The sequence below is a fragment of the Macrosteles quadrilineatus genome, unplaced genomic scaffold (assembly GCF_028750875.1).
Source record: "Macrosteles quadrilineatus isolate MER2022 unplaced genomic scaffold, UCM_ALF_1.0 Scaffold_9__3_contigs__length_116548681, whole genome shotgun sequence".
Taxonomy (NCBI): Eukaryota; Metazoa; Arthropoda; class Insecta; order Hemiptera; family Cicadellidae; genus Macrosteles; species Macrosteles quadrilineatus.
Window position 1 is genome coordinate 111,560,758 of NW_026542602.1, and position 576,716 is coordinate 112,137,473.

Sequence of the window (576,716 nt, forward strand, 5' to 3'; positions counted from 1 at the left end):
TTGGGCTTGACCTTTAAAGACTATCTAAAAAACATTGAATCATTACATTTCGACAGGGACACAATGCTTATTTCAACCTTGATATGGCGTTTAATTTGTGGGATGAGATGTCTTGCAGCATTATTGAGGATTGGAATAGTCGTTTCTTTAGTCAGAACAGTTTCTTCAACTCACGATTAATTGTAAATTCAAAAATTTGTTACAAAACCGTAAAGTCGAAGTCTTCAGAATTATTAGATCACAATTTCCCTTCACAATGTGTTTGACTTTATCCAAAACATTAGCCTACATTAGATTTTAGATAAGATATGTTTTACAACAGGATACATACGATATTTTTGATAATTTAGGATGAAAATGGGCAAAGGATGAGTGTAGAGTAAAATGGGATAAAGCTAACTAAAATCAGCTTAACACGTTCACTGCTAAAGGAAATTATAAAATCGAATCGTATTGCTAAAAAACTTTATTGTTGTATAACATTCCTTTTTGTGTCCTTATTGAAATACAATATTATATAATACGATCGGAAGTGAATATGACGTCAAAAAGTGACGTCATAATAATGGGTCAGTACTGACCCATCAGGAGCCAGAGTCAGAAAAGATGGAAATGTCACTGAATACATTATATATGTCACTAAAAATATATGTTCTAAAGATATATGTAGTCATTATGATAAAATAACCAACATAAAATAGTATATCAATTGATTGGAATTGATTATGACTTCATAATGTGACGTCATATACATGGGTCAGTGCTGACCCATCAAGAACCGGAGTATAAAAAAATTAAATATTAAACAAGAATGAGAGATATAAAAAATTTGAAATGTTAATATTATTGAAATAAAATAATTTAAAAGTTAATTGAAATTGAATATGACGTCATAAAGCACAAAAAAGTAGCAAAGCGAGGGGCGTTCACAGTAATGTGGGTCAGTACCGACCCAGCCGCCACGGCGGGAGCGAGACGCAGGAACCAATTCAACGGTGAACAAAGCAAGTCACACACTACACGCTAACGTGGTGTAGGTCCACCTTCGACTGACGCTAGGCTAGCACTGAGCAACATATTGATTCACTGCAGTGTGGGTTAGTACTGACCCGGCAGCATGAGCGATTTGATCGCCGTGGGTCAGTACTGACCCACCCGCAGCGAACGTGTTAAGGCCATTTGTCAATACCAAGGATAGAATATTTTTAAGGTGAAAATGAGTGGTGGATTAATGCCGAATGAATGAGATGAAAGCTATTGACTAAGATCAGCTGGTTATGACTGAAGTCTGAGTACATCTAAATTACTACGATTGCTATATAAGGCAGTGGCACTATAAACAAAGAACAAAGGGCTGGCTGAAAAATGTGCATTAAAATAAGATAGAAATATTCCGTTAACATAAGCACATTCAATGTTATTAAACCAGAAAAATCGTTATAAAACCATTCATTATTGTCTATTGTCTATACTGTATAGAGCACACACAATATGTAAACATCAGAGTTTTGAATAGGACGAAATTATTTTCCTTTCACTGAAAGTATATAAAGTTAATATTATAATCTATTTCATAATATTTTTACTATAAAAGTAGGCGAAATAATTTCTCCCCTCGCAAATCATGTAGTCTGGATAGTTCAAGGTCACCACCAACAGAGACGTGCGCTGCGTTGAGATGAGAGAATAAAACAAATCGAAGCCTGCTTGAGCTAAATTTTTGAAACAGGAAAACTTGACGCTATAAATTTTGCGTCCAGTGTAGTTCAGTTCAACTGATGCTAACTCGGCTGTGAGTTCGGAATTGTATACATTAGGTAAACTAAACTTACGAGTACATCGTTGCCTACGGTATATATCATACGTATCATACGTGAAGGAATTGAATCATAGCATACTAATAAATATATATATTAACGCAAGCATGTTTCTGTATAACCCTTTTTCTCAGCTCGAGTGCATCGCTGGGAAAATGTATGCATACTGTTAGAAATATATTTTACTCTAGATATGCAGAATCCCTTTATAAATTAAAATTATGAATTTGAGGTTTAAAGAAATTAACATGGGTATTATGGGTTGCCATGCTGGTGACAGAAAATCAAAACAAATGTAAGCGTGAGGTGAAAATAGAGAAGTCTTTACATTAAATATTTTTGGCCGAGCTTTCGACCACTGGACGAACTCTAGTTTAAATAAATCAACAATTTCACCCATCAACCACGGTCTATTTTAATTTGATATGTAGTATTCATGAAAAAAGATTGGGCATCAATCAAATCACAAAACCGTTTATAAACTCGAACTTGATATATTGTATTGGTGATAAATATTAGTCTGTTCAACCACATTCAAGTTTATATTTTTGAGCTTCATAAATGATTTGTATTGACAATAAACATTAGGATAAGGACTGCGTACTACTATCCTTGACCATTGGATTTTTGATTAAACTGTCCTGTCTTAGCCAGCAGATCTTATATTATTATTAATAGACTTAACAAAACTATAATTTAATTTTCACAAACTCAAAACTCATTTTGCAATATGTATACCTAGAATATGTCTTTTTTACGTTTGGTATTTTAATTTGTTATTTTACCAACTTTAATAGTACGGTATTAATAGTATTATTATTAAATAACAAGGTTATAATAAAATGTCTTCCTATTTCTGATTTGTAAACTGTCATTAATATCCGAGCAATAAGTTGGGTGTTGTAAAAATTACACCTAAATAACAAAGAATAATTTGATCGACATCACCCTCAATGCCAAACGAAATTTACGTTATGATGAGATGTCTACTATAGTCGCTGCATTCATAAAGTCAATGATTGTGAAGTTTCCGCTTAGCGCCCTTTTGGACTTTCTGATTGCAGTGTTTACATTTTTTACCACATTAGCCAAGATAGTTCAACTCACCAGTGAAGGATAAAGTCAAGGCCAATATCTGAACGACCCCTCTGCTGATAAGAATGTTGTCATCATTCGTCTGACGTTGGGAAGCATTCTGGATATGGACTCGTGGTTTTGATTTGAAACCACACTGTTTGAAAATTGGTTTTAGATCATTCTACTCTTTAAGGACTTCTCGTCCTATTGTAAAATATGAAGCGTGTTATTTGTGTTTGTCCGAGGCTAAGAGGGGATTGATGATTTTAGAAGTTCCCTCTTATTTTGGGAGTGGATTTGTGTACGTTTAACTAATTGATTTTAAATTGACCAGAGGACATGAATTTTTACTACTAAATAGTTTTATTAATTTCGAATACTTTTAAAATTGGAAAACAACGAGAAAAAATAGTTAACAAAATCAAAACGTGTTATCGTATAGGCCTACATAATATGGACACACACACTAAAAATTGTATATCTTTAAGTTTTTAATTTCTCCCCTTGTAAGGAGAAAGTATTGTGTTAGTCACAATTCTCTAGTTTTTAGTTTTTAGTGGATGTATCCGTTTTCGGAAAAAGGTGGTTTTCGAAGTGATGTTGTGTGAGTGTGTGCGTCTGTATGTGTGGATGTGTTCAGAGCTACAGACTACACCTGTGGTCCGATTTTGATGACATTTGGCATGTAGGTACTAATCCATAGTATCTCCAGGCTTTTTTATTGTTATTTTCCCATAAAATGCCCATAAAAACTGAAAAAATGGGTTTTTCGAAAAAACCCTACTCTGATTGAAATTTGTATGTTATGGTCCTTATAATTAATTCCAGACAAATTAGTGCAACCTGTAAAAATTACGGTTCAAGTGTTAATCCAACTTTTGTGATTTTACCTATTAGATATCATAGTTAATTACTGTTATCGCTTACTCGTGATAAAGGTTGTTGACAAGCTAATGGGAGAAAAAAAGTAGGATGTGTCAGATTAATGATACCTTTAATGTTTTTTTTTTCTTTTAATGTATCTTGTCATACTATGACAGCAAATAGTGACACATATGCCATGGTTAACACGATAATGTGCTCTTCGGTTAATCTTGGTAAAGAGTTTGTGCGTATGAAAGATCGGTATTTTAGCAGAACATCTGTCAATTTCGTGAATTAAGTTTAAACATTAACTCTTAGATATTACTAGTGGCTTGTAGGGGCACTGGCCCCTATAATATTCTAGTAATTATTTTGTACAAATTATTAGTCTCATGGGTTACCCTAACTTGAATAATTGTTTAACATTTTTATATATTATAGCCTAATATGTATGATAGTTATTACATAGCTGCATTAAGCATTTTGATGTCTGCTCTGTTTAAAATAAAAATTCCAAAGGACTGTTTATGCGGTGTGTTTATAATTTAAACTTTCTAATCGTAATACAACTAAAGAACATTTTCAATATTAATCTTTATGACTATTAATAAAATACATATAAATTTCGTTGAATATAGACAAATTCACTTCGAAAAAACACATAGAGATAATGTCATCCTCCAAATTGTAAAATGCAAAAACTCTCTGTTTTACAGTATCCATATTAAAGTAGATTCCTTGGTCTTTATTTGGTAGTATTTTAACATCATCTGGCCGCTTTACCCGGCTAAAAGCAACATAAAGCTGGCCACTGGGTAAACATTGGTTTTTTCCAAATAAATGCCAACTTTTGTGAAGGTTTGGCCTTGCGCTTTATATAGAATAGCGAGAGCTAATCACAATGGGAATTGAATCCTTGTAAACTTAAACGGCATATATTAGCATCTGTAGATATTAGTTTTATTTTGGCATCAAAAATATGTTCCCTTTGCCTACTCCAGTAATTCCTTCTAACTTTTTTCAGACATACTTAACACAACCAATCGTACTCCATTAACTAACTGATTCAGATCCTTAAAATTGTAAAAAAGTCTATTTCAGCTTTATAATACAGTAGTATACATATTACAGTACATATTACAAATTACCATATGCTTTAAATAAAGTTAAACCACATGTTTTAAAGTAAACAAAGCAGACATGACCTTGGATTCCCATGCTATTTAAATGAGAATTAATTTATTCCGTAATAACCTTTTGGTACATAATTAAGGAAAATGGCTAATTTTCCCCAAAATTTCATGCCCAGACCTTTAAAATGAGACCTCTCCCAGCTTTCTACGGCCTCCCGTTCACTCACAATTTCATTGTAAAATTTTGGGCTTACAGAATTAGATATATAGATGTTTTATATCCTAAGAATGCTTTATTTTTATTTTGAAAGTAGTTTTTCCATAGCCTAACAGAATTTGAACTGTTTATCAGCTTATCCAAAAATATTACCACATTACTGTTCCAATGTTAGTCTTGCAGAATTGCGCAAAACTTCACGAACTTGTAAGCAAAGGCAAAGCAACTTGTAGTAAATTTCATAACGTCACATAATCACGGACATATGTCAAATTATGAGAGAGGTTATAGCCTCAAAGGTTGAAAATTCAATAAATAATTATTGAATGACATGATTTAATGTATGATGGTGTATGATCCACGTCATATTGCTGCTGTAATCTGTAAGTTGGATTGGATTCATTAGACTAGATAACGTCGATATTTACAATCGGCCTACAAATATTCAAATACAGCCTACACAGATCACGATCTAATTCTGTATTAGCTTCAACAAGTGATTTAAAATCAATAATTAATTGGCTTATAGATATTTGTTAATTTTTCACCAAACAGTTTCTGCATTGAGTCGTGTTTTATCTCTATTTTTTTTTTGTTTAAGTTCTGTTTTGCGTTGTGTCACGTTTTAAACATAAACAAGTCAAACTTTAATGTTTTCACGGTCAGATTATCATGCTGTTAAATTGGTTTGTGCTAAAAGGATTATTGCTGATCAAAACACAAGATTTGTAGCGTTTCTGGGTCTGTAATCCAATGCAGCCTTCAAGAGGGAAAGAACATACAGATACAAACAATGTCGAGAAATGAAACAATTTCCTAATACCCCCGCCGCAGCAAACCTGCAGACTAAGCGAATTTCCATTTGACTGATTGGATCTATACTGAAATGTCTACTTAAAAATATAACATTTATTCCCGATTTAAATAGAATTATTTTAACAAGTACTTAGGTTTGCTGCATCAGGGAGGGTAAAACTGTTATTTTGTAAAATGTTAATAGTTAGTAAAAAATAAAAACATTTTCCAAATTTGATCAAAATATGTTCATAAACAAGCAAACTACAACAGTTTACTTATTTTCCATAATAATAACATGGGAATTTTAAATTTACAATTTTTTGGAATTTTCTCCGTAACCATTAGGCGCATAATAACGCTTCAATATACTAAATTATTTGTTTTTTTAATCTCTACAAAATGGTTTGGAAAGAAATTGCTAAATTTTATGTTTTTTGGGTCAAAAATGGGAAAAACATATTTTTACCCCATAAACCCCCCGTAAACCCCCGTTCCCATAGTCCGATCATGCTGGATCGCGAACTCGTTCGAATAAAGGTCGATTCACACACATCAGTTACGGCACGTCACAGTAAAGTCACTTCAGGCACGTCACAATTAACAAAAATATTCTTTGATGGATTTTCTATTGCGCTATCTACACTCATCCGTTGCAGTCCCGTCAGTCACTCTGCTGGCATCCGTCAGTCAATTTCAGATTTCTTTCCAACGATACTTTTTGATTGTTCGGACGCCTGACGGAACTGTTTGAGGTTAGAAAATAGTGTTATTGTTATTTTAATGGTTGCGTTTGCATTTTGAGTACTCTTTGTAACAATCATCAAGATGGACAATGATAATTTTATAGAATATAGGTTTAAAATTTAAATTTGTTGACTGTAAATTACTTTAAATATTAGAGACGGAAGACTGACTGAAACCAACTGACGGACAATTGACTGAGAAATTGCGGATGCAACTGTGACTGGACTGTAACTGGACTGCAACTGGACTGTAACGGAACTGTGACTGGACTGATGTGTGTGAATCGACCTTTTATGTAGGTTTACACATTTGTACAAAAAGCGTCAAAATCGGATCAGTTTTGCTCGAGTTATCGTGCTAACGGACACATACATATATATATATATATATATATATATATAAATGTATAAATATATAAATATATATATATATGAATTTGAACGGATGGTGTTTTTGGCCTCTAGGGACCTCAAAACGAAAAAAAAAATCGGTCCCGCGTCCAGGTCTTACCATGAGTACTACGGTAATAGCTTATTCCCTATATGGGAAATTCGCTAAAATTAAAAAAGAAACCACTCTATATATTTTTTAGTATCTTATCTTTGTCTCTTTTGAACTGGCGTAAAAAATGTTTCACATTACTTTGTTGTCTAAAAGCAATTCATATAGTTTTTGAATGAAATACTACGCAAAAAAAACACAAATTAAAAAAGAAACCAAAAAACCGCTCACAAAACCTTCCGTTCGCAAAATTTAGGTAGTTTGAGAGGAAGTTCCCCTTTTTCTTTATGTGTATGTTGTATCCGATTGTCGTTTTGACAAATCTCAACTATTGAGCTGTTTTTGTTATGATCAAGAGACGTGGAGGTGATCTTCCCCAAATCCGCCTAAATATTGTAAACGGAGTATAGGCCATGTTACTGTACTCAAAATGACACTTTTGCCCGTGTGATGAACTATTTCGTCATAGTGCATGATTATTAACAAAACAAACTAAGCTAGAAAACGAAAATAATATTAACCTTTCAAAATGACTTCCAGGCTATTTTCAATTCCGCTAATGTAAATAAATAAGCAGCTGTTTATGAATTGATTCAATAATTTTGCTTTGTGGAAAACCAGATCTAAAGGATCTTAAGGAGAGAGAAGAAACATATCGTGAGAAGTATAAATACAACTATGATAGAAGGCACAAAGTGCAAACTGAATCCTCTTCATAAAAGGAGACCCAGTTTGGATTGTGGACCTTACCATTGACTATAACCTTACATGGCAAAATTGTGAAAATCCTGGACAGCCCTCGTTCATATATTGATGAAACTGATAAGAGGAATGTGAGAAGAAATCGATTCCATCTCAAACTTGCCCCTTATTTAAGAGAGGAAAACATGAATACACATAACACAGAACCATACAACCGTCCAAAGAGAAATATACACAAACCAAGCTGGTTGAAGAACTTTCAAACTTAAAAGGGAGGATGTTGTGAGAACAGTTTATTTCATAACATCTGTTGATTTCTGTTAATAATAATCATATGTTTATTTGTTATTCTATGTTTGAAAAAATGTAAATAAAGTGAGTTGAGTTTGAGTTATGACATAAAACAGTGCATCTGCTTAATTCTTAAGTAAAATAGTACATAATATTTTTCGTCATATTGCACTATTATTAAAGCAAACTAAGATACAAAACGAAAATACTCTTTATGTAAAGATAACATCTCAAACTACTTCCAGCTTGTTTTACTTTGCTAACGCAAAACAATTAAGCAGGTCAATCTATACTTATTTAATACGCAAGCACGATTTTTGTGACAATTACTCCTCCGAAATTATTGAACCGATTGACATGTTTTTGGTGTCATTGGAAAGAGCGTGACGTGAAGTTGTGCAGGAAACCTTCTTTTTGAGGAAATAATTAGAGAGTGAGGCCCTGGGGCCCTTTAAAGTTTCGTATTCCTCCATAAGGATAACAAGGGAGATCATTTTTATTTACAGAAACATATGTTTGTTACTTGAAAATAGTCAAAGTCTACTACATAATAATTGATGTGTATTATGACTGTTAATGTATACTACATTTCAATCAAGGATTGTGTGCCTTAAACTTTACTCATAATGGATCTCACTACTTTATTTTCATGCTGGGAATAGTAAAATTTAGTTGAGAATAAGTTACCATATTTAGAAAACTTTACTATAATAATTGATGTATTTAAAATCACAAATCTTTGACATTATTAATTTATTAGAAATGAAACAGCTGATCGAGAAAACAAACTAATCACCTACTTCATGTGAATATTGTTTTTACACAAACATAGTTTTTTTTACCAATAACTTGATTCTTTTTTACTTGTGGGTGTATTTTGAGTTTGCAGTTAGTTATGAAAGCACCAAGCCAAGTACCTTTTATCTAATTTTCTTTATAAACTAACAGTATTAATGAATTACTACATGAACTTTACAAGTTAGGTAATTAATTGTCAGTATGCCAAGGGGAAGAGTGGGTCCTCGAAAACAGTCGAAGGCAGAGGCACCCATCTAGAAAATCCAACTGAGTTTTTAAATATAGAGGTCAGTGAATAACATATCAGTATATAACACGATGAATTTGTTTTCTAAATTCATATGTTTTTGCGGGGCATTGAGCCGCACAGGTTCACTAGTCCAATTATAATTTAAAACCGGCACCCTTTTTACTACTTGGCGAACATAAGCCAATCAGCATCAGCAAGCCTACAACGAGATAGATAGTGTTTTCATTTCAAGCTAGGACAAAGCAGAACATCAGGCTGGAACCCCTACGGAACTCCCACCCCATAATTGGACAAAAAACGCTTGACGTAGGGGTCGTCTACCCTCGAGTCTTGACGTACTTCCCCCTCCCTCACTTCTACCCCTGGGATTAGCTTGTAGACGTCATCGGCGTCCACTTGACTCATAGGTCAGTTGAGATTCCCGGGGAAATTGTCGTCAACTCCCGCGTGTTCTGCGGAACTGGTTTTCCCCGGCCTAGCCACTGTTACTGTAGTAGACCACCGCGTGGTAGTGGACAGTGACAGTGGTAGTGGAGTCGGTGCTCAGCTGTGCGGTAGTCTACAAGTGTTGTGGTAGCTTGGTGTTATACACATGGACCACTGAAGTTTGTTTACTATTCGAGGTTAGTTTTTACTCTACTATTTTAATACTATTGTTTTTTGTATTACTATTGTTAATATTGTTGCAAAATTTTTGTTTTGCTAATTTTGAAATTATTCCTTTTCAGTAGTTAAAAGAATGTTAAGGTTTTACAGCATAATTTTTCAAATAAGGCTTCTTCCAGATTATTTGTTCAATTTTTTTCTTGGTGTTCAGGTTAAAGTCGTAATATTTTTAAATTTTATTTAGGTACACTTTACATTTTTTTATCAGTTTATTATTATTTTCGTGCTTAGGTTTTCAAGCACTGTTTTAACACTTTTATTAATTCAACTTTTTCAACTTTTTTCTTAACAAAGTAGTTTAGTGTAGAGTTTTTTATTTGTGTTTAGGGGTGCCGGTATGTAAAATTATGTATAACTAAGTAAAATATTAATAAGTTTACCCAATCAACCTCATTGTTTTAGCTTTATTATTTTGAAGAGTAGTTTAATCATCTTTTTAGATCAATTGGATATATTATTGAATAATTACTCAGTTTTATTAGGGTTCCTTAACTCTGAACACATATACATTAACCAATAGGCTAAATAGCATCAAATTAAAGCTATTACCGTAGGCCTACTCATAGATTTTTAGATGTAACTTTTATTGGTTAACACAAAATATACCCTCACGTCTTCACCCCATTGGCTTTTAAGGTTTGTGTAAAAAAAAACTGAGTTTAAAATACTTTATTTAATATGCTGTAATGGATCTGTGTAAGTTGTGTCATCTAGGTCAAATTATATAAATGAGTAAACGAATGAGTGGAATGTTTATAGGTACCTATTCAATTTGATGTTTCCCCCACTTCAAGATTAAACTTTCCGTCTGAGCTTGGGGATATGCACGATTTTCAGGAGCACATTGTAATCGTTTCTATTATCATAAAAATATGTTGTTGTTTTTTCAAAAGCTATTAGGTTTTACAAACACTACATGACCGAATGTAATAAAAATGCGCCTTCCGAAAGTTTTCGTTATAGGTAGTTTCCGATCGAAATCGATGGCTGTTATAACTTTATTGTCCGTCTTGTAAGTAAATGTTTAAAGCGCGAGTGTAGATTAGTAGAAAAGTTAAGGAAGAAATATATGTTTTATAATCGTATACTTGTGCTAATACGTGGAACTACTAATTATTCATATTCATACTAAATACTAATATTTAGCAATGAAGATTATTTAAACGTTTTTATGAGGCTGGGCGCACACTGCTGTATGGGATCCTTTCGTCGAGCAACTGATCAAATGTTTCAAAAGCGTTGCGAGGCGCCTCGCAACACTTGCTTCAGGTGAAATGCTGCATGAGTGTGCGGCCGGCCTTAGTATTAGGCCGGACGCACACAGATCAAGCATTTCACCTGAAGCAAGTGTTGCGAGGCAAAATGTTTCGCTGGGTACGAGCACCCCATGTATTTCAATGGGACGCCGCACACTGATCAAGCAAACGTTGCGAGGCGCCTCACAACGCCTTGAAACATTTGAGCAGTTGCTCGACGAATGGATCCCATACAGCACGATGTTTGATGTTTCAAGGAGCAAAACGTTCTGCGCATGCGCCAAATCCTTTCTAGCTAGTAAATCTTAGTGGCTTTCAAAATTCAATTGACCGTTTGTTGATTAAAAAATAACTCTTTTTTGAAAAATGAATTTAGAAGTTGCGTTAAAACTTAACATATATATATTTTGAATTTATATTGAACTATACAGTACTGTGGATTAATTTTTCTTACTACCATTTTGGTAGTCATGCAAAGTAGTAAAATAATTAAGAAATTACCATGGTTATTCAGTTCATCAATCATTGCCTATTTATATAACCATCACGACACTATCTAATAATAATTTCTTACGGTATTTAAAACCCTTTCTATAAAATAGTATAGGCTAGCATTTATTCAACAATAATTTTAAAATTTCCCTGGATCTGATTTAATTTCTGAGAGGAAAGCCTTTCTGTCTATCAACAGTTTGATTGGGTGAACCCAATGTTGTCTTTCTATTTAGTCCAGCATTTTGCAAAAACTGACATACATCAATAGTCGACTTCCTCGTCACATGTTAAAACAATACTGCAGTTAAGACGAGTAGACATAATATGTAATTCTAATATTTATTTTTCTTAATTTTGCTTGAAACCAAATGCTGAATCATGCTTGAACCTCCCGCACACTGGAGAAGCAAATAAACAAAACGCTTCAAGCAAATCGTTGTGCAACATTTTGCTTCAGGTGAAATGCTGGATCAGTGTGCGCCCAGCCTTAATCTTACCTAACAGTGAAAAATTGTGCCGAATGTCTCGAGTTAATATTTTCATAAACTCCAAGTAAGCTGTTTTTATTTTAAAATCTGTATTGTAATATTATGAATATCAAACAACAACATCACTCTGAGTACTACACTGTACTACTGTACTGGCTGGTGTGCGCGAGGCTGATTAGGGTTTATAGTCAATGATACAACGATTTCTTAGTTTAGCTTTACGTGATCATTTCTATCACATGAGAATCTTAACCCCGACCCCTGATCGACTTGTTTATAGATGGATGCTTATCGGTACGTTTTAAGACAGCATTTTCCTTGTAACTTGCATTATTTACTTCAAACTACGTTTTTAACTATAAAGAGATGAATTGAAAGAACGGGGTTTAACAGTGGCCAGCCTGGGTCCGTAGGAGGGAGCTAATAAATGAATTTAATTTTTAAAAATCCTAACTTGATGGGAATATTCTGTTCTAAAGGTATTCGAGTCGAGGGTAATCTTTTGAACGACAGGTGACAATAAGCATACATGAATTAAGCAGTTTAAAACATTATATACTAGGCTATTTGATGATGAATCTCAACAATCATATACTCTGTTTTTTTCCTTTCATTTTATTAGAGCAGTATTTTATGTTTCAGCATTCATGATACTTTTTATCTCAAAGATTTATTATTTAACTGTTTACTGTAAAAGGAAATTCTTGGTTTAACTCTAAAAACTGTATGTTAGAATATATCTGTATGTTTGTATGTGTGTATGTATGTATTTACAGTATAGCCTAGTATGATGTGTAGGTATGTGTATTAGTATGTGTAGGCAATAGATTAGAATCCTTGGTGCAGTTCAAAAAATTGGAATGAATGTAAATTAGTTTAAATTTTATTTTAGCTTTTAAGTGAGTGCTTTTATGTTTATTATTTTTTATATCAGTGCAGTGTTGATTTTATTTAGATAGTGGAAGTGGACTTTGCCAACCAGACAGACGGTCAAATGACTATTGTCTTTTGTGCATAAAAATAATACAATCTGTAAATTTGTAAACGATTCAGAAAAATAAAGCACTGTTATCTATCTATCTATCTATCTATCTATCTATCAGTGGCCAGATTAAGCTGGATTAGAATTGGCCAGATAAGTATGTGGCATCTTCAGAATTACAATAAATAATGTCACTTTCAGATAGGAGCAAACCGGTTGACGCGGACGACGAAGGTAATTAGGATGATGATCCAGTTGCCGAGATAAAAATATCCAGTTCATGAAATCTCGTTTGCAAGTGATTTGCTTTCAATAATTATGGCTCGCAGAAAATCAAACAGCGGCGTTCCGGGCATCTCATTACAGTATGATGAAATTGCCAAGTCGCTGGCAGAATTTAATGAAAATCAAAACGTTATTTGACAAGCAAACCAGCCAAGGAGCCAAGCAAATGCATAGTTCTAAATCTAATTTAATTTTCATATATTGATTGATTTAAAACTTGTCATAAATCCAACAACTTTTCAGCCTCAAGATGAAATGGTTATCTTCAGTGTTCTAAGACGAGAACGATGTCAGTGATTCTTTCAATCCAAAAAATGTTTTCCTGGAAAAATGAGATTGAGGTTTTAAAATTATATTTTCAAAACAGCTTTGAACTCATACAGGACTTTTTCTTCCAGAACTTCACACCTAACAAACTAAACTTAATCGGCTGTTGCATAAAAAAATTTGATTACATTGTTCAATCTGATATTACATTGTTCGTTTGATCCTGAAGAAGGAGATTATGTGTTTATTCTTCATTGGGAATTTGGGATGTCAATTGGATTGGGTGCTGTCATTTTTTGTATTAAATCTTAAAGGACACGGCACTGTCCTGTTAAGCAAACACAATAAATACACACTGAATTTTATTTGGATAGATATGACTCGATAGGCAGTACAGTATATTTTTGGTCTAATGTAGAGCATAAACACATAAAAGAATGTACGAATGAGATAGTTTGTCACAATTACTACAACCAATTCATTCAGAACAATCGAAGTTTGTTCATTATGCGGGCCTCGAACTCTTGGCCTTGATGTGAAGTTAACCCTTAAACCAAGACTCGTAGTATTGTAATAACATGCCGAAATAAAGCTCGATTGTATAATTAGTCCGAAGCAAAGATGGAGTCAAATTTTAGACCACGTCCATCCATTGCTCGTTTGTGGACATTGCTCGAAATTATAGTTTAAACTAGAAGTAACTGTAACTGGTTCCTTTTCTTCGTATAAGCATTAAACTTAGGATACTGTGGGTAAACATTATTCTGCCGTTAGTAATGATCAGCCTGATAGTACTGTGGTTCGTTTGAATGTCAACTAGGGAATATTATTTTTCCCAACTTGGATAAATTTTTTGTTTAAATTGTATTATCATTTCTAGAATTAAAAAATGTTATCGTTTATTTTCTGGCCGTATTTATTTACGTGCTCGATAAATGAAAGACTTATGCTATATGACTGCAAGCGTGATGATTCTTCTGCAGGTAATGATTTCGCAAACCATTGCGTGCAGAAACTTTCCTGCTACAGTAACTATTTTTCAATCATTATATGACTAACTCTCAACGTATTTTCAAACACTATCGAGTTTTCTCAATCTCTATAGCGGAAATGTATTTTAAAGCCCTATTTTGAAGAGGATTTCCTCAAAACCGCTTGTTAAAACGTGATGTCTAGGTTTAAAAGTGATCCATCTTCCTTGGTTGCACAACGAAAGGCTAAGGTTTTGTTTACGTGCCATATCTCTGTCAACTTTGCAGTTCATCTCCTAATGAGTTTTACAGCTTTTGTGGTGTTTGACGTAACTGTAAAAGGTGGAAGTCGTTTGCTTAGTGTTTATTTTAGGTTAATTTCGTAATTATACCAAGTTATACCATGGTATGTTTGACAATGTTAAGCTTTGGTGTACTAAAAAAGTTAAATGCATATAACATGTTCCTAGTTTCCTTCCCCAAATATTAGAAACGTGATGTCATATTTTGGAGGGTGGATGGGATAACAACATCCGTTTTCGATCTCATAAAATGTGATTTCACATTACCCGGTCATTGGTTGGGAATAAATCCCTCGAAAGTGCGAACTAATGTTTTTTTTTTTTTTTTTTTTTTTTTATCATGGAATTTTCTTAAACAAATTAATATTCAATTATGGGTATTCAAATCAATATGATATCAATTGTAGAAAGTGTTCATCATAAATATATTTTCTAAAATATGATTCAGGCAAATAACATTAATGAATACATTTACTGTACGACATAGAGTTTAAATACTGGTACAATACTGTGTTTATGATGGAGATTAAATAAATCATAAAACATTATAGCCTATCCTTATAGTTTAAATTAAATCGGGAAAAATCTCGATGGGAAGGGAAAACGTAACCATCCTCTTGAATCCCCAAAATAATTACACGTAGACAGCCTAATATGTTTCAGATGTTATATTATTATTATGGACGACACAAGGATTTCTACGAGAATCAAACAAAAGCTTTTTTACTTTTTGGCCTTTTCAATTTTAAACCTATTTCAGGCGAAATTTCAAAGACAGCAAAAAATCTCATAGTGGTAGTTTTTCTAGTAATAAAACTACTGTAACATATAATGAACTTTCATTGCTGATTATTATGATAATGTTACAATGGTTACAATAAACTGTATAAACTGAAGACAAATAAAAATCGGAGAAGTTTTTCAACTACGTAATCATATTCTAAAAAGGAACAATATACTACTGTATAGATCGCGATCTTGTTTGACAGATTAGCAAACATGACCGATTGTTTCAAAGTCCCAGTTCAACAACTGGTTTTGTGGGGAACTTGGCAAGAATTCCAGTCCCAACTTGATGGTCTACTTTTCCTTTAGCAACTTTCACAAAAATTATATTAATTACACTCTTTATAGTATACTCTTAAATCAAACAAGGAGATAAACTAATGTATCGGGATAGAATTACGTGGTACTCTGAGGTGTAAAGGTGTCCATTGAATTGTAATTAGCACCTACGGCTGCTGCTGTTAACATTTTCTGACTTCAGGGAAACCCGAGGTCGGTCCAATGGCAGGGGAATTGCAATTATCTAAACTCACAGTAGTCTGGTACTTAAGTTGTTGTATTTGAATAATTGTTTTTCCAACCTACTTTTTATACAATTTGTGTTCGTGGTGAAATTCGCTAAATATCTTAAATTGAAGTTTTATGTACAGATGTTAATGTACGTTGTTTTTGGTTACTGCAAGTAGAATTTTAATGCTCTTGTAAAATCTAAAGTTTTGACTTAAAGAGTTTGTTTTTGTATTTATTTCATGTATGCTTACCTTTGAAAGCGCTTGTCAACCAATGTGTTTCTCCCCCAACAATTTAAGGGTACGCTGTACATTTTGCAATGTGAATGTACTTGTTGGTTACAAAACCTGAAATTGAATTAAATTAAATGCTTTATTTTCCATTAAGTATAGAATGTAATAGGCATCGAAGCAGTACTTTACAATAGACATAAGCAATACTTTAAATAAGTTCTATTTTATTTAGTCGTAACTATTCAAAAACTATTAAAATCGAAATAAATAAATAGAAAATATCAACAAACTCAAGCTACCAGACACAAGTTTAATATACCATACCGCAAAACTTTCAGGCTGATTCATAAGGATGGCAAATCTGTGATGAAGTTTATTTAATTCACGGGTTATGACAACTTCACATAGTATAGGATGTGTTAGACAAGGAAATAATACAAAAACAATATATTTAAGTACCTTTAAGAGACACATGATTCCCTTGCTGCAACTACCATTGACTTTAATGATACTACCATTGACCAAAGACAATAGGCTGCATTTCATTCGATTGCATCGAGTATATGGTATAAACAATATGTTGCAAACACACTAGGTATTTTTCTGCCTTTAGTGATTTTTTGTTTCTAGTCAACGCTTTTTCTATCCTCTGTTAGGTTTTAGATATATTTTTCCTACAGTCCCCCGACAAAGTTGGCTTCCCTGTACTGTTTATAGTACAGAAAGCTGCTAATTGCTGCATATTTATACTTTGCCGCACGGTTTATACTTTGCCGCACGGTTTATACTTTGCCGCACATCAGGATTCCAACCAAACAACACAAAACAGCGTGGTTTTATTATGCACGTAATCCGTACGCTTGGAAATAGGTTGGCAACACTTAAAGATAATAATACTATGAACAGCTGATTGACTATTATAACTACGATTTAACCTGTCATTTCGTGTTTATAGTTTTGGTATTTCTGAACTTTCTGGACTTTTCTTTTAAACGTTTTTAAAACATTCCTACGGTCTTAATAAACAAGAAAATACCTTTAAAGCATTTTTTTTAGGCGCGGAAACCACTTCAAATTACAAAAACATACGGAACTATATTCTCAAAAGACGGAGCACATTTCTTGCCGAGGAAAAATAGCGGAGTGATACGGACCACGGGTACTACTTTCTCCAGGGCACCATTTGTGTAATTGTGTTGCTAGCTGAACCTAAAAACGTGTTGTATAGTGTTTGAAAGACTAATTATTTATGTTTTATAGTGACTGTAGGAAAAATATAATGTGTAACACGAGTGAAAAAGGCCTTTGCTGCACTCGAGATCATTCCGCACTCGCCTGCGGCTCGTGCGTAAACATTGATCTCGTGTGCAGCAAAGTGCCACTTTCACCACTAGTTACACAAATAACTATTTCTGACAAAACTTGCTTTTGAACATCCTAGCTAAGGTACTATGTCACTTGCATTCTAGAAATCTGGAAACAAGCCAATTATTATGTAAAAGAACATCAACTCGATGGTTTACTTATCGTCATTAATCTTACGCAATGCATTTTTTAGGAGGTGACACATTATAAAGGATGGCAGCTGAACAGTCTATCAGTTATAGAAATCTTTACTTGAGCGCCTTAATAAGTGAGTATATACATTGAGGTGTCTTTGTTCTTTGTATAGTTTCTACATTTAAATGTTTCTAATTTCTGTTTGAATTTTATTATGGGCGTTGCGTACTGTGCACTCCGCAGCAAGAGTTATGGTTATATAGATATTCGATCACATACAAAATCGGGATTCTCCATTTACAATTTTACATTCAGCAGTATTAAAAGTGGTACTTTCTCTCATTTTCCCTATTATGGAAAAATTAAAATACACTAAAATATTTTATACAAAACAAGCTTTAGAATGTGTATCATATTTATGTTCTTAATGTATTATTATAGAAGGTCTAAAAATATATTTTTTTTATGATTTTCATTAAGTCTAATACGTGAGATTGGACTCTTTTAAAATAATTTGTTATTCATTTGGTTCCCATCTTTCCACTCGTTGAGAGCAAATTAAGTAATGACATTTAACTTGGTCTGTGATTAGATTTATAAACAACCCCAGCTGTTCCTGATCATTGGGCTAAATAAATTAAATGATCCTGACTGATGAAACAGCGAAACAACTGATCTTAGTCAATAACAAAGCAACACATATCATCTCACACCAATCTACACTCATCCTTCACTTATATTTTGGGTTTAAAGCACATAGGTGGCGTCCCTGTATAAAATAATTGATAATTGGTGCAGCTTACTCTAAGATTTTCCCACAGTATATTTTTAATTTAGTACCTGGTAATTTGAATTATAAAATTCAGAAATTATTTATAAATATCGTATTATAGGTATTTCAAATAAATAAACTCATTCATTTATACTGCACCAAGAATAAGTAATTGTGTAATTAAAAAATGAACAAACTATTGGCCTTGATTGCACAGCCAATTAACATTATATAAGCCTAGTTACAAAGTTAGGGTCAGGGATCCTCCTGTGACCTTGGTCTTGACCACAAACTGGTTGGTCAATTACGAGTCCTGCAACCAGTTTCAGGGGATCTTGGAATTCTATTGGTTTTTTCCTCACGTGTTTCCCACAATATTGTAACACTTTTTTTACACATGTTTTCGTGTCTGAATTTACCATTTGGCTTAATTTGGGCTAGATGAGTTCAAAATTAGTCAGCTCATTTTTTGCTAGAAAATTTGTGTAAGGTGTTTTACAAAAAACTATTCTATTTGAAATAGTGTCCTACTGTTTATCCTACTGTTTTCCATTGTTACTTAACATTCCTATTATATCTTGGTGCACTTTAAAAGTGGTTTACTGTTCCAAAAATGACTAAAAACTACATCTGTTTTTAGTAAAATCAGATGTGTACAGTACTTAGGATTTATAAACAAATGTTGCATAATTTTATGATCCACAAGACACTTAATTTTGCTATACATAGTTGACTGGTTGTATCTTTTATGATGTGGAATATGTTATAATGAGTGTTAGATGAAAAATCTCTGCACCAGTTATGAGTAAAACTAATGGCCGATTCAACAAACACAGGTAGAATATTGTACGCTAAAACAAAGCGATATTGTATGGCTAATGTATGAAATTCTACTATTATTTTGTGGAACACCTGGTTCTTGAGATTGGTCAAAACACTCAACCAATCTTACATCTGTCCTCAGTCAACATCGTGTACTTCGGTGTGGGCGAGAGCAATGTGTGGACTTCTCCCGCTATTCCCCGCCTGCGAGAAGCAGGGAGTCGCCTCTCGGGAGCCGCTGCGGGGCTTGACGAGGCTTGGCTCGTGTCATGCTTTGCCATTGGTCAAGTCCTCGGACCTCTCATCAGCGGATGTCTTCTGGACTCCCTGGGTCGCAAGCCTACCACCTTCCTCATCATACTGTTCCTACTCATCAGCTGTGCTCTGCTGGCCGTAGCCTCTAGCGCTCAGGTAAGAGCAGAGACATCAACAGATTAAGTGAATGGTTATATATGATTCTTATAGATAAAGTTGGTCTTGAACAATCTATTTATTGAATATAGGTGTATAGAAATTTGGTTTCTAAAAATGAAGTTGATGGGTAACCTTTCAACAGAAGGACTTTGTATTGTATTGTATCATATCTTAAAGCCAGCCATCATCACACACGTGCTAAGAATATAAGTTCAATTTGTTTCTTACACCTTTAATATTACTTTATGTGTGAGTAAACTTGTAAGTTAACATTATGCCGTTAAACTTAAAATTAAACCTTTAAAATTATGCCGTTAACATGTAAGTTAAAAACTATCAAAAATCAAGCTGTTTATACCTTTACTATCACTTCAAGTCAGAAAAAATATGACACATAACATTGGAAGATTGCTTTGGAAGATTATAAAGAAATTCTCTTTCAACATTTCAGGTTCTCTACTGTGCCAGGGTGATTGGAGGCTTCTCCTTTGGCATGAGTGTGTCTGCTTTGCCAGTGTATATTGCTGAACTATCAGATGTGAGTATAAACACTATTGCAAGGTTGAAAATGAATCATTAATTTAAGAAACTGGTTATTTTACTCTTTGAAGTGGCTTGAGGATGCATGAGGGGAAAAAGGAATAAATAACACATCGTATGTAGAGTAGAAAATAAGTACGTGACAACCATAATTGATTTAACCAAACTTAAGTGTAGAATTTTATTATTTTTATAAAATTCTCTATTCCCAGTTGATTTGTGTGGCAAAACAAAATGAATAAGTATTGTGGGTTTTCTTTATGTTGCTATTAACCAACTAGTATTAAAATTCCAAAAGCAGCTCCTTGAAAACTTGAAAATCCTCAGGGTGACATTCAAGGAGATTCAAAGGACCTAAAGATCTATATTTTGCCAAGGTTTGTAATATAATTTGTTTAGATTTTCAGACTAATCAGTTTTAAGTTGTTTTTGCTTCAGAGGAGCAAGACATTCACACTCCACAGGTACACAGATAATAAATAAACAGACGACTCTATTTCATAAAGAGAGTTCAAAGATGATACTGTCCAATACAATTTTGTTTAGAAAAGAATATGTTTGGGTAAATAGTGTTTTACACATGTCATTTATGAAAATGGATCAATCATTTTTAAAGACATTAATTTCTGTATAACGATAATGCAAAAAATTGTTTGATAGCTTGAAATGGTGAGTTTAATTATAACAACTAAAACTTGTTTTTCATCCCATTACAAAAGTCTCACACTGTTCTCTTATCTAACTACTTTATAATTAACAAATGGGCCGTCTGCATGGTTTAATTGTTGTAACTACAGCAATTAGTTTCCTTGTTCTAACTGTGTAAGACTAGACATACCACTAGACTAAGGTACATTGTTAGGTACATTTTTTAAACACAAGATTTGTATTTCTAGGCAAAACAGAAGTTTAAACTTTGAATAGTTTTAAATGCCTAGCATTATCTTTGGAAAGTTAAATGTGATTAAAGTGAATGACGTTAAACAGCAAATTTAACAAGATAAATTATTATGAGACTTTATTAGTGCAGGTCTATAAAAACATCAAAAGACAGGTCTCTCAGATCAGAAAAACTTTATAATATGAAATTAAAGAGTATTTCCTTCACTGTTAGTTTTGTAACACAACTATTTAATTTAATGCCTTTATTTCACAAAATACAAATTACAGCATTACGAAATATTACCAATTAAGATGGGGACCCCACCTAGGTGCATATTTCAACCAAATATGAGTGAAGGATGAATGTAGAACGAAGTGTGATGGTTGTTACTGTCTAGGATCAGCTGTTTCATTAGCCAGGATCATTCTATTTTAAGCCCAATGATGAGGAACATTTGAATAGGTATAAGATGATTGGAATTGTCATAATAGATTTTCAGTAAGTCAATATTAAGCCTGTAATATTAAGTTGCAAAACCCAATACACCCAACTGTCAATGATCATTGGGCTTTCAATAAACGATCCTGACTAAAAAAATTTCTAGTATTAGTCGGTAACAAAGCTTCCCAACACATCTTGTCCCTTTACCCATCTATAATCGACTTACAGAACACATTACTTTGCCACTGTCTTAGTGAAATGATAAATGATAAACACAGATGAACTGCATGGATGGACTGAGCTTTAGAAAATAAATACAAAGAATAAACCTCTTTGTGGTACCGTACTATCTGTATGTTTATTTTCTAAGCCTCTCATCTTCTTTGTTTTCTGTATGACCTTCAAGTCATCTTTTATAGCAGCATAATAATTTCAAGTACAAACAAGGCAATAGATAGATAAGTAGCCGCTAATGCACATTTACTATAATCATGTTGTTAGAGATCAGCATTGACCTCCAGTCATGAACTTGAACTTTATTCTTACAGTCATGATATAATATCAGCATTGGTAATATTTGCGTAAAAGATTCCTTGTTCTTGACTAAACAAATGTTATAATTATAAAAGGTCTGTATGAAATAAAATTAGAATAGTCCTATGCTTTGCAAAAAAGGATTAAGTTCAGGTATGGCAGCAACACAATTCCATTAAAATAGAGGCAACTAAAGAAGTCATAAATACAAATTTAATTATCACTTCCGTGTGATCTCACATACAGCCTTAGTACAGCAGACTGGACTATGGTAAAACGTCTGACATTCAAGTTTTGACTTCAAGTCACTAACGTACTGACGGTATTTTTTTTAAGATCACGTATTTAATAATTCATCTTTCAAGTGAACTTTGAGGATAGCCAAAGTAATATATATACTTTATATGTAAAATGATTTTGTGGTTTTTCTAACCCACGTGTTTTGCTCCTTTTGATAATCGTCTTTTAATATCATAGCGCGATGATGAATGGCACCTGAGATCTGAATAAACCCACTTGGAGTCGAACCAGCAGCCTTTAGATTTGACAATCCATACAATGCCATAATCTGTTTGAATCCCATTCCCACACATGTTATTCCACATCACATTTGCATGCACATTTTTTAGAACATTTTAAAATTAATTAATTACTTTATTTTATGAGCTGTAACAATTTTTTATGTTTTCAGCCCCACATACGAGGGACCCTAGCCTCTCTACCGTTGGCATCTCGGTCCCTAGGCTACTTCACCATGTATGCAGTAGGGCCGCAAGTAAGCTACGTGGGGCTGGCCATAGTCAGTGTTGCTGCTCCGCTCGTTGCACTCTTAATATTCTTCCTCTTACCAGAGTCGCCATACCTGCTGCTGGCCAGAGGAAAGGTAGACAGAGCCACTCAGACCATCCAGTGGCTCAGACGAGGGGCGTCTAAGGAGACGGTTCAAGCAGAAGTTAATTTGATACAGGTTAGTGTTGAGTTGATGTCGACCGTGTAAAGGAAATGCGTGATTTCAACAAGTTTTAGCATTTAATTCCTTTTTTATCATGATTTCATCACACTTTAGAAAATGGTTAGGGAACCACAACTACTGGGAGGTATGAAATCCATTGGCGTATCCATGGGGGTTTTAGGGGTTTAAACCCCCCCCCCCTTAAACTCCCCTTGACCTTAAAATGTGATTTTACCGATTAACATTTTTTTACAGTTAAAAAATCACTTTTATGTCTCTAAATAGCTAAAAAAACACGAGTTTGCAGGTCTAATTTTCAATAATTTTCTGAGGGATACCACCCAGACGCCCGGTTTAACCCCCCCTTAGGGCCATCCTAGTTACTCCTATGATGAGACCTTATCTCTTTTTTCCTATATTTTTCTCTTTAATGTTTTATTGACTTTTTTAGAGAAGGAATTCTGTTTGCTGATTAACAGAAATATTTTTCTATAGAAAAAGACATCCCAAAACTCTGTATCAATATGTTCAGCATCCAATCAAACCCTGAATATAAAAGTATAACTAAACTTCCTCAAAAAAACATGAACAGCTTAGTACAAGAACTCGTGGATGGATAAAATTATTAGAGGAATGTTTTCACTACGTAACCAATACCAATCTAAGTTAATACAGTTGTAAATCCTAAGAAACAGAATATAAAATATTTTGTACAGGCCTGTTATTATGTTACTATTAAGCTTGAACTATAATTTTAATTTTAAAAAAAAGTTATTTTAGTGTCCAAATTATTTTGTTTTTTTAATAAAAGTTTTTTTGTTACTTGCATTGTATGAGTGCAAGTAAGCCCGGTAAGTTAATGTATATGATTTTTGGACCAAGTTAGTACCTCAAAAAAACAAGACACATCTACTTTCTAGTGAGATAACAATAACTTTGTATGTTTTGTGAAGCACACACGACAGTGAATACAGTAAAACATACAAAACCTTTAAGTTACTTCTTAAAAAAACATTATAAAATGTCTGCCTAAGTTCAAAAAGACAAAAATAACAAAATAAGTAAGGTGAGGAACAAAATGTACATTACAAAGTTTATGATGAAAAGGAGAATTAAAAGCTTTAATAACCCTTCTAAAAACACCCATAAACATTAAAATAGGTATTTTTTGTTTGAATCTATTGAGAATACATGATTACAGAAAGCTGTAGAAGAGATGAAGATGAGCAAGAGAGGTTTTCGAGACCTGTTCTCAAACAGAGCGAGTATCCGAGCCTTGTATATCAGCTGCGGACTGTTGTTTTTCCTTCAGATGTCTGGCGTCCCTGTGATCATGTCAATCACTGAATCATTATTTGATCTAGCTGAGGTAAGCCATTTGATAATAAACAAATAAACTAATTTACTGTTGTAGTTTTATTTTTATGATTGGGAAATCAATAGGTCGTTTAGAAGTACCTCTAAATAACTTCTAAAGACTCAAAGTCATCAAACATCAAAGTAGGCAGAAATAGGTGGCTCAGTGGTTATAGAGAGCCTGAATAATTGGATAGTAATTGGAAGTTGACAGGTTTTTGTTGATAGTTTGAAAACTGATGGTAAAGAAACAGCTGGTCTTACCCAGTAACAAAGCTAAACAAGGCCTCTCACTCTGTTGTATTTTCATCCTTTATTCATATTTTGGTAATAAAATACATACTTAGTCGCGTTTCTACATAACTAGCAGCCGGCATCACTTTATGACTTCAAAATCTGAGTTATATTTTATATTTTATATTATTTACGATTTTCTATTGCTCTGAGTTAAAGTTGAAAATTATCTGTTGTTTACGTAATAACTTAATCATTAACTTCACACATCATTAATTTGTTTTTTTTTTCAAGCAAACCCTGAACATAACTTTTGTAATTAGCTTTTCCAACTATTAATGAAACGTGTACTATGAAAACAAAAAACCTTATAAAAAAACGAAATCCAACTTAAATAATTGTCTTCTTTACTTTTTATACAAATAGTAACATTATGAATTCACTAAAACATCACCAACTGTAATGATATAACCTGCGGTAATGATTTACAACAGAATTCAGCACAAACACTGAAATTTTAAAAGCCTATAGGACAAAGGGCTTTCACGGGATATCATCCAAACCTGGAAAAGGCATATCTATAGAGTATAAGAGCTTTAAATTGATACGCAATATGCCCATAAACATAAATATTTTGCAGTCGATTTGCTGCTCACAAAATTCTAACAAATTCTTTTAATAATATAGATTAAAAAAAGTTGTTTGTTTTGATATCAATTATATCACTCAAAATGTAGTACCGGATACCTATAGCACATTTATTTTGTTGACCGTATTTAAATAATCAATGTTTAACAGGTGGATATCCCAACAAAGTTGTGCACACTAGTGTTCGGAGGATTGATGTTGATTGTAGGACTAATGGGTCCAACAGTCACTCGCCATTTTGGTTACAAGAAACCTCTTCTCATATCTGCCCTTGGCAGCTGTCTATCCCTGGTAAGTAAATTAATATACTTTACGCCACACTACACTATTTTGACGAACTTCCCACGCAAGGATTTAGTCCAGAAAACAGATGTTTGCTGCCAGCTTAATCAAATGGGGCATTTATTGCTAACTACAGGAATTGTAATGAGTTTTACCGACATCAATCAGCTGATTATACTGTATTTGGGTGGCAATGAGTAGTTATAAACAAAAACATAACCTCTCTTAGAGGTTATGACTACTGATTTTTACTCCTTTGGTTGGTGGTAATATGTAAGGATTTGTACAGATTTAGTTTAGTAGGCCTATGGCGTAAACTATCGTACGTCTCGTCCAAAATGTGTTTAGCGGACCACACTCGTCTGGCAAACACTTATTTTCAGGACTAGTAACGCAATAGTATTTCAAGTTAATAGGTCCCAAGGGCCTGATTTAGAGGATTATTGTTTGAAAAGGCAAGCACAGTTGAATGGAAATGTGTTCCTTGACTTTGTCTCATTGGAACAAAAAACTCAAAAAATTACACTATACATCATCAGGTCATATCCCTTTCAATGACAGTGGCTGCCTTTATAACAAAAAAGGTTTTGAGTTAGAATGAAGGAAAGTAATGTGACAATGAAATGTCACAATTATTGTGTTAAGTGTTTGTATTTTTGGTGGCAGGGTGGACTCTTATTCCTATTGAGGGAAGACTGATATCCCAACTGGTTTTGACGTTCCAATGTTTGGTTGCAGGTAGTGTTTGGTACTCACTTTTACCTCATCAGTCTCGGACACGACATGAAAAACTTCAGTTTAGTCCCTCTGGTGAGCTTGGTGGCTTACATCAGCTTCTATTCTCTAGGTAATTATTGTGCCCTAAAATAATGCAGCATTTTAATAAGAAGCATATGGCTTGTTTAATCGTTAAGAAAAACTGAAAATTAAAAAAGTGTAGAATAGTTTACTAAAAAATTGCCGCAAAAATGTATAAGTACCACCTAAATTTATTGTTTTTTTTTCTGTTATTAACATGTCAATAGATAATTATCTCCTGATCACATATCTAATTGCAAACATCACACATTGAATTGGTATTCCTTTACTATAGGTAAAAAGAACATTTTTGTTCTCTAAATTGTCAGACATTTAGTAAAAGAGAGATACATATAAATGGTCTGTATAATATGAATAAATAATTTTAACATATTGAAACAAATCTTTCCAGGTTTCTCCAACAGTGCGTTTGCTGTAGTAGGAGAGTTATTTGCGCCCAATGTGAAAGCTCTTGGGACATCTCTCACCAACAGCATAGGCTTTGCTTGTGCCTTGCTCTCCATCCAGATATACTACGCAGTCAAGTCCACCTTCGGTATCCACTTTGGCATCTGGAGTTTCGCCTTGACAAACGCCTTTGCTGTGCCTTTCACATACTTCTTTGTTCCCAACACAAGTGACAAAAGTCTTGTAGAGATTCAAGAAATGCTCAGTAGACCGTGGTTTGACAAAAAGAACAAGATTGCTCCAGTGGAGAAGTACACGATGAAAGAAGTGTATTGACTTTACCAAACGTAGGGTAACAATGACAGAGTTTGAGTTAGTGACTTGAAGTGCTTTGCTGTGATCAACTTTGAACTGTAAATATGTTGTACATACTGATTTAGATGTAGTTATTGTAACAGTAATTTGAATGTACCAGTGAGAAATGAAGTATTCCTTAGTTGTAGGACATTTGTACAGTTTTTCATAAAAAAACATGATATTTAAAATGTATATTGAATAATGATTACCACTCCCAAGTGTTACTTGGCTTGTTTTCATGGAGTTCTTAAATGAAAAATTAGAGATTCAAAAAAGATTATTTGTATATTACATAGGAGTTCTGTGACTATGGTATTGAAAAAAAATACACAGAGTGAGAAAAAAGTCCTGGGGCAGTTAAGTTAAATTTCCAAAAAGTAATAAAGATAGAGCTATGTTACACAGCTACTGGGTATTAATAGTAGATACCAGACTTACAGCCGGTTTTTTAAGTAGCAGTTTCAGTTCAGTTCTTAGGATTTAAACTAAGGTTTCACATAACAGTATTGTTTACTTAGCATAGTGTTGTTAACAACACAGGTAAGGATCAATAAGGTTCAAGGATTGAGAGAGAAGAAGTAAAATTGTAATGCTTCGAACTTCAACTAATCAGCTGTTTACCAATTTAATTGTTAACAATTGGTGCAGTTAGTGATTGGTACAATGAGTCGTTACATCACTGTCAGTGGCAATGAGAGGTTATAAACGAAAACAACCTCTCATATAAGTTTTTTAGGTAAAGTAGTGTGTAGTACACGCAACTCAGGTAAATAGGCTCGTACCTCAAATTTTCTACTCCTCAGGGAGGCACGCTCGCTAGAAGTCGGAGAATCATAAACGTATGCATAGGTGATATGCACATCAAATTAAGGGTATTAATTAGATTCAAAACAGCAGATTCAAGATATCTTTTAACAGCTGCCATTTTTTACTCGAATGACTGTGTCAGTTCAAGTTTGTGGCGTTGTACTAGTAAAGAACTTTAAAAAATTTGTACATCAACCTAGCTTACTTTAAGGTTTTCTTTTTTTTTCTAGCGGGCCGTCACCCTGAGGAGGTAGGTTGTCACTGAATAATGTCTTAAAATAATTTTAATACCCAGCAACTGTGTACCAAGTTTTGAAGCTCTACCTTAATTAATTTTTGAAATATTTAACTGTCCCGGGACATTTTTCCACCCTGTACAATTTATTTCAATTGCCAGGGTAAAGTGACTAAGATCATTCTTCTTCTTTATTCAACTTTTTTTACATTGGTGAGACATCGGCCCTGTTTGTAGCATGATGGACAACCAATGCCAATGTATTAGGTTCACATTTTGGTCCCACCACTTTCAATAGATGGTGCAGTTCATTCATACTAGCTCACCCCTTGCTTTACTATAAAGGCACATGTTTCATGCCCATGCCCTAGACCCATTTGAACGGGGAAAATATTAAAGATAACTTATGCCACCAACCTCTTTACAAAAACTTGTCTTAAGTCAGTGGTTAGACAAAGTTGTCTAGCAAAAAAAATATCACATCTTGTAATAGTAATAGCTCAGTCGTGCATAATCTACAATAAGGAATAGAGAGAGATAGAATGTGATTGTTTCAGGTAAATAAGTAAGCATAATGTGATGAGAACTATTTATTCAAACACACTTAGTGTTCTCAACGCATTACAGCCCATATGACTAAAATAATCTGAGTATTACACACAAAAATGTTGAGATGATAAATCCTATTTATTGAATGAAAAGGAAAACTAACACGGTACATTTTAGAACTATAATATTTCATATAGTAGGCCTACAATTTTCTTAAAAATATAAACACAAACTAATTCTGTCTGGCATTAACAAAAGAAATAGCAGTTATATTGGTTTTAAATCTGAGTATAATGTTACAACTATGATAGTGTTTGATCATATTAATATAAACTAAGTTACAATTATTTTGTGTCACATTTTAAATAAATCTTCTACAACACTAAGACACCTAGATCTAAAATATTATGTTAAGATTACAACCTCTATACTTTGCATTAAAATAATGCCCATTTTCCAAATATTCGGTCCTAAAACCTATGCTCACCAGAGGAAAACTACAAAAAATATAAAAACACAAAAAAAGAAGTATGGTTAAATAAAAGTTTGCATTCTCTCCCTTTTTTGCAATTTTCTGGTAGTGTCCCTCTATTTGAGAGAAAGGGAAAATTCCACTAGTTCTATGCAAAGTATAGCTTGTAGATGAAATTCGACGGCATTGCTTGCAAACTTTGGACCATCTTGAAAAGAAAATTCAATCCTCGTTAACTCACAAAGTAGATTTCAAAATTTTAACTGAACTTAAAAATGTTCTTTTTTAAACCAAACATGTCTTTTGTAAGTGCTAATAAAGGAAATAGTATCATGTTACCAGTTTCCATGACTAAGTATAAAAACATGGTGGAAGAAAAAGGGTAAACACTTGGTATAATGACTAATGAAAATCTATTATGTTAGCATAATAAACTAGATACATATCAGTGTATTTACCAAATGAGTTTTACTACAGCTAAACAAGAAGTGTCAAAATTGAATATTAAATACAAAATGTTTGAAAAAATTAACCAAGTTAATAGACCCGCCATTAAGGAAAACAATTGCTGATAATAAACTTATTATAAATAGGGCCTCAAGGGAAATGAGGCACCATACACAAAGGGATAATACAAGTGATAGATCAGAGCCGAATCTCAAATTCATCGAATTTTGAGAGTCAAATCTCAAATCTTATTTTAAGCTTACACATCCCAAATCCTCGTTTAATTTAAACGGTAAATCAAATGGAATCTGAACAAGCCTTGAGACTAACCTACAAGCAGAATACGGACAATGAAAATTTAATTCAAAGGCAATACAGATTTTTAGTTGTTTTTTGAAATACCTTCTTAAAAATTTTGTTAATCAACCATGTGCTGAATAAGCTGATTGTGTTAACTGATATCAGTAACATCAGAGTAGGATAGGTTAAACGTAGCCAAATTGAGGATATTAAATACAAAATCCAAGTTAAGCAAAGCAGTTTATTATTTATTGTTTTATTTGCCTTGTGCTATGGGTTATATTTAAGCATGGTGATTAGGATAAAAGATAAGTACCTACTACTACACTATGAGGATTTTGGTGTGTTTCAGTAATTGGTTGAAAATAAATACAATATTTTAGGATTGATTAAAAATACAGTTACTTGCCAGTAAAATTTGTGAAGGATACTCAATTTAAAGACTCAAAATTGAATTCGAGATTCGGCACGCTTAAATTCAATCATAACCGGATAATATATCACAAAATGACTAGCTACAAAATAAAATATCCTTATTCGTAGGTATGTTCTCACAATAAGTGAATTTAACAATTTACTGCCTAAATAATAAGTAGTGAGTTAAAGGTTAAAATGACTGTCCAAGGTGGCCCTACCCTGAAAACTTATTTTTCCCCGTTACATAAAAAATCTACCAAAGTGGTAGGGATAAACACCTACAAGCAAAGCTCAGTGTGTACACTTAATAACAGCAAATGGAAAAATTATTTTCAGGGGAAAGAATTCTTAAGTCCTTTGGTAAAGGACGTGTTTAAAGCCCAAGTGACCGCTCAGACTGGTGCAAGACAAACAAATATTATTTCTGAAATCTCGAGAAATCTATGAAAGTGGGCAAAGTTTGACTTTCCGAGGTCGCAGAAACGATATTTCAGTGTCACCACCGTGTCTGCTCGTCCGTTGTCTCTTCATTTCTTGGTCATGATCTTGAGATATTCCAGAGCGTTGTGGGCGGCCGCGGTCTGTGCCTCCTTGGAAGTTGTACCTGAGCCGTGACAAACAGCCACTGGTAGAGTAGACAGCTGTACCAAGCACTGGTATTTACCTGGGCACATCATCATCATTAACTACAGCACATTGTATACAAATTATGTAATCAAAGCTAAACAAACATTGGTTGACTGATTATTTACAATTTACTTTCAACTAGTTTTAATTAAGTCAATTGAATAATATCTTAAGACAAAATACAATAATTGTGTAAGAAAACTTGGTCATTAAAACTTATGCATACTTGAGGGTTGACTATAAAGTAGGTTCATTGTAATTAAACTCACATTTTGTAACTGCACAAACAAACTTTATTAAGTTACGCCAGAGACATACATTGTTAACATTGAGACTGCCCAGAATGGAATGGCTAACTAACTGAGTTCGGCTATCGGTTACCTGGTATACCTACGATACATCAAAAACAAGATGCACAAGTCTTGGAGAGAATCAACTACTATTTTGTTGACAAGTGCTGGATGTTAGAGGCGGAACAACAGATTCATTCTAGTTTACATATTAAGATAAAGTCTTACCTAATCTACAAAATAACAATATCTTACCTGAAACAGACTTTTCCTCAATGTCGACATAAGTGACCTCAAACTGCTGTTCTGAAGCTATCTCCTGTAGAAACTGGACAAAGTTAAACCCTTGGTTCCTGAGCACTACAGTCTGTAAAAAGAGTAACAGGGCATTGTAATCAATCTTATTTGAAAGCAAAATATATTGAAAACATAAAACATTCCCAACAATGTTTGAATCTATCAATCTAACATTCAATTCTATTCAATTTTACAAACTAAATTTTAACCATCCATTCCAGTTTATTGTTCCAGTTTTTAGCAGAATCAGTATTAACTTAAATTGACTTTGGAAATAATAGATGGCCAATCAAAATAAATAATTGTTTTGAGATGTTTAGAATTATATTCATGTTATGTTAAACTGTTAAATTTGATAAAACCAACTCTTAAGGTTATAAACCTAACATGACAGCAAAATTCTAACTCTAGCATTAATTTAATGCTAAACATTGGAACTTTGAAGGTACTTGAAACAAATCTTCGAGGTTGGGTCAAATGCATGAGATAAGCAAACCTGCTTCGATTCATATTATACTGAAAAAGCGAAATAAAAAAATGTGACTATAGAGTAGTGACCAAAAAGGTGGTTGAAACTTCTCAGCAGTTGTTCAAAATGATGGAACAACTGTGGTACGAACCTGTAATTCACTCAGCTTTTCACCATAGGATGATTTGAGATTCTTGTGAAACTGGGAGACCTTGTGACTATGAGCAGTTGTCAAAGTTGAGATTTTGGCCTCTTTCAGATCAGCGTACTCAAGACCAATCTGAGATACGCGTTGTGTAAGCTGTGACAAAAATTAAAATGTTTTGACTTGATTAGAAATATTTATTGTTATTTAGATATTTTTGGAGTCAGATTTTCGTGATTGAGCTATCATAATGGGTAATTATTGCTGTCAGAAGTTTTACGAGTAATAAATTTTAATTTGTTTTTTACCATAATATACCACAAAAAATATAAGCCTACTCTTAAATAAAAAAATTAAAACCATAAACAGGGTTCTGTCCCATGGACCTTCAAACTTCCAATGTTTCCTGGGGCTTTAATGATGATAATTTTAAAATATTTTCATCCTACAGCCTATAGAAGTTTATTATGATTTTCAAACTAAAATGTAGTCAAGCCCTCTTCATCTTAAGTCATGTTTTTATTTCAGAATGCATTATCCTACTACTCTGTTTTTTTTTCAAAGCTTCTTTATTCATCACTGAAAAAATTAATCTGCACAATCAAATAAAGGTATTAGGTCAATTTCACTGATCAAGAACTGTTTTTATAGAATTCCCCAAGAAAAAAGTAGTCCTTGACATAAAAAAATTATTCGTTTAAAAGTAGTGAAACCAATGCACACATCCTATATAGGCTAATGTTAACCTTTAAAAACCCCTAAAGACAAATTAAAAAATTACAATCTGGAATGTTTTAGCTTTTCAAGTGAGATAAATGTTAACGGAAGAATACAAATCATATAGCAAATTAGGCTATATGTAGTCTACAAATCACCGTTAATAATAATTGATTAGTAGACAAGAATATTAGCAATTAATTATAATGTTATATTGACCAAAGTCAACTACGAGTTATTGAGCTTGATTGGGATTGCAATAATATCTATCTGCCTTGGTGAAATTTGTTTGTGTGAATAATAATATAGTAAAAACAAAGTCAAACTATTTTCTCTTGATTCAGAGGAATATAGGTCCAAGGGCATTTAAATCTCTGTGAATTTGTTAAGCTGTGAGATTCATGACGAGCATAATGTCTAAAGATCATTTTAGGTTACCTCCTCTTCATCTTCAAGATTGAATGAGATATTGTTGGATTCCACATTGATATCCTTCAACTTGTTCCACATTTTATTGGCTGCCTGACGTTTGGCCAACTTTTTGGATTTGCCAGTTCCTAAAAAAATTGATAGTAAATTTTAGATAAACATTTACATAATTAAAAACTAGCACAGTATAATTTAAAACTATTCTAATAAAATATATTTAGCCTGTTCGAGACTTGTAGGCACAATGTTACTGAGTTGTAAAAGGGTTTTTGATTTTTTTATCGAAGAATTGACACTTCCCAGTAAGAACCAAGACAAAATTTAAAAAACTTCAATAAATAACTTATGTTGCATACAAGTTATAAATTGGTAGTGAACTAATGGAAAAGGTCCGGGTTTTTAATTCAATATGTTTATACTGACTAACCAATCTCTTTAAACTTGAAGACGACACAAGCGATGGTGAATTGTCTCTCATGAGGCAGTCCCTCCTCATGCTCCGTCTGGTAGGTGGGAGGTGGCCAACGCCGAGACATGCACAGTTCCTGTAGCAGCCCGATGGGATTGCCGCCAATCTTGTCTTCGTATGGGGAAACCATGTTGCCAGTCCTGAAACAGACAATAAGTATCAAACATTTTTAATTGGATCATGTTTATACAAATCAAAAGTTTAAATACCTGTTACTGTCGAATACAACCTTAAGCTATTGATCAACCTTTGTCCAGTTTTTTAAAATTCATAATAATGAAGAACTTTATCATTTGTACCAAAAGAACATCGTGTAAACATACATTTATTAAATATGAGATTACTGTGCCTTCACCGCATAGGAAATTATGGTAAATCTAAAAATTTAATACCACAAGAACGATAATAATTAAATGTATCAGCAACCAAGCTCAAAAAATAATTTACAATATCCTAGACATTGCTTTTGTCTTTATTCGTATTTTACTTTCTCCCCCTCATAGTATAGGCCTATGGAGAAAGTATTGTTTTCGTCAAAATTTTCGAGTATGAGTTTTGAGTGGTGGATGTATCCGTTTTGGGTCCCCATGAACCCAAAAAAGTGGTTTTCGAAGTGATGTCTGAGTGTGTGTGGATGTGTACAGAGCTACAGTCCATACCTGTAGTCCGATTTTGATGAAATTTGGTCTGTAGGTACTAATCCATGGTATTTCCAGGCGTTTTTGTAATTTTTTCAAAATTTAGATTTTTCATAAAAACCAATAAAATAACAAAAAAAAAAGGATTTTCTCGAAAATGGCTTGAACAATTCAAAATAAGTCTTTGTTTTCGGTTTTTTAAATAGGATCCAAATCACTTTAATTCAGTGTTTTTTATTCCATGCTTATTTAGTTTTTCTAAAAGTATATCATGATCCATACAGTCAAAAGCCTTGGATAAGTCACACAGCACACCCACAGTCTTCTGCGAACCATCCAAGGCTTCCGCAATGCAGTCAATTATTTTTGTTATGTATTTTTCAGTACTAAGCTCTGGGCGGAAACCAAACTGTGACGGATTTATTAGATTATTGCTTTCCAAAAATTCTGTTAGCTGAATCTTAACAATTTTTTCAAAAATCTTTGAAAAACATGGCAAAATTGCTATAGGACGATAGTTAGAAGGATCGTTTACATCACCCTTTTTGAATAGCGGTTTAATCTCAGCAAACTTAAGCTTATCAGGAAAAACACCCTCGTCAAGGTACTGATTTACTATTTGGCATAATGGATGTTCGATAAATTTAAAGACTCTTTTAAAAATCAAAAATCATAAATTTGATTGTTTCACGGATATTATATTTATTTTAAAGCTGCAGAGCAGCATGGGTCCTCTAGTTATTATTATTTTATTTTATTTTATTTTACTGTGTGATATAAAAATGTCACCTGTTTTACTAGCTCCGCTTGAATTGTGTGATGTTAATAAAGTAGTAGGCCTATTTGATTTTAATGTACAGGCTTACCCTCAAAATATGAGTGAAAATTGAAATAAATATTAAACTATAACTATAACAATAAACTGTAAGTCAAATTGAACTATTATCATGTAAACTGTTGTAGGTGGAAAGGACTAAAGCCACTGAGTAACAAAACCAGCAAAGACAGGTCAGAAACCTGTTCTCTATCAACAAACTTTGAACCTATTTCCTGGGGTTTCCCCACACACTATCAGTATTTCAACCATTTCCAAGATACCTTTTCACTTGGTCATTTTTTCTTTTTACAATTTCCCAAATTATTTAAGAATGGCGGTTTACTTATTTATACACACATCATTTAACAAAATATCCATTAAAACTTAAACTTCTTAGTATTATAGTAATTTTAGCTAATAATAAAAAGTATTAAAAAACTGCATTCTAGTCAATTATTACATTATAAAGTTAAATTTATTTGAGCTAATCTTTACAAATAATTAATTCATATGAAGTAGGCTCTGAGTAGACTGTAAACCAATTAAAATTAATTGGAATGTCAAAAGTCCAGTTTTATATCTGCCTTGGTAAGGTCACACTTTTTCACTATTGTTGTTCAATAAAATTGCTTAGTCCTTAACTAAGCAATTTTACTAAATGAAGTTATGATTAAAATGAAACATACACTCATGTTTCTCAAGTTTGTTAATAATGGATGAAACAAAATGCATGAATTATTTTTTTTATATTGAATATTTTTTGGCAGAGCCTAAAACAATCAACTAACAAACAGGAACGTTTTAAAATGAGTCATTGCAAATGACAGAACCAAACAAAATAACGGACTTAAATCATAATTAATTAATCCAACACATCAACTTTTATTGTTTTGAGCTTTGACATGGTTCTAAATTAGCTTCCAACAAGAGCTTCAATCAGGTAAAATTGGTTTTAAAAACTTACAATAACTGGTCATTAATGGAGTTGGACATAGAATTCATCATGTTAGGGTCAGTGTTTCCAATCAACTTGTCCAAAACATTTTTTGCTGCTGCATGCTTGGCTTCCTTTTTAGACCGGCCGATACCCATTGCTGAAATTAAAGCAAAAACAATTATATTTAGAGAAAAAAACATATATATCAAACATTCTGAAAACACACTGACACGACACAATTATTCACAACAGCACTCGTCATCAAATAAAGTAAAACTGACCGATTTTATAAATTATAATCAACACCGACCATAATAGACCAGAAGCCGGCTCGGCGCTCCTACACTGCGGCCAGTCAGTCTCACAGTCACAATATAGTGTGTTTGCTCTCGACGAGCTAAGTTTCCTTTACCCTAGTTGTGTTTGGTGATTATTTATTTATTGCTTTCACTTTGGAAAATTAACGAGGAAATTTTTTTATTTCTTTTTAATGGACAACAATTTACTACTTAAGGTGGTGCAATGATTTTTGGTCATGGTGGAATTTCAAACTTTTTAATAATGTAAGTTGTCAATATAAGGTTTAGAAGCAAACAAATATTTTTTTTGGAATTTTTTTATGGCTACTTTTTTGTTAACAGGTCTTTGAAATAGGCGATTTGGCACTCACTCTTTTGACTTTATCTCAAAAACGGTTTGAGTTAAGAATGTGAAATTTGGGGTATTAATCAATGATATTGTACTACAGGGTCTAAAAGTATTTATGTGTAAAAAAAATGAAAATCAATTTTACGTGCTGCTTTATTTGTAAAATAAAAAATATAAATTATGAGCTAATTGAAAAGAAAAATATTTTAGACCAGGAAGTTAAATCTAAGGAATGTATAGGAATTTAATTTATTTTTAAATATTAATATTTGTAGGCTGTAAAGTCAAAAGATATTTCCGCTGTAACGCCCGCACTGCTCAGCCTGCAACCCAGAGCGCTCCGTGCCCCCACCACTCCTCACTTTCTCCTCCGCTGATGACTCAGCCACGGCGCCGCACCGACCGCACGCTCTCGGCTCGTTGGCGTGTACATAGCATTTCGTGAGCAAAACGTTGAGTGTTCTTGGTGATGTGTTGAGAATTTATTCAAATGTAGTGACACAGGTTATTGTTTGAAATAGTGTAGTGTTGTGTGGTGATAATGTAGCGGTGCTTAGTAGTGCGCTTATGGTAAAGTATACTCAATTCCTCGTTTACTTGTCAGTATAGAGGCATTACGGATGTTTACCCAAATCATTTCCAGTATTTAAAGCAAATTTCCAATTAATTATTAATATTTCTTTTGGAAAACATGCCTATAGAAAATTTTACACAGATTAGCCTGCAGCACTTGGTGCGAACTACAGCATAAATTGTAATATTAATTAAACTAATGGCTGACAAATTGGATTATGGTTTATAATTCCTAAGCCCAGTGACGTACTCAGGAGGGGGATGAAGGAAATATATCCCCCCCCGAAATTTTGAAAAAGAAAAAATACAAATTATAGTTCAAGCCGAGTAGTTACTCCCGCCGTTTACCCGGGGTTTGGTACGCACGATTTAGTTATGCGGCCGTTTTTTATGACGTTTATCCGATATTCGGCCGTCATCGATCGATGGTACCGATAATGTGCAACTGATATTAAAACTCTTTAAGGTAAGATCAATAAACTCCTACTTTCAGAATATGTTAACATTTTGTCCCAATTTGAGTTATTTGGAATTTTTTAACTTAAAAGAAAAGTTATAAACATAATTTTAAAATGAGTTAGCTACATAAATGTAAGTTTAATTTGTTAATAAGTGATTAGAAATAGGCCTTATAATCCCTTATAATTCCTTTCTTTCTTTAAAAACCCGACTAAAAAAAGCTTAAACTTGTGAGTTTTTTTAAAACTCAACTCGACTCAACCTCAAAAATTACTAATCTAATTAAATTACTAATTAAAGATAAATATTACCCTCTACAATTGTTTAAATTAGCAATTTTTTATACAAAATGTACAAATTCCATACCCCCCAAACCCCCCCGGTCTATCCCATCCTTCAAAACTATATCCCCCCGAAATTAAATCCTGGATACGCCACTGCCTAAGCCGTCAAATTTTTCACGGCTTAGGGAAATTCTGTACTGAAAAGTAAAAGTGGAATAGAGTATATTGTTGTGCAGTTACATAAAACAATACCTTTATAATTAATTGTTTAAAATTATTAATTAAATTTTAAAAATTGAGTGGGCTTATTTGTTTAATCCTTATAATTATAGAGAACTGATACCAGTTTCATTTAATAAAAATGCCTTACAAAGGAAGAATTTATCGAAAACGTGGCAAGCGTTCTAGATCTATGAAACTTTTCATAGCAAGACAAAGGGAAAAAACGTCAAATGCTCCTGATGAAACAAGTGAAGACATTTTTAATAGACTTCTAGAACAAACCAGGTAGGTCTGACAACTTCTGCTCTCATGCATTATAATATACTAGATAATTAACATAATTTTGACCATAGGTGTCATAACCAGTTATAAATTGTTGTTCAACATATTATAATGATAAAGAAGTACTTGTTTTCAATTGATCATTGCTGGATAACCTTTTTGCATTATGCCTATGAGCTCCAATAACTATATCCTATTTTCATAGATGGGAGTTTACTACGTTTAGAACAGGATACTAAACATTTATTGTTCTTAAAGTTTATAAATTGTTTGCAAAAACGGCCAAGCTTATATGTAACGCACGATCGCTTTTCACACTTGGCCATTTTTGCAAACAATTTAGGATATATTATGCCACGATAATTAAAAATTATTAGCCGTGTGTGTTATAAGGAGGGCCGTGTGTGTTATAAATGTGCCGTAATATAATTACAGTTAAAAATTAAGTTATCTTGAATTTTAATTACATTTTAACATATGTAATTCCCGCAAAGTTTTGCGGGGGAACAGATAGTTTCACTGATTTTTTCGCTTATTTTTGTGTTTATATATTTTTGTTGATAATATCACTGAATTATTTGTTTGTGACTTTACTCAAAACTACGGGTGGAAAAATATTTTGGGCTTATGGAAAACCCGTTTGATTTGGCCCTGCTTTAACATTTCTGTATAATAGCAATAACATCAAATATTTGGGTACAAACAAATTACTACAGAAAATATCTTCTCTTTTTTTAGGCATGAAACGCTTGCGGCTCAAGAAACAAATACACAAAGCTCAATGCTCAATGATTCAAATTCAATTTTAGAGCTTGCGGAACTTGAGACGAATGCAATCCCCAACCATAGTCGTAGTTGTCTAAAAGTCAAAAATTCAGATCCGAATTCACCTTTCAAGCTCAATGATGATCTTCAGATGACAGTTGAAGACAGCGATGAAGATGAAATGGTCGTTGACGACCCAGATTATTTCCCCCCTCTAACAGTGGAGAGATCAGTCGACACGGAAAAGGTTTTATTAAAGGGAAGAAGAATTGTGGATATTGACCATTTTTCCTCACAAATGGAAATTATTGCATCCCATCCTAATAAATGCACTATGGGGAAATACAAATTAAAGAAAGAAATCTGTAATGGTCTGTACTCAACACTGGTGTACTACTGTGATAATTGCGAAAAAGAGTTTTCCGTAACAACTTCTCCAGCAACTGATAAGGAAGACATAAACGATGCGTTGGCCTGGGCTGCAATGTCAGTTGGAATAGGATATTCTCAAGTTGAAGAACTCTTTAGTATCCTTGATTTAAAAATAATGGGACAACAAAAGTACCATAAACATGAACAAGCAGTTGGAAAAGTAAGTCTTTGTAAAATTAACACTTATCCTAAAGTTAATCCTACGGTTAATTAACTTGGTCCATTGTGTGGTTAAATTTCATGCAACTTTTTTATAACTTGGTTTGTTAAATTTCATACAAGATACGTATTTATATGAATGTGAAATGAATTGCCCTTTTACATTGTTTCAATTATCAACTTCAGACCACCCCGAACGTTTTTAGAAGTAAACTCTTCATTTTGACATGGTGTTCATTTCCGGCCGCCAAAGTAAATCTGCCATATTGGAGAGAAATTTTTTTTTCAAATAAGTACGCATAAGTATCTTTTATCGTTGGCTAATTCGTATTTTGTAATTTTTTAGGGGTGGGAAGATTGTTTATTACGAAAAATGCAAGAAAACGCAGAGGAAGAAAGGCGAATAGCTATCGAGAAAGGGAATTATCTGAACGGAATTCCCTTCATCACTGTCCAGGGCAGGTATTTAGAAAAAAAATCCTCTCACGGGAAAAAAGAAAAATTAAAAGAAAAATTTTATTTTCAGGAAAGAAAAGTATGAAGAGAAAGAGGAATGGGAAAGACGGTTCCTACGACAAAGAATACGGCCCCCTAGCAGTAAAGGCAGATATAGAGGAGGTCGAAATGGTTGCCAAATCTAAAACATTTCTGCAAAACTTGAGAAATGATATTAAAAATGGAAATGAAGAATGGGAAAGGAAAACTGTTGGGCAACGTAACAATGAGTTATGGTTCGAAAAAAGAATGAACAGACTAACTGCTTCAAAGTTCGGATTTGTGATTAAACGCCTACCGCATACACCTTGCCATAATCTTGTAAAATCCATCCTCTACTCAAGATCATTAACCTCAGAGGCCATAACTTTCGGAAGAGATCACGAAGACATAGCTATCAAACTTTATGAAAACTCAACAAACAACAGCGTAGAGCCTTGTGGATTGTTTATCGACGTGTCCAATCCTTTTCTTGGCGCCAGTCCGGATGGAATAGTTGGTGAAGAAGGCATCGTTGAAGTGAAGTGCTTAGCTTCCGTAAAGGAAGAAACTTTGTCAGAAGCGGTAAAAGCTAAGAAAAACATGTGTCTAGAGTTGTCAAAAGAAGGGGAAATCAAACTAAAGAAGAATCACAATTACTTTTACCAGATTCAAGGCCAGCTCGCAATTACAAGCCGCAACTGGTGCGACTTTATTGTCTACACAAAAAAGGGGGAGATTTTTGTGGAACGAATACAAAAGGACACAACATTTTGGACCAAAAATATGTTGCCGAAGTTGACCAGATTTTACCAGGACTGTTTGCTCCCAGAAATTGTGGATAGCAGAATTGTTAGAGAAATGAAATGTAGAGATCCAGTTTACATCCTAGAAGCACAAAAAAAACTCAAAAATGCAAAACAAGAAAAAGCTAAAAAATCATAGTTTTTAAAATCCGTGCTATCTAATTCAAAATTGGCCCATAAAATGTTCTCAAATTATTAAGAAACACATCAATAAATGCTAACCAATAAATCTTTTAATTAACTCAATGATCAACATTAAAAACTTTCAAACTTAATTAAAGTCTTGTATTTTTTATTATAATTTTTTCTGGTAATTTTTTACAAAGTTTCGCAAATTGGTCCATTTCCGCAAAGGTCGCCACTAATAAATCTTTTTATTAGCTTAGCTCAATGGAGGGTGATAATAATCTTCAGAGTTGAATAAACTCTCTTATTTATTTAGAAACATCATTGTATACAACTAAAACTAAGTCATAATGATCTATCTTCTTAATTCTGTAAGGGTTTCGCCTAACGTTCTTTTTAACGTAATATTTATTAATAACGTAATTTTTATATTTTTTGTAAGTAAATATTAAAGTGTACTGTTTGTGCACGGGCTCCATCGTAATATTGTAATTACATACACATGATCAAATGTCAATCATGCGATTGTAGGCATGCTTTAGAAAATATGTTTCAATCATAATTTGTAAATGTTGCGTGTAAATAAAATGTTACTTCCTGAAATCTTTCTTATTTCATTTTATTTATATTGACCTTACCTGTAAAGATTGCGTGCAATTATTTTTTTAAGCAGCGTTTACTCTACAAACCAGAAACAATACTTTGTCTGAATATTAATAATTAGAATCCAGATTCACATTTACAGTATCTGCGTTTTATGATAAAACGCAAAAGAATGAAGCTGCATTCCAGAAACTCACACAATTTTATCCTATTTTTATTTCAATATAAATTTGAATGTAATATCATATAATCAAATAAAGCATATTACTGGAATTTTAATTTGTTGAGTGAAATAATGCGATGTTTGACAAAAGCAAGATAAGTAGGTCAGTCCGGTAAATGACCATTGAACTATTATGGTTTGTTACAAATTTTTGGTCGTTGATAAAGTAGAGATTGCAACGAATGAATTATGTCTTAAAGCCATTTATATTACAATCACTCAGTTCTAAAATAGACCTCTTCCTTTGATTTCGATTAACCGTAGGATAGTTAACAATGTAACTTTACCAATGGTAAAAAAATATAGTTAATTATTATTAATATATGAAAAATCCAGTTGTTTCTTTACAAATTACGATCTTACTGTTCTGTACAAAGGTCACGATAAAGGTTATCTGGTAAGTGGACATGGCCAGACTCTACCGATGACCACAGCGCAGGTCAGGGGCCAGGACATTGGGATGTACGGCGAACCTAACAGCCACCAGCCGCCGAAACAGAGCAAGCTCGGAGGACAGTCGGACAGTCGAGGGTTGGGGCGGTAAGGGGGAGGCAGAGAACCGGGGGAGGGGAAGCGGCCAAATGCGCCCCTCCACTTTGCTGTCGTACGCATCGCTCCGAACGCCGACGGTGCTGCTGCCTGGGCGGATTTTGTTTACTACAGAGCTCACTGCACCACCTTAAGACACCCATGAGAAAGTGGGTTCAAGAGTTTAATGAAGACCACAGGCAAAGCAAATACTACGCAACCTGCTTACCTATTCAGACAAATTAAAAAATTATCACAGAATGACGATCAAAATGTTTACTACCATTTTGTCACACATAGGGTAAGAACAGTAGCCTACAAATGAGTCGCGGTGGAGATGTAGGTTGCGGAGGATCCCACTCGTTAAGTCGCGGTCAATGCTGACTGCACATAGCGTGAAGGTCACCGGCACTGTCTATGGAGCTCAGACTATTGGAGTTAAACAAAATAAATAATCCTATACTTGGTGCAATGTTGTTTGATTCAAGTTCGGATAGTGATGAAATCTCAGCGGCAACTAAGTGGATAATTGGAAGTCTACCTAACAGGCGGTTTTCAGTCCACCCAATAAATAGAGAAGAATCAGGTTAGGCGAATACCTCCACGTTTTCAGTGAACTCAAAAACGACCCTGATCGATTTTGTTTGTACATGAGGATGACTCCAGAAACTTTTTTATTGTATGACTGGAATTACTTACTCCTCAGTTGGACCGCTGCATTTCTCATCACACCATTTAAGAAAAAACAGATGCATAAATACATACAAGAACCAAGGAGCATTCAATTTACAACACCAACAATAGGTTGAACCTAAGATTTAATAAAACAATTGAACCAATCACAGCGAAGCAGCCAGCTAAACCGCGCGGTAAGCATCAATCTAAATCAAATGAGTTTGATTTTTAAAAGCTTCGCTGTAGACCTCCTGGATGGCAGCGCGATGCACCCCCACCGTGACTTAACTGTTTGTTACGCTAGGCCTGGTTAACAACAATGTGTTTGATTTACATGAATGTTGATTGCGACCGTGACCAACACCTTCACCGCAACCCACTTGTTCTATTCTTACCAATAGAAACATTCAGAAGTGAAGTAACTTCAGGGCCTGTGTAGAGCCATCCTAAAAATCTGTTAATTTTGTTGACCACAATTACTGTCAAGAATATCTTTATTTTAATTAATTTAAATGTAACTTGCATGTTAGTACAATTTAAATATCTACCAAAAACATTAGCAAAGTAAAAAAGTTACAGTTGTTCTTGAAAAAATAATAACAACACAATAATTATTGTTATTAAGCAACAAAACTATTTTTCTAGAAATCTCTGCATCAACCTCGGCCAAAGTTTTCAAGCGACTGGGACTGACTGGATGAAAAACAAATTAGTTTGATTTGTGTCAGACAAGCTCAGGCCCATTCCTCCTTTCCAGCACTAAAACAGGTGCCAGTGTACCCTTGCCCAGCTCACTCAGACCGCAGTGGTCAGACAGCAGAAATTCTGCTTCCAATGTAGTACCAGCCTAATACAGACCATCTCCCTACCAACCAGTTTTTTACACTTTCAGAGTTAAATTTTATTCGATGTTATATCAGTGTATCACTTTATTTTGTACTGACCTACGACATCTGCGACGGTGACCCTGTAGCGGAAAGTCGGCTCGTGAATGGCTCCCTCCACCTGAACCAACTCATACTTTGGAGTTGTTCCTCTGCGACTGAGCAGCTCCTGCAGTACAGACACTGGTGTTTTGGAGGGAAGTGCCTGCATCTCCTGTAACACCAATAACTTTGTACCCACTCATATTTTAGAGTCGTTCATTTAAGACTGAGCAGCTCCTGCAGTATGAACACTGCAGAGCAAGAAATACAACTAGAGGGTAGCACTGAATGAGAGAATTGCAAGACGTTGGCCGCCAATTTGTACAAAGAAATAAAGTACCTTATACTTAGTACATTGGAACTAGAGGAATATGGGATTGTGGGATTGCAAAAGAGCCATTCGAGCTAATGAGTCAATTAGAGGATTTAAGCCAATGGTTGATTTCCATTGTTTGTACCAACATAACAAAATTTGAGCAACTTCTGAGACTGCCTCCCAGAGTGACACTATTAACTGGAGCCCATATCAATACAGTAGCTTTTGTTAGTAGTAAAACCTTGTACCCAGCGATGCGTAAAAATAAAATATTCCAGGTTGTGTTTTCAAAATTATTTTATGTTAATACTTGACCCTACAAAGAGAAAAAAAACTTATTTATCATGAGTTTTAAATTGTGCTCTACCTTTAGTTTAGTTCTTTATGATATTACATCAACAAGTACAAAATTTCTGTGATGAATAATATTGCCGTTTACTCACTCGCAGTTCTGTTTTTTTTTTTTTTTTAGTTGACTCACAAAAATGTCGGCCATCTGAATCACAGAGCCTAATTCAGATTTGGAAATGCTCACAAACCTTTGGTTGACTTACCCGTTTTGCTGCCTCTTCCAAAGGCAGTTCTGCAGGTGTAGGGCGATGTATTGTTCTCGGTAGTCTGCCTCGTGGGCGTCCATGCATATTGTTCATACGCTGAGCAGCCAACATGCCAGGCCCCATGCTTCTTTCCTCCTGTTTAATGCACTCGGGTTTCATCACTTGCACAGGTACTTGCATCTGTAATAATCTGAGTAATTGGTACTGGTTCCATTTTTAATTTAGACAATATTTTTTTTATTTAACCCTTATGGTAGGCCTATTAATCCACTGAAAAAAAAACGATACAATATTTACTGTAACAGTGCCTTAACTTGAGTAAATTTGTGTTGAGACTAAGATTATCAATCAACTATTAAAAATCAATCCACATAACATAGGTAGTACTCAATCGGTACCTAATCTTGTATTATTGACTTGTGGTTAACGCCAAGAGTGTAATTTATGGTTAATTTGGCCATATAAATCAATTTGATTTCAATACTGATAGGCTAACCAAAATAATATTACAACACAGAAAGTTCAAAACAAAAATTAAATCTCGGGTCTGTGTGTGCAAGTACGACATACCTAATTGCCTAATTGCCTGTTGTATTTTATTTTTATTTATTTTTATCAATGCATAGGCAATGGCCTATGTAAAAAGATAGGTCTACAGAAAAGGCCTATAGATGGCTAGGCTACTTGATCATAAGCCATTAAAATGCAAGCATTTTAGAAATAATATTTTGTTGTGTTTATAGCACTATTTACAAAGTGCAAAAACAGTCTGGAGATAACGTAAATCAACAATTTTATTCATTACAAACTAAACTGTACCTTCCTAATCTACAGTCACGAATCCACATAACACCTGACCTAACTTACCTACCTCACATGTCTAAATAATAACTGATTATGCTAAGTAGTTCATAATCAACATTCAGTTGAATTTATAAACGCCTAGCTACCTCTTTGTCAAACTTAATGTTTGTCGTCTTAAAACACAGTAATGGCGACAGAGACAAGTAGATTAGAGGCATTACAATAATAATACCCCTGCCGCAGCAAACCTGCCGTCTAAGCGAATTTCCATTTGGCTGAATTGATTTTCAATTGATCTATTTAAGTAATATTAGGTTTAACAAGTACCTAGGTTTGCTGTTACAAGGAAACTAATAAAGTGTGTTTTTAAGTAAAATAATTATAGCTTAGTTTAAAATCAATATATTTGCCAAGTTTTATCAAAATATATCTATAAATAATACCCCCGATGCAGAAAACCTGCCGACTAAGCGAATTTCCATTTGTCTGAATTGATTTTCTATTAAATCTATCTTTTTATTCGTTAGTTTTTAAACTAACTAACTAAAAACTTTTAACTAGTTAGAATTTTTAAACTTTCCAATTATGCGGAAGCATCTCAAATACTGGTTATTTTTTTCACGTGATCAGTGAGGGTTGCGTGCGGCCGGGAGAGGTCAGCGCCATTGTAGACAAACAACGCGGAGGGTGGGAAAGAGAAAGTCAAAGTCCAGTTGCTTTGGAATGCAGTGGGCCTGTGGAAGGGTAGTGACGGCCATTATCACACCCCAAGCACTGAGGGGTGGGAAGGGGGAATGTTTGTTTGGTGATTGATATATCATCTCAAGTGTCAAAACATTTCTTCAGTTGATGTTCATTATTTGACAAGTTTTAAGTCATTTGTTTCTGTTGTAGTAATGTAAAATGTGACAATGTTTGATTAAAACACAAGTACCATAGGACCGAGCTTGCTCGAGGTGTTTGATTTGTTCAAGAAGAAAAAAATAGAGCTTATAAGCCTACAAATATTTTCAGTCTTACCACGATTAATTAAGTTGTAAAGTCAATTCGTTTTCGTTATACATCCACTTATCTTAGCTTAATTTAGCACTTAGCTTAATTTAGTCTACCAAACTTTTATCATGTGGATGAGCAATCTATAAAATGTCTACAATAAGCTTCAATCAATAAAACTCATGATACATAACATCTGTTATCTGTTGAACGTTATTGCAATAAGTAACTGGGATCGCGGAACGTCGCAACTATAATTACTGGATGGTGTAATAACGCATCAATTCGTGCGGTGCATCGTCGAAAACTACAAAACGTCCTTGGCCTTTCCTTTAGATCTTTAGTTCAATATCAGTGTATAATGTTTTGCGGTAAAACACTTACCCTAATGTTTTTGAACAATCGTAATTTGGTTAGTAATACATCATACAATGCAACTGTATTATATAAGCAATTCTCAATAGCATTGCAATGTGAGGAAATTGTAGGAGCCGTTTTATAATCATTGTGCGCAAAATTTACTCATATGTATAGTATAGATTAGTAACCAACATGTGTCATTACGAAATCCCTTAAAACAACTGCCCAACAAATAGCTAACTTACTTTGAAAACTATTTTTTTTCTATTAGTTAGTTTTTCAACTAATAACTTCTATCAGTTACTTTTTAAACTACCTGTAACCCACTAATAACTTCTATCAGTTACATTTACGGGACTAACTAATAACTTCTAACTAGTTAGAATTTTTGACTAACTTTCCCAATGCTTAATGAACCGACTCATTAATTTATGCTAAGTTACCTCCAGACTGTTTTTGCACAATTAAAATAGTGGATGAAACACAATATGAAGAATGCTTGCAAGCATTTTAAAATAACAATATCCAAAATACTTGCAAGCATTTTTTTGTTAACTTAATTGTTAATTTTATTGTGTCTCACCCACTATTTCAATTGTGCAAAAACAGTCTGCAGGTAGCATAAATTAATGAGTAGGTTCATTATTAACCTTCCGAACCTAACCTAGCTTTTGACCTTTTAACCTAACTTTTAACCTAGAACCGAACCTAACACTTAACCCTTTGAGTGCCAACGTCCGGGGAACCGGACGTTTTTAAAACGAGCCAAAAGTGCCGACGTCCGGCCGACCGGACGTTTTTAGAACGAGCCAAAAAAGCCAACGTCCGGCTGACCGGACGTTTCGTAATGATCGAACAGTTGTCATAACTACCGAATGGATACTCGGATTATTTTAACCCATATATTAACATTGAGTTGAAAGTTACTAGATGCAATACATCGATTTTCGTTGGTCGAAATATCGAAAATTCGATTTTTACAAAATTTTAACCTAAAAATTGCCAGATCGCGCTCGGCATTTTTAGCGCGACCTTCGGGGAAAATCATCGGCATTTTTTGAGCGTTACTTTTATTTCTCGCCTGGCACTCTAAGGGTTAAATACAGTCACGAATCCGCATAAAACCTGACCTACCTTCCCCACATGCCTAAATAAAAGCTGAATAGCTTATTTAGTTTCAGAACGAAATTGATTTCATTCTGCATTAAGTCGAGTATAAACAGCTGTTTGCTCTCCTCACTCAGTCCTCAGCCCACATACGGTAACTTAAGTTATGAATCCGTATATGGAACCCACATATGGACCACACCATATAACCATCAGTACCGCTCAATGAACCTTAGTCGTAACTTAATTTTAACCTTCGTTTTACAGCCACTTAGGAATCTCTCCGACAAAAACTGATTGCATTTTTGGATTCAGCGTGAAAAGACTGTAGGTAGAAATTATTAAAATATTGGTGTGAACCACAAATACGCTACTTACTTATTGTTGATTTTACCCCCCCTAACTTACTCCCCAGGTACATGATGTTGGTACTGTCGTGTGGCCGTTAAAATGTCCTCTATCTGTTGGCATCATCGGTAATATGGCTCGCGGACGTATTTTTCCGCAAAACAGCCAGCAATAGATTTTTAATGGCGCGCACACTACTTTAACTGAGTTTACCCCCCCTTACTTACTCCCCAGGTACATGATGTTGATAACTGTACTGTCGTGTCCGTTAAAGTGGCCTCTATCTGTTGGCATCATCGGTAATATATTTCGTGGCCATATTTTTGCGCAAAACGGCCAGCAATAGATTTTTTATGGCGTGTGCACTACTTATTGCCAGGTTCACGCAAGTTTAGTTATTAAAATCACATCTTTTCCCAATGTAACTTAGATAAGGAATAATTGCCAAACGTTTGCACCATTGTTTCCATTTGTTTTCAAAATTAGCCTATGCAACTTTTGCATAATTGTTGATGTTTAAATTTTTGGTAAAAATTTAGTTTCTAAAGTAATGATATATAAATAGGCCTAAGTTACTAAGTATGGTTCTCTTGGTCACCTTAATCGACATCATTTCCCTATGCCCACACTGAAGACATGAAAGCTTTCTCCATGCAGATTTTTAACGAACTCACAAATGAGCCGCTGTAGGCTACTCTTTTGAGTACTTCTTGAACATATAATATGCACCGCCATCACTAGTTTTCTATTTGTAAATATTGGTTGAATAAGAATGTTTTTTTTTTTATTAGCCTAGTTTTATTACTGTAAATTTTATTTGACGCAGTCTATCCAACAAGTGTTGGGCAACGACATAGGAGTTGGTAATGGTAGCCTAGCCCTATTAACGTTTTAGGCAAGATGGCAAGATGTACACCTAGGTCTAACCTACAAGTCATAGCAAAAGAATAACTTAGGCTAGACTTGTATGTTGAATTGTTGGGAAATAGTTTTAATTTTAAGTAACTTATTAACAAATAATGACAAGTAACTTAAGTTAGGCTATTCAAAATAATGACACCATTCAAAAATTGGTAATAAACAATTGCCTAGTAGATAGACCAAATAAAATATTATGGCAATTAAAGCAATCTTAATTCTATTCATTATTTTCGTACGATTTAAAATAATGGATAAATAAAAATTATGACAATATTTTGAGCATGTGATTGTGAACGTTAAAAGTATTGATTGAGCATTGCAGTTACAGAAGATTGATATTATTTTGTAATTTAATTGACAGTAAACAAAAGAAAAAGAAAAAATTCATACAACTTACCGTGTCAGCCATGCTTTGATAAGTATATAAATAATTGAATAAATAAATACTATAAGTAAATGGCCGAAAGGACAAACACAACCGCCGCAAAGATGAGTTCCCTTTCCCTTATTCTTTTTCTTTAATTAATTAATTCTGATTCTGCACCTCTGCACGTTCTCTCGTTCACTCTCACTGTTCGTTCACTTGAATGATCCAATCCACTTGATCACTTCACGGGGACAGCTCACTTACTCTACAGATCATAGACTATACGAGCTTTGTAAATAATATTGAAGGTTCACTTGCACTACAGGCTCGTATACTATACGAGCCTATCGAAAATAAAAAATAAATGAAGAGGGTTCACTTACTCTACAAATCATTGTGCCTATGAGCCTCGTGTATTATATTTAAAAATACAGTAGGAAGGTTCGCTTACTCTACAGATCATAGTGACTATGAGCCAAGCGTACGAATTATTTGATAATTCAGGAATCGGCTCGTATAGTATACGAGCCAAAATCATGAATCAATATAAATTATAGGAATGCTCGTATACTATACGAGCCTGCAGAAAAATATTAGATGGCTCACTTACACTACAGATCATTGGCACAATGAGCTGTAGAGTAAGTGAACCCTCTTCAAAATATTAGATGGTTCACTTACTCTACGGCTCATTTAGCTACTCGTTGCGCGGTTTGCGTTCGTGAAACTCTAGGCGCTATGCCCGGCTTTGACTGCTGCTACTGCCTACATAAGTGTATTGCATCACCTCAATTATTTATTAACACGAAATAAATAAGTATGCGCAAGTAAATTTATTACATTTTTGGACTGAATACTTCAAAAATGGAGGGAGCGTGACTTTAATGTTTAATTTAATTAAACGTTATAGAATAAAACATATTTTGAGTAATATCAGGTAATATAATACACACTTGTATGATCCAGATACAGATCTACAGACAAAACCTGTGGTCCGATTTAGATTAAATTTGGTATCTGGCTTTATCCACGAGTCACTAATTTTTCAAACACGGGTTGAGAAATAATGGCAAAAATTTATAAAAACAGTTCACCGGTTTAACATATTTCTCAGTTATTGTGAGTTGCAAAATAAATTGTATACAAAAGCATTTGTGTACACAGAAAATTTTGAGGACTAGATGTATACAGAAGATATATAAAAAATACAATACGCATACAACTATCAACGTTTACTTATGTAAAATTAATGAATTTGTTGTATTGAGTGTTTTTTACATTATGACGAAGCCTTAACTAAAAATATTTTTTTGATGTTACTCTAAGGAGTTCTAGGGTGTTAAACTATATTGTAATTATCTTTTGTGGAAGATTCTGTCCACGATTAATGATTGCTAACAATTTAATACAAATATTTAAGTCTCTGTACGTGAAGACTAAATACCCCCGCCGCAGCAAACCAGCAACTAAGCGAATTTCCATTTGCCTGATTAGATTTACACTAAAATGTCTACTTAAAAATATAACATTTATTTCCTATTTAAATAGAATTAGTTTAACAAGTACTTAGGATTGCTGCATCAGGGAGGGTTAAACATGGTTAAACTGTTTTTTTATGTTAATAGTTGGTAAGAAATGAAAACATATTCCAAATTTTATCAAAATACTAGCTGTTTGCCCGTTCTACGTACGGGAATCTTGTAGTAGGTTGAAACCTTATATTCAGAACAGGAGTTGGTTTGCATATTTAGTGTGCATTTTTCCAGATATGCTGGTTAAACTATTGCTGTATAGGAATACATAATAAACCTTCGCAAACACAATATCTGACAGTTTCAAAGCCAAAACGAATGCTTCGCAATTAAGTGTCAACCGATCGTGTTAGTCCATATTTTATATCTAATGATAAAAGGAACTGCTTTATAGATCTATGAGGCATAGCCCTTACGGAGGCCTGTAATTGAAAGTTACTTTTCACACTGGTTAAAAGTAGTAAAAATACTACCTCAACCTCACTACTGCACACTTTATTCGGGTTGAAATTTGCATTAACGAAGGTGCTCTTTTTCACGAAACACTGAGAAATAAGGACATTAGCGTTACCAACAGGCTTACACACACAAATACAGAAATTAATTAGGGGATTTACTACGCTTTAACCAAAGCAAAGAACCAAGAAACCAAGAAAAGAACTATAGTACTTACGATTACGACCAATTCAAACTGTCCTTCTAATCAAACTGTATTAATTCGTGGTAATTCGTTGGAAAATATATAAATAAATAAATACACAGGCCACAAAACATGTAACGTTAACAACGTAAAGCTTTAAAAACTCACTATTATATTATTATATATGGTTTGCTAAAAAAAACATTCACTTGATGTGGTGCAGTACCGAAGCTATTAATCTACCTTGGTTTTAAATTTTTTAAGTTTTCGAAAATTATAGTTATTTCCCATTTATTTGTAAGCAACTTTTAATGTTAACATATTAATGACAGTTTGAAGAAACCACCTTTTTCCAAACAAAGGTTTATTTTTTAAAAGATTACGTAATCTCTAAACTATAATCGGTACACATATCTAGCAAACATTCGGAGGAAATGTGACAAAAAAACGCACAAATCTGGGGTTTTGGACGTTTGTAGTTTTACTTCCTAACTCAGAGTAATAAAACAAAACTGAGTTCCTAAGTAGAAAAAGTACCGATGTCGTTGTCGAAATGTAAGTAAGTAGAAACCGAAAGTGACACATTGGAAAAAGCGAGTTGCGATTTTAGCTACATCTGTAAGTTAAACATATGTTACGATCACAGTGAAATTAGAAAGATCTTCCAAGATCACAGAAACATCCACGATCACCCACTGCAGTTGATTTTTTACTTTGCACTTTACACAACTGTCTTTGTTACGCCGTCATTGAATGGAAACCTTTGTTTAAACTATTGGTGACGATGATTAAAAAAATGTAAGTTTCCCAGCACTGATTCACAACACTGATTCTCAGTATTTTCCCCGGTTATAAAAACTTAAGAACAATCGTTGCACTTGCGATTAATTAAACCGGTTAAGTAAGGCACAACGGTTTTAATCTAACTTGGTTTGGATGTGCTAACAAAACTTTATCGGAAATGGTTGCGGTATTTGTAAACAGTATTTAATGTAAACATATCAGTGACAGCTAGAAATGAGAACTAATCCAAACAGCTGATAGTTATTTCATAAAATGTAATAGTAAACATTGGGGGAAAATTTGACAAAAATCGAACAAAATGGGGTTTTTGATTGTTTGTTATATTTTTTCAAAAGTAGTTAGGCCATATTTTAATAGCCAAAGACACTCTCACCAATCCAGTGAATACAGAAAAGTAATTGGAATCTTGATCTGTACTCTAGTTTTCAAGGAGTAGGCCGCGTAAAATGACATTTTGGCGTTACAGACGAAGTCACAGAATGGACAAACAGACAGATAGACAACAGACAGAAATTGAGATAAGACTCGTTTCGGCTTTCTTAGGCTATGAAACGTAAAAATGACCAAAAACTGCATGATTCTAAGCAATGTACAGACAAAACTGTAATTTTATTTATATAGATGTTCATAAACAAGCAAACTACAACAGTTTACTTGTTCTCCATAAGAATAACATGGGAATTTTAAATTTACATTTTTTTCTTTCTCCGTAACCATTTAGGCGCTTAATAACGCTTCAATATACTAAATTATTTGTTTTTTAAGCTCTACAAAATGGTTTGAAAAGAAATTGCTTAATTTTATGTTTTTTTGTCAAAAATGGGAAAACCTTATTTTTACCCCATTAAACACCCCGTAAACCCCTGTTCCCATAGTCCGATTATGCGGGTTCGCGAACTCGTTCAAGTGTATCCCGCCTTACACCTTCATACCAAATGTTATCAAAATCTGACAAAAATTACTCAAGTTATCGGATGGACACACACACACACACACACACATATATATTTTCATGGGTCTATTAGAGCAAAATTTTCTTTCAAACAATCCTTTAACTCCTCTTCTTTGGTTAAGATATATAGATGATATCTTTATTGTTTGGCAACACGGAATAAATTCACTAAAAGAATTTCTACAAGATTTAAACCAATTTTCTTGCTTGAAATTCACTTGGAATTATTCAGACAAAATTATTTCTTTCTTAGATAATTGACAATCAAAAACCTAAAACAAAAATTCATTTAAAAGAAACTAACAAAATGCAGTACTTACATTATCAAAGTTGTCACTCTATGTATATGAAAAAATCAATTCCAAAAAGCTTATCAATTCGAGCTAAAACACTCTGCTGTGAGAAATCTGATTTTGAAAAATATATCACTAAATTGAATTCTGCTTTCATTGAAAGAGGCTATCCTCAAAAACTAATATCCAATCAGATCAAAAACCCCAAAAAACTCAACCAAGATAATAGTTTTTCAAGTGATCCTAAATTTATAACTCAATACTAACTATCCTGGGCTACAAAAGATAAACAGTGTAATGAAAGTAGCATTCAATATTTTGAAATCTTCTCCCAGTACTCAAAAATTATTTTCCAGACCACCACGTGTTGTTTTTAAAAGGCCATAAAATTTAAAAAATATGTTGGTAAGAGCCAAAATTCAAAATTCTCGGCCTTCAAACAATTTTACAGTTCCGAGGATACATATAGAACTATTCCCGCTTCGATATTGTCCTAGGGCTCTGCCCAGTGGGCTTTCAAAGATTTGATGTGAGAGATTTAAAACAGTTTGTTGTTTGCCTTTGTTTGCTTTGTTGATGCTATTTTTAATAAATAATTTGAATCACTCCATAGGTATAGGGTATCTGCTAAATGTTTTCTGTGGCTAAGGGCAGCAAGCATAATTGTTTTGAATAAATACTGGTTTACTAAAGTAGCTTTGGTCTTGTGGTTAATTGTGGTGAGAAATGGCTTCCCTGATTGGAATTTTGGAAATTTCCTCCGTGAAATGTGAAAATTAAAATAAATGTGTGTTGAGGTAAGCTTAGTTCTTGGTCAAAACCGCTAAATTAGCAAACATGCCTACCCATTTATTATTTCTAAGTTTATGCTTTGTTTATATTTTGTAAAGGTTTGTCAAAATTAGTGTTAAGTATATCATTGACAGAACTTAGCATACCTACCCAAGGAATTGTTTCCAAGCTACTTTTGTAAAAGGTTGAACAAAATTTAGTGTAAAGAAAAGGTATTCCTTATGACCAAACTTAACCAACCCTAGATTTTTCTCTGATCAACATAAAAACTACAATCAATGTTAAGTTTATGTGGTCGTATTCCTCTTAAAGGCGCGATTAACATTACATATTCTATAAAAATAGGCCTAATCATCGGCTGATTCCTAACTTTGCTGACTGAACTGATTAAGGTTCCACTACCCAGTTATCGAAACTAATCACGAAATTTCTTTTCATCAGCATTGACATGCATATTTTTGGTTTGTTTAAGAAACATAAAGAAACGGAAACTACCTCTAGGATTTACTGTTATATACGGATGCTCCATTTACTATTATATACCATACATGCTAGTAACCTATTTTGCTCAAAGCGTAAGACAGCGCCTATTTAAAATCTCTTTTAAACAATATTGTTTTCCGCCCATTGGAACATTTCATAGTACAGTACTTACTTAATGAACAAATATATTTCCGTACGAATCTATTTAATCTTTATTTCCAGGTTGTTTTATATATTTAGACCTTCTCTATTGCGCATTCGTGTGGCTGGGCTCCCTACCCACCACTACCTCACCTATGCTCATACTGTACAGTGAATATCGCAGGTAACATAGCCAACCCCAGTATATATTTAGATCTTATATGTTGTGCGGTCGTGTGGCTGGGCTCCCTACCTACCACTACCTCACCTATGCTCATACTGTACAGTGAATATCGCAGGTAACATAGCCAACCCCAGTATATATTTAGATCTTATATGTTGTGCGGTCGTGTGGCTGTAAGATTCGAGGTTATTTAAACAGCTAGTGTAGGTTATTCCACTTCAAAAAAAACTATTGATTAAACACTACAATAAATCTCAAATTAAAACTGATAGTTAACTTACAAAGAAAGTATGTAGAACTAGCTGTTTGCCCGTTCTACGTACGGGAATTTTGTAGTAAGTTGAAACCAGAACAGGAGTTGGTTTGCATATTTAGTGTGCATTTTCCCAGATATTCTGGCAAAACTATAACTGTATAGGAATACATATAAACCTCCGCAAATAAAATATCTGACAGTTTCAAAGCCAAAACGAATGCTTCGCAATTAAATGTCACCCGATCGTGTTAGTCCATATGAAATGAAAATGAAATGAAATAATATTTTATTTCCCAACTGCATAATACAATTCATGGTATTTACATTAGTTATACAATCCTTAACTTAAAAAAATTACAAAAGTATATTATATATAAATGGCACAATGAGGAAAAAAGAATAACTTATTAAATTATGAAGAAAAGGTCTACATAGCCAGGGGCCTGTGCGTAGACATGTCTAAATGATAAAAGGAATTGCTTTATAGATCTATGAGGCATAGCCCTAAGGTAGGCCTGTAATAGACCTGTAATTGTTTGCGTATTACTAAATGCATAAAGGTTGACGTATAAGAGCTTCGCTCAGTAATATAAATAGTGAGTAGACACAGCAAAAAACCGCCAACCGGGCGCTCGAATGCTTGTACAATAGGAAACAATGCTATTGTTTGCGCTTCCGTTGGTAACGCAAATATTTAGAGCTCCTTATACTAGGAGCAGCACACTACTACTAGGCTAAAATATGCCCACGCTAAACTCCATATGGTTGCCTATCTCATTACATAACTTCATCTATGATTAGATTATACAGTACTATGCGAAACCCGACAAAATCGACTGTTACTTTCAAGGCTCAGGCTGAAGCTAATTCATCTAATTGCGATAAATTGAGTTAAATTAATTATACATATTTTGACCATTTAGCATTGTTTAAAGAGTGTAAAACAATAATTATATTAATTGCGTTAGTTACCAAATATGGTTGATCATTCAATCAATAAAATATTTCCCGTGCCGTACGTCATCGGAGTTATTAGACTATTAGTTTGTTAACTGGTATCTCTTTTTTTGGATGAACCTTTAAAAAGTATTGAAATCGTATTGGTGGAACTATTGTAGTTAAACACTTTACCTGCTCTTGTAAAAAAAAGTTTAAACGAGTTTGATAAAAATTTAGTATGTTATAGCATAGATAAAAGCAGTCTTTTATCTATGGTTATAGTCCTTTAAATTCTGAACAGAATTGTACAAATCGCATTTCCGTATATTTACTCTCAACACTTGCACATGATAAGCCCCGTTTATGCACCAAGAGCGGGAGCGGGGCGATGGCGGGCCCGCTCCCGCTGTGAATGGGGCTGTTTATGCACGAAGAGCGATAGCGGTAGCGGTTGGTTAAAGGAGAATGACAGGGGGACACAGTCTTGCCAACTCAAACTCTGCCAAATAATTAACACAACTATTTGTCCTAAGTGCACGTGCGCGTGGGTCAAGCTGGCAACTCTGGCTTCAGCCGCTCCCGCTCCCGCCGTGCATAAACAGTCCCATTTGACTCAATGTAGTTGAAAACCGCTCTATCCCAAGCAACCGCTGCGATTTCTAACTACACAGCGGGCGAATTAGAAATCGCAGCGGGAGGTCAACCGCTATCGCTATCGCTCTTGGTGCATAAACAGCCCCATTTAACTCAATGGTGTTAGAAATCGCTCCCGCTGTCGCTACCGCTCCCGCTCTTGGTGCTTAAACGGGGCCATAGAGGTTGTTGTCAAACTTATGGGAGAAAGTATATGTCAGAATGCTGATACCGTTTATTTTAGTAGTGATTTCTATATGTCCGATATTTTACCAATGTAAAGCAGATTAATCTATGATTTTATTTGAGAAAAAATATCTGTTTGAGAAGGCACGTTCTAACTTCAAAGGGATGTATATCCGTTACAGTGTAAGTTTGATTTTTCCTTCGTCTTGTCCCGTCAGTTCATATCGTACTTCTGTGCCAATGAATAACCCTATATCATAGTTTTGAGAAATTGGTTGTGGTGTTACTGTTAAAGCTAAAATTCATCAATAAATTGGTTTACCTTGACATGGGGGATGTAAGTTAGTTGTCTCAGGCTTATACATACATAAAGTTGTCAATTAATCTCTCCACGTAATGTTAGGGGCTTACTCGCGTTCGTTTATATGGTCACTAGCTGTACCCGCGGGCTTCGCCCCGTTTAACTTCATAAGCATTCGTATGGCTCATTCACGTCCTGGTTGAAGTTCGTTCGCTACGCTCACTCACCTTTAGGTTGGAGCTCGTTCGCTGCGCTCACTTGCCTTCAGGTTATTATTAGGCACGATAACTTCTTCACAGATGAATAATCAGTTGGAGAAATATAAGCCGAATTATATATGTCACAATGCCAGTTCGAGCATTTTATGATTTTGAGTATTTTCTTCATTCACAATCTCAGGCAAGGCGAAATTAATAGTTGAAGACGTCAGGGCAGGGTTTAACAGCTTTTCAAAATGTCTTACCCATTCATTTGTCAGTTTATCTCCTATAGTCTGCCTTTTATTACATTTAAATGGATTGATTGCTTTCCACATTGTCTTACTATCTGAGGTTTGTTCTAAGTCGTTTATTATTTTCTGGGAATACAACATTTTTTTCTTACTGCATAGCTTTTTGTAGCTCTTATTCAATTATAGATATCTATTCTTAATTTCCTTGGAACTAGTTGTCCTAAATAAATTTAATACCCTGAATAACCGTTTTCGTGACGTAAGACATTCATAATCAAACCAAGGTTGTTTTATTATTAATTTTGGTGCTACCATCGCTATTTATTATAGCCGGCTTTTGAAGTGGCCAACTTCAATAAATGATAATTAGTGAGGCAATAGAGTATATCAATTGTTACAGAATTTGTTATATAATCATGTAAGCTATCAATAAAAATTTGCAAAGACGAAGCAGGGCTGCGATATATGGCAGTTAAGTTACAATTCACGCCTGCCCACGTAAAAGTCAAGGAAAGACTCGTAGCGACACCGCCAATTAATAGCTGGTTACAGGAAGTTGATCATGAGTAATCTATGTATATTACTATTCCATATTATATACCTAAATTCGCATTAAATAATTTGTGATTCGGATTAACAATTTCTTTACAAATAACAAAGGGAGATTCGTCGTAATCTATGTTCATTATTGGACAGAACTATCGCTCTGCCAGCCAGTGGCGCAGCGTGCCGTCAACGGTATTCGTCAAGTTCAATGGGGAATGTATAGAAAATGATTACGGGATGGAAATGCAATTTGCAAATGATTGCTGTACTGCAGATTAAAAGATATCCGATTTAAATATCAAGGCAATAAGGATTGATAGTATTAATGAAGTAAAAAAAGTTAGTTTACACTAGATTGGTCGAAAACTTAGATATGTGAGACATGTCAAATACCTGAAACTTCAAAGGGAGTTTTCCTTCATCACAACGCGTCAACAAATAACCCTCCAGCATAGTTTTGAAAAATTGGTTGTGGGGTTACTGTTAAAGCTGGAATTGCGTGACATGGGGGATGGCAGTTAGATGTCTCAGCCTTATCATTTTCATAAAGTTGTCAATATAATCTCTCTACGGAATGTTAGGTGTAGTGGAATGTACTTGAAGTGGAGTTGGCTTTTATTCTTGAACTTTTAGGGGCCTCCTTGTTTAAATGGTCGCGCAGCTTCATTGGCAACAAATAATGCAAATAACATTTAACATTTCCAAAAATAAAAATAAGTACTGTAAATTGGCTGTTACGTTAATATCGACGTTTACATGCATTGTTAATCAACGTATCTTATATTAGATGATGTGATCTAAATTAAAAGGAATATGACCTTTACGTCACGACAGTAGCTGCTTAAATAGTACTTACTCTTTATGCTATTGTTTACAGCCAAAATGTCGTGTTATTTTCAATTTTGTTACCAACCCAGTGGGCCACGGTCCGTAATATAGGCCACTGCAAATAATTCAAGATAGGTATACCATTTTAGGCAAGGTTTCTGTGTTGAATGAATACATCAAAGTAACCTCTCTGAAAAGTCTGCAGTAAATTGAAGTTTTCCAGCTTAATGACTTTCTAAATCATACACATATTTCTACATAAATATTGTAAAATGTTTTATCCAGTTGCTCTAAACTATTATTCATTTAACAAAATATGGACACGGCTCATATGGGCAACGTGTCCTTTTGCACTTGTATTATTGTGTATTGTATTACACAATCGAAGATTTTTCCAACGTTTGAAAACATGTACGACAATAATTTCATGAACCTATGATGATCTGTCTAGAATAATATCATTGATAGTCAAAGATAATATGATAAAATATAGACAAAAGTGGTGAAAAAGGCAGACAGAAACCCGTACAATAGATATAAGATAGTTCAATAAGAAATAATTGAAAGAGTTACTGTGATAAAAGGATTTTTAACTGATTTCGTAATGAAACGTTATATTGAAAAACATGACATGATACAGAAGAAAATTTATTTTACCTAACCCGCCATGTTAAACTTCCCTATCCAAAGCGTGATGTATACAACTTCCTTACTTCTCGAGTGATGTAAAGTATCAAAAACTCACTCAGTGATGTAATGAAACCCATTTAAATAACATTGAGTGATTAACTTAAAAAATATACCTCTATGGAGCCAACGACGTTCAACGCTAGAAATCAGCTGTGCTCTTGAATTTTATTGTTATGTTTTGAAGAATTTTCCTAACCTAGCTTTTGTTTGTAAATGAACGTTACTGTTAGAAGATGAGTGAAATGGATAATGATTAATATTGTTCGTAACCTCCTGTATATTGTCGGGTCAGGTAAAATCTTGTACGTTAGCGTGTTTATACATCACTTAGGTAAATTATGCAACTCAATCCGCTCGTTGCACAACCTTCACCTGCGTGATGTAAAAACGCTCTTACTACACTTGTAAAGTAAATAGCTATTACAAACAGAAAATAACATTGCAAATACTTCTTTTGGACAGTTCAGTAACTCCTAATAAATGTGTGTTGTTTAAAATACAGTTTAAAAATTAACAGCTGTTTCATTAAAAAGTATTATCCACATGACCAAAATGTAAACAAATCTGTGGAGGGATCTTTAAAGGCTTCTGGGAGAGAGCCCTAAGGGAATTAACTTAGTTTTTCTTCTGATAACTCATCTACAGACCAAGACCTTTATTTGGACACCTCTACCAAGTTTCTACGCCCAGCCGTTCTCTCGAATTAGTGGACACAAAGTTTCCAATTAAATATTTAGACTAGTAGAACCCCGTCGAAATCGACGGTTAATCTTGAGGTTTTATGCAAATTCAGCTAACTGGGATAGATAGAGTGAAGTCATTAAAATCTTGGTTAAATGAAGGGAGGATAAACATAATAATAAGTATGACGATTGTGTTCCCTAAAAAACGTGATTGATGAATTCGTTTAACACAATATTTCCTACCTTTTTATCGGCTTTAGGTTGCCCAAAAGGTTTTTTAGGAGTCTTATAATTGTTTTTTCATGAGTTTGTTTCGTGTTAAAGCCACTTTCACTATATGGGAGAATGAGTTCTAATAATTAGTCTATCATGTTACGGAAAGAGTCAATATTTATTACTAACAACTAATTCAATCTGCTTTTGGAAAATCATTCAGATTGTATCCGGATTTATAATTAAATCTTCATCTTTGGTCATTAAAATACAGAATTTTATCAGCATATTAAATCAGTTTTTTTGTATTTGATAAAAATATCTGATTCTCTAGAAAGCAGTAAGATTCTTACTTCAATCCAAGCAATTTTAATTCCTTCTCTTGCCACATCGACCCATGTATTTAGTCATCCTGTTCTTACTTGATAATTCATTAACTTATGGGATAGTTTCGCCTTGGCCAGATCGATAACATAAAGCTGTGCATGTATTTCGTGGATAGAATGAACCATAGAAATTTGATCAAACCAAATCCATAACCTAGTCCAGCCTTGGTAACAAACTATGCAAATGCGATTAGATGTGATGACACTGTTGTGTTTCCGAATGCTTTGTATGTAGTGAGGTTTGTTACATGTGTACAGCAAAGTAAAAACCCTGTACACATTTTTTTTAATACCTGAAATGACATTAGTTCACCTACTTCACCAAAACCATAGATGAAACATACTCAGTAGTTAGTCTATTCCAAAACTTGAACACAGCTCTCATCCTCAACGTACTCATCTATGACACAATTTTTAACCCGATTGTCGAAAACTTTTATACTAATAAATGAATTTCTGGTGTTCTTTCTTGAATTCAAAAATAAATGGTAATTGAAAGTAGGCAAAAAAGGCAAGTGCCAACCTTACAATATATATAAGCTAACCCGATAAGGAATAATTATGTTCCTTTAAAATTGATATGTCACACGTATTTCATAATTTAAAATTTTCTAAGAGCAATAAAGCATTATATTTTTTAACACAACATTTAAAACATACGAGAGGTCGTCCAGTGGTCGAAACTCGACCAAAAATATGTAATGTACTCACTTATCTATTTTCACCCCACACTGTAAATAAAACATGTGATTGGAGTTTCCTCCATTTGTTTTGATTTTCTGTTTATATTTCGTTGTTATTTCGTAACCAGCATAGCAACGCATAAGATCCATGTTAATTTTTTCACTAATTTTTTGTGCTTATCTTTGAGCCTATTTAAATTTATAAAGGGATTCTGCACACCTACAGGAAAATAGCTTTCCAACGGTATGCGTAGATTTTCCCTACGATTCACACGAGCTGAGAAAAAAGGTTTTAAAGAAACATGCTTGCCTATTAATATATAGATAGATCATAAATTCATCCTTTTGTTGAAACTATAAAAAACTTGTCATGCAGTGAAGAATCAATTTAAAATCATAACTAATAATGTAAACATTTAATTTTGACAGTTTCAGTAGACTTTTGAATACAATTTTAATATTAACAGCTGGTTCATTAAAAGTAGTATAAAATTATCCATGTGGTCGTAATGTAAACAAAATTGCTGAGTGAACTTTAAAGGCCTCTGGGGCAGAGTCCCAAGGAAATTTACCTCGTTTCTCTTTTGAGGGCTCACCTACAGACCAATACCTTTCCTTAGACACCCCTACCAAGTTTCTACACCCAGCCTTTCTCTCAAATTAGCTGTGACAAACCCCCCGTTTTCCTCCATAAGAATAACATGGGATGGGACTTTAAAGGCCACTGGGGCAGAGCCCCTAGGGAATTTACCACGTTTCTCTTTTGATGGCTCATCTACAGACCAAGACCTTTCTTTAGACACCCCTACCGAGTTTCTACGCCCAGCCGTTCTCTCAAAATAGCTATGACAAAGAAAAACAGTTTCAAATTAATATATAGATTCCTCCATGTTAATCTTATGTTAAACTTTGATGAATAATCCTGCCCAAACTAATAAAGATTTCAAAAATTTAAAAAAAAAACTTTGCAAAACTACAGATCAGGCCAATTTTTTTACACTTTAATCATTAAAATCGAAATTCAATCTATGCCTGGCTTGTTCTCAGCCAGGTCTTTGCTCATGAGAACGTGACTTGAACTTGAGATCTTGCGATCATCTTTACTTTTCATTCCTATGAGGGGTCAGCGAGCGTTTAGTATTGTTCATGAGTTTGTAAAGAAAATGATTTAATAATTTAAATTTTTAATTTCCATATGTTTATAAGGGCATTTAACAACTGCGCAATTAATAAGTACTGTAAACCATATTACTGTAAAAGGCCGGTCTTTATAAATTATATAGTTCTAAAAGAAATTTCTATTTGACCTCTTTGTCACAAAAACATACTTCTTTGTATAGTGATTGTTATGTAAATGCAGTTGTCATCGTAATCTACAATTATTGATCTGTCTAAGTGTTATTTTTTCAATAAATGTAAATATCTTGTTTGGTAAACAAAGGATGTAATTGAATCTGTAAGTTAAGACAAGTATGCGAAAACTACAGTTTTCCATTAGCTCAAGCCTAAATTATATTGTATGTAATGTAGCTTGTTATATTTCTTTATTTTGTCACGTAAAAACATTTAAATTATGTATGATGTATAAATATAAAAAAATTTAACAACAAATCCATTTAAAAGTAAAGTTTAGACATTGTTACGGTCGACATTGGTACATTATCATTGGCGAAAATGCACATGCACATTAACATTAATGCGGCTATGTGTTTAAGTTGAGACACGTTTGTAGAAAACACTAAAAAGGCAATCTTCTAAACAATTTTAAAATATTTACAACTTTAATTATATAGAAATGTTCATAACACAGTAAGTAATTCCATTAGTTGCATAAGCTTTTACGTGAGTCTTTTTAATTAATTGAAAATTAAGTCTGTAATAACTCTTAAAATAGCTCCTGTAATACCGGTACTTGATAATTGCTTGATTTCTAGCAACGAGTACACAAGTTAAAAATTCAACAATGCATTAACATAACAAGCTCTCTTTCACGCTGCAAGACTAGTAAACGGCAAAAGTAAGGCAGAACGGCAGAACTGCGGTATTGGTTTACCATACACGCCTGCAACGATGTGCTGCAAACCGCGCGACGAGTAGCTAAATGAACCGTAGAGTAAGTGAGCCTTCTAATATTTGTAGAGGGTTCACTTACTCTACAGATCATTGTGCCAATGAACTGTAGAGTAAGTGAGCCGTCTTCTATTTGTGTAATAGTTATCATGAAATAGGCTCGTATAGTATACGAGCCTACTCCTGTAATTTATTTAAATTCAGTATTTTGGCTCGTATACTATACGAGCTTATTCCTGAATTATTCAAGAATTCATACGCTTGGCTCATAGGCACAATGATCTGTAGAGTAAGTGAACCCTCTTCATTTATTTGATATTTTTGATCGGCTCGTATAGTATACGAGCCTGTAGTGCAAGTGAACCTTCAATATTATTTACGAAGCTCGTATAGACTATGATTTGTAGAGTAAGTGAGCCATGTGTTTTAAGAATTACATATTTGGAGGCTCATTGTGTCAATGATTCGTAGAGTAAGTGAACCCTAACCCACTTCACTTCACCAACAAACTAGCACTAGCGGCACAATTTGTTTTTCAGGATTAATTTTGCCAACAGTGTCATTTAGAGGCTTCTGATTGATGTTAAGGTTTACTAATTGAAAAATTAGTTTTGTTCATAGAATAAAATTATTATAAATGCTTCAAATTCAATTTTATATTTTTTTATTATGAAATTAAATGCTCATAACCTAACCAAACCAACCAAACGTGCTGACAATGAAAAAATCTAATGAAGGTTTATAAATCGAAAAAATAGTTGTGTTCATAAAATAAAATTATAAATGCCTCAAATCCTATTTTATAATTTTTTAATTATAAAATTAAACTATCATAACCTAACCAAACTAACCAGACTTGCTGATAATGAAAAATCGAATGAAGGTTTTTTTCGGGAAAATGTTTCTGTTCATAAAATAAAACTATAAATGGGTCAAATTCGATTTTATAATGTTTTAATTATAAAATTAAACCATCATAACCTAACCAAACCAACCAAACGTGTTGATAATGAAAAAAATCAAATACAAAAAATTAAGTTCTTCGGGTGGGATTCGAACCCGGGTCCTTCAGATTATCAGTCCAGCACGCTATCCACTACATACCGAGGTCGTTGTAATCACTCCGTATCGTTGCGGTAATTATGTTCCCTCAGCCAATCAGAAGCCTAAAAATACTGTAGGCAACACTAAACCTGAAATAAAAATTCAGCGCACTAGCGTCTCATTTTCCGCTTGTTCCAGAAACTGACGGGAACCTTTTCTGCGAAAGAGTGGGGGATTGTGGGAGAGCCCCACACGTAATTTAAGAAAATCTTTAAATTTATTTTATAATATTTTAGTTAGAAAATTAACTTTTTAACTATTAAATTAATTTTAAAATTTTTAATTATAAAATTAAACTGTCATAACCTAACCTAACCAACCAAACTTGCTGATAATATAAAATACCCCCGCCGCAGCAAACCTGCAGACTAAGCGAATTTCCATTTGTCTGATTGGATTTACACTAAAATGTCTCCTTAAAAATGTCACATTAATTCCCTATTTAAATAACATTAGTTTAACGAGTACTTAGGTTTGCTGTAACAGGGAGGGTAAAAAGGTGTGTGTGTGTTTTTCTTTGTAAAATTTTAATAGTTAAGTATGAAATTAATGCATTTTCCAAATCTGATCAAAATATGTTCATAAACAAGCAAACTACAACTTAACAGTTTACTTATTCTCCATAAGAATAACATGGGAATTTTAAATTAACCGATTTTTTGGAATTTTCTCTGTAACCAGGCGCATAACAACACTTCAATATACTAAATTATTTGTTTTTTTTAAGCTCTACAAAATGTTTTGAAAAGAAATTGTTAAATTTTAAGTTTTTAGGCTCAAAAATAGGAAAAACCAATTTTTACCCCATAAACCCCTGTTCATATAGTCCGATCATGCTGGTTCGCGAACTCGTTCGAATAAACGTAGGTTTACACGTTTGTACTAAATTTCATCAAAATCGGATGATATATATATATATATGAATCTGAACGGATGGTGTTTTTGGCCTCTAGGGACCTCAAAACGAAAAATTAAATCGGCCCTGGGTCCAGGTCTTACCATGAGTACTACGGTAATAGCTTATTCCCTATATGGGAAAAACGCTAAAAGATATAAAATAGCCTAAAAACCGAATGAAGGTTTACTTATAACTAATTTTTAATTATAAAATTAATTTTAAAATTTGTTATTATAAAATTAAACTGCCATAACCTAACCGAACCAACTAAACTTGCTGATAATATAAAAAATATATAAGTTAATGAAAAATCTAATGAAGGTTTACTAATTTAAAAAAATAGTTCTGTTCATAAATAAAATTATAAATGCCTCAAATTCTAACAAAAGATTCGCAATCTAAGCAAAGCCTTGGACAATAAGTTAGTGTCTCGGGCGGGATTCAAACTCCGGGCGGAGACCTCCAGATCACGAGTCCGAGACGCTATCAACTACGTCACGAACACCGATGGAATCATATCGTCTTGTTACGGTAATGGTGTTCCATAAAGAGCAGAGTGACGTCACGCCCCCCACTCCTTCTCTAAAGAGGTTCTCATCAGTTCCTGACAGGGGAGGGGAAACCGAGACGCCTTAAACAAACGCCACCGCCGCTCGCCGCTACCGCGCCGGCGCCGTTCTTTCTTGGTTCTGTTCTAGTCTAGTCCTTCAAGTTAGTGACGTGAGGCTGGATCGCCCATTCCAGCACACTTTTTTTAAATGAATACAAAAAAGTGTGCTATTCATAACGGCTATTAAAAAAAAGGTGTGCTCTTCTAATAATTGTGATATAATTAATTAATAACTTCTTGATTAGCATCGTACGTGTTATTAAATTACCTGAAACATACAGAAAATATATACGTCTAATAACACTTGCAATAATATATTTACACTTATACTGTTGACTTATTCACGAATTCGCCTATGGGTCTGATGATGATTGGAGTGTCCAATCGAAATCGATCACCACTTACCAACTTTAACATGTATTTACCGTTTTGTAAGTCAACAGTATAAGTGTAAATATATTATTGCAAGTGTTATTAGTCGTAGGCCTATATATTTTCTGTATTTTTCAGATATAATTAATTGTATTTGGGCGGGCCAGAATCACGGCTGGCCCGCCCATTTCAGCTACAGATCTATAAACCATTCCAAAAAACTGTGCTGAAAGTGTGCTCACAGGAATCATAAATAAAAAAAAGTGTGCCGCCCCCGTTACTAAACAAATAACCCTCGAGTTGTGAGGGTAATAAGATTACCCAGCCCGCCCATTTTATCTACAGATCTATAAACCATGCCAAAAAACTGTGCTGAAAGTGTGCTCGCAGTAATCATTAATAAAAAAATTGTGCCAACCCCGTTACTAAACAAATAACCCCTAACTGGTAAGGGTAATAAAATTACCCAGCCCGCCCATTTCAGCTACAGATCTATAAACCATGCTAAAAAGCTGTGCTGAAAGTGTGCTCACAGGAATCATTAATAAAAAAAAGTGTGCCTCCCAAGTTACTAAACAAATAACCCCTAAGTGGTAAGGGTAATAAAATTACCCAGCCCGCCCATTTCAGCTACAGATCTACAAACCATGCCAAAAAAACTGTGCTGAAAGTGTGCTCACAGGAATCATTAATAAAAAAAGTGTGCTGCCTCCGTTACTAAACAAATAACCCCTTACTGGTAAGGGTAATAAAATTACCCAGCCCTAACGGGGGCGGCACACTTTTTTTTATTAATGATTCCTGTGAACACACTTTCAGCACAGTTTTTTGGTATGTTTTATAGATCTGTAGCTGAAATGAATCATGAATCAGAATCACGGCTGGCCCGCCCAAATACAATTGATTATATCACAATTATTAGAAGAACACACTTTTTTTATAGCCGTTATGAAGAGCACACTTTTTTGTATACATTTAAAAAAAAGTGTGCTGGAATGGGCGGGCCAGCTTCCCTCTCCCTCTGTACTGTCTGCGTTCGTTGTAGTGTTCAGTTCAGTCAGTCGTTCAGTTTCAGTGTTGAGTGTTGTTGGTGTTGTTGAGTGTTGAGTGTTCGTGTTCAGTTCAGTGTTAGTTAGTGTTAGTGTTGTGACTTGACTAGTGACTAGTGAGTGACAGTGACGTCAGTGTGACCTGTGTGACTGTGAGTGAGTGTTCCAGTGACACTAATGACATTATTCCATTATCGTACTGACTTATTGTGTAACAATTAGGCCTACAAAAAAAAAAATTTTGTTGTGGTAACTTAGGCCTGACAAGTGACAAGATTTTGTAGTTTAGTGCTACCTAGGCCTATTCTTGCAGGTTCAAATACATTATTAATTTAGTTAGGAGATACAAGATAATTCCAAGAATAATTTAGGTTGTCGAGATTGTTCAAGGTAGGCCTAAGCTTAGTGCTTGCTTAGTATAAGTTAATAGATAGGAATTTTGAGTATGGTTGACATAGGCTTAATAGGTAATTTAGCCTAGGCATTTAATAGAGAATTATCATGTGCACCTAATCCTGCTCTAAGAAACACACTACTACACTTAACTTAGGCCTAATTAAGTTAGCTAGAGTGAATTGCACACTAACTTAGCCTAGGCTAGCTGAAAACTTTATACAGTACCTTATACCATCCATCGCTGACCAGTAATGACTGTGGATGGCAGTAGGTCATGAGATCCATTCATCACTTTCCTCTACAAAATATTCTTTAGTGGAATAGAGAGGCCGTGCCTTTAGTAGTTCCTCTAAAAGCGGATTATTTCTCTTGACCGAATGAAGGTTTACTAGGTAATCAAATCAATAGTTTCAATCGATATTTAGGGTAGCCCAGTTAAGCCACTGTGGTTATTATTTACTTTCCTTAACTTACTTAGCCTATAAGACCTTTCATAAACTGTTCTTAGACACCAACACTAAAACTTTCTCAAATGACCTTTTAGTTGCCGAGGCTTCCTGTAGACACCATGCCTGGTACTAGATACCACACCTGGAAAACTCGGTTAAACATCATGACAGGGGGCAGTTTCCTATACTAGACACCTCACTAAGATTACTAGACACCATTAAACTTACCTAGATTACGAGACACCATGCCCACATTACGGTTACAGTAGGTTAGGCTATACGAGGTGTCTAGTAACTTAGCGAGCTTTTACCCCCACCCAAAACCCGATATTCGCACCAGTCCCCTAGATGGTAGGGGTTATTGCTGATATGTATCCGATTGTAGGGGTCAAAGGAAGCCTCAGCAACAAAATAGTCATTTAAGAAAGTTTAAGTGTTGGTGTTTAGGAACAGTTTAAACTCGTCTTATAGAATGTTTTAAATGAGTTGAGGATAGGCTAATTGTTAACTTAGTGAATGATGCTATAAAAAAGTCGCATGTGTTAGATGGTGACAAGGTCAAAGGTTTGGACCATTCTGTTTCTAAAAGTAGGCTAACAGGCTATATCCATTGGTATTGGAAAACACTCTTAAATTAAAATTAAATAGGTAGGCTAGTTTGATGACCATACTGGTAACTATTTACAAACTCAGGCCCAAATTTGTAATTATTAGGCATAGGCAAAACCATAGACTAAGCAACACAAGTAGACTCCTCATCCCATTGTAAATTTTGAAGCTAGTTTTTTGTGTCTAGTTCATGTACGTCCACACTGATCGCTAGTGTAGACAACATTTTGTTTCTATGATTTTAGGGTTATTTTCATGATTTGTGCTTTACTATTTGGTTATATAACTAGGAGACCAGTTATTGTTTATGATTATGTCCTTTTATTAGGTTAAACGAGGTTTTAAATGACTGCAATAACAAGAAACAAATTGTAAACAAAACATAACCTCTATAGTTGGACGTACAGAACTAACAATAAAATTGGCTTCAGCTGTTCCATTAGGATGACTAATCTACTAAGGGAGTATGTTTTATCTATGGCAAAACATAGCATAGGCATAGCTTATTAGAAGGCTAATACTAACTTAACTCACAAGATCGTTAATCTAATCTTATGTTCTACATACCATAATTTAAAGTTAACATTCAGTAAGTTGTTTAAGTCTTAGAATCACATGTCGAGATGAATCTCAACACAAAAAACTTGAAAACCTAATTTTTCTCATTAGCATTAAGTTAAAACTTACCCTTATCTAGATTACCCTTAATTGAAATTGATATTGCAGATGGCGTTTTCCTGGATATTAGGTGGAAAGAAGAAAGAAGAAAAACAAGCACCGGTAATAGAGGCTGTTGAAGTGGGCTCTGATGAAGGTTATACAATTATTCAAGCCAATACTCCTCAGGTAGGTGGATTGTATCCTCAGATTCCATCTTCTGCTTACTCAACCAACCCATACACACCACTACCATACTACCCAGTGTTGCCTCAACGAGGGAATCAACAAACGGCTGACACCAATGCAAGGACTCATGTACAAAACCAACTTGATGGAATACCATTTGTGTTGAACCCAGCTTTGGAACAATCATCCAAGCAAACCCATCTAGCAGGACTTGAAGAATTGCGAAGGGCCGTGTTTCAAATTGCTGCAGATATAAATGACTCAGCGTATAGCTATGACTTTAAAACAGAATATAATATAATGCGGGAAGCGTCTGCGTATCATGAAAGTTAGATGTGAAGTAAAGTATAAAACAGATCAATAAATTGTAAATGTTATCTTTAAATATGTACTATTTGATTTATGGCTGTTAACTTTTTTTTATAAGTTAATGAGAATTGTAATTACTTGTTAAATATTTGTTCTTAGTCACAACTTCTCAATTACAAAAGTTATAAATTTATTTTTCATATAGTTATTTTTCTATTAGAAGAATCAATCACATAAAGCTAAAGATTTGCACAAGACCATACTATCATCATACCATCATACTATTTTTCAAACTTAAATTCAACAAATACATAAAATACACTCATCACAGCAAACCTGCAGACTAAGCAAATTTCCATTTATCTGGCTCGATTTATAATAAAATATTCCCTTAAAGTTGTCAGATGTATTTCCTATTTAAATAATACCTATTAATTTTAGTGATTACTTAGGTTTGCTGCTAAAGGGAATGTATTGAGGTGTGTTTTTTATAGAAATTTTGATAGATTATTATGAAATAAACAAAATTGCCAAAATTGATTAAAATAAACAAGCAAACTACAACAGTTAATAAAAAAAACATAGGTATTATAAATTTACAATTTTTTTAAATATCTGTAAACGTTTGGGCATACAACAACGCTTCAAAATACGAAATTATTTTTTTTTTAAGCTCTACAAAATTGTTTGGAAAGAAATGATGAAATGTTATGTTTGTAGGGTCAAAATGGGAAAATTAATTTTCACCCCATAAAAACCCCCGTTCCCATAGTCCGATTATGCTGGTTCGCGAACTCGTTGAAATAAATGTAAAGGTTTACATAAATTGAATCAAAATCGGATCATTTTTGCTCGAGTTATCGCGCTAACAGACACACACACACACACACATATATATTGGGCTCTGGGGACCTCAAAACGAAAAAAGTAATTCGGTCCTGGGTCTAGGTCTTATCATGAGACCTACGGTAATAGCTTATTCCCTATATAGGAAATTCGCTAAAAACAAAGACTATGAGAGTCTTGGTGCCTCAATATATTTATTGAAAACAGTACCTATTAATAATAATGGACAACCACCATTTCTAGCATGATAGGCTTCAAATGTGCTCAAAGGTTTATACATACAGTATTGTACTGTGACCAATGCCTAGCAACTATCTATGTCCGTTGGTACAAATATTTCTTTTATCTTCAATTTTGAGATGTTGAATATGCATGTGTAAATATAAATGTCACCCTATATCTTGTGTATGCATTTCAAATATAAATATGTATCTGTAAGTATATTATGTAAGTAAACATGTTACATTATAATTTATATTGTTTTAATATTTCTGTAATTAATGTATGGCCATTGCTTCATAAAAACGATGGTGCAAATACAAATTAGATAGGAGTAGCCAATCGGATTTGCAATCTTGTCACATTAAATTAATTTCACTCATGATTCATAATTTTGATGAATTGATATAGGCCTACGTCAATTAGAGTTATAAAAAATTACTTTGTTTTTTTTTTAAAGTGAAAGCCACGTAAAATTCATCATCCGTACTGGCTCTCAAGAGTAAAAGACTGTGCATGAGTTTTTTATTCAGTACTATTTACTACAACCTAAAAGAAACACTTAACAACAAGAATAAGAAGCAACACTACTTAAAACAATAGCAAAATAGATTAAAAGCCAGCCTACATAGTTTTCTAGCTTGTTTAGTTCTATAAACATCTGTGATGAAGTGTTTTAGGTGTTATCGTTTGTATGAGATAAGATTAGTAATTTATGTTGAAGAGACAGGTTGTATATTTTATGTTTTTTATTAGAACAAATGTTTAATAGAATAAAGTAATTTCCAACTTCCAAGTTTATGTTGGTCATCTGAGTGGCTCCATACGTACTACATTCAAAATAGAATAACTTAATCTCAACAGATCAGAATGCACAATTTTCTCTAGATTTGATAACTACTGAAAGTGTTAGTTTAGATCTGCACGTTCTGTTTTAATTGTCAAGGAAGTTGAAGTATCATAGTAGTGATAGATTTTTTATGTTTATTATTGCTGCAAATTATCTAAATATATGAGGTCTTGTCAAAAAGTATCTTCAATAAATTGTGGAAGTTTTGGAATGACTTCTTAATGACCATTGCACTTGTGTTAAAAACCACAACTTGCGTTTAACATTTTATTTAAATCAAAAGTGCAGTGCGGCTTTATGTAAGTTGTGTTTTCATTTGAAGCTTTCAATACAACCTGAAATAAAAGACATATTTAAATTTTAACAGTAATACTATGTAAACCTTAAGTTATTAATTTAAGTGGCCAATTATTTTAATTTAGAAATCATGACTTTGATGTTTGCTGTAGCATGTAATTTTACCTGCTAATATATTTTTGTGGATGAATGGTTGTGCAATGAATACTTTATGGTGTTAACACTTAACTAAATGTCTGTTCTATTGATTTGTAATTCCTATTGATAGCCATCCCTATATTGCGTTTTAGGTTTTCTTTATCTTAAAATAACTATATTTATTATTGCGAATTTAAAGAGAACAGTACTGCTAAGGAGCTTAGTAAAAATATGATAAACAAGATGGATTACTTCTTGTATGATTGTTGGCCTTACCAAAAAACCCCATGCATTTCTTGGTTTTTAATTTTTTCACAATTATTTCAACTTAAGATTTTTGTTCTGTTGATTTAAAGAATTCTCTTTCTTAGTAAAAAACCTTTTTTCTAAGTATTACAGAGACAGTGATTTGCAGTGTTAAAAAGTGGTCCGTTAAACATGTTTTTAAGTGGTTTCTAGCGTTCTTTTTGTAAACACACCAAATTGACTAAGAGTGAGCATTAATACTTTTCCACAAACCAGTAGCCTACATTCCAATTTACAAAAGTGAAGAAAAAGAACAATTTTTTTCATTTGGTAACAACAACAAAACTTTCACCTCCAATAAGCAAGACATTAAATACATTTGAAAGTTTTTATAATGTGATTCTTTTAATACTTTGCTTTGAAATGGCGACCATAGGTCTACGAATGTAAGTATTTTAAGCCAAGTATGAATGGAGATGAGTGTAGGATGAGTGGATCTTGTTTGTAGTCTTGTTAGTGACCAAGGCTAAAATATTCCTTTTAATTAATAGCCTTCCTGGATACACTTGTGTAACTAGGTAACTATTAAGTTAGATTAACGAGGTTCTATGTGCCTAAAATAACTACTGTTATTGTGATGTAATGTGATAAATAAATGATTATGTTTAAGCATACACCTTTTGTTAATTATTTCTGTGTGACCCCCTTATCTGCTAAGAGCCATGTCACAGCCCAAAATAAACAGTTTTTAAGAAGTTAGAAAGCAGTTTTGTACAATAGATTTAAAGAACAATGATAAACACAAATAATTAATAATCTCGAGTATCCAAATAGGTTAACCCACAGTATTTTAAACCCTTTCCCTGATCTAAGAAAATATGACAGGGTTTTCAATCTAAGAATTCCCATCACCTAATTTGACTTGGGAATTCTTCTTCTACCAATGCTAATATTGCTCCGTGGTTTGCGTGTACACTTAAACAAGGCTCCTCGCCGGTTACTGGCATAATTTTAAAACAGAATGACACCATTTGCAGCTCTGTAGCTGATGGTTACTATTCGCTGTGTGTTTTTATAATTGTTAAATCTCCCGTTGTTAGCAAGATAAAGTGAGTGTTGCGTTTTTTAATCACAAGAAACATATCCGATGCCGACATTCATCGCCAGATGACTGAAGGTTATGGCCCTAATGCAATAAAAATGGAGGTTATGAACACTTTTCCCTTGTGGTCTTCTGTGAGAAATCTGGGTACCCACCAAAAACTCAATTCCTTCGGAAATGTTAATTTTCATGGTCACTTCATGAACTCCCAAGCCAATGTCTGCACTTCTCCCTGTATAGTTGCATTAGGGTCATAAACTACAGTCTTTTGGCGATGAATGTCAGAATCGGTTATGTTACTTGTGGTAAAGAACACATCGCTCACCTTATGTCTAATACAACGGGAGATTCAATAATAAAAAAAAAAAAAAACAGCACACATTGAAATGTACTCAACAGCTACAAACGCAACAACGACATAAATATAAATTTAAACGAATGGTGTTTTTGGCCTCTGGGGACATTGAAATGAAAAAGTAAATCACTCCTGAGTGTAGGTTTTTCCGTGCCAGGTATTAGCCTCTTGTCTATAGGGAAATTCACTAAAAGACATCAAACATGCAACTTGGTATCTATAATATTAAAACGAAACAGTGTTTTTTTATTTCACGATTCTGAATCAACCACTCGACGGATTTTCATGATTTTTGTGTTGAAAGAAAGATAATTTTGAGAACTAGGGAATGTCGAAGCCATAAATTTAGTTTAGGGTCCCAGTTTTTAAGAAATTAAGTTTTAATTTTTATAAAGTCTAGCAGCCGACGCTAAGATTCTAAACTAGCTTTTGGCATAAAATAATTTGCTTAACATAACAGCTGTAAACATTCAGCTTTTGTGTCACAAATTCAGCATTTGGATAAAAATGTAAAGACATACTTAGGGTTGACTTATTTATATTATGTGTAATGCTAATCATTGATACGTTCAATTCTTCTGTAAGAGGATGACAGATTAATTAAATTATACAATTAGACCACAGTTTAAAATAGTTTAGACCAAAATAAACCACAGTACAAATCGAGGCTCTGTACATGAGTCTTAATAAAAAAGGATAAATGCAAATTATTTTACTACTCCACTTTTCAAGGAAAGAATAGAAAAATAACAATGTTTACGTGTTTTAATTCTTCATGGTAGCGTTTTGTTTACAATTAATGTTTGTCTGCTTTAACTTTGTTTGGATATGGCTCGGAAATATTGATGTCATAAAAAGAAGATCAAGAATAATCAGGAATCACGATTTTAAATTACCACCACAACCTCAGCCGGGTTTTATACAAAGATAAACAGATGGATGACATAGATTGAACACAACGTCAACATTGACCTAGGATACTGCAATTAGACAAACCATCCTTTTATGAAATCGTGTTCAGTTGTGGTTACGTTTGGGGGTGCCTATATCAGCGTCCCCAAACGTGAAAATATCACTTTTATTTCAACTATGAATATATTGTAGTTTAAATTAACTAATATGGGAAATTACGATGTACATTTATTCAATGAGGGTGGGTAATCATCAAGGATAGAACTGATAACGGTATGGATAATAAACATTGACAATTACGTCATTAGCTTTACTAGCGTGTTTACTTTTTATATTCCTGCTACATGTGACCAGTTCTTTTTTTCAAATGAATGTTATTTTAACCAAACAGCTGTTTCAAAACAAACTGTTATTGTTTTTACTTTTCTTTGTTTACACTTATTTATTTAGCAATTAATGCAGTGAAATTGATTTAAAGGATAGGTGTGACGATTAGTTTTGATTTTAGGACACCAAAGTTATGTGTACTGTGAATTTTATTGGATATTATCGTTTTATTTTAGGTCGTTTCTATTCAGACCTACTGGAAATTGTGTATAGTAGTTGTATTGTGGTGATAATAATTATGGAAGAGGCAGGTATGCTATGGAAGGCGGTATCGTTGACTAGGTCTATACACTTCTCAATTGACTATTACTCTCTCTACTGTAGGCTACTTATAATCAGTGTGCGTCTGTGCGAATCGGCTGCAAATCTCACTTCAACGCTTTTCACATCGTAAAAATTGCAGAATTGCTGTTTTATTGTAAAATTATCGGATTTAAAATGCATATTGTATAGGCCTATGATGGAATAAAAACATATTTGGTCACACAACATTTGTTTACAAGATGATTTTTCACATTAAAACTGCAAGAAACTTTGTCTTTATATGTGTAAACTAGCTGATCTGAATTGTACACGGTTTTAACTGACTACTGAATTCCCGTACGTAGGACGGGCTTACACCTCGTCATTATAAAAGAGAATGTAAAAATAAGTAAAGGAAATAATAAATTCACAATAAAAATAGTAAAATTTTTAATAAACTTATAAAAATAACAAATCTTTTAACAATGCAGCTCTTTTAGACACAGCCAGAGCATAAACTAAAGCAAACAGTTAAAACTGTCTTTAAATGTTGTTTGAACAATTATTAACTCTATAACTTTCTATCACCATTGCATATGAACTAAATTCTGCCCTTAAAGTAAAAATCTGTGACATTAGGGTTCTGGGTAGGAGAGGATGATCAAAAGAAAAATAGGGATGTGTCAGAAAAGGGTAGGGTTACAAAAAGAACTATACAAATCAGTTGTCAAGAAACAAAGTTGAAACTTGAAAAGAACTTAAACCAACAATGTCATCCCTGTGATCCACCAGAAGATAATGTGCACTTTGTTTATCTTTCGAAGTCTTAAGTCTAAAAAAAATCCCATAAATAAAAAATAAATAAACCTGTGCATAAAACTGTAATGTTATATTTGGATATTGTATACATTTTTGTAAATACAACGTTGATGTCATGGATCACACAATAAAGTAATTTGTACACAACAAAATCTGATATGACAAAGAATTAGGATACAAGTTTTTGCTGTGTGGAACACAATATACAATTTATATTCCTCAAAGACCTCATAAGTTGAGCACCTAAAACACGTATTTACTTTTTAAAGTTTTGTAGTCATTAAATTGTATGAATTTCGTTAGAACATAAAATAACAACTGAAAATTCTTTTGAAGGCAAGTCACAATTATTTCAATTCAAATGATAAATACCCGTCCGTTGCATAAAACCTGTAGACTAAGCGAATTACCATTTGCCGATTTGTTTTTCACTAAATCTATTTAAATAACATCGGTTTAAAGAGTAACAAATTTTGCTGCTACAGGTTGGGCAACAAAGTGTATTTTTAAGTAAAATATTAATGGTATACAAATAAAACAAATAAATTTGCCAGGTTTTATCAAAATATATAACTTCTTGATCAGCATTGTACGTGTTATTAAATTTACAGAAAGTAAATAAAAGAAACGTCTTATAACACTTAAAACATATATTTACGCTTATACTGTTACTCACAAGACGGTAAATATACAAAAAAGATGGTAAGTGGTGATCGATTTCGATTGAACACCCCAATCATCATCAGACCCATGTCTGATCAGACCATGATTGTCTGATGATTGAGTCTGAAATTAACAATTTTTTGAATTCTTTCTGTGACTAATAACTGTACAATAACACAATACACTAATATATTTTGAGAGTCAAAAATGGGAAAAACCAATTTTTACCTCATAAAACCCCGTTCATACATGTTTGTACTAATTTCATCAAAATCAGATGATTTTTGCTCGAAATATCATTCTAATGGACAAATGATTTGAACGGATGGTGGTTTTGATTTCTGGGGACATCCAAACAAAAAGTAAATCGATCCTAGGTCCAGGTCTTCCCATGAGACCTATCGTAATAGCTTATTGTCTATATGGGAAATTCGCTACCACGGTGTACTAGAATTTTAAGTAAAAAAAGTCCTTGAGGGTATTGACAATGAGCTACAGTAAATTAATTAACATAACAATTAACCTTACTAAAAGGTAAACTAGTAATTCTGCTAAAACAAAATTATATAAAAAAAGATCAACTTTTTCAATAGAGTATGCAATACAGTTTATGCAAGTTAAAATATCACTACAGTATTACAAAAACCTGCCTGGTCCAAACACAATAAGCCCATTTTACTTTCTTAACTTCATATCTGTTTGTCCCATTTTAAATACAATAAGGAAATTTTATTTTGGCTGTCCAATTCTTACACAGGAACACTATAGAGATTTTGAATGGGTGGGATTGGCGGGCCTTGAGTAATTACTTAATAATAGATGCTTGGTCCAAAAGATGAGGGTTAATCCTAGACTTTAATCTGTGAAAATCATTTTTCCAATTTCATTACTTTTTAAATGTTTTTTCATTATTATTTATTAATTATAAGTTTCATTAAGGCAACCAAATTCAATTAATTCTAAGATGAAAATGTATTATTTATATATCAAGAATTGTTGAAATATATATATTTTTTAATTTGATCAAAAAATATTGCTAGATTATGGAGAAATGTAGGCTATTGTTCTGTTTCTAAAAAAGGAAAATTTACTTATATTTTCATTTCATTATTATTCTTTTTAATTTATGCAAATATATATATATATCCGTTTTGGAAATATGTCCATTGTAAAATAAATCCATTTTAATGGGGGGAGCGAGATGGTCTAGTGGTTAGAGCGCGAGACTCCAGTTCCTGGGGTCCCGGGTTCAAATCCCGCCAAATCACCATTGGATTTTATCCAAGTGATAATTCTGTAGCCCCTGGGTCTAGCCTGACTTAATGTGAAAAACAATTCCGGGCTCGTGCCTAGCGTCTTAGGACAAAAAAATTTTGTTAAATAAATTAATTGTTTTATTTTTTTTTTCTTAATATGAGTACAGTTTACATTAGTCAATTTAGCTACTGTTGTACAAGTGCTAACCAGGTACGCCAGCAGAAACAGACGGGCTTTATGTCCATTGTTGGATTTAGTGCTAAAAAAAAGTATTGTTGTACTTTTATTTTGTTAATTAAAACACTTGTTCATTAAGTTTAATTTTTATTTCTTGTTAAACACTTATGTTTCCTTGAAAATTAATTTTAATCACCAAACAAAATACATACGAGGACTGTTCAGAAAATACAGAAAGTTTGAACAAGAAAAGAAAATCCATTATATAAATATTAAAGAGGAACTTTAAATACTACTTTTCTACATATTCGCCAAACAATTTGAGGCACTTATCACAGTGGTTAGTGGGATTTTCAATTTGTCAGTCGTAAAATTAGGCCTATACCATCTGCGAGCCCAACCTGGACACATGCAATCGGAGCCTCTCGGCTTCATCATGATGACCAATAACCGTGATGATAACCAAGTGAAAGTTATGTGGAGCAAGGTCTGGGGCTGGATTGCCGGGTGTTTGGGGGGAAACTCCCATTTGAATGAATGAAAGAGATCTTGCAAGTGATTTTCCAAGTGAGGACAGTCATTGTCATGCAACAATTCTATTTTGGACGTGAAATTTTGTTCCGCCATTTTGAAACTGAATGCACCATTTCTGGAGGACAGAATTGTGAATTGTCAGTTTCTGTAGGCTACAATCCATTCAATTGACAATAAATCTCTCTTAGTTTCAAGTTTATGGCCAGCAAAAACCATATTGCAGACATCTAACAACTAGCAGGATTAATTGCAGCACACTAAACTGTAAAATTGTGACAATGGTCAGCACAATTATTACAACACTTCTGTTTTCTCGGCTGGACTGTCATTGAGGAGGCGAACTTGTCTGTATATATATATTGCAAGATTAGTGCTTGCCTAACAACATCAAAGAAAATGTTTCCTAATTTCTGAACAACCCTCGCATTAAGATAATTAGATGCAAGAGTCTTATGTAGCTGCATTACTAAAAACTATTTATCTCGCCAGGATCTTTGTTGTACAATGATCTAGGGGCGGCTGGCTCCAGTTTTTAACCATTAAAAAGCTATTGACTTTATAATCACACTAGCGACTTGCAGATGGTTAGTTGAGCACAATTAAAAAACTGAGCTTTTGCTTACTCGGCAATACTTATGGAAAGATAATTTATTACTATTTTAAGGTATAAAATTCTATGTTATTAATATACCGGGTGTTTCAAAATGACTCACCCGGTTTCAACGCTTTATAACTTTTATACTATTAAACTTACCGCTATAAAATACACATCAAACGAAAAAGCAACTCAAAGAGTTTATGCCTACCAAAGACACATTATTTAATAAAATCGATCCAGCAGAATTGTAGATTTAATTGTACAAAGTTAAAAAGTAATCTCCAACTTTTTTTAACACTAGAAATTTGGAGGTTACTTGACGTTTTTGCAAAAAACTTTAAAATGGTGAGGAAATCGATCAAAGTGGAAGGTAATATTCCGAAAGAGAATAAAATTTCCTACAATCTACTATTATGCATTTCTTGAAAATACTCAATAAATGTAGCCTAAATTTACCTTAAAATAAAAAAGTGTGAAATTTAATGTTTGCTATGTCTATTGTCTACATTGAAGACGGGGATTTTAAATTTTTTTCATTTTTAAGCAATCTTTGGTACCTTTCTTGAGTATTTTCAAAAAATGCATAGTAGTAGATTGTATGAAATTTTATTCTCTTTCGGAATATTACCTTCCACTTTGGTCGATTTCCTCACCATTTAAAAGTTATTTGCAAAAACGTCAAGTAACCTCCAAATTTCTAGTGCTAAAAAAAGTTGGAGATAACTTTTTAACTTTGTACAATTTACTACAACTTTTTTTTTTTGTAGATTTACTACAGTTCTGCTGGATCGATTTTATTAAATAATGTTTCTTTGGTAGGCATAAACTCTTTGAGTTGCTTTTTCGTTTGATGTGTATTTTATAGCGGTAAGTTTAATAGTATAAAAGTTATAAAGCGTTAAAACCGGGTGAGTCATTTTGAAACACCCGATACTTACCAAATAATACATTTTGTTATTTATTTTTATCTTAACAAGCTTACCAATACAGGACCTGACCAATCAGGTTGCATTAGTAGGAGATTACTGAAGTAAATTAAAACTCCTTAAATTGTATTTATCTTACTAATATTATAAATGTGAAAGTTTGTGTGTTTGTTTGTGTGTTTGAAGTTCAATCACGCATAAACCACTGGACGGAAATGCGGATAAATTTGGCATGATGATAGCTTACATTCCCGATTAACATATAGGCATATTCTTATCTCAAAAATCCTTTCGGGCTCCGCCCCAGTGGCTCTGTAATTCCCCACGTTAACCTTATGAGTATTCATATTTAAAGGGAATTAAAGAATTTAGTCAGCTGTTTCAACTAAAAAAGTTGGTTCTATGATATGGAAAAGCATTAAAAAGTTATAAGATTTACCAACAGGGTCTAATTTGAACTAAGCAGCAACAAGAAAACTGTGATTCGCAATGAGAACTGTCAAAGTAGGATTGTTTACAGTTATGTTTATGTTTTTCATTTCATGAATAATTTGTGATATTTTGCGAATTGTTGATAATTTTTCTCTATTGTTTAGGTGAAGTGGTAGAACATTATGGCTATGGTAGATGTGTAATACTATAGAATACTGTAAATTTAAAAAAGCAAATTTTATCAAACTGTGTCCTCCCTTATTGCAAACACAAAGCTTGAGTATAACTGCAATAAGCATTTTATACTTATATTCCAACCCCGTACGAAGGACGGGTACTCTGCTAGTATATATATATGAAAAACTTCTAAAACAGTCATACATGAATTTGTGATGTGTTAAATTCTACACTTTTAATGAGTATAAAAATATAAAATAGACATCTCTGAATACTGATGTAAGGAAATGTGCCTAGCCTACAATATGATTTCATTAGCAGACTTTATGATACAAGTGATGGTAAAATCTCCAAGTTTAGATTGCCAAAGACTAGAAAGTACATTTAACGATTTAATAATTTACGAAATTGTTAAAAAATACAACCTTCTTCAATCATACATAACATAAATATTGTGTGAAATAAAAATGTAATCTTACGATTTACCCAAAAACAAAGCTTTCAACTTCTCATTGAAGCTACTTGGAGAGTCGACTTTGTTGCTCCACAGTTCATAATACTGGTCTGGCGATATCGCAGAGAGATTAACATCAGGTCCGAGCTCATCCGAAACAAACCTCTGCCACACCTGATAACCAATTAAAAATTATCATTATGATGTTGAAGATATCATTAACAATTAAAAGTACATGGGAAGTAAAGGATGTTTAACAAATATTTTTAAATATTATTTAATACCTTAAATATAAGTTGGATTAGAATATTTTGCTTAAAAGTTGTAACTCTGGTCAGCATAACAGTAGCCGCCTAATAAAATAGCATGACATCATCTGGCCGCAGGGTTGTTAGTTTTGACCGAGTCATTGATGTGTTATCAGTATCACCACCCTGGGTCTGGCATACCCCCACGTTCATGCTTGTGTTACCAGTACTATGTTCATTGGGGGGTCTAGTGTACCCCCGTGCACGTAGTAGGTCTCAGTTTCATCATCATAATTAGTATTACTGTAATAACTTTATCCTACTAATAATATTATAAATGAGAAAGTTTGGATGGATGTATGGATGTATGTTTGTGACAAGTGAACGCGAAAAATACTGGTCGGATTGGGCTGAAATTTGGCATGATGATAGCTCACATTCCCGATTAACATATAGGCATATTCTTATTTCAAAAATCCTTTCGGGCTCCGCCCCAGTGGCTCTGGAGTTTCCCATGTTAACCTTATGAGAAATGGAATTATTGAATCTTAACAGCTGTTTCAATTAAACAAGTTGGTTCTGTTCTATGATGTTCAATAGCATTAAAGTTACAAGGATTACCAACAGGGTGCAGCACTATTATTTCTTTTACATTTATGACAACAGCTAATTTGCAACCAAAAGGTGAGTGAGCGTAGCGAACGAACTTCAACCTGGAGGCGAGTTAGCGTAGCGAACGAGCTAACCTGAAGGCAAGTGAGCGCAGCGAACGAGCTCCAACCTAAAGGTGAGTGAGCGTAGCGAACAAACTTCAACCAGGACGTGATTGAGCCATGCGAACGAGATAATCTTGAAAATTAAGAAGTTAAACGGGGCAAAGCCCGCGGGTTACAGCTAGTTATTTATAATTCTGATAGTTTTGCACTAAAATTTGGTATTTTTGTCCAATGCAGACAGTGCACCGCGCCTTCGCACTAGGAGGCTAGATCAGTGGACTCTATGGTTGGACATTTCCATCCAATTGGTTTACAGATACTTAGTTTTTTTTTGGCAAACTTTCAATAGGTACCATAAAAATTATAAAAAATAAAGTTATTAATATTAATTATGATAATAAAACTGAAACACTAATACACGCACAGGGGTACACTAGACCCCCAGAAGAACACTGGTAACGCGCGTGGGGGTATTCCAGGCCCAGGGTGGTGATAACATGTCAATGACTCGATCAAGACTAACAACCCTGCGGCCAGATGATACAGTATTATTAGCATATGCTATTTTAGGAAGCTGCTGTTATGCTCACCAGGGTTGCCACTATACTTGTAAAATTATGACAAAATTATCATACGTTGGAGTATGTCATTACCCTTAGCGCGCGTTTAAGGGTTAAGAAGTCATTAGATAGGTCGTAGCCATCAAGCAAAAAATCTTTGAAATCCATCAGGGCTCTGTCTCAGTTGCCTTCAAAGTCCCCATGTCATTCTTATGGAGAAAATGTTTGTTTACATTTAACCAGTTGAATACTTTGAAATTTACATTTACAAATTTGAAACAGCTGGTTATACTCAAATTGAAATAAATGGAGATTATGTGCAATGAGGATTTATTAGATTTGTTGAAAAGATAAAAACGTACTCTGTTTTTTGTGGTTTAAAAATTAGTGTTTCAGTACAAAACATGTATTTAAAAGTTCAATGAATTTAAAAGTCAACTTATAGTACAGCAGTTTGTTGTGGTTTTTAAGTGTTGTTTTACTGAAACTAAATAACAGGATATTATTTATAAGTGGACGATAATATCAATATCGAAGGAACAATATTTTTGTATCCAGTTTCTTCTACTGTAAGAGATGGCACTTGCATTCTTCTGTATGATTGTTTATCTTAGGTGCTCAAGAATAATGATCAGATATTATTGATATTAGAACAGGAAGAAGTCTTGGATAGGAAAGGTCTAGAGATGGGAAAATAAAGCTTGATGAGGGACAAGGAAACAGTTGAGATGTTTAGGACAGTAGCTAGGTAAATAGGAAGAACCAGGGATACATACAGGCTTTTGGAAAAAGAAAGAAACAAAAACCAAAGTAAATGACAACCTTCTATACATTAATGACTCTATTACTCCCCTCACAGAAAGTAAGTAAAAAAAATAGATTAAATATATTGCTCAAGTTTATTCATCATGTGTTGATATACACAAATAATGGTGTCCAATACCCTACCTGGTCAGATGGGGTGAATCTCCTAGACTTGTTGTTTCCCAGATGTCCGGGATGAAAGTGTACGTGCAAGTTGTAGAGGAGGTAGTGGTAGAAGTAGATGTGAGCAGCATCCGTGCCTTGGAATGTAACAGATTGAGAGCTGCAGCAATCTTGGCCCTGTGGAAACAAATGCTCTCTTACTTTTCCATGGTTTTGGATAAGTATATTAATCATATTTTAGCTGTAAGCGGACAATAGGCTACACATTTACAAAATAAAAGTAAGGCACAATGAGTATTCCATTGTACATTGAAACGCCGACTATCCGAATTAATTGGGACCGGGGTCAATTGGGATGATCAAAAATTTGGATAATCGAACACAGAATGGTAATAAAGAAAAACAAAGTGTTACACAACGAATGAACTTTATTGAGGATAACTAAGACAGAATAGAGCTGTTAAATTGAATTGAAGAACAGTAGAGGAACAAATACTGAGATTAATAAAAACAAAACTACAGTAAAATATAAAGTTCTTTAACAACGCTTGTACATCTCAATCAGCGTAAGTTGTCGTGACCTTGTCGCTCGTTTCCGCACATCTAGATCACGCAGGTGCCGGACGGCAAGAAGCTGTACACGATCACAGTCCGGTAGCCGCTCCATCCATTTGAGGATGTTATCTAAGCACAAACGCCTCACTATGTGATACAGTAGACTCTTGATAATTCGAAATTGGTGGGCCAAGCATATAAATTTGAATTATCCAGAGTTTTGAATTATCAAGAATTCGATTTATCGGGAGAAAAATAAACCATTCGAATTACAGAGAGTTCATTTCTTTAATACATACAAAGGTACAGCACGTTACAATAAAACATCATACATACAGTATTTTAGTACACTTTTAAACAATCAACGGCTTATTTTTCAGTTACTGTAGTTGAAAAGAAATCTGTTATTTAGCGCTATATATTTCGCCAATAGCTGAACTATCAGCTGTCGACAACTGTTTGTGCTCAAGGAGATGTCGCGCAATTTAGAGATCGGATTGCCAACTTAGAAAAACAAGTCAGCGAACTAACTCAGACTACTGCTCTAACTAAACAAACATCAAAACGTCCAACACTAGCCTACCATGGGAACAGGATGTACTGTAGCCTACTGTATAGTTTCCTGTTATGACAGGAAGAGATTACTTCGAATTATAGTGTTTTGCCGACTTAACTTCGAATTACTGTGTGACTTTGATTTATAGAGTGTTTTTTCGACAAAACTTCAAATTACAGCATGACTTCGAATTATAGAGTGTTAACCGACGAAACTTCGAATTACTGAGTTACTTCGAATTATAGAGTGTTTTTCCGACGAAACTTCGAATTACTGCGTGTTACAAATTGACCTGCCCTCTATTTGGACTTTGAAATACCAAGTGTATCAAAATGCATGGTAAAAATTTGAAATATTGAGAGATTCTCTAGGGACTGAGCCTTCATTTTGAATTATCGAAAGTTTTGAATTAGGCCTATCAAGTGTTTGAATTACCAAGAGTGGACTGTAGTACACTTTCGTCTCCTGCCTCTTTGTATCCTGCCGTCTCATTGTTTTCATTCATATTCCTGTTCATCCATGACACTCACTGCGATTTTATCATCTATCATTATCTGGTATCCTTGATCGTTCTTATCACATTCCAACCACTCTTCCATATCATCGACATCACACTCCGAACAACCCGCAATTTCCTTAGCCATGTTTACTAACTCCCCAACTAGCGGCAATTCTGGTCTGTTGATAGCTAGTCATGACTTGCTATGAACCGGTGCCGTATCACATGTTTTGTTACCGTCTGGTCTTTTAGTGTTAAATCCTTCCAGTGTTAAATGTTCAGTTTCATGTTTTTATGTTGTGTCCATGTTATTTATTTACTATAAACTTTTGACGAACTCCACCATGAGGAATATCTAATGACTACTGCTTGACATTCTCCTGACCCGAAGATGTGTTAAATGTTCAGTTTCGTGTTTTTATGTTGTGTCCATGTTATTTATTTACTATAAACTTTTGACAAACTCCACCATGAGGAATATCTAATGACTACTGCTTGACATTCTCCTGACCCGAAGATGTGCTTCTGTAGCACAAGACAGCTGTAGTCACTATGAACTACATAGGATCGTTTTGGACAGTAACAAGGTATTTTAAACCACTAAACGTTACGGGCCACACCATCATTAAACTAAAATAAGAGCAAAAAAATCCGAACCCGTGCATGTAGAAAGACCTCAATGTTACACTTGTCAGTGTACCTAACGCCTTAACCAACTGAGCTAACTTACCATGCTACAACGCTGCTAATGCCGCTTTAAGCGCATTAGCGCTCGTAGGTGAGATTCAACGAACTACCACATTAAACTACAGTCAGGCTTAGGTTTAAAAGTGTTAAACTAGATGAATACCCTACTAATAAATTTATGCATTCACCTGAACAACTGGATATAGACTGTTCTTGTGGTAGTTGTTGAGGATCTGTTCGTTCCCAGGTGCCATCAGCTGGGCTGGAGTGAACATATGGAACCTGTCTCGGCCCAGCTGATCCCTTGTGTCTATTAGAGGTGCTCCTAGCTCTAACAGGAATTTATCTGCAAGGAATTGTCGAATAAAACTTTTTAGATTTTAAGTTAAGTCTCATTATAAAATCTTATAGCCTACTTAGGCATCTATAAAGTAACCTAGATATTAAAAAAAAAAAAAAAAAAACTATTATGCCTCCACAGCCTAGAATTAGTTGATTGAAATCAATTATATTTATCGAGCATAGCTAGTAAATATTTCATGGTCCAACCTTTTTTCCTAGAGTCCCACATTGTAATTTTTAAAGGGAAGGCGAGCCAGTTATATTTCAGTGCAAAAAGTTAACCCCCCCCCCCCCCCCCACCAAGCACACAAAGGCAACTTGGCTATTAAAGAGTTTAGTGGTGTTTTTGAGATTTTCTTGCTTAGTTTTTATTTTTTAATTGTTAACTGTGATCCCAGGAAATAATCACGGTATCACTGAGACTGCCAGAGGTGTATCAATGTGATCACGAGAAAAGATCATCGAAGTGTTTGCTATCTAAAAGAGTGTTTTTCGTGGCTATCTGCAGGAAATTAATTTACCATTAAGTATAAATAAATAACCAAGGGTTAATTTAATTTATAGCTAAGTTAGGCTTTATTTGCTAACTTACCGTACCGTGACGGTTGTTTGGAGTTTGGTTGGATTAGGTTTATAGTTAGATTAGGTTTAGACATATTTGTAGGCCTACCTGTTTTTGAGTTGAGTGCATCAAAAGTTTTAGGCCTTTTACCCTAAAATAATGTCCCACATATCGCCCCCCCCCCCCTCCAATCAACCCTGATTCCCACCGGTCCCCTAGATGGTATAGGTTGAGTAGTATGAGCTTCCCCATTTAGGCTATTTTATGTGCACTAAGTTATGCATTTTAGGTTTTATATTAAGAAAGTTAGGCACTTATTTGTGTAAAAACTACTTAAGTTACCTAACTTAAAAATTCCATGTGTCCGTAATCAAGAAATTTTATTTAGCATGCCGGCTTATCAAAAAATTGGTAAGGGTAAAAATGTAAAACCCCCAACTCAATAACCTTGGTGAGTTAAAATAACTTAGGCTATGCCTATTAACTTGTTGTACTTAAGACTTATAGGCTAACTTAAACTGGGATTGCTTCCACAAAGACACAGCTAACTTATGTTACCCTACGTTTTTAGTCCTACTTACCAAGGTAATAGTCTTCGTTTTTCCAATACTTTCCACTTTTCACACATGATTCTGAAGAAGGAAAGAGTGACCTTAGAGCTTTGATACTTCCTTTACTTAAAACATAACCTGCTCCAGCAAAGTTATAGTGTACATTCCACAAAAACGCTGGACGTCCAAAATAAAATAAATCTTCGTAGTTCTTACCAAACAAATAGTATCTTAAATTTTCAGGTATTGCAAAAATATCGTCAGGTACAAATAAAACCCACTGGTAGTTGTTTCCACTTTTGTCCAAGTGATTTATTACTTCACACAAATAATGCCAGGAACTCTTTGGCCTCATCACAGTAATTTTAATATAACTTTCAGGCTTAAGGCCATAAAACATCACATGATTGCAGTGTTTCATCCATGTATTCATAGCAGCATAAGCATTGTTGACATTTTTCACAAACATTACACACATTATGTTTACTTTATGTTTTAAAAGTTGTGATTCTAAAAAGGTAGCTAATGATTGGTTTCCAGAGTAACTATAATAATCAAAGTTTACCCTGTATGTCATGTATCTCATCTTTTTCAACCATTTGTGATAAAACTCTTCATGGTTAGTTGAAGGGTTATGTAGAGCTGTGTGTGCATAATAAATACTCTTATTTGGTGTAACTCTACCAAATTTATCTTTGCTCACAGTCAAAATAAACGCAAAAATAACCCCAATGCTAAATCCCAACAAAAATACGGATGATTTGCTGGGATAAATGGCCATTTCTTGGATTTGGAAAACTAAAACATAACCTAGCCAAGTAAGTAGAAGCACTCTTATTTTCCACTAAAAAGTTTTTTATTACAACTTTTCGCATATTTGAAAATGCTACAATTCACACAATAACAACTGCAGATTTTACATCTCGCAAACTTATTTAAGACTTAATTTAGCTTACATTTGGTGCACGCAAACAACTTAGGTCAATTAATTGGTCAATTCACTTGACTTGACTCTTGAATGATGGATGACGATGACAGTCAAAGACATACAATGACAATAATAACAATGACAATAATTGACAAATGAGTAAATGAAAAAAAAAACTAATTGCCAAAGCAAAGACATGAAAGGTTTTTCCCGCTTTTTTTATTGTCACTTTTTGAAAGACTCAGTGGAATGAGGTCGGCAGTGGCTATTCGCACGTCAGACGTGCGCCGCTACCACGCACGTCTGCTCCAAATGACGTCACATTACGTTCCTAATCTAGTAACCGTTATAGCTGTTTGGGAACAGGTTGCACACAAAGATATCCTAGTATTAGGAACGTTAACGGTAGTACCTCATATTAGCCGAACCGAAATCGAAATGGATCAATGGATGGGGATGGGATCAACTTCGTAAAAAGAAAGGTAAAAGAGTTGAACAGAGCCAAAGAGGTTATAAGCAACCAAAAATATAGGTGCTGGCCAATAATAAGATGTTTATTAGAAATACAAATTAGAAGATTCAATATAGGAATCGTAAAAAACTTAAGCCTATGCCTGATGTTAGCCTACTTTACCTTTACCAATCAAAGACTACTGCCTATAAAAGGTAGTACCTAATATTGGTAGGCCTATGTTGGCCTAGATAGCCCAGAAGTAGGCTAGGCATTAGGATAAAATATTAATGAATCACCAGGGGCCCATTTCATAATAGTCTCTTCCTGATTGCCATTAACGACTTGGGGTGGCATGGAAATCTTGTGCTGTTTGCTGACGATACTACCTTGTATACCAGAGGAAAAACACCGCTCCTTGCAGAGGAACTAGCGAAAAATTATCTGAAAGATGTGGAGCTGTGGTTCAGGGCAAACAAACTGCAACTAAATGAGACCAAGACAAACTGGTTGACTTGCACTCTGTCACGCACCCCAAACAACATCGGTGGGAGTGTTAAACTATTGGGTTTCTACCTTGACTCAACACTGGACTGGAGCGATCACGTCAAACATGTATGCACTAAGCTGGCTCGTGTCATATTTCTACTGAGGAGATTGAAGAAGTGTGTTACAGATTCCTACCTGGTTATGGTGTACCATGCTATGTTTCATTGTCATATCTCTTATGGCATACATCTCTGGGGACACGCTGCTGGGGCAGCCAGAGTTTTGAAGCTCCAGAAGAAAGCTGTGCACATTATAACAAGCAGCCATCACCATGAGCATAGCAAACCCATCTTCAAAAACCTGGGCATCTTGACCATCTATAGCCACTACATATGGGCATGCATGCAGGAAATCAAGAACAATGAACTGGGCCTGGTGACCAGGGCTGACATTCACAACTACAATACAAGAGGCCGAAATCAACTCGATGTTCCTCGCACTCGCCTCAGTAGAAATAGGGACTCATTCCCTGGAAGCGCCATCCGTTTCTTCAACAAACTCCCAGCTGCCACTATAAGACCCTCGCCAGCAGAAAGTTTAGAACCACCACAGGAAATTTTTTCCGTAAAAATCCCTACTTCTCAATAAAGGAATTCCTGGAAGGTAGTTTGGATGAGCTGAAGTAGAACATAGCGACCGCCATGAGTACTAAAATTATTTTATCCATGTTTGCCTCCTGGATTGAATAATAATAATAATAATAGGTTAAATACCTTGTATACGTCCTCAATCCAAGTCGTCTTTTAAAATGACTATAGTTTCGGGGCCAACAGCCCCATTGTCAAATGTTCTGTCTTGTTAATTACTGTTTATAGCATTGGTCAAAGTTGAAGTACACATATACACATACACTGACACACGAAACATTTATATTTCCACGTAACATTGAAAAATTATACTTTTTGGCCGGCCTAAACAAAAGTGATTACTGTACATCAGTCAGTGTACCGGTCCGCACAATGATGTACAGTAATCACTTTTGTTTAGGCCGGCCAAAAAGTATAATTTTTCAATGTTACGTGTAAATATAAATGTTTCGTGTGTCAGTGTATGTGTATATGTGTACTTCAACTTTGACCAATGCTATAAACAGTAATTAACAAGACAGAAAATTTGACAATGGGGCTGTTGGCCCCGAAACTATAGTCATTTTAAAAGACGACTTGGATTGAGGACGTATACAAGGTATTTAACCTATTATTATTACTAAAATTATGTTTTTTTTACATATTTTAAACTTGTGAGTTATATACATATGTGCGGAAATAAAATAAGTAGTTTTTACGCTGACACAGCCTATTCCCATTATACGATGGGTCAACGGCCAAGAAGATGGTAATAAGGTAATAATAAACTACAAACTAATATTATTAGTAAATCAGCTGATCGCCCAATGCAAATCTAATGGAAATTACAAGTTACAAGTTGTAACTTGTAGTTTATTATGATGAAATGGGCCCCAGGCTGTCATCGGCTTAAAGCTTAACATTTTACAGTGTAAGCTTACACGTAAAATCTTAATTGGCCTACTTAAATCTTATTTTTGATTTGGCCGCTTTCCCGAGCTTGTACTTTTCCTTGTACCACTGTGTATGCATATGCATCTGTAAGTCAATTGATAATGTTTCAAATTATAATTTTTTTTACTTTTAACACCTTTCTTTCTGGCTCCATTGATTGTTCTTGAACGTTTCAAGGCTTCTTAAAAGTAACTGAAACTGAACATTCTGAAAGTTCCTGTTGCATTATTTGCAATACTGGAACTGTAACAGAAAACTGGAACGGGAACGGGCTGTGGAGCATTTTGACGTGCGAATAGTCACTTCGAATGAGGTCAAAAGTCAATTGTATTGCCTAGCCTAATCATTGGGCTTAAAATATTTTATATAGTAATCTATATTTTAGTTCTGAGATTATTTTACCGTTTATTTTTATGACACGGTGACCATTTTACATTTTAATAAATATTTTTTTAAATTTGATACCGTTTGTGTATTCAACTATTCATAAGGTATTTTAATTTTCAACCAATTGGATTTCCGAGCATCAAATCAATTGTTTGCAATTAGACCATGGTTAGACAGACTGTCTTCTCAACGTCGCTCGTTAAAAAAAAAACAGCCTTATCCATCTCTGTATTCCATTCTTGTAATTCTAGAATTTCCTGCCAACAAAACTGATAAGATAACGTGAACTAACCATTATTTGATCTAAATTTCCATTCAGGAACTGACCACTGCTGAAGTTGTAATCACTGTCGAGTTATTTTAAGTTGTAGCCTTTTGTAGGACCTTAAACTCGAGGATACAAAGTGATAATGAAAATGTAAATGTAAACTGTTAACAAGTTAGTACAAAGTCAACATCTCCAACAATGGTGAAGGCATAATCGTCATAGTCAAAAAGGAATTGGGCCACAAAAAAAAACCTAGAAAATCTAGCATTTTCAGCAGTACTGTAATGAATTTGCATCAGATGCTGCAGTACAGATCGTGACAAATAAGCTGGCACTTGGCATAATGCGAGCAGTGTTGGCGCGGGGACGTGTGTAAGTAAGGAAAAGACCGGACTGCAAACAAATTTCTGCAGACTCACGGGGTTGACTCACTGTGTTTCACGTACTGAGCGCCTTAAAGAGTCGTGAGGACAGTTGACGAAACCCTTGAAAGTTGATTTTCGCAAAAATATTTTGTGAAACTTATGACTTACCGTGCTTATTCCCTTTAATCCCGAGGGGGCATAGGCCTACTAGGGCCGCAAAAAAATCTCCCCAGTCTCCACTGAACTCGTTTGTGGGCCATTTTTTCTTCTCTCTAACTCTTTACTTCCTCCCGCAGCTCACTCACCTCCTAAAATTCGGTCCTCGGTCTGCCCCTCTTCCTGCTTCCTTTTGTGGGTTTCACACTTAAGAGCTTGGTGGTTGATGTTAATGTCTGATTTTCTTGGTCTATCGCAATGCATCGTATTTAAATATATAGAAAAAAAAAATTCCAAAATGTAATAGTGTTCACCAGTTCTTATATAGTATATTATTCAGAGACTATACTGTCACGGACAAAGGCGGCCATGCTACTGTACACTGTACTCATTATGGTCTCAGTTATAGAAACTGATGGTTTTTGTAGCAAAGCTACTATGAGGAATCTTCCCATCTTTCAGTGATACAAGGATTAAATAAACGGTATCAGCAATCTGACACATACTTTAACCAACCCATTAGCTTGTCAACAACCTTTATCGGGTAAGCGGTGGGGCTATGATATTTTATAGGGAAAATCACAAAGGTTGCAATAACTTTTGAACCGTTATTTATACAGCAATGGGGGGGTTGCACTATTTTGTTTAGAATTATAAGGACAAAGACCATAACATACTAATTCTATTAAAAATATTTTTTTTCAAAAACCAGATTTGTTAATGTATACGGGGGTTTTAATGGGATAATAACATAAATAACTTTTGAACCGTAACCGTGACAGCAATGGGATTTTGTACCATTTAGTTAAGAATTTAAAGGACTAAAGCATAATAAACTTCCTTCAAAATCGTCTAGGGCATTTTTGAGAAGATTGGATTTTCCGTTATTTTATGGGTTTTGTCACTATTATAAATAAAATAAAATCACACGCGAAACTACCATGGATTAGTACATACATACCAAATTTAATCAAAATATCGGACTACAGGTGTGGTCTGTAGCTCTGTACACATTACTTACTACCCAAGCACACATTGTTGGCCCAACGTTGGGAAATGGTTGGTGGAAATTTTAACGCTTTGCCAACGTTGACCCAATGGAAACTTGTATTCGTTGGCCCTACAAAGGAAAGAATCGTTGGGCCTTTGTTGGATTTAAGTATAAAACATTCTAAAACACATTTTAACAAATTGATTTATTTATAAGACCATAAATGCTATGGCAGCAGAATATAAGACTTTAATAAATGTAGTCAGATGATGTTGTGATAGTTGTAATACTAGATACAGTGGGGAAAACCTGTTTAACATATAATCTTACTAATATTATAAATGTGAAAGTTTAGGTGTTTGTTTGTTTTTTTATATGTTTGTTTGTTTGTTTGAAGTTCAATCACGCATATTAACTACTGAACGGATTGGGCTGCAATTTGGGATGATGATAGCTCACATTCCCCATTAACATATAGGCATATTCATATCTCAAAAATCCTTCGGGCTCTGCCCCAGTTGCTCTATAGTTCCCCATGTTAACATTATGAGTATTCATGTTTAAAGGGGATTAAAGAATTTAGTCAGCTGTTTCAACTAAAAAATATGGTTTTACTAGCTGTAACCCGCGGGGCTTTGCCCCGTTTAACTTCTTAATTTTCAAGATTATCTCGTTCGCATGGCTCAATCACGTCCTGGTTGAAGTTTGTTCGCTACGCTCACTCACCTTTAGGTTGGAGCTCGTTCGCTACGCTCACTCACCTTTAGGTTGGAGCTCGTTCGCTGCGCTCACTTGCCTTCAGGTTAGCTCGTTCGCTACGCTAACTCGCCTCCAGGTTGAAGTTCGTTCGCTACGCTCACTCACCTTTTGGTTGCAAATTAGCTGTTGTCATAAATGTAATAGAAATAATAGTGCTGCACCCTGTTGGTAATTTTTGTAACTTTAATGCTATTGAACATCACAGAACAGAACCAACTTGTTTAATTGAAACAGCTGTTAAGATTCAATAATTTCATTTCTCATAAGGTTAACATGGGAAACTCCAGAGCCACTGGGGCGGAGCCTGAAAGGATTTTTGAAATAAGAATATGCCTATATGTTAATCGGGAATGTGAGCTATCATCATGCCAAATTTCAGCCCAATCCGACCAGTATTTTTCGTGTTCACTTGTCACAAACATACATCCATACATCCAAACTTTCTCATTTATATATTAGTAGGAGTAGGATGATATGCAAAAGCATTAAAGGTATAAGATTTACCAACAGGGTGCAGCACTATTATTTTTTTTGCATTTATGAAAAGAGCTAATTTGAGCTAAGCAGCAACATACTTATAAGGTTGTGGAGGGATATTGGTGATTTGATTTCTCTGTCAATGATCTGCCTAAAACCTGTCCAGTTGGCCTTTTTGAAACTAAACCTGTGTCTTAGAGGAACATCTTGAGGTTTAACAACAGCGCTAACGGTGCATACTATCGGTTTGTGTTGAGTATGGGGAATTGGATCCCCTACAGACACTTTTCACACTGTGAGGCAATCCTGCTGCTCACAAAGATATGTTGTCAGGGTTATAACCACTCTTCCATCTACCGCTGTTAAAGGAGCATAGGATCGTGTATGAGCTGCAGGTCATTTGCCTCAGCCCAGTTTTTAAGTTTTGTCCCATTTTCACTTATCTCGTTGTATCCCTAAGCAATGCTCTGACAATTAAAATCCCCCAAGACGAAATTAATGTTATCATAGCATAGATTATAGGGCTCTGTAAATACATACTGAGATTCGGGAGGCTTATACAAAGAGGTGACACTGTACTGTGGTGTCCTGACCGTTAGTATCTCAATATTGCTCCTCTCAGTCAGCGAAGCTGAGGTGATGTCAATGACATATTGACATATTGGTCATGTCATATTGATCATGAGGTCTCTCTAGAATCTCTCTAGATTGTGATGTCCTTCTTAGCTTGTAATGGTCACTGATCACCATCTTCGGGGAGGCTCCTTTTGTACAAATACAGACACAAAAACATGCACACAAACACACAGACATCACTTTGAAAACAATTTTTTGGGGTTCAGAGGGACCCAAAACGGATATATCAACTCAAAACTCCAACTCAAAAATTTTGACGAAAACAATACTTTCTCCAACTATGTATAGGGGAAGAAATTAAAAATGCGGGTTTGGGTAATTTTTTACCCCCATAAGTTAAGAATGTTACCTAAAACAAATACTATACTCATATTTTGTAACTCAAAGCAATGTGTAGTACCTTGCTTTGTAAACCTTGTAAACCTTGCTGTAGTACCTTGTAACTTCCAAGTTACATATGAGAAGTGTAATAAAATGTCCTTATTTCAAATCTAATTGTTTGTTTTATATTTCCAGTGCTAATAGACTGTTTGTTAATATAGCGGCTGTATTGTCTTTTACAATACAGCTGCTGATTATCACAATGCTCCTTTACTAGTATTTTATCATTGGCAAAAATGTCCACAAGGAGACAAATTGACATCAATATTGAAAGAAAAGAGGATGGGTCATTGCTTCAAGTAGGCAATTCTACTATCCCAGTTTATAGAAAGCAAGCACTGGTTGTTTTATATAAAATGGTTTATTAAAAAGATCAATAGGTGAGAGGTATGACGTCTTCATCTATCCGTAAAACTCCTCCACAGAGATAGCAGCTCGTCCCACAATCTTCCACTGGTACAGAAAACATATTGTAATGGAGATAATCTAATCCATAAAAACAAATCAAACTACTTCATTATAGTGGTATTTTTGGTGTTTCATTAAACAAAATTGAGGTAAACGAGAATGGTAAAAACAAAAACCAATAAAAAAATTTATAAATGCATTTTGTGACATCGTTGACTTTTTTTATACTAAAGGATGTAGTAAAAAGATCTGATTATAATTATTAGTTATAAAATAACATAACTATTTTGTGATTTTGGGGTCTTTTCTTCGATTCAAATAAACACCTGCTTAACGGCCACAGTAAAAGCAACATAGGAACGGTAAAATTTACCTTTTTTACAAAACTTTGATATTAAACACATGATGAAAAAATGTATATCTGATGTTACTTTTAACTATTCATAAATCTGCATCCCATTTGTATGTCACAAAGCTGATGCCAGGTTTGGAATTAAAACCAACGTTGCCAAATTGAGCGACAGAGACGCAAAAGAGTACACTGACGCCAGTTACCAAATTCTATCGAATACACTTACATGTTAACCAATCCAAACTAAAAATGCAAACAACTAAAAACTATAGAAAGTTTTATATGAGACATCCAACTATCAAAGTTTCTAAAACTAATACCTAAAGACTAATACACAAAACTAAAATGTTCATATGCTGTTTGGGATGTATATAAGTACTTTAGTATAACCAAAAGTCAAAGGAGGAACTAATGAATTTTACAATACAATTTCTACAACAGGTATTGCTTATTTTTTGCAATGTTGACACACCTGCTTGAGGGTGAGCTAGAGCTCCACACTGAGCGCAAATGTAGTAAGGCAGTTGGCAACACTGCATCAAGCTGAGAGAGCATCTTGGTATCTGGTGTTCTTTCTCACACTCTGACATGAACAGTTTGGAGGAAGCTAACATTGGAACAAGTAATAACTGATAAGGAAAACAGTAGTGCCAACATAATAACATGTAACAACTGTTACCGGTAACTGTTAAGTTCAGAATTGATCTTTTTCAATGCAGCTATTTTATTTTCCAGGGTTTTAATAATATCATTAGCTCGTTAGTTTATATTTTACTTACTTTAAACCACAATTAACTATCTTATAATAACGTATTTCACTTGTAAAACAGAGCAAACTTTAGCACAACCTGAAACTTTCTACCATTATACGTCACAATTTGTTTCCTCGTAGTAGCCAATAATGATACAAGGGAAAATCAATGCTCCCACAAAGTATAAATTTATTATAGAACTGAAATCTTCATAGTTTATTATTGTTAGAATTTACAACACAATTAAATAAACAATAGACCTGCTGGCTACAATAGAAGAGGAGGAAGTAGGATGCAAGGCGGTGGTGACAGATTTAAACTAGCTCGCTTGGCCGGGAATGTAACTCGTCAGAGACCTTAATTTACAGACAATTCTAAATATAAACATTGTTTTCCTCTATATAGATAGAAAAGGATATTAGTCCCGCAGATAGCGCAGAGCTCTTCTTTAGGCAAGATTGCCTCAAGTGCCTCTAGTTGCTGCAGCAGGGTTCGTGCTGTGATAAGAGTGGTGGAGAACTCTGATGGCATTGACTGTAACCATCTCAACCACTTGGTCACCAATCCTGTACACATTTGTAGATCATAATTAATATAATCTTTACTGTTGTAGACAATTGTACATTGTTAAGTAAATGTCAAACATTCTTTATAATAAGTATAAAATACGTAATTTACAATAATAAAACAAACAAAGAATCTCTTGATTCCATTCAGAACATCCTTGGTTATGAACCAAAAACCAAATGTTCCTACTCATAATTTGATCTTGTTTGAGAAAGAACGAGTTATTCTACCAACTTTTTATTGCCTACTTGTTTTCTTGCATTGTATATTTAGCTTACCAAGACTGTTTATCTGGAAGGGGGACAATGAGTTCACAGGGCTGCTAAGAAGTGAGGCAATGCGCTTGAAGAAGTGGCAAGAAACTACAAGCAACTCCACATCACCTCGTAAACTCAACTAGAATCAAACAATCAAACTGTAAATTAAGTTTTGTATTACTACCAAACTTCCTATTAGTTAATTTTGTAGGAACATTTTCCTAGAACTGCAAAATATATTTTTTAATTGCTCCAAAATCAGGCAGTATTAACATTGACTTAAAGCCGGGTTTTCCTTTGCGCAAAACGCAAAAACTAAAGTACAGAGAAGTGATTTTCTGCTAATCCAGTGGCGGTTCGCTCCACTTCTAGGAAAACATGAAATTATCTAAGACAAGAGGCTTCCCACTCTCCGCTTCCAAGACTGGGAAAAACAGCAACTACATATTTTTTTTTTTCTTTCTACACTTGTATTTACGGTCAGCACATCACATGCTTTTATCATGGGGTTATGAAGAACCCTCAATAAATCTTGTGATACAAATTTATAATGGAATAAATAACTGTATCTTTTAGTTTTCAAAATATTCTATTTGATTTGATTCAAAACACTGTGTCACAGTGTAATAGCTATTTACATTACAAGTGTAGTGAGAGCGTTTTTACATCACACAGGTGAATGTTGTTGTGCAACAAGCAGAAGCGAGTTCCATAATTCACTTTAGTGATGTAAACACGCTCTTGCATAACGTGTAACGTACAGGATTTTACCTGACCCGACAATATACAGAGGGTTACGTACAATATATATTTTTTTTTATCCATTTCACTCATCTTCTAACAGTAACGTTCTTTTACAAACAAAAGCTAGGTTAGGAAAATACTTTAAAGAATAACAATAACATTCAAGCGCACAGCTGATTTCTAGCATTGAACCGTTGGCTCCATAGAGGTATACTTTATTAAGTTGAGCACTCAATGTTATTTAAATAGGTTTCATTACTTCACTAGTGAGTTTTTGAAACTTTACTTCACGAGTGAGGTAGAAAAGTTGTTTACATCACGCTTGATTCTTTTTTTTCTAGGGATAGAAATAATTACTTTAGCCTTGATGCAAACATATTGACAGCCTCCTTCTGCAGCAGTGTAACGAAAAACTATTCTTATTGCTGACACATACCAGAGCTTTTTGCTTGGCTTCGTCTTCCTCCACAGTTGCTGCAAAGGTTATCCTCCATAGTGCAATGGTCAGCTGATCCACACTCATGTTGTCTAAGACTTCCCGAGAGTATGTCATCTCACTCTCTAGCGTCTTCTGTAGAGTCTGTACTCTGGAAATACCCTAAAACTTGATAAACTTTTAACTTACATATTTCACTATGATAGACCCTCACTATTCCAATCTCAGAGTTTGATTTATTTTGAACTTGCAGCTTTACCACTAAACTACATCTTATAGTGTTGACACTATCGAATGCTAAATTAGTCTTATGGCCTTTTGGTTACATGTTATGAGGTTTTGTACTTAAGACTAACCATTGCTAACTATACATGTTATGGTTTTTGTATCTGATACTATTGGTTACCAACTACATCTTATGGTATTTTGTATCCAACACCATCGGTCGCTATAACTACTGTCAAGGAAAAAAATATGAGCACTATAATAGTTTGAACCTAAATATCTCTGAGATAGATCATCTGATTGTATTTAAACAACAATCAAATTGGAGCTATGATAAATACATTTAACGCGGTAAAAATAAAAATATCTACTGTTATAGAGAAAAATGTATACAAGTTAATATTCTAAATCATACAGTTTTTTGAGATGTCCTGCATAAACAAAAAAGTTTAAACTTTTACCGTGAAGTAACCACCAAACCAATCACTATGAAATTTTTAAGGCTTACTCATAGGTTTACTGTAAACAGCCAGATGGTTTCAAAATTTTGTTTCTCATAATTTCAAATGTAAGTGTTTTCTGCTACAATCATGTATCTGACCCCATCGGTTGCCGGGTACATTTTATAACATTTTGTATGTGACAACATATCAGTTATTTTTATTTAACTCATTTTATTTTATGACAGCGGACAGCCAGGGCCTGAGGGCGGGGCGACCGCCCTGGGCGCTGCGGCTATAGTTCGGCCGCTTAGAAAGCGACCTGCGTGCTAATGCTAACCGAACTATAGGGGGCCCCGCGGCTTAGGAAGGTAAAAAAATTTAACAACGTTATCGGTAAACCGCAAACAAATATTTCAAGGGAAACTCGTAAACATGTAATCAAAGACAATGACTATTCTAAAAAAAGGCAATCTATAGCTTTTGTTTTATTTGTAAAATAAATACCGTTATTTAATATACAACTCGTACTATTACTACTTTTACGTCTGGCATGTGACTTGTTGGCAATACTGCGAGTCCGAGACACACACACACTGCGTATTCCCCACATACCCCACCTACAATTGCTTGTTTCTAACCTCAAAGCTCAAACTCTTACGTCAATTCATAGTAGTTTTGTGATGTCCATTGTGAGTCGTAAATTCAATGTTTTTAGTAATTTAGTTCAGTGTAGTTGTTACGTTTATAAAAAAAAAATACTTACAAAACGTTCGATACCGATATTTTGGACGTTGGATCTATTAACGCAAACCCCCCATATACCTTTTTTGGGGAGGGGGCAACAATTTTAATCTTGCCCCAGGCGTCTATTACCCTCAAGGCGGCTCTGTGGATAACCTGGAGGCAGTAATATCACTAGTTTTAAGAGACAAAATTAATTACGAACCTGAGAAGTTCAAGGCAGTCCCACAGCTCGGAGATAGGTTTGTGGGTATCCTGTATAATTTTCAGAGGCTCCTTGAATCCTGTGACGGAGCAAATCACTACTTGTGTTGGCTCCCTCAATCTCAGGTGATCGTACGATTGGTTTACACTGGAAAAAATCTATTTATTTATTTATTTGTTAACATTATTACATTTTTTACAAAATAAGACTTTTATACCTCAGTCATTAAAGTTTTAACGAATTTCCCTATAGGGAAGTAGCTATAACTGTAGGTGGCACGGTAAGACCTAGGCCCAGGACCGATCTACTTTTTCATTTTGGTGTCCCCTAGAGGCCAAAAACACTATTCGTTCAAATTTATACATATACATATATATCCGGCAACTTGAGTAATTTTTGTCTGATTTTGATGAAATTTGGCTTGAAGGTGTAGGGCAGGATAAACTTGAATGAGTTCGCGAAACAGTATGATCGGACTATGAGAACGGGATGTTATGGGGTAAAAATTGGTTTTTCTCATTTTTGACCCTCGAAACATAAAATTTTCCAATTTCTCTTCACACCATTTCAAAGAGCTTAAAAAACAAATAATGTGGTATATTGGAGTGTTTTGTGTGGTTATTGGTTACGGAGAAAATTGAATAAATTGTAAATTTAAAATTCCTATGTTATTCTTATGGAGAATAAGTAAACTGTTGTAGTTTGCTTGTTTATTGATATACAGTGTTTTTTTTTTAAACTTGCTTCTTTATTTATATAAAAACTACTAATAGATAGAAATATGCAGTTTGCGGGAATCGTCTATTGACGTCGAGGCCACAATTATTGCATCAAAGGGGGTGAATGGGAACTTAACGTTGAAATCACAACAATTGTGGCCTCTATGTCAATAGATGATTCCCGCAAACTGCATATGTCTACCTGTTGCAGTTTTTACATAAAAAAGAAGCAAGTTAAAAAAAACACCCTGTATTTTGATCAAACTTGGCAAATTCGTTTATTTTATACTAAGCTATTAATATTTTACTAAAAAACATTTTATTGCCCTTCCTGTAGTACAAACCACTTTATTCCAAACCTTTATTTATCACTTTATTACAAAACCTAGGCACTTGTTAAACTTAATGTTATTTAAATTTAAATAGATTTAAGTGAAAATCCAATACTGGTAAATGGAAATCCGCTTAGTCTGCAGGTTTGCTGCGGCAGGGGTACTATATAAAAGTATCTGGTTACTGATTTCGTTGCAAGCCACAACATTTCCATTCAAATTCAATTCAGCCTCATCAAAGCTAACCTCAAAGATACAAGTTATGTTTACCTGAGTAGAATGAAGCAGATAACATTGTTGAGGGTCAAGTTGAGGCCGTAACATCCCATGTGAGAGACATTGATGTAACTCTCCACGGGTTCAGTCAACATGTTCAACGATCCATCGGACTTAAATGTTAAGGAGAGACGAATAATCCGAGCACTTCGAGTAACAACCAGCATCACACTGTCTGACAACTTGGTAGCACCTGAAATAAAGTGATCTCCTTATTAGATTCCTCATCTAGTACAAACATTTTTGTTAAAATAAACTTTGATTTGATTTATTATATAAATTTAACATTCCTAAAGCAACCTGAACATGTATCTTGGTTCATTTTTGCACTGATTGTTACACTCAAAATAGCTCATTCCTGTATATTTTTACTTTTGCCACTACTTTGTCTAACTTAACATTTTCAACCTCAAACATGGATGGTGAGTTTATCATCACTTCATTCACACTGTTATTTGCTTCTAACCTTCATCTAGGCTTTACCTTCATCAATCAGCTCAAAAAGTGTAAGTAACTGTGTTACACCATTGCAGTTTTACACTATTTGAGCTGAATTGACCAAAGTAAAGCCTATTAGCGAATTTCCCATATAGGGAATTAGCGAATTTCCCATATAGGGAATTAGCGAATTTCCCATATAGGGAATAAGCTATTACCGTAGGTCTCATGGTAAGACCTAGACCCGGGACCGATTTACTTTTTCATTTTGAGGTCCCCAGAGGCCAAAAACACCATCCGTTCAAATTCATATATATATTTATATATGTGACCGTTAGCGCGATAACTCGAGCAAAATTGATCCGATTTTGATGAAATTTTGTACAAACGTGTAAACCTACATTTATTCGAATGAGTTCGCGAACCAGCATAATCGGACCATGGGATCAGGGGTTTATGGGGGGTTTTATGGGGTAAAAATGGGGTTTTCTCATTTTTGACCCTAAAAATTTTAAATTTCTAAATTTCTCTCTAGACCATTTTGAAGAGCTTAAACAAACAAATAATTTAGTATATTGAAGTGTTTTTGAATGTTCATTGACTACGGAGAAAATTTAAAAAAATTGTAAATTTAAAATTCCCATGTTATTCTTATGGAGAAACTATTCTAGTTTGCTTGTTTATGGATATATTTTAATCAAATTTGGCAATTTGGTTTATTTCATACTAAGCTATCAATATTTCAATTGAAAAAACACACCTCAACATCTTCCCCGTAGCAGCAAACCTAACTACTCACTCAAATTAATGTTATAGGAAATAAATCTGAAAATTTATAGGGAATATTTTAGTAGAAATCAAGCCGGGTAGATGGAAATTCGCTTTGTATGCAGGTTTGCTGCGACGGGGGTATTTTTAGTCTTGTTACAGCTCAGGGTATAAAAACATGGAATTTAAATATTTGCTTCTAGCACAATTAAGTGAATGTTAACTGATCTCTAACAAGTTATACTGAACCCTGCCTGTAGCAGCAAACCTAAGTACTGGTTAAATCTAATGTTATTTAAATGGGGAATAAATCTGATGCATTTAGTGAATAGTTTAAGTGAAAATCTAATCAGGTAAATGGAAATACGCTTAGTCTGTAGGTTTACTGCGGCAGGGATTTTACTGTTCTGTTCTACTGTATTTAATTACTGCTTAGTTTCGTGTCATTAATTTTGTGTGACTTTTAGAGGAAGAAGTTATCTATTCAGAGAAATTGTTTGTCTTAAAGACAAACTCCTTTTGCATTTCCTAGATACGTGGTTATAAAGGTCAAGGTGGGCTCTGATCCACAGGGTCACTGCTCTATCACAAAGGTAAAATTGTTTGGTCAAACATTTAGTGAGATTTAAGCCTGAGTCTTCAGACCAGAATGCTCGTGCTCTAACCACCAGACAAGCTGTGCTCCCTATTGATCAGTGATGACTTATCCCTCAAGTACAGTTCACAGTGCCCATAACAAGTGAAACTAGTTTTAAAACAAACTATCAATCTACTTTCAACTAAAGGATAGATAATAACTATGACTATTGTTTCACTTTTAGGAATGAGAATGTTTGACAAACATACCATTAATGGAGATGTCTGAGCATCGATATGCACAGTAGGTAAGTTTGTTTCCTTGCTTATCAAGATAAAATGCCAAGAAAAACGCGCCTTTGGCAGCAACGACCAGATTCCCATCACTCCAAGACCAGCTGTCAATGTAAGTGGGGGCAATCTTATCTTGCTCTCCCCAGATATCAACTTGACTAGGAGTTATTGAGGTGATCGCTTCAGTTTCTGAGGATGGTTCAGTTAGAGGAAATATAAACCCTTGAATACGTCCGTCGTGACTTCCCACTATCAGTAAACCTGTAAAAGCAATAAGTATAAACATATTTGGCTTTATTGATTTTGATACATAGTGTCATGTTTTTGAGAAAAAAGAAAATACCAATAAGCGGTCAATCAACATATCTCTAGCATTATTGACCGAGCCACAAACTCACTACTACTAATTATTTGTATCTTACCATAGTGTTCTTTTTCCAACATAGGTATTTGGTTTGGTCAGTTTAATTTTTCTACCCATTTTATATAAACGGGGGAAATTTACTGCACAAACCTAACTTTGGTTATACATCCCAATAATTTCAACAATAATCATAAACTGTTTGACAATTGATAATCTTATTGGTTTTGAAAACCTCGGGTATAACAAGAAAATATGATTTCTGAGGTTTTTTAATCTACAATAAAATAACACTCACATGATTGTGATGACAGACGTTTCCAAAAAAGGACAGTCGCGTTTCGCAGTCCACAGTCGAACTTGGCCGTTAGAGTAACGTCTAGTTCTTGTGTAGTGACATCACTGGCTCTTACTATCCACAATGTTACCAACCCACTCTTGGAAACAGTGGCAAACCTGCCTCCCTCACCAAGCCAGCACATAGCTACAATTATTTTTAAATTACAAAAATCAATGTTGTTAATGAACATCTACCTTATAGAATTAATTATTGTAAACACTCGTTATTTTAATGGCGTAAAAATATCCATACTATATGTTAGAAAAATCCAAAATTCAATTCCACACTTATCGTCATTACTTGCTGTAGATATTGTAGAATTGTTTGTTGTAGATATAGTTTAGGATTTTTGTGTTTGATACATCTTACAAATTTTAAGGTTTTTTTAGTCAAATCAAAACTGCATTCAAACTGCCTTTTATCCTATAGTGTAATTTTTACCATTCTATAGGCAAATTTTCCTGGCTGCTGAATTTTGCAGTGATTTTTCTGAACCAACTAATGATACTAGGCAATGGTGCAGGCAATTGTGCAGTCAAATTTGGCATAGAAAACTCAGTGCCTATAATATCATAATTGGTTTTTAAAAAGTACAAAATCAAAGTTGAAAAAGTTATTGACAGATGTAAAAACTTTTACACAAAGTTTCCTACGACAAAGATTCAACCTTTATTATTGCAATTGAAGAACTTAGAGTTGTGTGTTTTTCATTCAGTCATTCAAAAACAACTTGATTGACTGGTCGAGCTAAACTGTTCTACAAAAAAGGCAAAGGACTAACCTGTGATCTTGACCATTTCTGCCCTGGTACGTAACAGCTTAAGTAACTCACTGACAGAGTTTGGGGAAATTTTGACTGGATCCCAATCCTTCTGACAGTGTTGCAGCCATAGAGAGCTGATGTCTGCTGTCTTGTTACTGACATTGTACAACTCCAAACCTCCCATGTCAGTCAATACTGACAGTAGGCACCTAAAAAATTATGTAATCTATATATTAATAGGCAAGCATGTTTCTTTAAAACCTTTTTTCTCAGCTCGTGTTCATCGTAGGGAAAATCTACGCATACTGTTAGAAATATATTTTCCTGTAGGTGTGCAGAATCCCTTTATAAATTTAAATAGGCTCAAAGATAATCACAAAAAATGAGTTTAAAAATTTGAAAATATTAACATGGATCTTATGCGTTGCCATGCTGGTAACGAAATAACAACGAAATATAAACAGAAAACCAAAACAAATGGAAGAAACTCAAATCACATGTTTTATTTACAGTGTGGGGTGAAAATAGATAAGTGAGTACATTACGTATTTTTGGTCGAGTTTCGACCACTGGACGACCTCTCGTATTTATTATACAGTGGCCAATTTAACAATTTTACCTGTCCCAGTAAAGTAGAGTGACACATTTGCATAAATAAAACAAGACACAAAGATGTCAGCTGACAAAAACATTGGTTGATTTACTCTGATATACTTTTCATTGAATTGGCCATAATACGAGGGTAGGTAGGTATTTTAAGCCAATTATGAATGGATATGAGTGTACGATGAGTGGAGCAGTCTCAAAGTCTTGTTACTGAATAAGGCTGACATGTTCCTTAGACAGGACTGTTAATAAATAGCCCATACAGCCAATGACAACTAAGGGACCTTCAGTTTAGTGGAATTTGAACCACTTTTGGCCTCGTAGCTTACGAATTGGTCAATTATCAGGAAAGTAGGCCGCTACGTATAGTCATAGTACTCACTAGTGCGGACGTTAATCCATACCAGGAAGTATCGCATCCACAGTGCATGCCTGCAAACATCCACAATTCGTGACCTCCTAGTACTGTAGCTGGATTACAGGACGACGCCACCCGTCCCAGTATTTATTTCCTTGTTTAAAAATCATACAATAAGTGATAAAGGGACGCATTATACAAATCTGTAGGTTTTCAGAGACATAGACTGCAGCTAAAATATTAAACACTTTTTCGGTAGAATGGGGATCTATTGATTGATATGTTTGCTTTCTAACTATTTCCCAATAGTTACTCATAGAAACCTTATGCACTATAATATCTAATTACAATTCAGACCACTCACCGTTGGTTAAGGAGGATGCCTCGAGGTGACCACTGGATGGCGCAAGGCGTGGGAGTGGGCGTCAAAGTTCGCACCAGTTTAGGACTCATGGTGACATCAGTGATCAGCGCGTAGGCATCGTCCTTATCCAGATGAGGCAGGAGGTCGCTGGGGTTGATGCCCAAGGCTGATGTTGGCAGACTGCTTGGAGGTTTTATGAAGTAGCGACGACAGCCAAGACTAGGGGATCCACTCCTTGGATCAGGAGCCAACTCCTTTGAATATTAAGGAATTTATGAACAAGATTTTTGTACCAATTCGTATAGGTTTAATCCCCCTAGGTAAAAACTTTGCGACAGTAAGATGATAAATCATTGGCTACCAGGTAAGACCTGGACCCGGGGCCGATTTACTTTTTCGTTTTGAGGTCCCTAGAGGCAAAAACACCATCCGTTCAAATTCATATATATATGTGTCCGTTAGCACGATAACTTGAGCAAAAATGATCCGATTTTGATTAAATTTGGTATAAACGTGTAAACCTACATTTATTCGAACCAGCATGATCGGACTATGGGAACGGGGGTTTATGGGGTAAAAATTGGTTTTTCCCATTTTTTACCCAAAAAACACAAAATTTTACCAATTTCTTTCCAAACCATTTTGTAGAGCTTTAAAAAACAAATAATTTAGTATATTGAAGCGTTATTATGTGCCTAATAGCTATGGAGAAAAATTAGAAAAAATTGTAAATTTAAAATTCTTATGTTATTCTTAACCCCCGAGGAGGCGCTTCGCCAGTAAAGCAGGAGCGGGCGCATGCAGAGTTTTAGGCTGCAACACTAAATAGCACAAATTTGACCCATTTTACTTTCAGAAACCAAATTTCTTTGTTAATAACATTTTTTTTAACTTAATATGAGTAATATTTCAATTAAACATATTGAGCAATTTTATAGTATCTCAAAAATCCTTTCGGGCTCCGCCCCAGTGGCTCTGGAGTTTCCTATGTTAACCTTATGAGTATTCATATTTAAAAGAGATTAAAGGATTTTGTCAGCTGTTTCAATTACACAATTTGCTCTACGATATTCAATATTATTAAAAGTTATAAGTTCCGCCGACAGGGTGCAGTACTATTATTTGATTTTTCGTTCATGACAACATAGCTAATTTGAACCAAGCCGCAACAAAAGGCTGTGATGCACAATGAGAACTGTTAAAGTAGGATTGTTTGCAGTTAAGTTTATCTTTTTAATTTATAAATAACTAGCTGTAACCTGCGGGCTTTGCCCCGTTTAACTTCTTAATTTTCAAGATTATCTCGTTCGCATGGCTCAATCACGTCCTGGTTGAAGTTTGATCGCTACGCTCACTCACCTTTAGGTTGGAGCTTGTTCGCTGCGCTCACTTGCCTTCAGGTTAGCTAGTTCGCTACGCTAACTCGCCTCCAGGTTGAAGTTCGTTCGCTACGCTCACTCACCTTTTGGTTGCGAATTAGCTGTTGTCATAAATGTAAAAAAAATAATAGTTGGTAATCCTTGTAACTTTAATGCTATTGAACATCATAGAACAGAACCAACTTGTTTAATTGAAACAGCTGTTAAGATTCAATAATTCCATTTCTCATAAGGTTAACATGGGAAACTCCAGAGCCACTGGGGCGGAGCCCGAAAGGATTTTTGAAATAAGAATATGCCTATATGTTAATCGGGAATGTGAGCTATCATCATGCCAAATTTCAGCCCAATCCGACCAGTATTTTTCACGTTCACTTGTCACAAACATACATCCATACATCCAAACTTTCTCATTTATAATATTAGTAGGATGTTTTGATATAGTGCGGATATTCGATAATTTACTTTTTTATTGTTTAGGTGTAGTGGTAGAACATTATTGCTATGGTATATGTGTTCAGTTATACTATAGCTTCCGTAAATTAAAAGAACCAAATTTTCTCAAACCGTGTCCTTTTCCATTGCAAACACAAAGCATGAGTATAACCGCAATAAGTATTTTATACTTATATGCAAACCCCGTACGAAGGACGGGTATTCTGCTAGTATTTTCATTTTTATAAAATATACACACAGTTTGACCAGAGCGCATGGGAAAATAAACTCTACGTTACGCGATAGAGCGCACGTGGAGAAAACCTCCGCAAACTGACACCGTGAGCTAATATTATATATATGTATAATCCTGTTATATTATCTTTGTATGTATGTCTAATATCCTTAATCCCAAGAATACTGATGATTTCATCCAAATTACCCTCTGAATTTAAGAAACTACAATTTCCTTTGTGTCTTGCTTTCGCAATCAACATTATAAGACAATCCCTGACTATCGCCGGTTTAAATTTAGAAAATGCATGCTTTTCACACGGACAGCTGCATGTTCCGTGCTCACGTGGTGGTAGCTACGCCCTAAAACTTATATATTTATACACCTAATGAAAAAAACAAAAAACATTGTTTATCCACTAGCAATTAAGTAAAATATTCTTTTCTTTAGTTTGGTATGCACTTTTATTATTCATCGTAATGAACAAATTACCATTTAAAATAATAGTTGTTAAGTGCAGCAAAGCGCGCCGGGTAACTGCTAGTAGGGAATAAATGTGATATTTTTAAGGACACATTTTCTGAAAAAATCAGATTTTTTTGTTATTTTATGGGTTTTTTTTATGGGAAAATAACATAATTTACAACAACTTTAGAATCGTAATGTTTACGGAAATGGGATTTTTGTACCATTCTATTCAGAATTTATAGGACTATAACATATACAAAATTTTTATCAAAATTGTTGGGGCCATTTACGAGAAGATCTGATTTTTCCGTTACTTATTTTATGAGAAAATCCCCATTAAAAATAAAAATTTCTAAAAAGTGAAAAACCTTCAAAATTTTAAGGACCATAACATACTTAGTTGAATCAAAACCGACTTTTTTTTCTAAAATCATATTTCTTTGTTATTTTATGGGGTTTTTATGGGAAAAAAACATAATTTACAATAACTTTTGAACCACAATTTTTACAGAAATGGGAGTCATACCATTTTGTTCAGAATTCAAAGGGCTACAACATACTAAACTTTTATCAAAATCGTTCAAGCCATTTTTGAGAAAATCCGATTTTTCTGTTATTTTATGGGATTTTATGGGAAAATATACATTAAAAATCAAAATTTCAAAAAAATGAAAATAAAAACCCTGGAGATACCATGGATTAGAACCTAACACACCAAATTTCATCGAAATCGGACCACAGGTGTAGTCCCTAGCTCTGTACACATCCAGACACACAAACATCACTTCGAAAACCACTTTTTTGGGTCCAGGGGGACCCAAAACGGATATATTTCCACTCAAACTCGAAAATTTTAACGAAAACAATACTTTCTCCATATAAGTTATTATTATGGTATAGGGGGAGAAAATAAAAATTAACTATTTTTGAGAAACATTACAGCTTTATTATTATATTCAAGTCATACTATTATATTATCACATAAATAAATATAAATATCTAAAGCACTTAAGACTACATCACAATAAGAAGGTGATTTACAAAAATAAAATGAGATAAAGATGTAAAGAGAAAAATCTAATTAATTCATCACATTTAACACACTGTACCATGAGACTAACCATGGCATTTACATCTTTGGAATAGGTACAGAATATTATGATCATGATCTTTGAAGAGTCTGTAACAACAGTGCTTTTTACAACTCATCTCTATTACCTTCCACTGAACAAATATCCTGAATACTGTTGAATATTCAATCAAGTAGTTGAAGAGTAACAGCACACAATTAACAGTAATTCGGTATAGCAATGTAAGAAAAGGGAAGCTTGTACCCCTAGATGTTAAGGGAAATTTTTAATGAAGGTTCCTTTGTTTTGCATCATTTTTGGCGGGGTAGCGGATTTTTATCCCCCTGGAATTTTACCCCCTGGGCAAACGTTACGTCACAAACCAGGGGGTAAAATTCCGGCCGCAAACTTTTGAGTTTCGCGACATCAGCTCGATGGGTTAAACGCGGAATTAAACATATATTTTCACGGTTGTGAATTTAATCAGAACACATCAAATTATAAAAACCTAGAATGTACGGCCCGGATTTTTACCCCCGGAATTTACCCCCGGATTTTTACCCCCCCGGAATTTTACCCCCGGAATTTTACCCAAGAATTTTACCCCCTGGTCAGATATATAAATTAGTGAGAATGATTAATTATCTTCATTCGGTTTAAATTTAATATTACACATTTTATTATTAAGTAGCCTATCTTAATTTATTTGTAACATTACCCAACTAATCGAACAGGTTAATAATTTTAATTTTGAGATTCGAGTATCAGGATTCAATCTTGTTGGACTGTTGGTTAATACGATCAAAATAAAACTGCAAATTCTGTTTACTTAGTTGAGATTACAAAATAAATAAATAAAGATTGGCTACTAAATAATGAACTGTTTACAATGAATTAAAAACTGAAATAAGGAAATCAATCATTCCATTTCTAAAATCGGCCAGGGGGTAAAATTCCGGGGGGTAAAAATCCGGGGGTAAAAATCCGGCCCGTACATCTTCAGTTGTCTAAACGCTAGTTATATGGACAGGGGGTAAAATTCCGGTTTTTATCGCTAATCTAATTAATCACGCTCTGACTACTTTCATTAGACTTCCAAATCCGCGGGGGTAAAATTCCGGCCGCGAACAAACTTTTGGCCACTCAGGTTACTACGTCATAGTGACGTCAGCTTTGCCCAGGGGGTAAAATTCCAGGGGGATAAAATTCCGGCGACCCTTTTTGGCAACGATCAGAGTGATTGGTGGAATCTACACACTAGTTATTTAAGTTAGTTTGGGAACACAAGGTTTATAAAGAAGCTGTGTACCCTGAAATAAGTGAAAAATTAATTAGTAAGTATACAATCTTGCAGATTCTAAGAAATATTTTTTAATGAGTCTAACTATAGAGATTTGGTTTCATATTGATATATAAAACATGTAACGTGTATATATCACACCAATTGAAACCCAATAGAGTAGAGCAGTTGGGTTATAAACAGTGAATTTGTTGTAGAAAACAAGTTAAAACTAAACAAAACATAAAAAAATATACTGTGCAGATTAAAAAAAAAATTTCATTTTAAAATACCGGTATGTACTATAATCCAACATAAAGAGCTTTCACAATTGTATATAAAATTACATAAACAATAATTATTATAACAATTTTAATCTTATAAAAAATTCATATCTGACATACTTTGTAAACAAAATCTGCACTGATCATTAGCCAGTCCTCATTCAGTCGATTTCCCTAATGATAACTGGAGAAGTTTGTAGTTAATGTATGAAGAAAATAGTTTGTTACTGGGAAGAATATGATACGGGGGATTTACCAAAATAAATTATTTTACCAACTCCAATACATTTTTATATCTAATTCCAAGAGGTAAAAGTAAGCAGTTGTTTATATTTTGAGTCACCGACATGATTTGTTTCAGAGTTGTTGATGAAATTAATTTGTCTCTGGATATGATTCATATTACATTCTCCTTGTAATTGTAGTTTTCTAAGCAAAGATGTTATAAATGTCAGAATATGTCATATATTATTGGTATATTTTTAAAACTAGAGAGTTGTATATAAAAACCCCATTTAATGATCGCTAATGCAACCATCCCTAATGCAATTTTGTCCCATTTTAATGTTATTTAGTCAATGACAACCAATTAATTTTCAATATATTAGTTTAGAAACTTGGTCTATACTTTATAAATATATTCTGCCATGATTTGTATTTATTTCTTTACATTGCATCAAAATGGAACCTATGAGCTTCTTGCAACTTCTCTAAATGATCCTCTTTCCGTTCTTTCCAGTAAAGAGCAGCAATTATCAAAGAAATGAAAACACATGTGGCCAAGAGGGCTAAAACACTTTGGAAGATAAGTTTACTTGGAGTGACAAACAACTGTACTTTCCAGCTGTAAACCTCCTCTATCGGCCAAGGAATCACAACCATTTGGGAATTAGGAATGAGTTGAGTCCATTGACGAGACTTCCCATAGACCTGAACAGTGAGAGTATCGATGAAATTAGGCGTCCGGCCGAGACCGAAGATAGTGTAGGGAAGGTTGAGGGTGAAGTGGGCCGATTGTGGAATCTGAGTAGCGACAGCAGAGCGTGGATCACCTTCTTGTGTCGTTGTTTGGTACATGACTTTAGGCCCGGGGAGGTTTGTACCATAAACTCCAGCAGACTTCCTCAGAGGACCGGGGTTTAACGGGTGTTCAACATTAGTCAGCCCTGTGACGACCATGACTTTCACAAAATTGGCATCGTAATCCAATGTGTTCCTGTAGGCCGATACATTGAACATGGTAGGCTTATCTTGAGAGTGAACGAATATTAAATCGAGAACACCGTCTTGTAGGAAATCGAAGAAAACACCGAGAACTGTATTATTGTTGTAAGGACTTAAAGTATTCCATTGCACTTCAAATGTGCGAGAAAACTCTGTACAAGCTGTCTTGCAGGGAACGTTTTTCAAGAAAAAAGATTTGTACTCTTGCGAGTTTGCTCGGTTGAGTGTAACCATCACGTCTGGATAGCCGTCCATGTTGAAGTCACCTGCTCGCAAAGTTATTGTTTCTGTGTATGGTTTTTGAGGTTTCGTGTTGACAGCGAATTTCCATTTGTTGGCTGTTCCATCTTCATGGAAATTTACATGTAAATCATGCCACTGCCTATCAGATTGAGTGTAAGCGAATATTCTGCTGTTGTCACAGTTCATGTTGTCACACACAGGGACAATGTGATCCAGTTTGCCTTCCAGTTCCATATCTAAAAACACAGTCTGCCCGATCACATCTTGTTTGTTTTTATTTAAGCCTGGAGGGAGATCGATCGTTTGCCAAGGGGTAAACCCATCAGGAATATCCTTATTTCCTTTCCAAATTTCAAACTTGTCCTCTGTTGTGATATAAAGGTCTGCCAGATCGTCGTCATTCAAATCCAGGAAAGCGTGAGAGTGTGGTTTTCTTATTTTCCCCTGAAAGTCGTGAGTTTCGTTGTTTCTCATGGGAATTTTTCTCGGTGTTGTACTGTTTTTATCAAACAACCAAAACGCTCTGTTGTTATCTTCATCAACTCCGAACAAATCAATTACCATATTTTTGTCATAGTCTATTGCAAGGGGCTGGCCATTTGTTTTGAATAATGTTTTATATGTACAATTCAACCGTTTCATTTCTCCCCATAGAACTACTATGTGGTTTAAACTATCACCTTCAACGTTCAAAGTGACCATAACATCCATAAGAGCGTCTCCATTAAAATCTCCTGGGGTTGCACTTGTGATCTTGTAATTATATGGGAATGAACATTTGATTCCATCTGAGTACATCACAGGTTCTTTATCTTGTCCTAACAAAACCTCGACAGTTTTGCTGTTGTTTCGGATGACAAACAGATCAGTTATTTCATCTGAGTTGAAATCTCCGAATGCTGCAGGTAAACCGTCGGTAAAATCACCAAACATCTGTTGAGTAGCATCATCTGCAGATACAGGCACCACAGTAGATATCAGCAAAAGGCAGATGGCCCAAGTCAACAACCCCGTCTTGCCAGCCCTTCTCTGCCAACAAACCAGAATAGAACTCATTAAATACAGTGCATCCATTAAAAAAGCCCACTTGTTTACATAAAAATTGTTGTACATAACATAGGCAAACAATTGTTAGTTAAAATAGTTGAGTAAACTTTACTGTATTTTAAGCTAAGTGCTGGATTTAATTGACTACGGTTACTCTAAGGACTAAATTACTGCCCTCTATTCTAAGATTTGAAGGCAGATAGGGCACGGCAAGCAGTGTACAGGGTTAATTTTGATTTTTAAATACTAAAACGGTCTTATTCACCAGGATATTTAAACCTTCTGGATCCACTTCATCGATGCTTATGACAAAATCATCTTCAAATTTAAAGCGACAAAAAGGATTTTTTTTTTCATAAAAAGGCTGTTATAGGAATAAAAAAGGCCAGGATATTATCCAAACAAATCTAACAAACAATCTGTGGTCTACAGACATTCTGAGGGAAAACTATAAATCCATTTATTTTGTCTTTTAATGTCATAGTTATTTTTTCTTTATTTGTAAGGAAATTGTGCAAACCTGATCTTGCAACTATCTAAGGTTGTCTGATATAAATAGGTAAATAGAAACACTGTGTCACGCAGATCAGAGTATAATATATTTAACCATTTGAATGAATTTCAAAATGAATTAGGCCTAAACCTATGTAATTAAAATTTTTTTTATAAATTAATTTTAACTGAATTTGAATTTTTTTTATGAATACAACCCACTAGGGTTGATTTGATTTTTATTTTGCCAGAAGGAGCCAAGCTACTTTAACGTTAGCAGAGAGCGTTTGCGAAGAATCATAAAAAACTTTGAAATATTCTGATCATGTTTAAACGGTTTTGCCACAACGACGATGTCTCATCTGCGACCATGGTAGATATTTCACTGTGACCAAGATATTCTCAATTATGCCTAACTGCGGAATATGTTCGTGATTTGACTGTTATGGTTTCGCCAGGTTATGGCAATGTTGCAGCGTGCAAAAAAAATTTAAGGTAGGCCTATTTAAAAAAATAAACAATTTCCAAACTTATAGTTTGAAATATGCATATTTCCAAAATAGCTGAGTTTGGAATAGCCAAACTCAAGACCAACTATTTTTTGTTTAGGTGCAAGTTAAAACTTTGAGCGGTAACATTGAATTTAAAATGTATTATACTTACCAAAACATCAATTCCCTTTTCTGTCAGGAAGGCAAAACAATGGTCGAGCGATACGGCTGATGAAAATGGGGCAGTTGCCAAATGAGTCAGGGAGTAGGTCTGAACTTCATTTAACAACATTTTCTTCAATCTGGAAATGTACGGTAGTCTAATTAGTTAAATATTGTTTAGTAACTAACTAACTAAAAGTGGTAATTTTATTGGATCTAAACATCAGTTTCTTCTCTAGGTAGGCCTATAGCCTATAGGCTATTTCAAACTTTATTTTGTATATCCGTAAAGTTCCTATGCACAATAAAATGAAATAACCGGCTTGTACCTGAGATGTCAATATCATTAAATATAGGCCTACAGCATGTCTAATCTTTTGGTAGACTGCTTTATTTTTCACTGTCTTCTCCATGCTGTTACACTCTTTCAGTAGGGTTAGATTGAGGATGTCTACTAGGATTATAGAGGATCTTGCATTTGTAACCTGCCGCTAAGTTCTTAACTGGTGCACCCGTAAATTCTGAACCATTGTCGAAAACTAAGTATTTTGGGACACCATAAACTAAGAAAATGTCTTCTTCCAGATGTTGAGCCACTGCTCTAGCTGTCGCTGCTCTAAGTGGTTTGAGTATAGAAAATTTAGTGAAAGTATCAGTTATTACTAGGATGTATTTGAAACCTTTGGTCGATCTTGGGAAGGGACCCATTAAGTCAGCTGCGACCATCTTCCAGGGTTCATCAACACCCCGCCTTTCACCCATCAACCCAGCAGGTACATTTTGATTGTACTTAGTTCTCTGGCAGATTTTACAACGAGAAATATAGCTAGCAGCGTCCTTCCTCATTTTGGGCCAATAATATTTTAATTGAAGTCTTTTGTATGTTTTGAAAGTGCCTAGATGCCCTGCGGTAGGCTGGTCGTGACATTCTTCCAAAGCTGAAGCCCTACTCTCCTTGGGAAGTACCAATTTCCAAACTTTGTCATCTTCTTCTTCTTCTGACAATCCTATTTGATCATTAAGTCTCTTCAATAGCTGATGGTCCTTCACTCTCCACTGTGGATACTTTTGACCCTCAGATCTGACATTTTTGAGCATCCTTGCATACCACTTATCCTTGACATCTACCGGAATGACTACATCACAGTGAAAATTTTCATCAGGCTCAATAGCGGCAGACCTAGACAACAAATCAGGAACGATATTCTCCTCCCCTTTGCGATGGACCAATTCGAAATCATAGGGTTGCAGTCTCAACGCCCACCTTGCTAATCTACCCTGAGGATCTCTCAAATTATATAACCATAAAAGGCTGTAGTGATCAGTTATAACCTTGAACTTTGTCCCTTCAACATAAGGCCGGAAACGTTCCACCGCCCAAATCACTGCTAAGCACTCTCGCTCAGTAGCTGAGTACTTTTGTTCTTGTTGGCTCAGAGTTCGACTCGCATATGCCACAACAACTTCTCCCTGATTACTTTCCTGGGACAACACAGCACCCACACCAACACCTGATGCGTCACATGAAATAACAAAAGGCTTGGAAAAGTCTGGGCAAGACAAAATCGGTGAGGTTACAAGGCAAGACCTAATATCCAAGAATGCATCTTGAGCCTCCTTTGACCAAACAAATTTTGCACGCTTCTTGAGTAATGTGGTAAGTGGGAAAAGACGAGCAGCAAAATTTGGAATGAACCGCCGATACCATGAGGCTGTCCCACAAAACTGACGGACCTCTTTTTGATTTTGGGGAACTGGCAGATCAATAATCGCTTTGACCTTCTCTGGGTCAACTCTAAGGCCCTTTTCACTGACCACATACCCGAGGTATTTTAATTCAGGACGGCAAAACTGACATTTGTCTCTGTTTAGGGTAACCTTTGCTTCTTTAATTCTTCTCAAAATCTCAGACAATACTTCAATATGTTTTTCAAACGTAGGGGTGACAGCAATAACATCATCAAGGTAAACAAAACAATAGGGTTCCAAGTCAGCTCCTAGAACATTATCCACAAACCTTTGCCATGTCGCTGGAGCATTGCTAAGTCCCATGGGCATTGTGACAAAATGAAAAAGTCCTCGACCAGGCACAGTAAAAGCTGTTTTCTCACGGCAGGATGGATCCAATGGAATTTGCCAAAAGGCACTTTTTATGTCTAAGCTTGAAAGATAACGGGCGTCTCGAAGTCTGTCTAGAATAGTTGTAACCTGTGGTAAGGGATAAGCATCCTTTTTTGATACTGAATTTAGTTTCTTAAAGTTCACACAGACCCTTTTAGAGCCATCAGGCTTGTCAACCAAAAGAATTGGGGAAGACCAATCGCTTTTTGAAGGTTCAACTACACCAAGCTGCAACATCTTATCTAATTCATCGCTAACCATCTTTTGGCGGGCTGGAGACATTGGATAGTAACGCTGCTTCACAGCTGGGGCATTATCGGTATCAATAGTGTGAAATACTTTATCTGTCCTTCCTAATGCAGGTTGTGGTCCACTGAAATGTTTGTTAACTAATTCATTCAATTGATTTTTTTGATCAGCTGTAAGATGCTCTTCTCCCTGAATTCCACCACTGAGTGAGCTACAGTAAGAGGTGTTAATGGCTTTGGAAAACTCCCATCTGCGGTGATGAAGGTCAGCAACAATGTGGAATTTTTCCCAAAAATCAATTCCCAATAGTAGATTATGCCTAAGTGTTGGAACATACAAAACCTCAAGGTACTTAGTCTGTCCTTCAAGAGTGATGGGTAGAACAATGGTTCCCTGAATAGAATGCTTTTTTGAGTCCGCCGTCTCAACAAATTGAACAGAAGGTGATCGAAGCCTAGCTGGAAATCCATTGAAAACCCAATTTCCTTCCTTGCCCAGAATGGTACGAGATGCACCAGAATCCAAGAGTGCACGCATCTCACGACCAAAAACTCTTACATCCAAATACGGACGGGAATCTCCCTCAACTGATTCGATAACAAAAGCAACCTTGCTTTTCCTTTGACTGACATCACTGTTTCTGAACTTTGCATTTTTATTTGGGGAGGCAGCGAGGTTACCCAATCTGGCTCCCCACTCTATGCGTTTTTTGGACAACATGAAGAGCATTCAAATTTTTTAACATTCTTGGCCCCGCAACCATAGCAGAAAGTTGTTCTGGGTTTAGTGCACGCTCTCTGTGCATGTCCCTCTTCATCACAATTCCAGCATTTCATCTTGGTTGACCTGCGAGAATAACTTGCATGAGACACCTCAGCAACACGCTGCTTAATCCCAGTGACCTTTTGGTAGGCTAGGTCAGGTTCTAATATTGGAGCATGGGTAGACATGGCCTTCCAGTTAGCCGCCCTCAATCGACCTAACTCGGCTTTTCTTCCTACAACCCTTAGTTGACCTACAGAAACTATTGGAAACATACATAATTTTTCTTGTAGATATTGATTCAAATTCTTTAACATCTGCTTCAATCGACTATCTTCGCTTACAGGAACAGATAAACGACTATACAGCCCTTCCATAGACGCTATGTAAAGATCTATTGATTCAAGCTCTCCCTGTCTACGATTCATAATCTCCTGTATCAACATGTCATCGTAGTCCGGTGTTTGGAAAACCTCCTTCATCTCCTTGCAAAGATCAGGCCAATTTGAGATTCTTCCTACAGTAGACCTATACCAGATCAAGGAACTCCCAGAAAACAAGTCAACTGCAGATTTAAACAACTGCGATTCCGTTAATCCTCTGGCTCGTCGCAACTCCTCCACTCTCTGTAAAAAGCTGCCAACACTCTGACCAGAACTATTGGAAAACTGTAGACCCCATTTGTGTACGGGAACAAATCCAGGCTTCTGATACTGTTCATTCAGCTCGAGACTAGAGTTACTATTCACCTTATGCGAAATAAGGGGACCTGACATTACTGATCCACCAAGTGGTTCAGAGACCCCTGGATTACAGCTCAAATTCATTGAAGTCCGAAAAACAGGTTTATTTTCTTTAACTGTCGATTCATTATTCTGTGTTAAGTCAGGCGGTATAATTTGCCCCTCAGACTCCTTAGACTCAGTTTCGATTTCTTCCTCATGTTGAGTTAATGTCTTAGGTTCCTTGAAATCATCTAGAAGCTTCTTTGTCTGGATCTTCAAATCAGCTTTTGTTTCCTCTTCGTCGCTGTCCGATGAAGCAGGTACAGGAATCCTATCAACCCTTAAGTACAAATGCCAAAGCCGAGCAACAATTCGTTGATATTCGTTATCTTTAAAAGTTCCTTCGTATGCCCCTATCAACGAAGACAAGTCCCGAAATATTTCATTGCAAATATCAAGTTCCGATTGAGGATCAAGATCACTTACACAACCTGGTACCACCTCTGTGTTTGATCTGAAACAATGAGAAAGTTTTTTCCGGTTCTCCCCAGCAGTACCTTCCACAGGAATATTCCTAATCTTCAACTCATACTCCACTTCGGTTTTCCGTAAATGGTAGGCATTCATATTGATTGTTGCTACTAGATTATACACAGAGACACTTATGCTCATCAACTACCAGGTCATAAATATGTACAGATATAATCATCAATGGCCAATGACAACAGATTTCTTCAATAAAACCATTAAATTGCAAAATACAACAAATATACACACAAAATAACAGTAGACCCCAATCAGTAAAGTCCTCCAATCCAAAACGATAATGTAATCACTGTATAATATCAGCCAGAGATGTAGGCTAATCAATGCTGAAATTCTAAGTCCAAATTGTTGTAGCAAATTTTCTTAATAATCCCAATAATAATAAAAGCAGCTTATTAATTTCCAAAATTCTTCGAGCCCCACGTTGGAAAAGCCATTTGTTACACTCTTTCAGTAGGGTTAGATTGAGGATGTCTACTAGGATTATAGAGGATCTTGCATTTGTAACCTGCCGCTAAGTTCTTAACTGGTGCACCCGTAAATTCTGAACCATTGTCGAAAACTAAGTATTTTGGGACACCATAAACTAAGAAAATGTCTTCTTCCAGATGTTGAGCCACTGCTCTAGCTGTCGCTGCTCTAAGTGGTTTGAGTATAGAAAATTTAGTGAAAGTATCAGTTATTACTAGGATGTATTTGAAACCTTTGGTCGATCTTGGGAAGGGACCCATTAAGTCAGCTGCGACCATCTTCCAGGGTTCATCAACACCCCGCCTTTCACCCATCAACCCAGCAGGTACATTTTGATTGTACTTAGTTCTCTGGCAGATTTTACAACGAGAAATATAGCTAGCAGCGTCCTTCCTCATTTTGGGCCAATAATATTTTAATTGAAGTCTTTTGTATGTTTTGAAAGTGCCTAGATGCCCTGCGGTAGGCTGGTCGTGACATTCTTCCAAAGCTGAAGCCCTACTCTCCTTGGGAAGTACCAATTTCCAAACTTTGTCATCTTCTTCTTCTTCTGACAATCCTATTTGATCATTAAGTCTCTTCAATAGCTGATGGTCCTTCACTCTCCACTGTGGATACTTTTGACCCTCAGATCTGACATTTTTGAGCATCCTTGCATACCACTTATCCTTGACATCTACCGGAATGACTACATCACAGTGAAAATTTTCATCAGGCTCAATAGCGGCAGACCTAGACAACAAATCAGGAACGATATTCTCCTCCCCTTTGCGATGGACCAATTCGAAATCATAGGGTTGCAGTCTCAACGCCCACCTTGCTAATCTACCCTGAGGATCTCTCAAATTATATAACCATAAAAGGCTGTAGTGATCAGTTATAACCTTGAACTTTGTCCCTTCAACATAAGGCCGGAAACGTTCCACCGCCCAAATCACTGCTAAGCACTCTCGCTCAGTAGCTGAGTACTTTTGTTCTTGTTGGCTCAGAGTTCGACTCGCATATGCCACAACAACTTCTCCCTGATTACTTTCCTGGGACAACACAGCACCCACACCAACACCTGATGCGTCACATGAAATAACAAAAGGCTTGGAAAAGTCTGGGCAAGACAAAATCGGTGAGGTTACAAGGAAATTGGGTTTTCAATGGATTTCCAGCTAGGCTTCGATCACCTTCTGTTCAATTTGTTGAGACGGCGGACTCAAAAAAGCATTCTATTCAGGGAACCATTGTTCTACCCATCACTCTTGAAGGACAGACTAAGTACCTTGAGGTTTTGTATGTTCCAACACTTAGGCATAATCTACTATTGGGAATTGATTTTTGGGAAAAATTCCACATTGTTGCTGACCTTCATCACCGTAGATGGGAGTTTTCCAAAGCCATTAACACCTCTTACTGTAGCTCACTCAGTGGTGGAATTCAGGGAGAAGAGCATCTTACAGCTGAAAAAAAAATCAATTGAATGAATTAGTTAACAAACATTTCAGTGGACCACAACCTGCATTAGGAAGAACAGAAATGTAATCACTATGATACGTGCCTATGTTGGGGCAAGTCATCGAGAGTGGGACAAGCATCTTGCTCAAATAGGATTTGCGCTTAGGACGGCTGTACATGAAGTTACAGGATTTTCGCCTGCGTTCCTCAATTTTGGCCGTGAACCATCTGCTTCTGGAGTTGGTGTAGATCTTCAATCTGATGATGTTGGGACAGTGGAAGACTGTGGACCTTATGGAAGAAAACTTCAAGAACTTCAAGATATCTTCAAGGAGGTTAAGGATAGATTGGTACAGGCTCATGAGAAGAGTAGTCACCGCTATAACCTTCGTAGAAGACCTCAAGAGTTCAAGGATAATGACCTGGTGCTCAAAAGGAATTTCTCACAGTCGGATGCCGCTGCTGGTTTCTCTGCTAAATTGACTGATCGTTTCGTTGGACCCTTCAGGATTACCAAGAAGATTTCCAATGTGGTCTATTCTTTAGAAGATCTTCAAGGGAAAGATGCTGGAAAATGGCATGTCAATGACTTAAAAAGATACATAAACTAAAGTCTATTGGATTTTAGAGAAATTTTAGGAAAATTTCTTCTGGTAGGGGAGTGTTGTGACAGTTTTGTGTATAATAAATACTTGTTCTGAATGATCAATGGCCATGATCATTATGAGATCAAATGGGAATTTAGGAGCTCCTTCCCATGAGAACGCAACATTATTTACTTTGCTGTCATGACTTTGTGTCAGGGTTTTGAAGGCATTAAATAAATCCCATCAGCTGAAATATTAACTTGGTGAGCAACAGCCTGTGCCTAGCTGGACTTTGTCCACTCCTATTCCCCACCCCCTGCCAGACAGGAAATTTGCATCCTGACATGTCACAGTTACAACTATGAGCAAATCTGACCTCTTCTACAAGGCAACTCCATGCAGTGAGGATGTTTTAAAGTAATTCAGTATAGTTTAGCCATTTTGAAGAGTTTGCAGTTAGAAGACCAGTGTCCAGCCTTGTGAACATCAACCTTTTCCCTTGTGTCCATTCCTTTTGGATTTATTTGGCAGAGGTAAGATTAGTCAATGATCAATTTTGTAAATAATTTGAACACAATTTTAATCCATTTATGATTTAAATACATTTTAATTTAATATTTTCTGGTTCTTGATTTGGAACTAATGGCCAGACATGCAAACTGAGAATTTGGAATATTTCAGAGTAAATCATTATTATTTAATAAGTAAGATATTTTGTCAATTTGTTAGTCATATAGTTTTAGTCAGTCTTAAAGAATCATAAATATGACATTTTCATGGTTAGTTAGTATGATTGGAATTTTACAATTTTGTAATATAGTGCAAAGTAAAACTTGTCTAGAGGAAAAAAAAACATGAAAATTGCTGAACATGTGCTTTCTAATTTTAACTTGCTAATTTACCTGAGAATTTAATTAATTGTAATAGTAATGCTGTTCTGTACCCCAATGTAAGTTTTAAATATGTGTTTCCTTTGTATAAATTAATTGTTTTGTGTAAATATGAGTCAAATAGGGTAAAGTATTAATGATTTTGATGATTAACTAATGACACTAAATGTAGGCTAGTAATTATTATGTTTAAAGAAGATTTACATGCTTATTGAAGATTCCAAAATATTAAAATATTATGTTATGTTTGATTTACTGTAAAATTCAGGTGTCAAAAGGTTGTGTAGGTTAAAGTCGATGAATTTATTTAAATGTTAGTTATTCTTTGAATTATTATTAATTAATTTCAACAAAATATTCCAAATTCTCATTAGAACTGCGTTATTATTTATGTTACTAGTTAATTTAAATGTTGTTTAGCTATGAAATATTTGTCCCTGTAAACTTTAGTTGTAAATATTGAGTTAGGAGTGATTTTATGTCTCAGTAATGATTACAAATTGGGAACACAGTTCAAGAAAGTGTAGTACACTTGGAGCAATTAAAACAATGTTTCATTTGGTTTATAGGTTTTAATATCATTCTATAATTACTTCTGATGCTGGGTAAAATATGTATATACTCTCAGAGATTATTTGTCCAAATGTTTAATTAACTTTATAGTGCTTTAGTAGCTACTGAACTCAAAGTAGTAAATTAGCCCATTGAATTGAAAGTCTCAAAGGTAAATAATGCTATACACCGAATAATATGAAGTTATATGCGTTATTATGAACTTTAACCAATTCATGTATAAACCTCTGAATTCTTCTGGACTTACCCTTTGTGTTAACGGACTTCTGAAAGATTTAACATAATTTACTATTTTAAAGTGTGTTAATCTTCAATACTAGAGTGTGTGGGTTTTGCACAGGGAAAGTCTGCGGACTTGATTTTGGTTACCTATCGCCCTTTGGATGTGGACTGTGGTATCTTGGACCTGCTCTGGCATTATTCCATTTGTGGCTAGAGGACCTCGACTTCAACACGACCTGTGACTTTGACAGACTCACCTGTGTCCGTGCAGTCAACCTGTGTACAACCTAACTTCAACTATACCAACGCTCTCAAACAACAGATAGGACAATTATTTTAATATTACATTAGTTTACTATTTTGGGATTTATTATGAGATATTTGGACATTTTCAGGATCTATTTTGTTTAGATATAAGTATTTGTTCCAGGGTCATATATATTTATTACTGTGTATTATATGTCTTTATTTGTGCTCAATAATTCATCTTAGTGTCGGCCGACAATTTCTAATTAATTTTGGTAGTTATAAAAATGGAAGTTAAAGGTACAAATGTTTTGCAACTGATCAGTAAATATTTTCTTGGGTAATCAAATCTTTGGTATTCATTCACATTGCCTAGTAGCCTTATCTTAGAAGTGATAGTGTTTCAAATCAAAAATATCAGTTTTGTTTGATTGAATATTTAGCTGGTAGATAAAAAGAAAAGATAATAATATCTGCTTTCATGGATAATAGTTGAATTTTTATAGAAATATTATTTGAGACTTGTATGTTTGGTCAATTTAATTTGTTTTAATAGTAAGCCTCTGCCATTCCCTTTTAGTAACTTATTTTCAAAATTAATCACATCATCCTTTACCTTGGAATATTTCCTAGTTTGGTTCCTAGGAAGGTTAAAACTAGGTGGCGCCCTTCTCATGAAGAATTTCGATTTATTAAGGATAAACACTCTGTTCATTTACATCGACCCACCCCAGACTGAGCGACCTGAGGCCAGAGTGTAACAATGCTCTGCACAAACCTTATCCAATTAAATGCCTCGCTTGACGTGGCTACGCTTTTGTAGAAAAGGCCAGGGATCCTTCCTAGTAATGTGTGGGATAAGTAATAATAATTGGATCCTAAGGACAAACAAATTTGGGAACTGTAGAACCAGAAACATCAATTTTTGTTACAAGACAAGCCTAAGCATACAGCTTTTACTATGTGTAGCCTATTTAAAAGCACGTACGGTATTTTTGTCATTTATTTTTTAAAGAATGGTTTTAAACATTAGGCCTAAGTTAATTCAGGGTTACTTACTACCTAAGCGTCTTGACTCGCAATTTCAGGTTTTACTAACCCAATAAAAAATTATTACGTTTGCTGCTGTATTAATAAGCATTACCTGAAGTAATGTCCACCACGATGCTACACGTAACTGTACCATGATAGATATACCTAGATACCGCCTAACAAACACTCTTTAAGAGCCGTTTCCCCACCATAGAATGGAAGCTGTTCAATAAGCTGCCGGAGAGAAAGAAAATTTGAACCAGAAAATTTGAGAAGATCGGTAATTATATCAACCTCCCAACCTCACCCGAAATTCAATTTTTTTTTTTCAAAATGACTGAAATTTCACACTGATTTCAAAAATGGTTGTAGTTTTTTCTCGGAAACAACCCGTTTACCCGGACAATCGGAAAACCCCCGAAAATAACATTGTGCGTAGGCCTACTCAAATTAACTGGTAGAGCTGAACAAGAATATCTAAGAATTTTGATGATACGATGGATATTAAAGGAGATATGGCTGAAAAGGCGTTGGAAAACGAAAAGTGATATTCGTGTAAACCGTTCATGCTGGTATTCAAATTAACAGGGAAAACAAGTTGAACAAGAATAAGCAAGAATTTTCAAGATCAAATATTAACGTTGATACGGCCGGAAAAGCGGCGGAAAATCGAGTTAGCGGAAAAGTGACAAAAAATAGGTTGGGTTTTGTTAGGTTACTTAGTAAGGGTTAGGTTAAGTTAGGTTAGGTTACTAACAATAGCCATGTTATTGATAACCTAACCCAGTGGCGTAAATAAGGGGGGTGATCAGGGTGATCAATCACCCCCCAAAGACTAATAAAAAATAAAAAAAATACAAACTAAAAATAAATATCATTTAAATGTTTTTGAATAATGTACTGCTGTTTCAACAAATTACCGTTAAGCGTGTATATGCTAAGAAAATTATTAACTAAAACTTAACAATTTTAAATTTAAATTAACAAAAGGAAAGGAAGTAGCAATAGCTACAAGTTGTGCGCTTGCGTTCTAGTTAGTCCTGGATTGCCTATGCCGTTGGACTCACACATAAACACTTCCCGATCGTAACACCCCCACCACCGCGCCGTACCGATGGCGTAGACGCGCAGTGCGCTGTTGACGGGTGGGGGAGGGTTGAGGAGGAGGAGGGGCACGTGTTTCTAAAAATAACTCACCCCACCCCACCCTGACACCCACGGGCCACGACTCCGTAGTCGTAGTCCGTTAACTCCGTTCCACTAATCAGTGTGTTATTGAGCTGTTATTTAGTAGTCGATTTTTCAGTATTTTTAGCGATTGTGCATTAGTTCTGGTTCTGTGTATTAAGATGTTTAAGTGAAGTGAATCAATTAGCCTATCTGTATTTGTTTAAACCACAATATGTCGGCCAAAAAAAAGGGCCAGTGTCTAATAACGGACCTATTCAAAACCAGAAAATTGGACGACTGTTCCCCTCCTGAACCTCTTAATTCGGTCCAACCTCAACTGTCGTCAATAAGTTCATCACCCTCAGTTTAACTAGACTGGTTTTTACCTCAGACCTCAGGCACTGAAACTGAGCACAAAACATTTAACCAAATTAATTTAAAAATCAATAATAAAAAAGTTAATTTTTGCGGTCGAATGGCGAGTATCTTAAGTCAATGGTACAGGTCGCCGGGTGCCATTTTACCGACAGCTAAATGGCAAACTGTACTCGCCGAAAAATGGGGGAAAATTTCAAAGTGTATTTCAAGTTTTGAATTCAAGAGTGTATATTTTAAAATTGTTAATCAATTAATTAGCCTATGTGTATTTGTTTTAATCTTGCTGAACAATATGTTGGTCAAAAGAAAGGACCAGTTTTTAATATTGGACATGTTTAAAACCAGGAAATTAGATGACTGTTCTGTTCTCCTCCTGTACATGCAAATGAGCATGTTAATTCTGTTCAACTGTCTTTGGTAAGTTCATATGAACCTCAGAAGAGACAGCCTCAATTGGGTTGATTTTTGGAGTAATTTTGAACATGATTTCACCTCTGGAATGCTTAAAAAGGCGAGTTTGGAGTTTTAATTTTTCAAAATTTTCCGGGGGAGGACCCCCGTGCCCCCCACTTTGCTGGGGGGTATTCCATACCCCCCAGACCCCCCGGTACACACAATGAGTGCAAGCTTGGTGCTCATCCATCCCCCCCCAAAGCCATGTTCTATTTACTATTTACGCCACTGACCTAACCTAACCCAACCTAGTTTTGGTCATTTTGGCGCTAACCAAGTTTAGATTTTGCGACGCTTTTCCGGCCGTATCTTTGTCACTATCCATTTGATCTTAAAATTCTTGGATTTTCTTGTTCAGCTAGCTCTATCGGTTAATTTGCCCACAATGCCACAGTACCCACAATATCATTTTCCGCAAAAAAAGTTTTGGGATTTTCCGATTTTAGGCTAAACCATAGATTAAACATACTCCCTTAGTAGATTCACCGCCGGCATGTTATAAGGTGAGGACGGCTAAAACGGGGCAAACTTCAGTGCGCTCTATCCGGGATTTCTAGTACTAGCGCTCTAGGCGCTCAGTGCAATGGCGCAACCTCGTGGCGATGGGAGGAACAACGCAACGACAGCATTCGTCTGCGAGAATGGCCCAAGCCAGAGCCCAACACACGGACGGCGCCGTTGTTGCCGTACAGCTAATCAGCCAGCACAGCGAAGCACTCACTAGCAGCTAATCCCTTACATTTTACAATCATACGCGAATATAGTTTTTCTGTTATTTTATACGAAGTACAAAAGAAGCTCATAGTCATGGAATAAAAGGTGTATAGTGTAGGCCTACTATAAATAACCGATCATTCATTCATTAGTCATTACCAACGAATCATTTTTAAATAAATAATAAAAAATAAACCCTTATTTCCTACATAATTCATACTTTCCCCAGATTACATGTTTTTCTTTTAATTTTGTCGGGCGGAGATAAAATCCTCATGGACACTCAAAAATCCGTATTCGACAGTAGTGTACGACTGTTACTGGCAAAAAACATCGCAAAGTTTTGTTTTAATAATGCATAAGAAGAATGCATAAAGTAATGTATGTGATTTGAGAATTTAATTTTGCTCTAATTAAACGCTCTATGAACTGGAAATGCAATTAATTATTATTTGTATTAGAAAGTAATTGCGAAACATTAGGTAAGTATTTATAAACAATTTAAATTTAAGGATCCAAAGGAAATCTATATATTAAAAAATATCGGTTTTTCTTTTCCGAGTCCGTTCGGCTCTTCTACTCGACCGATTTCCATAATTTTGGTCTTAAATTAAAGGTATGCACGCGTAGGTTTGCCATCAAGCATCAGCATTCATTTATGTACAGTATTACTTGACCAAAAAACATAAATTAGATTTTTTTAAATTGTTACTTCAATTGAAGATATATTTCCTCAGTTATAATTACGTAATCCTATATGTTTTGGTCTAAGAACCTTCAGTGAAATACCAGCATTCATTTGAGCCCTTGATTATTAAGATCGGACGTACCTGAAGCGCGCTGCTGAATTCCAAACAATAAAAAATGTAATTATTTTGGGATTTACCGACGACCAGTGATCAATAACCCCATTTTTATTTTAGTTTGTTTATATGTTTTGTTCTTACAATACTCCTAGAAATAAAAGCTTTCATTTGAGATATAGGTCGTTCGTATCAGTTCTGCTCAAAATACTGTATTACTCAATTAAAAAACATAAATCTTATATATTAAAAAAATTTGGTTTTCTTTTCCGAGTTCGTTTGGCTCTTCTACCCAACCGATTTTCATGATTGAGGTCTCAAATTGAAGGTATTCACGTACAGATTTGCCATCAAGCATCGGCATCTGTCTATAGTATAGTATCTGTAGTATGACTCGGCTTATATGTAAACAAAATTTTCTCCCCATGTATTTCTTATGGAAGTTAAATTGGTTTTTCTTTGCCGGGTTCGTTTGGTTCGCATTTTACACATACAAATACATTTTTTGAAGAAAATCAAAAAAGCTAGAGTCATAAATTTTAATCTAAGGAGTAAGGAACAATCTTCAGATGAAAAATATTTCAAAAGTTAAGTGAGTTATTTAAGAGGACTTAAAACGTCTACAAGCGCTTCTCGTGGCGCTGTTCAATGGCGCAACATATCTACTGGCCCGAGTTGAGATTTCTGAGCTGAGGCAGAGCGCATCCTTAACAGTACCGTGTTTTTGAACCTAAAAACATGGATGCTTTTCTTTAAAACGGCATCAAAACTGAACTCCGCTAGTGTCAGAAGTCCATAGTGGCTTCATCAAGTCCCTCCTGCAGTCCGCGCAATCAAACAGCCTCAAGCAGGTTCGGTTTAAAGTAGGTGTACGGTTTTGTAATAAAATATTGTAAGGCAATGCTTAGAGTGTTAATAAAATAAGTTGTTTGTCAATTTTTAAATTGAAATAATAAAAAAAACAACTGCAATGCAAAACTAAATGTAAAAAAATAATCGAATTAAGAATAGTATTCTTCACCTGGTCCGCGGTGACGGTGGTGCGTGGGTGCGTACACTATAGTGTGACCTTGGGTTAGCCCAGTCCTTTGTAGTGAACGCGTGCCGCCTGATGCTGCCCTTCCAACCCCGCCACCATGTGACGTTGCATCGGAAGCTACCGCCAGACACGTGCATTTACACTCACTGTTTTCTTTAGTTTATAACGTTTTTTACATAGAAATATTGTACTAAATTTCATAAAAATCGGACCATTTTTGCTCGAGTTATCGCGCTAACGGACACATAATATATATATACGCGATTTGCGCGATGAATTTCAACGGATGGTGTTTTACGGCCTCTAGGGACCTCAAAGCAAAATAATTAAATCGGCCCCGGGTCCAGGTTTTACCATGAGTACTACGGTAATAGCTTATTCCCTATATGGGAAATTCGCATTTGTTCGGAAATAGTTTCAAGAATGTTTTAACATGTTGGGCTGCAGGGTACATGGTTGATATGGGTTGATTACATGGTTATTGTATAACCTATTTGTGGCGTAGACTAGGATAACCCTCCCTGATTCCGTGCACGACTCATCACAGTTCACAATCGCTTTTTGAGCACTATTTCCTAACCACTGAGAGTCCGGACTGTCTTGAGATCCTGCATGCAGGAGAAGAAAATCGGAAAAGAAATACCAAATTTAACTCCTAAAAGAAATGTACATGGAGGAAGTTTCGTTTGTGCATAACTTGAATTAGACTCTAGATAGACGAATGCCGATGCTTGATGGCAAATCTGTGCGTGTATAACTTGAATTTTAGACCAAAATTATGAAAATCGGTCTGTTAAAAGAGCCGAACCGACTCGTATAACTAAGAAGAGAAAACCTAAGAATTTTGTATAGGCCTATATATATCACAATAATAAATTCCTTAACTAACAGTTGTAAACTTCTAAAAATGTATCTTTGTAAAAAAAATCAACCTACTTTAAACACTCTAAAAATAATTAAATAAATCTTTCAAAGTAAACTTTTGTAATGTTCAAGTTCACGTATTTGAAGTCTATGATGATGTTTGACACAACATACTGAAAATTTAAAGAGGATGTCCACATTGCAGGCGGTAATCTATAACTAATGATGTTAATCTTCATGTTTTTTCAGAGTTTTGCGTTTAGAGTTATTTTATTATTGTAACCCATCATTGGCAGATACCTTCTTAAAGTTTTTTTTTATAAGATAATAAATTATAATCCTATAGTGATATTAACTAGTATCTTTTAATGATTATGCATTTAAATATTTTTAATTTGGATAATAACGTTTTAATATTGACCTAGCCTCTTTTCCCTAACATAATATCAACATAATTTGTTTCTTATTCATATAGGCCTATACAATTAGTGTGTCATAGTTGCATATTGCATCATTCAGAAGTAAATATAAAATACAAGTAAATACTTCCTTGGTATAAAAAACAGTGCTTATGTTTGTTATATATTTATGTTAGCTATCCTGTTATGATTTTATTGTTTTTATTATTTTAGAGGGTTTGAAATCGGTTGTTTTTTTTACAAAGATAAATTATTTCATCTTATTAGTGACTTAATTCTAATTTGTAACATATTTATTACTTAAAGGGTTTTTAAAAGCAAAATTGTTTGGACCGATACTGAACAGTTATTATTTTAAAACTTCTTGAGTCACCTGTTCAGGTTACATAATTCCTGGTTATAAAAATTTGGTAAACGAGGTGATGAATTGGGATTGCCAGAAATTAAATCGATCGAGAGCTGCAAAACCATTTCGGTCCGTGGTATGAACTCTATTTTTTACCACACTATACCCTATTACCTATCTTTTGCAGCCAAACATGTTTTTTGTAAACCGACGTAGCCTAAAAGTTTTATGTCTTAAAAATCAATAGGAAATAAGTGTATTGTTCGATTGGAATAATGTTACCAATGATATACTATAATTTTATTGTTATGATGTTTATTTTATGGCGTTGATAACAGAATACAATTTCAATACTAAAAACGGAGTTATAAAAAATGCAGGTCAAATGTTGAAATACCTTTTTCATAGTAACCAAAACAAAAGCCTAGTAAACTCAGAGTCAGTTATTTAGGCTCCATGGCATGAAATATATTAAGCAACTTTTTCATGAAGATCTGTCTCTGTACCTTCATCTTTTCAACTAACAGTTGTAAGAATATTATTATTATTAATTGGTTTCTCTGTAAAATATTAACAAAATAAATATTTTATAAAGGTTTTCAGCATTTTTTCACTGGAACCAATATTTAGGCCTACACTTAAACATAATGTTATATATGGTACCAAAGGGAAACCATGGTTATTTTGGGAGTGTAACCACGCTGATCGGTATAAAAATCCCAGAGAAATTGATGAACATCTATAGAAAAAAAATACATTGGTACAAACGAATTGAGAACCTCATTCTTTTGTTGGTAGTGGGGAAGTCGGTTAAAAATACTCACAAGTAACAAATACAATAGATGGCTATTCAAATAAAAGAACAATTAATTTAATTATCAACATCACATTTACTAAACTAGAACAATCGCAATAAAACACTGGTGTTACAAATACTGAAATACAGTTAGCCGAGGCTCTGCACGTACAAATCACGCTGTATGGAATCAAGCTGGGTGTGAGTGTCGTGGTCGTGTGTAGGCCTATGTGCCAATGTGGTACTCCTTGCTCGCTGGTGCTCAGTGCTGGCGTGCAGCTGGGCGCGCGGGGCTTGTGGACGTGCGTGTGAGAGCTATAACGCGGTAAAGAGTGTGTTTGTACGTGTGGCTGTACGGCGAGACCTCTAGCGCTCCTAGCCTGACCGTACTGAACTACGTGGGCAGCACGCAACTTCGCCGTACAAGCGCTCGAACTTACCGTCCCCTATCCCGCGGAGAATCTACTAAGGGAGTATGTTTAATCTATGGCTAAACTTACTTTATTTCAATTAACTGTAGGCCTAGGCCTAGTCATACTTCAGTTCTTTCTAATGTAACAACGCCCATTATGAATAGTGTGTAATGTCATAGACTAACCAACTCAAGGGTTAGGCCTAGCCTAGGCCTGTTAGGCCTATATGGTAATGCGTAAGTTAATGGCTGCAATAAATCTCATTGAATTTATATTATACATACCTAAGTTCAATAACAGGGTAGGCAATCGCTTCCACTTTAACTTTGTGATATAAAAAGGTCCTAGTTTTGGTTTCAGAGCAAGGATCTTACATCGTCTTGATATAAGCTAATCTTAAAACAAATAGTTTGATAAAACTGATGTTAGAAACAAGAAACAAATTAATTATTATTATTGACAACTGACTGAGGTTAGGTTAGTTATGATGTCTCTCTCTAAGAGTATAAGAAGAAGAACAAAATGGTTTTTTTTCATTCTTGTGCCTCAACTACACCCACGGCCGCCTTTAACTACAGGCCGCGGCCTGGTAGAATTGGCAACGTCACACTCACAAGTGGTGTTGTTCAGTGACAGACGTCCCATAAGATAACATGGCAGACAGGTGACATCAGCTCATTAATTCGCACTTTATTTATTTAAATTAAAATTTATGAACATAAATTTATTAAAATGTTGAAAATGAAACATACATAATTGAAAACCAAAACAATATGAATTAAAATCTATATCTACATTTTTAAGCGGAGTCAATATTGTCATAGTCCAGTAACCAATCTTTCGTAAATACACAAAATACCATTAGCTACTTCCAAACAAAAACAGCTGTTACAACACCACTTGCGACGTTGCCAGTTCGAAGGCCGCGGCCTGGAGTTAAAGGCGGTCGTGACTACACCCCATTGTGAAGTGTCTAGTTCATGTATGTGACACATGGGCGCTAGTGTCGACGAAACTTTGTTTCTATTATTTTAGGGTTAATTTAATTTCTTGATTTGTACTTTACTGTTTGGTTATATAACTAGGGGACGAGTTATTGTTTATGATTAGATCGTATTATTTGGTTAAACGAGGTTTTGAATGGCTGTAATAACGGGAAACAAATTGTAAACAAAACACGACCTCTACATACAATTTTATTTTATAAAGTAGGACTACCAGTTTTGTTATAGGTAATGCTCATGCACTGACTGCCTTAGTGCCTTGCATGGCTATTTTCTTCCGTTTCTTGCCTGTTTTCTTTCATGGTTTTGCTACAGTTTTGTTTTGCATGGTTTTATTTGTTTCCTTATTATTATATTTATCTAACTTGCACTTTATTTGTGAATCAAGAGATGGACTATTTATTATTTACTTTGTATTGTAAGTGACTTAGCCTATTGCTTTTGCTTAATGGCCAAATAAATCATTGAACCGTACAGAACTAACAATAAAATTGTCTTCAGCTGTTCCATAAGTATGAGAAATCTACTAAGGGAGTATGTTTTATCTATGCTATTAGCCTAACTGTGTTACATAGTAAACGATAACAGCCATGAGTCTATGGTTTTTAGAGATACAGTAAGATGAATTATTAGCAAGTTACTAGCAGCATCCTAGCATTATGACTTTTATTCGGCTCATTGAATATTTTTCCAACATATATTACGCTTATATACCATAACTTTATGTATCGAATCAACTAATCAATACAGTTTATGTAAACAGTAGCTTCCATAAAAATAGCCAAAAAGTGAAGTAAAAGTGCACTTGATTTCAATCCAACAAAAAATATGTTTACATTTAATCCCAGCTGTGGCCAGGCTTCTTTAATGAAAGTATATTTTGAGTGGCCAGACTAGTAAGACATGACATTTATTCGCCACCTTTATGTATAAATGGTATAATGCATAGACAAGTCAATTTCTCCTAGTCCCTGTCCCTGGTACCCCCTTTTGCTTTAACCATGTTCTACAGCAAGGGCAGGGCACAGAAGAGAGCCGTGGTTTTTAAATCTACTGTAGAAAGCCAGTATAGAACTAGCTGATAATATTATAGAAACTAAACTCAACTAGATACAACCTCAGAGAAGTGAGATATACAGAGGATACAATATTATGGGGCACCCATGCATGTTGGCTCCTGGGGTAGAAATGTACTTGTAACTTGCCAGAAAGAGCTTGAACAGTGATTGGTTCCAGTCCAGACACCACTTAAGTTCACCATTGAATGTATCCTCTGTTTCTTACTTCTCTGTGATACCACTTACTTTCATAAACTTATATTTTTTCAACAAGTAAGCTATCACTTGTCAGCAGAATCTATACTTATTATATACTTATTTAATACGCAAGCAGATTTTTTGTAACAATTACTCCTCCGAAACTACTGAACCGATTGTCATGTTTTTGGTGTCATTGGAAAGAGCGTAACAACGTGAAGTTGTGCAGGAAACTTTCTTTTTAGGGAAATAATGAGAGAGTGAGGCCCTGGAGCCCTTAAAAGTTTCATATTTCTCCATAAGATTAACATTGGAAACAAAAATTGTTATGAAACTCCAGCTGTTGTCAGAAATCAAAAGTGAGAAGAAGAGCATATGTTAATTAAACAGTAAATACGTTTGCTAATTTAACAGTTAGTTTGCAACAAATATTTGCTGACTTGGTTGAAATTCATTTTAAAACTAGTGGAACCCCGTCGAAATCGACGGTCAATCTTGAGGTCTTATGTAAATTCAGCTAACTGCGATAGATAGAGTGAAGTCATTAAAATCTTAGTTAAATGAAGGGAGGATAAGCATAATAATAAGTATGACGATTGTATAGAGAAGTTTGCACAAAACATACTTTTGGTCGATTTTTCGACCACGGGGGGTGCTCCTCTAGAGGTCGTCCAGTGGTCGAAACTCGACCAAAAATATTTAATGTACAGACAGTGTCATTAGTCTGTGCGCGCGGATCTGACGCTACTAGCCATTCTATAAAACTTGGGCTCACTCACTCCATTATGGTCTCACTCACACCAATAGTGGTCTATAAAATTTCTAGCTGGAATAATCGAATTTCTAATTGAATCACATGATTGAAAAAAGTAAATATTTATATTCTTTTCTAAATATTATTATAGCAGAGTGTGTTTAACGGAAAGATTAGTTTAGTTTAACTGTGTTTTTGTTTAATACTGTGTTTTAACGTATTCGGCATACATAGAATTATGTGTGACAGAGTGAAAAGTAAGTTGAAGGGTAGGACGCTGAACGGACAGAGTCGGGAAATAGTAAGCAATGTTTACCAGTTTATGAAAAAAGAGGCTGACGATAAAGCTGTAAGCATTCCCTTGGCAAAAGCTCGCGCCCGAACAGCAGTGGCAATCGGGGTCTCGGAGCGAGTCATAACGAAGATTAATGGCGAACTTAAAGCACTACTAATACATGATGACGATGATAGCAACAAAAGTTTTTGTACTCCTAGTAAGTTAAAAGAAAGCAGAAAAAGGCCCGTCACTGGAGTGGATGATTTTGATAAGGCTTTGATAAGACGCTTGGTGTATGAGTTCCACATTCAACATAAAATACTACCAACAGTTTCTTTACTACACGAGGAACTAAAAAAACAGATAGATTTCAAAGGATCAAAATCAAGCCTTAGGAGAATTCTGAAGGAGCTTGGATTCAGATGGAGGAAAACGCAGAACAACCGAAAAATGCTGATTGAGACAAACGAAATCCGGGAAAAGAGAATTTCTTATTTGAGAGCAGTCAAACGTTTCAGAAATGAGGGTCGTACTATTATTTTCATGGACGAATCATATATTTTAACAAGCCATGTTTCAAGTCTATCGTGGTCTGACAACTCAACCAAGGGAATGCGTGTACCCATTTCTAAAGGACAACGCCTAATAATGATTCATGCAGGAAGTGAAGCTGGTTTTGTCCCTAACGCATTGACGATGTGGAAGGCATCGAGCACCACGGGTGATTATCACGACAATGTCAGGAAGGAAACCATGATCAAGTGGATGAAAGAGAAACTTCTGCCGAACATACCACCGAAGTCCGTGATAGTTGTAGATAACGCACCTTATCACAATGCGCAATTAGACAAAGCACCCACATCAAATAGTAGGAAACAAGAAATGAAGGACTGGCTAACCAAACATGGAATACAATATTCAAACGAAATGCTGGTTCCCGAGTTGTATAAGCTTGTACTGCTGAACAAACCAAGATTCATTCGATATGAAATTGATGAACTACTCACGGGTACTGACCATGTTATTCTTCGTCTCCCCCCCTACCACCCAGATCTAAACCCAATAGAACTTATTTGGGCTGAAGTAAAAGGTTACGTAGCTAGCAGTAACGTAAATTGTAGCTTCGAGAGCATCCGTTCATTGGCACAGGAAAAATTTGATATCATTGGTGCAACAGAGTGGAAAAACAAGTGCGACCATGTAAAAACTATTGAAAATAATTATGCTTCAGCTGAGCCGCGGATCGACGACCTCGTGGAATCAATGGTCATATCAGTAGGAAACAGCGACAGCAGTGACGAAGAAGACGATGATATGAGTGACATTGAAGACCTCGTTTAAAATATATACAGGCCTTACCTTGTAAATAGTTAATAAACTAAAATTTGTTAATCAACTTTTATCATTCAACTATTTAGGCCTACATTTGCTTTTACTGGTGTTTTATATTTATTTTCAGTTTGATATTATATGCTTATGATAATACAGCCACGGTTAGATAAAAATCAGTCATTAGCTTAAAGAAGTCTTTTAGTAGTCGTCAATTTTACAAGATTTGTCAAAGTGGTTTATATTTTTGAAATCTGAACAAAAAATAATCCTTCAGTTACATTTGGATATGGGTAAATGAATTAATAAAGCATCCAGTTAATAAGATGATTATAGACTTTAATTAAGTATACAAACATATTTATACTAAGACCTTGTGAAAATAAGCAAACAACAAAGGTTATAAATTTAGCAACAATCAGTAAATTAGGAAAGTCCACTCATTTTACAACCGTTCTCGTCAACGAGTAACCCATAAGCGATAGAACTCCACATTTCAACGAGACAGTAGGCCTATGAATGGTCGTGGTTAATAAATAAATCGTTCTCGTGTTCATATTTTCTCCTCTAATCCAAGATCCCGATCTTCTTATCACTTTACTTCAGCAAATGAGCGATCAGCATGAAGTGATCCAACTCACATATTCTCATTCTTTCACATTTCTCATATTTCAGTATTTTGACGTCAAATACTAATTTAGGCCCTTAGGTCATACCTTTTTGTGGTGTAGTTTAGAACTGACGTGAAATCTTTGTCTTTTTCAGCAATTTTATGGGTATTTTGTTTGTTTTCACACGTTTTCCCTCGGTGGGAGCAGTCACATTCTTCTAATCCCTAAGAAGGATAGTCACCTTTATTAACTTGGCCTTCCAATTGCGACTTGAGGTTCCGATTTTTTGTTTAAATTATGTTGTTGTTATGCTATGTTATTATGTTCATCTTGTAACATAATTAGAAGGATTCTCAAATTGTACACCTAATAATGATAATGAAAGGTACAAAATTAGAAAAAATGTGTGTGTATATTAAATTAAGAAAAAAAAACGAAACGTGAAAAAAGGTTAAGAATATCACAAACAAAACATTGAACTGTTTACAAGTAAAAAGGTAAACAAACAAATAAACACTGACAGCGATTTTATGTGACAGCAAAACTGACTAATGTTTTTAGAAAAGAGCCCCCTCACCACCCCGCATCCACACGACAGCTGTTACAACTACGAGCACAGACTAATGGTACCATCAGTACAGACTTCTTTATTTTCATTCCACACTTTGAATAGAACATGTGATTGGAGTTTCTTCAATTTGTTTTGATTTTCTGTTTATATTTCGTTGTTATTTCGTCACCAGCATGGCAACTCATAATATCCATGTTAAATTTTTCAAAATTTTAAATTCATTTTTTGTGCTTATTTTTGAGCCTATTTGAATTTATAAAGGGATTCTGCACACCTACAGGAAAATAGCTTTCTAACGGTATGCGTAGATTTTCCCTACGATGCACACGAGCTGAGAAAAAAGGTTTTAAAGAAACATGCTTGCCTATTAATATATAGACGAGAGCACGCCCTGTGGTCGAAAAATCGACCAAAAGTATGTTTTGTGCAAACTTCTCTATTTTCACCCCACACTGTAAATAAAACATGTGATTGGAATGTCTTCCATTTGTTTTGATTTTCTGTTTATATTTTGTTGTTATTTCGTCATCACCATAGCAACCCATAAGACCCATGTTAATTTTTCAAAATTTCAAATTCATTTTTTGTGCTTATTTTTGAGCCTATTTTAATTTATAAAGGTATTCTGCACACCTACAGGAAAATAGCTTTCTAACGGTATGCGTAGATTTTCCCTACGATACACACGAGCTGAGAAAAAAGGTTTTAAAGAAACATGCTTGCCTATTAATATATAGATAGATAGATAGATATTTGAATTTATAAAGGGATTCTGCACACCTACAGGAAAATAGCTTTCTAACGGTATGCGTAGATTTTCCCTACGATGCACACGAGCTGAGAAAAAAGGTTTTAAAGAAACATGCTTGCCTATTAATATATAGATAGATGACGATTGTATTCCCTAAAAACGTGATTAATGAATTCGTTTAACACAATATTTCTTACCTTTTTATCGGCTTTAGGTTGCCCAAAAGGTTTTTTAGGAGTCTTATAATTGTTTGTTCATGAGTTTGTTTCATGTCAAAGCCACTTTCACTATATGGGAGAATGAGTTCATATAATTATTAGTCTATCATGTTACGGAAAGAGTCAATATTTATTACTAACAACTAATTCCATCTGCTTTAGGAAAATCATTCAGATTGTATCTGGATTTATAAGTAAATCTTCATCTTTGGTCATAAAAATACAGAATTTTATCAGCATATTAAATTAGTTTTTTGTATTTGATAAAAATATCTGATTCTCCAGAAAGCAGTAACATTATTACTTCGATCCTAGCAATTTTAATTCCTTCTCTTGCCACATCGACCCATGTATTTAATCATCCTGTTCTTACTTGATAATTCGTTAACTTATGGGGTAGTTTTGCCTTGGCCATATCGATCAAATAAAGCTGTGCATGTATTTCGTGGATGGAATGAACCATAATTGTAGGAAATTTGATCACAAATCTTGAACATTTGGGGAACCAAATCCATAACCTAGTCCAGCCTTGATAACAAATTATGCAAATGCAATGAGATGTGATGACACTGTTGTGTTTCCGAATGTTTTGTATGTAGTGAGGTTTAGATGCATTGTTCGACCTAGCTACATGTGTACATCAAAATAAAAACCCTGTACACATTTTTTTTTAATACCTGAATTGACATTAGTTCAACTACTTCACCAAAAACCATAGATGAAACATACTCCGTAGTTAGTCTATTCCAAAACTTGAACACAGCTCTCATCCTCAACGTACTCATCTATGAAACAATTTTCAACCCGATTATCGAAAACTTTTATACCAAAAATTAATTTCTGGTGTTCTTTCTTGAATTAAAAAATAAATGGTGATTGAAAGTAGGCAAAAAAAGGCAAGTGCCAACCTTACAATATATATAAGCTAACCCGATAAGGAATAATGATATATTCCTTCGAAATTGATATGTCAAACTTATTTCATAATTTAAAATTTTCTAAGAGCAATAAAGCAAAGATTTTTGAACAAAACATTTAAAACGTATAATAAATTCATCATTTTGTTGAAACTATAAAAAAGATTGCCATGCAGTGGAGAATCAATTTAAAAGCATAAATAATAATGTAAACATTTATTTTTGACAGTTTCAGTAGACCTTTGAATACAATTTTAATATTAACAGCTGGTTCATTAAAAGTAGTGTAAAATTATCCATATGGTCGTAATGTAAACAAAATTGCAGAGTGAACTTTAAAGGCCTCTGGGACAGAGCCCCAAGGAAATTTACCTTGTTTCTCTTTTGAGGGCTCACCTACAGACCAATACCTTTCTTTAGACACCCCTACCAAGTTTTTACGCACAGCCGTTCTCTCAAATTAGCTGTGACAAAAACCCCGTTTTCCTCCATAAGAATAACATGGGATGGGAATTTAAAGGCCACTGGGGCAGAGCCCCGAGGGAATTCACCATGTTTCTCTTTTGATGGCTCATCTACAGACCAAGATCTTTCTTTGGACACCTCTACCGAGTTTCTACACCCACCCGTTCTCTCAAAATAGCTGTCACAAAGAAAAACAGTTTCAAATTAATATATAGATAACGCCTGTAATATTTAGCAATTGCTCGAATTCGAGCAACAGGGACACTATATAATTCATACTAGTGTACATGTTGCTCAAATTCGAGCAATAATTGCAAAGTATTACAGGAGTCATTTAAAAACGAATAACAGTCATATTTATAATGAGTAAAAGAGTCAACTCAAAGATTACCGGTGTGTAACTCATACCATGTTTATCTTTGTTATTGATAAACCATTCCGACCAGTTTTATTCTTCTCAAAATGCCTTGCTGTACAGGCAACACAGGTCATTGATAGAGGGTCAATTATTGAGAACGAAAAGTCGTTTTGGGGTTATAGCGTTAGGGCGCCTTTGAAACCTATGCGCCACTGTTCTGTAGCTGCGGTCGTTATCACGATTACGCCTTCTGTCTTTGTTTCGTTGTCGCGTCGGAGGCATTTAAAAGAATAAAACAACAAATAAACAAATTATAGCTACACAAAACAACGATAAATGCACAAATTTAAGTTACAATCATGCTAACACGGTCCGTCATAGCGACACAAAACAACGATAAATACACAAATTTAAGATACGACCATACTAACACGATCCGTCTTGGGGGCTATGTTTACACAAACTCGTAGTAAATAAATGAACTCAATGCGTTTCATTGAATTGAATAATAAATAACAGCAATTAAACTATACAGCTGATCAAAATGTAAACAATCATGTTCTTCATAAGGATAACATGGGAAATTTCAAAGCCACTGGGGCAGAGCCCAAGGGACTTTTAGAGAAATGTAAGGCCAGTTTGCAAATCTACGTGACGCGCTCTTTCCAATGAGACGTCAATGGATAAAATCGGTTAAGAAATGGCGGAGGAGTTCAACCGACAAAGTTTCATGTAGTGTATTAATTATATAGATAATCTACACATGCCATGTTAAACCGGTATTTACTCAAGGGAGGGACAGAAGAGCCTTTGATGACGTCAGCTGTCAGATCTCCTCTTGAGGGAACACCATTACCGCTACCGTATGGAATTCAGTCATCGGCCTCGGTGGTGTAGTGGATAGCGTGTTGGCTTAAGGTGCCGGGTTCGAATCCTGCTGGCAGCACTAACTTTTTGTCAACAATTTCTGTTCATATCAGCAGGTTTAGTTAGGTTATGACAGTTGAATTTTATAATTAAAAAATTATAAAATTGAATTTTAGGCATTTATAATTTTATTTATGAACAAAACAATTTTTTAGGTTAGTAAACCTTCGTTTTTTTTATTATCAGCACGTTTGGTTAGGTTATGACAGTTTAATTTAATAATTAAAATTTTTTAAATTTAATTTTATAGTTTTTCTTAATTTAATTAACTAGGCCTAATAGTGAAGTAAAAATTACGCTCTGTGCTCTCTACTACAATGCTGTTAACGGAGGAATTGTGAACTAAACTATGATGTCATCGTTGCCTCATTTGTACCTCCCTTTAAGTCAGACCCCACAATTCACTTAGATTATCTTAAATACAAATGTAAAAGGCTGAATTGAATAGGTTAAGTAAACAAACACAACAAAAATATAAAATATAATATTACATTTGACCACACTGTGATATTACAACCGGTATCTTAGGTTTATTGTTTGGTCCTGTCGGAACATTTTCAATCTTTCGCATCACAAGAAGTCCATCAATTACACGTCCAAACACAACATGCTTTCCATCAAGGAAATTACACTTCGCACACGTTATGAAAAACTGACAACCATTTGTGTCTTTACCACTGTTTGCCTGGAACAAAGAATCAAATTTATTTCATTACTTTGTACTATAACTGAAGGAAGAAAAAAGTGAGCTCAATTACTCTTAATATAACTAGATGATTACACAATTAGCCAAAAACAAAATGTTAATGATTAACTAGCCATAAACCTATTATTATCCTATTATTGTTAGATTATTCTCAATTCAAGGATTTGGAACTTAAGTTAAATATTGCTTTGTAATGGTTTTTTTATTGTACCTGGACATCTTGAGTTTAAAGAATGAAACCCACAATTAAAATCTAAATAACAAGATTTTAGTAGGTAGCACATTATTTATAGAATTTGAACTTAAATCTGAATTATTCTTCAGAATATTGAGGGTGATACGCAATGGACAGCTGCCCTGATAACTCAAAATGGAATGGTTACTGACACGTTTACTTAGTCTATGGTACGGAATTTCAAGTAGAGAATTGGATCTAGTCCAGAATGGAAATCTATTCTAACAGCCAAGTCTCCTAATTCTAATTTAACGTTACAGCTCATGTGTATGTTTAGATGGGATGTTTACTTCAGTACCGTATCCAAAATTTGAAAGCAATTGGCGAGGTTTGAGTATGATCTACCAGGACAGAAGTCCTGCACAACTAATAGTCCAGAGCTTTGCCCTAAAACATGTGGAAAAAACCTATGTATTACAGTGGAGACAAAAGATTTCAATTTCTATTGAAGCAGTAGTATTTTTGCGAGTAAAAATATTTTTTAAAAGATATCGCTTACCATTGAGAGTAGACCTGGAGCATCGTGTTTCATGATGAAGTTCTCGTCTGTGTAAGTTCCCCCTCCATAAATACTCATTACTCCGGTTCCATCACCCTGCAGTCAACAATCATTCATTACCTGGCTGACCTTAAGACATATCTTAGCTATTAAATGTGAACTAGTGGTCGTCCAGTGGTCGAAAACTCAACCAAAAATATTTAATGTACACTCATTGACTATTGGATGCTGAAGTGACATTCCATCTATATGGACCAGTTGTCGCAATTTAAAAAAAAAAAACATGTAGTTGTGTGAGCCAGTCACAGTATGTGTGTCTAAAATTATATTTTCTATCTCATTTTTTGTTGCTGACAAAACAGTTGCTATAGCTCTTAATAAGTCATTCCATAAGTTTGACTTGGTAAAAATCATTGTGTATTCGAGAGAAATTAGTCATTTAGATCAGCGCAATCAGTTGGTGACCCACATTTACTACGACGAATTTAATTAAAAACTTGTGACAACTTTAACATAGGGATGGAATATCTAGTTGTAAGTCAAAGGTACATATATAGACTAAGCAACACAAGGGAGTATGTTTTATCATAGACAAAACATACTCCCTTAGTAGATTTCTCATCCTTATGGAACAGCTGAAGACAATTTTATTGTTAGTTCATGTACGGTTTATGTAGAGGTCGTGTTTTGTTTACAATTTGTTTCCCGTTATTACAGCCATTTAAAACCTCGTTTAACCAAATAATACGATCTAATCATAAAAAATAACTTGTACCCTAGTTATATAACCAAACAGTAAAGCACAAATCAAGAAATTAACCCTAAAATAATGGAAACAAAGTTTCATCGACACTAGCACCTTTGTGTCACGTACATGAACTTGACACGAAAAACGTGCTTCAAAATTTACAATGGGATAAGAAGTCTACTTGTGTTGGTTAGTCTATGATAAAACCATAGACTAACCAACACAAGTAGACTATGAATTAAACTTTAATTAAACTTAAAACTTATAACTTATAACTTAACAAAACCCCATCATAAATAAACAACTACAATCCTGTCAATGTTTTATAGCAATAATAAATTTCATAATATAAGTAGAAAGTGAGTCATTACGTATTTTAGACCATTACAAAAGAGTAAAAGACTAATTATTTAAAATTACAATCGACATTGAAATAATATTTCTTTATTAAAGTTAGTAGGAGTTATAGTTTCAAAATTCTCAAATTCTCGAAGCATGGATTATTATTGGTTGTGTAACTATATCATCAAAAACACTATTCATACAGTATCATCGAAGATACCCTGGCCTTCATTTTTAACATTTGTTTGCAGCATGGGTACTTCTCAGACCTTGTAAAAATTTCCAATGTCATCCCTATTTTTAAAAACGGAGAAAAACATTTAAAACTTACATTTACAAAATCTCCACCTTGGATCATAAAATCCTTTATTACTCTGTGGAAAGTCGCTCCTTTGAAACCAAGAGGGACTCCATCTTTGCGGTATTCCCCTGTACAAAACTGTCTGAAGTTCTCACTTGTTTTTGGTACCACATCTGCAAATAACTCCATTACCATTCTTCCAATTTCCTGAAAAGAGCATAAACTATAAAATCTCAGACAAAATGGGTCAAAATTTATTTCATACTCATGTACTGAGTTAAAATGAAACCCACAAGAAGGTAACTATAGACTATAACTTTAAAGTCCCAAAATTAAATGTAGCCTATAGACCATCAAGAGTACCTACCTAACTCATCATCTATATATTTAATACACAGTTGTAACACTGTTTTCTCAGTAATTACTGGACCGATCTACAAGATTTATGTCTCAAATTAAAGGGGATAGTGCGTAGATTTGCCGAACTTCCTTGGAATTTACGTTATTTCTAAGAGCTACAACCTACAGCCCTTCAAAGGTTGAGTCAATACAATTCTTATTGATTGACGATTATAATAATACACAGTTTATAAATTATTCGTCAGCTGTTTGTCAGATATTTGTTATTATTTTTATAACCTCACTTTCAGTAGTAATTATTAATCAATCTAGAGGTTTCTGTTTATAAACAGACGGTTTTGATCAAGGAAAAGTGTATTTGTTAACTTTTATACCACAATGTATTATTTAAAAATGTATTTGAACATTATTTGTATGTTTTAATGTAAATTTTGTATTTTTAAAATGTTTTAGTTTTCCTGCGAAGTGATCTGAAGGAAAGTGGGACCGTAATTGAGTTTAAGTTGGGGTATGAAATGTGAAATAATACCCACGGACGGAAACTTACTGTTTTGATCAATATAATGTGTTCTCTATGGCCACCAGAACAATCATAGGGAAATCCGCTTGCAAGTTGTACAGATAATTGCTAATGAGTGGGAAACTTACAAACATTTTATCGCATTTTTATCGTAAGTGATTAATAGTACTCAAGATCAGTGGTTGACGTTCAGCAGTACCAAATTTTACCTTCTCGAGATGGCGAGTACGCTGGTATACGTGGAACTACAATTTACCAGTGAACTATAGGCCTACCCTAACTATGTTTTTCGAGTACACAGGGAAGTTGTTTGAGAAACTGTGACTTACGATTTCGGTTCTGGCGAAGAAGTATGTGACTTGATGTTTAATGGCAATGTTGACTCGGGTCATTATAGCGTTATAAAACTTTATCATTAACCACAGGGTGTGAAAAGTACAAAAAGAAAAAGAAAAGGTAACCATTAACCGAGCGTAAAGAGACATACAGAACAAAAAGATACGTAGAGAACCATCAAACTAAAAAGGTAAAGAGCAGTGATGGTGTTAAATGTGCTCTGGAAGTCCCAACAAAAAAACACCAACTCTTTTGAATTGGGATCGTTAAATTGGATTTGCCACTACTGCAAATCTATGAATTTCGGCTCAGAACAGACTAACAGGGACACAAATAGATTCTCCTTATGTTGTCACAAGGGGAAGGACTCCTTATCAACATTTTGAGTTAATGGAAAATCTTATCAATATGGCTACAGCGACTATAAAAAAAATTGTAAGGGTCAAAGGAAACAAAAAAACTATTTGAATAATATAATATCATACAAATCTGCATTTGAAATGGCGAGTTCTAAGTCTCACTTGAATTAACATCTTTCTGGTAGTGGTAGTCTATATAATTTTAAGATCCGGGACTCCTTTTACCATCGGATTGGACCGTTAATACCCTCTAACATTGAACAGAGTATGCCCAACTTTATATATACGACGTAAACACAGCTGTTACTCACAGAATGGGTCAAGGATTCGTGAAATGCGACCGACTGCTGATGCGTGATTTGCATGCAAGTTAGGCTACTATCTTTAATTCCATACAACAAATGTAATGGAAAAAACAACGAATATAGGAATATACTTAAACAAATTATTTCCATAGCATAAGTAGCTGCTTATTAGGTTATCAGCATTGCGCAGTTAGTATACTATTTATTTTTCAAATGAAACTCGAATTAATATAAAACATTCATTTGGTTAAACTAATTTATTGGTTGGTTGATTAACATAAAATAGTTTATACAGGCAAACTATCAGTTCTATTTCATATGTAAAATCCTAAGCAGCCCCTAAATAAAATTCAAAGATAAACAGTATTTGTTAATTATTATGTCTTTTATGGCTGGCAATATTCCCGTGGCGGAGCACGGGCGGTTAACTAGTCCAAATAATTTCATACAGTAACTATTTAAGCTACCATAACAGTTAGCAAAAAATGTTACCATATATTATGTAGTAAAACCTCGGGGACTAGGTTTGGGCAAAGGGTTCACCAGTATTAGTATAAGTGGAATAGACTGTATCGTCATTGACGTTTAGTCATTGACAAGCTTTTTAAGAGGGGTTTTTTTTTTTTAACAGATGGGAAATGAACAACCTTTGTGTTTTAAATCTTATTTAGTCACAGACTTAAAACGGATCATTGACAGTACAACAGGTAGGGTAACCTTATATTTGCAGCCTAAGGTTTTCTTCCAGCACAGGAAGAAGAGTTAGCGACGTTGTAGAAAGGAGGTCAACACCCTCCTTCCATTTCTTATATTTTATAATGATGTGTCAGAACACCATAATTACTTTAAAAAAAGTATGTATTTTCCAATATGGCAGATCCAAGAAGGTGGCCAAAAACACATTCCCTTTAGAAATGAAGTACTAAACAAAATGCATGTGGGGTAGTGATGTAAAATACCCGGGTATTTAAAACTCGGGGTAAATACCCAAAATCCATAAATACCCGGGTATTTTGGGTATTTATGAAATTTATTGAAATTAATTTATATTTACCCCTAAATATGTTATTGTTATCATTACATGATAAATTAGGATAGTCTATAACACCTTTTACAGTAACTTGAAGCTTTGCTAGTAGGTACCTTTTATTTAATGATTTTTTTTTATAATACATAAAGTTTCTAAATAAGCATGGGGTTTCGTGTCTGAAATCGAGTAACATCAGTTAAATTTAACTTAACTTACTAAAAAATAGTATATTAAGAAAGGCTGTGGCTATTTCAATTTTTATAATTTTATAAATTTATAACCAATTAAATACAGTAACACAAACAAAGTTATTTTAATTTATAAATATCCAGGAATTGTTAAATGATTTATTGTACTATAGATTCAAATATTTTGTATCAGAAGTTTATGAAATTATTATTATTATTATTTTTTTTTTTTGATACCATTGATACCAACAAAAGATCTAGAACAAAAATATTATTAAATCCTGCCATCCTACGGATAAAATTTTAATTATTTTCTTATGTTGTTTACACATAGGCCACAAATAGGTTAAATTTTCCTGTCTTTCTAAATAATAATTATTACTTTACAAATTATTTTTCTTCACTTAAAAAAATTAATTCATATAGGCTATCTATCATAGAAATTAAAAAATCATAAGTAGTCAGGACCAGTGCAACCATGGGACCAGGGTATTTATGCCGATTATGCTTTATGGTCAGACGTGGGTATTTATGGCGATTATTGCCAGAAGTAAAATGCTTGTCCTGACCATATGAAATTTAGTTTAACACATTTTATCACCATTTTACTATCCTTACAGGGTAATAATTGCAAAAAAACATCTCAATCTTCTCTAACTTTAATAAAAATTATAAATACCCAGTTTTTGGGTATTTACCCGGGCCTGGGGTAAATACCCGGGTAAATACCCAATTTATATTTACCTACCCACTGGGTATTTACCCGGCCCACATCACTAATGTGGGGACTTTTTTTTCAAAAATTTGTCACATGTTGGGAAAAGCCGTCATTTTTAATCGTGATTTTAGCCGTAATTTTTAATCGTGATTTTAGGGGATTTCCTGTGAACCGATTTTGGTCAACTTTTAGTAGCCTATGTCACTCCGCACATCCAACACTACAAAATAAAACCATAAAACGTTTTCTTGCAATTTTTTTTTCAATCCCTGTGTCTGTTTTTTTATTATTATTTTTTTTTTAGTTTGCTTGGACTAAATTATTATAGTAGGTAGGCATTTATTAAATCAATTAATTGAATGATCATCATTGTTAATTGGTTGAATGTTTCATTAACAAATAACAATAACATGGAATTCGGGAAACAATTGTCTAAAAACTTTACTCAGTGCTTCAGGTACGGTAATACCTAGCCACCAAAAGTATATATACCGTATATACCTTTCAAAATATTGATGAAACGCCAAAATCTAGTACAGCAGTTTATGAAGTTTCCTTACAAAAACTTAAGAAAATGAGAGAGCCAGGCTAACTAGGATGCAGTATGTTAGATTACAACAATTAAAATAGGGCATTGACTCATTCATTCTCAGTATACGTACTGTACCTACATACAATTTAATTAGGCCTACTAATTTGACCATTTGTCGAATATTTTGTAAACAAAAACATTTGGTTAAGTAATATTAAGTTTGAGAAATTTACTATTTATTATTGGTTGCTTTGGATGTTACTGTAATTAACTATTTAATTGTATTGTCACTTTGATATCCATCCTTAGCCATCTTGCACACATGTACCGTATTACAAATCTTTATTAACTGCATTGGTTATTACCGTTTGGTAAATAAATAAATAGGCTCTCGCTTAGGTACTGAATATGATTTAGTAGTCCAGTCCAGCATCTAAGTAGCCTAAGGGGGTTGAGTATGGACTGAAAGATTGACTTCTGATTGTTTATTATGGTGTATCATTGAGATGACCAAAACCGATTTTGTCACCCTCCCAACAACAGGTGTACGTAACTTGGGGGGAAGTAGTGGGGGATCACATTCTAAAACACCGCTCAAATCTCACTAATGAGACACAATAAAAACACGCTCTAAATGACATTTTATTAGTTAAGTCATCCAATTTATATATTATTTTTTCCTCTGCCATTTTGAATTTGGAGGGGGTTAAAATTTAAAAACCGAATATCTCATCTTTAAGGACATTTTTCCAATAATTTGAGGTCCCATATTACATTCACACACGATAAATTATAAATAGGTACGTAGGCTAGTGTGCTCCAAAGTGGTTTTGGTCAGCTCACGAAAATCATAGCTAAAACGACATTCAAAATTTAAAAGATGCATAAAAAGACAGTTAATTAATAGGTATCTCATGTTACAGCATCCAAGAGCTCTTGGACCACAGGAACTGGACTGCTGTAAACCCTGGCGTATAGATGGCGATTGTGAGATACCTATCTAAATTACTTATTAGTTGTCTAGCCATAGCTGTAATTACGGTACAAGTCCAAAAATAGGAATTTAAACGGACGAATGTGGTCGTTCCCGTGCGAGAACAAAGTCGAGTGTGGGATTAGGCCTACCATACGAGTTCGGTAAACACATTTTGGACGTGTGACGTACCGGTACAATATTTTACGCCATTCTACTCTAAGCTAACTTAAGTTAACTTGACAATAAAAAATCCTTTATACCCGCCAACTAAGCTAAAGGACTACAATCACTACTCATAACCTCTAAGGGAGGTTATGTTTTTGTTTACAACCACTCTTTGCTAAATATAATCGGCTGCACTTTACTTTAGGTCCTACACTCATTCGAATGAAAATATCGATTATTCGATATATCGTTTGGTTAGTTAGGTTAGGTTAACCTTACCTAACTAACCAAACGATATAATTTATCAAATTATCGATATATCGATCAATATTTTCATTCGAATGAGTGTAGGACCTTAGAAAGTAAAGTGCAGCCATATAATCAGCTCCGGAAAACGCTCATTACAGTACAGTAAGAGGTAGGCCCTAATGAAACCACATTTGATTAAGCTGTCGGCAAACAGCTGTTTTCTGGACTAAATCCTTGTGTAAGTTCGTTTAAACATTGTAAGTTAGTGTGCCGTAAATAAGATAGGCCTACTTAGTGATGTACGATACGTATCGTATCGGAATATCGCGATACGCGAGGGACGATACGATATTTGAAAAACGATACGTATCGTATCGCCTAAAACGATATTTGTAGTTATATCGCGCACATAGAGCACATAGAGCGATACGATTCATGTCAAAACGATATTTTAAGCTTTTTTTGAGCAGGCCGAGCAAACTGCAAAATCTGTACTCTGTGGATGTGTTGTTCGAAATAGGAGTTATTGACGTCTGTATTTTTGGTTTTTACTTGATAATGTACCAGTCCCATCCCAGTCCAGTCCATTCCATTTCCACTAGCGTGCTATCTAGCACTAGCAGTGCAGACTGCAGAGTGTCTGTGGCAATTACATTAATGTATCTGCAATCCTAAAATGCTATGGGAAGGATAGGGAAACAGGTCCAAGACGTTGGGAGTTGTTAAGGAAGTAGTAAAGGCGAACAGTGTGGAGTGTGGAAATGGATTAATGTATCTGCAATACTAAGACTGTTTTCAGAGTAAACAAATTATTTTCCCTAAGCAAAGCTTGGTCCCCAGGTACTTATATAAATTTGCCGTTTCTAGGTTAGGTAGGGGAGGGGGAAAGATATTTTTGACGATACGATTCGCGTATCACGATACAGATGCCCGATTCAATATGGCGATACGATATTGTTTTCCGATACGTATCGTATCGCGATACGCGTCCGTATCGCCCATCACTATACCTTACTGTAGATAGACTATTAGACTAAGAAGAAAAACTCTATCATACTTATACTGGATGTTGTGCCATGACTTGGCTGATGCTAAATCTATTGTCAATTTTAGCTGAATAAAATGATTTGATTTGATTATATGCTAAACTATTCTAGGCACTACTAGGCCTATGACTAATAACCTAGCTTTGTATAACTTCCCCATAAACAGAAATTTCATATTCTTACCGTTGCCCCGACACTAATGTCAAAAAACACAACCGGGTTATTTGGGCTCCTTAATTGAGATTGGATCTGATTCCAAGTAGGCATTTTAAAGACAATAGAATTAAAGGAACAGCATTAACATAAATTAGTTATTGCCACTGACTGAGGGCCAGGGCTGGCTTTATTTCTTTACATAAAACGACAATACAAACATAAACAAGGCACAAATAACCAAAGTCTATGTCCAACTCCAAACCAAACCCAAACACAAAACAAAATACATAAAAGCAGCAACTTTGTTTTCTTACTTATAATTCTTGTTTGCACTTAAACAGGCTTGGCTATTTGCCATGTAGCTTTATAAACAAATATAAGTTTCAAGATTGTTTTCCTACAGTTAGCTAACAATGTTCATGTTCTCTCACTGATTTGAGAAAAGCAAAGTGGCCAATTCGCTCATCAGTGAGACAATGTTAACATTGTCTCACTGTAATTACTTTGTCTCACTCCAGATTTGCAACGTGAAGGCACGAAATAGTGAGCGCGTAACATGCAGGCAACGTAGTATGCGCGTGAAATACGTTGGCAGCACTGGCTGTAAATCAGCTGGTCAGCTGTTGTACTTTTGTATTTGTCACTTCACATTAAATGTTATATTAAAAGTTCACTTCTGTGTAAAAATAGGTTATGTTTCTTCACCAATTTATTTGTTTTATGGTAACTGTAGGAAAAGTAGAATGTGCAACTCGAGTTCAAAGTACAATTGCCTCACTCGAGAAACCATTTCTCACTCGCCTACGGCTCGTGAGTAAGGATTTCTCTCGAGTGAGTCAATTGCTCACTTTTCTCACTAGTTGCACAAATAACTATTTCTACCTCCAAAATCTTGTCAGTTGGTAAACTTTATACATGATCATGTAAAATTGGCCTGAAACTTTTTTTCTTCAAACAAACTCAAATTGAATTCACAAAAAACAGGATACATGTGTATCCAAACTGCAAAAAGACAAAATTCAAAAAATAACAGGACTCCAAACCTATTAATTGGAGAGGATCAAATTCAAATTTCAAAAACTGCCGACTTTTTTTGAGTGAGATTGGATGATAAATTGAGCTGGGATGCACAAATAAATAAACGGTATCAGCATTCTGACACATACTTTCTCCCATAAGTTTGTCAACAACCTTTATCATGTGTAAGCGATGAGAGTAAATGGGATTAGTAGAATTTTGTTCGGAATTTAAAGGACTACATACTACATTTTTATCAAAATCGTTCGGCCCATTTTTGTGAAAATTCGATTTTTCCGTTATTTTATGGGGTTTTTATGGGAAAATAACATTATTATTATAACTTTTGAACCGTAATTTTTACAGAAATGGGGTTTGTACCATTTTGTTCAGAATATAAAGGACTATAACATACCAAATTTTTATTAAAATCGTTCCGGCCGTTTTTGGGAAAATCCTATTTTTCCGTTATTTTATGGGGTTTTATGGGAAAATTCCCATTAAAAATCAATTTTTTTTTTAATTAAAAAAACTACTCAATTCCCTTACGTATGACGGGCCAATATAGCTCGTACTATGTTAAATTAAAACAAAATTTTTTTCTAAAATCCTATTTTTCGTTATTTTATGTGGTTTTTATGAGAAAATAAGATAATTTACCATAACTTTTAAACCGTAATTTTTACAGAAATAGGATTTGTACCATTTTGTTCAGAATATAAAGGACTATAACATACTAAATTTTTATCAAAATCGTTCGGGCTATTTTCGAGAAAATCCGATTTTTCCTGATTTTTATGGGTTTTTATGGGTAAATCCCCATTAAAAATCAAAATTTCAAAAAAACGAAAAAAAACCTGGAGATACCATGGATTAGAACCTACATACCAAATTTAATCGAAATCGGACTACAGGTGTAGTCCCTAGCTCTGTACACATCCAGACACACACACACACACACACACACGCACACACACACACACACAGACATCACTTCGAAAACTACTTTTTTGGTTCCAGGGGGACTTAAAACGAATATATCCACTCAAAACTCAAACTTGAAAATTTTGACGAAAACAATACTTTCTCCATAGCTATGGTATAGGGGGAGAAAGTAAAAAACTGGAGGGGTCTTTGTACTTCGAAGAATAAGGACCTTCGGAAACCTGGCTCTCTCTAAACTTGTGTATTTTGGCCTAATAGAACAACACATTTTGTATTCAATCATCCTATGGGGAGGTGTGAAGAAGATTATTGATCAGATCTTTGTTTGGCAGAACATGGCAGTAAGAGCAATCTTGGGTATGTCGCCTCGGACCAGCTGCAAAAATGTTTTTAAAGAACTTGGCTTTCTTACAGTCCCTTCTCTTTTTATCTATGAATCAGTTTGCTATATAAAATCACAGAACATTAGACCAACTTTTACAAATCACACTTACAACACCCGAACAAAGGGCACACATGCAGTCCAACATAAACTCACAAAATTCGAACACAAACCTGATTACATGGCAATGAAATTGTACCAGGCCGTACAGAAAAAAATACTTGAAATTCAGAGCTTAACAAAATTCAAATCAGAATTGAAAAAATATCTAGTGGAGTTAAGTTTACAGGACATAGACACATTGTAACAGGACATTGGTACATTGGTGACAAAAACTAGTATTAAAGTTTGGTTATTCTTTGTATTATTAACCCTGACCTGTCCAATTCCTTAAGGCAAAGGAATGCGGACGGAGAGATCATGTACCTATCATGTATGTATGTATGTAACTAAAAACTTTGTTAGTAAAAACAATGTAACAAGTTGATTTTTTTGACTTAAATGATTGTGACGCTTGTCAATGCCTGGATTGAGTTTAGTGGCAATAAACACAATTAAATTTCCTTTCAAAACAGTTTTTTTTACATTTTGTTTAAATAGTTTATGGCACTTTACAACAATTCAACCAAAGATTTTAGCTGTTGTTGTATAACAAAATTTGAAGATTTATTCGTCGACGATAAATAATGGTGATGCAGTTTTGACAATAGTCATTATGTGCCAGTACCACAATCCGGCGTGATTATGGTATCCATCAAAGTTTTTTCAATCATACATTTATTTGAAATATATAATGACATAGTAGGGGTGTACATAGTTTTTTCATTTAACTTGCCAGCTTAGTGTTAAAACAGATTAATCCAAATAACAAATTTGCGTTGTTCATTGTTACACTTTGAAATATTAAATGAGTTGTAGTACATTTGTATCAGCAACTTACACCGGAAATGAGGAAATTAAAAAACTGCGTTAATTTGCCTAAACAAACTGCAGATGCTTTGATTCTTTTGTTAACTTTTCCATTGCCAATATGGCGATCCATAAAAAGCAATGACAACATAAAATTTTGCAATAATTTCTTTCCAAACTATTTTGTAGAGCTTAATAACAAATTATTTAGTATATTGAAGCATTATTATGCGCCTAATGGTTACGGAGAAAACTCAAACCGTTTAAAATTTAAAATCCCAATCCCAATGATATTCTTATGGAGAATAAGTAAACTGTTGTACACTGTTGTACTGTTGTAGCTTGTTTATGAACATCTTTTGATCAAAATTTGAAAATGCATTTATTTCATATTAAACTACCTACATGTAATAATATTTAAAAAAAAACCCCTTTAAAACCCTCCCTGTTACAACATACCTAAGTACTTGTTAAACTAATGCTATATTGAAATAGGGAATAATATTGTGATATTTTAAGGAGATAGTGTAAATCCAATCAAGCAAATGGAAATTCGTTTAGTCTGCAGGTTTGCTGCGGGGGGTATTTAAAATAAATCATAGAGTTGTTACAGTGTTTACAAACACACATCAGAACCACCTGTAAACTGTAATGGCTGCTTAAGAAACTTAAACACCTTATCTAAATGCAGTAGGTATAAAGAAATAGTATATGCCTACTGTATTAGGTTACTAGCCAGGTAAGTGGTAAGGTGTTTATAGAAGGCGTAGCCGAGTACGGGATTTTCGTGCGACACAATTTATTTAGGACAGAACATAAATTAGATTTTTTTTTTCTGAAAATAAAATAGGCCGCTGAAATTAGCTGTTTATTTCAACAGCTGACTAAGTACACTGTAATAGTATATTACGTTACTAGTCCTGAAAATAAGTGTGTTTACCGGACGAGTGTGGTCGTTCTCGTGCGAGACGAAGTCGAGTACGGGATTACCATACGAGTCCGGTACACACATTTTGGACGAGTTACGTACGTTAGTTTACGCCATACTAATAAATCTGTACAAATCCTTATATATTCCCACCAACTAAAGGACTAAAAATCACTACTCATTACGTTTTTGTTTATAACCATTCATTGCCACCTAAATACAGTATAATCAGCTGATTGGTGTCCGGTAACACTCATTACAGTATAGTAGTACAGTACGCAATGAAACCCCAATTGAATAAGCTGGCGGCAAACAGCTGTTTTCTGGACTAAATCCTTGCGTGGGAAGTTCGTCAAAATAATGTAGTGTGGCGTAAAAGTACATTACTACTTTTCCGTGTTTAGGCATGGCAAAGGGTAACTTCCCATCCTATGGATGGAATAGGAAAAGTACCTGTTTCTGTGTAGTAAGATGTAAAGAATTTTATTACACACAAGGTTAGGTGTTAAAATTAAGTTTTTAATCTTAGATCCATAACAGGCCTAGATTTTTAAACTTGCAACTCTAACCACGTTCTCCTCCCGTTGTGAAGCTCGGTTACTACATAGACATACCACGAACAAAACAACCTGCTTATAGCATCTCGTATTTTCTTAAAAATGTCAGATTATTTCTTTGCTAAATAAAAAGAAATAAACAAAGAAATAAAAAAATTAAAAAGAAATACCAAATTTGATTAAGTAAAATCCAAGAACAAGAAAACTAAAAAAGTTTTGTTATTATCCTTAAGAATAACTTGGGAACTTCTTATACATCCTCAACCGGTAGGCATGCAACAATAAACTAAATTATTTCTTTTTTAGCGAATTTCCCATATAGGGAATAAGCTATTACCGTAGTACTCATCGTAAGACCTGGACCCGGGACTGATTTACTTTTTTGTTTTGAGGTCCCTAGAGACCAAAAACACCATCCGTTCAAATTCATATATATATATCGCGCTATTGGACACACATATAAATATAAATATTTATATTTATATTTGTGTCCAATAGCGCGATAACTCGAGCAAAAATCATCCGATTTTGATGAAATTTGGTACAAACGTGTAAACCCACGTTTATTCGAACGAGTTTGCGAACCAGCATGATCGGACTATGGGAACAGGGGTTTATGGGGTAAAAATAGGTTTTTCCCATTGTTGACACTAAAAACTTAAAATTTAGCAATTTCTTTCAAAACCATTATGTAGAGCTTAAAAAAACAAATAATTTAGTATATTGAAGCGTTATTATATGCCTAATGGTTACAGAGAAAACTCCAAAAATCTGTAAATTTTAAATTCCTATGTTATTCTTATGGAGAATAAGTAAACTGTTGTAGTTTGCTTGTTTATGAACATATTTTGATCAAATTTGGAAAATTCATTCATTTCATACGAAACAATTACATTTTACAACAAATACCTTTTTACCCTCCCTGTTGCAGCAAACTTAAGTATTCGTTAAACTAATGTTATTTAAATAGGGAATAAATGAGATATTTTAAAGGAGACATTTTAGTGTAAATCCAGTTAGGCAAATGGAAATTCGCTTAGTCTGCAGGTTTACTGCGGCGGGGGTATTTTACTCTAAAGTCATAAGTCATTTATCTATCTAGATTTACATAAGTTATGCATTGGTTACGTCAATTACAGAAATACATAAAATATATACTAGGTGGCGTTCGCAGATGCATCCACAAAATTGAGCGGAGTCATCAAGGGTTCATATTATATTGTTTACGCCACACTACATTATTTTGACGAACTTCCGACGCAAGTATTTAGTCCAGAAAACAGCTCTTTGCCGCCAGCTTATTCAAATGGGGTTTCATTGCGTACTACTGTGCTGCAATGAGTTTTACCGGACACCAATCAGCTGATTGTACTGTATTTAGTATTTAGGTGGCAATGAGTGGTTATAAACAAAAACATAACCTCTCAATGACTAGTGATTTGTAGTCCTTTAGATGGTGTAAATATATAAGGATTTGTACAGATTTAGTAGTATGGCGTAAACTATCGTACGTCACTCGTCCAAAATGTGTGTACCGGACTCGTATGGTAATCCCGTACTCGACTTCGTCTCGCACGGGAACGACCACACTCGTTCGGTAAACACTTATTTTCAGGACTAGTAACGTAATATACTATTTTGTCATACTGCAGTAAAACAGTCGCCATTGATGCATGCGTTGCGGGTCTAAAAGTAGCATTTTTACTCTTTAATGAATAAAATTCGTTCGTCATCGTCGCTTTTGTCAACTCAGTTGTAAATTTCTATTGTAAACTATTGAATACGTATCGAAATATGGTACGATTCGTGCTTCATAATCATTTTAACCAGTCTCATCCCATAGCATTTTAACATTGCAGATACATTCATCCATTCCCACACTCAACACTCCGCACTGCCCACCTTTACTACTTCCTTTACTACCTTTACCTTTACTACCTTTACTAACACCCCCTACGTCGTGGACCTGTTTCCCTCTCTTCCCATAGCATTTTAGGATTGCAGATACATTAATGTAATTGCCAAAGACAGTTCCCACACTCTGCACTGCTAGCCTTACTACTTCCTTCACCATTTCCTACGTCATAGACCTGTTTCCTTCCCTTCTCATAGCATTTTAAGTATTAGATACATTTATCTAACTGCCCAAACGGTTCACTCAATCTGCAATGCCAGCCTTTACTACTTCCTTCACCACTTCCTACGTCACGGACCCGTTTTCCTCCCTTCCCATAGAATTTTAGGAATGCAGATACCAACCTAAATCTAATCGTCTTAAACAGTTTCCACACTCCAGACTGCTCACCTTTACTATTTCCCTCACCACTTCCTACGTCACGGACCTCAAGCTAGTGTCGTCATTTGATTATATTTATGATCCATACCACCGTTTATGTTCTAATATCTGTGGAATAATGCTATCAGCTATTTATTATCTAATGCATTCAAAAGTAAACAGCTGATCATGTGTCTTTGTTTATGTGTCAAATACTGCTTCCATAAGGATTACATTGAAACTTTGAGACCCAGTGGGGCGGATTCCTGAGAGACTTTTTTAACGCCATATAGATGTTGGCACTCACCGGTATTGTCTTTATCACCATGCAAAATTTGAAAACGATTGATTTAGCCGTCTAGGAGGAGTTTGCGTATTACGAAATGCATAAAAGTCGACGTATAAGAGCTTCGCTCGCTCCGCTCAACAAAATTCCTTATCCTGCATGCCATACATAAGCTATTTGCAATTGGTTAACATTTTAAATTTTGTTTGGAGATTCACTCATTATGCCCATGTAAAAATCTTTACCTTATTCTTATTACCCTCGTAATAGTAGTTTACGCAACGATTGCGTTAAGTTAGTCTTTACGACACGAGTAGAAAATTTAAGGCACGAGCCTCGGCGAGTGCCTTAAAAACTTCTACGAGTGTCGTAAAGACTATTAACGCGAGTTGCGTACACTACTTTACCTACGACCGTTTTTTAATTACTATCAATCTGGATTTAATTACTAACAATCACTAACGATAACTTTTTAGAGAGGTTATGTTTTCGTGTATTGTCATTGCCACTGAAAGTGATGCAACGACTTGTTGTATAATCAGCTGATTTCCTGTAATTACGTGTTTGTTAAACTTCGTTAAATATTACATTGCTAGCAGCATTCTTACCATAAATAATATTGTATCAGGTACAATTCGGCAAATATTTCATTTATTTTTGGACTTCCACCAACTTAATTAAGAATACGCGAGTATCAACATGAACAAGTCGGATCAACAATTAAATTGGTCAACTGATCAGCTGATCAGCTGATTAGTTGACGTTCGAAGCATTACAATTTTAATTCTTTTCTCTCAATAACTGAACCTCATTGGTCCGTTACCTGTGTGGATATGAGAAAACTATGCGGATATGAAATGAAACTATGCGGATATGAAAGTAAACAGCTGTAAAGTGAAACTTTTCAATTCTAAGAACTGGGGCCCATTTCATAATAAACTACAAGTTACAAGTTACAACTTGTAACTTGTAATTTCCATTAGATTTGCATTGGGCGATCAGCTGATTTACTAATAATATTAGTTTGTACTTTATTATGAAATGGGCCCCTGGACTGAAATGGCTACTTTAAAAAACGGTCGTAGGTAAACTCATTTTCGCGTATTCCAATTGTGTTGGTTCGCGGACTCATTCGTTGTAGGTTTACACGACACGTTTTTACAAATTTCATCAGGATCGTATTATTTTTGCCATGAGGCCATGAGAGATTTTTTCGCATACGCGTATTACCTATATGGAACATTCACCAAAATGTTTTTTCATCACTCCGTAACGAAAGTAACTATTTTCGATAACGGCTGACATCAATGAAAGTAATCATTTCGCAAGCTCAAATTTAGGGCGAGGGAAAATCGATCAGCTGATTTTCCCTCGCTCTAAATTTACTTTCCCTCGCTCTCAATTAGTTCTCCATTTATTCACTACGCGCGCTAGTGTTTTGTTACGGTATTTAATGATTTGAATCAGCTGTATGTATTGTTAAAAGATGTTTTATCTTTTATTTTCATGTTTAAACAAAATTTATTGAGAAATATACGTAGGTTTTCTTTTAGAAGATTTTATTTTATTTTGATGTTCAATCAAATTAATTGAGAAATAGAATAGTTGTAATATTACTGAGGTCTGCTAATCTGAGTTTGTGTATTTTTGCGTCGTGATGAAAAGTATCGTTCATAACTCGTACCGAAAGTTATTATCCGGCACTTGCTCCATTATTCCCGACCTCGGCTTCGCCTCGTACGTGAAAATAGCTCTCACATACTCGGCTTCGCCTCGCAGGTGAAATTGGGGTTCCCTGTGGAGGGATCTTAAAAGGTTTCTGGGACAGAGCCCTAAGCTAATTTACTTCGTTTTTCTTTTGATAACTCATCTACAGACAAAGACCTTTCTTAGGACACCTCTACCTAGTTTCTACGCCCAGCCGTTCTCTCAAATTAGTGGAGACAAAGTTTCCAATTAAATATTTAGATTCCCCCATGTTAATCTTATGGGAGAAAACCCAACTTTGATGGAAGATCAAGCCCGAACTAAAAAAGATTTCAAAAAAATAAAAACACTTTGTAAAACTACAGATAAGGGCCATTCTTTTGACACTTTAATCATACAAATCGGTCCAAAAATGAGGGAGGAGTTCTGTTCACAAAAATCGGGAAACACTTTTCACACGAACTGCGCCTCGCAGTTAAAACGCACCCTCGAAAGGGCGGGGGGGGGGGGGGTCAACGTCCTAAGGTTGTTTAGGCCTAAATTAATATTTCGGTTGGAAATCAATAATTAATTACGTTATTAATATATGTCTCTGTTTGAAGTAGGCCTAAAGTAAAATATCAAATAATTTTTGATTTGTTATTTATACATATTTGAAATGATTATTACAGTACAAGTATTATTTTAATAACGTGCGAAAGTTCCGCATTGACCTATACCTAGACAATTTGAATCATAAAAGTACAGTACTAGGTTGACCGCAACTGTAGCCGTTGGGAGGCTCACATCGTTGGACGATCCTTTATGATATCAATGGCATTTCCGGCATTTCCGCTCAGGTATTGTATACTGCTGGAGAGATAGACAGCAATTGAGATAAGACTTGTTTGATTTGTTTCGGCTTCTTTAATGTATGAAATGTAAAAATACACAAATTTTCAATTACCTCCACCTATTGAACTAATGTATTATTATCAATTGCATGCACCCAACGTTTTTTGTTTTAAATCTTAAGTATTTATACTCTCCACATATTTATAATTTATTTTCTAGTTTTTAATGTGTTTGGATGTTAAATCTATTAAGCATCTATATCAGATTAAGACAGAGGCATGTGATGGGAAATCTAAGGTTTATTTGAGTTTCTTTTCATATAATTATGTATTAGATTGAATGTATGGCCTACCTACTAACTATAAATATACCAATCTACTAGCAGAGTACCCGTCCTTCTTATGGGGTTGGCATATAAGTATAAAATGCTTATTGTAGTTATACCATAGATAAAAGGAGTATAGACTATAATCAAGAGTTATACTCAAGCTTTGCGTATGCAATGGGGAGGACACAGTTTGATAAAATTTGCTTCTTTAAATTTACAGTTTACATAAACATAGCCATTAACTTATGTTCTACCACTTCACCTAAACAATAGAGAAAAAAATTATAAAAATCCACAAAATATCACAAATTATTCATGAAATTAGAAACGCAAAGATAACACAATCCTACTTTGACATTTCTCATTACTATCACAGTTTTTTTTTGCTGCTTAGTTCAAATGAGCTGTTCTCATAAATGCAAAATAAACGGTATCAGCAATTTGACACATACTTTCTCCCATTAGCTTGTCAACAACCTTTATCATAGGTAAGCGATGATAGTGGTAGGCCTATTTAATAGGTAAAATCTCAAAAGTTTCCATTATCCCATTACCCATTATCCATGATATTATATGGATTAGCCACTTTGCCGTTAATTAATGAATTAAAAACCATCACAGATACAAACCAAGTATGGCATGCGGATGACTCATCATGTCAAGAAAAACTTTATAATGTGATGAAATGGTGAGAGAAATTACAAGAAATTGGGCCTAAATATGGTTACTACCCACAAGCTCGCAAAACCTGTTTGATTGTTGGATCTGAACCATCAACATTAGACCTATCCAACATATCAGGATTAAAGATTGTTACTGGGAGTAGTTATTTAGGAGGATTTATTGGATGTGTCAAAACTGAAAAAGATGTCTTTATTAAAAAGAAGGTAGAAAAGTGGAATAGTCATTTGGTAAAAGTCTGGCGAATGTAGCTGAAAAATACCCACAATCTGAACACACTGTTGCCACAAAATCAATACAAGCTAAATGGATTTTTTTTCAAAGAGTTGTTAAAAGTGAAGACATTAATTTTCATCCAGTAAAAAACTCAATAGAACAAAACCTATTTCCTGCTTTATTTGGCTCTCACCTAAACCAAGATGAACAACAAATATTACATCTGCAAGTAAAAAATGGAGGAATTGGTTTAGTGGATCCTACCGCTCAGGGAAAAGCATTGTTCCGAGCTTCAAAGAGATGTTGTAAATTCATCATAGACTCCCTAAAAACTAAGAGGAAAATAAGAATGCAAGAACATGAAGAACATTTGATTATCACAAAAAAGGACTTGAAAGAGGAGAGAAGATTAGGAGAAGAAAACATTTTGAAATCGACTATTCAAAATTTTCCTCTAAAACAACAAAAAATTATCTTGCGAGGAGCAAATACTAAAGCGAAACACAGTGGATGGCTGTCATGCATTCCTCTGAAAAAACTTAACTTTAGATCTTTCTCCACTGGAGTTCAGAGATGCTCTTGGATTAAGATATGGGAAAACTCCTATACACCTCCACTCTTCATGTGATGGCTGTGGCAAAAACTTCAATATGGAACATCCCCTTAAATGTTGCACAGGTGGTTTGATAATAAGAAGACATAATGAGGTAAGGGATACCCTTGGAAGCTTGATGGAGCTAGCATGGGGAAACTGTGTGTGTGGGGAACCAATGATCTCTGAGCAAGGATCATTTGATACTGCAGCACTAAAAGCAGACTTGGCTTGTAGGGGTGTATGGGAGGTTCAGACGGAAGCATTATTTGATGTACGTGTCGTTGACACTGATGCTCCATCGTACTTGAACCTCCCATACAAAAAAGTGTTGGAGAATGCAGAAAGAGAGAAGAGCAAATATTTAACAATAACAGAAACCAGAAATGTATCTTCACTAGTCACGTCTGTGGACGTAATGCTGGGCAAAGAGTTTCAGACCTTGCTCAGAGCAATGGCAGAACGCCTAACAGAAAAATGGAAGAAACCTTTTTGTGCGACGTTTAGGGCCAGCAGCATGTGTCTATAAGGAGGACAAGGAAGAAGTGGAGGACCCTTAGAGAGTTTGAAGATGGGGCTGGAGTACCAGTTATTTATTAATTTAAATAGCAAATGTTTTATTATTTTTCCATATCAAAATTGTGAATTATATTATTTAGTACTAGTGTACACGTTGCTCGAATTCGAGCAATTGCAAAGTATTACAGGAGTTATTTCGAAACGAATAACAGTCATATTTACGATGAGTTCAAAAGAGTCAAATCAAACATTTCCGGTTGGTGTGTAACACAGACCATGTTTATCTTCGTTATTGATAAACCTAAAGCATTCCGGCCGGTTTTCTCCTTCTCAAAATGCCTCGCTGTACAGGCAACACAGGTCATTGATAGAGGGCCAATTGAGAACAAAAAGTCGTTTTGGGGTAGTGTTAGGGTGCATTTATAACTTAATAGTTGAGATTGTCCAGGGTCAGGTGCTGACTTGATGAGTTAAGCCTATTACGCGCCACTGTTCTGTAGCTACGGTCGTTATCACGATTACGCCTCCTGTCTATGTTTCGTTGTCTTCACGTCGTAGGCATTTAAAAGAAAAAAACAACAATTAAACACATTATAGCTACACAAAACAACGATAAATGCACAAATTTGAGATACAACCATACTAACACGATCCGTCTTGGGGGTTATGTTTACACAAACTCAAATAATGTAGTAAATAAATGTACTCAATGCGTTTCATTGGATTGAAAAATAAAATAAATAACAGCAATTAAATTATACAGCTGATCAAAATGTAAACAATTGTGTTCTCCATAAGGATAACATGGGAACTTTCAAAGCCAATGGGGCAGAGGCCAAGGGACTTTTTCAAAAATGTAAGGCCAGTTTGCAAATCTACGTGACACGCTCTTTCCAATGAGACGTCAATGGATAAAATCGGTTAAGAAATGGCGGAGGAGTTCAACCGACAAAGTTTCATGTAGCGTATTAATTATATAGATTAAAAAAAAAATTACAGATGACTTAAATTAATTGATATATTTACATTCTTTCAAAATGTAAACATGGAAAATTTGGAAGGCCATGGGGCGTAGCCCAAGGGAAATGTGAAATTAAATGATATAATATTGCATTGTCATCCATTTGGGGAGCTATGTTTCAAATTTAAAGTCTCTAGCTCATCGGGAACTTTGTTTAAAATTAATATCAAAATTTGTAGGAAAGCGACTACCGAGCTAATAAAAACAAGCCCATGCCCATGGGGCGTAGCACAAGGGAAATATGAAAATTAAATAATATTGCATTGTCATCCATTTGTGAGCTATGTTTCAAGTTTCAAGTCTCTATAGCTCATTGGGAACTTAGTATAAAATTGATTGCAAAATTTGTACCAGACAAGAAAGCGAGCTAATAAAAAACGTGTTAATATATAATTCTGAGCAATTTACAGACAAAACTCTAATTATATTTATGAAGATTTATTGTTTGTTTGTTTACTCTATTACTGAATTATTAATTATAATCATAATTATGAATCTTTGATTCTCAATTCAATTCTCATTACTGTATAGATGTTTGCATTACCACAAAGTTATTGGTTTTTGTTCTGTCATACTGTTCAATGCAAACACAAGGTTGCCTGCATATTCCAACCATGGTAAGTGTGTGTAACTTATTCAGTTATAGGCTAGTTTGACTAGCCAGAAAACTGGGCTGACACTAACAATGACAGGTTTTTACTTTCCTGACCCTATTTTCACAAGGTCAGTTTGTGTGATGTATTTTCCAGGGTGGCTATTTCAGTGACATCCATATCCATGTTAATCAGACACAAGAACAAACACTGAAAATCTTCAAAAATATTGTTCAAAATGGTTCTTTGTGCTGGAAATATATAAACACCTTACCTACCCTATGTTAAAAAAATCTAAAATCGTATAACTCATTGAGCGAAGCCCGAAGCTCTTATACGTTGACTCTTATGCATTTCGTAATATGCAATCTCCTTCTAGACGGCTGAAGTAATCATTTTCAAATTTTGCATGGTGATAAAGACCATATATATCGGTGAGTGCTAACATCTATATGGCGTTAAAAAAACTCTCTAAGGAATCCCCCCCACTGGCTCTAAAAATTTGTATGTAATCTTTATGGACGCAGTATTTGACATAAAAACAAAGACACAAGATCAGCTGTTGACTTATTAAAGGACTTAACTGAAACGGCTACTTTAAAAAAAGGTCGTAGGTAAAAGGAATTACTGTAACTGTTATCACCGATATTAGAACAGAAACGGTATGGTTCATAAACATAAAAAATGATGTCAATAGCTTTTTATTATAATAATAGTTGTTTATTACAAATCCAGTTATTTTATTATAATAAACCTTTTAATTGGAAGTCAACTATACTTTTTATACTAAATAAATTGTTGTTAATTTAATTCCCTCATCAGTAGATTGAAATATATATAAAAATAGTCACACAATGTCCACAAAATGTCAATATCAAGCAGCTGATTCGAATCCTACCTGGTGTTTTCTAGTTATGTTTAATTTTTTTACTCCTATTATGGATACTATAATAAAAAGTGTTCCAATAGTTACATGAATAACAAAACCCGGTTCTTATAAAAAAAAGTTGACCCATAAATTGAACTAGGTATATGTTGCTTGAAATCGAGCAATCGCAAAGAAGTACATAAAGGAGTTATTTAAAAACAAATAACTTGTTTAAGAACAAATATAATTTATAAATTCCGATGAGTCTAAAAGAGTCAACTCAAAGATTACGTAACTAATGATAATACTCACAATGTAACTTACCAGTTCAACATAATCAACATTTCTTGTAAATATCTTATCATGTTTCAAAAGCTGAACTGGCTTTAGCATGGTGGAAGGAAAAAAACATAGGTGTGCTATTCCCGTCATATTCTGATGTCACTTGGATTGCAAACAAAAGATCACCTGATTATAACTGTCAAATTAGTATATGTATTTGTTTTGATTTGGTTGTTATTGTTTTTATAATGTGTGTTTTTATAAAAAAACATTAACAATCAAATCAAAACAATATACTAATTTGACAGTTACAATCAGGTGATCTTTTGTTTGCAATCCAAGTGACGTCAGAATATGACGGGAATAGCACACCTATGTTTTTTCCTTCCACCATAGGCTTTTAGTGTGTTGTAGAAATGTTTCCCACTTATAGCCACAATAGGTTGTCCATGTTGGTCTTTGTCAATGATAATGTAGTTTGCGTGGTATCACCCATTGTCGCCAGTACGTTTACAAACTTCAGTCTTTATTTTAATAGCACTAAATAACCATTAACTACCTGATTTTCTGCATAACCTCTCTGTCACAATTTTATAATTAACATATGTTCTTCTTCTCACTTTAAATTTCTGACAACAGCTGGAGTTTCATAACAATATTTGTTTCCCATGTTAATCTTATGGAGAAATACAAAACTTTAAAGGGCCCCAGGTCCTCACTCTCTAATTATTTCCCTAAAAAGAAAGTTTCTTGCACAACTTCACGTTATGCTCTTTCCAATGACACCAAAAACATGTCAATCGGTTCAGTAATTTCGGAGAAGTAATTGTCACAAAAACCTGCTTGCGTACCTATTTAATAAGTATAGATACAAAATTAGGTACATCAATCTCCTTAAAACCAAATCACAAATCCTTCAATCACTCAAAAGTCACAATAAATCATTAATAAAAACACAAACATAAGCTGTTATAAACTTTAGAATATTGCTATGTCTTTTTAATAGTGTGTAATCAAAATATATAAAAAAAAAACAACATTTCATTTCATATAATTTTATTCATTTCAGTACATCAATACAGGAATAGCGATCTATACTATATAAAGTTGGAAATGATTAATTTACCAAGTATCGAAATATAAGAAGGTTTCTACTGACTTATACAATCCCCGCCCATAGAACAGGCACCCTGCTAGTTAAATATCAAGATATCTCTTTTTACCCAAGACAAGGTCAGTTAGTGAAAGTAATCATTTTAACAAAGATAATAATAGTTATTTGTGCAACTAGTGAGCAAAGTGATAAATTGACTCACTCGAGAGAAATACTTACTCACGAGCCGTAGGCGAGTGAGGAATGGTTTCTCGAGTGAGGCAATTGCACTTTGCACTCGAGCTGCACATTATATTTTTCCTACAGTTACCATAAAACAAATAAATTGGTAAAGAAACGTAACATATTTTTACACAGAAGTGAACTTTTAATATGACATTTAATGATACAACAGTAAAACAACTGACCAGCTGATTTACAGCCAGTGCTGCCAACGTATTTCGCGCACATACGACCTTGTCTGCATGTTACGCGCTCACTATTTTGTGCCTTCACATTGCAAATCTGGAGTGAGACAAAGTAATTAGAGTGAGACAATGTTAACATTGTCTCACTGATGAGCGAATTGGCCACTTTGCTTTCTCAAATCAGTGAGAGAACATGTACATTGTTAGGTAACTGTAGGAAAACAGTATTTTTTTACCAGGCAGAAGTACAAACAAATATTAAAAATGTAAGAGAACATCTTCATAAAAACAATAAAATTATCTTAATTTAATAATCTAAATGAGAAAAAAATTTAAATACTGATGTTCAAAATAAATGTTAAACTAATCAACAGAATGGATCTAAACTGATTTGTCTCCACTTCTTCAGCCTCCTCTCCCCCAACCTCCATGCCTCCATCGCGATCCATCCTGTCATCAGGCCTGGATATAACAGAACAAAAATTAATATTAAAAACAGTATTCTGAACAGAACAAGAGTCTTTTTATGCATACTTCTATCATTATTTAATGTACTCAGTGGCGTACTGAGGGGGGGGGGGAGGTTTGCACCAGACCCCACACCAACATAGGCCTCCAAATCAGGGCCGTATTCCCCTAACGGTGGACACTGCGATTGCCAAGGGCTTCGGCCTGGGAAGGGGACTCACTTGGGGCCTCAAAAGAATGCTTTTTCTCTTGGAAAATTTTCCCGAAATCTGTTAGAATTAGGGGGTACAATAATCCAAGTTTGTCTTGTATTCTCATGATAGCCGAAAGCATCTGCAAAGATTGCGTGATCGAAATTTACGACTACCAGCGGGTAGTCGTAAAATATAGCCTACATTTCCTAAAAAACAAAAGCAAATTTTTGGGCACATCTCCAGTTAAAATGCTGGTTAAATACTAGTAATTCAGGAGGGTTATGCAAAATAGGCTTGGGGGCAATGGACACGGCCCTGGATTTATAAGTTTTAAATTTAAGTAAATGGCAAAACTTACCATTAGTTAGTTCTCTTCAATCTTAGTCTTTACTTCGCCCCATCCTCCATCTCCTCTTCCTCTGACACCTCTCCCCTGTATTCTCCAATGTCGGAGGATATTAATTACAACGCCCCCATTTTACTGGTAGGCTTCAGTTCTGTACAGAAATATTGCAAAAAATAGTGTTATACAAATACTTTGAGTCCAACAAATAATACAAGTCTGTACACTCCTTTCTATATTTGTAATATTCAAATAGGTACAGATAATAGGAAAATGTTTGAGCAAATCTGGGTCAAGTTAGTACAACTATTATAATTTGTAACAATAATATGGTTTAGGCAAAATAAATTGGTTTAACACGTTCGCTACCACAATTATATAAAATTTACGTTTGCATAGACTAGCGACGCAATTGTGCGTCGACTCATTTCTCACAATAGACCACCGACGCATATTTGCGTCAGCTGATCATATTGAAATAGACTAACGACACACACTTGCGTCGGTGTTCAATGTTATTAATCAGCGTATTTCTTAGCAACGGTCTATTTTAAAGCCCTGATTTTATCGTATCAGTCTAGAGGGATATCTGCCGCAAATGTGCATCGCTTGGTGTGTGGATATGACGATTGGTTACGTCACACAACAGTTGGCAACATTGTTGTTTACATTGTGCATTCCGCGACATCTCAGAACAGATGTAAACGTTATAACCTTTGCAGTTTTGGCGAGTGTTTGGAGTTTCTTTATTTGTTTGAGTAAATGCTTGAAACAACCAAATTTAAAACGACGCTTAAACGTGCGTCGCCTGGTCTATTGAAACGAAAATGTAAGTAATCTTTTTATCTGAATTTTATTAAATAGACTGACCGACGCATATATGCGGCGTTTTAAAATTTGCTCAAAACGATAAATAAAAACAATATTTATTGCTTACTAATTCACTTAAGGTCAATATGAAGTCAATTAGTCCATTTAAACGATATTTCTCTTTTGGTCTGTTGGCAATGTTATTCCTATATCACTTGGTCTGTAAGCAACGTCATGATCATTCCTTTTGGTCTGTAGGAGTGACCGGACCGACGCATATGAGCGTCGCTCGGTAGCGAACGCGTTCAACATTAATTCTTTGTTATTTCCCAATTTGCAAAAATGCAAGCTCTAGCCTAATTAAGACATTTCCAAACAACATGTTTCGAGATGTAATCCAAATGCATTTTAAGTAGGGGCCTAGTTTTGAATGTTTATAAAAAAACTATAAATTTGCATTAAGATTAATTATCCTTATGTTCCACCAAAAACTATTAATAATAGTTTATTTGTGTAGGTAACTAGTGGGCGAAGTGGCACTTTGCTACACATGAGAGAAATGTTTACGCACGAGCCGTAGGCGAGTGTGGAAAGTTTGTCGAGTGCAGCAATGGCAGTTTGCACTTGTGTTACACATTATATTTTCCCTACAGTTACCATAAAACATATAAATAATTAGTTGTTCAAACTCTGTTCAACACAAAATGCAAATGATTCAGTTTGGATCAGTGTCTATGGTTGTCGATAATATGGAACCCACCCAAATATCGACAGTAGGCCCTCCGGATAACACTTACCAAAGTACCGATTTGAACTTTGAATAACTTAGTTAACAAACATAGCCTAGAATCTATCACAAAGGGGAAAGAATGTTGACTCACCTCACTTAAGTTATGGTTAGACCAAGGAACATTATCACGGCAGTATGGTAATTGCCTCCAGGGTCCACAACTCTGGTCTCTCTTTCTCTCTCATCTGCTGTGATGTCGATGGCAATGTCGTCCAGAAAGGTTAGTCCTCTTAACTTATTGGTTCAAGACAATATTTAAAATATAGACCAATTTGGGTTCAGGTCAAATTACAGCCTTTGCTCCAGGATCATCTATAAAATTAACATTGATGTCATCAGCAATGAATGATATAATCCAAGTCTAGTCTTACACCAAATACAAACAGCTCTAGAATATTTTGCAGCACTTAAGTTTACGTCCTACACTCATTCCAATGAATATATTTCTTTAATACTTTCTTTCTTATTACTTGGCGACCATACAAAGTAGGTATTTTAAGCCAAGTACGAATGGAAATGAGTGTAGGATCAGGATGAGTGGCGCGATCTTGTAGTCTTGTTAGTGACTAAGGCCGACATTCCTTAGACACAGCTGTTAATTAATAGCCCATACAGCTAATGGCAACTAAGGGACCTACAGTTTATAGTGGAATCCGAACCACATTATTGCCTTGGTCTATAGCCTATACGAATTGGTCTAATTATCAGGATAGTACTGCGGATAGTCGTAGTACTCACTCAAGCGGACGTTAATCCACACCAGGGAGTATCACATCCACAGTGCATGCCTATAAATATCCACAATTCGTGACCTCCTACGGTAGTAGCTGGATTACAGGACGACGCCACCCGTCCCAGTCATATTGATTATTTCATTCGATAAACTTAGGCCTATATCAATTTTGGGTAATGTTAGGGTGAAACCTAACCTAACTAACGGAATGAAATATTCAAAATATTAAATAGTCTAACTTATGTATTCATATCGGGTACAGTTTCTTAACTGGTCTATGCTAATATTGATTGAAACTATCGAATTGAAAATATTGATTAGTAATCGATATTTATAAATACATCTATTGCAAAATAAAACTATCATAACCTAACCTAACCAACCAAACTTGCTGATGGTGAAAAAATCGCATGAAGGTTTACAAATCGAAACGATAGTTGCAATCGATATTAGCATAGCCCAGTTAAGAAACTGTACCCTTAATATCTTTCATTTGAATGAATAAAGGACATAAACTAAAGTGCAGCCGCATATTTTTAAATAACAAATTCTTAAAGTTGACACTGGGTCAATGGGAATGAGAGACAATCCTAATAGCCTAGGGATGGGATATGCCTATTCAAACATTTGCTACAATATTGCTTGATGATTCAGAATTAGCCTACGAATAAGCTGTATCTTAAGTTCTTGTTGGTGTCTTACTTTACCTTCTTGTTGGTGACTTACCTAAAGTGTCTGTTATCATGTTGATTAGCCTACATAACCTACCTATACAAATTATTTCACATTGTTTCCCTTAAAAACTATTGTTTGTAACACACGAGTCACCAATTTTCCTGTAAGCAAGGAAAGAAATAAAAAAGATAAATATTTACAATATAAAAGTAATAACTTAATGCTTAGTCAAAATGGCCAGCTTATCATTATTCATTTCATTGTCCGTCGGAATTCGGATTTCGGAATTAAATATTGCGATGCGACTCGTAAGTTGAGGAACTGAACGATGAATTAGAACAACTCCTTTTCAAGAGTAGCTCCGAAGAACGGGAGCTTGTCGATATACTGGGACTATTTCAGTGTCGACATAGTGAAACTATTTCATTGTCGACAATATGGGATGTCGACAATTTGTGGTGTCGATCATTTGCGACGTCGGTTATTTGGGATGTCGGTTAAGTGGGAATATTCCAGTGTCGACAAACTGGGAATAATTCAGTTTCGATCAATTTCTACGGTTGTCGATATTATGGAACCCACCCGCCACACTAGGCGGCCGTGGCCCCAATACTCAAAAATAATATGCTTACATGTTACACATGTTTATGTTACATGACGTACAAGTCAACAAGTTGCAGACGACGACGACGACGGCCAAGTCAGCGGGAAGGACTTTCTCTTCTCTTTCTGTTTCTCCTTTCCTTCCATAACATAACCATTAAATTATTGTTGTTTGCCAAGATAGTTCGCATATGGTTTGATTATGGGATTATATTGTGGATTATCATTTCTCAATTTCATTGTAATCTTGTTTCTGATGGTTTTTGATACTACTGGGCAACAGAATGCTGTTAATTGGTTTGAAAATCTACCGGCGGTTGCAATGGACTATAAAGTCCACATAGATCCTGGAAAAGAGGATTGCTATTTTCAGTATGTTAATCCTGGGGCGACGTTTTATGTCAGTTTTCAGGTCAGTATATTTAATTTAAAATTGTGTCCATATGAGCCCACATCTGTTTAGTAAACTATTTCGCTAGTCTTTTACAGAATGGGTACAGTTTCTTAACTGGGCTACGCTAATATCGATTAAAACTATCGAATTGAAAATATGATTTATAATCGATATTTAAAAATATATCTATTATAAAATTAAACTATCATTACCTAACCTAACCTAACCAACCAAACTTGCTGATAGTGAAAAAATCACATGAAGGTTTACTAATCGAATCGATAGTTTCAGTCAATATTAATTAGCATAGCCCAGTTAAGAAACTGTACCCCAGAATTAGTAGAATAAGTAGCCTATTGTAACTTAATTGAGCTCAGACCACCCTAGAATTTCAGAACCAAACAAGCTAACTGTCTATTGTTGTCTGTTGTTGGTGTAAAAACTTACAAGCTTCCCTTTTATTACAAGCCCCCAAACAAACTGTTGAGCCTCCCAAAAATCCAGCCCGAGGGATCCCAGACGTCTTCATTTCCCCTGACACGTCCTCTTTTTGGGTTCATAAAAAACGCCCGCGGGGCATTTTTGGCAAAACCTTAAAATGCCCGGGATTTATACTAAAAGGCTGCACTTAAGTTTACGTCCTACATTTACTCACATAACATGGACTGCAGTTTGGTTAATGTTAGGTTTAGTTTAGAACAGTTTCATTTTATAATTAGCTGGTAGTTAATGTAGACTGTAATGTATTTGTAGCGACTTTTAATGGATACACTACAAAATTAACCCTTTCAGTGGTAGGCTATGCAACGATATATCGTTGTGCGTCTTTTTCCCAAAAAGTGCTATGGAACGATATATCGTTGTTCGCGTTTCATCCGAAAAGCTTTAAGCAACGATATATCGTATCGTACCCGCACGACTTTCGATCATGTGAGTTTAAATAAGCATCTCTGTTGTAGTTTTGAAACAGCAATGGTTTCTTTCGATTCCTCATACGATCGAGGCCCAATATATCATTCCTTAGCACTTTTGAGATTAAACATTTTATTTTTACCGATTTTTTTTCTCACACTATACTTCGCCTCCGTGGTAAGCCTAGCCCTTTTCGGACAAAATAAGTAAATGACTCTAGCACTTTTCGGAAAATTACAAAAAATATTCTAGCATCGAAAGGGTTAATAGACAACATGTTATGAAAAGCAAAATTAAAAGGACAGAAAAATCAGAGAAATACCCACATTTCAGAAAAGAAAATAGTAAAGAATTGGATTAGTATAAATTACAACTCAAAATTTGCAAGTAACATGAAAAGCATTTTCATACCTTATGCCTTAACCTGCTGAAATCAAAATTAGGCAATCCTAAAGAAAAACCATCAAAATTTGACATGTCTGGAATTTATTAAGTTAATTGTAATGATTGTAATATGAAATATATTTAAGCAAAAAAAAAAAAATCCAAACCAGATTCAAAGAACACCAAGCTCATGCACAATACAGAAGACCTGAAAAGTCAGCCCTTGCTAGCCACAGTATTAATACAGGACAGATATTCAATTTGGAAAACCTTAAACTTTTAAAACAAATTATAAAACTCAACATCTTAATGTGTGGGGATCTTATTTTATAGAAAAAAACAGACCAAAATTATTTGTTAAATAATGAAGACGGACGGCCCAATTATAAACTCGGAATTACTGAAAATAATTACATCAAGAACAACACTGTAATTTATCCAAAATTCAAAAGATGATTTTTTCTAACATTATTTTTTATAGGCTATATTTTTCCGATATCGTTTACATCGTCTGTTTTTACTTTGTTTAAAATTAATTAATTATTAAGTACCTAAATATTTACTTTTTGTACTGCTCTAAACACAGCCTGACGATGGAAACCTATTTTCTTAAAGCGCTAGTGATTAAAACAAATTATTATATATTGGCTTTGTTGAACATTTAAATTTAATTAAATACATTTCATTATTAATTGCCAATATCTCCAATATAAGTTATGAAGTTAGTAAATGTTTGTAGCACATTCCTTTAAATTGCAACTAAAATATTAACAGCAATTAAATTATCCAGCTTATCATAATGTAAACAGATATGTTCTTCCTAAGGATAACATGGGAACTTTAAAGCCACTGGGGCGAGCCCAAGGGACTTTTTCAAAAATGTAAGGTCAGTTTGCAAATCTACAACACACTTAGACAAACATTTTTGTATAAAATATATGGGGTTAATTCTGAAAACAAAAACGCCTTGTTGTTTACAAAGTGACATGTAGCGTATTAATAATTAAGACTAGTGTACCTGTTGCTTGAATTCGAGCAATTGTGAAGTATTACATATGCGTTATTTGAAACGAATAGCAGTGTAATAATTTACAATGACTTTAAATAGTCGACTCAAAGATTATGTAGGCCTATCTCCTGTTTTTTGGTCTCTAACTTAATATAATTTTGAAAGATTTATTGTGCTATAATAGATTCAAATGTTTTGTTTCACAAGTTTATGAAATAAGTTTTTTCTTTATTTTGATACCATTGATACTAACAAAAGATCTAGAACAAAAATATTATTAAATCCTGCCATCCTACAGATTGAATTTTAATTATTTTCTTAAGTTGTTTACACATAGACCACTACTAGGTTAAATTTTCCTGGCTTTATAAATAATAATTATTACTTTACAAATTATATTTCTTCACTTTCAATAAAATATATTCATCTAGGCCCTATCTATCATAGAAATTAAAAAATCATAAGTAGTCAGGACCAGTGCAACCATGCGACCAGGGTATTTATGCCGATTATGCTTTATGATCAGACCTGGGTAATTATGGCGATTATACCTAGAAGTAAAATGCTAGTAGTGAGTAGTGACCATATGAAATTTTGTTTAACACATTTTATCATCATTTTACTATCCTTACAAAATTGCAAAAAAACATCTCAATCTTCTCTAACTTTAATAAAAATTATAAATAGGCCTACCCAGTTTTTGGGTATTTACCCGGGCCGGGCCTGGGGTAAATACCCAATTTATATTTACCTACCCACTGGGTATTTACCCGGCCCACATCACTATCTTCAATTGTAGAAAGGTAAAACATTGCAACCTGTCCAATTTAGGTTTTGAGGGGAGGCGATGGAATGGCTGGGTTTGCTGTGAGACATCCTAACGGACAGATAGTTCATCCCTATCAGTGGCGGGCACATTCTGATTACCAAGATCACCAGTCCACTGGCGGTTACTACAGTGTCTGTATAGATAACCAATTCAGCAGATTTGCTGACAAACTTGTTAACCTCTACATCACAGTTATCAGGTTGGTAAATAACAGTTTAGTTCATACATGAAGGCCATTTGGTTTGTGAAAGAAACTAGGTACCGGTATTGGTTTTATTCCCTCATATTTTTAATTATTTTTTTTAAGGTAACTTATGGGTTTTTATTTTGTTTGATTAAAATGTCTGTTTTACTTTTATGAGGGAAACTACTAAATTCAACCTTTGTTTTAATAAAACAGCCAACGTTTTTGCTTACATGCACACAGAAAAAAATATTAGAGGTACCTAGGCTATTAAAAGATTAGCAAAAAGGGTAAAGAAGGAAAGGGTTCTATTTAACATGATTAATTCCTTATTGTTGTAGGCCTAAATATACATTCATTAAGCTTTCTTCATTTAAAGAAAATAATATTATATCATTAGTTGATTACCCGTACTCGCGTATTACGAAGAAAGTAGTTTTTACATACATTATATGTGAGTGCTCCCTTATGAGCTGGCTGTTAATAGGAACTAATCAATATTAGAATTCTATCATGCTTATTTTTTTCAGATACGACCAGTGGGACCAGTATACCAAGGAAATGACTGACCTCAACGTCAGTGTAGAAAACTTTACTGTAAGTATAAATGATTTTTTTACCTACAAATGTTTTTAAAATTTGTCTTTTCAATTAAATTAGAACTTAGAATTGAAAAGATTCACTTTAAAGTAGGCCTATTGTTTACTCACTTTATAGAATTGTTTTGCTACTTTACAGTACAAGTTCTGACTAATGAGGTTCAAGAATTTAGATAAAGAAGGGAATTGTAATTCTTCGAACGGCAACTTATCGGCTGTTAAGACCAATAGGCTCGATTGGTCTCGATTGATTAAACAATGAGTGAGTGGTTGGGACAATAATTTGTTGCATCACAATCAGTGGCAATGAGAGGTTATAAATGAAAACATAACTTCTACTGGAAGTTATGAGTAGTGATTTTAAGTAATTAAAAAATGATAGAAGGTAAAGTAGAGTACGCAACTCGCGTAATTAGCATTTACGACACTCTTAGAGATTTGAAAGGAACTTACCAAGGCTCGTACTTTAAATTTTTTACTTCTGTTGTAAAGACTATCTTTACGCGATCGTTGGGTAAACTACTAAACCATATGATTTTACCTAACACTAATTCTTGTCCCCCCTTTAATAATGATTAGAATCTGCAAAAGAACACATTTTTTCCATCTTGATTTTTACTTACAGTTTCAAGCTTTGTCATTTACAGTAAACACGGGATTGACTGGTGTGAATACCGCGAATAATTGAATTTTGCGGATAAGCTGCGAAATTCCCTGTAATGGTGTTTAAAGGTCGAAGGCACTAATAACTAACACACAAGTGCTTTAAATAAGTTAATTATACAATAAAAGGCCGTAGGCCTACCTGATAACAAAAAACAAATAAATGTCATCCATGCTATTGAAAAAAGTTATGTTTACTGTTTGACAAAAAAATCTGTCATTTGCTTTTGCTTTATTGTAGCAAAACACTTTTTCTTTATTTGTGATTTGGACGACTCACAACTTTGTGCTTCACTAGTGAAGCAAATAGTTTGAACGATTGGGTTAAACTGAAAACTAAATGATGTAGTGATGCACGTTTTGCGGGGAAGGGGGAGTCAACAGTGGGTCACGTGATTCACTTGCATGCTAATAAGTAAAGAAAGATCTGCAGTGCCGCTGGTTGCGCCCAAAACTGCTCAAGCACACACCACGTACAGTGGATACCGATAAACCGATATACTGTTCAGTAAATACTGAATTACTGTACACATTTTGTACTGTACATTATTACTGTATTTGTGATTTATGATTTTTATTGAGGTTTTGTATTTAGTAACTTTATTTAAACTATGTTGTTTTTTTTACCTACATGCACCGCGGCTAATCGAGAGTTTACTGTTAGCTGCGGTCCCTTCTACGATAGTCTCGATGATAACTACCACTATCTCTTGAGAAGTCCCTTTTGTAGTCCAAACTCCTAGAGTTTAACTGTTTTTGTCAGCAAATCTGTTTTTGAATTTAGTTTATCTACAGGTTTATGTGTTTTTGTCGCAGGCAACTCTACACCTACAAACGTGGCACAAAAGTAAGATGCAAAAGTATTCAAAAGGTGTTGCTTAGCCACGGCCCATGTTAAATTCTCCCCATGTTCATGTTCAAGGTTCTCATAAACCAATTATAAAACAAGACTTACATTTTTCCTGCAGATAAGCATCAATATTGTGTTTTAAAACGTTATATACTTTAGTTGATAACATTATGTGGCTCTTGCTAGTCTTACTAATACCATAGATAAAAGGAGTATAGACACAGATACCCCACGCAATACTAATATGTGTTAACAATTTTTGGCCGAAAAACCGACTAGATCCTAGGCGGCGCTAGTCTCGAAACCGACTAAGCGCGGTTGCCATGTCGTGCAACTCAGTCGGTCGACCGGCCAACTCAGCCGGCTGGGAGAGATTCCCTCGCCTCGCACCCGCAACGCACTTCACTCACGCTCTTCTGCTGCTCTGTCCAGTGATGAGCTTCAATGAAATACTGTACGTTTTCTTCTGAAAATTTTAAAGACTTTGTGTAATAAACAAAACATTAATTGGTTGAATATTGTTGTACGTTTACCATAAACTAAAAAAATGTTATATACTCAATTTAAAATGTAATATATATTTGTTTTCAATTTAAAAAATTAAATTTAAGACTGAGAACATATATATTTAAATTATTGTTTTTTAGTTTTTATATGCAGGAGTCTAAGCAATATGTAACCTATGCATTAAAACGTGGAGGATTTTTTTTTAAATATTTGAAACATTCCAAACAGAGAATAAGTGCTATTCAGGGTGTCTTGTACACATATGAACAAACTTTGTCACGTTATTCAGCTGTTAAAAGAAACAATAATTGTAATATTGTCCTATGTGATTTTTACAAAAACATTCATAACTCACCGTTTGAGCTACAGCGTTGAAATTATGTATGGCTATCTTATTAACCTCAATCTTAATACATGCGCAAAATATGAATAAAAACTCTTGAACTATATTTAAAACCAAGGATCACGTTATCTATAATTGAAACGATATATATGTATATAACAACAACCAAAGTCAACAGAGATACGTTTTATACAAAGATAAAATTGTGTACAAAGATATCCATCTTGAAAATAAAAAAAATGTAATTCTTAGTTTTCTTTTAGATATTACAATAATTTGTTTTATATTTTGAGCTTTTTAGGGACTTATGTCCCTAAATTCATTCAACTAGTTTAAACATAAATAAATATCCACTATACCCATGATTTTCAGCGGGGAGTGGATACAAAATTTTAAAAATACCCCCTAAATCAATTACACAGTTTGATTAAATAAACCTACTACATGGCTGTGGGCTGTACACAGCCATGAGGTAAGCCAAATAAATAATTAAGCAAATCAGAGTTTAGATATGGTTTACGAACTCAAAGCATACAATTATTAGGTATCAATTGTCTTTGCCCTACATGTTCTTTTTGATGCCTTCTGTATATTGTTTCATATCTAAATTATAAAGTTGGGAAAGTTATTTTACAAAATGAGAGTATTAGTTTTTGGCTTTTTAAAGGTAGTTCAATATTTTCGTTTCTCGAATATATCTATTAAAATTGTCTGTAAACAAGTGTGAGTACATGTAGTAAGAGATTTATCTACTTTCAATTAAGATATTATAGTTTGTATATTGGCAATTAATGTTCTTTTCAATACTCTACAGGCGAAAGTAAACTTTTTTTAAACGTACAATGAGCTAAGAAAATAGGTTTTTTCGCTACACTACTGTAAAATGACATGTTTCGTTGCATATTTATCACCTGCACAGATCTTTTATTACATTGTTTACTATGGCAATAGTATATTTCGTACCTAGGGCCGAAAAAGAGGTTTTGCCGGCTCGGGGTTTTTAAGTTCGAGACCAAGTCGAGAACGATCGAGAGCTGCAAAACCATTTTTGGTCCGTGGTACGAACACTATTTTTCACCACACTACTACTATTCACAAACGCAACTTTAAGGTTATGTGAAGAAGTAATTTAAGGAATCAGCAAGAATAATAATAAACCGTTGCTAGGCAACGGTGAAAATAAAACAATTATATTGCAATGCTATGGATACTGTTTGTGTATTTAATATGCAAGCGGGCAGCTGATTTTGCGGTCCTAGGGATGTAAAAACCTGTTCGGTCCCCAAATGACGATGACAGCTGGTACGGTCAGCAAAACGTAACTTTCAGCCTCTAATTAACGTATGTAAAACAGCTAATAACATCATATTGTGGTGAAAAAGATTTTTTACTATGTGAGAGTATGTTTACTATTTTTATTTTTGTATTTTGCCGATGTAAACAAACAATAATAGTTGTAATTGTTTTATAAACTGTTTAAATTTTCAACAACTAAAAATAAACATTAACTTTAAATTGACGGTATGACCTAAAGATTCTATGAGTTTTGTAGTAAAGAAATACAGGGTGAAGCAGTGAGAGCACCCCAATTTTCTTTCGTTGTCACACTATAAGTAAAGCCACAATTAATTAACAGCTCTGCTTATAATGTAAATTAAACTATGTCATTTTAGTAAACATTATGCCTGAGGCTATTGAGACTGAGATTTTGATGTGGAAACCCATTTTTAAAATAGTAATTCTTGTACAAAACCCCAGAGATTGTTTGGACCACATTCCATCCTTGGTCAATATGGTGCTGTTCCAAATTGGAAAACAACGGTGAACTGGGTAAAATAATTTAGTATAACAGCTTAAAACGAAAAAATAATCGGTTGGTGCCGCAAAACCCTTTGTACACCAGCAAATGCTGTAAAAGTGTGAGCCGCAGTAACTCGAAGTCCGAAGAGATTTGCCAGGAAGCTTTTGTTGTTAAAAGCTTTACGTTGGCTCTTTTTTTAGAGGGGGGGGGGGGGGGTATTCTGATAAGCTACTTGAAGTTCGAGGTTTTTTATAAGTCGCCCCACAGATTTGCTTAAACGGAAGCTAAGAATTGTCCAAAACTAAAGTGATTCCTGAAGAAATGCTGGAGGAGTATTTGATGGAGTTTTCAAGTGACTAAAAAGGAATGTCAAGTGGGACAAGGACGTCACTTGCAGGATTTTGTTTTCAAGGAATGAAAAAATGACTTGGTTAAGCTTAATTGGCCAAAAATAAGCTGTGTTTTGATGTGATATTTATATCTATTGGGTGAATATGTTTAATTTATAATATAATGGAGTTAGTACAATTTATAAATTGGGCCGCTTTCATTGCCTCACCCTGCAGTATTTTTGGAATAGAAAATGGGTCTATACATATTCTCGACCATTTAAAGTACTCGATAATTTTCGCACTGCAAACATGATGTCAAATATGAAATTTTTGGCAGACTTGCCACTCTTGTTATGAAATATACTAATTCCCGATACTGCACGGCAAAATTTCATCATTTTAACTTTCTGTGCACGGAAAGCAACTGTTATGGGATTTTGCTGTGCAGACCGATCAGCGTTTGCACTTGACATAAGCACGGAAATTGTTGTAAATTTAATGTGGACAGTAAATCTAATATTCAAAGTTGTAATTGTAATGTGTACAGTTCATAAAATGTGAATTGTACTTAAAATTACATACAAAACTAGACAATCCCACGCGCGATTTGAGACGTAGTTTTAATGTTTGATGAAATTACAGGGTGTTTGATATAAGTGTGCCAGCTATTCTATTCAAAAGTTATAAGAGATATGACAAAATTTTAAATCGTAACTACCTTGGATTTGTTATGAAAAAATTGTTCAGGTTGAAAAAATAATTTTAGCCGCCATTTTCCAATATGGTTGCCAACTTTAATTTGTCGTATGGAAGACCCATATTTAATGATTGTTTTAGAAATTGAGTGCAATTTAAAAAAGTTTCCAATCTTGGAATTTTTTCTCTAAAGCTACTTGTTTAGGAGTTACAGCGTGTTACAACCGAGAAAATGACTTACGGAGTTGCGGTGTACATTTTGCATCATGTAGCACCTAAACTAGTACGTTTGGAGCGAAAATGCAAAGAGTAAATAAATAGTCTTAGAATTGGATAAATATTCTAAAAAGACCATAACATACACCGTTTTCCTGTTTTAAAATTTCACTGCCATTTTTGAAACGATGGAATCAATATTTGTTATGTATGTTATGGTATTTTTTGAATCTAGATGCAATTTTAAGAATATTTTACTTCTTGCATTTTTGCTCTAAACGTAGTCGTTTAGGAGATACATGATGCAGAATGTAAAACGCAAGTCCTTTTTTCTTAGTTGTAACACGTTGTAACTCCTAAACGAGTAGCTTTAGAGAAAAATTGCCAAGAATAAAAACATTTTTTAATTGCATTTAACTTTCCAAAACAATCCTAAAATATAGGGTCTTCCATAAGAAAAATCAAAGTTGGCGGTCATATAGGAAACATGGCGGCTAAAATTATTTTTTCAACTTGACCAAAATTTAAAAAATAAAAAATCCAAGGCATTTACAGTTTAACATTTTTTTATATCCCTTATAACTTGGCATACTTATATCAATCACCCTGTATATAAAAAAGGGCTTAGAGTATTCCCGAAAATATGAATTCATTCAAGCATAGATAAAAGGAGTAAGTATGTCTACTCCTTTTATCTATGCTTGAAGGTTTTTAAGACACGGGACGTTTAAATCGAGGGCCAGAAATCGCAAAACAGGCAGCTGTTTTAATGGTTCGAGGACTATACTATCAATGGAAATTACCCGTAGTGCAGTTCCCAATTAATTTAACAATTATTTTCTTTGTTGTTAATAACTATTAACTAATATCCTGTAAATAAGTTTTACAAATTAAGCTGTTTCATTGCGTGTACAGATTCCGATCTATTTTTAAAGTAAAATTCTTAGTTAATTTAAAAGGACCCATTGTTCAGACTGTAACAACTATGTTTGATTTTTATTGTTTACTTTATATTGTATTTGTATATAAATTGTTACAAAAAATAATGGTTTGGTTTTCAATTATTTTGTTTGTTGTTTGTCTGTCTATCTTGTAGTTTGACGTGATTGTTTTCTTAAATACTCCTCTTTTGTTGTTCATCATAAATATTCTGTAAATAAGTAGGCATAGTAACTTATACAGTCGTTCCAATAGTGGTACGGTTTAGAGTTTGATTGAAAATAAATTGAAAACCTTGCATGTTTGTTGTCTATACCAAAACGTTTGATATTGCAAGTAAAATTACGAATATTCATGATTAAGCCCTGGTTTTTAATGCTCAAATTATCAAACGGTTCAAACTGTATATAAATTTTTTTATGTTTCATTAAATCATGATACAGTTTGATTTACGAATATAAAAATAGTTAGTTAGTTGTTAAAAACGTGAGATTGCTTTATATTGCTTCTAAATCAAGACATATTTCTCGTTTGCAGGTTGAAATATAATTAAAAAATTAACGGATTTCATATTTTGTATTCGGAGTGAGTACTGTAGCTCAAATGCTATGGACACAAGTCGTATCAGGTGTAGTGTCAACTGTAGAGAGGGCCGCTACGACGCATACTACTGCTGCGCGCCACTGCCATTCAGTCTGTCTCTCTCACTCCGTGGGAAACTGGGAGAATTTCCGTCCCTGCGCTGCACGAACTGGCAACGCTGCGGGCCTGAAACGCCAAAACAGCGACTGCACTAGCTCAAATACAGCGTTCGCGACTTCCCTATCTCGTGGGGTATCTGTGTCTATACTCCTTTTATCTATGCTAATACAATGTGATTCTAACAAGGCACTATTTTTAAATCTGGTATTGTGATTATGATTATTGAATTTTAGGTGCTAAGGTTTTTTTTAAGATATTAAAGGGTAAGATCATAAATAAACAAATTTATTACAGTTTGAATCTTAAAATCCTTTAAAAGAGGCTTGCAGTGCTCGTCTGGCTCCGATCCATTGATAGCCCTGATAGCCCTCTTCTGTAGGATTAAAATTTCATTAATTACTAGCTGTGTGCCCGTTCTACGCACGGGGATCTTATTGTAGTCAGTTATTGAAACCTTTTTAACAGAATTTGGTTTGCATATTTCAGATATGCTGGCAAAACTATTATATATAAACCTTCGCAAATACAGTATCTGACAGTTTCAAGCCAAAACAAATGCTTCGAAATTAAATGTAACCTGGGTCGTGTTGGTCCATATGTTAAATCCAATGATTAAACTAAAAAATGCTTGATAGATCTATGAGGCATAGCCCTAATGTAGGCCTATAATTGAAAGTTAACTTCCACAATGGTTAAAAGTATTTAAGGTACTACCTCAACCTCCCAATTCAACACTTTATTCGTGTTGACATTTTCATTATAAAGGTACTTTTGTCCTTTCCGTGAAACACTGAGAAATAAGGACATTAATGCTTTACTAACAGACATACACACAAAAATACAGAACTTAATTAGGGGATTTGCTACGCTTTAAGCATAACAAAGTACTTGTAAAATTAGTATCTGAAATATTTTGTTAATGTCATCAAATTTCATCATAACAATGTATATTTGCTTGGACCGATGATGACCCGAAATGACGGCTTACTATATGAAATGAAGTACCATAGACGATTGTTAATTTAGTAAATATTACCAAAATAGGCCACGAACTATTGATACATAAACAACGTAAAGCGTTTAAACAATTCATTATGGTTTGCTGAATAAATGTTTTACTAAAATGCGTTATCGTTTTCTTAGCATAAACTAACATTTTGGAATCAAGAAAGAAAAAGCCAAAATTGTACAGTTAAGACATCAATCAAATTGAATACGCCTGTAATAATAAATAAGTTGCAACACCAACGATAACTAATTTGTAAAGTACAGTGATGTGTTGGTACTTAAAAATGATTCTTGCTACTACCAACAGTACCAACGGTTCTGAGGAATAGAACCGGTACCAAAAACCAACGTTCACAGTTGAGAACTATAGTACAGCCGCCGACCAATTATATGAGTTAATCAAGTCCCGAGGTTATTGATCTCTTGGTTTTGGGTTTTCTCGTAAAAAGTTTTAAAACGGCAATCAAAGTTATTTCCCATTAATTGCTTTATTTGTAAACAACTTTTAATGTAAACTTATCGGTGTCAGTTAAAAAAAAAAAAACAACCGCATACAAACAACTTTTTGTTATTTAATAGATTACGTACCTATTCTCTAAACAATGATTGGTAAAGGCTATCTAATAAGGTACTAACATTACAAGAATAAATACATAATAAATACATACATAATACATTAGAAGAAAATGTTACAAAAATCACACAACGTTGGGTTTTTGGATGTTTGTAATTTTATTTCTTAAGTAGGTAGGCCGTGTATTCTAGGGAAAAGTACCGGTATCAAGGATCGTCGTCGAACAGTTTGTTATGAATAATTGGGTAGGCGTACGTACCCAAGAGATGGGCTATGGGCCTATTGGCTGTATGGTCCAGCGATTGTATCACACGGTGAGTAGGTACTATTGACTATATATATATATAGTCAATGGTAGGAACAGAAAATAACACATTAGAAAAGCGAGTTTAGCATCATCCGTAAACCTCTGTTACAATCACCCACTGCAGTTGTGATTTTTTTACTTTACACAACCGCCATTGAAGCGCCGTGTCAATGAGTGGAAACCATATTTCTAAGCCATTTGGCGACGATCATTATTAAATTTAAAGTTTCCCAGCCGTATACAACACTGATTCAAGGTCTTCTTTCTGGTTATCAAAACTCAAGAACAATTTATACACAAAGAATCTCTGGTTCCTGAACTGGATGATGCCTAGTTATTTAATTTCATTTACACGGTTACACTATTACACTATATTATTGCACTTTCGATTAATTAAATCCGTTATGTAAGAAAAACGTTTTTAATCACTTGGGATTTACATTCAAAACGTGATTGAAAAAGGTTGCGGTATTTGTACACAACATTTGTAAACATATCAGTGACAGCTAGGAAAAATCATCTTTATCCGAACAGCTGTTCGTTATTTCATAGATGATTATGCAATAAAAATTGGACGAAAACTTGACATAAATCGCACAAAACTACATTTTTGAACGTTCGTAATATTATTTACAAAGTAGTGAGGCCATATTTTAATGGCTAAAGGCAATCTCGCCAATCCAGTGAATACATTAAAATGACTTGGATCTTGATAGGTACTCTCGTTTTCCAGGAGAAGATAGCGTAAAATGCCATCTTGAGTGTTACAGACAAAGGGAAAGACAGACAGACAGAAATTGAGATAAGACTCGTTTTTGCTTATTTAATGTATAAGACGTAAAAATAACCTAAAAATATATAATTCTGAGCAATGTACAGACAAAACTCTAATTTTATTTATATAGATTCTATGCCCATCCCAGAATATCAATCTATATCTCATTAAGACTGAAAATATACTAAATAAGCCGATCTCAATTCGTTCTTTGGAATTACATCTTTGAGACGACCAAGAAGAAATATTACTCAAGATAGTCTAGTAGACAAATAATTTATATTCTCATTCCAGGATATTTGATTATCAGTATGAAGACTCAACAATTTTGTTGTGACAGCACTATTTTCATTATTTAAGGCAGAATTTTGTTTCAATGTAAATTGTATTTCTTGGGTTTTTACAGTCATTCAATAGAAATCCATTGGCATAAAACCATTTGCATGCGTTTAATTTTGTTACATGGACTAAATTTTGAAGTACAAGTTGGTTATTGTTTTCATGGAAAAAAGTTGTATCATCCGTGTACAGAATAGTTTTGGTATTTATTAATAGCTGCATATTGGTTGCAGTCCTCCATTATGACAGTAGAAAAGAACATCAATGAGATGTTGCAACACCAGAACCATCTGCGTGGCTCAGAAGCACGAGACTTCAACCTGATATCTGACAATAACAGCTACGTTCTCAACTGGTCCCTGGCTCAGATACTGGTCATCATAGGCACAACCGTGCTGCAGGTACACTTTGTGCGGCGACTCTTTGAGGTGAAACCCGGCAAAACGAGGGTGTAAACTAACGGCACTCTTGTCATTGTCTCTTTGGTACATATGGTAAATTATATGGAATTTACCACTGTGAACATTTATTTGATCTGATAGGTGGTGAAATTTTGATTAAAGGAATTAAGCTATTGGTCATGGGAATTGTTTGATTTAACATTTCCTGTCACAACTTTGACTTGTCCTTGTAGTGGATGAACTGAGTTTTGGTTCTGAGGATAAGATAATGGCGTGATAAATCCAAAACCCAGGCCATACACTTAGAAGTTTGAGCTGTAACAAATATAGAATTAACTATGGGGTGGAACAATTTACTAAATTGTCAAAAACATTATTTATTGCTAATTGCTACTAATTACAAAAAATCCAAAAGTTTACGGATATTACCTTTTTTGCTTGTTTGAAATACTTCACTGTCGAGAGTATTGTAGATTTCTGTATTTTGGTTACCAAAGAGTTATTTCACAATGGTTAGAACGGTAATTGACAGGTGCTCAGCTCGTCTTGTAGTTAGATTGTCTACAGGACCACTATCCTGTAGACATACGTTCAAATCCCAACTTTTCCCAATAGAAATATACTTTGTGATAACAATGTTGTCACCAGGTAGTTTAGAGCCCACATGAAGCTGTCCACTTATCAAGTAAATTAAGGTTTTTTGAAGGCAATGATAACTCTCTCTTTATAGGACCTCTCCCCACACAAGAAGCCAAGCGATTAAAGAGAACTTTTATATGAACAGAAGTTTTCAATTGCACATGTCTGAATAAATTGTTAAAATCCTTGGCCTCCTAACCTTTACGTGTTTAGGTTATTGTTCAATTTACACATAAAATCCTTATTTTAGTTGGAATGTCCTGTCTGAAAACCACAAAAATAAATTTATTGCCTAAGATGGGAAAGTTTTGAGAACTTGCAACACACTAAAGCCGCGTTTACACGAGACCAGCAGGCAGACAGGTTACCTGCCGCAGTTAGTGTATTTCAAGTTACCTGAGACAACCTGCCTGAAGTACCCTGTCTGTCTACTGTCCTCATGTAAACGTGGCTTAACACTGAGGAAAAGCTCTTTGCCATTAAAAAAATACTTTAAAGACCTGGCTTACAGAGAGACAATGGCACTAGTTAATTTTAATTGTACTGAAAGGCTGATATTTGATCAAGTTTACTAAAACATAAGTTTCTTCCTGTCTCGTAGGTATTTAAATGATTTTACTTAGTTGTTGTATTTGGTGTTTTATGTAAGAACTTAAAATGTTTAAAACTGGATCTAATACTTTGTATGAACCTCTGATGTTTATAAGAGTTAGGTATTCAATATGTCATATGTGTTTGTAGTGTTTATACACTACCTCAAGCCATTGAATCAGTTTTATCAATGAAATAACATTGTACGTAAAATTCTGATAACAACACTATACTCTGCAACCAAAATATTTTTTTTTCGTCAGAAATGCAGTCTTTCAACCTTTTTTCATGATGCATTTATTACTGTAAGCTGTATTTATTTAGGAACAGTTAAAAGATTAAGTGCGTTTGTAAAATATAATTTAAGACTATTTAGGCTTAGTGTGACTCATTTTTGTGTTGAATTTGTTTTTAATTCCTAGTTAACTTATTTTAAAATCTGTAATCACTTCTGTAAAACTGTACTCATTTAAAATAATTTTAAGTTGACTTTTGCAACGACTAAGTAGAGCTGTCCAAAAACAAATGAACAATCATAATAGATGCATTACAAACTAAAATAAATTATAAACTAATTTCTTTCCCACTAAATTATTCATTTTTAAAAGGTCGTGAAATAATTATAATCTGGTTACTCAATCAATATAGTATGTTAATAAAAAACTGATTTATTATATTGAACTATGCCGCAATCTTTAAATTAAGATGATATAAAACTCAACTTTTTAGGAGGCGGTACTTAAATCTCAAACTATTGTATACTTCCTTTTTAAAATTGTATGCTTTTGTAAGATTTACTAAGCTGTCTTTCCTATTGGTGTAAGAAAGAAATATAAGACTTAGTTCTTAGGACCTTAGCATCAATTGTATTTAATATTTTTATTAGTTCTTGTATTTAGAGAAGGTAAAATATATATATATATTTTTAAATTATGTGTTTTAAGTAATGGCTAATGCTTATACAGGGTGTTTTTTTAAACAATACCCAAAATGAAAGTACCAAGAGACACTATTTAGGGACAAAAGAAGCTCATAAGTTGGTATCCCTGTATCCTTTGCTCATTACCAATCAGCTTATATGCATTGATGCATTGTTCCCTACACGCTTTAATGTTACCGGGAATTAATTGTGAATAAGACTTGATTGTGGTGTTTTTGCTAGTTCATAAAGTATGCATTTTAAGCCCAGATTTTTTGTTTTCTACAGATCCAATTTAACTTACTAGAATTTTTAACATGTCAATAAATAGTTGATTTATAAGTTAAACACATGGAAACATAATATCAAATCTTTCTTGCCATTAAACCAATGATTTACTTTTAATGTATCTACAATATGCGTTCTACATGCATTTATTCTACAATACGATAGCCTACTCCTTGAGCTTGCAAAAACAAATTTTCAGTCTTTATCTCTTAACTAGTATACCTGTTGCTCGAATTCGAGCAATTGCTAAGTATTACTGGTGTTATTTTAAAATGAATAACAATCATAATTTCTGATGACTTAAAAAGATTCTACTCAAAGATTATGGAAATACTCATATATTGATTATTCGATTGTTTAATTAGATATATCGTTTGGTTAGTTAGGTTAGGCCTAAACTAACCTAACTAACCAAACTATATATAGTTAAAATACTATACCTCAACCTCGCCATTAAACATTCAGGTTGGAAATTTCCCTATCAAAGGTGCTCTTGTCCTGTCCGTACGGACCATTGAGTATACGCGCTACCAACTTATGAATAATTGTTTGGGCCTACGAACCCAAGAGATGGGCAATTGGTGTATTGGCTGTATGGTCCAGCGAGCAGCACGACAGAATACATTAAAATGATTCGGATCTTGATAGGAGAAGGCCGCGTAAAATGGCTCTTGGGCCGAGACAGACGGAAGACAGACAGAAATTGAGATGAGCATTGTTTCGGCTTCTGAAATGTATAATAATAAAACGTAAAAATAACCCAAAAATTCATGATTCTGAGCAATGTACAGACAAAACTTAAATTTTATTTATATAGATTTCATTTCAACCAAGTCAATAAATGTTTGTGGAAAACTTAAATTAGCAAACTTATTGACTGTTTAGAATTAACATATGTTCTTCTTCTTACTTCTCACTTTTAATTTCTGACAACAGCTGGAGTTTCATATTAATGTTTGTTTCCCATGTTAATCTTATGGAGAAATACGAAATTTTAAAGGGCCCCAGGGCCTCACTCTCTAATTAATTTCCTAAAAAGAAAGTTTCCTGCACAACTTCACGTTACGCTCTTTCCAATGACACCGAAAACATGTCAATCGGTTCAGTAGTTTCGGAGGAGTAATTGTCAAAAAAATCCTGCTTGCGTATTAAATAAGTATAGATGTCTCTAGGTACTTGTAATTTGGGTTGTGTAAAAAAAAAACTCCTGTATTTTGTACAACTATATCAAACCAAAATGTTTCAAATGTGGAATTCTCCATCTTTGATCAAATTCATACCTGGTATTGAAGAGGTTTGCGTTTGAATATTTATATGTAATGGAACTCAAGCTCTGGTAGGATTTGATTTTTCTTAGTATTTTGTACATAAGATTTTTATTTCTTGTTCGAGAGTATAAATATGTATTTTTATATATTGTTTACGGATGTTGAACGTGTATTTTGAAAATATATTTTTTACCTCAGAATGTTGCTTGTATTTTGTAAAGGTTCCTAAAAGTGTATAGAAATATGTATCATCATATTGGAAATGACAATTGTTATGACTGAACAAATGGTATGGCAATAAACCTTTGGTTTTTATGTTTGCATTGATTAAGACAAGCTATTAATGCCAAATACCCCCACCGCAGCAAACCCTTAGACTAAGTGAATTTTTATTAATCTGCTTAGATTTTGACTAAAGAATAAGAATAACTTAGGAAATTTTAAATGTACAGTTCTTTAGAATATTCAACGTAACCTTTAATCATTGTACAACATCACTCAGTTTAGGCCTACAAAATTAGGCCTATTATTTTTTACTCTACACAGTGGTTGTAATACAAATTGGGCATTTTAGCAAATTAACTATAAAGGGAATAAGCTATTACCGTAGGTCTCATGGTAAGACCTAGACCCGGGGGCCGGGACCAATTTACTTTTTCGTTTTGAGGTTCCCAGAGGCCAAAAACACCCTCCGTTTAAATTTGTATATATGTATCATTGCCTGTATATACATGCCCGTTAGCGCGATAACACAAGGAAAAATGATCCGATTTCGATTAAATTTGGTATAAACGTGTAAACCTATGATTCTTCGAATGAGTTCGCAAACCAGCATGGTCGGACTATGGGAACAGAGGTTTTATGGCTAAAAACTTTTTTTCCCACTTTTGACTCTAAAAACATAAAATTTGAAAATTTTTTTCCTAACCATTTTGTAGGCCTAGAGCTTAAAAAAATGTCTATACTGAAGTCTTGTTGTATACAGTCTTGTTGTTTTGGTTACAGGTTACAGAAGTAAAAAAAATTGTAAATTTAAAATTTCAATGTTATTCTTATGAAAAATAATAAAACTGTTGTAGTTTGCTTGTTTGATCAAGTTTGGCAATTTTGTTAATTTTATACTAAGCTATCAACATTACGATTAAAAAACACACCTCCATTAAGTGCATACATACCTTCCCTGTAGCCGTAAACCTAAGTACTCATTTAAATTCATATTATTTTTAAATAGGAAGTAATTCTGACAATTTTAAGGGAACATTTTCGTAGAATCTATAGCCAGGTAAATAGAAATTTGCTTAGTCTGCAGAATTTGCTGCGACAGGGTGTTTATTTATGTTTCAAGGATAAAAAAATAAAAACCATTCTTGACATGAATTGAAATGAAACTTTAGGGCGCTTGCAAGAAATTCATAAATTTTAGCCTAGCCTGAACGGTTTTAGAGTTACAAAAGGTTTCAAATGGACATTATTAGAATATTTTTAATGCTTACAGTCTCGGGACAGCTAAATATAATAAAATAGTATAAATAGAGCTACAAAACTTGGAACAAAGTCACTGGGCTCTATAATTGATCAATTGATATTAAAATAATTTAAAAACATTACAGTAATCAGTGACACGCTACCTCCTCGGGGGGAGTCAAGACGAAAATCTTTCTCAGACTCAGGTACGCATAGTAGCCCAGTCAATGAAAACAATAAAACACCTGTTTTCACAACTAAATGGTGGAAAGCTGGATTTTGTATATGTGATAGAACCACATGAGAGGTTATTATTTATTTACTATTTATAATTAGTTTATCTACAACTTTTGTACCAAAGGTTTTCTTCTAAAATTATTTTCAAAGAGATATAACATTTTAACTTTGATAATGGTTATGTTTTAAGCACACAATTTTGTTTGACACTCTATATATTTTTTACAAATCAAATACGCAAAATGTACAAAATAAAATCTACAAAAGTTGTAGATAAACTAATATTATAAATAATACAAATCAAAATACAATACGATAGCATTGTGTAGAATTTTAATTATATCCAGTAAAGTGAACGACTGCAATTTTCAGGTTTGGAGGGGGTGGGGGAAAAGCTCAACGGGGAGAATCGGGAACTTTTTGAAAATACATCATGTTTAAGTGGTTCCATCACATATAACAAACTCAGCTTTCCACTATTTAGCTACGAAAAAAGGCAGTTTGTGCGATTATTGACTGAGCTATACATGGACACAGAAAACGTACGGATCAGAGGTGCTCAACTAGCCCGCACACGCTCTCTTTGCCGACGTTCAGCTCCTCACCCGGCCATCAACCTTGAAAAACGTACTAAATCTTTTGATTGAACCATATTTGCGTATTACTTCTATTTAAAAGTAGAGAAAACAAAATGTTGTACTCTGAAACAAAGCTTTTAACGAAGTTTAAATTGTATATCTCCCTAAATACTAGTTTTAGAAGAGAATGTTAAATACAAAAGTTTTAGGAAAACTAATCAGAAATAAAATAAAACAAATTGCAACACGGACGGTATACATAGTACACGACTAAGATCAATTAAGTGAAACACTGCAATTTCTAGATTTGGAAGGGGGAGGCAAGCTTAAGGGCTATAAGTGCCAAGTTGGGACTTTTGGGAAAATACACCTCTCATGTGGTTCTATCACACATATACATAATCCAGCTTTCCACCATTTAGTTGCGATAAAACATCTTTATTGACTGGGCTATAGGTTGATATGCAATTCAAATCAAATTAATGGTCTTTATTGGCGGAATACGCAAAACCGAACTCAAAACGGACCACTGAGTCGAAAATGGGAGCCGTTCAATCACTACTCTCTGAGATTGAGTAGTGAGGTAGTGAGTACTGACTACTGAGTGGAGTGAGTGAGTCAGTGAGAAGAAGATAACTTTTAGCATTGACTATATATACCTACAGGTATATATATATATATATATATATATATATATATATATTAATATAGTATATATAAACCTGTAGGTATATATAGTCAATGCTTTTAGTGAGTGAGATCGAGATGAGGATGAGAACTGTGAGAGAACGCCAGACATAACACGCTGTTAGCTGAACGAACTGAACTGAGTGAACACAGAGGGAAACAGAATCTGCTCCTGCTGGCGCTGGCTGACTCGGCTCGAGTCTGTCTGTCTGTCTGTCTCTGTCTGTACTGTACACGGTCACGGTGTGTCTACTGTCTTTTATGATTCTGGTTTCCTTCCTAGGCTGTGGCTGTGACTTTATTATTGTTAGTAGTTGTCAGACTAGAAATATGTGGGAGTGGCAAACCTAAGTGTCGGTGTTGTCTACAATGAGTATCAAAAGTTTAACTAGTTGTTTGTTCTTAGTTTTAACACATACAAGTGTAGTTTTATGTTTTAATTTAGAAACTAGGTTGCCTGTGATAAAACGAGGAACAGAAGGTTCGTATTTCGGCTATTCCGTCGCTGAGCACCAGTCTATAAATGAAGAAAAACGACAAGTAGAACACAGTTGGTAAGTTAAATTTATTTGCTTAGTATTGGCTTGTTTTCATAGTGGCTCTACAGTGTTACTAGGCTTTAATGTAGGTGTTGTAAAACTAGCCCAAACATCCGGTTTTGGCAATCTAAGCTCAACCTAAGTTATGTTGACACTAGGCCACCCTGTAGCATGTTGAGGCTGCACTTAAGTTTACGTCCTACACTCATTCCAATGAAAAATATCAATAGGTAACTTAGGCCTATATAGATTATTCGATGTAAGTTATCGATTATTTGATTCGCGTAAGTTTATTTAGGCCTACAGTTAGGTTAACTTAACCTAACTAACCAAACTTGATTAGGCAAATATTTACTGTATTTACATTGGGATATTATGTAATTTTTATATGTCTACTAACAGTATTTTTAACGCTGAATCCAAAAATGCAATCAGTTTTTGTCGGAGAGATTCCTAAGTGGCTGTAAAACGAAGGTTAGGATTACGAATCTAAGGATAATTGAGCGGTACTGAAGGTAATGGTAATATGGCGTGGTCTGGACGGGTCCGTACTGAGTGAGGAGTGAGGACTGAGTGAGAAGAGCAAACAACTGTTTAAGTATACTTGATCTAATGCGGAATGAAATCAAGTAAATTCATTTTGAAACCAAATAAGTTAATCAGTTCTTATTTAGGCATGTGAGGAAGGTAGCTTAGGTCGGGTTTTATGCGGATTCGTGACTGTATTAAGTGTTTTGAAGTGAGGTTAGATTAGGAAGGTACAAAGGTCAGGTTATAATGAACCGACTCATTAATTTATGCAACTTCCAGACTGTTTTTGCACAATTAAATAGGCTAGTGGGTGAAACACAATGAAATAACGATATCAAAAATGTGCAAGCTTAGAAACCTAAGCTTCAGTTCAGTTCAATTCAGTTGCTGCGACGGGGGGTATTAGTGACTAAAACCAATGTCTTAGAGTACGGTAGGTGTCTTTCCTAACATATTAAAGATGGCCCGTACCGTCCCTGTGTACAAAAAGGGGGAACCATCAGACCTAAATAGCTACAGGCCCATCTCGCTGATACCTGTGTTTGGTAAGGTTCTGGAGGCTATAATGAAAACCCAGTTAGTGGACTTTTTTGAGAGAGGCATGTTGTTCTCAAATCTTCAACACGGCTTTAGGAAAGATCGATCAACAGTGACCGCTGTGTCAGAACTTGTCTGTAAAGTGCAAACAGCTTTCGAATCATCTGAATCGCTGTCAATGACGCTATGTGACTTAAGTAAAGCGTTCGATTGCATATCACATAACATCCTGGTTGATAAACTTGAACGCTATGGAGTGGGGAGCGTTGCACTCAGGTCTTTAAAATCTTACCTTACTAATAGGCTACAGGTCATCTCTCTAGGCGGTGCACAGTCCAGACCCATGCAGCTGAATCAAGGCGTTCCGCAGGGTTCAGTTTTAGGGCCTGCACTTTTCCTGGTGGCCATTAACGATTTGGAGCTCCATGGCACCGCGCTCAGATTTGCCGACGACACCACCATCTTCTCGTTTGGTGCTACCCCTGCCCTTGCGATTGATGCAGCGGAGGTCCTGTTTGATGAAGCCAAACAATGGTTTGCAGCCAATAAACTAAAACTAAATGAGGACAAAACACAAGCGATGGTCTGTACCTTAGCTAAGCATGTCCAAGAAAATAGCGTGGTCTCTCTCCTTGGCTTTAAAATAGACCAAAAACTTACATGGACCAATCATATAGACGCGGTCAGCACAAGGCTATCAAGAGTTGTACACCTACTTAGAAAACTCACCCATATGATAAGTCCACACTATTTGCTGGTGATATACCACGCTCTCTTCCATAGTGTATTGAGCTATGGTCTAATGCTATGGGGACACGCGCCTGCTTGTGAGGATATCCTCATACTCCAGAAGAGGGCAATCCGTGTGATTACTTTTAGTAAGAGACTGGATCACTGTAAGCCGCTCTTCATGAAAACAAAGGTCCTAACAGTCTATAGCCAATACATCCTTCTGTGTTCCGTCCATGTTAAAGACAACCTACTAAATTTCCCTACAAGAAGTACCATACATGCACATCAAACCAGGCGTAACAATGAAATAGACATCCCTTTCTGCAGACTCTCAAAAACAAAAAATTCATACCCGACCATGGCACTCAGGATTTATAATAGTCTACCCCAAACACTGAAGAACCTGGAAGCTCCTAAGTTTAGCACTGCCCTGAAGACATGGCTAAAAGATAGGCCATATTATAGCCTGAAAGATTTTTTTGAAAGTATGGGTGTATCCACCGCCATGATGTAAAAGTTTTTCTAAAGAGAAAAGTTTTGTTTTTAGTAATATGTAAATAGTAACTTATTGACACAACCTATCCGGCATCGCTGGTCTTGGTGACGAAGGAGGTAATTAAGGTAATTAATTAACTACACGGCGCTTCCTGCGGTGTGCGCCAGAACTTATGGTAACCACTGCACGGCTGACAGTCTTTATTTAATTCTTTTTGTCTATGGTTAGATCAAGTAGCCTAAGTTAAAGTGTAGGTTATAGGCGATCAGGTTGTTTATTGATGAAAGTATTGATGTGCAAGCATTTTTGAAATTTTCTCATCATTTAATCAACTATTCCAAAATATAAAAACAACATGGGTGTAACATCAATAAACAACCTGATCGCCTATAACCTACACTTTACCTGACTTAATCTAACCTAACTTCAAAACACTCATCTTAAAGCAGTTGAAAACGAACCTGCAAACCCCGACCTGCCTTCCCCATACGCCTAAATAAGATAATTCATTGTTTCAGTTTCAACCAAAGTAGACTTATATCACTTCACTTCTTATTCCCAGGTGTGCTATGTGCTCCATGCCTTAAGAAAGTAGTTCAGTATATTTCTGCAATTTTCGGTGGTTTCTGCACCTTAAGGGGAGTCCAAGTCGAAATTTTTCAATTTTTACTTTTTATAGCACAGAATTTCTTCTTTAAATGGTAGGCCTATACTTACTTAACAACCTAGAAATGGATAAAAGAATATAAATTTTCCAAACATTGCAGTGTTGTTTTAAAGGTTAAACTCGTAGACTCTTGGTAGTCCCTTGGAGGCTTTTCTTGCCGATTTCCGCAACTTTACCGAATGAAAGACTAAGTACTAACAAATGTTTCTTAGTCATATAAAATTATTAATATTATTTGAAGTTTGAAAATCGACTTATGTCCGAAACATGTCACTACCGGTACTATTAAAAATATAATATTCAGGGTGCTCAGTTGTACTTTATTTACTACAATAATTTAAATTATTTTATTTATGGAAGCAAAATTATTAATACTATTTCAAAATAGTTGGACAAGGAGTGCCAACTATTTCAATTTGAAGGCTACCTATGTAAGTTAGGTTTTAACGTACAATTTTTATTACGTTGAAATCATCACTGATAAAATCAAGATAAATTGGTATGTAGCTGCAAAGTTTTATTTTAGTAGTCCTAGACCCTTAAATCACAAGTTCCATAAATTGAAACTCCCACCCAATTCTAATCTCAGGAAACACTCATATTCCTTTGTTTTTCTAAATGTTATTTTATATCGTTCCAAAAATGCTCTCATTGATATGTGATGTTACCTATTTCTTAACCAAAGAGACAAAAGACAGAAAAAATAAATTTTTAAATGTTCATAAGTTATTGGTGTGAGTATTATAAACCAAGCTTAAAACCAAATTGAAAGCAGTGAATTTGTATTAAAATTGAAATTTATATGTTTTGACAGTATTGAAATTTTTTTGTTTTTGTCAAAAACCCTGGTCTTGACACACCTATATTTAAATATCTCTGTCTGCAAACATCTAAATTGCTACTTTATAACCCAGTGAATTCCTTCTGTCATAACATTGGATGGTTGAGGAGATAGCGAGGTTGAATAAAAAACATTCCATGTTCTATCTTACATTATAGATAACTGAGCAACTAAGTTTGATGAGGGTGGGACCAAACAATGGCCAATTTGAATAATTTGATGGTGGTCGTACTATTATTGGATGGTCCTGCCTCCCCCCTCTCTCCCCGAGTCTCTCAACGGTTGTACTCATCTCCCAATATAACACACTTGACCTGATGTGACACATCTACGGTATTTCTTCCTTTTCTCTTCCACAGATGTCTTCTTGTGCATTTGAAAACACATTTTGTCCTTTGTGTTTTATCCTCCTCTTCCAATAGACATTTGGCCTAAAATCATGTTTTTTTATCATTATGTCTTCAGTGTTTTTAGTTAATAATATTCCATACTCCATACTCCATATTTTATACTCCATAGTTTAAACTCTTGTGGGTAGCCTACAATTTGTATAGGCAAGTTAATTGCAGCGTAACATAAATTTGCGTGATACATTCTTCAACTTGTAGGGTAATGAAAAAGAGTCAATTTGTAGGCCACTTAGTCCATTAATAAATCACCATTTACAGTTAAAATCATTTTTCTACAAAACCACAAATTACCTCTTTTAACTCCAGATTAATAATGTGTTTTCAAAATTGAAACCAATATTGAATGGGTAAATTCTAGGCTTCTAGTAATCCTACTTATTGTGTACCGATACCCTGAATCAGCTGCTAAGTGAAGCGGTGATGTGATATGACTAGAGAATGGCCTTGCAGACTTGCCAACACTAAAGCACTCAATGGTTGTATCTTTAGAATAATCACCTTTTTATATATGTCACTAGGTTAAAACTTTCATGTTGAAACTGCTCCTTTTTATTTTCTGGTTAATTATTTCTTCTGATGTTTTCATTAAAAAAAGAGGTTTTAATAATTATAGAAAGTAGGTCCTTTTCTGAAGAATGGCCCAAATTGATAAAATTAAAATTAAATATTTGGTCTTTGAGGTCTTAGTGTTACTATCTTTATGTTAAGCACTTCTCGTACTTAAAACTTACACAGGTCTAGCATACCGTAATATTGCATACAGTACGTTAATCTGTATACTTCTATCTTTACCGATGTCCCCTAAAGAATTAGCTTTAAAAGCATTTCATCGCACAATGCTTATTATAAAGACCTATTTTGGAAGCGACCATGACTCACACACTGTGGCTTTACTATGACACTATTTATGATGACTCATATTTAATTGAGAGTTCTCGACAGATGATGCAAAACTGTAACTCTAACAAAAGTATTACTCACATGAGTATTACTCATATTCATAGTATTACTCATATTCATAGTATTAGTCATATTCATATTTTGTTTAGGTACAGAAAATTAAGCTTTAAAATGTATATGTAACAAACAATAATAGGAAATTTATTTTATTAGGCCTAATTAATTAAACAACACAAAACTAACATACATTCTTCCACAAATTGTAATACAAGACATAGTATGGAAATTTTAAAACCTGCTATTATATTAAGTTTTTCCAGTTTCCATACATCTTTCATCATAATCCTAACAGCGAAGGTTCCTAGAAAGTTAACTAAACTATGTTGTAACAGAATGAATAAGAATAGCTTTTTATCTCAGTCTTATCAACCAGGCCTTCTGTTGTGGGTGTGCCTGATTTAGTTGTTTTTTGCTGGCACTACCTACTAATTGTATGAGTTATTTTCTTCAATATATGCCAAGCCAGAAATACTATGAGCATATTTTTTATAATATTTATTTTCATTTGTAAACGTACATTGTGAATAAAGTGTAAATTAAGTAGATTTTATTTTAAATCCACCTTTTTAAGATTCATTTTGTATTGGCTTGAACTTGAAACTACTAAAAAGTAGTCGATAAATAGAAAGCAGATTACACTATAGAAATTTATTGAATATTTAAATGTCTTTCTATGTAATTTAATTAATTCAACCTCAATGGAATATTTACAATAAATATAAAGTGTTGCGTTGTTATATATAATTCATATTAATCTGGAACAGTTGGTATACCAAACGCATTGATGTTCCACCAAAAAGGAATCCTCTTAGTGGTTTGAAAGTGTGTTGGCGGTGTTTAGTTAGGGGAGTGCATTGTATGTAAAACAGTCAACAAAGGAATTGACCGGTTGACAGTACTGTCAGACAGAGACGGATAGCCTAACAGTTGGCTCTCACCACTTGTACACACACACACACACACACACACATAATTGAATGTGTGATGCAACACGTCCAAACAGATGGTTTTACTCAGTTTTTTGTGTTTCAAACGATAATGTTTTTGGGTTCTTACCTTCTTATGTTAATTTCTTACCTTCAATTAAATCCTTCCTTTTAATTGGAATTTTCCCAGAGTTAGTCTAATTGGATAAAAAATATTGTTGAGATTTTAGGTTTTATTAGATACAATTGGGCTGCGCTTGATGGAAATATGGTGCTAGGAAATTGCGTTACGTGATGTAAAAATAAATTTAAACCTCATCTCTATAATGAGAAATTTAACGTAACTTTTTATTTTATTTTAATACAAATATACAATCTCATACAATTTAGCTACAAAAGCCACAATGGCTTGTCTGCAGCAATTATTAGAATTTTTGTTATCCTACAGCACTTTTTTATTCTTTGTAAATAAACTATAACATGACATATATATATATAACTAAACAATATACAACAAATAAATAACAAAGCAATTGTGGAATTTAAAGTCCTAGTCAGATTTTAACAGTTATTAATAATCAATGAAAAAAGTAAGAGTAATAAACATTTGAAGCAGTGAACAACATTGATAAAATAGAATGAAAAACAGTTATTTTAAACTCAGATCCAGACCTATGTATAAATCCCTAAAGGTTTTCCGTAAAACTCTAGAGTAACATATTCCTCAGCTGTAAAGGCAAACTGTTTAACAAGAACGGAATTAAATATTCCCTTGTTCTTTCCGAATATTTATTTGTTGTTCTATGCACGATAAAGATTATTTGCCTTGAATTGTAACTATTTACATTTAAGGTTTTTAAACTTATCTGAAAAACAATAATCTGTTGATCAGTCAACGGGCAAATCTTGACTAATTGATAACCATTAACCCAGGTTGAGATTTTCAACCATCAGCAGGATCAAGTCTTTGTTTTGATTATCCTACTTTGCACGGTTCTCAGTTGCATTATAGCTGTGTTTTTACTTTAGTAAAGGTCTGTTAAGAGTAAAGATTGATGTGGCGTGCCAGTAAAAGGAAAGGGAAGTAGAGGGTAAAATAACCCCTGCCTTTTCATAAATCAAGTCCTGCCATTAATATATCTTGGCATTACTTATCATTCAAACATTTCCATTGAAAAGTAAGTAAATATATAGCCAAAAGAAGGCCTAGGAAATCAATTATTTGTTATTTTGGCTATGAGGTTATTTTATTTAATTTTTTTAAGTTTAGTAGGGTTATTTAAGCTGTTTTAAAGTTGTATACAATAATAGTATTAGAAGCATAACGTGTAAATCTTATTTATGGTGTTCATAATGGTGTAAAGGAAATGTATACTTGTGAAGTTTTTCTTCATAAAATTAAGTTAGTAGAATAAACCAATTTAAATGGGTTTATTTTTTTGCAATTTGGTAGGAAAGTTATTAAAATATTATCTTGGTTTCATTAGGATTATAGGATTATTGAAAGAACTTTAATATGATACAGTATTCTGAATGTAGGCCTAGGTATATGCTATATACAAATGTTAGTCAATATGGAATATTCAAAGTTTATAATTAACACACATATTGATAAAAAATCAAATACAATTTTAAAACCTTCCATTGTTAACCTCGTAGCGATCATGATTGCGAAACCATAAACATTTCCTTTAGCCTCGGAGATATTGTGAATTTTCGCTTGTGAAATTTCTACAAACGCTCTCTGCAATTCTGCCATAATATTGCTAGAATAAAAGTAGCTCTGATCAGCTTGATTCTGACTCGATGCTCGATCACTCATAAGGTTTTAGATGATGATAATCTTGAAAATAATTTAAACCACTTACACACCTGTAATCTTGTCACAACAGTTTATAATTCCTACCTAAAGTTTACCAACAAAAATTCACTGTGAAGCAACACAACTGGAACAGACAGTACAGAAACACATTGACATGAAAATCACTATAAATAGACCTTAACTGACTGCCAGATTACTGGAAAGACCTGGACTAGCGCACAGCTGAATTATTGAGATTTGATATGTATATACAGTAGGACCTCAATATCTCGAATCTGAAGGGGTTATGGTAAAAATTTGACTTATCAAGTTTTTTATGTGAGGTTCCAGTTATGAAGGTGCTATATGAAAAAGTTCGAGATACTGAGGTGTTGGGTCTGACAGTGATGTTACGTCATGGCCCTTATAACTCGACTTTAACGTGCTAAACCTTTAGAAATTGAACTCAAACTATTTATTCGTACTGAAGAGTAACTGTGGAAGCAAAATAAAACTATTTTAATGCACATAAAGTGCTGTATTCATAATTTATTAGCAATAATTGTAAATGTAAGTTGGCTGGAACTTTTAAAAACAAAGTAAACAATACTAGGTGGCGTTTGCAGAGGCATCCACAAAATTGAGCGGAGTCATCAAGGGTTCATATTATATTGTTTTTGTCATACTGCAGTAAAAACCGTAGTTTTTAATGCATGATGCGTTGCGGGTCTAAAGTAGCATTTTTAATATTTAGTGAATAAAAATAGTTTTTAGCCTCTAAGGAGTAAAAATCAGCTGTTGTCAACTCAGTTGTAAATTTCGATTGTAAACGATTGCATGTATAGAAAATATGTATCGATTCGTGCTTCGTAATCATTTTAACATACAGTCTACAGTCTCTTCCCGTAGTATTTTAGCATTGCAGATACATTAATCCATTCCCAAACTCAACACTGCTCACCTTTACTGCTTCCTTCACCACACCCTACGTCGTGGACCTGTTTTCCTCTCTTCCCATAGCATTTTAGGATTGCAGATACATTAATGTAATTGCCAAAGACAGTTCCCACACTCTGCATTGCTAGCCTTACTACTTCCTTCACCACATCCTACGTCGTGGGGCCTGTTTCCTTCCCTTCTCATAGCATTTTAGTATTCCATTAATATAATATCTAATAATAATACATTAATCTAACTGCCACAGACGGATCTCGCACTATGCTGATACTCATACTTTACTACTTCCTAAGCCACTTCCTACGTCGTGGACATATATTCATCACTTTCCGTTGCATTTTAGTATTTTAGATACGTTAATCTAACTGCCACAAACCTTCCCACACTCCGTACTGCTAGCCTTTACTACTTTTTCACCATTCCCTATGTCGTGGGCATGTTTCCTTCCCTTCTCATAGCATTTCAGCATTGCAGATACATTAAAACTGCTACAAACGGTTTCCAGTTCCCACACGCCACGCTGCTCACCTTACTACTTCTTTCACCTCTTCCTACGTCGCGAATCTGTTTCCCTCTCTTCCCATAGCATTTTAAGATTGTAGATACCTACCTAAATCTAATCGTCATAAACAGACCTCACACTCCGAACAACTCGCCTTTAGTACTTCCTTCAACACTTCCTACATCGCGGACCTGTTTCCCTCACTTTCCTTAGCATTTTAGGATTGCAGATTCCTTAATCTAATCGTCATAAACAGTTCCCACACTCCGGACAGCTCGCCTAAACTACTTCCTTCATCATTTCCTACGTCGCGTACCTGTTTTCCTCCCTTCCCATAGCATTTTAGGATTGCAGGTACCTTAATCTAATCGTCACAAACAGTTCCCACAGTCCGGACGGCTTGCCTTTTCTACCTCCTTCACCACTTCCTACGTCGCAGACCTGTTTCCCTCCCTTCCCATAGCATCAAAGGATTGCAAATACCTTAATCTAATGGTCACAAACAGATCCCACACCCCAAACAGCTCGCCTTTTTCTACTTCCTTCACCACTTTTTACGTCGCGGACCTGTTTCCTTCCCTTCCAATAGCATTTTAGGATTGTAGATACCTTAATCTAATCGTCATAAACAGTTCCCACACTCCGGACAGCTCACCTTTACTACTTCCTTCACCATTTCCTACGTCGCGGACCTGTTTTCCTCCCTTACCATAGAATTTTGAAATGCAGATACCTTAATCTAATCGTCATAAACAGTTTCTACACTCTAGACTGCTCGCCTTTACTACTTCCTACGTTGCAGACCTGTTTTCCTCCCTTCCCATAGAATTTTAGGAATACAGATACCTTAATCTAATCGTCAAAAACAGTATCCACACTCCAGACTGCTCGCCTTTACTACTTCCATCACCACTTCCTACGTCGCGGACCTGTTTCCCTCCCTTCCAATAGCATTTTAGGATTGCAGATACCTTAATGTAATCGTCATTAACAGTTTCCACACTCCAGACTGCTCACCTTTACTACTTCCTTCACCACTTCCTACGTTGCGGACCTGTTTTCCTCCCTTACCATAGAATTTTAGGAATGCAGATACCTTAATCTAATCGTCATAAACTGTTTCCACGCTCCAGGTTTCTCGCTTTTACCACTTCCTTCACCACTTCCTACGTCGCGGACCTGTTTCTCCCTTCCCATAGAATTTTTGGAATGCAGATACCTTAATCTAATCGTCATAAACAGTGTCCACACTCCAGACTGCCTGCCTTTACTACTTCCTTCACCACTTCCTACGTCGAGGACCTGTTTTCCTCCCTTTTCATAGAATTTTAGGAATGCAGATACCTTTATCTAATCGTCATAAACAGTTTCCACACTTCAGACTGCTCGCCTTTACTATTTCCTTCACCACTTCCTACGTCGCGGACCTGTTTTCCTCCCTTCCCATAGAATTTTAGGAATACAGATACCTTAATCTAATCGTCATAAACAGTTTCCACACTCCAGACTGCTCACCTTTACTACTTCCTTCACCACTTCCTACGTCGCGGACCTGTTTCCTTCCCTTCCAATAGCATTTTAGGATTGCAGATACCTTAATCTAATCGTCATAAACAGTTTCCACACTCCAGACTGCTCGCCTTTACTACTTCCATCACCACTTCCTACGTCGCGGACCTGTTTTCCTCCCTTACCATAGAATTTTAGGAATGCAGATACCTTAATCTAATCGTCATAAACAGTTTCCACACTCCAGACTGCTCACCTTTACTACTTCCTTCACCACTTCCTACGTCGCGGACCTGTTTCCTTCCCTTCCAATAGCATTTTAGGATTGCAGATACCTTAATCTAATCGTCATAAACAGTTTCCACACTCCAGACTGCTCGCCTTTACTACTTCCTCCTCCACTTCCTACGTCGCGGACCTGTTTTCCTCCCTTCCCATAGAATTTTAGGAATGCAGATACCTTAATCTAATCGTCATAAACAGTTTCCACACATCAGACTGCTCGCCTTTACTACTTCTTTCACCACTTCCTACGTCGCGGACCTGTTTTCCTCCCTTCCCATAGAATTTTAGGATTGCAGATACCTTAATCTAATCGTCATAAACAGTTTCCACATTCCAGACTGCTCGCCTTTTAGTCCAAGCATATGAGGAAAAAAGATGATGTTTTCAGGAAAAAATTCCCGAAGTTTTTTTCTCGGTGGTTTCTTATGTATTTTTTGGCGCTGAATCCGAATTTAAACTTTGCCACCTCGCCAGAGGTGAGCTAACTTCGGAAATCGCAAAAAAACAAACAAAATACTGTACTTGTTTTACTTTTTTGCCTATAACTCACAAACAGAGTATTTTTTTGCAATAACTGTCATATACTAAATTAAAGTACTCTAAATTTCCTACAAAATACGTATAATCACTTTATTTCTACGACGTTCCAAACTGACGCTAGGGCGCGCTCAAAATTCGTCATTTTCTTTTACCTATTGGAAAACGTAGGAAATACCATTATAAAACCTTGGATTAGACACCCAACAAACTCTATTTGATGTATATTGATTATTTTATAATTATATTGGACCATTAGGTCACATTTAGTGGTAAACAAATGTAATTGAAGTTTATAGTCGGTAACCATAGCATTAAAAAATAACAAGACAATTTTCAATTCAAATACATTTAAAAATCTATATACAGGGTGTTTGGTAGTCAGTGTCAAACAGTTTAAGGCATAATTATGCACGCAAATTGTGACAAAAATACGCTATTTGGATAGTTATATCTCACACTTCCGGCAACAGTCATTTTTAGATTTTTCCCAATTTCATGACATTGCCTAAAAAAATCTCATATTTCTCAACCATTTAACCTACATAATGATATTTTCAATTGCATTTTTAAAATCGTCATTAAATCTTCTATCAGAAAATGTATAATATGGTATAGCTTAACCCATTCAAAAGTTTGTAAATTCGACTTAAATGACAAATTATGAAAAAACTATAAAATGGGCGCTACAACTCGCTTAAGAATTTTGTTTATCAAGTTGTGTTAAAAACTGTCAAATAGTATAAAAAACATCTTCACGTTTTAAGCTTTAAAATGATATGCAATATGTGACATGTTATGTCAGCCGAAGGGGAGAAATATTGCACATAAAATGAATAATTTGTTCAATAACTGCACTCATTAATTACAAGAACGCATTTAGTAAAAGTTGTGTGCTAAAGGTATATGTAATTAAGTATACCCCAATTAAACTTGTAAAATCTAATACTTTAGTATAGTACAGCCCAAACTAGTTGTAGTGCTTTGAATGCCGCGTCAAAGTATTGATATTTATAAATAGGTACATACGTTAGTTGTGACTACGAAGATACCGATCATATGTAATTTATATTATTTTTATCGAAAAAATTTTCAAATACAAGGTAGGCCTGATATATTATTTATTGGAAACATTCAAAAATCATGGATAAGCTGCACCTTAAGAATCTTAAATACAGTTTATGTCTGATGCATGTTCTTGATTCATATATACTGCACACGTCAACTATTTTACAAACAAATTTATTTAATGGGACATATATTTAGTCGACAAATTTAATTGACAAACCTTTAATAAATGAGTGCAGTTATTGAAAAAAATATTCATTTAATGTGCAATATTTCTCCCCTTCGGCTGACATAACATGTCACATATTGCATATCATTTTAAAGCTTAAAACGTGAAGATGTTTTTTATACTATTTGACAGTTTTAACACAACTTGATAAAAAAATTCTTAAGCGAGTTGCGGCGCCCTTTTTATAGTTTTTTCATAATTTGTTATTTAAGTCGAATTTACAAACTTTTGAATGGGTTAAGCTGTACCGTATTATACATTTCCTGATAGAAGATTTAATGACGATTCTAAAAAAGCAATTGAAAATATCATTATGCAGGTTAAATGGTTGAGAAATATGAGATTTTTTTAGGCAATGTCCTGAAATTGGGAAAAATCTAAAAATGACTGTTGCCGGAAGTAGGAGTGAGATATAACTATCCAAATAGCGTATTTTTGTCACAATTTGCGTGCATAATTATGCCTTAAACTGTTTGACACTGACTACCAAACACCCTGTATATAGATTTTTAAATGTATTTGAATTGAAAATTGTCTTGTTATTTTTTAATGCTATGGTTACCGACTATAAACTTCAATTACATTTGTTTACCACTAAATGTGACCTAATGGTCCAATATAATTATAAAATAATCAATATACATCAAATAGAGTTCGTTGGGTGTCTAATCCAAGGTTTTATAATGGTATTTCCTACGTTTTCCAATAGGTAAAAGAAAATGATGAATTTTGAGCGCGCCCTAGCGTCAGTTTGGAACGTCGTAGAAATAAAGTTATTGTACGTATTTTGTCGGAAATTTAGTGTACTTTAATTTAGTATATGACAGTTATTGCAAAAAATACTCCGTTTGTGAGTTATAGGCAAAAAAGTAAAACAAGTACAGCATTTTATTTGTTTTTTGCGATTTCTGAAGTTAGCTCACCTTTGGCGAGGTGGCAAAGTTTAAAATCGGATTCAGTGCCAAAAAATACTTAAGAAACCACTGAGAAAAAAACTTCGGGAATTTTTTCCCGGGAAATTCCTTATATGATTGGACTATTTACTACTTCCTTCACCACTTCCTACGTCGCGGACCTGTTTTCCCCCCTTACCATAGACAGGGTGTATACCAACCGGGAGAACCGGGAAATAACCTTGAATTTGAAGGGACCTGGAAAAAACCGGGGAAAGCCGGGATTTTTGGACCGAATCCGGGATTTTTATTTTAGCCCCGGTAGAAGATTGTAGTCGTAAAATGCGTCTTGCCGCGATTGCGGGTGATGACGATGACGTTTTCGTGACCGCGGGAGACGACGATGACGTTTTCGTGACCGCGGGAGACGACGATGACGTTTCCGTGACCGCGGGAGACGACGATGACGTTTCCGTGACCGCGGGAGACGACGACGAAGTTTCCGTGACCGCGGGAGACGACGATGACGTTTCCGTGACCGTGGGGTCAACGATGATGTATACACTGCCGCGGGAAATATTCATAATTTTGCCGAGATCGCGGACGACGACGATGTCGTTTCCGTGACCGCGGACGACGACGATGACGTTTTTCGTGACCGCGGGGGACGACGATGATTATGTCTCCGCGGCCGCAGATGTTTATGATTTTGCCGAGATCGCGGACGACGGCGATGACGTTTTCATATCTGCGAGAGGCAATGATGATGTCTACACGGCCGCGGAAGATTTTCGTGATTTGCCGTGACCGCGAAAGATGACGATGATGATTTCTACACGGCCGCGTGATATGCTCATGATTTTGCCGTGATTGCGGCCGACGACGATGACGTTTCCGTGACCGCGGGAAACGACGATGACGTTTCCGTGACCGCGGGAGACGACGATGATGTAGACACGGCCGCGGGAAATATTCATGATTTTACCGAGATCGCGGACGATGACGTTTCCGTGACTGCGGGAGGCTATGATGATGTCCACACGGCCGCGGAAGATATTCGTGATTTGCCGTGACCGCGAAAGACGACGATGATTTTGTTTACACGGCCGCAGATGTTCATGATTTTGCCGAGATCGCGCACGACAACGATGACGTTCCTGTGACCGCGGGAGTCAATGATGATGTCCACACGGCCGCGGAAGATTTTCGTGATTTTGCCGCGATCGTGGATGACGATGATTACGTTTTCGTGATCGCGAGAGATGGCGATAATGTATACATACCGCGGGAGATGTCCAGGATTTTTCTATGGTAACGTAAGACTGTGATGATGTTTACGTCACCGTGGGAAGCGACCACACGACCGCAGGAAATATTCAGGATTTAGCCGCCGTTGATAATGTGTTCATAAAAAATGAAGATAATATTCATGATTTTGCTGTTATCGAGAGAGACGATGTTTCCGTGGACTTAAGTAATGATGATAATGAAAATTATTACTATAATAAGGATTATTACTTTTTCAACACTAGCTCACTGGACTTTGAAACAAATTTAATGCAAGTTTATATTGTATACTTAGGCTGCAAGTCTTAAATTGATTATAGTTTAAGTGGAACCAAACAAATACGCGGGAACCTGGAAAAACTTTGAAAAACCAGGAAAAAACCTGGAAAAAACCTGGAATTTCACTTTAATAAAATAGTATACACCCTGCATAGAATTTTAGGAATGCAGAAACCTTAATTTAATCGTCATAAACAGTTTCCACACTCCAGACTGCTCGCCTTTACTACTTCCTTCTCCACTTCCTACGTCGCGTACCTGTTTTCCTCCCTTCCCATAGAATTTTAGGAATGCAGATACCTTAATCTAATCGTCATAAACAGTTTCCACACATCAGACTGCTCACCTTTACTACTTCCTTAACCACATCATACGTGACACACGTCACGGACCCCAAGCTAGTGTCGTCATTTGATTATATTAATGATACATACCGTTTCTGTTCTAGTATCTGTGGAATAATGCTATCAGCTATTTCTTTACTGCATTCAAAAGTCAACAGCTGATCATATGTCTTTGTTTACGTGTCAAATACTGCTTCCATAAGGATTAAATTGAAACTTTGAGACCCAGTGGGGCGGATTCCTGGTAGACTTTTTCAACGCCATATAGATGTTGGCACTCACCGATATGGTCTTTATCACCATGCAAAATTTGAAAACGATTGATTCAGCCGTCTAGGAGGAGTTTGCGTATTACTAAATGCATAAGAGTCGACGTATAAGAGCTTCGCTCGCTCCGCTCAATAAAAACTGTATAAGCTCCATACATCCAAATGCAGTAGGCCTACTACAATACAAATGGGGAGCGAGCTGGTCTAGTGGTTAGAGCGCAGGACTCCGGTTCCTGGGGTCCCGGGTTCAAATCCCACTAAATCAACAATGGATTTTATCCAAGTGATAATGCTGTAACCCCTAGGTCTAGCCTGAAGTAATGTGAAAACAACAAAAACAAACCGGGCTCGTGCCTAGAGTCCTGGGAAAAAAAATACAATACAATACAAATAATGAAAAAAGTACATTAAAGACCTACCAAATAACAAAGAAAAATTAGTTTGACTATAGTAATAGCCAAACAGACACAGGAAGCTGGATTTTCATGTCTCAACAGGAATCAAAATACAACTGACTTGCACTGTAAGGCAAAACTTCGAATTATTGAGGCACACGTGCAAACTTCGACTTACAAAGGTAAACTTCAAGTTACTGAGGCTTGATGACAGTAAAATTTTAGTTACAGAGGTTGAATATTACTGATCAAAAATTGTTAAAATTTGACTTGTTGATGTTAAATATTTAGAAACTTTGACTTATAAAGATACTTTTAACATTATGGATTATTTGGATTTCAAGGGGATTAAAAAAACAAGATATTACAGAATTTGAGATATTTAAGTTCGAGTAATTGAGGTTCTACTGTATATATATTCTGAGTCCCCAAACCAATTCACTTGAATCAGTAGGTTTCGTTCAAACCTTATCAAATTTCTTAAGGATGTGATTGTGTGCAGGTTGCTGGTCGGTGCGCCTCTGGACCAGAATCTTCAGCCTGGAACCAACAGGTCAGGAGCGCTGTGGAGGTGTCCTCTCACCACCAGAACAGACGACTGCGAACAGGTGGTAACTGATGGGAAAAGAAGTGAGTCTGTGTGATGAGGTATTCTTAGTAGCTGCTAGTCGTTTATCAATAGTCACATAGCAAAAACAATAGCCTGTAAAGATAAAAAAGAAAGATATTGCTAGGAACAAAGTCATACTATTTTTTTTTACAGTACACGTTTTATTGAATTGAGTCAACTAAAAAGTAAACTAGAAGTTCTATGTTTGTATCACCGAATCTTTGTGTTGTTTTATATACATATCTGTAGTTCCGAATTGTTAAATTATGTTGTTACATGTATGTTTTCGGCATTAATGCCACCAACGAACAAGTTATAATTAAATTAGTCTTCCCACCCCTGACTAAGGTATGTCAGCTTTTGTGCTAAGCCTATGATAATTTCAATATTCACAATCGTTTATTTTACTGGTATGCGTTTTTGTATCTGTGTCATCGATAAAACAATAACTGATAATTATGTTTACTGAGGGGGGCTGTTTTGTTTGATAATGGTTTTATTGCCTAAAACACTTAGTCAACATTTTTGATATGCAGACAGTCATTTGTACTAACATAGAATAGAAACTAGAAAAATCCAACTCCCTTTTAGAAGTATCAAAAAAAAGAAGCAAAATATATTTTTGATAAAATAATGTAAGGATGTGGGTTTACTAGTCAAAGAATCTGGAGGGGAGGAGGGGGTTTGGAGGATAATAAGTTATAAAGTAAATACATTTTTTTCAAAGATTTTTTTTATTTACTCATATTTACTTAGACATTTTGTATTTACTCATATTTACTTCATTTAAATGTAATCAGGTAACTGCTTTAAAAGTTTTTGTCCTATGTAGCCTAAGTTGGGTTTTTTCCATGAAATTATTCATTGTTTATCTCTGGTGTTATACAAGTGACTTTCGAAACCATAGTTTTATAATAGTTTTTGGTAATGGATGGACTGTCAACATAGGCTACCTAATTCCTTACATTTATCTATGACGTTCACTTATACCAACTTCATCATCGTAATATTCAATTTTATTACAGACTAACTATATTACAATCTCAATATCTGATTAGAGAAGGATTTATAACATAGTGAAAGAAAGATAGTAAACTCATAAAATAAATCATCAATACAATCTCATTGTTCTAGTTTTCTAAACAAGTGGGTTGTTTTACTATTGTACAACTAACATACTTCCGATAAACTTGATTTTAAATTTGGTTAGTTTGAATTAAATATTGATTATGAATTGAATAACAAATTTTATAATTTTTATTTTACTGTAGGCTATTCTTTTTTGATCAACGAACCCACATCTTATATTCAATTCAATTCAATTCAATTCAAACTTCTTTATTCATTATTTTGTACAATATATACATCGAATAGTGTCAGGTTGTACAACAACTCAAACTAGCCTAAGTGACAATCTCATCCACTCTATGCAGGAGACTGAAAAAGCGTTTATGTACCTATTCATTATGACTGTGATGGGTGGAAAAAATCTTCAAAAGAATACGGAGCTCAGATATTCTTTTAATCTTTTTTTAAATTTGTTTTTATTACTTTCTTTTTTAATTTCTTTTGGAATTGTATTTAAATATCTTTGACCGATGTAGGAAGGTTTCTTTTCAAAAAATTTTGTTTGATGTTTATATGTTATTATGGAGTCTTTATGTCGAGTATTGTATTTATGAAGGGTTGAAATATAATCTGAAGGACGAGAATCAGCTTTCTTAATTGCCATTAAAATGCAGTCAAAAATATACTGTCCGTAGACTGTCAAAATATTGAGTTCAACGAAGTGTTTTTTCACAGAGGCATCACGCTGTAGTTTTAGCATTATTCTAATTGCATATTCTTGTTTTTTTAATATATTTTCAAGATTAATTTTTGAAGTTGCTCCAAATAAACAAATCCCAAAAGCAATATGGGAATGTATGTATGCAAAATAGATTTTACACATTGTTTCAATATTACAATAAAAAGACATTTTCCTCAAAGCAAATATTCCAGAACTAATTTTTGGTAAAATTTTGTCCACATGGTTATTCCAATCTAGATGCTGATCAATAGTTAAGCCAAGAAACTGAGCATTTGGTTTTGTTATAATTTGCTGAGAATTCAAATCTATCACTGGTTTTCTCTTATTTCTGTTTTGTTTTGTTTTAAAATTAATACAATTAGTTTTTCCTACATTCAAAAATAAATTATTATCCTTGAGAAATTTATTGATGTTTTCTAATTCTAGTTCACAATTTACTTCAGCTTCTTCCAAAGTCTCTGATGATAATTTCAAGTTTGAATCATCGGCATATAAAATTAATTTTGAATTAGGTTGGAATAACAAGGCATTTTCCAGGTTTTTCATATAACATAAAAATAACAGAGGACCTAATATTGAACCTTGTGGGACGCCAAATTTAACAGGCCGAGTTTCTGAAGATATACTAATAAGTTTATTTGAGTTTGATAGGAACGTTACTTCGACATACTGACTGCGGTCACAAAGATATGACTGAAACCAATTTAGAGAATTTTTCGACATTCCTAAAGATTGTAATTTTTGTAATAAAATTGAGTGCTTTACACTGTCAAAGGCTTTAGACAAGTCCAAAAAAATGCCAGTTGTAAATTTTCCTTGGTCAACAGACTCAATTACAGATTCCACAAATGAGACTGCGGCACTAACAACTGATCTACCAGATCTAAAGCCGTGTTGAATATCATCCAATAAATTGTATTTTTCTAAATAATTACTTAACTGGATTGAAGCTATTTTCTCAAAAACTTTAGATAAAGATGGAAGCAGAGATATTGGACGATAGTTGTTTACATCTGAAGCATCACCTTTTTTTGGTACCGGGATAATTTTAGATTTTTTAAATTTAGTTGGATATGAACCAGTGATAAATGAAGAATTGATCAGGTGACTAAGAATTTTACTGATATCCCTTTTCACTTCCTTTAACACAGTTACTGGGACCTCATCATACCCACTCGACTTCGTATTACACCTGCTGTACGTATATATGCTGGGTTAGCGAGCGTTAACGATTAATTGTCTTTATAGTTAACTACAATAAATTATGTATATTCCACTTTTAAGTCTCATGATAAAACTGTTAAATTTCAAAACTTACTATTAGGCCTCACTCTGAAAATAAAAATAAATAGAAAATTAAACAAAATTTGCATTGCATGTTGTATATAATATGAGGAAGATTGAGCATCTAGTAGGAGACAAAAAACATAATTAGTGTTGGGGAAGCTATAATATGCTACAGCTACTACTCGTACTTCGGCTCTCTCCGAAGAAAAGTGGCGAGCTTTTCCCTGACATTAGATGTAGTGATTTTAATGTTGTATTGATATTAAAATCTTTCCGTTGGTGAAGGAATTTAGTCTTCAAGCTTGGTACAGCTCTACATTTATTTAGTTGATGACCATTGTATGTGTACTAAGTATGAGTTAGTGATTTGCATTTTGTTTGAATTAAAATTATTATCAAAGAAAACATATATTTTTGTACTTGTTTTTACGTTTGTTTATTAATTAGTATAGATTATTTCTGCAAAAATTAGTTACTTAAGTAATGTAAATATTTGAGCAATTGTTATACTAAAATAATGGTTTTCCATTCATTATTCTAGTTTTTATAAATTTAGTTATTTTAAAGACATTACTACATTGGTTTTTTTATCTTTTTATATTTGTTTTTGTTAAAGCTTGAAGTGAACTTATGGTTTGAACCTTAGTTTTTCGGAGATGGTCATATGCTCAAACTAGAAATATTGGCCAACATTTCGGAAGTATTGTAGGTAGCAATCCATCATATAGGATAAGCAACAATTCAACTGTCAGTTGAAGCTACAAATTTTGTAAGTTGAATTGTAGCTTGCCCCAAAGGTGGTTTGCTACATGGCATTAAAAAAGCCAGCCAGTATTATTGTCAGTTCATTGACCCAGTCTTATGTTGAAAACCAATATTTGGCAGTATTCGAGGGTCGTTTTTTAAGGGTCGTACGCCGCTAAGAGGCCCCTTGCCGCTTACTGGCATTATTTGCGAATAAAATGACACCACTTGTAGCTATGTAGCTGACAAGTACGCTTTGCTGAGTGTTTTTAAAATTGTTTAATTATTGAATCTCCTGCGACGTGCAAGATATAAGGTCAGGGATACATTTTTGACCAAAAGAAACATATCCGATGCCAACATTCCTCGCCAGATGACTGAAGGTTATGTCCCTAATGCAATGAGTGAGTGTAAAGTGTCTAAATGGCTTATTGTGTGTAAAAATGGCTGTAAAAACCTTTTTTCCTTGTGCTCCTCTGTGAGTAGCCTGAATTTCCACCAAAAACACAATTTTCTTCCAAAATGAACATTTTCACAACCATTTTTTTCAACTTAGCCTATCTCTGCACTTTCCCCTCAATCATTGCATTAGTTTCATAAACTTCTGTCATCTGGGGATGGATGTCAGCATCGGAAGTGTTTCTTGTGGTCAAAAAGAGATATGTATCACTGACCTCATGTTGCAAGTGGCGGGTAATTCAATACCTAATAAAAAAGTGTTAAAATCACACAGCCAAGCAAGCATACCTGTCAGTTACAGAGCTGAAAATGGTGTCAATTTTTTAAAACAAATTTGTTCACAAATAATGCCAGTAAGCGGTGAGGAGCCTCTTTGCGGCATACACGTGAACTCTAAGCCATACTCAAAAACGGCCCTTACTTAAAAAACGACCCTCGTATTTTGACTATGTAAGCCTATTTTGTAGTTTGATATGAATTGATTTAGTTTATTTGGAAACAACATCTCTAAGATATTGATTGCAGTAAGTCAGGTTAATAATTATAAATTTAATTCTAGCTCAAATATTTTAAGTTACATTTATTTTATTTTTTTATGAATCACAATATTTTTCACAGCTAACATTTCAACAGTAATTTTCATACTTATTCATATTAAAAGTCATGTGACATAATAGAAATGTAATATATTAGTCTACTAATACAAATGTACATAACTAATGGAGGTGGTAACTTGGGAATAGAATAGTTTGGTAACTAATTCTGTCTAACAGATCACTGAATCAAAAAGGTGGCCAAAAAATAAACCAAAACTCAAAAGAAGATTTTATTTTCATTGGTATTTTTTTAAGTTGGTAGGTATAGTAAAACAGAATATGAATAACTACTATTGGTATTGTTACAAAAACAGTCTACTTTATCGAACAAACAAAATTGGGATAACCTCAAAAGGATGTTAATTTTAAAATAATATTTGCTTAAAATAATAAAAATCTATCTATCAAGAATAATGTTTTTCCCTCTTTCTTTGTGTCAGTAAGGTTTTGTAAACAAACATTTAAATGTCGAAAGAATAAATCAATCATAAATTAGTAAACTGTTGTGGCCACCTTTGATGCCTATGTCTAATCTAACCTAACCTACAAACTGTTTTGTCCTACAGAAGAGGCAGATGATGGCGATTATGATCCTTGTAAGTTGAGTTGCGATCGTAAGGGTTCTGTGTGCCGTGATACGATTGGCCAAGCTTCCACAAGTCACATGCATGTGTTACTAACACTCGCCGATCCTTTGATTAACAAGCTTGCTGCTAATTAATTTATTTGCTACCATTTCATATTTCGGCTGGATTTCATTCACCCTGTAAGCTCCCTAGCCATGATATAAATCTCTTCATGTCTACCTATTTATTATAGTAATAAAACGAGACTCTGTTTTCATACCATGATCACGTAAGTGCAACAACATTTTAAATTCATTTTTCATCCACTTTCCATAAGTGTTTAAGGTTTATTTCATAATTCAATGTTGGTTATTTTACTCTTCAATATTTTTGAATGTTGAATGTCTGACAGTTTGGTTGGTATGGATGGCCTAGTAAATTTTGTTAGTTTCATTTCTAATCTTTAGGAAACAACCTAAGTTTTAATATAGTGATTTTGCATTTTACATTATTTAATTGTTTAAGTTCTCTGGATGACAAAATTAATTTTTATCCCTTAACAAATCAATCAATATATGCAGGTTCTAACTACCCTTTGAAAAACTTTATTTTTTAAATCCGTCATTCAATGTCAAAACACACACACAGTAAGCATAAGTAAAACAAAGCAAAATACTTCCACCTAGTCTTCTACCAAGATCTGCCACAGCTGGTCAACTCCTCAACAGTTGACCATAGAGACAGACATTCAGACAGTGCTTTAGACCAGACCTAACAATCTACCACATTATCAACACTGGATAGCTAAATTCCTGAGCAAAATAATTCACAATAATTTGACTTGAGGTTGAGGACTTGATCTCATTTAAACATTTCAGAAGTTTTTGTTGTGGTACAGAAGTTAAATACTCGTCTAGGCGGAAGATTGGTTACGTCCCTCTTGTGTTCGATTTATAGGATTGGATACTTTTGCTTCTCACTTTTTTTTTTGTTCACTTATTCAATTTGAAACAGTTTCATCACTAAATGAAATTAACCTATGATTCACGCCTATTAAAAGAACTAAATTTCTGACAGTAAGGTTTCTCTTTAAGGAACTAAAATAGTTTTTGATAGGATTCAATGGAGTCAAGAAAATAGCGTAATTTTATGAAGATATTTCGATAAAAAAGCAATCTGAAGCGATTATTCTCTGTAGGAATGAGATGGGAGAAGCTATATTTTGACTAGGGGCACACAATAATACACATATGTATAAGTGAATTTAAACCAACAGCGCTTTGTTTTTATTTTTGGGGATCATAAATCAATATAGTACAACAGTTGTGTTATCACTGACAGAAGGTAATGGCTAAATTAAAATTCAAAGGAAATTCATCAGTATGTTAAAAGTAACACTGTCAAGACTCCAGTCACATTCTCATGGTTTCTTCAGGGACTGTACTTATTTTTTCGTTCATTGTCTGTCACCTTGTATATTTTACTGCTTGACTTAATGGCAAAATTGGGTTTATTTTGTTCATATTTATCCTCTTCAATAGTGTCTTTTATAAACACCGATGTGACAAAATTTAAACATTTCAAAATGTACGCTGATAAGTCCTCCCAAAAAATGTATTCTGTGGCAAGTCATACTATATTGAAGAAGTAGTCAAAAACATGATAGCTTAGTATATTAAAATAATAAAAATTTAATTTTATCTAAGATTTTTCAAATCTATTCACTACTTGGAGAAAATATGTAACATTAAATGTTATTTGTTCATCTCCACCAATGAGCCTTATATAAACTAATCTAGTGCATTTTGTTTACTGACATACACTTTTTTTCAGCTGTGCCCGAGACTGCTGGTTTTTACTTTGAGAATGTAATATTTTGTATAGTAAATTGATTGTTTCGCTTTTAGTTATTATTGGTAGATTAGTTGTAATAAGTCATTTTTCTAGTGCTGTAAAAGTTCTATTTCCAGTTTATTTTCTTGATTTCTGTGTTACAGTAATTTTTTTATGTAATGTATTGTGTATTTTTAATTTAACAACTATTATTCTTCAGTCGTCTGTTTTGCATGTTGCAACCAAATTTTATTTTTCAAATTAGTATAAAACTTGTGAACAATTAGTTTGTTTTTCACCTTGTCAACATTTATAATAATTAAGAATTAGTAATTTTTGTTCTACGGGCGATTGAGAGTCCTTTTCAATTACAGTATTGTGGTGGTAATAAATTTATGTTTCTTATTCACACAATATACTTACATGGGGAATGTATTGGTCACGTCAAAGTTTTACAAAATAATTTGGATGTGTCTAATTAAATAGTTTAACATATTTGAAACAAACTTTACTTATTTTTTGTGACCTAGGATTTTGTAATTACTGTGCATTTCTTGATGTTTCTGTCAAATCTTTTGGACACTCTTTAAACACGCTTTATACATATTTGCTATACATTCATTAAAACATTTTGTAGATCAAAAGTAGTATAACTGTATTGTTTAAATAAACATTAAGAAAGTTTCATCCACTATCATTGTTTGTGTGGGTTATGTTTTTATTTTCAGATGTAGATTTTCAAGTTCTTAGGTATTTAATTCATTAATTTAGTACAAGCATAAAGATAGCTTCCAATGTTATATTGTTTCTTCGTTTATTTAACTTTGAGTGGTGGATGTGTGATTTTTACACAACTTTATCCAACCAACAAATAACGTCCAAAAACATAAAAACATTTTTTTTTATACTTTAAAATATTATTGTTGGTAAATAAAATAATACTCATGGAATATTTTACTGTTACAACAACCTAATCTATCTTTGCCAGACTAGTGTAGTTTGTATTAAACGTTTCATCAGCAGATTGTTGCACTAACTTATGTTGATGTGATAGCCACCGCAAAACATTTGTAACAAAGACTTAGATATTTATGGGGTTCAATAAAAAAGAAAGTTTTGGGTTGATATGTAAATACATCACAAACAAGGCAAATTATTTGATAGTGTGATTAACCCTTTTTGGTTGAATTACGTTACATTAAACCCATTTCATTAACTGTATAATGAAATGGCAAATAGAAGCAACAGTTAAACGTATTTGTTGTATTTCTACTCACCACTGCCTATGTTTACAGCAATTGACTCTGATAACTTGATGCCGCCAATGAAAGATGAGATCAAAGACAACCAATGGCTGGGAGTGACTGTGAGAAGTCAGAAGCCTGGAGGGAAAGTCATTGTGAGTTTTCAACTTAACTGGTTGTTGCATAATGTTGTCGAAAGTGCTGTAACCACGGGACATGTTGACGATGGTGTTGTGACCGCGGGACATGTTAATAATAATGCTAATAATATCACTTTATTGTCATAAAACATTTCAAATTTCCAGCAAAGCTGGTGAAACAGCTGGCATAGCCATTTCTTTGCTAACAAGATCAAAAATTAAAATTAAAACTCACTTTTTAAAAACGGTTATTTAAATATTCTTCTATTGTATAGTATTTATTTTATATAACGAATGTTTTGAATTCTTTCTTAAACTTTACAATATTATTGATACCTTTAAAATAAGCAGGTAGACCGTTGTAAAGCCTCAGACCCATATAGTATCTTTTGTAAAGACATAGCCGATGTCTTGAATACTGCAAATGATTTTTTGAACGTGTTGGGTATTGATGAATAAATTAAATGTTTAAATGTTAAATGATTATAAAACAAACTATAAGCTTTGTTTTAGAATCAATTATGTTTCTTAACACATACATCTGGAAACAAACTGTATGTAATTTAATTTGTTAACTTTTATTTCAATTTTAGTTTTCCATGTCAAATTTTTATCAATATTTAAGCCTAAAAATGCTGTTTGTATGACAAACGCTAAAATATCATTTGCATACGGTAATTCAAAAACTATGTTTTGTTTATTTTGTGGTGTGTTTGGAATTGCATAATGTGTGTTTTAGAATTATGTGTCATGACCGCAGGACATGTTGACAACGGTGCCGTGACCACGGGACATTTTGACGATGGTGACCATGGGACGGAAAAAAGTGTAGTAACATGGAGAATGGACCGCGTTTTTGGTCGGGATTTTTGTTTTAAATGGTAATGAAAAGTCAGGAATCGCATTTGAGAAATCTGGTAGACACCCTGTAAAGTGATTGTGTTGTCGTTACAGGTGTGTGCCCACCGCTACATACGCAAGGGGGAAGACTTCCAATACGGCCAGGGACTGTGCTACACGCTCACACAGAGACTGGACTTTGATGAAAGCTGGGAGCCTTGCAAAGGCAGACCTGTCCAATTGTAAGTCTTTCAACACCTCTGTGGCTTTCAATTTACCATCAGACATCAACCACATTAAAATTAATCTTAACCACATTCAAAAAAATATAACTTTCACTTCAGTGATCCCAGACGGTGGAGTCCATTTTGATAGAAAAGGTCTTCTACAGCGTTCTTGACTTTGATAGTCTTGCAAAATCCTTTTACATATTGTATATATTGTGCAAAATTTGAAGAGTTTTCATAACAGTTTACTGATGCTTGAAATAAAACTGTAAGTAATAGTTGTAATATTTTTTAACAATACTTGATCAAAGCATCATATTTGTGTGCTAATCCGGCTGAATAGTATCTGAGTAGCTAAGTGGTTATTATAGTGGTCCCTAGTAGTCAAAAGGTTGCTGGATAGATCCTGAGAAAAGTCAGTGGCTTTTTGATGGTTTAAACTGGGCCCATCTGTCCTTGATCATTGCACTCCTAATAAATTATCCTAATTCATGAAACAGCTGCTCTCAGTCAGTAACAAATCTACGCAGACAATCTTACTCCATTCTTCACTCATCTTGCATTTATATTCAGCTTAAAATATACACTCAACTCACTGACTCGGAAAATTGATGTTTGATAAAAACTAATTATCTGATGTCGAATTGGAAGAGTTGTAACAGTTGAATTGTGTGCCACAGAGCTCATGAGCAGTATGGCTACTGCCAGGCAGGCACCAGTGGGCTGCTTTTGTCGGATGACTCGGCCCTCATCGGCACCCCGGGACCCTACACTTGGCGGGGAACTGTGTTTGTCTTCAATGTGTCCGAAGACTACCTCAATAGGGACAAAAACTTCTATTACGGCCCTGTCCTGGAAAATGATGCACCTGTAGACAAGTACAGCTACCTAGGTGAGACACTAGTAGGATTGTTAGAAAATAATTTAAATATAAAATAATAAAATTTTTTTCACAATACATGGTTCTTTATGACACTTAATCCGACCAACATGTTATAAAATAAAGGAATTGTATGAAGATATAGTTTGATCTAATATAAACCTTCGTACCTGAAAATATATGTAGGTTCTTTGGTGAAAAAGTAAAAAAAAAACAACAATTACAAAACACGCACAGCGCACAGCAATCGTGCAAAGCCCTAGGACACGCTAGCTGAAACTGCCTGCTCAAAGTAAAGATTTGTCAGTGTCGCCTCAAACTAGGAACATGTTTAAAGGGATCCAGTTGGTAGATTTATATCTTTCAGGCATGTCAGCCTCATACATATCTAATCTAATCCAACCTTATTTGAGTGAAACATTCTCTACAGATAGTCCATAGGCTGTCCACTTCAGTATCACTTCAGTATCAAAAGTAAATGACAAGTACTGTGTTGGTAGGGATGTCAGTGACGGCCGGCCACTTCCTATCTGATGATGAGATGGTGTATGCGGCTGGAGCACCCAGGTCTAAAGGCACTGGCGAGGTTGTACTGTACACCAAGAAGTCTTCCACCATCCAGACACTCATGAACGTGCGACAGATCATCAGCGGGGAACAGTTCGCATCCAGCTTTGGCTACGAGGTGGCCACAGCTGATGTCAATGGAGACAAGTGAGTCAATTGAAGAATAAGAATGCTTTATTGCCGTTTCAAAAGTGTTCATGCATGGTGTTCTCACAAAATATACCTTTCAACCGAGGTTTCAGATGAATCTTGACATCGTAATCATCCTACTTCATTATAAATACATAGTTTTTATACATTGATTTTAAATGTGTAGTATGATTTACGCTTGTTTTAAACTTATCGTGTTATCAAGTGACACATCAATAGCTATGGTATTTTAGATTGTTCGTGAAAAGTTGTAACTGGGGTTTAAATACTGCCTTGGTTTCCCGTATTATTATTAAGCACATATTAATTTGTGTCTCAATTTGGAAAAAAAAAAAAAAACGAAACATTATGAAATATACATTGCTTGTAGACTTCAAATACTTGATTTTCTAAATACAGTAATGGTCTACTGTGGGTTCTAAAATTAATGTTTAGGCCTAGGCTTATACATTAAAAAGTCATACCACAATCATAGTTATAGTACACTGAGATAAGAACGTACCATTGTATTCTAAAAAATATACATATTTCAAGACCTCTCAACCACGTTAATCATGGAAATTCCTTTGGAAAGTTTTTGCAGTAAAATTTATATGAACTGTCCACAGCAATGAAAATCAAGGGTGGATGAGTTTGGTGTTCACATTCTATCAAAACTCCTTAAAATGTTACTTACAGTAAAATATCTGCACAATTTTCTTTTCCTACAGTTACCTAACAATGTACATGTTCTCTCACTGATTTGAGAAAGCAAAGTGGCCAATTCGCTCATCAGTGGGACAATGTTAACATTGTCTCACTCTAATTACTTTGACTCACTCCAGAGTTGCAATGTGAAGGCACGTTTCTCAATTATTTGTTTTATGGTAACTGTAGGAAAAATAATATGTGCAAAGTGCAGTCGCCTCACTCGAGAATCCATTCCTCACTCTCCTACGGCTTGTGAGTAAGGATTTCTCTCGAGTGAGGCAATTGCTCACTTTGCTCACTAGTTGCACAAATAACTATAGCCTTGTCTGCCAGCCTTAGTCCGTCAATGTCTGTAAAAAAAAAATTGAAATAGTGTTGCCTTTACCCATGGTGGCACAAATGGTAATCATGCCTCGCTCTTAACTGTAGAAATGCTAGTACTGTACATGTCACTATAACTCATTATAATTTATTCCCAGCTTAAAAATACCTGGGTCTCCATTTCATTGAGTGAGTTTGTAGATCATTGAGTGATACTAATTATTGTAGATTATTCGTTAGAGATTTATATTTGTCCTATTCTCCTTGCAGACTTCCTGATCTACTGGTTGGAGCCCCTTTCTATTTCACCAGAGAGCTCGGTGGAGCTGTCTATATTTATATGAATGTTGACCATTGTCTCAACTGTACCCAACCTCTCAAGCTGACTGGGAAGACAGAGTCAAGGTAATTGATGTTTGTGGAACTTGGATAGTTCTACACTAAGGGACCAGTAACAAAACTTCAACTATCAAGAGTAAATTTAATCATAACAGTTTGGAAATTAAGCACTCAAAAATAAAGCCACTCTTTTGGTTGGAAACTAATTCTCATACTGGAAACATGTGTTCTATTAATTTAAAAGTATTTTTTTTTATATATCTGCAATTTTTTCAGTCAAGATTTGTAGATTGGTTCTACATTTGTAGCTTGATTTTATAAGCGTAAACAATGTCTGAATTGACTGAAACAATAAACAAAAAAAATATGACTCATTCTTTACGTGGCATGAGAAGTTAATTTTGGATAATCAAGTGACAGACAGGACTGTAGAAAGAAGGGGTTTTGCGTTATTTATGTAGGCTATTAATAAATCTAATGTAAAAAACTATTGTGGTATTGAAAAAAACCTGTTTTCTTTAAACACTGGAAATGTTTTTATGGAAAAAATCTAGTTTATATAATCATTGTTATGTCATCAACTATAAGATTAATTATATTAGTTTGTCTAAGAATAGTTTGTTTGCAGATTCGGATTCGCTATAGCTAACCTAGGTGACCTCAACAAGGATGGGTTTGAAGATGTTGCGATTGGTGCTCCTTACGAAGGCAGTGGAACTGTCTACATTCACCTCGGGTCTAAAGATGGCCTGATCTTGGAACCATCACAGGTAATCTTTTAGACATTCAAAGCGCAGTAGTGTTCAAAACTTGTTTCAAAGGCAAGATGAATAATGCAATACCCATTTATCTTTCAAAGATTGGGTTTGTTAACACGTTCACAGCGGCATCATAGACTAACCAACACAAGTAGACTTCTCATCCCATTGTAAATTTTGAAGCTTGTTTTTTGCGTCTAGTTCATGTCCGTCCACACTAATTGCTAGTGTAGACAACATTTTGTTTATATTATTTTAGGGTTATTTTCATGATTTGTGCTTTACTATTTGGTTATATAACTAGGAGACCAGTTATTGTTTATGATTATATCGTTTTATTAGGTTAAACGAGGTTTTAAATGACTGCAATAACAAGAAACAAATTGTAAACAAAACATAACCTCCAAAGTTGGACGTACAGAACTAACAATAAAATTGGCTTCAGCTGTTCCATTAGGATGACTAATCTACTAAGGGAGTATGTTTTATCTATGGCGGCATGTACAACAAACAGGCTCTCGCCAATGACCCAGGCCACCGAATCACAGAATCAGCGAACGCAATTGGCATTCAAATATTTCAGTCTGACGAAGCACAAAAAAGCGGTTATTGTGCTGTGTTACCCCGAGAGTGAACGTAGTTCACTGAAACATTCAAAGGTAGCTTTACTGCCTGGATCCGTAGCCAGTGTCTTTGTAATGTGGCTCAAAAAGAGAAAATCCCTGAAACCGGTACAAAAGCATTGCCAGACGTGATTTTAGGGGAAATTTTAGTACCAATCTACACCAAAATAAAGCTCGCATATAAAGGCTGGCAACAATTATAACTAGGGATGGGCCGATTCCGATTCTCGATACCTCGATACCTTCGATACCAGTGGTATCGAAGAATCGCCGATACTCGATACTTTGCTTCATTGTACTCGATACCGATTCTGAAAAGTGAGGTTAATTAATAATGCTAAACTCAACTGACATTGAAGGTTGTAAAGAGTGGCACATCATAGTTTATTTGAAATACTCTGAAGTCAGCTAATATAAATAATTCCAAGTTCATTATCTCACATTCGTAATAGTTTTATAATCCAAAATAGATTGCCATTGCATTTCAGAACGAGTAGCAATGGGTACGACGAGCTGTGTTCATTTGACAACAGTGACAAGACAAGACAACTAGGCCTATCAGAACTCTAGTTGCCACCATGTTGTCAGATCAAAGGCAATGTTGCCAGATGGTACAAGCATTTAATATATACATATAATACACATAAGGTGTATATAGTCAATGGTATAACTCGCATTTTCTAACTCCAAATTGTGGCATAGCTTATAATTTTTTGTGAAAGTGTGGCATAGCTTATAACTGATTATAAGCTATGGAACAAATTCACGATTATAAGCTATGACATTATAAGATATGAGACCCCACGAACTGTTCAGCTAATTCAGGGCTTCATGGTGACTATTGTAGAAAGCCATTTAGTGATGTATTTTTAGGGTCTGACTTAGGGGAGGTACGAATGAGGCATTAGTTCAAAATTCCTCCGTGAACAGCGCTGTAGTAGAGAGTACTTTGGCAAAGAAGGTTTACTAATCGCAAAAATAGTTCTGTTCATAAAATAAAATTATAAATGCCTCAAATTCAATTTTATTATTTTTTAATTATAAAATTAAACTATCATAACCTAACCGAACTAACCAAACTTGCTGATAATGAAATAATATAACAAAAGTTTATTAATAGAAAAAATAATTCTGTTTATTACATAAAACTAGAAATTGCTCTACTAAAATTGTATAATGACTTAATAAAAAAATTAAACTGTCATAACCGAACCAAACCAACCAAACTTGCTGATAATAAAAAAATCTTGGACAAAAAGTTAATGACTCGAGCGGGATTTGAACCCGGGACCTTCAGCATATCAGCCCGGCACGCTAACCATTAGACCACCGAGGCCGATGACCACTGTTCGTTTTGTTACGGTAATGGCGTTCCCTCATCTTTACAGCTAATAAGAAGCCCACAGCTGTCATCGTAGCCTCTTCTATACCTCCCCTGAGTAAATACCGTATTTTTATCGGTTTTTTTATGTTATTTCTCTATGACTGAACTGAAACAGCTGTCACGAGTTTGCAAATGGCAAATGAATTGTTTAACCTATGTTTTGGATTTTTGTTGTTTGTTTTGTTTTCTGTGCGTGCATAGTGAGTTTGAGTTGTTCAAAATGGATATGATCTCCGACTCCGTTCTAGTGATGTGATGAACTCCATGACTTTTTTATATGATTCTTTAAGTAATTTAAGTGATATTGATGATGACAATATTGAAGATGACTTTGGGTTTATAACTCAAGCAATATGGAACATTCATTGTAGGCCTAGGCCTAGATGTAGGAATTATGAATTCTTATGAAAAAAAAAACTCTGTGAACATTTTAGGCCTACCGGTACCTAAATTGGTGATTGTGCTCAATTAATTATTATTATCAATTAATTATTAATTTAATAAAATATGTTAAAATTCATGTCTTCTTGAAATAGCCCTATCTTATTTTTCCTTTTTGGCTAACCTAATCTATGTAACCTTAATAAATTCAATGCAGTTATCTTATTGTATTTAAAGATTAAATAAAGTTAGGCTTTATCATAAGTTCATAAGTTATATGTTTTATTAAATGAATTTTTAACAGGTATCGGTATCGAGTGCGGAATCGAGAATCGAAACCAAAGTTGTAGAATCGGAATCGGTATCGGAATCGACCAATTCAGGAATCGGCCCATCTCTAATTATAACGTTCCCCGGCAATCACGGAGCTCAAAATGAATCATGTATTGGAAGGGACCCAAAAACTGGTAAACCTGTTACGTGCACCCATGAGTAGTTTCGCTTGACGGTAAACAGTCACCCGTAGTGAACAAGTTAAAGACCGAACTGTTAGGTAAATAAAACTACAAATTTATGATAAATTAAATTTGTTTATTGTTGATACATAAAGAGTGATTTACATACCTCAACCAGGTTACAAGTTACAACTATCAATAGAAGTAGCCTATTTTTAATCAGTTTTTTTTTTTTTAAATTAACTGTTTCACCTCTTGCTTACAATCACACTGGTTAAACATTCAACTGAAGGATCAGCTGAAAAATCACAATTCACATTTAAAACCCTTAAAGAAAGTTGGTCAGCATTAGTGGATCATTGAAAGCAAACTTTAGAAACAAACCAAATGCTAGAGGGCAAAGCATTTTTAAAAATTACCATTTTAGTTACTATTTATCCCTCCAATAGATCATAAGCATCGTAAAAATTGGGTAAATAAGTTGGAAAAACGGCTGTTAAAGAGAAAACCCTTATTGTATGTAAAGGTTTTGAGAACTGATAGTTGAGCTGTTTGCTAGTTTATTTTTATTGTGAACAGCATGTATACTATAAATATGTAAATACAGTATATGAATACAATTTAATGTGATATAGGTAAACAGAATATCTGTGCAAATTGCTTAGTAAGGTCTCAGAAAATCCCCAAAACCCCAATTTTTTTATGTCAGGGGCTGAAGACACCTTGTGTTGGATGTGTGGACTAATTGATTTGATTGACTATCTAGGTAATCCGTGGAGAAAGTTTCCAAGGTGTGACTACACTGGGCCACTCCCTGTCTGGTGGTATGGACCTGGACACCAACGGATACCCTGACCTGCTGATGGGAGCTTACGAGAGTGACAGCGTAGTCCTAGTGAGGGCGAGACCCATTGTTGACCTACGCACTAAGGTGGAGCCAGTGGACGACATCACCAAGATTGACCCCAACTCACACGGCTGTACTATGGACCCAGACTCTGAATATACTTGGTCAGTGATAGACCTAGTGAATTATTGATTACTGGTACTGATTCATTAATTATTTATTTATTAGTTATGTGTCGGTTCCAAAAGACGGTTCTTGGTTCCGACGGTTCTTGGGGAAATAACCATGATCGAGAACCTTTGGGAAATTGTTGGTTCTTCGGTCCGACGGTTCCATCAACTACTTTACATGTTTTTAAGTTCGTAAAAAGATTAGGCCCTAGTTGTATATTGTTATTTAAATGTTAAATTACCCTCTAACAGCTACAATAATAAAATATAGTACTAAAAAAAATGCTTTTGTAGGGGTAATGGGCTCATGAGGATAGTTAAGTTTGGAGGCTCAATTATATTCTAAGATCACTTGTGCGTGCTACATCTACAAGTTAGAATTTATTATTGGATCTAATTAAATCCTCCTACTGAGTCCTTACTGAGCCAAGCCACATCTACCACAGCCACTTTGATGATCTAATATGTTAAAACATGCAATAAATTTAGATATAAAATAAGAATGAAGTGAGTGATAACCTTCCACAATAAAAAAATGCTACATCTAGTCCATATAGAACGGCTGGCTTACCTGAATGGAAGAGAGTCCACACCAGTACAAGAAACAACAGACTTGCACCGTAAACAAAATTTTAGGGATGGTCAAGTCTCGAAATTTCGGGAAATTTTCGGGAAATTTTAAATCTTGTTACACGAGACGAGATTTCTTTTTGGCCGAGATTTTTATCAAGACAAGAATAAAAAAAAAAAAAAAAAAAAAAAAAAAAAAAAAAAAAATTAAAAACGCCTGCAGAAAGTCAATGCAATACCCGCAATACAGGAGCATGTTGTAGTTGCGTTTTCATTGCGAAGGCGTTCTTATTTAATTAATTCTTTAAATGTAAATATTACTTTAATTATTTTAATAATATTACTTTAATAACATTTGAGAAGTTTTGTTAAGTGTAAGCAGTGTGAGGAATGTTTTATTACTATAAAAAGTCAAAACAAGTAACTATTTTATAAAAATTAATATTGCTTTTATTTTATGATTTATTTTATTTTAGGATAAGTTGAACTCTATCCTAACTGATATCACTATGTTTCCTAATCGTAGGCATTTTTAATAAGTTATTCGTGATTAATAAAAAAATGTTATGCTGATGTTTTTTAATAAAAGATTGTAAATATTCTTGCCTATTATCATTATTTTTGTATTTAAACAGTCATCTAACAATGTTACAAAATCAGGTAAAAATTTTGAACGTGCATTTCCCGTTGTGTATGAGAAGGGAAATCTCGTCTCGAAATTTTATGAGAAATAAAAAATCTCGTCTCGTCTCGTCTCGAACTAAAAATCCAATCTCGTCCATCCCTACAAAATTTAGAATATTTTAACGTTACTAACAGGGAAATATTTAAATTCCTGGCAGATAAATTGATCTTTATGTCCTCCAGGCAAAGGCAGGTAATTAGAGCAATGGTTGATCCAGGGTCGTTTAAGGGGTCCACTGTACATTAGACTTTTTAATCATATAACCACTCAAGAACCATTATTTTATGGTTAATTGTTGGTGGATAACCTGACTTCTGTTTGCAGTTTCTCTTTTGAATCGTGTGTGGAGCTGGAGTCGCAGGTGATGGTGGAAGGGCGGCCGGTGAGTGGAGAGGTAGAGCTTATGTACAAGGTGGAGGCCGACCACAACCGCAAGTTTCCCCGGGTGTGGCTCAATAACCCGGAGGACCCTGATGCGCGAGCCTCTACCATGAGGCTGGGTGTGTTGTTAACACTTGACGATAGGACTGGGAGACTGCGTCACTGCCAGGCACACACTGTGTACATCAAGGTAACATGGGCTGTGGGATGTAGGCCCTACCTTTCATATTAACTTGAACAATTGAATTTATTTTACTCAATTCAATTCAACTCAGTGTAAAAATATAAAGTTATCCCAAGTACCCTGCAGGAGATTCATTCATTTAAAACATTGTAAAACACACAGCGAAGCAAACTCGTCAGATACAGAGCTGCAAATGGTTTCATTCTGTTCACAAATGATGACATTAATTGGTGATGAGCTTCGTTTTGGCATACACGTAAACTACGGGGATATATGCAAAAACAACCCTTACTTAAAACTCCCTCTTGTATGTGTTTTTTATTTTATTTTATTTGTAATCGACAGAATAAATCACATACATGTAACTATTATATGTTGTATGATAAACTCTAGTGTTTGGGATGAAAACCACTCAGTACACTTGTTTTATGATTTTATTTTTACTTGAGTATTTTTATTTAATGCATTAACACAATTTCAGGAGAACACTCGAGACATTCAGTCTCCGATAGCATTCAAACGCAGCTATTCGCTGGAACAGAAGGAGCCGCAGATGCCGAGGGAAGGAGAGCCTCTACCGTCCATTGACCACCTGCCAATACTGAACCAACAGGAGGCAGACCAAGTGTTTAATGTGCACTTCCTGAAGGACTGCGGAGACAACAACGTCTGTGAGAGTCAGCTGTTCATAGAAGCTGAACTGTTGCTGCCTACCACTGGTGAGGGCTTAGCATTACGTAAATTAATCAATGAGACAGTTCTTCTCATATAAGCCCTGTGGTAGGTGTAGGTGATTTAAGTATTTTAGTATTATGTCAGGATCATTTGGGCTGGTGTGTAAAAAGCCAATCGGCGAATGAGGATCATTTTCTGAGATGAAGCTAATGAGAAGTAAGTGACAGATTTGAAATAATAGCACTCAAATATTTGAGCAAATTAAAAGTCGTGTGTCCGGTGTGCAGTACTTCACTAATTTATTCATCAATTGTGAAAACAAAGCCAAGGCTAGGCATTGACGGGATTAAATTTTGGGTTCGGGAAGGGACAGGATTTTTCCTCCCTTCCCAATTTTTGGGACGGGAGAAGGAAATTTTCATTGTAAAATATCATATCTCATTATAAAATGCCCATAGCTAACCACAAACAGGTATATAAACAGACTATCACTGCATTTTAAAAACTGTGTAGAGTAGCCTGCATTTGCGCAACCATTGTCTTGTGGTCACGGCGCTTTGTCAACATATCCCACATTTGCGGCCCCATTGTGAACTTGTATTCTCACTCACACACATGGTTACAGGAGAGTCCAAGTCATCATGGGAGTTGATGCTTGGCCAACATGCGGAAGTGGCTGTCAACATCACAGCTTACAACTTGCGAGAGAGCGCTTACGAGGCCCAGCTCTTCATTTCCCACTCTTCCAGCCTCAGCTACATCGGCCGCTCAAAGTCCAAGGTAGATTTTACAATTTTACATAGGCTTTTGCAGGTATTATGATTTAGCAATGTTTTCGGGGTTGATGTAATTCAGTGTGCCAGCCGTTTCAACCAATGAGGATGTGGCTTAAGAGTGAGGATGAAACGCCTGGCAGGGAATTACATTTAATGATGCTGTTGACTAAAACATCAATGGATTACAATTAGTGGTCTGTGGTGCACCGAAAAAGTCGGTACAGTGTGGTCCTGGCCTAAATACCACCATCGGTTCGGCACAGCCTATTATAATAAATTGCTTTCAATTCACTATCGTAGTCAAAAAACGTTTTTCACAAGTCAAACAGTAAAACAAACTAATGAGACAAACCAAATTGCACAATGGGATTATGGGAATGGATTTACGTAGTTGTCAGTTTCACACAATGTGAACAGATGTGATGTAAGCAAGAGTTGTTTGAATGGGTTATCAAAGGAATTTTAAAAATCAATTCATTAGCAGTATTATTATGTATGTTGTTTAATTATATACCCTTGTTCCTATTTTATGTTTAATGTCCTAGTTGGTAAAAATAAGTAAGTTATGCTTATTTTAAGTGGCAAGTTTTGTCCTGGAAATTTTAAACCTGAAAACCCTGGAATTGTCCTTGAATCTTATTTTGAAGGGACGCTGGGCACCCTGGTACCGTACCAAACCGTGCCGAATTTAAATTAAATTCTAAATTTTCTGTACCGCAGACCCCTAATTACAATGTAGATCTGCACAAAAATCTTTTCAATCATGAATACTTAAAATTTAATGAGGGTTGAAAAAATGCTATTCATATCTATACAGTCTAACCTTGATATAATGAATCATAAGGGATGGAACATAGGGGATTCATTCATTGTAGTGAGAATTTTGTTAAAACGAGGTTTGTTATATTGAGGTTAGGTTTGCTGGAATTTCACCAAGTCGGTCTACATAAGTAAAGTTTTGACCTCATTAAAACACAGTTAAGTAACATATTCTACTAAGGCCCGATTTCACCAAACTTTTAAACCGACGTTAAGCCTTGCTCTAACTGCAGTTAGCTCTTAACTGACGAAATCGGATTTCACCACTCGCCGTTAGCGCTAGTTTAGACTAAACCGTCGTTAGATAATTAACTGCCCAATTTTGACCGGTTAACTTCTTTAATCTTTCGTTAAGTAAATACCAGCTGGCTTTAAGTTTAAAGTTTATATGGAAAGACGAAATGGTAGAAGAGAATACGGTACGAATTAACTTTTGAAAGTAAGTGATGGCAATGAAGTGGCCTATGTTGTTCGCCTAACTAGGTGGATAAGAGAAAGGGTTAATGATTTTAATAACAAAGATGAAATTTATTTTATTATAAGATATGAACTATCAAAACGTTTAGCATTTTTCTTTAGGAAATGAATACAAACCACTGTAGTGGTTTGTGTTTAGGCTATCCCACATAGTGCATTGCTTTAGGTTATCCCACAAGGCTTTTAGTTAAGGCGTATATCTGTGATCAGCGACCGCATTGAACTGATTGGCGATGAAGAGCCGTACTCTTTTATCTCGTCTAAAAAGAGTGTCCCGGCTCTTCTACCAACATTATCAAATTTATTATTTCATTGTTCGAAAAAATAGGCTCCCATTCCTTCTCCCGGCTTTGGGTAACCCTAACCCAACGTTCAAACAATTGTTTTGCGTTCGGTCAGACGTAAGTAAACCAAAATCTAAACCTAAATTGTCATTATAATTATTTTGGTGTTATCTACATTGTGTCTCGTTCTTGTAATTCTTTTGACTCCAGTTTTTTTTTCACTACTTCAAATGTACCAAACTGGTTAGTGAACAAACAGAATATTGAACATCCCTGTAAAAGGTTGGATTGATGAGTCTTGACTCGACCACAAAACTCAACCAATTTGTTCCTCGAATATGTTTGATCAACATTGCTTTGCCTTTATTTACTTACTAGCTGTACCCGCGGGCTTTGCCCCGTTTAACTTCATAAGTATTCGCATGGCTCAATCACGTCCTGGTTGGAGTGAGTTCGCTACGCTTACTCACCTTTAGGTTGGAGCTCGTTCGCTGCGCTCACTTGCCTTCAGGTTAGCTCGTTCACTACGCTAACTCGCCTCCAGGTTGAAGTTCGTTCGCTACGCTCACTCACCTTTTGGTTGCAAATTAGCTGTTGTCATCAATTAAAAAAATACTGGTAATAGTGCTGCACCCTGTTGGTAATCCTTGTAACTTAAATGCTATTGAACATCATAGAACAGAACCAACTTGTTTAATTGAAACAGCTGTTAAGATTCAATAATTCCTTTTAAATATGAAAAATCATAAGGTTAACATGGGAAACTCCAGAGCCACTGGGGCGGAGCCCGAAAGACCGATCAGAATAAAAACTACTTAGTTGTCCTATTTAATGCCCAAAGAATCGATGTACCGAATTTCAGCCTCCTAGGTAAATGGGAAGTGGGAGAATTAGTGATGAGTGAGTGAGTCAGTCAGTGAGTCAGTGAGGGCTTTGCCTTTTATATATAGAGAGATAGAAGAAGATAATTGTTTTGGTGTTTATTCTTGCTTTCTGTTGTTATTTTACTCAGAATCTATTGTATTCCTGTAAGCTTGCCGTCTCCAGTTTTGTTTTCACTACCTCATAAACACTGATTTATTTTCTAGGTTATGTTTACTTGCTCTCGTAACAGCCCGGTATTATGACAGTTTAGTGCCACTGCCACCTGGATTTTACTCAAAACTCTCGTTTATAAAACTAGCGTTAGTTTTGACGCGTTTCCGTTGGTGAAACCAGATTTCCTTAACTGTGGTTTAAATCGACGGTTAGTTTTAACCGAAGTTTAATTAAACCATCGTTAGCGAGAATTTGGTGAAATCGGGCCTTAATTGTAAAGTAGAACCTCAATTATCCTGGGTAATATGGGGAAAGAAGACCACGTATTATGAAAACCATGGTTAATCCAACATGCTAATAATAGATGACAAACCCATAAAAAACGCTGTAATACTGTACAAATAGCCATAATTTCACAATTTCCATTTTTATACCAACAAAATACAACATTTCACTGTGTACAATAGTGTCACGTATCGAGGGAAAGACACATACTATTTGTTAGAGGTTAAATTCACAATGTAGATGTTCTGATAGTGATTCATTCATTATATTGAGTTTACTTGTATTAGCCGGGATCGTCAAAATTTCTCTCCATGTTTATTTCAGTTGCTGACATACATTTCAGATTCAGATATGTTTAACACTTTGGATGGATCAAAGTCAGAGTTTCTTAGAAGTTTTTCTAAACTTGGGTTATACATTTTTTAAGTATAGCCCTTGTAAAAAGTTTAAATACATAATAAATTGCAGGAAAAAATACTCAAGTTCTGGCCAGGATGGTTAGGTCAGGTCAGTCTCTAATGGGTGTTGAAATATCCCCCCCTCGTCCAAATAACTGTTTAATAGTAATGTGTGAATATTAATGATGTTAAAATCAAATTAGTTTTACCTCGAATTAAATTACTAACTATCCAACGAGTATATTTGACACTTTTCTCGTCATAGCTTTGCACATCCTTGTCTCAAACTAACTTTCCTCTGTTTGAAATTGTTCTTTGTTATGTTACTAACTGAATAATAATATAAGTGAAGCCAGGACCTGTAAACATTTCAATAGGCCTAATATAGTTTGTAATTTTTGTCTGTTTTTGTTTATTTTAATGCTCACTTAAAAAGCATGAACTGTGTAATAAATTAAGGTTTCATTACTGTAGAATACAAAATTGTACTACAGTTTTTGTTAAGCTGATAAATATGATTGTAATAACCTGAACTTGAGGTTTTTGTTAGATACCTGAATATATTTTAGAAAACTTATAAAATTCTGATATTCTCTTGGATTGATGTCATTAAATGACACAAAATAAACGCAGAAAAAATGCATATTCATACAACTGAAGCTTGTATTATTGTGTATTTGTCATGTTCTCAAACAAGAACACCCAATATGTCACATTCAAATAAATCAGTCCTCTTGTTAAATATATCTTGGATAATCGGGAGTATACTAAAATAAGAAATCATGAAAATGATCGTGTTTTGCCTATTGATATTGAACTGACCAATCATAAACCGGTTGGACGTCGTCAGATTTATCTGGAGTTTAGTGCCATAGAATAGCATACCGGGTGTCCAAAACCACCCGTACACCCCTTTAAAAACAAGGGAAACGTTTTCTTACAAACAAAAAACAATACAGAACTAGATAAATTGGTCACGGTCTACCAAATGGTGATAATTTCAAATCCAAAATCACACCGGAAGTGGCTTTTTCAGACCGGAAGTGGACTTTTTTAAATGTAAACTACCAATTTTGATCACAGAATCGGATTCTACGTTAAAAAATACATAACTTTTGTCTAAAAAAATTTTAGAAAAAACTTGTTTTCTACCCTTAATCCCCTATTTAAGTCAATAACTTTGGTCAAAGTTACTTGAAACAATAATAGAGAAAATCAATAACAAAGATGGTAATTGAGTAACAACTGGTCTACACATTACTTAGTTTCATTTTATTTTAAAAATAAATAATTTGTTTTTACATTAAAGTGGTCAAATGTAAAAACAAATGATAAAAAAAATAATTCAAGCAATGTGTAGACCAGCTGTTACTCAATTAATAAGGCGTTTACAATAAACAGCTAATCCTATTAATCATAATCTAATCTTCATCATGTAATCTTTGTTATTTGTTTTTCTCTATTATTGTTTCGAGTATCTTTGACAGATGAATGACCCAAAATTATTGATTTTAATAGGGAATTAAGGGTAGAAAACAAGTTTTTTCTAAAAATGTTTTAGACAAAAGTTATGTATTTTTTAACGTAGAATCCGATTCTGTGATCAAAATACATTTAAAAAAGTCCACTTCTGGTCTGAAAAAGCCACTTCCGGTGTTATTTTGGATTTGAAATTATCACCATTTGGTAGACCGTGACCAATTGATCTAGTTCTGTATTATTTTTTGTTTGTAAGAAAACGTTTCCCTCGTTTTTAAAGGGGTGTACGGGTGGTTTTGGACACCCGGTTTAATTATCTGATGTACAATGTGTGTGTGTAGGGCAAGCAGCTGACTTGTCATCCATTCAACTCAACCCTTGTAGCTTGTAGTCTTGGCAACCCACTGTCCTCAGACCATCCTCCTGTACATCTGCAGCTCAGGTATATTGACAATTCAATTGCTCTTAATAAACTGCTTCATAGTGTAGTGTAGTTGTGGACATTCCTTTCAGCAGCGTCAACCATTTCATTAACTTAACACTTGAATATTTATTTTTTTTACCATAAAAATTGTATTTATTTAATCTGCATTGTACGTTTTTGGTACAGATATGTGTATAAATTGTGTCAATTACAGTGCTAGGGGGGATGTACTTGCACACAAGAACCCTCTCCCCACCACTATTTATATTTATATTTTGTAAATCAATATGTATTTTTTTAACTCTAGTGGCTAAAATTAATTTGGGAAACTTAGTATTTTTTATATTCTTTTAGTATGATATTATTTCTGCTATAATTAAGCTGGAACTGTTATAAAGGCTATAAACCGTCATGATACCCAACTTAATAGCTCTGGATGCTACCTATTGTTGTGTTGTCAGGTTTGACCCCAAGGATCTGCCCGACTCACAGTCCAGGCTGGAGTTCATAGTGTTTGCCAACTCCACCAGTGTAGAGGAGGATCCCCAGGGCCCCCTCACTCTCGCAGCTACTGTGGTCAAGAGGGCGGAACTATCTCTCAAGGGGTGAGTTACACATCACAAACCATGTTTTATACAATTTGATTGATTATTTTAATAATTTCCAGAAAAGTGACAGATAATGGGGATGTTGGGGATGGAAGGTGGATATCTCTGCTGATTCCCTGAACACACTTGTTGGAAATGGTGACAATTTTTCAGTGTCAGTCACAGTGTCACTGATTAAAACTGCTGCTCATAATGTTTTTATAATCGCTTTTCCAATATTTTTTTATTTTCGTTCTTGGTCGCCGCACGCCCAATTTGCTTGAAGCGTCATTAATCCGTTACTGTAAGACCTAACCTAAAGACTTGTGTTCTGTTAGTACCCAAGTACCAGTTCTTTTATCAAGAAAGAGTGGTATAGTGAATAGCCTTCAGATACCAACTTATCACTGGACTGATTGGAGGGAAAAGACATAGTGCAGCTTGGTTAGTCTGTGGATAGATAATATTCCTACCATCACTTTTATCTTAGTCCATTGATTGTGATGCTTTTTGCAGATTGGCCCGGCCAGAGCAGGTGCTGTATGGTGGCCAAGTGAAGGGAGAGTCTGCCATGGTGTACAAGGATGAGGTCGGCTCACGAGTGTTACACACATACCAGGTGTACAACCAGGGACCTTGGAGAGTGTCTAATTTGGAGATACACATAGAGTGGCCATATCAGGTGACTATAGACTGCTGTGTTGTTGTAATGTATGTTAGTCTGTAACGGATCTTGATATTAAACCTAAACGGGCCACAAGGTTGGACAGCTGGAAAATAAAAAATGCAAACATTGAAAACATGTAAAAGCCGTTAAGTCAATAAGCTGTCTTGTCAAACTTATTCATGAGTTTGTCTTACATCAAAACTTTAATAACTAAAACTTTAATAACTTTATCTTTCCATTTTAAAGCTACAGTAAAACCTCACTAACTCGACAATAAGTGGACCCAGAGTATGCCGAGTTACCCAGAACATTGTTGATTTGTAATTGGTTTTTAACAAACAAATATATAGAGAATGAATTTTTACATTTACATTTTTTACATATTAAGTAAAAAATCTTCAAAGAAATGTCAAATATTTAACATGTAAAGAATTTTTCAGATTTTTTTTTCATGTGACTTGTCAGCTGTTGGCTGGTGAGTTGGTGATGTTTTACTGTGTCATAACAAGCTATTAAAAAAATTACACAGTGGCAAAAACACGACTTTGTAACTATAAAATAGCAGATAAAGTGAATGATACCTGTATGCCACAAGTTCGCACAGCAACTAATATGAGAGCAGTGGCAGACAGCTATGCAGGTATGAGTTGACCAACCGTGTGGTATGTAGCACGCTAAAACAATCAGTAATAGGGATAGACTCAACGTACTTCCCTTGGTGTGCAGTCATACTAAACGGCAATAGCAAATGACTTTATTGTACTTGATCGTCCACAGGAACCAGGAATGGTCAGTTGAATCGGAAAGACGGATAATCAAGAATCAACTGTGTCTTAAAACTAAATTTGCACTATTTTACAAATGAGATTAGTAGTTATTTAAACTCATAAATCTATTTTCAATCTTGTAGTCTGAGAAAGCAAGTAAGTATTTTAATGTTTTCTTTTTTTTTTGCATTTGGGCTACATATTCTTAGTCTATATTATAACTAGGAAATATGTCTACTTGCAAAACATACTTCACTGTTTTTATTTGCTATAAAGCTAACATCCATTACTCTGATTCAGGTAGCGAACAACAAACCACTGGGTAAATGGCTGCTATACATGGAAGAGGAGCCGTATATTGAAGGTGAGGGTTATAAAAAAATCATTACAACTGAATGCTCAATATAGGCAATACTGGAGTATATTCATCGTATTAAATGAACATATGAAATATGTTTTGGAGGAGACAGAGAGGAAGATGAAGATAGAAGAGGTGAAGGAACTGTGTAGGGATAGGACAGATGGAGAGGCTTAGTTGATGACTAGATCTGCTAATAACTGGTACAGTAGCAAATTGTTTAATATACTTAATTATTGTGCTACTCCTGCTAGTACTTGGCCTCTACAGTAGGTTCAGTCTGCTGCATTCTCATTAAGCGGCAACTTTCATATCCCTCTGGACATGGTTTTATCATCTTGCTTTAGGCCTTAGCTGGTTTTCTGCCTTCAAGAACATTTCTCATAATGGAGTTCTCTTCTTTTCTTAGCTTATAACATTATAATGTAAGAGTGTTGACTTGTATTTCAGCTCTGAGTGGAGGCCAGTGCTACATGGCTCCTAACCAAGTGAACCCTCTACAGCTAGTGTCTAGGCCCGGGCTGCTAGAGGCCCCTCTAGAGCCCCTCACCCCTACATCCGGGCCTCTGTACAACACTACTGAGGGTGGTACTGATGGCTCCATCAGGTGAGAATCCTCGCCAAGTAGGCCTACTAACAAATAGATGAGAACATCTTTAAATGTAATTCCTACTCATTTTGTGGTTTTTAGATAGGCTATTGGGTTTAGATAAAAGAATGTGGTAATTTTACCGTGATATTAAAAAGTATTTTTGGTAGTCTTAACTTTCTGTTGTACAGCAACATTGACTTTTGGATAGTGAAGCAGACAATCCATCTATACAGACCAAATGAAGGAAACTTTCTATTGAAATGAAACATATTTGAATAAGCTTACTTACACAATGTGGTGCTGTCAAATAAAATAGTGAATCACATATTTGGATAAAAGCCACTGATTTACATCAACACACTATGTCGGTTGCTCAATTCAAATACGGTTATTTTTATTCTAAATGTGGTACAGCTCTAACATGGAAATGGGATGTCTATGTCTATGGGTAGTAAAATATACCAATTATCTTCTAATTATCAATTATGATAACTATGTCCATTGTGTGACAGGGTGCGGAGAAGAAGGGATGCTGAGATGGTTGTTCGCAGTGAAACTTACACAGACAAGGACGGCCGAAAACACAAAGTGGTCAATATGGTTAGTAAACTTAGACATAGTTACAGTGAAGTTATCATTCTGTATTTGGTGGCCAGCAAAATATTGACATTTGTCTGTGAAAAATATAACTTTACTCAATTCCACTTTCACTCCACAATAAATAAGCTTTATTATAAACATTGTGTTTGTAAGCCAAATGGTTTCTATTACTTTTTTACCCTTGTACTGTAATTATTATTAAAATATAGTAGTTTGTAATAAATTGCTTGTATTGTTACTCCAAAGCACAATTTGTTACAAACGATTGATTTATAAATTTGTTTGTTTGTAGTGGTTTTTAAAATTATTTAAATCATAATTAAATGGAGGTTTATGTTTACGATTACAGTATACCCCCTCTTAACCGACCCTAATGGGACATAGGTCGGATAACTCAAAAGGTTGGTTAAAAGGGGCAATCCAAAAAACTTCAACAAACAAAGTGCTATTATTTGAAAATCATTATTATGAAAGCATGCACGCATTATTTACAAAATAAACTACAGTAGAACCTCTTTAATCCGAACCCCCGTAATCCGAACATCCACTGATCCGAACCCCTCATTGCTGTACTCTAATACACAGTACAGCAGTTCTTTATTGTATACTGTATTTAATTTACAATATTGTTTATTCACCATGTTTACTACTGTATTAATAATTAACACTGTATTTTACTTTATAAAACATTTTTTCACTTTTCCTAAAATAATTTTGATCAATTTTAGCCATGTTTTAGCTATTGTTATGTAAAAACAACAATATGTTCTGTAATCCGAACTATTCAATAGTCCGAACTACCCCTGGTCCCAATTAGTTCGGATTAAAGAGGTTCTACTGTACTCTTATTTCCTTTTTATCAGTATTAAAGATTGAAAAGTTACAAATAACCCCAAACACGGTAAAGTCAAATACTTTCAGTGGAATAAATTATAGTCGTAGGCAAGAGTCAATAAAAATTCTTATTTTAATACATTTAGTAATATTAATGGATGCTTTCCAAATCTTATTAGTAATACAGTACAGAACTTATTGTCAAAATCGAAGATACAAGCAACCTTTTTGTTACGAGACAGAATGTTTCATTAGCCTGTAACAACCTCTAGGGTTAAGGGTATTGTTCCCATTGCAGAGATTCATAGAAAGTGGCAGTTAAACCAAACTGCTCTCAAAACAAGGTAAATTAAAACAAACTATAATACTTTACGAGTGATTGCGGATAATCTGATTATCAGTTAATGGGCGAGGTTGGTTAAGAGGAGGTCTACTGTATCTGAATTTCTAATACTAATACACTTTTGACAGAATTTATAAGCTTTGCGAACAATTGTTTTCCATTAAATATATGTTGTTGTTTCCAAATTGAGTTATCAATAGAACATTTCAATTAGCTTCTAGCTATCAAAGATTAATGGCAACTTATTTTACAGAACTGCTTGCTGGGAACAGCCAAATGCTTCAAGTTCAGCTGTGTTGTTCACAGTTTGCAGCAGAATCAAGAAGCCACGATATTCATCAGAGCTAGGTAAATCAATGATTGCTCTCGTTGAAAAACAAAAGTGATTCTAAACTCACTCAGTGCAAACGTGAGACTTGTACTAAAACTCTTTTTTATCCGACCAGATTATTTGGCATGATTGTATTTGCTATCTAAACTACATTATTTTGACAACATTCTATAATCTACACCCTGTAGTGTATGGGCGGCTCAATTCAATTATGTTAAATTATTTTCTAAAACTGTCTACAACATTGACTTAGGAATGGAACGTCCAGTTCCATCATTAGTCAAAGGTAAGAGTTGATCAAGTAATTTGTGTGAATTGATAAATTTGAAACGCTACTGGCTAAAACTACACAAGTTAAATTTTCCTAGTGTTAAAGGTAAATTTTTCAATATTCCTTTGCTTATGTGCATTGCAGACCAAGACGCCAAGCGCAAGGCATTTTAATATGATTTTCAGTTACAACACTTAGATATCAGGAGTCGACTGTCCACCACTAAGTGTAGATGTGTTTTGTAGGTTGTGGAACTCCACCCTAGTGTCAGACTACCCTCGGGTGGATCAAGTCTCCATCTCATCTCGTGCCAAGATACACATTCCCCCCTCCCTTATCATACATCAGGACACGAGCGATGATGTGGCGACAGTGAGTAGATCATTCAATAAGTTAAACATTGCAAGTAGAAGTATAGTAGACTCCCTCTTATCCGGGCACCTTTTAACCGGACATCGGTTTAACCGGACTACACTCGTCGGAAATGAAATCTCTTTAACCGGACAATTTTTATCAGCACATTGGTTCAACCGGACTAGATCAGCAGGAAGTGGGCGGTACTGAAACGACTGTTCTCGTGGGAAAGATTTGAGACCAGTGATCACGTGTCTAAATGCAACGCTCTCCTAAATTTAAGTCGAATATCACTAGGGGTGGGCGAGTACTCGACTGTCGAGTAATTACTCGAGTAGTTGGCAATATTCGACAGTCGAGTCGAGTAGTTAAAGATACTCGTGACTCGAGTCGAGTAGTAGACGTTAAGCCGATTTTGTTATTTTCATTGATATTTGACAAATAAATAGTAAGAAAGGAAAATAATTGAGTTTTATTTAATCCCTTAACCCCTTTAAATATTGACATACTAGGCCTACTAATAATCGGCAACCTAGACATCGCTTGCGTCATCCATTTCACTGACAGCGACAGCGCCGATAGCTGAGCTGACACTGGGTGACTGGGTGATAGGCAGTGGTGTAGGTGTGCAAGTGCGATGCATCGAATCCCGATTCGATCCAGCATGCATCAAAATCCCGATGCATCGATTACGTCACGATACTAGTACTACTAGCTCTACTAGTAAAAAGGGATGATTCGATTATAGTCATCGATACCACCGATACTTGGACATTGGTATCGGTACCAAGACTCGATTGTCAAAAGTCGATTCCGATGATACCGACATCCGACAGGGATAAATATTTTATTTTAACATTTATTTACTGTATAGCTACAGTATTAGTTTTGTCATCACGGTTAACAATTTTCATAGCCAACTTAGAAACAGAAACTATCTAGTTCAAACCAGCGACGGTGCCGGTGACATTGTTTAGCTTCAGCATTGCACAACACAATCTACGAATCTACATTTCAAGATGTCAGACTCAACTCAAGAGACAACCGGCGCGTGAATGTCCTGCCAACACGAAATTAATTATACTAAACAATGTCTGTATCATTAAGTCAGACATTTAGATGTATTATTTTTATTTGTAGTATAAAATAAATAACCTAAACACGTTGAAATTTTCAGTTTAATTTAAATTTTCAGTTCCCTGCATTATACGCATCATTAGAAAAATTATATTCAACAATTAAACTTTAACATCGTCGTATGGTTAGGCTTGCTTTATATTGCGCCAAAAAGTAGATCCATATTTTGATCTGTATTATCTACCTGATTAAAGAGTTAAGTGAAGTTTTAAGTGCTACTATAACATAATGTATTTATTGAAAAATATTATAAGCCTTAGTCCGTGTCGATTTTGTAATGTTAAAACGATTGGTGAATGTTGACAATAAAAGTATGTAACAACAGTTCTCATTGGTCAGGAGGCGTCAGTGCACTACCATGTCAGCCAATCGACTTTCGTGTTTCAATGGAGCAAATGACGATTGCTTTGACATCGTTTAATGTTTTATTGTGGGTGGAAAGGGTATCGATAAATATCGTGATTCGTGATCCGATATGTAGGACGTGTTTGTTTATAAATAATGAGTATTTAAGTATAAAAAACTAGGTTACAGACAGGTTCAAAACTTCGATTGTTCCGATCCATTGTTGACACCCCTACACGGAGGTTATAGTGACGTCATGCATAAGGGCCAGGCAGGCCGGTTCACAGTGAATCCACTCTGCCGAACCTTGTTCTTGGTATAATCGGGAACATAGTCAAACACTTTTGTTACTAAATAAAACTATGAAGTGTTTGTTAAAAGCACTCTTTTGGTCTTTTGGAGATTTTAGTCCCAAAACATAATCTTTATTGTAGGCTAAAAGTAAAACCTATCTATTGCCATACTTTTCTCCACAGACGTCGACATAGGCTATTATGCAATGTCTTTAAAAAATACCAGGGTTTCAGTCAAAATACTTTTGTAAACATTGACAATGTGCTGTTTTAGCACAGTTCATTCCTTGACCACGATCGTTTTTACTCACTAGAGAAAAGACTCTCCTTACAAAATGTATTTGTAGACCAAGATGTTTGTAATTTTTTTAATGTATAACTGCAATTGTTTTTAAAAAGAAATACAAAAACTGACAAATGACTTAGATTAATACTTAAAAAGTTAAGCCTACTTATAAATTAGAGGAAACTTTATTAGATCTCATCATAGTCAAATTCAAACATTTACAGTATTTCAAAATAATTAACACTCTTGTGTAATGAAAATCTGCAAGCGACTGAGGCCGAGGGTGAGGGAGGTCATGTGAACCAGGCTTTAGAACAAGGGCAAATTCTGCCAAACTTTCTCTTTTCCTCCCCCATGTCCCGTTAGGCGGTGGGTGGGGCTTCACACAATAAACAGTTCATTCATTAACAGTAGAGAAGAGTTTTTTTTGGCAGTGATGTATGTCTCTTGTCTGCTCTTCAAGTTCACAGTTCACACATCTGGACTTCTTTAAAACAATTATAAGTGATAATCTTTATTAAAAATAAGTGAAAAACTGTTGACATTTTCAAGGAAAAAAAATTGAGAAATAAAAGTGTTAAAAATTTTGTTTGATTAGTTATTCTGTATTTCAAAAATATCCTCATTTATGATTATGTTTTTAGCTAGACTTGGTGACTTTTTCATAGCTAAACAAATTTTGAAGATATATAATTAGTGAGAAAATGTCATTATATAGGAAGTTAGTTTTTACTCACTTGGGGGAAAAAACTTACCTTACAAAGAGTATTTGTAGACCAAGATGTAGGCTAGGTACCGGTACGTAATAAAAAAAAAATTATAAACTAATGAGTTAACTTAGACAATTTCATGAAATTTCAAATAAATACAAAAACTGAGAAATGACTTAGATAAATACTTATAAGCCTATTTATAAATTAGAGGAAACTTTATTAGATCTCATGCTTTAGTCAAATTCAAACATATACAGTAGGCCTATTTGAAAATAAACACTTAGTTCCATATTTTTGCAATTTTTTTTTGCAATTAATAATAAATCTTTAACGCCAAAATATAAGTTTGATACACATACATATTGTGTTTTTTATATGGTATAAAAGTTTTTAACCAGGTATATTTTTGGTGAATTGAGGAATGCTTTGTTCGTAAAAATGAAGATGGAATATAAAATGTAAAATAAAATTGTTGATTTTCTCGTGAACTACTCGACTCGATACTCGAGTATTAGGGCTAATTACTCGATTCGACTCGACTCTACTCAAAAAAACACTACTCGCCCATCCCTAAATATCACTATAAACGGTCCGTTTTAACGAGTTTTTGGGGACGTCGGTTTAACCGGAAAACCCGTTATCCGGACTGGCCTCGGGACCGAGGAGTCCGGATAAGAGGGAGTCTACTGTAGCACATTGTTTGCATTAACATGCTCCTGGATTGTAAATCAATTAAAAATAAAGAGATATGTTACCTATTTGTCACCATTCCATAATAATAGTGTTTATGATGACTAGTTTTTAGGATGCTTCATTCTAATTCCTCCAGGATGTATTATCAAGTAGCAGCATCAACTTCCTTCTACATACAGTCAGAAATTTAGAATTTTTGTACAGTCAACTGTGTTTTAACTCTCTTGGTGTTGGTTGATTTTCGGGCATTTAACAGCAATGTTAATGTTTATTAAAAATTATAGCTTATCCGCTTTTGAAAGGAACTATGCATATTTATATATTTCCGTGCAATTAAATACACACACGTTATAATTCAACGTAAATATTTTGATTTCATACCCATTTTATTATTTTATTAATAGGTAGAACTACTAAGAAAAATATCAATTTGTAATGTTTTTACACCTCTTTTTTTAATAAATAATAAAGTACATTAATAAATTAAATTTAATGTAACTAGAAGTAGCTATTTATTTCTTTATATTATTAAAAAAAAATTACTTTGGTATGATTAACTTAACTTTTAGAATAGCCATAAGTCATTGAAGAACAGACACAAAATCACTTACTAGGCCTAGCTACGACAATGACTTTACTGCCTTAGTGGTAAGCTTCAAACATTAAAGCAAACGCATAGTATAAACCAACAAGTTAACCAATACCCTATTGGTTATTTTGTACATTTTAGTCTAAAAAGATAAAAATCCATTTTCAATAGACAAAATACATCAACAAACAACTTTTTAAAAACAATAATTTGTCTTTTAAAATATTGACTTTGTCTCAAAACATCTGGAGACAAACAAACATGTAAGAACTTAGAGAAAGGAAACCACTTTTCTGCTGTTTAAAATTATATAAATATCCAGCCAAAATCAGACCAAAATTAACTGAACTAAAAGACAATATTTACCGTCTGCACTGTTTATGTATTGATGGTGAGGGGGTGTTACCGATGATGAATCAACGTTTGACACTGTGAGGTTTTGTGTGTACGTGCATGTGTGTTTGGTTATTTTATCTATAGGGGTAACAACAAGTATTCAAAAAAGAAAAAAATAGCACTAATCAGTAAAACTAAGTATTGACAATGGTAAAATGTAACATTTAAACTGTTAATTTTGATATTTTGGATATTTTAGTATTGTTTTGCTAGAGACTAGTTAATTATGCCATTGAAGATGCCAATTAAGGTTATTTTAATGGTTACATGAATGCGGTTATATTTCATCTAGATGTGACTCGTGACATCTTTTTACTTTATCTCCAAATTTTATAAATCTTGAATTTGAGAGAAAATTATTTCTTGTGCCAAATGTTGGCCCGGGATGACCCCCAGACTTCTAATCGTACAAACAGGCTAGTTCAAAACAAATGTTAAACTCGCCTGTTCCCCAGGTGGAGACGGTGTGTAAGGTAGATCTGCTAGAGCAGCAAGCGGCAGAGCCTGTTCCTTGGTGGATTATCATTGTAGCCATCGTCGTCGGACTGCTTGTTCTTATTCTGCTCACTTTGTTGCTGTGGAAGCTCGGATTCTTCAAGCGGCGACGACCAGACCCAACATTATCTGGAAACCTGGAGAAACACCGAATTGACGATCACGACTATTAGAATTAGTTACAACTATTGTCCGACCAACTCGGTGACTGATAGCTTCTCGTATAAGTACCGAGTCAGAGTCAACGTAATGTCTCTTAGGCTAGCAAGGAATCATTCAGAGTTATCTACCTGACAGAGATTAGAATGTGAATTTTAAATAAGTACTTACTTAAGTACCTACTTTATGTATTTACTACCTTTAAATGTGATTTATTTCTGTACAAGCATTTTTATTAACTGACATTTTTTAGCCAAATTTAATGTAAGTTTAAGTTTGTTTTCTGTCCAATGTTTAAAATTGATTTGATTAGTGTTATTTTTTCATTGAGTAATGAAACTGAAGAACTGAAATTATCATATACCCTCCATGAATTCAGGGGCCTTGATGGTAATTGCTTATAACAATTTAATTAAAGTTTTTTTGCAAAGTTGTAGAACAACACGTTTATATAAAATCATATTTTTATTTTTATACTTAACAATGTCTCAAATTTTACTTGAAGCAGATTTAAAGTTAATTTGATGCATAACATGTTTGCCGAATTTATTTTGTGAATTTTTATATACTTTTACATTTAAAAAATGTATACCATTTAACTTTAGATCGTTTAGTAGATTTTATTTTAGTATTATTTGGAAAAATAACAGAAAACGCACACCTTATTACAAACTGAAACCCAAGGTTTATGAAAATGACACTATTACAAGAATGGTGTGTCGAAGCCTTATAATAGTAATGAACATTATTTTTGTAGGCCTACGCAATATTTAATTTAAAATTTTTTGTTCAGCTATAATCTAGGTATACTGGTTGTATATTGCACAGTTAAAATATAGTGTGCTAACATTTTTGGCTGAATCACGGTGCTATTGTAAAAACAGTCTATTTATAATAAAATATTCATATATTTTGGGTTCTTTACGCTGCTGGGTTTGGTTTAAAAAAGCTTAATTTTCTTCTCTGGTTTAGGAACATCTGTCGCTTAAATCATAATAATTTTAAATGATAGTCTAATTATTGTGTCTTTTAGAAGTGCTCTTGTCAAGTAGGTAGTAACTGATTTATATGTTTGACGTTGTAGATAAATTTATATTTGTTGAACATTTTATGTAAATATTGTTTATTTTTACTTATAGTTGGCACATTGTGTTATATCTTGATGAATGAACTGAATTTACAGGATTTTTGTATTGTAAGAATCAAAGCTGTATATTGATACTTTTATTGTATTTTTAAGTAAGGTATTATTTAAGTTAAACTTATGTCTAATTGTTGACTGTGTACATGGCAGGAAGTTGCTCGACAATTTGTGGACCCAGAGGTTGTGAAGTTAACCAGAACGTGGAAATACCTAATTGGTTGTTTTAACAAATTAAAACACAACAGACAAATTTGTACATATAAATTTATTATTTATATGAGAATTTTTACATCCTGAGTAAACAATCTTCCTAAAAACAAGGGTCCTTGAAAAGGTCAAGACAAAGATTAAGACAAAGCCAGCTAGCTAGTTGTGTGGACTGTCTGATGTTGATAGTCGAGTTAAACACTGTCAATTTAGTTACGTTTTACTCTACCTACCAGTCTTAAAAGGCAACATACATGGTATTTTGCTATGAATTTATTTTCATAATTTGTTGTCCTCAATTCTGCTGCAAGGTAGTTTTGCAACCCTAGAAAGTACATTTTTTGTAAAATTTTTACTCGAGTTGTGTACATAGTCAATGCTTGTGGTTTAGATTAAAATAATTAGTAGTTAAGTAAAATCCTGAAAGGTTTGAAACTTTATCGAGTATACTTCCAACAATAGTGATAGCATAGATTTAAAAATATAATTCAGTGGTTAATTAATTCCTGTTTATTTCATTTTTAACAACAACAAAAATGTTGGCATAGAGCAAGCTTAAAAGAGATTATACATATTTTTAGTATAATTGTCAATTTCATGAATATTCCAAAATGTTAGGTTACTAATATAGTCAGTTACAAAATATGATGCTGTAAATCTTAAGACATTTTGTTTCTATTCAGAAAAAATCTGCAATTCATTAAACAAATCAAATATTAACTTTGTCACAAATGTGACGAATTTCTGTGATGGCAAAATATGAACACTGCCTTTTTAACTTAAGAATATTTCTCTGTAATACAGTTTGTTTTCCTATACAATGTAAGTTTAGTTTTAGGGCCTACTGTACTTTTTGAGTATATGTATATTTTTAATAATGTTGTTAACTGGTTAACTCTACTTTTTATGTTCAATTATTTTCATATTTATAAATAAACAAAGTAAAAATTTGTCAATCCGTTAAACAGTTTATGTTGATATAAATTATTTTTAGCGATGACTAGTCACCATTTACGAATAATGTTTAACACCTTGATTGTGGTGGTATAGTCATGTTTTTGAAATTACTTTGTTTTAAAGTATTAACTCATATTTATTCATTTTCTTTTACTTGTTCAGCTAGAACATTTAAATATGATAGCCATATATCTGTATCAAATACAGAAATATACAAAGTTTTATAATTGTATTTTTTGAATGGCGTTTATAGTTAGGCTATTTCTACTGGTACTTATGAAATAAAAGTTACATTTGAGATATCTAAAGCATTTATTTAAATCGCCTTTATAACTAAAATTAGAGAATGCATATGGGATTGTATCGTCCGCCGTGTTTGCTATAGTCTATATAAATAAAATTAGAGTTTTGTCTGTACGTTGCTCAGAATTATAAAATTTCTGGTTATTTTTACGTTTTATACATAAAAGAATCCAAAAACAAGTCTTATCTCAATTTCTGTCTGTCTGTCCGTCACGGCCTAGGAGGATTAAACATTGAGGAGGGTACACGCTCAAGTTTCGTTGAAGCCAACCCAACCGCGCACCGTACCGCGGGTAGATAGGAAGGCATTGTGTTCAGAAACATTTTAAGGCTAACGGAACCAGCAACCGAACACACCAACCAATTAGTACGTTAGAATGTCATATTAGAGATTTAGTTACTGAAATAGCAGTCAAGTTAAAAGATTTATTTAAGACTACATCAACATAACAAAACAAGAACTTAAATTAGAATCACAATATTAGAAACCTAATTAAGAGGAAGAATGTATTCATGAACAAATAAAAAACTCAAAGATGACCAGTTAATCTGTTTTTTAATTAAACATAACGGTTGAAGGATGAATGTTTTGGTGGCAGCCAATTACAAGACAAGGCTAGTGCGACGTTGCCACATCGCCCGTTGACAACACTAATAATTAAAATATACTAAGCAATATATTAAAATCAGCTGTTATTGACAGATTTGGCAACACCGCACGGTTCTCATTGGTTAGTTCAAAACCATATGGTAAATAGGCTCCTCCCTCAACTGCAAACTTACGTGGTCTCGACTTTAATATACCATTCATATTCCTACACTCGAATCATAAAGTAATAATATATATAAGTATTTGAAAATCTTTTGCATAAAAAGAAATCAAATAAGTTTTAAAACTATAAAATAATTATACGTTCACACTGTGGCGCCAGAGGATGTGAGAAATTAAAAATTTCACTTTTTCAAACAGGCCATGCTACAGCGCGGGTAGCGCAACACTACGTCACAGTGGTGGATAGTTGTACTAAACTCTTAACAATTAAAATCTTACAAACAGCCAGCTTGTTTATTTACCTAAAACATATGGGAATGGTGATGGCAATGAATTTATCAATGAAATCTATCCACTAATGTGACGTCATGGATCCTGCAGCATTCCGAAGCAGGCATAATAGTATTGATATGATATAGTAACTGGGTAGAGAATATTAATAAACATTCCACATCTGAAAATGCATGTTTAGTAATTAAAATATTTAACACTTTTAAGACGATTCACGATTATGCACTCTCACACTTCTTAGGTCGTGTAAGGAATAATTGCATTTAATTTATATTTAGAACTCTTTTATGAATCCTTTGGTTTTCACAATACACCTTTATTTGTCAATATCATACAGCTATTCACTGAAACATATATGTTTTTATAGGTCAGAATATTCAATACTAAAAACAGAATTACTGTATACACAAATCAGGTCAAACGTAAAAATACTTTTTTCATAGTAACCAAAACAATATGCATTTTTTCAATGTAATTTATTTAGGCTCCATGGCAAGAAATAGTTTTGATATGAAGCAACTGTTTCATGAAGAATTGTCTGTATAGCTTCATTTAAATTGTTTCAACTAACAGCTGTAGGGATGTTAGTATTATTTATTGCCTTCTCTACACAAATATAAACAAAATAAATGTTGAATATTTGTGGTCTTCAGCATTTTTCACCGAAAGAAATATTACACTTAAACATAATATATATATGGGACCAACTAGAAACTCTCCTGGCTCCTGGTTATTTTGGTGGTGGAACCACACTGATCGGTAAAAGAATCACAGAGAAATAGGTGAACATACATAGAAAAAAAAACATCGCCACAAACAAATTGAGAAGCTCCTTCTTTTGTTGGTAGTGGGGAAGTCGGTTGACGTTCTTTTATGTTTTTGTGCCATACTGTTTCTGTTCCATTGTTGTGACGTTCCGCCATCAATAATGTTTACTGTACTTGGCGTTAAACTTTTTGAGCATTATTTTTATGGCCAGCCTTAAAATTACAGTTGTTAGTTCTTAAGAGTCCTAGTAGACTGATCAATGATCTTATACAATGAAAATCACACGAGTTGAAAACAGAAAACCTTGAGAATACAAATTAAAGTTACACTTGCTACTTGCTAGCCAATTAATATTTTACCACCACACAATACAGTTTGGGTGCACATTGTTCATTCTGCCATTCCAACCCAACTGTGGTGTTATTCACACATGCTGTGAGGAATAGCATCACCTTTGTGTAGTTCTAGCTAATTCCCCATATAGGGAATACAATTTTGCAATTTCTTTCCAAACGACTTTGTATAGCTTAAAACAGAATAATTTAGTATATTGATGTGTTGTCATGCGCTAAATGATTAATGAAAAGATTCCAAAAATCTGTGAATTTCAAATCCCCATGTTATTCTCATAGAGAAAAAGCAAACTGCTGTACTTTACTTGTTTATAAACAAATTTTGATCAAATTCGGAAAATGTTTTATTTCTAACTAAACTATTCCCTTCAACCATAAAACACTTTATTACCTTCCCTGTAGCAGCAGACTCAAGTACTTGTTTAAACTAATGTTAATTAAACAGAATAAGTATGACATTTTTAAGGAGATAAGTAAGTGAAATTCCAATCAGGCAAATGGAAATTCTCTTAGTCTGCAGGTGTGCTGAAGAGGGGGAATTATATTCATTACAGTGACAATTGGTCGAGTGTTATCACTGAGTTATTGATTGAAACCACCAGGATGACATGAGGTTGTAATATTAATCTATATGGGCAAGCATGTTTCTTGAAAACCTTTTTTCTCAGCTTGTGTGCATTGCAGGAAAATCTCCAAGCATTCTGTTAGAATAGTATATTACGTTACTAGTCCTGAAAATAAATGTTTACCAGATGAGTCCGGTACACACATTTTGGACGAGTTACGTCGCCATACTACTTAATTTGTACAAATCCTTATAAATTTCCACCAACTAAAGGACTAAACATCACCAGTCATAACCTCTAAGAGAGGTTATGTTTTTGTTTATAACCAATCATTGCCACACAAATACAGTATAATCAGCTGATTGGTGTCTGGTAAAACTCATTGCAGAACAGTATTACACAATAACCCCATTAGAATAAGCTGGCGGCAAACAGCCGTTTTCTGGACTAAATCCTTGCGTGGGAAGTTTGTCAAAATAATGTAGTGTGGCGTAATAGTTATTAGTGCAACTAGTGAGAAAAGTGAGCAATTGACTCACTCGAGAGAAATCCTTACTCACGAGCCGTAGGCGAGTGAGGAATGGTTTCTCGAGTGAGGCAATTGTACTTTGAACTCGAGTTGCACATTATACTTTTCCTACAGTTACCATAAAACAAATAAATTGGTGAAGAAACATAACCTATTTTTACACAGAAGTGAACTTTTAATATAACATTTAATGTGAAGTGACAAATACAACAGTACAACAGCTGACCAGCTGATTTACAGCCAGTGCTGCCAACGTATTTTGCGCGCATACGGAGTTGCCTGCATGTTACGCGCTCACTATTTCGTGCCTTCACGTTGAAAATCTGGAGTGAGACAAAGTAATTAGAGTGAGACAATGTTAACAGGTAACTGTAGGAAAACATATTTTCCTGTAGATGTGCAGAATTCCTTATAAATTAAAATAGGCTAAAAAATAGGGATGGTCAAGTCTCGAAATTTCGGGAAATTTTAAATCTCGTTACACGAGACGAGATTTCTTTTTGACCGAGATTTTTATCGAGACGAGAATAAAACAAAACAAAAAAAAATAATTAAAAACGCCTGCAGAAAGTCAATGCAATACCCGCAATACAGGAGCGTGTTGTAGTTGAGTTTCCTTTGCGAAGGCATTCTGTTCTTATTTAATTAATTCTTTAAATGTAAATATTACTTTAATTATTTTAATAATATTACTTTAATAACATTTGAGAAGTTTTGTTAAGTGTAAGCAGTGTGAGGAATGTTTTATTACTATAAAAAGTCAAAACAAGTAACTATTTTATAAAAATTAATATTGCTTTTATTTTATGATTTATTTTATTTTAGGATAAGTTTAACTCTATCCTAACTGATATCACTATGTTTCCTAATCGTAGGCATTTTCAATAAGTTAGGCGTGATTAATAAAAAAATGTTATGCTGATGTTTTTTAATAAAAGATGTAAATATTCTTGCCTATTATCATTATTTTTGTATTTAAACAGTCATCTAACAATGTTACAAAATCAGGTAAAAATTTTGAACGTGCATTTCTCGTTGTGTATGAGAAGGGAAATCCCGTCTCGATCTCGTCTCGAAATTTTATGAGAAATAAAAATTAGCAGAAAATCAAAACAAATTGAAGAAATTATAATCACATTGTTTTATTTACAGCGTGGAGTGAAAATAAAGAAGTCTGTATATTACATAATTTTGGTCCAGTTTTCAACCACTGGACAACCTCTGGGGTAATACAACTCCATGCCATCTAGGTGGTTTTCATCACCCTACTTGTAAATCTTACTGCCACAAAACATAATTTTTGGGGTGTAAAAAATGACAGCCTAACATAAATTAATTGCACACCAATAGATTAAACTAAAAAAAGTAAAAGGGTTAGCAAACAATTTTAAACAACCCTGCAATAAGTTGTTAACAAGATCTTAAAATGGAGAACAGGTAAAAATAAAAAACAAAATAGTTGAACAGTTTTCTTTTTTTTAATAAAACAAATTCAATCTGCCTATTTGTTGGGGGCGCTTGCGGCGGATGACTTGGAGTCCCTCATGGATGCAGAGCGACGACGCTTGATCTCCTCTTGCCTCCTCACCTTGGCCTCCTTCTGTCTCTGGGCCAGCAGCTTGGCGTATTCGGCTGCTTGCTCCTTGCGCTTCAGACAACGCTGCTTCTTCAGTGCCAGTCGGTGTCTCTTGCGCTACAACCATCAACACTTGGTGTATTTTATGATGAGAAATAATATTAAATTATAGACGTAATGAATTTGATTAAATTCATGGATGGGGTTTTGGATAAATTCGGTTATTTGAGATACTGAAGTTGTCTTACACATCACATCTACATTTATCAGCTGAAGCCAATTTTTTGACTAAAAAATAAAATAGTTAAATGTGCCTTATCACAAAGAATGCTACAACCTAAAATTTGATTTTGTTCTACTATGCATGTTTTTGCTGATATGCAAGTTTGATTTGGCTTGTCAATTCAGTGAGAACAAGCCAAATTGACCATGTGTATATAACTGCTGCATATGAATGTGTACATACTGTATGATTTCTGTGTTATTTAGAATTGATGATTCAAACTGACAAGCCAAATTGAAAGTGTGTAATCAGACTTGGGAAACTAGCTGATATGACATCATGTTTTCTTTTCAGTTATGCTATGTTTAAAAGTTGGCTTACTTGACAGGGATCAGTAATTGAGATGAGTGGACTCTTGTCAGATCTAGGAAATTTAACTATTTTATTAACACGAGAATGGAATGTTCCATACCATCACAGGTTGTTGCAATTTTAAAGATTCAATTGGTACAAAGAAATACATCAATATTGAATAATATTAAAAAACTAATCAATGCCATATTAAATGAGAGGTTTCACTATTAAATGGAGTGTGTTCTCAGATTTTCATCTCCACATATGTATTCAGGTAATACATGCAAACATAAGTAAATCAGTCATCATGTAAACACACTCCCAAAATATAAATTTTACAGTACCTAATAGAACTAAATCTGAATGAGTTTAATTGGAATTCAAAAACTGCAATTTTTTCTTTATCTAAAACCTATCTTTCAGGGTGTCCACCACGCCAACAAGAAAAAATTCATGAGTAAAAAAATTCCAGGTAGTTCAGGTCGTACATTTCATACTAAAATTTCCAACGTGTTTTGCGCCAACTCCCGCAATGCTATTTTAGCGCTAACACAGCTCACTATTTTAGTTATCAGAAAGAGCATTCTCAGTAAAGGAAAAAATAATTTAAATCTTACCAAATTTTCTGAAGGATTACTACAATAACCCCTGGCTTTATGTACTTTCATATAGTATAATTTTTGAGTAACGGGTTGTTTTCCAAGTGGCCTACAGAAATAATCATGCAAAAATTACAAAAATTGCACGTAGCCAATTTATGTTTTAAACCCTTCTAAACACATTTAATAAATACCACGTTAAAGGTAAATGAAGATATTACAAAAAAATAAAAAATAAAACTCTAGAAGTGTGCCATTTTGAAATTTTTGGTACCGGTATATTGTAATCATCTAACACAGTCGTACATACACCAACATCGTTTTCTGCGATAACTGAAAAATCCTGAATATCTCACTCAGTAACAGAAACAATAAATAAACACAATAATCGGTCACGGAAATATCATCGTCATCTCTCGTGGTCACGGAAACGCCATCGTCGTCTCCCAAAGTCACGGAAACGTCGTCACAGGCGGTCAAATATCATCGTCGTCTTCCGCGGTCACGGGAACGTCATCGTCGTCTCCCGCGGTCACGGGAACATCAATATCGTCTCCCGTCGTCATGCGCGATCGCGGCAAAAAATTCCCAGTTAAATACAAAATTCACGCATAATTCCCGGTTTTTTCCCGGTTCCAAAAATTCATGCATAATTCCCGGTTTTCCCGGTCGGTGGACACCCTGTTAGTATTTAATAATAATAAAAGTAATAGGTAACTCTACAGAGATAAAACTTAATTGACTATGTAGGATGATAGGATATTTTACAGTAAAACACAATTAACCGATTGCAACCAATATTCCTTGTATACCTATTTACTAATGTTGTACCATACTGCCAGGAGGCCTACCTGGAGGGTGACTGGTGTGATGAGACGTTGTATTTTGGGTGCTCGGTGTCGAGGCTTCTTACCCTCCTTGACGGGGAGAGGACGTTTGATGACAAACTGCCTCACATCGTCCTGCTTTGTCAGGTTGAATAGTTTCCTGATCTTGGAGGCACGCTTGGGGCCCAATCGTCGTGGAATGGTGTTGTCTGTCAGGCCAGGGATTTCCTACAGAATCCAAAAAACATAAAAATTGTAAATATAATACATTTTTGATTTCACTTTAGAATGCAACTGCTGATTTTTACTTTTGAAAAACAATACAAAACCTAAAGGCAGTAGCGGCTAGCCCATAAGGACTCTCGGACGCCGCCCTCCCAACAATACAGAAATCAATATATTTTTTATTTATGTAATAAAAAAATAATATGTCGTAATTAAAATTAAATTACAATTATTTACGACTACTTAATCAATATGATAATAATATGAAATGAAATAGTTTTAAATTTTGAATCCAGTAATGACTGTTTTGCGATAGTCGCTTTCATAATGTGGATTGCGGACGGCGGCAACCTCCGTCCCAAACTCAATGCATGTAGTGTTATGGTAGAAACACCTAACAGCGCTGAGGGTGCCGTGACGTCATTCCAATGCTTTACAATAGGGACTCTGGGGCAGAGTCCAAAGCTGCGCGCGCATCCATAAATCAGGGCAGCCACCCTAAACTGGATAATTCTGCATCACACACGATTAGGATAGGAAGAACCATGTTGGCAGCGCTGGAGCCATCATCCACACTGTCACTACCATAAACATAAACTAACCTCACTTCTTTCCATGTCCATGACCACAGTTCAGTTATAGTTTAGTGCCAAACGACCTGTTGTTTTGTGATCAATAGTGTTTAGTGATAGTGATGGAGGCCTAAGGAAGGCAGCGGTAGTTTTTTGAAGATTGAAAGAGCTAAGTAGAAATTATTAATAGTTATACTTAATTGATTGAGTTAGTTAGGCCTAGTTGGTATTTTTGAGTCAATAAGTTACGTCTGTAGTTTTAGTATAGGCTAACCTAATCAACCCGAAAACGAAGTAAACTAACCATAGGTAAAGTGACTTGGACAACTTAAGTTATAGTTACTTATTATTAGTCTTAATAAGTTATTACGGGTAAATTTGCCGTGGGTTGAAGGCCTAAATCTAAATAATAATGGACGGCGGCATTTCGTTGTCGTCGACGGCTAACGTCACTAATGAAGTTAGCCTGATTATCAATGAAGGGATCAAAAATATTGACCACAGAATTTCTTTGAAAAAAATAGGACCTCCTAGACCTTTCATGAACATAAACCAAATTCAAAACAGTTCAAAGAATAAGAATAGCTTCACACGAAAATTTTCGCCACATATGTACAATCATGCCGATTGGCTATGTGGCTGTTCAATTAAAAATTCATTTTTCTGCTACACTTGTTTGGTCATGGGGGTTCAAGATAGAGCATGGACTGTAGACGGGATTTCAGACCTTAAACATCTACTGGAAAAAGTAAAAAAACACAAAACAAGTGAAAAGCACATAAATGCGTCAATAGAATATGCTGTTTTAGGTAAAGTTGATATTAGATGCCAATTGGACAATGCATATAGGTTAAAAATACAAAAACAAAATGAAGATGTTTCGAAAAATCGATACATTCTAAGTAAGCTAATTGATGCAATTAAATTTTGTGGAGCGTTTGAATTAGCATTACGAGGACATGATGAACGCGAAAATTCAAAAAATCCTGGCATATTTCGTGGTTTGGTTAACCTTATGGCGGAGCTGGATGTAACATTGCAACAGCACATAAATCAAACAAATAACCGAGTATTTTTGGGTCTGTCTAAAACCATACAGAACGAGTTATTGGACTCAATATATTACATTTGTCTGCAAATGATTCGTGACGAATTGACACAAACCGACTATGTAGCTATTGAAGCCGACGAAACAACAGACTGTGCCACTTTATCCCAACTAGTATTTGTTATTAGGTACGAGCTGAATGGCACGATTCACGAGCGATTTATCACTTTTATTAGACCAAAAGGCCATGATGCAGAATCAGTTAGCGAAACAATTTTTGAAGTATTAGAGCAATTAAACCTCGACAAAACTCCTGATAAAGTCATTGCCCAGAGCTACGATGGGGCTTCCGTAATGAGTGGCCAACACACGGGAGTACAAGCGCGTGTAAAATCTAAATATAAGAATGCAAATTTTGTCCACTGTTACGCACATCAATTAAACTTAATCATTGAACGCAGTGCTACACAAAATAAGCAGGTTAAGATATTCTTCAGTAATATCGAGGGGTTTTCATCATTCTTTTCCCAGTCAACAAAGAGAACTGCAGTTCTCGATGAGATAGTAAAACGTCGTATTCCAAAAAGCTCAGGTACTCGGTGGAATTTTAAATCCAGAATTGTAAGCACAATTTTTAATTATCAAAGAGAGTTGGAGGAATGTTTAAGTTACATACTCGACGATGACACCAATGACTATGCCACAATAAATAAAGCTGTTGGCCTAAGAAGTATTCTAAAAGACGAAGACTTTATTTTCTGGCTGGACTTTTTCAATCAAATACTGCCCCACAGTGACATTCTGTACAACCAACTGCAGCAAACAACAATTGATTGCGTCAAGGCGTTTAAGTTTGTAGGCGATTTCAAAACTGTGGTAGATCGCGTAAGAAACTCGACCATGTAAGATCAACCGAGAGATAGTGAACCCGAATCGAGCAAAAAGCGGATAAGATACGACGATCAAAAACGCGTTGTCGCAAAGGAAGTGTGTGACATAATTACGTCGGGAATTGATGACCGTTTTACGTTTGTAAATCATTTGTCCGCGGCAAAACTGTTTCAGCCAAGTTTGTTTGGGGAGTTTAAAACCAAGTTTCCCGAAAAAGAGTTACACGCTGCTGCGGAACTATTTAGCCTAAATAAAACTGAATTGAAACAGGAGTTAAATGTTATTTACAATAGGGATGATTTTTCAACGGCCACAGGGTCATTAAGACTACTCAACTTTGTCTATGACAACAACCTCAAAGATGTGCTTCCAGAGTCAATCAAACTTTTAAAAATCATAAGCACAATACCTATGACTACTTCGGAAAGTGAACGTTGTTTCTCTACTTTGAAACGAATTAAAACGTTTACCAGGAGTACCATGAAACAAGACAGACTAAGTGCGCTTGCTATGTGTTCTATCGAAAAAAAGCTGTTGTCAACTTTAAACTTCAACGAAAAAGTAATAGATCACTTCGCCGGGCAGAAAGAAAGGAGGATGGATTTCACATTCAAACAGTACAATTAAAGTTAGGCCTTATCCTCATGGTATGGTTTTCTACTCATATTACCGTGGATGTTTTAATATAAAATACAATTAGTCAAGCCTTACCCTCATGGTTTGGTTTTCTATTCGTTATTGCCGTGGGTGTTTAAATTATACAATTCAATCATTGTCAGGCCTTACCGTTTGGTTATCTACTCATTATTGCCGTGGATTTTTTACTATTAAATTATCAATTGTTAGTTATATTTTCAATACAGTGTAGTCCCGTTTTACAAGGCCGTAGGCAGGGAGGGGGGTTAGAGAGTCAAACCCCTCCCCCAAAATTCCGAAATTGAGCAGTACAAATTAAAACTAGGTTTAAAAAGTTGAATTATGAAATAGAAACCACAATAGAGGATTAATTGTTATGTTTTGCAATATCTATTCATATTTAATATAGGCCTAGTTCTATTGGGATAATAAATCTGATCTATTAAATAAATTGGTAAAAACTATTTAAAAAATATACTTTACTTTATTCTACTTATGTCTATTTGCTCATGCATGACAAACAACAGGTGAAATGGGAGTTTTTGGACTATTATTGGACACAGTTTTAGGCGTTAAAATTGCTTTAAAAAGTCACCAAACGGCTTTAAAATTTTAAAAATTTTTCAGGGGGAGGACCCCCGGACCCCCCTCTTATGTTGGGGGGTGCTCCACACCCCCCAAACCCCCGGGAGTCCCCCCCTAGACAAGGTCCTTGAGCCGCCACTGCCTAAAGGCTTTTGAATTTAGAGTGCAAAATACTGTCACATGTTAGCTTATAATATAATCCAGCAGCAACTTGGAAAATTACCTTCTTCTTAACTCCACAGAACTGTAACTAACTTGCAGAGTTAGTAGCATCTTTCCCTACAAATTTTATTTACACATATTTACAAGCATGGCCTACTAGTAGTCCTATCCAATGGAAAAGACAATAGCTAACAAATACCCCATCATTTAATTTACATCTTAACAAATCTAATAAAGGGTGTCCCAGTAAGAACGCCGGATTTGAGGAGCGTCTTATCATCCTTATCTGTATTTCAATAGGAATTCCCAAATTATCAGCGATGTTATCAGTATTAGGCCCCATTTGTAGTCATGAATCGCTACACAACGGATCAACGCGTGGTCATAGTTAAAGTGCACTACAAACACGGAAGCTGCGCGCTATTTACGGCCGGGACAATGCCCCAAATGATCCATCTATCCGAAGATTGATTTATAAGTTCAAATAAATTGGCTCAGTTCTATTTTGGGGATATTTAAAGTCGCTTGTTTTCACCAATAATCCTCAAACAATCCAAGACTTGAAGGAGGAAATGACTCGTGCCATTAATGGAATTCAACAGGAAGTGTATGAAAAAGTGATGGAAAACTTTGTCAAAAGATGTCGAGCTTGTCAGTATTCAGCAGGTTGGCACTTACAAGACATAATACTCAATTACTAATCGGAGATACTATGCTTTAAGATTCATGTTTCATATTGTAAATTTAGTGAGAAAATATATGGTTTGTTAACATTTCAAATCCGGCGTTCTTATTGGGACACCCTTTACGTACACATGGATAGTTCAAGGACTTGGTTCAGGACTCTTAAATACATATTTTGTAGCACCTTTAGTTTGCCCCAAGCAACAAAAGTACTTACTGTAAATGGACTTTGTGAAAGAAACTATAACACTAAAAGGAAAAACTGTACCAAAAGTTTACTAAGCAAAGACAAAAATATCCATGCTTAAATCCTCTGTTGGTTTTTTTGCTATTCCACTCTCCCAGTGTCACTTGGTTTACAGTAACACACAAGTAACTGTGGTGGGATGTGGTTGAAATAGAGCAAAAATGTAAAAGTAAACTCACATTTTCTCCTTTCTTGACAATAACAAGGGCGAGCACACTGAGGTTAGAGTCGACGATGCATCCGCGGACGGACTTACGTTTCCTCTCCCCGCTTCGCCTTGGTCGGTAGCAAGAGTGACCCTTGGAAAGTAGCAGACGAACTCGGACTAGAAATGAGTAAAACATATTAAATTGTATTAATTGAATTCTTCATGACAGAAATAGTTATAGAATAATTTCATATCAAGGTACATGTGCAAAACATACAATGCTAATATCAACTCCTGAAAAGAAAATTAAATATCTAGACTTCTATGTTAGAATGTACATCTTTACTGTCGATCCTCTATAAATTCCCAAGAGCATAATAGAAGATTCAAGTGGTGTGGTCATGATGTCCCCAACAATATAATTTTTTTAGTTACTCGGGGATTAAATGTTACAAAAGAACCATAAATGTCTCGTATTCGTGTTTGTGTCGTCTTTAAATGTTTATTTATTTTTGTGTAAATATGACGCTCTTCGTATGAAGAAAGAAAACTGTCCTTGTGCAGCCTGATGATGGTGTCACACAGGCACCGAAACTAGTTGTTCTAACAACAAATTTGGATTGCTTAATAGCAGGTATTTGAACCTTTTCTAAGATAAATATAGACTGTCAAAGAAAGGTTTCGGCGCCCACCGCTAGGTTTGCCGTGTAGTTACAGGGCGAGCAGGCGAGGAGCGCAGGAGCCGTATGCGACCAGCAGACGCGCCGTAACTACACGGCAAACCTAGCGGTGGACGCCGGAACTTATGCTTACCGCAGCACAACCCAAGCACAACTGATGGTCTATATTTATTCTATTTGTCTATGATAGTACCTTCCCTGATATTTTGGTCCCTTCTCTGGCTCAAAAAATTTCATATGTTTGGAGTATTATAAAGAGATATTGTTTAAATTAAATAGTTATATGAAACTTGAATAAGACAAGTAAATGTACTTCAACCAGTCTAATCCAACGTAGTACACGGAATTTGTAATCTAAAAACTGTTATTAACTACCACAACAAAATAAAAATAAGATTGAATCATATTAAATAAAAGTGCCAAAATGTTCCACACTCTGACCAATCACTAAGAATTACCTTAGCAATTACCTGAATGTAGGTTTCTGTAGCACAAACCGAACATACACATGATTTGTCATCAGTGTACTGCCTGGAATGGTTGTGCAGTTAGCAATGCAACTAAGTTAAAACATCCATGTATAAATCCCAAAGTACCTATGAACTTTTGAGAAACCTACAAGTCACACCCCCCATAAACCATATACTTAAAATGTTCGTCATGACGAGAAACCTTGCGTAGCAAACAATGCAATATTTCATGAGGACATAGCCTAAGAGCGCATACTCATGTTCCACACTCTGACCAATCACTAAGAATTACCTTAGCAATTACCTGAATGTGGGTTTCTGTAGCACAAACCGAACATACACATGATTTGTCATCAGTGTACTGCCTGGAATGGTTGTGCGAGTAATAAATTGTCTTACAGCTTGGTCATATGCTATTATTGATTGTTCCAAATGTGAAACAAACAGACTTTTCTGGCCTATCAAAATTTAAGTTCATTTCATCGGCTGGACGCCACACTCTTTGAAGCCACATTTACTTTCTTGTAAGGAAAATTATGAAAAATGCTAGGGTGGACCTACATCTACCAAAAAAATCCAACGTCCACTGCCTAACCTAACTAAAACCAACAAAAAAAAAACCCATGAAAACTCATTTTCATAGTCCGATCAAGCTGGTTCACAAACTTGTTTCTAATAAACGTATAGACACTAGTTTGTACCAAATTTCACCAAAATCAGAACATATTTGGTCGAGTTATTGCACTAACAGACACATAATACTTCACCTCTTAAATAAAGACATTTTTCATTTCATTTCATTATTATAATAAATATGAATTTGGACGAAGGGTGTTTTTGACCTCTTGGGGACCTCATATAATAAAAGTAAATCCGTCCTGGGTCCAGGTCTTACCATGACACCTGCGGTAATACCTTATTCCGCAAATGGGAAATTTGCTTCAAAATTATTAACACTAATACCGAAACCCTAGCCAGGCTGAAGCTAACCGAAACCCCCGGTCTATGGAATACCCCAAGTAAACAGTGTTGCCAACATGCATTTGTGAAAATTCCCGAGGGCCTGTCAGACTGGGGTTTTAGTAAAAGTGTTAAGTTAGTGTACAGCAAAGAATATAAACTAGCCATATAAAGAATATAAGCTTGGCTAAGCTTACACAGCCATGTTCCACACTCTGACGAATCACTAAGAATTACCTTAGCAATAACCTGAATGTGAGTTTCTGTAGCACAAACCGAACATACACATGATTTGTCATCAGTGTACTGCCTGGAATGGTTGTGCAGTTAGCAATGCAACTAAGTTAAAACATCCATATATAAATCCCAAAGTACCCATGAACTTTTGAGAAACCTACAAGTCACACCCCCATAAACCATATACTTAAAATGTTCATGACGAGAAACCTTGCGTAAAACTATCCATTATTTCATAAATTGCCCTTTAAGGTCGTAATTTCTTTCTAAAGGGAACTTTCCATATACATAATGTTAAAAATACCTCAGCTGTACTTACCAATCAATAGTTTTATTGATTTTAATATTTAAAAAGTCAACATATCAAATGAAAGAGCATGAAAAAAGAAAATGTTTGATGAAAAAAAAATTGAAAATCGGTTCATAAATTTGCAAGATATTTCCCCCCCCCCCCCTTCACCGGAATTTAATTTTTTTTAATAGCAAAGTACCCCTTGTGACATATCAAATGAAAGAGCATGAAAAAAAAAATTTTTGGTGAAATTTATTTTTCATTTGATATATGTTACAAGGGCGGGTACCTTGCTATTAAAAAACAAGTTATGGGTAGGGGAAAAGGGGGGGTACCATAACTTGTTTTTTAATAGCAAGGTACCCGCCCTTGTAACATATCAAATGAAAAATAAATTTCACCAAAAATTTTCTTATCTCACAAATTCATGAGCCGATTTTAAATTTTTTTTCACCAAAAATTTTCTTTTTTCATGCTCTTTCATTTGATGTGTCACAAGGGGTACCTTGCTTTAAAAAAAAAATTCAGTTCCGGGGGGGGGGGGGGGGATATCTCACAAATTTATGAACCGACTTTCAATTTTTTTTTCATCAAACATTTTCTTTTTTCATGCTCTTTTATTTGATATGTCACAAGGGGTACCTTGCTATTTAAAAAAAAATATAAAGGGGGGGAATGTAAATGTAACGTTGAATTAAAAAAAATTGTGCCCCCTACGTCAATAGATGATTCCCGCCAACTGCATATTTCTATCTATTGCGGTTTTTACATAAATAAAGATGCAAGTTAAAAAAAAAACACCCTGTATATAAAAGATTATGTTGGTTTCTTTGTATATTTGGCAGTGATAATCTCAGACACCGCTGGACCGATGGCCACAAAACTTGGTACATAAGTGTAGAATTTCATGGAGTAGGTTTGGTTTATATATCATCAATTTCGTGATCCGTCCAAACGGCTGTGCCCCAGTGGCTCTGGAGTTTCCCCATGTTAACCTTATGAGTACTTATATTTAAATGGAATTAAAGGATCTTAACAGCAGTTTCAACTAAACAATTTGTGACGTAATTTTCCTGGCGGGCGACAAGTGGGAAATTACGCCACCGATCCAATACGAGGTCCCAGGAATCGCACCAGTCTGGTCGCGGGGGTCTTCCCAGGATTCGATAGTGATTTGGATTGCCTGATTTTGATAGCCCTGGCTATCAGAGCTCGAGACGAACGTTGCGAGTTACCAAACACCACCCTTGAAATCACCACTCTAGTCTGGGGCTTGTGGGAAAAATTTATAATTTTAACTTGACTCTGTGGGCAATTATCTAAATGACACACTACTAGCTAACTTAACGAGAGAACAAGTAAGCTAAGTAGCCACCCCGCTTACCTACGGAGTTAAGTCATCCACCTGCAACAAACAAGGTTAGTACAAGATAGGCCTAACCTAGCCTAATTCCCACAGAGTCCGAATTTATTAAATGAAAAGAAAACAAATTGGCTTCAGTTGTTCAAGTGAGAAACTAACGAGAAAACTGAAACTAAAAATAAAACTGCTCCTTGAGCCAAAAAACGAAAAATTAAAACTTCTACCTTCTCACGTGTTCAACTAGAACCAACTTCGACAGAACTTGTCCAGCTGAAACCTGTCTGCTGGAACAAGTTTGGGACGTTAAGGGAACTATAAAATGTTTAAGAATTAAAAGAGAAAGTCCCAAGACGGATGATGAAACGTTAATCGAAAATATATTTCACCAACTGCATTACTTTACCAAATTAGTTGGTTAAAATGTATGACTAGATCGGAGAGTCAGGCCTAGCCTACGAACTTCGACAAAGTTCTGCCGAAACACAACTGACGGAGAAGTATTCGAAAGAAAAACCTAAGTTGTTTAAGTTTATTAAACAACTTACCAAACGAAGTAATAATACTCTAAAACGATTTTTTCGCGCACTCGATGCACCACGAAACTTAAGATGTCCACTTCTCAACTTTCAGAGCTTGCAAAACGTAACTTTTAAATGGCGAAGTTGAACAAAATCTCCTCAAATCGAAGACGAACGAACGAATGCCAAAAGCCGGGAATACGAAAATGACAATCCGAATCCTTATTCTTCTCTCTTCACCTTCGTCTCAGATTCGAGGCGAAGGTTAAAACGCTCCCTGATTGGTCAGCACAAACAGAGTCAGCTGAGTCCCGTGCCGGCAAAGGCAGGCGCATGACAGCTTCAACATGCTTACAGCCGCGTACCACTCAAAAGGTGGCTCCGCTGCTCTTCTTTTCTCCCGTAGCCCGCCCTCAGATGCAGTCGAACAACCAAACTGACACCAACGTCGTCTGCGATCTTGGAATTTGAGGTTAGGTGCGATGTCAGTTTAGCGTCGTGACTAGGGCACAACAACAGCCTAGACATTCAGCTGTTTAAGTTTCGTGGTTTAGCCATTATTTTACCCCCTACACATTTGACCCGTTACAAATTTGATTCTGTGATGTTCAATAGCATTAAGCAGTTACGAGGTTTACCAACAGGGCGCAGCACTAAATTTATGACAACAGCTAATTTGTACCAAGCAGCAACAAAAAGCTATGATACAAAATGAGAACTGCCAAAGTTTGACTTTTTACCGTTATGTTTATGTAGCCAATTAATACTAATAGTAAATGAATAAGGCTAGGATTACGAAGTATACATTTGTGGAGTTACACTTTCAGTTTAATTTTTCATTATAATTTCCCTAGCTGCTTGACTATCAATTATCTTCAGGCACGTGTAAGAGGTGCAATGTCCCAGTTTGTTAAGCACAGTGATGAGTAATTTAGATCAAATGATGTGATGTATGTATTGTTCTAAAGAAACATATTTTGGAGGTAAATCCCCATCGGTTGTAAGGTAAAATAAATTAATTTTGATTGAGGAAAACGTTCCTGAAGGCTTAATTGTTATTAAACAAACTATTTGTGTAGCAAGTAGGCTAGAATTAAGAATCTGATAAAAATTAATAATGAAAACTATAAATCCCATGTCTAAAACGACGCATATTGTCACTGGTCAATGCCACAGTCTATCTTCAGTATTATTTTTAAAACCTCTAATCTGTTAAAAATGTAAAAACACTTTTAAAAAATTTTTATATTGCATTTTATGTTTTGTATAGGCCTAATTAAAAACTGGTTTTGCCTAATCTATTTAATATTTTACAAAAAAATCTTTATAACTAAAAAACCATTTATGATACAGATTTGAACATAATAACTATTTTTAAAGCTCATATTTTTATGAGTTAACTGGCACTTGTTGCACTGGTCTATCTCAAATGGTTCTCAAGTTATGTAGTAAGTAGCTTCTCAGTAAGTATGTAGGAAGTAGTTAAAGTAGTTACTCACCATTAGTAAGGACTCCCTGCTTCATGGGAAATCCTTGCTTGTCGTTGCCTCCTGATACTCTGACAACATAACCTTTCCATTCATCGCCAAGGGAGTCAGCCTCTACCTCAGCTCCCATACGCTTCTCATAGAATATGCGGAGCTTGTGTTCATCGACAATCTCAAACAATTTCTGGGTTCCATTTGGTGGATATGACACGTTCAGCTAAAACATATAAACTGCAATATAAGGCATCATTGTAAGCCAAACTCAATTAAAACCATAATAGCAAATAGCAAGAAGATTTTACATGTCTCTAGGCATAATCAAGAAAAGAAAAAAGGTCCATGGTTCACAGAGAACCTGTAAAATAGGCTTGTGTGTGTGTACAGTATGCACACGTATAAGAATAAGAATATACGTATAATACACGTATAATACACGTATAAGAATATAGGATATGACCTTAAAAAAATTGCAAGAAAACGTTTTATGGTTTTCTTTTGTAGTGTTGGGTCTGCAGAGTGACATACTAAAAGTTGCCAAAAATCGGTCCACAGGAAACCTCCTAAAATCACGATAAAAAATGGCGGCTTTTCCCAACATTGGTCAAGTTTGAAAAAAAAGATACCACATGCATTCTTTGTTTAAAATTCTTTGAGATATTGAACTGGGACGGCCACCGATGTTTATTGGGTGGTTAGTACTTCATTTCAATAGCAAACTCATTTTTGGCCGCCATCTTGGATCCACCATATTGGATATAAATAAAAATATGTAAAAGTAATGATAACGTTGTGACACATCATTACAAACTAGATTTTCACGCTGATGTCAATGCCGAAATCCGTTTTTAAATATCTTTTTACGTTTTGAAGATATATTCAAACGAAAACTCTTCCCCATACTTTTTTTATGGACGTATCGTACTTCCGTAGATTTTTTAAGATAATTTTTCTTACATCTCCATTTCTGATCAAAGCTTGCAGTTCAGTCAGCCTTTAAATATTCTGTGATGTAAGGACTTTCATTTGACCTATTGATCATTCAAATTGAACGAGTTAGAGACGAGCTACTATCCTCAAAACAATATTAAATTTAACTTTTTATAAATCTTTTTTTATTCAAAGATTTATATCTCGGATTTTTAATACATCACCAAGTTATTTGTGGTCTCAAATTACTCATTTAATGATTGGCTTTAATTTGATTAATCATTTAATAAAATCTGACAACTTTAAAATGAGCCGTGTGCCTTCATTTAACATAAAATAATTTTTATTTTGAAATTTGTCTTTAGTTAAATACATATATCCCCAATTATAAATAACTTCCAAAACTCTTTATGGTCTTAAATAATTCGTCAAAGTATTGAGTTTTATTTTAGCTAAAGATTACTTATTGATTGTTATTTATAATTGGGTATATATGTCTTAAACTAAAGACAAATTTATAAATAAAAATAATTTAATGTTAAATGAAAGTCCACGACTCATTTTAGATTTGTAAGATTTTATATAGTGATTTATATAGTGATTAATAAAATTAAAGCCAAACATTTACTAAGTAATTCAAAATCAACTCAAGATATAAATCTTTTAATAAAAAAAGTTGAATTTAATATTGTTTTGAGGATTGTAGCTCGTCTCTAACTCGTTCAATTTTAATGATCAATAGGTCAAATGAAAGCCCTTACATCACAGAATATTTAAAGGCTGACTGAACTGCAAGCGTTGATCAGAACTGGAGATGTAAGAAAAATTATCTTAAAAAATCTACGGAAGTACGAAACGTCCATAAGAAATGTATGGGGAAGAGTTTTCGTTTGAATACCTATATCTTCAAAACGTAAAAAGATATTTAAAAACGGATTTTGGCATTGACATCAGCGTGAAAATTTCGTTTGTAATGATGTGTCACAACGTTATCATTACTTTTATATATTTTTATTTATATCCAATATGGCGGATCCAAGATGGCGGCCAAAAATGAGTTTGCTATTGAAATGAAGTACTAACCACCCAATAAACATCGGTGGCCGTCCCAATTCAATATCTCAAAGAATTTTAAACAAAGATGCATGTGGTATCTTTTTTTTCAAACTTGACCAATGTTGGGAAATCCGCCATTTTTTATCGTGATTTTAGGTGGTTTCCTGTGGACCAATTTTTGGCAACTTTTAGTATGTCACTCTGCAGACCCAACACTACAAAAGAAAACCATAAAACGTTTTCTTGCAATTTTTTTTAAAGTCATATCCTATATTCCTCTGACTAAATGTAAAACGGTACGTTTTAGCGTTTATTTACATTTTTGGTATTTTTACCTATTTTTAGTGTGCTCTAGTGACGTAACGGTTTGTCGTAGAAACAAGTGTTATGTATGAAACTTGTAGTAAATTTTATGCTCTTTAATTTTACAAACCCGGGTATTTTCAGAAAACCCATTTACACCAAGATTTAGCCCAAAAACCTAAAAAAATACCCGAATTTAGTCTTTTTTCGTCAAAAAAACATTGTTCCGGGCATAATATCTGTCAGCAAACCTCATATTCGTGTTCAGCGACCCAAAAAATATAAAGAAAAGGTGTGATTAGGACTGTACCTAAACTTTCCGTTAATTTTCCTAAGATGCCTAGCCTATTATTTTTTGTGGCAGTTAAAAAATATGATTTTATTTTTTTGAAATTCAGCCGCCATTTTCCAAAATGGCAACCATGTGTGTACGGTATATATCAAATTAAATATTTTATCAATGTAAATATTGATTTTTTGCATCTTTTGAAGAAGAGGGCCCCGCCTGCCACTAATTTTCAGTGTTCTGTGGCGTGTAAATAATAATAAATAAAAAGGACAAAATCAAGTTTAATTAAAGTTCAGCCCATTTTGGCATACATGCATAAACACAGACTCATTACTAGTCATTCCTCTTTTCCTAGTTGGCAATCTTGCCAGTGACGTAGCATTACCTACTCCTTTTTCCTCTTATCTCTTTTTCATGTCAATGTCAATCTACATTCCCGCCCGCTACCGCTTATCACGCACCAGTTTGTGCCTTGAACTTTCTTATACCGTGATCGTTTTTAAACTCAATAATTAATTATCGTGTCTCGCCTCCGGGATTCTCTTTGTGTCCGTGAACGACGTTATCCACAACCCCACTACGGCAGGATGATCTTCGCTGGACCAAGGGGCCCCTGAGAATTCTACCCTCCACACTCCAGGCCGCCGACCACGCTTCGTACAGAGAAGAAAGGATCGGTCGTGAGTGATACTTCAATTTTACTATTAGATAAGACTTCATTAATTATTTTCTTTCAAGTTTCAGATGTGTCATTGTACTGCTCAATTTATTCAAACGTCATAATACAATACAGTCCACTAATTAAATTACGTAACTAATTCAATATTCAAACAATCCATAACAGTTAAGTTAGTCTAGATCAGTAGCCTATAGGTTAGTATATAATACTTAACCAAACATCATTTGAGCTACCAAATTTGACCTTAAGAGGACTAGAATCTGCTTGCGTATTAAATAAGTATAGATAATTTGTTTATCTAAATAAATGTTTTTCTCAATCCTCTGCGGCCCCCATTTGCTTGCGGCCTAATCGGCCTAGTGGTAAATCCGGCACTGAATGCATGTAGGCCTAATATTTATCATACTAAGTATAGTAAAATAGAAACATTAGATCTAACTTTAAAAAAATAATTTTTGATAGCCTAGCCTATTTCAGAAAAACTAAAATTTTGTTTTTCAAGTCATAAAAAAGTTATTAACTTTGTACAATATTTCATTATTCTGAATTAATGAATTGTTACCTTTAGTAATATAATAACTTTTGTATATAAATTGTATAGGCCTACTTCTGATTATATTCTTAGCCTATGTTTCAAATGATCGGCACAAATTTGTTGATTTTCCCAAATTTCCGTATTTTCCTCCTTAATTCTGGTAAAACATTATTTGAAACAAATCAATCACATTTGATTTCCACGTAGGGAAATAAAGGTAATTATTTACCCTATTTACACTGGGATTTTATGTAATTTTTATATGTCTACTTACAGTATTTTTAACGCTGAATCCAAAAATGCAATCAGTTTTGGTCGGAGAGATTCCTAAGTGGCCGTACAGTTATATAATTAATATTAAGCTTCAGTTTTGTTGATTTATTAACATATTTGTGGTATGGACGAGTCCAAAATCTAGTGGCGACTAAACTAAAAGTGGTGGAAGGTTTGTGGAGTGGAAACAGCTGTCCGTTGTTTACATTCTATACTAAACAGACAAAACCACAGACGACGCCATGAGAGCAAAATCAGAGTTACAATATGCAATAACTAGATAAAAAAGAAAATGCACTTTGGTGCTGTTTATAAAATACAATAAATCAACTAGGCCTACCATACATATACTATTAATCACATGAACATAAACTATTAATCACATGAACATAAATTATAAAACAAAATAGAATTTATTCACGTAAAATATCAGTAATAGAAGCTAGGCCACTGCCGACATGATCATCGTCCTCATTCCATCCTCTACCATTGACTAATGCCTCAACGTCTGGTAATGAACGTGCCATAGTGCATAATCCCATAGTACATAATCCCATTGTGTCTAAAAGTGAAAACGTGCCACAGTGCATAATTTAATGTACTTATCAGCAACTAATAAATTATGTTACATAATCTAATCTAATCCAACCTAACCCAACCCAACCTTAATATTAAAGTTTAAATCACATTTTATGTCAGAAAAGGCATGTGAGGAAGATAGGTCGGACTTTAGGCGGATTCGTGACTATATTAAGTCCTTTGAAGTGAGGTTAGATTAGGTAAGTTAAAGGTTAGGTTATAATGAACCGACTCATTAATTTATGCAACTTCCAGACTGTTTTTGCACAATTAAATAGTGGGTGAAACACAATGAAATAACGATATAAAAAATGCGCCAGCAGTCTGGAAGTTGCATAAATTAATGAGTCGGTTCATTATAACCTAACCTTTACCTTCCTAATCTAACCTCACTTCAAAACACTTAATACAGTCACGAATCCGCATAAAACCCGACCTACCTTCCTCACATGCCTAAATAAGAACTGATCATTTGGTTTCAAAACGAATTGATTTGATTTCATTCCGCATTAGACCAAGTATAAACAGTTGTTTGCTCTTCTCACTCAGTCCTCACTCCTCACTCTTCACTCAGTAATGTACGGACCCGTCCAGACCACGCCATATTACCAATACCTTCAGTACCACTAAATTTTCCTTGTTATGTTAGATTCGTAATCCTAACCTTCGTTTTACGGCCGCTACCGCCACTTAGGAATCCCTTCGACCAAAACTGATTGCATTTTTGGATTCAGCGTTAAAAATACTGTAGGCCTAAGTAGACATATAAAAATTACATCATATCCCAGTGTAAATACGGTAGGCCTAAATGTTTGCCGAAATAAAAAATCTCCAACAGTAATTCCTGTTTATTTTATTCTAATTCACCTTTCTTTTCTGAGCAAAACAAGTAGGCCTACTTAAGTTACCTAGCGTATGAATATGACTAGGTTATCAACAGTAGCCTACTTTAAGCACTGCAAACTGTTAAAAAAACCTCTGGAAAATGGCAAAAATTGCCAGTGGACTGACAGGGTTGGTACTGATTTTGGAAAATGAAATTCCCTGACTTTTCCAGGTTTTCCAGACTGATATTATACTTTTTCCAGGAAAAAGTATAATATCAGTCTAATATCAGTCAAGTATAATATCAGTCAAAATATCGAATAGTCAGAATCGAGAATTATTAGAAAAAATGTAGGCCTAAATAGTTTACTCATAAAACCAATAAGAAAAGAATTAAACATCTGGAATCTGGAAAATTAAGAGTACCAACTAACTTAACCTCACACTTTATGTTCTACTTGGCCTTGACTTGACACTAGCAGATAGACGATACGGTGCTTCTGATACTGATATATATATCGATATTTTGCTTGCGATATCATCGGCTTATATCGGAAGAAACATGTGATATAGGAAAAATAACTACCATGCTTGTACCGGAGACAAAAAGTAATACCAAACTAAACTATTAAATGTTTCAACTAACAGGATAAAATTTTTTTTATAAACTCCTACAAGTGCAGTTTTTTTTAGTTTATTAAAGGTTGAATCAGTATTGAAAGGGTAAAGGTGTTGAACTTTTCAAAGACTATACTCCGGGAAATAAAAGTATTATTAATAAAGAAGGCTTGTCAGAATCTGAGTGGAAAGACAGTATAAAAATGATTGCAAATGTGGTGCCAGTGCGTGTTCTCCACAGCAGAAGTCAGGGCAATAACCGCTGCAGGCATGCCTGTGGTGAGATTGAAACCCTTGCACATGCCCTTGGCTTCTGTCCGTTTGGTGAACTTCTAAAAATCACTAGGCATCACAAAATAAGAAGTATCATAGCAAATGCCTTCCGAAAAAGGTATAACACATGGAAAGTGCAAGAAGAAGTACACTGTCTTTCTTCTAAAGGAAGCATCAGAAGAGTAAATATTTTATTGATAGAAAGAGAAACTAACAAAGGCATAATTCTCGATTCAACAATTCGATTTGAAATAAACATAAATCAACCTAACGAAGTAAATGAAGAAAAGAAAAAAAAATATGATCCTACCTTTGAATATTTCAAGCAAAATTTTAAAATTTGGAAAGTTGAGGTGATTGGATTGTTTATTGGTTCAAGAGGAACATTATCAAAATTTTTTGTGAACTTTTGGAAACAATATGATTTGGACAGATCCTTTTTGAAAATTATTACTCATGAAACATTAAGAGGTTCATTGAGCATAATGAGAAATCATCTATATGGCAAACATCAAAATTAATCAGTCTTATACAATTTTATCTTGTATAATTTTTTCTGTGTCATTGGCAACCTTATTTTTTAAGGCAGATGTATTTATTTTTATAAATAAATTCTTTTCTCTTTTTATAAATTCAATGAGGAATTGTATTCAGTATTGTATTGAAATTGAAACGATGAATGTAGGCCTATCCTTCCGCGCATCCCGGTACTAGCAGTGTTTCCATACGTGGGATTATTAACTTATCCCGAAAACTTTTCAGAGCCAGCTTAGCCTTAGGACACATTCCCTTAGGGTGGTGTAATTCACGTATCGCATTTATTCCTAAACCAGGAAGGGATAGTTACACTGATCCTAAGTCATTTAGACCCATTTCTCTATCTTCTTCCTTCCTTAAGATCCTAGAAAAGTTGGTCTCAAGATATATGATGGATACAGCTCTTAGGACACATCCTTTTCATAGTAATCAGCATGCGTATGTCTCAGGAAGATCATGCGAGACTGTGTTGCACCAACTTGTAAGCAAGATTGAGAAAGCTCTAGAGAGCAGTGAAGTGGCCCTGGGTGCCTTTCTCGATATTCAAGGTGCTTTTGATAATACTGGTACTCCAGCAATTCTTAATGCGGTGAGAGGAAGAGGTTTTCACGGTATAATATGTAGATGGATTGAATCCTTGCTTCACAGTAGGAAGGTTAGGCTCTCACTCCATAATGACACGATCGAGGCAAGAACTACTCGAGGATGCCCTCAGGGGGGGGGGTTCTCTCTCCTCTCCTTTGGAATTTGGTAGCAGACGACCTTATAAGGACACTCAACAAAAGTGGGGTTTTCGCCTTAGGTTATGCTGATGATGTTGCAATCCTTGTGGTTGGAAAGTTCCACGGAACCATAACTGACCTTATGAATAGAGCTTTAAGGGTAGTGGACCGTTGGTACCAGGAAGATGGGCTCTCTATAAATCCCAGGAAAGTTGTAATAGTACCCTTCACAAGAAGGAGGAAACTGGATGGGATCGGCCCACTAAGACTGCAGGGCACTGTAATAGAGCTGCAGAATCAGGTGAAGTATCTTTGTGTAATTTTGGACAGATCACTTCACTGGGGACCACATCTTCAAAAAGTCACTGAGCGTGGCAAATGGTACCTTATGGCATGCAGGCGGATGGTAAGTGGCACATGGGGGTTACAGCCTAAACTTTTATGCACTGGCTGTATGTATCTGTTGTTCGACCCGCCCTTACATATGGTTCGCTTGTGTGGTGGCCAAAGATGGAATCTACTATAGCTGTCAAAGCTTTAGCAGGAGTTCAGAGGCTTGCTCTTATAATGATAACTGGGGCAGTAAGCAGCTGTCCTGGAGCGGCTCTTGACTGTCTGCTTGATATGCTACCTATCGACATTTACATCAAGGTGGTAGCAAGTAAAACAGCCCAACGCCTTAGATGCGAATACTTATGGATAACCTCAGGAAACAATAAAGGGCACTCCAAAATTGTTCAGGTGGTACATAATGATGAATTGCACTTGCCTTCAGATCACATGTCCAAAAAATACTCCTTTGGAAAGCCTTTCAAAGTACTAATACCAGATAGGAAGGATTGGTCTGGCGGAAAAGGACCCATACCCACAGGTGATTTAGAATGCTATACTGATGTTTCTAAGATCAAAAATGGGGGCACTGGAGTAGGTGTGCATTGGATGAATGGAGGCACTGGCATTTGTCTTCCAATGGGGGTGTACCCAACTGTCTTTCAAGCGGAGGTCACTGCCATTCTAGTTTGTGCTCAAGAACATCTTAACAAAGATATCAGAGACAAAACAATCAATATCTATACTGATAGTCAAGCGACCTTAAAAGCATTAAACTCTTACGAATTCAACTCCAGGCTCGTGTGGGATTGTTTTGCTTCTGTGTCTGAGTTGGGTAGGAGAAATGACCTTACGCTTTGCTGGGTGCCAGGACACTCAGGCATTAAAGGAAATGAAGCTGCAGACAGATTGGCAAATACTGCCTCTGCGACTTCAATGATAGGCCCACAACCCTTCTGTGGCATCTCACGAAACAGTGCATGTTCTGCGATTGCGTCATGGGCCAAGGAAAAGCATCGCAAACGCTGGGTCGATGTTCCCCTTCTTAGGGTCAGCCAGCTTACTCTGTTTAGGCCTTCTAAAAAGGTTGCCTGTGACCTCTTGAGACTAGACAGACGAAGAATTAAATTAATTGTTGAACTGATAACTGGTCATGGAAGATTCAGGAAACATCTACAACGGATGGGCTTATATGATGGTGAACCGATCTGTAGGTACTGTGATAGGTCAGAAGAGACAGCTGATCACTTACTCTTTGATTGTAACGAGCTCTTTGACGCTAGATCGATAACTCTTGGAAATATGGCTAGAGGTAGATACCTTCCTGAGGATGAACTAATTGGGAAGCTACAGGCATTCATTGGGCGCCTTAACTTGTAGGTCAACAAGAAAGCAATTATTGCGCACCCCAAATAATTCAATTTCGGATGAAGTGCTTAAAGGTCTCTTAAAGACCTGCCCCTGTCAGATAAGATAAGATAAGATCCCGAAAACAGGATTTTTAGAGCATGAGCGGGATTTGAAGGGGATGTGGGATAAAACAGGAGTTTTGGCTATGACGTCCGTTTTTATTTACTATGCTTTTATTTTAGTGAAAAACTAACCCCAATCGAAAAAATTACCTTAACAAAATATAATAGCAATGTTAAAACAACTATTTAAACGAAATATGTCCAATTCAACACTCAGAATTTAACATCAAAAATCTTAAGGGATTAAACGGGATTTCTTAACCAAGTGACCGGGATTATATTCTTTTGGTCGTGTAGAAACACTGGGAGCTCGGTGCGTTCAATTAAGCCAGTAATCAGAGGGTGATGATAGAATATCTGTCGATGTTCGATGTTTTTTATATCGATGGTAGGTTCCAGATGTTTTTGTTACATCGATGTTTTCGTCAAACTTCGATGTTTTTGACCAAGTATTGAGACCTAGATGCAAAATGTAGCATATCTGTAAAAAATGTAGTCTTTCAAGAGAAATTCCAGATTTTTTCCAAAATTCCCTGACTTTTCCCTGACTTTTCCAGACCAACAAAATTCCCTGACATTTCCAGGTTTTCCAGGTTTTCCCTGACCGTACCAACCCTGACTGAGCATTATAGCATAAATCAGGTCAGGGCAGTCCTACGGTTAAGAGTTATTTAATTTCACCAACGATAACTGTGTGTATGTAACATTCAACGGGAAAAGATGTTACGCTAATTGTCAAATTATGTCGACCCCCACTCCAGGACACATTTTAAAATCAACATTGTTTGACGATTCGCCACTCTTAGGGTTAAGTAGGCTAGTGTTTTGAAGTCAGGCCTAGGTTAGTTGAGGAAGGTAAAGTTAGGTTAACTTAAGTATAATTAATTGATTTATTGGTTCATGTTACCTAGGGGAAAGACTGTTATTGTAGGTTAAAAAACTCGGAAAACACTGGAAAGTAAGTTAGGCCCAACTATATCAAAAATGCTTGCAGGCCTCCTTACTTAGGAATTTTCAAAGTTTCCAGCGTCAGTCACAAAGGATGGTTTTATGCAGATAGTCTATAGTTATGGACTGGTTTCTTTATACGTAACCTAGTATAAGACCTTATCTATTGAGTTAGGTACCTACAATCTAAAAAAAGATATGTAAAGTTACAATGGTCAGTAACTAAAGTTCATGTAGTTTACAGGTAAAGGCAGTCTAAAGAGCGTTTGGTGCTTTTATTTATCATGAATGGTTAGGCCTATGTATTTACCCAATGATCGCGTTTCGAATGGAAAGATAATAATACACGACACGACAAAAACCCTCAAAGTTGACAGAAAAGCTCACCAGAAACTAAGGCATCGAAACCATTGGGTAGGCCTTCCACGTCCTTATCCGACTTCATCGCATTTCATAAGAAATAAACTATTATAGCATCTGACTATTTAAATAAATATGGACCCTATAAACATTAAGAGCATAACATGATTGATTAATTTAAATATAAATTGTAAATTACTCACCTTCATGTCGGGCAGATTTTAATAACCTCCCTAAAAGAACAAGAAGCGAACGAAAAGATTGAAGCCGGAAACTTTACAGCTTTTTCAAGAGAAGAAGAAGAAGAAGCAGTATTTTCTTTCAGTGCCACGGAAATACTATGAGAGAAGAGAAGTTATGAAAGTATACTACATTAGATTTAATCATTTTTAATTACCACAGTTTTTTTTTTTAAATTAATTATTGTTAATCAGAGTATGGTGTAATATATTATTCAGTATCTAACCAAAAAACGTTGGTTAGTGACATAGTAATATAGTGGTTAGTGTCTCAGACTTCGCTACGGGAGGGATGGGTTCAATTTCTGGCACCCACAAGACTTTAACGTAACGGGTTTGTACAGTTTGTACAGGGTTTGTACTGCCGTAAACAAACACGACCTCTACATAAACCGTACAGAACTAACAATAAAATTGTCTTCAGCTGTTCCATAAGGATGAGAAATCTACTAAGGGAGTATGTTTTATCTATACGGTACCGCTTTCCATTAAAAGCGGTAAAACTAACTTCAGATTCTGGTGCCATACCAACAGAATGAAACTTGACATCAAGAAGTGTCAAGTAATAACCTTCCACCGCTGTCATTCTCCTGCAGTGTTTGAATACACAGTGCGTGGTGAACCCATAACTCGAGTTCAGGAGGTAAAGGACCTAGGCGTTATTTTGACACCTTTACTAAACCCTGAGTCCCACGTAATTCACATCTGTAGCAGAGCGAATAGAATGCTTGGATTTGTTTTCCGCTTTTCGAGACACTTCAACCATAGATGAATTCAACGATATGATGGCTCTAAAGACCTTGTATTGCGCATTGGTGCGCCAGATTCTTGAGTATGCCTCACCATATGGGACCCTCACCAAAAATATCTGATTGAAGAACTAGGGAGCATTCCCAATTGGGCACGTCCCAATTGAAGACATTTCTCGGGATCTGGGGCTGCAGTCTCTTGCGAGTCACAGATTTTCTGCTGACATAGTGCTGCTACACAAGATCCTCAATGGCAAAGTTGACTGTCCTGACATCCTGCGTTTGATCTTATTCAAAACACAATCAGCCACCCGATCCTGCAACCTGTTCGTGAGGCTAAACCTGCACCAAACGCAGCAAATTGCACGATGTCTCGCCTTCAAAGGTCTGACAACAGCATCGCTGAATCTGTTGATTTCTTCCACGACAGTGTGGCGACTCTCAGGAGGAGTATTGCTGGGTTGCAGCTAAGGGAGTATGTTTTATCTATGGTTGCAGGCATGGAATGACTTAATTTGTCTAAATTATCATTGTCATTTGCCGTTATATATCAAATCAAATCAAATCAAATATGCTTTATTCATAAAGTACAGTGTTGTACATTGAATGGTGTCAACTAAATCTATCTTAAATTAATAATTTACAGATTTGCATATCTTGGATCATCTATATAAATAAAATTAGAGTTTTGTCTGTACATTGCTCAGAATTATATACGTTTAGGTTATTTTTACGTTTTATACATTAAAGAAGCAGAAACGAGTCTTATCTCAATTTCTGTCTGTCTGTCTGTCTGTCTGTCTGTCCCTTTGTCTGTAACACTCAAGATGGCATTTTACGCAATCTTCTCCGTGAAAACCAGAGTACATATCAAGATCCAAGTCATTTTAATGTATTCACTGGATTGGCGAGAGTGTCTTTAGTGATTTAAATATAGCCTCACTACTTTGTAAATAAAATTACGGACGTTCAAAAATGCAGTTTTGTGCGATTTTTGTCAAATTTCCGTTCAATTTTTATCACATAATCGTCTATGAAATAACGAACAGCTGTTCGGATCAAGATTATTTTTTCTAGCTGTCAATGACATGTTTACAAATGTTGTTTACAAATACCGCAACTATTTCGAATCGCGTTTTGAAAGCAAATCCCAACCAAGTGAGATTAAAAACGTTTTTCTTACATAACGGATTTAATTAATCGCAAGTGCAATAATATAGTCTAATAGTGTAACCGTAAATGAAATTAAATAACTAGACATCGTCCAAATCGGAACCAGAAATTCTTTGAGTATAAAATGTTTCTTGAGTTTTGACAACCAGAAAGAAGAAGACCTTGAATCAGTGTTGTATAGGGCTGTGACACTGAAATGATCGTCGCCAATAGCTTACAAAAAAGGTTTCCACTCATTGACGGCGCTTCAATGGCGGTTGTGTAAAGTGTAAAGTAAAAAATCACAACTGCAGTGGGTGATTGTAACAGAGGTTTAACAGAGGAAGTGCTAAACTCGCTTTTCCAATGTGTCACTTTCTGTTTCTACTCACCGTGTGATGCAATCGCTGGACCATACAGCCAATAGGCCCATAGCTCATATCTTGGGTACGTAAGCCTACATATTTATTCATAACAACCTTTTTGACGACGATCCTTGATACCGGTACTTTTCCATAGAATACATGGCCTACCTACTTAAAAAATAAAATTACAAATGACCAAAACCCCAACATTGTGTGATTTTCGTCACATTTCCTTCTAATGTTAATAGATATACTAATCATTGTTTAGAGAATGCGTAATCTATTAAATAACAAAAAGTTGTTTGGGTAAGGTTGCTTTTTTTCAAACTGACACCGATAAGTTTACGCTATAACTTTTTACGAGAAAATCCAAAAGCAAGAGATCAATAACCTCGGGACTAGATATTAATGTATTTAATTGGTCCAATTTACTATAGTTCTTAGGTAGGTTCTTACGTAGGTGGTACTGGTTCTTTTCCTTAGAACCGGTAGTTTACAAATTTGATATCGTTGGTGTTGCACCTTATTTATTAGAGCCGTCCGTATTCAATTTAAGTGATGTCTTAACTCTGTATAGTTTTGCTTTTTCTGTCTGGATTCCAAATCTTAGCTTACCCGGTATGCTAAGAAAATGATAACCTATTTGAGTAAAACATTTGTTGGGCAAACCATCATGAATTGTTTACGCCTTTATATTGTTTATGTATCAATAGTTCGTGGCCTTTGTTGGATTGTTGTATTGTGTTGTTTTGTTGTATGTTGGTAACGCATTAATGTCCTTATTTCTCAGTGTTTCACGGAATGGACAAGAGCACCTTTGATACTGAAAATGTCAACCGGAATAAAGAGTTAAATGGTGAGGTTGAGGTAGTACTTTAAATACGTTTAAGTTAACCGATGTGGAAAGTAACTTTCAATTATAGGCCTACTTTAGGGCTACGCTTCATGGATCTATAAAACATTTTTTAGTTTAATCATTGGACTTATGGACCAACACGATCCGGGTGACATTTAATTGCGAAGCATTTATTTTGGCTTGAACTGTCAGATACTGTATTTGCGAAGGTTTATATATAATAGTTTTGCCAGCATATCTGCAAATGTGCAAACTAATTGCTGTTCTTAATCTTAATATAAGAAGATTATAACTGACTACTATAAGATCCCCGTGCGTAGAACGGGCACACAGCTAGTTATCTAAATAAAAAACCAAGAATCAGGAAATGGAAATAATCAAAACTGAATCAATTATGTACTAACGCTAAGAGGGGAGGTGGAAAAATACTCTTCCAGGGAATAGAATGCTTGCTCTACTAAATATAGTTTTAGCTTTCTCATGAAATTCTTCCTGCTTTGTTCATTTCTGATTTCATTAGGAAGATGCTTAAAAAATTTTAATCCTATATAGGATGGTTTTTTTCATAGAATTTTAATTTATGTTTACTTGAAATAAGGAATTTTTTATGCCGAGTGTTGTATGGGTGATAATTTGTCTCAGAGGTGCTCAAGCAGTTTTTTACTAGAATAATTGTGTCGTAAATATATTGGCCATATACCGTTAAAATTTTCAGTTCTTTGAATTTGTTTTTGGTTTTTCATTGTGTTCTTATTTCAAAATTATTCTTATTGCTATTTTTTGAAGTTTAAGTATCCTATCCAAATTTGCTATTGTAGTTGAACCATAAAGGCACAAACCATAGGATAAATGCGAATGGACATTAGCATAATATATGTTTTTTAATGTTTTATGGTTACAAAAATAAGACATTCTAGAGAGTGAATATAGTCCTGAACATAATTTTGAAAGGAGTTTATCAACATGTTCATCCCAGTTTAAATTTAAATTTTGATTTTGTATCTCTTATTTTCTATCACTTGTTAATCCTTTTGTTATTTAATTGAATAAATATTAAATGTTTCCTCTTTTCTCTGTAAAAACTTGTTATATTTGTTGCAGGCATCCATTAAATGTTCAGATTTGCTTTATTTATTGTTGTTGTTGTTGTTGTTGTTATCTACTATATATTTATTGTTGTTATATATATACATATATTTATTGTTATTGTTACATAATGTCTAGTTTATGAAATTGGAGATGTCCGTGTTGGTATATAAAATAAAATAAATAAATAAATTCTGTTTAAAATGCCACAATTGCCACTGGCGTAACGCAAAATATCCCCAGCGCAGTAACCTGCAGACTAAGCGAATTTCCATTTACCTTTCTCGATTTCTACCATACAAAATTGTCAAATTTTATTACAATACATCCATAAACAAGCAAACTACAACAGTTAATTCTCCATAAGAATAACAGGGAAATTTTAAATGTAACGTTTTTTTAATTATCTCTGTAGCCATTAGGCACACAACAAACGCTTCAAAATACAAAATTGTTGTTTTTTTAAGCTCTACGAAATGGTTTGGAAATTTTAAGCTTTTAGAGTCATAAATGGGGAAAGGCCAATTTTTACCCCATAAAACCCCGTTCCCATAGTCCTATCATGATGGTTAGTGAACTTGTTAAAAAAAACGTAGGTTTAAATGTTTCGTTTCTACCAAATGTTATCAAAATCGGATCAATTTTGCTCGAGTTATCGCGCTAACGGACACACACATATATAAATATATTTAAATATGATGAATTTGAACGAATAGTGGTTTTATGGGGTTTGTTAAAGTGGAGTCAATATTATCATAATCCAGCAACCAAGCTTTCATAAATACACAAATACCATTACCTGCTTCCAAACAAAACAGCTGTTACAACCCTACTTGTGACGTTGCCACCTGCCACTTCGAAGGCCACGGCCTGGAGTTAAAGGCTGCTGGACATCATACTGAAAAAGTATAATCTGTCCATCTGTCCCTGGCCTAGGTCTTTCCGTGCCGCCTACGTCAATAGCTACTTCCCTAGAGGGAAATAAGCTGAAACAACCAGAAAATAATCTTACGAGTTAATAACAATAACAACTGAATACATAAATACCCCCACCACAGCAAACCTGCCGACTAAGGGAATTTCCATTTGCCTGAATTGATTTTAAATTAAATGTATTTAATAAGAATTAGGTTTTATGAGTACCTAGGCCTTAATACTTTAATACTTTAATACTTTTAATACTTTTCATTGAAATGGCGACCATACATAGTAGGTATTTTAAGCCAAGTATGAATGGAGATGAGTGTAGAATGAGTGGCGCGATCTTGTAGTCTTTTGTTAGTGACTAAGGCCGACATTCCTTAGACACAGCTGTTAATTAATAGCCCAAACAGCTAATGGCAACTAAGGGACCTACAGTTTATAGTGGAATCCGAACCACATTTTTCCTTGGTATATACGAATTGGTCTAATTATCAGGATAGTACTGCGGATAGTCGTAGTACTCACTCGTGCGGACGTTAATCCACACGAGGGAGTATCGCATCCACAGTGTACGCCTATAAATATCCACAATTCGTGACCTCCTAGTAGCTGGATTACAGGACGACGCCACCCGTCCCAGTCTACAGGCCTGCTGCTACAGGGAGGGTAAAAGTTTTTTTTTTAGTAAAATATTAATAACTTAGTATAAAATAAATAGATTTACCAAGTTTGATCAAAATATAAACAAGCAAACTACAATATTTTACAATATTCTACATAAGAAAAATGGGAATTTTAAAATAAAATTGTTTGAGTTTTTCCGAATAATAATTGTACAAAAACAGTTTGATATAAAAAATATTTGTTTTTTTAAGCTCTTTAAAAAGGTATGTAGATAAATTGGGAAATTTTATGTTTAGAGGGTCAAAAATTAGAAAACCAATTTTTATCCCATAAAAGTCCCGTATATAAACCTCGTTCCCATGGTCCGATCATGCTGATTTGGCCTAGGTCTCACAATGCCACAGTAGTAGCTACTTCCCTATATAATAGGGAAATTCGCTAAAACCCCTTTATTAGTTTCCCTGTAGCAGCTAACCTAGGTACTCGTTAAACCTAATGATATTTGTGTTTCATTAGGCACACTGAGTTCAGTGGTTTGCCATCTCATAACTTAAAAACTTCATGCACATTTTGTAAATTGTTGTATATTATGTATATGTTATTGTAAAAAGGTGTTGTCCGTTGGAATAAATAAATAAGCTTATGATACATCGTATCTGCGAAGGGTAATTAAAAAGTAATTAAATAATTTAATTTCCTCTTAATCTTCATCCCCTATTTAAATGCATTTTATAGGCTACTTTTGGACACCGTAACCTGATTGAGGTAAAGTAGCCAAACAAATTTATTGTAAACTTTTTTTTTTTTTTTTTTTTTTTTTTTTTAAAGAGGTTGGCGGCCTCTTTTAACCTTGCATTTGCCCGTCCACATAGACTAAGCGCCCGTTATAATCTATATCTCAATGAGCGCCCGTGCGTGGATCGTTTACAGCAAAGCAAGGAGTGAGCCGGTACAGTACAAAGGTGAACTGTACTGATAAAATGTTATCGGCAGTGACCAGGATCCGAACCCACGACATCGCTGCCTTGGGCCCGAAGTCCGCGACGCTACCGACTGAGCCACCGACTCACTAAACTGCTTCACACTAAAGCTTCACACTAAACTGCTTCAGCTCTAATAATATGAGAGGCCTTTTAGCACGTTTGAATTATCGACTGTTGATGGAAGAACTTTTTATAGTACTCTCGATAATACAGCATAGTAACACACTAAAAAGTTGTTTATACTAGTTAGCAGTGCTTTGGGTTGTCTGTGTTTCCCGCGCTGACCGAGTGACCAAGAATGTTTTTTTTCGTTCGAGACAAGTTTATTATTATTAAAATTAATGCACTGCAGGAATTTTACCACTCAAGTCATTTTATTTTAAGCCTCTTTAGTTTTTTGAAGTCTTGGTTGCAGGTTTGACGTTTCAAAGTTTCTACACAACATTAAATCTTACCACAATAAGTTATCACATTTTGTTACTAGCTAAGTAAGTTAGCTCATGGTTGAAATTGCTTTACCTATGTTGTGGATTGCAGAACTTGGTTTTACAGTGTTGCACAAAGAAGCTAAACAATAACTTTGCAAACCCTCTGAATACAACTCGCCGTAAGTAGGCTATGTATTAATGAAAAATATTACCTATATAGGCTAGGTCTAGGACTACTAATAAGCAGCTTTTTAATTTATTTACCCCCGTAATTTATGCCATTTGATGAACGCTTAACTTACAGTTTCCCATTTGGACAAATGAAAGCATCTGCTAAAATGTAAAATGTAAGCCTACCTTTAAAACCAAATAAAATATTTAATTAATTTATAATCTCATAAAGGGATTTAAAAGTGTTGGTGCCCTAACTATAAGTCCTTTCATGCTTGTTAGGTTAGAGGCTATAATTTATTTGATTTATGCATAGTAAGTAAGTTCTATTGAGCGGCACCCCCTCTGCAGTAGGCCTACATATGGTTTCTCCCCCTTTACCAAAACATCACTTAACGTGTACTTAGAATGCTTCCAAGTAATTTACATTAGGACCTTAATATCTCAAAGCTAAGGTAACTTAAGGGTCAAAATTAGAGCTACGGTACAAGATTTTGGAATTAGTGAGGTTTGAGTTGTCAAGGTGTAAGTTAGGTCGAAGATTCAAGATAAGTTAGTCTTACTGAGGTGTTGAATAGTGATTAAACTTATGATGTTATCTCACGACCTTCATAGGCCCTAACTCAATTTTACACGCCATACCTTTAACTTAACCTCAAAGCTATTTGTACGAAGAGAAAACTGAAGAACCAAAATACCGGTAAACAATTTATTGTTAACTAAGTTACACAGTAGGCCTATGTTAAATTAATATAAAAGTAAATATAACTTTTTAAGTTATAACTTTTTCCAGGAAACCTTTTGGTGACCTAACTTAGTTCCTATTGTTTAAAATATAAACAACAATTAACTTAAGTTAAGTATTTTGGCATTTAACTTACTGTATTTGATCTTTAACTTTATCAACAGTAATTTAGGCTATGTTAAATGTGAGACAACATTTTGTAGGCTACTTGCTGTGAGTTACGTCTGCAAACATGTCTTAACAATCCTCATACTTTTTTTGGTTTTTCAAAATTGCCAATTTTCATATTTTCAAAAGATTTTGACTTTCTTTATTTACATAACTTACAGCAGTGTCATCAACTGTGTAAGTAAATTTTTTTAACAATGAAATGAAGTCCGATGAACACAAATTCTTACATCTTCCATGAGATCTATAGTAATAGCTATTCCTTGTACAGAATAGAATTCGCTAAAAACAGCTGACGTACACAGTAAGCTATGGCATAAAATCTTGGAGTACCTAATTGACGCACATCATGATACCAATTAAAGGTTTACTGGTACCTACTTCAAGTAGGCCTAATTGAGACTCGTGGACGAGAACTGTTGAGTAATAGAGCTTAAGTATTACAGATCGAACATAAATTAAAAATTTGATTTATGTAGACTATCAATGTTTAATAATTTAAACCTTTAACTTATCAAGGTATTTTTAACACGTGATCCAAACCAGAGTTTCAAGGGGACTATGACAAAAGGTACTTAGGTATTATCCGGAGACTGCACTTATACAGCGCGCTGCTGCGGCGGTTATATTAGGTTGGGATGTCATAACTGGAAAGAACATACTTTAATCGACTTATTGTCCAAATTTGTCATGATTACAATTACCTGCCTTTGAGTTCTGCCTCCCAGAAGGCAGCGATGTCGGCGAGGATTGAGTTGAATACGTCGCCGTCTCTAGCTGCCACACCAGATACAGGCGGTGATAGGTGATTCTGAAAATGATCTTTGTACCTACCCGTTACTGTATATGCTGTCATTGAAATGTAATATGAAGCAAGCAGAATGACTTAGTTTATCTTTTGGTCTAGACATAATTTGCACTTGATTTGAAATAAAATGGCAAGGTCACACTAAAAAAACAGGCCGTAGTGCTCGTCAAGCATGACGTCACGACAGAAGACAGCAATAACGTAATGTTTGCCGTTTGTGATCAGCTGCTTGTTTTAATCTTTCCTTGGAAAATAAATAAATAAATACCTACATCATTGCCGTCTTCTATCGTGACGTCATGCTTGGCAAGCATTACGGCCTGTTTTTTTAGTGTGGCCTTGCCTATAGCCTACTAAAATTACTTTCAGGATGAAACTTAATCAAACAATTAAATATGTCCAGAAGAAACCGTGGGAATTGAGGAATTGGTCGTAAGTTAGACCATTCAGCATAGTGAATCAATCCAGAGTGCATCATAAGATGTAGACTATTCATCGGTAAAGCATAGTTTTATGATAAAGAAATGCCAAATTTAATTATTTGTTTTTCAGATTAAATTTTTTTGAAGAGAATTAGAAAGAGAAAAGCCTTTGCTATCACTAGAAATGAAAGATAGTCCAACCGAGCCACCTCTAAAGAAGCTTAAACAAGGTAAAATATTCTTATGGTTTAACACTGCAGGTTTGCAGCGTGCTCCAGCTATCTATTTCTTTAAGTCAATGCTGCTTCATCTGGGTTGGGGAGACAAGCCAACCTCGCAGTCGTTTACTATAATTTAATGTCTGAGTTTCAGTTCTATCATCTGAGTCCCATCCCTAATGAACCCCAGTCATCATTAGGGGATATATCTCACATTACTGATTGCCAATAAAGAAATCCCTCTCTTTGTGAAGAAGGTGAATTCCAGCTGATGATGTTGTTATTTGGTATTTAAGGACTTGTGTTTGCAAAACTTTGAAATCCGACTCCATTGTTCCAGCTGTTGCAAATCGATATAGATGTTTAGTTTTTTGTTTATAATACTGTATAATTTTGATTATCCATAATTAGGTCTAAATTTATACATTTTTTTGTTTGATAATACGATGGATCGGATATCAAATTTTTCACACTTATTCCGAGATATTGCTCAGTGTCTTCTTAGGTGAGAATTTATTCCTCATTAGTTTGCTAGCAGTCTGTAGATTGGTGAATGCAATTGCAATTGCAATTGCTTGAAACAATTCTGTCCATAGCACACACACAAACACTCTAGTAACTTATGCACACAGGTTAGTATGATATTCAGCTGAGAGAAAACAAAAGACACGGCTGACACATGCAGATCTTTTGCATTGAGTCCTCAAGACAATCCAGCCTTTATATTGCACAATTGCTTGGATTCTAAATACAAGCTAGGTTCGCAAATTCACACTAGGTCCCTTTTGATGGCTTTTAAAGTATAGCATGTGTTCTAGAATAACTTTCAATATGTGGTAAGTGTGCAATCTACTTTTAATTTGTAGTTAAAGTAGTTGGTCTACTATTAGGTGAAAGCATTTCACGTCTTATGATTACAATCGAGCTTGCAATTATAAAAATAAATCTCCAACCTTGCACAGTCTTTCTTTAGAGACGTCAGAGCAATATCATCTGCACGAATGAACGACATTAGAATTATTTTCACTGCTGTCATGATTGTGTCAACAAAGAATCTGGTTTACCCAAAAAATGCAGATAGGCTATGCTGTTTTATTTGAGCAGTTAAAACTTATCTACAATTCTTTGGGATACTTAATAAATTTGCAACAATTTTAGTACCAGAATAAATGAACTATTAAATTAATGATTTAATGATTTAATGATCCATTGATAATAGGCTATAATGAATTAGCCTAATTATAAAAGTGACTACTATTACAAACTATTTTGGGAAGTTATCTTGATTTATAATATACACCTGATGTTTAAGCTTTATTATTTTTTGCAGCAAGATTACCGTTCCAAATTTTGAGCCCCCCAGTGGTCAAGAACGTTGAAAGTCCTCCATCTCAGTGTAAGAGAAAAGCTTGTGAAGCGACTTCAGACGATGAGGTCGTTATCAGTGAAATCAATGAGAATAAAATCAAGCCTGTTGAGAAAAAGGCAAAAACTGCAACCGAGGATGAAAGTCACAAAAAGAATGAAAGCAGTGATGTTCGCATGGAAGTTGAAAAAGAGAAAAATAGAAAAAAGGTTTCAGAGAAAAAACGACAAAACAAAAAAGATAGTAATCCTAATAAACTTACCAGCACACCCAAGAGTAGTAGAAAATCTGCTGGAAAGGGGTTGAATAAGGCCAAAGGAAAAAAGGAAAAAACACCAGCAGTTGTGGATTTTGTATGTATTCTTTTCTTATGTAGATTTATATTATAATCACAGTACGAGATGTCCATAACACTTAATACTAACTTGGTAGATGAATTTAAGTTTGTTGTATTTAACTTTGAGATAATTATTACTTACAGGCCTCGGTTATTATTGAGTGATTACAGTGCTATCCCAACAATGAAAAGTTATTGGGTTGACTGTGAGAATATTCAGTAGCTTGGACCCAGGTATCGTTGATCTTCGGGGTTTTAATATGAGTGGTAATGGTCGTGGTCAGTTGATGTTTGAAACAGCTAATCGTAGTCGGTACCTACCTAACAAAGCAACATATATTCTTACACATTCGAGTGTGGGATCCACACTGTTAGTCTGGATGTTAGCCAACTTGTTTATATAAATACAAGCAATCTTCCAATTTAACTATCAATGTAACCCAGTCGCCATGTGTTGTACCTTTTGGCATATCACTCATCTTGCATTCTTATTTATACTAAAATATACCCTTGATGCGTCCCCATTTCTGTAATGGTGATAGTGGTAAAGTAGTTCATTTTGGTGATCTGCCAAGTCAAGGGGCTAGGTTATGTAGAGGATTCTCGGAAAGAGGTACATATTTTGATTTTAGCGAATTTCCCTATAGGGAAGTAGCTATTACCGTAGGTGGCACGGTAAGACCTAGACCCGGGACCGATTTACTTTTTCATTTTGATGTCCCCAGAGGCCAAAAACACCGTTCGTTCAAATTTTTATATATATATATATATATACGTCCGTGAACGCGATAACTTGAGTAATTTTTGTCCGATTTTGATGAAATTTGGTTTAAAGGTGTAAAGCGGGATAAACTTGAATGAGTTCGCGAACCAGCATGATCGGACAATGGGAACGGGGCTTTACGGGGGGTTTTATGGGGTAAAAATTGGTTTTTCTCACTTTTGACCCTCAAAACACAAAATTTCCCAATTTCTCTTTAGACCTTTTTAAAGAGCTTAAAAAAACAATTAATTTAGTATATAAAAGTATTTTTGTTCGGTTAATAGTAACGGAGAAAATTAACAAAATTGTAAATTTAAAATTCCCATGTTATTCTTATGGAGAATATTGTAAAATGTTGTAGTTTGCTTGTTTATGGATATATTTTGTATTTTGATCAAATTTATTTATTTTGTACTAAGCTATCAATATTTTACAAGAAAACACACTTTATTAGTTTCCTTGTAGCAGCAAACCTAGGTACTCGTTAAACCTAATGTTATTAAAATATATTTAATTGAAAATCAATTAAGACAAATGGAAATTCGCTTAGTCGGCAGGTTTGCTGCGGCGGGGGTATTTTACTTTATTAATAGGGAACTGAATAGGTTATCATTAACCAGAAATAGTAAGTAACTATGAGGGCTGTTACTTAAAACTAAATTTATGAAATTAGGTAAATAAAAAAATAATGTTTTATTAGTACTCACAATACTAATTTATATAAAAATCTACAAGATTAATTAATTACTAGTGGCATGTAGGGACATAAGTCACTAATGCTCAAAATGTAAAAGAACTTATTTTAATATTCAAACAAACTAAGAATCTAATTATTTATTTGTCAAGATGGATATGCCTTTACACCATATATTTGTCTAAGCTGTGTCAATGTGCTGTCTGTTCTTGTAATATTGTTTAAAAAGTGTGTTGCGGTTGAAACACGCTGGTTGTAAGGTGTAGTCTGTAATATGGGTTTTGTTGGCCACAGACTTAAATAAAATCAGTAGATTTATCATGAAGTATGTGAAGTGTACTGTAACCACATACTAAAATTAAAGTTATATCTGGAAATAATGCATTAAGTTTCAAAATCACCTAACTAAACTTGCTGTCCAAGATTATTTTTGGCAAATCATACTAAAGATCTCTCGTTATTCATCCAAATGGGTGGTTTATACTTTACCGTCGTACAGTCCTTATCTTGCTCCAAGTGACTTCCATTTGTTTCCCAAAATCAAGCTTGGTTAGCAGCACAGTGCTTTGATTACTAAAGGCAATAGTTTTAAAAACCTTTTTATTTGCAAATTAATTTTTTATCTTAATTTAATTTGATTTATTATTTCAGATTGACTTGAGTGATTCACCAGTTAAAACCCCATCTAAAGAGAAGGAACCAAAAAGTGTTTCTAATGATGAAGTCAACATATCAGCAGACCTATCAGATGACAAAGGAAACCAATCAGAGGATTGCGCAACCAGTCAATCTGATTCCTCAGTTACTCATGCAGCGTCAGATGATCAACTGCAAGAAGTTGGCAGTAAGTCGTCTGATGAAAACAAAACTAATAATGACAAGAAGATAGAATCAGAAGAAACTAAGATAGAAGAATCAGAAAAAGACAAATCCATAGAGAAATCCTCTAGTACTGATCCAGTGGAGGAATCTGCTCCGCAGTCTAAGTCCACTAGTTCGAATGATCAGACGTCTAGCATAGTCAGTTCCCCTAAACAGTCATCAATAGAAAAATTAGTTACGTCACTGAACTCCAAAAGTAATAGCACACCTGATTCTCTTGATATTAGTAAAAATAAATCTGATGAAGAATGTGATATTAAAACAGATGAGGAGGTACAGGAAAACAAATCACACGACTCTCAAGCTTTAGATGATCAACAAAAGAGTCCATCAACCAAGTCAACAGATTCTTTGAAAAAAGAAACAAATTTAAAAACTCCATCAACAGCGAATGATTCACTCATGAGTGATGTAAGTTCTCCGTCGTCAGAATGCAATACTTCGTCATTGTCAACCCCTGGGTCCGATTCTATAAAGAAAATCTCAAAAACACCCCGGAGAATGACTCCTAAGCAGCTATTAAAAGTAAAAGAATTGGAAGAAAAGAGGAAAGAAAGAGAACGAATGAAGGAGGTAAGAATCTAAAAATACTAACATGTATAGGGTAACACATGACTAAAAATAAATTTATACTTGTTAGATCTGGTTAACTTATGATGTGTAAACTTTTAGTGGTTGATTAGTGGTTGATTTCCTGAACCATGTAATTTAAAACATTGAAGTACCGGTACATTCGTTTTTACTTTTTAGGGAATTTTCCATATAAGGAATATTAGCAAATATACCTATGAATATTAATACCTATTAACGTAGGTAGGCCTCATGGTAAGATATCCTCAAATACACCTACATAGTTATATGTATATTGGTCCCTGGGATCGATTTACTATTTAGTTTTAATAGTAAAGGCAAACGGAAAGTAAATAAAAGAAACGTCTTATAACACTTAAAACATATATTTACGCTTATACTGTTACTCACAATACGGTAAATATACAAAACAGATGGTAAGTGGTGATCGATTTCGATTGGACACTCCAATCATCATCAGACCCAATAGGCGAATGACAAGAATCTTAATGGCGTCCCTACTTATACCCTATTGGCTACCGGAAGCACCGGCCAATACATTTTTATAAGTACAACCGGAATCAAAATGTATTTGTTCATTAATCAACTTATTTCTATTTTTACATTTTTCCTTATAAATATACAATTCTTCCCAAGCATTCATTACATATCCTTTCTTACAATTCTTTAAAATATCTAGACTATCCTCAATTTTTCCTAGTGAGTGGCCATTTTGTAACAGGTGTTGTGCGACATTTGATCTTTCCGGTTTGTTGTTCCTCCACGCAGATATGTGGTTTTTGAAGCGGTTAACGAAGTTCACAGTCTGTCCAATGTAGAAGTTATCACAATCGTTACAATTAATTTTGTAGATGCCCGAAGCGTCGAATTTGTTGAAATCTTCTATTTTCGGATGCAGTATTTTACTCATGGTGTTCTGAGTCCTGTAGGCTATTGAAACTCCGTATTTCTTGAATCTGTTAGCAGTCCTTTGTGTCGTAGTCCCCGTGTAGCTAAATGTGATATATCTGGTGTTTTCCTCTTTTATCTCTTCTAATGTTGTTCTGCTGTGTAGTGTATTCTGCCTATCGATTTTCCTCCTCGTCTTCCTTGCGATGTCCTCTATTGTCTTGGTTCGAAATCCATTAACTTGAGCGATCTTCTTAATGGTGTCCAGTTCTTTCTTCCTATTAGCTTGGCTAAGTGGGATCTTATAGGCACGGTACAGCATAGATCTAAAGGCTGCGGTCTTGTGGATTGTCGGATGGATAGACTTCCTGTTGATTGTAGTGTCAGTTTGCGTAGGTTTCCTGTAGATGTCAAACTCTATCTTGCTGTCTTTTCTCTCTAATGTGAGGTCCAGGAAGTTGATCTTTTGTTTTCTTCAAATTCGTTGGTAAAGGTGAGGTTTGGGTGGTGGCTGTTTAGTGTCTGCATCATCGTTTCGTGCTCTTGATCCTGGGCTTGTCTGAAGATAACAAGAATGTCGTCTACATATCTAACATACAGTTTTACATCATGATTCTTTCTTAAATTCTTTAACATTTCTTTTTCCTGATGCTGTAAAAATATTTCTGACAAAATTGCCGAAAGTAGACTTCCCATAGCTAAACCATCTGTTTGTTCGTAAAATCTATTGTTAAATCTAAAATAATTTTGTTTCAAAACAGTCACAAGCAATTTTACAATCTGATTGACATATTCATCGTCTAAACTATTCTGTAAAAGCCTACATTTAACAAGATCTACAGTTTCAGATACAGGTATGTTGGTGTACAGATTTGCGATATCAAATGAGACTAGCCCTACTTTTCGAATTTATATCTATGTTCTTTACACGTTCAACAAATTCATAACTATTCTTTACATTGTATATATATTCTAATTCTAAATCATTGCTGAGCTTACTTGCTAACATTTTTGAAACATTGTAGGTAGGAGCACATTTAAAGTTAACTAAGGGTCTGATGGGTACATTCTTCTTGTGTATTTTTGGGATCCCTTTCATCACGGGCGCTTTAGAATTTAGGATGTTCATCTTCTGTCGACATTCTTCGGGAATCACTCTGGTGCATCTCTTCACGACGTCGGACAGCTCTTTTTGGTACTTCTGCGTTGGATCCTTTTTCAGCTCTTTGAAGTTATTTTCTTTGATGAAATCTTCCGTCTTCTTTATATATTCTTCTTTTCCGAGCACTACGATGGCGTTGCTTTTGTCTGCTTTCACAACGATTGAGCTATTCTCTTCCAGTTTCTTCTTAATTTTGTTGCACGTCTTCAGTTCTTCATTTCTGCTGAGATCTATGTGTTTTTGGCTGGTGAAATCGTTGGCTGTCACATCCTTCCGAACGGCATAATGGTCTACGTCTCTGAGTGATTTTACATTTGCTTCAACTTCAGTAGCTAGTAGTTAGTTTTCGTCCTTCTTCTTCATTGCGAAATTGTACTTCATTCCGTAGTTCAGTATTTTCGTTTCTTCTTCACTGAATTGAATGTCTGTAAGGTTGATGACTCTCTTCTGGAATTTGTGTTATGTACTGGTCCTATCCAAGTCTTCATTAGGTGTATTCTTCTCTACGAGTTTGTCTAGTTTGTCGTTTATCCGTAAATATTTCCGGTCCATGGCGTCTCCAACCTCTTCACTGACGACTTCGTGTAGTAAATTCCATGCGATTAGTCCGTATAATCTCAAAAATTGTAGGTGGATGTCGTAGGCAATCTGGTTCAGTTCTTCTTTTTCACAGTAAAGTTGTTTGATCATATTTTGGATGAATAGTACCTCTCCTTGTTCCTTGGTTCTTTTAGCGGCAGTGGTGTTACAGTTGACCTTGATTGTTGCGTATTGTGGTGTAATTCTCTTCTTAATACATTCTTTGTTGAAGTAAATATCTGCAATCTTCATGGAAATCTTGATTCTTGTATCTCTATATTTTGCTGCTAACTTTGCTTGACTAGCTTCACTAAATAACTTCTTGACCAGCATTGTACGTGTTATTAAATTTACGGAAAGTAAATAAAAGAAACGTCTTATAACACTTAAAACATATATTTACGCTTATACTGTTACTCACAATACGGTAAATATACAAAACAGATGGTAAGTGGTGATCGATTTCGATTGGACCCTCCAATCATCATCAGACCCAATAGGCGAATGACAAGAATCTTAATGGCGTCCCTACTTATACCCTATTGGCTACCGGAAGCACCAGCCAATACATTTTTATAAGTACAACCGGAATCAAAATGTATTTGTTCATTAATCAACTTATTTCTATTTTTACATTTTTCCTTATAAATATACAATTCTTCCCAAGCATTCATTACATATCCTTTCTTACAATTCTTTAAAATATCTAGACTATCCTCAATTTTTCCTAGTGAGTGGCCATTTTGTAACAGGTGTTGTGCGACATTTGATCTTTCCGGTTTGTTGTTCCTCCACGCAGATATGTGGTTTTTGAAGCGGTTAACGAAGTTCACAGTCTGTCCAATGTAGAAGTTATCACAATCGTTACAATTAATTTTGTAGATGCCCGAAGCGTCGAATTTGTTGAAATCTTCTATTTTCGGATGCAGTATTTTACTCATGGTGTTCTGAGTCCTGTAGGCTATTGAAACTCCGTATTTCTTGAATCTGTTAGCAGTCCTTTGTGTCGTAGTCCCCGTGTAGCTAAATGTGATATATCTGGTGTTTTCCTCTTTTATCTCTTCTAATGTTGTTCTGCTGTGTAGTGTATTCTGCCTATCGATTTTCCTCCTCGTCTTCCTTGCGATGTCCTCTATTGTCTTGGTTCGAAATCCATTAACTTGAGCGATCTTCTTAATGGTGTCCAGTTCTTTCTTCCTATTAGCTTGGCTTTTACTATCTGATTGACATATTCATCGTCTAAACTATTCTGTAAAAGCCTACATTTAACAAGATCTACAGTTTCAGATACAGGTATGTTGGTGTACAGATTTGCGATATCAAATGAGACTAGCCTACTTTTCGAATTTATCTATGTTAAAAAAATCTATCTATGCTAAAAAAACACCATCCGTGTTCAGATTCCCACATATGATATATCTATATTTATATGTGTCTGTTTGCACGATAACACAAAAATCATACAAAATGATACTATTTTGATAAAATTTGGTACAAAAGTGAAAATTTGAACAAGTTAGCAAACGAGCATGGTTGGACTTTGGGACCGGGGTTTTATGTGATAAGAAAAGGGTTTTCCTATTTTGTGACCATCAAAACGCAAAACTTTGCAGTTTCTTTCCTTTTTTACAGCTTACCAAACAAATATATAATTTAGTAGCATACTTTAGTATAAAGTTTTGGTGTAGCCTACACTTAATAGTTAAGAAAAAAGTGTAAAATCTATAAATTTAAAACTCTCATGTTATTCTTAATGAGTAAACTGTTGTACTTTTCTTGATTATGGATATATTTTGATCAAATTTTGTACATTTTTATTTTTAAGTTTGTCCTATACTATTAACATTGGTCAAAACATACTTTTTACCTTCCCCTTAGCAGCACACCCAATTATTAGCTTACAATAACTTAATTTTATTTTAAAAGGGAATACTTATAATATTTTTATGGAAATCTATTTGAGGGAAAAAATCAGGAAAATGGAAATTTGCTTAGTCAGCTGGTTTGCTGCAACAAAGTATTGTCTAGGAGTAAGACATTGTAAGATTGGGACGGGTGGCGTCGTCCTGTAATCCAGCTACTAGGAGGTCACGAATTGTGGATATTTATAGGATGCACTGTGGATGCGATGCTCCCTGGTGTGGATTAACGTCCGCACTAGTGAGTACTACGACTATCCGCAGTACTATCCTGATAACTAGACCAATTCGTAAATTACAAGGAAAAAATGTGGTTCGGATTCCACTATAAACTGTAGGTCCCTTAGTTGCCATTAGCTGTATGGGCTATTAATTAACAGCTGTGTCTAAGGAACATGTCGGCCTTAGTCACTAACAAGACTACAAGATCGCGCCACTCATCCTACACTCATCCTTCACTCATATTTGGGTTAAAATACGCACATAGTGGCCTCCCCATCTTAAATAATTGATAATTGAATTGATTGATTGAATTTTCTGAAAATAGCTCATATAGAAAATCTAGACACCTGTGATAAGCTTTTAGCTACAACTTTGGAATTAAAACCTTTTCTTATCACGCACAATCAAAATTATGCTCCTCTCAAACATTTATAAGTTTCGTTGCTGTAGGCCACCTTTTTCAATTTGACAACCCCCATTGATGTAACGATGTAATTAAAATTATAAGGTATGTGTAGCTAAATGACTGTTGTATACTGCAAAAAAATACTGTGTTATACTGATCAATTTTTTCATCAGGAAAAAGAGAAGAAAAGAGCTGAAGAAAGGGAAGAAAAACTTAAGTTAAAAAGGGAAAAAGAAGAAGAAAGGTTAAAACTAAAACAAGAAAAGGAAGATGAAAAACGGAAAGAAAAAGAAGAAAAAGAAAAGAAAAGACAAGCAGAACTTGAGTAAGTAGGCCTATGTAATGTTAGTCAATTAGCATTTTAATTTATCTATTGGAAATCAATAACTATATTTTGCATAACAGATATGATACAGTCACTATGCCTTTAGTAAACAAAATCCATAAAGACTATAATAATTTAATGACTCAATTTCCTTAGAATTTGAAGGTAAAAATAGGTGGTAAAAATAGTTTAAAAGTATTCTGCAACTTTTTTTGATTGACATTGAATGTCTTGCAAACATTTGTTTATTTTTAGCCAAAAGAATGAAGAAAAACGCTTAAAGGAGGAAGAAAAACGTCAAAAAGAGGAAGAGAAGCGAGTTAAAGATGAAGAAAAGAGGAAAAGAGAAGAAGAGGAAAGGAAAAAGAAAGAAGAAAAGCGGCTGAAGGAAGAACAAAAGGAAGCAGAGAAACGAAAATCAGCACAAGCATTTGCCAGTTTTTTTGTAAAGGCAGAATCTAAACCTGTCTGTGTTGAGGAGGCTAAAGAAAATACCCCTTTAGATTCAAACTTTCAGCCTTTTGAGGTATGCCTTTGATGTCAAAACTGTTAGTGTACATTTTCTTTTCAAACACATCCTGTTATAGCCTACTGTTTTGGAAGCTTTACTCCTACAGTAAACTGATCTGCTTATCATTAAAAACTAAAAAGCCATCCTAGCAATGAAAAACTGTGTGATTCAAATTATCATTCACTTACTGCAATCACAATACAAGTCTTAAAGTAATAAAGTGATCAATGTCAAAAAAACAAGATACATTTTCATTCTTTCTTTTGTAACTCCTCACTCTTAATGACAACAATGTTACATCTAATTGGCCTATCATCTAAAATTCATTCACAACGAATAATACTACAGTATCCTTTTTTACTTTGAGAGAAATACTCTAGTTGCAGAAAACCTGCAGACAAACCAGATTTACAGTTATGTTAATTCAAATCAAACATCTCTCTAATGGGTATTTTAGATTGTGTTGCTAAAAATGTCCTTAGTTAAAGTTTTTTAGTCAGCAGTGAAATTAATAAGTTTTCCTGATTTCTCGACAAATTATAATGAAACAAGCAAAATGCTAAACACACAGAAATTAATTTATCCTCCTTAAGGATACTGTTAATACTGTTCAATGAAATGGCGACCTTACATAGTAGGTATTTTAAGCCAAGTATGAATGGAGATGAGTGGCGCGATCTTGTAGTCTTGTTAGTGACTAAGGCCTTAGACACAGCTGTTAATTAATAGCTCATACAATGGCAACTAAGGGACCTACAGTTTACACAGCTTACGGATTACAGTTTATAGGGGATTCCGAACCACATTTTTCCTTGGTAATTACAAATTGGTCTAATGATCAGGATAGTACTGCGGATGGTCATAGTACTCACTCGTGTGGACGTTAATCCACACCAGGGAGTACCGCACCCACAGTGCACCCCTATAAATATCCACAATTCGTGACCTCCTAGTAGCTGGATTACAGGACGACGCCACCAGTCCCACTCTCCTGCTTTATCTGTTTGTTTACGTTGTTCTGTGTTCACCAATCAGGCGAGTAGTGAATTATAATAGATAGTTGATAATTTCCATTGCAGTTAATACAGTACAGAATATTATGCACATTTATAATATGGAATAGGAATAGTTGACTAGCGATGATGATTTGGAAAACAAGTACCTTGATGGACATAGGCCTATCATGCAAATTGTTGAAAAAGAGTATGAAAGAAAACAAACAAAAAACAGATAGATCAGACTATGCCACTTTGAAGAAGATAAAATGAGCCATGATTACAATATAATTTTAGAATAAGTAAAAAAATCACTTTTATTTATGAATACAAATTAAATTCATATATAAATTTAGATTAAAAAATCACTTGTATTTTGGATTTTTGGTAAATTTTCCTCCTCCTGTTTTTTTTCTTTGGCCCTATTCAGCCCGTTTCCATTTCACCAGATTTGGTAGTACTCTTGGGTGTACATTTAAGCAAGTTTAAGATCCTCTTCTCAATGTTGAAACGGTAGTTTATTGTGAGTAATTTTTACCTTTGTTATTATTTAATACTTTTGTAGCCATATGAAATCTAATAAAAAAAGTACTTATTTACCTTAACCTTAAATGAATCTTATGTTGAATTTATAAACATTTATTCATATTTCAAAATATAAATACAGTAATCCCAAAAGAGACTTAAACACTACTTTTGACTGCATTAATTGATTACACATTATTATTAGGTATAAAAAACAGTTTATATAGGCTAATCGTGTGTCTTATTTGGCCAGGGGCTCGGTCCCATGGTCACCGGATATGAGGGGTTCTACTGTATAACTAATTCATTTTATAGAATACTGACAAACTCCCATCTGTAGGTGAAGAATGACATGCGACTAGCTCCACTGGTTCGTACCCAACTGCTAGAAGATCGACGTCAGTTACTAGACTCTGCCATAGAGAGCGCCAAGGTAGATGACTCACAGAGATTGTACCTAGAACTGATCCGCAGTCCAAGCTACGTGTGTGGCTCAGCCTCCAGGACATACCCTCCCCCTGATGATAATGAGGATGATGTCATTATTATTGGTAAGTTAGACTGTAGATCCTCAGATCAACAATGGGTTTAACCATCATTGCAAGGAAAAAATGAGTAGTTGGTAACCCTCTAGAATTCCAAATCTGGCTCGTTCAACCAAAGTGTTGAGGTTGTATCTTTATACTTTATTTAATTAATAAGACTTCACTTAACAAACAAACTTAACTTTATTTTTATAACTCATCAAACATTACAACTCAAAGCATATTTGATTAGACTCCAACTAGGAAGTTGCTATGCCAACATAACAACAAATTATAAACATAAAACGGTCTTATATAGAAACATAAGTAACAATACATAGAGTAACACATAATTGAGTTAGGGCTGGGCTTATTTGGACATTTATGATAAATACATTATATTTTTATATTGCTTCAACACAAAGTTTTCTAAAAAGTTTTTCATTCTCTTATTTATCGCAGTAATGAAACAGATTTGTGTCTATGCACGTTATTGTTATTTTCTGTGATATTCGACCTTGCAGCGGCTGGTTTCAGCGTACAATGAATACTATACAGTATCAGGAAAAATTACTTCTGTTTTTCAGTTTAAATTGATTTTTACAGAGTCTGAAATGCCGAACGAAGAATTGGAAGTGGATGAGAACAAAATTGGGAAAAAAACGGAGAAAAGGCGTAGACGAGCCAAACTGCTGCAGTTTCATGAGAACAGAAGACCTCCGTACTGGGGAACCTGGCGCAAGAAGAGTAAACACATCCGGCCTCGTGCTCCTCTCAACCAAGACAAGGTATTGTTAATTGTTATAAAAAAGGTTGTCAGTCACCTTTATTCTTTCATTTACTTGCTCTCAATTGCCTTGGTCTGTACGTTGAACCTATCCAACAAAGCGAGTGGTGAGTTGGTTTATTCATCTTTATGTCCTCATAGATCTTCTCTAATGGTCACCCATAATGTTATATGAAGTAACAATATATGAAGTATGAGGAGGACAATAGGGGTGTGCGAATAGTGATTTTCAACCTCGAGCCGAGCCGAGCCGAGCTTTTTAAAAAATATTCGAGCTCGAGCTTTTTCGAGTCGAGCTTTTCCTAGCGTAGGCCTAACCTTATCTTAATTATTAAACTTTTTTTTTCTTAAAAAAGTGAATAATAATAATAATAATGTTCAGTCAATTTTTAAATAAACACAATGTTATTTTAATATGTTTAAAAACATTGAGAATTGTCAAGACATCAAATAGTAGATAATCACGATAAGAACTGAACTGAACTAAATGAAGATGCAAGAAATAAAAGGATATCGATTGAAGGCCTGAAGAGATATGCAGTGCAGACTGAGACAATCAGATTGTCTTTCATGACAGAACAGCAACGCGACCTTGAATGACGACAAAACAACTAGCAAGTCGATTACATATGTATATTGTAACTACTATGAATATTTAATTCTATTTTGTATAAATAAATACAAAATAAATTTAAAAACACGTGATTATTCTTGTTGTTTTCCATGCACAAAATATTTTTGTTTAATGTTAAAATGGATTGTATGTTTAACAATAATTGCAGTCCATTATTGTTAAGCAGTATGGTCCCAAATTATTGTTTTTGATTTTAAAACATCACAGTTCATTTGACAAAATTATAGTTGAAGCAGCCCAATGGCTTGTGCAATAGTTTGTTTACAAGCTTTCTCCAGACCACGGGGGAGGGGTGGGTCTGATAAGCCGTCTATTGTTCACCCGCAAGAAGGTCCGACCCTCATTAGTGCCGCTCGGCTGCACTCAGTGGGGAACCCAATACAACAAATCAATCTTTTAAATGAATACAAATATTTGGTAATAATTGTTTTATTAATATTCACCTTGAAATTTCAATAAATTTGGTGTAAAATTTGACAAAAATCGGCCATTTTGACCGATTATTAATACAGTACCAAATACCAATAAAGTAGTACTTAATTGGTAGGTAAAAATTAACCGATTTTCGTCAAGTTTTACCCCATGCTGTGCGCTATGTCACAAAAGCTGATAACGACATGGGTGATTAGTAACCATGACAACATGTTGAATGCGTGATGAAGGGAAACCCAAGAAATAGAAGAACAAAGAGAAAGAATGACGTTGTTATCTTTACAGTACTGTAAATAAACTATTACAGCGCCCCTAGTATCAGGAGCGAGACAAGCACGAGTTGACTTTCATTTGACCATGGTAGTTCTTTTTTGCTTTATGCCTGTTCATTCCAGACGAATCTAATCGTAAAGCAAAACAGCCGATAACGACTAAACTAGTTATCAGTATTGCATCATACGGCTTCTTTGCCGTTTGCTGTTAGGTCGTTGGAAACGTATTGCTGTAATTTTGTCCTGGGAAACTAATGGTAGCTATGGAGATTTAGTTTTCTGTCCAAAACGTCAAAATATATTGTATATCCGAAAAAGTCGGATAAATAACGGATAGTGTCGGATATCGAATTTGGGCCCGGTTTGGATACGGATATCCGAACCGAATCCGACCCGATTTTTCGGATATCCGCACACCTCTAAATGAATCCTATTAATCAAAAAAGAACATGGTTGGTTTGGATCCAAAAAGGTGGAGAGACAAGTTTTACTTATATATTAAAAAATATATAATTGACATATAGAGGAAATAGACCAAAGCACTAGAATTAATAGAATAACACACAAAGTAAACAAGAAATGAAATGCAGAACACGATGATTTAACACTGTCACTCAATTTTGTCATCTAGAAGGGTCGGCGAACTAATCAATAAATAGCCAAAACCAGTTTCCTCCCCTTCACACAGTCTCACCGCCCCCTCCCCCCCCCCCATCCGGGTGGCCCAACACTTTGTCCTTGAAACACCCTTGCGTCTGAAACAATAAACCCTCACACCCTCGTTGCTGTTTTGACAACAGGTTTATGAATGCGATCACTATTTTTCATTTCCAGAATTAACTATCAATTATTATTATTTGCAAGATACAAATAGGAAACTACATCACATTATGGTATTTAATGACCCGTACTATCAAAAATTAATAACTCACTACTTATTTTGAAAATAAAAAGCACTCATTACAGCACGCGCCACTTATTGATATATATATAATCCTCAAAGTAACTGTTACTTTTATACAAAATAAAATAGGTACAAAATTGTGTGGCCAGTCAAACTTTATAAACAAACATTTTATTCTATAAAATACAGATGGTAAATAGGGGTTGGTTTAAAGGAAATAAAATATAAAACATATTAATTAATTATTTTGATAAACATTAGAAAGGTTATGGGATTGATTGAACTAAAATAACCGCAGGGAAACTTATAAGTAGAAAAGTCGTCAACCACAATCTTGTTTAATCAGTACATTGTTAGAGAGAGAGAGAGAGAAAGAGAGATAGCAGATAGGGGCGTTTGATAAGGAATCTTAAAAAGTAAACAAACAAGGAACAACGACACGACGATACTCGTTTACGTTTACAGCCTTATTGTGTCGCCCACTACATTTGCACACGTGACCACCTTTGTTTCTTCCTTATCTTTCATCCGTCCCAAAATAGAATTCCTGAAATAGTTTGTTGGTATAATCTCCCCTCCCACACAAGGCGCAGTGCTCAGTGCGCAATGTAGGTTGCCGTGGCAACCGTGTGTCGTCATAGCGACTTAGCCAATCACGCACTCGCACTGCGTTGTATATTACGATACGAATAGTTGTGTTGGAAAGACAACGCGATAGGTGGTAGTTTCCTCAAAATTACGATCGATAATCATTGCGTCTTGACTGAGCTGAGGTTCTTGCTTATCAAGACAGAATTATGAAACGGAGAGTAAATTTAAATGAAAGTTAGTTCCTTATTTATTAATTTAATTTTTATTTGCTAGTTCAATAAGTATTCGGCTCGAACATTTCGAACTTTTTGAAAATCACGAGCCGAGCCGAATAGGACGCTATTCGGCTCGAAAAAGCTCGATGTTCGAATACTCGCACACCCCTAGAGGACAATGATATGTTGCAAGTTATAGTGTGTTAGTTACTCTAATGTGTGTTTATGTCACAGACAATACTGGAGTATGAGGTGGATTCTGATGATGAGTGGGAGGAGCCTGAGGAAGGTGAGAGTCTACGAGGCTCTGATGAAGAGGAGGAACAAGATGACCAGTATGAGGAGGACAATGATATGTTCGTGCCTCATGGTTATCTGAGTGACGGTGAAGGGGATGAAGATGAACTAGATGATAATGTAAGTCTTAGATTTACGTCATTCATCATACTATAGACCATAGGTGTGCGAGCCAGAGTTTTTCGATAGAGCCACTACTCTTTATATTAGACATTTTATATATTGCCATGCAGGCCTAGTAAATTAATTTGTCAACAATTTTCTTTTCAATATACTTAAATATTTTAATATATTTAGACGTACTATTACATTTAGTAGTAATATGGATTCATCACAATGTCACAATGCTACCTCGGTAATATCAGTATAGTTAATCTTGGTCGTGAAGACATCATTACTGTCTCCCGGGATTGCGGTAACATTTTAACATCTGTTGTGTAGACATTACCATAATATCTCCGGGATTGTGGACAAATCCTACGTCCATGGAAAAATCATCTACGTCTTTTGCGATCACGGCATAATCATGAACTTCACCCGTGGTCACGGTAACATCAACATCGTCTTCTGCCACTTTGGACATAATAATGAACTTCACCTGTGGTCTGCAATGATGGAAACTTTACTGTCTAGATCTTTGTGGGAATGTTGCAGACGCATTCTGCAATGGGGATTATGCTCAGCTTGAGCTCAGTTTTCTGACTTTGCATTTGATCTCTTGGGCTCGTGGGCTTGGCTTGGCTCAGTTTGAAACTAAAGGCTCTCACACATCACAACTAAGCCCATAGCTCTAATTGATTTCCAGAAATGCTTAATTCTCTCAAGCTGTGGCTTTCATGGTTTTTTTTATTTCTTGGATTCTTTTTCTTTCTTGATTGAATTAAAGATCTTTAGTCAACTACTGTAAATGCATTGTAAACCCCAAAAAGCATCGATTTTAGTAACCAAATAAAAAACTATGTTAATTTAGACTAATTGAATAACTACTGATAAGGAATATACCCATTCATAAAATATTCTGTGTGCAGTCTCCAGAATCTATGAAGGCGAAGTTGAAAGTGCTTCAATTGGAATTTGAAACGGAACGAAAACAAAAGCAAGAGAAACTGAAACCTCGACTCATTGGTTGTATTTGGTTCTGCAACTCTGAAACCGTCCCTTCAAATGGTGATTACTCTCAGAATATTGCTAGGGAAGAAATTTACAATAGCCCTAATAAATTCAATCTCTAGTTTTGTACATTTTGTTTATGTTGTCTGTACCATGTCTGTGAAAGAGCCTAGACATCCAGAAGCACATAAAATATTAAATTATGTTATTAGCTTGCTTTGCTGCCTCGTAGAAACCAAGCTAGAAAACCAAAATTTGCCCCAAAAAAAACATTGAATATCACAAACAGTTATACTGTTACTGTTTGTGATATTCAACGTTTTTTTATAGTTGTGTGGATCTAAATAAAAAAATTTTCCCATAATAGACACAAATCAAGAGTTTTCAAAATTTAAAGGAAAATAATAAAAAAAACCTAGTTGAGAGAGCATTATACTCACTAGATAGATGAGTTTTAAAATAACGAATGGCCTAAAATTTAACATTTAAGATAACAGAAATGATGGTGTTTTTAACATTGTTGTACGACTATTAACAGAAATTATCTTAGGTAGTTATAAGGATTAGTTTTTAGAAATGATGCATTCAATGTAATAACACTATGTACAAAGCAATGAATAAAGAATGTTTTGACTTTGAATGCTAGTGGTTTGTCTAATATATGTTTGATGGATCCAGACTCATCTGTGTGTGTTCTAATTACAGATAGCAACATAGCGGCATTATTCCTAGCAAGAAGAGCAGTTTGGGAAGGATCTCTCCCTATCACAGTGGCTCCCTCCGTCCCCTCCTCCCCCTCTACGTCTGTCTCAAGGGTGGCAGAAAACACTGAACCAAAGAGTGGTGTAAAGAAGAAACTTGTCAACGAGTCATGTATGTGTTACTGATTATACTATTTGTTTGTGATTTGTGAAAAGATTGTGATGATAGGATGTATAGAGATAAGGAAACTGAATTTATATTTGGTGTACATAAACCTTATTTGCTTTGAACATGCGAGATGGCAAAAATTCTAAATCTGGGCATTTTACAAAAGTTATTATGGCTGAAGGTACGCACATTTTTATGCAAACAATTAAAATTGAACACTATTTTTTGCTTTCAAAGGCCTTGAGTAACTAGTAAATTTGTGACTTTTAAGAACTATAACTAAAATAGCCTTTAAATGCTGCACAGCTAAAATAGTATTGTGGATACTTGTTCGTAAACATTTAAAAGGACTAGTTCCAAAAGTGAATTATTTTATCGCTTGTTCTTTGTTTAAAACAGTAATTCCAAACATCATCAGAAAAATACATGGAAGTCGCAAGAAGCTGTCGAAGCTGCTGCTGGAATTGATGGAAGAGTGGGAGAAGGATAAAATTGAGCCTCTGCCGTCCAAGAACTGCCTGGTCAAGAGAATAAGAGAGCTGGCTGTGTGGGAGAAACCTCCTGGCACAGGCACCCCCTGCTGGTAAATATTATATTCTCATCCTACTGCAGTTTACCTGTAGCTGGTTCAGGATGTCCACGTCAAGCTATACTAACATATTATTTGCCTTGAAATAGCTATTTTAGCCTGTTGGTTATAGCTGTGTAGCTGAGCGGGTAAAGTGGGGTCGCCGGAAGACTGCCCCCCGGAAAACTACCCCCCCAAACAGGTCCCTACGTCATATTGACGTCAGAGACCGGGGGGGTAGTTTTCCAGTCACGGACACTCAAATTTAGTTGTCAAACAGTTCTAATCTAACCTAACCTAACCAACCAAACTTGCTGTAACATTTCGAAATTCTGTTTTATATTCACCACATGACTTTTCTATTATCCAATGTAATTACTCGAATTAAAATTAAAATTAAATAGCATTATTTGTCTAGGGGGGGTAGTATTCCAGTCGCGGACACGGCTTCCATATTGGTTAGTTGGCAGATTTTGTGACGTCACGTTTCACCTGGGGGGGTAGTTTTCCGGGGGATAGTATTCCGCATCCCCGTAAAGTGCTCACCCTGTAACCAGGAGGTTGCCGGTTTGATCCTAAGCAAGTGTCATAAGTTTTATGATAGTTCAAAACCATACCTAGCTCTCCTTGATCATTAGGCTTTTAATAAATGGTCCAGGATATAGAACCAGCTGATCTTAGTCAGCAACAAATTTTCATTCAGTCAACAGTCAACACTCATCGTCTCCTAAAATTAAATTACAAACTCTTGTGTTTTGATGTCGTATTAATATAACTTTTTTAATCCAACCACTTGACTTATATGCTTTTAATATACATACTAGTTGCCCTGCCCGTGCTTCGCTACGGGGTGAAAATACAGAAAACAATAATTCGGTTTTACTTTAAGATACTATAATATACTATGAGAAACAGTTACAACACACTTATTAGGAAACATATAGGCAAATTTTCAATTCTGCTTAGTGATTATTTAAATTAAGATCTCTTAATGTACTGTATTACAGTACTATCATTTTATATAGTGTATATCATTTAAAATATATGCAAAACTATAATTCATTGATCACATGGCACCAAGAAACAACTATCCTTGTAAACAAATTAAATTAAATAGTAGAAAAGCATTTCTGACAACAGCTGGAGTTTCATAACAATATTTGTTTCCCATGTTAATCTTATGGAGAAATACGAAACTTTAAAGGGCGGCCCCCAGGCCTTACTCAATTATTTCCTAAAAAAGAAAGTTTCCTGCACAATAATTTCCATATAACGTTACGCTCTTTCCAATGACACCAAAAACATGTCAATCGGTTCAGTAGTTTCGGAGGAGTAATTGTCACAAAAATCTTGCTTGCGTATTAAATAAGTATAGATATACACTTATAATACAAATACAATATGCTTCTGGCGTAGAAATTAAACATCACAGTAGAAAAATACTTAAAAAAATTGTTTTGTACTGTTCTTAACACAAATGTGGTACATGGTATATACAATGGTCATGCTTAAAGAAAACGCTGATCTTAGCTTTGACTAATAATGTCTTATGCTGTAACAAAGTTATACATCCACTGTGTTTAGCCTATTGCTTATTAATTGGTTGAACTAAATGATAGGGCAACTGATTTTGGGTTAAAATTCAAATTCGTAATTACTTTCTAATAAAGTATTCCTATTTTCCAATAACCATCTGGATTGCTCTGCTGTGGGCTACTTTCCTGTGCTCTACAGAAGTGCCGTGACCTACGCTGAACAAGTATATACTTTTTATCCGTAAATCTTTTTATAAAAAATATTGTTCAAATGTACTATAATGTTCTATTTGAAATACAGTACTATAAAATAAATAATGTAGGCTAGTCACTTTTTATTCCTCAACTACAACCTGTTGTTATATTTGTGAACACCTGTTTGCAGATATATCCATCTTTTTTTTAGATACTTCCAGATGTGAAGAATTTATCTGCACCTTTTTCTGGAGTAAACAGTATTATTTATGGACTAAGAGGTTTTTTATTCTGATTATTTAAAGTGAGAATGTACCTATAAAATATACGTCAGATATTAAATGAAATTTTTTTCATTTTACAAAAGTTTTCCATTTGGAAGGGTTTATTTTCATGTAAGAATAACAATAACTTCTTGCAGTCTTTTATCATTACTTGAACAACCAAGTATTATTGAACAAACTCTTCATTCACATCAATATAACATTAATTCCTACAGTATTTCACATAATTGCCCCTTTAATTGACCTTTTAGGTTATCCTCGGCCTGGTCCTTTGAGGGTTTACGATATGCAAATAGTTTATTGACTGTTTACAGGTTTGTCAATGAGGAGGTGAGAGCTGCCTATGGACTGGTAGATCTGGCACTTCCCTCTCCCCCCACACCTACCCCCTCCATGCCCAGTCCTTCCGCCAACATAACCAAGTTCACCAAAGTGTTGACGACAGACGAGCGACTCAAACTGCTCAGGTACTCTTGAATATTCATCGTTCTAACGAGGGTTATTGTTGCAAACTCGTCTTGCTCGCTGCGGCAACTAGTCGCTGATAGAATTTTATTAAAACTTCATCTCGAGTTAACGCTAATGATTTGTTTGTATTCCTGCAGAGTTTCCTCTGGAAAATTCAGTCTGGTTAGTAAAGTAGCCTACCGGGATTTGTTTGGGATGGTTTTAATTTGTATTTGTTCGTAATATTAGTTGAGTAATATGGTGGGATAAAAATGGCAAAAAAATTTGTATCTTATCACTAATTAATTCAAGGTCTGACAAAGGCAAATTCTTTGCAAGGAGAATACCAGTTGGTCCATTATAACCAGTTAAAACTTAAATCAATTTTTAATTTCCGAGGTAAAACATAGCTCTTTTGGCACTGATGACATTGTGATGTTTTCGTGTGAGAGCTTTTTTCCTCTGACAATAAGTTAAACCATATTTATTGATGTATAGAGTAGTCAGAATTATACCCTCACAGTTAATTAAAATGATATAAGCTTTTTCTGTCTTTGTCAACTTGTAAATAGGTGAACAATAGGTTTGTAAGCAAGATTACAAATTAACAACTTATTATTCCAACAACTAGTTTCAACTTCAACATAAATGCCAAATTAATGTTCAATTTATTAATATGTGTTTATTGTAAAAAAAGTTGTTGTAGTTAGTGACAACAATAAAAAAAAACTAAATTTTTACATAGATTTTATAAGCGATGTATTATTTTTGACATTACCCTATAAGAGTGATTGATAAATAATTACCAATACCTTATGGAATAAGAAATGGTTATACTACTACATTAACTTACCATACTACTATTAACCCAAGTAAAAAGTTCCAGCGAGTTGATATACAAAAAGTTCCCTGTCCTAAATGTTGTGAAATAACGTTATGAAACCCTTATAACAAAAATAGAACATTAGAATCACACACTTAACATAAGAAACACACTTTAAACACAAATGCAAATTGTTAACAACAATATTTAAACAAAGAAAATTCAATTAAATAACAATATAACATTAAGCTGTTAAATTATTAACTCATTTTTCGTATGATTAGATTATGCATACTGGTAAATCAATTATTGTCATCTATAAAAATAATTGGTTTTTCTTTTCCGAGTCGGGTTAGCTCTTCTACGAGACCGATTTTCATAATTTTGGCCTTAAGCCGGGTTTACACTACATATGTAGCTAAACCTGCTACATAGCAGATTTGTGTAACAGCTAGCAATGTTGTATAACAACATTTGCTTGAAGTAGAAAAAGTAACTTTACAAAAGTGCTATATAACACTGCTATATGTAGCAGATCCTGCTATATATATAAATTGTGGATATTTATAGGCATGCACTGTGGATGCGATACTCCCTGGTGTGGATTAACGTCCGCACGAGTGAGTACTACGACTATCCGCAGTACTATCCTGATAATTCACATTAAAGAACTCCTTCTTGAACCTTTTAAAGTCGAACTAAAACAATGGCTGAGTAGGAAGTGTTTTTATTCCATTGAGGAATGCTTTACTACTGCAATGGACTTTTGAGTATGAATCCGGCCGCCATGGAGTGTAAATATTGTAAATATTAGTTTATTAATTCTTAAAAGTAAATTTTATCTGACAAGATCAATCCAGACATCTGGTCAACGATCGCCAGTTGGTAATGGTAATGGTAATGGTAATTAGACCAATTCGTATATACCAAGGCGAAAAATGTGGTTCGGATTCCACTATAAACTGTAGGTCCCTTAGTTGCCATTAGCTGTATGGGCTATTAATTAACATCTGTGTCTAAGGGTATGTCAGCCTTAGTCACTAACAAGACTACAAGATCGCGCCACTCATCCCCATTCATACTTGGCTTAAAATACCTACTATGTATGGTCGCCATTTCATAAAAAAGTATTAAAGTATTAAGTAAAGTATATAGCTAAAATTGTGCTATCCATCGGGAGTCGGTAAATATCAAAAGAAATACGTGCTATATCTAACCTTGCCATATGTAGCAATGATATTAGGGATGGTCAAGTCTCGAAATTTCGGGAAATTTTCGGGAAATTTTAAATCTCGTTACACGAGACGAGATTTCTTTTTGGCCGAGATTTTTATCGAGACGAGAATAAAAAAAAAAAAAAAAAAAAAAAAAAAAAATTAAAAACGCCTGCAGAAAGTCAATGCAATACCCGCAATACAGGAGCGTGTTGTAGTTGCGTTTCCTTTGCGAAGGCGTTCTTATTTAATTAATTCTTCAAAAATGTAAATATTACTTTAATTATTTTAATAACATTTGAGAAGTTTTGTTAAGTTGTTAACAGTGTGAGGAATGTTTTATTACTATAAAAAAGTCAAAACAAGTAACTATTTTATAAAAATTAATATTTTATTTTATGATTTATTTTATTTTAGGATAAGTTGAACTCTTTTAACTGATATCACTATGTTTCCTAATCGTAGGCATTTTTAATAATTTAGGTGTGATTAATAAAAAAATGTTATGCTGATGTTTTTTAATAAAAGATAGTAAATATCCTTGCCTATTATCATTATTTTTGTATTTAAACAGTCATCTAACAATGTTACAAAATCAGGTAAAAATTCCGAACGTGCATTTCCCGTTGTGTATGAGAAGGGAAATCCCGTCTCGATCTCGTCTCGAAATTTTATGAGAAATAAAAAATCTCGTCTCGTCTCGTCTCGAACTAAAAATTCAATCTCGTCCATCCCTAAATGATATACATATATTTTTCGTCTAGCATCTGCTATATGTAGCATTTAGTGCACACAGTTCACAGTTGTAGCCTCCTGGGTGCGAACGGTTTTGCTCAGCGATCTTTGTTTACAATGGACTGGAAACAGAAAATATGACAGTGCCCAAGATCGGGATGATATTATAAACTTAATTGAACTGTTCCGTGGACAATAGGCGTTGTGATCATACGTAAAACGTTTTTGAAGTTACCGTCGCCTCTTTTAGCGTTTTAATTATGGATTGTCAGCGTATTCATCATCATTAAGGTCCCGTAATAAATCTGCTACACTGTACTTATTTATCGAAGCAAGAAGCGGTCAAACCTAAAACTTGCTAAAATCTTCGCTCCCGTCTGTCTCTCTCTCTGACTTCCAAGATCACCACGATAGCTGCCACGAACAATGTCTCTTCAGCGCACATTTCTATACGGAATCAATTAAGACAAATGGAAATTTGTTTAGTCTGCAGGTTTGGTGCGGCGGGGGTATTTTGTACTACGTTCGTATTTCTAAATAGTGCTTATAACCACTATTATAAAATTTTTCAGCATTAAATTTCCTATAATTTGATACCCAAAAAGTCATTTTTACAAATATTAAAATTTTGACACTTTTTTTCAAGATGGCAGCCAAAAAACGTATTTTGCGCCACAGTACGGATGTATATTTTTAGTATGTTGATTAGAAGCATACTACCTACCATTCACAGCAAAAATCATTTGTGTTGCAATTAGTTCCACCTTAAGCTATATTTTCGATTATTTCTACTGCACTACATCACCGACAATGAACATCAAACAAAGAAATCAAACCCTAAGTAGTCTTTTTCTTTATTTTTACATCTGCACTTCACATATAAACAATAAAATAATTCAAATGTAATTTTTTGTTTTAGTTGTTTCATTAGATTAGTTAAGTTGTTTTAAATTTGATTCATGCAGTTGTTTGCGGAACAAAATGTTCATACATACTGTTTTTTTTGGCAGGGAATCACCTGCTAGCAGCAAGGAGCCACCCAAGGAACCCCCCAAAACTCCTTCAACTCCGGCAGAGAACTTGAAAACTCCAAACAAGACTGTGAAAACTCCAACAGTCAAACTTGCAACTGCTAGTCCTGTGGTCAAAAAACGAGCTCACCTCATCACAATTGGGCCTAAGGAATCGCCCAAGCAAAGTGCAACGACTTCCATGATGAACTTTGTCACTAAATCAGCGAAGAGTGATGAAACTGAAAGTCCTAAGCAGGAGAAGAAGGTGGAAGAAAAAGTGAAAAAGAGAATTACTCCTATTACTTTGACATCATCTGTTCATAAACTCGTCACTCCTGTTTCCCCTAGTTCCGATGATTGTATTGTCATAGATGACTAATTAGGCAGCCTCTAGCTCAATGCCTTTAAGAGTAATATTTAGCTGTATAATATTTGTATAGTTTTCTTTTTCCTTATATATTTTATACCTAGTATATTTATAACAAAATAAATCTTAAACTGATCGATTTGAAGAAGTTTTTAACTCAAAAACCTCTTTTTGCTTATTTTATAACATTTAAGTTATTTATTTGTTTTGTCTTTATTGTTTGGATTTTGTTTGGTAGAATATAATACTACATGACTATTAACTACTCATAAGTATCTAGATACAATTTTATATAAATAAATAAATTCAGTAATTTTCAGTAAAATATGCAGTTGGAATTGATAAAAATCTTTGTAATTTGAAATAGCATTATAATAATTAAAGTTAGTTTTATGTTTTTCGGTCTATTTCACCTGGGCTTTGGGCGACCAGTGTTTATAGTGGTAGATCACAAGTTAGTAGTAGTAGTCAGACCAGTGGCTGAGCTAGCCAAAAGAGGTTGTTTTCCAAGCCAGGGAGGATACAACACAATAGATTGAGGGGTTGGATTCTGTGGTAGATTTGGTGTGAGAGGCCCAACTAAAATAATCAGCTAATGGCCTGGTGAAAGTTTTTGGGGTAGGAAAATTCTTTTTAAGCACTTTTTACTTTTACTCATCCTTGTACTGTACTTCGTATGTGTCTACCAACTGAAGGGGTAGCGAGCTGGTCTGTTAAAGCGCGGGACTTGTGTCCCTGAGGCCCTGGGTTCAAATCCCGCCAAATCACCAAGAGATTTTGTCTAAGTGATAATGCCGCAACCCCTAGGCCTAGCCTGAAGTAATGTGGAAAACACCAGGCTCAATTCTAGCGTCCTAGGGGAAAAAATGTGTCTACTTTTATAAAACTTTTGTTTTCTATGTTTAATATGAAAGAGTTTACAATGAAAGTAAGTGTAATAAAGACAATGAATAATCCAGGAACTCAAAGGGCTTAAGGTAACTTGACCAATTTGAAACACTCTGTAGATTTACAAAGTATTTTATTTACATTTGGCTTTCATTTGACTTTCTGCCAAAAAATAGTGGATAATCTAATATATACATAAAATACTTGGTAACAGAAGAGGACTGCAACTAATATCAGTAAACAATCATACATTGAAATATTATAAAAAATATTTTACATACTAAACATTCTATTAACAATTGATAAAATATTAAAAATTGTTATTTTTGATATTGTGATTACAATAGTTTTTCCACAAATAGATGATGGCACATAAAAAAATACAGCGAAACACCTTGTAATACTGATAGTGTTTTGTCACTACAAAATCAGCTAAACTGTTGTCTAACATAAATTAAACACCTTTAAGCAGGCAAACGGTGATACCTTGTTGTATATTAACTTCAATGGTTACAAATTTAAATTTTAGGGTATTGTTGTAAGTAAAGATAATCCCTCAGTTTATAACTCTATCTTAACAAAATCTTTGTAAAAACAATAGATTTCTGAGGTAGATGTGATTTGAATAATTTGAAATATTTATGAAGTAATAGAAAGCAGACATTTTTATTTGCATATAAAATTTATTTAAAAAACTACGTTGAGTTCACTAAATGACTGATTAAAATGTCTTTGTATAATATATATTTTATTTTAATAATGTAGTGAAATTTACAAATGGCACTTATGTTTATAAATCTAAATAAATAAGCGTAAATATACTATAAATATGTATTTATGTAGTAGAATAAAAAACTGAAACTAAAAAAACACAAGCATTTACTTGAACGCTTTGTTTGTTTTTCTTGTTAGCAAAACTAGGCAGATTAATGAGGTTCTATACAATTTAAAATATGATTAAAATAATTTGTTTTCCTGCCTGGCTTAGACCTGGGGGATGTTTAGTAATTTAATCTTTCCTTTTTTCAGACTAGATATACTTTGCTAAACATATTCATCATTCTATGTTCACAGTCTTCAACACTTAATTACCACAATACACTTTGTGACTAACATTAAAAAAATTTATTTTACCAACAAAAAGTTGTTCACACTAGAAACATGTAGAAAATACTCGATAGAATGAAACTAAAGTTTTACAACCAAAGTATTGTTTTGTTGTTGACTTTTGAACATTTTGTTATCAAACTAGTCAACTGATCGATGGAAATTACAAAAAAACTGAAAAAAGTAAGTCATTTATGTCTGTGACACTATATTGAGAATTTTAAAAATCAAAGAAACTAGCCAAAAGAGTAAATATCATTAATTGCTGCTTCTTAGATCAGCTTATACAATGGAGGTCATTTTGACGAACATTGTCATTTTCTCTGCCATTTTTCGGTATATATTCTTATTTCTGTGGTTAGTCTCAACCACAAAATTTAACTAAAAGCTACAATTTTTTTATAAAAATACTTGATCCTAGATGCAAAGTCCCTATGAATTCATACATTTTTATTATGCTATTCTTTTGGCATTGAAATTCATACCAATAAATACCAATTGGAAGCAATTGTATCAGTTGTAGTTAAATGAAACCAATAAAAAATTGTCACAAAAAAGGTTCTTAGCTGTACATTTTCAGCATAAGATGAATAGTAAATCTGTGATGTTCCACAAATTCCAAGAAGTAAGCACTTTTAGAAGATGAAGAACTGACCACTTTCACATCGTTATCCTCACAAAAGAAAAGTTCATTAGAGTTAGAATTAAAGCTCACAAGAGACAGGCTTACACAAGTCCTGCACTCATTCTTCCTCACTAATCTCAGTTCGTTTGTTCTTCCCTCGTTTGTTTTTCGCCCGTCTTCTTTTGACCCGAGGAGACACTTCGCAGCTACATCCACTTCGGACCCGGATGTAGTCCAGCATCCAGTTGGATCCTCCGGAAGGGAAGGAGGGAAAGTGGTGTAATCTGTGGTTGGTGTGGGTAGAAGGTGATGGTTCTCTCACGATAGCGTACGTGTACGAGTACTTCTGTACACATCGGGACTGGTTGTGTAGTCTGCGATCCATAAAGCGGCATGGTTTGCCCTCTACACCGGCTCGACAGGAGAGCTCGTAAAACCTTTGCCTGTTTTCTGCTTCGGAAAAGAGTTCTACCAACAAGCCTGTAATAGAGAAGATAATGTAGTGTGGGTGCACTTTGTTTAGGAATAAGTCTAAATTCACAATAAATATATCATGTATGTTGTTCAAAGGTTTGTTCTTGACATTGGTCATCACTGATTTGTAAAAGGTTTTAGGGTTTGGAATTTGACTTCTTTAAGAGTGAAACAACATAGAACATGACAAGATCAGTTAAAAACAGAGCATTGCCAGGTGACCCCACTTCTATTCAGAGTGAGTCAGATTCCAGATCAGCAACATTGTGACACTCAGGTGTTTTACTACAGTCGGGACCACATAAGTTTGCAGTTCAGGGAGGAGCCTATTTACCATATGGTTTTGAATGAACCAATGAGAACGGTCCGGTGTTGCCAAATCTAATAATACCAGCTGATTTAAAAATATTGCTTTGTATATTTTAATTAGTGTTGTCAATGGGCGATGTGGCAACGTCACACTTTGTATTTTTATTGGCTGCCACCAACTGCAAAATTTTGTGGTCCCAACTTTAGTCAGTGATGAAAATATCCATTATAATTCTTTGAGCAACATAAAAACACCATCACCAACAATGAACTTTTTTAAGCCCATGCTTGTATGACATGCTTGTATAAGTATAGCTGCATAGACTATAGTTCGGCCGCTTAGAAAGCGACCTCCTCTAGCATTGGTTTAGCATTAGCGTGCAGGTCGCTTTCTAAGTGGCCGAACTATAGTGGATATAGTTAAGCTGAGTGATAATTAGTAGGTTGCTGTTTCAATCCTGTAAAAGCCAGTCACTTCTGGTTTGTTTAAAACTGGACTTGTGTGCTCTTGATCATTGGGCTTATTCAAAAAGATGACGTGCTAAAGAAAGAACTGATTTTATCTTTGACAATTATCCAATAGTCAATGATTTTATTCAGTAAAAAACTGTACACACTTTCACAATTTCACACTAATCCTTCACTGTATCAGGTTAAATATGCAGCAACGTGTCTCTGTAAGCATAGTGATGTAATGGTAACAAAATACTTCCTTGATATAGATGGACTAGTTGTTTAAGCTTGGGCTACACTACACGGGAAAGGATGTGGACAAGACAAGGAAAGGAAATGGAGAGGAAAGTTTTTGAGCAATCCTTTCTGTGTAATCAAATTGAAACTGCTACACTAGACAGGACACAAAACAACACTTGCAGAATCTGTTGAATCCTCAAAAGAGCATTCAATTGACATTTTCGCTGCCTGCCGCATACAGTCCCTTGAGCGACACTAGGCAGGAAAGGAAACAGAAAAGAACTAGGGAGGAACTTTCTGGCTGTATGTAGTGGTCTGTCGGAAAATGTACGGCAGCTCGCAAACGTACATTATTGAAATTGTTCCTGGCAGTTTCCTTTTTGAGTCCCATATGTAGTGTAGCCCAAGCGCCAGAATTTGTGTTAGTTTCTTTTCGTGTCTAAGGCCCAGGGGCAGTTGTTAGGGAGGCTCCACTGGCTCACCAAATGTTACTTACATTGTCATTTGAACAGTTTACTGTGATTTATGTTTGGAAGATATATGGATTAATAAATCTACCTACCATCTTGGTTAATTCCTCCTTGAGGCTCCACCATCTCCAGTGTAGAGGGACAACAGTCTACTGGAAGACCCTTCTCTCCTCCCTCCCTCCTCAGCACCACCTGAGCCTCTTTATGTGACAACCACCTGCTGCCTGCCTCCACCGACATCAGCTCTTCTCCTTCCTGTGACCTGTCACAATACAACGAATGTTAACAATAATATCTTTCCTCCCTCCCTCCTCAACACCACCTGGGCCTCTTTATGTGACAACCACCTGCTGCCTGCCTCCACCGACATCAGCTCTTCTCCTTCCTGTGACCTGTCACAATACAACGAATGTTAACAATGTCTTTCCTCCCTCCCTCCTCAACAACACCACCTGGGCCTCTCTATATGATAACCACCTGCTGCCTGCCTCCACTGACATCAGCTCTTCTCCTTCCTGTGACCTGTCACAATACAAGGAATGTTAACAATGTCTTTCCTCCCTCCCTCCTCAACAACACCACCTGGGCCTCTCTATATGACAACCACCTGCTGTCTGCCTCCACTGTCATCAGCTCTTCTCCTTCCTGTGACCTGTCACAACAGTGACGTAGCCAGGGGGGGGTCCTGGGGGTCCGGACCCCCCCCTTCCGATCCAAAATATAATATTTTTTTGTTAAATTAAACGTAAAATTATATAATAATACTGGATTGACGTTGGGTTTGATTATTTTCAATGCCAGGAGAGCTAAAAAATACCGTTTTAGGGCCTATATTTTCAAATTTTTCCCGGACCCCCCCCCCTTCTTCTACCTGGGCCCGGTCGGTCGACCCCCCCTATTTTGAAATTCTGGCTACGTCACTGGTCACAATACAAGGAATGTTAAAAATAATATCTTTCCTCCCTCCCTCCTCAACACCACCTGGGCCTCTCTATATGATAACCGTCTGCTGCCTGCCTCCACTGACATCAGCTATTCTCCTTCCTGTGGACCAGCCACAATACAACGAATGTTAACAATAATATCTTTCCTCCCTCCCTCCTCAACACCACCTGGGGCTCTCTATATGATAACCACCTCTGCCTCCCTCCTCTTCTCCTTCCTGTGACCTGTCATGATACAAGGAATGTTAACAATGTCTTTCCTCCCTCCCTCCTCAACAACACCACCTGGGCCTCTTTATATGATAACCACCTGCTGCCTGCCTCCACTGACATCAGCTCTTCTCCTTCCTGTGACCTGTCACAATACAAGCAATGTTAACAATGTCTTTCCTCCCTCCTTCCTCAACAACACCACCTGGGCCTCTCTATATGACAACCACCTGCTCCTGCTGCTTGCCTCCACCGTCCTCTCAAAAACACAGAATTTTTTCAAGTTGGTTTACAGTATTCCCAAGTTATCCACATCAAAATTTGACGGATTTAGTTACTTTATATTTCTTCATTAACGCCTGACAGATTTGATTATGACTTGGCACAAGCGAAGACCCAGGTAATCCACGACAAGGAGGATTTAGAGCTGTGATGTAAAATCTGGGATCTAGGTGCATTCATCTGTTTGTCCAACAAATCTGTTGGATCATTAATAAAAATTAAATGAAAGGGCTCTGATATAGGATACTGTCCTGTAAATGGTAACATGTTTTGTGTCTTTGGAGCAAAAAAAGTAGTGACAAATATATTTTAGGCCGCAATACATTTTCCCCCTGTGGTGCTATTAGTATCATTAGATTAAGACAACACACAAGGTCAACAAAGTATTTTAAGCACGTATTTAAGCTGGATGAAATATTTGTAAAATGAATACATATTAAATCAAGTGTTCATGAACTAATATCAAATGTTTAACATTATGGTGTGAAAACGCACTCGAAAGTCTACTTGCTGAAGCAATGGTTTATAACTGGTTTTATCATTGTACTGTATTTAGATTGTGAGTGCCTGCAGACTGAAGATACAAATTACGTGTCGGCAGGGACCTTTCCTTCTTGTCGTTGCGGTTTGTAAAATGCAGGCGCCAAATTAGTCCGTAATCTAAATCTCTATACTTCAATCATAGATATCTATGCTTCAATGAAACAAACTACTCCGAACCATATAAGAGCGATCAACGTAATATCATTAAACAGTCAAAGGTTGAAACAAAAATCATATTTTAATAGGCAAAGAAATTATAATACATCTAAAAATGGCTGTTTCCGGAAGGAGGAGTGAGAAAACACCAAATTAAGTATTTTTATCTCAACTTGCGTGCGTAATAACGCAAAGAAATCTTGACCTAACAACATGTGTATCAATTATGTGTGGATGGATAGTAGTCCAGTCAATGAATGATCCAAAAGTGGGTGTAGAGTGCGTGAGCAGGTAACTAAACGATTCCTTCAGAGACTAATTCAGGGGGCTTAGGGTGTTAACATACCAAAAGTCCAGAGTCCTGACTCCTAGGTGGTGAGCCAGGGGGGATGGTGGGGGGAAAGGGGGGGAAGGTACGCATTTTGGGGGTTTTGATTATATCTCGAAAACTATAAACTTTTTGTATACTATACTAAAATATAAAATTGAAGAAGATTAAATTTTCTACATAAAAAGTATATAATGTGTTTATTTTGCTTAAACAGATTACGAGTTATTACTTATTTAATTGATATCTTATTAAAATACTCCTTCCATAAGAAATACATGTAAATTAGTATGCGAAATGGGGCGAATCCTATCCGCCCAAAGAAAATATAATCGATATTCTGGAAATCCTGACAAAATTTCCAGTAATTTGACACTTAAGTCATAAAAATTGGTCCAAAATTAAGGCGAGGTCGAGGTAACAAAAATGTCGTGTTTTGGTGTTTATTATTAAGAACTAGCTGGCCCGACAGACGTCGTCCTGTTCAAATGTGGTTTTATGTCAAATGCTATGTGAGCTCGTTCGCATGGCTCAATCACGTCCTGGTTGAAGTTCGTTCGCTACGGTCACTCACCTTTTAATAAGATATTTATGAAATTAGTAATAACTCGTAAATTATTTAACCAAAATAAACACATTATATACTTCTCTTATAGGAAATGTAATCTTCTTCAATTTTATAATTTAGTATAGTATACAAAAAGTTGATAGTTTTCGAGATATAATCGAAAAACCCAAAATGCGTACCTTTAAACCCCCCCCCCTTTCCCACCACCCCCTGGCTCACCACCTAGGAGTCAGGACTTTTGGTATGTTTAATCATTTCGAAAAACTATCTGTGTTCAAGCTCAATTTGTATATGCCAACACTATAATTAGTTTAGTTTTAGTACTGTAAACATGTTTTTACCAATTATCAACCATTAAGACGGGGACGCAAATTGAAACCAACTAAAATAATGTTGCAAGTCTCAAAACCTAATTGAAACGTCGTAACTTCAACCTGAATTAAAAAATAATGGCAAAATTCTTGCCAGAGAGCAGTGAAAGAACGAAGTAATTTTTCAGACAGGGCGTCTAATAACGACTTATTCAACGCAATACTTCTACTCCCGTCTCTTTTCACTCGCCATAATTTCTTTTTAAATGTTTCCTGTTTTTATTTCAAGAAATAGTCGTAAATGTACGGATGGAAAGAAAAGTAATAAAATAGCGAATCCCAAGTTGCCTTCCTCCTCTTCTATCCGAGTGTCTTACGTAAGGTGTTATTTATTTAAATACATTTACAATCTGGAATGTTACAAGAAAACTACTTATCTTGGGCGAAAGAGGGGGGAGCATTAGACCAATGTCGTAACAGCTGAGTTAGATAGCTCTGTCGCTTGGTTTACGATGCGATTTAGCATTCAGCCAAGGCGGGAACTGGAACTAGAGATGGTCATTCGGTTGTAAAGTCGATCAGTCATGTACTACTATCGATATAAATAATGGTAGTTATATCGGGTACTCCAATTGTTAACCATATATGGCAAAATTTACATCTACAGGTTAGGCAAAAGTCTGGAACCCCCCAGTTAACTTTTTAACGTATTGCAGTAGGATAACCAAACTCGGCACATATTTACAGGGGTTCCAGACTTTTGCCTAACTCTGTAGATGTTAAAGAACCAGAGGAGCAGATGTAACAGATTTATAATTACTAGAGTTCGTCCAGTGGTCGAAAACTCGACCACAAATTTGTACAGACTTCTCTATTCTTTTCATTTGTTTTGATTTTCTGTTTATATTTTGTTGTTATTTCGTCCCCATCATGACAGCTTGACAGCCCATAAGGCCCATGTTAATTTGTTTTTAATATCTTTCTAAAAGTATGCGTAGATTTTTCCTGCGATGCACAGGAGCTGAGAAAAAGGGTTTTCAATAAATATGCTTGTCTACTAATACACAGAATTAGCACTGTGTTAAATCTTCACAAGAAAAGTTGAATTTACATTTTTGACCCAATTCACATTAAATATTCTCTGCACATAGGACAGATAACCTTTCTTTTGGTACAATTCGCGTGTAATTCGGTCCAGTAGTATGTTCAGGCTAGCCTTTATAAGTTTTGCAAAAGTGTTTAAATATATAAGATTGTTTAAATTAGATAGGTAACAAATCAACCAAAACATTGCCCGTATAAACCCCACTTTAGTTTGTACAGTACTTCATAATTCTTCCGGCACACATTCGATTATTATTTTTTCACTTGTATAGATAGAGTATACAAGTTATATTATATATCGTTATTCATCCGATAATTAATAGTATTAATCATATAACCTAACAGTGGTTTTGATGGTACAGTTTTTGAGGGGAGAGGTAAGTTTTATAGGCCTATGGTTTTATACATTCATCATTGACTAATTGTATTGAAGTAGCCTTCAATGACTACAATTCCCCATGGACCAGCTGCGTTACTGTCAAAATTATATTTTCTCTCTAATTTTTTGTTACTTAGATAATTGATGTGACATAGAATATACTTAGTTGTTCTTTCAGTTTGGTCTGGTTAAAGTATCGTGTAATAGGTACCTATATAGAATATAAGAATATAAGAAATAGAAGATAAGATAACCTATATATATATATAAATACCTATATAGAAAAATCAACATCAATGTAGGCCATAGGCCTTCCTTGTCTGTGGATAAATTCAAGTATATTTTAATTGAATCAAATAATTGGTTACATCTGGTACAAATAGATGGAATGTCTACTTCAGTATCGAAATGTCAATGGCAGAACAAACTATTCTTCATGCAAAAGTAGTCTTAATAGTCTTATTAGTAAACATGAATTTAAAATACGATCCAGGAAACAAGCATGAGAAGTACATCCAGGAGTGGGTGGAGCTTGCATACTCACCAATCAAGATTGAGTTCTGTATTGTTGTTGCCAGGGTGACGTGGCGTCCTAGTCTGTGATTGGCTGGTCGAGTACACTTCTGAGAATCGCGGAAATAAGCAAGCGGCCAGGAACAGCACCTACAACATGCGACAGAGATTAGAGCGACATAATGAGCCTGTTGTGCGACATGTTGATGTTGGATCGGCTCCAGAGATCACAGGAATGCTGATTTTATACGCGTCATAACGTACAAGAGTTGTTTTTCTCTAAAGTGATATTTTGCGCTGATCAGATAGCAACTGAAAGGGAGTTTGTTTTTGTCTTGGCAAGTGTGCACAGGAGTTATCTAGGAGCAATTGGAATGTTGTGATTTAAATCAGTTAGGATTGTTAATTTGTACCCGAAGAATAGATGACCTTATCTTTGGGTGTCCAGGGTACCCTTCTAAGGTTATTTGAGGGAATTCATCCTTTCGGTGCAAATTTTACGAACATTGGACTGACATGGGTCCAAAATGTAATTTGCAAACCACCATAGACTGCTGATCTGTACAGTTATCTTAAGACAGTAATGCAATTTTACTGCTTGATTATGTCAGATGAGCAAGCTAGTGGTGCAAAAAAGGTCTTGAACCAGCAAAGCAAAACACCCCAAGAATTACAATGTGCATGAATAAGATCAACAGATCCTTATTTCGTAGTTATGGAGAGTCCATTTTCCATTTTTATGGTCAATAACAAATTGGCAATTGCACAAGACATGATAAAAGAGGTGTTCTTCCGAACAGCACTCGGCTCCTTTTCTCTTATTCAACACTTGGTAAACAAGAACACGAGATGTCTTAATGGGCTTAAATGAATTGGACATTAAAACTGTTAACCACAGCTCACATAGTTGGTGGCATTACTATTACTAAAACTATTATTACCAGTTAAGATGGGGACACAACCGGGCGTACTAAAATGAATGGGGAGGGAGTGTAAAACGGGATGAGATGACATTGGTAGCTTTTGTGACTGACTTCAATCCGCGGTTTCTTTAGCAAGGACCATTTATCAGAGACAATTGGGTCCAGTTTTTAACCATGAACAAGTAACTGAATTTTACTTTGATCGTGCTGGAGACCAAAGATTGATCATGAGGCACTATTACCACTCGACCGTCTACGTGTATAGGTGCTTGGTACACTTGGTGAACAAGATCACGAGAAATCTTCGTGGACTAAGGGAAATATGCTTTTTAGACAATTATCATTACTGAGATGTGTATGCCACCTAGGTACATATTTTAACCCAAATATGAGTGAAGGATGTGTGTAGAATGGTGTGAGATGATCTGTGTAGCTTTGTTACTGACCATCAGGGTCATTTATTTATAGCCCGATGATCAGGGACAGCTGGGTCCAGTTCGGCCACCAAAAAGCTACTGTTTATCAGTATTAACCGGCGACCTTTTGATTACCAGGGGAACACTTTAACCACTTAGCTACCTAGCAGTTCATAGGTAGAACCAATAAATCGGTAGAAGTAAAATTAACATAATTAATTAAGTGCTTATCGTCAAAGATGTGTCTTAGTACATTTTTGCTCGCCACAAAAGCGAGAAGGTTTCAAGACCAGTGGGTGGTCCTATGCGTGATCTAACAACACCGTATTTGTAAATGAATAGTCCAGACTGACTCACGCACACGCACTAATGCCTGTGTGATTGCTACTCTGTCACGCACACAAACACGCTCGCGCGCGCGGCAGCCAACTCGTGTGTGATAGACTGATAAACTTCATGTTCAATTACTTGAAATAAAAACCAGACAAGCAACACCTGATAGTACTGCGACAACAAAGTCTTCAGAATTTGCATCTGATTGCGTTTAAGATAAGGGCGGTACAGAGGAGGAGACGTACCTGGCTTGGTAGACCTCCACTTATCATATTGTTTATTGTTTACTGTGTCCGATGTAATGTGAATATCACCGTATCCTAGCCGTCCCCCACGTATTACGACTCTCACCTATGGCAATACACGTGTAGTTTAAGGCGAAGATGAATTAAGCCTGAGTAGAGAGTGCATGGCGTGAAAGCTGTGTTATTGTTTCCCATCGTCCTTTGCGATTTTACAAAACTAAATTTACTTCAGTAAGAAAAATTGAATAATACATAATAGTTATGATGTTCAGAAATCCGTATCTATATTATGTTCGTTTAACTAAGACTTTGAAAATAAAAGTTGTTGGACATATTAATTTAAACGAATCACCAATACTATTTGTAATTCGTAATAAAAAATACATTTACAGGTGCTACATTACATTTAAGGTACATTACGTATAATAATCTATAATGTATAGCCGTAACGTTTCATCGAGCTAATATAATAAATTTCAAAATCATCCAAAACATTAATCACTTTTTATTTTTTTGTTTGCGTCTTATACTAATGTTGTTGTTGAGTAATAGTCTAACAACAGTAGGATCAATCAATTTATAACATTATCAAATAACAGTAACATGACGGTCACAGGATGTTTTCAACCAATGATTTGAATTAGTGTATCCACGATATTTTCATAGCTAATTAAACACCGCTTAAAACAATTATTAATTCCTAGAAATATTTCACACCCAATTAGTTACGGTTATTTCATCAGGTCATCAATTGAAAAATGTGCAAAAAAAGACAAATAAAACTCATCCTACTTGATGAAGCCCACTGGGTTCGCACTAATAAACTAATTGCATTTATTCAGACAAACGCGCGGTGTGGTTTGTTCATTCAATTAATTTGTGTTCCATTTCGCGAATCATTTCGGATCTACCGAGCACGTTTCTTGCATGGAATAACTCCATCCTCGTCGTGGGCAATCACCCCAAGCGTGACGTCATACATAAAACCTTGGTTTATATTTCCAACAGTATTCAAAATTTGCAATAAACCTGGTCGTTAGTATAAAAGTCTGTTGTCTGCAATCGTTTTACAGCTACAGAGACTCGAAAACAATTTCGCTAAACTAAATTCATTTTGTGTAAACTAGTTGGTTTACCTATGCCATTGACCATTGGATACTGAAGTAGACATACATCTATATGAACCAGCTGTCACCAATTTTATATTAGAACATAGCATAGTTGGGTGAGCCAGAAAAATAATGCGCTAGTGTCTAAAATTATATTTTCATCCTTATTTTTTTTTGCTGACATTATATGATGGTACATTACACTTGCTATAGCTCACAACAAGTCGTTCCATCAGTTTGACTTGGTAAAATTGCTGGTGTATTCGACAAAAATTAGTAATTTACATCAGCACAATCTGTAAGTGGCTCACATAAACTACAACGATTTTTTGTAAAAACTGGTGGCAGCTTTAACATAGGGATGGAATATCTGGTTGTATCAATAGTCAAAGCCGATGCTTTGCGAAAGAGTGTCCTCTCAGAATGAAAATAAGCAGAACCTAACGAACACAAATTTACACTGGGTCCTAGGTCAGTACCACAATTGTAATACTAATATGGTCGGTTATCATGGTGGAAGGATAATCAATTATATTCAGTTACTTTTACCATATATAAAACATGGTTAGTCTATGCTTTTCACTTTTGAGACATCCAGTCCAGTCCATAAGGACCAGCTGTAACAAAGAATTTACTAAACACGAACTTTTGTGTTGGTGTATCGCCGTTTGTAATAAATAAATAAATAAATAGTCAAATGAGCCAGTGACTAGTGTGCAACAATCTCAAATTAAATATCCATTATTGATTTTTGTCGCGGTGATAGTTGACATACTCTTCCGGGGCAAAAGATATACCACGTATTTAAATAAGATAACGTATTTAACATAAATTAGTAATTTAGGCTACATCCGCGCACTCTATCGGTGTATAAATTCAATTACGTCAATTTTTATATAAAAACAGACCACGACTTTAACTTGGGGATGCAATATATATTTCAATGTAATAGCTATTTACCTTACAAGTGTAGTAAGAGCGTTTTTACATCACGCAGGTGAATGTTTACCGAAGTGATGTAAACACGCTCTTGCGTAACGTGTAACGTACAAGATTTTACCTGACCCGACAATATACAGGAGGTTACGAACAATATTTTTCATTATCCATTTCACTCATCTTCTAACAGTAACGTTCATTTACAAACAAAAGCTAGGTTTGGAAAATTCTTCAAAACATAACAATAAAATTCAAGCGCACAGCTGATTTCTAGCGTTGAACACGTCGTTGGCTCCATAGAGGTATATTTTTTAAGTTAAGCACTCAATGTTATTTAAATGGGTTTCATTACATCACCGAGTGAGTTTTTTTCAACTTTACATCACTCGAGAAGTAACGAAGTTATATACATCACGCTTGGGATAGGGAAGTTTAACATGGCGGGTTAGGTAAAATAACAAATTATAACTCAGGTCTATATAAAAGTCTATGTATCCAAGTATCTAAATTTGTGGTTAATGCTTAATCCACTTATAAATAATTAATGATCATACAGCATAATTTTCGAATTAATTACGAGTTGTACCTAATTTATTTTTAACAAGATCATGTAACACACCAACGAAACTTTCAAACTTAAATTGACAATCAAAGCCTGATTGTACGACCGTATTTACATTTTAAAAAAGTTGGTCTTAACTGCACATGCAAAGCATGTCTTTGTAACATTTTGCAAACACAATAAACTTAGTTATTCTCTAGCGTGAAACATTCTCTATTAACAGTGTAAAGCGCACTAGGCGAGTCGACCGTGAATGCAGTGAAACATAGCAGAGCTGGAGTACTTTATAGCAGCCATTACACCAGGAGAGCACGATAGTGCTTTACAGGTCAGTAAATATGTAAAGTAAATACCTCTGAGCTCAGCCGGCCGTACAACACATACTGATATGTTTTATAGATAATGAGTTAATTTTAAATTCCATTTTGATATCTTAAAGCATAAATACAAGCAGTATCAACAGTTTATTTGGGCGTTAACCAGGTAACCAGATGGGTTGGGGAGGGGTTATAAGCCCCGAATTATGAAATTGTTTGAGGTAAAAGTAATATTCCAGTCCAGAGGTAAAAGTAATAAATGCAGTCTAAATTACAAAAAAAGGTATAAGCCCGTTTTTTAAGGGGTTTTTATAGTTTCAGACATAAAATATGTTTTACAGTTTATGTTAATAATCGACGTTGGTAAGTACTTTAGACGGTTTCCATTTTATGTTGTGTAAAACTTTTTTATACAAGTTTAAACTAAACGTGCTGTTAAACAAACATGGAGATTGATGGCAAATTGTTGTCAACAAGGATTTGAATTTCCTTTGCAAAGAACATTTTCTGAACGAATACAATAGGAGCCTATTCCATAATTAACCGTGTCTTTAGTTATGTTGAAATACTTGATAATGAAACATTCTGTTTGAACATTCCTTTTGAAACATTCTCTTAAACAAACATTGTCTCGTTATATTTAGGCAGTTAATTATTTGAAAGGCTTACAAGTAACTTCAGTATTTATTTAGCATAAAGATCACCTGGAAATAACTAATTCCTTCCACGTAGAGTACTTCAAGTGAACTTCAACCCCATTGTAAAATCTGAAGCCCGTTTACGTATTTCATGCCCGAGTGCGCTGAGTACACTGACGTCGACCAAATGTTTTCTCTTATTTTTGGGTGGATTTTACAGTTTGATTTACTCTTTGGTTTATTCGATAAACTAGTTTTAGTGTTGGTGAATTAGTAAGAAATAAATAGTTAATATCAAAACTACATATACCGGAAAGAAACACAACTAAACTGGTCTACGTGTAATCCATACACGGTGATCTATAATGGACTACGTTACATCCATGTCAAAAACTTAATCGATGGTTTCCAAAGAAGACACGGAATCGCACTTAAATTTGTCACCCGAAAATCACGAGGTCGTAAAACTGCTTCACGGCTGTGAGGCTATGACCCAGTTACATCTGGTAAGCCTTGAAAAGTCTCCGTATATTTCAGTAGTCATGCCATAAACATACAAGAAGGAGAAGGTACAAACGAAATATTTGATAACTATTGTACATGATGATTCTAATGAACAGAATCTCTCGGATCATTCTAATGCCGAAAATTTGAAAGAAAGTCATGTAAACAGTCCGGAAACGCTTCGTTAGCTACTTAGGGTTATCAATGTTTACATTCTGTTGTAAAAAAAAAAACAAAAAAAATGCCGTGTATTAGACATGATTATCAAACTATAGACATGAATTTAACAATATGGTAAAAGCGATAAATCAATCGATACATAATCTCGGTACATGAGATTGCTTACAATCGAAGTTTACAGCTTTTACTCCCCAGGGCCTAAAACGGCTTTTTACTCCCTAGGGAGTAAAAGAGCTATTGTAGACCCACAATTTATATATTGAAAATGTCTGTGTTCTTACAGTATGACGAAAAATAATTGTATGTTCATTGAGTGTTGGTGGCAGATGAGTCATGAACTTAAGGTTCTAATCAGAGTGGTCGCTTGACGAAAAACAGGATCACTCAATATAACGGGCATTTCAACCTTATTTGTACATACGTGATCCAGTGGTTAAAATGTAAAAAAAACTCTTTAAACAGAACAGTGCCTGGAATACATTAACTATCTTATAACCAATATAACCAAACAGAAAGTAGATGCTGATGCGCCTAAGCGGCAAGAGACAGGCGGCGCCGCGTAGCCAAGGCCATTCGTTACGCGCATTAGCCAAACGGATCCGCATTTCATTCGGATATAAATCGTAAGCGCAACAGACCTGTATGCGCTACCTCTTATAAACTGCGATCTGCCCACTCTCCATTCATACTGACCAGACTAATTGAAATCATTCATTGATAATGGCCAATAGTGCACAATGGGATGATTGAAGACGGTTCATTCATACTGGCCAGCAGATAAATACCTACGGATAATTGATCGATATTAATTCTTGTAGGTAAATGGAGACATACCATTTATAACCAGCGAGCACATAATAATAATAACAATGGAGATGTGCTACATTCACATTGGTGAAGAGTTATTCAATTTCTTGTTTTTATACTGTACAGTTATTTTCTAATGTACAATTGATTCCTCTAAGACTTTTGACGTAATGCACGTACTGCGAAATTTGAATACTGTACGCTTCATTCTCAGATCTATAGAGCTAAAAAATGAAATTAAAATCAAATTTAAAATACTGATTATGTTTTGTAATTTTGTTGTTTCTCAAGGCTTTATACACAAAACTTAAAAGTAATATCGTATTTCGCACAGAAAGAATATAACATTCTTTGCAACTGAGTGGAGAAAATGTACGTTTTAGCATATATAATTTACTTTCTTATCGCAGGATCTTTTTAGGGTATTTAAGGTGTTGCATAGAACCAAGGCCCTACTACAATAAAACCTAGATGAATTGTGCCTAACAATACTAAAGGACTTAACAAGAACATCGTAATGTATCGTAGCGATAGATACACCCGAAGTGTTTGGGCTATGTACAACCATCGATGTATTATAACTTAATCGTGAATCTGATGATGATATAAAAAGACATTGGGAATCTTTGCAAAGTATTGATGAACTACTTGACTCACAAGTTTCCCACATTCAGGGAGTTTCTATGTCTAAATGAAACTTCGGCGATGAGCGAGGCGTCGCAAGGAATCACTTGGAACCATTGGAACCGATGTCATATAATTACTCAGTTCAGCTAATGAGTTTACCATACTTCATTCCGGTGACACGTGATATTATTGTTGAAAGAATTACACTCGTTTTGCGTGGACAGTTTGTTGATGATGCTCAATAGTTTTGGCGAGACTTCAAAGTGGTACAACGGAAGTATAAATACCAAGAAAAAGGGACAAGTAATTATATCTAAATATTTAAATGTATCACTTGTTGATGTTTGTGTTCAAACTTGTCTCACGTTTGACCTAGTTCAGGTTTGTCCGAATGTGTATTCTGTTTGATGAAAACTTGGACGTTCTCTCAATCAGTTTATATGTATTTAACAATTTACTGAGTTGCCTTCTACGAACTATCCAATATATCAAAGCTGACTAACATAAGCTAGTTTGCCGTTTGATAGCTACTGCGTCAGTGATTGATTTCCAATGGGAAGTTTCTGTGTTATAGTGATACTCAACAGTGATATTATCAGGTTAGACGGCTGGTCTAATACATCGATGTATAATACTCTACATTAGTCTCTACAGTATATAGAATACATTAAATACATCGATGGTCTAGAAAGAGCGCAACTCTTTTGCTCTGGAACGCATGTTAAAAACCTGCCAGTCGCTGAAAAGCTATGAGAACAATTTTGCACACCAATGGATCCGAAGGTTAAGAAGAGATTACCTAAATTGTAAATACACCTATATATAAAAAATTACCTGGCTCTCAGGCGTCACAGTTAAGCAGACAGTTAAGTAAAGTAAGCAGAAGTTAAAGACATCGGAACAAATTCCCCGAAGATTATTAACCTAACGAGGATTATTAACGGGGAAATTATACTTGAATATTGCTGTTTGTAAGGTTTAACTAGAACATAAACCATTAAATATTTTCATAAATCATAGAAATCCCTCCAACAATTAAATAAATAGTCGTCCTAACTAAAAAGACTGGGTGGAACAATGGGTTAAATCAATTTTTAAAATTTCTCTATAACACTATTGACCGAAAATGAATTTCTACCGTAAGTTTGTTTAACTTATCGAAAAAGTATAGAGATAGTAGACATTTGATCTTCTACTCCCCATAAGATTGAAACCATAGGGTGAGTTTGAAGGTGAGTAAAATGTAGCAGTGGTGTTTGTCAACTAGATTGGTGCAAATTGGAATGTGTTGCAATTGATTTAGACTGGATTACGGTTGCTGGTTAATTGAGTGAACGTTTCATCACTATAATGATGAGGTGTACTAAACTGCAACGTCATTAGTGGAATTAACTGTTAACGCAACGTATGGAAATGAAGATTAGGTCCAAACATTGTTACGTTGTATGACATTTTCCCCAAGAGTGATGAGTATTATCATGGTAAGGTTCGTGGGTTTTTAATACTCCACCACTATACGAGATTTTAACAATATTAAAAGCTCAATATACATTATTTAAAATTCATTTTCATAGCCCCAGGATTGCGTTAATATGACAAATAACGGTTAAACATACCTCGTCAGACAATCCTTAACATGTAGGTAGTGTCGAAGTTGCTACATATGTTTCGGCGGTTTCGGCGGCTATTTAAGCATCTCCGCCATCGTCAGGCAAACAAAAGGATCCACTTGATGTGTCATCAGAATAAATAAATTACACATTTTACACAAAACATAAAAAACTATAGTGATAGGCCTATCAACTACACGCACTGCCGTGGACATGGCAGGAAGCAGACCATGGGTGATTTAGGCCTATCACTATAGTTTTTTATGTTATGTGTAAAATGTGTAATTTATTTATTCTGACGACACATCAAGTGGATCCTTTTGTTTGCCTGACGATGGCGGAGATGCTTAAATAGCCGCCGAAACATATGTAGCAACTTCGACACTACCTACATGTTAAGGATTGTCTGACGAGGTATGTTTAACCGTTATTTGTCATACATTATTTACAGATAATCCTGTATGTTGTCTAAGTAGTTTTGATTCAAGGTAAAATCCGAGTAGAATTTGTCTGAAAGGAAAGGTAAATATAAAAAAGTCCTTTGTTAGTTTTGAAAATTAATTTAGTTATAAACTACGGTTTCTAATCGTAAGAATACGCATTGCCACAACATAACCAAGCAATATTATTAAACTAATTGTGTATACTACTTATAAAATACATTGTTTTTCAAGTGAAGATCAGTGATGTTCTGACTACCGAAAACCCAAGAAACTTACCAACCAAACTACGTGATCAAATATTAGTCAAATATATTAGCCAGGGTGTTGTCCTTAGTCATGTAGATGGCAGGGATGCAGGTTAAACGCATTCAATGGGGCGTGTTGAGTGGTCAGAAATGGCCATAAAGTGTACCTGTTTTGGCAATGTAGACACATGCATTCGGAAGAAATGTTTATCAGGGATAGGTTGTCTGCCAAAATATGTTTGGCCATTTATAGTCGGCCTTAACAACCTTAGCTATTAACAACTTATTATTAGTTATTACTTATAGTACAGCTATAACTATCTTAACAACCTTCTATTTTATTAGCTAACTATTAGGTGACCGGAGAATAGATACCAGATGAAGTATTACCTCATTACCTACAAGCATCCCATCTTCCCACTCGATATTAATCGAAATGATTTACCACATCTCATTGGAGCGATATAAGATATAGTTGATATAATAGTTTTAAAGAGAGAATATTTCCATACGACTAAACGACGTGGCATGTTCCCAACGGGACGTCGAGAACGGATTTGGCAGTTGGCACACAGGTTAGCAATTACTGCGAATGAATGAAAACAGGTGGCATTTGACGGTCAGGAGCATTGTTGCCAACCGTCACTTTCAACGCAGTAATGTTGGTATCACTCGACCAAAATAATCGTCCGTCACCTGTGTGCTAATTTTTAAAATGCATTTTATTTCAAGTGACACTTTGAATCTCAAATCGGCAACCGTAAAAAATATCACAATGGTTTAAAACACTCCAATTATAACGTTATTATGACTTTAGAATACGAATTTTTATATTATACTATTGATTGAGAACAAATTTGAGGATAGGAAGTCAACATTGAAAGAAGTTATCTGATATTTTAGTTAGTTTGGTATTGGTAAACCCCGATGTTGATTGTTGATTCGTTTAAGTAATTCAGTTTTGCTACTCGTTTAACACCCCAATTACGTCCAACAAAGTTTAATTAATGTTTTTGCAAATATAACATCAGTCTGTTTGCCTAGCCTGGATTGATCTGTAAAATGATATTTTAATATACAATGATTCCAAATAGAAATTAATATGATAGAGTGTTTGCGTTTCTTCTGCAAACCGTATTTGATTAAATTGTCAATATCGATTTCGTAAACTCTCAAAATATTCATGCTTCTGCAATTATACCCTAGGTAAATTTCATGATCACGCAATATGCTTAATAATACGCAATAATACCTATGCAAATTTTGCTTAATGTTCTTACAATTTTCTAAAAATAAAAGTGTAAATATTTGAGTATTTTTGTAGGAGTTTTATTAAATTTGTTACCATGTAGTAAATGTTAAACGGATTGTTATCCTATCAAGGTTAGCATCAGCTGGCCGGAAACGGTTTTCCAATAACTCAAGGACATCTGGGGGCCTCGGTAAACACTGCTCGGGTTAACGTTAACGTTAATGTTAATGTTATTGTTATGCGCTGTGGTATTATGAAGCCAACCCGGCGCTGTGTACAGACCAAGCAGTGTTCCTTAAACACAACATCGTCTTATGAGATCTGTTAATACTATTTATGCTGCTTTGATTGTTATAAATCATAGTTAAATTAAATTGATGGTAAACAAGCAAAGAAGTACATTAAAATATATACAAGGTGTATGCAACTCTATGGAACACTTTTGTATATTTTGTTCTATATAAAAAATGGGAAAAACGACATCTAAACATGTGTATAAAAGTCTGGTTGTCTGTCTGTATCTGTTTGTTTGATTTTATTGTATGATTTTTACGAAATGTATCCGTAAAGGAATGCCAAAACTAAATCAGAGTAGAGATATACAAATTTTCAAGAAACATATAAGCTATTGAAAATAGTACCAAATATTTGACAAAAAGACCCGACATTTTTAAACAAATAAAAATAGTCAAATTGTGATTCCAATAGTGTAGTATATTATAACATAGTGTTTGTACTTAACAATTTGTGGGATGCGAACTAATAAACCTATGGTACATCCTGTATTAAAAAAGAAAATTTAAAATACTTATAAATTATACCTTGGGGTTTGTTTAGTCGGAAACATTTTCATTTAATCACTTGAAGACCAACTATCTGAAATCAATAATGAACATCTTACGTGATTCACTCTGCATATACTCATTAAGGTGTTCCCTACACTTAATCATAGACAATAACAAAGTATAGAATACAAATACATATAATAACTTTCAGGTTGAGTATGAGGCATTTTTAAATTATTTAAAATTAAAATAAAATAAGCTAAAGTGTTATTCTCATTATCGTTCAAAGGGTTCTTGGCTATACTTATCGCCGTAAAAAGGTATCCTGCTATGGTATGTGAAGGCCCTTAGCTTCATACTTTCACCCTACATCAAACCCCAGGTTTCCAACCCAAGTGCCATCTAAGTTGCAGTTTTACACAGTTGTAGACGTTATTTCAAACATTTAGCTAGTCAGCTGATTGTAAACAAATTAAACCTTCAGCCTTTGTTTACATTCGAGGAACACGTTCCTCTAATTTACAGCTCGACAAATGGAGAAGCAAATCATTTTGCAACAAAGCCACACAGCAGTCATATGCACGTAAAAACTCCACTGTCGGCAAAAACAAAATATAAACTGTACAATAAACAAAGTGAAACCGCCAATAAAAGTCTTCCAGCGGATTTATTTAGGTGCGGACGCCGTCTGTGATTTAGCAAACAAATATATCCGTTGTGGATTTTTATTTGTGACAAATCATCAAAGTCCGGCACTGCGCTCTGTTTGTTGTGTCCGTTTATGATACGTTTGTCATTGTATGCATAGTGTTGCAGTCGTGTGTTTACAACATGGCGACCGGAGCTTTGTCAGTCTCGATTGTTTGTTGTTACTTTACCAGATGGCGAAGAAGAAAGAGAAAGAGAGTAATGAAAAATTATTATGATTTTGTTTCGATTTACATAACGCTAATTATAGGGGCTAGAATAAGAGGAGATTAAACCCTAAGCAAACCGGGTGATGTGCTCTATACCGATCCAAACATAGTAGTAAAAGATAAAGATAAGTATTAAAATCATTTCAAAGTATTAACTCGACTTCTGCGTGCCTCCGCCACCATGGAACATGCCGAGAAAGTTTCCAGACAGCAAACCATCTTGACAGACAAGTACTTTATGGAACTATTGCATTTTATTTATTTATTTAATGGGATTGCTGGGCAACAAATTTGCTGACAGATTATTTTTTCGTTTTTCATCTTTGTTTTGAAACGGCGATCAACTGGCTTGACGACCAAGTAGCTTGTCGCACAAATGGTAGCCCCACAGTACAATAAAATTGGAATAAAAAAGAGTTCAGACCTAAACAAAACGAATGACACACCTATCCAAACTTAATAGTGAACGTCTGCTGTGAGAAATATAATTCAAAAGTATAATTTATTTAGTTGTTGAGTTTCTAGAAATATCTGTCGCCTCGCTCGTTAGCTTAGCTGAGTTGGCCGAAAGCTCCTCTTGTGATTTACCGAGGTGGTCTGTCTGCCTGTCTGTCTGTCCGTGGTGTGATGTCTGGGGTTAAGTGGGTCATTTTGCTCTGAAATAGATTCACACTAGATAGAGTGTGACGATTTTTCGTGATGATTACTCGATTTTTAGCGAGTTTGTGTGATTTTTTCTTTGTGTGGACCCAATGAAAACTAAAAAAATGCTATATGTTTTGATGCAACGAGGGTGCTTGCATGTTTAAGCTGGCCGCGTTTTAAAGGCTACTTTTTATGTTCGCACGAGGTTTGAGTTTTCAGTTAGGTCTCCACCAAGATAGAATTGAGATATACGAGTTATGATTGGAATTCACATTCAATCAGCAATCTGCAATATGCGTTCGTATGCATGGTATCCAATCAATTGTATACTTTCAAATTATGATTATAAATAAGAGTGTGCTACTGCGGGATTAAGTGGTTAGACTGAAACACTTCAGTCCTGGTAAGAGGACTAGGATCAAATTACCATCATTCACCAACGGTTTTTAGCAGAATAATACTGATACTCGATGTTTCAGGATCCATTTCATGCTCCAAAATTAATTAAAAAAGATCAATTAAAGACTCACGAATATACCTCATCCCTCAAAATGAAAATAAATATAAATGGTATTGATAGAACAAACAACATGTTTATCTATACTATTATAAAGAAGAGGAGGTGTCTGTCTGTCTGTCTGCGTGTGTGATTGTATGAGATAAACTAAAAAACAACTTAACCGACTGGGCTCAAATTGTACAAAAATAAAGCTACAGCTCCGAGGATACATTTAGAACTATTCCGGCATCGATATTGACCTAGGACTTTGCCCCGTAGGCTTTCAAATTTATGAGGTGAGAGTTTAAAAAGTAACTAAATATTGATTGGTCTTCGTGGTAACAAAGAACAAACCCACAAAGTTTAAATGTAAACAAGCAGAACTGTCAAATGAATTTTGATTTTACATTTCCAAACAACTGGCTCAAACATATTAAATATTAGAACACGAATATTAGAACAGAAAGGTTAAGGATCATAAATATAAAATGTTATGTTCCTCGCCCAAATGTAAACATTATCTAACATTACTTAAATGGAGCTGTCAAACCATACCTATGCTAATGTCATTTCATTAATATATGATTCTTTCATTTACTTCATTTGTGCATGTTTATGATCTATACTGAGTCTGTTCTTATATTTTTGAAATGCTGTAATAATATTTTACAGGAAATTCATTGTGAAATACATTATTAATGGATAGGCCTATAGGAAATGATTAAGATTCTGTCATTATCGCCGTATTAACCTAGGCTCTTATTATGAGTTGTATGAGAATTATTTTTCGGATATATTTTTGTGAATACAGTAATATAAAAGCCCTGCCGCAGCAAACCTTCAGACTATGCGAATTTCCATCTGCCTGATTATAATTTCACTAAAATATGTTAGAATATTACACTACAGACAGGTTTGTAACTATTGTGATAGCTTTTTATTTTCAATACAAACCATTCAACATGTTATTTGATTACACCATAAAATCTATCATTGATTTTTAATCCTATGTAGCCTTAAATAAGTGTTCACAGTCTGAGTTAACAAAACCATACTATTATCAAGTAAAGTAATACAGTTCAATATAGTTTCTAAATTAAATGGTAGGAGTGAAACCATTTTTAAGGCATTTTCAAAGAACCAACATTATCTCTTTAGCATACTGACCAGGTTGCAAGGCACGGGTATAGCTGCTAGTATCTTTATAAACTAGGATAGTGGTGAAAAAGAAGTTAATTAGTTTCTTAACAAGATAACTTATAATTCAGACCAATGTAACTATTTACAAATCAACACCCAACACACGTTTATGTGTTTGGCAAAGGGTTCCTCAATAATTACAACTTGTCAAAGTAATCAAACTGCGAATTCTGGTAGGGTCTAGGAGGCAGAAGAGCAATTTCAATATGTATGAGGTTTCAGGTGAATGCTCCTAAATAGAGTTGGGGATAAAATAGAGTCAACACTATGCAAATTCAACGGCAAGTTACCACTCTACGGTCGTTGGTTGCTACTTATATAACTCAATACATAGACTTATATATAGACTATAAGATTATTCAACTTGAGATGAATATTTATTCATCTCATGGATAGATGAATATCTTATAGACATTTGTAAAATTGAAGTGTCTGTCTTTCCATCAAGCAAAACCCCACTGAACTAATTAAACTGAAATAATACGCAAAGAAAGCTACTGCACCAATACGTTAAATATTTACCATGATGATATTTCAATTTAGGGATTCTTACCAAGCCTGGACAAATTGAGGTGGATGTTTTAAAAGTAAACCTGCAATGGTAACGCAACTCCCACCATTTAAATTCGATTTGTTAAAGATTCTTAAGTTTAATCAAAGAAAAGTCCACGAAACCACGTTGTAACTGAGTTTTATTATATCGATGGTATGGCAGTGAACTTTTTATATTGATTTAACGAAGTGCACTCTAAACTTATACCGCCATAGGTTTTACTATAATTATGTGTATCAATTACTTTACTTTTGGCTGAATATTCGCGTTGCATACGGTTTAAGAGCGTAAAAAATTTACGTCAAATGTTCTAATAGGGATTTAATTCCCTACAACTTCAGTGAATATGAATTTACCTATTTTTATTGGTTTAAGGTTAAATCCATATAACGAGAATAAATACGCAGTTAAAGTATAATTAACTGAGTATGATTAACAAGTGCTACACATTTACACTCAAGTTTGTTCTTTCTGATGACTTCACAACATACAGTGTGGAAACCATATGTCACATGACCCCAATATTTACTTAACTGATTTAACACGTAAGGTTTTTCTTGTTTTCACTCAAATATTGGCAATGGCGGTGATTAAAGCATCACTCTGGACTTTTCTAGTTTTTTTTGTGTATTTACTAAAGTATTCGTCATTGTATTGCGTCTTAATTGATACCAATTAACTTGATTGGGTTAGTTTAGTGAAATATATTATTTTCTTAATCGTGATGATGATTTTACTCATATTTAGGGTTCTTTTGCAGTTTATTTCTATGCATGCTAATTTCGTACATGCCTATTTCAATAACGAACCGATTCCTTTCAGCGTAGGTTAAGTTCGTTCGTAAACTACTTAATACCTAATTTTTCAACAAAATCTAGAAAGGAATCGATATTTTGAACGAAGCCGAACTAATTTTAATTGATGCCAATTGATTCCATACAGTTATATACAATTGTAATTCCTGAATTTAAACTGCCTTCACCAAGGATCAGTTTTGTTTCCGGTTCTATGTCAACTTAGCGCAGTTCTGATGTAGACGGTTGGGAGTAGATTCAATACCGTAGAAGAAAAAAAAAACAACTACAATGAATATTTTCTGTGACTACGTTCCTCAAAGGCTCTCCATATCTTCCATATTACTGTATGCTTTTTTAATGAGACTACACTCATTGGCAAATCACAGGTTAAAAAACAAAACACACCAATTCAGGTGTTCAAATAATAAAAATTTACTTAGTAAATCATATACTGAATATTTGTGTCATAACCTGAAGAAAAGTATCAATTAAAGTTAATTACAACAATCAGTTCCAAAACATTGTTTTTGCTGCTAAAACATAAAGTGAGCGAACTACAACGTTTGACAGGTTTCAACGCAACAAATGAAACGTCAAACTCGTTTGAGGTTCAAAAGCATAAGTGTAAAAGAGTAAAGCAATCCTTTGAAAAGTTAAAATGACTGTAAACAGGAAAGTATTTAGTAAAATAATATAAATAATCTGAAAAGGTTTTGTGTGATTGTTGTGTGACTATGTTTATCGTTAATGACGACAGGTTTTGATGTTTTATTCGTTTGTGACTTTACTTTACATGTAGCAATTATTTAATATCTTTTGAAATGTAGATGGGATTATAAATGGAAGTAATATAAGCATCTTTAAGCTCAGTTTATTTAAAATGAAAACACTGTTTACATACAACAACTCAGTTATAATGAACATTTTGTTTTGCAGAACATCTTTATCGTAATGACGAATTCGGAGAAACCCCGTAAGCGAGTTTCCCGGTGATGTGTACTGAAATTAAAATGTAACCATTCATTAGTAACAGGGAATAAAACATTCGGGTTACTTGTTGACGTCCCCAGGACATTGAGATGTCTGCAATGACAATGACAAAGATATGTATTTAAAAATAGTCATTCCTATTATACAGGGTTAGTAAAAAGTCTAGAGTCCCCTGTAAATTTTTTTAACGGCCCATTCTAGAAAAACTTAACTCGGCACACCTTTATGGCATGTTTAGAAGTATCTTTTGGGCATAACCGCCCTTGGTGTACATCCCCAAAATAGGGGATTTTGGGCGAAACGCGAAAATTTCTTCTAAAGATTTCAACAGACTGCCATATTTTACTGTGTTAAGATAGATACCTCTAGTTTGCATTGTTAGTTTTTTTTATCACGACCTTAAAAATGAGGGGTCCCTAGATGGGGCTTAACATTTCAAAATTGTGAGTTTCCCCCCAAAATCCCCCATTTTGGGTTTGCGAACCAAGTAGCAATTAGGCTCAAAAAGTACTTCATAACATGCCATAAAGGTGTGCAGAGTTTAGTTTTTCTACTGTGAGCCATTACAAAATTTACAGGGGTTCTCCTGACTTGGAAAGCTGTAAGTTGAATTTTACTTCTTAGAATTTCAATTGGCTGCCATTTTTTACTGGATTGAGATAGAGACCTCCAGTTTACGTTGTCGGTTCTCTTTTATCAGGACCTTCAAAAAGAGGGGTCACTCGATGGGTTTTACCATTTGAAACTTTTGTGTTTCCTCCCAAATCCCCCATTTTGGGGATGTACACCACATGGCGGTAATACTCAAAAAGTACTTCATAACATGCCATAAAGGTGTGCCGAGTTTAGTTTCCTAGTGTGGGCCGTTAAAAATCAACAGGGGGTCTCCAGACTTTTTACTAACCCTGTATGTAAAAATATAATTATAAGGGATTTGTTTTTCTAAAATATTAGGCTAAAATAAAAATTATTTCAGTAACATCTATAAAACAGTAACATGTGTCAACGTTAACAATACAAGAATAATGTTACTACACATTTTGAACTCGGGAAAGAATATTGAAAATTTCATTTTCAAGATAAAACCCTAAGTTATTTTACTGACCATTTAGTTGGATGTTTGAAAATCTCCTACAACTCCATCCATATATGTTTATTTTCCCTTATTATGAAACCTTATCACGTAAATGTAAAACATGCCAATTTTGGATGTTGTAAATTCAGCAAGTACATAGTAAGAATACTGTTAAGACAAAGCATATAGAGAATATACAAAACATTATATTTTACAACTTTAAAATAGCTTCTAAAAGTTTCATTATTTGCGATTTGGGAAATACAGAATAGAGTTGCATTCAACCATTCATAAGTGCACTAAAATAAGCTTTATATGGAGGTAGATCTCTTATACAAAGACAGATGTAGTATAATGCCTTTTGTGTTTTCACGTTGTTGTGGAGCTTCCACTCAAGATTTGCTCCGAAGCACCGGGCTCATTGGTGTTAGGCAGGATTTGAACGCGTGCCTCTGCAGCGAGTGCACTCACTATATCAGCCTGCCTCAAAAAAGGTAGATCTATTTACCTAATAATCCATAGAAATCTTACCTCAAAACAAATCTTATAACTATATTTCCACCTCAGTGTACCAAACAAACAAACCACTCTATTCAACAACCCAGACAGAATTGATCGCAGTTAGTTATTTTTGGAAGGAGTCCAGGAAAACGTCTCCCAATAACGATTCAGATATGCAAGGGCGGCACCCGGGGCTGTAAATATAACAAACAATATCACAATATCACAATATCTGCAGCGGCCCACAATATCGGGGATCAACATCACTGTTTGTTTGACACAGCGGTGGTGTTTTGTCCATCACCTGTAAATTAACCGGGGACAAAAATGTTACGTTTGTCAACTAATGGAATTGCGTTTTCATTAATTAAATTAAAACGAAATGTTTGCAAATTGGATTTTTTGCAAGGCTTCGAGTGATTCTTGTAAACTAGTCGACAATTCCAATCGAGTACTAAATAATATATTATATTCACTTAGTATTGAGGCTTATTTGTTACTCGAACTCATTTTTGACAATTTATTTTTTTACCGTGATACTTCGGATTGTATATCTCCAAAAGAAGCTATATTTTTATCGCTTGAATAATTAAGGGGTTGGCGTTTTACGAAGAATGGTTGAGATAATCGTTTATAGTAGGTATAAATAATTCTAGGAATATATCAACATCGAGAAGAAATATCTACCTGGATGAGTAATTTCATACCATATACTAAATATAAAACATAATAAAACATAGATAAAACATAATTTGCATCCTACATAATCATTTAGATTAATGAATAAAAAAAATTTAATTATTCACATTCCCAAGAAAATTAACTTAAAACTCACAAATGTCACAAAATCTTCGAGATCTAAAGTAATCTATACACACTTATAAAACAAGTATTACAAACTTATTTCACAAAATAAAACAAGTTTATTTAGTTAACTACTTTATTAGTGTACTACTAATTTATTAGTTAACTACTTTTAACAAAATAATATACAGTAAATCAATCGAATGAGCAATAGGGTATGAACAGCGCGCATAATGCTTTACCGAATCAAGCAAGCTCAGTTTAATAATGCAGTACAATAAGATTTATAACACAATACGATCAGCATATATCATCGCAGAACAGCGTTTGAGCTCTGTTTGAAAGGTTTTGTTTGCTGGCTGTTTTGACTGTGGAGAATAATAGCGTCTCTTTGCACTTCCAAAAATATTGTAAAATGCTATTTGTATTGTTGGAAAATAGGAAACCCCGTATAACAATTCCTACAATTTAAAAAAACGGACACACAATATTGGTATTAAACATTTATTTAGCTAACCAAGGATTAAGATACAGCAGGCAGATCTATTTCAAGTTCTAAGAAATTATCATTACATCTCTAATCCGAGCAAAGAACGGGCACATCACATATTTATAAGATATATCTTTTAAAATATATCTTTTAACGTTTTATTGAAAATCAAGGTTTTTAATAAATTGTTTTAGTGTTACAGATTGTAAGTTAATGTAGTTAAATATAAGACTGAACTGCAATCGTTAATTCGTTAGGACCACGGCCATTTTGAAAGTGGCCCTCTAATGGTTCAATTTTGAAATGTACCACAGTTTCCTCTGTTTGTAGGGCCAGCTTCAGGTACATATGTAGAGTTTATCAGTTAGTAGTTAATATCGTCAGAAGTACACGTTACAACATGTTAACTACTGATCAACTCTACACTATGTACCTGAAGCTGACGACGGTGTTTTAACACCGAAACATGTCCTGAATTGACATATTTGATTGAGATGTGACGGGATTACGTAAGTAATTTAGTCTTACATTGTGTCAATCAGTCAAGGGGCTACACACTTGGATTTTAGTACAAAATACGATGAATTGTCTATCTAACATTGATGGGGATGTTAATTTATATTTAAAAAATCTGACGATTGTATATATCATCATACAACATTATAGATCATCATTGGTGTAAAATAAAATGAAGCCGTACCAAACATTAATGGAAAAAGTAAAATATGCCCTATTTGAAATTTTTGGTCAAAGCTGTCCATTGGGATGGCCACTTCAGTATACAAAAGACAATGAATTGTCTATCTATCATTGTTGTATAAAACATTATTTGATGACTTTATAACCCATATATTCTATGCAGATTTCACACGCGGTCTATTTTCCTTTTGCAACAGTTGTAATATAGAAAAAAACCTGTATGAAAACTTGTCTGATGTCATATTACATTACAGCCCGCTTGAAGCTTACACTTTGACGCCGTGTAAAAGAGTTTCCTACAGTCAACACCGTCCCTCCCCTGAAGTAATTAGTAGCCTTGTAGTTAGTTGTAAGCGTTGAGCAAATTATATTCGTTTGTTCTTTTGTCACGAGTCTAGAGAGATTTCATTATCAGAATTTGTCCCTGCGAGTTTGTCATGTAAATTACAGATGCAAAAGGCATAGCAGTTTATTTGACGCGTTTCGCATTCAGTCACTTTACTATTCTGTTGAATTATTATTGTTAGTAATAGCTTGCACGTTGTTTTACCAAACTTCAACTAAATGAATGATAATGTACGAAATTAATTTTTTTGTCTTTCCACGCCATTGTCACGTTTTGAAAGGGAACGTTTCCAACTCTGGTCTTGTTACTATCTAACGTCTACCTTTTTGTTAGATAGCAACATTAATAGACAATCAAATGACAAATAACATTAATTGAGTCCATTAACAATCTCGCTTGGAATCGAACCAGTGACCTTGAGATTTGAAGGCGAGCACTAAAACCACTCGGCCAAGCAGACAGTTCTGCATTGTTAAAATAACCATTATTTGTACAGTATTTAGTTTAATTTATGTGCATAGTAATATTTTTTTCATTTTCATTTTTCACACTATATTTAAATTTATTGATTGCTATGCATGAATGAGTAAATATTTCAGTACTTGTAGTTCATTCATATTTCTTTATCAATGTAGCATTGGTTTGTTAAAGACTAGCCCTAAAATTAATTATCAATTAAGTTAATGAATGGATTAAAAATTTTGAGTATTTTGATACCTTAACGTGGGCTGTTTTCTAAATACTAGTAATTATTCGCAGTAGGTATATGCTTACAATAAAGAAAAACTACGAAATTTTGTAACATATATATTAACAAACGCAACTGTCAAAATTGAGTAAATATAAGCTTATCTTTTTACTCTATTGCATCGATTTTAGCACATTCCAATACATAAACATGTCATGAAGCGCAACTGACGAATAATATGTTTTTCGTTATGATTTGGAGTGAAAACTAATGGGTTTCAATGGGGTTTTCGTTATTTGATTTGGATGACAGTAAGCACGAATATATACTATTATTGTGAAAAGTGTTGCTTACTTATTGTCAAATGGTTTACCAATAATTTTGATGAGATGGTACCAACCATTTTGCTTAAACTAGTTTATGAGTGCTATCTGTGTTCATCCTAATCAGGTATTTACACAATGTTCATATTTTTTAAAGTATTACTTACTCATTCTCATATATTGATAACATTTTGGTTGAACCGAATATGTTTACTCAGAATTGATTTCCTTCTCCTGGACCTTAATTTATATTCAAAGACAATATTCGTTACATCGAATCAACCTTTGCAGTAGTCATACTACATGTTTCGCAGCGACTTCCACATCTTCTGGTGAATCCTCCTGCACGATTGATCACATGAAGATGAGAGGATACACCTTGAAATATGTCGTGTGCGACAACTTCAAAGGATAATTCGAGGTAACGAATATTTTAACAATAATTTTTAGGTTTTTGAGGCTCTACAACAAAAATAAACACAGTTGATGATATTAGGTGGTTCTTACCGCAACAATGGGCTGGGAAGGTACAATGCGCATAGTCTCAGCTAACTAGGACATGCTCGCTCACCACACCTGTAACAAGACCGAACGTTGAGGGAGGAGCTCTTATATCCAGCAGGGAGGAGCACGGGGCGCAGGCCTAGCCTGGGGTGCTCATCAAACTGCAACTGTAAATAAACAATTAAATTTAGTCTCAACTCTTGTTCACTTCGATCGTAATTTCTTTTCGTTGTTTTTGTCTGACTGAAAAAAAACATTCAGCAGTAAAGGCGCTGAGGGCTGGGTGGTGGGTTGTGAACGGAACAAGGCAGATCAACCAGTCATTGAATAAGTACAATGTACATGCAAAATACATACAAAATGAGAAGTATACTAAAAATATACCACAACCATTCATTACACCTCATTCACCTTCTTTACAATACCTTTTACTAAATTTATATAAATAAAAATGAACCCCTTATTTTAAAACTTTTTGGTATTCCATAACTCGAGAACGAGTACACCGAATTGGATGATTCTTTTTTCGTTGTGTTCCTTAGTACCAGGGGAAGCCTTTTATGTAAGGACGTATTATGGGCTTTTAAGGATTTTATTTGTGTTCCAGGAAATTGAAATATTTGAATCCAACCTCTAGTTTAATTAGCCAACAAGTTGAAACTGTTACTCGACTAAACATTAATACAGTTTTATGTAATTGCTTAGTGTGAAATATTTTTTCCAAATTTGATCACAATAAAACTACATAAGTTTATTTATTTTCTATAAAAATAACATAGTACTTTTACATTTTCAGTTTTTTGAAATGTTCTCAGTAGCCAGGAGATGTGCAGCAAATCTTCAATATACTAAATTTTGCGTTTTCCAAACTTTAAATGTAATTCAGAAAGACATTAAAAATTTTTATGTTTTGGGGGTAAAAAATGGGGAAACCTAAAATCTGCTAAACTAACACTATACATCGGTAAAGTACTAACTTATTGGACGGTACTCAATATACGTTGGAATTTCCATTGAATCAGGTCAAATAGAAGATTATCAGTCAAGTCCACTATAGCCGTGAGCCGTGTAATGTGCTGAGGAGTTAAGAATCAATCCAGTACCACGATGCGCCATTGTCCATTGAATTCCACACAATAGAGGCCTTCTCTAGTATCTGGTTAATCGCGTTGACCATTCAACGAATTTCATACCAAACGGTGTTTCCTAATTGAAAATTTCGTCTGTTTAATTCTCTCCTACATAGATTGGACGCGATTTGCGTTTGCACATTTGGTTTTATTGACTCTATTTTATAAGTTTAGAGGATTTATCTAAGTAATTAGCTGGTCACCAATGTGATCCTGTGAAGGACCATTATCTTTTTGATGGTTATAAACTGGACCCGTCTCTTCCCGATCATCTAGTTGTTAATACATCCATTTTTAACAGATATTATTTATTTTTTCTTTAACCTTATATAATTGAATGAACGAAGTGAATTCTCATACTGGTGTAAAATGCATCTCATGTAAATCCAAAAACTCGAGAATGACTACGTATATGAAGTTGATGTTTTGCACAAAGGTTCTTTATCATATTATCTTGGTTAAGTTCGTTATTGGAGATTATTTGTTCAGTAATAATTATAAAATCCTAAAAAAACCATTTTAATTTTCCCCCATAAGAATAACATTAGGAGCTACCTTCTTCTTCTTTTTTTTTGTTTACATTTTACGACCAACAACTTTGTTGTGAATTCTAGAGACCAAAGAGACCGAAGTGAATTCTATTATTTATTTCATCCATGGAGTAGACAGTGTAGGTATATTATATTAGTCAATGGTTTTATATGCATAATAAATCTTTAAATTATAATTATTAAAAAAAAATATTCATCTGAGGAAATAAATATGGGATTTAAAAATATCCACTCAAATGTATTATAATCGATAAAAATATTTTAGGTATTTACATGTTTTAACTTTTTACATGTGTTTATGTTGTTTGTTTAGTAGGCTTGAATTAAGACCTTACCTTAGTCCTTGGGCCAAACTTCATCACTTGGGTGGCATGATGGATTTCTAAAAATAAGTGGTGTTAACATTGTCTTGAGCTTTGTATATTATTAATTTTCAATATTATTGTTATAGCATACTATTAAATGCCTATGCCAATCAGATTTTTCTTAAAGAGACATTTTTTCTAACCATAACATGGTGTCTTTTTTCTTATCGTCGTCACGTCGTCGTCGTCGGTTCGGTTTAGTGATGGGAGAATCGAATACTTTAAAGAATCGAATACAGTGAATTCGTAGCCTCCCCTGTATTCGAATACTTTTACGAATACTTGTATTCGAACGCCTTTGATTATGCAAAGCATGGAAAATGAGTGTGTAATTCTGTTTTCATAATGCAACCGTTCTTTTGGCCACTGTTATTTCGTTTTACAGTAATTTAATTCATTAATATAATTTATTCAATGTAATTTTAAATTATATGATTTTTAAAAGGTAAATTTATTTTAACTTATAATTATTTCATGGTCAGTTACAGTCTTTATTATTAATGTATTATTTTATATTATATTAACTAATTAATATCTTTAATAATATGTCTTATTCATTTGTATGGATAATTTACATCAGATATGCATGTTATTTTGCCATGTAACTACATAAATCGGTTGTAGTTATAATAAATTCTATTCAATTGCCCTCTACCAGTAGTAACCTAATATTTGAAATATCCAATATATTCTAAATGTTAACGATTAATATGTAAATTATAGGGCTAATGGTAAAATTATAACGAATAGATGAAAACAAATGCTGCAGTAAAAACATTAAATAGGTACTCTTACGAATGCTACGGATTCGTAAGATATTCAAAAGGGAATTCAGTAGTTGAAAAAGTGTTGAATACATTTTTGAATTCCCCGAATTCGCTTTCTAGATTCAAGAAATCCTGCAAAATCTGAGGTCAAGAGTATTCACAAAAAAGTATTCGTACGAATCTGAAGTATTCGAATCTACGAATACTCGGGCTGTATTCGAATACTATTCGATTCTGTATTCGATTCTCCCATCACTAGTTCGGTTGTGTTTTCTTTTCTTTGTTGTGTTTTCTCTGTTGGTTCTTGGCTAGGTGTTGTTTTGTTGGTTTTTGGGTGCTGTAATATAAAATAGTGGAAGATTTTTGGGGTACAGTTTCTTAACTGGGCTACGCTATTATTGATTGAAACTAGCCTACCTATCGATTCGATTAGTAAACCTTCTTGCGATTTTGTTCACCCATGTCAATGGCAAACACTAGATCTAGGCTGGCATGGCCATTGATTGGTTACCCTAAGCAAGGAAGTAACTTTAATTAATCACTGTGTCTGGTTAGGCCTATGTGTTTAAAATATCAATCGTCATTGTTGAGATATGATCTTTCAAGTGTTATTTTGAAACTAGGCCTATAAACGTTATCCGGCAGGGCCTAGGCCTAATTATAAGCTAAGTAAACTTAGATACACTAACAAATTAGGCCTAAAAGTTATCAAGTGTAACTGACAGAGTGTTCCCTATCAAGTTAGAGCCTGCAATCAAAGGTAATAACCTTGGCCTTTTCTACAGTCTTATTTAATTTAAGTTAAAAGGACCTAGGCCTAAGTTAAGTTAATAGATAAATTTCTTATAAACTTAAACTTGGAGAAGTAAGCCTATCTGTGGCCTTAAGCCTGGTTTTTCTAGGCGCGGAGTGTGGAAAAGTGATTAGCAACACTTAATAATTAACAACGATGCACTTCTAGGTAAACAGTTAAGTTAACATTAACTTAAACTTAAATTACCGTACTTTAAGAGGCCTACCTAAGGTAAGAGGAGTCTATATATAAGGTTACATTTCTTTACCTTGATCGCCAAGTGATCCATGTACCGTAAGTCCAAAAACAGGACTACGCACGTTTCGACATCGTCACAACACGATAAGCGTCATTGTAAAATCGTACAAAAACTTTCTAAACCATATGGTCACAGTCTTTCCGACACAAAAAACACATTAGGTACCGGTAGGCCTACCAAAATACACTTAAAAGTAACTTAGGCCTACTAACTTAACTAACTTGTGGTAAGGCGACAGATCTGTGGAAGCCTCAGCTTGCGAGCAGAGATCTGTCGTATTACCACAAATTAGTTAGTAACTTAGGCCTACTTTTAAATGTATTTTTGTTGCTCGGCAGTCGAGCCTCGGCATGCGAGCTTAGTTAGAAGCCTACTTTTAAATGTATTTTTGTACCGGTAATGTGATTTTTGTGTGTGTCGGAAAGACTGTGACGTGACCATATGGTTTAGAAAGTTTTTGTACGATTTGACAATGACACTTTGACGTCGAAATGCGCGTAATCCTATTTTTGGACAGAAAACAACATACAACATGAAGAGGAGTCTGTGTATTGCACTCCGTTTCTGTGCCTAACTTAGGAAACTCCGGCTTATCAGTTTGCAGTAAAGTTTCCATAATTACTGTTCTAAAGCCTAAGTTAGGCTTGAAGCATTCATAGCTCAATCAGAATCTATAAATTGATTCATGTGACAGATTGTTCTAAAAGTCAGTTAGGCCCTAACCTCAGAATTTCTCATTTAGTATGCCTAGGCATGGGTGCAGTGCCGGTAAAACCTGCAATATTTTATAAAATTAATAATATATCGATTATGGTTCGGTTCGATGAATTTTAATAACTTAACTTAACTTAAACCACAGAAAATATACTACTATAACCCAGAATGCCAACCGCATGGTAAAAAGCGTTAAGTACTTTGAGAGAGCTTTGCCTGTCAGTTCGTAGGCAGCGCCACCAGCGTTGCAATGCACTCAGCATAGCAACGCTGGTGGCGCTGCCTACGAATTGACAGGCAAAGCTCTCTCAAAGTAGGGTTGACGCTTTTTACCATGCGGTTGGCATTCTGGGTTATAGTAGTAGGCTATATTTTCTGTGCTTAAACTTACTTAGGCCTACTTAGGTCTAACCCAATAACAAGCAAAAATGATCCAATTTTGATGAAATTTGGTGTAAACGTGTCAACCTAAATTTATTCTAATGGGTTCGCAAACCAGCACGATCTGATTATGGGAACTATGGGGTTTTTATACTTAAGGTAAAAATAAGTTTTTCCCCTATTTAACCTTACAAACACAAAATTTTAAAACTTCTTTCCAAAACTATTTTGTTGAGCTTAAAAAAACAAATAGGCTACGGTAATTTCTTAATGAAGCGTTATTATTCGCCTAATGGTTACCGTGCACAGAGAAAATTCCAAAAAATTGTAAATTTAAAATTTCTATATTATTCTTACGGAGAATAAACAATCAGGCAAATGGAAATTCGCTTAGTCTGCAGGTTTGCTGCGGGGGAGGTATTATTTTAAATTTGAGCGACTAAAAACAGAAGAAATTAAAAATGTTCTAACTGTATGCGGTAATTGACTTAAGTTAGCCTATATTAATAAGGTTTAAGTTGGATTATGATAGTTATTGTTTATTTTGTTTTTAACTTTCATAAAATAAATTTTGATTTTGGTTGAGTTTAAAATCAATACCTAATAGGTAACTCAATTCCACGTTTAAACAACAAAAATATATATTGTAGAAACAATAGCTTTATCGAACCGAACCAAAATCGATATAGGCCCTCTGTATTGATATTTAAATCGATAATATATTGCAGGTTCTCTGCGGAACTGTTCTCCTAGGCATACTTCTATGTTTTGAATTAGCTTAAGTATCATCACCAATCAGTACATAATAAGCTTGATTTTAATATTACCTACACCGAGTTAGGCCTAGGCTTATACTAATGGTTGACAGAGTGAGAAAATAAGCCATGAGTCAAAGTGGGCAATTTTTTGCTTCGCTTTATCCAAATAAGCAACTCCAATGCAGTGTTTTTTTTTTTTTTTTTTTTTTTTTTTTTTTTTAAATAATAGCCTATTGTTAACATAATGAAGTTAACACGTTTGCTACTGCAATAGTACGAAATTTTCCATTCACATGGACCAGCGACGCACATATGTGACGGCCGGTTTCCACCCATAGACTGCCGTCGCATATAAAATAGACTGCCGACGCATATTTGCGTCGGGGTTCTAATGTTATTAAAATGCTTATATCTTTGTAGTGGTCTATTTGAAGGCACTGAATTCCCTGCAGTGGTCTACAGAGATGTCTGACGCACAACTGCGTCGCTTGGTCTGTGGATGTGATGATTGGTGACGTCATATAATAGTTGGAAAAACTGGTCTTTACTTTTCTGCATCACTGTATGTACGTATGCAGTATGTATGCTGCAACATCCTATGTAGCTTTTATATTTGTTCAGTTATAAACTGTTCTTGAATAATCTCTATTTCAAGAATAACTATGATAATTTTCACTATTGTCTTCGCCGTAGACCGAGCGTCGCAAATATGCAACATTACAAAAGGTTATAAAAAATACAAAAAAACAAGAATAATTTATTTACAAACAAGATTGTAGCGTATTACAATGTAAATGATCACTGGTTTACAGGTTTTCGCCCGTGGTCTGTGTGTACTGTTATCCAAGTAACAGCCGGTCTATGTGTAAGATTCAAATGTATACCTCGGTCTGTGGCAATGACCGCGGCGTCGCATATATGCGACGCTCAGTAGCGAACGTGTTAAGTCTATGATATTGCGTACGCCAAGGCCATCTTGAATTGTAGAATTTAAATGGTAGGACCTAGATGTTAAATTAATTATGCTTCTAACATAATATGCCTTAGGTAGGCTAAGCAACAATTTAAAAATATTTCATACTTAACTTGTGACCTTTCCTAGCCCACAGGTCACACATTTAAGGCCTAACTAAGGTAAAAGAAATTCCCAACTTAAGTTACCGTTAGGCCTATATTAAGCAATTAAGGAATAAAATATCTTGGCAATTTACCTTTACATAGCATAGTGGTTGTGGTGGGTTTTTAACGCATGGGATAATAGGATACTATTACTAAAGTAAAGTGTCACCTATTAAATTAGGCCTACCATTACCTAAGCTAATACTTATTACTAATAGCATAGTACCATAGATAATACCGGTAGTAGTAGGGCTTTCTTAGATCCGTAATAACAACAGAAAATTGATATAACGTTGAATGAAATATTTGAATCAATATTTATATCGAACAAACATTTCATGCGATAATATATTCTAGGTACTCTGTGAGACACTTAGTGGTTTCATGCTTACAGCAAGCATCATAAAATAATTGTCTATAGTGCTTTGTTAATCTGATTATTTTTTAATCTTAGCCTGATCCGTTAAAACTCAAAGGAGTGAAATAAGTCTGATTATGTTTTTCTATTGACACGTTCGCTACCGGATTCCGTTTTGAAATTAAAGAATAACGAGTACAGATACACATGAACAATATTTATTTTTACAAAATCTACAACTCTTACACTATTTTTCTAGATAACTCCCGCAATATTTGAGACATTTGTCATAGCGTGGTACAAGTTTGAGTACCGTATACCCTCCTCGTAGAATGTTGCCGCCTGTGTAGTCAACCATGAGGTAACACGTTCTTTCAGCTCTTTATTTATTTTATTTTATTTTACATTTCAACGGAACACTCCATTTTTACAGTTTTGAACAAAATATTAATTAATTCAAGACAATGATGAACATGCGTTATGTATGAACCAAAATAAATACGTGAGGTATTGATGGCAATTACAAAAAAGGCAAATGAATTTTTTGCGTCCAGTTGATGTTAAATTTTGTGCGTGTGAATTGTAGGGTCCCCTTCTACCCTTTTCTTTAGCTTTTTTAATTTCTTGTTTTTGTTTTGCAATATTTATTAAAGGGCAGATAAGGGGATTACAATGGTTTCTATGGGCTACATGCAGTTTAGGATGATGTTGGCATAGAGATACATTAAATGTTGTATAAAAATATTTAATAATTGAAACAGTTTGACAGGTAAGTATGCAGAGTGAAGTGCGGTTTATCTTCATCGCAGATAAACCGCTGACCGCCAAGAAAAGACTTTAGATTGCGAAACAAATGAAAATCGCTTGGATCGAGGTCAGGGCTGTATGGAGGATAGTCAAAAACGTCCCAGCCAAAGCCCTAAAGAAGTGGCTTCGCTCCCCCGGGGAGTAGGGGAATCTTACTTTCCGAACTTACCTCGTATGCGACGCTGCGGTCATTGTCACAAACCAAGGTATACATTTAATATTACACATCTAGAGCTGGTGTCTTTTGGTTCACAATACCTACTCACAGACCATGAACCAGTGATGCAGCAAAGAAAAAAAACAAGTTTAGCCAACTATTATATGATGCCACTAATCATCATATCCACAGACCAAGTAAACTGCTTAGTCTTTTGTTTACATTCTGACTGTGGCTAAACATTCACTTAAATTTACAGCTGTTAAAATCAGTGGCGATTCAAAGGGGGGGGGGGGCACAGAGGCTGAAGCCACTCATGGGAGTTTTTATATTGGACCTGGAAGTATAAATTTAAACATAAGTTAATTTTTGTCGTAAATACGTAACGGTTGTGTTTGAACATAGTTTATAGACCTTAAATGTGACGTAAAAAACAGCAAACTGTCCAGGGGACAGCTCTTAGACCCCTACTGGTGAGGAACACCCTGGTAGCCCTCCATAACAAGGCCCCTAGAACGGCCACTGTAAATAACAATTCACATATCAATCTTAATAAAGAAAGTTTCTCAGCATACCAGATATGCTGACCTTAAGATCGAGGATCTTTGGATGGACTCTAGAAATAAATTAAACTTAGAGGGGGTAAAGCCCTAAAGGAAATTAAGAAAGTGTATATTTACACCTAAGATGGTTATTGTTTTTTTTTTTTTTTTTTTTTTGTAAATTTATCTTTGTGTTTGTACGTTGTATGGGAAAAAATAAAGATTTCTTTATGAAAAATAACTATTTGCAATCATTAGCATTAAAATTATAAGCTATTACTGTCTCAGGTCTGGGTAAGACCTAGACCTGAAACAACTTTAATATTTAATTTTGATGTTCCAGTGGCCAAAAACACCATCTGTTCAGACTAATATATAAATATATATATGTGTGTGTGTTTGTGTCCGTAAGCACGATAACTCGAGTAAAAACCATCCAATTTCAATGAAATTTCATACAAACCTGTTTGGACGAGTTAGCACAGGAGCATGATCGAACTACGGGAACACGGATTTATGGGTAAAATTTGGTTTTTCTCATTTTGGACTATATAGAAATTAAATATTTTCTCTCTAAACCATTTTGAACAGCTTAAAACAGAAGAAACTTTATACATTGAGATGTTTTCGTACGGTTATTTAAAATAGAAAAAATAAAATATTTTAAAAGAAATTCCCCTGTTATATATATTTTTTTTTGTTATTCTAAGCTATTAAGTATTTTACCAAAAATTGCACTTTATTATTACCCTCCTTGTATTAGCAAACCTAGGTACTCGATAAACCTAATGTTATTAAAATACATTTAAGTGAAAATCAAATAAGGCAAGTAGAAATTCGCTTAGTCGGCAGGTTTGCTGTGGTGGGGGTAATTTTTAATGAAAATTGGTACAGTACACTCTTGATAATTCGAAATTGGTGGGCCAAGCATAAAAATTTGAATTATCAAGAGTTTTGAATTATCAAGAGTTCGATTTATCGGGAGAAAAATAAACCATTCGAATTACAGAGAGTTAATTTGTTTAATACATACAAAGGTACAGCACGTTATAATAAAACATCATACCGTATTTTAGTACACAATCAACGGCTTATTTTTCAGTTACTGTAGTTGCAAAGAAATCTATTATTTAGCGCCATATATTTCGCCAATAGCTGAACTACCAGCTGTCGACAACTACATTTGTGCTCAAGGAGATGTCGCGCAATCTAGAGATCGGATTGCCAACTTAGAAAAACAAGTCAGCGAACTAACTCAGACTACTGCTCTAACTAAACAAATCCAACACTAGCCTACCATGGGAACAGGATGTAGTGTACTGTATAGTTTCCTGTTATAACAGGAAGAGATCACTTCGAATTATAGAGTGTTTTGCCGACTAAACTTCGAATTACTGCGTGACTTTGATTTATAGAGTGTTTTTCGACGAAACTTCGAATTACAGCATGACTTCGAATTATAGAGTGTTAACCGACGAAACTTCGAATTACTGAGTTACTTCGAATTATAGAGTGTTTTTCCGACGAAACTTCGAATTACTGCGTGTTAAACCCGTGACCTGCCCTCTATTTGGACTTTGAAATACCGAGTGTATCAAAATGCATGGTAAAAATTTGAATTATTGAGAGATTCTCTAGGGACTGAGCCTTCATTTTGAATTATCGAAAGTTTTGAATTATCAAGTGTTTGAATTACCAAGAGTGGACTGTATTTACTGAATGTTTTAGATAAAAGAGTCCCATATAAAAAAAACAACTTTCATTCGATGTAAAACTTGAAAATGGGGACTCTCTAAAGGTTATTTTAAAGTTAATATTCATAAAAACAAGCAACCAAATAAAAATTTACAAGACATTATTGCATTTAAATCCAAGTTCAATACCACTTAGAATGTAAAGATAGGCCACACTTTAAGTTTTAAGATTGGTTTCAACTAACTTACAGCATAGCAGAATCCATGACTACAAGTTCTGTATTGAGTACTGAATTCTTCAGGTATTAGTTAGTGACTTGTATCTCAAGTAACAGTCTAATGAACACCAACAAGCTGTAGAAATTATGCAGGAATGCCATCAGGGCTAGGTGCTCTTCCATTTCTAAGGAATGGGACAGCGGAGGAAAGTCCCTCTTCCCGAAAGGCTGATAACGCGCCCTAATCTCCAAATTCCCTCGCTGGTAGCCGTGGATGCTTTGGAAATAACGCTTCAATGACAATTGCAACGGTGACATGTTCCATGACTGTAGTTGGTGACCAAGTCCCTATCATTTGGGTTACAATCTTGTAGCCCATCACTCAAGAATTGTTCTGGATGTCCTGACAGTTGCTTCCAGCACCTGACGTTACTCCAATTGATAGCACTATATGGGGATCTTGAATTGCGGCCTTGAGCTCTGCCGATCTAGCTTCAGGCCAGTTTCTGGCATGGTGCGCTGCTCGTTGGAGCTCAAGGCATATTCTCCAGGGTTCTACAATCTTGGGTTTCCACCAGTTAACTGGCTTCTTTCTGCGGTGGCAAAAATCCTAGGCATGGAACGATCAAATGCCGGAGATGGTGGAACGCATTGTCAACGTAGCTTGAAATTAGGCACTTCCAATGTCCCCAACAGGTTAATTTTTTATATAACCCTGAAATGTGCCCTGGCAAAGACAACTGAGATACATTGAGACGGATGAACTGAGCTGGCATATTGTGTATTTGCCCAGCTCAGGAAAGTTCAGGAATATCCTTGAAGAAAATTGCCAGATAAGTCGCTTGCAGAGTAGTCCTCAGAGACTCTCCTATCAGTGACCGGTGGGCTAGGGCTTCAGATGCCAGAGAGATGTCAGGGACCATCTTTCCATGCCGGGGGTGACGGATGTTGGAAACGTCACCTGTGTTTAGGATATAGAGAGCTAGCCTGGCTGCCCTCTCTAAAACATACCGCCTTCCTGTGTTTGTTTCACATACCACCACAGTAGCATTGAAATCCCTCCAAACAGTCACCTCATCATCGATGTTTAGGATCTCGTCCTCTAGAGAGTCGAACATTTGACAGTAGGTACTCTCCAATTGTGTGTGAAGTTGTAGGAGGGAAAAAAATACTTGATATTTAGAAAATATTTACTCCTTCATAGTAATTTTGCATTTAAAACTATTATGATAATGACTTAAAATATGAATCTAAATATGAAGTTTTAAAACTTTAAAACATTTGTTTTATCACTCGCACAACAAAATCAGCAGTATCTGCTGGTTCAAAATAGTGTTTTCTCCTCCACCTCGCCACACAAGTTTTAAATTCTCATGTATTGTGATATGATTGTAATTCTTCTTATGGGTCATGTGAGAGATGTTCTTACACACTGCTGTACATTACAGCAATGAATCATCACAAATAATAATTGTTGGAGATTTTATTTATTAGATTGACAAACCTATATTGCTTAGCATTTTCTAGCAATATTGCTGGTTTTAGTAATAAATTGAAATACATTCTTTGATTATACATCACGGAATTTGGAAAGATTTACCCGTTCTTTTAATAGTGGATTTTCTCAAACCTGTCTTATGACCTTGGACCCAAGTTTCCATGCATAAACCATCTCCCTGATTCCTGGTCCTAGCTGCTTTAATGACACAAGCCCAAAGTGCAGTAAACTGCTTTGGTGAAAAAGTATTGTCATACTGTTGATTTAACATACTCCCTTAGGGAATTTGTTTCATCTATAGTATTATGGATTTGATAAGTGCCTTAATTAAGTTAAAACTTCTTGAGCAGCTGATCAACTGATATGAATGTGGTTGATCTACTGTTAAATAACATGGATGTATGAAATTGTCTTCGTTCATTCTCATACGCGACTTCGGAGCGTACTCCTAGTCGTACAATTATCATTAACCTTAGTTGTAACATAATCATATAAATAACTGTTTCTTAAAGTAGGCCTACCTAAAGTATCGCTGGAAGGATCAAGTACAGAGGTACTAGTAATGTAATAGAGTATGCTAACTTGCACTTATTGCCTCTTAACGGCTGCATACAATAATTAATTAACAATTAGTAGTTATAACTGTGCGGTTCTAACATTACATGTGCTATATACACATTTCTATTTTATATTTTAAACAACGTTTGAAATGTTTGTTTTAAAACATTTAGCTAACTTAAATAGCAATATAGATTTTTCACACAGTGTTTTGTGTGAAAACTAATTCTGCGTGGTGATTTGTTTTAAAGTTACATTCATATTTATGTTAAAAACAAGTTAGATGCAGAATATTACAACATGTTTAGAACAAGGAAAGTTCGGAGCAAATATCTCACCCCCTGAAGTAATAATCAAGTACCAGAGGTGAGGGCCGAATTAAAACTCTCTTCGTGCAAGCGTTTCCATTTGATAAACAAGTAATTTTATCGTCAATATGATACTGTACTAATGTTTAGTTGAGTAACAGTTTCAACTGGTTAGCTAATTAAACTAGAGGTTGTATTCAAATATTTCAATTTCCCGGAACACAAATAAAATCCATAAAAGCCCATTGAAATCGTTATGATTTCATGTGATTCAAATTTCTATAACTATTAAAAAATATGCCTCGTAGAATTCACCTACATCGAATAATTAATTTTTATTACTATACAACGTTTGAACAGTTATTAATTCCCTATACATTGAGGGCGGTATTTTACGCGGGAACGTAACGAACACGCCACGTTTAGGCGGGTAATCCGTTTACACCGGCTCTGATCGCATCGGATTTGATCGGAGTAACGCAATGACTGCTAGCTGCTGCTGCTAGACCAGATTATCTGAATAGCGTGTCCGATAAGTTAATCGACGTTCACGACTTTACCCTCAACCTCAACAACTCTTTGTATCTTTCACTACAGCTCGGGCCTCAAACATCCTCAGGCAAAATTATACTGTGTTCTTAAAGTTAATAATGCGAAGGATTAATGGACTCATCTCACGCTTGTAAAACACTTAGCATATGGCCGTTCTACATAAAACTAAAAGAGTAAAATAATAAGTTAAATAAAATTCAAGTTCTTTTACTCGAATTTCAAATGGGCAATTTTAGTTATGCCCACCACTATACAGTATTTCTACATCTGAATTATAGTTCATGAGTATAGTAGTTAGCAGTAATCTGAAATTTTGTCAATTTCTGGTCCAAAACTAAGTTCGTTTATTTTATAACTTTACTTTAAATTAAAAAAATCATACTATCCAATATTTTGTTATTACGTAATTTATATCATTTTGTTAAGTAGCCTAATGACAAATATTTACTGGGCTTAAACATTTTTTTAATAGAAGAGGGAGTGGTTAATATTTATATTTACACATGTTTTTCTCGAGTTTCTGGCCGTAAGAGCTGACCCCGACAGAAGCTAATGTTTCAAATTAATATACGTAATCAAAAGTAGATCATAGATTTACCCTAAGACTTTTAGGGAAGTAATAACATGTTTACAAAGTATTTTAAACATCGCACTTCCTATTCAAATGTAATATGATTAAAATTTTTATGAAATGTTGTTGTTAAAACGTGTTGTTCAATTATAGTTCACAGGAAACTGAACATTAGAGAAGAAGAGTACTCATCACAACACGGAAGAATAGTAGAACAAAATTGTATTGACAGCACCAGCTTTAAAGTGATCAACACAACGTTCAAGATATATTCAAATTTGCTATTTGTTTTAACATACAACAGCACCTCACTAGGTATACTGAGATACAACGAAACATACACATTTAGAGCGTCGTGAACTAATTTGCGAGTGCAGATTGGGATGGTGATTTCAAGTGTAGGTTGACTCAATTTGCCAGACGGAAGCAAACAGTGGGAGAAGACTACAAACATTTGCTCCGTCGTCGTCGACATCAACCGAGATGTTCATCTCGATGTGTTTATTCAACGAATGTTTTACGGTTCAAAACAGTTTATAAAATGCAGTAAAAACTGTTTACGTATATCTTGTGCAAACAGAAGAGAGAAATATAGAGTAAAGATTGGACAGAACGGATGCTTAAGTGTTTGAAATGTTTCATTAAACTACGTGTGTGGTTGTTTTGCAGAAAGTAACACATTACTTGATTTCATATACATAAATTAATGTGAGGTGTGGTTATATGTATGTTAACAAATAGTAAATTGCAATAAAATTAAAATGACAGAATACATCGATTTGTACCATAAATTTCACGACTAATTTCAAGTTTTTACGATTTTTCGCTCGTAAATTGAAACTGAATTGGTTTGGATTTGTCGGACTGGTTTCTCTCCCGAATTAGTTCAGCCATAAAAAAGTACTGTACAAGTAAAGCAGCATGAAAGTGTTCTGTGACATAATGTAACTCTGTTATTGGTTGTTCGGCTGTACAAATTACCTTCCTGGGGATGATGATCGTGAGGTGATGATCGTTCAATAACATACAAGGTCATTTACATCCTCCAAGCCTTTTAAACATGATCTAAAAATAGTATACTATTTTAATCCTAAAATATAAGGATTTAGGAATAATTTTATTCTTTTATACAAATGTGAGAACATGTCCAAAAATAACAAACGCACAAATACCCCTATCCATAAAATTTAAAAGTAATGGAATAAATGAACGTTTAGTGAATTTTAGTTTAGTGATTTCTTGTGAAAAACTTATCTTGTTAGTTAAGTGTTTGTCTGTCTTTTTACCTTCTTCAAAATAAAAATAAAATTTCTTGTTCTTTTTAATAATAATAAAAAATAAAAAAACTTCATGTAAAACTAAGTTTATGTTCTATAGTAAATAGGATAATAAAACTATTTTTAGCGCAGATTCAAAAGTAAACTATGTTTTGAGATCTTACCTTGAGAAGAATGGTTAAATATACTAGCATTTATTCAACCGTTAAAAACTACAAAACTAAAACCTGTACTGCAATTGACAAGACAACTTCATTCAAAACTGTAACCGCAGACAATAGACCATTAATTGGTTTATAGTATGTCCTGTAACCAACTTCAAACAGCTGGTAACACAAGGTATACAGAAGATTTTCGATTTCCGTTGGACGTCATCTGCAGCCCTGTATATTTACAAAGCCCGAGTTTCAGTATCACTTCATGTTTGGACTGACCTCCGCTCGGCTGCGATCAATCCAAATTGTTTTTAGTGAAACCGTTCAAGTGGATTTCAAACAGAGAAAGGTTCAACATCGCGTCCCGGTTTGTTTTGTGAAATGAAATGGATAGTGGAAAAGAGTTGGGCATGTTTAGCGATGAATAACTTTAAACGTATCACCAAAAATGTTTTAATGCTAAGCTATTATGTCTAAGGAATCGCTTGAATGAATTTACCTCACCAAACAGCAACGTCCTTAGTATCCGTTAATGAATATACTGGCTAATATACTGTCATTCATTGGTTATTATCATTACTAAAAGAGATGGGGACACCACCTAGGTGCGTATTTTAACCCAATAATGTGAGTGCAGGGTGAGTGTGGAATGAAATGTCATTATCAGTGTAGCTTTGTTACTGACTTAGATCACCTGTTTCATCACCCAGAACCATTTATTCAAAGCCAAATTACCAAGGACAGATGGGTCCAGTTTTGAGTAATTAAAAAGCTGTTTACTTTTTCTCAGGATCGAACAGGAGACCTGCTGATTAGCAGGCTAACAGAACTTTTAACATTGTTTATGATTAATTGCTTTCATATGTGACTAGAAAACATAAAATGTTACACGACTGAATACATTCTTTTATAGCACATCCGCAAGAGACGTTTCGCCAAATATACGAGATTTTCTCCAATATTCTATTTCCCTTTACTTTAATTATAAATTAATCCCCCCCAATTATGCTTACTGTGGTGGATACAAACGCTCAGAATTATAGTAAACTAATCATCCATTAAATAACTGGTTTTGTGACGCTCATGATATTCTTGTCACTAACACTGTACATTGGAAATATAAACTGAGGGTAAAATTAAATTTCCGCAAAATCTTTTGGTCTCTGTGATAAATAGCTTGAACAATATGATAAGGTTACATTTGCCTGCTCACTTACCGAGCTTAGGTGATTTTTTAGTTACATTATCGACTAAAGGTCAATTTGAGTAAATTTATTCCAATGTGAGGGTTAATCTTCCTACATTAGCGACAATATTGGAACCGACTCGCTCTATTTTAGGATAAGAATATTTTTAAGTGCATTAGGCAATAACATTACTTGTTATGTAGGTTCGGCCGTTGTAGATAATACTAAGATGCTCTTTAGAAAACAATAAACCCCTTCAAAGGGAATAAGTGAGATGTGAACGATCACATGCTACAAAGGTGTGTTATGTGTAATGTATTATGTTAACACAGGTTACGTCTAAGCTTTGATTGACTATCGATAGAATAGAATAAATTACTCAGTAACCAAGAGTCAATGGTTTACGTGCGTTGATGTCAGCATATTGATTTCATTTTATTTGAGGGGAAAATTCACTGTTTTAGCGTCAGTCTACAGTTATAATACCAGAAGGCAAGCCATTATTGGGTTTCTAACAAATATATTCTTTATTTAATGAAATTTACAGTTTGGTAGAATCACGAAAATTTGTTAGTTAATTCAAAACGCACTCTACTTACGCTCGTTTTTTGAAAAGAACAAAATGTTTTGTTTCAGTGTTTAAAGCCTCCACTGTATAAATTAAAATATTTTAAGACACACAAAAATAATATTTTCCTATTAAGAGGGCTAACCATCAGTTTGTTATAGGTTTGATCTAATGATTGGTAAAAAATGTCTTACAATATCCTTTTTTATTAAGACAATACCGTAAATATTCATTCTTTTGTCATTACATATACAAATAAACTTTTGTCTAAATTTTAATAAAAAAAAATTTAACAATATTGATATTAAATATTACATCGTAAATAGGTTTCTCTAAAGAGCCAACGACTTAAAAAGAGCAATATTTGTACGTAGAAAGAGCAACTGTGAATCAGCATGAGAAAATACAATGAACAACGTTTTGGCTCTCCAAAAGTAAATACTTTCAGTCAATTAACGGCTGAGTTTGTTTATTAACGGAGAACTTAAACAAGTTCCATCAGGAACGGTCTAAAATTAACTCTGTTTACGTACTAACAGAGAATACGCAATACACGTATTATGGCCGTAATAGACTTGATTATTCAATATTGGCATCGTTGCCACTTTGCACTATATTGGTCTTAATTCAGCTGTTATTGAATCTTTGTCGGAATAAAATAGCTTGGTAAAAATATCGACCTTCTTCCAAAATTGGCGTCGGTTGCGCCAAGGGATGTTTACACGCAGTAAAATCAGCAGAGGGTTCCGGGGGTCCTCCCCTCGAAAATAAAAAATAATTAAAGCAGTTTAGTGGTTTTTAAAGCTATTTGTCTAGAACTGTCCCAAAATCTTCTTATGTTTTTATGACGAAATGTGTGTTTAAATTTATATAACCAGAGCCCAGTGAGGAGGGGGTTTAGCCCATATGGACCCCTCCCCCCCAAATGGAACCACAGTGGCGTAGGTATTAAAGGAATCGTTGAACCCCATTTAATAAAATAAATATTTCGTTACGTATGGGATAAGTGTTTAAATAAATAAGATAAACATATCCGACAAACACCTTTTCGCGATGGGTTTTAAAATTCATTCAAAATAGTCTTAAGGTAATACACCCATGCTAGCTAAACTGTTTTATTAAGCATATGTTTATTATATTTATGAAGCCATACGTTACCTTTCTCTAAATCGGAAAAAATATCACGGGAGTTAACTACATAATAAACCATACTATAATCATAAAAATTCAATAAAGAAAGCTGTGAGATTACATATAAATAAATAATGTATTTTATGGAATTACTTTCCTTATGATAGTGTTTCGGTTGTATTCGCATATTATTCCCACCTAAAGGTGGTTTTATTATTTACGTTCAAAAATACACCTTTATTTAGAATCAAGTGAGTAAAATAGATAAAACTCTTAACCCTCCCCTTCTCAGTTCAACATACAATTTATTATTATTTTATTCCTGTATATCAATAAAATGTAAGCTAGATTACTGCAAAATTACTCGCCTCCCAGATTTTAAATTAAAATCAGATTTCCCAATCGTCTAGGTAGCCGATTGGTTGTAGTGGTTGCCTTCAACATCTGGTTCTACCCTGACCGAGATGCCATTTGTTTTCAAACGTTTATGATCTTCCACTTGGATCCTCAAGGAATTAAAAGATCACAGATAATTCCCAGTTGTGGTAATTAATCAGAATGACGTTAGGAACAATTAGGCCTACCTCAAAACCGAGCGTTAGTGAGTGTGTTGCGGGGACGTCTCAATCGAGAAGGTGGCTAGCGGCAGTCAGATCGTATCACAGTTAAATATACGTTTTCGGTGGCCCTACTTTTTCGAAAGCACGATGCGATCGTGTTAGGCCTTATTAAACGTTATTAAGTGGCTTGTTATTGAAGAATTATGTTCATTTATTAACACGTCAGGACGGCCTAGGAGGCACGAAGCTTCCGCGGGAAGCCGGCAATCATTTCTGGCGTTGTAGTGCGTTCTGTGTTTCGTTGGTAGTTGGAGTTTGGAATGTGAGTCGGAGATGTGTTCGGAACAAGTTGTTTTCTGACCAAGAAGTTATTTAATTGTTTTCTGTGAAATTTATTTATATTTTGATGTGTTATTTAAGGTAGGGGTCGTGTTAGCCACTTTAACTACATTTCAATCGCAATTATGGAAAAAAAGCGAAAAAAGGTTTAAAACGTCTTGGAGTATGTAATCTGATTTTGCCCTCAGCTGAAAATACAAATCATAACAAAGTTAGTACACCCCCTTCCCTCCAAAGCTGGAAAATCACATGAACCCCCCCCCCTCCCCCCAACGGTACACTACAGACAAAGCAATGTGACATGTGTGATGTTTCGTGTGTTGAATCAATGGGTAGTGTAGGGTGCAGAAGTCTTAGAGAATCTAGCGCGGGACTTATGTCATGGAGTCTTGGGATCAAATACCGCAAATTAGCTATAAATAATAATTCCGCTGTAATTCGGAGCCTACCTTAAGCTGTCATACAACATATCTATAAAAAATTATATTTTGTCTTTAGGGAAGAACATTTCTCTGACTCAGAATACTCCCTCCACTGGGGGTTATATACGGTAGTTTCAAATATAATACATTGTTTAACCTTTGATTCGTCAAAGCTGTTAATATCCGATCAGTCCTACAAAGTACATTTGGATTTGTTTGTACAGTATTAAACAAAACATATATACGACTCACAATATGTAACCGACACGAAATTGTAAAACTCTTTTACTAAATAATAATGGAATCCACAGTGAGTTGGATAATTTACACTGACATACACCCGACAACAACCACACAATAGTAAGACACGCCTAGTGATGTAAACTCTAGTATGGTAATGTATTTGATCTATTGTTTGTTAAACTGAACAGTGAACAATATTTATGATGAATGCAACGAAGTTGTTTAGAAGTCATTTTAGACGTTGCAATAATTAATTTGAAATTGCATGCATGATCTATATTCCTGTTTCGTTGTAAATTAACTCATAACTATAACGTATGTGTGTTTGTAGAAAATATAATTTTAAACTTACACAGATGCTGTAAAAAAATTAATTCCTGTTTAAAACTTTTCATTTAAATTTCATTGCATTCAAATTTATTATAATTTAAATCAAATTTTAAAGTTTCCTGCTGTAAAATTAAGTTTTATGGTGTAAATAAGTAATGTACATTTAGAATTTTGTATCTTTTTGTATCGAGTGTCTTTAAAAAAGAATGGTGTAGCTTATTTAATCTGATTAGCTCTTTAAAACTACAAGTTTGTTTTTACAAAGCCAAATTCCACAGCTACTGTGTAAGATTCTTTATTAAATGTAGAGTTCCTGAATTACTTTTCAACAAGCATTATTTATTAGGAATTTTTGTAATTAAGTGTTGATCTAATTGAAATAGAAACATTGCAATATTCATAATTCCAAGACATCTTTATACAGTATCATTATTCAACCAAGTTTAAAAACATGTTTCCAATCATTGGGAAATTGATAAGGGAAATTAAAGGCATGTATAATGGAAAACATATAAAATAAAAGGTATATCTAGTACTAGTTATCATATAGGATATTTATTAACTGCTATTCCTTAGTCATTATAGCTAAACTCAGTTAAACAAATGAATTGTAACATTCACACAATTAATCCACTTAGACCTGATTGCAATTTTCATCATTATCAACAATTAAAATTTTAACTGGCCGGGTAGCTGAGTGGTTATAGTGTTCGCCTAATAATCAAACTAGGTCGCCGGTTCGATCCTGAGAAAAGTCAGTAGCTTTTTGATGGTTCGAAACTGGACCCAGCTGTTCCTGATTATTGGGCTTTAAATAAATGATCCTGGCTAATGAAACAGCCGATCTTAGTCAGTTACAAAGCTACACAGGTCATCACACTCCATTCTACACTCATCCTTCACATATATTTCCCTTCATATTTTTTTCATATTTTCATATTATCCTTCATATTTGGGTTAAATACGCACCTAGGTGGCGTCCCCATCTCGATGATTGATAATTGATAATTAATAATTAATAAAAATTAAAAAGGTCTATTTAAAAAATATTCACTACCTATGTCAGTCCAACAAGATCATGCAATCAGTCATTAAAATGTTCATTATAATTATTATCAATAGGAACTTAAAAGTGTTAATATCACAATTCACCATTGAACCAAAGTGTAAAACGTTTGAATGTGATTATAACCATCAGATGTGTATGTTTCATGGAAGATGCGTAATTTAAATTAAGTTCCAATTTTGTTGGATCATTGCGATGTTTATTTAGCCCATAACCCCCTCCCCCTTCCCACCGTTTTCACCATCCATGTTCATCACGACCCTCGCTTTTCACAGTAAGCCGGTATCATCAACGTAACGTATTTCATAGCCTCACTGATTTTTCCGGGCCAAAACCTGATTGGGTTCAGTTTGTATTGCCTTGATGGATCAAGTGTACTCTCCATCAATGTTTGCAACTCGCACATTTCAAATTCTATTTTTTTTAAACACCAATGCATTTTTATTATTTTACTTCAATAACTTATTTGAATTGGTAGAAGGTGTAGTTCAATTTTAATCTTAGTAAATATTCTATTGTCATAGATTAAAAATAAGCTATTGTTTATTGTAGTACCCGCTTTTTAATCCGAAGGATGAGGATTCGTTCCCAAACGAGATTGCCTCTGTTATCGGACTATGAATCCCGACTTGCTTGTACTTGGTTCTATCTTTTCCCGACTTTAGATTGGAAAAAAATAGGAAAGTTTCGGCTGTTACTTTACAAAAACACGTGACAGGACGTATATAAACGCAACAAGTAAAAACTAATAGTTTTATTTTTTTTTTTACTACAAATGTACAAAATGTTATGAGGAAACAAAAGTTTTCGTGTCAACCCGTTCTATTAAATTTTTCACTTTTTAATTTTCATAACGCACTTTAGCACTTTTTAATCATTTAACGATGACTTTTGGATACTGAAGTGCTATCAGTAGTCAAATTCCCCGTGTCCTTATTTTACTTCTCTGTTGTAATTTATAAGGAATCACGGCTGGTCTGTCAGTTACAGCACAGAACTTCTGTCGTAAAGACTTTGGTTCAAACCCCACCGATAACTTTTAGTAATATGAAAATTCCGTGACCCTTAACTTTAAAAAGTCCACATATCTAAAAACTGTAGATCTCCCCTATTAGGAGAAGTTTCTCATTATTGTGAAACTCTCTCCGTTGGAAGACAATTTGTAATTTTCGACTTTGTAAAATTCATAGAATCTGGCCGCCGACACGGTAGGTCAAAGCTGTATTGTACGTCCTCCTACTTGTGTTTGATATTTATTTTATGCAATAATACACCGCGGGGAGCGCTATCCAGTGCGGGAGGGACGGACGCCCACCGATGTGGACCTTGCGAGGAGGCGAAAATATCTGGGGCTCACCTGGACATGGTAGAGAGCTGTCTCAAGAGCTAAGGTTAGCTTACAATTTGATTAACCTGTTAAGTAATTAAATTTTTGTAAAAATATGTCCATTTACCTTAACTTGGAGAATCTATTTACCAACCCCCCTTTCAAATTCATTGACCAAACAAAACCCCATCTACATGTTATTTCATAAACAAATTTACTTCTTCTCTACCTATACGTAGTATAAACGGAGAAAGTATTGTTTTCGTCAACATTTTCGAGTTCAAGTTTAGGTGGATATATCCGTTTTGGGTCACCTTGAGAAAAAAAAGTTTTCGATATAAAATAAGTTAAATGGCGTTGTTGGTAAAGTTTGTTGGTAAAAAGGTGTACTGTATTATACTTGTAAATATGTTAATTTTAATGTACTTATTTTTATTTCTTAGAAATAAGATCTGACACCATTCATTGTACATAAATTGTACATATTATGAATAAAGACTTATTTGATTTGATTTGAAGTGATGTCTAGGTGTATGTGTGGACGTGTACACAGCGACAGACCACACATGTCCTCCGATTTTGATGGAATTTTGTATGTGGGTACTAATATACGGTATCTCCAGTTTTTTTATTTGTTTTTTGGGTACTTACGTATTATACGGAGGCCACCCTTATACAACGCGCTGCGGCGGTTAGGTTTGGTCATCATGAAGCTTTTATGACTTGTCTGGTTCGATTCATAACGAAAGTAGGAAAGTCCTACAAACATATTTATAATAGACCAACCTAACCTAACCACCGCAGCGCGCTGTAAAATACGTGGCCTCCGTATAATACGTAAGTACCGTTTTTTGTAATGGCGATTTTCCCGTTAAACCCACAACATAACGGAAAAATTGAATTTTAACAAAACGACCCGAACGATTTTGTCTAACAATTTATGATGTAGGGCCTATAGTTCTTTTAACTTCTAAACAAAACGGTACAACCCCCATTGCTGTTATAATTAATTATGGCTCAAAGGTTAGTGTAATTTACGCGATTTCCCTATAAAAACTCATAACATAAAAAAAGAAATATATATATATATATATATATATAAGGTTTGAAAAAAAAACCTCGACCGGGGTTAATTCAAATTTAGTAGGTTATGGTCTATGATTATAAAAAAAAATTTACAACACCCATTGTTTTAAAAACTACAGTTCAAAAGTGATTGCAGTATTCCCAATAAAATAGCATAGTTACTCCCACCGATTGCTGATTCTTTTGTAGACTTTCCACGTGACATCTATGAAAATCACTTGTATTTCAGATATTAATTTAACCTTGCTTGAGCATTCTATAATGTACTTCATGTCGCATAATGCTGTGGACCTAGTGAACACGGTGGAATAATAAGCAAATGAATATTAAATTGTTAGTTTAAAAACAATATGAAAGATTTTAAACCTTAAACAACTAAAGCGAGTCTGCGCTTATGAAGAAAACACTACAATGTTTTTAAAATGCGCATAATCATCTCTTGGATTGAATCGGTTTACCAATAATTAAATGAACTGCTAATCTTCGTTTAGTAGTTAAAGTACACCGCCTCTGGGGCTGCAAAACTACACTTTCAATATGTGCTCCGGAATAGATTGATAGTGTGGTAAAATTATTTTTAACCATTCTAATGAGTCGAATATCATTTCACACGGTTCTCCCATTAACATGACACTGAACCGTGTGCTTTCGGTTTGACCTCGGGAGCTAATAGGTTTTCATATTAATGACAAAACATGTTAAGATCTAAAGATTATTGATAAGTCAATAAGTTCAAAAATATATCCTACTATACTCAGTTTTATATCTGTCGCGTTACAAGAAAATCACCCTACTACAACATTTTGTTTGAATTGGGACTTTCTATGGTGGTTAGCACTGATATCAGATTTTCTGAAAGACAGAAAACATCATAAATATCATGTTATAGCTCTAACCACAGATTTAGTATTTTGATAAAAATAGAACTGATAAAACCAAAACATTCTTGAAATATTAAGATTAGTAGTAGAAAATCATTTATGTTATGAGTTGTGGACGCATTTATTTGCTCAATAAGGTTAGGTAGTTAATTACAGAATTATTTTAGGCGTACTTGAGTCTCTTAAAACAGTACATGTGACGGAAATCAATACAATTTCGTTAAATGTAGTAGGCCTACCTTTTATAATGTTTACGATCTCAAAAAGAAAATATTTGGTTTACAAATTACAAAAATAATTATAATTTGTAAGGCGTAAACAGTACGTAAATTTTTAAAGGTAAGTGAAATATTTACACAGCAAAACTAGATATTGGCATCATATATCAACCAGTGTATTCCTGGCACCTCAAGAATCGAATAAATTTATCTGAGAAAATCCAAGGACGATTTTATATATTCAGCCTCCTGCTGGTGTTGCGATGTCGTACTTAATGCAGATTGTATGCTTTCAATGTATTCTGTAGTAGGTGGCAAATAGGAAAACGATCTCTCAACTGTGATTCATAACAATGTTTTACATTTATGTGAAACACCGCGAGACTGCTCGCTCTCTACGCATAGCAAACACCAACGCTGCGGGAGATAAATTCATTGTGCGTGCTTTTGTTTTGGATATGAATACCTACATCTTGAGTAGTGATCTAGCCAACAAATAATTTTCTACAAGTAAGTGTGAAATCTTAAAGAAGCTATGTTTCAATTTATTCTTTTATGAATTGTTATATGTATTTTACTGGTGAGGGGATTCTCTCTTATACAGTGGATGTTCTAGCCCAAGCAACTATCTTTTCCTGTTGTTTTCTTTGCATTTGAGACAGCAATGCTATGCACATTTTTATTTTAAGTTGAATATGAGCGAAGGATTTATATAGAATGGAGTGAGGGGTTACTAAATAAGATTAGCTGTTTCCGTAGTCAGAATCAATTATTAAATGCCAAATCATCAGGGACAGGTGCGACAAGGTTCAAATCATCAAACGTTTACTGTCTTTTTCCAGGATTGGACCAGCGAACCTGTTGACAGTCAGGTGAGCAATAAAAGGATTAAAATATATAACCATAGAATATATTATTTACTATAGCTTATGTCGTTATCACATTACCAAAAGCCTATGTACAATGGTAATTGGGGAGCCTTGAGCCTGGGCTTTGAGGACAGAAACCTTAACTAACTGCTGGTTCAACCGTGGAACAAATTTGATAGTGATATTTTAAGCTGTAATTGGTTGGATATGCTCTAGCATTGTAAAGTATATACCATAATAAATCTGCATTGAAGAATAAACAAGAATTGTAAATCTGAACTTCGTTCAATATTTCTTGTTTTTTTAAGCCAACCTGAACATTTATTCATTTGTTGAACCTTTCCAGAGAGAGCTGCCAAAATCCTTTTACACCCTATAAATTAGTCGAAATTCAGCGTTAAATTCAACGAGATTCCTTGTCGATCTGCTGATAAAGCTCTGAAAGGACTGATTATTTGGGATTTTCTCCTTTAACTGCAGACATAAAATCAGCAGCTCCTGCCTTAGGCCCACGCGGCAATAAACAGAGAGCGGAGATGCCGTAGATAAAGAGTGTAACGAGTCTCTGTCGCCCAGTTAAGTCTCTATCAAGAGTCTCCCATATATCCGCACTCTCAGTTAGGTCTGCTATGTCTATATTTGCATACAGATCGACGATAAACTCTCGTCTTTACCTGTCGGCCATCTTTGTGTTTCAATCGTGTCCGTACAATAATTGTTGGCACGTAGGTGTAAAGGGTAGCACACAATGTGACATTTTCTTAATGCAACACTGTATTTTTTGCGGGTTGATTTTGATTCGTTTCGCAACACATTCCACACTCCTCTAACAACCATTATGACCGGTAAAACAAAATTTGTTGAAGTTACAAATCACAATTTTCATGACATTTCTCCTCCTACTGTGTCTGCGCCCGAGTTGCAATTGAAAGGTTAAGGACGAGAAACTGGTTGTTGTCTCTAAAGTTGCCAAGAAGAATACGTGATCCATCATTCATGCTGGATTTGTTTCACTACTTGCCAACAACACATACAAGATCCACGCAACAAGGTGGGAGGTCGAATGGAGATGCGCTTTTGTCTAGTCGGTCCCATCCTTTCTTAACACCAAATTTGTAAAAATTTAGTTATATTTTACTACAAATATTTTTGTAAATAATTATGTTTCACTTGAACTTTGCACTTTGAAATATTCAAGTTTATGTAAATTACAGTGTGTAACAGAAAACAATGGTTATTTAGAAACCTACTTTATTATTCATATATTAAATCGGATCTTTTGAAAGCAAGTGATACCAAAATTGTAGTCGTTTCAACAATTTCAAAAAAAGTTAAGAATCACACATTGCATTTTTCATTATTTTTTATTTTGATTCGTTAATGTTATCATAACTTTGCAGACTTGTGTAGTGTTTCTTCAATTATGTAACAAGGTGTTACAAAAGTAGTCGAGAATCAGTATTTGTGCCGAGTTTTATGTAACAAAGTAGATATTATGTAAAATAATATTTTAGTACATAAAAAAATCGTGAACTTTACTTCCCAACTAGGTCATATTATTATCATTTGTAAGCATATTGGCCAGTAAATTGAACTTAAAAGCAAGCAAATCATCTCTTAGGAATTGACCTAACTTTAGTTCACAACTAATGTAGCATACAGTAATTAATTATTGAATGACACACGATTGTGTCAGTAAGGAACGTCCTTGGTTGATTTATTACATGTATTTATTAGACCTGTCTACCCCCACGGAACAGATCCTTTGCTCGCGTCAATGTAGACCTTCACCTTATCACTCTTATCAGCTGATACATTATTCATTGTTGGTAAACCTCTGTCTTGTTACCAAGGAGAAGGAAACAAGAGTATTTGACATGATCTTGGAAACAACAAGAAGTATGTATTTCTTATCCCAGAAGGCTATTTTAGTCTACGAGTTAGCGTGAAACGCTGTTATCACTTGCTTAAGGTAAAAGAAAGACACTTATCAAACGGTGTGGTACAGATTAACTTTATTTCAAAAATCAATGGTAGATGCGTAGCTACTTCATATATAATTTTAAATACGAAATAACTTCTTCTGCGTCCTTTCGCCGTTGCAAAACACGGACATGGTTGGTAATGAAGAAAACCAGCTAGATTTGTTTTTGGTTATAAGAAAATTAAACAGCTAGGCTTTCTAAACTGAAATTAGTAATGTAGAAAAACTAGTCCAAACAAATATGAATCTGGCTCCCTACTTTATGGCGCAAATAAAAAAATTAAATCCAGTTTGCACATATACCTAGGCACGTGTTTTATTGTTTATAAGATTTAGAGTTATGTCTTAAAACAAATAGCCTAGATGGGAACAGACTTTACATGCAGGGTATCAAATCTATGAATAATAGATAGCTGGGTCGATATAGATGTTTCTATATTCATACAGAAGAGTTAAAATTTACAGAAAATTAATAACTGGGAAGTTACGCCGGAAATAAACAGATGAAAGGTGACGCCAGTATAAACTAAATATGAAGTATTTGGATATTAGATAGAAGAACAGATTGTGAAATTCTTCTTGTCATCCTTTTAATAGGTCAAAACGAATATGTAGCGAGATTATAAATAACTATAATTTCTAGAGTCCTCCCATGAAACATCAATGATGTCCAATAATAGAAGATCTATCATGTGTATGACATGTTCTACGGAGGTCCGAAGGTGAGGTTATAATATATAAGTTAACTAATAATATATAATAAAACGGCCGTCTTTAAAACCAGTATAGTATGTGTACTGAAACTACTAATATAAAATAATGAGTACAACACTAATTTTAATAAAATACTTAAACGATAGTATCCTTATTTATACCTAAAAAAATTAATTCAGTAATGTGATGAAGGTAACAATGGAATATGAACTTTCCAAATGCCAAATTAGGTTGCACCATGCACATTTAATAAACTCCGCGTATGAGCTTTGTTATGATTAATTAACTGGACTGGGTGAGTTGATGTGAATTCAGTTATTGAATTTAAATGTGTTTACAAACTCAAATCCAGACATATCTCCTTAGGTAAATGAGTTGATTATCATTGTGTAGCACAACTAGGAGTCATTTTCTTGGCTCAATCCCAGTCATATCCAAAAGAAATTGGGAGCGTTTAATGGTTTGTATCTTGTAAGTGTTAGAATTTCCCTTTTGAAAAATCCCTCTGTTGTAGATAAAATAATACTGTTACATTCTGTAAAGTCCAGACTTAAAATAAACATCATGTGTTTAAGATATTCCTACAGCAAAGAAAAATCATAATTTCTAAACAATAAAATCAGGGGATTTCATTAATTACAGTAATCTGTGTTAGTTATGGAGTTTATTTGTTAACTTCACGTATTTAAACGTAATCAAGGATTTCTAAAGAAATATTTAGAAATCCGAGGAAATCCTTGATAAAATTGACCACAGCCACCATATACCACGACCTAACCACTTAAAACATCTAAAACGATATGAGATTATCACAGTTATGTTAACGAATTTGCCATAACCAAGTTTTATCGCAATATGGTTGAAAGGTTTTAAGTTATTGAAGCGGCTGAAAAAACATTTTGGAGATTTGGCAAAACATTTCAATCGACGGTGTATGTTTTGATTGAGAAGACTGTAAACAGATTTGCCACACACAAGCCACCGCGGCTTTGGCAAATCCCTCCATAGCTTCTAATGGTCGTGATTTGTACTGCCTTTTCATTTTGACATGAAATATAAACTGTGTATGGTTGGGAGACACCAAATGACGAAAACTAGTCTAAAGATTAGAACACGACATTTTAATACATTGGATGGTAGGCTATTAATTAATCTTGGTTTAGATTGGAATAGTTTTGATGGATTACTTCTATTTTAAGAGGGATTTAATGCGTATCGCTGCATAATATTCAGCCCTGTCTACTGCTGTAAGTTCATCGACTGGTCCCAGTTAAAGTAGATACTTGAAAACCCATATTTAGACAAATATTTTCCTCTTCTGTATCTTAATCTGAAAATCTCTTATAGACAATAAATAGCCTAAAACATAAACTATGAATCATGACCGAGACCCGTATTGATATTATTATATTTCTACAACGATGCCGACACACAAAGGGAGCGTAGGGCAAAGAAGTCTGAAGAATAAGTGTTGAAAGTATGGGATGATAGCTTCTTACTGACTAACATCAGCTGGCTCTTTACCAAAGGTCATTGTTAAAAGCCCTATGATCAAAGGCAGCCGGGTACGGTTTTGAATCGTCAAAAGGCCAGTTACTTTCATAGCATCGAACCGGAAACCTTCTGATTAGCAGGCCCGAAGAAATCATCAATGAACACACCTAAGATGTTTACAATACCCTTCATAAAATAGCAGAATTGATCACTTACTAATTGGTCTTGTAAAAATGAGGCCGGCGCGGCGAGGGGCGGTGATATCAAAGAGGCAGTGCAGTAAGTTAAACGAGATGTATGAGATAGACCGACCTGTAAACATATGCAAGCGTGCAACTCGAGTCATAAATCTACCAGTAACTTGCCGTCTCGTCCTGCCCACTTTCCTCCGTCCAAATGGATTTTAACAGCAGATCCGTCGAAATCCATTTCCATAACGCATCTAATCCCAGTCTCTATGGTCAAGTCGAATCCATTTAAAATTGAGTTTTGAGTTTCTCCTAAAAATCATCTTGTCATGAGAAAGTTGATTGAAAGAAATGACTAGGCTGTACAGGCTATGACGTTTTCCTGAAGTGGTTTAAGACATTTGAGCTATCACAAATCAGTCAAACTCGTTGAAAAAAGATTGATAACTTTTGAAATGTATCGTTAAAACTTGCTGTATTCTGTACCATAGATTGAATTTGTATATTATATCATCGAAATGGATCAGTTTCATGAGATTGTGTGTCCTATAAATGTTACAGTACGTTAATATTTATCTCTCATTATTTCACCTAATCTAGAACTAGTATGACGAAATGGAACGATTGGTTTGTAGACTATCAACTCTATAAAGCACGATATGTCAAACTTACATTTTTATTGGAGAAACATTTAGTCGATACATAAGCGTCGAAAAACATTCAACAAAAATAATAAAAAAATATGTATTCACGATAGGACACGAAGCCTTCTAGCAGTATGCAAACGATGATTTTATGGGGATCTTTCCATCAGTAAGACATACATTCTCTAAACGATAAAAGACAGATAGGTTAAAAAGCCAAGGATGTGATCGAGTGCTTTCTTAAACCTACTTTTTGCCGTCCACATTAGTGCGTGCTAGATTTAAACCGGTGTCTGAAACGTCAGTTAACAGATTGTGGATTCACGGTAACACACCATTAGCGTATCTCGCACAACAGGAGCATATCGTCCCTTAAAACGCTACGTTTAGCCAACACGAACACTTCCCGGCTATCTTTAGTATTTCCAATGAGGAAACGCCCAACAACTTAATTGATAAAAAACCAAACGTCACGACGCGTAAAAATGCTAATATATGGCGCCGGCGGATCGGACTAACGGTCCAGCCCTGAGTTGTTTTTGGATAATCCGTCGAAAGAACATCTTCCGTCTCTAATCTCGGCCGTCGGCGTCGACCAATATAAGGGTCGTAAACTTCGAGACGAACGACAAACCGTTTGGGTTTTGACACATATTTGCCCTATTGAATCTCAGTTCAACAATAGAGTTGTTGCTAGTCTAGTGTTGGCGTCTCGGACTTTGGTACAGGAAGAACGGGGTTGATTCTCGACACATACACAAACAATGAATGGGTTTTGACCGCTTTCCTCTTCAAACTACTTGTACATGATTTGATCAAACTACACGTAAACGCCGAGAAAAATATAGTTCAAGAGAATTAGGTTCACTAGTGAAAAGCAATAAAAATAAAATGAAACAAATTTGCTTAACAGACATTCTGTAAATACTGCTTAAACTTTCACCAGAACAGATTTTAACATAAGTGGGCCAGAGTACTATTAAATTTCAGTGATCATATCAATAGATCATGATAATTTAGTTCACTCGGCAATACAAATGTTTAACGCAACAAACTTGCTCGACGCAAAGACCTGTGTAAATACCGGTTAAACTTTCAAGTGATTTTAAAATACAAGTGGGTCATGACTGTCTTAACCCAAAATATCTGCAATATTGTCTGACTCAGGGTTATTACGACCACGTGGCTCCTCCTGTCGCCCGCAATTTTAAACTTGTTTTTGTTTGAACGTCTTCCCCGAGCCAAATCTCTTACTTAGTTGCCTGGTAGTCGCTTAATGGTGACAGCTACTTTCTCAGTACAACGTTACTGCCTTGGTTGTTTGCAGCTGATATTAATTTTATTTCCTTGTGAAAAGAAAAGAAGAGTATTTTAAGAATTTTGTGCGGATGTTTAAAGAGCTTTTTAAGTTTCACTATACATCAATTTGTCTGTATACTTAATACAATGAGGATTTCGCTATAAAATTCCTTATCCAGCCGCCCTACGTAGTCAATTTTTACGGTTGATGTGTCATTTTAAAGCTTAGATATAGCGAGGGATGAATAGTAAAAGGTAATTTCTTTTTGGACTTCACCACATTAGTGTTTGATTTATTTATACAATTCACTTTAAAAGATTCATCAATGCTGACCAACTTTTTTATCAGACGTATTATTACAGTAATAAGTTCTAAATTGTACTCACCGTTTAAGGTCATTAACCAAAGATGATCATAGAAAATAGGAATATGACTCTATACAACATAGCTTAGAGTGTATAGATTTAGAAAAAATATTGGTATGAACAGATTTCCTTCGGGCATGCTCCTTATATGCTTTGAAAGTTTACATAATTTAATTAATTGAATGATTAACAGCTGTCACATAGTCAGTCACATAGTAGTGAAAACTAGTCCTTTGAAAATGTGTTTGTTGATGTTATACTGTATATAAATATTGGAAACTAGTTTTAAAATAAGTATAAAAAATATTAAACAACAAAATTCTTTCTATATAAGTCGTACAAAACTATTCAAAATCAGATATCCAAAATTTGTTGTTCTAGTATGTAAGTACATATATTTAATCTATATCTTAATATTAATATCAAGTTTATCCAAGTATTGAGGTTTAAATTTTTTTTCAAAACTACACCTGTAAAAAAGCCAAAAACGAATGATTAAATCCGTATTTCTAACTAAAAATTTTAATGCAAAAGTTCATGAAATGCTACCTAAAATTAGTAAAAAAATACATGGTTAAATAAGTAACCTACCCTTACAACTGAAGGGTGCTAGTGAGCTAAGGCGTGGCGGCCCTGTCCGTGTGTGGCATCATCTGGAATATAAAACATACAAAAAATTACAAATCAATCTTAAAGTCCTTAAAGTCCTATATGATTTTAACATATCTCTTGATGGCCTACCAACTTAATTAAATTGAAAAATAGCCATTGAGTTTTCCCTGTTGTAAGTTATTAAGTTTATTTTGGGTCTGTTTCATGTCTGGTAAAGCTTAAATGCGTTTATGTGCATGTCTTTTAATTTCAAGGTGTGCGGTTTACTCATTGGATGAAACACTGAGGTTTTATAGATCGCTAACAAGTATATTGTTCTATTATATCTTAATGATTTTGACGTAGAAAATATTTCATAGTACACAAACATACATTTACACAAACATACAAAGTACAGAAACATACCTTGATACAAACATACCTTGACACAAATATACAATGGACACAAACATACCCTGACACAAATGTACAACGGGCACAAACATACCTTGACATATATATATATCAACGGCCACAAACATACCTTGGCACAAATATATCAAGGAACACCAATCATACCTTGAAAAAAATATACAACATACACAAACATATAAAACAATTATATACCTAGAAGCTAGGAATCTTTCCTTAAATGCAAATTAATTAAAAAAAGTATAATATTACCTGAGTACTGCCAGACTGATCCTGTATGATCCTTATGGATTACGCGTTTCGAGGATTTAAGTCCTCATCTTCAAGATCATGTACAAGAAGTGTGTACAAGAATTGTACAAGAACATTGTATCTTATTTAAACTTTTGATGACCTTTTCGAAGTGATAGAGTTAACAATGTTCTTGTTCAAGATCTGAAGATAAGGACTTAAGTCCTGGAAACACGCAATCCATAAGGATCATACAGGATCACTCTGACAGTACTCAGATAATTTATACCTTTTATAGTTTGTTCAGTGATTTGGAGACAAAACAACTTAAATATAGAACAAATTAATTATTTACAAAGTGCAACAGAACGTAAAGGAACGTAAACAATAATTTTGGAACAAACTCAAATCTCAAGTCTAGATTGTTACTTGTAGCAGGGCCAAACAGAAATTAACGAGTAAGCATAAACATGGCTGTTTACAATCTGATGGCAGAAGTCACAACAGGGATTATGAAACTGGCGAGGAAACCCGACGTGGAGCATCTGCCAGGAACATACGTAAAGGCTATACAGTGGCGATCACGTGATAGCCAGACTTGTCTTTGTGCAAGTAGTCTTATTAAATTGGTCACCAATGTCCAGAAGAAAAGTGATGAATGTAAAATGAAAAGTGTCAATATAGATTTTGAACAAGAGGTCTATGTAAGACATATTAATAAAAATTAAATTACTTGGTAGGTGCACGCATGTGTCACGTAAAATAAGTGAATTACAAGCTACAAAAACAGATGGGAAATATAAAGTGAAAAGCTATCCAAACCCAAACTGCTGAAGCCGGAAATTCACGAGTAACGAAAACACATGTTGAAATTCGGCGTGCGAATTGTTCTAATAGATTTAACCCCCCACGAATGTGCAACGTAATTTAAGGTGAAAGTAGGGCTCAATAGCAAGAGATTTAAAAATAAACTTCAACCCCTAATGGTAGTTTAAGGAAAAAGTCGCCCTCTTTGGCCATGCCTTTCGATCCGAAAGATACGTCCTTCCATTTCAAATAGCTATAGTTTCAAGTGCAACACAACATGCGTTTGCAATGAAAATAGACAAAACATAAGTAAGGGTCGTTGAAAGGGGGTGCGACTGGGGGCTTGACTTGGGGAAACCATGTTTCTCACACAGCCTTTTCCCGTTTCAGTTTGTGGCCTTTTTCCGTTTAGGGAATCTATCTATTTGTTTGTATACTCCTTGGACTGGGAAAAATTGTTAACGTCTGCACAAAAGTGTTGAATAAAATTTTACGTAAAATGGCCTACAATTCTTCTTACTAGAGAACTCTATCCAATTAATTAGCTTAACTAAGGCAATTTTCATTCAAGGAAATCTAAAGCAGTATTCGTCCATTGGACTCCACCAATAAACCATGTACACCATAAATATGTTGATAAAATATCTTACATTTTTAACATTTTGTTGGTCAGATTATGGTTTTTGTTTTATAAAGCTGCACGGTCAACTTCTAAATAGAACAAGCAACCACGAGGTCTGTAAGCAGACGACAGGTGGACCAATGCCAAAGCACCGACAAGTTTATCGATCTCTAGAGATGATGTTTTCTGATTTGTGGTCTTTCACAAAATGTTGGTGTTGCCAGGTTTGAACTCAAACTCAACTCCAGACAGCGTTAACTCAACTGTTATTGTGTATTGTTAAGGGAGTATTACTACACAATTTTGTCTGTTGGAGTTTGATAATCTAGGGTTAATGTCCTTGTTGTGGGATTTTAATAGTCTTGTTAACAGTGTTACAATGGTTGTATTACAGTGATTAGTGTACTATTGATTCTAGAAAGTAATGAGTAATATATTGACGATGATGAATATAGTCTATATTCTTCTAAATATTTTAAAAACACTTATTACAATTTACTAGATCAATATGTTTATGAATACATTTAAATAAACTCTACATGCTAGAAAATTTAGACCAAATTAACAGTTTATAACCGTTATGATGGTTTGCATTAAACTCACTATTTAAAACACAGGATGCCATTTTAATCCGAGATAACGTTTGTAATGACGTGGTTACTAGAAACTTCATTTAGTTAGGCTTTACCATAAGGCTTCATGCGAGGATCTAATCCTACTTAATGTGAATTTTGATACTTTAAACAGCCTTTGTTGCTGTTTGAGATTCATGTGCAAAGAGAAATTGGAATATAAAAATTGAATGTGTTGATATTAAATTTCATACAAAATATATAAATGTCAAGTTTTATAATCTTTGATTTGCTTATAATTCAATCCTTATGTAATTTACTATTCTATTAACTGATCCTCCCACTAATAAATAATCAAGCTATCTATAAAATAATCGTTAAAATATCTCCATTCCTCAATCTTATTTTTAAAGAATGGAAATAAATATTTTCTTTTAATATCGGATCCAAGATTGATGCACGTTTTCATCCAGCATGTGATTGAAATATTCTTTGACATCTTTGTCCTTTTTAGCGTCAATTCGCCGTCTCCAATAATTAATTTTTCTATGTCCCCACTCTATCACACCCACTTAAAAACAATATTTTTTTTAAATCTCATATTTAATATCAAATTGCTTTGGTTAGAGTGTTTGCTTTGTCCTTCAATAGTTGTGAAATTGATTATATGAATCGGTGACCATTATCTAGGTTTGTATTCTATCTCAAGGATGAAGGTTTGGGCCACTCTTTATCCACCTAATGACGCCTTTAAATACGGTGGGAATTTGGGAAATCCAAAATAATATAGACTTGAACGGTTAAATCATACTAACACGGGTCTCTATCAGATAAGGTAATTGACTTTATTATCTAACTGTTCAGGCCAAATTATAGAATTTGATGAATTGGAAATAATTGTATTTCAAAATGGTTGCGTTAGCAAAATTTGTTATCGAATGGCTTTTAATGGTGGACCAAAGTAAATGTGGACCAAACTACATTAGTGTAGTTATCTAAAGAATAGACACAGTTTACTAGCTCTAGAAACCTATCCTTTTTGTGTACTTTAAATGCGTTCCTGGGAGTTAAATCGAGCTCCGAACTACTGAATTACTTGATCACATAGCTGTTCGTGTTTAGAGGGATTTGAACCCGGTCCTTCAGTATAGAAGTCTTGCACACTAGTTCTAGACCAGCTGCATCCTTCACAATGAGGTGTATAATATGCTTAAGTCGGTGTAGTTTACAATTGTAACAAGTATTTGTGAAAATCTGTTACATCCAAATGAATGAAATTAAAACACTCTAGTAGAGAAATGAAATAAATACAGTACATACAACTTTAGTCTTTAATTTTCAGTCTCATTATTAGGTTTGTGGTTGTATTTGAGCTATTTTATCTAAAAACAATGCTTACAACCCATCTTCTAGTTCTATAAAAGCCAGTAGTCCAAAGATACAATAATTGTTTTTCCGAACATTTAATATAAATGTGAGTGCAGTGCATCCGTGACAGACTTATAGTTGGAAAACTAGTCGAGTAGTTTGTGCAGTGAGGTAGCTCAAGATAGTAATTTGTTAATTAGAACCACAGCAGCAGAGGTGTTTACATTGTGCTACATCGTACCTTGATTGCGTGTAACTAACTACATCCCACAACGGAGAATACATTGTACGAGAAGGCGTATTTATTGTCATTACCAAGGGTGGGTTAAGTTTAGGGCCGGGAAGATAGATAGAGCTATAGCACAGAAGAATGACATCGTTTGAGTAAATGAGGCATGACAGCATGAACGGCACTGTAACGTTTATGCTTCTATATAAATTTTGATTATTCGTAAAGCGATTTTGTAAGATTGTTATTTTATATTTAAATCGAAATAAATAAGGCAAATGAATTTCATATACTATATATCCTCTGATATTTCATGCATTATGATAAGTTGATTTTAAAATGTAAAAATATTGTATTTTTATGATTAAGATTTTTTGATCTCCATTGGCTAGATAAAGTGTTTTTTTCTTAGTCTATTTCGTAATCACACTATATCCTTGACATAAAACGCAACCAAGATGTAAGTAAAACCTAGTGTATGACTAAGAGCTGATTATAACAATTGTCAAAACGAGAACTCTACAAATGATTGAATTTAAGATGTAAGTAAATACAACATTTACTCTTATTTTATTTTCTCTTTCCATTGGTCAGAATGGTTTTGGGTGTGATGACGAGTAACCCATTTAAAAATGAACTTTCTTCCATGAAATACGAGGGGTGTTCAATAAAGACTGACAGTAGCTTACTTGTAAACAAACAAAGTCAAATTAGTTTTTTATAAGTTGGTATGAAAGATTGAAGTACAAGCAACCACGAAATCAGCTGTTAACATCATAGCATTGTTGCATTGTTGTCATAGCATCCGATTCATAAAAAGTTGCACATTTTTGCCTCTAAGGTTTACTATGGCTGATTTTCGTGAGCAAAGATATGCGATAAAGTTTTGAGTAAAATTAGGGAAAGGTATTAAAAAAATGTATTAAAAGAGTACTGTCAGTCTTTATTGAACACCCCTCGTAAAATACATCTCCAATCAATCACATAAGTGGTTAAATATTTCAACTTGTGAACTTCCTTTGTTGTCTCATTAACTTCATTATAAAATGTTTATATTGAAATGACTATTAGTTTACCACGATTTTATTACATTCAGCCGGTTGATATTCGAGAATAAATGAAGAAATTTAAACAAAAAAATCTTAAGTCTTTTCTATTTTATTTGCTAAATTTTACAGAGAGAGTTAACGTTTCAAAAATCATGCAAACGACTCTAATAGTCATATTAAACAGGATTTACTCAAATACATTTTTTTAAGCGTACTGCTATATAAAGTGTAAATGAAAAACATCAATGTATCCCAGCGTGTATGTGTATGTCCTCTGCATTGAATGTTTGCCATCGTCATTTCCCGATGGAGACGAGATGAGATGCGGTTTGTATTGGTACGGTTGACCAAACTGACCACTCTTCGCGATTAGCCAGAGCTGACCATTATAAATGTTTAAAGTTTTTTGTAGGGTTGGTAGTTTTCAGTACACCAATTCGTTAGTTCATTGCTTAGCTGTGAACAAATTCATTTTACGCTACATGTAAAACAGTCAAAATTTAATTTATTGATGGATAATAATTTGTTACAAACACACATGCATGAATTTACAGAGAGGGATATCTTTAACGAAATACATGATAGGTCTCCCAGGAGAGGAGAACATTAACACAATCAAGTGTTTAAGTTTTAAGGGTTTCAAGAATTTCAAAAATATAAGGATACCGGATCTTAAAAAAAATTACCTACAACACTTACTTTTGAGCTTTGCCAAAACACCATTTTGGGTTTTATTACTAATAACTTCCCAGTTACACCAAACCTCATTGATAATTATGCAATAATGAATGCATAGCTGATCGGAAACGAAGTTAATAAAGCTGGAATACCAACATATAAGCTAGTTTTGTCATTAAACAGTGTCTCGCTGAACTTCCAATTTGGGTTGCGTAAAAAAACCATGTATTACATTCTGACAAATAATTCACAAACTGTTCTCCTAGAAATACAAAATAAATTTACCTCTAAAAGAAAAATAATTATCCACAAATATCTCACAAATTAGCCTTGAGCAAGAATTACAATTGTTGGTTATTTTTAACAGCTGCAATAGAAACGTTAGAACAAATTTATAAACGTATTTAACCTCTTCAACAGTTAAAAGGAAGCAGCGTAGCCGCAATTAGTCAATTGGTTACCAAATCTGAACCATTTGTAAGGAGCCACACTCATTCAGTTGAAGCAGACTTTTACGGAGAATTTATCGCTACAATTAAATGCGAATTCGTTGGCTAATTGTGCATGACAAACGGCCTTGGCTACTCGCTCGGCGCCTGCTCGCTCACTGTCTAGCGCATGCAACACACCTCATTTACATGTTGTTCAAGATAAGGATTGCTATTTTTATTTGTTTGTCTGGTGGCCAAGCTTTGCTTCGTTGACAGTTAATGTGTTGAGTAGAACTAATTTACCTCTTTAATCAAATGCACTTTAAACCTTTATATTTTCCTCAAGTGGCATTAGTATACAAAACCACACTCTTGGTGTTTCACCATATTGTTCATATATTTTCTCTAAGATTCCAGCAATAAAAGTCTATTATGACTAGTAGTTAAAATAGACAATTTAAGGTCTATGATTCTTTTGAAAAATGAAAACACTTTAATACAATTGATTTAATGCAGGTCATTTTTTCTGTTCACCAATGTTTGAGTAATTAGTGGTTTTATATGTTATCTTTTTTGTTATTGTATTTTGTTATTGTATACATCAATGAGGGCTACTTTAAATGTTACTAAGTAAATCAAAATACCATAGTACCCTAAAAACATTTTATTTTATATTACTTACATGTTTCGGACATTAATGCCATGATCACAGTATAGTATATAACCTCATCTTATCTTTTTATATATTGGTTTACTAACTTTAAAGCTATTACGGCAAAGTATATCTTTCTATAAGAAAACCATAGATCGTTTCATGATATTATAAATTGAGCCACTACCAGTTGATACAGCCGTTTAATTAGCGATTATTATATTTCGAAATATCGGGCAACCCTTGTGGGTTCCCTCCTTGGTTAACTTACTTAGCCAGACATTAATTAAACTTATACTAGGCACTACTTATCAGTAATAAATGATGAATTCATCATGATGGAAAAATGGGTGATTCCTCGTCGGAGGTTGCAGTTGAAGAGAAGGAGAGTTGGGGAAAAAGGAGTCAGGGGATAGTTCTGTTACTCACGGCAGACGACGAGCTCGTCATGAGCTCGTCATGTTATTTGGCTTATCTAGAATTTAAAAGACTCTACTTAATTCCTTTCACATATAACTTTTTGCACATTTCATAAAAATATTACATAACCATATTTTAAATAATTTGGAAGAACACATAATTCCAAATAAAAAAGATCAATAAACATTTTTAATCTCCTATGCCTAGATTGCGCACGATTCCGTGCGCCAGATTCGCTAATCTTTTATAAATGTTTCACGTGATTACAACCTGTTTATTAATTTACGAATTTAGCAATGCCCTGAAGTAGTTACCGTTTCTTTTGTACATCTGATTTTCTGTTTTTATTTTATTATTTGAAGCTGATTATTTTGTATTGTAAGTTTGAAAATTTACACGAACTTTTGAGTAAGCCAAGATATTCAGTTTTTAACACATAATCGGGCCATCTACTAATGGATTCAGCAATTTCGTATCCGAGTCTTACAAGCTTTAACTCTTTATGAATATACCAAGATGGACACGCCAGGGTAAGAATGTTATTGGGAGGATTTCCCCCGTAAATATTGTTTCTCAGTTACTACAACACTAAACACTAAATTGTGGAACATTTTCTTTGTTTCTTGTTCACGTTATATATATTGACTCTAATGCTGTCCGAATAAAGCTATTTTAAGGCTAAAACCACAAACACTGAAAAAACATCAAGTGAACCGATGAAAAGGTACTCCTATTTCTGTGAAGACTTTATTTCCTACCAAAACTGTTATTCACAGCTATTGTCAATAAAACTATGCAAATGTTAAAATAAATTGCTGACGGGTAGGTTTTAATTAAAAAGTTTAGATTTTATGAAAATTGATAACAAAAAACATGACGTATAAGTTAATTGCTCTGTTTTAACGTGTACTATCTTTATGGAATATGATACTGGCTTCGTTCTCCATCTGCATACGTGGCAAACTTTAAGTAACTATAAACAAGTAGAACATCAAAATTTAAGTTAATGCAATGCTACTAAATTTTGTAAATTTAAAAATAGAAACATATAGTCATTAATAATATCTTACGACCATTTGCGTGTGCTCTTCTTCACAGATTTGATTAGGGTATGTTCAACGATAATAAAGTTTATGTGTGGTTTTTTGGTTATGTCCTCGAACATCGCAATCTTTGTGTTCGTAAGAGAACAATACAATACACATCCAATGTAAAATATTTAATACACACCAAGACGTATCAGTTGCACACAGATCCTACCTTTGCCAAATCTCCACAACTGCCACGTCCTCAAGGGACATTACATGTGAAGTACGGCGGCAGTTTGGCACAGTCGCGCCTTCAGTCACACCGCGCGTTGGGGTCTCCCACATTGGCGCTCTCTCCACGCCCATTCACCATCTCTATCGCACCTCTTCTGACACTAATACAGCGCTAATGTCGTCGCCGACACTTCTCAGTCTGAGATATCACTTTGGCACATCATTATGACCTGGTAACTCATGGTTTCCAACAATGTTATGTGAAAATGTGTTTTCTTCATTTAAAACTTCAACTAGAAGATTGTAGTGGTAACAATAAATTTTAACGTTAGTGGTGGTGGTCATTTTTTACTTAAACTTGCTTGAAAAAGTTGAAATTTTTAGTTTTATATATAAGGAGGGCTACGGAACTGGACTACAGGGCTGTATCATTATTTAATAGCACAAAGCCATAGACGATTGGCGGGATTTAAACCCTGCTACTGTATTATTTAAAAAGGAATCACGTGACATCTTGGCCAGCTGTACACTCTGGCACTGCTTTCAACGGAGAAGGATTCACTATGAACATAATTATTTTGTGGTATAACTGTGTAAGGCAGACAGATGAAGCCTTTTCAAACGTAATTAGACATAACTACAGAAAACCATACAGATCCCTTAAAATATATCTACACATCTACTTTTGTAATGTTAAACTTGCTGTTATATTTAGGCTATTGCTGGAAACCTTGAACTTATTGCACGATTGTGAGTTTAATTAATGCACATTAAAACAACCTACTACGGTACTAAAAAATATTGATAGTTAAATATGGTTACAAAATACAAAATAAAAATACCCTATGAACATCTCTAACTGTGCTCTATTTTGTTAACATATACGTCCATTAAAGAGGAAAATAAATTACCGGAAAAGGCAAATATACGAGTCTCAACATGTGAGTCTAAATCCGGGAGTTAGATTTAATACCCACTAACTTTCTACCTTTACTAGCTAGCATTCAGAAGATCGGAGCCTACTAATTAATTATGCCAATTGATTCTCAGAATAGGTAATTAACATATCTTATGAGCCACGGGCTGATATCGTCGACCGGTTCTTGAGGACAGACGTGAATGCCGATCTTGCCACTTCTGAATGAACGCGGGACCAGTTTTTGTCATCAATGAAATTATTGCGAAAACCCCTTTTCAAGATTTGTGGATTAGTGAGGGTCATTAAAACCCAGACTCTGTCTGGCATCTGGGAATTTGAAAACTTATACTCAAATGGGCTGTCATGATGTTAAAATACTATATCAAGTCTTCTGAAGACTTATGGGATGTTATTTAACAATGTTTGAATTTAGTTTCATAACAGGTTGAGATGAAAACCTTTCTGTGGTGGTGAAGAAATGATATTTATCTTTCTCTGTTCAATCGACAAACCATAAGTGATCCTGCCACTTTAGAAGATCATTAACGTTACTTTTTCTAATGTGCTTACTAGACGTTATGGGTGATGCGTGAGGTCAAACTTGTTTATAAAGATCATCCCGCTGGTTCATTTCACGTCCAAACGTGTATTATATATCGTATCTATGAATGATAAATGTACGTACTGTTTCCATGGAGTATTTCAGTAATATATTGGCATATATAAGTTGCAAAACGTGAATTGGTTGTACACGTGTAATTTAAAAAAACCGCATACGACTTAACGTAGCTCAAGCCAACGCATTTTATTTATGGGCATAAACAATATGTCTGCTACTTTATACTACTTGATTTCCCTTACAAAGTATTATAAGGATGTTGTATAAAGCAACTGTGTCACATAAGAAGTATTATTTATGACGTATATATCAAAGTTAATATCCTAATTCCGCGCACTGAGACATTGAACTAATGTTTGCAAATGGTTTATTATTACAAGGTAAGTAAAAATGATACATATTTTTTATTGGGATTATGATAGTAGCTTCTAACTGTAACCATTCAGAACGTGAATTTGAATGAAATTGTTTAAACATTTGATTTTGCTTGCGTAGTATAAAAATACATAAGAAAAGATGAAAAATATTTAAATATTTTGCAATTCAAATGTTACCCACGCTTTAACCGAGATTGCTTAGCATTTTACACCAAGGTGCAATGAAGAGGCGTAATTAATACAACTAGATTACAAGAAGATACTGAGTAAGCAATGAGCAGAGCTTCTGAGTGTGAAGAGTACAAGGACAACCTTGCTGTGTTAGTAATGTGACTGGGTGGTCAGTGGAATATACTGCTGCTGAATCCAGCACTTGGCACACAACTGCAAGGACATGTGCAGGAATGGAGGACTCATTACAATATGCCCTGGAACTTAAGGAGTACAGTGAGTCCAAAAGACAGTCGTTAATGTGTGGGGCAAATCAAGAAAATGTAAGAAGGTCATATACATTTGATATTGATAATTTTATCAATATCAAATACTTTAGAGGGAAATACAATGCAATTTTATGTACCCAGTTGTTGGCTAGAATTTTCTGAAGTACCATTTTTTTGCAAACTTAGCAAACTAATTTCTGTAATACAAGTTTCCAATCCCTAGTCAATGCCCGCCAAAAGCCCCTTACCCTCAGACCAAACAAATTCTATTATCGAAGCACACTCTATAAGTCTTTAAATGTACAAGTACTCATTTGTGCTTTTGAAGTAGTTCGAAGATTTATAAAATATTCAGTAAGTCAATTAGCTAGAAGTACTACTATAGTTTTTTTGTCCTAGGACGCTGGGCACGAGCCCAGGCTTGTTTTGCACATTACTCCAGGCTAGACCTAGGGGTTGTGGCATTATCATTTTGATAAAATCCATTGGTGATTTGATGGGATTTGAACCCGGGACCTCTTGAACCGTAATCCCGCGCTCTAACCATTAGACTAGCTCACTCTCCAGTACTACTACAGTGCCATTATAATTAGTGCTAAGCATGACTTTAATCCCGGAAAACGTTGACTTAACAACAAGCTAGAAAAATGGTATATAACATGAAAACATTACTGATATATTGAATTGTGTAATGAAGTATTAAATATAAATATAGAACTATATTGATCGAGATATTTGCTAGTCACGCTTTTTTTTATTTAATATGCTACTCTCATTTTAAACCAATTATATCATTCGGCTAGTTAAAGGACACTTTTTAAACAATATCCTCCGTCGCATCATCATAAGTGGATCATCATTATTTTCTCCAAGGTATTACAATTACTAATGAGGAGCCCTTATGCCAACACAAATATTTATTGGACTATTATCAATAAAAATAACACATACAAGTTAATTTTCTTAGTTTTTTCGTATGCAACAAATCTTTTTTCAAATTTCATACTCGTTGATGGATTTTCTTGTCACAAAGGGACACAATGAATATAATTACATCTATTGTAGAGGGATTTTCCCAAGAATAGGTTGACGACAAGCGCCATCAGGAGTCTCCCCACGTCGCGTATTAGAGACCAACACCGCGGTGGAGTTCTGTATGCGAGGTCCATTGTCTGACTGCTAATAGGACATTTGTGTGTCAGAAGGCTTCCAGAGGTGTCACGCCACCAAGCCGCAAGGTCCAGTGGCGCATAATCAGCTGAAAGAGGTTGTTTATGAACATCGACCCTCCAGTTACATACAGTCATACAAAGGTTTCTGAAGTTTAGGCTATAAGGGATGCAAACCTTTATTTTATTGTACTTTTGACTATTGGTCAAAGTACCAGTACGAACTGCCGCTCGGATTAATTATCCCTACCTACTCGAGCAAAAATATAGGCCATTTAATTTACCTCGAAATAAAAAAAAACTTGATGGTTGAATTGACCTTTTCTTGGAACTCAGATACTTCCAATCTTATTCGTATCACAGTGATAAAACATAATCTTGTCTCTGCAGGTTATGAACCATACGAAAATCTCATATAAAAAAACTTTAAAATCACATAATTTTCCAAAATATTTACGTAGTTACTGATTGTAACAAATATTTTAGATTAAAAACCTAGACGTTCCATGAGGGTCAGTTACTCAGGGTTGTACTGTGCTGTGTATGTCACAAAATTGGGATAAAGGTAACGGTAAAACCATACAAATTTGCTTCTTTTCTTGTGTTAACAAGTGCCTACCATGCAGCAATTGTTATGATTACTATAATTATTATTAAATTGAGACAAGGAAACAATGCTGCGGTTTCCAACCCGAATATGTGTGAAGGGACAAATTTATTTGGGACAAGTTTCAAACCACCAAAAAGCTGTTGACTTTTCTCAGGATTGTACTGGAACCAAGAGAGCAATATACCACTCAGATCCCCAGCCTTCCAAGTTTTTTTCGTTATTTTCATAACCATGGCAAAAAAATGTATTATAAATTAAAAATTTCCTTTAACATCAGAGGTGTATAGTTTTTACGGTTATCATATTTTACCGATATAAATAATGGTGATTGCTTAACTTGTGTGAATCTTAATAGAACGAAATCATATCACAAAATAGTTAACAAGAAAATGTAGCTTACCCAATATTACAGAATAATTTTCTCGTAATTATAAACACAAATATACATGAACTACTTGACGTAGTCTCTCTCATTTTGATGAAAGAACAAAGCATTCAAGGAATTCCATTTCAAAACGTATTCGTGTCTCTATTTGTCAAACTAACTCTCAAATTATACTTGCAGAATCCATAAAAGAACGAGAGTCCTTTATGTCCTTACAGGACGTTGGAATTGATTGGATTTTATTTAAAGATAAGAAAAACATCACTAAACGAGTTAATAAATTAAGTATACTCTCGAGATAAATAATCTTAATCCTTGGAAAGACATGTCGTCAAGTCTATCAAATTCCTATATAGAAGGATTTGGTCGTAAATCCTTGAAACAACCAAACCCTGGGATTTGCCTATAAATCGTTTGTTCACTATTGCTTCATCTTCGGAACGAGTCCAAGTCAAGACCAGGTCCATCAAGATGAAGGACTGTTCCTAGTAGTTGTTTATTCACAGCTACTTTGTCTATAAAACTCACTATAGTGTAAAGATTGGATTTATATGGAAACATTGTAGCAAGTTTTAAAATTAAGTGACAGAATTTTGTAAGTGTCTACGCCATAGTGGAATTTTTGCATAAGAGTATCATAAACGATTGTGAACGAAAACGGCCTAAGCCTCTCATATGTTTGTGGATACGCCGGAAATCAAACTCGTCACATTTTGACACATAATTTCGAAACTATAAACACTTCTTTAATTATACACATATTATTAAATGTGTTATTTTTCAAGGTTCAGTTTGGAGCCGAATCCTTTTGTAACACTATGTTTTTGATACTGGGTGGTTAATTATACATTTTCTAAAATTCATCTTGTATTTCCTCTTTAAATAGCCTACAGATAATAGTAGTTAGAAGCGTTAGTTATATAAATAAATCTTTTTAGATAAATAAAAAGATTTGGTTGATAAAAAAATGTTTTTGGACGCAAAACCTTTGCCTAAAAGGTATCTTACCATGTTTTGTTTGTACCAAAATGTAAGTAAAATATTACTTAAATTCAGCCACCTATATTGTATCATAGTCTATGATGGTATGCTCCTGTAACATAAATGTTTATTTCCTTAATTTCTTAATCACCTTAATTTGAAATGCATACGTAAGAAAACCATAACATACCTACTAATCAGCAATACGTAATCAGCAATTAGTATATATCAAAGGAGGGATAGTAATATATCAAATTGAACTCTAATAGTAGCACAGTATAAAATAATCTCTCATTAACTTAAGATCACTTGGAGTATACACTGGCAACACCTCATCATTGGGATCATGATGTTTCCATATGACTACAAGATAGAAAGTAAATAAGACGGGTATAGGTTGATCCGTATGTTGTATACTTGCTAAACATTGATTGCATTGTTCTTCCCAAACATTTTATGACATTTAGGCTATAACCCGAACATGTTATACAGGGTGTTCCGTAAGTAAACAGCCAAACTCCAGGAATTGGTTCCACGGTTCAAAATAAAGAGAAAAACAAGAATAAATTTTTTTCCAAAATCGCTTCGTCAACCAGATATTCGCCATTTTGTATTTTATACATAAACATTTTTATTTTTTAATATTTTCAACCTATCTTTATAAAACTTGGATAGAAAAGACCAATGTTAGAAGAAAATTAATCGAAATTCAATTAAAAATTTCAAAATGGTGGCCATTTTAATTTTTTAAAGTTAAATATTAAAAATGTCAGTAACACTTTTATTTGAAATACTAGCTGTACCCGCGGGCTTTGCCCCGTTTAATTTCTTAATTTTCAAGACGAGCTCGTTCGCATGGCTCAATCACGTCCTGGTTGAAGTTCGTTCCCTACGCTCACTCACCTTTGGGTTGGAGCTCGTTCGCTGCGCTCACTTGCCTTCAGGTTAGCTCGTTCGCTACGCTAACTCGCCTCCAGGTAGAAGTTCGTTCGCTACGCTCACTCACCTTTTGGTTGCAAATTAGCTGTTGTCATAAATTTAAAAAAATAATAGTGCTGCACCCTGTTGGTAAATATGAAAAATCATAAGGTTAACATGGGAAACTCGAGAGCCACTAGGGCGGAGCCCGAAAGCCCGATCAGAATAAAAACTACTTAGTTTTCCTATTTAATGCCCAAAGAATCGGTGTACCAAATTTCAGCCTCCTAGGTAAATGGGAAGTGGGAGAATTAGTGATGAGTGAGTGTGTCAGTGAGTCAGTGAGTCAGTGAGGGCTTTGCCTTTTATAAGTATAGATTACGATTTTTAGCTGTAAAATGGGACGAACCTGACTAGCTTCTGCCTTATTCAACCCCATTTTACAACTAAAAATCGTAATATTTCAGGTCGATCTTTTTGAACTCCGTATCGTTTGATAGGGAATTAAAAAAGCTAAAAGTGTTCATGATATTTTTTCATAAAATTTGCCATTTTCAGTAATTTAAATTTAAAAAATTAAAATGGTTGCCATTTTGAAATTTTAAGCCGAAACAAGATGAATTTTTTTCTATCATCCTATACCTCTTTCTACCTTAACCTACATACCAAGTTTTGTAAAGATTGGTTGAAAAAAAAAATAAAAAAAAGTTTATGTAAAAAATACAAAATGGCGGATATCTGGTTAATGAAGTGATTTCGGAAAAATGTTATTCTTGATTTTCTCTTTATCGTGACCCATAGAACAATTTCCCAGGGTATGGCTGTTTATTTAAGGGACACCCTGTAAACTTTCTAACCATTGATTGTACTCTTCTACCCAAATCAGCTTATGACTTTAAGGTTACAATCCGTACATGTTATATACTTGCAGCAAGGCGAATGACAAGCGTCCCAGATTCGAGCCAGTTTCTACCTTGACTCTAATCCGAGGCGGAAATCAAGTGACGGCGACTCAGACAGCAAGTGACTGTGGATAATCTAACTTGACTTGTTACAGTTACAGGCGTGGACATTCAATGTATTTTCAAATCAAACGACGGTTTCCATATTATATACAATATGTTCTTAGTTTCACTTGTATTGGTGACAACATAATGTATTGAATGAAATAGTTTTTACTGTGGGTAAGATTTCCTATGTATTTTACGATTATACTAACTTATACGTTTTTTAAATTATCTTTACAAAATATGATACAAACTTTTTGTAACAGTAAAACTACGTGGTGTCCTTAAGATGTTACACTTGTTTATCGACATCACATACCCATAGTAACTACATACATACAGTATATAACGTACATAGTATATGAAGGTGATTTGTATGAAGGTTTTTGAATTCCCGGATGTAAATGGAAAATAATGATCGAAACTTCCTATTTCAATAATAACAATTTAAACAAAATACAGTTACTGGAATGAATACTATTTAAATATGGACGAAGAAAATAAAAAATTAAAAACATAATTTAGATATTAGAATTAAAGCCATTACGTTTGATTTTCTCTTTTTAACTCGTTGTACAACCAGAATGATTTCTGAACTGTGACTACTTACGTTTTGAAGCCTAGCTTCTGTAAGAACTCCGATTACATGCAGAAATGTATAGCTCCAATTCTGGAAAACACACAAAAACTGTGAGACAATTTTAAAGTTGGATTACAATAAACTATTCACATAAATTAGTCACACGGTTTAGTTAATATTATACGAATGAATACAAATACTACGACTAGATTACAATTGTGATATTTTTATACATTGAAGTCATAAATTGTATGTCATAGAATACTTTATACATCAAAACAGTTTCATGCCACCCTCCAATACGTGTTTAATTAGTTCACAATTTTCTCACCAACCCCTAAATTCTCGTATTTTACACTTCGTGTCCACCATATACCTAAATTACTCAAAATTATAAATACATTCTCATCAGAACCACACAGTGTAAAATCACCTGCCAAGGTGACTTTGCCGGAATCCCCAATAGTGAAGTAATCAATAATCAGTAAGTGTGTAGGAGTCTAGCTCGGTGGTCTGATGGCCTGGGGCTGTTAGATTAGACCCTCAGTCCAGAGCGATTAGATGAAACTGAAGCTCACACGGAGCTGCTTGCGTCACCGTCACCGTAGTCGTATGATAGGTAGTCTTCATGTAAACCTCACACTTTATGACTATCTAGGCTGTCGTGTCATCCAGGAGGATCAGCAGAGTCCTTGAGAAGACCGCACGTGTTTGACCTTAAATATGAAGAATTTAAGGTATTACATTGTATTGTGCTTTAGGTATGTTTTGGTTCATAGTGATTCTAATCGAACGTTATTAATATAGTCATATCCCTACTCACCTCTCTTTATTTCCCCTTCCGTTGAAACAATTTTTCTCGATATTCACTCTGCATAATATGTCAGTCAAATTTGGTAGCGTGATTGAGTTTGAAATGAATTCCACTAACCCCATTACTAAAAGGTAATTTTGAAACTTTAAATCAATAAAACGTATTTGTAAATTAAATGTAAATTTCGGTGACCTTGATAGGCATGATAAGTTAACTTTGAGCGAATTTTTCTAGATAGGGAGTGATACTACCAAAGCCTCATGGTAGGATCTAGACACGGGACCACTTTACACTTCCGATTTGATGTCCCCAGAGACTAAAAACCATCCGTTGAAATTCAGTTTGCGCGATAACTCGATTAAAGATCATCTGATTTCAATAAAATGTTGTACAAACGTCTGGACACGAGTGACGAACCAGCGTGATTGGACTATGAGAATGAGGTATATCGGGAGTTTTATAGGTTACAAATGGTTCTTCCCATTTTTAACCTTTAAAATATAACATTTCGCAGATTCTTTTCAAACCATTGTGTAGAGCTAAAACAAATAAAGTAGTAAATTGAAGTGTCGTGTTACGTCTGATGCTACGGAAAAACGATAAATTTAAAATCCCCCCTCATCTTTTAGAGGATTAGTAAACTGCTGTTGCTTGCTTGTTTATGGATAAACTTTTATTGAATTTAATAAATTTATTTATTTCACAGCAAGCTATTAAAATGTTAATAGAAACCTACTTTTCATTGTAGCAGCAAATCTAAGTACTCTTCAAATAAATATAATTTTATTTAAATGGCAAAACATGTTTAATGGAATATTTCAACGGAAATCCAATCAGGAAAATTGAAATAATCTTAGTCTGGAGGTTTACTGTGATATTTTTGAATCAAGGTGAGACGCCCTGGAAAAGGTAACTGGTACGTTTATTGATATTGTGTTATTTTTTAATCTCTCTATAAATTCATTGCTGTAAATTTAAAAACGAGTGATTTTAAGGGATTCTAACGAAGAAAAATGTCCCGTTATACAAGTGTACCACAGTATAACCTACCTTGGTACAACCCTGAACATAGTTGCAATCGTTGGACTACAATGGTTTTTATATGAATATAATTTTTTATAAACTGGGTGTTTCACTACGAGGTTTAGAAGCTTGATTTTATATTACTAGTCCAGACATGCACCATCAGCTTTGAAATTATACACATGTTTTGAGGTCATATTTGAAAGAACTTTGTGCTATTTTCAGCCTTCTAGCCTATGTTAAAACAAACGCGTTGTCCTCACCTCGTAAACAATCACGTAATAAGTCAATTAAGTATTTTTTTGAAGCAAAACGGTGAAACTTTCAATCTGCCACAATTTTTGTAACACAAACATTAGATAGCTGAAGTTTAAAAAATATTTTAAAACCTACTTTATAAATTTTGTCAAAGCTGTCACAAATAAATTAAATAAATATTAAAAATGGGCTATAACTACAATACAGCTACTATGTATACTATGGGGGGGGGGGGCTATAAATGGGCGATTTATATAAAATCAAACGTGTAAACCTCTTTGCAGGAAATTCTGTATACATTCCAAATGAAAATAATGATCAATTTATAAAGTTTAGTTTACGAATAGCGTTTGATTGGTTCGAAGGCAATCAGAGTTGAAGAAACATCAGCCCTGGCTGTAAATTGATTGGAAAAACAACCTTGGTGACTTTGAGAGCTTTAACTTGTTAGAGGAACAAAAACTCAATTTTGTTAATAAATCCTTAAGATCAGAAAATAGAAATTAATGAGTCAAGACTCGTTACGTTAGTTATAAAGCACATGAAAGATAAACAAGTGAATCAATTGGCTTACATTTTCTGTTAAATAATTAATTGGGAATTTTATATAAACAGTCAACACAATAATATAAAAAGAAAGCACATTTACAGTGTATAACAACCATAAACTGTAGTTACAGAATACAATTTAGAGTAAGTGCGGAGTAAGTTGGAGATGGTATGAGACGACTTTACCTGAGGAGGCAAGAGTTTAATACTTCTGTGAGCGATCCATCTCTCTTGGCCTCAGTTTGTTCTCAAGCACACAATTAATCCAAGTCTCTGTGAATTACCTTAGGAGTTTTAACCTCTACTGAATGGATTACATCATTTTGTGTGCATGGCAGAGACATGAAAGAAACCACTAATTTGTAAGTATTCAATTTTATTTTAAGATTTAATGTTTAGACATATTTCTCAATTAAATTAAGAGATATAACTTTCAGATATGTGTGGCTTTATCTTGTTTGTTCATATATGAAATATAGATTTTTGTCCTAAATTTGGTTAACAGACACGATTTGAGAGATATTGGATATTGTCTAATTTTTAATTACGTGTATCAAATTTGGCTTACCTTCATAACCTTTCCCCGTATTGTTACAGATAGAACATTTTAAACTATATTCAGCAATACAGTTTTTAGATTCCATGTTTAGGCGTTTAAGAACTAAATAATTGTATCGTTGAAAAGGAAAGGATAAAAATAACCCGCTTGAATTTCTAAAAATAACTTGGCAAGTTTGTAAATTATAATCCAGTCCACTCTAATCTGATAGTAAGCTATCGAATTGGTTCGCTAAAGACCAAACCGTGTCAGCGACCGAGTCATCAACTTCTCTAAAACACTGATAAGAAGTCCGAAACATTGCCTTATTGGTGTAAATTCCACCATAACAAGCAGACCGTCGACACTGCCCGGGTGGCCACTGACTTTGATGCTAGATAGACACTAATTTATATTACTAACTGGTCATTATTGTGGAATTGATTAACTTTAGTTGGTATTCAACCGGTAAACATATTGTAATGGAATTTATAGTTTGATACAGCTATAATCTGTATACTTAAAAAAATGACGGGGTTCTCTCCACATTGTAACATCATTTTACTTTGTAACATACCCATTCACCTGTTCTACTTATCCGAATTTTATGATTGATGTGTCATTTTAACGATTGTAATCCAGTGCAGAGGCAAAGGTAGCCAAAGAGGTAATTTCCTAGTGTTTCGTGCCCAGAGATTTATTAATTCCTAGAGCGCTCTTTGAAAGATCTAGGCTGACCAACATGCTTTTAAACCGGTTGAAATGTAAATTTTAATTTAACGGGTGATAATCTTCAGTTGAATATTTAATCGTTAACAGCAAGAGACAAAATAGTTAATGACAAAAACTAGTTTTGATTTTGCTAATTAAATATTGTAAATTAGGATTTATCTTAGTTTTATCATTATCTTAAATAAACATTTGCATCATTCTTACAAGTTTTGCAATTAATTTAAAAGTGCAGTTTACGAACGCCCCCTAACAATTCGTATATGTGTAATATTTAATGAACTGTATCTGTATGTACTTTTTGGGCAGTACAAACCATTATCACATCATACCCTTACGGGTTTCAACCTTCTGGATTTTCTAAATTGTCATATTATGGCAAAGGGAATTATTTTAATTGATTCGTTTTCATGGACACATTAGCAAAGTTTCAATGTGTACATTCGTTGTACTTGCTTATTCCAAATTATTTTTGCTTTAAACTGTTGCATAAGTGATTAATACAAGCCAGGTAAAATATTTTGTAATATAACGCAATAAGTTTATTTGTTCTGTAGCAATGATGTTTGTCGAGGGAAATATTTGAATTTCTATAATAGTCGATATCATCATTTTACTAAGAATCATAAAGGACTTTATGATACTATTCTCACGCTCATGACAAGTGAAATTGGTGGGTTTTCCGTCTCTGCCTCGAAACTGTTTTACAAATTACTTCAGACTAAACCTAGAGTAATTATCACACGGCGCTATTGGTTATAGGTGGGATATGAACACGGAATCTCCGGACTTGAGCCCCGCGCTACACCACTAGACCAGCTGCATCCCCACGAGTAAAGCTACCATAAAAAGTTATGTTAGTTAAGTAATTTTAACGATATTTTTATAACAAAACACTTAAAAGCAAATGTGCCATTTTTAAGGAGTTAGTAACATTTTTATCAAATATACATATCAGATTCAACCCTTACACAATGAGACAGTAATGTAAAAACATTTCATTCGTTGAATCACAGGATTTATATACATATTTTGGTCTAATCAGATCGTTTAGTCTGCAAGCTACTGAATACACCAAATTGCGATCTGTAGAATCTATCTACACTCACATTAGCATAACATGTGTAGGTTTATTACCTACCACACATGTACTTTAATTACACCGTATCATGGCGCTATCACGTGATCTACATCTGGTAGATCCTCGATAGAGACAAAAGGTGCGACGTCCCTTGAGCGAGGGGAGGCGCATAAACCATCGATTTCATCGGCATCATAAAGCTGTCTAAGGGATATACTCGACTCTATATCCTGATCTCTCTATCGGTGTAACGCCCATACCCTCACCCTAGTCGTATCTGTTACATATTAGATCGTGTGGATGCCACAGGAACCGGCGCCACCGTCGTCCGAGTAAAACTACTTATGTAATATTTGATTTGTGTGAAATCGGTTATTAATTTGATGCTAGTACACTAGTGTCATAGTCATTAAATACTGAGGGAAGAAGTATATTTCAGAGGTTTGAAAATTAACCTAGCTGTCATGTCATTGGGTTTGAAAAAATATTAGATAATATAACGACACATCTGGGGTGTACTTTACAATTGATACTGGCCTAAGATCTACTGGAAATCAAGTACCACTTAAGTCCAATAATCAAGAACATATGGGTCCAGTTTCAAACTATCATACTAGTTCTGACTTTTCTAAAGATTTGACCGACGACCTAATTGTCAGATGAACATTCACTCAAATCACCAGCAGTTTGTAAAATTAAAAGAAAATATATTTGAGATGGGAATGCTGTATTCTGTACAGTATTAACCAAACCTTTAATATTAGTTTTTATACACTCTAGCTAAATGTGATTTAGTTATAGTCCATCTATGATATTAACGTGTTACTCAAGGTATCAAATATTTAAGATAATTTTATAATAGAGCACATTTTATTTTAATCTGGACAAAAGATAAAACATTGGTTTATGATATATTTCTAAAAAAACTGGAACTGGAAAGATGGCTACTTGAAACAATTCCAGTTAATAGATATATCTTAAGCTGTATACTACAAATTGGTAAAAAGAAATACAGTAATGTACATAGAAGTAATGGGCTTATAGATCAAATTTTGATATGCGCGTAGCTGATCAGATTTCATATAAGAGTAAGATTTCACAAGAACAAAGAGATTGAGGCAATATCGTGCAATACGAGGGGCGTATAGGGTTGTTGGAATTTATTACTTCTCCAGCTTTGGGCTTCTTTATTGGGACACTAATACTTTACCACAGTTTTAACAATTATATTGTCATTTATATTAGGAGCTTACATAAGCTAAAAATAATATCAAGACTTTAATAAAAAGACAGTTAGTGATTACTTTTTAAAATAACAATATTCTTACTTCATAAAATTCTTTATCCATTCTTATTTCAGTCAAAGGTTACGTTCTGAATTCCTATTAAAGTTAATTTGTTTTAATTTGTAGGGTAATTCCATTACTTAGTCCCTGGTTTTATTTAGGACTATCAGTGGTTCGAGTTTTTACCAATAATTTCGCAACGGAGGATTGCTTGTAAATTTTTAAATAAATAACTTTTTCTTCAATAAATTTGTATTAGGCCTAATCTGTATACATGTTTGTATGATTTGTTGCCAATTTGTTATTAATTAAATCACACTTCATTATGGATTTTCTTTTATATTATTCACAATAGCGTACTGCAGTACAAATTATACACAAATTATAACTGGTGTTGGTAACTGAGTGAGCTGATACTATGTTCATCCTAGAGTACACCCGATCACCAGTGTCATAATTTCTTACAATTTTACTACAAAAATGAGTTCTACTAATCATCAGGGAGCCCTTTCCGAAGCTCCTAATTGCCGATAATAAGGTGATAGATTTGTGTGTAAGCTTTATTTTGCACCAACATAAACCCATAAATTTTCCTCTTAAGCTCATAAACTACTTTAAAAAAGTTCACAACCAGTCGATCAAATCAACCGATCAATTGCATTACCTCATGCATTTACTGTGAACACGAGAAACCCCATAAAACTGCAATAACCAGGATTAATTGCACAGGTAGTGTTTTGTCCATCGAGACAAACAAATGGAATCGCTCGTAGTTACTTATACATGCAATCGAGCGGATCATCGAGTCAAAGTCATAAAGTTAAATTGGTTTGGCCGCAGCTCAATGCTACCAGTCACTATCCAAGAGATCTCGACCCACGATTGCACTGATCGTCCAGACAAATCGTTATTTGAGGAATGTGTCTGGAGACTTGTTCATTTTGTTTACGGCTACGACAATTTCCTGTTTACAATATTTTATGACGTGCAGGGTGCGTTTAGAGTTTATGGCGTGGTTTGATGACTTTAATTGCAACGAGTCTGACATGTATCGCGTAAATTTGTCTTTGAGATATTTTTGTTTTGACTGCAGTTTGCTGTTTTAGAAGCTATAAATTATTTTGCGACGGTGGTTTTTATTGGGTAGCCACAGTATTTTGTCGTTGTTGGAAGCACGTGTACAGTTGCTTACAAATTACCACTACTGAACTAGAGGTCTAAGAAGGATGACTAGAAGGAGGATTGGGAGGAGGACGAAGAGGAGGACTTGGGATAACTAGGGGGAGGGGCTAGGAGAATGATTGGCAGGAAGATAATACTTAGGAAATTCGCCAACTTAACGATTTCTGCAAAACGATTATATTACTTAACCTTCATGATATTCAAACGAAAAATGGTTACTATAAGCTACTTTAAAAATACAAACCAACCTAAATTCCAACCCAACTTTACAAACCCACACCTCACCAAGCAGAAACGCTCTTTGATAACATACTAAAACTAATATCCCCAATAAATAGTTATTTGTGTAACTAGTGGGCAAAGGCAGTTTGCACTCGTGTTACACACTATATTTTTCCTACAGTTACTATAAATCAAATAAATATTTAGTCTTTCGAACACTGTACAATACGTTTTTACACTGAGCCACAGTGTAGCCGAAGCACACATTCTACCCAAGGTATGCGAGGCAAGGTGGCAAAAACGTCGTTCTGTTGACATGTCCCAAACAAACAAGCTGTCGGTCAATAGGTTGTATCGTTTTGTGATTCCCTAATCTCGTAGTTGGGACCAAATATGTTGTACAAACACTCGTCTAGAATTGACATTCCGCTACTAGTCTGCGGGAGAAAAACGACTGTCAATATACATTCTCAGAATTGTTCCATTGCTTTGCACAGCTGTGTCTCAGTTGTTAAAATTTACATATTTGTACCAAAGTAGGATTAGCATAAATAAACAAGGTACTGTACTGTTAAAAGTTGTGAGGATTTGATAAATCTAAAGTCCCGACAGTCTATAATTGTTGTAAAGTCAAACATCAACACATTATAGGCAAATATTTATATCATCGAAACGTAGTGCTGCTGAAAATAGTATAATTACTATAATTTACTACTATTAGTTATAATTTTTTTTATTTATAAGAACATTTAGATGGTATCACCTGGATCCAGAAACAACCGTGCTTGAAATCAAACGAATCTATAATGATTTATTTTTTTTTTTATCTATAATGTGATTTAGAAGTTAAGCTTTAAAAAGATTGATCTTAGCGTACACACGGATTCTACCACGGAAAACATACTAGTATGTTTTCTGTGATTCTACGAAGGGAAAAATACATCACAAAATATGCTACTCACTGATCCATACTTTGAAACCATAACGTAACGATACTAAACGTTGATATCATTTATAGATGACAATACCCGCTAACAATAAACAAGCAACTTTGAGCTCCAGCCAACTAATTGTACTTTCTGGCAAAGACGTGGATAGCAATATACTCCGCCTGATTTGTACGCTCAAATATTGGAGTAAATATGTTTTACATAATCTGCTCAACATGCGAGCGCCATTTACAGAAAATGTTTGCTCTCTACTTTAAGCTATGCAAATTAACCTGGCTTTCTCGACTCTGTAGGCAGTTTTGAGGATTTACCTCTTATGTTGGAAAAATGCATTTTCAGATTAAATTTACTTCTAAATAAAGTAAATTGAGTAAATAATGTAATTTGATTTACTTCTAATCAACTAAACAAAATGTAAGACTTTTAGAGAAGGGAGTTGTTACATGCAGGGAAAGTTCTCCAGAGCGGAGATCGCTGTAATTCTATTTTAGATACAGCTTAAGGTGATTTCCGAACCACCGGGTCACGATATTATAACAGAGCTAACCATCAGTGTTGGGTGGTATTTGAACCCGGAAATCTAGTGTAGGATTTTTGAGCTCTGGCTTAAGTACGATATACTATACTCGTATAGACGTTTCTTTAATCCTCAAATTGATTAAAGTAACGGCTCTCCAAAATTGAAAATGAGTTAATAATAACTATAATCTACTTAAATAAAAAATACGTCTAATAACGCTTGAATCATGAGTATTTACACTTATACTGTCGACTCACATGGCAGTAAATACACATAAAAGATAGCAAGTGGTGGTCGATTTCGATTGGATACTCCAATCGTCACCAGACCCATTAGGCGAATCAATGCTGATAAAAAAGCTATTTAGCTATAATTTCCAATACGAACATTGCGATTTACAATACAATATACAATGAAAATTTCTTTTGTATATCTACCCCACTCGAATTAACTGGTTCCACGAAAACACAATCAACAAATAGCATTTTTAGTAGTTAAATAGACAATTTACTCATAATATTTGTAAACAGGATAAGAAATTACTCCGATTACTGGGTTAAAGCTGGGGTTCATATCTTATGAAAATACAATTTTGAAACATAATAATGAATAACTCAATTCAACTGGTTGGAAAACTTCACAGGCTGAGCAATAAATGAAGAGAGCTCAAAATTACGTTTCAGTTGTTGAGTGTCTTGTTTGAGTTGTCCTATAACTTTGTGTATTGACCAAAAAATTCTTAGCACTTGTATCAAATCATTTTACTTTCACACTATTTACAAGCTCAACAAAAATACTCCTAAACAATCTTACAAGTGTCTATGATCACACCAAATGTTATTTCCCGCACGTAAACAAATAGGACAAGATCTATACTTCATTGACACAGATCACAGAGGCATTGATAGCAGCCCACTAGTGATGTCACTGCAGACTAAATATAGTCGTCATCGTTGAGTGAAGATGTCAAAACATAACTGTCGTCTTTATATCTCCCACGTGCGACAGAATGCAGTTTGGAACTACATTGTCGTATACATTGTGATAAGCATATGTGGTGTCGGTTGTCGCGTCATCATAATGACAGTTATAAACAGGAGTAACAGTGTTCGTTATATTTAATTAGTTGAATGATGATAGTTTTAAGGATTTTTTTTAGTTTTTTAGTTATGGGTGTGTAGGTTGTTTGGAGGCATATTGCTAATGAATCAAATAAAATTAAATTACATTTCCTAATAGTTAGGGTTTTAAAGAGATGGCGCAATTTTTGTATAGATTTTCTTGAAGAGAGATTTCACATACACTGACCATTCTCTTCGTCTCAGATACTTGCCTTTTTTACTCAGCAGGTGGATCTACAGATAACTGGCCACGCTGTTATTATGTAACCGAAATAAATATTTATCATTAACGTACACTCTACATGTCCAGAGCATAAACTTCCACGAGAGCATGTCAAATCTGAATCAACAAATATAGAAGAAATTTTAGCCTAGTGAGTCAAGTTCCAATACTTGGTGGACCCTAAAACAGTGAAAATAACGTGAGCTGGGTCTGTTGCTAGAATAGTGTTGGGCTTCGGCGAGCGAGGGTCGGGTTCAATCACGGTCATATAAACTAAAATTTTAAAGGTTGGACCACTTCCTTATGTGTATGCATTTATTGAATAATAATGAATAAATAGTCGTTTTTAAAATTCTTTTCACATCACTAATTACATGTCCACAATAAACCAATCTGCAGTGCACGACTGATACAGCTGGAGGTAGCTCTTGTTAAGATTTAATCTACACATACAGGGTGTCCGGTAACTTTACAAGAGAATGTTTGTTGGCTGCCAAGTCACATTTGTATCCATGTTCACTGGGCGTGTGATTAGAAACCCATCTCCACCTAAAGCCGCCATCGTTTCGATTGTAACGTTTGGATAATTTAACGATTGGTGTTTTGAAATAGGCTGGTTGACCTTTGGAAAATTACGAAATAGTGTATATTTGTTGTGATGAATATTATGCTATGACAGTTGATTATGATATCAGTTTGAGTCTGTGGTTGAGTTGTAAGAAATAGTTTGTTTGCAACGTTTGGAATTGCGGACAGTAGCTTAACACTAATTATTAATTTGATGGAGTGAGATTCAGAGTCTACTGTGGTTCTATATAATGTTTATAAGATATAACATATAGCCTACTAAAACTAAATTATCCACTATTATTAGCGGAATGAGCGAAGCTTTTATACATCGACTCTTATGTTGTGAACTCTCTTGTTTGCCAACCTAAATTCTTTTTCTTTACTTTCCTTCTTTGGAATAGGAAATATGGCATCCACCTCTAGTTCTATGAAAGGCTGAGTACTGTATACCGAATACATTTTTACATTTGTTATTTTAATATATTTTAAGTACGACAGTTGTATTTAAACTTTCCTGCCTCAAGATGGAGGTATGTCTCGTAGGTCTAGGTATGTCCAGTAACGGACAGAAAGTGGACGACAAACATTGAGATAGCCAGACATACTGGGATAGTTGAAACAACAACACATGTTGACAGGAGCCGATATGTTTGCTGTCACCTCTCTTCCACCGACTGCCGAAAGTCAGGAACTCTCCTACGAGAACATTCCCACAATGGAAAAATGAGAAAAGGCAATTGAGAAAAGGAAAAATTATAAAGAAAAATGAGAAATGAGAAAAGGATTTAAGTATGTACAGAATGTAGAGAGCTCCCAATTTCAAAATGGATTTGAATAAAAGTGCTCTTTGAAAGCGATAGACTCTATTTTCCTTTAAATATAAATAAAGTGTGTAGATTTTCCTGGTAACACAGAGCATACTATAGTTGGAGAGTCTGAAAGAGGTATTTGATGTAACATATTCAGGGGGTAATGGTTGGCATTTTGTTATAAGAGCTTTGCAAACTTCAAATCTGTAGAAACATTGACTATACACCTTGTATAGTCAATGGTAGAAAGCTATAGAATCAGGGAATTATGGGACTGTAGGGTCTGAACAGTACTGAGAATTAAAAAATCTTTAGTGAGATTTTATCTTGTATCCTTTGGAGGTTGTTTACATTAGTCCCGTCAAAATTGCAATGAAGACAACTCCAGTACCTTGTTGAATCAGTTTCTGCCTAACACTCCGCTGGTCCACATAATTCTGGCCCTGTTCTGAATGAACCGCGGCAAAATTGAAAGACAGGATTGACTCACCGTTTAACTGACTCGTTACGGACCCGAACATTAGACCCCGCCACCCTATAATTAGGGCTGTTTGGACTCAGGGAATCGCGGCAGGCCCCTGTAATAAAGTAGAGTAAACAAGCAGATCGATCGTAATCTGAGGCACATTGTCTAGGTCTTGTCTGACGGCATGACCGGAGGCCTTCAGACCAATGAGGGCGATTTGTTTATGTTATGTGGGCACAGTTTACAGGAATAAATCAACGGCATGATTTTAAAAGTGGGATTTCGGGGTTTCTGTTAACTCCCATTCATTCCCCTTGAAACAATGTTTGTAAAGGAGTCTTAATATAGAGGTATAGTATATCAGGTATAGAGTGCGACAGTTATTATGGCTGGGTGTGGTATTTGATGCTTAGTGCTCTAGTTACAATTTCAGAGATTATCAATTGCTTTCAAATGTGATAAAATGTTAACCGGAAATTAGAATCCCCCCTGAAATAGACAAATCTTTATTGAAAACTATAATTGAAAACTATAAAAGTCTCTCAGGTTTTCTAACTCTCTCTATATACCAATAGAACTCATACAATAATGACTATAATTTTAAAAATGCGTGAAACCATGTTAGCTTATATTGAAATGAATTTTCAAGTTCAAAGCAAGGCCCTAAATCAAACGGGAGATTTTGTAGTGATTTTATACTCCATCTTTCACAACAAGTTGACTTTTTAGTCACGTATACTGGCCGAATGCTCTGAAGAAGTTCCGAGATAGTTCTTAAAGATTCTATGATTATTAAGTACATAAACTTTATGCTATCAGCTGAATTCAGTTAAATTTCATCTGGGAGATTCACATCACGTTTAAATCGACTGAACACTTTTAACTTAAGCTAGAGAAGTTTTGTAGTTCTAAATATGAAAGTAGTAAAATATAAACGAGTTAGAGCTAAAATACCTCCGGCTCAAAAGAAGGACAAAACAATTTGATAAAACATACTCTTTCAAATGGTGAGAGGTAACTAACCATGCGAATTCGTGGCTTTAATAATGAAGTGATTTTCAATTTTGTAACGTTTGCTCTTTAATATTAGCAAAACTGCAAGCTTCATAAATAAGTGTACTTAATACTAGCCAAGATTTTCACTGAAACACAATTGATTGATCAAAACAGGCTCGTTGTTTACAACATTGTGAAATAACAACTGAAATTGTGAAACAATTCGCAACAAGAGATCGGTAGGGAATCTGCTTAACTTAAAGGGTTTAATTAAAAGCAAATTTAATTAGCTTTCTTAGTCGACATCGATGGTTAGGTATTTATTTTCTTCTCAGTTCAGAAAATCGTATTTATTATATCTGCCGGCTATTTGTAGGCAATTACTGGCAAGTTGAATCCATTTCAAGCCCTTTAATGTGAGATCATTACTTTTATTATTTTTCCGGAAACAATATCTGGGTCAGTTGTATAATCGTAGTACGTTGGACCTATTTTCTTAATTGAAGTATTTTTTTTATCTAATTTAGCAGTGTACAAAAGGAGTTTCATTTGAAAATATCGACTTTGAAAGGAATTCATTTTTCCATTACTAAAGAACTAAATACTTCTTTATTGATTTATTAAGGGTTTTCAATCCTTTTTCGCACATATTTTATTTTCAAACCGGTATCATACCGTTTTCGTCGACTTATTTATGTAAAGTTTAAACTATTCTCGAAATAAGCTATGTAACGAACTAAGATTTCATTTGGACAGTCCAAACAATCAGAATCATTAACCGTAATTAGTGACACAATTTAACCTAAATTTGAACCGTACAATTACATTTGAACTTTCAATGTCAGTAGAAGTGGACACCCAGCCAGATTTTGGTTTATAATAGTCAACGTTGTTGAATTCGTCCTCCGAAGTTATTTAAATATGTATTTACATCTTGCCGTATTTTCGTAGAGGACTTTGACGATTTACAATGATGGTAAAATATTATGAATCTTGAGGAGTAATTTCAATTATAAAGTTCGATGACAGGACCAGAAGTGAGGTTAGTGACGCCAGGTGACGGACTACGGAGGAATGTGGAGTAGAGTGAAGGTGTGGGCTAAAGTGATGATTGTGTCAGACGAGAATTTACTGGGTCTGTGGAATTCCGCCCTAGGACCGACGTCATGTCTGCGCTTTCTCCAGTGATCCGTCGTTGGTCAATTCTGCTGTAAACAAACATCTGGAATGTCAAGGCCGAGGACAGGTCTACCCCTGACTTTCAGCCAACTCTGAATATTCTGTAAGTGATGATTAATAATAATTGACGGGTAATAAAATTTATATTTATGTCGAAAACTATGTTTTTCTTTCAAACGACTTAAGTGAATTATGTGGGTTAATATAACGAGTACACAGACGCGTTAAGTATAGTCTTTGATCGATGACGTTGGTACACGTCGCGTTTGATGTTGTTTTCTTTCAATTTATTCCTCTTCCAAAAATGATTAGATTCCAATAAATTTGGTTCTCCATGCAGTATATTTCATTTTGCGATTACTTTTTACTTAGGTGTATCCATTCCTGTTTGCATTTGTTAGTTTTCCGTATTTTCAAAGTCATTAAAATTTTATTTGGATTGTAGCACTTTTTGTAAGATAGCCTTTCAAACCGTAGCGATTGGGTTGCTATTTAACGTAGACCTTTCGATTATGAACGTAACTTTTATTAAAAACTACAAATTATTTTCAACATTACATCTGATTGTTTTTTACTTCAAAACCAATCACGATGAATAGTATATCAGCATACATGTAATTTCATCCCAATCAATTGTTAACCCAATCACTAGGGTTTGAAAGGCTATATCACAAAATTTGCTAAAAACTAAATAAAATTTGTATGACTTTGAAAATACAGAAAACTAACAATTGACAATTGTTAGAAGACTCGCCTTTCCATTCTAAAGTCGCTTGTTTCGATCCTGAGAAGGAAGAACGAATAACCTTTTGGCAACAGTTAATTGATGGTGTTTTCTGTAAACAAGTCTTTTAAAGTAAGTACATCCGAGGACAGTGTGAAATTTAGGGTGAAATTGATAAAATCATATAAACAATAACGCAGCCCGTGAACACCACGATTACGTTACGCCATTCCTAAACCCTTTGCAAAAATTAAACCAAAAAGCGTAACACCAAATTAACCTCTTACACTGACTGATAGAATCAACAAAACATCAGTGGGAGACTAAGGCTAATCTTGGTATCAATTAAATGAAATTTCACCTCGGCTGTCCAGTTCGACGCCCTCAGGTAGGTACGTCTGGGAAGGCGTCGCCGACGTCTTCATAAGCGCCCAGGCTGACTTGCGCCCAGGGCGGTCCAGCAACGTGTCACTCATTATAACCCTTCTCAACCTAATGAAACTTAATTCCACATATGTCCTTTCTATGTGTTGAACAACACCTACGCAATGCGTGGAAGAAATTCATTGTGGGACACTGTAGATGCGAAGAGATGGTAACATTTTCACACAGCGTCTACTGATAACATGGGTAGAGTTTGAAGATTAGAAGGAGTTTCCATCAGTACGACTGGTGTAGAATGATTGAAAGTTTTTACGAACTCAATGGAATTATTTGGTCTGAGGGTATAATCACATAAAAAGATTGTAGATAGATTATAGATAGTAGTCTGTGATAGTGATTTCAATTTTGAATCCCGGGAAAATCTTGAAAAAATAATGATTATGAATATTTTTCAAAGTAAAACATTGTGTTAAAACTTTTAAAAATTGCAGACTGATTTCTGTGTTTTCTACCACACAAAAGCTTAGAGACAAGATTAGCAGAGGGATTTTAAATAGGAAAATATGTATCTTAACTCCAGATCCAATGTGTGCAATCCATAATCAATCATTGTCAAATATAGACTCATTAGGTTCGTTAGTTAAAAATATATATAACGAGTATATGTCACAGGACTTCAGCTCTACAGTACTCTACATTCAAGTATGTATTTTCTATATTTACCAACCAAAAAACCTATAACTTTTTAACAAGAATCGTTTAATTTTCTTCACAAAGCTTTTTATAATATATATAAAGTGAATGGAGAAACATGTTTCATGGAGGTGGAAGTAGAAATGTATCGATAAACTTCGTCAAATATACTTAAACTGAAAATAATATCTGTATTGTTGTGGTCATATGAAACTTTTATCCCACAATCCTACGATTCAGATGACATGGTAGGGAGCTTATATGACCAAACCCTGGATGAGTCAAATCACAGCTCGCCTGATATAGTATGCAGCGGCGCGAAGGCCTGGGTGCATCAAGATGTTGGAACGTGTAATCATCATTCCAGGACCGAGCCCGTGTCATCCGCCTTTGTATCTGGACTGGGTGCAGGTGAATAGAGACACATTATAAAAGAAGAGTTGAACTAATATTTAAAACGGGGTGCTACAGTAGTCGAAAGGTTATGAGGATCTCAGATGATGTAGACTGCATTACAAGTCACTGTAGAGACACGGCGTACGGTTAGACAATTTATCGTCGTATATCTAAACTATAAAATACGTACATAGGTGGCATCCCCATCTCAGTTGATAAAATATAAAAGCTGCTGTTTAAGAGTAAAATTGGGATAATGCAATTCATCAATGGGAGTAACAATTTTTTAAACAACGTTTTCAAATGCTATGACGAGACTAAGTTGTCAGTATTGTGTAGGGTTTTGATTTATATTTCATATTTAGTTGGTTTTAGAATTGAACTAGTTCCCTTGGCTCCGACGGGAGATAGTTGGAAACATTAATTTACGGACAATACTAGTATTTAAAAGAAATTAAACTGTTTACATCACTTACTAGTTCAACTGTAATTAAGATCGAAGAGCTGAAAAGAGTTCTAGGAAAAAATAAATAATTGGAAGGAGAAGCTTATTACAGTGGAGGGGCTAGGCTTGCAACTGTTGGATAACAGACCTCAGTTTATAAATTACTTAATTATCGCTCTCAGGAAGATAATCAAAGGCCTGGCTTCCACCTCGCTCACTGAAAGGTAACGACCGATCATGGAAAACAGTTAATTAACTGGAATAAACAAAGAAAAGGCGGCTCATACATAGGCCTACTATCATAAAATGATGTTTCATTCTATCACTCACAATTTATTAGATGAAACTAGTTGAATGTGTCCAAAAGAAAATCAACAAAGCAAATATTATTATTATGTAGTCTCAAATCAATAATAACTGGCCTTTTCACTCACGACCTTCTTTTTCTAAGAAATTGAAAATTAAATAACCACAAGAATAAAGTTTCAGTGTTAACTTTTGAAAAATACCTTTAATTTTATTTTTCTAGATTTTATGACCATAAAAAAGCTATGTTATAAAATTAACTTAGGCTATTTATTCTGTGGTGATTATATCAATAGTGTAATCCTTGATGGTAAATTATTATTAATATACTGCATAAATTAAAGTCACTTTAAAGTACTATTTTTTCTTTCGTGTAGACTAAGCAAATTTCTATTAAACTATTAATTAGATTGCACTCAAGTATCCCCTCAAAATCGTCACATTTTATTCCGTACTTAGATACCATAAATTTTAATGAGTACTTATATTTGTTGATACAGGGAAGGTAATAAAGTGAGTTTTATTAACATTTTAAAGCTTAATTTGAAATAAACAAATTTGCCCAATTTGAAACAAAAATCCTTAAACCAGCAAACTTCAACAGATTACTTACTCTCCACTCCATAAGAAAAACATGGGAATTTTAAATTTACAGTTTTTTCAGTAACTATTCGGCATACGATAGTGCTTCAATATACTCAATTTTTAAATCTTAAGCTCTACAAATCACGCACAGCATACAATATACGTCAAAACTTAAAATTAAATCGGTCCCAGATCAAGGAAGAAATTTGCTAATATAGTCAACATCAGCGTTTTCAATAATAGCTAACATGCATCTTAACAAGCCCATGATTTTACAACAGGATGAAAAATCCAGTTGCAATACTCAAAGGCAATGCCTCTCTTTAATGAGAAAGATGACTTTGAACGTTCGATTAACAAATGCGTGTATTTGACCTTTTTGAACGACCTTTGGTTAGCTACAATATGATCCGGCTTTAAGTGCAGTAGCTAACCTTGTAATCAGTCTGTTTATGTGCAAGTCATATTTGTTGACGTAATTAATATATAGAGGCCATAACTATCAACAGACAGGTACATTTCTGATCCGAAGCCAGAAGAATAATTGTACTTTCATGTCTGTGTAGCTTTGTTTATGGTCAGGCATTTCAGATACTTTGATTATATTTGGATCCTTATTGATAATACTGATATTACACAATCTCAATGGTGAGTCGGTGGCTCAGTTGGTAGCGATGTCGTGGGTTCGGATCCTGGTCACTGCCGCAAACATTTTATCAGTACAGTTCACCTTCGTATTGTACCGACTTACCCTTTGCTTTGCTGGATAAGTTCCACGCTAGATCTGTGGTCTATGTGGACGGACAAATGCAAGGTTAAAAGAGGCCGCTAACCTCTTAAAAAATCATTAAGTACAATATGATACACTGCACGAGGATTGGCAAAATTCAAGATGTAAAAAATATTATAATCTAGTTTAAAGTTGGTGTTTTGATATTTTAAATATTAACTGAAACGGTTGAATGTATACAAATGGATGGATTTAAAATGTCCAAACAAAACGGGCTTATTGTTATTTGTAACACACGACCAAATATCTGTCCTCTTTCCTTTCATGTATTAATTATTTTCTCGATCCTCCCATTCTCTATTATTTCTCGTAGGTTTTTAGGGTTGCGAAAGGTTTACTGTTACCAGACTAAACGATTTAATACGCTGCAAACAATGTTACATACTGTATATAATATTCAGAGAGATATTTTGTTTGTGTGTATTAACAAGTGTCATTTCCATGTTCACCAATAATGTTGATAAAAAAAATAATTAATATGTTTTTCAAAGACCAGCATATTGAAAACCCAATAAATGTAATTAGACTACATTATTATTTACTATCAGCCTATAATTACAAATTAAAATTAATATCCTAGTTAAAATACTTATTCCCAACACACAAATAAAGGAGTAATAGAAAAGGTTAAAGCAATGGAAGGCATGAATCTCTGTAATAAATTTAATAACAGAGTTTTGAGATACAGTAATTACGTCCTGTCCTAGTTAAATATTCAGGAAGAAGGGTCAAAAGTACATCAATAGCAAAACATTCTCTTTGATAAACTTTATGAACCTTTTCGTTTGTCTGAAAAGGAAAACAATGTAATTTATCGTGGGAATTTAATTTATAAGCGCAACGAAATTAGCCTTTCATGAGATCAAACGGAGGTTAATGTAATAACGTTAAGAAAGTTTATTTTGGATTTGTATTTCTATAATAAACCATCCTCAAAGCCTTTGTTTACTGAATATTTGAACTTCTATTGTAATAAAAGTCCGCCATCACCTTACAATTTAGTAGTAAATACTTAAGATAGTTCTGAATTTTTTTCTCATTTGAAAACTTAACTAAAAGTAATATTGACTTGCAAATATCATGGTGAAAATCAAACCAGGCAGTTACTAAGTAAGTGAATAGATTTATCTTGCAGTAGGTCTATCGTATGGATATGCATGAGAAAGTCTGTAAAAACATATTCATGATTTATGGCATAGCTAAAAAGATTAAAAATATACAAAAATACTGTATGATCAAAATAATTATTATTTTAAGGAATACAGACTCATAAGATGGGATATTTAAGCAATTCGAGATGGAGTACTATTTATTTAAAGTTTTATTAATATTTACAGCAGGCCCAGTTTTAAGATATACAAAAATATACTGATTTTATTTATGATCAACCCGGCAACGTTCTGCTTATTGGGAAGCAAACCCAACTATTTACGCGCTAAACAGATGTAATACGTAGCCAAAACTTTGCAAATAAATTGTAGCTCGATACTTGACTTGCACATTTACACCCTTTGCTTGCAAGTTGAAGCCAAAACTATTGCACTAGGAAACAATGAAAACTCTTACAAAATGCTGTTTTATTTATTAAAATTTAACTTTAGATTATTGAACTATCTAACAGTCATTATAGTTTGCTATTTTTTAGATACATTGCACGTAAAAACCTTAGACATGTACTCGTAAAACATATAAGCCTCCAGGTTAATATACTCATGGAACGAAAATATATGGCAAATTAATAGGCTATAAATTGTAGAGATTAGAGTAGTACCACAGTCGCATTGCTGTACTAGTACCACTAACGTTTGAAAAGCATAATTTAATTAAGGTTTCGTTTAGTTCATTTTAGGCTTTGGGATTCAGTTTTCAATTTTTAAATAATTCCGTTTTTTTGTCTGGCCCTTCAGGTAATGAAAACAGCAACAGCTACAGTATGACCCGACTGCTATCATAGACCTCTAATCCAACATAAAGCAGAGTGAGGGAGGAATGGCGGTAAAAGTTTCAGATCTGTTCAGGGTCTGTGTCTGCAACAGTGAGACATAAACAAACACAGTGTCAGGAACTCAAACTCAGCTCTGGTCTGTAGTAGGAACGTAGGCGGTCTCTGTGGCGCTTCCGGGAAGTGCGGTTGCAACTTGGATGTAGGAACTGTTGCAAAAGTTAGGTGAAAACGCATAGTGAGTGCGACACTTAAGGCCTGTAAACTGAACAAAATGTCTAATTGTAACGAAGAGTCAGAAAAAAGGTTATCACTCCTTGAACACAATCCGGACAGATGTTAAGGAAATACATATTTTCCGCATGTCTTCCCTAACCAAAGTGGAGATTTAGTTCCCTAACGTGGTACGTCTTCAGGGTTTAGCAGCATAGGCATGATGCTGTAAAATTGTTTACACCTAATATGTAACAGTACATGATAAAAAATCAAATGCGGAATTTTCCATTCTGTGGACATTTAACATTAAGTATAAATGCTGACTTTTAACAGATTCCTTACCGGCCGTCAGTCCTCTCCCCACTCTGTAACGTGTAGTCTGTAATATGTAATATGTAGCTGTTCATGTAGTCTCCTGACACCCGGTAGTGAATGTGTTAAGATAACTAAGAATAGTAATACTACAAGACAGATAGATTTGGTGTAATATCCTAAAGTACGTGTAATAGAACTTAGTCATTTAAATTTAAATATTTAACTAATAAATTTAAGAGTATATTTTGTGAATCTGGTTAAAAAGTAAAAGTACCTAGATACCATGCAAAGGAAACTTATAAGTAGCCGTAAAAGTTTCAATGGTTATTAAACAGTCAAATGACAAAAAATATCGACTGGACACATAATCGATCTTTCTTACAATAGAACCAGCGCTATTATGATAGGGAAAAGAACCACTCGGCTATGAGGCAATCTTAAATGGTCATAGCGTGTTTTCCATTCCTTCATATAACACCCATATCTGGTGTTAATAGCTTTCAGGAAATGTTTTGACATTTTTCTATCTGTGATGATAGAACGTCTCGTTGGAACTATCCATGAATTCAGTAGCTCTGGCGAGAACGTGGACGATGTATAATCCAAACGGTTTAAAAAATATTGTTAACTTTGTTTACAAATTAAAATTGTTATATGGAAGTTAAGATTTTTTCAATTTATGATTACAATATTTATTGGAGTGAATTTGATTGAAAGAAACTATTTTTATTAATATTTAATGAGTCTGTATGAACAAATGGTATGTTTTAACTTATTGAAAGTTTCGTCAAATGATTTATTCAAATGACAAGTATGTAATCAGTCTTAAGAAGATAACATTATTTGGTCGTTTGGTGGAAACGTACCTACTTATTTGTGAAAAGCATATTATAGACTCTGGATTTTATAAAATTACGTTTTGTATGGATAATTCAAGTGTATTTAAATTCTGCAACGTTCGAACAGTCATTTTTCTTACATAAAAAAATATAACCTGGATGTTTTAAAGCTAACACAACCTTATATAATATACAATTTTGTTTATAATTTTCGCATCTTACAACAAGTCTATTACCACAAGCATAAGGTATAACTACACTTATAATAACAGAAACTCAGGAATTTGCACACGGTAAAAAAACTTAAAAACAAACCAAAAGACTGCTTTGGATTTCGTTGTGACTTACTGATCGACCCGTCTACATGGCACATATGTTTCTCAGATAGAAACATCCAAGTACCGAAGAAAGTAGAAGTTAGGTACCGACAAGTTATCCGTCCCAAATGTTCAGGGGACAGGAATATGTTTACACAAGCTGAACAACATCGGCCCCAAAGGCGAACATGGAAATAAATTAGGAGTACGTAACTGTCAGGTCAGGGGAGGTGTGGAGCGGTGGAGCATCGCCCGTAGGTGTTGATTTGTCTCCGGTCCTGGTGTGGCGATAAAAAACGATATAGAGGTAATTAGGACCAATAACCCGTGCGGTGGTTCTGGACCTGTGAACGGCTTAAGGCGGCTTACGGTGGCCAGAGAGAGAGGGAGAGTAAAGTACGTCAGAATTGAAAGGATAATGAGCTGTACATAGTCTTGTAATGTATGTAATAGGTCGAGCTAACAATTTGAAAATCATCAATAGAATGAAATAAACAAGGTAATAAACTATGGGGGGAAGGATTCATGGAGTTTAATCGTTTTGATAATCCCATTGTCTGAATGTTATCTGACGAAAATTTCCCAGTGTATGCTTCTGGTGCCCTCTATAAAAATGCTTCTTATGTATTTAGTACGATCTTGACAGACAAGAGTTAGTTATAAAACCATAAATTTAGAAAATCATATAAAAATAAATAATCAAATACCAAATATCGACTTATTTGAATAATAAGACGGTTAAGAACGGTCTGAATTTGATTATGGTAAACAGACATGGTCCTGACGGTATTTCGGGTATAATTTCGCCAACCAGTTAGACCACACGCTGATTTGGTCTACAAATTGCTTCATTTTCCCCAGAAGATCGTTAATTGGCGGATTGACGGCCATGATTATACGGTATCGCGATAACTAAAGGCTGCCTAAGTCGATTGACTGATTTGCCTTTGGAGGATATCTGCCGCAATGTGTGGGTGGACGGGAGTTTTAATTTGGTAGCCTTTTATCAATGTAAATTGGCTCTGAAAATGTCGTATGTCAACCAAGGAAGAGTTTACTATCAATTGGGTGTCCTTCGCCTACGTTCTTGTGGTCCTAATGGGTCTTATCTTATACTTTGTTCAATTAGAGTTTTAAATTTGAATTATAGTGGGTTTATAATTAAGTGCAAAATCTCTTTTGATATGTTGGACTATAGATGAAAGGTACTGAATTAGAGCTTTTAACACCCTGTTTTATATGTCCATAATTATTAGCAAAGGTTTCTATTGGGCAAATATAATGCCTCAGTGCTATTATCGTCGTTCTAGCTTGGTGTTTCCCTGCTGATTTAATTGTTCTTTGCACTGAAAGACGTCTTCATCCCTACTCAATATCTATCACATCTACTATAGAAAAACTACACGGACAATACACACAGTATTCTGTACAGATTTTTGTAAAATATTTCTATTCAGGGTAACTTACGTAGTAAACAACAACTAATGGGTTCAGTGACCTCGCTGACTGGTTCATCAGCGGGAGACGTCCACAGGATGTGCTGATATCAGGAGATGTGTGCTATCAGCAGCTGAAGCAGCCCGTCTGGCAACTGTGTGTGTTCAAGGCTATTATTCGGTGACTCTGAACGAAACTGAGCAAAGCCCTCACACAGAACTTGTAAGCTAACACTAGTGTTACGGAAATTATTATAGTTTGCAATGTAAAACTTACGCTAAGCTGAATAAAAATACAAAACATGGTAAAACAATTAAAAAGTTTGAATTTAAGAACAGTCTGTTGTTTCTGATGATTTAGAACAAGATCGACGTGTCCTCAAACATCGGATTCAAAATTAATACAAATGGATAACAAAACAAGATGATCTAGGTGACTAAAAAAGAGTCAATATTATAACGAAGTATTGAAGTTAACTAAAAAATCTTTTATATTCGAAATAATTTTTAGTTATGTCAAAACTAAATCTTTTTAGATTATATGGTTAATTATTTCAGAATCTAACAAAATTAGGTTAACTGTAAAACGTATACTAGCCAATTAGAAAATTACTGAAAGTCCTAAAGCGAAACAGTTTTATTAGCATTGAAGAATGTGTTAATTATGATCTTATTGTGCATCATAAAAATATAAACTGAATTAATTGCGAATAGTCGTCTTTCATTAAGATTCCTAACTGCGTGCATAATTAACTAGAACGCATACTGTAGCGAACCGGGATACGGTTTAAAAGTAGATCTTTCATGTCATACAACTACTGCTATAACTGTGACTCATTAATGTTATAAGGGTGATAAGTCTACCAAGTTGATGGTTATGTACAACACAGGCATAAACGCTCGTATCGAAACAATTTCTGAACTACTGGTCCGCGGTATTTGAAAATTTAAGTCTATGAACGTTGTGTAATGCAGACAAACAATGTTTGAGAGTGCAGTGTCATTGTTTTAGAGCCTTAATATGTTCAAAACTTGTGTGTGCTTTTTAATTTTACGAGTTTATGTCTCAGTTCAAAACTCTAACCTATATCCCATTGAATAATTACAATGTTTCAAACAGCCATTAACATGAAACATATCCATCAATCGCTTTCTACGCGTTAAAATGAGAGCAATTTAGCCTCCTACTAACCTTCAATAACTCTTGTAAACATATGACGTGTTATGAAAGTAAAATAGTGTAAATCAGTCAACCTTGCAATTAGCCTAGTTGCATTACTGCAGTCGAGCGATTAGTGCCCGGCAACCGATCAACCTACAGTTCACAACATCACGGCAATGATCGCTCTCCGCTAGCGCCGTTCCGATGATTCATTGCATTTATATTGCTTCATAGCTTTGTTTACCATAACATCATGACTGCTAAAGGACTTTGAAACTCTTCCCATATATCTCCACTACTGCTGTTTCTCACAGTCAAGTTGTGTTTGTGTTTAGGACTTGCTAACGTCGGTTCTCCTTCGTGTTAACTAAAGTGGAATAGCAAAGTGTTGTGGAAATGTTAACTTTTAATGGGATAATGTTATTTATAATATTTTAAGAGGCTATTGATAACCTCAGAACACGGATTTATACACTTCAGATTAACATAGAGCTAATCTTTGAAGTGTTAAGTAAAGTAGAACCTAGAACTTTTTAAAATGAATAATTTTACGTCTTAGGCTTATCACAATTTTTCTCTTTTAACTTTTACAATGGCAGTAGACTCTCAAATTCGCACCTTATACGTAAACACTTTAAACTTGTAAAGGACAGAAAGTAAATATACGTAAAAGGGTTTGTATTTATTAAGCCATTTGTAAGGCGATAATAGTGTATAAGTATTTTTTAAATATTTTATTTGATCAAAAAATAATATTTTGGAATGTGGCACAGTATTAGACGTATCAACCTTTTACAAAAACCCGATTATGGAGAGTTCATTCTCTTTTAAACTAATTTTGCTTAATGTATCGATGTTTTTATTTATGATACATAAAAAAACTAAAACACCGAGTAGTTATAATGAACACGTTTAAGTCTGAAGGTTCGATTTCAAGTGAGAGCGATTCTGGATCTAGATACTATTTGTTATTAGGCTATTTATTAATAATAATGACATCTCACTTGATCGAAGTTGATGGTAAGAAGACCACGGTTTGGACAATTCCATTTATAAAATGTAAGAATGCAAACGTATATAAATGCGAAATAAACACTTGGCTAGAATTATGGCTGCACATAAGACTTAGATTGTTTGGAGGATAGTTTCCAACTGTGACAATATACATAATGTCGCATTAGTGACATATCTTAAACGACCAAGCCGCATTCGGACATTGATACAGATCGGTGGTGGGCAGAAATGTTGTGCGTTCGCCAAATGGTAGAATGCACTTTGGCAAGTCATCATGACTGACAGCGCCATAGTTGCTCCCACTCATTCGATCGGAAAATTGGCAAATGAATAACTCTATTATCAACACTCCAGTGTAAAAGAAACTAACTTAGAGCCAATATAAAACTATAAAAATAAAGCTTCATTGCTAGATTGGATTAAGATAGGAGACCTACTCTTAAATAAATGAAGACATTGATTGTGCATTTGGAACGATTCCCGTTTCTAAAGATAGGGCGCATTTATAGTCTAGCAAGTTTTCATAAGTAAATAAGGTTTTATTAGTATTTAAGCCTGATGAAAATGAGTAATGTAGGTTGAATATAACGTGATGTGAATTCTTTGTAAGTTTTACATGAAATCAAACAATTTATTACTCATTTATAACATAAGAAGGTGTGTGCTGTGCATCATAACATTGGTCTCAGAACGGGTACACACTAGTAAAGAATTTGGGTTATTAAAATAGGCTTAAATGAATAATATCCAAGACTGGATAGGTTAGAGAATTTGATAAGAAGGAATTCTTAGATTTAGTTATTTGCCCCACACAGTTTAATTTTGAATTAATCTTTCTCTGTATTATAATGTGCGACAAATATAGAGGGAAAATTTACCTTTTGCAACAGAATTCACGAATATGATTCACAGTAAACTTTGATAATTCAAAACTTTGCAGAGAGATTAATATCCATGGTGTAAAATTACCTCAAATAATTAAGGAGGTAACAAAGTCCTTAAAAGATGTACTGTTAAAAATACTAAACATTTACTATAGAGTAGATGTTACGAGTTAGGAAATTACTTGATATAAATTCAAGATCAAAAGATACAGAACATTAACGTGACTTTCTGCGAAAATTCATGATACGCGGATTGATTTATATCTCCTCGGATAACAAAACAACGCGACTGGACTACTTTGTTCCGCTAACACTGAGTAATAGCATTCTAAAAGACGTGTTTAACCGGTGGGCCCAGCCAATTAAGAACTTTATTTTTGGTTTCACCCGCCAGATTTACAGCCCATATTTTTTGAGGCAAAGGAAGGGAACGTCTGGCCAACTACTTTTACAGAATATATTACTTTCGAAATATATTTTTTCTACAAAACAATCTTACAAGTCACCTACTAGTACTAGTCACCAAATGTTAATAATTTTGTGAATGTTGTACTAAGCTTTGATAGGCTACGGAATCTTCGCCTATACGCGGTCAACAATGGTAAATGTATATAAAACTACAGTTTTATATCCTCAGTTACATAGTAAAATACAATATTACATTTTAATGTAATAAAAACATATTGCATTAAACATTATTGTACCAATAAATAAATATGATTGAAATGTATGCAAAAAGATTACAGGAATAAAACGTTTTTGAGGCGACCACACTTCAAATGGTAATTTTTAAAATGAACGATTACTTGGTACGTTATACCAATGATTGACTGTTGTTGTATTAATAGTCAAAGGTTATACTTACTGTATATTTTGTCAGGTATTCCGATACTGACAAAATATAATACGAAAATAATCACACAATAATATTATTGATTGTTAAAAACACTTAAACAGTTGCCTAATAAATCATTTACTCCATGTAAGCTATTTTTTTGAAATCTACTTTATTGCTCCCAATAGTACTAATTACATAGTTATAACACTCGAAAACCCACTAATTAGAGTTGAAAACAGAAAGCTTTTTTGTCTGCTTCGACAACAGCACGTGTGCCCTGAATTGTTTGTTCTCTTGATTGAAATGTTTTTACTTAAATTTTATACTATTATCCATCCAAACTACTAATTTCTAACTTTTAAATAACCACCGTTTATCAATCTAAAATTGTGATTTTAGTACTGTTTATACAGAAAAGTGTTTAATTTTTTTTCCCCGAAACAAGATCAAATGTATTACGTGTTTGCTTTACTTAAAAAGGAGGTTAGGTTTCAACTAAATGAAACTCGAACTAAGTGGACCTGATTTGATACCGAAGGTTTTTAAGTAATCAGTTAACATTTAAAAGAAATAATATATTATATATTACAAGAAATGAGACTAGTACAAAACGTTGTTTGTTTCTATTTCAGTATTTATACTGAGTAGTAACGAGCAAACGATTTTGATTTCCGCATAAGAGTTCGTTATGTGATAAAGTTATATTGTTGATACTATAATGTGAATAGGTTTTTTTATGGAAAAACATAAATTATAAATTGTGAGAAACTGGTTGTAAAGATTTATTAAGCAGACTATAAGTAACATTTTACAGAGCACGGATTGGTCACTAAGGTAAAGAGTAAAATACCCATAGACCTAATATTACTTAATTAAAAAAAACAGACAGAAAATGACATTTTTTTCAAGCAGCGAATGAAACTTTTAAAAAATTTAACGGTTAACGGTTTAATGAAACGGGTTTTAATTAAAAATTGTTTATTCTAGTCTGAGCACTATGAGTGGTAATGGAAGCAGTGTCTAGTCTATCTCTGACGAAATAATGACTTGTTAATGACATGATAATGATCCCTCAAGATGTCAACTTCTGCCCAACACTGATCACAGTTAGAACTACTTTTGTAGTCGTCCAGTAACGAACTAAACCTGGCTCAATTAAAACATAAAATACTTTTTATGGGAAGTTATAAAGGATTGAGAGATTCAAACACTAATTTATACTCTTTGTTACTGTACCTAAGTAGTGAAATCTCAAAACTCGTTTAAGCAATTTGATTGCCTCTTTGCTTTTAATTTTGTAAAAAAATGAATTAATTATAAATTGTAAAAAATAAATTATTGAAAATTATACGTTATTGAGCTCTTTAAAATGTTATCGGGAGGATTTAATTATCACTTACTGAAAAAGTGTCAAGTAATCAATCTGTTAATCTAATGAATCGGGAAAGATTACAAGTTACATCACCAATAACTGTTGTATGTTAATTATGTAACGATTCAGTAAATACATTGGAAAATTAGCGCTTTTCACCGTTCATAGTGGTTTTCAGTTTTGTAAACTATTTTGCTTCGTTAAAATTAGGTAAAAAAATATCTAAAATTTCTAAAAAAGGATTATTGAGTTTTAAACGATACTTTCACTCCACTTATCTTGCCTTATGCAACATTTGCTCTTCTGATATGTGAGGTCTGCTTCGGGAGCTAACGTCGTATCTACGTCATCATCTAGCCAAATCATTGATTGTGTAAATAATCCGACATAATTACATAAAATACAGCATTATAAAAAGGTGCAAGATTAAAATTAACAATTATCAATTATGAGTGAAGGGTGCATGAGTGTAAAATGACGTGAGATTATCTGTGTAGCTTTGTTACTGAATAAGATCATCTTATTCATCCATCAGTCAGGAGAGTCAGGATCATCTATATAAAGCTCAATGATTAGGAACAGCTTGGCTCGGTAGCGAACCATCAAACAGCTACCGCCATTTCTCAGGATCGAACCGGTAACCTTTTGATTTTTAGGTGAGCACTTTAACTCAGCTACCCAGCCAGTCTATACACATAACTATACCAAAAGATCTGGGTAGTCTAGTAATGAGTTGCTTTAAAACATCGATTCTGTCGGAAATAGTTTCGTTTGATAAATTACTACGTTGTTATCGAAATAATGATCCAGAAATGCAAGATGAATACAAGTTGAATTAGAGAAAGTTGAGTTGAAAATGGTTTTTAAATGTATCACATGCTATCAATTTTTCGTATTTTTATTGAAATGAAGTAAATTGGTTGACAAATAGAAAAGTCTATAAAACTCTTGAACAAATCTAATTATAAACGGGAAAGTAGATACTGTAATACAATAAAGTCTTACTCTGATTAAAGGCAAAATCAAACATTCACAGATTGCAACCACTAAATGTGACATTCAACGAAACTCTAATTTAACAATGACTATTCAGCTTACGATTAACACTATCGGCTCGACAGTATGTAATAATAAAACCAAACATACATTGTCGTAATTGTGTTCTAGAAACAAATTTAACACCTACCTACATGAAACACGCTAAAAGAACTTTGAACGAATGAGTCTGATGGTCTAGGATCAGCACGACTACAACCAAGTAGTAGTATAAGGTCTATAAAATATAAACCTATAGTAATATAAGTTATTCAGTTTCCCCTCATACTGTTTAAATTAATTTAGAGCGGCTAGAGCTTCAACTCAATTACTAGGTTTTAGTATTTGATTGTACGTGATTGGTTTTAGTAAAACTACAAACTTAAAAGCAATAGTATTTCCTCAGATTGTCCTTGATATATTGACATTTGCCGATGTTTTTGTTTGTGAGGGGGCAGATGGAGGTATTGTTCGAGAGATTGTAAAGGGTTTTAGCGAGTCTGACAGCGGAGTCTAGAGTCCAGCCAGACGTCCGTCTTTACCCATGCAGCCCAGAGGGGTTGTGGCGGGGAATCTTCTAGGAAAGACTGGTAAAAGCCCGCGAATTTAAGTGTCATTTCGGTCGGAGGTACTTCAAAAGCTGGAAATTTGACCGTTTTTGCCTACCCTCACCAATTAGTTTCATTGAAAGTAATTGACAGCATTTTAAAGAAAGAAATTATGTTTTAGAATTATGTTTTATTATTACGGATACAGATACAAGATGACCTACACTCACGCATTTATAAATGTAAAGTACAGTAATTGTTATGAGCATTGGAGAACGAGGTAATATACTTTACGGATATGTTAATGAACGCAATGCCATTCACGTAAGATCCAATGTTATCCAGTCTAATTGCCCATGGTTACACTGCATATAAATAGCCAGGATTACTATATATATATAGTGACAGTAAATAATTACTTACAGTTTCACACTGTTGTGAAACCTTAATCACGGTAAACAGATGAGGTTTTCTACTGACATTTGCATAAATAAGAACTAAATAGAAGCCAATTGCAGTTGGGTGCTTTAAATTATTTAGCAGGCAAAGCTATGTAAACGAGTTTTGGATATAAGTATGAAATTAGTGAGCATTTTATTTAGCAATTTAGTTATACACACCCAACATTATAGAGGCAAAACTCAATTTTCCTGCTTAATCCAATGAATATCTCTTTGGTTTATGCATTTGCAATGGTCAGCTGTGTAGCAGAATCAAATGACTTCATTGAAAAGAATACGTGAGGTTAAAGTAAAAGTAAATAGATTCTATGATAAGAATCAAAAGGTTGATTCCAGGCAGGTAAAAAAGATAAATAAATAAATGTAACAGTTCATATTCAATTCTTAAAGTATAATTAAATACTACCTTTTATTTAAGGTTCGTGCCCTTAGGAAAAGCTTGTTTTGAAATATCATAATTTCTCATCAATACCTTTTATTTAAGTATGTGGTTGTTAGGTGTTAGGCTTGTGGTTTTCTCAAATGTTCCTTATTAGCGTTATGTATCACGTATACCATAAACGTACAAAAAAACGTACCGCATATACGTTTATAGTATATTTTCAGTTACATGAAATATTTAAGAGATACAAATTTTATTATATTTGTGTAATAACGCCAACTTGTAACATGCCAATAAAATTTTTTCCAATTAATAATGAGTTTAAGTAAATACATTTTTTCTATAATATAAAAACAATGATTTATTCAGCTAAAAGATGTTTGTGAATATATTTCATATTTTATAATTATTGACTATAAGACATTTAATTGAAGGTGGCGATTGAATTCGTTTGAAAATTTAATAACTCACAATAATATTAAATCGTATGCAGAATGGCGGCAAATTCCAAAGGTTATCCAGGAAAACATGATGCAATATTTGTTTGTAAACAGCACGCGAGAAAAAGAAAACAACAGTTATGGGAAGGGCAACAGCCTGTGGGGCTGCCCCAAGCCACCCTATTTAGCCTCTGAAAGGTTTTGTCAAGTTTAATTTACCACGCCCCTCTTTTGTGAAACTTTCCAAGAAGAGCACATTGTGTCATGTTCTCTATTCGCAAACCATCACATCCCTAGGTCCAGGGTCTCCGGTCCTCGCATCCGAGGTGGAGTTCCTTATTGGGTTTGTTTGAGAATCGTTCTAAACTTCCCTCTTTCTAGTATAAATATGTGTGATGGTAGGAGTATCTGGTTATTAGCACCAAGACTGATAAAATTGAAGCCTTTTCGTGCTCTAGTAATTTAAAAGACTTCAATGTGGCTAAATCCTCGTGTATACATTCTTTTATAGGCCTGAATACATATGAACTGCCATTGGTGAAGATAAACAAATCCAGGAAAGTAATGAATTATAGTTTTTAACTGTTTTACAAGTTTACCTTTATAGGTGGCGGTGTTTGGATGATGACGAAGATGTTAAAAAGCTTTTATAGTTGCTTAAACAAAAATACTAGGCATTATGAGCACTAGAAAAACTAGCTTGGTATTTTTATAATTTGATCTTCTTTGTATAACAACTGTTACAACACAATTGCCCAATCCCATTGACTTTGATTATTGGGGTTTGATAAATTTTCTTGACTAAAGAACCAGCTGAGTTAAGTCAGTAACAAAGATATCATTACTGTATATAATCAACTGAAAGTTCCCTAAGTGCAAAGAAGCATTTTGTTCATAAGGTTTTATAATCTGGCTTTAAAACTTTGGACCGTTTGAAGATGGTATATGTTGAAAGCTATTTTTTATATAATTTGCTCCTTCAAAAAGGAGAAAGTTTATTGCGGTGGTGCTACACCATGAGTATTTTTAAATATACAACTTAAAAAAAAAATTGTTTGGATTGTTATAAGTCAACGAATCAAAGCATTTTCTATAAAAATCCTCACAGGGAACTAGTAGTGCAACCAAATGAACACAGTTAATCAATTGACTCACGTCGAAGAAGCGTCGATCACGTTTATTTATTTATATTTTCACAAGTTGGGCCGTGGCCAGACGTGCGTCCACAGCAAGGACGAAGCTTGCACTTCCTACCTCAGATATCCACTTGCCTCCAGGTACAGTTCCATAACCATTACACCATTACCATCAGTGGCGCCTGCATGTGTGGAACGATTGCTAATCTATCTGGTTACAACCGATAATAACATCCCATTACGCCAATTGATTTCAAGGGTCTGAAATGGCTTTCATTTCCTCGTCTGCATAGTGTGGGAATTCTGTTTAAAAATGAAACCGTCTATTACTATTTGTGTGAGTTCATTTCAGTGCTTTTAACGATTTTTTAAGGAATGTTAAAACTCTGGCCTTGATGACATTTATTTATTTTAGTTAACTATTTGTTTAAAGACATTACAAGATAATAAAAAAAGATTAATAAAAATCGTGCGAGGTCTGGGCCACGACTGATCTATGAGCATTATGGGACTTGGAATGTGAGACTTTCTAACAATATCTGATTCTATGACATTATTCTAAAATTACCCTAATTTAATTATGTGACTATTCGAAAACATTCATATAAATTAAGATATTCAGACATTGTAGCACTCCTAAAACTAGTTTGGGAATTAGGAAACTTTTCTAAAATGTTTCTTTAATACATTGGGAGACAAGTTGAAGATCACTGAAATATTGTGACATTTGGACATCGTGAAGTAGATCCCTAACTTGGATTCTACTCTTCTTAGGATCGAACTAGCAAGCCTTTGGATATAGAGACAAGCACAATGTTTACACAACTACCAAGTCAGCTAACATACACCGTGACGAAGTTGAATGCTACTCACCTAACAAGATTACAAAATATTATTGGGTAGGCCTACGTTTTGAATGATTTAACTTAAGAAGAAAATGTTTCGTGAAGTAAACATTATTTTCTCTTGCTTTATTAAACCTGTAAAAGTGTTTGAGTGGAGTGAAATTTGTAGGAATTTAATTTACCCGTGCCAAGAAATCACAGGCTTGCAATTATTAACTATTTATACACTTTCGAAGTAAACAATGAACTCGCTCGGTAATATTCAGTGTTTGTTTTAACATTTTAACCGTATAGAGTTAATTTGTTGTTGCGCATACATTTTTATAAGTAATACCTGAGATGACTATACAGTACAGTACTAACATTTAAGTTTAATTGCATGGAAATATTATTTTATTATATTTTTAAGGGTCATACTTAAAATATAGGACTGTATTTTAACTATTTAAAACACCTAAGAAACCGTCTATGAAGGTCTTTTGTTCAACCCACCTCTATGCCCATTTTGCCACATATAGGCCTAGGTACGCAAATTGATAATTTTTCTAATAATTAATTACAAAAAAACTGTCTTCATAATAAAACTGCACAAATTGATAAACCCATTCAGGGCACAAAGATTTTAATATAAACGTGGAAACTTTGGAGTGATGTGCCTCTCAGCACGAGACGAGATGTATTCCAAACGACTTCTGGGAGCTATTAGTAAATAGTTGTGGAACAACAATAGTCATTCAAGAGAAATCTACTTCATAGGCCAGACAGTTCAACGGACTACGTAACAGTTTATGTTACGATTCTCCTGTAAATTAACATTTCCTAAACATATTTAACTTGACATTGATAGAGAGAGCTTTTTAAACACATTGATGACGTTTGTGAATACTATAATAACTGAAATTCTTTTTAGATAGCACAAATCACGTGCAAACATTGTTATGTTAACTGTCATAAACTGTGCATGTTTGTTACCTTAAAATTTTCATTTAGTAATACAGTAAACTCTCACTATCATGTACACTATTAATATGGATGTTGCTCATCCAGACAGCTATGTTTAATCGGTTTGTGAAAATGGTATACTGCTAAGATATGATTGCGTCACTGTAAATTACATGGTTTTGATGCCGATTCACAGTGCTTCAGTAGTTAACTTTTTTTGAGAATACACTATTCAGGGGTCTTCGATATCAAGAGTGTATTTATATGCAATGGTTACCAAATTGACCCCAGAGTACCAATGTCATTCTTCACATTTTGTTTCTTTTACTTAATACAGAAGACCAAACCCCAATTATTCCAGATAAATTAGTATTTAATACGCATACAACCTTGAATTAAGGAATTCAAGAAATGTTGCTCTCATCAATGTCGAGGAAAGGGGAATCAACATTGAAGTAGTGATGTAACTTAATGTTAAGTACATACGATTTTTAGCTTAACCCCAAATGAATCAAAGTATTGAATGTTGACGTATTTTTACTCTACTTCCTCGGTGTGTGTGTATATTCCCAGCCCCTCAGCCAACCAAACAAGAGACGACAGTAGAGGCGAGGAATCATAAGAGACAAAGAGAACTCCAGTCCTGGAGTGTTTGTGTGAAGATAAAACAAAGCGAGCAAGTTTACTTTTGGTAAGTGAGATAAGATATTAGACAGGCTACACGGGCCTTGTACCGCTTGTGGGAGAGCCTTCGTCAACAAATATCGACCCGGAGTCTCGTTCAATTGATTAAACACCTCCTACCATCCTGAGATTAGTGGTACAAGCCCCTCAAACACACTATCCATTAGGAGCATGTCGCACAAGATTTGTAAGACTTGTTGGTTTTGTCGTTTTTCTGGTCCGTAAGAACGAAGTAATGCAAAGGAGGTCCGTAAAGTAGGACTGGTTGAATTCGAGTCCAACAAAAAGAGGTTTCTCTAATGCTAGATATTTTATCAAGGTAAAAAATAATTTAATTTAAAAAGTTGTATTCAGTCTCTACCAAATTTAATCACTGTAAAGTGAAGACGCGTCTGGTCTAGTGGTTTTAGGTTGGTTCTTCTGTCTTGGAAACCATAATAACATTCCATTTGTAACAAATATGCTTGATCAAAAGTTATAAATCCATACAACCATTATTCGTCTTATTAAAATATCCATAAGGAAGCTGAAAATAGGACGTATGTTTGAAAAAAGTCAACTTTAATTTGTATGAGTTTTGCTATAAGATCTAAATAGTTATAGTAGAAACACATTAATAAATGCCCATTAACAACATCAATTGGTTAAAAAAGTAAATATGTGTACTAATGAAATATTATTATTATTATTTTGCTTATAACTTTATAGTAGAAAGGTAAATTTATGTAATGTATTTTTTTCTTTTCCTAGACAAAAAACGTAAATATTTAGCGACATAAATTAACAATACTTTAAATGACCAAAAAGTGTATGACACGTTTCATGAGCATAAACATCTAATATTTTACAGTTCGTGAAGTATTTTGACAATATATATTAATTACACTCCTTAACCCTGAACGTACGTGCTCTATGCATCTTAGACCCTCTTATAGGTCTAAAGGGACACATACAGTAGAATAAAGACAGTAGATAGACGAGGTGTTTAATCTTGATTTGTCAATCTCATATATTATCTCTTAATCCGATTCACAGGAAAGGGGTTCTAAATGAATACCCCTCAATTCCATTTATAGCCCATCCTGCTTGGCAGTGGTGGTTTTGCTTTAACACTAGCAAATGTATTCAACCGATGTAACCGCAGGGAACCGCATCTCTTTGACCACACCAAGTGATGGAGTTTGAATAGAATGGTTACTGTTTGTTTACTGTACTATAGTGGAAACATGGAGGCAATTTAGTAAAGCACATTTTTATGTTTAAGTTATATTTTTTATTTACTTACTTTCGATTAGGAACTTTTAGAATTCCTACGAGAACAATAATTACTAAAATTAAAACATGTCCTAACCATAACAATTACCAATTAGATAATTGGAAATTAAAATGCGCAGATGCTGCTAGTTGCTTTATCCATACTTCCAACGGGATGAGGATACAGAAGAGAGTTATGGGGCTATTTGCATGTACCAAAATACATACTCAACATTGATTTGAGAAGAAAAACTCAACTGTACTGCTTAAGTTTAACAAAATTATACTTGGGTCAGTCAGTTGTGGCAGAATAATCATCGAGTTCCAAACATTAAACGATTAGGAACGTAGCTCGAGAGGATTTTGGACATGAATGGGTCCTTGTGTTATCCGTGCTCATAATCTATCTTTGGGTGGAATCTCAACCTTGTGAGATACGTAGTTTTTGCGCTCTCCCAAAACAAACAGATACACAAATAAGCAGACAGAAACCTCTCTTACGTTGAAATATTTAGAATAACTCACACCAAGTTGTGAGTAGCATGATCTCTTGAAACAACAACTCGCCATTATAACGGCAATTCATTGACCTAATTGTATACAGCAGGCTTACGCTGTTCAAAGAAAAGTTTCACTGCCCCTGGCGTGAAGATTTCAGGGTTGTTGTATTCGTGAGGGTTGTTAAACCAATAGCAGTTAATTCTGATTGGCAGGAATGATGCACATTGCTAAGGGTTGAAAAACTTACATTCTCTGATAAAATGATGACAGGAGTAAAATAACTTAATGCAATTAATAGTGGAAATTGTTCGTACGGTATCAATTCGAAGTTTGGCCTAAACTTTAAAAAAAAAATTACAAATCTAAGCTGGACGATCATGTTGATGGAATAGAAGAACTACTGAGCGAGTTGAAAGTTGAATGGCTAACATGTTTACACGCTACATACATTTATATAATGTAATTATGAACCTAATTTAGGGTAAATAGAGACGAAAATTGAGAATATCATACCACATGTAAACAAAAGTCTTTCCATATAATGATATTCTATAGTGTCTTTCTACTGTCGTCATAAGAGACTAGGCTAATTGTATGTTGTTCAATTCTGCTGTTCAATTCAAAGTATTGTTAGAAAGGTCAACAATCAATAAATCAATCATTGTGTACTAAATTTATTTTAGCTCAACCAACCAAATAATCATTATCATAAAGTGACAGTAAATTATCCAACAACATAAGGTAGAAGTTGGGTAAGGAGTCAAATTAAGGTTTGAGCATAAAAAAGTAAAACAATGAAGTGCATCATGCTGTCTTAATTTGGAAGATGGAGAACTAATTTTAGAAATCAATAAATAAGACAAAAGTAAGCAGTTTGTGCATATATTTGGTCGGAAGCCAAGAGACTCTCACTGATCCTCTTTTGCGTTTTTATGTCTCATTAGATCGCGCCTAGACTTGCTGACACATTTGTGGAACGGCGACGTTGACTGAGAGTTTGAAAAACTGAAATTACGGTGGTTCCACTGTGGATCTACTGTGAAAAAGTAGATCAATTATCGTTATTTATTAAACAAATGCGAGCGTTGTAATCTTCATAGATCGATACTGATTCACTTGTACTTGTCTACTAATTTCGGTCGAATTTAATCTTGTAAGTTAAGTATTTGATCGCGAAATGCCATTTAAACGTACTTTTCAAAATGTAATTACAATTTAACTACAGGAGCTTCCTTAACTTCATTCGTTGTTTTATATGCGAACAATTAGGAAAAGCACTATAGTAATTTTGGTATTAAATCAACACAAATCTTTCTCTGTGACAACTACCTAAAGCGTATGATATGGACAGCTGAATTTCCCACTGTTAAAAGACTATGATATTTAGTTCAGAGTTAATGAATTTCTTAGTTTGAACAGTTCTTACATAATATGAGTAGTTCGTTGATAAACCCAATGGTCTTACAAACGATACCAAAAGAAAACACGGATTTACACTTAGAATCCATTTTAAAACTTTTAAGAGTAAAATTACGTGGAAACAAAACAATTAAGGACAACTAGTCTGACGGTCAAGCTGATATCAAAAAAGCGAATTAGAGCTGATATTTAGACTGATAGGGCGATAGAGGTAGCAATTATTTGTCTACGTATCAGTGGAGAAAAATATACAAGTAATGGCTCCATTATGTTTTGTACGGAGTACTGATAAAGAGTGTAAAATCTATTAACCAAGACAATGCTGATATGCAGACTGATATAGTGGTGATATAAAGGCAGTTACACCTTACTTAAAGTACTGATATGCAGACTAATATATTGGTGCTACAAAGGCAATTACACCTAACATACAGTGATCATATGCATACGGGTATGTTGTTGGAGTTATAAAGACAGTTACACCTAACAACAGTGCTTATATGCAGACTATTGGTGCTACAAAGGCAATTACATACGCACACCTAACATACAGTTATGATATGCAGACTGATATGTTGGTGCTATAAAGACAGTTACACCTGACATACAGTGCTGATATGCAATCTGATATGATGGTGCTATAAAGGCAGTTACACCTTACATACAGTGCTGATATGATGGTGCTATAAAGGCAGTTACACCTGACATACAGTGCTGATATGATGGTGCTATAAAGGCAGTAACACCTAACATACAGTGGTTATATGCAGACTGATATGTTGGTACTATAAAGGCAGTTACACCTTACATACAGTGCTGATATGCAGACTGATGTGTTGGTGCTCCAAAGGCAGTTACACCTAACATACAGTGCTTGAATATGCAGACTGATATGTTAGTGCTCCAAAGGCAGTTACACCTTACATACAGTGCTGATATGCAGACTGATATGTTGGTGCTCCAAATGCAATTACACCTAACATACAGTGGTTATATGTAGACTGATATGTTGGTACTATAAAGGCAGTTACACCTTACATACAGTGCTGATATGCAGACTGATATGTTGGTGCTCCAAATGCAATTACACCTAACATACAGTGGTTATATGCAGACTGATATGTTGGTACTATAAAGACAGTTACACCTTACATACAGTGTTGATATGCAGACTGATGTGTTGGTGCTCCAAAGGCAGTTACACCTAACAATACAGTTACACCTACAATACTTAACTTTATGTTTCAATACTTTTCATAGTAGTACTCAGTAGCACTTAGTAGTTACTGAGTAGTACTCATTATTGCAGACGTGGATAATCCACACCAGGGAGTATCACGTTCACATTGCATGCATGTAAATATCCAAAATTCGTGACCTCCTAGTAGCTGGATTACAGGACGACGCCACTGTCTCAGTCTAACATACACTGACATGTGCATATTTATATTTGTAAGATATTTGAGACATCTTTATTTTAAGACATCTATTTATGACATTTAATGGCAAATAGATCATAAAAACCAATAAAACTTTAGCTATATTATAATGATATTTTTAAATAACAGTTTTGGTATGTTAATTTATTATTTTTAATTTTCTCTATTATGTCATTGTATGGTTATGGATGTGTGTAATGGAGGCTCCTCAGTTCCGAAAAGATTCTCGGGGTTATATAACGACCTGTTATTTCTCAGTAGGCTAAAATAATGACGTGGAATTAAAGGAGAGATTAACGTCTGATTCGGTAATCTCTAAAAATAGGCCATCTTCTTATTTTCAATTGTTAGTATAAATCCACAGAGGGTTAGTTCTTAATATTTTGGTTTTTAGACAAGCAAAATTTTGAATGATGTTATTGCTATTACCTCTCTTTAAGTAGATATTCAAGCATGACGCAATGTATACCTAACAAACATAATACTATAGCCTACATCTTTCTCTGCAGATGAGAAAAAATATAAGAAATATTGTTTAAACGACTTTCTGCATGTGTAGTCTACATATTCCTCATTTTATACTAGACAACTGAATGTGTTTATAACCACCCTAGGATGGAACTGTTTGATCAGTGGTTCAACCTAAAAATATAATCTTTACACTATAATAAACAAGTATAATAATTACCAAAGGATCTTGGTAGGCAATTAGGTTGTAATTTATCTGAAGAGTGTTATTCTATTAAAGTAAATTATGCATTAGATTTTGTTTATATGAAATGTTTATTTTAGTAAGTCTTAAATTATTAATTAAAAGTAATCACGTTAATCCATAAAGTAAATAATGCATTTTATAATACATTCCAATAGACATTTTAATTAGGGAACAAAGTTTATACACCACATTAATGTACGCATTAACATGTACACATGTAACAGCATTAATGTAAGTATTTAAAATTATAGAAATATTCTAGGCCTGAAACCTTTCTATGGCGGGAACGGTTTAGAAAATGGAAACATTTCACCGCCTACTTTAGTAACGGGTGAAAGGGAAAGTAAGTAAAAATAGGCAAGCACTTAAGTTCGAGTGATTGAATGGGATTCATCATACACTCAATGTTTATGGTAGAAATATTGATCCTAGCTAAGCTTTAAGGAAGTATTGAGCAGCTATTTTGTTTCATAGCGTTTCATATTAGTACAGCCCCGAAAAGAGTGATCATTCGATTTTATTATTTGCAATAAAAAAAAAATAACTTCCAATAAGTTTTATAGACAATTAATGAAAACCCTAGTATAAAACCAATATCTCAAAACCAACCACCAAACTAACTGTAAACGATTCGAACATTTGTAATGATTTACTCTTACAAATCTTAGTAGGCCTATCCAATATAATAAAAATCATGTTTAACTTCAATATTTACAACAGGAAAAATATTCCTAACACAATGAAATAATTTCACCGGAACAATAATTTTTAAATTTTTTCAAAAGTTCTACATTAGATAAATTTACCTACTTACAGAAGAAAAAACATTACAAACCTTGCAATTCTTGGTAATATCCAGGTAAATCACAAAACCACAACACACCACACTGACGTACGTATCGGGTAGTTGCCGCGCATATCCTAGACTTACACGCACGCGTGGTTCACCACAGACTGAGGTAGCGAGCGTAGAGCGTTACCCCCTCCCCTACCCTAGCGGACCTAGGCGCCACGGAACCGAGGTAGGTGTCCAAGGGGGTAGATCACCGATCACCGAGGGTACGACCTGGAACATACATTGATCGTAAGAAGATCGTGCGATAGAGGAAGATGGGGGTTTTAATGGAAGAATATATGCAACTGTAAGGATTAAAGGGTTAATAATTGATTTTTAAAAGTTTTGGTCGTGAAGGTTCATGCAGTATATGTTGACCTTACATTTACCCATCACAATAGGCCTAAGATTCAGCGGTATCTTTTGAATTATAAAATACAAATTTCTTCCTCTTCGTTTAAATAGTCACAGTAAATATAGCGGGATATAGACCTGAAGAAATTAGTGGGCTATTTAAAAAACTTAATGTGCAGTCCTTCACTGAGTCAACTGTGTCAAAATCAAGTCGCTCTAATTCCTTCGTATAAAGGAGCGTTTCATTTTGACACCGTCGTCGTAATATCTTAAATCCACATTAGTAGTGGTGTTATACGAAGTTTGCAGCCTATGACCTTGCAATAGAATAGGACAATCAAAGTAGGCATAAATTTAGTGTTATCGTCAGAATAACCTTCAACTTCTTTCTGGTACTGAAAAGTACCCAGGCAAATGTAGCTCGGAATGTGAACTATGACGAATCAAGTGCCTGGCAAGGCACTTAAGTTGAAACTTACTTAAGCCATTTAGCCATTTAGTCGAAAATCATACTTCCGGACGAGCCATCAACACAAAACTTGTAAATTTTTGGGAAAAAATGAAATTGTGTAATTTCTTTGGGATCCATAAATCAAAATTACGGTGTTTAAATCTAATTTTGAAACTTTTTTTTATAGTCACATTCATCAAATGAAAATATCCTTTTACGCAGTACAAGGACACAAAAACTAATCATCTTCGAAAATAATAATTAAATCAAATATTTAAACAAATATATAAGTTATGTATACCAAAATGTAACTGAGAAAACTCACAACATGGAGATTCATCTATTTAATTTACAGCGTCGGAGTTTATGAAAAGCTAAAATTACAAAGTTACAGGTAAATACTCGTATTTACATTACAAACATCACGACTACAGCACAAACGCTTCAGGCATCAACATGTTTTTGTACAACGATAGCAAAACTCTCTTCTGTTGATTTACAGTTAAGATATGTTGCACGATTTATAATATTTCATTGCAAATTCAACAATTTATGTTCGTGTGTTTGTACATTAATCAACACTGTTAATGAGTAAAACACGATTAAATTTCTTCAATTATATTGGATGTTAAAATAATCCTCTCCACCTGTTACTCTATTAAAGTATAAATAAAATATTTAAAGTTAAATAAACACTTCGTCTGGTATTCTTAGTTTAAGCCAAAATATTTCACGATAAAAAATGTTTCTATAATCAACGAGGATAGAATTTTATTTAAAGAAATATTTGCTCCTGAAAGCAATAAAATAAATTGCTTCCAAAATTTAATTTTGTTTTAAATTCTTTCACAGCGGTGCTTAATACCAGAAAATCGTGATATAAATTAAATATCATTTTATATGATGATTAATCTATTTCAAAAATTAAAATCGTTTATTAATTATATGTTTATAATACCCAGCAATATTATAAGTACCACTCCATATTGCACAATTTATTTCGAGATCAAACGCCAACAGGTCGTGTTAAATATTAAGCGGCCTCCGCCACTGGTGTGCTTGTGGTCCTCACTCGCAGCTAATGTCTGGACTTGTGTTTATTTACAGCTTGCAAATCGCCTCTTGTGATGTATTTATTAAGAGCCAGTTATTATTAGCACTGTTCCGCGAACATCTCATTCCTTTGTTGTACGTTTTGTTTCGCCACGTTAAAAGCTTCTTGCTAAATGTTTGTTTAGACTCCCAAGAGGCGATCGATCTGACCATTCCGTCTTTTTGTAATCGGGTTTTGGGTCGGAATTTTAACAGCACTTTTGGGAAACTTAATTCTTTTTTGGGGGAAAAGAGGGTTATATTGGATTTAAAGGTAACCGGATCTTTGTAGAGGAATATGTTACTTTCATATTAATGTGACAACCAAAGATTAAACATATATATTTATTATGGATTCATGTATGTCAGACAAACGATTTTACAGTACAGAGGATGTGTGCGTGTTTACTATTTGTATCTTGTTATTTAACTAATTTTAAAACTATTATAACTACAAGTAGGGTACGCTGTACTTGGGCCCGCCAATCAGAGAGCAGCATTTCATCCCCACCCCTCCCCTAGGCCACGCCCATCAGCCAATCAGAGAGTAGCATTCCCCCTAGGCCACGCCCCCTAGCCAATCAGAGCGCAGCCCTTTCTCTAGGCCACGCCCCCTAGCCAATCAGAGAGCAGCATTCCCTCTAGGCCAATCAGAGAGAAACATTTCCTCTAGGCCAATCAGAGAGCAGTATTTTCCTTAAGCCGTGCCCTAGAATTTCCACGTGGTCTAACCTCACATGTGTTCTAACCTCACTTTTTATTTTCCCGCCAAATAACATAACCTCACTTCCCCCAGCAAATATTGTAAATGTGATTGGTAAGGATTGAACCAGTGAACCTCTTAGATCAACGACTAATGCTACTCCTACTATGATACAACACCATACTAAAAATCAACACATCACCCCGACTGGAAATGAAACGTTTGGCAATTGGTAAGAATCGAACCTGTGAACCTCTGGCTCATACACAGTCTTATACACAACCAACTGCTAGGAAGAAACATTATTCAGATTAACCATCATTCCAACAATACATAATATCTATGAAATGTTTATTATATGTTCAACAATTGGTGGCCTTTAGAAAGGCCATTTTTGTTCTCTATGATAAAGTTCTGCTTAAGCCTTTTTCCAGTCGGTTAAACAATGGATATGGGAATTATAATTTGCTTTGTCATTGTTATGGACTGTAGTATATAGGTATATGTAAATAAAACTCAGCAAATACTGTAAATGTGACTGGTAAGGATCGAACCCGTGAACCTCTGGCTCATACACAGCCTCATACACAAGTAGGGGTGGCAGTACTTGAGGTGAAATCACGTGACACCCTCAGGTAAACCATCTGATCAGCTGATCCTACCATAACCTTATTTGTATGTATGCTTTCCCGCCAGTCGTTCCCGCCAGCTGACGTAACCTTATTTGTTTATATAGGTACTTAACAAACCAAATTAATTATAGGATAAAAAGTGTGACCGGGTATCGACCCCGGACCTCCTAGGTGATGGATAATGTCTAAGCCATCCAGCTATGGAAGTAGTTGTAACATATAATAGTAGTCGTCAACTGTTCAACAACCTTAATTGTGACCACATACGCAGCTGTGAAACATAATTTCAAGGTGAAATCCTTCCTGCCATAACCTCACACTACGTATTGTATACGTATCTCGCCAATTAACCTCTCCCCAACTGTATTTCCAAATCACATAACCTCACTCTTGTGCCATCTGCTTTCCCGCCATGACCTCACTTTACGTAAATGTAGTTATTTCTATTCAATTATTAAACACAGTTACAGATACAGTGTTTATAGTGGTAAATGACAACCTTACTTTACATATACAGGGTGTGTAAAAAAACATTATATTTTTATTTTATTTCATACATATCTAAATGTAGTAGTCCATAACAAATGTGAAACAAATGATAATTCATGTATCCAATGTTAAAAATAGCTGAAAGAGGGCTTAAGCGGAACTTTACCGTTGAGTATAAAAAACGGCCTTTGTAAAGGCCACCAAATGTTGGATGTTAAATTTACACTTCATAGATGTAATGTACTCTTGGTATGTCCAATGGGGTAACGGATTGTGTAAATGGTTCTTCCTAGCAGTGGGCTATGTATGAGGTTGTGTATGAGCCAGAGGTTTGCGGGTTCAATCCTAACTATTCGCAAAATACCAAGTAACTATCACCAAACGTTTCGTTTTCGGTTGGGGTGTTTTTTGTATAGTGTTGTAACGTAGTGGGAGTAGTATGAGTAGTAGTATGAGTCCTTGATCTCAGAGGTTTGCGGGTTCGATCCCTACCAACCACCAACTGCTTCCCTTCTGGTTAGGGTGATATTTTGAGTTTTAGTATCGTAGTAGGAGTAGTTACAGTAACTTGTTTAGAATGTGGACCTATGATCCTGGAGGTTCATGAGTCCGATCCTTACCAATCACCAATCGTGTCATTCCCGGTTGGGGTGTTTTCTTTTGTTGGTATGGTGATGTATTATAGTTAACCTTTTGTATATAAACCTATGGTCCCAGAGGTTGAAGGGTTTGATCCTTACCAATCACCAACTGCTTCCCTTTTTGTCAGGTTGATATTTTTATTTTTAGTATGTTGTTGTAGTGTAACGGGAGTAGCGTGAGTCATTTATCTCAGAGGTTCGCGGGTTTGATCCTTACCAACCATAGTTTGTATCATATCCGGTTGGCGTGATCTTTTGTAATGTATTGTAGATAACTGTTTGTATATGAGCCTAAGGTTGTGGGTTCAATCCTAACTATTCACTTAACGTTTCATTTCTGGTTGTGGTGTTTTTTTTCTTGTATGGTGTTGTGTTGTAGTAGGAGTAGTGTGAGTCCTTGATGCTAGAGGTTCACAGGTTCGACTCTAACGAACCACAAAACATGTTATTTCCGGTTGGGTTAGCGCTAGAGGTTTACGGGTTCAATTCTAACCCGATTGGAATGGTTAATGGGTTCGATTTTAACCCGATTGGGTTAGTTTTAGAGGTTTACGGGTTCGATTTTAACCCGAATGGGTTAGTTTTAGAGGTTAACGGGTTCGATTTTAATCTGATTGGGTTAGCGCTGTAGGTTCACGGGTTCAATTCTATCCCGGTTGGGTTAGTTAACGGGTTCGATTATAACTCGAATGGGTTAGTTTTAGAGGTTCACGGGTTCAATTCTAACCTGATTGGGTTAGTTTTAGAGGTTCACGAGTTGGATCTTAACTCGGTTGGGTTGGTTAATGGGTTCGATCCTAACCTGATTGGGTTAGTTTTAGAGGTTCACGGGTTCAATTCTAACCTGATTGGGTTAGTTTTAGAGATTCACGAGTTGGATCTTAACTCGGTTGGGTTGGTTAATGGGTTCGATCCTAACCTGATTGGGTTAGTTTTTGAGGTTCACGAGTTCGATTATAACCCGGGTGGGTTAGTTTTAGAGGTTAACGGGTTCAATTCTAATTCGACTGGGTTGGTTAAATGGTTTGATCCTAACCTTATTTGGTTAATTTTAGAGGTTCACGAGTTGTATTTTAACTCGGTTGGGTTGGTTAATGGGTTCGATTCTAACCTAATTGGGTTAGTTTTAGAGGTTCACGAGTTCGATTCTAACTTAGTTGGGTTGGTTAACGGGTTCGATCCTAACCTGATTGGGTTAGTTTTAGAGGTTCACGAGTTCGATTTTAATCTGATTGGGTTAGTTTTAGAGGTTCACGGGTTCAATTTTTACCCGGTTGGGTTAGTTTTAGAGGTTCACGGGTTCAATTTTAACCCGGTTGAGTTAGTTTTAGAGGTTAACGGGTTCGATTTTAATCCTGTTGGGTTAGCGCTGTATATTCACGGGTACGATTCTAACCTGATTGGGGTTAGCTCAGAGGTTAATGGGTTCGATACTTAGCTGATTACATGATCTTGTATATGTGATATAACCTCTGTTTTCCCACCAAGTAACATAACCTCACTTTATGTTTTACTCTGAGTTGTATCAGTTGTTATAGTTTCAAATTCTCCACCAGGTTGCAGCTCCAGCGTCTTTCCAACTACTGTTAAAGTTTAGCTGATCACGTGACCTCGTACTGTATATGCATACGTAACATAACCTCACTTTTTACCTAAACAAGTTTATTAATTCATTACTGGAGTGCTAGTGTCGATGGTATTTAATTTAAAATAACAAGTCCCTAGTAATGAATGTATAAAACATACTTGATATAAGATTCACTATAATGGTTACTATACTGTTAATTCTATATATGAGTGTATTAAATGTTTGATGTCTAACTATGCTCTGTATAGTTCTTAATATGCAAGTTAAATTGCCTTCCTGCTAACTGTTCTCTCCAAATAACATAACCTCACTGTATGTATCTGTAACATAACCTCACTTGTGCACGTAGGAACTGTCCTAGGCTTTCCCACCAACTGTTACCGCTAAGTGACCTAACCTCACTTTTTCGCCAAGATCGTAATTCATACGTATCATTACCTCAATTTTTACCAAAACAAGTCTAATAATTTACACTGGAGCGCTAGTGTCGACGAAACATGCCTTGGGCTATTTATATTGATGTATTGAATAACAGAATAGCTAGTAAAAATGATTCTATAGTAATGATAACCTTACTTAAACGATTTAATCAACGGTAACTTTTAATAACCTACCCGTATCCCTGTTACTTGTCATTTATCTATTAAACGGATTACATTAATGTATTAAAACTTAAGCACCGTACTTTCACTATTACATGTACTGTATTTTAAAACATCCAACTAATATACCATCACATTTGTAGAGTGTTGTTTATCCGATATACGAGTGACGTCATCTTTTCGGCATAACACCTGTTGATAGCTACCTTTGCATGTAAACATATTTATGTACTACCTTAACTCAGAAGTACTGGGTTTAAAACCCTATCAGTTACCGATTGTTTTATATCCGGTTGGGGTAATACTTCAAAAATGGTAGTGCAATATATCCCCACCAAATTAATCAGCTTTAATGTAATGCCATATATCAGAACAAGTTTATTGTAAAATCTGAAGTTTGTTTAGTTAGAACACCGGAGCACTAGTGTGTATGACATTTTATTTCTATGGTTTGTAGCCTTCTTTTTGTGATTGGATGAATTATTGTTCTGAATAACTGAAACGACAAGAAACAAAACATGACCTCTATAAAACATTTGAAGGATGAGTAATTTACCAAGTTAATTTCATACTTTACTTAACTAGTTTAATCAATGGCAATTTTCAAAGACTCACCTTCTGACTGTGGAATACTATCCACTTGAAACTAACTAACTGTCACTGGGATTCACTTAATGTTTCACTACAACAGACTACATTAATGTATTAAAACACTGATCATACTTATTAACTGTGTCTTCACTACTACCTGTTACCAAAACAGATTACACTAATGTAGTAAAATATGAGAACTGTATACATCTTTCACTATTACACCATCACATTTGTTGAGTATACCCTACAATAAGTTCATCTTACAACTGAGATCTGTGAGGCTCTTATCAGAGTGCGTTTTCCTTTCTGACGTAACAGGAAGTATTATTTTGTTGAATTATTTAACTTACAGTTACTTTTCAACGGATCAATAAACACATTTTACGTAACTTATGCACTACCTCACAACCAGGTCCTTGTTTACTCATCACTGAGTACCTTGCATACCTATTTCTATCCCATTTATTATTCTGTATATCTAGATTGTTTATTCATTCCATCACCCTGTTGAGACACCTATTGCCTACATTAAAACCTTTTATAATCAACGCTCTTAAGCGGGTAAATAATTTACTAACCATATTTAACTAGGTATAATCCTGTCTCTTTCACTTTGTCCTCGATGATGGGTAACCTGTAAACTAGCCTTTACTGTAGATATTTAACGAGGATTTACTTGTTTCTTTGAAACCTAAAGGCTTTATGCCTCTGAAATTACAACCATTTCATCATTCAAAGTAAATAGTACGCTTACAGTAAATGTTTCTGTAGTTAAAGGTGTATTTTTATGACCAAGAAATGGGAAAAGTAACCACTGACAACCTCTAGTTGGTAATGCCTAACAAACCTATGGCATATATGCGATAGACAATATAACTAATGCATGTGTTGAAAAAGGTTCCAGACAGACTCAAAGAAATAACCATAAAATAAGACAATAGTTAAATTGCCTTTGTCCACTGGTTGAGTATCCCTTTACATGAAATTGATTAATTATATCAACAGTACTTGAACTTATGAGCAGGTAGACATGTACACAAAAAGTAACATTAATGAAAATAGCTGTGTGGTGGTAGGCCTAATTTAGGGATATTTAGATGTGTGTTGGTTGTGTGTTGTGAATAATATGGGTTGGGATGTGAAACCGGTACTGTATTGAGTGAGAAATCAAATTCTAGCCCACATTTAATAAAAGGTACAATGGTGACGTTATCACTGATACCCAGAGTGTTATCCTGTGATAGTAATATTAAACAGTACAGCTGTCTATGAGAACACCCTACCAAGGATTTATGAGTGTAATGTGTAGGTACAAAGCCCCCTGATTGACCCTCAAGTGATTGACTTCCGTTGAAAAACAGATATTCTTGACAACGGTACATCTTGATGTAACAGACGTTGAAACCTTAGTTATATTAAATAACAACTAAATCGGACCGGGTAAGGTAAATTAACCCATTATCATGGGCAAACCACAACAGCTAGTAAAATATTAACATATGTTGAAAGGTAGATATGTTTTAATTCTGATAAAAAATATCAAATACACTCTGCCGTTATACTGCAAGATCTATGTTATTCATACAGTAGAACCTCCGTAACTCCATAATCCGAACACCCACTAATTTGAATGCCCCGTTGTTGTTTACAATACAGCAGTTCTTTCCATACTGTATGTCACCATAACAAACAGGCAATTATTTTAAAATACAAAATATTAGAGTGTGATTTCTACCATGTACTACAATTTAAATCAACCCGAAAACATACTACACAGAGCTATAACACATGTTTGAAGGCTAAAATCAGTGTAGACAAAGATAGTTCGAGAATCACATGCGTTTGGAGGTAATTTTGATAGTGGTTAAGCTTATTTCCTGTATATAATTGCTATTGTCGTACAGTCCTTAAACTACATTACTCTCTTATTGTGTAACCGAACACGTTTTCTATACGTAAAGTCAAATATTTATACATGCTTTGATAGTTAATTCATAAACCTACATTTAAACCACCGATCACCAATAACATATAACTGTAGTACAACAACGAGCTCGCTATGATAGCTAAATCTTGAAGATTTCTCTGGAAACTTGTATATGCATAATAATAATAATATGTAAGTTAGTATAGTCATCACAAAAACGTCGACTCCTACGGCCATGAAAACGTAGTCTTCTGCGCTCGCGAAAATGTCATTATCGTCTTGTGCAATAGCAGAGTCCAGTCTTTGGAGACATGTGTTTTATTAACTAAAATCTAGTTATTCGGAATTTTCACTAAGCCCTTTATTTGCCCCGAGTCCGATTAAATATGTTTGTTTTAGTCAAGAACCTTTACGAATGTAATGTAGTCCACGTTTATTGATAAATGGGTGGGTTTCTATTACTTTTAACCCATTTACCATAAGGGTTGTGAAGCCTATCGTAAACACATTCTCCTATAGCATTTTGTACCGAATGTTCAAAGTATTGAAAACGGCTATTTGCTATGAATGTATTATAGCTATAGTCTACGACTCTTTTAAGTTGACACTGTGTTGAAAAATACTTAATGTTAAGCAATAGTTTTAACGGAGATGTCTTTTAGATTGATATGTATTCTATGAAATAGGTACACTTGAAGTCCTATGTAAAGCTCCTTTTACTGTTATCGAGGTTCTAATATACTTTGAATAAATAAAAAAGCCTCTTTTACAACACAAAAACTACTGATATTCAACGTATACTCTAAAGATGTAAAAAGAACTGCTTATCAAATGATAACTTTCAATTATATTACCCGATGTGAATGAAAAGCAGTGCATTTACCTCAATTGTTAGCCATATGGTATCTAGTCATGCTAAATCTTTCATAATGGTACCTACTACTATTGAGGACTATCTAGCTACACTCCTCCAAATCGAAATGTAATGACCAAACTACGTCCATGATACGTTTGGCTACGTAATAATTGTACGATAAGACACCAATTACTATATGTCAGATGTACCTTCCAGTTTAGTGTTTCTGGTTCGTACTTATGTTTGTTATGACTAATAGTATAATTACTGTGTAGGCTTACTTTGTTATACATTCACAGACATATGATCTCTACCATACTCTTAATCCCAAAAACAAAACTGTAAATGTTTACCAATACTTTGGCGTAGTTATGACAGTATAATGACTATTATAGTTATGATTTATACTGCTAATAAGACTCATCTTACACTCATCTCCAAAGGTTTAAAATACCTACGTTTGTATGGTCCCTATCTCAACATAATGTCACTAGAAAAGTAACCGTGAAATACACTTTACATCAATTCTAGTTTAACATCTAGAAGTGGAGGAGAGTACCATAATTGAGGGCGTGAAAGGTATCACGTGTATGTTGGTTTTATAGGTTTATTTACGAATGAACTGGGATATGTTGGTCAATACGCTACATTATACCTATAACCTCTGGCTAGTATGTTTGCTGAGGTGTCAAGGGTGTTGTGCTAACTTACGAGTCTTTGAAATTGTTTTGTGTTGGTTTTATTCCTGTATGTTTATATATCAAGCTTATTAATGTAGAGCTTACCCGATGGTGTTCATCTTATTTGGCTTGGGTTGGAGCTGATGGTAACAGCGAATTAAACAAAAACTATGTATATTATGGCGATGTGCCGCTTTATCCTCTTTGGATTATGTCTCAATGTAAAAAAAAACCTGATGCCTGCAGTTTCCGAACGTGATAAGCTCAAAAGGCCTTTTGTATACAAGAGCTAACATATGGGGATGATATGTAAAATTATCAGTACTAGATGGATTTTTACTGTATTCAGTTTATATTCGAACAAGTTACTACAACAACGGTAAGAAAACTGTCGGTTTTACTTAATGCCAATACATATACCGTTTTGACATACTGCAGCAAAACAGCCAATTTGAACGGTTATTTGTGTTTTCTAAGCTGTTGATACATGTTGTCTAAACATGCATGTTAGCATTTGTTTGTACGGAATTGACCCAATGAAAAAATACATTTAGAAATTAACTCACACTAGAAAATTAACCAAGGATTATGACATCCACCTACCTACGTTGGTCAAAGCTATCACTACGTTACATCGCATTACAACCATAACTAATTTGCTACACGAGTATGAAGTTACATATGGCTTTATAATCAAGAGAACCCATTCTTATTTCCTACATACTATTTTTTATGTTTGGAAGTTGATAGATTTATTTTCTTTCATTTGTGTTGTCGTAAGGTACTATTTTAGCTAATGAGTAAAATAACGAATGGTTTTATGTTAAGTAGCATTTTAAATGCATGGACAAGTAGTCTTGCTTTAGACATCTCTCCTTTTTTATTCCTCAGGCCAAGTACTATTAAGGTTTCCGAACCCAGGGTTATGTCAAAACTATTATGTAGCAGATTAAAAATAGTAATTGGCGGGAGTTGACCCCAGGGGCTGAAGTTACATGGTTTTCATTTTAAGTTACTACAGGCGATGGTGCTGCCTCCGATGGTAAAACGTCTAACTACACTACAACCGGAGACACCAAAACAGTAATTCTAGCGGTGAAACTAGGAATTATGATGACAACACCATAAACTGCATAAATACCATAAGCAGACGACGGTAGAGCTATTGACACCGGTGGCAGGTATTATAGCTTTACGGTACCTGTAGTGTAACATATTTGCAAGGCTGAATTGAGTCTTTTATATGTGTACGACTAGTTTAGAAGACGATCGTATGAATGACAGCTGTGAGGAACGTGTCTACCAACAGATATAGTAGATTATTACTATACACAACTAGGGAAATATCATTTAGATATGAGAGAATAGTCCAAGACGACGGTAAAACATCTTTCAACACCCCTAAAGTCTGTTGGTGACAACATATTTTTCATTTTCGAAAGGTTTCTAAGTCCAGAGTTAGGGAAAGATCAATTAAACAGTTTGCAAAATAGTCTCTGGGAGATAAATGTATTTTTTTAATGTGTAGGAGTTAGGTATTATAGGTACTTTTTAGTAGACGATGAAGATAATGAGTAAAATATCAATTAACGTACGGCTTTATGTTAAGTGACATCTAAATTACAACAACAAATAGCCCTGCTTAGACATCTCTTCTGTTTTGTCCCTCAGTATAAGTGGACTATAGAGGTTTCTGAGCCCCTTTGTTATGCCAATACTATTATACAGCAGATTAAAACTATCGATTTTCGGGGATTGATCTGCAACCTCACCTGCACCTTACATGAAAACTATGTAACTTCGGTGTTGATTGATTGATTGATCTGCAATGTTGTTGCAAATTGATGCAATTTACCATCGGAGGCAGCACCATCGCCTGTAGTAACTTAAAATGAAAACCATGTAACTTCAGCCCCTGGGGTCAACTCCCGCCAATTACTATTTTTAATCTGCTACATAATAGTTTTGACATAACCCTGGGTTCGGAAACCTTAATAGTACTTGGCCTGAGGAATAAAAAGGAGAGATGTCTAAAGCAAGACTACTTGTCCATGCATTTAAAATGCTACTTAACATAAAACCATTCGTTATTTTACTCATTAGCTAAAATAGTACCTTACGACAACACAAATGAAAGAAAATAAATCTATCAACTTCCAAACATAAAAAATAGTATGTAGGAAATAAGAATGGGTTCTCTTGATTATAAAGCCATATGTAACTTCATACTCGTGTAGCAAATTAGTTATGGTTGTAATGCGATGTAACGTAGTGATAGCTTTGACCAACGTAGGTAGGTGGATGTCATAATCCTTGGTTAATTTTCTAGTGTGAGTTAATTTCTAAATGTATTTTTCATTGGGTCAATTCCGTACAAACAAATGCTAACATGCATGTTTAGACAACATGTATCAACAGCTTAGAAAACACAAATAACCGTTCAAATTGGCTGTTTTTGCTGCAGTATGTCAAAACGGTATATGTATTGGCATTAAGTAAAACCGACAGTTTTCTTACCGTTGTTGTAGTAACTTGTTCGAATATAAACTGAATACAGTAAAAATCCATCTAGTACTGATAATTTTACATATCATCCCCATATGTTAGCTCTTGTATACAAAAGGCCTTTTGAACTTATCACGTTCGGAAACTGCAGGCATCAGGGTTTTTTTTTACATTGAGACATAATCCAAAGAGGATAAAGCGGCACATCGCCATAATATACATAGTTTTTGTTTAATTCGCTGTTACCATCAGCTCCAACCCAAGCCAAATAAGATGAACACCATCGGGTAAGCTCTACATTAATAAGCTTGATATATAAACATACAGGAATAAAACCAACACAAAACAATTTCAAAGACTCGTAAGTTAGCACAACACCCTTGACACCTCAGCAAACATACTAGCCAGAGGTTATAGGTATAATGTAGCGTATTGACCAACATATCCCAGTTCATTCGTAAATAAACCTATAAAACCAACATACACGTGATACCTTTCACGCCCTCAATTATGGTACTCTCCTCCACTTCTAGATGTTAAACTAGAATTGATGTAAAGTGTATTTCACGGTTACTTTTCTAGTGACATTATGTTGAGATAGGGACCATACAAACGTAGGTATTTTAAACCTTTGGAGATGAGTGTAAGATGAGTCTTATTAGCAGTATAAATCATAACTATAATAGTCATTATACTGTCATAACTACGCCAAAGTATTGGTAAACATTTACAGTTTTGTTTTTGGGATTAAGAGTATGGTAGAGATCATATGTCTGTGAATGTATAACAAAGTAAGCCTACACAGTAATTATACTATTAGTCATAACAAACATAAGTACGAACCAGAAACACTAAACTGGAAGGTACATCTGACATATAGTAATTGGTGTCTTATCGTACAATTATTACGTAGCCAAACGTATCATGGACGTAGTTTGGTCATTACATTTCGATTTGGAGGAGTGTAGCTAGATAGTCCTCAATAGTAGTAGGTACCATTATGAAAGATTTAGCATGACTAGATACCATATGGCTAACAATTGAGGTAAATGCACTGCTTTTCATTCACATCGGGTAATATAATTGAAAGTTATCATTTGATAAGCAGTTCTTTTTACATCTTTAGAGTATACGTTGAATATCAGTAGTTTTTGTGTTGTAAAAGAGGCTTTTTTATTTATTCAAAGTATATTAGAACCTCGATAACAGTAAAAGGAGCTTTACATAGGACTTCAAGTGTACCTATTTCATAGAATACATATCAATCTAAAAGACATCTCCGTTAAAACTATTGCTTAACATTAAGTATTTTTCAACACAGTGTCAACTTAAAAGAGTCGTAGACTATAGCTATAATACATTCATAGCAAATAGCCGTTTTCAATACTTTGAACATTCGGTACAAAATGCTATAGGAGAATGTGTTTACGATAGGCTTCACAACCCTTATGGTAAATGGGTTAAAAGTAATAGAAACCCACCCATTTATCAATAAACGTGGACTACATTACATTCGTAAAGGTTCTTGACTAAAACAAACATATTTAATCGGACTCGGGGCAAATAAAGGGCTTAGTGAAAATTCCGAATAACTAGATTTTAGTTAATAAAACACATGTCTCCAAAGACTGGACTCTGCTATTGCACAAGACGATAATGACATTTTCGCGAGCGCAGAAGACTACGTTTTCATGGCCGTAGGAGTCGACGTTTTTGTGATGACTATACTAACTTACATATTATTATTATTATGCATATACAAGTTTCCAGAGAAATCTTCAAGATTTAGCTATCATAGCGAGCTCGTTGTTGTACTACAGTTATATGTTATTGGTGATCGGTGGTTTAAATGTAGGTTTATGAATTAACTATCAAAGCATGTATAAATATTTGACTTTACGTATAGAAAACGTGTTCGGTTACACAATAAGAGAGTAATGTAGTTTAAGGACTGTACGACAATAGCAATTATATACAGGAAATAAGCTTAACCACTATCAAAATTACCTCCAAACGCATGTGATTCTCGAACTATCTTTGTCTACACTGATTTTAGCCTTCAAACATGTGTTATAGCTCTGTGTAGTATGTTTTCGGGTTGATTTAAATTGTAGTACATGGTAGAAATCACACTCTAATATTTTGTATTTTAAAATAATTGCCTGTTTGTTATGGTGACATACAGTATGGAAAGAACTGCTGTATTGTAAACAACAACGGGGCATTCAAATTAGTGGGTGTTCGGATTATGGAGTTACGGAGGTTCTACTGTATGAATAACATAGATCTTGCAGTATAACGGCAGAGTGTATTTGATATTTTTTATCAGAATTAAAACATATCTACCTTTCAACATATGTTAATATTTTACTAGCTGTTGTGGTTTGCCCATGATAATGGGTTAATTTACCTTACCCGGTCCGATTTAGTTGTTATTTAATATAACTAAGGTTTCAACGTCTGTTACATCAAGATGTACCGTTGTCAAGAATATCTGTTTTTCAACGGAAGTCAATCACTTGAGGGTCAATCAGGGGGCTTTGTACCTACACATTACACTCATAAATCCTTGGTAGGGTGTTCTCATAGACAGCTGTACTGTTTAATATTACTATCACAGGATAACACTCTGGGTATCAGTGATAACGTCACCATTGTACCTTTTATTAAATGTGGGCTAGAATTTGATTTCTCACTCAATACAGTACCGGTTTCACATCCCAACCCATATTATTCACAACACACAACCAACACACATCTAAATATCCCTAAATTAGGCCTACCACCACACAGCTATTTTCATTAATGTTACTTTTTGTGTACATGTCTACCTGCTCATAAGTTCAAGTACTGTTGATATAATTAATCAATTTCATGTAAAGGGATACTCAACCAGTGGACAAAGGCAATTTAACTATTGTCTTATTTTATGGTTATTTCTTTGAGTCTGTCTGGAACCTTTTTCAACACATGCATTAGTTATATTGTCTATCGCATATATGCCATAGGTTTGTTAGGCATTACCAACTAGAGGTTGTCAGTGGTTACTTTTCCCATTTCTTGGTCATAAAAATACACCTTTAACTACAGAAACATTTACTGTAAGCGTACTATTTACTTTGAATGATGAAATGGTTGTAATTTCAGAGGCATAAAGCCTTTAGGTTTCAAAGAAACAAGTAAATCCTCGTTAAATATCTACAGTAAAGGCTAGTTTACAGGTTACCCATCATCGAGGACAAAGTGAAAGAGACAGGATTATACCTAGTTAAATATGGTTAGTAAATTATTTACCCGCTTAAGAGCGTTGATTATAAAAGGTTTTAATGTAGGCAATAGGTGTCTCAACAGGGTGATGGAATGAATAAACAATCTAGATATACAGAATAATAAATGGGATAGAAATAGGTATGCAAGGTACTCAGTGATGAGTAAACAAGGATCTGGTTGTGAGGTAGTGCATAAGTTACGTAAAATGTGTTTATTGATCCGTTGAAAAGTAACTGTAAGTTAAATAATTCAACAAAATAATACTTCCTGTTACGTCAGAAAGGAAAACGCACTCTGATAAGAGCCTCACAGATCTCAGTTGTAAGATGAACTTATTGTAGGGTATACTCAACAAATGTGATGGTGTAATAGTGAAAGATGTATACAGTTCTCATATTTTACTACATTAGTGTAATCTGTTTTGGTAACAGGTAGTAGTGAAGACACAGTTAATAAGTATGATCAGTGTTTTAATACATTAATGTAGTCTGTTGTAGTGAAACATTAAGTGAATCCCAGTGTCAGTTAGTTAGTTTCAAGTGGATAGTATTCCACAGTCAGAAGGTGAGTCTTTGAAAATTGCCATTGATTAAACTAGTTAAGTAAGGTATGAAATTAACTTGGTAAATTACTCATCCTTCAAATGTTTTATAGAGGTCATGTTTTGTTTCTTGTCGTTTTAGTTATTCAGAACAATAATTCATCCAATCACAAAAAGAAGGCTACAAACCATAGAAATAAAATGTCATACACACTAGTGCTCCGGTGTTCTAACTAAACAAACTTCAGATTTTACAATAAACTTGTTCTGATATATGGCATTACATTAAAGCTGATTAATTTGGTGGGGATATATTGCACTACCATTTTTGAAGTATTACCCCAACCGGATATAAAACAATCGGTAACTGATAGGGTTTTAAACCCAGTACTTCTGAGTTAAGGTAGTACATAAATATGTTTACATGCAAAGGTAGCTATCAACAGGTGTTATGCCGAAAAGATGACGTCACTCGTATATCGGATAAACAACACTCTACAAATGTGATGGTATATTAGTTGGATGTTTTAAAATACAGTACATGCAATAGTGAAAGTACGGTGCTTAAGTTTTAATACATTAATGTAATCCGTTTAATAGATAAATGACAAGTAACAGGGATACGGGTAGGTTATTAAAAGTTACCGTTGATTAAATCGTTTAAGTAAGGTTATGATTACTATAGAATCATTTTTACTAGCTATTCTGTTATTCAATACATCAATATTCATAGCCCAAGGCATGTTTCGTCGACACTAGCGCTCCAGTGTAAATTAATAGACTTGTTTTAGTAAAAAGTGAGGTAATGATACGTATGCATTACGATCTTGGCGAAAAAGTGAGGTTAGGTCACTTAGCGGTAACAGTTGGTGGGAAAGCCTATGACAGTTCCTACGTGCACAAGTGAGGTTATGTTACAGATACATACAGTGAGGTTATGTTATTTGGAGAGAACAGTTAGCAGGAAGGCAATTTAACTTGCATATTAAGAACTATACAGAGCATAGTTAGACATCAAACATTTAATACACTCATATATAGAATTAACAGTATAGTAACCATTATAGTGAAACTTATATCAAGTATGTTTTATACATTCATTACTAGGGACTTGTTATTTTAAATTAAATACCATCGACACTAGCACTCCAGTAATGAATTGATAAACTTGTTTAGGTAAAAAGTGAGGTTATGTTACGTATGCATATACAGTACGAGGTCAAGTGATCAGCTAAGCTTTAACAGTAGTTGGAAAGACGCTGGAGCTGCAACCTGGTGGAGAATTTGAAACTATAACAACTGATACAACTCAGAGTAAAACATAAAGTGAGGTTATGTTACTTGGTGGGAAAACAGAGGTTATATCACATTTACAAGATCATGTAATCAGCTAAGTATCGAACCCATTAACCTCTGAGCTAACCCCAATCAGGTTAGAATCGAACCCGTGAACATACAGCGCTAACCCAACAGGATTAAAATCGAACCCGTTAACCTCTAAAACTAACACAACCGGGTTAAAATTGAACCCGTGAACCTCTAAAACTAACCCAACCGGGTAAAAATTGAACCCGTGAACCTCTAAAACTAACCCAATCAGATTAAAATCGAACTCGTGAACCTCTAAAACTAACCCAATCAGGTTAGGATCGAACCCGTTAACCAACCCAACTAAGTTAGAATCGAACTCGTGAACCTCTAAAACTAACCCAATTAGGTTAGAATCGAACCCATTAACCAACCCAACCGAGTTAAAATACAACTCGTGAACCTCTAAAATTAACCAAATAAGGTTAGGATCAAACCATTTAACCAACCCAGTCGAATTAGAATTGAACCCGTTAACCTCTAAAACTAACCCACCCGGGTTATAATCGAACTCGTGAACCTCAAAAACTAACCCAATCAGGTTAGGATCGAACCCATTAACCAACCCAACCGAGTTAAGATCCAACTCGTGAATCTCTAAAACTAACCCAATCAGGTTAGAATTGAACCCGTGAACCTCTAAAACTAACCCAATCAGGTTAGGATCGAACCCATTAACCAACCCAACCGAGTTAAGATCCAACTCGTGAACCTCTAAAACTAACCCAATCAGGTTAGAATTGAACCCGTGAACCTCTAAAACTAACCCATTCGAGTTATAATCGAACCCGTTAACTAACCCAACCGGGATAGAATTGAACCCGTGAACCTACAGCGCTAACCCAATCAGATTAAAATCGAACCCGTTAACCTCTAAAACTAACCCATTCGGGTTAAAATCGAACCCGTAAACCTCTAAAACTAACCAAATCGGGTTAAAATCGAACCCATTAACCATTCCAATCGGGTTAGAATTGAACCCGTAAACCTCTAGCGCTAACCCAACCGGAAATGACATGTTTTGTGGTTGGTTAGAGTCGAACCTGTGAACCTCTAGCATCAAGGACTCACACTACTCCTACTACAACACAACACCATACAAGAAAAAAAACACCACAACCAGAAATGAAACGTTAAGTGAATAGTTAGGATTGAACCCACAACCTTAGGCTCATATACAAACAGTTAACTACAATACATTACAAAAGATCACGCCAACCGGATATGATACAAACTATGGTTGGTAAGGATCAAACCCGTGAACCTCTGAGATAAATGACTCACGCTACTCCCGTTACACTACAACAACATACTAAAAATAAAAATATCAACCTGACAAAAAGGGAAGCAGTTGGTGATTGGTAAGGATCAAACCCTTCAACCTCTGGGACCATAGGTTTATATACAAAAGGTTAACTATAATACATCACCATACCAACAAAAGAAAACACCCCAACCGGGAATGACACGATTGGTGATTGGTAAGGATCGGACTCATGAACCTCCAGGATCATAGGTCCACATTCTAAACAAGTTACTGTAACTACTCCTACTACGATACTAAAACTCAAAATATCACCCTAACCAGAAGGGAAGCAGTTGGTGGTTGGTAGGGATCGAACCCACAAACCTCTGAGATCAAGGACTCATACTACTACTCATACTACTCCCACTACGTTACAACACTATACAAAAAACACCCCAACCGAAAACGAAACGTCTGGTGATAGTTACTTGGTATTTTGCGAATAGTTAGGATTGAACCCGCAAACCTCTGGCTCATACACAACCTCATACATAGCCCACTGCTAGGAAGAACCATTTACACAATCCGTTACCCCATTGGACATACCAAGAGTACATTACATCTATGAAGTGTAAATTTAACATCCAACATTTGGTGGCCTTTACAAAAACCGTTTTTTATACTCAACGGTAAAGTTCCGCTTAAGCCCTCTTTCAGCTATTTTTAACATTGGATACATGAATTATCATTTGTTTCACATTTGTTATGGACTACTACATTTAGATATGTATGAAATAAAATAAAAATATAATGTTTTTTTACACACCCTGTATATGTAAAGTAAGGTTGTCATTTACCACTATAAACACTGTATCTGTAACTGTGTTTAATAATTGAATAGAAATAACTACATTTACGTAAAGTGAGGTCATGGCGGGAAAGCAGATGGCACAAGAGTGAGGTTATGTGATTTGGAAATACAGTTGGGGAGAGGTTAATTGGCGAGATACGTATACAATACGTAGTGTGAGGTTATGGCAGGAAGGATTTCACCTTGAAATTATGTTTCACAGCTGCGTATGTGGTCACAATTAAGGTTGTTGAACAGTTGACGACTACTATTATATGTTACAACTACTTCCATAGCTGGATGGCTTAGACATTATCCATCACCCAGGAGGTCCGGGGTCGATACCCGGTCACACTTTTTATCCTATAATTAATTTGGTTTGTTAAGTACCTATATAAACAAATAAGGTTACGTCAGCTGGCGGGAACGACTGGCGGGAAAGCATACATACAAATAAGGTTATGGTAGAATCAGCTGATCAGATGGTTTACCTGAGGGTGTCACGTGATTTCACCTCAAGTACTGCCACCCTTACTTGTGTATGAGGCTGTGTATGAGCCAGAGGTTCACGGGTTCGATCCTTACCAGTCACATTTACAGTATTTGCTGAGTTTTATTTACATAATTACATATACCTATATACTACAGTCCATAACAATGACAAAGCAAATTATAATTCCCATATCCATTGTTTAACCGACTGGAAAAAGGCTTAAGCAGAACTTTATCATAGAGAACAAAAATGGCCTTTCTAAAGGCCACCAATTGTTGAACATATAATAAACATTTCATAGATATTATGTATTGTTGGAATGATGGTTAATCTGAATAATGTTTCTTCCTAGCAGTTGGTTGTGTATAAGACTGTGTATGAGCCAGAGGTTCACAAGTTCGATTCTTACCAATTACCAAACGTTTCATTTCCAGTCGGGGTGATGTGTTGATTTTTAGTATGGTGTTGTATCATAGTAGGAGTAGCATTAGTCGTTGATCTAAGAGGTTCACTGGTTCAATCCTTACCAATCACATTTACAATATTTGCTGGGGGAAGTGAGGTTATGTTATTTGGCGGGAAAATAAAAAGTGAGGTTAGAACACATGTGAGGTTAGACCACGTGGAAATTCTAGGGCACGGCTTAAGGAAAATACTGCTCTCTGATTGGCCTAGAGGAAATGTTTCTCTCTGATTGGCCTAGAGGGAATGCTGCTCTCTGATTGGCTAGGGGGCGTGGCCTAGAGAAAGGGCTGCGCTCTGATTGGCTAGGGGGCGTGGCCTAGAGAAAGGGCTGCGCTCTGATTGGCTAGGGGGCGTGGCCTAGGGGGAATGCTACTCTCTGATTGGCTGATGGGCGTGGCCTAGGGGAGGGGTGGGGATGAAATGCTGCTCTCTGATTGGCGGGCCCAAGTACAGCGTACCCTACTACTACAACAATTATTGATTTATAAAACATTGCTTGCTCCATAGTTCTATAACCGAACACTAAAGATTATTCTGGTAGAATTGGCTCTTAACTAGATGAAATAATTCGGTCGACACAAGCGATCTCAAACGTCTTACAATATGATCATTAATAAAGCAAGCCTCATGTTTTACATTGGGATGAGAAATCCACTGCAATGTAGAGATTTAACAACTATGGTAAGCTTTCGCGTCTACCCAAAGGTATTGTCTCGATGTTAAACACAACTGTTTCATAGTAAACATCATCATCCATAACCAATTAAATATTTTATAATAGGTCGAAACTTAGCTTTATAAGTTAACAATGATTTGTACCAACAATTTTATAACAATGGAAATATCAAATGTACTGCCACAGAGTATAAATAAAATAACTGTTTACAATAAAGAAAACTTAACCGATTAAAGAATCTGAATTGTCCTTGGAGGCTCTCCAAACGATTCTAAAATAAATATTAGACAGACTTACCTATAACGAAAGGAATAAGTCAAACTATACTATTATTGAACCATCATTTTATAAGTAATGAACTTTAAGTTCCCAAGTCCATAAGAACATGGTAAAGATTATAAAATAGGGCGTTTATCAAGGAAATAGTTATTTGTGCAACTAGTGAGAAAAGTGAGCAATTGACTCGAGCTAAATATTACTCGAGAGAAATCCTTACTCACGAGCCGTAGGCGAGTGAGGAATGTTTTCTCGAGTGAGGCAATTGTACTTTGAACTCGAGTTGCACATTATACTTTTCCTACAGTTACCATAAAACAAATAAATTGGTGAAGAAACATAACCTATTTTTACACAGAAGTGAACTTTTAATATAAAATTTAATGTGAAGTGACAAATACAACAGTACAACAGCTGACCAGCTGATTTACAGCCAGTGCTGCCAACGTATTTCGCGCGCATACGACGTTGCCTGCATGTTACGCGCTCACTATTTCGTGCCTTCACGTTGCAAATCTGGAGTGAGACAAAGTAATTAGAGTGAGACAATGTTAACATTGACTCACTGATGAGCGAATTGGCCACTTTGCTTTCTCAAATCAGCGAGAGTACATTGTTAGGTAACTGTAGGAAAACGAATTTTTCATTTGTTTAGTAAACGGTAATAGTCCTGGTCTAGTGTAAGACGTTGAACTTTTGCTACAGAGCATAACTATTTGATGGCTCAAAGACAAAGAATAGCCTATTTGGGATCGGACCAAAAACCTTGAGATTTACAATATCATAATTACTCAGCTAACTAGACTTAAAAAAAGGTCATTACCAAACAGATATATTTGTATAATATTTAGAATTGTTTCACACTACGCTAAAGACTTCACAACCTATAGTCAAAGTCAAAACAAATTCACGGAAAGGTAGAACCACTGTTCCTCGTACCCAGTCTTCGTCTCTCAGGCCTAATGGTTACTAGACACATCCCCCGGAATTCCAGTAGGTTTCTGTCACCAGAAACACGAAAGACCTCCCCTGCTTCAATTGATGAAAGGAGAGCTTCATAAATAAACCCATTTAAATTCCATCTGAGGTCTGATCGACACGGGCGATCTCTACCGTCGAGGGTGGCCTGTGTCATCGATATGTGGTTTTCCGAACCACCACCACCCCAGCTGGGAGAACATTTACTGTTCACAGGGGCAAAGCTTGCCTGGACGTCAATATCATTACAAGGTATTAGTGAAGAAATACTTGTGAAAATACTTCGTCGATGATATATGGTTTTTTTATACATATGAAGAGACGAAGATATTTGTTTTTGTAATTTAACAGTTACCAGTATTTGAGGAAAGTCACTTCAAAGCCAATACAGATAAATATGGATAATCCATACTATTCCTAGAATTATCTGTAACTGTCAATACCAATATAGTTCAACGAATATAGTGAAATACTATTGTCGAGTTGAATTAAACCATTAAAAGATCCTAAATGAAACCCTATAGCCATTGTATACGGTTCCAAGTATAAACTCGTAATTGACATAACATAGTTAAGTTTTATAAGTTTTTAAAAGCAAGACTAAATACAATAGTATCACAATGTTCAGTTTCTCAGAAACTTTTAACACATAATACCTGAACACTCACTAACGTGTTTGTAACTATATTCTACCCTAGAATATAACATAAACAGTGTTTGTTTGTTGGTTTACTTACTTATTTGTTTATTCCTTTATTCTAGAAAATGGTTTCAGTTTCCGTTGAATGTTTCTAGGAATTTAATATGTATGTGTGGGTGAATTATTTACGTGCTTACCTAATAAACAGAGAGTTGTCATATCGATCAATCCAGAGTACAGTATGAAGCGTTTTTACAGTTTATGAGTTTCTATTAGTTGGTCCTTTTTATGCATGGTTTACGTTTTTAGCGAATTTCCCATATAGGGAATAAGCTATTACCGTAGTACTCATGGTAAGACCTGGACCCGGGACAGATTTTTTTCGTTTTGAGGTCCCTAGAGGCCAAAAACACCATCCGTTCAAATTCATATATATATATATATATATATATATATATATATATGTCCGATAGCGCGAATAATCGAGCAAAAATGATCCGATTTTGATGAAATTTGGTACAAACGTGTAAACCTACTTTTATTCGAACGAGTTCGCGAACCAGCATGATCGGACCATGAGAACGGGGGTTTATGGGGGCTTTTATGGGGTAAAAATGGGTTTTTCCAATTTTTGACCCAAAAAACATAAAATTTTGCAACTTCTTTCCAAACTATTTTGTAGAGCTTAAAAACAAATAATTTAGTATATTGAAGTTTAATGCGTTATAATGCGCATAACGTTATAATGCGCCTAATGGTTATGGAGAAAATTCCAAAAAATTGTTAATTTAAAATTCCCATGTTATTCTTATGGAGTATAAGTAAACTGTTGTAGTTTGCTTGTTTATTAACATATTTTGCCCAAATTTTGAAAATGTTTTTATTTCTTACTAACTATTAACATTTTACATAAAAAAAAACACTTTTACCCTCCCTGTTGCTGCAAACCTAAGTATGTGTTAAACTGATTCTATTTAAATAGGGAATAAATGTGATATTTTTAAGGAGACATTTTAGTGTAAATCCAATCAGGCAAATGGAAATTCGCTTAGTCTGCAGGTTTGCTGCGGCGGGGTTATTTTATATTAATTATGTTGTTATTTCGAATCACGAGCAGTCCGACTACAAAGATTATTTCGAACAATACTTCATTTACCAATCACAAAACTGTTAAGAGCCCCTGAAAGTTAACTCTTACTGTAGATATTAAGCATTGTCAGACAATAATTTTAGTTTGTTTTCAAAATATAGAGAGAAATAAAAGGTGATATGTGCGACCGAGGTAGAACACAGGACTGGACACATGACACAGTACGGCTGTCGATGATCAGAGTCGTTTGATCGGCGTGACAGTTAGATCATTGTGTATCGGAGTTTACTGTGACAACGATCTGTGAAATGCCGCGTTTCAACACAATTGTTTATCACCAGGGAGTGAGGTGAAAACTGTGCAGTAGTGTTACAACCATCAGGAAACCAATAATGGTTCTATTACATTGATAATTATAATCGTATTGAGTCTGGGGGAGGGAGTTATCAGAGAATGTTCTCCTCAAGTGAGAAACTCTTCCTATTTTCTGACAGTTAATTTGAAGTACAGCTGAAGGTGGGTTCCGAACCATCGGGTTCCTGCATTACCACATAGCTAAACCAGTGGTGGTTGCCGGGATAAAAAAACCTTTAGAGCTCAAGTCCGCGCTGAAATCACTATACCAGACGCACTTTTTGTCAGACTTGTTGAAATTTAATTTAAGATGGGTACCGAGCCATCGGGTCTTAGTCATTATCACTTTGAAACAAAGAATAAGATCACCACTAATTTATTTACAAACTACGTATACGCAGTTGTCCTATTTGTTCCGCAAGCCTTTTAAATTTATGTTCCTTAAAAAATATCTGTTAGTAAACGTATACAATTTTAATACAGTTGCAAAATAAAGTAAATATAGTTTACTCTACGTTAAAATTGTTACATTAAATTGGAAAATATACAAAACATTATGGCTATTGAGAAAACTCAAACGTAAAAATAACCCTAGACATATTAAGCCCCGGAAATTTTAAACTCAATGATAGCAAGTTGAACCCTAATTTTCTGTTCAGCAATATATGAATTACTTTATGGCTAAATATAACGTAAATTCTACAACTGGTATGATTGTGTGACACTTATATTGCTTTTACAAATGAAATAAAACAGTAACCGATATCATAAGCAGATATTACGAAAATAATCATATAATCTTATTTCATTAATAGAAAGTTATTATGAAGGTAATTTAGTTAAAAGTTTTAATAAAGTTAAAATTAAAATCCATGATTTCAGCCCTTGAGCTGTAGCGTAACAAAAAAGTAGGCTGTACCTTCGTCAAGCAGCTCAAATGTAACTGTTGGTTACGGCCGTTGCTATCGGAACGTAAATAATGTCAACCAGTACCGTTTGTGCAACAGGCCTGTTCGTGTTTGTAAATTTTATTTGTATTGTAAATATTCCTGTGTGTTAAGTGTTGTAACACGCTCTAATACGCTGCTTCAGCAGAAATTTGTGTCTGACGATAGCGTTGTGATGCCGAAACGGCTATCAGTTACAATATTTGAGCAGCTTGACGAAGCTAAAGGATTTTTTGAAAGGTAAAATGTTACAATAAGTATCTTGACATACATTAAAAATTAAAGGTAGAGGATTGTAAATAAAAATGTTTAAATGAGAACAATTCTGTGATTCTTAGACGCTATCGATAACGAAGGTTTTGTAGTTGGACCTGATTTTTCATCATAAGATTTTTACTAGCCAAAAATAAAATAGGTAGAATTAAGGAAAGGTTTGGAAATATAAGGGCACTGAGTTTAACATTTTTGTTTGACGAAAACTGTCATATTGGAGCATTTTCGAACTTCGTGGTTTTATAGAGTGCTTTGAAATTTACCAAAACAATATATTTTTGCTCATATTGGAGCTAAATGACATTTATAGTTTGTTTAATCAAAGATTAGTTGCATTTTAATCATCAAGCCGTACAAAGAATAACAACCCTTCTCATCTCTGGAAAACCTATTAAAAATTAAAATTAAATTAAGGAACTGTATATATTTATTTGTTGGTTTTTGCAATGAGGTACTTAATATCATCAAAATGCTTCAACAAATAAAATGAAGTTTAAATTTTAATTAAAAATTACCATTACTACTAAAAGTTAATTTTTTAAACATTTAAGTAAATACTAGCTTAATTTCCATTTTTTTTATTTCACAAGCTTAAACTAAATTTTTACATACAGTAGTCTCAATTAGGTTTAAATAAACAATTTACTTCTTAACAGAAAAATTACTAACTAAGCTAAGCTTGAAACAGTAACATAATGTTTTAGTTTGACCAATAAGGAGGCTCTTTTAGTTTTTACCCATTTCAACATAGTTAATAATTAACTACTGACTAAAGAGTAATGTGATGATCATGGCTGCAAATTTATGTCAGAAATGACAATTTCTATCCCCATTCACTGGACTCCAGATCGTGTAAATGATATGGCCGGTATAATTGGAAATGTCACACCAATCAGGTTCAAGCCTATGATTCCTTGCTAACTTTATTTGATTTACACCTTCTATATCTCTTCATACGTTATCTCTATATATACGCTATCTCTTCATAAGCTTACCATCGTTATTAGCTTTTATTGTAAGGATAAACTCATGCCGTTGTTTTCTTTGGAAATCACGACAAAGATTCTAAGCAGTGAGCTGGCAATTAAAATATCAAAGCACATTTGAATTTAAATTAACCTCCAATCTAGCCCCTGAGCTGGTTTTTATATACATTATTAATCCGAAATACAGCCCAAATTAAGAAAATTTATGTCAATAAGTTTTGGCTTTTATCCACCATTGTCAAAGCATTACAGTAGCTACACATTTCAACATAGAAGAAATAATATAGACTATAAGAGGATATCAAAGGAGGATGGAGGTCCAGGGATGATTGTGGGTGTACAAAACTAGGAGGATTAAATAATGTTTAATCCTCCTAGGTACAAAACTGTGTATTTATTATATAAGGATACACCTTTTACTCCTGTAGAGGTTAAAACAATCGAACACTAAAGTAAAATAGTGTTAAAATGTAAATGTCAACCATGAAGTAATTTGTAAGTTGTCAACCATATCAATGTTAATATTACAAAAAAATATTTACAATTTAATACTTTATATCTAAGGGGATTGTTCATTAGAATGGTAAATAGGTCAAATATAACGCATAGTAGTGTTTTATATAGAACTAGAAGCGTAACCGTCGTTCGTACGGGGTTGGCGTATAAGTATAAAACGTTTATTTAAATTTATACTTGTGCTCTGCGTTTGCAATAGGGGAGGACACGGTTTTAGGAAATTTGGTTCTTTAAATTTACGGTATGCTATGATATAACACATCAACCATAGCCATAATGTTCTACCACTGCACCTAAACAATAGAAAAAAGTAAATGATCAAACATTTGCACAACATTTATTAGGTTAAAACATAATTGTAAGCAATCCTACTTTGACAGTTCTCATTTTGTTCACAGATTTTTGTTGCTGCTTGGATTAAATTAGCTGTTGTTATAAATGCAGAAAAAAATAATAGTGCTGCTATTGAATGTGAAAGAACCAACTTGTCTAGTTGAAACAGCTGGCGGAATTCTGTAATTCCTTTTAAATATGATTACTCATAAGAATAACATGGAAAATTTGACCCCCGGGGGCACATGCCTATAGGATTTTCATAATTTTAATAGTATGCCTATTTGTTTCTCAAGACTATCAAGTACCTCTCTGCAAAATGTCAGCTACATCGGTCCAGTGGTTATTACGTGATGGAATTTCAGAGTTATACACAAACATCCATACTTTCCCATTTATAATATTAGTAGGAATAATGAAAGACTCTAAATAAGCTTAATTAATACACACATTAACAGATAAAGGTATTTTAGCACCAATCCCAGGTGGGTATAGCCCGTACTACTTTAGCGACCCAGACATTTAATTTTTACCTTGAACTAGATTCAATAAACAGAAAAACTTCTAATGCTGGCAAAGGAACTCGTTTTCCCTCCCACGAAGATACCTGGGTTATTACCTCGCTATGCGATACATATACTTTGTAGTTTCCTACTATGTGCTTGTAAAGTCTTTGAGATGTTAAAATAAGGCTAAGTGAAGCATAAAATGAACGATTTTAGAAAATGAAAGATAAAATAACAGTCTCTTCGGAATGGAGAGTATTAAATATGCAAATAACTACTTGACATTACAGCTCTCTATAAGAGTTGTAAAAGCTTAAAAGAAAGTAAAGCGATACAGAATATTTCGTATTTTAATAGATGATTTATAGTTTGAACAAATCTATATATTATAAAATGTTAACGAAATATTAGTAGTAATTGTAATATCAAGAAGTAACTAAATTTTGTATTACTAACACTAAAACATGTAAACGAAAGTATACAGTGTGAGTTTTTTTTTAGTTTCCCACATAATAAATCTATACCATTCTATATTAAATAATTGCTATCTCTAGTTGTGTAGTAGTAAAACCAGCGTGAAAACAATTGAATACAAAGCAACTATTTACTATGATTATATTCTGAAAACAGTGCATTTAATTTCCTCATTACGCGTTAGTAATCTTTTTCATTTAGATGTTTTATTTTTCAACAATTTACTTTTTATATGATTATGTCAAAGAACAATTTAATATCGTAAATGCTTAAGCAGTATGTGCGTGTATGCCAACATTTCGCTTGACACTTAGTAAATACCAAACTACAAGCAAAGATTAAAATGGTAATTGATAGTAGGATGGATTAGAAAAGTATTTTTTCAAACCTTTAAATAATGTACAAGGTGGGAGACTATGTTTAGACTAACCCAGCAAAAAATAATAATGTCCCTAATGCTGTATTGCCTATAAATCAGCGTTTATATCAATATTGTATTATATTGTATTGTATTATATCAAATATGTTATAATATCAATATCTACGTTTACAGTTACCGGTTTGTTATTAAAAACATAGAACAGGTTACTGAGATAAAAATCAATGCATATCATGAGGATTAATTAATGACATCTGTGAATTAATTAACATTCATACGAATAGACAGTGTTGTTTTGTTTGTTTAATTTGGTAACGTTTACTATCAATCAGCTGTTAGGCTGAGCTCAAACAACTCAATTATCAATTATTTCACAACACAGTTAATCAGATATTAATTATTTGATCCTTGATTCACTTTGAAAAATATAATTTAAATATGATATGTATTGGTAGGTTTTCAGGTGTTTTAATTGTTTTCTGAAAAATATAGCGAATATTCGCTATGGAGATTGGAATGTTCGTGGAAAATATACTTCACGAAGTGTGATTATTGAAAGTAAGGACTACACCTTTTCTTACTCCATTTGTCATCTTTGAAACATCAATGAAAAATGACTTTCTAGCGTAAATCCTTTTTTTTTACTTTGTGTTGAAATTGTCGGTTCTAAATTTTTTTCAACGGTTAGAAATTAACTAATGATAATGTTTTGGTTAACCCATGATAGAAATTTGATGATTATGAAATTAAGGCATATGTTTCAAAGATAAACTCCATAGGCTTACCTAACAGTATATACAACTAATTAAAATTGCAAAACTATGCTCGATTTAGTATCAAATATGTTAATCCTAATTTTAATCAAATTGAACCTAATCCGAACCAATTAAGGTTCTTTTGACTTATTATATTAGACAACTATTAGGCAACTTTGTTACGGCTTAAGATCAGATGGTTCTTTAGTTACGACTATTTAAGAAAATCCTAATGACTCACGTCAAAAAGTTACTCACTTTTCTTAGGAACTGGCAACATTCTTGCCAGGAGAGAAGTGAATATGTTATAGCTTTGCTCTAAATAGGTAAACTTGAAGGACCACGTGTTCAAAATGATAATCCTTAAACGTTAAAGTCAAGCATAATTTATAGATTCATATAAACTGTATAATAACTAATGTATGTTTCAAATATAGTGGCTTTTAGGATATCGCTAGACAATGTTTTGCTGTGGTGCCGGTCCAGGACGGAATCCTGGTTTACTGTCCGACAGGATTAGAAACGTTAAATCGCGAGATATCGCAAATCTCTGTCGGAGTTTTATGTCTGCGAGAAGCTGAGAGCTAAAACCTTCCCAGTCGGTCACCTAAAGTGAACCTGATTTACGGTATGGTCACTTAAAGTGATGACGATCCCGACCGGTAAAGTACCTACCTGTTACCAGTGCGTTTTGCTTATTTTATTCTTGTAGTTTATTCCTACTGAAATTTACTTCGTTCTCGATAGTTTCACTGCATTTCAAAATAATTTCAATAAATGCTAAAAAAAAAACATGTGCGTTCGTTTTAACAGTGATACTGCTATTACAATTACTGTTTAAATTTACATGACTATTAGGATAGTGTTGTCCAAAGATGATAATTTTCTTAACCAGTCAATGCTGGTTAAGATTGTTTCCAGACACAAATGATATTTGTCATTGGGCTATGAATTAATGATGCTATCTAACAAAAAGGTCGACGTAAGATAGTAACAAGACCAGGGTTTGGACCGTTCCCTTTCGAAATGTAAAAAATGCCACTGGCGTAAAAAAGTAAATGAAATACATTGTTGCTACCTCTAAACTGAAGGAACTGACCGGCTAGACTAATTGTTACAGAGTTTGCTTTTTCGCTATTTACCAATTTTTACGTGTTGATATGTGCTATATTTAATAAATAATATATGTATCTCAGTAACGATGTACCTATTATTTTTTGGAGAATGATCCAATGATCGTATTGGGCTGAAATTTTACAACATAAGATACATCATCAACCGGACCAATGCACATGATCATCCATGTTCATAAGCCTCCTCGCGAACATCAACAGTTATAGAATATTTGAAAGTTGATACTATTTGGTCTCCATAGCAGCATTAATAAAAGAGGCTGCAATATTCTCCATTTAAATGGCGAACTCTGAAAGTATTTGTGTGTCTGCTTTTTCCGGAGGAATGAAAACCCCATTTATCTGATAGAGCTCAGATCTTACACTAACGTAACCCAACGAACCTTGAAAAGCATAGGTGGAGCTGGACTTCAATACCTTAGTTTATATCTGTGCAAAAACAAGATTTTTAGGCTTAATCTTAGATTTTATTTTACAGATAGCATAACACAAGTACATTGTGCTGCATTTTTTACGTGAATTATCCTTGGCGGTGAAGAAGCCATATGAAACGTCCCACCCACCCTGACGCGAGCCTCCGTATAGTTTATATCAGCCTCTTGTCATACCGCGCGTCGGGGTCTCCCACTAGTCACAACGCCTTTGTCCATTCACCTTCTGAAACGCGCCTCCTCTGACACTAATGTTATGTTAATGTCGACAACGTCCCCCATCTGAGATATCACTGGGATTGGTGCATTCATAAACCGATACAGTAGTTGGTAGCTGTGCCCAGTTTGTGGTTTGAACTGTAGGTAGTAATCGAGTAACGCTATTTTCGACTTTGATAGCTGCTAACAGGAAATACGTTTAATACAAGAACTGAGGGTATCAAAATACACGATGAACAGTAAACTGAACTCTTGTATTCTTTTTATACAAATTTTTAGCAACAGGAATTGACTTGCTAGAAGAAAACAGTTCATTTTTACTTACTTAAAATTTACTTAATTAATTGCTGATCTGCACTGCATTGATACTTCACTACTTGCTGGTCTGTTCTTATCTTTAAGTAAGGAATTCAAATCACCGTACATAGTGAGATGTGTGGTAGATGGTTGGACGAGTTTAAAAAGGCGTACATAAGCAAGGTAGAAAAGTTGAAAGCAACAGCTGATACAGAGAGAATATTTTGAGCCGTTTAATCACTCTTGTGTTCCTTAGAGGAACAGTTCAAGTATGAATAATTTAAGTGCACTATTTAATTTTACGTGTTATTGAAAATAGATTCAATAAGTAAAATCAAACAGATAAGGTCATTACCACGATTTTGGAGACTCCCGATTAAATTTGTAAATTTTAGCCATTCAGGTTGCGCAAAATTTTATAAATGAGTGAATAACGAGAAATTGTGCTCAAAACTATACGCTTGTAAATTGATTGGTTTCCATCCTAAGTATTTTTAAAAGTTGTAATTAAAAATTTTATTCGAGGGCAGTTAAGTAACATCGAGGATTAAAAAATATTTAATATTCTAACCAGACTACGGACAGACACATGATGGTGTGTCGGTGGCTTCTTGGCAACAACTGTCTAGAGTGTCTAGTGTCTGTGAGACGAACGGAAAGTGGGTGAGGTGACACTGAGAGAACTGGAGGGGTGGTGGTGTGACCATGTAGGCCAATCAGAAGCGTCCATTCTGGTCAGGCGATGTGACGTCATCACCAGTCATCACCTGTCACAACACGAGACGAGCTGTCTAAGGTGACCGCTACTGGATATTGACTATTGAGACTTTCAGGATATGCATTAGTTCAGTGGCGGTCCCAGGATTTCATTTCGGGGGGATGACCACCGAGGGGTCTGGGGTGCAAGGAATATCCCCCAGAAAAAATGTGGAATTTAAAAACTAAATACCCCCGTTGCAGCAAACCTGCATACTAAGCGAATTTCCATTCACCCGGCTTGATTTCTACTAAAATATTCCCCATAAATTTTCAGATTTATTTCCTATTTAAATAACATTAATTTTAGTGAGTAGTTAGGTTTGCTGCTACGGGAAAGATGTTGAGGTGTGTTTTTTCAATAAAAAATATTGATAGCTTATTATGAAATAAGCCAAATTGCCAAATTCGATTGAAATATATCCATAAACAAGCAAACTAGAACAGTTGATTTATTCTCCATAAGAATAACATGGGAATTTTAAATTTACAATTTCTTTAATTTTCTCCGTAGTCAATGAACATTAAAAAAAAAACTTCAATAAACTAAATTATTTGTTTTTTTAAGCTCTTCAAAATGGTCTAGAGAGAAATTTAGACATTTTAAGTTTTTAGGGTCAAAAATGAGAAAAACCCATTTTTACCCCTTAAAACCCCCCATAAACCCCTGATCCCATGGTCCGATTATGCTGGTTCGCGAACTCGTTCGAATAAATGTAGGTTTACACGTTTGTACCAAATTTCATCAAAATCGTATCAATTTTGCTCGAGCTATCGCGCTAACGGACACATATATAAATATATATATATATATATATATATGTGAATTTGAACGGATGGTGTTTTTGGCCTCTGGGGACCTCAAAACGAAAAAGTAAATCAGTCCCGGGTCTAGGTCTTACCATGAGACCTACGGTAATAGCTTATTCCCTATATGGGAAATTCGCTAAAAAAAAACAATTCCGGACTCGTGCCTAGCGTCCTAAGAAAAAAATACCCCCGCCGCAGCAAACCTGCCGACTAAGCAAATTTCCATTCGTCTGAACTGACTTTCATTAAATATATTTTAATAACACAAGGTTTAACCAGTACCTAGGTTTGCTGCTACAAGGAAACTAATAAAGTGTGTTTTTTAGTCAAATATTAATAGCTTAGTGTAAAATAAATTAATTTGCCAAGTTTGATCAAAATATATCCATAAACAAGCAAACTACAACGTTTGACAATATTCTCCATAAGAATAACATAGGAATTTTCAATTTTTTGAATTTTCTCTGTTACCAATAACCGTACAAAAACACTTTTGCATACTAAATTATGATTTTTTTTTAAGCTCTTTAAAAAGGTCTAGAGAGAAATTGGGAAATTTTGTGTTTTGAGGGTCAAAAATGAGAAAAACCAATTTATACACTATAAAACACCCCGTAAAACCCCGTTCCCATGGTCCGATCATGCTGGTTCGCGAACTCATTCAAGTTTATCCTGCCTTACACCTTTAAACCAAATTTCATCAAAATCGGACAAAAACTACTCAAGTTATCGCGTTCACGGAAACATATATATATATATATATATATATACATATATATATATATAAATGTTAACGAATGGTGTTTTTGGCCTCTGGAGACATCAAAATGAAAAAGTAAATCGGTCCCGGGCCTAGGTCTTACCATGCCACCTACGGTAATAGCTACTTCCCTATAGGGAAATTCGCTAAAACGTATTTTTATACGTATTTGAGCTCTAAAATATGCTCAAGCTAATAGTTTTTATGTTAGGTAATAAAATATAAGATATTTCAAGGGGGGGTTATATCCCTCCCACCCCCCCCCCCCTGAGACCACCACTGCATTAGTTAGTGTATCACAACTTGTTAACTACAGTGCATTCAGGTGTTTTATCAGCCAGTGATTCTTAAGTCAGCCTCTTAAGTCTTCGGTGGTGGAGAGGGACGAGATCGATCCCCTTCACATTAATACAATATAAAGGGTTTGGCATGCTGTCTCTTGAAATCATTTAAGATTTTTTGCACAAAATGCCACTTTCGTAGGGGCAAATTTACCAAACATTCAATTATGAAGTTGAAATATATAATATAATTTGCATTAGAAAAACAATTAAAGTTTTACTTGTGAATATGATGAAATGGACCTAAAATAATACCATTAAGGTATGACAAGTTATCATAATTGTAGCCTAATTTCGCAATGCCTTAGTACAATTTGCACAAGTCAGCCCTAAACTATATTAAGATACAGTTTTTTGCTTCTTTTTCAGTCATATCGTCCTTGAGGGCCTTAAAATAATCCATCTAACGCTGTAGTAAACGATTCTCACAAGACAATGTGGTTGGTGAGAGTATGGTTATTATGGTTATGGCACACAATACAAAACACGTCACATTACATTTAAAAATACAATGCTTGGACTTACTATTATATTTGGGAACAAAAACGTCCCTGAAAAGACAACAAAATTGCCAGCCTACTACAAGAACCTACTTCCGTGATAAGCTAGAACCTATAGGCTACTTCTAGTAGGCCTGAGCTTAGATCAAGTTGAGACAGACGTTTTTTTTTTATTTTCACTAGTACAGCATCGGGGTGAGGGAGTGCAGCGGTAATGTTTCAGAGGGGGTCCCGCAACTAGACACTATACACCGGACTTCGGACAGTCTAGTAAATCGTCATGTCTGAGTCTGCTGAGATACTGCTACTGCAACTTGGCACAAGGTTCCCGAGCTGGACGAGACAAGATGATTCGTCAAGTGTTTAATTGGACGCTGCGGTACCTAGAGTGAACCCCAACTGTATATTTAAATGAATATGTATGGTGGTCTGCAGTAAACCACTAGCAAATGAAGTAATGTTGTAGCATTTGAAGTTTCCAAATTAGACCAAAGCTAAGATGGTCATTACAAAACAAGTAAGTCTATCTATAAAGAAGGGAGGTTTAGGTAAGAAAAATTTATTTGGAAACCTCTGACCAAAATACTTGCAATAGTTACATACTACTATAATCCCCAATTCTATCATTCAGTATTTTACTTCATAAGAATTAGCTCTATACATTCTATTAAAGTCAACTATACGCACTACCATAATATATTGTCCTCTTTATGTTTCTCTATAATGATATATAGAGAAATTATAATGATATTCTCCCACTGGTCTGATATATAATACGTAACAAAACAAGTATTTTAATTTGGACAGTTCAAAGCGAAGTCCAATGACGCTATGGTTGAGGAATATTCACAGTAAAGATGAGCCAGCAAGATGAAAGGTAGCACCATTCCCAAGCGGGTCACGCCTCGTATATTAGAGACCAGAGCCGCTGATATGTCTTCAGTATGCGGATTGCGTTGTCCATGTGTTAATATAACATTTGTCCTCTTGTACTGTACCTGGTGCCACGCCACACTGAAGGCTATGCTTGATTGAGGAAGAGTTAGAAAGATCGCCCTTTCTTTACTTGGAGACTTCGGCATATAATGTTAGGATTGTAGAATTTTAGTTTTCAATGTTATGGTTAACCACACCTAACCACTAACCACTGTCTTTGGCTAAGCTTAATCAATACATTAAGATTGCCCATCCTGTAATAAAATCGATTGATTCTAAAATGTTGTCCAAATTTATTGGCTATCTTATGGACACACAACAAACGATTTTAGTTAAATAATACAAATTATGTAAGTGTGGTTTTGAGAATTTAAAGTAGCTAATGTTTTAAAAGGTTGATAAGAAGTTTTAAACTATTACCACATTCAACATGTGAAACCAAAGGTGGAATATTCAAACCACCTGACTTGTTAGATGCCCAAAACTGATCTCCTTATTTTATTTGGCGAATAATTGACACATCTTGGTAAGAAATACAACTAAGTCTGCAACAATCATAGTTTGTAAGGTAAGTTATCAATTATAATGTTCGTAAAAAGTGTTATTTCAATTTAAACCATAATATGATATGAAATGAAAGCCGCAAAATATAACTTATACTATACAAACTACAACCTAGTTAATTGTATAGATTAAAAAAAACTGTATGTATGTTTTAATTGGTAAAGCACTAACATATTTTAGCAAAATAAAACCAAATATGTCTGTAACGATCACATGTTAAAGGGACATTAAACACAAGATTAGTAAAAATTACACTTCAAATTTGCACCCCACTTAGTATTAAATCAGAAGCTGAGATATTAACATAGCACATAACCAGTACATTGGTTCTAAATCAAGATTCACATTTGTAATTTCCTAAGTAATTTATTCCATCAACAAAAATAGCCACTGATTGATTCACAATCGGCGAACGTACATGTTATGCAGAGAGCCGTAAAACAATGAAGCGGTTTACGAGAACATCTTTATAGTGTCGGACCGATAAAACAGACCGAGGCGATGAAATCTGGAGGGCCGTGGTCGCCACCCGCCAAACAGCTGTTGGTGAGGTTATGGCGGCAATAACCGTTGTGTAGGGTCAAGGGCCAACTAATCTGCTCACTCTGGCTTGATGGGTTGTAACGTCGGGTGACACCCTTGGACCATGCGATCGATGACGTCACTGTCGTCTGGGAATGGAACTTCAGAAAGTGGCTCTTTGGTAGCTGAGGAAATTCCGGATTCAACATGACACTATGGATCATGCTTTTTATTCAAACGGGCAAACTGTCTGGTCCAGTAGCTGGCCTTTTTGATAGGCAGCAGCTACTTTTTGAATATTATTTATGTGTGTTTTTACGAGATTAGATTTTTCACTCTTTTTGTAAAGGAACTCCGTTCTTGTTAATATCTAATGTCCACTTTTTTATTTAGCAGTATTAATTGATGAACCAATGACAAAAGGCACCTGGGTCTAGGACTGATCACCTAACATCAACCTTAGAAAGAATCATTAATTGATGGCTAGATGACAGAAGGCGCCTGGGGTTTAGAGCTAGTCCTGCTTGGAATGATAGAACAACCTTCAGATTAGAAGATCACCATAATCTCGCGGCTGCCCAGAAAATTGTATGGAGTAACCAAAGGACTTTTTGATATAATTTTTATCCATAAGAATTCTATACTTCGAATGACATGGCATACGCAAACAAACATTTCATTAGCATAAATCATTTTCAATATACTAATTTTGGTAATGTTTACGGTGAAGCTGTCTGTTAATATTTGAGGTATAGGAATTGGTACCAATCATAATCAATCAGTTAATTTTTTCTTCTTCCTACATGCTAGGATTAAGTAACACATGATTCGATCCCACAATCCACTTCCTCTCTTCCTAGGATGTCCTAAATCTATATTTCCTCTTGAGTTTTAATGGACTGGAATTTGTCTTCATTCATACATTCTTTGAAAGACTTTGCATCTATATTCATATTAATCTACTAAAGTATAAGCTATTTCTAGTAGAATTTCTTTCGGGGACATGAACTCAATCTTAGGACAACTTTACTTTTGAAAGAAATTATCTGGTTACATTTCTCATTGAAATTTTGAATTTGAAAGCATACAGAGTTATCAATCAACTACAAATGATGGTTTTACAAAGTAAATCCACTCCACGGATTCGTGACGATACTGCTAGATTATACATCTATCAGTCAGTGTGGGTGTGAGTGGGAGAGAGTCTTGGTGGTCTGAGGAACGCCACGCCGACGGCGAGGTTTGATTTGATTCAGACATTACCTCGTAGTTGTCTGTCGTCTGTCGTCTGCTTGTCAGTCTGTCGGTCTGTCACATATTGTCGGCATCTCAGAACCAACGGCACTGGCACTGTCCACATTTTTGTTCCTCATTTGTAAGATACTATCACTTCGTCAGGTGAAACCAACGTGGTATTTCTACCAGTTTTATAACAGGTGACACTCGACTTTCGACTGTATTCTTCCCAGCTTATTACATAATTATCAACTGTCATTTGTGGATGAAAAAAATAACGGTTAATATGTCAGGAATAGACATCTTATATTACTTTATTATTACTTTGCGTTTATTATCTTATATTTACTATATTTTACGATGTGCATATTGGCTATTGCCACTACTACCTGATTTCTAGTAACACTAATAGTGAGTTTTATCAAAGTATGGAATTAGAAACTGTACAGAAGGTTGAAAAATCATTATTGAGTTTTATTTTTACAGCTATTTGTGTTTGTGTTTCTTTAAGCTATAGAACTTTTTCGTTTTGAGTAGTGGGCGGTTCAAAAATCCAAAACATATTACTGTTGTTATCATGTTAATAGATTTTCATTTGTCAGTTTGTCTTAATTTAATTGGGGTTTCCATAGTATTATTGATACTGTAATATCTAAGGATCTGTTACCAATTATTTTCATGGGGTGCCCAGAAGGAATAATTGTTGTTGTATATTTATTGTTAGACACGAAAAATATTGTAAAAATGTATTGATTTTAGATCTGGATTTGATTTTATTCAAATCTTGTTCACGTAATGGCCACAATCCGGTTTGGGGATGAGGTTTGTACTCCAAACATAGATTAAGCTTTGCTATTAAAAATGTAAAGCGTATTTAATTATTTTTCCATTATTCTTGGTTAGACTTTAAAAGGAACACAATTTGTTAGACTACAATGTTATTCTACGTCTAGTGGTTGCCAATCTATATATTAATAAGCAAGCATGTTTCTTTGTAGCCTTTTTTTCTCAGCTCGTGTGCATCGCAGGGAAAATCTATGCATACTGTTGGAAAGATATTTTGCTTTAGTTTTGCAGAATTCCTTCATAAATTGAAATATGCTCGAAAATAAGCACAAAAAATGAATTGAAAATTTTAAATAAATTAACATAGACCTTAAGAGTTGCCATGCTGGTAACGAAATAACAACGCAATATAAACAGAAAATCTAAACAAATTAAAGAAATCCAATCACATGTTTTACTTACATCGTAGGGTGAAAACAAAGAAGTCTGTTAATTACATACGTATTTTTGGTCGAGTTTTCCATCACTGAATGACCTATTTAAAATACTCAACGCGAAACATAATTTTTACATTTTTTAAATATATTGTATAACAAATAATGTTTGTACTCCTAGTTGTAGCAAGCCTACTAGCCCATTGAGCATAATGTAAACTAAACCAAGCGTAAGGTCTTAGAGAACATTTATTCTTGTTATGGACCAGTAAAATAAATAATCCACAGAGCCATAGTGATTAGTTTACTTCGCATGTAGGTTGCAACGAATTTATGTTATTTAACTTAACCTTGACAACTTCTCTAATATGATGAACCACTGACCTTGAATATTTATATGTGTAACATAATATGGATGTTTGCACCGAGGAAAACTGTTTTCTTAGGATAATTATAGGCGATAAGGAATAATCCCCCCCACAAAAAGTAGCATTGAAATTACACCTGCTGCTGTTAAAATTACACAACTAAAATACTAGCGTCAAACCAAAGACAATAAATCAACATAAACAGCTCAATCAGACAAAGTTTACTTTCACCGATTTCCATACAAGTTGATGTCAGCTCTGATTTCGCATTGACGGCCCAACCCACTCCAATCCGATACTACGGCCGTAAAATCGACGCCTTAAAGACTAAACCGTGTCGCGAGTAGGTTTACTATCTATCCTGATAAGGTGATAACATCTCGAGAAGTCTTATTGGTGTAAATTCCTCCGTAACAAGTCGGGGTGGGAAAAATCGTGGTCCAACTAGGCTTTAAAATAGACGTAATCTGTGTTGGATCAAACACAAATTAGGATTCTATTAGAGACGCGTCGGATCTAGTAAAGCTCGGACTGCATTTACATTTATACTTCTACAACATTATTAGGCTTTTGTTTTCTACATTTTCCAACACAAGTAAGATGTGATAATGAGTTAATGTTAGTAGTGTATGATTACATTCAATGAGATTTATATTTTCCAAATTTTTAATTGGGCCTAGGATTTGATAATGTGAATGTATCTTTCAAGTCAACTTATATTGTGTACTCCAAGAATAGTTTAAGTTAAAAAAGATCTTAAAAAATCATAAAAACATGAAATTATTCAACACAACTTCAAGGTACCTATTGAAAAAGATAAAAAACTTAAGATATCTTGCAAACATTAATGATGACAAAGAATTGTTACAAGATAAGTCTAAACTTGATTCTAGTAGTAAGAGTTATAGACAACCCCAGCATAAAATACAACTGAAATGTTGCGATCTGCCACTTTTATTGAAAACAGATGGCAAAATTACACTTCAAACCAGTGTACTATATAAAGAAAAATTATCTAAATTTGTAAGAAATAGTTCCTTGTTGTATAACAAACGACAATAATAGAACGAAAATTTATATGAACAATTTATATTTATTTATATGAAAATTTATATGTTGTTTATTTTTTTTTAGCTTTTAGCGAATTTCCCTATAGGGAAGTAGCTATTACCGTAGGTCTCATGGTAAGACTTAGGCCCGGGACCGATTTACTTTTTCATTTTAATGTCCCCAGAGGCCAAAAACACCATTCGTTCAAATTTTTATATATGTATATATATATATATATAGGTATATATATATATAGATTTATATATATATGTGTCCGTGAACACGATAACTTGAGTAATTTTTATCCGATTTTGATGAAATTTGGTTTGAAGGTGTAAGGCGGGATAAACTTGAATGAGTTCGCGATCCAGCATGATCGGACCATGGGAACAGGGTTTTATGGGGGGTTTTATGGGGTAAAAATTGGTTTTTCTCACTTTTTACCCTCAAAACACAAAATTTCCCAATTTTTCTCTAAACCTTCTTAAAGAGCTTAAAAAAACAAACAATTCAGTATATCAAAGTGTTTTTGTACGGTTATTGGTTACGGAGAAAACTAAAAAAATGGGAAATTTAAAATTCCCATGTTATTCTTATGGAGAATATTGTAAAATGTTGTAGTTTGCTTGTTTATGGATATATTTTGATCAAACTTGGCAAATTGATTTATTTTATAGTAAGCTATCAATATTTTACTAAAAACACACTACTTTATTAGTTTCCTTGTAGCAGCAAACCTAGGTACTCGTTAAACCTAATAATGTTATTTAAATAGATCAATTGAAAATCAATTCGGCCAAATGGAAATTCGCTTAGACGGCAGGTTTACTGCGGCGGGGGTATTATGTAATGTCTATGGTTTGCATACGTGTATAATTAAGTTAGTACAATCAAACATATAAACTTGTTATGTTACAGTCCTTTAGCTTTTACTTATTTTTCCCTCGACAGTAAGTAACCAGTAATATATTAGTAACGCAATTTCTTTATTGTATTGAATGTCTTATCATCAAAAACCAATGCGTCTTACAATGCTACTATGTGTCTATAAAAGTTTGGGACAACCATAATGTACAAGGGTGTTGATTGCAAACCAGTCAACTGCCATCATAAGATTGATCATATAGTTAATTTCATGTTAGTAAATAAATTACCGTTATTAATTATTATATTAACTTAAAAATATAAACGATGTCCATCTACAATATGTAAATGTAATGAAAATTGATCGATAATTAATTTTGTACCAAGAGACCAGACCATTCTTGGTGGTATGTAAACAAATCGGAGATTTAAAACGATATCAAACAGAACATGTGTACTTCACAATAGTTTTGATTGTGTGTCCATGATTAGTATGAACTAATTACAAGTATGGAACTGACAGTTCAGCTGAAATACCAGAGTTGGCGAAGGTCTACTTAATCCAAAACGTTTTCAACGTCGGAATTGTTAAAATATCATATTGAATGATTGAAAATTGTGTAAATATTCGCTTATTTAATTGTGATCAGCAGCTTATTTTTGCTCCAAATTGGAGCCATCTTTAAGTTGTACCATATATTTAAACAAGGGAGTATGTTTAATCTATGGTTGTACATATCCTATATTATAATTCTCTTGCTGATAAAAAAAAAAATAAAAAAAAAATAAATAAAACTCTGAAAAACGTAGTATCTATTAAGTTTCTCACAATTAACACAACCCGGTAGCTATTTATACCCTACACTCCTGTGGTGAACCTGAGTATCTTCTGAAGACTATATTTATCAACCTCAGTCTTCAGTTCTCACTTCGCCATCAATAACAAACAAGAGACGAAGCCGAGGAGTCAAATTAGTTTATAAATTTGTCAACGCTGCACACCCAGCTTTGATATACAGTATTTACATAACCCAGAGCTTATCATTCCAACGGCGGAAACTACAAGGTATTACTTTGACTAGAGAATTTTAATTGGAAATGTCTAATCGTTAAAAGGCGTTGGTTGTTTTCAAATGATTTTCAATGTTAATAATTTTCAAATTATTAACATTTAAAAAGGCTTAATTCTTCTATTCAAATATTATTTATGACTAATTAAAAACATACTATCTTAAACAATTCCCATAGAAGCCAAAATTCCTGAGACGTCCCAGTATTACAAATAAAACATGTTACAACCAATGTCATGGAAGGATAATCTTCAATCCGTGGCACCACAGTGTCAGTAATATCATAGACAAAAAGAATTAAATATAGACCGTCAGCTGTGCTGCGGTTACCATAGCTTCTGGCGCACACCACTTGGAGCGCCATGTATTTACGGCGTACGCGCTACGTAAACTACAGCGGTGTGCGCCGGAACCTATGGTAACCATAGCACGGCTGACAGTCTATATTTATACACATCTGTTTGCAATTAATTGTTAAATAATGAATAAACATAAACTCATGTATAATAGTTCTGTAGCACAATTTAATTACTGGATATCTTGTTACTCACAACTCTTAAATAGGGAGGAATAACTTGTTTAACTATAAACATCAACAAGTAATTTTTTTAATTGATTGATATTGTGGATGAATTCCTTTCAATTTTGAAGATGTTTGAAGATAATGGTTTTATATTAACATTTAAATAGAAAAACAAACGTTTACACAGATTCCTGGAGATTTTTAACCAAATTTGTACCTTTAGGACATTCCACCCTTATGTTAAAGTTGTAGCCAGGTTTTTAATAAAATTTGTCTTAGTTGATGTGAGCCACCTACAGATTGCGCTGATCTAAATTGCTGATTTCTGCCGATTAAGTACATGATGTTTTTTACCAAGTCAAACTGATGGAATGACTTATTATGAGCTATTTTCCTTTGAATTATAGCAACTGTTATGGCCCAGCAACTATGTCAGTAACCTGACATTCCATCCCCATGTTAAAGTTGTAGCCAGGTTTTTAATAAAATTTTTTTTAGTTGATGTGAGCCACCTACAGATTGCGCTGATCTAAATTACTGATTTCTGCCGACTACATCATGGTTTTTACCAAGTCAAACTCATGGAATGACTTATTATGTGCTATGGCAACTGTTATGACCCAGCAACTATGTCAGTAACGAAAAATGAGGTACAAAATGGAGTTTTTGACACTAGCACAATCTGTGACTGGCTCACACAACTACATTCATTTTCAGTAAAAAATTGGCAACAGCTGATCCATATAGATGGGATGTCTTAATGGTTGTTATACTTATTTGTAGTACTAAAAGGTTTATTAAAATAGATGTACTGAACAATAATAACTAATAATATCATACGTCGAGAACCATGAATTTGCAAAAAGATTATCCAAATCTTCGCAAAAATAAAATCACAGCATTTATTATTTCCATATTAAGAATGTAATTTTTTTATATTTTTCCTTTTCTAAGTCTGCTCATTTTCATTAAACCTACTGTACGCATTATTCCCAAAATGTCAGTTTTTATTCACGCCTGGGTTACAGACAATTACCGCAACCTCCAAGAATAGTTTTCTATAGTCAGTGAGTTGGCACCGGCTTCATGTGTATCCGCTTGGTCATCCATCATCATGCAGTCAGCTGGTCTAGGTCAACAGCTGATCAATTACGTCATCATATACGTGCAAAGTACTTATAAATAGCCAAGCTTACACAAAAAATACAAAAACGATAGTTGTATGAAATTAGAGAGTTACTTACCAACTAGCAAATCATATTTGCATGTGTTTCTAGCATCGTCTCGAACTATTTACAAAAATCTGGAAATATTTTTTAAATAATTTTTACCCAGACAAAAATTAGCCATACCATCAAAATAATACTAATCCAATACCCCACCGCAGCTAACCTGTAGATTAAGCGAATTGCCATTTGTCCGATTGGATTTGTACTAAAATATTTCCAAAAACAAGTCACATTTATTTCCTACATAAAAAAAAACATTAGATTTTACAACTACTTAGGTTTAGTTCTACGGTCAAGGGAAAATGCGACATAACGTTAATAGGAAATCATAAAATAAATACATTCGCCAAACTTGAACAAAATATATTCATATAAAAGGAAACTGCAAAAGTTTTCTTTTTCTCCACAACAATAACATGACAATTCAAAATGTACAGTTTTATGAAATTTCCACGATTACTAGAAAAATACTAGTATGGATCATAACATAAACAAATGACGTTGTTGGCTCGAATCCTATACTAAGAGCATTGAACATATGTTTTGGCAGTTCCATTTAAGCAATATTAAATAATGTTTATTTTCGTGCCAAAAAAGTCATTTGTTTATGTTTATGATCCATACCGGTATTTTCTAGTAATCGTGGAAATTTCCTCTGTAACCTTTAATCGTACAAAAAAAGCTGCAATATACAAGATTGTTTGTTTTTATAAGCTCTATACGACTCTTCAAAATTGGAAATTTGTTATAGGTATAAACAAAATAGAATGTTTTTGAACATTTTTTAAATCCCACAAAACACCGTTATTATTATCTGATCTTGCTGGTTCGCAAACTCAATCAAGTTTATTCAGCCACAACTAATCAAAATGGTACCAAAATTACTCGGATTGTTGTATTAACGAAGATATGTACATATTACAAATTTGAACGAATAGTGTTTTTGTCGTCTGGGGACATCAAAATGATAAAGTAAATCGGTGTCAGATGTTTAATACCTACATACGAGGTAATTCTTATTCCCTATTGGGAAATTCGGCTAAACCAGATGAAACTACGAGTAGGAGCAGTTCCTTTGGTGAAATAAAAAATTCGAAGAATTAAGAAAAAACTTACTTTTAGGTATTCCATCAGTAAGTTCTTAATGTTCAATGAAATTGTTTTAAGTACTCAAAGAACCTTGTCTTAGAATTCAGGATCTGTTCAGGACGACCTAGCATTTCATTGTTGGGTATTGTTAGAAGTATCATTTTTTTAAAAATGTTTTGCATGGATGTGCGATAAGACATTTATGTTTCTTCAAACAATTTCGGCGACGTGGATCCACAGTTGTTAAGAAACAGAAAATAAATTTAATTCGTTAAGCCGTTAAGAGTTTTTAGACACTCAAAAAACGAACGAAGTAAACCGATCTAACTGTTACAAAGGTTCACAACAAAACTAATATTTTTGGCGCCTGTAACATTTTTGTGTTGAGACTCCATCTACTCCACATTTAACAATCAAACAGCCTAACAACCTGTCATAAAACAATATTGGTTGGCTCCTGCTCAACCATGGTTGTCGATCGTTTATGGTGGTTGTTTGATCTCGGATAAAGTTATAAAGGGGTGATTATAACTTGTTTACAAGGCATTCGACACCTCCGGTCATAATAGAGTCTTGTGAAACTACCTTACTTTGTGTAAACTAACTCATTATAGTCGGTTAAAATCTTTAAAGTATGCATAATTAACCTACCTCTTCGTGGTTGTTGAGCTATTGAGCATGTAATTAAAATAATTGTTTGGTTTTTGTATAGTAATCGAAGGAGTGCAATAAATATGCATAGTAATTTGCAGTAGCCAATGGACCTTTTTGCGTTTTATAAGCCTATCCTTAATTATTTTAACCTACCCTGCTCGTCACCATGAACTGCCACCATGTAACTCTACAATGTGCTAACCTGGGTGATCTAAACCCAGTAATAAATCGTTATTAGTTACCGTTTGAGTCACATAGGTAAGCTGTAGTGATTGCAGTAAGCTTTTAAGAGGGGAGATGCTATTTACCGACAGGCCACTAACTAAATCGTCAAGTTATTTGATTGCAAATTTAAATTTAATGAATACGAAATTGGTCAATAGGCTCGAGGACTAAGTTCCTTGTACGCCAAATGGCAGGCACTCAACGAAGACCAATAATAAGCTACTGTTTTTTGTAAAACAAGATACTACTAATTAATATTTTAAAGAGCTATTTATACACGTTTCACAGCCATAAATAGTTATAATTAGTTATTTACAAATACTTAAACATGTAAATCCAAACGCCAAATTTTAAAGTATTTTTTTAAATTGTGCCACAACATGAGTACACCTTCTTGAATCAAGCAAGTTCTTCACTGGTAGCTGATTGCTTACATCGCTGGCTTGGTCAGAAGCATTTTTATAAACCGAAACTGAACCCAACTGTTCTTGATTACATACAATAGACTGACCGACAACTTTAGACTTTTCATCCAATTGTCAATTTTTAAGATTGCGTGTGTCGACGAAATTTTGTTTATATTAGTTGAGTGTTAATTTCATGATTTGTGCTTTGCTGTTTGGCTATATAACTTAAGGACGAGATATTGTTTATGATTAGATCGTTTTATTGGGTTAAACGAGGTTTTAAAGTCTGAAATATCAAGAAACTAACTGTAAACGAGACACGATCTCTACATTGCACAGTAACAATAAAATTGCCTTCAGCTGAACCAAAAGGATGAGAAATATTTAGTATATTTTATCTATGACTATACTTTCAATAAATAGCCCGGTCAAATAAATAGCTGGGCCAGAGCTACACAAACAAGCACTTCAGTCAACTTTACACCCATACCTCACTCTAATTTTAGTTAAATAAGTCTAGTAGCGTCCTTATCGTCATTGGCAACATGTTAAAATAGTATTATAATGTCACTTTTAGACTAGCATATAAAACAATTTGATCAAGAGATTGCTCAAAGCTATCATCACAAAAATAATATTAATTTTCGTTAGATTCAATGTTTTCGGAGTGTCTGTAAGTGTCAAACAGTCTCCGACGACGACTCCCAGAATAGTTTGTTTAGTTAGTAAGTTGGCACCGCACTCTCAGTGTAGAGCTGTCGTCTAGGTCATCCATCATCTCTCAGTCAGCTGTTGTCTCACTGATCTAGGTCAACAGCTGATCAATTAGACCCTGTCAACAGCGCATTTTGATGAGGTAATAATCTCAACACTAAAAATATCGATTATTCACTATAGACACATTTCCCTTGAGATTTCAATTAAAGTGATTAGGCCTTTGTTAAAATGGTCTAACATATTCTTGAATGTTATCATAACTTATGTATGACTCATACATAACATACATAGTACACAACATACATTGTAAAAACATTATAATTTTATGCATTGTATGTACTTACTTAAGGATTTATTTAAGTATCATTACAGTAATGTATGCATTTTTTATAACATTGTCACTTTATATAAATCCATAGATTTCTGATCTCATCATGGGATCAGAAATCTATGGATTTATATTTAGTGAAGTTTTACTTAATAAAATAAACCGTTACCTCGTTCAATATCCTTTTACCCTCATATTGTTATGTCCTAATATTGTTATAAAAGGATATTTGAACAAGGCAACAGTTTATTATATTATTTAAATTTTCAAAAATGAACTCTTTGAAGTTTTACATAAAAAACCTTGAATATATTAGTTATCATGGTAGTTTTTGGTAAATTTTATAAATGAAAATAGACTACTCAAACAAGACTCAGTGTTAAAATTACACTCATTATACTACCTGTGGATAAGTTACTCCTATTAGTGTACTGATATTAAATAGATCAAAATTGCAAATATTTTTATATGTAAAAAAAATTCACTCATTACCTGTAGATAAGTTACTCCTATTAGTGTACTGATATTAAATAGATCAAAATTACAAATATTTTTTATATGTAAAAAAAACTACACTAATTACCTGTAGATAAGTTACTCCTATTAGTGTACTGATATTAAATAGATCAAAATTACAAATATTTTTTATATGTAAAATAATTTTCACAATAATTTTTCTTCTAATGTAAACAATTAAATATGATTCGATTTATGTGGATAGGAATGTACAACAGAGGACAAACTCTAGTTAGCTAATAGTTTTGTTTCTAAACAACGCTTGTCGATAAGCCACAACAAAGGTACGACAAACAAAATAATACCTGAGGTCAGAGTCAAACAACATTGTTGGTTATTAGTCTGGATAATCACTGTGTGTTTTGTCGACCAACTCCGTAAGGGATGGTTAACGTGTTCCAATACAGTATTGAACATTAATATGTAAATATGTAAGTAGCCTATGTAAACCTACACAAAATTCATTTTCTATATTATAAATTTATTAGCACTGTGATTTTATAGTTGGAGTATAATTGAATTTGTGTTTGAATACAGTATTGTTTTTCATATGCATTCAGTATCCATGATGAACAGTTGATTGAAATGTTAGAGTATATTTTGTATAGTTGTTATATCACAGTCGAAAGAACGTAAACAACTTAAGTTAAAAAAAAATGTGACTCTTAAAATCTCTTTGAAATAATTTGCTCTCTAAAAATATTTCTTTAATGATTGGAAAGAAAATGTTAGCTATGTCAGAAGTTAAATGCTTGTATTTGTTAGGCTATTTTAAGTTTTTATGAATGCCACATGGTTGAATTCTAGCCGAGTGGTTGTAGTGCTTGCCCTAAAATCTGGGGGTTGGTGATTCGATTCCCAACGATACCAGACCCTTTAATTGGACTAACCAGACTGACGTCAGCTAGCAAAAATACCACTCCCTTACAAAAACGTCAATAATGCCACTGGCGTACAACAGCACAATAACAATAAATGAATATTGTTCAGACCTTCAACACTATTGCGCAATACTACCTTAATTGCACTTTATGCATCGGTGATCTGCCGGAGGGAATCCAAACAGTGAGGTATATTTAGATTTATTCGTCGACAGCCAGATATTAATTGGAAGTCAGAGCTGTCAGTGGGGGATTATTCGCGGTTGTCCGCCGACCTGTTTGACGCTCTAGGCACTACGCCGTCTGGAAGGCGGCAGACGTCTTTATAACTGACCCACGCCTAGGGCGCTCTCAAAATTTGCTTCCAAATATAGATATTAATACTCCTTGTTCAACACATTGGGCGAAATAGAAATTCATTGTCTGTTTTTATAAACGGCACAGGAAGACGACCCGCTAGTAATTAAATCTAAGGCCAGTCATCTGCCAGTATTCACAATCTAAACGCACATTAAAGTAATAACTTAAATTTACAATTTTTAACACATTGATAAAATATTTTGCTTTTTTGCCTAAAAAGGACACTAAAATACAATTCTTACTGATCTTAGAAAATTATATGATCCCTAAGCTTCTTAAGTAATTCAAACTATGTGGAAAATGTTAACTTCACTTTACCGCTCGCAAATTGCTTAATATAGGGACTGAATGATTGGCGGTTTCAGTCTTTTAATCAGCTTGGCGGTCTTGTTTGGCGATAAAAGTTAAGACCCAACCAAACGACTCGCGACTGACACGGTACTCTGCACAGTGGGCGAGCAAGTGTTTTAATTTGGTTAAGTTTAGAAATGTAAATTGATCCCGAGACGACGCGGCCGGTGGCCTAGGCCAGTGGAATCATTCAAGGGTATCTGTTAATGTAATTATGTGTATTTTATATCAAACTTCACTGCAAAATGCAAAGTTTCAAAGAATAGTAGTTCATCCATTTATAAATCTTATTTTTCAAATCATTCCATATGATAATTGGGATAGACGTATTACACCATCATTGTGTAAACACTCACAGATTATGTCGGTGTTAACAACCGTGTCATGAAATGAAGTTTACCACAAAGTCGTCCACCCACACCGTCTCTATAAACACTAAGGATGTCACTTCACAGTAAGAACAAATTGCACTACAGTGGAATTAATTTGACGATGACGCTGGCACCACAAAATGCTCGATTTTAATTTAGAAGCGCGTGGTAGTTTTTAGTACTTTACTTCTCTTTGGTGTGTTAACTATTTACCAATTGTTTAGGCTATGATGGGTAAATTATACTTAAGTCTAAGGAGTTTTCATTGTGACCATGGCAATTGAAGGGTTTTGGGTTTAATCCGGAGTATACACAACTAATTTTGTTAAATATTAAGGAGTTGTCTCATGAAGTACTTTGCAGTGGTTGGCTTCGAGAGAATTTCTCTAAAAGCATAAAACTAATATAAATTGTTCGTTGAAAATATTAAAATTGTAAATAACAAAGTTTGCGTTTGGACGCAGACGATTGATTCAACAGACAGTTCAATGACCTCTTAACTTTGAGCTGTTATTCATCTGTTGCCATACCTGGACTTGTCTCCACAATTTTCTGTTATATTATATACAAAGAAAATATTACAATTGTGCTGAAAGAACAGTCAGTTTTTTCATACAATTACATTTTGTACATTTTCCAAGGTAGTTTTTCTTATGAAGACAGTTTGCCTTATACTTTGGCAAATCAAAAGTGGAAGTGCTTGAAGAGGAAACGGAAATGTCAAACAAATATATTACCAAAAGTGTACCTATATTACTTTCACATCAAAATAAAAAAATAATGTTTAGTGGTTAACTTAATAGACCCTTAAACCGTAACTATGCATTCATTTTCGGCACGGAATTTGCATTTCTTACTATTTGTTTTACCCCCAAAGTCTTTTAAAGTTGTAGTCGTGAGTCCCAAAAAAATATACCTCAAAACCTCGCTCTAAAATTTTTAAGTTCTCTCCTTTATATAATGCGTTATATTTTTGTATCGAATATGATTACTATGAAAATTGAGCTGTGGAATTTTCTAACCAAACTAACTAACAAGAGTAGTAATATTTTGAATTCCTACGAATTGCTCAAAGAAAAAAATGTATATATACCCAATGAATTATGCAAGATTTCAAAACAAGTCAAAAAATCATATTTCATAATTTACTCTAAAATAAATAGTGCTACATAATAGGAAGTAGCAAAAGAAAAATAGAAGTTCGTTCACTTTGTTGAAACAGTGGATTAAAACTACCTGAGACAAATTAGATATGAAAATGTACTTTGCTATTTTATCGCAGAAATGCGGATAGAAGCAAACAATGACTATCAGGCTGACGAAGAAATGACTTGTTAATGGCCAGATAATGATACTGTAGAACTGTCACCTTTCCTTCACCGTGGAAATGTCATCATTCTCACTATTAGTTTTGGTTTTAGTAAGGAGGAAACTCGCAACTAGTGATAACCAGAGTTGTTAAATTGTTGAAGTATAAAACTGAATTTAATGAATAATATATGCAGTCATCTTATTGCTGTTATATGATGTTATGTAAGAATACATTCGTCATGTAAGGTGTATACTGCTTATTAGTTTGTAGTACTGTAGTTTACATGTAGTTTTCACTGATTAATACACTTGTCGATTGCAATTATAATGTCTCAGTAAATAACAAAGTTTTTATTATTTACAAGTTATGTAAGCTAAATCACAGCAAACTATCTATTGTAGTTTATTGAGGCAGTTTGCGGTGATAGTACAACATACACTTGCAGTACTAAATATCTCTGTCTCTAATCAAAACGAAAATTAAATTCGCCCGTATATATTCAAAATGAACAAGACATTTTGATTTTGATTAAATCTTTTATTTATGCAATTCCATCTTAGACTTGATATCTTGACACATCGTATTGCTTTGTTTTATATATATTCATTATGTTTTTACTCATTTCCTTTATATTTTGTTCTATAAATGTTGTGAAAAATAAGGTAATGCTATGAACAACTATAAAAAGTAATGTTTGGACGTCAATCTAAAAAAAAAAACGCCTAGCGAGCTTATAAACAACAATTTTCAAATGAACCGTTTCACACAAATATAAAGGGCATGTCCAGAACTTACAAACAAATTTTACACCTTTTTAAAAGTCTTTTAATGAATAATAATTTTGGTACAAACCCCCATTATCTGTATTGTTAGTATCTTTCGTCGAATATGTAGTTACAAAAATACCAATAAGCAGTCTAATGTGTAATGGAAACTTCATGAAAATTAACACTTGGTGGCATGTTGTAGTTTTCGCAAGGATCGCGGAAAGATAGTGTTAACGACAAGAGTAGAAATTTAAGGTAGGAGTCTTTACGAGTATCTTTAAGACTATGAACGTGAGTTGCGTACACTACTTTACCTACGACAGTTTTTAAAAAAAATTATTAGTCTAACAATCACTATTCATAACTTCTAAGAGAGGTTATGTTTTAGGGTATAACCTCTCATTGCCACTGCCAGTGATGCAACGCCTCATTGTACCAATCACTAATTGTACCGATCATTAACAATTAAATAGTAAATATCTGATTAGTTGAAGTTCGAAGCATTACAATTTTACTTCTTTTATCTCAATCCTTGAACATTACTGGTCCGTTAATTCGTGTTGCTAAAATGCTGTTACGTGAATATTTAAAATCTAAGAACTGAACTGAAACGGCTATTAAAAGAAAACGAGTCGTAGGTAAACAATATAACAATATCGTAGCTATACTATGAAAAATATAATATTTTAATTTGTTATTAATATTAAATTACTCTTTATAGCTCATAAATTAATTAAAATTAAAATGGAATTTATTTAAGATAATGCATATACAGATGTTTTAGTTTCCTCTTTCCCAAGTCTATCGATGGTTTTTGCCACTCTCTTTAAGACCTTATTGATGTAAAAATTTAACAATGTAACTCATACTCTGAGAGTAACTAAGAAAGTGATTATGAGATTATGCTAGTATAATTTAGAGTAAAAGTTAAATAGGTACCTGAAATGGCCATAAATAAAAATATGCCAATTAGTAGTCCTTGCATTACTCAAAACAACATTTCCATGTAGTTGAAAAGCTTTCTTGCAAAACAAGCTGTAAACAAAAAAATCTCATACTGTACTTAAAATCTTCATGCAGTATATTGGAGCTCAATCCGATTACAGCGGGATAACAATAAACTCCTACTAAAGGTATGTTTTGTTGGAGTATATCAATTAATCCGTTGATATTTTTCTGCAGAACACAATATTAAACTAAATTAATGTGCATTATACATCGATATTAACTAATGAACAGGATATTCTTGAGAGAGCAGCAAAGCGTAAAAACTTGTAACTAAATTAAGATGAATACACTTCTAGACGTAGCAACCAGTTCCATTAAGACTAATGTTTTACATTTGTATAATGTAAAGTTTCTCTAATAATAGCTTGCAGGTTTTTGTAATACATCACAATCCTTGGATTCTGGTTTTCCATTAATTAAGTATATTATCGGAGCTGTAACCGTTAAACGAGTATATGTACATACTCTTTTGACCGACAGCTTATCAGGCTTATTAATCATCAACTCGTATATTCTTTATCAAATACAAAATTTTATAAGTGTTCTCAAATGCATATTTGTCCATTTTATCCTTCCGCAACTCTTAGTGTGCGATATTACAATTAATTCAATGTTTCAATGTTACCATCAACATTATGAGTTTACGTTCTGTGTACGTATAACGTCTAGGTTGAAAATAAAAAATCTTTTACTTAACATAAATTTTAATTTGTTTCATTCTCGAAGCTATCACCACAAAGATGTTCACAGTTCTACGAATTTATCTAGGATAGGTTTGTTATTTTAGTAAACATGCTCTTTTTCACCACACTTGGTTGTAGTTGTGTTGACTATTAGTGTGCATTATTATTGTGATGAATAGTGGTAATAGGGTACAGTGTGGTGAAAAATAGCGTTCGTACCACGGACCGAAACGGTTTTGCAGCTCTCGATCGTTTTATTATCGAACCGGCAAAACCTCATTTTCGGCCCTAGGTACGAAATATACTATATTGTCAGCTGTTCTCTTGTATAAAATTGATAACATAGATGTATTCTTACGTAGCTTTTTATAAACATGACCTCAATGAACGTAATTTTAAAGCTTTTCCCATATGTGATCGTAGGTTGAAAAAGAAATTGAATGTTGTGTAGCATTATTTTTCTTCTATACCTCCATGATACATTCTAACGCCAAGCTCATTCTTGTAGGGGGGAGGGAGGGCGTGTACAGTTTAGTTCAAAGAGGCCGCTTCCTTCCTTAAAACCAATTGTTGAGTTAACCATAAAACCAAAACACACCCGAGTCACGTTTCATCTCTGGCCGGGACAAATAAGCTACTGGGATTGTGTTGACTTGTTTTTCCTAACAAAACTTCGGCGTTTTTTTATTCATTTGCTTGATGAAATAAATGTTGGATTACTTTTTTGCCACTAGCCCTCTAAAACTTACTTATTACCCTTTGAAACTGCTGCAAGTGTCCTATTTTGCGAGACATTCTTCAATCATTTTTAAATATGTGCGTTTGATTTAATTATAAGGTTGAATTATAAACAGTGATTGGTATATTTTTCATATGGAGACTGTTATCCATGCGATGGTGTACAAAAATAAAGTTCTTTCTTATTTTTATAAGTTTAAACATAAGCTTAGTCGACAGACTTTTAAACTAATTATGTTTAGTCCGGTTCAACCCCTGACTTGACAACGACAACAATGTTTATATTTTGTAAAACTTAAAACGCTTTTTTCTTTGACCATTAAACTTACTCCTATATTGTGTCATTGTACAAAAATTAGTAACACGTTGATTATTAGGTGTATGTGTATAGTTTTTTCAGTCGATATGATAATAAACATATCGTACTCTTAACATTATTACAACAGTATAATTTCACACTTAAAAGCAGTTAAAAACATTGTAGTTATAAAAAAACTTTGTATTAATATAGTCTAAAACTAAAATAGTTACAGCATCGAGTGAAGATATCATACACACTTTTACAAACCCCCTGAAAAATACTACTTTATGTATCAAGAATCTCTAAAGAACAACATCCTAAATGTAAGATGATCTGAGATAGAACGTTAGATCTGTATCTGTTAGCACAGCTAGAACCTGGTCGGGGTATTACCGTTTTTCCACAGAGTATATCTACATACAAGCTTGCCGAGAACTTCCATGATTTCGCAGTAAAGTCGGTAATATAGATCACGTAACATCTATTTTATCAACATTTTTATACATTAATAATAACTTAAGACGTGGTTTGCGAAGGGATATGGAATTAGAATAAACAACTTATAAATAGGTAACACATTTATGTGTTTTTTCATTATTTTTTACGGTCCAGTTTTCCTGCTTTAGCTTGATTTCTAAAAGCGGTTAATTTAATCTGGGTTTTCCTACCATTGTGTCTCTTTTTCCTTCTCCCGTAAATTCTATCTATGCTACAATTAGGTAATTATCTGAAATTTTTGTTTCGCCTGTCTGTATTTTTTCAAAGGAGTTTCCAAATCTGTAATAAAAATGGTCTATGTATGATTTTGTTAATATATTTTAGCCTTATTTCCTGTCTAGTATTGTCCCAGATACCTCTCTCTAGGCCCCATGACATCAGCATAGTCTCATATTCTTTAACGTAAACACTGGTTTTATCATTTAAATTTACATCCCCAACTAGAATTAAGTTTTAGCGAATTTCCCCTATAGGTAGGGAATAAGCTATTAAGTAGTACTCATGGTAAGACCTGGACCCGGGACCGTATTACTTTTTCGTTTTGAGGTCCCTAGAGACCAAAAACACCATCCGTTCAAATTCATATATATATATATATATATATATATATGTGTCCGTTAGCGTGATAACTCGAGCAAAAATCATCCGATTTTGATGAAATTTGTTACAAACGTGTAAACCTACGTTTATTCGAACGAGTTCGGGAACCAGCATGATCGGACTATGGGAACGGGGGTTTATGGGGTAAAAATTGGTTTTTCCCATTTTTGACCCTGAAAACTTAAAATTTAGCAATTTATTCTAAACCATTTTGTAGAGCTTAAAAAAAGCAAATAATTTAGTATATTGAAGCGTTATTATGCGCCTAATGGTTACGGAGAAAATTACAAAAATATGTAGATTTAAAATTCCCATGCTATTCTTATGGAGAATAAGTAAACTGTTGTCGTTTGCTTGTATGAACATATTTTGATCAAATTTAGAAAATGCATTCATTTCATACTAAACTATTACATTTTACAAAAAAATACGTTTTTACCCTCCCTGTTGCAGCAAAGTTAAGTACTCGTTAAACTCATGTTATTTAAATGGGGAATAAATGTCATATTTTTAAGGAGACGTTATAGTGTATATCCAATCAGGCAAATGGAAATTCGCTTAGTCTGCAGGTTTGCTGTGCTGGGGGTATTTCTAATTATCATAGTTCCTGACTTTTGCATCTATCTCTATGATCACTTGTGGGGGGTAACCACTACATGAGGAAGGGGGTCTGATTACCACATGAATGAGGCATTTTGTGTGATTTTTTTAACCAAGTAGCTCTAATTCCCCTGTAATGTTTTTATACGTTGTAGTGAGTGTTTTAATTGGTGTAAAACAAGCTTTTGTGTATTTACAAACATTATAAGGCGTCCTCCACCTTTGGTTTCCCTAAGCCAAGAGAAACTGTTGTTGCATGGCAAAGTGTACAAATTGCTGTTATTTGCATCACATGCTACCTCGCTTAGAATTAATACATCGAAGGCAGAACTCCTTAAGTTCAGTTGTAGATTCAGAATATCCCAGTGCTTAATTAGAGACTTAATTATGGAATCCAAAACAATACTCACTTACAAAGTTTTTTTAAACTAGTTTTTTTAATAAAAATAAAGAATGATAGTTAAAACCAACAAAACTTGTCTGGATATGCTAAAATTTTAATAAAACCAACCCCGGGGATTAAATACACTTGCCGAATTAAACCAACAGATTCTTGTTGATGTGCACAAGTAATTGTTAAACAACTCTTCCAGGTATTAAAAACACCAGACATTTACTCTTTACAAAATAAATACCCTACTGTTATGAAATACGTCGAATAAAGATATAAAACTCTAAATGTTCTAAATTTTCTTAGAATATCAAAAGGTGTAAAAAGGGTGTGATGAATCACCCCTCCACACAGTAACCCGCGTCAAATCTTTCACACTAATTGTTTAGTACGACGGGCTCCTGATGAAACAGGAAAGATGGAATATGTTGTTGGACAATAAATTGCACAGATCCAATTACGTGTTATGAACCATGCTTCATCCCCGACAAGGCGCACTCTAGATCATGGCGTGATTGGATGCTATAATTACACACATTTCACCAATCAATCCAACACTTACAATCCGTTACAACCTTCATATCTTCCAGTGTGTCTAGCGTTATGTTGTTACAATCTGTTTTTTGTTATAATTCATTTTGATATATAATTGGAATTTAGTTAAGGGAGTCCTCTAAGAAGGCTCTCCTTATAGAGGGACATCTTGCACGTTTAGATAGATGGATCTGTTGTAAGGTACGGTCAGATCCACCAAGACTAGCTTTAAAGACATTGCAATTTGCGATATTTGTGCTTTTGTGTTAAGAGCAGCAGTCCCGCGTTTGAACTAATAAACCAGTGGAACTAATCCAAGTACAAATATTGACTTTGTCTTTGCGAACTAAGATTCTACTTTGGTATTAAAATTTCAAAACATAGGTAGTAGATAAAGCGGGTTTAAAATACAATACTTCGACGCAGTAATCCTGCCGACTAAGAATAACAATGGAATTTATTTTTTTTTAATTTTCTCCGTTATCAATAACCGTACAAAAACACTTTGTTGTACTAAATTATTTTTTTTAAGCTCTTTAAAAAGGTTTAGAGATAAATTGGAAAATTTTGTGTTTTTAGATTCAAAAATGAGAAAACCCAATTTTTTACCCAATAAAACCCCCATAACTCCGTTCCCATTGTCCAATCATTCTGGTTCGCGAACTCATCCAAGTTTGTCCCGCCTTATATCTTTAAACAAAATTTCATCAAAATCGGACAAAAATTGCTCAAGTTATCGTGTTTACGGACATATATTGTATATATATAATACAGGATGTTACCAAATTGTCTGGAAATATGTTGTGGACTTGTTCCTTGGGGGAAGATAAACATAAAATGCCACATAAGTATGGGTCTAAAATGCCTAAATCTCTATTTGTCGGTCTGTTTGTGATTTTTAAGTATTATTTTATATCTTGGGCATTTTTCGAGATAGAAATTAAAAATTGGTATAAATGTGTATTTTAGTATGTAAAAAGAGCATGCAAAGTTTCGTTCCAATGTCTTAAGCCGTTTTAATATGGCGTCCATTTAAAATCTTTAATGCAGATAAAAATAAGCTGATAAAAATAACGGATGAAAATGGTGGATATCTGGGTACCTATGCATTTTCGGACACACCTTTAAATAAACTTTTTTTCTTCCTTTTAGTACGAGGATTCTTTTCCTAAAGCCCTGAAAAGTTTTTCAAGGACACCCTTTATGTACAATACCCTTTTTAAAACTCATTTTGTTTAATAAAATGAGTTTAAAAAGGATCATTAGTTTTTAATAATCAAGGCCTATTTGTATATACAAATATTAGCCCTAATCACTACGATTTTCATAATACATAAACATTTGAACGAATGGTGTTTTTGGCCTCTGGGGACATCAAAATGAAAAAGTAAATCAGTCCCGAGTCTTATAACTCCCCTATAGGGAAATTCGCTAAAACAGCATAATGTTAAGCAAAATAGGCTTGGTACATTTTAAAATCATTTAAATTTTAAATATAGCCATATAAATTAATTTATTTACTCATATGTTTTTTCAGTACAATGGTTTTTTCAATTTTATCGATTTAAAATTCAATGTATTATTAATTAGTTTTCCATATATCTCACTAACAGTAAAATAAAACAAAGAATTTGTAACAAAACAGTTTACTTTATACAAATAATATTGGTGTCCACTTTAAAAATGTAGATTCATAGCGATTGTGTTTGTGATTCATAGAGTTGTTTGTAACATCACAAAGGTACGCACCAATCATAGATATAACGTATAATTCAACTCGTTGTTTGGTCTGATGCAAGCTCTCGTTTCAAAATTTAAAACCGTTTCAGCGTACACGATTACAAAACGGGTTTTGCCAATTTGTGTACATCCGGAAAATGTGACCAAGGTAAATCGTTTCACGTATCATTCCATGGTTAAATTACACATCGAGCTTTATTGTTGTAATTTTATAACGCTTAAAGTAGATCTAAAACCTAAACTATGATTTGATAAAACATTCTTAATAAGTAAGATACATATAGTTTTATTCACGGATTAAATGTGTTACACAATACATATAGCTACAATATGGGACTACTACTATATATAACAGTTTTATATTGGAGTTTTATTGGGAGCTTTATATTTGTATATAGTATTTATGGATGTCCTATTGAGAAGTATGTCCTTCGTTAGGTATGAGTGGCTAAATTTGTTCAAAACTGTTTTAGCTCGCTACATCGGACAACTAAGATAGCTTGTACCTTTGTTATCGTCCCACAATGTGTGGATTGTAATTTATTTGTATTGATTTGTAACGTTTAATTGATAATCTAGTAAAAACATATATAATTGGAGGAGTATGTTGATCATTTTTAACTTCAAAGTTTTGCATTTGGTTTTAACTTGATTAATTAATGAAATATTATAACCTTTTGACGTTACAAAATATACTTCATTGAAAAAGAAAATGTTCAGAGAGTAACTATAAACTTACAGGACGAATGTATTACCTATGTCTACAATTATATGAACCAATTCAATAGGAAAGTAAAATATTACACAGTCTCTTTTCAACTCTAATTGCCTTACGAAATACTTCATATCCGGGTCAAAAGGTAATGTTTAAAAAACAAAATTTTGTTACAATTTGAATCACAATAACATTTTCTGCCACTAGACACTACCAAACAACCTTATCTGTATAATGCTATTAGTCTACAGAAGCCTAGCTTTATCTAATTCCCAACCACATTTATTATTATAATATTCACCCATCCAGCCACATACCAGACAGGTGAAACGATTAATGTTACACCAACATAATTTACAACCACAGTCAGACGGCTAAACGAAAGCAGTAGTCTAAGTTTTATAAAAGTCACCTCATCACTATTCGTTTGGTTGACAGAAACAAGAACAACTTTTGAGACCGAGAGATCCTAAAAATGAGAAACATTTTTTATACTGTAATAAATCTGGGAAACGGCTCAGAATAAATGTTTGCTATAAATCTGTGGCAGGGACGGCGAAACCGTCTACATAGACCCAGACACTTGGCCCAGAGATACACTAATCTCACTGTGTTCTTGACCTTCTCACAGGCAGAACCACTTTGGAGAGCTGTGAAAATATCCGAGATGAAAGTAGTTGAAGATATCTGGCCGTGACTCGTATGCATCATCAACAGTCGATATGTTGGAATACAATGTTTAGTGTGCAATTTGATTTTTATGAGTAAGTGAATGTAATAGTGAAATTGTACTGGTGGTAATCGTCAATGTGTACTCACAACCATTTGTGTGTGGCTAGTTCTGTAGCTGGGACCTTTGACCCTGACACCAGGAATCGAAGTCTGACAATCACACTGCGGTTTAGTATAGAATTGGGATTTGATAACTAAGCAGAGATAAAAGGTAAAATTGTGCCATTTCTTGCAATCAATGTGTAGAATTTAACTAAGTCATTGGTGTGTAGCTAGTAGTGGGGACCTCTGTTGGATGCCTGGGATCAGACCCCGACATTCACCAATGCTATGTGATGACTCTGGTGTTTGGAACCCTCCACCCCCTTCAACCCCCTTTTCAAGCACGAACTTGCCTGCCGTGTAAACATTGACTAGCTCCCTCCATTGAAAGTTATTCGATAATTATTTTAGTTGGCGAAAAAGTTTTGTTGTTGAATAAACAAAAAACTTCTTTCTTGGAATTGTTCCATATAATTTACATAATGTGTACATCTCTTTAGAATTGCTTACAAGATTACCTTTCGTTAAAGAAGTACAGATACATCTTTTAAGGAAATAAAGCATAATTTGTGATAATACAGGCTATTATCGCGTTTTATACCAAGAAAACATAATACCTAAGGTACTTAAGTTTTTAACAAGCCGCTTATTCAGTTTAACATTCAAAAATGAAAAAGAAGGAACAATTACGGAAAGAAACAACAAGTAATTGGTCACCTAATCAACTGAAGTACTAGTTAGCTTATAACTGTACACCAACGAAGAACGAGAACTGTACATAAACTTCTCGGGAAAAGTATATCTCTATATTTCGTAAAAGTTTTACTACCAACACATACATACCTCTATTTGTGCGTTTATAAAACAATCAATAACTCACGTGAATGTCAACTATTACAAACTTACCAATTCGATAGATTTGGAAGAACAAATGTGAGAAAAAACTTTGGCACGGGATCACCAAAGTATGCAATAGCTTACAATAATTCGCCACAACAGTTTCATATGAGGACAGCAGATAGTCAGCTGGTGGTGAAATGTTAATTACACTAAAAAAACTAACAGTATTAACTTCACGACATAGTATCATGACACATAACCTATACGTTTGCGCAAAATCATGTTTGCGTTTCTTACAACAGAAAACTATGTACAAATCTGCAAGTAAAAACCAACCAATTAACCCTAGGTTTGGAGGGACAAAAGTTTTGAAACAATTCAAGCACGAAGTCACCAAAGCATGCGATGAACGTCACCGCGACGCCGAGTAACCGGTAGATTTATGCGCTGAGTTGCACTTTGCATATGTTTACAGGTTGGTTTATATCTCGTCCCAAGTAAACTACCGTTGGCCAGCTTTGACGAGCCGTCTCCAACTCGCAATTCTATAGTTCAACTATTCCCTTGAGACGTCCCTCAACTAATATAAAGTCCATAGACGACGACGCGACTTGGCGTTATAAAAAACCACATGCACAATGAGTTGCATATTTGTTGTTATTAATGGATCTTATGAAATCGATTGTCCGTGATTATGATGGTAATATAGATTGATGGTTGATTCTCTCTGGTTGGCAACACTGGTTATTAATCAGCTGTTTGGCGCCACTCAGAGCCGCCAACATTAGCATTTCTGCGACTCGACCAATCAATCCTGTATTAACTCTTCGCCTACTCTGGCGAATTCGCACGCCGTTTATCTGGTTTACATCTGATATATTGGGCCGTTACTAAATATTTTTAGTGAAAATAGATTGAATTACGCACTGACGAGAGACTAGGTGAGTGCTAATGTTCTGGGATTAAGGTTTTGGTTTAGGTCAGGTGAAAATTTTAGAATGATTTATAATAAAGTTGCAAATATCAGTTTTTATTATTCCAAACAGTTTTAAGTTGAGCTGTTGATATATGTTCCAGTAACTGGTGCAAATTTGATCTGTGGATTATTTCACCTGCGTTTAAGGTTATGGTCAAGAAAGCCATAATTTGACCACATGTGACGTGTTCGACCAACCGTTGGCAGGTGACTAAGCCATAACTTAACCAAGGTATGAGTCAGTCAAATGGTAGGTAGGCTTTAGGCAACAGCATGTGTCCATTAAAACTGTGCACAGTTTTGCTGTTAGGGAGAACTAACTTATTTGTATTTTTTAAAGTTTTTTTTTCAAACAAACAATATAAGACTCCTATTTAACAGATGTTTATCTAGGGTAATTTCTCTGACAAATATAACGTGAATTTAAAACTATACATATAGTTTCTTAGAAAATTTAATGAGTTCATTGCTTAATCCATAGGAATAGCTGATTACATACATTTTAAATAGTTTAAAATGGGATATGTTTAGTTTCTTTTTCAACTTTAACTAGCTTTTGCTCACGCATTTGTTCATTCGATGGTTGTAATTGAAAATTTGGTAATATATGGAAATTAATATTTCTTGGGAATGTAATTAATGTATACACACGCAAAGTAGAAAGCGTACACTAGTCAGTAAAACAAACACTAATGTATTATTTATTAAAGATTTAAGCACACATACATTTATTTTTATATAAATAAAGATAGATAAGGTGATGCCTGAGAAAAATATTGTTTAGAAGAACATGAAAAAAACAAACACCAAACAAAGAACTGTCGTGATTTGTGATGAATATGTTTGTTGGTAGGTTTTACTGTAGACATTGAAGAAAGTTCGCAAAATTTACAGCGTCTACGCGATCACGTGGTGGTCTCGTCTTCACCGTCACTGTCCGTTTCACATGTCTCCCGCTTGCCAACTCTAAATTACTTAGTAGAGTCATATGTCTTTGCTGCCTGTGTGTCTTCTTTATAGGGCTGGTCTGGCAACTGTATAAATATTCTTTTTAGACATTATAGAACATAAATTGTCAATTTAATCAATTTTATATTGCATCTTGTGAGGATGTGAAAATGTAAATGCTTTTGTTTTATTTTCGAAATTAAAAATAAAGAAAAAAATGTTTGTCTGCCTAAGTCTGTACTTGTTTTAATACAACATAATTCATTTGAGCAGTTAATCTTTCTGTTCTTAATTAATTAAAGATGTTATCTATCGAGTTAACTTAAGTTTATATTACAACCAAAGAGAGACCATTTTATCATCCATAGCACAATAACATCTGTACTTAATGTAAATAAGATACAAGCGATGACATAAGAAGGAATAAATATTTGTACAAAATAGCTATAAACTCATTTGATGCATAAAAGTTAAGCAACTGAACAAGTGAGTTTAGAAAGGCGTTATAAATTTTCTATGAAAAGTCTAGGATAAATTATGAGTGTTGTTAATCGAAAAATTGCGGTTGATATAGTTTATTCACGTATGCATCTCTTGTTAATAGTTTGTACAAAGTTTTTAAAGATTTGTAAACAGAAGAATCTTTAGTTTTTTGGCAAAAAACTAAAAAAAGAATTGAAAGTATTGTCCGAGTTGTGGTATTACTATAAAGGGTATTGCACGAGGAGGCTGCTATTTTATTTATTATACCAGAAATGGAACATGCTAAGACAAAAGTACTAGTATATCGTCACACTTAACAAGTCTGATAAGTGATCTAAAGAACAGAGATAGTGTATGCTAATCTGCCAGACACTTGAGACAGGTCCAAGCTCAAAATAGTCACGAGACATAAACTTGGTGGTTCACATTGTGATGACAGACACCACAAGAGTATTGTGATTACGTCGACGTCGTGTCTGGCCAACAGATCTGGTATTGCACTGACTTGATAAAACAACTCTTGTATTTGCTACTCTTTTGGCACATGTAATCTAACTGTACGGGGGGGATAGTTATAAAATTACCTTCAACTAGTAGGCCTATCATTAGCATCTGTGAATCTGATATTTTGCATTTTATTCCACAAAAAAGAATCATTACCTTATTTGGAGTTTATCAGCATTTTAACTAGTATAGGGAAACGCAAGTAGTAAGGGAGGTTTGGGTGATATCATCGAATTTCGCACACTGCTGTTTATCTATAGACTCTATAGACCAACAAAACCAATTTAAAATCACGATGAACATAGATTTGAATAAGTTTCTAACACAGTCGTCGAGAGTTTTAGATCGTTTTTCTACCTTAGTTTATGTTACTGTCATAGCTTATGTGACATAAAGGATGTCGTAGCTTACGATAAGCTACCATTTCGGTTTAGTTACAAAATTTATGTTTATGTCAGAACCCAGTAACTGGTCATAGTAGGGCCTATACTACATTTATTGCTACGTTTATTGATGGCTCAATAAAAATTACGTAGCTCATTTTCAGTATACAGCTGTCTACAACCATGGAAATATCTACTGTCTCCTAAGTCAAAGGTAGAATTCCTCATATTTATACGACGGCCCTGAAGGGACATTCTGTTTCTTTTTGTCTTTCATTCTACTTTGACTTTTATCTCGAAGTACTTCGACTTTATTCTTGAAGTACTTCGACATTATTCTCGAAGTACTTCGACTTTATTCTCGAAGTACTTCGACTTTATTCTCGAAGTACTTCGACTTTATTCTCGAATGTGCTTATTATAGTTTGTTTTAACGAAGTGACTATTCTCACGTCAAAATGCTCCACAGCCCGTTCCCGTTCCAGTTTTCTGTTACAGTTCCAGTATTACAAAATAATGCAACGGGAACTTTCAGAACGTTCAGTTTCAGTTACTGTACTTCTAAGTAAGAAGCCTTGAAACGTTCAAGAACAATCGATGGAGCCAGAAAGAAAGGTGTAAAAAGAAAAAAAAACACATAAATTATAATTTGAAATATTATCAATTGACTTACAGATGCATACACAGTGGTACAAGGAAAAGTACAAGCTCGGGAAAGCGTATTAGTAATTTATTTATTTAATGTATTATTTCTCTTCCCGCTTCCGCTGTCGCTATAAGATGGTAAAAATGGCTGGCCGACAGTGACAGAGGTCAGAGTCAGAGACAGAGAAAGAAGTTTGACAGGCAGAAACAGAACTAGAACATTAGAACAGAACAGAATGAACTAGCTCAGTGGAATGAACCAATGAACGTATTCGTATTGAAGTTGAGTTGAAGTTAGACTAGACTAGAAATGTCGAAGTACTTCGAGAAAAAAGTCGAAGTACTTCGAGATAAAAGTCGAAGTACTTCGAGATAAAAGTCGAAGTAGAATGAAAGACAAAAAGAAACAGAATGTCCCTTCAGGGCCGTCGTATATTTAACCGTTTACAGGAAGTGTTCGATTTTATTACAGCTGTGCGACTGTAAATATTGTATCAAGTGATTTAGGTCAGAAAATGTGTTAAAACCTAGTATTATTTTTTATTCACTGCATGTAAACCTATAGTTGTGAGCCACTCACCTGACTCCCGGGCACAATTCACGTTAGGCCAACCTCTGTCATGAACCATGTGTTCGGCCGTGGGGAAAGGAAGAATAACAAGTAAGTGTCATTTGTAGATGAGTAAATTTTTTGGGCCACCCTGTTCATTGAGTGATTATTACATTTTCCATTATAATTAGTAAGAAAAAACGTTTTCGTTCGGGATCTGGAATCTGACCCCGTACTCACGAGAAAGTGCCTAAAACATTACAGGACAAGTACACAAGCCCAGCAAAAGCAGGAAAATTGCAAAATAAACACCACTCTTAGAACTGTCAAATTCAAGGCAAAAAAAAGAATAACCTTGAATAAACAACATGTACAAATTAGTAAAAGTGTGCCAATGATTTAAATTAACATTAAACCTACTGTAATATTCCATTCCTGTAAAATTAAACAGGTATTTATGTTTGCACACATTATCCGTTAGGGCATTGTTTAAACTACAATTTCAAGCGATATTTCCTCATGTGCAGAAACAAACATATTCTCAACATTTTTAACTGATACCCGCGATGTGATTTGCAAATGTTTGAACAATAACGGAAACCATTTGCACGGTTAACAGGAATGATACGATTTATTATTTTTGAGGATTATTGTCACAGCATTTTGATACCTAGAAGCACCCGTCCACCCATCCTAAATATAGTGTTAGCAAAACGGGGGTGCCGATGGAGACTCCCACAGGTGCGTGCGTTTAAAGGGACTTGACCTGGTCTCCATCGGCACTCCCGTTTTGCTAACACTGTAATTGTTAATAATGTTTTTATAGACTATTTAAAATTTAATATCAAAGTAAGAATGAATCAAAAATAGGTGAGATTTAGTATAATTTAAAATAATTTAAGGAGAACATTAGGACAAACTTAAATAATAGGCAGAGTCACTAATTAAACTACACGTCATAATAAAATACCTAAACAATACTTCCAAATCAAAATTGCTTATTTACTATGAGAGTTTGATCAGTACATGATTTAACCGATTTAACATCGTAGATGACTTTCTATGTTGGGCCTGTTATACTTGCGAAGTTATTTAAAATCTTCGAGGCGTTGACTTGTCTTAAAACAACTTCGGTTTTTGAACTATCTCTTACATTTAGGAGACTATGAATCTGCTTTTCTAAAACACAGAAATGTATACTAACAAACAACATTTACAAGCTACTAACATTTATAAAAGAATTCTTTACACCACAACCACCATAGACGTACAACTTAATATCAATGTTAACTTTACACTGTAATTTTACCAATTATCGAACCACCTAGAAACACGCTTATATTAATCAATAGATTACTGTATTGCACTGAAATCTACTAATCAGAGATATAATCTCGATGTATTACAATAAATTATATGTTATCAGTTCATCTTACCATGTGATTATGACGTAAAGGTGCTGTTAAACACATGGTATACATGATCACTCTAATAGAAGAAATGCGCACGTCCCCGTTGCATGCAAATGTGTTGCACCGATGTGATCAGATATCATGGATAATTTGCCAAGCGCCGTTGCATAGTGCTAGTGGTTGTGTGATTTGTATGTAAATATGTAGTAAGCGGCTGGAACTATCTATTTGATATACAAAACTAGTGCAAAAAATGAACCACATTTATGTGTGTGAAAGCATGGTTAAAAATAAAAGGCTACTGCAAATAAAACATTTAAACGTAAAACATTACTCTAATGCTACATACTACGTCTAAAATGGCGAAAGAGAATAAACAAGGATAGCAAACTACTAAAAAATAGTTATGGTCATAGTCAGTTAATCGAGAAAAAAACTTTTATCATGAGCTGATGCAAACACGTGGTGAAATCTGGATTTAAATATCAGTAAATAAATCGAATTCTAGATCTTTGAAGAATCTAGTAATAAATAGTTTTTTTTTAGATTGTAATGCTTTAAATGGATAATAGTGAGTGCGGTCATTTTAATGTGAGTTTGTTCAAATGCGTAATTTAGTGAGAATAACCTTTGCAATCGTAAAAGTCGGTAGGCGATCATTAGTGGTCGATTATGTTCTATTTGTACTGCAATATTTTTGGACTGGACACTCCATTATATGTTAATATATTATGATAGTTCGTTGTAAATATATTGACAAACAATTTGTCATGCTAATTGAAAGCTTCATAAGGCTATATAGTCTAAATACACCTACTAGATAATAATCACTAAATCACTCGATAAGTAAATCTATGACAAATGATATCTTCACCACAAACACTTGTCCTTGTTATGCATGCGATATATATATCGCAAAAATTTACATTTGCGACCGAGTTGGAAGTAAACACATTTAAGAAATACTTATAGTAAATGCCTGTGACAATGCCAAGCTAGACACTCATAAGTTAGCTAGACAAGTTTGCTGATGAATTATACATGCTAGGGTTGTGATTGAAACATATAGCTTGCTACATTGACATTTTACTGTTTACTGCTGCTACTAAACTAGTGTTGGAGGACTAAGATTTCTATCTATTATTGTTAGAAGACCAAGTAAGGCCGTTGTATCTGATTTATCGTCATGAGTTGATCATGGTGTTTTATTTTCAACATTCCGTTACATTAACCAGTAAGGTTCTTTTCAAGAAATGTAATTTAAAACTATTAAATGTTTGGTATTCTATTTGTAGCTATTTGCCATATAAGTCGAATAATGTGTTACACCTTTTAAACAAGCAAACCGTTTATGAATCATTTTTTAATTTAGACCAAATTTCATTCACACCAAATACTTCATTTAGTTCGATTCGATAAAAACCCAAATTTCTTCTTTCTTAAAAGTATATATTTTCTATAATGCTGAGATCATGGTTGTCCTATAAACACTTGAAACAAAAATAAGTTTGTTTATAATATTTTTTAACACGGTCGTATCTTAAATAAGATGGAGTATTTTTTCTAGAGGCAGCTGGAGATTTGCCAATGCATGCCAAAGTGCACGGTGCAACCTTGCAGTCTCATCCAACTGGTCATGTAGTTCAGCAGGAGCCTCAGTATCTGGTGGAAACACTTGATCGTAGAGAGGTGTCTTGGCATAGCATGTAGAATGTAGATATAGGCACTTTGTTATTTGGGTTAGGTACTTAATTTTCAAAAGAAGAGTAGGGGGCAGTTTTATTATTTTTGCGGCAAGCCGACTCTCTTGGACCTTAATAACATTTGCTCCTAGGAACCACACGTGCAGTCACGGGATTTCAAATTCTTCATAAAAGATTATGAAGAATTATTCTGTATTTCCACTACTGTCTGAACTCTTTAAATCAAGAAACATGACAAATGAATCTGTTAAAATGTATGTCTGAAATATCAAAGTTTAAAAAAATATCCGCTTAAAGACTTATCTGATCAATTATTTGAGTTTTTTTTACATAGATCATTCAAGTAGGTATCCATATTAGAGACAGGTGTTCGTCTTACATGAGTCACATGTCGCCGCTGTGTACAGAACACAGCTGTGTTTTGCCTTTACAAATTACAAATTCAACAAATTACTCTCTCCTCAGCCGCCTTGACTGTTCCAACACTCTGGCTAATTCATTCAAGGACCGCTTCTCACATCTGTCAAGACCGGCGTTATGACTAACCGCACTCGGTGACCACTAAATATGTTGGAACTGTTACTTCAAAACAGTTTTAAAAATTAGATCAAGCATATATTTTACTATCAGAGAACATAGACATAACATTTTACTGGATCTAGCCTAGTTCTTGTACCAAAATATTGATAGAAAAATCTTAATCAATAAATAAATCAATTATAAAAAATCATTAAAACGTCAAATAAGTTGCATCCAATCACATAAAACAAATTGATTGAAATATCTTTTATAAGAAAAAGGACAAGTGCTATGAAAAACGGTTATCAAACACCATAATTTTTATGGATAGCAAAATAATTCTACAAAGTAGATAATTAATGGAAATCATTTCACCTAGGACTATATAAAACTATTGTAAAATATAAAATTTTCCCGAAAAATGACAACAGTTCTTTATGAGTATAAGATATAATGAAAAGAATAAGGAATAACTGTAGGCCTACTCTTTTGTACCATTTATTAGCAATTCTGTAAGGAATCCTCAATATTTTAGACAGCTCCTTTATTACATTCCTTTTACTAAAGTGAAAGTCACTGAAAGAAATTCATTGACATGCAAAAATAACAGGAAAAAAGAGTTAATAAAGAAATTTAATTCTATTCACAGTACTAAAATATTTTTTTTTTAATCCTGCAGTAACTGCAAGTTTTACGGACGCAGACCAATCTACATTTTAAAATAATTGATGAAGATTTTAAAATTAGTTACACATTGGTTTCATATCAGTTATCAGTTACATATTGACATTTTACAAAGTTATTTAAATGAAGAAATAGTTAATATTTAGTTTCAAATATTATAGCGACAAACTCTAGCGAACCATCAATTTTTTCAGCATCAATTATTTTTGAGCGTTTGATGGATTCGCAATCCAATTTAAACTTAATAATTTCATATTTACTCAAGAATTCGCTGAATGTATTTTCAATTAAAAACCAGCTCCGTGGGCTACAAAAATAAAAAAATATATTCTTGATTTGGAAGTGCAAATATACATACTCCGATGTAAAATAAAAATGCATTTCATTTCTCATAACTGTAGTAAAATAGGATGTTTTAGATAAATATTGGAGTTTTAAGGGCTTAGAAGTTCTGTTACACCAAAAGAAAAGTCATTAATAAATAAAATAGTAGTAAATTGTTATTTTTGCTGATTTCTCAATAGATTTAACATAACCTTAAAGTTGTACTAGTGTTGTTGTTTTAATTGTGGTGTGTGGTAATAGGCTACGGATAGTGTGGTGAAAATAGCGTTCGTACCACGGGCCGAAATGGTTTTGCAGCTCTCCCAAGCCGGCAAAACCTCATTTTCAGCCCTAGGTACGAAATATACTATTTATAATCATGTGTTTTAGCATCACCAGCGTATACGCTTTATTTATGGCAATATAACTGATTTTTAGTTTAATTTTGTTGAAGCACTGAATGTCAAAGTGATTCGACCGATGCGATTTCCACCTTTTGGTTGATAAAGAATCGTTACATGTCTACACTAGTACTACTCCTTGAACTACCACAATTAAAATTTAGAAATGGTGCAGCTGTATACACTGTGTACACTGACGTTGGATGAATGTGATTTGTAGCTTACCTTTACAGTATCATGATCACCTTGATATTGGAGTTGATTTATCAGACACGTTAAATGGATATCATATACATTGAATTAGAAAATTCGAACTGAAATCAGTTATCATATTGTACATATTGTTTACAACAATTTAAAAGGAACGAAAACTGTACATTACTAGTAATTTCTTTTCAAAATGACTTTAAGTACCCTTAAAACCATCTCTGGTCTGATTTGGAGTTAACTTGCAAGTTTTATGTAAAGCCGATAAAGAAGCTCAAAAATCACGATATTCTTTTATGAGTTCTTTGAATAGTACCTTGGTATGTGTTACACAAACGCTATTTAACTGTGTGGGATAAGATAATTAACAGGTTGATCGGTTCCGTTGGGTAATTATTGTGTGGAACGTCCTTGCTTTCGCAGCGAGGCGCCGGTGATGTCTATATAGGCTGGCGATAGCAGCATTTACATACGACTGTAGATAGACTCTGTTACTTTAAATGAATGAATAAATCATGGTTACTCATTGGGAAATAAAAAAAAAACACGTTTAAAAAATTCTTTTACTGTATCAAACCTGCAGAGTTAGCGGATTTATATTTGCGTTATTGAATGGCTAGAATAATCCTCCGCTTGAACAAGATAGCGTCAGTGAATCCCTACTTTTATTTTTATTTTTATTTGGCTTGCTACGATTACAGCAATTTTGGTTTGAAACAAATGGCTAAAGCCAACTGCAAAAGTAAAATGGTAATAATTATAAAATAAAATAAAATTTACAGATACATCCGAAAACAGTAAACAATCAATCGATAGAAATTGGAATCTAAGGCATAATAAGGAGAAAATAAAATTCTGAATTCTGTAATCAAAGTTCGTGAAACACTATTTTTATACAACACCCTCCCCTGTTCCAAAACGTTATATAGTAATTGACTTAAATTATGTACAAACGATAAGCTGGTTAAAACGCGTAGAAAGAACTAACCGAAAATACTACTATACTTTATTCAGATATATTCAGGTATATTTTTTCTTATCGTTGCGAATACGTAAAACCTTAACCTATTGCAACAAACTCTTAACATTTAATTGTTATATAAGCCTTACTTGAACTATCTGGCCTCTTCCTTATCTTCACTCTTTCCTTGTCACTGGAAGTAGGCAAATGCTAAATAATCGTCCTAATTAATGATCCCTGTGTGACGCCATTAACATGTTTTATGAGCCGGCGGAAGATATCACCCAACTGGTTGCCGTCGTGCGCCCACAGCTTGGACCAGTTTTTATACAGGGTGAATAATGAAGAAAACACCTTTTCTAGATTTGTGGATCGCTGGAGGTCATAAAATAAAGTAGGCTGAATCCATAAAACCGAGGATTTAGAGTGTTACGGCTAAACGGATTAAATCCAGCGAAATATAGCGGAAAATTTCTTCGTACAATTGCTATCTCTATGAAATGTCTAGGGAATGGTACGTGGAAGTATTATATTGTGTTTTTTTTCAAGTCCATTGAAGAAACATTCCTCTGAATACGATATAAAATAAAAATTCTAAACCTATGGTCCTCTTGTAAAATTATATGGATTTATTTATTCTTAATAATAACTTAATGATAACTTGCCATAAAAACCTTATTCGTCTTATAACATTTATATGATTAAACACAGGTGTGCTGAATATTAGGAGCCTCTTTACGCCAAGCTAACTGTCTTATACAAAAATTATTTTAATACCGGGTTTAGTGGAGGCATCTAAAAATCAATAGCTGAGAAAAATGCAAGTTTATTTTGAAATAGTTGATTAAATTATTAATGCTACAGAGAATGAAAATTTTTCAAATTGATGTTGGATGTCTTTTAAATGTGTATTTACTACTTTAAGACAGTAAGACACTAGAAACCAAATACAAATAGCTCCTAACAGCTAGATGAATTGACATAATTACGTTTAAAACATGTTAAACATTTTTTTAAATACTACCACAAGACGATGCAACAACACAAAGTCTACCGGACACAAAGTTGTATTTTAACGCACACAATAAATTTACACATGCAGCTTTAAACAGAACTTGATTTATCATTATGATGTGAGAGCGCATGTATGTTGTACTTTACACGCGCTGCTGTTTAGAGGTTGTTGAATAATAAATAGTACAACAGCTAGACATTTACAAGTGGGGAAACATTTTCATTCAGGGTAAACCAGATTTCACGAGATGCGCTGTGAATGCGCAATGAGGTCTACAGTGAGGGTGATGGTGGGTCGAAATATAAGTGAATACTATGTAGAATCTGTTCATGTATGAAAATATCGTACGGAAAACCAAGTATTCAAGGAACTAGCATGTTTACTATACTTATTTTGGCCATAAACAGTGTATGTTATATTTCGTTGTATCATTAAGGAACAGATTTATAATTCGATTTATATAATACTTTACCAACTCACAACTTCCATATTAAATATTCAGTTTTAAATCGAAATACGCATAATATACACGGGTAAAATTAATCGGAGAGTTAGAAATTTTATTTGCCATACAAAACGATTGAATACCGTGGCACTAAATCATGCTAAGTCTAAATATTTACTAGACATTTTTTATTTGATATATGATACTTTGAAAGACCTATAATAAATTAATGAACCTTGAGTATGCCTAATCAACTAGTATTCAAGTGTTATAGTAAAATTCTCTGAAAAAATGCACGGTGTTATTGTAAATGCAGCATGTTCATATCTACCCTTTGTAACAAGTTTGTTATTTACCATACAGTCAATTTCGTTGAGCAACTGAAATGTTACGAATAATGAAACTGTGCAACTTTGAAATACAGTAGTTTGGGTTTTTTAAAGCTTACAATATTTGTTCTACAAACCTAAAAAATTATAATCGTTGTCCGAGCCTCTAGTACAGCGCTATACATGAAAGTGAGTAACATCCAGGACATATATCTGCACACACCCAAGACATGTTTGATTTACAGCCAAAAAATAAGAAGAACTCATTGAGACAAACGAATGTTGTCGTAAAACAATGAAGAGCACTTTACGAGTACAATAAAACGTTGGCGCTGAACCACAGTGGCGGCCGCCCACCCACTCCCGCCAAAAACAGCTGTTAGCGTGGTTATGGCGGCAATAACCCGGTGTCTAGTGGCTAGGGTCAAGCGAATCTGCGACAATGTCGCGATGGCTCGTAAACACGTGGTTAACCCTGTCACGTGACCAGCAGACGGTGACGTCACTCCACACGTGTTGTGAGAGTCATGGGGGGGGGGGTGTTATGGTGTTTATGGGGGGTATATTGTGGGGGCTGTAAATTAGTACGCTCATCATAGAATGTTACAACAACGATCACGTGTTAGCTAAATTAAAACATAAAATAAATAATCTTTCATAATTCACAATCGTAATTCATATAGGGTAAGAGCTAGAGTTATTGGCACTACCATAGTTATTGGCACCTTTTTTTAAAGCCTCGTACCCTTAAATGCAAAAATCGGTGGAAGAGGGGAGTTAGTTGCTGAGATGCTCACATGAGTTCTCTGTACTTCAGTGTGTGTTTGGTTATTTCAGAGGCCATGCTAACCTGCAGAGAATTTTTTTCCCAAATGCTTGGCCGATTTTTATTGATTCTTCACATTTCCTTAAGAATCTGACAAGGACTTACATACCTGTTTATTGTTTCCTATTATAACTGAACGTTAAATATTACGTTTTCATTATTTCATTAGTATTAGGAAGGACTGATATGTCTATTCCCGCCACCCATTTACCCATATACTTAAAATGACCTAATATATGAGGGTGCCAACAACTGTGTCTAAAATATGTAGTGATTTAGTTATTGGCACTACCTTGGCACTGCCAATAACTGTGGTAACTGTCATGCCAATAACTGTGGTAAATACACTAATGCCGATTGGCACTGGTAATTATTGTGGTTATTGGCATGCCAATGACTGTAGTCACTGGTAACAGGTGACACTGCCAGTAACAGCATTTACTGTCATGGAAGTCTCTAAGTTATCGTAACATGGTTACACGAGTATATGCTATATAAATAATTTATTTAGGCCGATATACTTAATTTATATATATAAAGATACAAAGCTTCACATAACTAATTTTTACCATATAAAAAAGGGTAAACCATAAAAACCGATCCATCATATTATGTTTAAAACCATTAAAATTCCGTCGAAAAGCCCCAATCAGGATCAAATACGTAACAAAGAGAATAACAAAATTGGCCTACAAAAGATAAAATGTGAACGTTGTAATGAAATATTTCACAGAAAATATTTTGATAGCATTGACTACAAGGAACCAATACCAATTAATATGTATAAAGACTGTATTAAGTTCGTAAAGGTGTTGCCAAAGAACTGAAACTAGGCCTACCATGAGCTATTTTTTATTTTTTATTCTATATACTATAATATGGTTAGGCATACATCACGTAAGACAACAAAGACCACCTTAGGACGCTTAAAGTGTAATATTTCTAGACTTTTTATAGGTGCCAATAACTGTGCCAAGATGTGACAATAGCTATGGTTAATGGTGCCAATAACTATGGTTTTTGTATTTTTTTACATTTTCATTTTTTAATAAACTTAAGTAATGATATATATATTTTCTTTATACATCCCAGTATTCTCAGTACATTCTGCTACATGATTAAAAAAACGTAGATATTAAAAAAAGTATTGCAAAGGATCTGTGGTAGATTTCTCCGAAGCTTACCGTTAAGGTATAACTGTAGCATTTACCCTAGTATAAGAATTTTAGGGTTGTTTTAGGCTCTTTTTAACAAATTGTTTGTGGCTCTTGGATAAAAATTGATTTGTAAGGATTATGTCAATAATTCGGTTTTTTGGTTTATTAAACACTTATCAGCAGAGGGAAACATGAAGAAACTTTGAGTAGAACTAAAGAATAAATAAAAAAAATATAATATCAGTTTCAGATAAATTTGTTTTAAATTCAAAAATTGGTAAAAGAAGATTTTTCACGTAAAATAATATATCAAATTTTAATTAGGGGGAAGCTCTCTATATACCAACAAAGAACCATAAGCGATTTAGAATATCTACGCATAATACACTTTTTTAACTAAACATTCTTAAGTGAGTTATACAAGTTTATATTAACAGCAATTCAAAAAGTCTTTATTTATAAAATACCCAAGGTTTTAAACATCTTCCAATCGCTTGTAGTATAGCGATTTCTTGGGACATAAACTAATAGGATTTAATTGCAATAATATTTTTTACTGAAACATTCCTAAGATACAATACCTACTGATTTATAGCAATATGTTTTATGAATTTCTACAAGCGAAATTATTGCGAATAAAAATCTGTTGATGAACTAATACATACAGACTGTCCCAAAAGTCCCGGACCGGTTTAGTATTTTCCAAACGACAACAGATAAATCACTAAGATTTGTTACATCAACACCACACCTAAAAATCTACTTTTTTAAGGAGATATCAATTTTCTGTCACATCATGGGGACGTCCCGCAAGGAGTCAGAAGAAAATCTTAAATAGAAGCATAGGTTGACATGCACATCAAATTAAAGACCTTTAGTAGTAGATTACAATGCCGTAAATTCAAGCTCAAAAGAACGCCTGAGTAAAAAATGGCAGCCGTTCAAAGATTTCTTGAACCTGCCATTTTAAATCTTTGAACGACTACCATTTTTTACTCAGGTGTTCTTTTGAGCTTGAATTTACGGCATTGTAATCTACTAGTGAAGACCTTTAATTTGATGTGCATATCGACCTATGCTTATGTTAACAATTTTTTCCCGATTCCTAGGGCTGTGCCCCAAATGCAAATTAAATGAATCTTTAAACCACTGTCATTCTTGACTTGGTTGTCCGTTTGAGTTCAAATTTGCGGCATTATATTCTGCTAGTAAAGACCTTTAATTTGATGTACATGTCAACCTATGCTTCTATTTAAGATTTTCTTCTGACTCCTTGCGGGACGTCCCCATGATGTGACAGAAAATTGATATCTCCTTAAAAAAGTAGATTTTTAGGTGTGGTGTTGATGTAACAAATCTTAGTGATTTATCTGTTGTCGTTTGGAAAATACTAAACCGGTCCGGGACTTTTGGGACAGTCTGTATAATGATATAGTGGATATTTTGAAAGAATAATTAGTTGAATTTGATTCACAATTAAGTATAATTATTATCATACATTAATTATATGATACACACATTTTGTAGATGCATTATTCGAGTAAAACAACCAAACCTGTACCACAAATCGTACCTTGAACATGTACCACAACACTTATATGCGCAATATTTGTAAAATATGACTTGCATCAAAGAAACTATTAGTAAATATCCAGTAATGTATCTGTTTCTCTCTGAAATGCATTAAAGCAAGCCAGATAACGTTGATTGCTTAGAGGTTTATGCAAGAAGCACTCTGCCAGGGATAAAAACAATTCTGCAAATTGACTACATACCTGATGTACACATTATGAAATATGACATACATAAAGAAACACGGAGCTATTTGTGCCATCCTCTGATATAAATTTCTATTCTCTCTGAAATGCCACAAAGTGAGTCAGATAAGGTATATTGTTTTGAGGTTTATGAAAGCCACTCTAGTGACCAATATCAATCACCGTGTGTAGGTGTGGGAGTGAGTGGGAGAGAGGCATGGTGGTCTGGAGCCAGCGGCGCGACGTACCTGTATAGTAGTTCCTGCCTACATCATACTGACATATGCAGCTGTCTGCGAGTCCGCGGTGCATCTGATGGATGACAGTGCATTTGTCCATCATAAATTGCAAATGTTGTTGCTTGGTAATTGAATCTGAGAAAATGATTTACCCGTTGAGTTTATTTTAAAAATTTGTACGTATCATCCTACCCTAACATATTAAATTATTTACATATTTTTAAGGAAATATTTGAACAAATTTTTTATTTCACCATTAATTTATAGCACAATTTGGTCCAGTAGCTTGTAGTCAAACCAGCGACCTTCAGAGGTAATATCGATCACTATAATCACTCTGATACTCAGGCAAAATGTTTTGAAGATAGATTAAGGTATTTTTACGCTTTAAATGTGTAGCTTGACTTTGTTAGTAACTTTATAACTAACTATTAATAAATACGTAGCTTCAAGTCTTAAGATTGTGTGGGCAATCGAGTGGTTATGGAACTCAACTTCGAAACTGAAAGTGGCTGGCTTGATCCTATGCAGGATTGATTCTGGGGCCAGATGCTGTTTGTCATCGGTTTGTCCAACTGAAGGACTAAGTAATATACTATAGTAATATGTACAGTCCTTAGATCGTTCCTCCTATAAAACCCGTAAAATGAAGTGAAAATCACAAAAACCTAACACTAAACTAACACTTGACGTTGTAGGCCAGTCATGTTTAGCTGGCACGTGACACAATGTTGATGTTATGCAACAGAGTGATGTATATACGGGTAGTGTATAATGTGTGTTCCGCTGCTGACGTTCCCAGCTTCACAGCAGCACACTAGCGCAGCACAGCGGCGCGGCGTGTCGGCAGATCAGTAGTGTTGTGTATGATAGGTGGCGACCTAAGTGTGTAAACCGGACATGTTACTACCTGTCTCGTCCTACCACAGCATAGCTCAGTGTATAACTTGCTCTTGGTTACCTGGTTTGGAAAGCAAAATAGAAAGTACGCATACAGTTGATAAAGACGTAGCTTTTATTTACTTTCCGCAAATTTAATAACAAGTACAATGCTGGTCAAGAATTTATTTACAAATATATATATGTTTATGGTTTGGTACAACTCGATTAGCATTTTATCAGTTTTTAAGTGAACATTCTGAACTCAAGCCTTGTTACTGTTTAAATTCGATATATTGAAAGTAAGGATCATCATTTGATAGCCAATGACGAATGGTTCCAGAATGGACGACTTAAGATCAAGTCAGCAACCTCCAGATTTGAACGCAAACCGTGTGACAAATCTACCACTTAGACAGTACATCATAGACAAGGAATATAATAGTACTGTTTAAACGTAATTCTTGTTTATAAAAAATGTGCAAAGTCCAATAAAACTGAAATGTATTCCTAGCATAGTGAGTGGTCACCGAAAATAGTGAAACCCCTCATTATGACGAACTCACGAGAAAAAAAGTCTATTAGAGGTAGTTTTGGAGACAAATTGTATTTTGGTTTGGGATTCAGTCCTATTCATAATTGTTTTTAGAGCCTGATATTCTCGTAGAGATATTTTACAGTTTTTTTTTAATAAAAGTTATCAAGTTTTATAAAACTTTACAATCATAAAACACCTAGTTTATTGAAAAGTAGATTGTACTCAATAACTGAAATGGGACACGTAGAAAGCAAGTAAGGTTATAGATAAATAAAAGGATATCAAATTGAAACCTAGTATATGAATCAAAGGCATATGTTCACAGATTCTCGAGAAGATTACCGTGACGTGACTGTGACGAAGCGATGTAAAACGAATAAAATACATTTCGAACTAGGAAATGCGATACAGTACAAACAATCTTTATAGATTGATCTGAAAGTTAAAGAAATTATTTAAATAATTGTATCTTACTACGGACTTTCAAAGAATACGAAAAGGTTATATTGGGAACGGCGCATAAAATACGACAGCCTGTTGTAAACGCCACAAATATTTATTGAGAGCTAAAATCAGTCGGCTGAGTCAATGAAGGCGACTACGGGTTTTTACAAGCTCGTTTGCGGTTTCCTTACTTCTCATTTCACACCAGACAGTTTCGACAAATACCTACACTTCAGTGGGGTAGGAACGCCACTATAACATGTGAAGTATTTGTACATACAAAATACAATAAAAAACTCCTTGGTCCAATACACTCACAAAGCGATAGACCACGCCACATTCTATTTTTAATGTGTTTAAGAATTATATTCGGAGCGTAATCAATTAATCAAACACATTTGAAATAATAATCTTTGCTTAGTCAGTAGAAAACTAAAACTATTGGTATAATGATACATACAGTTTCTTTCGCGTATATTTTAATACATTTTATTAAAGTAGTTTTCGCTCCACGTTGATTCGAATCAAAATAATTTTTTTTAACACAACTAAACAACATTGTACTTTTTGTCATACTAAGTTAATAAAAAAAAAATTATAAAAATATTTAATAAAAGACAAATTATCACCTAAATGTTATGTTGTCAACATAAGAGATATTTGCATGTACAGAACCCAGGGTTTTGTATGTGTAGAAGTTACATGTTTGGGATATAAAGTAACAAGAAGAAAAAGTAACAAGCACTGAATGTTTTAAAACTACTCCAGCTACCGGCAACCGGCATTTTAAAATAGAAAAAAATTCACACACATTTACTGTTTTTTTTACAAAAGTCTTTTTTATTGCTTATTTTGATCTTTCAAATGACCATATAACAATTTGGGAACCATAAATGGCTTTAAACATTCTCCAAAGTAATAAATAGTGATCTAAAATGAATGTCCCATAATCCAGTTAATATATTAACCAACTTTAGGTTATTTTCTCTCAACACGAACATTTACAGTCCCTTCTATTTATTGACTTTAAATAAAATGCTGTACAAGAAAAAATACATAACCAAAATATTATATGCCATTGATGACCCAGAAAAAAATAATTTGCCATTTTCAGGATATCTACAATGAAAAAACTAAACGTGTCCTAGATATGCAAAAGATAGCACAAATAATTGTATTAACACGTTTGTCTGAGAACTGGTTCTAATCATTCATCTGGCTTGGGTCCCGGCTAATTGAGAAGATGTTGACCTAGGACCTATACGTATAGCTAACACATTAATTAATAATGACTGATGATGTATTTGTTATTGTGAGGCATGCGAGTGGGCGTTGCCAACACAATTAACGTCCATTCAAATGTTGATTTCGTTCAGAAACACTTTCAGCGTTGTTAAAAATATCCGTTAAAAGCTATAACGGGTAACGTCTTCCCAAAGATCACATAAGACCATTGGTATTGGTATTGGTGGATTGATTGTGACCGTTGCGTCTTCCAAACAAGGTGGTCAACTTTAAATAGCTATACAATACGTTTATACGGAAATACTCTGTAAAACCTTTTTCGCTCTTTACTTCTCTGACTGCCTTCATCCAACATTGTGCAATATACATTACTTTCTAAATGCTAAATGAACTCTTATGGTGAAAATCACTGACCCCTGTAATTTTACTTCTTCTTACTCCCGAGGTGAGTTAAAACCTACTGACATTTGAAATACAATTAGAAACTCTGTCTATGTATTATAGAATCTGAGTCGAGACTTTTAAACAAGACTTGGCTCAAAGTTGTAAATGTTAAAATTATTCTTAGATAAAAACTTTGTGTTTAAGTTAGGCTTTAAATTCGTTAATACCTTCTAACATGTCAATTATTTAGATCCACTTGCGATGCAAACTGATTGGTTGATTGGATTCCAAGAGTTTCCCGTTTATTGAGTAGTCTAGACAGAGACAAACAATTTTAAATATGAGCTATTTAATGTTTATAATGTTACATGGGCTTGCGTTGGCTAGGGCAAGGTACTTGTAAACTATATCAAGTTAGATTTAACACATAAATAACTAATTTATTATTTAATGTTCATAAATATTAAGTTTTATAAATAATGTTATCATAATCAAAATATCTTCATAACTCAATTCATTTAATTTTTGTGTATTTTATTAATCAAAATTAACTGTGCAAAATAAATTTGTTGATGTGCTTTCTTACACATACTGTCTTAGACCAGTAAAAAAATCTGTTCTGTTCTTGCTAATTCTCTGAAATGATGAACGGTCCATAAATTTTACTGGTGATATCAATATGGACTCATCTGTCGTTCTTTCTCAGGTCCTCTTGCCATCAAATAAATCAGGTTCTCGAGTCACTTTCTCATATTTATGGGCTGCGACTGCGAGAAACATAAGCATATATGATACAATACACACTAGTATTGTAACACTATTTGGAAAACCAAAATACACCATATAAAAATTATATATTGCAATACAGTTGTAATCTTGAGAATACGTTTGCACATTTAAAATATATTCAATAAATCCATTCGATAAAACATTTGGAAATAAAATCATACTTTCTGAAATGTACGATATTGGGTTTTCTCAGTATAAACAATGTAGAAACTAATATTAGCTCTAGAGTTGAACACATCGATGAACACATCATATTCCAAGTTTCTCGGAATACACAGACTCCACGCAGGGGAGAATTTATTGCTAAACCGTAGCAGTCATGATTGTGGAAAACTACTAGAGTACCATTGACGATATATAGCCAATGGGACTACTAATATTGACACATTTTTTTATATTTCCATTTTTATTTTACACACATGCAGTTTTAGTTTTAAAAGATAGTAGAGGTCGTCCAGTGATCGAAACTCGACCAAAAATATGTAATGTACAACAGACATCTCTATTTTCACCCAACGCTGTAAATAAAACATGTGATTGGAATTTCTTCCATTTGTTTTTATTTGCTGTTTGTATTTCGTTGTTATCTCGTCACAATTAATTTCCTCAGATTAGGATACTCAACCTAATTTGTGATTTTTTATTACAGGGATGACTTCAAAACGAAGGAAATATTCTCTTCACCTGAAAGACATTTATTTTTCACTTGATAGGAGAATCTATATCTACAGCTGCGCATCAAAATAACGGTTTCCTGTTTCACTACACCATGATGCTCAGTGATTGCTGGGAATGAACCAGGGCCCCCAGAACAGCCTCTTACGCCAACCACAGAATATGAACACTTGACATGTTTGTGGTATGCACATTTAGCCAATGAGGGCACTGGAGATATACTTTATTCCTTATTTATTAATAATAATTACATACGTGGGATTAGCCCATACATTTGTCTTAAGTCATATTTTTCGTTACGGTCAACTGGCTCGGTGAGTAAGTAGCATGTCAGAGTTTAAGTATTCTTTCTGTTCTTTCCTAAAAAGACTGTCGCTTACCTAAAGTTTTTGAAAATTTCTACCCTGAAATGATTTGTTATGAGATATATTTTTAAAATAATATTTTTTAGAAATACTATTTTTACCAGTCATCCTGCCCAATATATAGGTTATTTTTATTATTACCTTTCGGAATTCGTTATTCCAACTTCCAGCTAGAATTCCAGAGCTTTTAATCAAGGACACATTTACAGTGACGCGTGGGCTGACTGGCTCAGTCTCTGCTGATAAATGAAATTAACCTAATAGGCAGCGGACGTGTTCTGTTAAATTGAAGAACTCGATTTAGAGCTATCGTAAAGTGAAACGCAACTTTGAGCGAGGATAATCATTGCCGTTTAAAGTGTAGAAAAATCGTAAACTTGACACTATACACGCTCTGCATTAAGGCACTGGTGTATGTCAATTTACTAATAATATAATATTTATTTGCAATAATATTTTATTATTGGTGACTAGTAAAACTTTAGTAAATAAAAGTAAATATGCTATGCGTAAAGTCGTGATAAGTTTTAATGTCTAATGGTTTTACTCCTTTTGTATACATACTACTTCAATTTGGTTTTAATGTTTTGTTTCATCATTTACTTGATTTTTTATTGTTGTATATATTTTTTATTGCTGTTGCCCGTCGGCTTTGCCCGTCATACTTTTGAGTTTTATTATGGACCAGCTGAAGTTGTGACTTCACTACGGGCTAACATGAAGTTTTACAATATTTCCATTCTTATAGCCTAATCACCTAAGATAATTAGACATGTCAAACTTAGGGTTTGTTTTGACAGGAGCAAACATTTAAACATGACATTTGATTAGCTTTCATGATTTGATCTCTTTCTCGATTAAAATCTGTTGAGAATTGGGCGAGTAGCAGGTTTGCTTTAATTTCACCCTGGAAACGAAAACTATCACTAGGTCGTTTAGTGGTGGAAAACTCAACCAAAAATATGTAATGTACATACGTCGTTTTTCACCCCATGCTGTAAATAAAACATGTGATTGGAATTTCTTTAATTTGTTTTGATTTTCTGTTTATATTTCGTTGTTACTTTGTCACCAATATAAAAAGCCATAAGACCCATGTTATTTTTTAAAATTTAAAATTATTTTTTTTTTTGTAAATTACAATCTTTGTAAATGTGTTTTGATTGGTTAAGTTAGTTTCCAAGTTTGTAATTACTTTGTTTTGGCGAAGTTACGTTTTTTATTTGATTTAATTTTAGCTATAAATAGATTTTGATAGGACTAAGGGAAATTTGTATTTGTTGTTATGGTAAACGAGTTATTGTTTTATTGAGCCTAGAAGTCTAGAAATAACTGACCAACAAAGTGGGTATGCTTTATAGTAATTTAAATGTAGGCATTTTATTAAAGACATGGTAATTGTTTTTCGTAAAAGAATAAATAACTTTAACAACTGTAAATTGTCTTTTCTAAATAGTTGCAGCTTCTAGAGATATCCCAGACGTAAAACAATTATATTTATACCTGGGAAAAGATATGCAAAAGAAAAATACAGCATGGCATATCAGTACTTTTGTAACATAAGCACTAGTGAACAATAAATATCAATGATGATATCAATATGAACTCATGTGTCGTTTCAGATTCAGCCGCCACCGTCAAATAAATCAGATATTTGAATCACCCTCCGCTCTTAAATTTATGTGTTCCGGTTTTGAAACCAACACGAGTCAATACTTAATAAATACTGCAATACTTGAGACTTATGGGGCTATTCTAAATTTATGATCTCACCTACTGCCAGTATTACAAGTCAGTTTATTATAAAAGCATCGAATGATCTCATGATGTAAAGTGTAATTAGTTAAGTAATTCAGTTGAAATTATTATGAACGTAGGTACAATACGTTAGGCTACCTTTTACCAAGCAGTCTACAGGCCTCGAAGGCTATATAACTTTAAATACACTAAATATTTGAAATACGATACGGTGTGGTTGGTATGGTGATATCATGGCATATGATGTATAAACCGGGTTTACATACTATTATTAGCGAATTCTACATACAGGGAATAAGCCATTACTGTAGGTATCATGGTAAGACCTGGACCCGGAACCAATTTATTTTTATCATGGTAAGACCTGGACCCGGAACCAATTTATTTTTTCGTTTTGAGATCCCCAGAGGTCAAAAACACTATCCATTCAAATTCATATAATACACTTATTTTTCCTTGTTGTAGGAAATTTATTCAAACCTAGGTCTTGTGTTGCTTTGACATTATGCTACATTTATTAATAGGCCTACTCTATTGTGTTAAAGGTTATTGTGTTTTGTCACAGGTTAATTAACACCAAATAACGTGGAAAATATTATTCATCATTTTAACTATAAACAGTAAACATAATTAAACTATAACTGACAGTACGTATTCAGCATGTGCGAGGTGATGTTAACTAATAGACTTGGCCCGTGTCTAATACTCGAGTGTGGCAGTTGACCCTAGCAATTTACACACAGACGTATAGTTAATTGGATACAATTATTCCTTGTTACTTAGTCCAACTACGCGATTAGTTGTGTACACTAACAACATCAATGCAACATTTTCCTCGCCACTTTGTACAATGCAGATTGATGGCACAATATGAGCATGACTCATTTGATTTACGTACAGTAAAATTGTATAAATGTGCTCAGATATGAATCAGTTTTACAACGCATCGTTTATTTTATTGAATGAAAAGGAGGGAAAGGTCTCCGTTAATTACAATGCTGGAGTTCTTGACAACTTCTCTTCTAAATGGCTGTTTGAATGTTTGAACACATGCAGTGAAGCGTTTTTCCAAACGTTTTCATAATGATATTTATTTTTATACCTACAAAAAATATCGCAAATAACATTTTTTCAAACAATTGAAATGTTTGCTTAAATTAGAAAATAATTATGTAAATAGTATTTTATTTGTACGTGGTAACTTATTTACTGACGAACTTCACATTTTTAAAACTTTCTTTAAATCAACCGTGTTTATTGAGTAGTGAATTGTGATTAATTTTAGACCGTAAATAGAGGCCTAAAAATATATTATAATAATTATAAGTTAATAACTAAAATGACAGTGAGTAACTGTGGTTAATTTCCGAAACCCCTAGTTATTTTAATACATAAAAAAATATCGCAAATAAACATTTTCTAACAATTTAAATTTCCAAAAATTTGGAAACATAAATGTAAATAGTATTTTATTTGTACGTGGTAACTTATTTACGGACGAAACTTAACTAGTCACATGGTTAAACACTTTTTTTAAATCAACTGGGATTGCTGAATAGTGAATTATGATTAATTTTAGGCCGTAAATAGAGGCCTAAAACTATATTATAATAATTATAAGATAATAACTAATATGAAAATGGGTAACTGTGATTCATTAACGGAAATCCTCAGTAAGCTTTATTACTTTTCCAGTTCCCAGAGATTTTTTCATTGGTTTAATTCATTTGTGTCTATTTCTTATACATTTTTATCCAACAAATACTTTCTGTGTAGGTTTCTTCATTAACCTAAAATATGCTGTAGCTCACAATAACATATTCTTTAGGTTTGGTTTAGTAAAACAGTCACAGTACGCTGTAGGAATCAGTAATTTTCATTTTCACCCAATGACTTGTGACAACTTTCTCAGGAGTTGATATATCTCATTCAATCCAAATTCAAAGATTCTCATGTGTGATACAAAAACACAACAGATTCCAACTAGGCGACATATCCGAGATCGTAAATATCCAAAAGAAAACACCAGTCAACAAACGTTCCGATTAATCACAACATTTCAGCACTCCCCAAGCTCTATGTTGTGGTTCTCATTGGTGTCGCATGTGTTATTGATGGCTGAGGTGACGGCAGACTAAATATAGTCATCAATGTGAAGAGACTGTCACAACACAAGTAGTGCCTTACCTCATAACACGAGGGGAGCCGCAGCATGCTGCAGTGGGGGGTCTTGTGGGAGAGGTCAGAACTACGTACAGCGTGATCACATTGAATGTTTTTACCAGGGTATTCATCCCATCTACATTTACTTCATGGAGTCAGCTTAATTTCATTGAAATAGAACATAGATTAATGAACCGTTCATTAATTATTTTACTGTAAAAACATTTCTCCTCTTTTAGTTTTTGATACTTAAAATAGTTAAATTATGATGATAAAGTGAAGATGCTGTGGCTATTTTAACTATAAGTTGTTCTTCTGGTTTGGTTTGGCTTAAAACGTTGATGTATGGAATAAGTAATTTATTCTATACACTTTATAGAGCCGGTGTTTAAATTATTACATAAATTTTTGTCTAAACTGCGTAGGACTACAACTGAAATATGGGAATAAGATGTCTAGAACCATTCATAGATCAAAGATAATAAACTAACTTAGTTAACTTAAATATTAACAAATAATAATCATATCTATCGATATATGCTTGTTCACATAATGACAATAACTTCATATAAAACTTATAAATATATTTAATATCTAAGAAAGAAATTAATGTTAGCTATATACGCAACTTTGTTCAATTAACCTTTTGATACGAACGTAGCCATCCCATCCATATGAGCCAGCTTTATTAAAATAGAAAATATCTGAAAGATCCACTTACAGAGGTGGTCAAAGATGATAAGTTAACTAAAACCAGCTAAATCTTGCAAAAAAAGCTTTCATCATCGACATAAAAATATAGCAACTACATTTGGTAAAAATTTGCTTTGAATTGACACATAGTTTTACTCTATATACCAGATGAACAAAGAATTGAAAAAAATGCCGATGATACAAAAATTAAAATGAATACTGATTACTAATTATGATGACAAGTAACAACATGTGCTAAAACGCACAAATGAAATGAAATAATGTAATGAACCAAATGTCAGATTGTGACATAAGGTAGGAGAACTCATACGCTGTAGAACGGCTTAGAGATATTAACAGAGTTGTATGTTACTTCGAGCGAGTGGAAATTTGTCTGTGATCCTGATGTAGCAGCGTCTAAGCTCTTGATGACAATATACTGCGTATAAAGACAAGTATTAGATACTCTGTAGACGGCTGATTGAGAATATATCAATGTATTTTCCCACCCATGGTTGATGGGATTTGAGACTGTAGAAGTTCTAGCTCTCCCAGGTGGTCGATGATTTTTATATTTGAGACATATCCTGAGAAAGTATTTTGATGAATAGCTACCGTAAACGTAATAATAATAGGATAACATGTTGTAATAATTTTAATTTTCTTGATCCTTAACCATGACCACGTAGTTTTAAACGGACCGGCTGTTTATACTACATGAGATTATAGTTGAAAATTGGCTTGTTGAGTAGGCTTTTAATGTTAAATTTTCTCTTTTTAGCGAATATCCCTATAGGGAAGTAGCTATTACGGTAGGTGGCACGGTAAGACCTAGGCCCGGGACCGATTTACTTTTTCATTTTGATGTCAAAAACACCATTCGTTCAAATTTTTATATATGTATATATATATATATATAGATTTATATATATACTGTATATATAAATCGTCCGTGAACGCGATAGCTTGAGTAATTTTTTCAGATTTTGATGAAATTTGGTTGAAAGGTGTAAGGCTGGATAAACTTGAATGAGTTCGCGAACCAGCATGATCGGACAATGGGAACGGGGTTTTATGGGGTAAAAAATTGTTTTTCTAATGTTTGACCCTCAAAACACAAAATTTCCTAATTTCTCTCTAGACCTTTTTAAAGAACTTAAAAAAAAAAAAACAAATAATTTGGTATATCAATGTGTTTTTGTACGGTTATTAGTAACGGAGAAAATTCAAAAAATTTTAAATGTGAAATTCCCATACTATTCTTATGGAGAATATTGTAAAATGTTGTAGTTTGCTTATTTATGGATATATTTTGATCAAACTTGGCAAATTTATTTCTTTTAAACTAAGCTATTAATGGTTTACAAAAAAATACACTTTATTAGTTTCCTCGTTGCAGCAAACGTAGATACTCATTAAACCTAATGTTATTTAAAAAGGTTTAGTTGAAAATGAATTCAGACAAATGGAAATTCGCTTAGGTTTGCTGTGGCGGGGGTATTGTTGAGTACATTTTGTTTTAAACAAACCGATATTTTACAGCTGTTAGTAGTGTAACTGAACCATTGACCACAGAATTATAAATTTTAAGAAATTATGATTAAGAATTTAAATTCTGTGGTCGCTGAATTGAGCGAAGGTATTTTATATGCCAACGTGATTATATATATTGGCAAAGGGTCTTATCGTTCATTAAAAAATAAGGGTGAAGTTAAAATGATTTTTAAAATTTATTGTTGATCAACTACATCTAGGGACATATAAATTAAACGTTGCTATACTGTCTTTCTTAATGAGAAATGGCTGCCAAAAGCACTTAAACTGTCGGGGATCTTTCAAAATTTTAGTCTGTGTCATTGAAAGTTATAGTAACGAGAATGAACTAATTTAAGAAGAGAAGGCTCAAAAATCAGTCAAATGAGTTTTCGCATGAGAAATAATTAGAACAACTCATAAAGCATTATTTTCACAGAAAATTTATTTTAAAGTGAATTTGTCTTAAATAATAAGTAATTTATTCCTTAACGTTTGCGGTAGTGACTTCTCGATAGGCTTTAGTCTTGAACGCTGTGAGCAAGTCATCTCAGCGTAGTGAATGCTGGCCTAGACAATGCTAGAGCAAACACGGACACTTCCTAGTTCTTTGTCTATCACGATGTCAAGATCATAGCAATAGTATTGACAATAGATCAGATGGATTGATAAGATTAATTATCTTTTGTGTTGAGAAACATCTTTCTAATTAGGTTACCCATTGTGCGTGAAGTTATCCTTCTCGTAGATAGCTTGAAGATTACACTTTTGGTTGTGTATCTTCTGGGTATTATTAGCGTGATCGTGCAGAACTATTAAGTAAAGCAAACAATAATGAGAGAAAATTAAATGTCAACGGGATCGTTTTAAATAATTGGAGTCGTGGACTACAGTATAATGCAGTACTTATGTGTTCTCCTTGAGCATTAGGAATTTAGTCAATGGTCCGGGAAAAACAGCTGTTCTTAGTCAGTAATAAAGGTACACAGGTCCTTTTACTCCATTTTACACCCACTCTTAATTCATATTCAGCACAATATACGCACCAGAGTGTGTATCGTCTTACAGATTTGAACTGAATTATTCGTAGCGTATTATAATTATAATTTACCATTATAATTTGATGTATTTTTTAACCTTCAAGTCTTGAAACAATCTTTTATTTACACCTCTACAAGTGTTTATACACCTTTAGTGCAGATACCATAAACCAGATCAAACGGAAGTTTCTCGACCAGCTACAGCTAAGTCCCGGTAGGTGTCGAAGCGTAGTGCGTCATCAATAACTGATAACGGAGCAATAAAACGTGTTTGGGCATGTAATTAACGCTTCTACAGGGATACGTCTAATGGCTATAAACATAAAGCTGTAAACACTTAACACTAGGCGCGAGTTCTGTTAATGAGGTGATCTAGCAATAAATAGCCCAGTCGAAAATACCGGACAAATTAGACCACCTCGGAATGCCCTCGGAGTGTCAGTTTTAATTTGGACCTAATAAAATACAGTCATAAAACCAGATTAACAACCCGTTCATTCTGCTTATGAGGGTCGATTTTTCAAACCTTGCGTGTGTTCCGACTACGAAGATAATGAGGGTTTATTGAACACATTTTTGGAACTTGCTAATGTATGCACGAATACCAACACCAAGAAGGAATTCGTCCTTCATCGAATGTGCTAAACGCCCATTTCACTTATGCAAACCAGCAAAAAAGGTGCCAAATTCCGAACTTGAAATTCCAGCACTACACCTGCAGCGTGTAGAGATCAGGGATCTCTTATTTGGACTGATGGTTATCAGGCTGACTGGACCTAATCGATTATTCTTCAACGCATTATAGGCCTGCTTTCCCGTTTATCAGAGTGTTCACAAGTCCAAATATAGTACCTCAGAGTCTCATTAATGTATAAAATATATTTATAGTTTATGAAGTTAGCTTTACTGTCATAGTAGAATTCAATAAATGTATAAAGTAATTTTCATACAACTTTGGAGCATAACAACATAAGGTTTTTTAATTATAATAATAAAGTAATACAAAAAATGTTATATTGAAATTTCATAATATCTTTTTAAGGCTAAAACTATAACCAAACAATAGAAAAGAACGTACAATGGTATACAAAAATATTCGCATCAAAAATCTCAATGTCAAAACGAACTTGAAAATCATTACATTTCACGTTTTAGGAGGTTTTCATTTCTGGGATTTTATAGCTGGCCTACATAAATCTTGTAGATTATTGACGATTTATGCAAATGGCAAGAAATTTATGCCTAAAAGATATAGTTGGTAATAAAAACGGATACGAATGATAAGTGGTGATAAAATCGTCGTTTAAACAATATAGGTTGCATGGAATTTGAGCGCTCTCTTCTGAACAGAGAACTTACCATTTACTTGGTTTGTAAAGTAAGACAGCTTTTAGTAAATTAAGTCTCAAATATCCATCATAATTCACACTGCCTTGGTCATCAGATTATAGGCCTAAAAATTAAGTCTCAAACATCCATCATAGTTCACACTGCATTGGTCATTAGATTCTTGGCCTAAAATTTTAATAGTTAACAAATATTGTGCAAAATAGGTTTACCAGTATTTAAAACTGATATGCGTAGCACACTTTTTATTAAACAAATGAGATTGAATACTGTATACTGCACCCTTTACAATGGAATGTTGGTAGACATTCACCCTCAAACAACAAATTACTCAATTTTCCTCCGTGAAACCTGATAATTGGCGGTTTGGACCCGCTGTACTTCAAAGGCTCGTTTTGTAATAAATCTACTACACTTCAAACATCTGTTTTCTCGGGACTACCTAATGCATTTGATTGGTTTTGTTTATTTTAATTGACCAATTCAGTTTATATTTTCAAATTTTATTGTGTAGAAACCAATCAATTCGATTGTCATGGTAAACATTCGGTTCAGTATTCAAGCATCGACCTTTCGTTTGGTGGTTAAAACATACTGTATTTCAAAGACTTTGTTCGAGGATCCTTTCAAACCCCTTTTGACACATCCTTACCTTCTACTACTGACATGTATTTTGGTTTGTATGATTTATTTTCATTGATTGACCGAACTTTATTCATAAAATGTTGTTAAGTAGTTAACAATAGGCCAGTTTATACTATGAAATCACGAAGAACAGTATTGGGTGTTTTTCTTTTTGTTTGAGCTATTATTACAACACTTTGGTAAGTAGTTAAATCGACATTTCCAATTTAAATTGTTATGTGTTAAACATTTCTACCTAAGTAAGAAGATGCTTTGTTCTTAGATGCTATGCATGTATCAAGCTTAGTTTTGTGTCAATTAAGCAGTTTAGAATCTAAAAATCATGTCCTTATAAAGATGCTAAATGCTTTTGCACAATTTGAGTACCAGGCAAATAAAGAGCCCTAAACATTTACGGTTTCCTCTCAAGTCAAATAAGGATTACGAGACAAAGAGCTCTCCGACAACGCCGTGTTTGTGTGAAGATAAAACAAAGCGAGCAAGTTTACTTTTGGTAAGTGAGATAAGATATTAGACAGGCTACACGGGCCTTGTACCGCTTGTGGGAGAGCCTTCGTCAACAAATATCGACCCGGAGTCTCGTTCAATTGATCAAACACTTCAGATTCCGTGTGTCTGTGAGGTGAAGTGCTTAGTGCGGCGTTTGCTGTGTATAGTGTACGAGTGCTTAGAGTATAGCACATCTACAGCTTGCTTTGTTGAGTAGTTTATATCTGCTGTTTTATGTGTATCGGTGCTTGATGCATGGCTATAAAATTCTTAGAAGTTGTGGTTGGAAGTACATTGGTGGTTGTAAGCATGCCAAACCTGTAAACTGCTTGGTTAAACAAGACAAGAAGGTTTGGTTAAACAAGAAGTGTTATTTATGCAGTGTAGGAATAGGCCTAAGTGTATTGGTGTGTATATATCTCACTTTGCTGAATACTGTTTGCGTTTAGTAGTGTATTGTGTGTGCTTGAAATTATAGTTTATGTATAAACCGTTCTGGTGAGTAAAGTTTGATTTTGAGTGTTTTGAGTGCGTTTTGCAACTAGTTTGTCTATTAGTGTGTTATTTGAATATTATGGTGTGTTTTGCGTTTGTGGTGTATAGTATACAGCGGTAATACAGATCCATGAAGGGCTTTTTAGAGTACAAGTTTCATGATTAAAGTGCATTAATGTTTATTTATATACTGTCCTGTTTTGCGCGCGTGTGTTTTGTAAAGTGTATGTATAAGCTTACAGTGAACTGCGTTTCTGTGGGCTGCTTTGTTGAGTATGTGTTTATTACGTTAAGCGTTTCTGTGAATACAGTGTGTATATGCGCAAACCTGATTCCTAGGTGTGAATTAGTATGTTTACCGTTTGATAGACATAGTACAAATTCGGAATTAAAATTGGTTAGACCAAATATTAGTATATTCACTAGGAGGGAAAGAGGCTCTTCTTGGTAAGCAAATTGCTAATGGATATAACCATAGATAAAACATACTAGAATTAGAAGTTTGTTTAAATGTTGTAATAAATAAATTAAATAATTAGTCAACTTATTAATCTATTTCTGAATCATCATATAGTTATTAGTAGTTTAAAGCTTAAAATAATTAAATGAATCCGACAGGAAACAAATATTCGGTAACTAGAGTTTAATTAGCCGTCTAATGAATTCTATTTTGCACTAAATGTTTCGTTTCGGTTAGTGGTTATAACAAATTACAATAAACTCATTACCAAAAAAGCCTTCATTCCTATGAATCATGAATTTCTTTTGTGTATCGGATCGTTTTTAATTTGAAATTAAATCAAATTGACTTTAGATACACATAACAACGTAAAAAAATATAATACCGAAAAAAATCTCATCAGTTTCAATACTATCTTGATAAAAGGGACTTCCAAACAATGATCTTATTTTTCGTTGGAAATTTATATAATTAGCCACAACACGTTACAAAATGGGAAAACAATGAGTTTTGTCTCAACAATTGTGTATCGTATAATTTAAAGTTAAAATCTAACTTTAATCTGAAAACAAAGTTTATTTCGTTTTGCAAACTTTTATTAAACAAAAGGCTGCTTGTGTTGGGATGGTTGAAATTACTATTAAAAATCTCAAACCATCAGCTTAAACATTGATTTTTTAAATTCACGCAACGTGGCAATATACAAAGCAAACCTGTAGCCCAATCCAATTCAAAAACTCTCTCTAATTACTTCGTATTCATATTTAAAATATGGATCAGCGTAGATTTTGCGTTGGTGTCTACATGTTGTTTGCGGCTAGGATCTAAACACACTGGTGAGTAAGGACCACACTGACACTCTGGCTGGCCACCAGAACACAGATCTGCATGTTTGTGTTATATACATGTGCGTAATTGGGGTCTTCTAGAGTCCAAAACTTGCCATGGACATTTCGCACCACAGACCGCCCATACTACAACACACTAGTGGAGCTAGTACTACACTGTCACACTGGCTGGCCACCAGACTCAGATCTGCATGTTTGTGTTATATACATGTGCGTAATTGGGGTCTTCTAGTGTCCAAAAATTGCCTTGGACATTTCGCACCACAGACCGCCCATACTACAACACACTAGTGGAGCTAGTACTACACTGTCACACTGGCTGGCCACCAGAACACAGATCTGCATGTTTGTGTTATATACATGTGCGTAATTGGGGTCTTCTAGAGTCCAAAACTTGCCATGGACATTTCGCACCACAGACCGCCCATACTACAACACACTAGTGGAGCTAGTACTACACTGTCACACTGGCTGGCCACCAGACTCAGATCTGCATGTTTGTGTTATATACATGTGCGTAATTGGGGTCTTCTAGTGTCCAAAAATTGCCTTGGACATTTCGGGCCACAGATCACCACATACTACAACACAGTAATTGTCACCTCATTATAACATCAAGCTGAGAATCCCACTCTTTCAGCGGACATAAATAAGTGGTCTTTATTGTAAAGATAGTGTGACCTAGAATATATAGTGTATTTTGTTCGTACGTATAACTTTGATAGTGCAAATCTGTTATAAAGTTTATATTTTTTAATTTTTCAGAGGTCGGTCATTATTAACATTTTTTACCCAAAACACAGCCTATTTTTGGTTCAAGCTCTGATCAAGCATCTAAAAACTGACTTGTTATGATTAAAAGGAGGGCACAATAACTATTCAGTGAAATAGCTTAAAAATAACATACTATACACGAGGTAAATCTTTTAAATGCTGCATATCCCTTATTGAATCAGGGAATACAGCATATGGTTTTAAAAGTTTTGCTTTATTTACAGATATAAACTTACAGTTATAAATAACTAGCTGTACCTGCGGGCTTTGCCCCGTTTAACTTCTTAATTTTCAGGATGAGCTCGTTCGCATGGCTCAATCACGTCCTGGTTAAAGTTCGTTCGCTACGCTCACTCACCTTTAGGTTGGAGCTCGTTTGCTGCGCTCACTTGGCTTCAGGTTAGCTCATTCGCTACGCTAACTCGCCTCCAGGTTGAAGTTCGTTCGCTATGCTCACTCACCTTTTGGTTGCAAATTAGCTGTTGTCATAAATAAAAAAAATAGTGCTAACCTTAATGCTATTGCACATCATAGAACAGAACCAACTTGTTTAATTGAAACAGCTGTTAAAATTCATTAATTCCACTTAAATATGAGTACTCATAAGGTTAACATGGGAAACTCCAGAGCCACTGGGGCGGAGCCCGAGAGTCCGATCAGAATAAAAACAACTTAGTTTTCCTATTCAATGCCTAAAGAATCAGTGTACCAAATTTCAGCCTCCTAGGTAAATGGGAAGTGGGAGAATTAGTGATGAGTGAGTGAGTGAGTCAGTCAGTCAGTGAGGGCTTTGCCTTTTATATGTATAGATTATTACAGCTATAAAGTTTCCATTAATCCGTTTGTTATTCGGTATTCGGGGAAGGGAAATATAGATTTTAAAAAGGATTACAAATAATCCAATTATATTTTGTTTCTGTATCATAAAATGCTGATCGGATGGATTACGATGATTGTGTCGGATCTCTACTGCTCAATGTAATATTTTTTCGTTCTATAAAACTGTCACCGAAAAAAATTATACGTTATGGCAATTTTCTAATGTTTGGGAGTGAATTATATTTTAGAAAATTTCATTTATCTCAAAGGTTCACGCAATCCAATGTCCATAATTTAAAGCCAATAAATTAAGTGTCGAGACTAGTTTTATGATAGCTCATCTTTAGAGATCGTAGCAGTAAAATTGTGCATTCATAGAACTGTATAGGAAAGAATGACATGGAAATGTGCACAAACGACCATAAACAGAGGAATGACTCCCACCACATTGCAAGGTCGTGACTTTACTAGACTTTCAACTGTATCATAAAATAACCTGTAAATTCACCTTAGGTGAGATCAGCCCTGAAGGTTTGGCTTACAATATCAAATCTTTCTGAATATGCTATAGACATGTGACCCTCTTAGCTCGAGAATATAATGCAAGAAACCTTGTATTTATGAAAGGTGTGAGACGAAATGTATAAAATGAACGCTTTATATTAGAATTGGTAGATCACAAAACTAGAAAATATTTTTGAGTATTTTATGGCAATCCATAGTGTTTACAAAATATATTATACATTAAATTTATTGCTAAAAGAACTAATAAAATAAATGTTAAAGTTATAATTTATCCTTAAAATTATAAAAATATATTGATCATATACGCCATATTAAAAGTTTCTGTTGGGGGATGCCCAATAAACTAACGCCAAAAGCTGTATAATAAAAACTGAATTAAAACTGTCTTGATGCAATTCTGGAACCTTGGAAGAAACTCTTCGTATAGGCCTAGCTATTAATTTTATTGCCAAAGAAGTTATGCAATTGTGTTATAGTACGATTTAATTTAATTGGATTCAATATGAACAAAAACTATATAATAATGATCTTGCACGTTACCCGGGTATTATGCCAGTCTATCTAAAATGTTGTGAATTTGATGAATGATCGTTATGCTTCAGGAACTAAAAGTATTGATAATTTTATCAGTGTAATATAAAATAGGTTACGTACCTTTACGTCGTCAATCCTAGGTTAGTCTTTTTAGCAGAGACTAGTTTCGAAACTGACGTTTCATTTTCAAGCCTTGTCAAACATAAAATTACTTGAACATAATGTCGTAGTCAAAGTACACAAATATAACATTTAACACGCACAAATACATTAAGATACAGAAAGACGCGCGGCCGGCGTATCTTAATGTATTTGTGCGTGTTAAATGTTATATTTGTGTACTTTGACGACGACATTATGTTCAAGTAATTTTATGTTTGACAAGGCTTGAAAATGAAACGTCAGTTTCGAAACTAGTCGCTGCTAAAAAGACTAACCTAGGATTGACGACGTAAAGGTACGTAACCTATTTTATATTGTCTTAAATCAATCCTGGAGGCAATGCTGAATAAATTTATCAGTGTTATTAGAAATGCATGGTTAACAAATAAGTTTCATAATAAATCCATATTGTTTTGTATTTTCTTTATTATAAACGATTAGTTAACATTTATTACTTTTTCTTCTATGCATTTTTTTATTTTTATATTCTAGCTAAAGAATCAGGTGATCTTCTTCAGTATCAAAGCTGAAATAATTACAGGATCGGGTATTTCTCCGAATCGCATTCTTTTTAACGCATATGCTGCTTCGAAGAAAGAAATGTATTTGAAGACAACATTCCGACAACGTGATTCTGATCAGTACCTTGTAAGGTTATGTCTTAAAACTTTTTCGAGTAATACCATGGTCCAAACAAAGATAGCAGATACAATAGATAAAGAGTGTAACGAGTCTCTGTCGCCCAGTTAAGTCTCTATCAAGAGTCTCCCATATATCCGCACCCTCAGTTACGTCTGCTATGTCTATATTTGCATACAGATCGACGATAAACTCTCGTCTTTACCTGTCGGCCATCTTTGTGATCTCCTCGTCAGTGATGTGGGTGTCCTTTGTGATGGTACTGCCAGAGTTGATATTTACATACAACAGTGGCTCCCTAAAAGCTGACAACGCAGCTTGTGATCATCGCTACCGCCTGTGTGACAAGAGTTTACAGGGCAAGAGTTTAGGTTGTAAATCTAGAGGTTTCAGGACGAGTCTGAATTCGTTGGCTAGGAATTTGTTTATACACTTAAAAACGTTCTGCCACTAGAATAAAAAACGAAATGTTGAGTTTATACATTTCATTCAGAACGAAAGAATCAAGTCACTTATATTAATTAATTTGGAAAAATACAGTAAAATGAAAATAACTTCAATGACACTGTGTTTTATACGCCATTGACATTTTGTATTTTCTTAGTTTTTAGTAAAGATACTGTTCAAATTCTTGACTGTTGCTATCTGATGTTTACCTTTTTTAAGATAGGGCCATTAATGATAGCCAAATAACAAATGTTGTACTATAACAATTGTTTGCCCAGATCAGCTATCAACTAACTTATGCAATACACTGCATAATGACAGGTTTCAGGATATTCAGCATGCTTCATATGTCAACCTGCATGTAAGTGAAACTATGATTGTAGAATAGAACGAGATACATAATATAGCTTTTTAACTGACTATGGGAAGCTGGTCTTAGCCAGAACAATGCATTAAGAGCTCGAACCGTGTGTGAGGTAGATCCAGTTTCGAATCACCAAAAAGCCACATTTCCCCTATTCTGTCTAACTAACTCTTATGACAATCATTGATAGTTAAATTTTCAGCTAAGAAAAGTGCAATGAAAGCTGAACCTACATAACCTCTTCACATATTGATATGTTTGTAAGAGTATATTCTCTAGAACCATATCTTGCTTGTCTTTACATCATATGCGTGCATTCATGCACATGCTGCTTATTATGAGGAACGTTGAAGCTTTTATTTTTAGTTCTCCAAATTAGTTTAAGTACCTTTAAGCTGTAAAATCTGTTGGTATTTACTCTGTCCACAATTTCGTTCTGAATTTTGTCACTTAATTTATTACAACCCAATTGTTAGATACACAATTTTTAATTAATTTTTTTTCCACGTTGACATAATGTTTCCAAAACACTCGAGTCAAAACAACTGACCTGTTTAACGTAAATTCAAAGTAAACCGCACTGCGGGTCAAACCATAATGGTGATCCGACCTATTTGTTGGCTGGGGAGAGATTCAGCTATGAATTGTTTTACTGTAGGGTGGCCGGCTATCAAACATTTATTGCACCTAACTAGACGTATCTAAATGAAAAAAGTTTTAAATGTTAAAATTCGTTAGATTATATAAAACGTTCGACCATTCTTTTACTATTTATCGTACCATCACATCATTTATACATACATTTTCCTCCTTTACTACGTGGGTACAAAGTATAAGAAATAACAAAGGGCACGTGCACAGATTCAGCTTTTCAATAGCGCACCTCCTAAGCGTAAAGGATTGAATGTTGAAAGGATTTTACCTTACAAGATTACTTCGTAACTGAAAACATTTTACATTTAATATGAACATCATATGATAAAGATTAATAACATTCCTAAAGTACAATAATCAAAATATGTCGATTAATCCATGCAACCTAGTGTAGCTTACATACCAGGCTACAATTATTATGAAGATAGTGTCCATCAAGGCCCCACTAGAAAAAATATTGGGGCCTTGGTGTTCATTCAATATTAATTTGTTCTTTTGTTTACAATCTGACTGTGGTTCAAAAATCAACAGATTGTCAGGTCTCATTTAAAATCTTTATAAAGAAAGCTGGTCAGCAGTACCTGGACCTTTTAAAACTACAAGTATCAATTTGTACATGCTTTAATTAGTTTACCGTGCGCTGGATCATGAGCTGAAATGAAATCACGATCTTGAATGTTGGTAAAGTGGGTCGGGAGAAAATAAGCATTACAAAGAAAACAATATAGATAGAATAAATAAATATAAAGAATATATATAAATAATAAGTCAAACAATAATGAAATAATTTATAAAATTAAATAAATAAAAAAAACTTAAAAACAGAAAAATTTTACCCAAGAAAAATTATTATGCAGTTATCATCAAGGATCAAATTTTATAAATAATAATACAAACAATGGTATTTTTCAATGATACTTTGTAACAATACTGCTTCCGTGAACAATACAATTAGTCAAGTCTACCTAGGCAAGAAGACACGCGCACCCTTTGAAACTTAGAACATCCAAAAACATGACAAACATTTTTCTACCGCTATAAATCTAAAGCACAACGCTGGATGAATGTTAGTTATAAATCTTAGCGGCGACGTTGTCCAGACAAACATGGGCTTCTACTTTGTCTCTCGCTCGTGCGACTGTTTATATCGCGCACCTCGCCTTCAGAAAATTATCATTTTGATCAAAATAATACGTTCGTAGCCTTGGACCAAAAATTTAACTATAATGTTATATGACACATAAGTGAACTTATTTTAGTTTGTTTTAGTGATTGGAATTATATGATATATGGCAATTAAACAAATTCATTTAAATACCCTACAGATAGAATGAGAAGTGTGTTCTTGTAGGAAAGGCTCCATGTTCAAATCCCGTGAATCATCAATAGCAATGTGATAATGTCAGTATTCTCTAGCCCTAGTCTTTAAGTGCGACTTAAAGGAGACAAAATTGTTCCGGGTTAGGTTAGCCCAGAGTTTTTATTTTTGTTTGTTTGTCCACACTGTTGACATTCTTAAAGGAGATGAAAGAGAGGGATATTCAAACGCTTTTTGGGAAAACGGTCCAAACCCATATGTTTCGTGGTGTGTCGAGATTCGAACCCGTCCCTCCTGCACCCACACGCTGACCACTAGGCTAGCAACACACAATTTGTTGTTAAACCTAATGGTTAGCGTACCTTCACTTTTTTTCTTTTTACACTTTTTATTATTTAATAACAAATGTAAAAAATCAAATAATAAATCTTATCTTTCTAAAATGTTTATCATTTAATAACAAATATAAAAAGATAAAATAATAAAAGTATGATATAAATAAATCCCTCCAATAATATAAGTGGTAATATAGTAAATATCTTGTACATTTTCATTTCTATCCTTTCCAAATCTTTCTTTGAAATAGTGTAAAGTTTGTTTCTTTTGATACTGTGACACTCTTTTAAAAACGTAAAAAAGCTATCAATTCAGGAAATATATTTTTAAGACAAGAGGATATAAGAGTCTGGTTTACATAAAAATAATAATTTAAAGCAAAAAGTTGACTTTTTATGTTAATTTGATAAATGTTTCTAACCCTTTGATAATTTTATAAGAAAGTGGTTGTGATACGGTTTAATGTGGTCAATATGCTCAGTGCAAGAGACAAATCGAGAAAATTTATTAAAACATAAAACGATAAGAAGGAATTTAAACTTTGAAACACAAATTTTCTTTATGATTAACAAACTAAATATACTTCGCCAATACTCTAAACACTGTGGCAGCAATCCTAAGAACTAAAATTTATTTAAAAATCATATAAAAAAATATTTAAAAATGGAATACGACAAATCTGACATCATTATTGAAAAGTTTTACTTTAAGTTTTAGACATGGAATAAGAACAATGTAAAATCGCTCATCCTGCAGTGTTAGCTGAATAATACGACACAGATTTGCTTTAACTAGCTAAGTACTAAAACTACTTGAAATAATCGTATTTGCAGGAATATATGGCAAACATAAAATTGAATTACTATTCAAACCGAATATCAATGGCAGGCATGTTAATTACCTTTGTATCAAAGATTACCTATCTCGTCAATCAATAACAATTACCATTGACAACGGTGGTAATACCTATTGATTTCTCGTTAACAGTTTGTGTTGACAAGGCAGGCAATCAATCTTCCATGAAGCGATGCCACTAAAAAGCTTTTAATTGTTTCTTCATTTTGCCTTTAAATTGCGTCTTTTTTTCTCATTACAGCATTAGGCAGAAAAATAATGTTAACAATGAATAATAGATTTACAATTGATTGATAACTTTTAAATTATTTTAACAATAGTAATATCTGTGGTGTTTGGATCGTCCTACCTGCTAGAAGTGGGTAAAGTGGATTTCGTAGTTGAAAATCTTAAATGCTGGAAAAGAGTAGTTTTCTAATAAACTTTAATTTATAAGAAATATTGAGTTCTTATGCTTGTTCTGCCTTTTTCTTTCAAGTATATTCAAAATTGGCGAACAGTCTTTTGATGTCGAAAGTGAATAATGTTTGTTATCTTTATGACCCTAATGAAAAAGGAAATGCATGACCCCTTAATCGATAGGTAGATAGATAGATGAAGAAAACAGATATTTGAACTGTTATACACTGGTTGAGCACTGAAATCAGCGTATTAGACCCAATTTCGGGTTTGTTGCTGATCTAGTGGTTAGCGAGCGTCTAGGACTTATATTTATTAGGACTTATTTATTAGCGCCCGAAGTGGGATAGGCTTGATTCGCGTCACATCCACATAGATATGAGTATTTTGGAAAGCCTTACTTTGAAAACGTCAGTATTTCTTCCACAAACTATGCCCCTGCCATTGAGAATATAAAAATAACATATGTAAAGGCTGACTTACAAATACGAAAAAAGTGTAAAAAAACAAAAAATTCGATGAATTTTTAGGAAGTGTAATTAAGATTTTGAAACATTTCTTTGAAAAACAACTAATAAACAACACTGTCCGTAACTTATTCAACAAAGTCTAAGTTCAGTCAAAAAAGTTTTACATTAATTAAACTTCATTTTAGTCTCAAAAGTAAAAATGATTTTACAAATACCAAGTTCCAATATTTGGCTAATTAGCTGCTTACTTCATCATAAAAACTGTTCTGAGAATAATTGTAAAGTAAACTTTGTGTGAGTGCCAAAACTCAAACCAGAATTGATTTTAGATAATTATTGTAAACTAATTTTATCATATAACTGAATCCATGTTAGATTCCATCAACACCTGGTATATTTTAAATACGAGAGTATGCCTTAAGTCTTTATTACGAAATAAGATTTCTTATGGTATTTAACAAAATTTTAAGCCATTAGCCTATTTAAGAGTCATTTAGGTAATTATAAGAGTCACCGGGACAGTGCAACCTATGTTTGGAGGCAATTAAAAATATATTTTAAGAAATACAAGACAATTTTATTTAATCAAAAAAGTTAAAGTTGATTGTTAGAATCTCCTCAGCAAAAAATACATGTTAGTATTTTGAACTAAAATAAGTAGGATCACATACACATGGAAATAGGGGTTAAACAAACTTGGGAGTTTTTATAATCCCGAAATGTAACATCTGAGAATCGATGTTCCCAACACCCTTTTAAGCAAAATAATTATTTATAATAATGAAATTGCATAAGATACGTAGGAATGTGAATAGAACAACACATTTCATTCCAAAATGAAGCAAAAAGTAAACGAATAAACGGTTTTTACTTTCACTAAATATAGTCCACATTTGGTTTTAGAAGTGGAATATCGTGCCAGCAATTCTTGGCACCTGTCAACAAGAACTATATACACGATTTACTCTACACATTTCTTGATATTTCATATTAACATTGCAATTAATGCTTGTGGCAATGAGTGGAATGAGTCCAATAAACACATATGAGTTTCTTACATATTTCCCAAGCATCTAATTACTGGCAGACATTTGGCCTCAACATGTGGCTCGTCATCACACCTACCAAGTTTATGAGACTATATATAATGTTTGTTTACCCTGAGAGACAGCCGCTTATTTAGACCCATCAACCTGACACCTGGAGTAAGTTACAGCTTGCCCAAAGGCGCCGTGCCTAGGGGTGTGGACTGTGAAGGCTCAAAATTGTGGGGTTTTTAAACTCACAGCCTGATAACAAATGGTTTTACATAGACATTCTTAAATTTAGTAAACAAATGTAATCTAAATTTGGTTCAACTTTATTGCATATTTTATTTTAGTTGGTAAGTTTGTTTACATGAATGATTTCTTGTAAAATGGACTGAATGTAGACTGTAAAATAGACGGAATAAACTTTTAAACTTATGCTAAAATGATTAAAAACGAGTAGACGTCCTAAATTAGTTATTTTTCTAAGGAGGTTGGTGTTTTTTTACCTTGCTTTGGCCGTAAAAATAGGCCGCAGTGGGCTATTTGTGCAACGATTTTCTATAAACCATAGTCAATGGTGGAACGTAACCAGTAAAGCAAGGGGTGACTGTTAGAGTAGGAGGGGAAATTGTGCTGATAAAGTAGTGACAGGATTCGAACCCATGACATCGTCGTGACGCTACCGACTGAACCGACTCACCATCATGTGCTTCATCATCATCTAATTATAATTTTCTTATGATGCAATATATTGTATTATAATGACAATTCTGAATGTTATGTTAAATAAAACTATAACAACGGTCTTCTGAAGTATATTAAGTCCAAATAAATAAAGAGTCTGCGATCACGATATGTGTTAGCTTTGTTAATAATAATAGTTTAAGGAGAAGAGTAGGACCAATTTATCTCAATTAAAAAACGAAATATTTATATATGTATATATATATATATATATATACAGCATAAAGCCTTAAAGTAAGTATCCTGTAACAAATAAGCAGTATACATTTCTAACGGGTTTACAAAGAGCAGATAACAGTATTTGAGCTTGGAGAGCTTAAGCCTTGAAACTTTTACCGAACATACAACTTTATCTGAGAGATTTACTATTTCTCATGATTTAGCGCTCGCTAATCGTTAATCTTCTTTAGCAGTAAAGCATGATATGATCTGAAACAGACACTCAGGAGAACAGGGATTATTTTATTTTACACCAGTGAATTACTTTTATTACAATTCTTTTTCAACATTTAACGGATTATATCAAATGGGATTTAAATCAAATTAATACCCAAATATTAACTGCAAAGTGTGCCTATATTAAATGTGTAATGCCCCCACCACAGAAAATCATTGAATTTTCACTCTAATATTTCCTTTAGCATATAGGATTTATTCTTTAATTTAAAAAATTGAGTTTAATGAATACATAGGCTTAATGCAATATGGGATGTTAACAAGAGGGGTTCTTAGCAACATGAAAAAGTTTGGTGTAAAATAAATAAATTTACAAATTTTTTTTAAATCTATAACTTAGCAAAGTACAGCAGTTTAATACTTATCCATATGAACAACAATTTATAATGTTTATGGAATTTGCTCCGAAACTAGTTAGAGTACAAGAGCGCTAAAAGAGTACAAAGTTTATTTCTTTTTTAAGCTCTACAAAAGAGGCTAGGAAAAAATTGCAAAATTTAATGTTTTGTGAGTCAAAATAGAAAAACTCCAATTTTTACCTTTAACAACCCCCCATGAACCCTATTCCCATAATCCGATCAAGCTGGTTCGCGAACTCGATTGTATAAACGCATATTATTGAACCAATTTCATCAAAATCAAATGATTTTTACTTGAGTTATCGTGCTAACGGACACATCTGTTATGTGAATTTGAACGGATGGTGTTTTTGGCCTATGGAAAGAAGAATTAAAGTGGTTCCAAGTCTAGGTGTACAGTCATGAGGCATACAGTAATAAGTTCCCTATCTATATGGGAAATCTGCTTAAAAAGGAAAATACTTAGGTTTAATGCTTTGAAATTAAATCAATTACAAGTTGTATATAAGTTGATATTTAATAACTCTTCATATTTTATATTTCAACCACGGATAATTAACTTAAACTCTAATTAATTAATATGTAGTAACGCTTTTATTAAGATATTTTGTTTGTTTTGTTTACGATATTCCATTCAACTTTTAAGCTTATAATATTTAAGAACATTCCCTTAATTACAAAAATGGTTGAGTTAATAGGCATTGCAGTGGACTGTATTTTTCCTATAAAAAGGTTGTTTGGTTTAATTTCTTTAAAAAATGTCTTATAGTATTATGGAAAGTGTGGATATACATATACAAATTATTCCTGATTATGGGGTTTGCATGGAAGTATGAATGTACTGTTCAAACAAAAGAACGATTATAAATCAAATGATGCATTTCACATTTCAGGGGTTTCACTTACATAAAAACTAGAATGCAGTATAATTGTCATAGGGGCTTACGTTTCACAAAATATGTTTAAAAAAAGATGCGAGAGTTATAGTTTAATATGACGTAGCAACTGTTTGTAAATAATTTGATTGACTCATTTGGATCTTGTTTTAACTAATGTGACATCTAACTAAAAAAAAAAAAAAAAACTAGTCCAAAACTACAATTTTAACTTTAATCAACAAGACATTGACGTAAAATACCTCTGATGAAAGTACAAAAGTTCACGGTAGGGAGACTGGCGGTGGACGCAAGCCAAAGCGCTAGTTCATTGATCCTAAGGGTCCAATATTTTCTGATTTGTGAGCGTTTAACCATCTTTATGGCACTGGTTTTTGGACTTTCTACTGCAGGATGGTGACAGTATGAAGCATGTTAGGGTAAAAGCCTACTAGTAACATTATTCATATGATTAATGAAGCTTTGCTGATAGGGATATTCCTAATAGTGACATAGTCGCATCGTAAAGTTTACAGTTATAGCTACTTTCTTATCGATTTATTCGATAAATAATTTTTAGGAACTACTCCTTAACAGTACGAGACATGTTTCATGAAGCTATTTTCCTGTTCAACATTAGTATTTAATTATAAAAAAGCTGAGTAAATTTTGAAACAAAAAATTATGCATTCATTAACATAAAGAGTATTATAAGAGATCCAGTAAAGCCACGATGATGTATTAAAATGACGTTGGAAACTTATCATTTTGTTAGCAAAAAAGAGTAAGGTGCTGTAATCACATTCAACTTTGCTTAATTTGTAAGCCTTATGCGTTTGTTCCAGACCTTAACTTATAAGGTTCTTAGGATTATTAATGTGTGAAAGACAATCATTGTAAAATGTTTACAGCCAATAATAAGGACAAAGGATAGTAACAAAGGAGGTGACTACTAAAAGCTAGTGAAAGTTAATACAGTCTTAGAACTATATTTACAGTTGGTAGTAGCTTACTTAAGATATTCATCGATTTAAGTTAATGGAAGTTTAGCATTTCACTCAGAAAAAATATGTTAGCAAAAGATCTAATACACACATTCAACGAAGTTTAAAAGATATCCAATTTGTAACATTTACATACTTTGTTCGACCAAATAGATGCCATTGCTCTAACAAGTTGTCCTCTAAGTTTCTCTTGGTTATAAAGTTGGCGTATTTAACATTAATAAGTAATTCACATAAGCGCACTTTTGTAATGACTCAATTCAACCACGTCCATTTTCTTATAAAACTGGCAACAACTTTAACACTACTTGATACTTGAATACTACACCGGTGCCCGACAAAGTATAAATAGATTGTGTCACATATAAATAATAAATTGGTAGGAATGTCTTATAACAATCGTCAAAGCTATTATCTATGTAACATTCAAGTAAGCATTTAGGTCTGGTAAACGTTGAAATAAGCTATAACCAACGAAAGCACTTGGCTCAAACTGGCAATGTAAAATGAGACGAAGTAGTTCTAGGAGTGCAAAAACTGGACGCGAGAAGAAACGTCAAAGTGTCTACGACTGCATGTTAGGACAAAAAACCCTGTTTGATGAGGCTCCCTTGACATGCAGTGTTAATTGAGGAAATCTTTTTGCTTGTATGTCATGCCTAGGTAGACACACTGAATGACATTAGCGTACCCACATAATTGACATTTTAATTAGTAAATTAATGAGAACAACTTTTCTTTGTGGTATGTTATACTAGAGTATTTGCTGAACAAGTCTCACTTATAAGATGAATAAACGTTTTAATAGCTGCTTTTAGTTGTATCGATAATGGATAGTACTTAAAATTGTTGAATTTAACATGAAATTGTCTTTCTAATTCGCTAAAAATGACAGTTGTATTGAATTACAAAAAAAAAAAAAGAAGCAACAACGAACATCAACAAATGTATTGATTAACTTTTAAAAACAATAAATCATATATAATGTTATTAAAGGTCATATTACAAAAAATGTTTTAAAACTTGCAGGTTTGGTAATAAATAGCGAAACAGTTTTGTTAGAAGTTTGTTCAAACCTATTTCAGCATCGTGTGGTTCAGAAACCGATTATAATTTAACTGGGTGGTTTATAAGATTAATCCTTATTTGAAAATTATCAACGGGTAATATCACTTCAAATAAATAATATTAGTTGTAAGCATGATAGACTTTTGCAATATTCACATTGTATTAAATTTGAGATCTTAGAACGGTAAGGCCATAGCAGTTGTTATTACATAAATTATATAAATCCGTGTTGCTTTAAAGTTCAGGTAGTTAAATCAATTTCGAAATGTAATATTATCAGCTCTTTGAACTAAACAAAAACTAATCAGTGTATTAATGCATACCAAACGTACAATTAATATCCTTATTAGCCATCAATATTATACTGTATATTACATACAGGGCCAAATTAATTGCCTGATTTATTTACTGTGTCCCAGTTTAGACACTTATTATTGAATATCCTTTTTATTAACGAATACTGCCTAAACCATCAATATACTTACTCAACCTCTTGAAGTGCAGTTTTAATGAAAGTTAAGTTCAATTAATGCCATTTAATATAAAAAGCGAAGTATTGTTGCTTTTGGTAATGTTACAGAAGCAGTTAAATAATTATTTACAGCGCTCTTATTTTCCAACCAAATATCTGTTCTTTTGGTTATTCTTGGATCACTAGGTTTTTTAAATCCTGAGTATAGAACCTGCTATCCTACATAAAACACTTGACGCTTTAATCAACATAAAAAATGGACCCCTCCAACTTCGACGTTTCTGTGAAACTGTTCTTCAGAGGTTTATGGTTTTATGGGTCAAGCATTATTCTTTAAACATAAATAAAAAATGAGTGTCAAAACTGCAACGAAGTAAACAGTTCCTACCTACAGAAAGACAAATTGGTAAACTGTTTAGTATCCTATCAATTTGTTACTATGTTAGGAAGCTGAAATTAATGCAAACTATTTTTAAAGAGTACTTCACACATTGTGTCAAGTTTCCAAGTGATCGGTGAATAAATGGGTTATTGAAATAAAATCAAACGTCTAGACCACTATTCATAGGCATTTATCATAAAGCTAAGCAGATATGTTTTAAATTAAAACAAAACCTTGTGAAAGTTATGGCTTTATAGAGACACACCAGTTTGTGATACAACAGTGCCAGAAATCATGTAAACAAGTGTAATCGGTTTGTTAGTTATTCTACCCACCACCGAACAACTATCATAAACGATCCACTACACCATTGAATCATTGTGGCCAGCTAATTAAATTTTATGACCTAAGGTTATTTGACTGCTGCTACACAGCGAGTGATTTCGTGTTTATTGTTCTTTCAGTTTGTTTATGGGACTGAAAACAAATTAGTTTATTATTAAATACAATGCACATCAAAGATATTGTATATATTTTAAATATATATCAATTTTTAAATTAGGAGGACACTTTCCTTAGATATAGTGTTAATTAGTAATAGCATTGACTATATATTAGTCAGTGGTTATAGGTATAAGCCCATGATTCTCATGATCCAATATTTCATCAATTTGTTTTAAATTAATAAGAAATAAGTTTGATTGACAACGAAGAATCTGCTCGTAAAATTAAGTTTTTTTTAGTAGATAAGATATAAAAGTAAACATTTTCGTTGAGATTAAGAACAAAAAACAAAAAAAAGAAATAAAATCATTAGTATACAACAGTAACATAATAGTATGCTCCTTAACAATAATACTACGAAATGTGTGAACAAATTTCATTTCAATTATATTTTTTATTAGTACACTATACTTATTTGTTACGGTATTGAGTACAATGTTTATTTAAAACTCCTGTTATTTTAAATATTTTAAAAGACAAGATGTGAAATTATTTATTACAATGGTAAAAGCAACTGAGATAATATGTAAACACATATGTTTGACCAAATCTTTGAACCATTGCAATAGCTGAGGTTGTAATAAAAAGAAATGTAATTAGATTTCATACAATTTTCATTCATAAATTTCATTGAATGAAAATTTAATCAAAATATTAGTGTACATCCAACAAAATATGAGTCATAAACATCTCAGTAGATGATGATCCAGGAAGACTGGCGTGGACAGGAAAGTGAAAGAGGGTTGAGAGAAAAATGATTGATTGCTGATTGGATGATTACTCTCGATATTGAAAACTTAAGGTAAAAACCCGAACCTCTTGTCTAGCAAGTGATCGCTTGAATTGATCATCAATCTTTTCATTCGCGATTTAAGACCCTGAAGAAAGTCGATCATGACACATAATGCTGCATGTTCTCACTCTTTACTAGTAAGCTGATATTACCAGATGGCTTAAGTAAGCAACAATTAATAGTCTGTGTAGGCGGGTGGTTACAGTGATCGCCTTCAAATCTAACGGCCACTAGTTCGATTCCAAGATCGATTCTGGGCAGTAAATGCCGTCCGAGCTGACAATCATTGAGTTATTGATTAATGAATGATGCCGAGATAATCAAAGAACATCTGATAATTAACTAACAAATAAGTAAATATTACATTAAGGTCCGAATATAATGGCGGAATACAGTACAACCAACATGTTTAGGAAGGACTTAAAGTTTAACAAACTGCCGCTTAATAACTGCATACCATGTTTGTTTACAATAGAGGAATATCAGGTCTAGCCATAAAGGTGGGCCACCCATCACATAATTAGGCAGAAGCGGCTCAAATTATCACTGGCTTGGAGCATGTTGGCGATGATGTTAAGGAGGAGGTGATCTTTTATAATGGATACAAGACTTATAAACTAAACTGGTTCTACAACCGTGGTCAATGTTGTTCATCCCACATTGGGAGTTGGTCTCAAAACCTGGATTTTGAGACAACGCTGATTGAAAAATTGTGACATCTGGAAGGATAGACAAATCCAAAGACACTGTTTGAAAGAGATTGAAATCAAAACAGATAGCTATAAATAATTGCGGATGGAGTTCGTATGGCAATGTTAATTATACTTTAAAGTATGATGAAGTGTAATAAACAATACGTGTTCTCCATATTATCAGACAGTTAAAATAAACTAATTTATACAAAATTTTAGTTTCTTAGCGATTCGAAGAGTTATTGGAACTGACAGAATATTTTAAAATAGTAATTTGTATTTGGGAGAGAGAAGGCGACAATTCAATGGCGTCTAATTATCGAATCGGCTTTGCCTCAGTTCTTCATATTTCTTCTAATTGTAATTAATTGCTCTGGTATTTTGCTTTTGCCAAGAAAAGAAGATTAAATTCAACTAATTCCTTCAATTAAGATGTTCCCATCGTCCAAACTACGACGTATTTGGAATTCTATATGGATTGAATTTATAATATATTCTATTTATAATTTCTAGTATTCTTTTCATTTACTAGGCTGTATTATTTGTGTATAAATCACAATACAACGTTGATAATTGAACTAATAATGATTCATAGTATATATACAGACTTTCTAATAAAATTATGAAACAAACATATGAACAACATAACAATAGGTGTTGTTCCTTGTCTTTGTGAATGATCTTCCATCAATTGTAAATTCTGGAAACATTTGTCTATTTGCTGATGACACGTCGCTCTCGGTTTCTGATCAAAATTTCGATGAACTCGAAATAAAGGCCTTTTTGCAAGCTAGCTCCATGATGCAGTGGTTCGAGGACAACTCATTGAGTCTAAATGCCAGAAAAACTGAATTTGTAAATTTTTATATAAGTTCAGCTGGGAAAAATAAAAACAATTTCCTTTTGAATGATGTTGTGCTCGAGGCAGCTGATCAGGTTAAGTTCTTGGGATTGGTGCTCGATAGAAACCTGCGCTTTCATTCCCATATTGACACTGTGTGTAGAAGGATTTCTTCGGGAATCTTTCTTCTCCGCCAACTTTCTAAGTTTGCAAAATGTGATGTTCTAACTACAGCATATTATGGAGTGATTTTCCCGCACCTGATATACGCAGTGCCGGTGTGGGGGTGTGAGTGTGGGAAAACGTCTTTCCTTTTCCGACTCCAGAAGAGGGCAGTTAGGGCAGTCTTTGGTTTGAAAAGAAGAACTTCTTGCAGGCAATACTTTATTTCATCACAAATTTTAACATTTCCCTCAATATACATTTTGGAAACTTTGATTCTCATTAAAAAAAAACTTACACCAATACCAATCTTCACTTACACATTCCTATTCACTACGTAACAATTCCCATCTTAAATTACCATCTCATTCAACTACATTTTTCAAGAGACACTTTCATTACAATGGCATTAAACTTTTTAATCTCCTCCCTCCCTTCAGCTGGAGTCGGACTTGAACAGCTTTAAAAAGCAAATAAAAAAAATACTCTTGGCCAAGGGTTACTACAGTGTTCGAGATTGTGTCGCTGATGGGTTTAGTTAGTTAGTTTTTTTTGTTGTTGTAAGAAGTAATTGATATTGTTTTATTGAAGCAACATTGTCTATTGTTTATTTTAATTTTAGTTCTATTATTTGACATGACCAATGCAAATTTTGTATCTGTTATTTTGGTTCAATAAATGAGTTATGAGTTATGAGTTATGAGTTAATATGTTTTAAAATATACCTGTTTGTAACCAGTCACATCTAAACTACTCAAACACTGTAACCAGTGCCTATTAGTGACATGTTAAACATTACAAGTATAAGTACAAGTATAACTTGTGGGTCACCCATTTAAAGTTTTGCTTTAAATGTATTATAACCTGAGTAAAAAAAAAATCTTCGACTACCGTTAAACCCTGATGTTTGAATTTGATTTAATAGCTTACGTAAGACTTTATTACTTACGTAATTTACAAAACAATATGCATATAAGATTATTCGAGTATGTGCAAGTAATGCTCGTATAGTCAAACTTTTTATACTAAAATGTGTCTGCAATTACAACTGAACGTTTATCATGTAACTCTTCCTAGTTACTATCCCTTTTAAATCGAAAAAAAACTTGACAAAAATGAGAAATATATGTCGACTAGTGAATCCTCCACCTAAAGCCCAGCGAAAACAAAACTTTCTTATTGGATAGAAATGTAACCCAATAACTTAAACATCTGCAACATCAATCAAAAATATGGCCAGAGGAGACAGTTAGAAGCTACTCTGTAGGTAACTAGTAATTATTGTAGGTACGATCACAGCAGTGACGCCACAGGCGCCGTTTATCGGATGTGAGGGCGATAATTAGTTACCCTCAGGCCACCCAGCACCGTATCCGATCACATGTATTGCATGCTCATATCTGGAATAAGATGTATGAGTTTATGGAGTAAATGATAACCAACAGCATTAACTGTAATTTGTCGTGAAGTTGTCTTTACGTTTCTGTAAATTCGTGTTGTCAAGATTTGTGGTATCCTTCCAAAGTCCTTCATTTCGATCAGCTGAAAACGGTACCCAGGTATGAAGAGTGTTATCGGTAGAGAGGTTGGTATGGTGATTTCCATTATTGGTATTGTTGAGTGTGGTTAGGCAACAAAAATTAATATAAATAAAACTATATATCAACTTTTAGCTTGTTTCTTAAAAACTACCTTTACGAAACACAATTAACTATCTCTACTTTTACTATAAGCTCATATATGTTTTATAAAGAGAGATAATAAAATGCCACTCTCAAAGACATGTTGTCCACATGAAAACACTCAAACATAAGTAGACATGAAACACAGATAAAATTGGGCTAAATTCATTTTGCATTTATTGAATTACTTACTGAAATGTGCATACATATCTAATTTATTGATTATTTCCTATAAATTCTTAAACTTTAAGTCAATATTTATTTTGAATAAAATATTAAAAAAGTGTTTTAATCGGAATGTACTTTAACTTTTTAAACCTTTTCAAACGAAATTAGCCTAATGTTCTCTAAAAAAACAAAAAAAGTTTAAGAATGTTGCTAGTAATCTTGAAGAAACGTATTCATAGCATACATCGACATATGGTCCAAAATTTACCTACATAACGAACCCAGCTTTAAAAGTGAATCCATTGGAACAGTGCTTATGAAGAAAGTTAAAACCCTCGTGTAGCTAGTTTATTTTATGTGACTGCCAAACATTCGTCGAGCCGTAGCTAGAATGAGCCACTACCTAGGGTGTGATAGAAGCGCCGTGGTGGTGTTCTGTGGTATCTGTTATTCACTGCCACAGTTTAATTAGTTCTTGTGGTCTGAGGGTCACCGTAGTAAAGATAAACTCGCCCAAACTGACGATTCATGGCTTTTGTTTGACTTAGTAACTTAAATACAAACCGACGCTGGTTAACTAGCTTGCTCCTTAGTTATTTGGTTCTAACCAGATTACCTTCAACAGCAATAGTTCGTTATCAATCAAGTAAGTAGTTAAATATTTACTTTAACTTTACTTACAGTTTAAAAAGTGGAGAGTTTAAGTTGTTAGAGAGATTGTCAAGGAAGAATGGGTTCATTTTGAACAGAACGTCTATGAAGCTTTGTTATGAGACTTTTCAACCGTGATAAAATAAAAACTTTTTGTAAAATATTTATAGAACCATGAAAAACAACAGCATGAAAATATAAAAAGAAAAAAGTAAAAAGTTTAACAGTGGCTGCTTCTATGCAGGATTTATCCAATTAGATACACTTTCAGTAGTTCTTACTACAGTGGGATTTCCAACCCAATTGACTATCCCAAGGGGCTAAAAGTCGATAAACTAGATAAATATATGTCTCTAAGAAAGCCTAATTGCGTATGAGCCTAAGAAGTTAATACTTGTTTACTGGGATGTTAAATACTCGCCTTAAGCTGATGTTAGATTACCTAAAAATATAGTTCTTTTAGACAAGGAATACTTACTTTGTAAAGGAGAACCTCCTACGCAAAAATAAAAAAATATATTTTTAATTTTATACATATCGGTTCATATTTAACTGTAATTTTGCTTGAAAGCTATTGATAATATTATTTAAAATCTATTAATTGTAATGTAAAAGATTTGGCAATTTCTGGTTGTATATCTATGCGATACACGCAGCACTGACTCGGTGTTCATTTTTCTTTCATGTAGTTTTAACTATCTAAATGTTTCTGATAAACTAATGTGTCCACTTTATTTTAAAGAGCGAGTCATCTGAAACAAGTAGTAAGCAATATGGTTTTGTGATTTATACGATAACGACGATATTAATTATGAGGGTTGCATTTGTAATAACTTTTTTCCCCAGTTGGTATAACCTAACAGTGCGATTGAGGGGATAAACCACTATTCATTTGTAACAAAATCTAATAACGTTTAAGGTGCGATATTATAGCACAGATTCAGATAACAATTATAGCTACAAAGTAAATAAAACATTTATCAATAAGTTACCGTAGATGTAAACAATATTTTAAATCTGTAATTATTAAGATGAAAGTAAAATATATCACTTACCTTCAATATACAATCCAAATTAAAGAAATCACTTCACCCACAACACTTAACCATGATACACTTTAATTAGGCTTCATGTACATGCGCACCTGTGCTAAGCTACATGACACAAACGCACGCGCGTTACCACGTAGACTGGCGGAGGATTGTGAAGGTAGGAACTACCCCCACCCCTACCTGGCACAAGTCCCCCCTTACTGGACTAATAACATATAAATAGCATATAGATATAATAGTATAGGTATAAAATAATTCTTGATGGTTATAAAAATAATAACGTTTGATTATCACTATAGGAGAAAGACATATTACGAAGTTAAACTTTAACTAGAAAAACTCCTCTTCTGTGTATTTTATAAAATGCCGTAACACCTTGGTTCGTATTTAGCGTGATGGTGAGTGGTGGATGAGTGTTAAGTAAATGAGATTATAGCATTGTTACTGAATAAAATCAGCTGTTTACTTAAGCCCAACGATTAAAGGCAGCTGGGTTTAGTTTTCAGAAATTGAAAAAAGCGTATCAATTTTTAAGGATGAACCTGCAAACACTTGATTAGTATGTTAGTACTTTATGTACTTAGTCACCCACCGATTGAATATATTTTAATGCTATTTACTTATTTTTTACAACTATATATCAAGGCATAACTTGTTTTTAAATATCAAGCGTTGTTCAAACTAAAAAGGTTTACTGGATTTTCTTGTACCATTCCCTTTGAAACTACAAATAGCTACATAAAAAATAGTGGACATAGTAAATGTGTACTTTTCGACATTTTTAGAAAAATTTAGACAAAACCATACCATGATCAACTTATCATATTATAACATCAAATTTAAAACTTAAATAAGGAAATAATGTTATTTACATTTTTTAAATTCAGTAGAAAATGGTGGTAGCATTTTTCTCAAATTACATTTTTTTAGAGTTGTTGCGTAGTATAGGAGAAAAAATAAAACATTTGACCATTGAAAACCACGAAAGAGCACACTTCTGTAATTTATTAAATGAATGCAAAACACACAATATATCCTACATCTATATAAAAAAAATTATTTAATGGCAAGCTAACAAATAACACATTTTGCCCGTTCCTTTCTGCAAAATTGTTATTGAGTAATGAGCATGGTGTTATAGCGTGAATGTTAGTAATATTTCTAAGATTTTATTGTATTATGATTGCGAATCAGGAAATATTACATAATGTAGTTGATCTGCTGGATTGTTCCATGTTATTTACAGTTCAACAATACACGTAACGAAGTTGGCAATAACATTTTTATCTACCAGTGAGTATAAAGGGATCCGGATACCTGGAATTTGCATATGTCCATTCGCGAAGTTTAACAGAATCAAATAAAGTGCTGGATGGAATGGTGGGCGAGGTTACCGATTTAGGCTGAATAATAATATGTTGTATATCCGTAAATAAATCGTCATTGATAACCAAAATACTCTTTCATTTGTCAAGTATTCGAAGTTGCCGTAAAACTTCATATTTGTATGAGCAACAGTTGAAATTTCTCAAACATAAACTGTCCTCAATCTAATTAGAGCTATGAAATGTTAAAAGAGCATCGCATCACATATTACTATTTGTTCTTTTGTTGTAATGCAAGACGAAGGAAATTCCATTATCCGATACGAACTTACGCAACATCGTCAAGCGAGTTATTTTAAAAATATTCTACACATGTTCTATCAAATTCCAATTACAAAAATTAACACAAAACATTTCTACAAAACTTTACTATTATCATCACGGGATTTTACAATTTTCCCTGAATGTTTTAGCTGTTTACAAAATACATAAAACGAGACTTAAGAAAATCGATAAAAATTGTGGTCAATGATTTTAAATGGGGTTTGATCCTACAACATGTTTTATTTTTTTAAATAGCTTTTGGTTCAATACTATTTTCGTACGACCCATTTCAGATAATTTAAGAAAAAGTTTATATTATTACATATATATAAAAAATACTATCATAAATTAAAATAACTGAAAATGTATTTCCACCGCCAGAAGAAAACATAGCTCAAAACCAAAACCAACTGACACATATATGATTACAGACCATCGGAAATTCAACAGAACATTTCGAGATCGCTTTCTAACTAAGGCTGAATCTAGTCCGACCTTCTCCGTCTGTCATCTGTAAGCATTGAGTATTTTTAATCCGAGTATACGGTGGACGGCTTTACGATTCGCTGACGGATTTTAAAGTCATAATGTTGGATGTTACTGTCGAGGATGACGTGTGAATGTCTGAGATGTTCCTCTCACTGACGTTCTGCTCGACTGATCCTCAAACCGGAAAGATTAGCTGCAACGACCTTGGCAATGAGCTTTGGAAAGTATTCTATCAATAAAGTAAGCCTATTGATGTACATTTTATTACACTTAAAGGGGCTGATAATCAATGAACCACTACCTATAAACAGGGCTATCCATGATCGTTGAGTCCTAATAATTGAGCGTAGCTACAGAAACCGCTTATATCCTCTTGCACCATAAAAACTCATTATGCGGCGATGTTCAGTTTAAAATGCACACCTGGGCTGTGTTGAAATATAAAAATCAACGATAACCAAGAAAAACAGGTTCCTTAAGTAATAGAAAAAGTCCATCATTATCCAATAATAAAATGTGAATTAGAATTGTGCTAACTAGTTATACTCGGGAAGACTATTTATGGGAATCCTTATAAATAGTACAAAACCAGGTGAAACCCGTCGAATCGACGGTTACTGTTGAGGTTTCAAGCAATATAATTTTCCTATCAATCGATGATAAATAGCTCCATTTTTGGAACAATTTGAGTTGTTCATGATTCAGCAGCGTACAATCACTCAAATGAAAGCTGGTATGTCAATGAAGGTTATTAAAACAAAACCTACAGGGTAATGTAATAATAACTGGTGAACTACATCTTTAATTGATGTAAGAAGTCGAAAAAAATCAAATTTTTTGATCGAGTAATACAGTAGATAAATGAATTGACGACAAAGAAAATTCTTGATGGTAAATCTGTGCGTGAATACCTTTAATTTAAGACCAAAATTATGAAAACCTGTCGGGTAGAAGAGCCGAGCCGACTCGGAAAAGAAACCCCGAAAATTTGTATATAGATAACAGCAAACAATCACATACACGAATTAGTTTAACAACAATTTATTGTACATTTAAACAATTGTAACACGTACGAGTTTTTACCAACACGTATGCCAACTCTTCCAAAACACTTCAACATTAATGACAACTTTTTCAACCATTACACTTGTATGCCAGTCCTATTTGATGAATAACTTTACAATATGGGGACAAGGAGTTATTTCACGAGTTTGGATGGGGTGAATGACTTATGGCAGCTCTCCAAACCATTTAACACTAACGACGTTAGATTTTTCAATACTTATGGATCCATACAATGCAGGTGACTTTCAAGTAATTCAGGATAACAAAGTTATACGTGTTGCGTACATTATATTGTGCTACAGAGTTATTGTATTCATTAAACTTAACATTGAGTCACTAATGTTTTCAATGTATAGCTTATTGTATGTATACATGCATAAAATATAAACTCTGTGGAATTTTTCAAATGCAGGTTTCACAATAACAAAACCACTGCTATTACTGCGAGTCCTGAAACGGACAAATATTATTACTCCAAAAAAATAATATCTGTGAACGTTCAACGTTGGTTATACATTTACAATTTTAACAGCAACTGCAATTGCATTCAGATTGTCTAGTTGACGGGTCATAAACTCAATTGTAGGAACGGCGACAGTTTTGACACTTATTGACCTCGAACTGTGACCGCGGCGGCGCCTGTTCCGCGGAGCCGCGACTGTAAATCACTGTGACTTTTGTCCAGTCAATCATTACTCATCATACACAATGTTTCATTCGTTGAGTGAGGTCTTTCAACTGCACTTTTATATTTACTCTAATAAAATGGGATTTTCTCCATTTTATACTAGTCTTTATTGGTGTACCCAACGGGTAGGAAAAGCAAAAATGAATAATGTGGTCCTTTTCATTTACTCTTTAAAAATAGTTACACTTGAACTTTTTATTTAAGGAATAACAAATTATTTGTTTGGCTTAGTTTCAATAGATTACCATAAGTTTCTTTTAATTCTAGAAAGATGCTTGATATCACTATCTTGATAACCTAATATTATGTTGCGATACTGTATACTAATTTCATTTAAATATGGATAGCTGGATTGTTACTGTGTCCAAATGTATGTTGTTTACCAATAGGTAACGGAAAAAACTAATTTGACATCAAAAACATAATTAAATATATCGATAAATATAGACCAATGTTGAATGAACACTAGCCATCTCGCCAGAGTCCAAGGATTTTGGCGATTTTTATAGACACAGGAAAAATAAAACTATCCATGAAAAAGAGACTGTTGTTTCGAGCCTAGTGACACCCGAGACTAAATTAGCATTTACCACGTCTGGTCAGTAAACCTATTTAGTCTATACGGTTTAAATACTTTATGGAGGCAACGATATAAAAAATAGGTCAATTATGTATGCCGATACAACTGTCAAATTATCTCAACGAAAAAACACCTGTCCCACTGTTTTCAACCTATTCATGTAGAAATTTGACATAGAAACTTTGAAAGCTAGTGGGACATTTCTCTATATAAGTTTCGAAATAAAAATAGATCCATCTCCTGGATTCTGATCGTATTTTTAATATGGCAAAACTTTAGCTCAGTCCGTTCAGTAGTCTTTACAGAAAATCAGACCCATACAAAAATTCATTCTTACCCATTTATAATATTAGGATTATCGATTATGTAGTATAGTAGTTGTCTTTGTACCGTGCTAGAGGTCATATAGTAATTAACAATGTAGAACTAGAACAGCAAATAATTAAATTACCTGCGCTATTGATACGACGGTAGATGCAGCACAGAGAGACGGTGGAGTAATTTACATGTAAATGCAGGAAACCACCATGCACTGCCGTACATGATAAATGTATCAGGCACCTAGATATGCAGGGAGGAAAGCATTGCTATGCAGCTGTCGGTTTATTTGGGACTATCCTGTCAGCTTTGCAGAAAGTGATGAAATAGTTGAAGAATATATGGATACGATAGTCTGTTTTAACTAAAGTAAGTAAAGTTAGATGTAAAATTTGTGTAATAATTTTTAACCAACATAACTAAATGGTTGAATTCTTAAATGAAATGTAAAAGCATTTTCCTTTGTAAAACATTGCAATCTGCCATTGATTGAATAGTTGTATGAAAACTATGTGACTCTTAAATTAAATAAAAAAATGTAATGCGTCATTTTACTATCATTGTTATTTTTAAGAGGATGGGGTTAAAACTTTTATTTGACCTTCATATTCTAGATTAAGTTAACTATAAAAAGAAGGGGGCTTGTTATTTTAATTAACAAAATATTCGAAAGATAATTACATACGTTGACAATTCATTAGTATTAAAAATAAACAAGCTATTCCATCTAGCACAAAAAACAATTAACTAAACGACTATTTCAATAAATAGTATAAAATAAAAGCTTAGTATAATAAATTTATAATATGGTATTTTGGTATAATAATATTTATGTAGTTACAATTTAAAAATGTAGAGGTATAAATTAAAAGTGTCTCATTCAAATCATAAAATGTAGCCGGTAAGTGGAATTTCCAGAGAACCGTTTTCAATCAAATCTATTGGTAACATATTCGATCTAAATTAATTCAGTTTTAATAACGTGTATTAGTAATGTGATTTATCAGTCTGTTATTTATTTTAAAACACTTAATTTCAAAGTCATTCAATGCATACAAACCCTTCTTGTTCATTACAAGTCACAACATATTAATTTCCAATACCAGTGTAAATAGTCTAATATTTCTTAAATTATTTACTCTCTTAACGGTTACACAATTTTACAATAATATAGATGAATATTATAATATATCAAACAATAATATTCATCTAAGTTCACAAAAAGATAATTGGACATTTTAAAAGTACATATATAAACGGTAGAATGAAAATAATGTCATTAGCGTTAAACAAGTAATACATACAATTGCAATAACAATTACCTTAAATAAAAATAATAAATTAACAATCATCACATAAATCATGCAACAAATAAACAATGAAAATACAAAATAAATGCCAACCACAATGAGATGGCTGATGAGTTACGAATGCTAGACTACATCGAAAAATTATGTAAAGTAAAACCTAGGAGAGAATAAATATTCTATTCCTAGATATTTTGTCTCTAGAGATCGTGCATCTTTATGAGTTTTGGAATATTTATGTTGTATAAATTGGTGTTTCGCTAGCTCGATCTTTCGTAAATGTACGTTTATCGGTGTTTAAACAGTCAAATAACACGACAGCTTGTCCATCTAGACAGTTTCCCATATAGCAATGTCAAATCCCCGCGGTATTCCAAGTCCAGCAGTCCTGTGTTGTTCGTATGCTATTAGACCTCCCGTTGTTTTCCCACATCATTACACCAACCTGTGTTTGTCATCTTCGTTCCCACACTGTCCGTCTGTCTGTCTGTTGTCGGAACAAATTACAAATCCAACAAAACCCTTCCCTCCTTAGTTTGCATGTCTTTACAAACTCTAGCAACGTATGTTTAAAGGTTTATTGGACTTGGTTACGTATAGTTGGTATAGTTGGACTTAGTTATTTATTTTAGTAAACATCTAAAGTATAGGTATAAAATATCACCTAATTCGTACTTATTTCTTGTGGAAGATTGGGACCTTATGGTAAATGTGAAGCGTACGATGAAAGGATTATACAGTGTTGGACCAGGCTATTTTTCTATTTGGATCATTTTACTAATACGACAATCCTTGAGGTAACCGAATTGAAACTTCGTTCCCAGGCTTTTTATTCGAAATTGCGTGTGATTCTTCCAGGCCTTGGAAATTTAATAAGGATCTGTATCTTCATACGATACCATTGCACCAAGGTCATGGGTTTAAATTCCATTTATGCCTTTTAACCTTTATCGTACAGTTATTGTACTGTATTGACTACTTACCCTCCGCTCAATACGTTTCTTTGTATGCTTAATTTCCTATGGACATGCAAACTCAATACTAAAAACAGGAATGGAATCCTTTTTTTGCTACAAAAAATTAAAAATAATCAATTTACACACCCATGTAATTTTCAAGTTACAATTGTACATTCATAATCCACTGTTTCACAACGAGCGGCGCCTCTAGACTACTTTATTGGTTCAGAGACAACTGCACTCATCACGCGGTTGGCACGCGCTCTCAATTTATCATTCAAATGAGATACTGGTCTGATGAGTTATGACGCTTGTAACGCGCCGCTCGCCCTTGGTACGCGGCTGCAACTATGAATAAAACCGGACGTGGGCCGCCCAACCGCGCCGCACCACGCGGTAGAGTACACCTAGAGCTATGCTGCGCGCCGCGTCATAAACGCGTTGCAGCCGCTGCGGTCTCCCTCGACTGCTCTGACAAGCGGAAATTTATGTGCAACTGACGATTAGGATCGCGTTTAGACTTTCTTTATTGGTTTTGAATATGCACACACTGCTGCAGTGTCTGATAAATATATGATATATTTACCTTCGCCGAGTATCTGTTACTTCACACACGCTGGTTGGCTGCTGATGAAATTATGAGCGGTTTTTATTTATAGCTGTTGAAATAAGGCATGTTCTAGAATAAAAGTGTTGTTTTCAAACCTCGGGTGTGTTAATTTACCCGATTAATCTATTACATATTACTGTACTACTTCTGAATTATTGTAAATAAATACTAGTTAAAGACGATGCAACATGGTTCATTTGAATCCAATTCAAGCGAATGGAATCAGTGTAAGATTAGCGTAAAATAATGTGAGACGCCTGATGTACAGTAGTGGGATACAAGTTACAAAATTGTGACAGTGAAATTAGCTCAAAATAATTTGATATTGATTATAAAAAACCCCAAAAATAATATAAAAAAATAATAAAATATTTAAAAAATAAATAAATAATAAATAATTAAAAGTCAGAAAACTATTAAATTTCTTTTTGCGTGGAAGACATAAGTAAAATTACTGTTTGGATTAGCTTACACAGCTTAAGTTCATTTAGATCAATAGTGCTGAAACATTCACATGACATTTTGATTTATCTGCCTATTTAGGGTTTATTTGATTAGTAAGTGGGATATTTTTATTTTTAGGTGGTTATTAAAGCCGCTGAAGGTCTTCCTATACTTTCTCTTCGTTCAACATAAATCCGTCCAGAAATATACAGTGTAAAGACGATATTTTATACGTAAAATTACAATAAATTCCACTTATATTGCATTTGATGCCAATAGTCAAGGCAAAGACATTCTTACTTGGTAAGATCGTAATAACTTTATTGGTAGTCATAGTTTTTACGGGATCAAACGCATAAAATGAGTCGTTATTTAGATTAGCTTTATACCCTAGAAGATGTAACATGTACTTCTTCTGGTACGTCTCCAGCTATAAAACTTTTGTGGCTTGCAACATGACAGTTTAAATGAATTTAAACTTTCTAATGATCGTTGTAACATATAACTTGAAAACACTCAAACAATAGTCAATTGATTTGAGCAGCTGAAATTCGTTTTAAAAACTTAATAGATATCCTTTAAATCGTTATCGTGGTCCGTGTTTTTGTATTGATTATAATTATTAGGTTATAATGCGATTTACAAATTGAACTTTTAAATTCAGACAATCTAGCGTAATCATTATAAGCCAAAACCCTTTATCGAAATAAGAATTTTAAATTAAATAAAGATTACACGATTTGTAGTCAAATATATGGCGTAAAAGATGAAAATGCTTGAAAAAAAAAAAAAAAAACTACATTAGGCACAACTAAAATCTCACGCCTGACCTGACATCGGGCAAAGAACTAAGCTGGATTATTTGTAGCCCCAGAGTCTATAGTTTGTATTTACAGCTCCAGCTAGTTTGCTTAATTGGTGTTAATGGAAGGGAATTAACAGGTTTTATGGCTCACTAGTAAATCGCACAATCTGGATCAGGGCTGTCTGACATAAAACCAAAAGAGGCCGCTTCTGAATGGACGTGAGCCGAAAGCCGGTTTGATACCAAGCTGGGTTGAATGATTGCAAAAAGTATCTTGGGTTACACACTCCCCAACTAGATTTTTGTATTTTTGTCTATAAATAGTTTGGACTGTATCAGAAATTCCCGGCCTTCCGCTGAAGGGTTTCAATAATTACTGATATCAAATTGACAATAAATAGGTATAATCTTTGCTACAAGCAATAAAGAGACTGTATTAGGTGAAGGATAACCAAGCGTTTCAGAACTGAAAGTAAGTTATTAAGCAAGTAAGTAAATATTTTACGTATTTTAAAAAGGCTGCCTTGAAACATATTGATACTACTACTTATTGGCACGCAATGTGGATTGCGGAAGTAAAATCCTTGACAAGTAAGTTTTAAACTTGTTGCCATTCCATCCAGGGTATAGTTATGATTGGCTGGAACCGTTGATGGACCTTCAGAATGTAGATGGATCTCCAGTAACTAATGCATTTGTCTGGCCATTCTGCTTATGTGACCATCACTCTAACACATTGTCAATACATCATTGTGTGGGTGGAATTATTCTGGGATACCATAGTTCTAATACATTGGAACGGGACTTTCTACTGACAATCTACTTTTGCCTTCAGCCTGACTGAAGTCATGAAAACAAAATATTTCAGATTCATCAGATGTATTTGGCATTCCACATAACTCACCCTGGCTTAACACTGATTCTAATATTGATTCTTAACACTGATTTACCATTGAATCTGGCTGAATAGATCACCAGATTGATAATTTAACAGATATCTAAAGCACCTATTTATAGGTTGTGCTGATATTGTATTGCTTGTCACGTCAATGGATTCTGTTAAAGCGGTACTGAGAACATATTTCCGCACAAACACACTAATATCAATATGAAACACTTTGAACCACTTGAAACACAAATAAATCAAATCGCTTCTAGAACTAATATGTACCAAGTGTTGTATGTTCAACATTATTGTGTTTGACATATTATCTTAAGTTTATGTCATTTCAAAGTGTTCACAAGTGTACATCAAAGCGAGAAATATCGATAGCGCCGCTTTGACAGTTTTTTTACCTATGTCATACATAGTTTAGAAGTTACCTTAAATTTAGAAATATAAGAAAAAATTCAATAAAAATACCTGCATGGTAAGTAACTAAAATAACTTAGTTATTTTGTGTGAGGGAAGGAAAATCTAGCTTATGTACGCATGGGGATAGCTTTTTCGGACACAGAACTGCAATTGTTTGTTTTTTTGTCAGGTAAACATGACCTAAGCCTTCAGGGCTTCGCAACGTATAGTTTTGTTTTTTAAAACGTCATAAAGAGTCAACATTATACTCAAGGGTCAAAAATGTTGTGATTATTTGGTCATTTGACTCCAAAGCCATTGTGATCACAACCCCATTAACAACCATTTAGATTAATAGGCTTGGCACTTATACAACCACTATTTATAGTTTTTAACATAATGTGGAATAATATATGAAATATATTTAATAATCTTGGCTGCACATTAAAAACGTCCACAACTGTTCGACTAAAATGTCCAAAATATGAATGATCAGAGGCTTCTTAAAATCACCATGTTAGCATTTTCAATTGTTTTACAAATAGATTGCCAAAATATTTTGAAGGTGACTTCAGCTTTGTAGCCGAAGGTAGCTTGAGGAGTTCACGCACTACATCTTTCACGTTACGCATACCTCATCATAGGAGTACAGCATATGACATGTTGTAGCTATGTTGTAACTGCCTGCCGTCTTTGGAACAACCTACCTTTATCCATCAAAATGCTTGATAGTCGTCCTCGGTTCGTGGCGGCACTGAAAAAATGTACAGTACTTTGACCTACATTTTTTTTTTTATTATCATAAAAAAACAGTTCCAGATTCAAGATACAAGGTTCAAACAACAATAAAGCAGCTATATTACACAAAATTGTCCACACCATAGTTTACCAACAGACTTATTTATCAATAAAGATTTACATGTTAACTGATAAATAAGTTTATTTATGTTTACTAGACTCTACACGGAAACCTAGCTCATTGCCTTTCCGTTCTGTCATAGCACATGACTGAATCACTTACAGTTATTGTTTGTATAAGCGATCAGTTCATGAAAGTGTAAAGTGGTAAGTTCGTAATCATACACCCTGTCATAAAGTTTAATTAGCTGGCTTCCGCCCAATGCTGGTAGTTGGCCGTTTACGATTATTGTCTGGCCACAGGATATTATTACTATAGCGTCAATAATACCTTGTTTACTAGTACTCAATTTCTAGACAGTAGTTAGTTGGGATAAAACAACAAAATGTTCCTGAAAGTAAAATAACATATCTAAAAATAAGTGGTTAGGATGTTAGGGTAAGCTAAAAAGAGTGTCATATGTTTGCGCAGTAAACATTTTTATGAGGATATTAAAACGAGGTACATTTTAGCATTGAAAGTGAATTTGAAATTTCTTTTGATCAACAATGTGTTGTAGAGTGTAGAAAGCTTACATGTTTTATAAGTAGCTTAGGCCTATAGATTTATGTTAACCTTAAGTGAAGCTGTAATGAGCGTTTACATGCTATTGTAAATGTTATGCATGTGTGTTAGCGTTTAACGTTTTAGGAAAATTAAAATTATGTACGAAAAATGTAACAACTAAAAATTGTTGATACCATAGTTGAATTTATACCTAATTATTAGTATTTTCTATTGCATATACGATCTCTTGTGGTAAAGCTATACATTATGACCATTTTAAGGGATACAACGAAGTTGTGCCTCCTTAAAACGTGTCCAGATACGAGTAACAGAGTAATTATGGAGTAAAAAACCTCCCAGATGTTAAATGTCCCAGAAAATAATTTACCAAATTTATGTGTGGTATTCTGTATTAATTTATTTATTTGAGAATATTTTTATACAAAAGATAACCAAGAATTGTCTTTCCTTACAGATAAATCCTGATTTGTTTTGTGGACAGATAAATATTAAAATTACAACCTTGACTGTCATGTTAAAATATATTAGAAATAATACCATTCACGATCTTTCAATCAATTGAAAGTAGGATTTGAACTTTCAACTGAAGCAGGTGTCACACTGTTATCGCCAGACTAGCTAATTAGCACGTTTGCCATTATCTTTGTCTGGTCTTGTAGCGTAAAACAATAAATGTTTGGGATAGTTGACTATTTAGCACAGATTTTGCAAATACTATTCATGTTACATTAAAATTATAAAGCTGTATTTCAGCGTATTTTAAGCGTTTATCTCATCTCAACCGGTCATGCTTGTGCGCTGATGACCACGTGTTTTTCCATTTATTTTCGGAGATGTTTTCTGTTTACATTTACTGAACACTGCACTCAAAAGATGCTTACGTAACACAACAAATAGTTATGATATATACAATTTTTCTCGGTTTACAACTTTTAATGTAGAAAAAATGCAAAGCAATGTGTAGTTAACATCGAAACACACTCTTCATAAACGAGACAGAAATATAACTGTAAATCATCAGCTGATCCATACGTATGTAAATTCTCTAAGTAAATCTGCCTCATGATAATACTGACAGACATCGCAAAGCCTGGATCAAAACACGTGACTGACTAATCCACTAACAAACACACTAACGAATCCAACAACAACAAAATAAACTTGCAACGACAAAGAAACAAATATGCAATCCAATCCATTCACTGCAAGAATTATTGTGTGATTGTAGGCGTGGCAAACATTGCAGTGCTGAACTCCGGCCAACTAATTAAACATGTATTAATTTATTAACCGAGCTGTAATACGTTTACTGAAGATTGTCGGGATTTGCGTTGGCAGTGACTTTGTGTGCTCCGTCATGGGAATGGTCATGGAATGAAATGTTAATTCAATCCTTTTCACCGTTAATGCCACTGGTTTTATCAGCGATTGTGCTACAGTAATCGTAGGTTTTGGAATTCGGACCGCGCTTATTTTTAAACTGAGGTAATCTGTATTTTGATTGATAGGGCTAATCTTTGATTAGCTATAGCTATAGATTCGCCTTACAATAACGAAAAGAAGGATGCAGTTGTTTGGAGATCATTTATACCATTCTTTAGGTATTTACGTTAACTAAAATAATACTTTGCTAGCCACGGCTTTGGAAATTGTTTGGAAAGTTAACTCTGTAGATGCAAAAGTTGAATTGTTACCACTGTTATGTCATGGAAGCCATTCAATAAAATTATTTTCAGAAGATCAACATTGTAATATATTAAGAGGTAACTTTGTCTATAGGTATACTTAAATTTAATTAGGGATTACTTAGTTATAAGTAAAGCAATCAGTACATAGTTAACATATCAATGATCTATTTACCATGTAATATATTTATGTTTGAAAAAGTAACATTTGTTTTTCGATGTAAGCTTGAACAGTAATCATAAGTAGATACAAAAACTAGCTTTGCTATTTAAGGTTTAAGAGGATGTTGTGTCAATATATACTCAATCCCTGAGAGTCTTGTGCAATACTATAAAAAATATAATTGCATTTTAAGGTATCACAAGATTTAACCAATAGTAAACACTGTATGCATTTATTAGAGCTAAATATATTTTAATTTAAAAATCCCAAAAGACTTACAGGATTACATGTGGGAGCTTTTGACATTGATTGGATGAAAAGATTACGATCTATTTTCAGAGATGATATTAACTACACACAGACGCCTCTTGTGAAAATCCTTATTTCAAATTATTATTTACAGTTTCTCTTGCTTTAAAATAAATAGATATATGAACCTATTTCCTCGGATATATGCTATTCAAATAAAGCACACTGTCTGAATTTAACTTCAATTTTTAGTCTATGATACAATGATCGTTAAAATGACTACACGAATGATATGGTTAACAATAAGTTGGCCTTTCAGTTGAGCCAAACTTTGATTGGTTGAACAACTGGTATTTACAACTGTTGGCAATTGTGCAATAGAGTAGATTTATCAACCACAACATAAAATTGACAATAGCAAATTTTTTAGGCGTAGTTAAACAAAATAGACTTTTTACAAACTGAACACAAAACTGATTGCTGCCCCAGACTGTTTAGACTTCTTCATAGCAAATGCTTATAGTACCTACTAGGTTATACCAGCAACAACCACATATATGTTTAGTTATGGAAAGAGTTGATCAAACTACAACCACTCAAACCAATTTCAATGATTACGCGATAGTGTGTTTTAATCCAAACATGAGTGAAGGATAAGTTCAGAAGGGAGAGTGATGCCTTTTATGGTATTGTTAAGAATACAAGTTTCTTCAGTCAGGGCTTCTACAATTACCATTAATTCATGTCTGGCTTAAAATACACAACTAAGCTTGTGTCGCTTTCTGGAAGAATTTAATTTATTAAAATTCCAATGATCACGGATATCTGGTCTCAGTTCAAACCCAGTTGCTGACTCTTATTATGATCAAACCGGCTATTTATTACAATTAAACCTCGAAAACAAGACCCTCATGGGGAAAATTAATAATGTTTGGTATCAAGGTTGACTGATCTTCGAAGTTGCAAAAACATGTAATTAGGGGTTCAGTAAAGTCTAGAAGATTTGAAAATTACACTTATTTTCAAGGGCGACTTGTTATCGAGGTTATACTGTATTACTATGCGAGTGCATAACTCGGCTTTATAAAGAGTGGTAGCCACTATCCCATAGCCACAGAGACGAAGAGTTCAGCAACGCAATACTCTACCTTAGTACGAAATTCCGGGTTTTATAGGACAGCCATTGCCGGAACAAGTTGCTAGCTGTCCTCGCCGGCACCGGTACAGGACTGGACTGCTCCCTTCCTCATATATTTCGGGATTTGTGATGAACAGGTTTAAACTGATGACGTCAGACACTTAAATCCTAGACATAGACCATCGGGTCCATTCATAACACGGGCTGCTAATGGCGATGACATCGGGTTTGTAAATCAAGGAGTCTCCTCCCATAACTTTGACTGCCCTACTACTGGCCTGTCTCATGATGCTTTTGAGCTCCTCAGTTGAAAATGTAGTTTGGTTCTAAGAGCACTTTACGTACAGCTAATTATCTCTGAGTATTTTCATTGACGGTGCAAGTAAGAATCCCACAGACTCTTTTATAATTTTAATATCATCACATGCTGTATAATTATTAATATTTACCATGCTCATTGACTTGGAAAAATAGAAACCGTTCCTTGCTAATATACAGATGTTTAAAAAAATGCAGTCTTTCCTTCAGTTGGTATTGGCTGTTCATTGTCACCAGTCAGTCTAGACAATCCATCACATTCGGCCTGATATTGCTCTGATGTAGGTCACCAGTGCCACGCCATACCCTAATTGGCCTTTAACACGCTCCTGATTAAAATTACTTTCAGTTACGACTACGCAATAATACTTTGTCATTAGTCAAATAGGTTGATTTTCACTAAGCGACAAGTTAAAATTACATTTGTAGCCAACTCAATATCTTCATACGATGTAACTTATGAACTGACATAGGTACTATGTCTTGAATAAATATGCCAGCTTACATGTACTATGGATTTACTGTAGAAGAAAGAAGAAAATAAAAATAAATAGAATCCTCCGCCACAACAAATCTGCTGACTAAGAGAATTTTGATATGTCTAAACTAAGATATTTCCATAAACCATTCATATTTATTTCCAATTGATATAACGTTAGATTTCACAAGTACAGTACTTGGGTTTGCTGCTACGGGAAAGGGAAAAATATTCCCATGACCCCATCATGCTGGTTTGTAAACTCATTCCAGTTCATGCAGTTCTACAGATTCATGAGAAATTCACAGAAATTTCAATTTATTCTATATATCGTGTTTACAGTAACACATATAAAATATAGAGGGATTAATAGGTTCGCCTACACATTTCTTTGCCCCTTCAATAAATGTTTTGAATAGTAATTCTGAAATATATGCGACGCTCGCTAGTGAACGTGTTAAAACTTTAAAAACAATTAACTTTTACATCCTTCCTCAGGCGGTACAACTGCGATATGAGATACAGGGCCCATTTATGCTAGGCCAAAACGGACAAGCTAATCACAATGATAAAATTTATTTTACCTAACCCGCCATGTTAAACTTCCCTATACCAAGCGTGATGTATACAACTTCCTTACTTCTCGAGTGATGTAAAGTTGATAAAAACTCACTCGGTGATGTAATGAAACCCATTTAAATAACATTGAGCGCTTAACTTAAAAAATATACCTCTATGGAGCCAACGGCTAACGAAGTTCAACGCTAGAAATCAGCTGTGCGCTTGAGTTTTATTGTTATGTTTTGAAGAATTTTCCTAACCTAGCTTTTGTTTGTAAATGAACGTTACTGTTAGAAGATGAGTGAAATGGATAGTGAAAAATACTGTTCGTAACCTCCTGTATATTGTCGGGTCAGGTAAAATCTTGTACGTTACACGTTACGCAAGAGCGTGTTTACATCACTTAGGTAAATTATGCAACTCGCTTCCGCTCGTTGCACAACATTCACCTGCGTGATGTAAAAACGCTCTTACTACACTTGTAAGGTAAATAGCTATAATTAGATCTAAAAATAATATTTAAAATAGTAAAGGTTATCAAGTTAAATGGCCGTTAAGTTAAAACTATCGGTACAACTGTAGCGTGCACGGATTGCTGTTCCCGTTATTGACAGCACAGAGAACATATGCCCGAACATGCTTCTATGTTTGTCTAATATTCTTTGTTGTGTCTGTAAACAACTTCTTGTTTGCTCTCTTGCT

The 576,716-nt window shown here is 34.4% G+C and overlaps 11 protein-coding genes and 3 long non-coding RNA genes across 21 annotated transcripts; 6 read left to right on the forward strand and 8 right to left on the reverse strand.

Moving 5' to 3' along the window:
* The first annotated feature begins 9,666 nt into the window (after nt 1-9,666).
* LOC129002964 (facilitated trehalose transporter Tret1-like) lies at nt 9,667-27,566 on the forward strand. Its single transcript, XM_054431111.1, has 9 exons — nt 9,667-9,815; nt 17,992-18,066; nt 19,670-19,938; nt 20,393-20,479; nt 23,031-23,306; nt 24,493-24,660; nt 25,680-25,820; nt 26,550-26,658; nt 27,022-27,566. Exons 2-9 carry the CDS (start codon nt 18,012-18,014, stop codon nt 27,351-27,353), a joined length of 1,437 nt encoding a protein of 478 aa, XP_054287086.1. The 5' UTR covers nt 9,667-9,815; nt 17,992-18,011; the 3' UTR covers nt 27,354-27,566.
* Nucleotides 27,567-28,991: 1,425 nt separating this feature from the next.
* LOC129002750 (interferon-inducible double-stranded RNA-dependent protein kinase activator A homolog) lies at nt 28,992-50,545 on the reverse strand. 2 transcript variants are annotated; one of them, XM_054430779.1, is made up of 9 exons: nt 50,425-50,545; nt 45,492-45,674; nt 44,640-44,793; nt 36,464-36,593; nt 34,003-34,184; nt 33,585-33,703; nt 32,436-32,585; nt 31,774-31,885; nt 28,992-31,265 (listed from the first exon to the last, which is right to left on the reverse strand). In XM_054430779.1, the coding sequence occupies exons 1-9, from the start codon at nt 50,434-50,436 to the stop codon at nt 31,129-31,131; spliced, it is 1,179 nt and encodes a 392-aa protein (XP_054286754.1). In that variant the 5' UTR covers nt 50,437-50,545; the 3' UTR covers nt 28,992-31,128. The 2 variants fall into 2 exon arrangements, with proteins under 2 accessions (XP_054286754.1, XP_054286756.1); XM_054430781.1 differs by lacking the exon at nt 32,436-32,585.
* An 18,684-nt stretch (nt 50,546-69,229) lies between these two features.
* On the forward strand, nt 69,230-74,992 carry LOC129002502 (uncharacterized). The gene is made up of 2 exons (XR_008491583.1): nt 69,230-69,503; nt 71,294-74,992. It is a non-coding gene; the product is annotated as an uncharacterized LOC129002502 (long non-coding RNA).
* On the reverse strand, nt 73,924-90,528 carry LOC129002500 (C1GALT1-specific chaperone 1-like protein). The gene is made up of 5 exons (XM_054430349.1): nt 89,588-90,528; nt 88,291-88,448; nt 85,827-85,982; nt 83,387-83,528; nt 73,924-73,972 (listed from the first exon to the last, which is right to left on the reverse strand). The coding sequence occupies exons 1-5, from the start codon at nt 90,336-90,338 to the stop codon at nt 73,950-73,952; spliced, it is 1,230 nt and encodes a 409-aa protein (XP_054286324.1). The 5' UTR covers nt 90,339-90,528; the 3' UTR covers nt 73,924-73,949.
* A 7,239-nt stretch (nt 90,529-97,767) lies between these two features.
* LOC129002332 (T-cell immunomodulatory protein-like) lies at nt 97,768-135,309 on the reverse strand. Of its 2 annotated transcripts, XM_054430049.1 has the most exons (13): nt 135,106-135,309; nt 117,570-117,699; nt 108,751-109,004; nt 107,441-107,631; nt 106,618-106,803; nt 105,935-106,219; nt 103,877-104,075; nt 102,556-102,702; nt 100,942-101,092; nt 99,783-99,900; nt 99,357-99,503; nt 98,658-98,807; nt 97,768-97,878 (listed from the first exon to the last, which is right to left on the reverse strand). In XM_054430049.1, exons 2-13 carry the CDS (start codon nt 117,687-117,689, stop codon nt 97,799-97,801), a joined length of 2,028 nt encoding a protein of 675 aa, XP_054286024.1. In that variant the 5' UTR covers nt 117,690-117,699; nt 135,106-135,309; the 3' UTR covers nt 97,768-97,798. The 2 variants fall into 2 exon arrangements, with proteins under 2 accessions (XP_054286024.1, XP_054286025.1); XM_054430050.1 differs by lacking the exons at nt 97,768-97,878; nt 98,658-98,807; nt 99,357-99,503; ... (6 more) ...; nt 107,441-107,631; nt 108,751-109,004 and adding an exon at nt 112,200-116,396.
* Nucleotides 135,310-138,073: 2,764 nt separating this feature from the next.
* LOC129003735 (uncharacterized) lies at nt 138,074-139,453 on the forward strand. The gene has a single exon (XM_054432031.1). The coding sequence runs from the start codon at nt 138,074-138,076 to the stop codon at nt 139,451-139,453; it is 1,380 nt and encodes a 459-aa protein (XP_054288006.1).
* A 5,272-nt stretch (nt 139,454-144,725) lies between these two features.
* Nucleotides 144,726-154,267, reverse strand: LOC129002373 (peptidyl-prolyl cis-trans isomerase H-like). Its single transcript, XM_054430120.1, has 4 exons — nt 154,058-154,267; nt 147,121-147,297; nt 145,700-145,795; nt 144,726-144,944 (listed from the first exon to the last, which is right to left on the reverse strand). The coding sequence occupies exons 1-4, from the start codon at nt 154,139-154,141 to the stop codon at nt 144,747-144,749; spliced, it is 555 nt and encodes a 184-aa protein (XP_054286095.1). The 5' UTR covers nt 154,142-154,267; the 3' UTR covers nt 144,726-144,746.
* Nucleotides 154,268-170,009: 15,742 nt separating this feature from the next.
* On the reverse strand, nt 170,010-174,775 carry LOC129002374 (uncharacterized). 2 transcript variants are annotated; one of them, XR_008491577.1, is made up of 4 exons: nt 174,598-174,775; nt 173,188-173,408; nt 171,512-171,650; nt 170,010-170,953 (listed from the first exon to the last, which is right to left on the reverse strand). It is a non-coding gene; the product is annotated as an uncharacterized LOC129002374 (long non-coding RNA). The 2 variants fall into 2 exon arrangements; XR_008491576.1 differs by having other exon boundaries at nt 174,556-174,775.
* A 426-nt stretch (nt 174,776-175,201) lies between these two features.
* On the forward strand, nt 175,202-193,084 carry LOC129002372 (transmembrane emp24 domain-containing protein 6-like). Its single transcript, XM_054430119.1, has 4 exons — nt 175,202-175,519; nt 178,638-178,834; nt 179,350-179,416; nt 189,704-193,084. The coding sequence occupies exons 1-4, from the start codon at nt 175,310-175,312 to the stop codon at nt 189,923-189,925; spliced, it is 696 nt and encodes a 231-aa protein (XP_054286094.1). The 5' UTR covers nt 175,202-175,309; the 3' UTR covers nt 189,926-193,084.
* A 3,701-nt stretch (nt 193,085-196,785) lies between these two features.
* Nucleotides 196,786-253,352, forward strand: LOC129002370 (integrin alpha-PS1-like). Of its 3 annotated transcripts, XM_054430115.1 has the most exons (23): nt 196,786-197,096; nt 214,039-214,166; nt 219,609-219,638; nt 222,737-222,840; nt 223,780-223,907; nt 224,573-224,784; nt 225,273-225,486; nt 226,771-226,905; nt 227,468-227,609; nt 231,207-231,451; nt 233,037-233,283; nt 233,759-233,996; nt 234,578-234,732; nt 238,100-238,138; nt 239,850-239,950; nt 240,394-240,537; nt 241,036-241,201; nt 242,254-242,317; nt 242,762-242,918; nt 243,416-243,503; nt 244,934-245,028; nt 245,528-245,654; nt 250,544-253,352. In XM_054430115.1, the coding sequence occupies exons 1-23, from the start codon at nt 196,912-196,914 to the stop codon at nt 250,754-250,756; spliced, it is 3,357 nt and encodes a 1,118-aa protein (XP_054286090.1). In that variant the 5' UTR covers nt 196,786-196,911; the 3' UTR covers nt 250,757-253,352. The 3 variants fall into 3 exon arrangements, with proteins under 3 accessions (XP_054286090.1, XP_054286092.1, XP_054286091.1); XM_054430117.1 differs by lacking the exon at nt 238,100-238,138; XM_054430116.1 differs by lacking the exon at nt 219,609-219,638.
* A 4,739-nt stretch (nt 253,353-258,091) lies between these two features.
* Nucleotides 258,092-282,442, reverse strand: LOC129002371 (40S ribosomal protein S6-like). Its single transcript, XM_054430118.1, has 5 exons — nt 282,346-282,442; nt 271,429-271,633; nt 265,441-265,586; nt 260,236-260,439; nt 258,092-258,325 (listed from the first exon to the last, which is right to left on the reverse strand). The coding sequence occupies exons 1-5, from the start codon at nt 282,349-282,351 to the stop codon at nt 258,134-258,136; spliced, it is 753 nt and encodes a 250-aa protein (XP_054286093.1). The 5' UTR covers nt 282,352-282,442; the 3' UTR covers nt 258,092-258,133.
* A 7,084-nt stretch (nt 282,443-289,526) lies between these two features.
* Nucleotides 289,527-318,166, forward strand: LOC129003195 (chromatin assembly factor 1 subunit A-B-like). 2 transcript variants are annotated; one of them, XM_054431476.1, is made up of 14 exons: nt 289,527-289,727; nt 291,993-292,092; nt 293,411-293,799; nt 295,892-296,695; nt 302,063-302,214; nt 302,470-302,740; nt 304,586-304,796; nt 305,376-305,557; nt 308,839-309,021; nt 309,930-310,068; nt 310,717-310,884; nt 311,281-311,464; nt 313,778-313,930; nt 317,693-318,166. In XM_054431476.1, the coding sequence occupies exons 2-14, from the start codon at nt 292,047-292,049 to the stop codon at nt 318,072-318,074; spliced, it is 3,264 nt and encodes a 1,087-aa protein (XP_054287451.1). In that variant the 5' UTR covers nt 289,527-289,727; nt 291,993-292,046; the 3' UTR covers nt 318,075-318,166. The 2 variants fall into 2 exon arrangements, with proteins under 2 accessions (XP_054287451.1, XP_054287452.1); XM_054431477.1 differs by having other exon boundaries at nt 289,546-289,608.
* A 920-nt stretch (nt 318,167-319,086) lies between these two features.
* On the reverse strand, nt 319,087-322,898 carry LOC129003736 (uncharacterized; the record flags this gene model as incomplete). The annotated part of the gene is made up of 2 exons (XM_054432032.1): nt 319,087-321,162; nt 322,721-322,898. Coding segments are annotated over 2 exons (540 nt in total), but the record flags the coding sequence as incomplete, so codon positions are not given.
* Nucleotides 322,899-322,935: 37 nt separating this feature from the next.
* On the reverse strand, nt 322,936-442,748 carry LOC129004211 (uncharacterized). Of its 2 annotated transcripts, none has more exons than XR_008491682.1 (6): nt 442,540-442,747; nt 400,760-400,819; nt 383,972-384,033; nt 350,936-351,004; nt 327,998-328,116; nt 322,936-323,020 (listed from the first exon to the last, which is right to left on the reverse strand). It is a non-coding gene; the product is annotated as an uncharacterized LOC129004211 (long non-coding RNA). The 2 variants fall into 2 exon arrangements; XR_008491683.1 differs by lacking the exon at nt 322,936-323,020 and adding an exon at nt 323,853-323,927 and having other exon boundaries at nt 442,540-442,748.
* Between the last annotated feature and the right edge of the window lie 133,968 nt (nt 442,749-576,716).

Bases quoted from the DNA above. Each gene is read 5' to 3' on its own strand.
- LOC129002373 (XM_054430120.1), bottom strand. From the start codon at position 154,141: ATGCCTACTTGGAATCAGATCCAATCTCAATTAAGGAGCCCAAATAAC. The intron at 147,298-154,057 runs GTAAGAATATGA...TGCTCTTTTCAG, and splicing joins ACATTAGTGTCGGGGCAACG to GAAATTGGAAGAATGGTAAT. The intron at 144,945-145,699 runs GTAAGCGATATC...TCTTTGTTCCAG, and splicing joins CTCCAGGTCTACTCTCAATG to GCAAACAGTGGTAAAGACAC.
- LOC129002964 (XM_054431111.1), top strand. From the start codon at position 18,012: ATGGCAGCTGAACAGTCTATCAGTTATAGAAATCTTTACTTGAGCGCC. The intron at 18,067-19,669 runs GTGAGTATATAC...ATCTGTCCTCAG, and splicing joins TTACTTGAGCGCCTTAATAA to TCAACATCGTGTACTTCGGT. The intron at 19,939-20,392 runs GTAAGAGCAGAG...TCAACATTTCAG, and splicing joins CCGTAGCCTCTAGCGCTCAG to GTTCTCTACTGTGCCAGGGT.
- LOC129002500 (XM_054430349.1), bottom strand. From the start codon at position 90,338: ATGGCCATTTATCCCAGCAAATCATCCGTATTTTTGTTGGGATTTAGC. The intron at 85,983-88,290 runs GTGAATGCATAA...TTGTTTCCACAG, and splicing joins GTCTATATCCAGTTGTTCAG to GGCCAAGATTGCTGCAGCTC. The intron at 83,529-85,826 runs GTAGGGTATTGG...ATTGGTTATCAG, and splicing joins GATTCACCCCATCTGACCAG to GTGTGGCAGAGGTTTGTTTC.
- LOC129003735 (XM_054432031.1), top strand. From the start codon at position 138,074: ATGTGTGACAGAGTGAAAAGTAAGTTGAAGGGTAGGACGCTGAACGGA.
- LOC129002332 (XM_054430049.1), bottom strand. From the start codon at position 117,689: ATGTTGTTAAATGAAGTTCAGACCTACTCCCTGACTCATTTGGCAACT. The intron at 98,808-99,356 runs ATATCCTTTTCT...ATCAGTTATTAC, and splicing joins CTGCGCTATCTGCGGGACTA to TTGTTCCAATGTTAGCTTCC. The intron at 97,879-98,657 runs GTGTGTCAACAT...TTTCTGTACCAG, and splicing joins TCTAGCTCACCCTCAAGCAG to TGGAAGATTGTGGGACGAGC.
- LOC129002750 (XM_054430779.1), bottom strand. The intron at 44,794-45,491 runs GTAAGTCAACCA...TTGGTGTTACAG, and splicing joins TGGAAGAGGCAGCAAAACGG to GAGATGCAGGCACTTCCCTC. The intron at 31,266-31,773 runs GTAAGATATTGT...TGATGTGCCCAG, and splicing joins TGAGGAAAAGTCTGTTTCAG to GTAAATACCAGTGCTTGGTA.
- LOC129003195 (XM_054431476.1), top strand. From the start codon at position 292,047: ATGAAAGATAGTCCAACCGAGCCACCTCTAAAGAAGCTTAAACAAG. The intron at 293,800-295,891 runs GTATGTATTCTT...TTATTATTTCAG, and splicing joins CACCAGCAGTTGTGGATTTT to ATTGACTTGAGTGATTCACC. The intron at 310,885-311,280 runs GTATGTGTTACT...TGTTTAAAACAG, and splicing joins GAAACTTGTCAACGAGTCAT to TAATTCCAAACATCATCAGA.
- LOC129002370 (XM_054430115.1), top strand. From the start codon at position 196,912: ATGAGTATCAAAAGTTTAACTAGTTGTTTGTTCTTAGTTTTAACACAT. The intron at 233,997-234,577 runs GTGAGGGCTTAG...ACATGGTTACAG, and splicing joins ACTGTTGCTGCCTACCACTG to GAGAGTCCAAGTCATCATGG. The intron at 240,538-241,035 runs GTGAGTTACACA...TGCTTTTTGCAG, and splicing joins GCGGAACTATCTCTCAAGGG to ATTGGCCCGGCCAGAGCAGG.
- LOC129002372 (XM_054430119.1), top strand. From the start codon at position 175,310: ATGGGATTATATTGTGGATTATCATTTCTCAATTTCATTGTAATCTTG. The intron at 178,835-179,349 runs GTTGGTAAATAA...TATTTTTTTCAG, and splicing joins CTCTACATCACAGTTATCAG to ATACGACCAGTGGGACCAGT. The intron at 179,417-189,703 runs GTAAGTATAAAT...TATTGGTTGCAG, and splicing joins TCAGTGTAGAAAACTTTACT to TCCTCCATTATGACAGTAGA.
- LOC129002371 (XM_054430118.1), bottom strand. The intron at 265,587-271,428 runs GTGAGTAACTAC...ACTCATTTCTAG, and splicing joins GCAGGGAGTCCTTACTAATG to TCCGAGTTCGTCTGCTACTT. The intron at 258,326-260,235 runs GTAGGCCTCCTG...TGATGGTTGTAG, and splicing joins TCACACCAGTCACCCTCCAG to CGCAAGAGACACCGACTGGC.